This window comes from Sus scrofa, chromosome 15 (assembly GCF_000003025.6).
Source record: "Sus scrofa isolate TJ Tabasco breed Duroc chromosome 15, Sscrofa11.1, whole genome shotgun sequence".
Classification (NCBI taxonomy): Eukaryota; Metazoa; Chordata; class Mammalia; order Artiodactyla; family Suidae; genus Sus; species Sus scrofa.
In genome coordinates this window covers 137,170,915-137,624,215 of record NC_010457.5, presented here as the reverse complement: position 1 = coordinate 137,624,215, position 453,301 = coordinate 137,170,915, and the positions used below count along the sequence as shown (strand labels likewise).

General features: G+C 52.4%; 7 protein-coding genes across 74 annotated transcripts; 1 reads left to right on the top strand and 6 right to left on the bottom strand.

Moving 5' to 3' along the window:
* On the bottom strand, positions 3,630-56,966 carry UBE2F (ubiquitin conjugating enzyme E2 F (putative)). 12 transcript variants are annotated; one of them, XM_013984648.2, is made up of 11 exons: positions 56,817-56,962; positions 52,477-52,610; positions 42,526-42,555; positions 39,419-39,484; positions 21,780-21,847; positions 14,833-14,903; positions 11,059-11,116; positions 9,879-10,025; positions 8,767-8,799; positions 6,206-6,268; positions 3,630-4,374 (listed from the first exon to the last, which is right to left on the bottom strand). In XM_013984648.2, exons 2-11 carry the CDS (start codon positions 52,592-52,594, stop codon positions 4,324-4,326), a joined length of 705 nt encoding a protein of 234 aa, XP_013840102.1. In that variant the 5' UTR covers positions 52,595-52,610; positions 56,817-56,962; the 3' UTR covers positions 3,630-4,323. The 12 variants fall into 12 exon arrangements, 6 of the variants coding, with proteins under 6 accessions (XP_013840102.1, XP_003133816.2, XP_005672393.1 ...); XR_002339037.1 differs by having other exon boundaries at positions 6,206-8,799; positions 56,817-56,963; XR_002339038.1 differs by lacking the exon at positions 56,817-56,962 and adding an exon at positions 56,227-56,605 and having other exon boundaries at positions 6,206-8,799.
* Positions 88,661-133,776, bottom strand: RAMP1 (receptor activity modifying protein 1). Its single transcript, NM_214199.1, is given in 3 exon segments — positions 88,661-89,199; positions 119,152-119,290; positions 133,709-133,776. Coding segments are annotated over 3 exon segments (447 nt in total). The 5' UTR covers positions 133,761-133,776; the 3' UTR covers positions 88,661-88,943.
* RBM44 (RNA binding motif protein 44) lies at positions 142,143-179,311 on the bottom strand. Of its 2 annotated transcripts, none has more exons than XM_021075455.1 (16): positions 179,239-179,311; positions 171,046-171,136; positions 167,619-169,216; positions 167,025-167,083; positions 164,605-164,766; positions 163,774-163,957; positions 163,656-163,678; positions 163,439-163,523; positions 160,873-160,987; positions 160,201-160,329; positions 157,964-158,043; positions 157,783-157,856; positions 154,977-155,265; positions 149,124-149,269; positions 148,873-149,004; positions 142,143-143,462 (listed from the first exon to the last, which is right to left on the bottom strand). In XM_021075455.1, exons 2-16 carry the CDS (start codon positions 171,116-171,118, stop codon positions 143,438-143,440), a joined length of 3,174 nt encoding a protein of 1,057 aa, XP_020931114.1. In that variant the 5' UTR covers positions 171,119-171,136; positions 179,239-179,311; the 3' UTR covers positions 142,143-143,437. The 2 variants fall into 2 exon arrangements, with proteins under 2 accessions (XP_020931114.1, XP_020931115.1); XM_021075456.1 differs by having other exon boundaries at positions 142,143-143,024.
* On the bottom strand, positions 184,833-340,954 carry LRRFIP1 (LRR binding FLII interacting protein 1). 46 transcript variants are annotated; one of them, XM_021075501.1, is made up of 25 exons: positions 340,771-340,934; positions 258,381-258,467; positions 249,605-249,622; positions 245,746-245,793; positions 244,209-244,253; positions 243,577-243,627; positions 241,049-241,087; positions 237,189-237,248; positions 234,637-234,702; positions 230,650-230,694; positions 229,395-229,460; positions 224,539-224,616; positions 214,839-214,871; positions 214,067-214,192; positions 211,880-211,951; positions 209,723-209,893; positions 206,399-206,491; positions 205,371-205,463; positions 204,142-204,234; positions 202,683-202,824; positions 191,736-191,785; positions 189,769-189,886; positions 189,031-189,110; positions 187,550-187,654; positions 184,833-185,670 (listed from the first exon to the last, which is right to left on the bottom strand). In XM_021075501.1, exons 1-25 carry the CDS (start codon positions 340,864-340,866, stop codon positions 185,560-185,562), a joined length of 1,986 nt encoding a protein of 661 aa, XP_020931160.1. In that variant the 5' UTR covers positions 340,867-340,934; the 3' UTR covers positions 184,833-185,559. The 46 variants fall into 46 exon arrangements, with proteins under 46 accessions (XP_020931160.1, XP_020931165.1, XP_020931163.1 ...); XM_021075502.1 differs by lacking the exon at positions 230,650-230,694 and having other exon boundaries at positions 184,837-185,670; positions 340,771-340,937; XM_021075503.1 differs by lacking the exons at positions 230,650-230,694; positions 340,771-340,934 and adding an exon at positions 278,125-278,432 and having other exon boundaries at positions 184,839-185,670.
* On the top strand, positions 368,332-391,435 carry RAB17 (RAB17, member RAS oncogene family). 7 transcript variants are annotated; one of them, XM_021074613.1, is made up of 7 exons: positions 368,332-368,592; positions 373,983-374,031; positions 375,296-375,411; positions 383,199-383,350; positions 383,767-383,892; positions 387,185-387,278; positions 387,506-391,435. In XM_021074613.1, exons 3-7 carry the CDS (start codon positions 375,312-375,314, stop codon positions 387,619-387,621), a joined length of 588 nt encoding a protein of 195 aa, XP_020930272.1. In that variant the 5' UTR covers positions 368,332-368,592; positions 373,983-374,031; positions 375,296-375,311; the 3' UTR covers positions 387,622-391,435.
* PRLH (prolactin releasing hormone) lies at positions 392,038-394,007 on the bottom strand. Its single transcript, XM_021075904.1, has 2 exons — positions 393,870-394,007; positions 392,038-393,425 (listed from the first exon to the last, which is right to left on the bottom strand). The coding sequence occupies exons 1-2, from the start codon at positions 393,967-393,969 to the stop codon at positions 393,262-393,264; spliced, it is 264 nt and encodes an 87-aa protein (XP_020931563.1). The 5' UTR covers positions 393,970-394,007; the 3' UTR covers positions 392,038-393,261.
* On the bottom strand, positions 404,492-450,254 carry MLPH (melanophilin). 5 transcript variants are annotated; one of them, NM_001098594.1, is given in 16 exon segments: positions 404,660-404,789; positions 406,366-406,466; positions 407,363-407,420; positions 408,996-409,073; positions 410,147-410,239; positions 411,428-411,583; positions 411,820-412,005; positions 419,889-420,028; positions 422,951-423,137; positions 424,076-424,195; positions 425,575-425,678; positions 426,322-426,338; positions 426,341-426,359; positions 428,615-428,727; positions 429,295-429,516; positions 443,098-443,224. In NM_001098594.1, coding segments are annotated over 16 exon segments (1,731 nt in total). In that variant the 5' UTR covers positions 443,208-443,224; the 3' UTR covers positions 404,660-404,762.

Genomic DNA, 453,301 nt, shown 5'->3' with positions numbered 1-453,301 from the left:
CCAAGATTAAACACTTTTAAGAGGACGAAAGTGAAAACGACTCTGGACCAGGCTGCACCTGCTGGGGAAGGGTCTCCTTAAGGACCGCAGTTGGAAGCTAACGTCTTGTTGGACTTTTTATACGAAAAAATTCTGCCTGACTTGATAATCACCTCAGCAGAACATCTGATGTTAACAGGAATTTAGTCTTTCCACAGCAATTCATTCGTTCTCTTTCTTTCTTTGGCTTTTTTTTCTAGGGCTGCACCCGTGGCCTACGGAGGTTCCCAAGCCAGGGCTCAAATCGGAGCTGTAGCCGCCGGCCTACGCCAGAGCCACAGCAACGCGGGATCAGAGCCACAGCAACGCGGGATCCGAGCCGCGTCTGCAACCTACACCACAGCTCATGGCAACGCGGGATCATTAACACACTGAGCAAGGGCAGGGATCAAACCCGCAACCTCATGGCTCCTAGTCGGATTCGTTAACCACTGAGCCATGACGGGAACTCCCCACAGCAGTTCTTTAAAGGAGGGGTGACTCGCAGACATGGAGAAGAGACTTGCAACTGCCAGGCGGGGGCGGGGAGTTTGGGGTGAGTAGATGCACGTTCTTCCATTTAGAATGGACAAGCAATGAGCTCCTACTGTACAGCACAGGGAACCAGACCCAGTCTCTTGGGGGTAGAACCTGATAGAAGATAACGTAAGAAAGGGAATATATTTTTACTTTTTTTTTTTTTTGCTTTTTAGGACTGCACCGGTGGCACATGTAGGCTAGGGGTCAGAGCTACAGTTACCGGCCTACACCTCAGCTCACCGCAACGCTGGATCCTTAACCCACTGAACGAGGCCAGGGATTAAACCCGCAACCTCATGGTTCCTAGGGGGATTCGTTTCCGCTGAGCCAAGATGGAAACTCCAGGGAATATATTTAAACAAAAACAAAAACAAAAAAAAAAAAGGAAGAGGAAGAAGGAAGGGCAGGAGTTAACAGCAACCCAGCAGCATGGGGTTTGTCCTCTGAAGACACAGAACTCGAGGTAATCACCACTGCTCAGGAGTCTGCCGAGACTTTCTTTGCTTAAGCTCTGGAGCCCAGCAGGACTGTCCACTGTTTTTGCTGCCCCAAGAAAAAGATCTGCTGGCTCTGCCACCAGATGTCCTGAGACTGGGCCTGGGACTCTGTTGAGACAGGCCTGGCGGCAGCCAAGTCACAAAGAAGAATGCTGTGGCCTCGCACCCGTGAGGCTTTTCTAGACACTTAGTGGCGTGAGTCCTCAGCAATGTGACCGAGGCAGAGGAAGAGATGCAGACACTTTGGAACCTTTCAACGGGCAAATGCGAAGGCACGTGCTCCCTTTAAAGGCCACATTCAAAAGGACTACTGCCAACAGTGTGAAGAGTACAGGGTTGTTTCAGGAACTTGTGTTCTGCGTGACTTCTCCTGCAGGTGCACAACCACAGCCCCATGTGGCCCAAGGCTGGTGGCAGTGGTGCAGGCAGGCGCTCGGGTGCTTGGGGCCAGGATGAGCGCACGTTACGGCAGCGCATCCTCAGAAGTGAACTGTGACCCAAGACGCTGCTCCCTGGGGCCGGAGTCCTGCAACCACCCAGACGCAGTGGCTGAACAGCACACTCAGGAGCTGAGAGGACCAGGGCTGCAGGGACGAGGCGAGCACGGCGGGAGGTCAGTCCTCAAGACCTGAGGGACACCGGCCCTGGCCCCGCAGACAGACTGCGAAGCAGGCGGCTTGAGGAGGCTGTTCGAGGGAAGCTCGGAGGGGAGATGCGGGCTTTCCCTTCCATGGGGGCTTGAACGCCTCACGGCTGACCCACCAAGTTCTAAGCAGCGGAGTCACAGGGACCCAGCTGAACTTCAGGGCTCTCTGGGAGCTTCGAGTCCCCAGGGCCTGCCCCACCCCACCTGGCTCCAGGGCTGGCTCCCCCACAGATGAGAAGTCATCAACCATCACTGGGTTGGTGGGGCACACGGACCGCAGCCAGAAATGTCACTTCGGCCTAAGAGTGGCTGAGAGACCCCGGGAAACCCCATGTCCTGGGAGTCAGGGTCCCACAGCCACCAAAAGCTGTCACGGGCCCCACTGCCCAAGCACCCAGCATTGGCTCGTGGAGGTGGGCGAGCAGGCTGTGCTCCTAACAAGACGAGGGGGTGGGGGCAGGCAGCAAATACCTCTGAGGGGCTGCCGCTGGACAGTAAGGGATGATCCGGTCATGGGGAAATGTCACTTTTGAGGAATCCCCTGACCCCTGATCAGCAAAGTATTTTTCTATTGTGCGAGGTCAGAATTGGGGCAGTCTTTTTGCTGTTTTTTTTTCTTCTTTTTTCCCCTTTTGGGACACACCTGTGGCATATGCAAGTTCCTAGGCCAGCGACTGAATCTGAGCCACAGCTGTGACAATGATGGATCTTTTACCCACTGCACCGGGCCAGGGACTGAGCCTGTGCTGCCTGGGAGACAACACCAGATCCTTAACTGGCTGCACCACAGCGGGAACTCCCAGAAGGCAGTCTCTGACGGACACTGCATGTGTCTCTCTCCACCGCCATCTGCACCGCCACGGGGGCTGCCGGGACAGCCGTGAGATGTGAGATGACTCGGGCTGGTGCCGGCAGAGAGCAGCGTGCCCCGGTCACAGAGGTACAAGTCAGGTGTGTGGATGGCCAGCTGCTGCTCTCCAGAGCCACCTCTGGGCGGCTGGGGAGTGCCTGTGACCACTGGCAGAGCATCAGTTACACGTATGTACACGGGAGCACCTCTCCCTGGGCCCGGGGGATTTCTGTGCTGACAGGCCCTGAGCCACAGAGATGCCACCACGCCCTTAATCCAGCCCCACCCCTGCGCTGTGCACGAGACCGGGTGCCCATGAGGCAGGGTCACCCTCCAGCCTAATGGGCACAATTCCCAATGGCAGATGGGAAGCGTGGACTAAATTCCCCCTGCTGATCTCACAGAGATTAGGTTAAAAATTAACACCAACAGACAGACCGCGAAGCTGGCAGACGGGGAGTCCAGCAGCGGCTGTGGGTCACACTGCTATGTCGGGACGTGCGCAGATGCTTCCCGGCCGCGGCCTGACGCTGGACGACCCCCTCGCCTCCCGGTGGTGCTCTTGCTCTGAAGCGCCGACCTGGCCAGGGTGCCTACTGCTGATTCCTGGGGACAGAGCCCAGAACCAGAGCACACTCCCAAGGTCACGGTATGGCCTCAAGGCATCAGACACCATCTGGGCTGGTTCCTTAGGTGTCCTTCCTGAGCCCAGGAATGGCACACAACCACCCAGGACCCCCCCCCCCGCCGGGCGGGGGCTCCAGCCACTCTCCTCTGGGCGGCCCACGAGAAAGGGCTCCTTGCCTTTTGTTTTCCCCGAATCATCCAGACCCACCTTCGAAGGGTCCCAACACTCCTTTGCCCCATCTGACCTGAAAACAAGACCTGATTTTGCTTTTTGGCCACGCCCACAGCATGTGCAAGCTCCCTGGCCAAGGATCAAACCTGAAGCACAGCAGCAACCCGAGCTGCTGCAGTGACAACACCAGGTCCTTAACCTGCTGTGCCACAAGGGAACTCCAAGAGCTGATGTTTAAAAGCTAAATTCTGGTTGCATTTGGATAGAATGAATACTGTGTCTTTCATGGTTTCTTTGTATTTCTCTTCAATAGTTGCTTGACTCAACATCTTTCTGTCTGCTCTATACAATGAAAATACAAACTAAATGAGAATAGAAAAAAATAATTAAAGCATTAAATTGTACAAATTACAAATCTGTTCCAAAATATACTTACATTAAATAAAATACGCCTTTGGGTAAGAGATCTACAGTGAATGACTATGCCTTCGGGGGAGCCTCCCGCCATCCAGGCGGGGCCCCCACGCGTGGAAGGCGCCAGGAGAATCTGCATCCAATCACAGTTTGTAGCGGGCTTCTGGTCGCCGGCCGGCGAGTTACGCTGAGCACGTCATGAGCGTCACCTGTGCAGGGAACGACTTTGGGGACAGGGGGAGAAGCGAGCTCTAGCCTCAATTCTGAGTTCATCACAACTTGGAGAATCTCATCCACAGCCTATACAGTACAGTTTCAAAAAAGCAAACATGGTAAGGTAAGCAGACACCTCTTTAGAACCCCAAACACGTTTCCTTGCTGTATGCACGGGAGCTCCCATCTACCACGGGCGCTCGTGGAGAGGTGCTGCCTCAGGACACGTGGTCCAGGCCTCGGCGAGCCGGGGGGAGGGCGGGGAGCGCGGAGGGGAGGAGGCTCGCCGTGCGCGTGGGCGGGAGGCGCCCTTCCGACGTGTCCCGCCCGCCGGGGGCCCCGCCTATCATCTGGCGAAGCGCTTGATGTAGTCCTCCACCTTGCTGCGGAAGTCCTCCTGCGGGAGAAGGGAGAGGACTGAGTGAGGGAGTGGGAGTGGGAGGGTGAGTGTGTGTGTGTGTGTATGCGGGGCGCAGGGTGGGTCAGGTGGGCGAGCTCTCGCGAGTGAGGGGAGGGCCCGGCCCCCACCCCCGGGGGCCCAGGCGCCAGGATCGTCAGACTCCTGGAGCCCAGCGCCATCCCCGACGCCCTGGGCGTCCGGGACACACACACACACACACACACACACGTGCCCGAGCAAGGCCTAACAGGTGGGCTCTCAGCCCTCTTCCTCTTACCCCGCAGCTGCCTGTGGGCTCCCCCAGAGCTCGTGGCGGGCGCGGACGCCCCCCCCGGGGGGGGGCCCTCAGGGCTGCTGCCACTGCTGCGGCTCGGGCCACTCCTCCCTGACACCCCCTGGGCTCACAGCGGGTGTCTCCGCACACTTTCCCAAGAGGCCCTCCCTGAGAACCGCCACAGACAGAAGGCCGGGGACTGGTGGGCGGAGGCGCGGGCTGCCCGCAATGGCAAGACTCCTGGCGCATTCAAAGAGCAGGAAGCCACGTCCAGGAGAAATACACTGAGGAGCAACGTGTGCCACGGGTCTGCACCCGGGGCCTCTGGGAGGTGATCCTTCCCTGTGACAAAGTTTCATGCGCAAGGGCTGCCGACAGCCACGGTGCTGAGTGGGGACGTCCTTGTCAGCGACAATGACAGGTGGAGTCGCAACACCAACAGTCTCGGGGGAAAGCCCGGGGGCCCAGGAGCACGCCTGCAAGGGCTTGTCAGCGCCGCGCAGCGGACAAACCCACAGCTCTGCAGGGCCACCCAGCCCGGCCGCCCTGGCGGAGCCGTCGGCTGGCAGCTCAAGGCGGCCGGGCAGCCAAGGCCGAAGCCCTCTGCTGCCTGCCAGCCACCTCTGCCCAGAGGCCTCCACGGACCCTGGTGCCAGCGCCTGACCCACTGCCCAGGACACGTGCTGGGGGCTCTGCTAAGGCGGTGCCCTGCTCCTCTGTCCAGGGTTGTGGGGAACATCGCACACCGCACACTCTGACACGCAGCAGAAGCAGCTTCGTGCTCTCAGCAACAAGCACACTATTCGGAGCAACATCAGCCGGTCCCACAGTGTCGGGGCGACTCCGGGGCAGCAAGGACTGGACGTGAGACTCTCTGACCGAAGGAAGTGGCCCCGCAGTCAGGGGCTGGGGCCTGACCGGCTTCTCAGCACCCTGAACAGCCTCACCCCAGCCCCACGTGGCCGCCTCCAGACTCCTGCTGCAGGCCCTGTCTATACCCTGTCCACGTTCTGGGTAAGATGTGTGCGCAAAGCACACTGATGGCGTTTTTGTTTGCGGATGGAAAATCCCTGGGAAAGGGCTGCGGGCCCACCACCAGAACGGTGGGCAAGGCACGGCAGAGCCACGTCGCGACAGCCACTCGGCAGCTCCTGAAGTCAGTGAGTGGTGGTTATGCACTGACGTGGAGGAACAGGGTCAGAACGAATCAGCCGCCACCCGGGGCTGAAGCTGAGCCATAAACACGACCCTGAACCTCGAGGGCTGGCGCGCGTGCTGGGCTCTCAGAGGCGGGAGGGCACGGTGGCCGTCCCACACCGTCACGAGGACAGCCAAGTGGCCTGCTTTAAATCACTCAGGCTGAACTCGACCAGGAAATCACCCCAGTAAGAGCACTTTCACCTGACCTCGGGTCAGACACTTTCCTGAGACCACTCACACTTACTATTACATCCTCTATGAGCCGCTTTCAATCCCGGCCCTCGATTCGGCCTTCCTCCACTTCAGGAGGAAGGCGCTTCCCACCAAACACACCGGCCCAGCCCACCCGCTTACCTTGTCCCGCAAGTGATGCTCTGCAGCCTCGATGTTCAGTGGGTCATCAAAATTCAGAAGATCCTTAAAGAGAGAAACTCAACATAAACAGAGGAAAGACTCTTCTGCTGTCACAATCAGCAAGCGGCAGAACCACCTAGAGAGAAAATTCCTAAGAACTAAAGCTCTTTGACGGAGAAGGACTGAACTATGTGGTATCTCATCTTTTCTCCCCTTTTCTGGCCGGACCCGAGGCACACGGAAGTTCCCCGCAGGGACTGAATGTGAGCAGAGCTTCGACCTGCGCCACCGCAGCGGCAATGCTGGCGCTGTAAGCCACTGTGCCGGGCCCGGGATCAAACCATCAAACTGGTGTCTCCACAGAGACAAGCCGGGTCGTGAACCCCCTGTGCCACAGCGGGAACTTCTGGGGGTACCTTCTTCAAATGGGGACAGTCCACTGAAAGAGGCAGGGAGGTGTCTGCACGTGAGTCTCCAACGTCTGGTGAGGAAAGAGCAACCACACTAATTTCTGACGCTGGCTTTAAGAGCCAGGGAACGGCCAGCCACTCACATGAGCATCTCTAAAGCAAATCCTAGTGCTTCCTTAAAACTTCATTTTCTGGAATACTACTCAGCCATAAAAAAGAACGACATAATGCCATCTGCAGCAACATGGATGGAACTAGAGACTCTCACACTGAGCGAAGTAAGTCAGAAAGACAAAGACAAATACCAGAGGATGTCACTTATAACTGGAATCTAATATAAGGCACAAATGAACCTTTCCACAGAAAAGAAAATCATGCACTTAGAGAACAGACTTGTGGCTGCCCCCGGGGAGAGGGAGGGAGTGGGAGGGATGGGGAGTTTGGGGTTAATGGATGCAAATTATTGCTCTTGGACTGGATGTACAATGAGATCCTGCTGTGTAGCATGGAGAACTATGTCTAGATACTTACATCACAACAGAACAATGGGAGGAAAAAGAATGTATACATGTATGTGTAACTTGGTCCCCATGCTGGACAGCGGGAAAAATAAAACAAAACCCAAAAAACCCCGTCATTTCCCCCTTCACTTCTGATTCACAGCTCTGCCTTCCTAAGCCGGTGGCTCTACTCTGAGCCGGCTGTCCCTCCATCTTTACCTCCCCTCCACCAGCAGCGTACTCACAGCCGTGAGGACGCGCCCTGGGCCCTGACCCAAGGCCAGTGTCCCAGCCTCAGGGGACACCAGCCCCTGCCTGCCTTAGAGAAGCCCTGGAACTCGCCCAGCCCCGAAGCCCCAAGAACAGGGATGATCTCAGACCCGAGGCCAGGTCTCACCCTTATGCTACTAGTCCTAGTCTTCTCCGAGGCCAGGGGAGAAAGACACCTGCGACGACGAGTCCTGCTCTCTGACGCCATCAAGGACTCTGTGTGTCTCCTCAGGAGAAACGCTTACTATGGGGACTGTTATCCTGACTGGGAAATAAATACGTGTGTAGCAGGTACGTCACAGACACAGCAAGGAAAAACTGTAGTCTCCATGATCATTTACAATCGAAAAAACAGACTCCAAGTCCTAAAATACAAAACACATCAGAAGCGAATCCTGCTGTGTACGGAGGCTACACCAGACACGCAGGAGTCTTCGTCGTCTTTATTAAATATTGGAGCTAAAACGAATACATTAGCTGGAGTAACCACTCCGGACTTAACTGGCAATTCTGCTTGGCTCTTTAGAATCGGGAAGGTGGACGGGCCTGGAGAGGGGACGGTGCCAGATGTCCTTAAAGAAAGAAGCACAACTGCCAGACAGGTTTTAATCGCACTCCAGCAGCAAACTTCCATTCACTTCGATGAAAAAGCTAAAAATAATCTCAACTAAATGACTGCTACGGCCGACAACTGTCCTTGTGCTGCCGTGTCCTGAAGACCGAGGCAGGTCCTGCAGTCAGGAGCGTTACGGGCATCGCCTGGCGATGTCGGATGTGGCGGCGAGGGAGGAAGGCACTGAGTCTATTCTGGGGCTCGCTGGAGACAGCAGACAATGTGGGGACAGTGCAGGGCGGGCCAGGCCACCCAGAGGAGCCTGCAGCAAAGGCCCATCCCCGCCCCGCTCGGCTCCCTAGAGGAGAGGCAGCTGGGGGGCAGAGTAGAAGTGGGGACGCCCTGCTCCCTCCCCTCCTGACCCCACGACCTCCCCCTCCAAAGCCCCCTCAGTTCCACTCTCACTGTCCTTCTGACTCAAAGTGCCAAAGAAAAGGGGGGTTTGGGGAGTTCCCGCTGTGGCTCAACAGGTTAAGAACCTGACATAGTATCCATGAGGATGTGGGTTCGATCTCTGGCCTTGCTCAGTAGGTTAAGGATCCCAGGTGGCTGTGGCTGTGGTGTAGGCCGGCAGCTGTCGTTCTGATTCAGCCCCTAGCCTGGGATCGTCCATGTGCCGAGGACGCAGCCCTAGAGAGCCAAAAAGAAGAGGAGGAGCTGGGCATGTATGTGGTCTGCTCTTAGTTCCCTCGCGCCATCCTTAATGCGACACTGAAACGTGGCCTCAGAGGAACCAGGAAAACCTGAGATTGTGATCAGCGTACTTACAGTGAACAATGAGTTTAATCCCCAAACAACATCCTGAAATGAGAAAAAAAGAAAACAAGCTTCAGGCTCAGGTGCACTGCAAGAGTTTTGAATCCCCGACCAGATATGTGCTGCACCACATCAAAGCTGTATCTTTGGCGTGCCCCCCTTTCCCCCAAGACAGGGAATCCACGCACCCTCCCTTCAGCTTAACCACAAACGGTGGGAAATGCAGAGCTCAGCAGTCCCAGGCAGTGGATATCAACATCAGAGAAAACACTAACTGGCCCTCGATCCTGACCCAGGACCGAGCCCGCCGGCAGTGTCTACCCCTCTTTTCGCCACCTCCTGCCTGTCATCACCAAACACAGTTCAGACTTCTGAAGAGTTATCTTTAAAACAAAACCTGCTACTTTCGCATCAGCTGCCTCCTGGGGATCGCAGATGAGCTCATCATCCACTGTCCCACTAAGTCTTAAGCTTGTTTCAGTTACTCTAAAAACCGAGGAGAGGAACATTCTGGAACATTTGAAGAGCAGAGATTTTCCTTAAAACTGGAACCAGTCCTGTTCTCTCGAGTGACGCAGGACCTGTCCTCCCAGCCTTGCTCTCGGTCAGCTCCAGGGTCTGTCTGTCCCAGGCCGGTTCCCACTCAGTCCTCTCTGCACCGTCACCCATCCAGCCACCACGCCCCATCCTTTGGGTGTGAGCTGGGCTGGGGCCAGAGCTGGGGGCGAACCCAAGCCCTCGGTCTGCAGGAGGCGGTCAGACAGACAGGTGCGTTGGCATGACTCCCAAAGAAGTGACCCCGCCAGAGAGGGGATGGCAGGGGAGCACCTCCAGGTAGTGGGACGGCCTACACAGAGGCTAAGTCCCACGACGGCAGGGCACGTTCAGGGCAGGGCCAGAGCAGGCCAGGCCAGCGCCGTTCTGAGTAGCCATGGTCAGGAGCGCATGAGGTCTACAGAGGCCCCAGGCTCCTTCCCTGTCCTCCCCAGAGTGCTACTGGGGGACCCCCAAACACCTGACAGTCCCTTCTGGCCACAGGAGCGGTCGACACAGTACATCTGCACTGTCTCCCATAAGCTGTGGCCACACACTCAACTAGACCTGGCCTGGGCCCGGGCCATCACCTGCTGGGCCACCGTGACCCAGGCATGGCTCTCTGGACACGTGTCCTCTAGGAGTGGCTGCGACGTGCCTGGGGGACAGGTGAGGAAGGGCTCAGAGACGAAGCGGTCAGTCAGCGTACTGTGGAGGTCAGATTTCTGCGGAAGGAACTGTACAAGGCAGGGCCTGGGGGGTTACCCTCAGGAACCGCAGGGCAGAGAGCCTGGCGCAGAGAAAGGCTCACCCTCGTGCCAGGGACAGTGGCCAGCAGCAGCTGGCTTTCCGTGCACTGGGCACAGGCTCAGATGTGCATGTGGCTTTGGTTGGGACCCCCTTCCCTTCTCGTCCGTGCCCGGCTGGGCCCAAACGCACACGTGTGGAGAAAGGGCACGAGAGCGCGGCTGGGAGGTGGGCTCATCCGAGCCCTCGGTCTTTCCGTTGAAACGTGGGACCACGAGCGTCCAAGGAGGAGGACAGTCGCCAGGGCGGGTGGGCCTGGGCTGGAAGACCACGCCTGTGCGTGGAGCCAAGCGCAGGCTGGGAGCCCAGCTGCCCCCGAACCTGGGCCGGGCAGGCGTGCATCTCAGCAGCACTGATCCCACAGGCGGGGCGGAGGCGAGGCCTGTGCGACCCGTCCACCCTCAGTCAAGGGATGGCGACCCAGGTGGCTGCCAAGTGGGCACCAGCCTGGAGTCCCCGCTACGTCTGAAGAAACCACGTGCGTCCTGTGGGCACCACCACGGAGAAGCCTTGAGGGGCAGCACGGCCCGTGGCCTCAGCCGGGCGCCCCCCACACCAATGGAGCCATGCTGGAGAAGCAACTGGGGCACCTGTCTAGTCCCCACCCCGACCGCCAGCGAGGGGTCCACCCTCCAGCCCACCCGGCCACGTCCTGCCACCCTCCTCTCTCGGACACAGCTCAGAGCAGACTGAGAACAGGCGGCCTCCCCCTCCTCCGTCTCTCGCCACTCCCGGCGACTCCCGCGGCTTTAAGGGTGAGACAACCGTGAACGACGTGGGAACAGACGGAGAAGCAGCGGCAAAGCACGGAAGCACACACGCTCAAGGGCACAGGGAGTGCCCGGGGCGGGCGCCTGCCCAGCAGCCCCTGACGGGCAGGCAGGTGGCAGGGAGCAGGGAGCGGAGGGGCCCCCAGACACCGCTGTCCTTGCGGGAGGCCGTGGCAAAGGCCCCGCACTCTACCTTCAGCGTCCGCGTGGGAGCCCAGCCGGTGCCGTCGATCGAATGTTCTCGCAGCAGACTGCAACAGACAGAAGGCAGAGCGGTCAGCAAGGAGCGGCCGCTGTGCCGCGGGTCTCCCGTCTCGCTGCAGAAGGCCTCCTCTGCCTGAGCCCGCCCAGGTCCCACGTCCCTCTGCCGGGTTGTTTCTGAGGCTGTGCCCTCAGTGGGGAAAAGCAGGCTTCCCCCCATCAGAGTGCGCGTCAGTTTAACACTCAGAAAATGACGGCGACAGCGACGACCACAGAACAGCTGACACTGAGAGCTGCCTGTCTGCGTGTCAGCATGACCCTCAACTCACTTGGTGCCCCAAGACCTGAGCGGGGGGCAGGGGGGCGGGGGGAGGAGACGGAGGCCCAGGGTGGCACTGTGCCGCCCCCCACCCCGCCCCCCGCAGGAGCCGCCGGCTCACACCCACGTGAGCACCTAGCACGGGTTCTACTAGCTGTGGTGGTTTGTTTTTGAAAGACTCAAAGGGAAACCGTAGGATACGGGCAGAGTAACACGTGCCAGAGGCGTGGGCGGAGGGCCGCGTCAGGGACGGTGTCCAGGCCTCCGGACGTGCTGCGACGGGAACTGGGCCCAGGCCATTTTCAGGACTGTTCTAGCGACTGTAAGTGCACAGCCATATGAACACCACTCCAAGCTTCCCTCTGGTGAGAAGAGGGGCTTGGCACTGGTGAGCTCTGCACCTCACAGGTCCTCCGCTAACACGTCAGGGCGAGGCCTTCCAGGTCCGGTGTCCCGCGAGGGACACTGGGGACTCACAGCATGTGCTCGAATTCACGTAAATCAATGAAGATGAGGAGAAAATATAAACATGCAGAATTCCAATCAACGCCAGAAACTTAACTGTCCATGAAGATGACTCAGAATGAGGAAAGCCAACCTTAAATGAACCACTGCAGCTGCCTTTGAGCCTCGCAGAGAAAGAAGGAGAGAGGAAACTCCCCCGTGCACCCCGCTCCCAACCCCCCGGGGGCGTCTTTCCACCCCACAGATGTATCCGTGGCTTTCAGGTAAAACCGCTCCAACTTTTGAGTAACTTTTTGGGAAGCAGCTGTCAAATCCCAGCGGTTTATGCGATCCACTGAAAGACTTCTTTACGAAGACAGGGAAAAGAAAGAATTTCTGACCCAGCTAAGCCTTTTCAGTTAGAGACCCTACTGCCAATTGTAGCTTATCCTTGTTGACTTGTTTCATGCCTGTCTCCCCACCAGCCGGCAAAACCCATGAAGCAGGGCATAGGCACAACCGCGGTGTCCGGGCTCAACCACCATTAGCTGATGGCAGGCAGGCCGGCTGACCAGTCAGCACCCTCTGGCTTCTGGCACCAGCACCGCCAGGGCAGGGGGCCTTTGCCGCTGGAGCCCAGGGGTGCCCAGGTCTGGGGACCACGGATCTGGGCAGGGTGACACCATGGAGGGCAGCACAGTTGCTGTGGAGGGTCTGGCTCAGTTGGAGCAGAAGGCAGGCCTGAGGGAGCTCAGGTGACAGCCACGCACTGTTAGCGTTCAGGCCAGGGAACAGAAGATGCCAGAGGACACACTGGAGACTTGGATTCTGGGAGCAAAAGTCTCAAGTGCAACCCCCAGGGTCATGGCCCTGAGCCCTCCAATCCCACAGACACGGCGCTTCTGGTCCTGAGCCAAGAGCAGGGCGAGTCCCACTACCCCACATATGAGGCAAGGTCCCGTGGAGCGTCAAGCGCCGGTCAGGGCAGGTGGACCCACCTCAGTGGTCCCCACGCACTGGGAGTGGCTGGGTGAGTCTTGTCATTCCCTTTATTCAAGAGATGCCACGAGTCAGCTGTGCCCAAAGCCATCGCTGGGCACTGTCTGGCTTTTCACTAAGAGGTGGTCTCTGTACAGAAACCGGCACAGTATTTCCCTCTGCGAGACCCCTCGAGATGCAGCTGCTAAGTCTGAGGGTACAAGTGAAAGGGAGGCCTCAGGGCTGAAGGACCGAGGGGAGCTGTGGAGACACGCAGCCTCCAGCAGGGGGAGGGCCGGTTCTCTCCTGCCCCCTCTCACGCACACCCACATCACCGGGTATCTGCTTCTGCATCTGCCCATCTAAGAAGCGGTGGACGGCGTGTCCTTGTCTCCAGGGGCCCGGCTCCGATCACCAAGGAGACCAGCATCCCCGAGAGGCTCGCCGCCCATGGGGCTCCCACAGGAATCAGCTCTTTGCAGCCGACGCTCATTTTTCCAGCGAATACATCCCATCTTTTTCATTTTGATTGAAAGGACTGTTTACATACAAAGGATGTACTCCTGCAAATTTTCTTTCGATTTTGTGATTTTGTATTTTTAATTTTAATGTGGCTAAATCTGTTAATGATTTTCCTTTAAGGTTTCTGGCTTTTTAAAAAAATTAATTTTTAAAAATCAGGTTTCTGGCTTTTGTGGTAGGCTGCCACCTGTTAAATTCCTATTATACTTTACTGATAATCTGATTTCTCTGTAGGCAGCAAAAAGGGCCAAGAGAAATTCCCTGTGGACCTCATTTGGACCAGAGAAGGGGACACGACAGGAGGCGGAGCCACGAGCCCGCAGGAGAAGAGGTGCGTGCAGGTGAGAGCCTGGGGAGACAAGGCTGGACCAGCAACCGCTTAAAATCTGGAACTGAAGTCTGCAGTTTTTTAAAGTTTCTATACTTAAGGGGCAGACATTTACAAGATGTTTTTTAAAAGTATACTCTTATAAAATGTATTTTAAGCCATTAAAAAATGAAGCAGATATGAAAGAAAAGGGGGCTCCATATAAAAATAAAATGGGAAAACAGGTGTGACGCGCCCTCGCGGGGAGCAGTGGTCCCAGTCTGCACGTGTCCTTTCAAAAGCAGCCGACATTTACGACGGGGCGAAGAGGGTGTGAGGACAAGACACAGAGGCCGCGCCCTAGGAGGGACGTGGGCACAGTAAGAAGGCAGACAGTGTACCCCAGACGGAGGGCCCTGAGTTCCTGCAGCCAGAGCAGGGGCCATGGCACCAGAGCCCCGCCAGTTAAACATCACTCCTTCCAGAGAAAGCACAGGACGCAGAAAGACAAAGCCCACAAGCTAATTTACTTAAAAACCACCATCACCACCCCGTGCAACCTCTCTGCTTCTCTACGTCCGTGACCGGTGACCCCAAGAAGCAGGCAATCGCTGACCCCTGACCCCCTGCCACAGGAAGGGCGGGACCTATGGGCACAGGTCACATGGAGCGCTAGGGGACCTCATCCTGCTCTCAACGTGCCCCTACGCACATCGAGGCCGTTTTGGTAAAGGTGGGACCTCTAAATACGAGGGCCCGGTCCGCTGAAGCCTGCCACCCACATCCCCCCCAAATTCCATTAACCATATTTCCCCTCTCAGCCCAATTCACCACGTGGAGGAATTAAAACAGGGGGAGAAGAGTTCCGTGGTGGCTCAAAGGGTTAAAGATTTGGCACTGTCACTGCTGTGGCTCGGGTTCAATCCCTGGCCTGGGAACTTCTGCAGATGCGGCCAGAAAATAAGTTAATTAGAAAAATAAAACAAAACAGGAGGGGAGAAGGGGCCTCTGAGAGGGCATTCTGGGTGGACTGCAGAGGCCAGGCTGGGATGGGGAAGCCAGGGGACAGCTCCGGTCACCTGAGCGTAGCCCCAAGCCTCCCCAAGCCGGGCTCGGCCTCGAAATCTCCTCCCAGTGGAGAAAACATGTGGAAAGCCCATGGCTCAGGCACAGGGTGGACAGGGAGAGAAACTCACCTGAGACATATTTCACCTGTCTCTGTGATGTTGGGGTGCCAGATCCTGGTCAGGCATTTCACTTTGGGGGGCTGCAACACAGAAGGAAGAGGTCACAGGCTCTGCCGAGCACGTCCTTGGTCCAAAGTCTTCCACGCAGCCCCCTGGCGCCTCGCCACTTGCTCATCAGGCGGCATGCAGCCCCCAGACACTGGCTGGCGTCACCCGGCAGCAGCGTCTCCACTGCATGCACAGTGCTGGTCTCACTGGCAGAGCCTGCCCACACCCTAGCAGAACGGGCCCCTATAGGCCTGGGGCTGACGGCAGACAGCACTGGTGGCTGGGCTTCTGCGGGCTCTGATCCTCCCTGGGCGGGGGCTGTGGAGGAGCCACAGTGCACTCCACGAGGTGGTGGGGGTGGGGAGTCTTGCACCCCCCCAGGCCCCAACTCCATCAGGAGCCCACAGATTCCTCCGTGCCATGTTGCTGAGCTGCAGTGGAGGTGCTGCTCCCCACAGCAGTGCTGGCTCCCTCTGTGCGTGTTTCTGAAGATGCTATTGTCATTGACACTTTTCTGGATGCAAGTTCTAGTCCACTCTGTACTTGGAGAGCGAATGAAAACGGGGACACGGGCCTGAGGCCTATCAGCGTCACTTAGGACGTGGCACGTCTGGACAAAGCTGCTCTTTCAAGAGCACTCTTTGGAGTTCCCATCATAGCTCAGCAGAAACGAATGACTAGTATCCATGAAGACGCAGGTTTGATCCTTGGCCTCGCTCAGTGGGTTAAGGATCTGGCGTTGCTGTGAGCTGCGGTGTAGGTCTCAGATGAGGCTCAGATCCTACGTTGCTGTGGCTGCGGTGTAGGCTGGCAGCTGCAGCTCCGATTTGACCCCTAGCCTGGGGATCTCCATATGCTGCAGGGGCGGCCTTTAAAAAAAAAAAAAAAAGAAGAGAAATGTGCCATCTATCTTTACACGTGTATTTCTGTCATGGTTGCAGATGACTCTGGGCTTTTGTGCACCGCATGGTACAAACACTAGCATTTAACAAGGAGTCTATTAGTGGACATTTAGGTCACGTCGCACTTCTGCTGCAACCTGCTACATCAACGCTGTCCTCATTCACAGCCGCATGAGACACTTCCCCGATATGAAGGCCAGAGAGCTGGCTGCCAACGCAGCACCAATGCCCTCCCTCCAGAAAGGCCGAGTCCCCCACCTGCGGCAGGGTGGCCCCTTTCGCAGGGCCAGTCCCGCTCTGAGGTCTCTGTGGTTTGTGCAGCATGACAGTCCTTGCACAGGGTATCACCGGACAGGTCAGCTCGCGGTACAAAATCTCTGAAATCACATCTTCCCCTAGATGCTAACCTAGAAAACACTGCACCGCAGCACCTTCTCCTGCACTTTCTCTAGTCCTCCCATCAATGCATCTTTGTCCGTGTACAAAACAAGCATCCGTTTCAGGACCCTCTGAGCTTCCTTCCTGACTTCAAAACACCACGTCCAGCGATTTCCTAAGTGATTAACCCAACCATGCAGATGGAGGGGTCTGAGGACTACAGAATTTAGGTTCAGAGTGAGTTTAAATCAAATGAAAGTGCTCTAATTCGCTTTTCTGCAAGTAAATCGGAATGCATTTGACAGAAAGGAAGCTACTCCAGCCTGCATCTCTCGGAAGGCCTTGGAGCTGAGGGGGAGGTGCGTGCACACCTCTCTAGGTAACTGACCGCAGTGCACATACCGAGTAGACTGGCTCACCCACCAGCGTCCGAGGCACTGAGGCTCGCTCCCCTCCCTGCTACGAGGCCCTAACCCACAGTCACCCCGTGTTCACTGTGCTGTCCCTTCACCCCTTCCCCAGTCAGAGGCTGACACAGACACCTCCCTTGTCAATGGCCCTCTCCATTGTGGTCCCCAAAACAGAGAGAAAACCTCGGCATCACAACTGTGGCCCTGGATTCTGACACACTTTCCAAACTGAACCACTTTTGGAGACCTAACCCCACCCCCAAAGCAAGACAAACAGGAAATGCCCAGCTCCGCCTCCTACCTTAGTGGCTGGCATTTCTAGCCACCCCATTTCATGACTAAGGGTTTGATATATGACAAGGGCTGTATTGCAAATCACTGGGCAAGAAGAGATTCTTCAGTGGACAACTGGCTAACCATTTGGAAAACACAGTTCCATCCCCACGGAGAGCTCTAACCACCAAGGACACAGAACTCTGAGAGGGCTAGAAGGAAACAAAGAGGAATTCTCCTGGGACCTAAAAGCCTGTTTCAAGCATTTTACAACATGAAAAATTCAAGAAGGAAAAGCAGGCTTGACTACAGGGGTGCAGCAAACAAACAAACCCCCACAAAAAACAAAAAACAAGCAAACTTTTACAGAACAACAGCAAAAAAAAAAAAAAAAAAAAAAAAAACCCAAGAAAATGTTTACAGCACAGCTAAGAAAACTCAGAAAAACGTTTCACATAATTTCTATATAAGAACTTCTGTAATAAGAAAAACAAATACTTTAACAGAAAAAACAGCTAAGCACATAATAAGAGCTCATAAAAGACATTAAGAGCCAGTAAGTAGGAAAAATAATTTAACATCCTACTTACTTATGAAAATTCAAATGACACTTAGATACCATTTATTTCCTCCCAAAACAGAAGAAGAAAAAAACAATGAAAATACCCCATGTTGGTACAGGTTTAGGAAGGGGGCATTTTCAAACACGGATGGTAGGGGTGCGGAGTGGCACGACCTCTCTTGGAGGGTGACTGAAGAGTAGTGAGAAAGAGCCTCCAAGTCGGCACCAACTGCCCACTTCTGAGAACTGCCCAGGACGTGCTGCTGCCCAGGACGTGCGCCACAGCACTGTCTATTCCAGGGCTCAGGTCAGCAGACCACAGCCCGGGGACCCAGTAAGGCTGGGCCTGTTTTGCATGGCCTCTGACATAGTATGGCTTAGACATTTTTAAAAGGTTGTTTAAAGAAAAAGAATATAGGAGTTCCCCCGCGGCTCAGCAGTAACAAACCTGACTAGTATGAGGATGCGGGTTCGCTCCCCGGCCTCACTCAGTGGGTTAAGGATCCAGTGTTGCCGTGAGCTGTGCTTGCTGTAGGTTGCAGATGTGGCTCGGATTCAGTGGCTGTGGTGTAGGCCAGCAGCGGTAGCTCCGATTTGACCCCTAGCCTGGGAACTTCCATATGCTGCAGGTGTGGTTATAAAATTAAAACAAAAAACAACAAAAAACTGAAAAGAATATATGACAGCAACCATATATGGCCAACAAGCCCTAAAATATTTATTATTTGGCTCTTTAAAGGAAGTCTGGTTCATATTATAAAAAAATTTGGTCACCCAGCGTATAATGTATTGTGGTTTAAAGTCATGATGCGTCCTACACTCTGCGTTCGAATGATGAGGTCATCATACGCCGACATGAAAACACACGTTCTCATGGGGTAAATACACACATACCGCATCTTAGCATAATGTTAAAGCCCAGGTTACCCTGCTCCGCGTGTGAGCTCACTTGTTTGCATGACTATACCCTGTGCACAAGGCGCATCAGAAAGTGACCGCTGATCTCCGGGTGCAGAGATGACAGGTTATTAATACTCCGTTTTTACGTAGCGGAATGGTCTCCATTTTCCACAAAGTACAGTAAATTACAAAAAAGAAGAGGGGCCAGTGGGCGTGCAGGCGTTGCTTGCGGTTCTCGTGGAAGTGCGGCAGGATGGCCCTTCCTGACCCCTCTCTCCCAGGAGGAGCAAAACGCGGCGGCCTCCTGCAGCCACTCACGAGACCCGCGGTGGGAGCAGCGTGAGGCCCGGGGCCGTGTGACACCACAGCCGAGCTGCCATCTGCACGGGCCTCCGCCTCCTCCAGGCGTCCCGTCACCCAGGGGGAGCACCACCACGGAGCCACCCCTCGGTCACCACCGTCTCTGTGTCTGTGCCCAGGGCCTGAGCTGCTTCAGAGGCCACCCGACCGCTCACCTCCAGCCTGTGGGGTCTGACAGAGACATTTCGGCCAATTTCTAAGACTGGGAGCAGTCACGAGGCAGCTTGAGACTATGAGAGAAGGTTCCGGAGCAGAAGGACAAAGGATAAAATGCAACCCCTGCACTTAGCTGCTGAGGCGTGGGGGGTGAGGGGGAAATCGAGGAGGTGTTTTCTTTCTTTTCTAAAAAGTTTATTCTGGGAGTTCCCAGCGTGGCGCAGAGGAAACGAATCCGACTAAGAACCAGGAGGATGCAGGTTCGATTCCTGGCCTCGCTCAGTGGGTTAAGGATCCAGTGTTACCACGCACTGTGGTGTAGGTCAGACGCGGCTTGGATCTGGCGTTGCTGTGGCGTCAGCTGGCGGCGACAGCTCCGATTCGACCCCTAGCCTGGGAACCTCCATAGGCCGCGAGTGGGGCCCCAAAAAACAAAAGACAAACAAATAAAAAAAAATAACATAAAAAGAAATCTTCCAAAGGAGACAGAAGAGAACATGAAAACGTAAGATCATTATAAGCCACCAACGAACACGGGAAAGGCGTCTTTGAAGCTCAGCGCTGTTCTAGCCTCTGGGCCCTTCACTGCCCAGGGACGTGACAGGATGGCCAACTGTCCTCCCTAGAAAGGGGCCACCAGGTGCTGTGGTGGGAAAGGCTTGCGTCGGGAAGCTGGGCGGCTCTGCATGAGCATCAGCTCTGGCGACTGAGCCACCGGGACTGGCCAGGCCGACCAGGTCCGTTCCTGACTCTCCTTCTGAGCCCCAGCTTCCCTGGGCAGAGGGATGGGCGCGAAGGGCACCCGCAGAGCTCGGGAGGGCAGACGCGCCCGACGTGCAGAAGCCCGAGCAGAGCCGGCTCCTCCCTTGTCTCGGCGGCTCGTTTCCGCCTCATGCAGAAGACACTCTGCCACCAGATGACGCCCAGGGCGCCTGGACCACGGGTCTGATTCCGCCAGGCTTGTTCAGAAGGGCCGCCCGCTTACGCTAAACCACCCTCCTCCTCAAAGCTCCGCGGCTTTTCCCAAGCGCACCGCCCTTTGATGGAACATTCTTTAGGCGAGGGAATCAATGCACACGGACGGCCTCTGTCCAGAAAGTCAGTCTGGAGTTTTAAGAACCACATGGCTGGCTGTTTCCAGAAACCATCAAAGTAGCCCCCAATTCCAAGTCTAAGCCCCTAAACCAAGGTCACAAACTGCTCCCACCTGCGGGAGTGCAGTGCCCTGTCGCTGGTTCCCTGGTCTGTGATCAGGGACAAAGCGGAAGGCTCAATGGGCGCTGGGTGGAAACAGGTCAACAAAGACCCGAAATGCACAGGTCCCTGTCTCTGCTTAAAAATTAAGTTTCTTCCCCACCCTCATAAATTACATTTCCAAAAGAACTTCGCTAAAGTTATAGCCCAGTAAAGAACAACTTCCATAGATAAAAACTTGGCTTTAAAGAAAAATTGTTACAGCCACTGAACTAGCCCGGTGTGAGGCGGATAACTGCACTCGTCAGGAGGGAGCAGTTACTACGGGGAAAGCGATGGGGCACAGGCTGGGCCCGACTCCCACAGCCTCGGATTAAGAAGAGAATTGTAGGCCTTCCCATCGTGGTTCAGTGGAGACGAATCCGACTAGGAACCATGAGGACTCGGGTTCGATCCCTGGCCTCACTCAGTGGGTTGGGGATCTGGCGCTGCCATGATCTATGGTGTAGGTGGAAGATGTGGCTCAGATCTGGCATTGCTGTGGCTGTGGTGTAGGCCAGCGGCTACAGCTCTGATTTGACCCGTAGCCTGGGAACCTCCATATGCCTTGGGTTCGGCCCTAAAAAAGCAAAAAAAGCAAAAAAAAAAAAAAGAGAGAGAGAATTGTACCATTAGAGTCTTCTTTCCTATTTGACAGGCCTAGAGAAGGGTAAGAAAATCGGGGGAAAGACATGTACATAAAATCTGTAGGGCTGGCCAGGTGCCAGCCCTGGCAGCTCAGGGACTGAGGGCCCACCGGCCTCAGGGGTGCACCAGCCCTTCCAGCGCCCCCACTCAGGGCTGCGTGTTATTCGGAACCTTCAGTGGTTTCTCACCCCCCCCAAGCCCCCAAATCTGCGTCTCCTCATTCCTCCACTCTTCTCTGACCTTGAGTCTTTGCTCAGGCCGACCTGGGCATCTACTGAACACAGGTTGCCAGCTCTCATTGCCGCACCTGTTAACACAGTTCCAGAGGTGCCCTTGTCACCTACAACACCTCCCCCGGACGTGGGTGAGCCAACCCTGACCAGGGCGGCTCTGATTCCAGCTCTCCCTAAAAGCTGAACTGGCCCCAACCACTTTCCAAAGGTGCCCCCCCCCTCCTCTGACTTCCTCTCAAGCGGTTTCCTGTCACTGATGGATATCCCTGTCTGCTCCTCGCCACTCTTAGCATTTTATGACACCGCTCTCTACCTTCTCTCACCTTCCTAACGGGTCAGTTACCTTCCCTAAAAGCAAAGACAGAAGAGGACTTGGTCCAGCTATTACCAGGAGGGTCCCTGAGGAGTCACCCTGGGGCCAGGGATGTAAATTATTCATACATTAAAACGACAGGCCATTATTCTTTTCCAAAATTCTAAAATACACGTTTTATACACCTCTGGAATTTTAGCCTGATACCATAAACAAAAATACAGCTGAAATACACAGGCAGCTCCCCGGAAAGGGGCCAGCTTGGGACTGTAATTGGGACCCGGGCACAGACTGGCTGGCACACAGTACTCGCAAATGTTTGTTGGGAAAATGAATCTCTCTACTAAAGCTCTGAATCCTGCTGATGAGGACAGCAACCACAGCAACACCAGCCATGGCGTGCTCAGCCCCACGTCTGGGTGGGCAGCATGTGGACACACGTGGGGTGTGGGGGGTACTGCTGGGCCCTGAGACGGCCGCCCCCCACCCCACCCCCCGCCACGCGAAGGGGAAGCAACAGCTCAAACGCAGGCTACTCACCACCATGTTGTACGCATCAGGAACTTCAGTTTCAAACTGAAACTTTCCACCCTGGTAGTAACCCTCATCTATCAAAAAACACAAAACAAAACAATCCTTTAAATTAAAAAAAAAAAAAAAAAAAAGGAAACAAAAGGCAAACACTATGTTAGGATGTGGCAAACAGGACCGAGAATTTAAAAAGAGGGCTGCAGCACTCCTTCCTTGATGATTCCAATCAGCCCCAGGCTGGCCTGCCTGCTCTTCCTCCCTGGCCCTGCGCCCTCGGGAGGCGAGGCACCTTCTGGAGGGTTCCCTCTCCTCCTCATCTCCAGAGCAGCCCAGCTCTCACCCCAGCCCACCCTACCCCCCACGGCAGCAAGCCAGCGCCTCCCATCAAGCACATCTCACGCGGGGCTTGCGCGCTTGGTCCCCTGTCTGCTGCTGGTCTTGCCATGAGACCCTCAGTTCCAAGGGGCACGCAGGCTTGTGTTCAGTGATTTTTTTCCCAGCGCCTGGCACATGGCTCCTAGTCATTCAACCAACGCTGACTGAGCATGGACCCTCTGCCAGGCACTGTTCCAGATCCTGGCAACAGGGCAGCACACCAGACAGACAAAATCCCTGTCTCAGCGACTGGGCCCGGTCAACAGCCGCAGGCAGGCTGGCTGAGGGCCTGAACAGCCTTCAGAGCAGAAAGGGGCTGCCTGGGGAGTGAAAGGTCCAGGTCGGAGCAGCACCGCCAGGCCCCACAGCTCCGTCTCGCCTCCCCTGACTGTGCCACCCACCCTCTGCCCTCCTAGACTCGGCCTGCGGGGGAGCTTGGCTCTGAGCTGTAGGAGCGGCTGGGAGCCACTGCCAACTGAGGGCATGCCAGCACTAGGGGCCTGGAAATGCCTCCCACGAGTTAAAGTACTCTAAATTTCACAATTTGACAAAAGTAACACCATCTTTAAAATGAAGGTTCAACTTCCTCTAAAATATTTACCATCGTAAACAAATCAGCAATACTACATTTTATCACTTCCCTCAGTTTTTTATACAGAATGTACATTTAATAGGAAACAGTCTCAAACAAACCATCACTAAAAAAATTTTTTTCTTAAAGAGTTCTGAAACAACGTCAGCGCTTACGTTTGCCCAGCAGTTGAAACAGGCATTACCTGGGCCCGAACGGTTTTATTCTTGGCCAGCGTGAAAGAAGCAAACTACTACTGCTTGGTTTTATTTTCCATTCCTCTGATGTGAATCCAAGTGAGGCTGAAGTTTACTTCCTATTACTGGCCATTTGTATTTTTTTCTTACAAGAACTGAAGGATTAAGGTTCTTGAGTTCTTTTATTACTGAGGTGTTTATCTTTGAATGACCAATAGAAAAACCTTCTAGATTAACCCCTGCTTTTTACATTTGTTACAGTGCTTCTTAGTCTGCTGTTTGCCCTTTGATATTGTTCAATTAGCTTTCATTTTTAAGAAGCCAGTCTTTCTGCGATATTATATTTAAAAAGGTCTGTCCCAGAGTTCCCATCGTGGCATAGTGGAAACAAATCCGACTAGGAACCATGAGGTTGTGGGTTCGATCCCTGGCCTCGCTCAGTGGGTTAAGGATCCAGCGTTGCGGTGAGCTGTGGTGTAGGCCGGCAGCACTAGCTTCAATTCAGTCCCTAGCCTGGGAACCTCCATATGCTGTGGCTGTGGCCCTAAAAAGAAAAAAAATTAAAAAATAAAAAAGTCTTTCCCTACCAAGATTATAGCAATATTTCATTTTTACATTTTCTCCTATTAACCTTATGGTTTCATGTATTTCATCAGTTCACATGACTGAGTTTCTTTTTTCTTCTCTCTGCTACAGCTGCACCTGAGGCATGTGGAAGTTCCCAGGCTAGAGGTCAAATCCCAGTTGGAGCTCCAGCTGCCAGCCACAGCCACGGCCACAGCACAGCAACACCAGACCTGTGCTGCAGCTGCAGCCCACACTCCAGCTCATGGAAACCTTAGCCCACTGAGCAAGGCCAGGGATGGCTACACCTTCATGGATACTAATCAGGTTCTTACCCCACTGAGCCACAATGGGAACTCCACACCTACAGTTAATTGCAAATAAGGTGGTGTATTTTTTCTAAATGCTTGCCTAATCATCCGCCCTTCTCTCACCTACTTGATAATGTCTGTTTTCTAGTGTTTATAAATATACTTGGATTAGTGACTGACTTAGTATTACGTCTTTGGAAAAGATCATTTGGGGTGGAAAATTTTCTTCTTTTGTCTTTTTAGGGCCGCACCCACGGCATATGGAGGGTCCCAAGCTAGGGATGGAATCGGAGCTGTAGCCACTTGCCCTACACCACAGCCACAGCGATGCAGGATCCGGTTGAGTCTGCAGCCTACACCGCAGCTCAAAGCGGCGCCAGATCCTTAACCCACTGAGCGAGGCCAGAGAGAACCTGCGTCCTCATGGATCCTGATCGGATTTGCTTCCGTGGATCCACAACAGGAACTCCCGAGGGGGAGATTTTTCCCCTCCAGATACAAGAACTTTGCACGTAAGTGACATCTTGGGTATAAAATACTCGGGGTGCTCCCTTGTCAACCGGGGGCTCTGTGGACATGAGCCCCTCCCATCCTGACACTGATCACGGCAATGGAACGTCCGGCTCCCTGACCCACACGGTGGGCGCCCTGTGCGTGGACATCACTGCTGCTGGGTGACCGCCGGGATCTGCTCAGTCCCCGTCCTCAGCCACAGCTCTTCGCACTGACTTCAGCTATTCTCCCTTGGCCTTCCATCTCCCTCATTACAGAGTTTAAACTCTACTGCCTGCCAGTTTCAAAGAAATTCTTACTAGGTCTAAATATGGCTTTGACTTTACCAGATTCTTGTCAGAGTCAAGTGGTCATTTAATAATTATTAGGCTTATATCGTCTCTAAACTCACAGAACAGAGAAAGCAGATTGTTCTAATTTTTTTTTCTAGTTCATAGAATAAACCCCCTTCTGGAAAATGATCTGCTTCTTTGTCCCTCTTCTAGCCACACAGCTTTTGGACCTGATCTAGTCTGTTTTTTATTACTGGACTTGCCCAGAAACTCCACAGTCTAATTTAAAGCAGCAGAGCAGACTGGACTGAGAGGCACCCGAGAATCTCTCGTTTACTGTGATTTTCCTGATGGAGCCCCCAGCTGATTCACCTCCTGGGTCTGGCTCTCAGCTCTGCACTGTGCGGGGTGGAAAGTGGAGAAAGGCCCGCCGAGCTCTGGAGCCAGGGGCAGAGGGCTGGCTCAGAGTGTCTGTAACCCAGGGCGCACCACGTCTGAGTCTGGGACAAGCCAACCATGGCACTACCCATGGCTACTGTGGCTGGAAAGATGCTGCTTCGTAGGGAAGGGGGTGGCGCTCGAGTACAACAATGAAACGCAGTAACGGAAGCTCCTGGCACCCAGCTCTCAGTCAGCCACCTGCTCCCATCCCCAGGGTTACAACGAGAGGAGTCGCCCTGCTCTCCTCTTGTGCCCCCTGCCTCCGAGGGACCACATGCCAGTGCCGTCCAGCCAGGGCATGGGTACCCCTGGGAGCAGAGACTGTCCAAGGAGTGTGTGGGCACGGAGAGCTTTAAGAGGATCCATTTCTAGACGGCTGGTGTCCAGAGTGCTCTAGTGTTAAACACACCTGCCGGCAGTGCTGTGATTTTCCTGATGGAGACCCCAGACCCGTCAGCTGCCCTCTCCTCAACCCCCGGCGCCCAGAGGCGGGCGGCGCCTCCTCTCCTGCTGCTGGGAGGCCCCCCGCGGCGTGGGCTGCACAGCTCCCAGGAAAGGCCCGGGGGCTGCGGCGTTATGCAGCCTGGTGCTTTTCCCCATCTCACGCCCAGTGCAGCGAAAGGCAAAGCGTGGCATTAAAAGCAAGACACAGTTCATGTTGGAACGTCTGGAATTCAGACGTACTGTGGCATCTGGGATGATTCGCGTTTCACTATAACTTCAATCCCGAGGCTACTGTAAGAAAAACGAGCCCTGGGGAGAAGCAAGCAAAGACGTCACCAAGAAGCAGCGGCGCTCGCCTCCTCCACGCAGGCGACCAGCTCCGCACAGCGCCTGGGCACTAGGAATTAAACTTGGGAGTGAGACGGCTATTGCAGACCCATCTTCAAACCTTTTTAAAAGTTAAGACTGCAGGAGAGAGGTCTGCCAGAGCTGGCTCTGCATGCTGGCGTGCTGAGGATTTCCCTGATGGGCCAGAGGAGCGAACTCCGCAGCCACACGCTTCCGCAAGGCCTATGTGTGCACTGTTACACGGGCAAGCGTGGGACGACAGGTGCATCCCCGTCTGCACAGCCCTTTCTGCGAACTCAGGGCAAGTGAGATGCTGTCCGGTCGAGAAGACAGGCGTGGTTAGTGGGCAGCCACAGGCGGGGGAAAGCGGTTCGGTGCACCTCTGGGAAAATGTGACACAAAGGGACGCCCATGACGGCGTGCCCCAAACCATGTCCACCAGGGAGTTCCCAGCTCTCTGCTTCCAAGGAAATGCAAGAAGGAAGCTCATCCAGCAGTCAGCGATACGATCACGAAAACATCCTACACGGCCTTGGCCTCTAACTTTGAACTCGAGGGAAGCAATGACACAGAGATAACGGAACGCCTTCCACGCCTGCCTCCTGCCTTACACGGAAAGCCGTTCTCAGCGTCTACATCTGCAAAGACAAAGGAAGGGGAAAACTGATACCGAACCCTTCTTTCCAGCATTAAACAGTACTGTTCACAAATACATCACTTAAATGAGAGAAAAATGCTAAAAGTAACCTTATCACTCTCAGGTACATTTCAGATGATATGCTATTTTGTTTAATAACCACCAAGGCTTGCAACATATTGTTTGTTTGCTAATTTATTTACTTATTCATCGTCATTTTAGGGCTGCACCTGCTGCACATGGAAGTTCCCAGGCTAGGGGTCGAATCGGAGCTGTAGCTGCTGGCCTACACCACGGCCACAGCAATACCACATCCGAGCCACATCCATGACCTACACCACAGCTCACAGCAACGCCGGCTCCCCAACCCACTGAGCAAGGCCAGGGATCGACCCTTCGTCCTCATGGATATTGGTCGGGTTTGTTACCACTGAGCCACAGCGGGAACTCCCTGTCGTTTAAAGTCATTATTTATTCAACAAACATTTGATGAGCCCCCACGATGTGTCAGGAACTGTTCCAGGCAGAGGTGACACACCAGCAAGAGACCTCCCTGCCCTTTGGAAGCTTACATTCTTGTGGAAGGGAGACAAGATAAGTAAATCACGTCCGAGAAAGTGAAAAAGAGCCAGAGTCGGAGCTGGGGGAGGGCAATCTTAAACAGCAGGCTGAGAGTGAAGGCTGGCAAAGGAACACAGACCGGGAAGCGGGGTGGGATCCGCACAAAGGCCTGAGGCCGCTGGCAACGCGGAGGCCAGAAGGCGAAGCAGGGGAAGGAAGAGCTGGCTGAAGACTAGCGGGCTGGCCCCCCAGGCCACTGGGAGCGCACTGGCTTTCATTCAGAGTGAGACAGGGAGCCACCAGAGGGGCCTGGCAGGGGGGGACGGGGCCACGGAAACGAGTCACAGGGCTGGAGCCCCCCCAGCCATCTGATACACAGTCCAGGTGAGAGATTATGCTGCCAGGACCAGGGTGGATGCTGCTGAGGTGCAGCTCCTGTGAGGGGGCAAGAGCAGGACGTGCAAGCGGATTAGGGGTGGGGTGGCCAAGGAAGGAGCCAGCGAGGTGCTGGATCTCTGGCCCTGCAAGGGAAGGGCGGAACTGCCACCTCCAAGATAAAAGACTGCAGAGGGCCCAGCTGGCCAAAGGGCAATCTCTCAGATGTGAGATTAATTTGACATTTCAACACCCAAGGAGACACTGTTTGGTGGCCAAAAGATCTTTCCGGAGTGGAGGGGAGAGATCGGGGCTGCATCAAAATGGTTTGGGAGCTGTGTAGTGGCGCACCCGGATTTCAGAGGCTGGCGTGGCCTCCAGGGACCTGACTACAGAGGTCTAAGGACAGGACAAAGCCCTGAGGTACCCCCAACTTAGAGGGGTCAGGAAATGGGTCAGTGGAGGCAACAGAGGGAAAACCAGGAGTCAGGAGCAGGTACAAGCAGTGCCTGTAACAAAAATTCAGAAGGAAATGCTCAACGCCCAATGGAACTTCTTGAACAACTGAATAGAGAGAGGAGTTCCCGTCGTGGCTCAGCAGTTAACGAACCTGACTAGCATCCATGAGGACGCAGGTTCAATCCCTGGCCTCGCCCAGTGGGTTAAGGATCCAGCATTGCTGTGAGCTGTGGTGACCTCTGCTCAAAGATGCAGCTGGAATCTGGCCACACTGCTGTGGCTGTGGTGTCGGCCAGAGGCTGTAGCTGCAATTCGACCCCTAGCCTGGAAACCTCCATATGCTGCAGTTGTGGCCCTCCAAAGACCAAAAAAAAAAATATATATATATATATATATATATATACACACACACACACACACACACATATATATATATATATATATATATATATATATATATAGAGAGAGAGAGAGAGAGAGAGAGAGCGCGTTACCGAAGAGTATGATAAGGTGAAAACATTCTTATAAGCAGATTAGGACAAAACTCTGAGAGAAGTGCAATAAAAAACGTGAGTTCAAGGAGCAAAAAGCAGCAATGACCATTTTCCAACCATTAAACTTGTTTCTTCTTTTTTTTTAATATATGATGGTGGGTATATCCACAGTATTTAAAGTCTACCGGCAATATTTAAAGAGTAGTATATATAATGCTTTCTTTAAATGTCAATATTTACAGCATGCTGGACATTACACTCTATGCAAATTTTAAACTTAAAGGTAGGAAAAACACAACCCCTGCCAAGCTTGCAGACCAGCAGGTGGTAGACTCTCTCTGGAAAGGGCCAGGCTGTACCTGCTTCGGGCTCAGGGCTCCTACGTGTACCACCTGTCACATATTATGCATATGCCTTTAACTTTGTGAAAACCATCCCCAAGAGCTGCGTGAAAACTGGCCCGGGGTTGGCGAGGGTGGGGCTTCGGCTCACAGGTCTAGTTTGTTCATTAGAAATACAGGAAAACAAAGCGGTGGTGCTGGGCTGCGGACCAGGGCACGTCCGCGGCAGCGTCCCTGCAGAGAGAAAGCTGTGTGGGCTCAGTCACGCAGGGAGGGCTGGGCTGCGATGGGGGTGGGTTCAGTTTAAGACCTGGAGGCCAGCAGCACCTCCTCCACAGTCACAAGCACAGGGACGAGTGGGGCACAGACCACGCGTGGTCCCTGAGGCCCCCCCCACGGCTGCCACCCCAGCCCCCTGGGCCGTGGGAGGCTGTGACGCCGCTGCTGTACAGAGCCACTGAGGCTCGTAGGCTGCGTACCCACTGCGGCCCTCTGGCTGGCCCATGAGAGGTTGTCTCACTAGGATCTGGGGACAAGCAGGGCAGGGCAGGGGAGGAAGACCAAGGAGCGGGGTGCAGCGACAAAGGCAGCTGGGAGCAGCGGGGGCAGGATGGAAGGGGCGGATGTGCCCACCGGAGCTTCGGGCAGACACTGAGCCAGCTGTGAGAGTGCTACTGAGGAAACCAGGACCACAAGGAAAGGAACGGAAAAGCTGGAGAAAGTGTAGCAAACAGAACATCCATAGCAAAAAGACACAGTATCTGAAACACCCACTGGATGCACCCCACTGTCAAGCAAACACGGCAGAAACAAACGCTTTGCAGCGAAGCACGGAGAAGCGTGAAGCAAACCCAGTGCCGCGATGGAGGCCACGTCACACGCAGAGGAGTGTAAAGTACTAACACTCACACATACAAGCGGAGTTCCAGACAAGGGTCGCAGAGGGAACATTTGAAGAACTGTGGTCGCGTCTACCTCAACTGGATGAAAACTGTAACTCCAGAAAGATCAATACACTCCGAGTGAAATAAACAGAAAGAAAACCACATCAAAGCCCATCATAACCCAACTCTTAAAACTGTAACAGAGACAATCTTTAAAAGCAGCCAGAGAAGAAAATGCGCATCGCATAACATGCAACAAAGAATTACCACTAACTTCTTATGAGAGAAAACAACACCCCAAAACAAGTCAGAAGGCAGGAGAATGACAGCCTTAAAATGCTGAAATTGTCAACTTAAGAATTCAATATTCAGCAAAGCTGGCAGAATTCACCGTCCGCAAATCTGCACTACAAAAAAATCCAAGGATGTTCTTCAGGCAGAAGGAAAATAACAGATGGGAACTCAGAGCTGCAGAAAGAAATGAGGTTGTACATGGTAAATATGTTGATAAATATAAAAAGAAAATGCAATCGTCTAAAACAAAGGTCGCAGTGTATTATGGGTATCAGAGATGTGAAGTACACGAGGCTACAAAATAAGGGTCCGGACGCGAAATGGAGATACACTACTACCTGTCTAAGCTTCACCTTGAGAACGAGACCGAGGACAGCAATTAAACTGAGAATGAGAAAATGTGAGCAAAACCCAAAACATCTCAGAGGAAAATCAATGAAACCGAAAGCTGGTTCCTTGCAGAGATCAGTAAGACTGACCTTCAGCTATAACGTGATCAGGAAAACAAGAGAGACGTTTTCAACGGCAGGAAGGAAAGAGGGGATAGCACCAGAGACTCTGCAGAATGTAAAAGGGTGAGAGAATATTAAGAGCAGCCTTATACCAATAAAGTTGAAAATGCAGTTAATATGAACAAATTCTTTGAATGATAAGAGATCACCAAAGCGCATTCAAAAATAAGAAAGGCAGCCCATAGCTATTAAAGAAATCATACTCAAACTCTTACCACAAAAACAAGATGACTGAATGCTAGACCTTGGTGGTTTTACTGGGGAATTCTACCATTTAATAAAGAATTAACAGTAATTCTATAAACTCTTCCAGGAAACAGAAGGGAACACTTCCCCATTCATTCTGGGAAGAGTTGGGGGGGAGGGGAAGAAGCTAGAACCTTATCTTGCACCATATGCAAAAACTAACTCAAACTGGTCACAGGCCTCAGTTTAAAATCTAAAGCAGGAGTTCCCGTCCTGGCTCAGTGGTTAACGAATCCGACTAGGAACCATGAGGTTTCAGGTTCAATACCTGGCCTTGCTCAGTGGGTTAAGGATCCGGCATTGCCATGAGCTGTGGTGTAGGTCCAGATGCAGCTTGGATTCTGCGTTGCTGTGGCTCTGGGGTAGGCTGGCGGCTACAGCTCCAATTTGACCCCTAGCCTGGGAATCTCCATATACTGCAGGTGTGGCCCTAGAAAAGGCAAAAAGACAAAAACAAAAACAAAAACAAACCCCCCCCAAACCACAAAAACCTAAAGCAATAAAATGACTTTAAAAAACAAAATCCTGGAGTTCCCGTCGTGGCGCAGTGGTTAACGAATCCGACCAGGAACCATGAGGTTGTGGGTTCGGTCCCTGCCCTTGCTCAGTGGGTTGACGATGGGGCGTTGCCGTGAGCTGTGGTGTAGGTTGCAGATGCGGCTCGGATCCCGAGTTGCTGTGGCTCTGGCGTAGGCCTGTGGCTACAGCTCCGATTCGACCCCTAGCCTGGGAATCTCCATATGCTGCGGGAGTGGCCAAAAGAAATAGCAAAAAGACAAAAAAATAAAAAATAAAAAACAAAATCTTTGTCTAAGAAAGGCAAAGATTTCTTACGACATAAACGCAGCTATCTGTATTAGTTTTATATTGCTGCTGTAATAAGTAACCACAAAGCAGCTTAAACAGCACACATGTATAATCTCTTATAGATCAGAAGTCCAAAATGAATCTTGGCTAAAATGAGAGTTGGCAGGGCTGCCTTTCTTTCTGTGGCTCTAGGAAAAATCCATTTCCTTCATTTTCCAGCTTCAAGAGGCCACTCATACTCCTTGGTTCATGGCCCCTTTCTCCGTCTTCAAAGTCAGTCATGGCCAACAGAAGTAATAAATGCAATGACACGGATAAACTCAGAAGCACTGTGCTAAGTGAAAGAAGCCATATACACAATACACACAATATGCTACATATAGGTTGGGACTGTTTGTATAACAATCTGAAAAAGGCAAAATGACGGCAGAAATCAGATTAATGACACCAGGGGCTGGGACGGCCAGAGGGACCGACTTTGGAGCCGATGGACACATTCTAAGCATCTGGATTGTGCTGGTGGTTACACAGCTGTATGTTTGCCAAAACACAGAGAATGGTAACCCCAAGAATGGTGAGTTTACTGTCTGCAAATTGTACCTCCCTAAACATGATTTCTGAAGAAGATAAAAACAAAGCCTGCTACACGAAGTGTACTGTCAGGTGGCACAGGAAAATGAAAACGTGCCAGCGAACTTTACATTGTCAAAAAGCGTAACGATTACACAGCGTGGGATGGCTCAGTGGTTAACGAACCCAACTAGTATCCATGAGAACCCAGGTTCGACTCCTGGCCTCGCTCAGTGGGTTAAGGATCCAGCATTGCCATGAGCTGTGGTGCAGGCTGCAGACACGTCTTGGATCCACTGTTGCTGCGGCGTAGGCGAGCAGCTGCAGCTCTGATTCGACCCCTAGCCCGGGAACCTCCATTGTGGCCCTAAACAGCAAACAAACAAAAAAAACCAGATCTAAAAACCGTGCATCAGACATATAACTTCATGCCCCTTCTAGAAGCCTGAGCACCCCAAGAGAGCGTCTGCCTCTGTTTATGCGTGAGGCAGAGGGCACAACTGGGTGTAAGGACGGTGTATCAGACAACAGGTCCCGACTCCGCGAGATGGTACGCGAAGACACCGCATCGACAGAGTTCTGGGAAGGAGCGAGCGGAAGAGCAGTGACGTTTTCCCCACAAAACTCGATGCGAAGGCAGAAACTGACTGCCTGAAGAGCTGGCGTCCCATTTCCATTATACATAAAAGGAGAATTGCCCCCTCTAGTTCCGGGTTATTGGAAGGAAAACACTCTTCTTGATGGTCATGTCCCCGTAAGTTTAACGTCGACCTCGAAAGAGCCAGGGATGGGAGAACACGTTCTGCGCCTGCGGCCTCGACAGACTAACAGCAAACCACACATCAACTCCCGCGAGACGCGGCGGCGGTCCAGCCGAAGGCCGGGCAGTGCTCTGACCACCTCCAGAGCTTTTCACCGCATTCGTGATTATGCACACATTGTTCCGAAAGGTTCAGGCTTACCAGCCCTACCCCTCTGCCCAGAGACGGAGGCCTTCCTGACCTCACGTTTAGAAGCTTTTCCTTCTGTACTAACTCGAAAGCTTTGAAACAAAGCTGAGAATAACTAAGGGCCAAACACGAGGGGGATGACGGGAAAACAACTTAAACGTCACGACTCAGTATAAGCTGCACTTTTATTACCACACTCACCAGTCAGGGAGTTTTCATCAATAAAATATGCAAATTAAGCAAACAAGAACAGGAGTCCCTCGTAGTGCAGTGCATTAAGGATCTGCTGCTTTTCGCTGCACTGGCCCAGGTCACTGCTGTGGTACAGGTTTGATCCCTGGCCCCAGAACTTCTCTATGCTTCAGAAAACAGCCCACATATCTAATCAAGATAATATAATAGATATGCTATCAGATAAAGATAACACATACCTAATAAAGATAATTTCGAAAACACCCCACATATGTAATTAAGAACTTATACCCAGGTACAGAGACTTACACCTCATTAAGAAGAAGCCAAGCAATCCAATTTTTAAGTGGGTAAAATATTTGGATACTTGAACAAAGGCGACATACAGACAGCAAATGAGCTCAGGAAAAGATGCTCGACATCTTTAGGCATTAGGGGGAAGTGCAAGTTAAAGTCACAATGAGATACATACCTATGAGAATGGCTGACCTGAGAAGGCGGGCAACACTAGCTGTTGGCAAGAAGGGGGGTAACCGGGATTCTCACGCACTGGTAGCAGGATGCAGAAGAGCACTTTCCCTTGGAAAACAGTGTGGCGGTGTTTTATAAAGCTAAACTTACTCTTGTACCATGATCTAGTAATTCCACGGCCAGGGGAAATAAAAACACACTGGCAAATGGAGACCTGCCTGCAGAGGTTTACAGCAGCTTTGTGCCCAATGGCCGCCAAGCGGAAACGACATAAAGGATCACTGGGCACCTGGTACGAATGCACCAGTTACACCCACACCATAAGTACCACTCACCAGTAAAAAGACACAAGAGAGCACATGTGAAACTCGAAAGCATTATGCCGAGAAAAATAACCTAACACACCTCAATCAGCATCGCTTTAAATGAGAAAAAAAAAAAAAAATCAATCTAAATTTCCACCTTAAAGTCAGAAAAAGAAAAGCAAGTTCAACCCAAAGTATAAGGAAGGAGAAAATAAGGAAAGAACAGAAATCAGTGAAATGGATAAACTGAGGAAAGCAAAAGCTTACTCTTTGCCAAGATCAACTGAATAAACCTCAAACTAACATGATCAGGAAAAAGGGACGATCTAAATAACTACTATCAGGAATAAAAGGGGATATCAGTACAGGTCCCACAGACAGTAACAGACTGGCAAGAAAATATTCTGAATGAAAGAAATTTTTGTATCAATACATTCTACAACATGTAAAATGGACAAATTCCTTCAAAAAAATAAAATTACAACAGCCGATTTAGAAAATATAAATGATGAATAATCCTGTATCTATTAAATAAATGAATTCATAAATAAAACTCCAGGGCCAGACTGTTTAACTGGGGAATTCCATCAAATATTTAAGGAAGAAATTTAAGGAAGAGTTTACATAAACTCTTTTAAAAAACAGGATACAGGAGTTCCCGTCAAGGCTCAGTGGAAACAAATCTGACTAGCATCCATGAGGATGCAAGTTCAATCCCTGGCCTCGCTCAGTGGGTTAAGGATCCAGCGTTGCCGTGAGCTGTGGTGTAGGCCGCAGGCACGGCTTGGATCTGTGGCTGTGGCGTAGGCCAACAGCTACAGCTCCGATTTGACACCTACACTGGGAACCTCCAAATGCCGCAGGTGCGGCCTTAAAACAACAACAACAACAACAAAAAAAAAAACAGGAAAAAATATTTCTGCATTTATTCTATTACGTTAGCATTGCCTTTATGTCAGAGCCAGACAAAGAAATCATAAGAAAAGAAAAACATGAATACTGACACAAAATTCTCTAACAAAGCAGTAGTAAACTGCTTACAGGAATACAAACAAGTATTTACATCATGACCAAGTGGAATTTATTGCAGGAATACAAAGCTGGTTTAACATTCAAAAAGCAACAACATTTATTTTCAAAAAAACCCTTCAGCAAAGGACATGTTAATAAAAAACAAACAAACAAACAAAAAACCCCCGGGAACTTCCGTCATGGTGCAGTGGAAATGAATCCGACTGGGAAGCATGAGGTTGAGAGTTCCATCCCTGGCCTCGCTCAGTGGTTAAGGAGCCGGCATTGCCGTGAGCTGTGGTGTGGGCCAGCGGCTGTAGCTCTGATACGACTCCTAGCCTGGGAACCTCCATATGCCTCGGGCACGGCCCTAAAAAAGACAAAGACAAACAAACACAAAACCCCACAGCTAGCATCGTACTCAGTGAGTGATGATCACTTCCCCTAAAGATCAGGGCCAAGGCAAAGACCAGGCTCTCCCTACTTCCATTTGCCACTGTACTGGCGGGCAGAGCCAGTGCAGTAAGAAAAAGAAATTAAAGGCATACGTACCGGTGAGAGAGAAGTTCAAAATGTCTTTAACTACAGATTCGATGATCATGGACATAGAGATCCAAAAGACATATGAAAAAGCCACCAGAATTTAATAATGGAATTTAGCAAGGTCACAGGACATATGATCAATACATTAAAAAGTCACATGTGTGTGTGGGGGTGTGTGTGTGTATATATATATATATATATATATATTTATTATTATTATTATTTTTTTTGGCTTTTTAGGGCTGCAGCAGCAGCATATGTAAGTTCCCAGGCTAGGAGTCGAATCAGAGCTGTAGCCACTGGCCTACGCCACAGCCACAGCAGCAACGGGGCATCCAAGCCACGTCTGTGACCTACACCACAGCTCACAGCAACACTGGATCCTTAACCCACTGAGCGAGGGCAGGGATCGAACCCAAATCCTCACGGATACTACTCCAATTCAATACCGCTAAGCCACGATGGGAACTCTGTCAATGGTATTTTTAGACACTAGTAACAAGTAAAATGAAATTTTAAAAATACCATTCACAACAGCTTCGAAACACATGAAATACTTAGTGATATATTTAACAGAATATTTGTAAGACCTATACACTAAAAACTACAAAACTTTCTGAGAGAAACTAAAGAAGATCTAAATAAATGGAGACCTTTACTCTGCTTGTGGACTGCAAGTCTCGATGTTGTTGAGACACCATTTCATCCCGAACTGATCCACAGACTCAATGCCGTCTCCATCCAGACCCCAGCACCGGGGAAATGCTAATTAAACCACAATGAGCTACCACCTCACACCCCCATACTGGGAACTATGTAGAATAGGAACTTACACACTGCTGGCCTGCGTATAATAAACCATTCTAGAAAGTTTCTTAGAAAGTTAAAATGACCTCTTTCCCATAACTCAGAATTTCACTCTTAAGTGGAGCTGAAGAGAAACTGAAAATGTGAGTAAAAAGGATGACGTGAGACTGTCAAGAGAAGACTTCCTCATCATAGCCAAATGGAAAGAATTCAAATGCTATCAACAGGAAAATAAATAATTACGTCATAGGCAGACAACGAATACTGCTACACGGAACGACACACACCACTCAAAAACGTTACGTGCAAGAAGCCAGAGACTAAGGGTACAGAATATGATTCCAATTATACAAAAGTCAAGAACTGACAAAAATAGTTTATGGTAAGAGAAGTCAGAAAGCCATTCCGGGCAGGGAGCAGAGGGCGAGGAACTGACTGCGAAGAGGAGAAGGAAGGGCGGGAGTGCTGGCACATCTTTCCTGCGGCTGCGGCTGCGGCTGCAGCTGCACAGGGATGTGTATCCATTTTGCAAAACTCAGTAAGCTCAGCTCTGCAGTTCAAATTAGTACATCGTATTATTTGTAGTTCTACACCTCAGTAACACTTACTTAAAAAGTGACAACTAAAATTTTTAAAAAGTCGTCCACGTCCCCTCTGTCTACGAGCCACCACGTCACAGTGGGGACAGGCTGAGGGAACCCCCACAGGGCAGCTGGGCCACTATGGCCTGGCCCAGCTCTTCGAACCATCTCTCTAACTTCACAGAAGGCCCGGGGGTATCTCAGCCAGGCTTTGGCTTTGTTTCATCTCGCTTACTAGTATTGTTTTGTGAGCTGATGTGGAGACTTTCCCCCTAAATTCAGTCATTTTCTTTTCCCCTATAACCAACTTACGTTTCCATCTTTTCTCTGAAAAGTACATTTATTCCCAAGCATGAGGGACATTCCCCAAACAAAACCATAAAAACGTTACCAAGTCTGGGGAGTTCCCGTCGTGGCGCAGTGGTTAACGAATCCGACTAGGAACCATGAGGTTGCGGGTTTGATCCCTGCCCTTGCTCAGTGGGTTAAAGGATCCGGTGATGCCGTGATCTGTGGTGTAGGTTGCAGACTCGGCTCGGATCCTGCATTGCTGTGGCTCTGGCATAGGCCAGTGGCTACAGCTCCGATTTGACCCCTAGCCTGGGAACCTCCATATGCCGCAGGTGAGGCCCTAGCAAAGGCAAAAAGACAAAAAACAAACAAAACAAAACAAAAAAAAACCCCTCAGTTAAAGAAGAAGAAGAAGAAGAAAAGAGGGAGGTCCTGCTGTTGTGCAGTGGGCTAAGGACCTGGTTTGTCTCTATGGAGGTGCTGGTTCGATCCCGCGCCCGGGGCTGAGGGTTAGGGATGCCGTGTTGCTGCAGCTGTGGCACAGGCTGCAGCTCCGGCACAGGCTGCAGCTCCGGAGCAGATTCAGTCCCTGACCAGGGAACTTCCATACGCTGTGGGTGCAGTCAAAGAAAAAAAAAAAAAGCCACTTATCCAGACGATAGCAACAGAGGCCTGGCAAAACCAGAGAATGGCTGAGAACGACAAAGCGCAAGCGTGGGCCGGGGCAGAGCACTGACTGACTCCCTGAAAATGCCCTAAAAAGGCAGAGGGAAGAAAACATTCTTACTACAAACACGAAGTGTGAGACTACTTAGGAAACAGAAAACAAATCCTTTTCCCCCTTTTTGGGCCACCCTGTGGCATACGGAGTTCCTGGGCCAGGGATCGGATCTGAGCTGCAGCGGCGAGCCAGGCTGCAGCTGTGGCAATGCTGGATTAACCCACTGTGCCGGGCCGGGGATGGACCCTGTGCCTCGGGCTGCAGACACTGCCGAGCCCACTGCGCCACGGCGGGAACACCCAGAGAACCCGTCTTCATCACCATGGTAATTGCTGAAAATACCCTGCAGAGCTTACCAGTAACAGTAAACAGCCCCATAACGGCGACCGACCGGCCGGCAGTCACCAGGAAGCAGCGAAGTGTGCTCAGACCCCTCTCGAGAAACAGCAGCACCTGCGACGTGTTTATGAAAGTGGCCGGAGGGTGGTCAGAACCCTCACTGGCTCACAGCCAGAAGCCGCGCGCTGGGGTCTCTGGGTGTCAGGGTGCGGACGGCCCTTTGTGACCACACTGCCCTGGGGTTGGTGTCTCTCCCCCGTGGTCACTCATCTCAGACCCGGAAATGGTACCAGACTGAATTTACGTCCGTGACCCTGAGCTGTCGTGTAACATTTTCAAGCACATGTTGAAAATGAGATTTCTCCTGTTATTATACAACACAGGGCTTCTCTGTGGGTTCATCACCACCTCCCGACATTCCGCGTTCTCGCTCACGGTTTAGTTAGCGAGTGACTCATTATTCTGTTTCTCGCTCCCGCTCCGTCCCCCAAACAGAAGAACAGCCTCCCCTTCCTCCACACGACTCCCTCCCCTCTGGTTAAGTCCCTGTGCTGCTTTCTGCCTCCCCAGCCCGCCCCCAGCAGTGCTGCTGGCCCTGGCACCCAGGGCTCATCATCAAGGCCATGGCTGCAGCGCTGGCACCCGCACGCGACCTGGGGAAACACGAGCCGGCCCGTGTGCGGCACCGCAGCACAAGGAGAAGCGCTGGCCCGGCTGGAGCCCTGGCGCTTAGACACCGAGCACGCTCACGAGGACAGCTGGTAATCTGCTAGCTTCCCTGTGCCAGAGCCGGGCTGGAGGGCTTCCCACACCTTATCTATTTAATCCTCGCAACTGGCCCTCGAGATAGGGTCCCTTGGATCCCCACACTGCGGCTGGGTGGGCCGGAGCTGAGAGAGGCGACTGAGCAATGTAACACGGTCACGCTGCTGCTCAACGGCAGGACGGGATCTGAACCCAGTTCCAGTTCCAACCCAGAGCTCCTGCTCTTCACACATCAGCAGCCTCCTTCCTCATTCGCCTGGGCTGTAAAGCCTGCGTCTGATTCCTGGAGCATGTGCCAAATGCCTCGGATCACTGCGCTACGCTTCATTAGACTACAAAGCACGAGCCCGTCTTCCTCCGGAATGGCTGCTCCTGGCAAAGGCTGGAGGACAGATCAAGCCTTTAGAACGCGCTCTTTGGAAGTCACTTCAGTACTTACACATAGGAGAGTATTACCTGGGGTTACAGTCAGCTGAAAGCAATGAAGCTTGTTTGGATCAGGAAAATGCACTTTACACGTACCTACGAAAGAAACAGCAGTCAGGAAGGTTTGAGAGTTAGCACCAGTCCTTCTGTTGAGGCTAACCTCGAGATGCACAGAAAGTTTAACAAAGAAGTTCCTGTCCTGGCTCCATGGAAACGAATCTGACTAGTATCAGGAGGATGCAGGTTCGATCCCTGGCCTCACTCTGGGGGTTAAGGATCCGGTGCTGCCGTGAGCTGTGGTGTAGGTCGCAGATGTGGCTTGGATCCCGTGTTGCTGTGGCTGTGGTGGAGGCTGGCAGCTGCAGCTCCGATTCAACCCCTAGCCTGGGAACCTCCATATGCGGCGGCTGCGGCCCTAAAAAGACAAAAAAAGAAAAAAAGGAAAGAAAAAAGAAAAGTTTAACAAAAACATATGACAAGAGCTTGGGAAATGTTTTCATTGATTAAAAGTGGCACCACTCATTTGCTTTTACACCTAGTATTCTTGCTTTTTAAATAAAGGTACAGATGTAGAAATCAATCCTTGTAACATAGACTGGACCACCAAGAATAAAGAAATTGTCCAGGCAGACTTAAAAAAAACAGTGAAACTCCTAAAAAGAACCGGACTTTTTTTTTTTTGGCCATGCCCATGACACGTGGAAGTTTCCTTCCCAGGCCAGGGAGTGAACCCACACCACAGCAGCTGTAACCAAAGTCACAGCAATGACAAAGCTGGGTCCTTCACCCACTGAGCCAAGGGGCATCCACGAAAAACAAACATTTTAAAGTTAAAAAGAAGTTCTAACAATGACAACAAAAAGTTAAAAGTCAGGTTTTAGTTCAATGCAGGGGCTTTATTACAACTCCAGAGCCAAGCTTTCCTCGACCTGCAGGCGGAGGCTAAGAAGACTCTCCCCCTACATCTGCCTATCTGAAAGAGATGTTTTCTTATTTTTTGCAAACGGCGAAACCTCTATAAACTTGCACATACAGAGCTCCAAACTAGTTCTGAATAATTACTAAGCAACTCTGCTATATGACAAGCTATTGTTTGCCTTCACAAATACTTCAGAAAGATTATTAATCAGATAGTAAAGATCTACTCTTTGGTGGCTCTGTTTCCTCTTTAAAATAATGAGTTGCATACTTCTGGAAAGCCTGGCGTACTTGTATAAACTGATTTGTATTTGACAGAGAGAGGAGATAGGGAGAAGAAGAGAAAAGAAGAATGTACTATGTTTTTTTAAAATCTGACACCTTAGCTATATATGAGGGCTAGGAAGTTGGACTGTGCCTTTTTCAAACCTAAGATACTTAGTTAAATTTTGGTTTGAAAGCCAATTATTGTTTTTCCACCAAATTTTTAGCTAACGCTAAACTATACTCTATGGGTTACAAACCAACAATCTAAGATTCTTATACACGGACAAAATGAACTGTGTATATGACTTAAGTTTTAAGTTTTCTATGGCCTTTGATTAAATGCACGTGGATGTACGTTCAAGCTGGGGGCCAGTGCGAAGAGATGATGGGAATGGAAAATAGAAGGACTGTTTCATTTTACTTTTTAAAATCGGATTTCATTTAGACTATTACATAATATGAAAGGAACAGAGAAAGAGTATAATGAATCCATCACGCAGCTTCAGTACTTTGAAGTCTGTCCTAGACACACACACACAAACACACACACATTGTTTTTTGTTTGTTTCCCTAGAACTTTGTTTTGTTTTTTGGCCACACCTGCAGCACGCAGAAGTTCCAGTCCAGAGATTGAACCCGAGCCATAGCAGTGACACTGCCAAGTCCATTCCCCACTTAGCCACCAGGGAACTCAGAACATTTTAAAGCAAATCATTTGTAAATACTTTAGTCAGTGGAATCCCAAGATATTTCCTTGTAGTTCTGACTAGAAGAAACAAGTCAAACAACCCAGTGACTTGTAAGACATTTGGACTGTGACCCACACTAAGAAGCATTTTACACTCACACACTCAGACATCAACAGTCTATGTTCAAAGTTGTTTTTCAAGGAACGAGACCTACGTGGTCTTACATGCTGATTTCACAACCCGTAAGGGCTGCACCCCCCTGCTGTCTCTCCAACTTTAGGTGGAGGTTGGGGTGGGTGTCTTCTTACCCCGTGTCATACCAAACTCTGTGGAGCACCGGCCCAGACTAGGAAACCCACGTATCAAATATCTCACTCACATTTGATAAAAATTCTCAGCCTCAGAACAACTTTTAACTGCATATAATGACAAAAAGTCCTAAGTCAAAAAAATATTGAAACGGCTGAAGCTTTCAGACTTTGACAGTCTTGTAAAACATGAAGGTGGAGGGAGGCACCAAGGACAGGGAGGAAAGGGACGCTGACACTCAGCACACGAGCTCGCTGCCTGCTAAGTGAGTGAGCTCACGAGTGAGGCCGGCCGTCGGTCCCCGAGTGTCGGAGCAGGAAGGAGCGGGCGAGGCGAGGAGACCCGGATGGAGCACAGAGACAAATGACAGGTAAGCACTTTCTGGACCAAAAAGGTGGGACTGTCACTAAGAAAAACAGGGCAGTCAGGAGTCCCCACCGTGGCGCAGTGGCGCAGTGGGTTAAGACGCCGACGGCCGTGGCCCGGGTTGCTGCGGAGGCACAGGTTCAAGCCCAGATGCGGCACAGTGGGTTAAAGATCCAGCATTGCCTCAGCTGCGGTGGAGGTCGCAGCTGTGGCTTGGATTCAAGTCCTGGCCCAGGAACTTCTATATGCCACGGGTGCAGCCATAAAATGGAAAAAAAAATAGGACTGTCCATCACAAATTAATCTGCCTTTTCACTCCAAGAGGACACGGGTCAGAATGCTAACCAGACGTTCCTGGGCGACAGTCAGGAGAGGGAGCAGGGCTGTGCTACGCTCAGAAAGACGTTAACCTCCCCCTCCTATCAGAGCCCCGGAAAAAGCCGCTACCTGCTAACACAAATCACATGTTTATCCCTAATGTACCCATAAAACAGGCTTTTTGCTACGCAAGGTTGTTAAAACATAAACAAGGTTCTTCATGCAATTATTTTACAGCGTTTAATGTCTGACCAGGGACGCTATACTTACAAGGCAAATTAGCTTCAAGTTCCGCAACCTCTGTAGGAACAAAGAGATGATGGTTAATGTTAGTCAATTACTCCCCATAAAATCACCAGCGCTAAACTGGCAATTCCCTCCAAAATACTGACAAAAACAAACAAACAAAAAACCGGAACTAACTGAAATCTACACTTGGTCTAAAGTATAGATTTTACGCCATGAAATGAAATTGCTTTCAAATACACAGAGCGACTTGCAGGATGCCAGCCAAAGGCCCTTGCCATTTCACTTCAGTACTAGGGAAAAGAATTCAAAATTAACACAGAAATTACCCAAAGGTAAACAATCACTAAAGCATTCTTGAAAACTTGTCTCCCCAAGCAGTGGAACAACCGCCCACAAAATCTGATTTATATTCACACCGCCTCTCCCAGTTTTTCCAGATTTGTCTCCCCGTAAGCCCTCTTCTACAGTGAGGGGAACTCTCCCTCCCGCTGGGCCCCCCGCACCCTTGGCATCCAGGGTAAGGCGAAGCCCGAGGGAGCCTCCTCGTTGGAGCGTCACCCCTGGGCCTAGCGTCCTCCTCTGGGGCCTCCTCCCAGCCCCTCTGCCAGGACAAAGCTGCCGAGCACCCACCGACCCTGCTATTAAAGCGCTGAGGTCTGGAGGGCACCCGGACATAACTGGGACCGAACAGCACATGCTCTGGGTCCTCGGAGCACGGAGGTTCCCTCCAGCTGCGGAGACTGAAGCAAGAAGGAGGTTTTGGAGCCGGGCTTTAAAGAAGAGGGAGAATTCAGTTTTGCAGGGGTAGGAAAAGGGCACTTCAAGCAAGTCAGTCAGCAGTGCGCAGAAGCAGAGAGCACAGGCAAGCACAGGAACCAGCAGGCACAGGGGAGCCCGAGCAACGGGAAAGCAGGCTGAAAGGCAGGGCCCGGGTGGTGGTGGGCCCTGAGTTCACAACTGAGAATTCTCAACTTTACTCGGCAGCATAAAGGAGCCAAAGGAGGTTTCTGAACAGAAGTTCCTCAGCTTTGCCTCAGCAGGACAACTTCTGAAAGGGAAAAGTGGAGGCCAGGGAGGGGACCCTTGAGGCAGGCGCTCTGACAGGCAGCAAGGACTCAGCAAAGGCAGGGAGTCAGGGTGCCTGACAGCCAAGCTGATGAAAGGCCCTGCCAACGGGGGAGGGGAGGGTCAGAGATGGCACTCAGAGCTGACCTGCGGGGGAAGTCGGGACCGGGGTCGGGGGGTGAGGTCTGGGTGCGTGACCAGGCCTGGGGCACCCCTGCAGCGCGACACCACTCACGTCACGAGACCGCAAAAGGGAGAGACCGGTGAGAAAGAACATGGGCAGAGAGCAGAGGACAGGAGCAGGGGGCTACCCCCACCCCGAGGAACAGGCGAAGTAGGAGTGATTCAGGAGAGCAGGCAGGCGGCTGGGGGGGGTAAGGGGCAGCTTGGGGCGGGGGGAGGGACGAGGCCTGAGGCAAGGCCATGCGATGGGACTCTGACCCTGCAGAGGGCCTTCAAAACAGCAGGGAGGGAAGGGGAAAGATGGAAACCAGACCATAAAACACTAAGAAGCAAAGGGTTCCTTCGGGGGTGGGGCACAGCGTTTGCAAAGCTGGGTGCTGAAGGCACAGGTGGGAAGGCTGGCCCAGGGCTATCCTGAAGCTAGGGGGTTAGGTTTTGGCAGCAGCCAGCTGAGAACCTGGGCAGAAACAGGTGACCTACTATCTTAGCTCTGGGACCCAGGCATTTGCAATGGGCATCCAGAAAAGTGACGGGGGGCGGGGGGCAGGCAGAGGGAGGAGGGAAGGAATGGAAAAGGGACAAGTTTTGGGATGAAATGTGAGCCTGGGAGTCTCTGCTCGCAGCAGTCGGGTGCTCCGTAGGTCAGGGCTGACACACCTAAAATGTCCCTGACCCTACGAAGCCTGCTGCACTTTCGACGAGCATGGTCACCTTTAGTTTTGTCTCTGCTGGGCCCGCTCCAGCCCCTCCTGAGGCAGGGGCCTGAGTAAAGTCACACCGAAGCCAGCCACACCAGGCCCTCTGACCAGGAGGGGTCAAGGGCCAGCTCTGCACCAACAGCATGCCCAGGGCATTCATTTGATCAAAAAAGGACATATTTTATCAAATGAATCATGCATACTAAGCACTTTTAAATAAATGTTACCCACAGAACTTAATACATATACATATATATACAAAAATACACACACACACACGCACACATATATTTTTTTAGCTGCGCCCGCAGCACACCAAAGCTCCTGGGCCAGAGTTCGACCATATGCCACAGCAGCGACAACACCAAATCCTTAAACACTAGGCTGCCAGGGAACTCCTAAACCTATATGGTTTTAAGGCAAATACTATTTGCGTACTTCCTATACCATTATTTAACTTTCTGTTGATAAGATTTTATAAGCAACTCTTCTGGAGGGCCTTCTCTTGAGAGACTGAAGCGGGCCGCCGGAACATGGCTTTCTTGGTTGGGCCTATCTGATCGCCATCGTGAGAACTCCGACTGTCCAGGTGTACAAAACCCCGGGGAAACAGAACACGTGCCCAGAGGATTTTAAAGGGAGCCACAGGAACAGGGAAGAGGCGAGGTCTGGACCCAGGCGGGCAGGGAGGCAGTGACCAGGGCACCTCGGCGGCAGAGCAGCAGACCCAGACCCCGTGCTACAAGCCAGCGTGGGGATGAGGAGCTCTGGGCCAGAGGACACCCCCCTGGAGGACTGGGACGCTCCGCCCTGGCCGCCCGCCCCGCACCTGGGGAGGGGTTCTTTCACCTTTTATTCATTTATTTATTTTTAAACAGCTCTGGTGAGGTTTGATTTACATAGTATAAAACAGACCAACTTTTTTTTGGAGGGAGGATGCTGTGCCCATGGCATGTGGGAGTTCCTGGGCCAGGGATCCAATCCCAGCCACAGCAGTGACCCAAGCCATAGCAGCGACAATGCTGAGCCCTTAACTGCTAGGCCACAGGGAACTCCCTAAAACAAATTAAGTGTACAATTCAAGGATTTTTAGTAAAATATGAAGTTGGGCATCCATCACCATAATTAGTACCTGCTGAGCAAATTCTGCCACCCTGCCCCCTCCAGACCAATTACACCAGAAGTTTCAGGTGGGGCCTCGGCTTCTGAATTTTAATTCTCTCCAGGTACAGGAAATGGCTGTAGGCTATGTTCCCAAGCTAAAATATTTACACAGAACTATGTACACAGATGGAGTTAGTAACTTGACACTGCAGTCGAGAAGTAAACTCCAAAGATGGGCGTTCTGCTTGCACTGCCATGTTCAGTGTAACTCGCTCAGGAAGGTGGGCAAAGGTTGGAGAGCCCAGACCCCGTCCAGTGATGACCCCTCACCAGTCAGGGCCTCTGCAGGCTTCTGGTCCAAGAGCCAGTGCAGGCAAGGAACACAATCCCGGAGACACAAGGATTTCAATAAAGATGCTTGGTATTTCAGTCCAGCCGGTACAGAAGATAAACAAACTACAGGGCAGTGCTCCTCTCAGGGAGCTGTCCAAAAGACTGGTTTCTGTACACGTCACAAGATGCCAAATAATTACACTTGGCGTCAAGAGTCGTAACTTCAGAATCCATCTACAAGAAGACTACGACCCAAGAAACAAGCCATTTGCTTTCTGGGCTCAAAAGGCCTCTTGGCAAAGCAGCAGTCCTTCCCTGCATAACCTCGCCACCTGAAGGACTCTACCCCACCTGGAAGGTAACAGGAAACCCAGATATTTTTAAAGTGATAAAGCCTCGCCTGTTCCAAAGACGCTAGCCCCTCCCAGGCTCTGGGGAGGCAGCCAGCACCCGGCACAATGAAGTGGCTGCACAACTTCCTTCTGAGAAATTAGACTCTTCTCCTTTCTCACTAAAGACCAAACCACAGAGCCCACTTGAAGCATGACTGCACTGAAATATCAGACTACAAACGCCACCTCATTAGCACAATGCCCCCCCAGCACGTCCTCACACCTTCTGCTGTGGGCTGCTTACACACAGCGCTCTAGTTGTTTCTGCCCTGCCTGCCACTCAACCCACGGGTACGCCAGGGCGGGGGCTGTACATGCTGACCCAGCCCTGGGACCTAGTACCTGGGCCTGAGCTTGGCACGCTGGGGTGCTCAGGAAATGCGTGACCAACAAGCACACTTGCTAGCAGGGTGGCAGTACTTGCAGGGTGAATACCCTGAGACATGAGGAGCCCTTCCTCGTTGGGGACAGAGACATGCCCAAAGTGCTGTGGACTGAACCATGGGTTTCCCCACCCTACCTCCCTCCAGGTCCCCATGGAGAAGTCTTAAACCCCCACCTCCATGTGATGGTATTGTGAGGGGGCAGTAATTGGGGTCAGATGAGGTCACGAGGGTGGGGCCCTCAGGATGAGATTGGTGCCCTTATGAGAAGAGGCACCCGCTGCTTACAAGGCAGGAACAGAATCTGCTGACGCCCGATCCTGGACTTCCCAGCCTCCAGAACCTCGAGGAATAAATGCGGCTGACAAGCCTCCCAGGCTCTGGTATTTTAGGAGGGCAGCCTGAGCTGCCTAAGACTAGGTCATTATGCAGATGGTACCCAGCAAGAGCCAGCCCCGAGCCCCACTAGGCAGTACAGGCAGGGCAGCTGTGCCCTCTGATCCAGGCAGAGCCTGCAGCTACTTCCCAGGAGGCTTGACTACCTCCTTCTACCCGAACCACTAGCTCTTAGATTTCCCGGACTAGAACTTCACATCTTAGCTTCCTGCCTGACTTTACCCGCAGAGCCCCTCTTCAGCACTGCTAGGATCCACACGATGCCCTTACAGGGAGACAGGGGCTGGGAGGGCATCAGCCCATGGCCAGAGGTGGCACTGCTACAGTTGAGGCCGGAGGTCCCACCGTGCCCCACATCAGCCTTTCCACTCAGCCTTCTGGAAGCGCACTGCAGAGCAAGCAAGGCGGGGACCCTGAAAACCAGCACAGCCCTGGTAGCAGAGGCTGGCATCAAGGGGAATGGAGCCCCAAGGCCTCATAGCCCCCGCTTTCAACAGGAGCAGACAAGGCAGACTTGAGCTGCTGTCCGTCCTCCACAGACACTCCCTGCCCACCCTGCCCACCCGAGGGGCCGCCAGATTCCCTGGGCCCCTTCACTCTATTGAACCCTGCAAAGAAGCCCTTCAAGGTTAGCCTGGGGCTGGCCACCCCACTCCACGTTAGCAGGACTCCTCCTCTGGGCCACTGCCCTACTTTGATTTTTGTTTTATTTTTTTATGATTTTTTTTCCATTATAGTTGATTTACAGTGTTCGGCCAATTTCTATTGGACAAAGCAACCCAGTCATTCAAACATATATGTGTATGTATACATACATACATAGACATAGTGTTTTTCTCACATTATTCTCCATTGCGTTCCATCACAAGTGACTAGATTCAGTTCCCAGTGCTCTACAGCAGGATCTCATTGCTCATCCATTCCAAAGGCAATAATTTGCATCTATTATAACCCCGAACTCCCAGTCCATCCCACTCCCCCCCCTCCCCCTTGGCAACCACAAGTCTGTTCTCCAAGTCCATGAGTTTCTTTTCTGTGGAAAGGTTCATTTGTGCCATATATTAGATTCCAGAAATAAGCGACATCATATGGTGTTTGTCCTTCTCTTTCTGACTTACTTCACTTAGTATGAGAGTCTCTAGTTCCATCCATGTTGCTGCCAATGACATTATTTTGTTCTTTTTTATGGCTGAGTAGTATTCCATTGTGTATATATACCACATCTTCCTAATCCAGTCATCTGTCAGTGGACATTTAGGTGGTTTCCATGTCTTGGCTACTGTGAATAGTGCTGCAATGAATGCAGGCGTGTTCACTGAAAGTTCTGTCTGGAGATATGCCCAAGAGTGGGACTGCTGAGTCATACGGTGGTTCTAGATTTAGTTTTCTGAGGTACCTCCATACCGTTTTCCACAGTGCTTGTCCTACTGCCCTACTTTTAAAAATATGTATTGTATGGTAGCAGCTTCACCCACTGCTAAATGCTCTGAATCCCCTGCCAACAAGGAAAGCCAACGCTGAGCCTACCTCCCGAGTCCTGGGCAGGGCCTGGCATGGAGAGCAGCTCTGGAGAACAATGCATGGTTCTCTTCCTCCCACTCTTCCAGGAACCGCACAGGACCAGGCCCTTCCTATACCACCCAGCACGTGACCACTCCTCATGGGGACACAGAAGCACTCACCCAAGGGAGGCCCCAAGTGGCTCCTCATGGAGACGCCTGCACCCGGACGCTGGGAAGCCCACGCGGGTAGGCAGCCAGGCCTCTCCGCTCTGCAGAGCAGGCTCGGGGCACGGAGAGCCGCTGCAACAAGAGCACACCAGGAAGCGCGTGGAGCCTGGGACCCATTTACACGGATCTGTTCCCTCTGTTCCTGACTCCAGCCCTGGGTCTGAACTCGGCCAACTCAGTTCCAGGTCTCCACATTGAACAGAGACTACTTTAGGCAAAGGCTCCCTGCCGGCCTGCTTAGAGCCCCCGAGGTCTTCAGGGGTCACTAACAGGAGGCGGACACACAGCAGACTCTAAGACGTTTGTCAAGGGACCACGTCAAAGGCAAGGAGACACACGGCCATGTGCCCGTGATGTGAAAACGCCACGCTTCTGACAGACACGCAAGTAGGTCCTTCTGCCCGGAGGCGGGGGCATCACCAGACCCAGAGCCTGACGGACTCAGCCCCACAAAGGTCCGCCGGGAAGGCAGCGCCGTCGCCCTGTGGATGAAGCACTGGAGCGGGCTCCCGCACGGGCCCAGGCCAGAGGCAGGGCCAAAAGGAAACGCACAGACCTGACCTGGCTCCCCGCAGGGTCCCCGGCTCCCGGATTCGGGGCAGACAGCAGCCCCCAGTCCAAGCCCGGCCAGACCTCCCTCTTCTGTCCCTCCAGGGACTGCTGCAAGCAGCTCTGCGCCTCCACCTGGAGGACGTCCCCAAGAACGACCCGGGGTGCCAGTCGACAGGGGCCTCGCACTGGCCGGCCGCTCCAAGGCAGCCTTGGTCCTTCCAGGAACAGCTGCCTCCACCTGTCACCTTCAGAACTGGGCCCAATATCCCGAGCCCAAGAACAAGAGCTGCAGTCGTGCAGCCACCACTGGCCCTCACCACCAGGCACAGCTGCCCTGTCAACCTGCACCCTCCCACTTTCGCCCCACAGCGGTCTGCACCGAGCTGACCCCCCACGTCAGGTCAGCCAGGCAGGGCAACGGTACAAAAGTACAGTGGCCTGGAAGCCTCTGGGCGTGGGACACGTGGCCGGGGGGGCCTCCCGGGGCGGGCTGCGGCCGAGGGCCTTCAGCTCTCAGTCCTCCTGGGGCCTGGGTGGGCGGCACAGAGCCCCCAGGCCCCAGCCCTCTCAGGCCAGACCATCTCATCTGAAGGGACAGCTGTCAAGGGCCACGCCTGCTCGGAACAAGGCTGCGTGGGGCCTTCCTCAGAACGAGCTGGCCCTGCCCGCTCCCGGGGGCACTCTTTAGTATCTGCCCTGCTCCCCAGAACCCAGCCGTGGCACCGGGTCCCGGAGACACGAAGGCACTTTGTGCAACGTCTTGAGCCCCAGGAGCAGCAGCATTCTCACGGAGCCGGAGCCCGAGCCAGGCCCAGGACGAACGTGGACAACTTACTCTCCGCAGACCCCAAGAGGGGAGTTCCGCCTGGAGGGACTCGCACCGTAACCCCCTCCCAGCACCCCTCTGTGCCCACCAGACTCCACGTGGACCACCAGTCGCCCCCAGGACGAAGGCGGATGCCACATCCAGCCGCGCAGAGGAGCACTCCGGTGTCCAGCAGCCGCCCGGCAGCCGGAGCATTCCGCACAGGTGCCTCCTGCCCAGGCGTCCTCTCCGGTCAGGCTCGCCCCCCAGGCAGCCCGGCTCCCCCGAGGCAGACGGAGAGAGCAGGTCACGTGAGGGGCCTGGGAGCATGAGCCCTGCTGCACGACCACCCGTCATCTGCAAGGGCTTTGGGGCCCATAAACCCCATAACCCCCAGCGCTCCCAGGAGAATGGACACAGGTGGCCCTGCGAGGAGGTTCTGCACCTTCCCTTGAAGAGTCTCAAAAGATCAGAGGACCTTAGCTGGGCCCGGTAAACCCAGCCAAGATATCTCCTGTCCTGGGAGCTGGGCAGAGTCCAGCTTTCCTGGCCTCAATGGGCTCCCCTGGGCTGCGTCAGGCCCTGGAGTCTTCTGAGAGCTCCCAGGTGCATGCCCAAGCAGGGCCGGAGGGGTGCTGGAGCCCCTGTGCCTCCCTAAATTCTCTTTTCCGTGGACTTGCACTTCTGTTCTGCTCCTTTGGTGTCTGCTTGCTGGGTCTGTTCTGCAAGTTCCTGCCCTGACTCAACATGGGGGTCTGGTTGTCTTACTGCAACAAAGCTGCAACCTGGGCACATTTTTAAACCTCTCTGAGTCTCAGTTCTTCAGCTATAAAATGAACTACCCTCCGGGCAAGGCTTAGCCAAAGTCAAACAAGAACAGCCCTATCAAGTACCCGACGGAGGGCCTGGCCCCACATGCTCAGTGGACAACAGCTGCCGTCGACCAGGGCACGGAGACGGTACAGAGACGGCGCTGTCTACTGGCCAGCTTCCCACCCGTTCTTCCTTCCTCACTGCAACTTCCTGGGCATCAGAACACCCTCCCTGGAAGGACTATAGCCCCAGGCATCAACCCCCTTCCCTGGCCTGCTTCCCTTCCCTGGTCCTCTGCAGATGGGAGCCTGGAGCCAGCATCTAGGAGGCTCAAGTCCTCCCAGGGCTCCCTGGTGAGGTGCTGCAGCCCAGGCCCCACCTCTGACCCCAGAGGGTAACCCTTCCGGCAAGGTCACAAACTGAGCACAATCTGACGCTCTCCCAGACTTGGAAGGTGTTGCCAAAATGTCAAAGGCGACTGAAGAATCACTCCATCTTTAACTCATCTGCCACCAGGTGGGAAAGCCAGAGCTAAGTCAAGATTCAGGGGCAGCGGGAGAGCACGGAAGAGTGTCCCTTATTCCACTGGAGTCTCCCGGAACCCGAGGCCACCTGTTTCCAGCCCACCCCTTCACAACCTTGGCAGAGCTGTTTCTGAGAAGGTCCAACACAGCGCCCGCACACTCACCCGGTCCTCCCATTAGCCCTGTTCCTAGACCTGCAAACGCCATGGCACCCACCTCACTCAACCGGAAAACAGGCAGTTCTAACCAACTACTTAACCCTCTGTGCCTCCTGGCTCCTTATACTAAAAAAAGTACACATGTCACAAAGTAAGAAGTGCTGCAAACTCTCAGTGCCTTAAAGGCAGAAACTGTTTCTTCATCGTCGTAGCCTCAAGTCCCCAGGAAACTGCACTCAGTAGCTCTAAGTCTGGTCAATGAATAAACGCAAAAGTTCCAGACAAAGGCTCGCATATTGACACACACACACGGTATAAACCCTTCCCCAAAGCCTCCGGCCCTAGGACACTGTGTTATCACTTCTGAGAAGAGAACGGATTTTGCACAAGCCTCCCCTCAGGCTGGGAGGGTCTTAGGAGACGGCCACGCTCCACTCCTCCCTCTACAGATCAGACGCTCTGGAGCGAGGCGTCCGGAAGAGAGAAGAAAGCCCCCCCGCCAAGCACCAGCCAGGGAATGACAGCGCCGAGACCAGAGATGTGAGCCCGCTGGTTCCTGGCACCTATTCCTCCCACTGGCATCCTGGCAGCTCCTGCAGAGAACAGTCCACGTGCAGAAGACACACCATGGTTTTAATACCATTTTCTTGCCACGAGCACTCCCATGGTGTGTGTGCAGTACGAACTCCTCTGTCGTAAACGATAATCAATTAATATTTTGAAATATTTTCAAACAGGTGTTTCTATTCAGCAACAGGCTGCTTCGTTTCCCCGAGCGCCTCCGGCCAGGCCTCCTTCTGTTTGGGGTATAAAGCTGCCCACAGGGTGGTCACTACCTTTAACAAGCAGCCTGTCTCGCACAGAAACCCGCCGAGTGGAGTCGGAGGCTGCGGGGGACGCCCGGGACCCCTTGAGACCGTCGTCCCGCTTCAGTTTGCTCGCCAGCGTCAGCATTCCTGCTGCCTTTACCCTGAAAGACCAAACACAGGGTGAGGACGCATCTCCGGACCGTGGCTGGACAGCGAAGACAGTGATGTCAGGGGGGTTTAATTGTTTCCCCATAATTTAGCACGTAAGGTACATAAAGAAGACTAGAGTCCTTCGTAATGAATCTGGGGGTTCTCTATGCCTCTCTAAATATGATTTTCTAAAGTATGAATGAAAGTTTCGCTTGAAGAGCCAAGCACATAGCACTCGGTGGGCACCAGGCCCCGGCATGTAGCAGTGACCATGCTCCCCGAGCTCATGGTCTAGGGGAGCCTCTGCTGACGGTTCTACGGGGGCCCAGCACAGCCCACCGGTATGTCCGCCCTTCCTGCCGTGGGGACCAGGCACCCCCGGTGTGGCCCCAGTGCCTGGCCCATCGCAGACGGGGGGGAACGGGCTCCGGTGAGGAGGGAGCCTCGCTTTCTCTCCTCCTTCCTTTAATAAAGGTGTGGCTGGACCCTTAATAAGCACCTTCACATTCACGTATGTTGTGCTGTATTTACAGTGTTAGGCAATCTCAGCATAATTCAGTTATAATTAGTGCCCCACACTGGATTCTTTTCACTGGCTGCTTCCCACCCACCGAGTTTCAGGTGCCCTCTCGAAAGCTCACTGGGAAGGACCACAAAGACCAAACACAGGGGATGCACTGACCACTTGGGAGGAAGGACTGAAGGTGTCCGCAGCGTTTACAGAGGGAACCATCCTACCGAATCTGCCTTCTCTACGTGAGCCACCCTTCACCTGGCAGGCCTCCTAGCCCTTCTCGCTTGTTTTACCAGCTGGAGAGAAGTTCTGGAACTTCTTTTGATTGAGGATGAAAATTGGTCACCAGCTCAACATTCCCATACTTTCCTTTGTGGCTTTAACATAATTTCCTTCTGATACCACTCTGATCATTTTCAAAAGAAAATGATCTAAAACTTCCGGATGAAAAACGGACGTGAGCACACAACGCTTGGTTTGAGTTCAAGATCTTTAAAGGCGAACCGTGAGAGTAACCTACTCCCACTGGTATTTTTAACCACTCTAACCCAGGTCCTCACAGAGCTTTTACACCATCTTCTGTGTACCCTCCAGCCCTTAAAGACGGTCGGACTTCATTTTCTGTTATGTGTACCATGAAAACAACGTATTAAATATGGCCTTTTGAACTAACTGCACAGGACCCACGCACAGACACACACACGCCTGGTCCCCTCATGCACCCCTGGTCTAAGTGCTTCAAGAGACAGTTCCACCTGACAGGAGCGCTCACAAGCTCCTAGAATTTCCAATCTGGGGAGGACTTCTCCCCCAGATCCCACTCTTTGTCATGGGTGTGGACCCTGGGACACCTGGGGCCCAGGAACTGGGCTGTCGGAGGCCACTCAGAGGCTACAAGAGGTCACCGCAGACCCGCTCGTTTCCCTCTGAGGATGACGGGAATGTTTCCGCCCCGAACAAGGGGGTGATTTCAGGCTATACACACACCAAAGTCCGATCAAACTGCATGTTTAAATATGTACAGGTCAGCGTGCTTCAGCTGTCCCTCAGTCAAGGTGACGAGACGTGACAGTTTCTTCACTCCCACTCTGCCACGCTCTCTCCTCAGCTGGACCTACACGGAGGACCAAACCACCAACGCTCAGCTCAGCTTCACCTGCGGCAGGAACCAGGGGCTCACAAAGGAAGCTCACCAGGGAGGGCGCCGGGGAGCCAGGAACGCCTGTGGGGGCTCAGCCCACAAGCCACCAGAGGCCGCAGCACCGTCTGGAGCCGGGCGCTCCTGGTCGGCCTCCACCCGCACCATCTGGCCCGCGATCCCTCGCGCAGGTCTGGATCCCAAGCAGTGTGTCCCCCCCCCCAGCAAGCCCCTGCCTCGCACCCACGCCTGAGCACATGGATGCGTCGCCTGATGATAGGCCGAGAGATGCAGCTGTCACAGGTCCACTTGGTCTTCAGCCGCTAGCGGACCCTGGCACTACGCACACGGCCAGCAACAAAGCCCAGCACCGGTAGAGAGAGCTCGGCAGGCGGCAGCCCGGGAAAGTCCTCCTACGGGGCCCGGCGGGAAAGCGGGTCCCAGGGCACGCGACTGGTCCACGCTCAGCTCCTTGAGCACCTGCACAGGAGGAGATGCTCAGAGGGTCCCGGCAAGACTCACACACACACACACAAAGGCTCACACCCGGACACTCTTCCGTGTCGCTGCAGTTGGAGGTCCCTGCTTAATTCGCGTCTCCTCACTACCCCATCCTGAACTCTTCGCTGCAGGCAGAGTGTGCCCCATACTCAATCCCATTTTGAGTCAGACTGCTGGTTTGCAACTCTCAACAAGTTTATGGCCCTTAATAAAATACACTGGGCACTGGCTGTGCAAGACAGAAGAAAATAACACCGGTGCTTTGTTTTCCTCAGGAAGACAAGACTTATTTTCCTAACATTCTAAGCCATCTACACACGGGGACCATCTATCCTCCAGCGCCTGTCCCTCTCCCACACACGCCACTTCGGGACAAACCAAAGGTCTAATCTGGGACTACTTCAGCTGTTAAATTAAGTCTATACAAAGAGATCTGAACAAAAATAATTATTCAAGCTGTCAATTAACGGAACACCTGCAGTTTGCTTCAGAAGTCTCTCCTTAACTATGCTTCCCGCCTTGCAGGACTGGTTCAAAACTAAGCTTCCCCTTCACTGCAAATGACACTTTGACGAGGGCAGCATTTTCAGTAACAACAGATCAACTACACAGAAGAGCACCCACAGTCTCTAACTCCACTAGTTGAAATCGGGCCATTTAAGTTCTTCCTCTGGGCGGGACGTGCTCTCAGACTGTTCAGAGATTCTGCTGTGCTATTTCCTAGTCTCATCCTCAAGTGTTTACTCAGTGCTCCTGCCCGTTGTGGCCAAATCAGGTCCGGGTGACCGTCAGCTCAGTGGGTGGGGAACTCCTCGTTTACAATTCTTCCTGCCCTGGACAAGTCCCAATCGAAGCTTAAAAGATGGAACTGCAGGTCACTAGGGGACAACCCACATCTCCAGCCAAAGCGGCCCAGATCGGGACACACAAAAGTCCACACCCCACCCTCCCTCTTTAAAACGCCAGGGCAAGGTGGCTGGCTGCCCAGTGACCTTTGGAGCCCAGCCCTTTAATTTTAGCGGTAAACCTGCCGCCTCCTGAGTGGCAGCTGTGTCGGGGGTGGAGGTCCTCAAGTCCAGACCACCTAGGTGGCCGTGGTCTCTCTCTCTGAACACGGCTCCCACCATTCCGGTCCCCTGCCTTCACCCCCTTGCCCAGCCAGGGGCCTCTGCACGAGGGAGGTGGGCCTCCTCCGTGTTCCTCGCCAACCCCGGCTCATTTCTGGAAGCTTCTGCTCAATCTGATATCCAGGTCTGGAAGGCCCTCCCTCCCTTCGCCGCCCCTAATGCTGCTTCTTTAGGATAACAGGCTCCTCCATCTCCTCCACGAAGCCTTCTCTGGCCACTCCAGTCCCTCCCGACCCCACTCCGGCGCTGGACGGAGGCAGAGAGGGGCGGGCCCGATCCGCTCCGGGGACAGAAGGAAGAGGCAACCGCGACCCAGGGAGCCGAGGGCCACACCCAAGATTACACACCAGCGGAACCAGGTCTAGAATCCGGGACTGGGCCGTAGGGATTGGTCCAGGATGTCCTCCCCCATTCTGGGCCCCGGCAAGATCCTCCACCCTAGCCGTGCTGCCCCGGGTTGTCCGGAGGCCGCCCGCAAGTTGGCGGGGCGGGAGCCCGGCTCCTCCGCACCCGCACCGCCCCCTGGCCTAGCCCGATTCCCCGGGAGGCCGGGAGGCCGCCCGCCCGCGCCCGACTCCCGCTGCCTCCGGCCACGTCGGGCCGGTGACCTTGGGCCCGCTGGGCGCTGCGCTTCCTCCCCGACAATGCGGCCGCAGCTCCCCCGCGACGGCGGCCACAAGCGAGGCCGTGTGTGCCCGGCACAGGTCGGGGCTCCGGGAGGGCCGGCCCTCCAGCCCCGCCGCGGCCCGCGCCCCGGCCCGCGCCCCGCAGCGCCCGCCCACCGGCCCTCGGGCCCCGGCGCCCGGTCGTGAGGAGCGGCGCGGCCTGAGGCGGCCCCGGCGCCGCCCGCCCGCCGGGTGCACCGGCGCCGCGGGAACCGAGCCGTCCTCTGGCCGGCGGCCGCCCCTCGCTCGCCGCAGGGCCGCGCGCTCCTCACCTGGGCACCCGGAGACAGGCGAGGCGGGACCGGCGCCCAACACCATGCCCGGCCGGCCGGCGGCGGCGAAGCGCAGCCCCTCACAGCAGCACCGGCTCCGGGCGGCGGGACCGGAAGTAGCGGGGCGGGGACTCTGCCGCTCTCGCCCGCGGCGGCCGCAACAGCAGCTGGCGCTTTAAAAAAAAAATTCAAAGCCGCGAAGAACTTTATTTAGAGACTGACACGCGAACAGCAGAGCCAGCGGGCCGGGGCCGGGGTAGGCAGCCGGCAGATCCGGCCCCTCTCATTGGCAAGGAGCGCGGCTGGGGGGCGGGCACGAGCCTGAAGGCCTCCGATGATTGGCCAATGGCGTCCGGGGGCGGGATCTCCAAGTCCTTTCCGCAGCGGCGCGGGTTCCTTTGCGCTGCGTTCCTGCTTTCATTCATTTGGTCGTTTGGTAGGCCTGGGCCTGCGGCTCAGAGGTTCCCCGCGCAGCGTGGCCTGCTGGGGCTGCCAGGTCCGAACTGACTGCCCCGGTGGATGGGGTGCCCGCTATGTGCCCATCCCAGGGCTCAGGGTGCAGAGGACCAGGCCGCCCCACAGTCCGCGGTGTCAGGAGTGAGGGGGGCGGGGCGATTAGACCTGCAGCCACCAACCCCCAACCCCGGGAAGCCTCGGGGAGCCTGCAGTGGAGTGGGTGGGCTCTTTCCTGTTGTCTTAGGGTTTATTCCTTCTATTATCTCTTACACTTCCGTGACGTACTTACTTTAAAAAAATCCATTTCAAGTTGTTCTAATTTCTGGTTTGCTGAGTACTAATTATTCTCAAGTTCAGGTGTGTCTGGTTAATAGGTGCTCTGGCGGGGGTCGCCAGCCTCCTGGAGGAGTGAGCCATCTGAGAGAAGAGGTTCACCTCGTGGACGGGGAAGAAAGAGGCAAGGAGTTAGAATTTTATTTCCAGAAGTCCCACTGAGAGGTTTTAAACAGTGGAGTGGCAATTTCAAGTTTCTTTTCCAAAAGAGCCTTCTGGCTCTGAGGGAGCTGGTGGGAGGGGAGCCAGACAAGAGTCAGGAAGACCAGTTAAGAACAAAATTCATGGGATTCCTTCTGTCTGGGAACAGCTTCGTCCATCTTCACTGGGCTACCTCCTAAATTTTCCCATGCTTGGATCCACCTGCTCCGAGTGGTAAGGTGCAGGTGCCCCTCTGTGACTTTGCTGGACCTCCGTGCTCTCCTCTCCCTGGTGCTCAAGACTGTTGATGCCCGTTTCCCTATGCTCAGCTCCTCAGGCCTCCTCATCTGTGTTTCCCACCCTTCTAACCTCCTCCCCAAACCTGGTACATAACCGGGTCAAAACACATTGCTGGATAAGGGCTGCGTGTTTGTAGCCAGAGTCCTGGCGAGAGAAGATAAGACCTTGAAGCAGGGCAGCGAGTGAAGGCACACGTGGGTTGGCTTGAGCGCTTGTCTTACTAAGGAGAATTGTCTACACACCGTTCTGAGCCCACAGTGGCCCACCTCTCACTGCTGTGGGCAAATGAAGCCGCTTCTAGCTCCATTTCATGAGGCTGCCTCGTGCCTTCACCCGAGCCTTATTTAGGGTTTACTAGGCTCGGAAGTCCTGTAATCCTCACAGCAACCTCATGAAACGGGTATTTTATTATCTCCACCTTACAGATGAGGAAGCTCAGAAGTTACGTGTCTGCCCGACATGGCAGAGCTGGGATTTGCCCTCAACCAGTGCACCACGTCCCTTGGGCAGCAGGTGCGGCCATCAGCCAGGACTGCGGCAGAGTTGGCGTCCTGCTTCCTGGAGAAGCAATTTGTTTTCAACCAGGGCTCTTTCAGAAACAGAACTTTCACTGGCTTAAGCACAAAAGATTCAGAAGACTAGACATGCTCAGAGACTCTAAGGAGAGAACGGGGAGCCTGGCCTCCAGCTCTCAGTGCCTCCATCTGGGTCTTGGCCTGGGACAGGGGCAGTGGCGGGGCTGGCCTTCTCCTCCCAGATGCCTCCAGAACTGGGGTCTGGCTTCAAACACACCTTTATAAACCAGGCCATAGAGGGGCCGTCTCTTCCCTTCCAGTTTCACATTCTCTGGGAGAGAATGGCTGGGTTCAGATCATGTGCTCACCGTGTGTGTGTGTGTGTGTGTGTGTGTGTGTGTGTGTGTGTGTGTGTGTGTGTGTGTGTGTGTGTGTGTGTGTGTGTGTGTGTGTGTGTGTGTGTGTGTGTGTGTGTGTGTGTGTGTGTGTGTGTGTGTGTGTGTGTGTGTGTGTGTGTGTGTGTGTGTGTGTGTGTGTGTGTGTGTGTGTGTGTGTAAGCCCATACATACAGGAGGAGGGGGAAGAGGACCAATTGTGGGCCTACGATAGGGAAGAACCTTTGTATTCTGTTACAAGTTAATCAGTAAAGGCATGGTGCCTATAAGCTTAAATTATACACAATGGCCCATCTCTGGGGACCTCGCCTCCCAGCAATGAGCATCGCACTCAAATGCCTTTGTTTCCTTCCGAGGAAACCTCTGACCAGGCCCACCTGTGAATGGCTGCAGGCAGGAAGAAATTAAGAGACCCCTCCAGAGTCTGACAGAACCAGGACTTTTTACTATAAGAGAACCCCTCCCCTTTTAGTATAAAAGAAGCCTGAATTCTAACTCCGGGAAGGTGGTTCTTGCGACACTTGTCCACCGTCGTCTCAGTCCGCTGCCCTTCTGAGTCAAGTTGCTCTTCTTTGCCCCAGCAACTCAAGTCTTGATTTATTAGCCTGCTGTGCAGCAAGCAGCACGAGCTTGGACCCAGTAACGAGCCTCCAAGGGGGGTACTGGTGCCAGTGGAAGCCCAGGGGGACACAGTGGGCCTTCACGCCTCCCCTGAGAAGCTCGACCCAGGGCCTCCGGCGGGAGCGTGGAAGGGGAGATGCCCCTATCTTTTCAGCCATTCCTGCCTCTGGACACCACTGCACGAGCTGTCCCAGGAGCTGTCCAGGCCTGTTCTGGGCCTCCCTCACCAGGTGACAGGGCACCCTTCAGCCTGGGGCAGCCTGCCAGCTGCTTAACATCGCCTGGGTGTCTGTGAGGTCAGGGCAGGGCCTCGGGGAAGCCCCGGGGGACGCCTTCGTTAGCCATCCACTCACTCTTCCCTCTTGCTCATGCGGGATGGGGCAGAGCTCCCCCCATCAGTAGCCCCCCATCAGTGTAGACATTCCTGGCACCATGCTTCGGTGGGGGATTGCCCTGAGATTAAACCCGGCAGCAGAGCCAAGCCCCCCTGGTCCAGGGCTCGTGTCCCTTCCGCTGCCCCACACTGTCCTGGGGACTCCAAGCCTCCACCAGGGCAAGACCTTAGCGATGCTCCAGTTGCAGCCCCCTGCCTGGGTGGGAAGCAGCCTGGCAACACTAGGTGTAGAGGAGACATGGGGGAAGGGGCCAACTCGGCCCTCAGCTGGCACCAGCTCCACCTGTTCGGGTATTGCTCCAGGTTATCCTGGGGCACACATCCTACCTCCAACCCAGGGCGGCTCTCCTGGGGAGCAAGGCCCAGGGCACTGAAGAGTGGGCCTGGACACACACAGGCCCGCGCCCCTCCAGGGTCTTCTGAAATCGGTTTCAGTAAGTCAGGAACCATATGGTGAACTTGAAGGGGACAGAACGTACCAGGCGCAGACCCTGCCCTCTGAGAGCATGAGCTCCTTGGAGAACTGGCACTAGGTAAAGCCCCATGGAATGGGGGGATACAAGTGGGACTCCCAAGGTTTGCACTGCACAGGGGAGCTCAGTCTCCATCGTCCCACCTGAGTTTAGAGACTTGAAGCAGGGAGAGAGGGAGGGTGGCTTAGAGGCCAATGGGGAGGCTGAAAACTATCAGTGAAAAATGCCGCTGCCACAGCAAGAAACAAAGGAGCTTGCAGCCATCAAGTCACCACATTACAGCCGCCCTGACGAGACTCAGGATGAGAAAGTGCAGGATGCTGGCCCGAGGGCTGAGGGCCCTTATACAAGCCTCAGCCCCTCGGCCCTTCTGCCATGTGAGGACACAGAGAGAAAGTGGCCCTCTACGAATCAGAAAATGAACCTCAATGGATACCAAATCTGCAGACACCTTGACCTTGGACTTGCAGCCTTCAGAGCAGTGAGAAATACATTTCTGTTGTTTATAAACCTCTGGACTGTGGTATTTCGATAAAGCAGCCTACGTGGACTAGGATGGGGAGACTGTCCTGAATTATCCAGGAGGGCCATCAGAGTCACAACGTCCTCATGAGAGCGGGACCTCCGAGTCAGTAGCAGGGATGTGACCAGGGAAGCAGAGGGTGGGATGACTTGAGCAAGGGGACCGAGCGAAGGAGCCCCAGGGGCCTCTAGCTGAAAACAAGCAGGAACACATCTCCCCTGAATCCTCTGGAGGGAACAGGGCCCTGCTGACCCCTTGATTTTGGATTTCTGATCTTCAGAACCACAAGAGAATAAATACAGGTTTTGAGCCACTGTTGGTCATGGCACCCATAGGAAGCCAATGCACCACATCACCAGGAACAGGGCTGGGAGTGGCTGCTGGTGGCTTCACGGGCAGCCTGGGATCTAGGCATCCAGGAAGCCCCCCTGGAGGACTGGGCAGGTGCCATCAGCCCGGGGCTCATCATGACACATTCACAGGGATTCAGGATGCTCAAACCACTGTTGCAGTGAAGTACTGTAGCCTGTGTTTTACATTTTGTATAATTTCTAGAGTTTTCCTGGCTCTAAGTATCTGACATTGTCCTCTTCAGAGAGTGCTATGGGGAAAATGCCACAAAAGACTGTTCTCTCTTTAAAACACCCATGATTGAAAATGGACATCCGGAGTTCCCGTCGTGGCGCAGTGGTTAACGAATCCGACTAGGAACCATGAGGTTGCGGGTTCGGTCCCTGCCCTTGCTCAGTGGGTTAACGATCCGGCGTTGCCGTGAGCTGTGGTGTAGGTTGCAGACGCGGCTCGGATCCCGCGTTGCTGTGGCTCTGGCGTAGGCCGGAGGCTACAGCTCCGATTGGACCCCTAGCCTGGGAACCTCCATATGCCGCGGGAGCGGCCCAAGAAATAGCAACAGCAACAACAAAAGACAAAAGACAAAAAAAAAAAAAAAAAAGAAAAAAAGAAAATGGACATCCATTGGAGTTGACGAAAACGCTGGGGGAACCAGGCAGGAACATAATCAGGAGCAACCATCCTGTGTTGTTTTTTTTTTGTTTTGTCTTTTTGCCTTTTCTAGGGCCGCACCCACGGCATGTGGAGGTTCCCAGGCTAGGGGTCGAATTGGAGCTACAGCTGCCAGCCTACACCACAGCCACAGCAACGCTGAATCCTTCACCCACTGAGCAAAGCCAGGGATCGAACCCCAAACCTCACGGTTCCCAGGTGGATTCATTTCCACTGCGCCATGACAGGAACTCCAGGGTTAGAAAACCTTTAGATGCATATTGCCTGAGTTTGCTAAAGCTGATGAAACCAAGTGCTCTAGACAGGGAGTGGCTTAAACCCCCAGAGCAGAGCGCTGGGCTCTGGGGCCCAGAAGCCCGAGATCAAGGTGGGCGGGGTTGTTCCTTCCGAGGCTGTGAGGGAACACCTGTTCCTGCCTCTCTCCTCAGCTTGTAGATGGTGCTTCTCCCTGGGCCCTCGCCTCGTCCTCCGCTGCGTGTCCCTCTGCCCAAATGTCCCCTTCTTACAAGGATGGGCCCCCCTGCAATGGCCTCGTTTACTTGCCTCTGTAAAGGCCCCATCTCTCCATGAGGTCACACTTGCACTGTGAGTTCTGGGGGGGTAAGACTCCAACATGAACTTGGAGGGGACATGATTCCAGGCCTAACACATATACACCAGCTGCTAAGCATGGCTGAGGGCGGTGGGATGGGGTGGGGGGTGGGGTGGGAAGGCCCCGTCCCTTAGAAACCTCTGCCTTGTATTTGTGGGGGGAGGTGGGGGGGAGCATTTAGGATCCTGTTCAAAACCCTGCCCACCAAGTGCCGAGAGAGGGGATGGGAGCTGCTCTCCTTCCAGGTACAGGAGCCACACGGGGACCCTGGCTGGGGATGGTGGAGGCCCTGGGCCCCCATGAGGTGGGGAGCTGGCTGCAGAACAGCCCTGGGTCTCCTGTGGGCATCTCGGGTGGCCTGGGAAGCTAAGGGTCTGAGACCGGGGCATCCTGGGAGGGGCAGCTACCCTCCATCTCCTGCCACCACTCACAGGGGTCCACCCTGACCACTGCCACCAAGACAGAGGACAGTTACGGGCCTGCCCAGTCGGCCTCCTGTCCACTGCAGGGGTGGCCTCCTCCCACCTTGGCCTCAGCATGAGGGGAGGGGGCAGAAGGGGAGGGGGAAGCAGGGGGAGAGGAGGAGAAGGGAAAGGAGGAGGAGGGGTGGGCAGGGTGCTGGGCAGGGTGCTGGGCAGGGCTTGGTCCACAGCTTCCCGAGGAGCTGCCCTCCCCCAGCTCCCCTGGACCTGGACCAGGGCTGCCTCTCCAAGGCCACATGGAGGCACCACCAGGGCCGGGCTGGAGGGGTGTCCTTCCACTGGGGTGGCACTGATGCCTGCTCATCAGGGCAGCCCATAGGGGACACGGAGGTGTCCTAAGCACTAGACCACCAGGGAACTCCCAGCAGGATTTACTCTGGGCTGCAGTGGTCATTGGGAACCAATTACACCTTACTGAGCTGTCCGCTCTTTCCCCACTGAAACGTAAGGTTGTGTCACTCATGTGTCAGGGCCCTGAATGTGTCTGGGCCTGTTTCTGGACTCACTATTCTGTTCTAGTTCTCTGCCCTCCCACTAATAACTATTCCCTTCTCATTATTATAGTTTTATAATAGTAGATCTTTTTTTTCAGCCACACCTATGGCATGCGTAATTTCCTGGGCCAGGGATTGAACCCACACATCAGTGACCCGAGACACAGCAGTGACAACTCTGGATCTTTTCCCTGCTGAACCACCAGGGAACTCCTACCATAACAGTTTTTTTGTTTTTGTTTTGTCTTTTTAGGGCCACACCTGTGGCATATGGAAGTTCCCAGGCTAGGGATCCAATCGGAGCTGCAGCTGCCAGCCTACAGCACAGCCACAGCAGCGCCAGATCCAAGCTGGGTCTGCAGCCTACACCTACAGGTCACGGCAACGCTGGATCCTTAATGAGGCCAGGGATGGAACCCACAACCTCATGGTGCCTACTCAGATTCGTCTCCGCTGCACCACGAGGGGACTCCAGTAGGCCCCCGCTCTTGGTTAGAAGCTGAAGGCAGGCAGTGTACTTGCCTAACAGGATCTGAGCGGCCCTATGCAGGAATCGCAGAGGGGGCCTCATTCCCCATTTTGACAAGATTAGGTCGGAAAGCAAGTCAGCTGATGTGAAAAAAACCTCCCCAAACAGCCCACTTACAAAATGAGCTATTTTTGTGCCTTTTAAAAATGAATTTGGCAAGTGACATGAGTCAAGATGGAGAAAGGAACTCTGAAAGTCTGCCCCTTCTAAAGAGCAACAAAAAATTGGCCAAAACAGTCAGAATTCTTTTTGGAACTCTGGAAATGAACCAAAGACTAGCAACAAGCCAGGAAGCATTTATCAAAAGGAGCAGGTGACTCTCAGTCCAAAAGAACTTGTGGGTGTCAACTTCATGCTAGTCCCATCCCCTGCTGCCCAGCCCAGCAGTAGCCCGAAAATGTGAGAGACTGAAATACAGACAGTGGGCAGCCCAGGTATAGACCAGAGCTCCGGTCCACACCCTGCAGCAGCCAGCACAGGACATGAACGCATTATCGACAATACGCAGCCCAGGAAGCGGGCTTGCTGGAAGTCAGACCTGCAGGGAGAAAGGCTGCTTTCTCTTGGAACAATCCAGGAAGCGAAACAATTCCTTCTGCTACCATCTGTCCCCCAAAGACCAGGACTGGGTTCATACGTGACAGCTTCCCTAATGTCTGTCCCCATATCCAGTTTCAGGCCAACCAGAAAAAACCAACCACACGAATCACTGGGGCTACCCCAGCTCCATGGCCCCCAGGCACCCTCAAACCTTCCCTTCCTCCCGCTGCACGGCTCTCTCACTGGTTTGCCTGCCTTCGAGTCTCTGCCAAGCACAAGGGACAGTGGCTGAGCCCCTTGCCACAGCCAGCTCTGAGAACGCAGGGCTTTGCTCATCTCATTTGGTTGATCTGTGATGATTTCCACAAAAATGACAGCTCATGTTCCCCACGGGGAGAGGAGCAGCCTTCACAAAGAACCGTCATTATTTGACCTGTCTGGCAACTGCTTCCGAAAGACCAGCTCCAACGACTTATCTTCATTTCTCCTGATCTGGAACTTGGCTGGGGCAAAAGCCACCATGCAGGGGACATTTTTCAAAAATATTCACAGGCAAGTTGTGAATACATCCTGGAGCCGTTGGAGGTCCCGCCATGGCTCAGTGGTTAACGAATCTGACCAGGAACCATGAGGTTGCAGGTTCGATCCCTGGCCTCGCTCGGCAGGTTAAGGATCTGGCGTTGCCTTGAGCTGTGGTGTAGGTCACAGACGCGGCTTGGATCCCGTGTTGCTGTGGCTGGTGGCATAGGCCGGCGGCTATAGCTCTGATTCGACCCTTAGCCTGGGAACCTCCGTATGCCGCAGGTGCGGCCCTAGAAAAGGCAAAATAAATAAGTAAATAAATACATCCTGGGGCCGTGGATAACGGTTGTGGCAAAGACAGAGTACCCACAACCCGCGTCCTTGTGTTGGAGAATGGTGTGAGGTCCAATATCCGGGCGCTGGGCACGCCCGTGGCTGCTGGGGTCTGGACCTGGTTGGAGACGTTGAAGGCACAGCCCACTGCACAGCAGACATGTGCTGGTTTATACTGGCCAGAGCTGGCATGTGGTCACCCCGCTCTAGGGACGCCGTCTTCCAGGGTTCCTGCTGAGAAGTGGCCATCACCTGCCAATGCCCGGCACACAGGCACACGGAGGGAGTGGGGGACAAGTGGCAGTCCTCCAGGGGCAGGTGGATGCAGGTGAGGTGTAGTCGGGGGCCAGGCGTGCGGGTGAGTGGACAGGATCAGGGTGCTGGTGTGGCAGGAGGCCGGCAGCGCGTGGCGTATCCAAGGGACCACAGGAAATGTGGCACCAAGTTCCGCTGCAAGGCTGCTGAGGGTGAACGTGTTCTCAGTACATGCTGGGGACAGCGTCCCACCCCACTGCCCACCTTACAGCAGCTGCCATAGGACAGCCCTTCTTCTTGATTTGTCCCTACAGCGCCCTCCACTGGGGAAAACTTAATATTGCGTTCGCTGTGAGGGCAAAGGCTTAAAGGAATTTCTCCATCACTGCAGAGCAGGTACTGAAGGGTGAATTCGGAGCTGACACGGTAAATTGATTACTGGCATCAGTTAGGACAAGCATCCAAATATTCTTTTCTTTTTTTTTTTTTTTTGTCTTTTCTAGGGCTGCACCCACGGCATATAGAGGTTCCCAGGCTAGGGGTTGAACTGGAGCTGTAGCCGCCAGCCTACATCACAGCCATAGCAATGCAGGATCTGAGCTGCATCTGCAACCTACATCACAGCTCACGGCAACGCCGGATCCTCAACCCACTGAGCAAGGCCAGGGATCGAACCTGCAACCTCATGATTCCTAGTCGGATTCGTTTCTGCTGCGCCACAACGGGAACTCCCTCAGATATTCTTTTCTGCTGTTTCTAACACCTGTGTCAATTCGTCAGGTTTAACTGATAGGTTTTGTCCATGTGGTGGGTTACTTTTTCCCGTTTCTTTGCATACCCGTTATTGTGAATTTCATCCTGAGAAATGGTAGATATTCTGAACTCCTACAATATCCTTGAGCTTTGTTTTGGGATACAGTTAAGTCACTTAGAAACAGTTTGATTTTCCTGGGTCTTTTTTTTTTTTTTTTTTTTGGTCCATACCTGCGGCATGTGAAATTTCCTGGGCCAGAGATTGAACCCATGCTGCCGGTGGGACCTAAGCCACAGCTGCAGCAACAATGGATCCTTAACCCACTGCGTCACATGGGAACTTCCTCCTGGGTCTTGCTTTTAAGGCTCGTTAGATTGGACTGGAGCAGGGCCCGGATTGGGCTAATTATTTCCACTACTGAGCTCACTGCTCTGTGCACTGTCTGTGTCCAGGAGTCACGACGTCTTCCAGTTTGGCTGGTGGGAACGGGCCCTGTTCCCAGGTCGGCGTGAGCTCCAGGCACTGTTCCCTCTGATCCCTTGGCTGTTTTGATTTCCAGTGGTTTCCTCACATGCGTGGCTGCCTAGTGCTCTGCTGAGCACCGAGTAGGTCTCCAGGGCTCTGTGTCTGCTCGCCCCTCTCCAGGGCTCTCTCCTGAGAACTCTGGCCGCTTGGCTGCCCTGGAGCCTCAGCTCCCTCTCCTCAGCTCCAGGCCCACCAGGCTCCACCTCAGCACCCCTGCCGCGTCCTGGGCTGCAAGCTGCAGGCGGAGAGCTGGGGCGATCGTGGGGTTCCCTCACTTGTTACCCATCACGTCCGTGTTGTCTGGCACGCAGTGTCCTGAGACCTATTGTTTCATTTATTTCATCTGGTTTTATTTGTTGGGGTTCCAGGTGGCTGTGTAGATCTGGTCCTTGTTACCACATCTTGGCCAGAGTCACAGTCTCCTGGGATGCCCAGCAAACGTCCAAATGGAAATACTGAGGCGAGAGTTAGACATGCATATTTGGAGCTGAAGGAAGAAGTCCAGGATGGAAGGTTAAACTGGAATCTTCTAGAAATAGAGGGCATTTAGATGCAAAAGAGCAGCTGAGGTCACCATGGAGCGAGCACGGATCCAGAAGAGGGCCAAGGACCAAGCCCTGGGTTTCTTCAAAGTCTAGAAGCTGGTGAGGTGAGGAGCGTCCAGTACAGGAGACACCGGAGAAGAAACAAGAGGCCAGGAAGCCACAGAAGCCAAAGGAAGAACACGCGCCAAGGAGGCAAGAAACTGCCTTGAAAGTCTCTCATTGGCTGGAGTTCCCATTGTGGCCCAGCGGGTTACAAACCCAACTAGGATCCAGGAGGATATGGGTTCGATCCCTGGTCTTGCTTGGTGGGTTAAGGATCTGGCCTTGCCATGAGCTGTGGTGTAGGTCACAGGTGCAACTCAGATGCCACGTTGCTGTGACTCTTGTGTAGGCCGGCAGCTGTAGGTCTGATTCGACCCCTAGCCTGCAAACTTCCATGTGCCACAGGTGCAGCTCCAAAAAAGAACAACAACAACAACAACAAAGTCTCTGATGGGTCAAGTTAGGTGATGCGAGACGTGGCCACTGCCTTTAGCCACAGCGATGCTGTTGGTGTCCCTGCAGGAACCATCTCAGAGGAGTTGGGGAGGGGGCAGCTTGCCTCGTGCAGCAGAAAAAACAGGAGGGACGAGAACACAGGAGGGAAGGAGCTGGAGACAGGTCAGACCGCGCTTCCAAGGAGCCTTCTTCTATAAAGGCCAGTGGAGAAGCAGCAACCGGAAGGTGATGCGGGGTGTCCAAGGAGGGCTCGCTGAGGGTGGGCGGTTTCGCGGCTTATTGGGAGGTTATCATAGGAGACACCCCGAGATGGCGGGGACATGGATGACGCCAGAGGGAGGCACACGGTCACTGCTCATGAGACGTCCACGACAGGAGAGCTCGGGCTTTAAGTGGAGGCGTGGCCAGCCCACCCACAGTGACAGGGCGGCAGGGTGTGCGGCACGTGTGTGGCATGCAAGGACCTTCCCTGCTGCGTGTCTCTGATTAGGAAGCCAGGCCATCAGCTGAGAGATGAGGAGGGGATGTGGGGGGTGCAGGGCTGACCTCGGCCCGGGCGGCACAAAGGGCCCTGCTTGGGGTCACGTGTTCGTGGGCCTGGACTGTGGTGGACAGAGCTTCCTTAGACTTCACTTCCCTACGGCCAGGGCTCAAGGGATTGAGCCTCCTAGCTCCTCAGCCTCCTGCAATGAACCCCAGCTGAGGGGCCGGGCTTCCCAAAGGCAGTGCCCAGAAGCAGGGGGCCCCTGATCTTCGCAGCCTCTGACTTGTCCGCTGGGGCTCCTCCCCCTTCTTCCTCAGAAGCAGGAGAGGCAACAATGGATGGAGGCCAAGGCTTCGGACCCAGGAGAGGGCGTAGTGCCCAAGCCAGAGGAGGAAGGAACCTGTGGGGGGAGGGGACACGGTGGGGGCACGGCCCTCAGCCCGCAGCAGCCCTGTCCTGGGTCAAAGGGGACTGCACCAAAGCTACGTAAGAACAGGACACCATGTGAGCAAAGTTAAAATGGACAATGTGGAGTTCCCTGGCGGCTCAGCAGGTTAAGGATCTGGCAGTGTCATAGCTGTGGCTCAAGTTGTTGCTGTGGCTCTGGTCTGATCCCTGGTGGGCACAGAAGCTTTGCTTGGGAAATTGAGGGCCAAATCTGGGTCAATTTTTTTTTTCTTTACGGAGCCTGTTTTTGTTTGGCATCACTTATGTCCAAGAAGAAGTGAAAGCTGCCTGGAATCATTCACCAGAGAGCGTAAAGCAGGCGCTATTAGCCCCGAAAACTGCGCAGTTTTCTTGTCATTAGTGATCGGCCGTGTGTTAAGAGTAAGTTCTAGTGACTGATGTTTATGCGGGTTGGAGAGACAGGTTAACCAGGCACCTTAGGGTGGAGGGAAACCCCTGGATGCTGCCCACGCTGGTCCAGGTGAGGCGTCTGCACTCATAACGCACAGGTATGGGTGTCTCACAGGGGAGCCAGGCGGACCTCACTGTCCCATCTCGGCCATCCATTGGCAAGGGTCTAAAAGCCTCTTCAAGCCACAGGTTTTCATCTTCTCGTCTGTGACTGGGAATTATAATAGTACCCGCCTTAGAGGACGTTTGGGAGAAAGACGTAAAACACGGCTGGTACTCAGTGATGATGGCGCCGTCCTGAATCACGAGGCGCAACAATAACGCAAAAGATAAAAGACTGCCGTCCTGAAACTCTGCACCTTGCAGGTTCATTGTTTGTTGAAAAGCACTCTTGGGCTGTGCCAAAGACGTCTGAGTGGTCTGAGGTTTTATACCATGCGATCAATGTCACAGTATGTAATGGTAACCCTGCAACTGAGATGCGCTGGGGGGCGGCTGTCGCCATCCATACGACAACTGTGAAAATCACTGCGCTGGAAGGATCTGGGTTTTCACTTGTGATTGCAACTCACTCTGATGCTCCATTTCTAGAGAAATGCCCAGCAGTGTGAGAAAAATAAACAAACTCCCAGGAGCTGTGACGTTGGACTGCCTTGGGTAAAAACAGCCAAAAGTTCCAGAGAGAATATTTCCAGCTTTCTGGATATGTTTGAGGAATAGAAAAGTCAAGGACTAGCTGGGGAAGAAGGTGCGTGTACAGTAAACTCAGCTGCACAGACACACAGTCCGTGGGTGGAACTGGAGTCAGACCAGGGATGAATCCTCAGGGAGGTAAGGCTCTGAAAAAGCTTCTCATCCACAGGAGGCATTCGGGGCTGCCATGGACAGTTGTGCAGGCGTGCACTGCACAACTCAGGGACACCATTAATATCACACATCGTCAGGAGTTCCTGCTGTGGCACAATGGGTAAAGAATCTGACTGCTTGGGAGTTCCACTGAGATGTGGCTCAGTGGTAACGACTCTGACTAGAATCCATGAGGATGTGGGTTTGATCCCTGGCCCCACTCAGTGGGTTGCCATGAGCTGCGGTGTAGCTCACAGATGCGGCTCGGATCTGGTGTTGCTGTGGCTGTGGTGAAGGCCAGCAGCTACCGCTCCGATTTGACCCCTAGCCTGGGAACTTCCATAGACTGTGGGTGCAGCCCGAAAAAGAAAAAAGAAAAAGAAAAAAGAATGTGATGGCAGTGGCTCAGGTCTCTGTGGAGGCGCAGATTCAATCCCTGGCCTGGGAACTTCCAAATGCCAAGGGTGTGGCCATTAAAAACATATACCGCATAATCATATGTGGCAAACGCTTTGGCCAGGGTGCCACCTTTTGATCTTACCATGTCAGTGCCTTCGCCTTTCTGGGCAAGCCACTGTGGATCTGAGGTCCTGCCCGGGCACAACCTTGCAGGGCTCCCCGGTCCCTGCAGGGCACTGCCGTTTTCACGGCTGGGTTTGTGGTGCTTTGTTACACAGCAATAGATGACTAATGCGGAGCATCTTGGGAACACCGTTCAGTCGGAAGTGGAAAGCAGGGGAAAGAAATTAGGAAGAAATCTGTCCTCAGGCGGTGAACACGCTGTTTGGCATATTCCGCTCCGTGTTTGGGGTGACGGGGGTGAGGATGAACTCTGGTAGGGCCTGTCCCTACAGGCCTCCCTGGGACACAGAACTGGGCCCAGCAACCTGGAGGAGGGGGCGGGGCAGGGCTGAAACCTGGCTTGTGGAAGAGGGTATTTGCTCGGAACATTCTAGAACCATCGACTGGTGTGAAAAGGGTTGTTGGCCTCATTTGTACTTCTGGGCCCAATTTGGTTAGGTTAAGTTGTTTTTTTTGTTGTTGTTTTGTTTTGTTTTTGTCTATTTTTTTTTTTTTTTTTTGCTATTTCTTGGGCCGCTCCCACGGCATATGGAGATTCCCAGGCTGGGGGTCTAATCGGAGCTGTAGCCACCTGCCTACGCCAGAGGCACAGCAACGCGGGATCCGAGCCGCGTCTGCAGTCTACACCACAGCTCACGGCAACGCCGGATCGTTAACCCACTGAGCAAGGGCAGGGATCAAACCTGCAACCTCATGGTTCCTAGTCGGATTCGTTAACCACTGCGCCATGACGGGAACTCCTGTTTTTGTCTTTTTTTGCCTTTTCTAGGGCTGCTCCTGCAGCATATGGAGGTTCCCGGGCTAGGGGTCCAGTTGGAGCTGTAGCTGCCAGCCTACGCCAGAACCACGGCAACGCAGGATCCAAGCCGTGTCTGCAACCTACACCACAGCTCACGGCAACGCCGGATCCTTAACCCACTGAGCGAGACCAGGGATCGAACCCACAACCTCACGGTTCTCATCGGATTTGTTAACCACTGAGCCACAACGGGAACTCCTGGTTAGATCAGGTTTTAAAAATGATGATGTTACACATGAAACATGATAGAATCCATGAAAATATAATATTCCAATAGCTCAAGAGGGGTTGCAAGCTCCCTTCCTACCCCAGTCCCCAGGAACTCCCCCCAAGGCCATCACTGCTCAGTTTCCAGTCTGACCTTCTAGGAATATTCAGGGATCATACTGCTATGTTCTTTTTCACTTAACAGGATAACCACTGCATATTAGTATTTATGTATCTGCCATTATTATTGTTATTTATGGCCATACTGTTCCTGAGCTAGGGGTTGAATTGGAGCTGTGGCTCCAGCCTACACCGCAGCCTCAGCCATGCTGGATCTGAGCCACATCTGTGACCTACACTGCAGCTTGCAGCAACGTCTTAACTGAGGGATCCTTAACCGAGGGAGGGCAGGGATAGAACCTGCATCCTCCTGGAGACTATGTCGGGGTCTTAGCTGAGCCACCACGGGAACTCCCTGCCCTGCTCTTTTTAGTGGCTACATGGTTATCTGCTGCTATCTGTGGATTGTGTTTCTTGCCTGGCTCTGTCCTGGCAAAACATACAAGATCCTCCAGAAAAAGCCACAGTTCAAGGTCAAGATGATGGCCATTCACACCCAGACAAAGCCATCCACCCTCAGCCGAGGGAGGAGGGACAGAAACCCCAGACCAGCTCCAGCTCAGCCAACACACAGCCCGCCCCACACCAGAGGGGCTCCTGTGGCCAGGCTGACGTCCAGCTTTGCCCCCAAGAAGAATTCTGGGAGCGGCTTTAAGGGTTGGTAGCCAGAGGCTGATGCTAGTGGATTTCTCAAAGCACAGAAACAGGCTGCCCCAGAGCTAACCCTCTCCATCCTAGACAGAGGTCTGCTTGCTCCCTGCAAACAAAGGACTGCCCTATCCTTCCTGCCCCCAAACACACACACACACACACACACACACACACACACACACACACGTGTCCAGCCCCATCCCTGCTCCAGCACAGGGTGCACCTGTAAGCACAGAGGCCCCCTGCTGCCCACCCAGGAAAGCCAGAGAGGCCTCGACAGCTTCACAGCCACGTTTGAGTTCAAGCCGTGGCGGTGTATTTCCAGCCTGGAGCTATCCTTTAGCTGCGGGGGTTTGGGGCCCTGGTGTCCTTCCATGTTCCTCCTGAGGACGCCCAGGTTGACCTCAAGTGGTCCAGGCTGCCGGGCCAGCCTAGACCGAGCTCCACATGCAGCTCCCCAGACCCAGCCTTTTCCTGGGGCAGATGCCACCTGCCCTTAGAACAGACTCCCTCCAGCACTGACTGGGGTGTTGCAGCAATGAGGTCTGCTAGCTCATCCTACGTTTGACTTTCCCAAGAAAGAGAGGCATTTCTGCAAAACCGCTGGATCAGATTTCTCAGTGCTTCTCTAAGGCCTCTGCTATGTAAGTCATTCTCTTGAGCCGCCTCCACAGTCATTATTGCATCATATTTTAAATGGCAATGTCAGATATATTCGTTTGACAATCTACAGGGACTCTGACTCACAAAAGACTGGTGGGAGAGAGACCGCCACGGTTTTTGTCTTTTTTAAAATAACTGTTTTTATTTCAGAAAAGATTCAGATTGATTGCACAGCTGCAAAGAGAGTGCAGATTCCCACACAGCCCACACCATCAGCCCTATTATTAACATTTTAATTAGGAAGGGACTTTTGCAGCAATTAATGAGCCAATATGGATACACATCATTATTAACTAAAGTTTATACTTTATTCAGATTTCCTTGGTTTTCCCCAATGTCCTTTTTATAGTCAAGATAGCACCTAAGACATCACGTGACATCTTGTTGGCACGTCTCCTCAGGTTCTTCTTGGCTATGACAGTTTTTCAGACTTTCTTTTTAGACAGTTTTGGTCACACAGTCCCTTGATTTGAATTTGTGTGATGTTTTTCGCAAGATCAGAGGTTATCACTTTTGGGGAGGAAGGCCATGGAAGTAAAGCTCCATTCGCAACACGCTGTCCTAAGAATACAAGTGATCAGAGGTCCCTGGTGGCTCAGCAGGTTAAGGATCTAGCGTTGTCACTGCTGTGGCACAGGTTCAATCCCTGGTGCAGGGTTCCCACGTGCCAAGGGCATGGAAGAGAAAAAAAAAAGAGTGTTTGAACAACACGAGTATCCACTGAAGACACGAGCCGTCACCATCTCGCTGATCAGGTGTTTGCCAGGTTTCTCTTCCAGAAAGTTACTTTCATGTTACCACTAGTTGTCTCTTCCTTTTGCAGTTCAAAAATTGAGATATAACTCACTTAACATAAAACATTTTAAAGTATCCAATTCATTGCTTTCAGTATGTTACCAATTATGTAGAGCCATCGCCACTGTCTGATTCTAGAACCTTTTCATTTTTCCTCCTGAAAGAAATCTGTACCCATCAGCAGGAACGCCCCATTCCCCTTCCAGCCAGCCCCCGGCAGCCACAAATCCACCCTCTGTCTCTATGGATTTGCCTCTTCTGGACATTTCGTGTATTGTCTTGGACTGATCCTTTGATCATTATGTAATGTCCTTCCTTGTATCTTACAACATTCTTCATTTTAAGGTCTCTTGTGTCTGATAGGAGTATTGCTACTCCAGCTTTCTTTTGATTCCTGTTTGCGGGGAATATTTTCTTCCATCCTCTCACTTTCCATTTGTATGTGTCCCTCGAAGTGAAGTGGGTCTCCTGAAGACGGCATATACGTGGATCGTGTGTTCGTATCCATTCAGCCAGTCTGTGTCTTTTGGTTGGGGCACTTAGTTCATTTACATTTAAGGTAATTATTTATTTGTTTGTTTTTTGGCCTTTTTTAGGGCTGCACCCAAGGCATGTGGAGGTTCCCAGGCTAGGGGTCGAATCGGAGCTGTAGCTGCTGGCCTACACCACAGCCACAGCAACGCCAGATCTGAGCCGTGTCTGTGACCCACACCACAGCTCACGGCAATGTGGGATCCTTAACCCACTGAGTGAGGCCAGGGATCGAACCTGCAACCTCATGGTTCCTAGTTGGATTCGTTTCCGGCTGCACCACAATGGGCACTCCCATTTACATGTAAGGTAATTATTGACATGCATGTTCATACTGCGGTTTTATTAACTGTTTTGGATTTGTTTTTGTTGCTGTTTTTTTTCTTCCCTTCTTCTCTTGTTCTCTCCTCTTGTGGTTTGATGACTAGCTTTAGTGTTGTAGTTAGTTGATTTTTCTTGTTTGTGTGTGTATATCAATTGTAGATTTTTGGTTTGTAGTTACCTTGAAGTTTTGATATAGGAGTCTATATATATACAAGATTGTTTTAAGTTCTTGGTCTCTTAATTGCAAGTGCATCTCCAGTGTCCTGCATTTGTACCCTCCTCTTCTCACGATTTCTGATTTTGGTGGCATAACTGTGTGTGGATGATTTTGTATCTTTACTGTATACATGCGTTTACCAGTGAGCTTTGTCATTTGTGCTATTTCCATTTCTAGTTGTGGCCTTTTCTTTTCTGCCTAGAGAAGTTCCTTTAGTATTAGTTGTAAAGCTGGTTTAGTGTTGCTGAATTCTCTTAGCTTTTGCTTATCTGAGAAGGTTTTGATTTCTCCTTCGAATCTGAATGAGAGCCTTGCTGGGTAAAGTAACCTTGGGTGGAGGTTTTTTCCTTTCATCTCGTTAAGTATATCATGCCACTTCCTTCTGGCCTGCAGAGTTTCTGCTGAAAAACCTGCTGATAACCTTATCAAGATTCCCTTGTATGTTACTTGTTTCTTTCCCCTAGCTGCTTTCAGTATTTTCTCTTTGTCTTTAATTTTGGTCAGTTTGATTAATATGTGTCTTGGGATGTTCCTCGTTGGGTTTATTTTATATGGTACTCATTGTGCTTCCTGGATTTGAGTGAGTGGTTCCTTTCCCATGTTAGGGAAGTTTTCAGCTATTATCTCTTTGAATATTTTTTTCTGTCCCTTTTTCTCTCTCTTCTCCTTCTGGCACCCCTGTAATACGGATGTTGGTGCGTTTAACATTGTCCCAGAGTTCTCTGAGACTGTCTTCATTCCTTCTCAATCTTTTTTCTCTTTTCTGTTCTGCAACAGTTATTTCCACTAGTCTGTCTTCCACCTCATTTATTTGTTCTTCTGTCTCCTGTATTCTGATGTTGGTTGCTTCTAATGAATTTTTTATTTCAGTTATTGTATTTTGCATCTCTGCTTGTTTAAGTTTTAAATCTTGTATTTCTTTGCTCAGTGTTTGCTATAAAATAGCAATCTTTGCCTCCAGTTTATTTCCAATGTCTTGCATTATCTTTAGCATCTCAATCTAAAGTTTTTTCCTGGAGGCTGATAATCTCCAGATAGCTTAGCTGTTTTCCTGGGTTTTTTTCTTGTTCTCTTATCTGAGTTATAGTTTTCTGCCTTTTCATTTTTATAGGGTTACAGTATGGTCTCCTCTTTGCAGACTATAGAGTGGTAGCCTCTCTTACTTCTGAGGTCTGCCCCCCTTGTGGCTGAAGTTGGTTGGGGGGGTGCTTGCTGTAGGCTTCCTGATGGGAGGGACTGGTGCCTGCCCACTGGTAGGTGGGGCTGACTCCTATCCCTTTGGTGGGTGGTGCTTTGCCTCTGGGTGAAATTAGAGGCAGCTGTGTGCCTGGGGATGGGGGGGTCTTTAGGCAGTCTGTTTACTGATGGGTGGGGCTGTGATCCCACCTGGATTATTGTTTGGCCTGGGGCCTCTCAGCACTGATGGGTGGGGCCAGGCCAGATTTTCCCCAAATGGCCACCTTTAGAGGAACACTCGCTGATGAATATTCCAGAGATCTTTACTTCCAATTTCCTCCCCTGAGAGCAAGCCACAGTTACCCCGTTTTCTCAGGAGATCCTCCAAGAACTGCAGTCAGGTCTGACTCAGATTCCTATGGAGCCTCTGCTTTGCTCTGGGACGCAGTGCACACGAAAGTCTGTGTGTGCCTTTCAAGAATGGGGTCTCCGTTTCCCCTAGTCCCCTGGAGTTCCTATGCACAAGCCCCACTGGCCTTCAATGCCAGATGCCCTGGGGGCTCTTTCTCCCAATCCCAGATCCCCAGGCATGGAGATTTGATGGGTGGTCCAGAACTCTCATGCCTGTAGGTGAGTCTCTGTGATACAGTTACTTTCCAGGCTGTGGGCTTCCCACCTGGGAGGTATGAGGTGGCTTATATCATGTAATCGCCCCTCCCACCATCCTGATGTGGCCTCCTCTTTGTCTTCTGGAGTAGGATATTTTTTTGAAAGCTTCCAGTCCATTTGGTTGAAGGCTGTTCAGCATTTGGTTGTAATTCTGTTGTTTTTATGAGAGAAGGTGAGCTCCAGTCCTTCTATTCCACCATCTTAATCCCGCCTCAACATTTCATATACATTGAATCCTACAACAGGTGGCCTTTCATGTCTGGCTTCTTTCACTTAGTGTGTTTTCAAGATTCATCTACATGGCAGCATGTATCAATCCTTTGCTCCTTTTTATGGATGAATAAGATTCCACTGTACAAATAATCCACCTTTGCTTATCCATTTATCGCTTGATGACTCTTTCAGTTGATTATTATTATTATTATTATTTTTTGGTCCCATGAGGAAGTTCCCACGCCAGGGATGGAACCTGTGCCACAGCGGTAGTCAGAGCCACAGCAGTGATAACACTGGATCCTTAACCCACTGAGCCACCAGGGAACTCCTTTGCCTGTTATGAATAACGTTGCCATGAACATTCACTCATAAAGTTTTATGTGGATATATGTTTTCAGTTCTCCTGATTGAGTACCTCAAAATGGAATCGCTGGGTCAAATGATGTCATACTGGATACTGTGACTCTTAAAATCTTGCCAACATGATGTACAAAAATGGTATCTCATTATTGTTTTAATTTGCATTTCCCTGATCACCTTGAGGAAGGGCATCTTTTCATAAACTTATATATTTGTCGCATGCCTTTTCATACTTTCCATTTCCCTTCTCTGCATCCCTCATGCTCTATAAACCACTCCAGGGCATGGAATAAGATGGTAACACAAACCAATAGCTCACAAAATCATGATAAAAGGATTCCCCAAGGCAAAAAAAAAAAAAAAACCTGCAGACTCAATTATGAATGTATATGTGAGAATACTAAAGAAAATAGAGGCATTCGTGGTGCTTAAAACAGTGCCCAGCACATAGTCAGTACTCAAAAAGGTTTTACTGAATTAACTCACTTTAATTAATGACAGTGAATTACAATCTTATCAGCCAATCCTGTATCATTAGGCATTTACCATATTAGCAGTTTCCCTCTATTTTTTATTGTCATGCTAATAATTAATTATTATGCTATTAATTATTGTCATGCTATTTTAAATTAATTATTTTATTATGGAAGTAACCTTAACCTTTTTGAGTACTGACTATGTGCTGGGCACTGTTTTAAGCACCACAAATGCCTCTATTTTCTTTAGTATTTTCACATATATAGTCATTTTTTTCTTTTCTTTTCTTTTCTTTCTTTTTTTTTTTTTTTTTTGGTCTTTTTGCCTTTCTAGGGCTGTTCCCATGGCATATGGAGGTTCCCAGGCTAGGGGTCTAATTGGAGCTGTAGCCACTGGCCTACGCCAGAGCCACAGCAACTCGGGATCTGAGCCACATCTGCAACCTACACCACAGCTCATGGCAATGCCAGATCCTTAACCCACTGAGCAAGGCCAGGGATTGAACCTGCAACCTCATGGTTCCTAGTCGGATTTGTTAACCAGTGAGCCACGATGGGAACTCCACATATACAGTCATGATTGAGTCTGCAGTTACTGTGTTCCTGAAAATGTGTATATGGTCAAGTTGCACAAGCAGAGCGCTGTTGGGAAGTTTAATCATTTATAAAAGAGTAAAGGACCTGGATGATAACCGGTTCCAGAAACTCTGTGGGCAGTGTCCCCAGGGGAGGCTGCCTCAAGGCTGTCCCGTACAACACACACAGCAGTGTATGTTAGAGATGAAAACAGATGCTGCTCAGTGGGGGATGCAAACGTTTGTAATGGATCTAGCAATATTTATAGAGAGCCTGAGGACCCCTTTGCCCCCCAAATTCAATTTCTAAACATTTGCTTTAAGGACTAGAATAAAGACATGCACGTCAGAGCATTATTTGTAAACAGTAATAAACAGACAAATCTCCTGCCTACAGAAACTTATAACCATGTAGTCATTTTGTTAAATGACATTTTTAAAAAATGCAAATGCCATCTACAAATCAGTAAGAGCCCATTTTTAAAAAAAATTTATCATCAATGTACCCAAGTATAAAGTTTGGAAGACTAAATGCCAAAATGTATGCTAAAATTACCTGGATGGTAAGAATTAAGGCTTTTTCTTTTATTTTGTTTTGTTTACCTCCATTTTCTATAATGTAAGGTTACTTCATTACAAAATCATTAGTTTAAAATAGCATGACAATAATTAATAGCATCATTAATTATTAGCATGACAATAAAAGGAGGGAAACTGCTAATATGTTAAATACAGGATTGGCTGCTAAGATTGCAATTCACTGTCATTAATTATAGAGAGTTAATTCGGTAAAACCTTTTTGAGTATTGACTATGCGCTGGGCACTGTTTTAAGCACCACGAAGTTCTTGAGCTGTTCTACGCTGTACGCGTGAGTAGCCTTTAGTGAAAAAGAAAAAGGGATTGTTTGAGTGAAGTAAGGACAGGCCCTGGGCTGGGCAGTTGGCAGGTGCTGTGACTGGAGCTGAGGGACCACCTGCTTTGGGTCCCTGGGAGGCCTCCGACTCTCCAGCGCCCCTGGTGGAGGGCTTAGCACCATGCAGGGTTTCCTCCCTTGTCCACGAAGCCCGGCAACTCCAGCCAGGAACTGCCTGAGCAGCACCCTGTTTTCTTCCCAGAGTCCCCTTGCCCTCCAGTGAGCCAATCAAGACCCAGCCAGTGGCATCCAGGTGTCCCCGGGCGGATGAATGGGCAGGAAAGGTGCCCAGGCACAAGCAGCAGCTGGGTGGGTGCCTGTCCAGCTTGTTTCCTGACCCGCAAAATCATTTCCAGCTGTGTGCGACCTTCTACAGGCCGAGGACTTGAAGACTAGAAAGCAGTTATCGTCTCACAATCACAAGGAAGGAAACTAGGAACTAAGAAAGTCCTCTAGCCAAACCTCCCAACGGAAACTCACTGTTCTATTGGTACCAGTTTGGGAAGAAAATTTTTTTCACTGAAAACGGGATTGAGAAGAAAGAAGAGTGATGGAAAGGACGGTTCTCGCTGGCAACTTGGTTAGGATAAGGGGCTGGGGACCTATTAGCATGTGGGGGCATGGGGGGCTCTGTGGTGCGCTGTCTGTGCCCCTTACTCCTGGGGACAGGGGACTGAGCCCCACTCCGGGGATACAGGAGCACGCCTCCGTCAGGCACGTCGCCTCACGTTCCCCAAGTCTAAGCACAGCTTATGCTTTCAACTTCCTGATGTGCAGCCCTGCTGGGGACCCAGGAGGCTGAGAGGCAGGAGGAAGACCTATAAACACCTGTCACCTCCCCATCAGCTCTGGGCCGGGGTGGGGGGCGCCGGGAGAACCGAGGGGCCTCTCCAGTTTCTCCCTCCCAGAGAAACGTGGAGCCTGCCTTGAACCTGCTAGACCGAGGTGAACCAGAGCACCTGGTGGGGCTGCAGAGGCCTGGATGGGGGCCCCCACGTTGGTTTCCATCCCATGTTTCCCGAAAGCCCCCGTCGTGAGGCTGCTGTGTGATGGCACCACCTGGAGGCACAGGTGTCCCAGGAGGGCTCAGGGAGGCAGGGCCGTGGGTCCTGCAGAGGGAAGCCCACGTGGACTCGGGCTGCCTGGAGTGACAAACACCCCGTTGTGCCCGCCTCTCCCTGCCCTCACCCTCCTGGCTCTTCTTCACTCTCTTGAACCAAGGGAGGCGGCACAGGTGAGAGAGGTAGTTGGGGGTCTGGGAGCCAGAAGGTCCCTGCCTTCAACCCGGGGGACAACCTGGGCATGTGGGAGTCTCCTCTTTGTGCCTCAGTCTCTGTATCTGCAAAATGGACCTCCCCCCTCCCCCCTCCCTGGCTGATGAAGACCAGGAGCGCAGGGGTGAGTCAGATGTGCATCTTTCACATGGCTGGACACGCATGTGCTGCCCTGCCCAGGCTGGTCCCTGCGGGGGGCTGGCCGGCATCTCTCCTCCCTCCTCCTCCTGCCGGAAGCAGGCTGATGCCGCAGGCGCCTCTCTGGTCCCTGCTCTCCTGACAGCTGCCCCGGTTACCTCAAGAAAAATCTCTGTACTTCTTCTCCGTCTTTCCTTAGCCCTTCATTGCTGTTTCTGGGCCCAAAAAAGACAAAAAGAAGAAAAATGACCATGCAGGGACACCAGCATCAGGCAGGAGGAGAACTTCCCGTTTTCCAAAAAATGAGACGAGATGAAAGGTCTATGTTGCTAAACTGGCAGTGACTTTGAATGCAGAGTTCCGAGGACCTCTGAGGACTCGCCCCTGAGATCCTCCTGCTCCCACGAGCAGCTTTGTTTGCCCACGAGGATGAGCGCTGCATCTCAGAGCAGGTCTTTATTCCACCTTGTCCTGTCTCTGCAGCAATGGTCTTGCTACAATGCTGTTTTCTGTGCATCTTCATATGGTGAATCACAGCCCTTGAGCTTCAGCCGGCTGCTGCAGGCCGGGTGACCGAGACGCAGTCTGATGGAGGGCACCGGGGTGGGCCCTGATGCCACAGGACCGGTGTCCTCGTAAGAGGAGCTCAGGACACAGACGCGCACAGGGGCGGCCGTGAGCAGAGACACAGGGAGGAGACGGCGGTCAGCAAGCCAAGGGGAGGCCTCATGAGAAACCAACCCCGACGACACCTTGAACCTGGATTTCCAGTTTCCAGAACTGTGAGAAGGTAAGTTTCGGGTGTCTGAGCAGCCCAGCGGATGGTACGTGGCGGTGGAAGCCCGAGCAGACTAAGCCAGCTGTGCAGGGAGTGGGCTGGACACCAGGAGCCGGAGGGTACCCCCAAGGGCGCCACCTGCAGGTTGCCTGCTGTCATCGCCGTCACGGTTCTTGTCCCTTCTGTGCCACCCACTGCGCAGAGGAGCCTCTGACCATGCTGACAGGCAGAGGCGGAGGACAGGCAGAGGTGGGGACCCAGGCGCGAGCGCTCCTGCAGACGCGCAGCCGTCGGGTCCTAAGGTCCCTTGTGAAGATGCATCACCCATGGCCAAGTTAAAGAGTTTCTGGGGGGTTGGGCACAGTGCCCAGGGCTTTCTACGACAACTCTGGAAGTACCCACAGACACCCTTTACAGGTGAGGAAACTGAGGCCCAGAGGAGCTGAGTCCCTTGTGTCACCATTTTTTTTTTTTTTTCCCCTGGGGACGTTCCTGGGCCAGGGACTGAATCTGAGTTGGAGCTGCAACCTATGCTACAGCTGCGACAACACCGGATCCTTAACCCACTGCACTGGACCGAGGATCGAACGGGCGCCTCCACAGAAACAAGCTGGATCATCAACCCACTGCGCCGAGGCGGGAACTCCCTGTGTCACCATTTTTCAGGGACAGAGCTGGGAACTGCTTTGATCGCAGGCAGTTTGGTGCCACCACCTCTATGTCGCCGTTTGGTTTTCTATATACACATTTAAAAAAATATATAGTTGATTTACAAATGGGGCCCATTTCTTCTGTACAGTTTTCTTTCTTAATGTGGGACTTTCTGGCAAGGAGAGGGTGCCAGGGTGAGCCTGGGCAGCCTCCTCTGTGACCCTGCGCGGTCTGGGCAGATAGGGCTGTAGGTACCGTCATGAGAATGGGCTGCACTGAGGATGAAGAGTGGTCAGCAGGTGATTCTGACCGGAAGCCCACCCACCCACCTCCCACCCGCCTCCCCGCCTCACTCAGAAAACAGGGAGCAATCTGCCCCGTCTCCTGTGAGTGTGGCTGTTGGGAAAGGGGCTCATTTGACGGCAGGAGGGCCTGGATGACCGTCCGCAGCCAGGGGACTGCGGCTGCGCTGGGGGAACCTGGAGGGATGCTTTCGAGGGTCGTACGGTGAGCTGCTCCTCAAGCTGCCCTCAATCTCGTGTCCTTTCTCCTGGTAGCACATTTATGAACTTGAGTAAAGACAGGCAACCTCATGACCCACCTCCGCAGGGTCCCATGAAGAAGAGACCAAAGTCAGATGCAAGTTCACCTCCAAAAATTACTTTGAAAAGTCCTGTACAACTTTCCTAAATCCCTTCGACAAGGAACCAAAGGGCAGTTATGTGCCTAAAACAGAGAAGAATCTTTCTTTTTTTTTTTTTTTTGCTTTCACTATGTATTTGTATTTTATATTTTATTTTATTTTATTATTTTATTTGTCTGTTGTCTTTTTAGGGCCGCACCCGCGGTATATGGAGGTTCCCAGGCTAGGGGTCGAATCAGAGCTGCAGCTGCCGGCCTACACCACAGCCACAGCAACACACTCCTGTTTTGTTTTGTTTTTTCCACTGTAGTTGACTTACAGTGTTCTGTCAATTTCTGCTGTACAGCAAAGTGATCCAGTCATACACACACACACACACACACACACACACACATATTCTTTTTCTCATATTATCTTCCATCATGTTCCATCACAAGTGCCTGGATATAGTTCTCTGTGCTGTACGGCAGAAGAGAAAAGTGTCTTAAAATCTCTTTCCAGAGTTCCCGTCATGGCACAGAGGAAACGAGTCTGACTAGGAACCATGAGGTTGCAGGTTCCATCCCTGGCCTCGCTCAGTGGGTTAAGGATCTGGCGTTGCCATGAGCTGTGGTGTAAGCTGCAGACGAGGCTTGGATCTGGCATTGCTGTGGCTCTGGTGTAGGCTGGCGTCGACAGCTCTGATTAGACCCCTAGCCTGGGAACCTCCATATGCCGAGAATGCGGCCCTACAAACAACAACGTGGCCCAAGCAAACAACAACAACAACAACAAACAAAACACCCCACTCCTCTCCCTCTCTCTAAGACCCCTTCTGCGTGGTCTCCCCACCCCATCACCACGCCCACCCCGCAAACATGCGGATGCTCTGGCTGGCAGCCTGCCCTTTGGTGCTTAAACACTGGCTTCAGGGTGGGGCTGATGGATGATGAGAAACCGTCTTTCCCAAGCACATACACTTCTCAGAGGTGAAGAAGCCACAGGGGTCCGGCTAGACCCCAGCAAGCCTGAGGGTGGCACCGGGACCCCTAACCACGGCACCCAGCAACCGCGATGGGGCAGCAGGATCCAACCTGCAGGGTGCTGCTACTGTTTCTCTGAGTCACACTATGTGCTCTTCCGCCAGTCAGACGTGGGCTGGGGGATGTGTTACACACACACACACACACACACACACACACACACTGAGATCATCACACTTTGCTCTTCTGTCATCTGCCCTTTCCAATCACCCATACGGAGAGGAACGTTTCCCATGACTGAACTTCCCCGTCATCTGGATTCCATCTGCTTGATCCGCCCTCGGTGTGGGCACTCGGGACGCTGCCCCGCGCTCTCTCATGCAAGCAGCCCTGGGCCAGCTCGGCCCACACGAGGCCTCCAGCACATCTCTAACGACGTCCTTGGGGTCCAGTCCTCGGAGGGAAACTCCTGCGCACGAACGCTGCATACACCTAATTTGTCCTCCAAGGAGACCCTGCTGATTCTCCCCTTTTAGCCGCACCCACGGCACGTGGACGTCCCCGGGCCAGGGACTGAACCTAGAGCAGGGCAGTGACCCATGCCGCCGCAGTGACAGCACTGGATCCTTAACCCTCTGAGCCACGAGGGAACTCCCGGTTTCGTCTTCGGTGAACAAGTGGGAATTTCATCTCCAGGAGACTCAGGGTTTTCTTCGGGCAGGAATGCCACGTTCCCAGCCTCAGGCTCATGCGACATCCTGCTGGCTTCTGGTTCCCTGGGTCCCGGCTGCGGCACCCTGCCCAGCTGCCACCCCCACTGGGGAGGTCCTTCTGTGAAGATAACCTCAGTTCTGAGCTGCTTCTTGGCTTGTAGGAAGCCCTGTCGCCTGAGCAATCTTACCCCAGGGAGCTTATCACTATGAGTGATTTGGGAATGATACGCACTTGGCCAGGTCCGCTTCCCAAATCCTTTCCCTTGGTTTCTGGTTCTTTGACTTCCAACTACTTATTTCTGGGGGTTTCTATGACAAGGCTCTGGAAAAGGGGCCACTGCTCCACTGGGACACCAATAAAGCTGGTCCCTCTTATTTTCAAGGTAAAACCGTCAGCAGCTACCCTCTGGCCAGCTTAGCGGAAATCCCTGTGGGCCTCTGTTCCCGGACCTCAGGGAAGCCCTGGGAAGCTCGTGCCTTCCAACCAGCCTTCCAGAGTCCTGCTCGCTGGGCACTTTGGGTGGGAAACAGGGCGGGTGACTGTGACAGTGTGTGATCCAGCGCTGCCCCCTCTGACTTTCTAGGTAGCCCTCGAGAAAGACTGGTGAGAAAAGGGCAGAACCCATGGAGGCAGAGGGGGTGCCCAGCCTGGCGCTGCCGCGTGTGGACACTGGCCCGATGCCCCTCCGTGGGGAGGCCCCGCAGCCCTCGCCCTCTTCCCCCACCCCAACCCACAGTGGACCCCTGAGACTGGGGGGGTCAGGGGGCTCCACAGCTCCTGGCTGACCACGACTGCAGGCCCAGGTGACCTCTGCAGGTGCCCATTCTGCACCAGCACCTGCCAAGGCCAGACACCTCGTGCAGCTCTGGCTCCCTGCCCCCACCTCTTCAGAGGATGGGCAACACAGAATGCCAGGGACTGTTCTCAAGGCACCTTAGAGACTCAGGTCCCTCTATTTATTTTCTTATAGACACGTGGACCTTCCCAGGCCACGGACTGATGCTCCTTTAAAAGTCAACTGTCTATTCAATAATCCTCCCCGAGACAACCCGGCAGGGGCCCCCACAGCCCAGGGAGGTGGGACGGAAGTGGCTGAGAGTGGTGGCTGCCCGGAGACCAGGGCTGGGGGCCAGGGCAAAGCCACTGTGAAACCACTGAATAAGCTCCAGAGACCTGAGGCACTGCCCTGAGCCCGCAGTCAGCCAGGCTGCACCGTGTGCCTTGAAGCGTCTTCGGGGGTAGACCTCGTGTCAGATGTTCACACAGCCACAAGAACACCTCATCCAGCAAAAGAGGGTTTTGCTTTTAAAGTCAAGACCCAGTTTTTGCACACTTTCACACACAGGTCATAAACCCACACAAAATACTTAAAAATGATGCATTGCTTTTCTCGCCCATTAGCTTGGATAATTTTAAAGTAATAACACTGTTTGGTGCTTATTCTGTCTCTAAAGCCTTTTAATAACAACCACCACTAAGGAGCCTGTGGCAGTGCTGGGGTCTTTGCTTTGTGGGGGTGGTTCCTGAGGCTGCACCTGGAAGACCTGCCCTCAACCACAGTGAGGGGGCTGCCCCAGGGCCCCACTGCCAGCTCCGAAACCCATCGTGGCTTTCCCTTGAGGCCACACTTCACAGGGGCTGCTCCCTGAGAGTGGAGGTCAGTGGGGTGGAGCCAGGCCTGCTCCCCTGGGGACTCCTGGCCCGTCGGCAACAGCAGTTTAGGGCCTTTCCAGCCAGGCTTCCCTCAGCTCACAGGTGCGCCCCCAACAACCACTAACCCCAAGGCCTTTCTTGGCAGGAAACCAGGGCTAAGACAATTTTCTTAATTGCCTACCAGGGCCTTGCAGTCGGTCCCGTTACCATCCCTACTTGATGGATGAGGAAGTGGGGGCTCGTGGGGACAGTGAGGACGGCTGCACTGGGGCCGGGCTGGGCCTTTTCTGGCAGGCTGTGCCATGATTATTTCTTCATAGGCTATGATGACAGGAGATACACCCTCAAAGTTTGAAAAAGGCACATGACTGTTTTCCCAGAATGCACGACACTCTGAACTTTCTGCAGTAGGTGACAGCTCTCACTTTAGACCTTTCAGATCGGAGAGCTCTGCAAACACACTCCTCCACCCAAAACCACCCTCTGACTTTTGGTGACCAATTCCCCCCAGTCCTTTTTCTTTTAAGGTGATAGGTCGTAAGGCGCCACCTATTGAAATGTGGGGGGAAGGCGGTCTACTGTCCCATAAATTACTTTCCTTGGTCAAAACTGGAAAATCTTATTTATTTTTTGTCTTTTTAGGGCTGCACCCACGGCATATGGAGGTTCCCAGGTTAGGGGTCAAATCAGAGCTGCAGCCGCCGGCCTACACCTCAGCCACAGCAAGGCCAGGTCCTAGCCTCTGCTGCCACCTACACCATGGCTCACGGCAACGCAGGATCCTAAGCAAGGCCAGGGATCGAACCTGCATTCTCATGGATACGAGTCAGATTCGGCTCTGCTGAGCCATGATGGGAACTGCTGAAAAATCTTATTAATCTGTGGCCAGTGGTGCAGAAGTGAGCCGCCATTCAGATGCCAGGCAGCAGATGCATCTTCTTTTAGGGCCACACCTGCCACATATGGAAGTTCCCTGGGGCAGGGGTTGAATCAGAGCTGCAATTGTTGACCTAGGTCACAGCCACAGCAACGTCAGATCCAAGCCGCTCTGTGACCTACCCCACAGCTTGCAGGCAACGCAGGATCCGTAACCTAAGAAGTGAGTGAAGCCAGGGATCGAACCCACATCCTCACTGGCGCTAACCCACGGAGCTACAACCGCAAGTCCAGCAGATGCATTTTCACCAAGTGCGACCCCATCCCGACTCAGTTCCACCCGCCCACCCCCCAACCCTACCCACATCTCACACCCATCCCCACACACCTCCAGTCAGCAAAGCACGTGGGGAGAGGACGGGTCAGATCCTTGAAGACGCCGCTCTGACTCTGGAAGGATCCTTGGTTCAGCGCTGTGCCGGGGAACCCGTAGGGCCTGGGGGCAAGGGGCTGCAGGGGTGGGGGTGGGGGTGGGGGTGCGGGTGGGGGGCGGGCCCTGCGGCCAGAAAATCACCCGAGGGAGGCGGGAGGGAGCAGGAGCCGCGAGTTCCGAAGCTCCGCCTTCAGCCCACGCACGTGACCGGCCAGGGGCGTGGCCTCCGGCGGGCGCGGCCCCGCTCGCCCGCGCTCGCTCGTTACCTCCAGGTCAGCTCCCTGCCTCTCTCCTCCTCCCCGCGCCTGGCTCCTTTCCCGGGGGCGGATCGTCACCGTCCCACCCCCAGGCGTGCGCGTCCTCGGGGACAGCAGCTCCGGCGCCGAGGGACTGGGCCCGGCCCGCCCCGGGGTCCAGAGTGTGGATGCGGGACGCCCCGAGGGGTAGCCAGCTCTCAGCGCCCTCGGTGCCGCCCGCGAGTTCCCTCTCCGCACACCGCCCTGCCCACGATTCCTCGGAAGCCTGAGAAGCAGGTGACATCGGGAAGGACTGGGGGGGAATTCCCTTTGGAGACTCAGAACCTTCTGGAAGCCCAGCTATAAGCGGGGTCTTGGGAAGCAGCAGCCGCCTGGAGGGGTGCAGAGGAGATGCCCCTGAAACCCTGGGGGGCGGAATGGAGGTGGGTGCCTGCACCTGGGGGCTGGCGAGGCATCTTCGAGGAGGAGCCTCCGTAAAAAAAAAAGTGAGCAAACCTGGCCTCCTCCTGTGGGTCGCAGGCCCTTGAGCCCGTGGGTCTAGAGGGCGGGGTGGGGTGGGGCGTCCGAGTCCCGGCGGAGCTCCCTCAGAGCGCACCCCGGCCCTCCCGCGGCCGCGTGGGGCCTCAGCGTCCTCCCCCCTCCAAAGGCCCCCTGCGCGGGCACCTCTTGTCCGAGAAAGGTGGAACCCGAAGCGGTTAGAGCTCTTCCCACCCTTCCACGCCCGACGGTCCACGTCTAGGAAGAAAGAAGCTCCCAGATTCAGGGACATCTTTTAATTGCAGACTCCTTATGCACAGCCTGGCAAGAGGTTGGACGGAACTGGGGGTGGTTTCTAAACAATTGGGATCCGGCTTAGCCCGCCCCGCAGGAAGACTGTCGCTGTGCCCGCTCCCGGCGCCTGGGCAGCCCTTCCAAGGGTGGCTTCCGGGTCAATGCCTGTGCCAGGACCACTCGCAAATCCTGCGGTTATAGCTTCTCTTGGGTGGAAGAGGGGCCTGGGGCGCCGCTCTGCCGTTAGCGCCCCACAGCTTTCGGGAGCGGCTACACGATGCCCTCGGGGCGCTTGCTCCTCCAGACCACCAGGGCGGTCATGAGCAGGGTCGCCAGGATGGGGACGACGATGAAGGGGCAGAGGACGCTGCTGGGCGGGTCCTGCAAGGCCCTGCCGGAGACGGGGCAGTTTCTGAAGTACTGCTGGTGGACTCCCAGGAAGAACTTGTCCACCGCCGCGTTGGGCCAGAAGCAGTCCAGCCTTTGCGCCACGAGCCTGGTGCAGTCTGAGAGGTCTTTATAGCTCCTGCGGAGGGAAAGCAGGTTGTCAGTCCCCGGTGGGCAGAAGACCAAGATGGGACGCGAGCCGGGGACCCTCCGCCCCACTCCCCACTGTGGTGAGCTCCCCCGAAGCCCAGCCCCTGAGGTGGTGGAGCTGGTTCTAGAGACAGAGATCCTGGATGCGCCCGTGGGGGCGCCCATGTGTCCCCTACCTGCCAAGACCCCAGAAGGGGGTTCCAGGAGCTCTGATGCCACACCAAGGGCAGACGAGAAGGTGGACCAGCCACTTGGCTTCAGAAGGCAGCCTGGGACGAGCCCTCGGGGTGGGCACATCTGCAGATAGCCTCCTGGCCCCTTGCTGTCCCCATCACCCCATGCAGAGCTCCCAGCCTGGAAGCTCCCCAGGTGTCCTCTAGACTCACCTGGGGGGCCTCCCATGCCCCCCCCCATCTTCCCACCCTCGCTGGAGTTTCCCCATCACCCTTCACTGCAGCGGGCCACAGGTTTATTTTGCTTATTTGAGTGTAAACACCACAAGGACAGGGATTCTTGCCCTTTCTTTTCTTTTTAGGGCTGCACCCGCCGCATGTGGAGGTTCCCAGGCTAGGGGTCGAATTGGAGCTGCAGCTCTGCAGCTGTGCTACAGCCGTGGTGACACCAGAGTCAAGCCGCATCTGTGACCTACACCACAGCTCACAGCAATGCCAGATCCTTGCCCCCCTGCTCAAGGCCAGGGATTGAACTCGCATCCTCACGGACACTGTGTCGGGTTCTTAACCCACTGAGCCACAATGGGAACTCCAGATTTTGTCTGTCTTGTTCCCCTCTGTTAATCCCAGTGTCTAGAAGCCTACCTGGCACATGGTAAGAACCAGTACATTTTTTAAAAGTTGTGATAAAATATAAATTGCCTAAAATTTACCATTTCAACCATTTTTAACTGTGCAGTCCAGTGGCATCAAGTACATCTGCACTGCTGTGCAACCATCACCACCATCCATGTCCAGAACTGTTTCATTCCCAGAGAGAAACTGTCCCCAGCAAGTACCGCCCCCGACTCTCCCTCTAGTCCTTGGCAACTCCCACTTGCCTTCTGTCTCTAACATCCGACTACTCCAGGTACTCCGTGTGAGTGGGCTCACATGCTCTTTGTCCTTCTGCGGTTGGCTTACGTCTCTGAGCATCATGTCCTCAACGTGACATCCATGTTGCAGCCTGTATCAGAATGTCCTTCCTTTTTAAGGCTGAATGCTATTCCCTTGCCAGTACATACTTCATTTTCTTTATTCATCAGTGGGTATTTGCGTTACTTCCATATTGTAGCTATTGGGACAAATGCTGCTGCTGTGAACATGGGTGCAAATACCTATTCAAGTCTCAGCTTTTTTTTTAGGGCTGCCCCCACGGTATATGGAGATTCTCGGGCTAGAGGTTGAATCAGAGCTGTAGCCGCTGGCCTACACCATAGCCCCAGCAATGTGGGATCTGAGCTGCATCTGCGATCTACACCACAGCTCATGGCAGTGCCAGATACTCAACCCACTGAGCGAGGGCAGGGATCGAACTTGCATCCTCACGGATGCTAGTCAGATTCGTTTCCACTGAGCCATGACAGGAACTCCAAGTCTCAGCTTTCAGTTCTTTTGGCTCTAAAGCCAGAAGTGGAATTGCTGAATCGTGTCGTAAGTCTCTGCTTCATTTTTTGAGTAAATTACCTTTTAATAAAAGAAGACTCACTGTTGGGGGAAATTACAATGTAGTTTCCAGGAGTTCCTGCTGGGGCATGATGGGTTAAGAATCCAACTGCAACAGCTTGGATCGCTGGAGAGGTGAGGGTTTGATCCCCAGCCAGGTGCAGGGGGTTGAAGGATCCAGTATGGCCACACAAGTCACGGCTGGGGCTCAGAGTCAGTCCCCTGGCCTGGGACTTCTATACACCCTGAGTATAGCCATTAAAAAAAAAATGTAGTTTCCAGAAGGCGAGTCACTTCTGCTTCTGCTTAGAATGGAGGAAGCTGTGGAGTGCTGCTCCCACACGCACAACAACAAACGCTGAGGAAACGACAAAATCATACGTTTTCTTGAGTCCGTTAGAGAGCTGAGCCTGCAAGGCAGCAAAGGGACTTGAATTTCAAGGAGGAGCAAGGCCGGGACTGGCTCCCCTGGGGCAGTGCCTGGAGCAAGGTGCAGCTGCCAGGCCAGCTACGTAATGATGAACTGCCCAGGGCCAGGTGTGGGCTGCAGGTCAGTCTGGAATTTCTGGGGCCCCAGATGCACTGGCAGTTCTGTGATTCTCCGCTCTTTCCCATGAGGCTCTGGTGCTGAGAAAGGTTAGGGGCCGTCGGGGCATTGGTGGCTGCACACATTTCCCTAATCTTTCTCACAAAAGCAGCGACAGCCTCGGGACCCTGGAGGAAGAGCAGTGGATCATGATGAACAGGCCCAAAGCCCTTCCCACTTTCCCAGACCCTTTTCTCCAGGAAGCGAAGCCTTGACCGAGGAAGGGATGGCACAGCCCGTCAGCTCCAGGGCACAAGAAGACACACCATGGCTGGAAAAAGACTGTTCCCCTGAGAGGGTAGCAGGAAACTTTCATGGACCTAGGATCCTGCAAGATACCAAACCTCTTCGGTCACTGGGGAGGGACAGGAATCTCGCACCCAAGACCCCATAGAAATAGGGCAGAGACTGGCTGCCACAGGGAGGGGGAGCAGGAATGCTGAGGCTGAGGGCAAGGGGTCTTTCTAAGCTGAGGCTGGACCAGGACACAGGGAACCGCTTCCTCTACTTTCAGTACAAACCTGGCAAAGAAAACCAAGGAACAGCAGCCTGCTGCAGGAAGATGGAGAGAGACCCACCCTGTGGCACAGGTGTGCAGGTGGGACACACGACACTGAGGAAAGTTCTCTAGCCCCACCCTGAGTACAGGGCAAAGGCAGCCCAGTGCTTGAGGTATCTGAGGAGCCTGCAGTGCTCAGAGGAAACCACAGCAATGACAAATCCCAATCCCAGTCCAACTCCTCCCAAGACTGACTTACACCCCACACTAACAGCCTGGAGAAGAGGCTTACCCAGCTCCAGATGTACATACTGTTTACCTCAATCTCCTCTATTCTACACGTGCACATTCAGCATTCAATAAAACACGAAGACCCACGGTCAAGAGAGAAAGCAATCAACAGAATCAGACTCAGAGATGCCCCAGATATGGTCACTGCCATATAGGGAATTTGAAAAAGGTTAATATGATAAAGGGTCTCGTTGAGAAGGCAGACAATATGCATAAGCAGAGGCTTTCAGCAGAGAGATAGAAACTGTAAGAAAGGCAAAGAGATACTTGGGGGGGGAGGAACCTCCGTGAGTATCGGAGTCCGTCTTTGATGGGCTCATCATCAGACTCGACGTCTGAGGAAAGAATTAGTGAACCTGAAGATGGGTCAGTAGATACTAACCATTAAAAAAAAAAAAGGGAAAAGAAGAAACAAGAGCTGAGGTCAATTAACAGCATTATTAATGATGCCAACTCCAATTTGTAATTTGAGTCCAAAAGAAGGAGAAGGAGTGGGGCAGAAGAAATATTTAAGGAATAATGGCTGAGAATTTTCCAACAATAATGAGATGTCAAATCCCAAAACTCAGAAGGCTAGACACCCCCAAACAAGACCAAAAAAAGAAAAAATGAGGAGTTCTCATTGTGGCACAGTGGAAATGAATCTGACTAGGAACCATGAGGTTGCGGGTTTGATCCCTGGCCTTGCTCAGTGGGTTAAGGATCTGGCGTTGCCATGAACTGTGGTGTAGGTCAAAGATGTGGCTCAGATCCTGCGTTGCTGTGGCTGTGGTGTAGGCTGGCAGTTGTAGCTGCGATTTGACCCCTAGCCTGGGAACCTCCATGTGCCGTGGGTGCAGCCCTAAAAAGACAAAGACAAATATATATATAGATATATATAGAACAGAAGCAATTTTGGACCCACACAAAGAGAGGAAGAGCTCCATACACAGTACCAGTGAAGGTATAGAGAATATACTTTCCCTTAATTTTGTCCAGGAAGTGAGCAAATGGAGCAGAGGCCATAAGTCAACATTGATGAGAGAATCAGGGCGGCCTGGAAGGGCTGTAAGGAAAAGGCTGGGGCTCTCCGGCACCCAAGCATCCCTCGACCCCAGCCCCCATCATATGGTCTCTAAGTTGCTGGGTCACTGCTTTTTTGTTTGTTTGTTTGTTTTTTCCTGCCCTGGCTGCCCACTGGGTCATTGCAGACTCCCTTGGTCTGTGTGAGTGGCTAGACTGGCACGCCATGCGGGAGAGCGTGGGCAGAGGCAGCGGGGGGGTAGGTAAGATCCATGCCCCAGGGGTGTGTGGTTTTCCAAGTGAACAAGGACTCATGTTGCAAGTGGAAAGCAGAAGTGGAAAAGCCAGAGGAAGTCAGAACAGACGGGGTCTCATTGTGGAAAAAAAAAAAAAAAAGAATAAGTGTTTATCAAAGGCCTATCACAAGGTTAGTACATATGTGTCAGGGACTGTTAAAATCCCAAGTCCAGCCTTTTGAGCTGGTTGGTTTTCTTTAGCAATTTTTTTTGGCCAAAGGAAAAAAAAATTTTTTTTTTTTTTTCCCCCTCACACAGCTTGATGTGAGATCTCAGTTCCCAGACCAGGGCCTTTTTTTTTTCTTTTTTTTTTAGGGCCACACCCATGGCATATGAAGGTTCTCAGGCTAGGGGGTCTCATCGGAGCCACAGCCACGCCAGGTCTGAGCCACGTCTGCGACTTACACCACAGCTCACGGCAACGCCGGATCCTTAACCCACTGAGTGAGGCCAGGGATCCAACCCGCATCCTCATGGCTGCTAGTCGAGTTCGTTAATGCTGAGCCACAACGGGAACTCCCCAGACCAGGGGCTGAATCCAGGCCACAGCAGAAGGTGCCAGGTCCTAACCTTTAGACCACCAGGGAACTCTCTTGAGCTGACTGTGGATCAGCTCTAGGGCGGCATGGTTGTCTTCTTCCCCACCTCAGACCCCCCAAACCAACGAGTGGTTTTCAGTGTTCTGCAGACCCAGTGACAGACCGGCAACCCTCCAGTTTGCTCGCTGGAGAAGGTTCTGGAACAGAGACGGTCCCACAAGGAGGTGGCGCCATCTCCGGGCTGGCCAGCCTGGGTGGGAAGGAGCCCCTGCCCCAGGAACCTGTGACACCAGGGACCCCACGGGAGGCCACGCCCATCCCGAGCCGGTGGTGGGCTATTCTGGGACCAGCCAGGGTCTCCTTGAAATGCCCTGCCAGTCTGCAAAGCCATCCCCGCCTAAAAATATCTCCCAAGTGCAGTCAGCTGCCCACTTCATTCTGTTTATTTATACAGAAGTGACAGCTGAAACTTTCAATAAATATTGTGAGCTCTGTCAGCAAGGCCACGATAAACGCATTCCCCTCAGAGTACAGACATTCTTTGTCGAAAGAACACTGTCCTGACTGAAGGGGCAGGATAATCAGGACGAAATAGTTTCGCTCTAACCCTCTATTTCACTTCGCTTGTAAGGGAGTAATTATCCTTTTTGGCCGGGACTTTCTCCTCTGGCCCCCGAGTGAACTCTGCTTGGAATGTTCCGGAACACTATGCCGGGAGTTTCCACCAGGCCTGGGTCCCACGTCAAGGCTCTGGCACCGTTCACAGATGTTTATTTACTGCCAGGGAGGTGCCCACCGACGCCCAAGGGGCGTCGTCTGCTCTGGGGACACCTAGGGTTGCTGTTGTTCCCCCACAGCCCTGACTGGCGGTGATGTGGAGGATGGGAGTCTGCACCCTGGCGCCCCCAGGACTGGGTTCACATCCAGCTCCGCCTCTTATCCTGAGCGATCCCAGGGGTCTCATCTCACCCACCCAAGCCTTGGTCTCCTTATAGTCAAATGAAGAGACGGGTACCCACTTAGCAGACCAAGGGCCTGACCCACAGCAGGTGCCCAGTTCGTGGTGGTTTTCTCATCGCCTCTTCCCAACAACTGGTGGGTGGCCCCCTCAGCGTACATCTCTTTCATTTTTAAGGGTCGCACCCGTGGCATATGGAGGTTCCGGGGCTAGGGGTCTAATCAGAGCTGCAGCTGTTGGCCTACACCACAGCTCATGGCCACGCCGGATCCTTAACCCATTGAGCAAGGCCAGGGATCGAACCCTCATCCTCACGGACACATGATGGGTTCTTAACCTACTGAGCCATGACGAGAACTCCAAGTGTACATTTCCTGTTCTATAAACTCAAACGTTGACCAGGTGATGTGTGTCAAAGCCCTCGGAAGAGCTGAGCAAGAACCACTATTCTGGCTTCCTTTCTCTGGGCCAGTATTTGCCTCCATTCACTGGGAAAATTCACAACCTGGTGGCTTCCAGCAGCTTTAAATACCTGCTGGGAGGAAGGGACGTGGCATCACCTGGCATCCTGGCAGCCAGAGCAGGGGAAGGGGAAGATGGCCATTTGAGGCTGGCCCGAGGAGCCTGCCAAAACGCTAGACTGACATGCGGTGGGGTTAGATAGATTGGGGGGGGGCGGTCCAAGACGTCAAGACGGATCCTCATGATGTTTTTGGCTGAACAGTTCTGAAAGACAAATGACTAATAAGTATCTGGAAAAACCTCACTTTTAAGGAAAAAAGAAGCAAACATCCAAATAATCCATTTTACAAATAACACTCAGTGCTAGTCAAGGCATTGTGAAATGCGACAGGTGCTCGTATCATTACTAACAGAAGATAAATTGGTAAAAATTTCCTGAAAGGCAATCTGGCAATTATGTGCCAGTAACTTCAAAATCATGGATACCCTTCGATCCAGTCATTCTATTTCTGGGAATTACCCTAAGTTAATAACACGAAACGTAGACACAATAATGAAGATGTCCATTGTAGATGTATAATTATGGAAAAAAGAGCAGACAACAGGGTGGTGACGAAAAAAATTGCTTATGAGAGACTCTGCTATGTAGCTACTAAAACAATATTTAGGAAGAAATTTTAAAATGTGGGAAAATATTTATGTTAAAATGCTGAACCAAAGAAGAAGCAGATGAGACCAAGTTATACAATGTGGCTCCCCCATAAAATGGTCCACGTGGGAGGAGGGAGAGATCCCAGAGTGTAAGGAGGCGTTATCACCACTAGGGGGCAGTGATATGAAGGACTTTTCTTATCTCTGCTTTTTTGTGGGGCTTTCCAAGTTTTCTACAAAGATGCATTGTTTGTCTAATTACTTTTTTTTTTTTAATTTACTTATTTGGCTGTGGGCCTGGCAGGCGGAAGATCCCTGGGCCAGGGATGGAACCTGAGCCACAGCAATGACAATGCTGGATCCTTAACTTGCTGAGCCACCAAGGAACTCCTCTAATTATGTACATTTTTCTTCTCTCTCTCTCTCTCTCTTTTTTTTTTTTTTTGTCTTTTTAGGTCCGCCCCTGTAGCATATGGAAGTTCCCAGGCTAGGGGTCTAAGAGGAACTGCGGATGCCAGCCACAGCCACAGCCACTTGGGATCCCCAGTTGCGTCAGCAACCTACCCCACATTTTGCAGCAACGCCAGATCCTTAACCCACCGAGAGAGGCCAGGGATCGAACTGGACACTATGTCGGGTTGAGCCACAAGGGGATAATTATATTTTTAAACAGCTGGTTTAGGAAAAACGCCTGCAGAAAACCAGACACTGAGTCACTGCATTTGCAGCCACGGGGCGCTCCTTCTTGCATGTCGGGGCGGCAGGAGGCTTTTCACGCAGGGGACTTGTGTGCGCGGCTCTGAATCCCAAGCCGCAGGGAGAACTGGGCGCGGAGGCAGGCTGAGAGGGGCTTGTCGGGGGCCCGCTGTCCCCGCTGCCCGGCAGGCCGCACCTTGCTGGGGGCGTGGCCAGCGGGCTGCGGGCCCCTCCCCCCGGGAGGCCGGACCCCGCAGGGCCCGCCCCGCCGAGCCCGACCCCCGCCCGCCGCCCTTCCTCCTGCCACCCGCTGCCCTCTGCCCGAGTGGGGCGGGGTAAAGCCTGTCCCAGGGCCACCAGGGGGACACCCCCCTCCCACCCTCCGCTTCCAGCACAGGCGGTTCTGCCCCGGCCTTTGCAGGAGTGGAAGGAGCTCTGGGACCCCGCTCCCAGGACCTGGGGGCACTTGGCGGGCAGCCCTGTCCCAGGCGGCCGTGCCGGAGGCTGGGCCACCCTCCGAGGGAGGTAACGCAGGAGATGGGAGGCTCACCGGCCGGCCGGCCCGCCCGCGCACACCTGGAGGGCGGCGGGCCGCGGGATGTCCGGTCACGCCCCACCCCGCACCCCGATTCCTGCTTCGCGAAGGTTCCCAGGGCCTGGAACTCTCCGGGGTGGCTCTCCTCCGCCCCTTGCCTCCCCTCGGGTGTGGGCTGCCTCCCGGGAGGAATGGACGTCCCAGGCCTCCTTGCAGGAAGGGCGAGGCCACCAGATGGCCTCCCTGGTTCCTCCTCCCAGCACCCCTTCCCTTGGGACGGCCTCTTCCTGCGCCCCGCCAGGCCCCTCGAAGTCAGCCTCCCACCCCAGTCCAGCGGGGCTCCCTCTGGACTCCTGCACCTTCTCCCTCCGTCGCAGCCGGGCGCGAAGGCCCACGCAGCTCCCCCTACCCTTACAACTTACATTTCTTTTTAAATTAAAAAAAAAAAAAGTTACAGCTGATTTACAGGGTTTTGTCAATGTCCGCTGTCCAGCATAGCGAGCCCGTTCTTTTTCTCATAGTCTCTCCTGTCACCTTCTACCACAGTGACTGGATACCGCTCCCTGTGCTCGACAGCAGGACCTCATTGCTCGTCCCTTCTAAATGGAATGGTTTGCATCTACTAACCCCAAACTCCCCGTCCAGACCCCTCCCCCCTTCCTCCCCCCCTTGGCAACCACAAGTCTCTTCTCCATGTCTGTGATAACTCACCTCTCTAATGCCAACTTCCACTTCTTTACCGGGCCTGGGTATCTCTGCACCCCTTTTTCTACCCCCACCTAGCTTAGGGCAGCCATCACCCCCATCCCCTGCTTTCTCCTCTTCTGCAGCCCTGGCTGAGTCCACCATTGGCTCTCCCGGCCACAACCTGGCCTCTGGCCTCTGCCTCCGCCCCAGCTCTGCCTTCCCCCTCCCCCAGCCCTGCTTCATACCCTCAGTGCTCCCTGCTGCACCTGCACTGGATTCAAAAGCCCTCATGTGGCTCCCACTGCTCCACAATCAGCTGTACCCCCTCCTTCTCAGTGGCCGCACCTGGCTGAAGTTCCTGCCTCCGGACCTTTGCACGTGCTGCACTTTCCACTTGGAAGGCTCTTAACCCATCTTCACAAGGCCAACATCTGCTTATCCCTAGAATGTCACTTCCTCATACGGATCTTTTTTGATGCTTCAGCCTCAGTTGCATCCCCAGTAAAGTGGGGTTTGCCTTCATGGTTGGGTTGTACTTTGTACTGCAACTCATGGGATGATTCACTCACTGTTGGTCTCAACAGCTAGACTGCAGACGTCATGAGGGCAGGGAGAGTTGAACGAAGAAAACAAAATCCCACTCATCCTGTTCACAGCAGTCAGCGCCCAGGCAAGTGCAACAAAAGCTGAAGGAAGAGAGGGAGCCAGATCTGCCTGGAGATGTGAGGGCACAGCAGGAATGGTGGTTCCAGAAAACAGCAGAAGCCGACACCAAAGGCAGCAGATAGGAAGGGATTTTGAACGTACCTCTCCAGGTTGAATAGAAGCTCGTATAAAAATGAAAAATAAGGTTAAGAATTCTGATCAGTGACCATACGATGAAGTTTCTATCCTACAGAGAATCAACAAGCTTTTCAAAAGTCCCTGGATCCTACTTCGAGGCAGCCAAGAAAAACTTGGCAGATTCTCAAAGGGAAGAGTGAAGCCACTGTTCTTTTGACTACAATATTAGAAACTAGAAATTAGTAAGAAAAAGGATAAACTCAAAAAAACTGAATCCTTAGAAATGAAAGAGCACTCATATAATTTGATGGCCAAACAGGATTTAAAAATTCAATTATAGGCTGTGAGAAAAAGGCAGCATTGCACAGAAAAATCAATGAAATAGAGGCAAAACTGAATTCTGAGAAAAACCCACAGCTATTATTACTGAAGAAAAATAAGTGAAAATAAATGAGGTCAGAATCCAAATCAGGACTTTTTTTAAAAAAAAAAGAACCACAAACCAAATCTTTCCAAAGGGTAAATAATTTAAATGCATTAATATTTATTAAAAACCAATATTTATCTATATTAAAAAATGAATAGGTAGACTCAACAGCCGATTCTTTAGAACAATAGCTACAATGAAACAGTCACATTTCTGGAGAGTCTAATCGAGAAGAAAAGGAGAGAAACTGCCACTGTACAAAACCACAGATAAAAGATTAGAAAGAGGATGAGATGAGCCTGCGAAACATGTATGTATGTTAAAATCGGAAAATCTCTGAATTGGGATGCTTTTTGAGAAGCTATAAACTATCAAATCTTGACTTAAAAACTAGAAAATCTGAGGAGAAGACACAGAAAATGTTATTAAAGAATTACTTTCACAAAAAGTGCTAGACCCATGCAATTCTTGAAATTCCTTCTTTTTTTTTTTTTTTTTTTTTTTTTGGCTGCATCCATAGCATGCAGAAGTTCTGGGTCAGGAATTGAACTCCTGCCATAGCAGCTACGTGAGCCACAGCAGTGACAATGCCACATCTTTAACCCGCTGAGTCACGGAGGGACTCTTTCACATTCTTAAGATGATAGAAAAAGACGCCAAGCTTCCCAGTTCTTTGAAAAAGTTAGCGGAACCCTGATCCCAAACCTCTTAAGATGGCCCGCCCATGTGCCTCAGAACTCGCTTGCACAAGCAACAGATGGCCTTGGCTTTCACTTATAAATAGACACAGAAGTCCTATTTAAAACGCTAGCAATTTGAAGCTAGCCATATAGAATACTCTGAAGTAGGTTTATTTCAGGAACGCTTTAATGCCGCTGCTATAAAATGACACTTTGATTTGTCAAAGGAAAATAACATATAATCATTTAGATACGTGTCAACCGGGCATTTGATAAAACTGGCCTTCATCATTCATTTCTTTCTTCCTCCCTCTCTTCTTTCCTCCCTCCATGCCTCCCTCCTTCCCTCCTCCCTTCCTTTCTGGCTGTACCTATGGCAAATGGAAGTTCCCGGGCTAGGGGCTGAATCCGAGCTGCAGCTTCGGTCTATGCTGCAGGTGCCGTCTACACCACAGCCACAGCAGCACTGAATCCGAGCCACATCTCTGATCCATGCCCAGCTTTGCAGGATTGTGGGATCCTCGACCCACTGAGCAAGGCAAGGGATCGAACCCACATCCTCACAGAGACAACGTCGGGTCCTTAACCAGCTGAGCCACAATGGGAACTCCTGAACATTCATTTCTGATTAAAAAAACCCCAACCTTGTAGAGCATAAGGAAGTACTTAACGTGATAAAAATCTCTCCCAAACCAATAGCAAATATTAGGTTATTACTGGAACACTGCAGGGCTTTTCAATACAATCAGGATTCCGTTTATTTAATTTTTAGGTGGCCAGGTCTGCCTTCTTCCTCGTGGTTTCTGCCTTTGGTGTCAAGGCTTCCACCCAAACCTTGAGAAATGGTCACTGCAGGGCCTTTCCAAAGTGGGGAGGGGCTGGCTGCTCACAGGCTCCTTCCTCCGGTGACAGAAAGCCATGAGGTGGCCTGGCCTATGTCAGGCTCAGAGTGAGCCTGCCAGCCAGCTCATCTGTGCAAAGGGCTTCTCACCATCAGGAGGGGCCAGTGGCCCTCAGGGTGGACGGCCACGCCCACGTGGGGGCACTTTTCCCGCCACCCATGGGACAGGGAGTCTTTGGAGTTCCTTGCTGCTGCAGGGAGCCATAAGGGAGTTTTTCAAATTGTCTGATTAAAATCACTTCACTTCAGGAGTTCCTGCTGTGGCTCAGAGAGTTAAGAACCTGACATAGTCTCCATGAGGATGTGGGTTTGATCCCTGGTCTCACTCAGAGGGTTAAGGATCCGGCGTTGCCACAAGTTGCAGTGTACGTTGCAGATGTGGCTCGGATCCAGCGTTGCTGTGGTGTAGGCCGGCAGCTGCAGCTTCAATTCCACCCGTAGCCCGGGGAACTTCCATATGCTGCAAGTGTGGCCCTAAAAAATGAAAATAAAAAATAAAAAACAACAACCAAAAAAAAAAAAAAGAGAAAATTCAGTACCCTGGCGTTGCCTGGGACCATGTGCTGGGCTGGCAGAACTCCAGCACCCCCACCCCCACCCCCTAGGACTTGCAGTGGGATGTTGGGGGGGCCGGCAGGTGGATACGGTACAGTCAGGCCCTCCAAGTGCCCCTACAGGTCAGAGAGAGCCCAGCAGGAGTCCAAGGAGGCCAAGCGGCAGGAGGCATGGTGCAATCCTCCTGGCGCAGGGCCAGGCTACCGACGCCTCCACGGAAATGAGTGTGACGCTGCGTGCAAATGCACACCTGCAGGGGATGTTTCTGAGCACAGTGTATGTTGCAGAACTTCTGACTGTGGGCAAAAAACCCGGTTTCCCCAGGGAACGGTGGGAACTGCCAGCTCCACCCCTGTGCAAGAATGACAGCACTCGTGAGCACACGCTCCGCGGTTCCCACCAAGAGCCTTGCGTCAATAAATAAATAAGAGAACGCAGCAGGCTTCATACCAGGCCTGCGGAACGTCAGAGGTCAACCTGTCTCCCGTTGCCGCCACCAGCTCCCCGACTAAGCGGCGCCTCTCCAGCCACGGGCCCTGGCTGAGCGAGGTGGGTGTTCGCCGTCCTCTCAGAAGATGAACGGCGTGAATACAGCGGAGAAAAGGATGGAGTTCCTGTTATGGCTCAGTGGTGAAGAACCTGACATAGTGTCCATGAGGATGTGGGTTCGAACCCTGGCCTCACTCAGTGGGTTAGGGATCCAGCATTGTTGTGGCTCTGGTGTAGGCTGGCAGCTGCAGCTCTGATTGGACCCCTAGCCTGGGAACCTCCATATGCCGTGGGTGTGGCCCTAAAAAGCCAAAAAAAAAAAAAAAAAAAAAAAAAAAAGGAGAAAAAAAAGCACCTTGGTGGGTTCAAGGCAAGGAAGACAAATAGAAATGGGCTGGTTTTTTCCTGCTCAGGAAACATTCCAGCCCATCTGGAGGCACCGGCAGCTGAACAGGAGTAAAAGCAGGTGCTCAGGGGTGACGGAGGGACCCTCGCCCTCTTTGTCCCCATTCTCGCCTTCCCCCTCCCACCCCTGGGTCTTGGGCTTCGCCCTCTGTCTTGTTTTTGAAGCCTCCCTCCTGGCCCAGAGCCGGCCTGGCTGACCCTCCCTGGAGACGTCCCCCAAGGGAACATGTCAGCTCGAGTCCCGGGTCAGTTTGGAAGATGCTGCCCGGAAGGCGTCCCCACTCACATCACAGACGGGCCCTGAGGGGCCTCAGGAAGCCAGGGCTCCCGATGGCACTGCCCCCGGGGCCTCCCTTCCCCAGAACTCTTGATCATCCTCCACCCGCTTCCCCAGAACCCCAGCTTGAGACACGCCAGGGAGCTCCCGACCTCTGGGGTTTGAACCTGGCTCCCCTCCACGCTCCTGTTTCTGCCTCTCAGGACCCTCTTAGGAACGACCGGCTCCAGGACCCTCAGGCTGGGAACAGATTCCAGGCTCCTTTCTCCGTGCCCTGCCTCTACAGCCAGGAGGCCAGAGAGCTCGGCTGTCCGCTGCCCCCAGCCACCCCCCTGCAGATGTCTTTCTCCAGCTCAGTACTGGGGACCCAAACTTTGGGCCCCTGTGGCCCCCAGCCGGCACCTGCCCCCTCCCTCTTCACGTGTGCAGCTGCCTGTCTGCTGTCCCTCTTCCTCCGCAGACTGTGACCCTAGGGAGGGAGGGCACGCCCGCTGGGCTCCCTGCTCTACCACCAGCACAGGTGCACAGTAGGCGCAAGTGCACAGTAGGGCTCGGGTGCACAGTAGGCGCAGGTGCACAGTAAGGCTCAGCGCATGATGGCCAATGCATGATGAGGCTGATGCGTCTGCAACTCTGGGAGCCACTTAGGTCCCTGTTCCCTGAGCCTGGGCTGGGAGGAAGGGGGAGTCGGAGGTCACCGTTCCTTCCTGCCTGGGCTGCCCTGGGCCAGTGTGGGCAGAGGAGCCCTGGGGACACCTGGGGTCCCTGCCTGGATATGGGGTCTGCATCGGGCAGTCCCAGGGCACCCAGCACACATGCCTCTCAGAAGCACAGTCCCGTCCCTGCGTTCAGAGCCCTAAGTGTTCCTGAGCAGCACCAGAGCCCGGCCCTCGGACCCTGCAAGCGGGAGCTGCACTTTGGAGAAGGAGCAGAGGACGCCCAGATTCTTCAGCTCCCCATCCAGACCCGTCCCTCAGGGCCAGCAATGTGTTGTGGTCACATGGGGACCAGACTTGGCGGAGGAGGGGCTGTGCGGGGCCCTGAGAGGAAAGGGGAAGGGCGCCTCCTCCTCCAGGCAGGCCGTGTGGCTTGGGCAGAGGAACACCCGCTGGATTTCAGCCTCTATCTCAGCCAGCTGCCCTGTGCAGCTGCTGTGTGTCCTTGGGCTAGAGACTCAGTGTCTCTGAGCTTTGGTCTCCATCTGGCCCAGGGCTGAGATGGAGGCGAGGGAGCCAGTGCACATGGGGGTGGGCCCGCTCCCCCACCCCCAGAGGGAAGAGCCCCCATCCAAGGAGACTGTTCTCAGCTGAGGACACCAGGGTTTTTCTGGGTTTCTGGAACATTTCAGTGTTTGGTGGACAACCAGAGCTCTGCCACCACACCAGGCGGCTCTTGACCCATTCCTGGGGGGGGGGGGTCCCAAACTTGGCACCGGCCAGGCCGCTGCATCTGCTCCCTTTCCAGGGTCTGCAGACAGAGCACCAGCTCCTTGCCAGGCCCCTGGGCCTCCTGAGGCAAGCCCGGCCTGGGCACACACCCACGGCAAGGGATTGGGAGGGGGCAGAGGGGCTGCCGGGCACTCTGCTGGGAGGTCACATTCCAGGGATCCATGGCTGCAGAGACCAGGGAGACGGGCACCTGACCGGGTGGGCAGCACTCACCCCACTGCCTCTCTAGATGCCCTGATGTGGCTGGGGCTGGTCCCACATCCACTGGGGGTTCTGGGCTCCTGCTGGGAGCTCACGCGTGCTGGGCCCCCCCAGGGCCCCGACCCCTGGTGATGGAGCCCTGGCAGCTGAGAGGAAGCTGTGGGTCCACAGAACAGGGACCTGCTCGGGCTGGGCAGGCGGCCACACGCTCCGCAGCCCGCTGTGAGCGCTAAGGGCAGCGTGCCACCCCCCGCACGCCACCCCGCCACGACAGTGAAAGGCGGGCCCCTGCTGCTCAGAGGGCAGGAAACGCTAGGCTTGTTTACTGCTCAAGGGGGCTGGGGAGGTGACAGTGTGTGTGGCCTGAGGTGGCAGTGGGGTGGCTGGCCCAGGGTCTGACTCGGGGTCTGCTTGGCTCCCCGCCGCAGGCTGCTTTCCCCTGCCCCCCAGGAGCCCCTCTTGGGGAGCAGATACCCTGGCCACCCCGACCCCCTACCCTGGGGGGCCCGGCCTCCTCGGCCTCCTCCCCGCTTCTGCTTTCTGGGCTCCACTCCTGGCACCTTAGCCCAGGCTGGGAGCAGGCGAGAGGTTTCCAAATCCTCTCTGGCCCTGCGGGCAGCCGGCTCTGGCACCAGACAGGGCCCAGGAGCTGCTGCGCCAGGCTTCCCCTGGAGAGGGCCCAGCGGGCGGTGGGCACAACCGCTCCTCGGAATGGGTGGGGGCAGGGACCAGGCTCCAGGAGGCCCACGGAGATGAAGCCACACTTTCCAAATTCAGGGGTGTCCTCTGAGGGCCCAGAGATGGGGCATGACTGTGCCCAGGGGTCCTCCCAGGGGTCTGATGACAGTGGGAGCTGTGTCCACGGTGGGCCGGGTACGCGTGTGACCCTTTGACCTGCTGGAACCTGGGGGTCTCCAGGGACCTCTTTGTAAACACACAGGGCTAATGAGCAAAGTCACTGGCTGGCTTCACCCGGGTCTGCCAGGGCCCCAGGGCTCCCACTCTTGCCAGGACAGGGGTGTCCACGTTGCGTCTGAATCCCAGGATTAAGCAGGACAGCCGTCACACTATATTTGGGCACTAACCCCTGGGGACATTTTCCTTGTGAAGCAACTCTGGTGGCTGGAAGGAAGGGCTTTTCCGTCTGTGCACCCTGGGCCCTGCCATCAGACCTGTGCCAAGCACTGCCCTCGCCGGCCCTGCCCAAGAAAGCCTTCGTCACCCCGATGCCACTGGATTCTGCAGGGACCCCTGGGAGCTTCCCAAAGCCTTAAAGGTCCCACCCTCCCCATCTCAACAGCCTCCCCCTGCCCCGCGCACCAGCTTCACCCCCCCAGTGTCCCCCCAGCTTGCTTCCTCTGTCCAGGTGACCCCCTTCTGTCTGTGCCCCTCCTGCCACTGTCCTACCTCATTCAGAGCTCAGGGCCGCACCAAGTGTGAGGGGCAGGGCAGGGCCGTGGGACGGTCTACACCATGGAACATCGACCAGTGGGGGACTCTGAGTACTGAGCCTTGGTGCTTCCACCTTTAAAATGGGTACAGTGATCCCATGCTCACCAAGAGCCCCCACCCCACCCCAGGTGACCCCTACACTCCCACACTGGCCCTTGGTGGCCTTAGAGCTGCGGGGGAGCCTCTGCCTCTGGACCGGAGCCCCCCTGAGGGCAGGCACAGAGTGGGCACAGGGGAGGGCAGGAAGGAAGCTTGGCCTCTGTCTCCCTCCTAACTCGATGGGGCCGCTGAGACCAGCCAGCAGGTGGGACATTCACATGGGACTCAGCCTGGGCCTGGCCTGGGAGGAGCGCTCAGGAAGTGTGGACACCAGGCTTGCAGGAGGGGGGCACAAAGAAATGACCCATCCTGGAAAGCATGACAGCAGCAGGGTGGCTGTGCTGGCACAGCTGGCAGACGCATCCCCCAGGATCCCAGGAAAGTGACCTCTGGGCAGGGTGGCGCTATCCTGGGTCAGCTCACTGTACCACCAGGACAGGGGACAGTGGTGCTGGCTTCTCTGTACCCTGACAGTTTCTTGTGCTGTCCTTGCCCAGGGCAGAAGGTCATGCCAGCTGGCAGGGTGGTCTCTCCCCAGGCTTCTGCAGGGCGCCCTTGGCACTCGGGTGGTGAGTGGAGCTGGGGCCCACTGTTGGGCTCAGCCTGGGGGAGAGAGGGGGGCTCCCCAGCAGCCGGGGTGCCAGGAGGAGATGTGGCCGAGTCCCAAAGCCTGAACCCACAGGGCTGTGGCTCCAGGAAGGGGAGGGGACCTACCCCAGCACCCCCCGCTCCCGTTAAGTCCTCAGCAAACAGCTGCCGGGTCAATTAAATATCATAACACCAAGGTTACGTGACTTTTTGAAAGAGAAGAAGCATAAGCAAAGAGGGGTAGGAGCAGGCCGCCTTGGGCTCCAGCCTGGCGACACTATGTCCCACCTCTCTGGGGACATGTGCCAATGCAGGAGGGGAAGCCACTGTCACCCCAGTAAGGAAGAAGCTCCTAGCCATCCACAGGGGCTTCTTTGTGGGCCCAAATCACCCTGGGACACAAGCCTGGACCAGGAGCAGCCCCAGCACGCCAGGAGGAGGGAGACACAGGAAAGCAAGTGTCATGGGGACCCTGCAGACCCACCTGGCTTCTGGGAGGGGGGTCTCAAAACTCCCCACCTGCTCCGGGACCAGCTGGAGCGGGGGCATCAGCCACTGGAGCTGCCCGTTAGCTCATGTCCCCAATGCTCCCAGCTGCCCAGGGCCTGAGGACGTGTGTCCTGAGAGCTGCCCCAGGCAGTCCCAGGGCAGTGACCAGGGCTCTGGCCACACGTCCCGCCTGCCCTCTGCCTTTACTGTCTCTTCCTAGTTCCAGCAACCTGCAAGCAACGATGCCGGAAAGGGTTCATATTTCAAAGCTAAACCAAGATCCCCGCTGCCTTCTCTATAGCAGTGGAACGACAGCGACACGAACTTCAGAAAACAGGGTGTTCGTCGCAGACCTATTATCCTGTCAAGCTGTCTGTCACCCACGTACAGGCAGCAAAAAGCAGCTTGGAAATTTTTGAATTCGGAGCAGGTACTAACCCCATGGCTGAATTCTAGGTGTTGCTTCAAATGGTTGCCTACATTCAAAAGATGTGTGTGACGAAAATATAAAAGGTGCAGGGACGGGGGAGGGATGAGGTAAACACAATGACAGGTCTGAGGTAGCAGCCTGCGCGCACAGATGCGTAGCCGCAGGTAGATAAGCCGCCCTCGGACCAACAGTTATTACTGATCAAAGTCAGAACAACGGAGAGCGCCCCCCCCCAAAAAAATCCCGAAATAGAGGGCGGAAAGAAAGAAGTGTGTTTTAGAACATTAGCTGAAATCAGTGAGGAGAGGCAGAGCTAGAGAGACAGGTGGACAGAGAGGTGGACGGATACACAGATAGACAGGTAGGAAGACAGAAAGATATAGACAGATGACAGACAGATGGACAGATGATAGACAGACAGATGGATAGACGGATAGATAGATGGACAGAGAGATAGACAGACAGACAGATGGACAGACACAGATAGGTAGGTAGATAGGTAGACAGATACACAGATGTATAGACAGAAAAGCAGACAGACGGACAGATAGGTAGATAGACAGACAGATGGACAGACAGACAGATAGGTAGGTATGGACAAAGCCCAAACCTCAGAGATTCCTGTCCTTTTATCAAGTGGAAGCCAAAGTATGTGGTTTGATTATGTAAGAAAATCAACACAGGACTAAGAACACAGGCGCTTCGCATTTCATGGCTGGTTGAGTGAAAAAGAGCTGGTCTGTACTTCCTCATTTAAAAGGTAAACGAAAAGCATCATGTTTCAACAATAGGAAGGAGAGAAAAAAATCAGCAATGACAAATGGAGTGTCTGAAAATAGAACGAAAATGACAAATTTGATGTAATTTTCTTCACTACGAGGCTTGTTACTCCCCAGATGGAAAAATAAAATCCAGCAATAAGCTCTTTGCAAGAGAGGTGATAAAAGCAGACTGACACTGGCCGACAAAAGAGGCCTGGCTATAGGCGCACTTCAAGTAGCTGCAATGCTGGGCTTCCCATGTTAACATGAGGCTAAAGATCATTGAAAGCGGAACGTATAAAATGTGATGAGGAGAGATATAATGATATTTCATGGTTGTTTTTTTTTTTCCCCACTTTTTAGGACTGCACCTGTGGCATCTGGAGGTTCCCAGGCTAGGGGTCAAACCAGAGCTCCAGCTGCCGGCCTGCACCACAGCCACAGCAACACCGGATCCGTAACCCCCAGAGTGAGGCCAGGGACTGAACCCGCGTCCTCATGGATACTAGTCCGGTTCGTTACCGCTGAGCCACAAAGGGAACTCCGATATTTCATATTTGATAAGGGCAGCATAATGACAAGGAATCCCAATGCCACAAAACAGAGCAAAATATGGACATAAGACCTACCAGAAACCTAACGCAGAAACCATAACAACATGCTCAGAACGGGAGACGCTAACACCCCCCCATCAAGCACACTGAAGTCCAGAAACACACGGAGGGCTGCATAACACAACACAGAGCCGATGACGGTTGATGGGAATCCGACAGCATGAACAGAACACGCTTCATTTTCGAGTCGTCCTGGCCTCCGCAGAGGGTCACCGTACACCAGATCAAAGAAAATCTCACTACAAATCCCAGAGCAGAGAGAGTCCACACTCATTCTCTCACTGCTTCAAGAAGAGATCACGAACCAAACAGAGGAGTTCCTGCTGCGGGGCAGTGGGTTGAGAATCTGACTGCAGGGTCTGGCTCACGGCATCAGTGCAGGTTCTCTCCCCAGCCTGGTGCAGTGGGTTAAAGGATCCGATGTTGCCACAGCTGAGACTCGGATTCAAACCCTGGCCTGGGAACTGCCATATGCCACAGATGCGGTCATAACACTAAGAAAAAGAGGAAGAACCAAACAGAAACAAAGCATATGAGAATTAAAATGCATTGGCCTCAGGAGAAAACTGTCTGAAGAAGGCTATTAAGGAAACGCTTGTCTATAAAGAAAAAAGGTTGGAAAAACAGACATACCAAAATCTACAGAAAGTGACGAAGGGGTCCTTAGGGCGAAACATCACGGGTTTAAATGCCTTTATTATGTTAAAAAGGTGAGGAGAAGTGAACTAACTAGGCAACTAAATGATATCTTAGGAAAGAAGCTTTTTTTTTTTTTTTTTTTTTTTTTTTTTTAAAGAGGAAAGAGTGAATGATAAGAGTTAATGCCAAAAATTAAAAAAAAAGACATTCTGGGAGTTCCTGCGGTGGCATAGAGGGTTAGGAACCTGACTGCCGTGGCTTGGGGCGCCACGGAGGCAAGGGTTCTCTCCCCAGTCTGATGCAGTGGGTTAAGGATCCGGGGTTGCTGCAGCTGCTGCTCTGATTCAGTCTCTGGCCCAGGAACTTCCATGTGCCTTGAGTGCAGCCAAAAAAAAAAAAGACATTTTTTGTAAAAGCCTCACCTATGCTCTAGCGACTATAAAAATGGGCACATTAATGAAAAAGTGGGGCTCCTGATTTCCCTTTGATGAATGAGGTGAATCTAAACAATGGAAAAGAGGGAGAGAAACACAAAGTTAAAACAAAACCCAGGAGGAGAGGGTAGGAAACTTTGAAGGGTGGACGACGCAGCATCACTGCATGGCGGCGAGACGTCTGAAGGGCAGGCGGGGACCGAATCAATGCAGCTGAAATGCAAACAGGGAAGAAGAAAGAGCGAGACGAAACTAACCAGCAGTGGAGGAAGAAGCCCCTCAAACCACCCAGAGCTGGTGGCTTCAGGGGTGAATTCAGTCAAGCGTCCGAAACCAATAATTCTCCGGGACATCAATTATTCCCCGCCCTCCACCTGCCTCCTGCCTAAATGCCAATGGTCAGCTAAACGCATAAGTCCCTTAGGCCAATATGAGCCTCATTTTAAAACCCAATTAAGGAGGAGTTCCCGTCGTGGCGCAGTGGTTAATGAATCCGACTAGGAACCATGAGGTTGCGGGTGCGGTCCCTGCCCTTGCTCAGTGGGTTAACGATCCGGCGTTGCCGTGAGCTGTGGTGTAGGTTGCAGACACGGCTCGGATCCCGCGTTGCTGTGGCTCTGGCGTAGGCCGGTGGCTACAGCTCCGATTCCACCCCTAGCCTGGGAACCTCCATATGCCGCGGGAGTGGCCCAAGAAATAGCAACAACAACAACAACAACAACAAAAAAGACAAAAAGACAAAACAAAACAAAACAAAACAAAAAAAAACCCAATTAAGGGAACAAAAATGAACACTCCAGGAGAGAATGACATCATCCAAGTGGTAGAAAACTCCTGAAGCCACAGTAATTTAAGTGGTGAGATATGGCCAGAAAACACAAGTAAAAATTAGCTGAAATAGACTGCATTAAGTGTGTTAAACTAAGCCTACCCATGCAGGAAGGAACTATTATTTAAGAAATGATGTTAATTACAAATACGGTTAAACACACTGATTTAATAAAATAACTGAGGTAGGAAGGACGTACGTTTTAATTCATGTCCTAATGTCATTACCCACCGGGTGAAGAAGATAAACTTTAGAGTGAGATGGGGCACGTGTGATCACTGAATAACCACCTAATTAACCAAAACCTGGAAAAGAAGCATCCCACGACAAACATGAATGAAATGTGAAGAGAAAATATTCCGAACAAAATGACAAATCAATAATCTCTACCATATTCAAGAGTTTGTTAAAAAAAAAAAAGATTAAAAATACCTCCAATGATTCAAGTGATACATAGCAAAGGTTAAGGTCAGAATAAATGCACATTTGAGGAAGAAAAAAAAACCACTGGCAAACAGCTGTGGGAGAATAGCTCCATCTTCCTAACAGCCAAAGACACGCAAATTGAAAAGAGGAAAAATCTCATTTAAACCTGCGAAAATGCAGTGTGTACCGACACAGCACTTGGGGAGTCCAGACGAGAGGGGTGGAGTAGGACTCTCACGTCCTCTCTCGAAAACACCAGAGTTGCACCTGCTGAACAACCGTCAACAACATGCACTGGAAGTGACCCCAAAGTTGCCCTACACCAAAGACAAAGAAGAAGCCGCACTGAGACGAGGGAGGTTCCCAGGCATGGGGTCAAATCAGAGCTACACCACAGCCACAGCAACGCCAGATCCGGGCTGTGTCTGCGACCTACACCTCGGCTCTCGGCCACACTGGATCCTCCACCCACTGAGCGAGGCCAGGGATCGAACCTGCCACCTCATGGTTACTAGTCAGATTCGTTTCCGCTGCGCTACAACAGGAACTCTGGAAACAGCTATTTTTGCACGTTGCTGGTAATGTGCGTGAGTGACATTTTTTAAAAGGGTGAGGGGGCAAAACCGATCAAGAACCACAGAATGTTCACGGCAGGTGCGGTACGGGGCCCATTTGCTAGACTTCTTAAGGAACTTAGTGAAAAAGGAAGTGAGTCTCAACATGAAGTTCTTATAGCGGCGTCACTGATAACATCAAAAACCTGGAAATGGCTCCACCGGGACATGGTAGCTCCGTCTTCGTGCCCTCGGCCCAGGCTGCCTCCCCACCCTGGGCAGGGAGGGTAGAGTCGCCTCCCTGCTACCCAAAAGGCGCGTGTGGTTAAGAAGGTGGCGTCTCCATTTCTACGACCAGAAGCTGGAGAAGAAGGACCTCAGACCTGAGTGTGTCCCACGGGCACGCTGTGCACAGGTGTCCGGGGCTGAAGTCCTGTACAGGACACCTGGGGAGAGAGCTGACCTCGAACCACGCTGGGGGCGGGGGGACGCTGCTGGGCTCGGCTCCTGGAGCCCCTCCATCAGTGGACCCCAAGTGTGTTCAAGACAAGGCCACCCACCAAACGCCTGATGAGTGGAGGGGTCCTGGGAGACCCCATAACAGGCTTCGGGGGCTGTGCGGGGCTGGACGAGTGCTGGGGCGAAGGCCGGCATGAGGGAGGGACGTCTGCTGTGACACCCCCAACCAGGAGCCCCCCACACGAGTTGCTGCCCCCCAGAGCCCGCCGCCACCATCCTCCTCTCGGGCGCTCTCATCCCTCTCCCACCAGGGGCCCGCCCTGCCCCTCCCGAGTGCGCACAGCCCCAGGCCGCCCAGGGCAGCAAGCCTGGCCCATCTGCCTGGACGGCCGGGACCTGGGCCGTCCTGGGTTCCCCAGGGTGGAGGGGAAGGGGGTCACAGCAGTGTGTTGGAGGGGGAGGCCGGGGTGCAGGGAGCCCCTGTCACTGGATGAGTTCCATCTGCCTGCCCTCCTGCTCTCCGGATCTGCTTAGTGTCATCCGGCATCCGACCTTCTAGGTTCTGACACAGGCCTGGTTCCATCCGCCAGCCCAGGAGATTGCGCAACAGGGCAGCTAACGGCTTGATGGAAAAAGACGTCACGCCAGGCGGGGTGCCAGGCGCAGCACTCCGTTACCCCTGGGTCTGGGGACGTGTGTCTGTCCTCTGCGGGGGGAGGGGGAGTGCGGGCGACAGTGGAGACGAAGGTAAAGATGGTCCAGTCCCTGCCCCTCCTGCCTCCCCGACAAGGGGTCCTTGTTTGTTGCTTCTGCAGGTGCATTTTTCTGGGAGCTTTCTGAGCCCCCCTGCCCCTCCAGCTCACCTCGAGGAGCACAGCTGACGGGGGCAGGGGGCACAGAGCCCAGGACCAGCCTGCCGTCCCCCTCCAGCACACCCTGCCCTGCCCCCATCCGGCCCCACTCTCCCCCCCATCTGCCCCCAGCACAGCTGCGGCTGAGCTCCTGAGATGGGGGCGCAGGGGCCTCCCAGGCCTCCAGAGACCCCACCTCACATCAGACCTGGTGCTGCCAGGTGGTGGGGGCGCACAGCACACTCCTCCACTGGGAGCTGGCCTTCCAGAAGGTTCTGTGGGGAGGCCGTGAGGGTGGGGGCTTTGGGAAGCTGGCTTTGGGAGGGAGGGGGAAAGGGTGGCCCCTGCTTGTGCCCGCCCAGCTTGAGTGCCCTGCTGCCTCCGTGTCGCAGCCTCGGCCTGACACTCCAAGGGCTGCCCACTCACAACCAGCAGCAGAAGTGTCCTGCCCGCCAGGTCCACACCCCTGAAGATGCAGGGTTGGCGGGGGTGGGGAGCGGGAGTGAAGCGCTGGGAGAGAGGGAAGAAGAGCTGGAAGGCCCAGGGCAGGATTCTCCCCTCACCCCCACCCCGCACACTGGCTACTGGAAAGCCGTGTCTACACTTCTTCTGGCCAGGGGGCAGGAGTGAGGCCTGGGCATAGCCAGCTTGGCTCCTCAGGGCCAGCTGGTGGTTTTCCTGGCACAGCTCCTCCCGAAGGCCCCTAGAGGTCAAAGGCTGGCTGCAAGATTCCTGGCCTTGAGGTGCCTGTGTGCTCTGGGACACTTGAAGGGTCCCCCCTGTCCAGCCGGGCAGAGGGTTGGGAGTGGGCCTCTGCACCAGCACCCCCCCACACAAGAATGTGCCCAAGCACGGGAGGGCGTTGGCAGGGGTGGGGGGTTGTCCAGGGCCAGCTCTGAAAGTCCCCAGCTGATGGGGACATCAGAGGGCCAGCCCTCTGCGGGGCTCTGGTGAAAGGCTGGCCCAACACCCTGGGCGTGGGCCCTCCTGAGACCCAGGCGGGACAGGTCAAGCACAGCGGGAACCCTGGGAGCGGAACAGCCGCCGTGTCTAAGTTCTCTCGGTTCCTGTTGCAGCTCCGTCGCTGCTGCTGCTGGTTTGGAAGCACTTCCCGTCTTGACTCTTTAAATGGGACAAAGACGCCCCTTTGTTCTGACTGCAGGGGGATCATAGCACCCGCGGGGGTCGCTGCCCCCCCACCCCCGCCTGAACCAACAGCGCCTGGACCTGGGGCAGCAGGCTTGGCGCCCAGAGCTGCGGGGGCAGCACCGTGGAGCACTGGTCCCGCATCCTTCACTTAATTCGCTGGGCTGCTCCCTCCTTCCCAGGCCAGAGACCCCTCCTCAGAGTGGGGCTGTGGCTCAGGGCAGCTGGAGGGCTCTCACGGCCCAGCACGGGGTCAGCACGGCAGGGAGGGCACCCGGGGAGCAGGCCCTGGAGCCCTGGTCCCCTAGGGCCCCGAGGCTGCTGTGCACAGAGGCAGACGCGGTCAGGATGTGCAGGATGGGGGCAGGGGGACAGGGTTCGCTGGTGACCCATCGCCGAGTGGGGTGCCATGTCCCCCTGGGTCACCTCTGACCCCCTTCGACACCCTCCCCGGCCCAGGCAACGCCTCTGTGCCTGAAGCTGTGCGGGAAGGAGAGGAGGGGCGGCCTCCCACTCCCCTAAGGTCACCCCCGTTTCTTGTCTTGGGGAGAAAGCCAACATGCGGTCACTTTATCACCAACCCTCTCCTACTTGACGTCTGAATGTTCCAGATTCCTCTCCCTCCCCCACCGAGACCCACAGGGAGGTCTCTGGAAATGAGTTTCTGATGACACAATTTTTCCATGGCCTCTATAGCTTCCTAAATGAGATTACATTCCCAGTTAATATGTGAAATCCTGTTAAACTGCCATTAGTGACCCAGGGCTATAGTGAACGGGCTGACCTCTGGGACACGGTGAACTTGGCCTGGCACAGAGGGGGGCCTGCCCTGCTGAGCTCATCGGCCCTGTGGGGACCTGGTATGGTGACAGGTGAGAGCGCTGTGGAGTCTGAGCCCCCACTCCCACCCCAACATCCTCAAACACGGAGGGACTCAGGAGTGACCCCGAGCCATTCTCACGATGGAGGACGCAGGGTCACAGTCTGGGGTCACCGGCGAGAGACACCTGCACAGCTTAAACACAACCTGATGGGCAGCTGCCACAGTCCCACCTAAGGACGCTCGTGAGTGCCTGCTGTCCTCTGGGTGGAACGTGTCACCAGCCCTTTTCTTTCGCTCGAGAAATTTCTATCTCTGATCATGCACAGCATGGCCGAGAGGTCCTCTAAAAAGAACCCAACACTTCATCCCGTGTCTCAGGGGATGTGGGGCTGCTGCTGGCCCTGCCCTCCGTCTGAGCTGATGCAGGAGGTGGAACCAAGCCTGGACTGACAGCCAGCCGGCTGGAGCAGGCCTGGCGCCGCGGTGGGGTCCCTGCCTATTTGTCCTGGAGCGTGAGTCCTACAGAAGGCCGGCTGGCTGTCGTGCATCCCTGTCACTTGGTGCCTTTGACTTGCAGCTATTTTAAACTGAGTCTCCTCTGATTTTAAGGAGCCCAGAAGCTTCCTTCTGTCATATCAGGGCTGCCTGAAGGACTAGCCCATACCCTGGGACAGCTGTGACTTTCAGCAGCAGGCACTGGGCACTCCGGCTTTTGAGGTTTCCTGCCCTCAGCTTCATGTCAGCCCTGAAGCCTAGACCTCAACACCTACCAAGATGCTCCATGGGCTATGCCTTTGACTCACACACAGCATTAGCTGTGCTTGGCTTGGGGAGGGGTCCTTCCCAGCACCTGGGCCCTTTGCCAGATGCCTGCCTGGCTCACAGTCCGCCAGCCCCAGGAGACTTCCCTGAACCAGCCCACTGTCTGGCCCTCTGCCTCCTGGTCTCCCGCTTGGGGTCCTGCTCTCCTGCAGCACACTGTGCCCACCCCTCACTGTGCTTAGCCTTCTTCCTGGGTCCCTCTTTTTGCCTCCTTCCACCCAGTCATTTGGACAAGCTTGTGTACCCAAGACCCCCCAGACTCCCACTGTTGCAGGAGACCCTGGAAAGCCTTCCTTGACTCGGGCACCAGGCATGGTATCCAATGCACATGGACCTCACCACACCCGCTGGATGTTGGCAGGGGCAGAGACGGCCACTGCAGGCCAGCAGCCACCTCCCAAAGCATCCCCACACCCCCGATTCCGGAAGGAGCCCCCTCGTGCCCTCAAGGAGTGTCAAGAGCTGGACTTTGGACTCTAAGAGCCCTTTACTAGCAGTAAGCCTGGGCACACGTGAGATGGGGGTGGGGAGGGGGCATTATAATAGTTCTTCCTCCTCCTGAGTCGCCGCCTACTCAAGCGAGGACACGAATGTCCATTGCTGGCCCAGCACGCAGGTAGCGGTCAGTAATGCTAGCTTAATAGCAAAGCCTGCTGTGTAGCCCAGGGAACCCCACCCAATATTCCGTGATAACCCAGATGGGAAAAGAATCTGAAAAAGAGTGGATGCGTGTACATGCATAACCGAAGCGCCTCGTCGCACAGCAGTGGGCACGTGGCGAAGGGACACTCCTCTGAACCCAGCCCCGAGGACTGTGCCCACCCGGCCCCAGCATGATGGTCAGCTCTCCGTGTCAGCCTGCCCAGGCTTGCGTCCCCCGTCACTCAACCAAACACTAACCGAGGCGTTGCTGGGGTGTTTGGGAGGTGTGGTCACGGCTACCACCAGCTGGCAAAAGTAAAGGGGATTATTCTTGTGATGCCGTGGGTGGGGCCTCGTCTTCCGCTGAAGGGCCCTGAGCAAGTTAGGAAATTCTGCCTCAAGCCCCAGCACTGGCTCTGCCCCAGACTCCAGCCGCAGCTGCCCTGAAGATTCCAGACTCGCCAGACCCCACTGTCATGTAAGCCACGTCCTTGAAATAAATATTGCTACACACGGCCTTTCTCTATAGAGCAGTTAAAGAGGATGCACCGGGTTTTTTCTTCTCGTGTTTGCGTGGTTTCATTGGTTACATCAAAATCCACGGCAGGAATATATGTGCGTGTTTATCTTGGCCTCTGAGCACCACTTTTTTTGGTGGGGGGGGCATGTTGTGCAGGCTTGATGCAGGATCTCAGTTCCCAGATCAGGGGTTGAACCCTATGGATGTTCACGGCAGCGGTGAAAGCACTGCATCCTAACCACTGGACCACCAGGGAACTCCCTGGGCCCCATTCTTTAATAGAAAGAACCAAGGCTACTGGGAGAAATGGCTGATTCCAGGGCTGGGGCCGAAAATGCACACGATGAGCCTGGAATGTCTCCTGGTGCCGGAAGGGAAGGAAGTGCCCCCCACCCCTGAAGGATGGGGGAGGGGCATGTCAAAAGGACACAGATGTGGATCTGAAGGCGCTGTAACTGCCAAAGCTGGGACAATATACGGACCCTTGGAACGGGGCTGGACCCACCCAGAGAAGCCGGGTCAGCTCCCCATCCCAGGTCACCGGGCCAGCGGTCTTCTTCCCCATCACCAAGTAATGTAACATGTCCCCAGGTCCCAGGGACCAGGACGGGGCAGCCTGGGGACCGCTGTCCTGCCAACCACAGCCCCCGAGGCTGGCTGCCCCGGTGCCCTGCTGGGATGCTCTTGGGATGAGGCCTTTCGCTTCTTCCTCCCTCACTGACCTTGATGTTCTTTCTCTCCTTTTTTCTTGTTTTTCTTTTTCTTTTTCCAGCCCCACCTGCGGCATAGGGAAGTTCCTGGGCTAGCGGTTGAGTTGGAGCTGGCACTGCTGGCCTACACCACAGCCACAGCAACATCTAGCTGCCGCTGCAACCTACGCTGCCGCTTGTGGCAACGCTGGATCCTTAACCCACTGAAGGATCCTGAACTCAGGGAGCGGACTCGTGTCCTCACGGATACGAGTCGGGTTCTTAACCCGCTGAGCCACAACGGGAACACCTTGATTTTCCTTCTGAATAAAAACATTTCCTAGCAATCCTCCCTCCCCCCCAGCCTCCCCCACGTCTATTTCCAGCTATAGCCCCACGTGGCTCAGCTGGATGCTGGCAAACCCTGTGGCCCAAAGTGGTAATTACTCCCGTTTGCACCCTCAGCGCTGTCAGAAACCACCCGCGGTGGCCTCGTCTCCAGTGACGGAACATCACCTCCTCTGCTAGGCCACCGGCTTGGAATCCATCCGCATGAACCACTTGCCCAGGGCAGGAAACGGGATGGGGGGCTGGGGCGGTAAGTGGGAGGTGGGGGAGGTGGGGGGGTGGTGAGCAGGAGGTGCCACTTCTCCAGGGAACCCCTGCAGTGTCTTTCCTGCATCTTAATAGCACGAGATCTTTAAGCACAAGTCACGAGGCCCAGGCAGAAGGCCAATTAGCCCAAAGACGGGCTCTCCTGGTTTTTAGCAGTCTGCTTCCCCTGATTGATTTCTCAGCTCAGCAAAGGAGACCCTGATGCCTGGGAAGAGGCGGCAGGGAAGGGGAAGGGGAGGGGTGAGCCCCCCCAAAGGCCCTGGAGGAGGGGGAAGCAGGCACCCCCAGCTCCTGGTGTCCCCGCCCCATACTGTAAACCCAGGTGCAGGTCTGGACCAGGATGTTGGAGCTGAGCCAGGGCTGGAAACACCCACCCTCTGTGGACCTGCGTGCCTGGCAGGGTCGGCCACCAGCCTGGTAGTTCAGGCCCGGGGTATTTCTCTTTGCCTTAACTTGCCTACTGGAGCCCCAGGTGCCCCCAGGCCCTCAACACTGAAGCAGAAACCCAGCCTAGAATATCGACTGCAGACACGCCAAGTTCCGGTGGGGTTGCTGTTCCAGAAGATGCAGGAGCCAGGCCTGGGGTGGGCGGCCGGCTGAGGGGGGACAGTGATGAGCCCTGTGGGGCTGGAAGAAAGGGCGCAGCCGAGCTGTGCTCAGTGGGGAGTGCAGGCCAGCCTTGGCCTGACCACGAGGCTCGGGGGGAGCGGCAGGGACATCCTGGAGCTCCCGTCACAGGGACTCGGGCCCTGGGCACTAGACCTGTGTCCCCCTGACACCTGCTCTCAGACAGGCCACAGGCATCCCAGGGGGACGCCTCCTCGGCCCCTCTGCACAAGGCCCCATCAGCCACCTCGATCCAGGTCACCACGGACACGGCCTCCCCCTGCTCACTGGCCACACTGCCCTGGCACTGGCACCCTCCTTCGCCTCCCCCTGTCCCCCGCCCATGGCCACAGCCACCACCCTGGACGTCAGGGAAGAACTGCTCACCCTGCCGGCCTCCCTGCCCCTGGGGACGCCGGGGACTCACCCGATGGTCTTGTCCCAGTCGCACCACAGCGCCTTCCCGATGGCCTCCATGTCCACCTGGAACTGGGGGAGGCAGTACTTCCGGAGGAGGGCGGCGTGGTCAGTGTCCTGGCAGGCGGTGGCCAAGAAGAGGTGATTCACTGCAATGAGAGCCCCGACGACGGTCAGGTCCCCCTCTGGTCTTGCCGGGGTCCCGCCCTCCCCCCATCCTCCCCACGAGTTAGGGGCTCTTCCAGCCACAGCCCGCATCCACGGGGGCTCGCACCCCTGCCAGGGAGCCCCCGTCTGCCCCTGAGGCCCCCAGGATGCCCTGGGGGCTCTGTCTGGTCCCTGGAGGGGGCCTCTAGGGCTCCAACTGGATCATCCAGCAGTGTTTCTGGTCCCAGCAAAGGCCCTGCCTGCTAAGGGTGGGGCTGACACCTCCCTGGGCTCTGTGGGAGCCAGGCCAGAGCAACAGGTGGGATTACCCGTCCTCTTGTCCCAGGCACAGGTGTGACACTGTCTCATCCTCATGGCACCCCTGCTGGGGTCCCCAGGCCTCCTCTGCACAGACACAGAAACCAAGGCAGCTTGCTGGGAGGGACCCAGGCTCCTCACCCTTGGGGCCGCCCCTGGGAGGGCGGCAGGGGGGCCTGAGCGCCCCTGCTGACCGCCCCCCGGCACGTGGGGGATGGGCTGCACCCCGCGGGGCTCACATCCCTGTATCAGGGTGTCCGCCAGTTATAAACCAGGCTGACAAGCGGTTATGGGGTTATGGGGAATGGGCTGCACCGGGAATTCCTGGACTCCTTGGGGGCCTCGGGGACACGTGGACAGCAAGCTGCCACTTGAGGCCCTGGGGCCTGGTAGGGGGAGTGCACTCAAGGGGGCAGGGCCCTCAGCCCCCTCGAGCTCCTCCCCCTCGGGCCCCATCTTCCAAGAGGAAAATGCGGAGGAACTGGCACGCCAGCACCTGCCAGGCTCACGCTCCGCTCATGCTCCGTCCGTCCTCCCTCCACGCGCTGCCCGCGCTCTGCGCAGGCACGGCCGCCCGGAAAGTGGGTCCTTTTGTGATCATCAATTTACAGGCGAGGAAACTGAGGCTTCAGGGCTTGGAAACAGGCGCAAGGTCCCAGCCCCAGGAGTGGCGTAGACCGAACGGAACTAGCTTTGCCTCCCTGGGGCCCTGCCCTCAGCCGGCTCCCAGCCCAGAGGCTCGAGACCAGGGAGCGGGGAAGAGCGGCAGAAGGCCTGCCCTGCCCTGGGCTGCAGACCTGGGGGGAGGGGGCAGCAGGGGAGGGAGGGTGGGGAGTGGGCGGAGAGGCGGCCAAGGGCCATCTGGAGTCCAGCTCCAGGGGCTCAGTAGTGACTGGATGGGGGATGGGTGGGTAGACGGGTGGCTGGCTGGCTGGGTGAATAAGCAGGTAGCTGGATGGATGGACGGATGGACAGATGAACGGGTAGATGGGTGGGTGGGCGGCTGGGTGGGCAGGTGGATGGGTGGGTAGATGAATGAGTCACACACCAGACCAGGGCTCTGACCCGGCCCGCAGTTGGGTAGAACGCTGTGCCAAATGAGCAGATGAGGCCCCGGCAGAGGCAGAGCTGACGACTGGCCCTCAGAGGAAGGTGTGTCCATTTGGGACAGAGTTCCAGGTAACAGAACCCACAGCTGCCTTGAACGACAGTGAAGAGCGGAGTGCCCCTGGGGGCGGGAGGAGGGCATGGGGTGGGGGGGCACTTGCAGGCAGGGGGAGCACCCTGTCCCTGCCCCTTCTGGAGTCCTAGGTGAGGGTGCTGGTGTGTGACCCCTGAGCCGACAGGGCGCTCACCACCCCTCGTCCCCCAGAACCTGTGCTTCTGGAAGCCAGGCCAGGATGTCCCACGGGCAAGAGCTGTTCCCTCCCGGCACTGGTGATTCTCAGAAAGGGGACGGGTGGCCGGTGACAAACATGCGACCACACAGGCCCGTGTGGGGTCAGAGCCTCGGGGTCGGGGAGGACTCTGCTCAGAGGGAGGGGCGAGTCCCGAGAGGCAGGTGATGAGGCCTCTGCCCAGGGTGGGGGGGTGGGGGATCGGGGGATCGGGGCGGTGGGAGATCCGCACTCATTCCAGGGTCCCCAAGGCCTGGGGATCCCAGTGGGCAGGCGACAGGGCCGGGGGCTAGCCTGTCCATTGACCTAATTTAAGCGACAGGCTCCAGGCTGGACACACCCTGATGGGGCGCCAAGCTAGCATGATGACACTTCATAGCAGTGGAAGGACAACTCTGTGATTAATTAAAAATAAAACCCAAAGGCGAGGAACGCCAGGGCACGTGGGCAGCGAGGAGGGGCCGCAGCAGAGCTGGACAAAGCCTGGCGCTTTACCTGGCGGAGCGGAGGTGCCCGGTCCTGTGCCCACTGCCTTGGAAGCTGGCCAGCCAGGGGGGACCCCGGGGTTTCTAGCCCGAGAATCTGGGGGTAAGGTGGGTGGGGGCAGGGGAGATGAAAGGCTGGTGAGGCGGGAAGCTCCCGGGAGGAGCCCCCAGAAGATGCCCACGGGCAGCGGGGAGCAGGGCCCACCACCCTGACACCCTGGGAAGGGTGCCCCCCGGGTGGAAGCAGCAAGGCTCCCAGGCTGCTCAGGGGGCAGGAGAGGGACCTCTGTACCCATCGGAGGCCACCCACCTCCCAAAAGCCCCAGTGCATCCCCCACAGTGTCCACACGGAGGCCCAGCTGGGGGGAAGGGCTGCTCCTAACACCCACCCCATCAAGACGCACCCAAGCAGGCCCACGCGTGTAGGCCTAAAGCACCAGGGGTCACGGGTGGCTCCGAAGGGTGCAGACACCCACTCAGGGCAGGGCCTCAGCCTCATTCTCTGCCTGCCCCCACGCCTCCCTGCTCCCCTGGACGCCTTTCCCGGCCGAGCCCAGGCCCAGATTCGGCCTGTTCCCCCCGCCAAGGCCCCCCGTTCTGCCTTTAGTGGCTCGTGAAGGGCCCTAGAAGCTTCTTTTCTCAGAACGTTTTTGCCGCCCTCTCGTCGCCCACTCTTCTGGCTCCCGGGGCATCCGCCCTGCTGGCACCCAGCAGCTCTGCACGTTAACATCTGCCACGGGACGAGGCGGCGACACCCAGCTTTCTCAGCAACGTGCTGCGTGGGACTGGAGCCGGGTCCGAGGAGGGTCGGGAAGCTGGCGGGCTCCCCTCCTGCCCTGGAAAGGCTGCTCGGGGCGGACGAGGGTACACGCGCACCCGTGCCAGGGCTCCGGGCACTCAGAAAGCGGCCGGGCGGGTGTGGACACAGGAGGGATCTTACACGAGGGCGCTGGGGGCTCCCGAGTCCTGAGGGTCGGGGAAGCAGAGGCCACAATCGTCCCCAGAGCCAGCACGGGAGTCAGTGTCAGGGCCCAAGGCCAAGGGTCGGGTTGGGATGGGCTGGGGGGTGGGGGGGATGTCCCCAGGCCACACTTCCTCCTGGGAAGGGCCCCCTACTGTGTCCGGTCGGGCTCCTCCTGCTGTCCTCCAGGCAGGTGACAGCAGCCACCTGTCCCACCCCAGCTGGCCGGGGCCTCAGCCGTCACGCTCGGCCTCCCTCATCTGAGCGACCCCTGCCCTGGGCCTTGACCTGGCCTGGTCCCCGGGGGGGCAGCTCCCCCTTCTCCATGGGCCACTGCCTGTCTTCCAAGGGCGGGAGGACCCCTGCGCCTTGGGGACAGCGCCCACCGCCAGCCCACGGCCCTTCCTTCCTGCCCTGGGGGAGCCCAGAGCCCAGCTGTTTGTTGCTTTGTCTGCAACTGCGATGAGGCTGGGCCGGCCGCTCGGTGAATTGGGACACAGCACCTGCATTTCGAAGGACGGGAGAAGGACACTGAGAAAAGGAGCCTGACGTGGTTTCTTTCATCAGAAAGAGCGGCAACGTTATGGTTTTAAAATGGAATGAAAGCGCCAAAGGTCTTCAAACCAGCTGCCAAAAGTGCCAAGGTTTGAAAAGCAGCTGCTTGGGGCTGGCTGGGCGCCATCCCCGCGTGACTGCAGGTGATTCATTCATAACTGGCATCCCTCAGAGGCGGAGGGCACGGCTGGGCGAGTCGGGGCAGGACCTTCCTGCATCTGTGACGTCATTGTGCTGGGGGCCCCGCGGGCCTCGGGAGCTCAGAGAAACGGCAGGAAAAGGCCCCTAATGGGGGAGGCGTGGCAGGGAGTCCCTCAGGCAGGGCTGGGGTCAGAACAACAGGGACCTCGGGGCTCTGGGGCACTTGGGTTTCTGAGGCCAGGAGGGACGGGGAGGGGGACAGACAGGCCCTGGGCCCGAGGCTGCCCATCTGCCAGGAAGGGCCCATTACCCCGGCTGCAGAGATGCACCTGCATGGTCCTCCCCGAGCTGGGGCACGGTGCGGGTGGGCCGCGGGAAGCGCACCTGCTGGGGGCTGAGTTCAGAGCCTCCCCGCGGAGTCGGCAAGCCTCCAGGGGCCCCGGCACGTGGTGTGACCTCCCAGGCGGAGCCCAGAGGAGGCCTCTTCTCTCCTCAGCCACAGTTTCTTTACCCGTGAACCGCGGGCTTCTCGCACCAGGCGGGCTGGTTTCCAGAAGACGTGGTCATAGAACCAACCCCACCTCTGGAAGGGGGAGGCCTGTCTGCACACCTTCAACCTGAGCGGCCCTTAGCCACTCACAGGACGCTCAGGCCCCACCCCAGGACCCAGCAGGGGTGATGGAGGCTCGGGGGGGCTGCAGGGAGATGTGACAAGAGGCTCAGGGCATCTGCGGAGGTGGTGGATACGCACGCTCAGGGCCACGTGGGTGTACACATCTGCCAGAATCATACACGTCAAACATCCAGTTTAGGTCTATTACACCGAGTAAACGCCATAAATCTGAAGGCCGCGTCAAGAGCGGCTACCTCCGAGTGGTGTGGTTACACGTGGTCATTATTTTCTGCCTGATGCCCGTCTATATTGTCCACAAGTTAAAAAATGTGATTTCTAAAATCTCATCTCTGTCGTCTGTCCAGCCCTTCTTCCTGACAGCCGTCGGAAGAAGCCTTGCTCTGCACGTTCTTGTCCCGTCACTTTCCGCTCGTCCCGCTGGGCCAGCAGGGTGAAAACCACCCGCCTCCAGGAACCCCCTGGTTACAGCCACCCGGGGGCCACCTCCCCAGGAAGCTACATGCCTGGCCTGTCACTAAATTCCCCAGGGCATGACGTAAGCAGAATTTGGTTGGAACATGTTACCTTCAGCTTTTCTATTCTGGAAAAAGAAAATAAAAACGCCATGACAACGTGAAAACACAAAAACTGTGTCCGGTAAAGACGCCGACTCAACCCTCAAGGCCCAGTGAACCATCCCTCCCTCCGCCTGCCCAGGTCAGAGCGCTGCGCCGCTAGGAACCCTCTGCCGGGACCTCGGCACCTCGGAGCCCGGCCTCCTCCACACAGCGCCCGCCCTCCAGGCTTCTGGGGCAACCACTGGAGAAGCAGACCTGCCAGGGGATGCCGCGTCCTGACCAGGTCTGTTCTGGCTTCCAGAAAGCTCCGAGTGGTTTGCGCCTCCACCTTGCCTCAGCCAGCGCCCTGTGAGATGGTTTTTTTCTTCGTCGTTAGGTACCCTGTTAATTCTTCCTCTCTTGGAGGGTTTCGGTCGGTACCGTGTGAGGTGACACCAGACCATGTTTGGGTGCTTTATAGTATATGTGCCTCTATCAGGAGCCACCCTTTTTGGAAGCAAGTTGGGTATAAAGGGACAGATGAGGAGCAGGTTCTAGATGGGTTCTACACGGATTCCAGAAGGCCAGCTGTTTCCCTTCGCACTGCCACATGCTGGGAAAGCCCCGTCGAGGGTGGGGACAGCCACAGCCCACGTGGCCAGGTCCTGCGCTAAGCGCGCTAGGGGCATCAGGGTATTTAGGCCTTGCAAATAACCAATAGGGCAGGTATTACCACTCTCTCATTTTACAAATAGGGCCAGAGAGGCCCAGAGAGGTTAAGCAACCTTCCCAGAGTCACACAGCCAAGACACACAGGCGTGGCGGAGCTGGGACGTAACCCCTGGTATGCTCGCCTCGGCACACAAGGGAGAAATGGTGACACTACCTCCTCACCCCAGAGACCCTGAAAGCAGCCTCGATGGTCCATGCCTGCAGGTGATTGACGTCTGCTGAGGCTTTGAGGCCCTCGAGCCACCTGGGCCATCTCCCCGTGATGGCCTGGAGGGGCCTCTCTGGAGAGGGGGGTCCCGTGAGATCACTGATGCCTGGCGGGGTGGAGGCATCTGGGGAGTTGGGTGCGTGGACGACTCTGGCAGAGGAGCACGGGCTGAAGGAGGCCTGAGGTCAAGGGCAAAGGCCGAGCTGCCTCTGCCGTTAGCAGCAGGTCCCCCGAGTCTCAGGGGCCAGCACCTCCCACCAGGCAGGTAGAGCCGACTTAGGCCCACTGCTCCCACTCGGATCACTGGCGTCCTTAAGGAGCACCCGGCGCCCTCAGAGGAAAGCAAAGGGTTTTCATGATTTTAGAAACGAACTTTCCAATATCCATTCATGATAAAAGCACTTACCAAACTGGGTATAGAGGAAATATACCTTATCACAATAAAACCCATTTAAGACCAACCCACAACCAATATACTACTCAACGGAGAAAAGCTGAAAGCCTTCCTGCTAAAATCTGGAACAAGATAAGGATGCCCGCTCTCACCACTTTTATTCAACATAGAATTGGAAGTCCTAGCCACAGCAATCAAACAAAAGAAGTAAAAGGTACCCAAATTGGAAGAGAAGAGGTAGAACTGTCACTCTATCCAGATGACATGATACTATGTGTAGAAAACCCCAAAGAGCAGGATATGAGATTAACATTCAGAAATCGGGTGCATTTCTGTGTACTAACAGTGAAATATCAGAAAAGGAATATAAAAACACAGTATCTTTTAAAATTGCACCCCCCAAAATTAAATACTTAGGAATAAAGCTGACCAAGGAGGTGAAAGACTTATATGCTGAGAACTATAAAACATTCATCAAGGAAATTAAGAGGATTCAAAGAAATGGAAAGATATTCCATGTTCCCGGATTGAAAGAATTATTGTTAAAATGGCCAAACTACCCAAAGCGATCTACAGATTTAGCAATCCCTTCCAAATCACCCATTACATTTTTCACAGAACTAGAACAAACAATGCAAAAATTTATATGGAACCATGAAAGACCCAGAATTGCCCAAGCAATCCTGAGGAACAAAAGCCAAGCAGGATGCATCACTCTCCCAGACCTCAGACAATATTACAAAGCTACAGTCATCAAGACAGTGTGGTACTGGTGCCAAAACAGACCTACAGACCAAGGGAACAGAGAAGAGACCCCAGAAATAAACCCAGACGCCCATGGTCAATTAATCTTCGACAAAGGAGGCAAGAATATAAAATGGGAAAAAGTGTCTTCAACAAGTGGTGATGGGAAAACTGGAGAGCTGCATGTAAATCAGTGAAACTAGAACACACCCTCACGCCATGCATGAAAATAAATTCAAATTGGCTTAAAGACTTACACAAAGACAAGACACCATAAAACTCCTAGAAGAGAACACAGGCAAAATATTCTCTGACATCAACCACACAAATGTTTTCTTAGGTCATTCTCCCAAGGCAATGGAAATAAAACCAAAATTAAATCGATGGGACCTAATCAAACTTACAAGAAGGAAATCATTAAAAAAAAAAAAACACCAACAACCCAAAAAGGCAGTCTTTGGGGAGTTCCCATTGGGGTGCAGCAGAAACGAATCAGACTAGTAACCATGAGGCTTCGAGTTTGATCCCTGGCCTTGCTCAGTGGGTTAAGGATCCGGCATGGCCGTGAGCTGTGGTGTAGGTCGCAGATGTGGCTCGGATCTGGTGTTGCTGTGGCTGTAGTGTACGCTGGCAGCTGTAGCTCTGATTAGACCCCTAGCCTGGGAACCTCCATATGCCACGGATGCAGCCATGAGCCAAAAAAAAAAAAAAAAAAAAAAAAAAGACAACCCATGGAATGGGAGAAAATAGTCGCAAATGATGTAACCAACAAGAGCTTAGTCTCCAAAACATAAACAACGCATTCAATTCAACAGCACAAAAACAAACAACCCAATGGAAAAATGAGCAGAAGACCTGAATAGACATTTCTCCAAAGAAGACATTCAGATGACCAACAGGCACATGAAAAAAAATGCTCAGCATCACTAATTAGTACAGAAATGCAAATCAAAACTACCATGAGGTACCACCTCACACCAGTCAGAATGGCCATCATTAACATGTCCACAAATAACAAATGCTGAAGAGGGTGTGGAGAAAAGGGAACCCTCCTGCACAGTTGGTGGGAATGTAAATTGGTACAACTACTATGGAAAACAGTATGGAGGTACCTTAGAAAACTATACATAGAACGACCATATGACCCAGCAATCCCACTCTTCGGCATCTATCCGGACAAAATTTTCTTTGAAAAAGATTTATGCACCCCTATGTTCACAGGGGCACTATTCACAATAGCCCAGGCACGGAAACAACCTAAATGCCCATTGACAGATGACTGGATTAAGAAGATGTGGTATGTATACACAATGGAATACTACTCAGCCATAAAAAAGAATAAAATAATGCCATTTGCAGGAACATGGATGGAACTAGAGACTCAAGAGAAAAACAAATACCCTATAATATCACTTACATCTGGAATCTAATACATGGCCCACATGAACCTTTCCACAGAAAAGAAACTCATGGACTTGGAGAACAGACTTGTGGTTGCCAAGGGAGGGGAGGAGGGAGTGGGGAGGACTGGGAGTTTGGGGTTAGTAGATGCCAACTATTGCCTTTGGAGTGGATGAGCAATGAGGCCCTGCTCTACCGCACATGGCACTATAGCCAATCCCTTGTGATGGAGCACGATGGAGGATAAAGTGAGAAAAAGAATGTATATGTATGTATGACTGGGTCACTTTGTCGTACAGCAGAAACTGACAGAACACTGTAAATCAACTATAATAAAAAACTTAAAAAAATTTTATATATATAAAAAGAAACCTCAACATCGCACCTGTTACGGGAGCCTATTTTTGCCTATCTTTCTGATACACGGCCTGGGGGCGCAAGTGTGTAACTGCACGGGGACCAGAGAAGCACATCCTAGGGCCTCACCAAAGGCGCGGGACCAGGGGCGCCTGGAAATGATGCTCCAGAGACCGGGAAGCCCCAGGGAGGGGTCAGGGAGGGGTGCCCCTACCCACTGCCCTCATGCCTAGTTCTCCTGAACTGGCTTCTTGGGTCACCACGCTGCATCTTCAGTGGACTGGAGGGCCCCCGTGCCAGCCCTGTGTGGGTGCCGTGGTCCCTCTGGCATTGCCCACATGACCCCTGGGCATCGCCCCGATGTCCGGAGTTCCTCCGTCACACAGAACTGCCTCTAGCAGGACAGGCCCTCAGCTTCCCTGAGCTCCTTCTCCAGGTTGCACTAGCCGTCACCTCTTCCACGCGCGCGACCCCGCCACCTGCCTTCCCTCCCCACCAGCCTGGTCTCTGTCCCAGCCTCCCGCCCCCCAGCCCCTCTGGGGAGCCCACGGCCCCCCTCCATCAACACTCCCGGGACCCCCCCTTCCATCCGAGGCGCTCACACCGTCTCCACGCCGATGCCGCCCAAATGTCTCTCCCGGCCACACCTCTCTTCTGTGCCCTGGACGTGTGTGGACACCTGCCGTCACCCCTGAGGATCCAAGGGGACGTGTCACCCGACGTGGCTGCTGTGGAGGGGCCACAGCTTTCGCAGTAAACACACAGGGTGCCCAGTTCAATGTGAATGTCAGACTAACAGAAAAATTTGTTGATATAAGTCTGTCCCAGACCCTGCTTGAGACGAAGACAGTGTGTCGTTTATCCGACCCTGAATTTGACCAGGGGTCCTGTGATTTCCTGGAAGCCCCAGCTCCCCGGTCCCTGCCTGCCGGGTGCCTGGCTGGCCCCGATTCTTCCGAGCTCTCACACCCAAGCCCGCCGTCCGCACCTGGAACTCTCTGGAGCCCTCCACCCCCTCCAGCTCAGTCCTCCGCCCTGGCCCGCACGCCCGGCTCCCGCGCCTGGCCTCCTGCGCAGCGGCCCGGGGCTCCTCACAGCACGTGTTCCGTCTCACCAGCACGTTTAATGCCCTTCAGGTCCCGAGCTGCCCCTGCGGTGAAACTGGAGCTGGTTCCCTTGGCCCAGAGGGTCAGGCCCTCCTCCAGCACCAGCTGTGGCTCAAAGCCCTCCTCCCCCTCAGGCTTCTGTCCCAAAAGCTTCCAGAAAGTTCCAAGGACCAAGACCTGTGTGCCTAAGTGTTGCTGTGCTCTGGAGCGCTCTTCCCAACTCCTTGGGGCTCGAAATCAGGGCCCTCGCTGCCCTGATTAAGGCCCTCTTAGTTCCTTCTGCCTAAAGAGCACACTTCATGCGTGTGGCTCCCCCGGGGCGGGCTCCTCAGCCTTGGCTCCATGGGCGGTTTGTGCTGGACCCTTATCGCGTGGGGGCTGCACGGGGCAGCCTCCAGCAGCAGGTGTGGGCAGCACCCCTGGACTCTACCTTCTAGAACCCCGATTCCAGGGCCACAAGACCCACTCGTGCTATGTATCAGGGAGAAAGAGTGAGCGCTTCCCCAGTGCTCCCGTATCTGCTCATCCAGCCAGCCTGCCGCCAGCCCTCCTCTCACAAACGCATCCATGGAATCTTCTAGATGCATTGAAGGCACCAGCAGAGAGCACCAACCTGGGGCGTCACCAGGTTTCTGCTCACTGACTATGCCTTTCACGCCTCTTCCCATAACGTGGGGTTTGCTATGTGACACATGAACTGCTTTCGTTCCAGTCGCTAACTGGCCAGAGTACGTGCCACCGTGGCAGGCGTTACATCCATCGTTTGCTGGGTAAATTGCTGTCCCTTGCCCCCAGGTGAGGCCTGGCTCAGAGCCCTCCCCCGTGCGCCCCTTGGGTGTGGGGGCGCAGAGCCCTGGGGAGCACAGCGGGGCGCTGGCCTGGGTCCCTCTGCTCCTGGGCCCCTTGGTTTCCAGCAAAGCCTCAGCGAAGGCAGGAGATGCCCACGGGAGGGGCCTCGAGGTGTGCTGGCCTGGGTGCAACCGAGGCACACAGGGTGGCACTGCCCGTGTGGAGGGATGAGGGGCACAGAGGAGGGTGACCTGCCCCGGGGGAGGTGGCTGGGGGGGGGGTCCCAAACGGCTTCCTGGAGGCCATGTAGTTATCCGGAGGGCTTGTAGGGGGTGCTGCCTGCACGGGGCCTGGGCACCAGGACCGCAGGCAGAGGGCAGAGTGGCCGTGGGCTGGTGGAGGGGGGTTCGGCTGGGCTCTCTGGTCTCCAGTCCCACAGAAGCGTGGGCAGGAGTGCCACCTGGGAGGGCGGGTGTGGCCACTGGGGACACAAAGGAGATGCCGCGAGGCCTGATGAGGGGCAAGCAGGGAAGGCCTGGCTGCGGTGTGATGCTCAGACCCAGGGCCCCTCGCTCCCCCGCTGCCCGGCCGTGGACTCGGCACCAACGAAGCTGCTTAGAGTCTGTGTTCCAACGGGGGACTGAAGCGGTGTCTTTGGATGTCAGAGAAAACACTAAACTCAAGCAATCTGAGGAGGAAAAAGTTTCCCCGTGGACAAGAACGTCCTTATATTACAAAGGATAAGTTCTTGTTGAGGTTGGGAGCCTCCTGGCTAAGAACAAACGAGTTCTCTAGAAACGTCCCCAGCCCAAGGCCAGCATCCTGGGGGGGAGAGGCACGGCGGGGCAGGCGGGGGGGGGGGGGGGACATCCCTCCGGGGGCTCCGTGCTTGTGTGTCCGTGTGTGTCCATGTGTGGGGAGGGCAGGACCCATTCGCTTCGCGTCCGTCTCCATCAGCCAGGAGCACGCTGGACAGCAAGGTGGGCCCAGGGCCAGCACAGGTGCAGGAGGCCACAGCCGCCGCCCCGGCCCGTCTCCGCTCCTCTCCCTTCCCAGCGGCCGCAGCACCTCCCGCCCCAGGTCTTCCCTGAGTCCCCAGGAGCAAAAGAGGCTCTTGGGCAGGTTCCCACTGGCACCAGATCTGCCCCCCACCAGGCACTGTCCTGCAAAGAGACACACCTGGTTCAGACACCACAGGGTCACAGGGTTGAAAGGTCCACCTCTTGGGGTCAACCCAAGCGCTGGGAAGCGTCAGGAGAACTCAGCCCGGGGGCACAGGATGGGATCTGGCAGCCCAACACTCAGATCCAGCCGGCTGAGAGGAAAGAGTTGGCTTCCCCCCAAGGCTCCAGCAGAAAGCAGCCGGCCCAGCCTGGGTTCCCGCCCTGCCCTGAGCAGGCAGGCCTGGGCCAGGGCGCACAGAGGCGGGAGCCCACCTGCCAGGTGGACCAGGAAAGGAAGGCTCTGTGCCCCAAGGAGAGGGATGCTGGCTGCCAATCTCTCAGGGCTCCACCACTGGGGGCTCAGCATCTCTGCTGGGATTTATGCCACACGGGGCGCCCACACCCCTCTGCTGACACCACTTCTAAATGAGTAGAAGCTGGGGCGCCGCTTCATTCTGGGGGAAGAAAATCAGGAGGAACAGACTTTCCCAGCTGGCTATTTGCCTTAGAAAGGAAGGAGTCCAGCTTGACATGTTGCTGCCACCACTTCCGATGCGGACGTAAACAACCCTGGCCTGGGGCTGACGGGCAGGCACCTGTGCAAGGAAGATAATCCGGAAATGTCTCCCTGCAGCTAAATACACAGAAAGAGGGTAGAGGAACACACCGAGCTGATTAGCAAAGGAGAATCCTTCAGATGTGGACTCCAGGATTCGAACTGCCTCTAGACTTAAAACGGCATGACAATCCAAAAGAGAGTTGCATCTGTTGCATTTCTTGCCATGTCCCAGTCGGTTCCAAAAAGTTAACCCTGTATTTATATAAAGCCATGTATTTCAATAAATGCAGTAGCCTTGCAAAGAAACGTCCCTCTCCCCTTCATGCCAGGAAAGATGCCAGCTGAGTTCCTATAAGACGGGCTCAGCCAGGACTCCTGAGTGCAGGCGGGCTCATAAAAACAGAAGCTTACAATGAGGTTCTCAGAGACTAGCCCTGGATCCTCTGGAAATGCCGCTTTTTTTCTGGTTGCTGAAAAACAAGAAATTCCACCTTGCTCCTCTGGGCAGCAAAATCTTCATCACCAAGGAGATTTGGTTAATGCCAACCCTCGGAAAGAAAACTGTGTGCTCTTGAAATCCTAATTACTGCTGGGCTCGAACGACACTACTTCACTGATAACCTCATAAAGTTTATGTTTCCAAGACAGAACTTAGCCAGACCTCTCAGAATACTGGTAAGATCACAGGACTCTGAACTTCCACCGAACATGTTGCCATTTTCTTGGTCAACAAGGAAGGTTTTTATATGCGCTTATGATACAGGGTTTTATTTAGACAAGCTACGGAGGGTGCAGCTCCTGGACATCAGGGAAGGGCATTTATTTATTTATGTTTAAAAATGACCCAACCCAGCCCTCCAACTTGCAAATAGAAATGTTCACGTCTTAGGAAACTAAAACAATAAGTTTCACGTCAAGCCCATAGATTCCCAATGCAAAAGAACAGAATAATATTATTCTAAGATTGTGCTTTTCACACAGCGTTAGCCAAAACAGCGTTCCGATTATAGGCTATTGAGGCAGATGCTACGGGTTTCTGCAGAGCCAACAACACTCCCGGTCGAGACGGGAATTGCAGGGCTCCCAGGCATCCCATCCGCAGCCCCTCTCTTCCCAGACAGGCCACAGGCCCCTTGAGCCACTTCTCCTGCAGCTCCAAGTGTGGTGGCCCCCCTGCACCCAGGGGACCCGTGCAGCAGGTGCTTCTGGCCACCATCACCTGCTCTGAAGCAAGGACCCAAGTGCCACCAATGCCTGGGGTGGGGGGGGCTTCCCAGGGCCCCTGGATTCTTCCACTTTAAATAACCTCTTTCACTTTTATTAAAAGGTAAGTAAATACATGAAATTCAACCGATAGTTAAAGCAGTTTAGGAAGGCTGATTAGCTCTTTATGAAAACACCGAGGACAGGGAAGTGAAGATGACAATTTCTCTAATTTTTCTAAGGCGGGACCCGTTCCTGTCACTACTGGGTTTCCGTCTATGATCTGCCTCAAAGCAGAAAGCCCAGCACGTCCTGCTACCCCACCGAGAGTCCCTCCTTGAATTTCGAGTAGCCAGAAGCGCCAGTTGACAAGCAAGCAAACAAGCAAAAGCTGTCCAAATGTCCCCGAAGAGGACAGCTGGCCTCCTTTTGCAAAGGACACCTGCAAAGGGGGCTTATTTGCACATCAGCAACGTCTGCATGTGACAGTCAGAGGTTCAGTTTTAGCTATAACCTTCTAGATAAACGGCCCGTGGTGCCGAAGGCGACATCCTGAATCTGCAAGGTGCCTGCCCCCAGGCTCAGAGCCTGCGCCCCCGGCGTGCGGGGCGGGGAAGCGGCCGGCGCCCCGCAGAACCCCGATCCCGCGGTGCCTCCTCGGCTGCCCCTTGGCCCCGGGGAGGCGCCCGCCCGGCCCCCGCCCGCGGCCCCGGGGCGGCGGGGACCCCGCTACTCACCCAGCAGCAGCCAGAGGCCGCGCCGCGGGAGGCCGCGCAGGCCCCGGGCCATGGCGCGCGCAGCCGAGCCCAGTCCGCCCAGTCCGCCCGCCGCGCGCCCCGCCGAGGACTGAGCCCGCCGGGCGGCGGCAGGAGGCGGCGGCCCCGCGGGGGCGGGGGCGGGGCGGGGCGGGGCGGGAGCGGCAGGGAGCGCGGACCGCGGGGAAGCCAGGCGCGCCCGCACCTGCCGGCGGGGCGCGGGGGCGGGGGCCGAGGCCTGGAGGCGGCCCGACCCTCGGCGAGGAGCCCTGACAGCGCGGCGACGAGGGGGCTGCGCGTGGCGTCTCCGGGACCCTTCCCCCCCCCCGGGAAGCGACGAGTGGATGCTCCGGAAGCGGCGGGTCTCCCAGACCCGGCCTCTCGCTGTCAGCCCGGGCAGCATCCCCCTCTCCTTAGGTCCAAGAGCCCACTCCGGCCGCGGGGGCCTGCTTGGCAAAAGGCCGAGGCCACCCTTGCCCCTCTGCTTCTCCCGACGTGCAGGTCCTGGGGTCCTGAGAGGACAAAACCAGCCCCGGCGCTCGCAGGGGCTCACGGTGTTCAAAGGCCGCAGGGCCAGTGAGGAGCCCGAGGATGAGGGTGGGTGTGGGCGCAGCGGCGGAGGTGCCTGGAAGGTGCACAGCGAAGCTCCTGGGGCTGGAGGGCGGAGGGCTCTTTGGGGGACCTCCTGCGTAGGGTGATGGGTGGTGAGAGGCAGGAGGCTGGGAGAGCCTTGGATGTCGTTCTGACTCGGGGCTCCCTGGGGGGACGCACGCACCAGGGCCCTGGGAAGCCTAAGCAGGCCTCCCCAGCCTGGGTCGGACCTGAGGCATAAACTCGGGAGGCGTCAGCCCGGGAGCCAAGCTGACCTGGGCTCTCTAAGCTCTACTAGTGGCTGGGTTTGGCCTTGCAGTACTGCCTTCTGTTTTTGTTTTTTGATTTTTATTTTAGGGCCACACCTGCCACATATGGAAGTTCCCAGGCTAAGGACTAAATCAGAGCTGTAGCCGCCGGCCTGCACCACAGCCACAGCAACAGGCCAGACCTGGGCCGAGTCTGAGACCTACAACCAGCCTATTCCAGGGAGAATGCTGAACCACTGGTACATCTATGCTCATGCTAAGCAATCAGGCGCTGCCTTTGGAGGAGGAGGTCGCTACCCCGACAGCCATGGTCACATCACTTGGACTCAGCAGGGTGCCTAGTGCCGGATTCTGGATTCCGTGGTCAGCCGTTCCCTGCTAAACGAGGGGGAAGAGGGCCACCTGCTGTCAGCTCAGAGAACAGGAGGGAGGGCGCTCAAGGCTGGCAGGCCTACAACCTGAGTGGCATCTGACTCAGACTCCCAGGTGGCCAGAGGGGTCTGTGTCAGATGGGAGGGGGCACAGGCTCTCTTGAGTGGCCCCTCTTGCTGAACCTTAGGAAGATACACCCCCATGGGTGGCCCGGCCTCCCTCACTTAAATATTAAGAGACATTTGAGTCCCGGCCATGTGCAAAGCTGTGCCAGGTAAAGGACGCAGGTCTCGCCCTGCGGCTGGTGCATCTAGTGAAGAACCTGCGAAGGTCTCAGTCACACGCAGGGGCCTGGTACGCAGCTGAGCTGCAGCGCAGGACGTCTTGAGGGCTGGGTGGGAAGAGAGCATGGGAGCGCAGCAGGCCAGAGTAAAGGGCCAGTGACCGGGGACCATGCCAGGTGGGAAAGGCACGGCTGGGGGAGATGAGTGGGGCCCCAGCCCAACCCCAGGACAGGTCCACTGCCACCTGGGCACCAGTGAGGGGGAGGGCAGGCATCTCTGCTCCTCTCAGACCCAGCCTCCACTGGCCCCTTGGAGCCACCCTTTCCAGCCTTGGCGTGTGGGCCTCTCCGCGTCTTCTTATAGCTGAGCCCCCTCTTACTGCTCAGGGCACGGGACTCCTACACCTGCACCACTGTTTGCAACATTCTCTCTTCGAGGCTCAAGGGCAGCAGGAGGCAGGGCTTGGGCAGCAGAAGTCCTCTGCCTTCTAGCTCCGCACACACACCTAACAGATATGCAGACGGAGCAAAAAGCCTATTTCTCAAGTTCACAGACTTCGGAAGTTCACACTTCTCTTGGGGACGCCAGAGTTGGTGTCCACAGCATGCACCCTCTCCCCCAGTGGTTTTCCTATCTGCGCCTTGGGTCTGGATGAGAGAGGCCCCAGTAATTACTATGGGTTTTCCCTTCTGCAAAGGGAGAAAGAGAGACAGACCCATTATCACATGTCCTTACAGCCACGACACATAACCTGAGTTGACCGTTTTGCCCTGGCTAGATTCTGTCCAATGAATTTGTATTTCCAGCTGGTAGCATGCAAACGCATCCCTCTCCCTGGGCGCCTCCATCCAGTTGGATGCTAGGCTAAACTCTGGAAAAGGGGAGAAAAGGGCCACGTGCTTTACTGCATGCAGAGTCGGGTTAAAGACACAGTCCAGACAGGTCAACAAGACCTGACCAACACTGAATTGTGACCTGGTCAAAATTCAAACTTAACCTAAGACTTCCGCTTCCAGCCACGACAAAGTCAGAGGGAGTGGATGTACCCTCTCCCCAGACACCAAACTACTGGACAAAACAGAGGAAACAGCAGTGGTCACACTGGGCCAGAGGCCGTGAGGGCAGGACCCCTAAGATCGGGGAGGGAAGTGAGGTGACCCTGACAGCTGCTCGCCGCCTGCAGCTTCCAGACCCAGGGAGGGAGGAGAACCCAAACAGAGCCCAAGGGCTCCCAGAGCTGGGGAGACAGAGACGGGGAAGCCAGGCAGCGAGAACGGCAGGGCTGCGGGGTACCTGAGAGGAAGAGCTGTGCAGAGAAAAGCCGCAGAAGGGTCCCCTTTGAGTCTTAGCTCAACACTGGTCACCACGGGCACAGGAGGACACGGCCCGAGGCAGGAAGAACACCCCCTGGCAAGGAGCAGGTTGGAAGACTCCCTAGATGCTCACCGGGGGCTGGAAAAGCTCCAGCTCCACCAGCCGTAGTGGCAAAACCTTGAGATACGCAGAACAGCAGAGAGAGTCACTGCCTTTGCAGTTGTGAAAAGTGGTACAGGCTGTCCTGGGGCCACCTAACAAAGCTTAAAAGCAAGAACTGACAAGATCAAAATGATTTCCAAGTAACTACCACATCTCAGAACAAAGGCTTAAGCAAACAAAAGAACAAAGCCCCAGAGGACTATGAGAGGACTTCAAGTGGCTTTACTGGGTCCTATCAAACAAAACTATGTGAACCGTTGTGTAAAAATTGTTTGGTAAATCTATAAATTCAAGAATATCGACAAACCACATCAAGGCACACCACACATTGCTTAAAACCAGTAATAAAAAGAAAACCTGAAAAATAGCCAGAGAAGAAAATACGTTCAGAGGAACAGAGGTAAGGCGGCCGGAGGGCTCTCCGTGGAAGCAACGCAAACCGGGAAACGGCAGAACACAGTTCCGCATCCAGAGTTCTCAGATGGCTTCTCCATCATTTGCTGATACAAAGGGGAAGGTTTGGCTGGTGTCCTCAAAAATTCAGAAGTTACACGTTAGTCAATAGCAATGAGGAATTTAGTGGTTCCAAAGATGTGCTTATAAGCAGTTACAACTTAGCTCTGTGCTTTGCACAGTACAACTGCCAGGTGCCCATTAAACAACCAGCAGCATCTCAGGAGCACTCAGCTTCATCAAGTTCAAAGCTCCAAGAAAGTCCCCCTGTCAAGACCAAAACACTTGGGACTTGCAAGTGGCTGAGGAGAATGGTTTGCCTATTTCCCTCTTTCCCCAAGTCAAACAAAAACAAGAAGTACATTCTAGGAGTTCCCGTCGTGGTGCAGTGGTTAATGAATCTGACTAGGAACCATGAGGTTGCGGGTTCCATCCCTGGCCTCGCTCAGTGGGCTAAGGACCCAGCATTGCCATAAACTGTGGTGTAGGTCATAGACGCAGCTCGGATCTCACGTTGCTGGGGCTGTGGTGGAGGCTGGCAGCTACAGCTCCAGTTAGACCCCTAGCCTGGAAACGCACATGTGCCATGGGAGTGGCTCTAGAAAAGGCAAAACAAACAAACAAAAAAGCACATTCTACACAAAACTATGCTGTCCAGCATCACTTGGGAGAATGCTGGAACTGCAAAATAACTGAGCAAAAGAGAGAACTAAGAGTTCCCGTCGTGGCACAGTGGTTAACGAATCTGACTAGGAACCATGAGGTTGCGGGTTCCATCCCTGGCTTCACTCAGTGGGTTAAGGATCCGGCGTTGCCGTGAGCAGTGGTGTCGGTTATAGATGTGGCTCGGATTCCCCGTTGCTGTGGCTCTGGTGTAGGCTGGTGGCTACAGTTCCAACTGGACCCCTAGCCTGGGAACTTCCATATGCCGAGGGAGTAGCCCTAGAAATGGCAAAAAGACAAAAAAAAAAAAAAAAAAAAAAAAAAAAAAAAAAGACAACCAGGAAATGCCAAAGTGTGGACTTTCACATCCCATCCCACCCAGTGGAGGCGAAGGCCGACCGAGAACTGGGGGCAGAGGCAGGCGGGGCTGTCAGAGGCGCCTGAGGGTGAATGGGAAGCCACCAGAAAGATCATGTCTTACAGCAGACATGTAAGAATGTTTAAAATACCGCAACGTCGACTCAACAGAGCCACTGCGGAAAACCGGGGAGATTCCACACGCAGGAGCAGAACCCCGCCTCTCCCCCAGACGTTATTACAAACACGTAACACAGCCGCACTGACGGTGATCATGGACAAAGGCTAAAAGACAAAAAGAACGGAAAGCCGATGCTGTGCTCCAGTCAGTAAAGGTTTCTCCCAGGGGCATGACTTAGCAATGCTGGAATGACTTGCTGTGTCAGCTAGGATTGAATGTGTCTGGATGCAACGACTAACAGAAACACACATGTATTTCCTAGTTCTGTCTGCTGAGAGGGCCTACAACCAACTCCAACAGCAGCGAGCGCAGCTACTCACCAGGTCAGTCTCTAAATATTGTGCTCAAAGAAAAGAGGGCGTTCCCATTGTGGCTCAGTGGTCATGAACCCGACTAGCATCCATGAGGACGTGGGCCTCGCTCCGTGGGTTAAGGACTGGGCTTGCTGTGAGCTGTGGTGGAGGCCACAGATGTGGCTCCGATCTGGCATTGCTGTGGCTGTGGTGTAAGCTGGCAGGTGCAGCTCCAATTTGACTTCCATATGCCACTGTTGTGGCCTTTAAAAAAAAAAGAAAGAAAAAAGAAAAAGAAAAAAAGAAAAAAAGAAATAGCAGGTTCTTGATTCAATTACTAACATCCTAACTTACGGCTTGCCTCGCTCTAAGAAATTCTGAGGGAGGTTGGAGGCATTCATAGAAGAGAAAGAAAAAAGACAGTCGGTAAAGCAGAATGAAAGCAAACAAGAGGGTCCTACAGCAAAGCCAGGGGAGGGGTACAGCAGCGAAGGCTCGGACCTCACCCTGCCTCATGACGCGCTCCCAACAGCAGGACCCCCGAAAATGCTCTCCTATCCATACAAGTCCTTAGGGCAGACACCCCATCTCCGGTCCCCAGGCCAGGCGACTGAGGCACAGGGAAACTAGGTAACCTGCCCAAGGCTGAACACGGCTGACAGACTTGGGCAGGAACCTGGACCAAGAGAACCCGGCTTCGGAGCCTGCCCTCACGGACCGCAGGTCCGCTGTTAGGAATGACGCACGAGTCTGGCTCTCGGCTTCCTGGCAGGAAAGGCCACGCTGTTTATATAACAATCGATGTTGTCGATATGAATAATAATGACACTTCTCAGATGTGTCAGGGGACTACGACTATCCCTAAGCATCACGTCGTTACTAAGGTACATGTTCTACATAAATACTAATGGCTGGGGTTTAGTTCATACTCAGAGCTCATCCTCATTTTATCCTCGAGGACGGAAATTCAGGCAAATACTGTAAATCGACTATAGTTGAATAAAAAAATACTTAAAAAAAGAAAATTCAGGCAGATACCCAGAACCCATAAACAATTTATATTGTTCCTAGCGGTAACTAATTGCTTCAACAATGCAAATCTAGTGTCTCACACTTCCGAGGGCACAAGTCAGAGAGGGGTGTCGCCAGGCTAAAACCAAGAATGTCGGCAGGGCGGCGTCCCGCTGGCAGCTCCGGGGTCGATGTGCTTCCTCGCCTTCTCCGGCTTCTAGAGGCCCCTCGCATTCCCTGGTTCCTAGGTACCTTCCTCGGCTTCCAGGCGAGCAGCAGTGGGCGGAGCCCTTCTTGAGATGCTGTTTCTCTGGTTCTGTCTCCTGCCCGCCCAGATAAGGCAGGACCGTCTTCCCATCGCAAGCTTAGCTGACGAGCAACCAGACTTGCTTCCCAGAACCATAATTCCCTTTTGCCACGTCACACATTCATAGCTTTGGGCATGAGGACTGGTCAGTTTAGAGAACTATTATTTTGTTATTATTATTTCTTGCTTTTTTAGGGCTGCACCACAGCATATGGAAGTTCCCAGGCTAGGGGATCGAATCAGAGCTGCAGCTGCCCGTCTACACCAGTCACAGTAATTCAGGATCTGAGCCACATCCTCATGGATCCTAGTCAGATTCATTTCTGCTGCGCCACGATGAAACTCCGAGGGCCGTCATTTCGGAGGCCACAAGACCCAACATTTATTAAACATTTTCTATACGCCAGAGAGATACTTTGCAGTAAGTGACAATGATCAATAATGAAAAATAAGTTACTATAGGGAGAACTCTGGCTGAAGAACTGGTTAAAAAGAAACTGCCTGTAACATCGAGCTGCTCAGTACACACATCATCTATCTCCCTTAACCAGAGTACTGGCATCAGATAGAGCCAAGTGGGAGTTTTAGTCCCACTTTTTTTTTGGGGGGGTGTCTTTTTAGGGCTGCACCTGAGGCATATGGAAGTTCCCAGGCTAGGGGTCGAATTGGAGCTGTAGCTGCCAGCCTACGCCATAGCCACGCCAAAAAAAAAAAAAACTCCCGTTTTTTGTGTGATAGTCTCAGGGTATTTTTTTATTTTATGAGTTTTACAGTGTTATTTTACTTTGAAGTCTATAATTCACCTAGAGTAAATTTTGTATACGGTATAAACCGGGGGTCCAATTTCAGTTTGATCTAGCACCATTCATTATTCGGTCTAAAGTACTTCCCCACTGCTTTCTAGTCACCTCTCTCTGATCAGATCGGGCACCGGTAAGTGTGTGGGTCTGTGTCTCCGCTCTGAGTCGTTTTTTTTTTTTTACGCCTGTGACATGTGGAAGTTCCTGGGCCAGAGATCGAACCCATGCCACAGCAATGACAATAGCCGAGCTTTAACCCCCTGAGCCACCAGGGAAGTCCACTCTCAGGGTATTTTATAGCATTTCAGGTCTCCAGTTTTCTCCAAACAAAATTATTTGCATATTCTAGTTGATCTAGCTAAAGTGCTCTTTGGTGTGTCAATAATACAGCATTAAATAAAAATGATTCTGAGCCATAATTAAGAATGCTAAAACTATCTAAAACTCTGCTGGTTGAAGATATTTGGAAACTTGGATAATTTGGCCGGTCTTCTAAATTTTACAATTTTAACTAAACAATGTCAAATTAGAGAATTTGGAGAATAAGACACATACTGATTTTTCACTTGCAGTTCCAAAAGATTACTCCAATTTCTACACTGTACTTGGGAAGCAATTTATTAGCAGTGATCAGTCACTGGTCGGGGCTGACTGAAAGTCTTTCGATCTAAATGCTGCCTGATTTTTACACTTTTAGGTTTTGAAGAGGACATCCTTATTTCAAAGAATCTCAAAGTCGTAATTTCAAATGATCAATCCTTTTGGTATTTTCCCCCACACTGAATTCAGAAATTTGGTCTATGTATCCTAAAAGGACATTCCACTTCAATAAATCCTTTTGAAACAAACGATCAGAGGCATATTTCTCATTGCTGCTAGTATGTTAAAAATAACGTCAAATCCATGTATCAACCTTATTCAAAAAGGCTAGTCTGAAGGTAGCCTTTTAGTATAAATAACCATGAGATTCAACATACAGGAAGAAATCTCCATAATTTTAGGATTCTACTAACTTGACGTGTGGCCAAAAGTGGAGAAACCATCTATTAATTTGATGCTTCTCAAGTTTCTTTATTAATAGTCCCTTTATCTTTCACGTCCTGGAACTCAATTCCTGGTAGACATGTGGAGTGGGTCTGGTAACAACTGGAGACAAATCAGTATATGAAACAAGCCCAAAAATTCCATGAAAGAGGATAAATTTGAAATCCAATAGTTTGATCTATAGCCTCACTGTCCAGGTATACTCCTTCTAAACACTGATAGGTTCATTTATACTTGGAAAATGCCATCAAATCTGCAGAGTATTAAATCTTACTACAGAGCCTATCTTTATTAAAAATAAGTACACCAAGCGTGTGAAGTGGGTAACTTTTAATAAAACAATACCAACTAAACATCGAGTGCTCTAAACATCTGAAGAAGAAAATGCACAATTAAATGTTCATCTTATTAGCAGTAAAACTCCAGCTTTAAACAGTACGCTAAAGGAAAGCAATTGTAGAAATTTATGTTATCAGATAAAGCACAGAGGTAGGTTTTGAAAAGAGTTCCAACTTACACTCTAACCTAACCTAACGGAACTTATCACAACAGGCACACACTCAGTCGGGTGACCACTTACATGTAAGTACTTTACCAAAGCACTGGAAGGGGTTCCTTCTTCCTAGTGAAAACTGGGAAAATACGTCTAAATGTATCACAACACTAATTTCATTACCTTGAAAGCTTAAAAAACACGTATTCCAAAATGTGTAACGAGGATTCAGTTTATCTATTAATCCTACCGTGCAATGTAAGAGCCTTAAGACAGCTGAAAACCAGAACTAAGGACTTCAGGTACATTATAGTTTTCATGGATGGAAATCACTTTAAAAACTGAAATAATAATAAACCTTTTCTTGGTCAATATTTTAAAAACTGATTTAGCACAGATTTTAAAAATGGACCTCATCTTTGTTTCTGGTCCAAAATATGCAGCTTCAAGTCTCTAAGTGACAAGTTTGAAATATAAGGATGATAAGTATTAAATTTTATCCTTTTACTTTATACAGAGAAAATCATTATATTGTAGAAACAACAGTTGCTAGGTATAAAGAGAGGGCTATACCAAGCAGATTATTATAAACAGCTAAATCCATTTATCAAACTTATTTAATCCCGCCATCTTCCTATTACAACTTTTTCCTAAGTGCCGTAGAACATTCTTTGTAGGACGGAACTCAGCTTTCCAAGGAAATTCTACGGGTCAAGAAAAGAAGGAATCAACAATAAAATGTGCTGATGAGGCTAAATCCAAAATTCCAGAAAAATGTAGTTATCAGTGCACTGACCACTAAACCAAGCATTGTCCTTAAATTCACTTATCACGTGAGTGTGGTACGATAGGAGAAGTATATATATTTACCATTAAATCCTACCCCTTGGCCAAGCATATCACTCAACTCGGTAAGCACTCAGAAGGGGACTTGTCGGCCACATGATACTTCTAGTTTAAAGATCCGAGGAACTGCCACACCGTCTCCACAGCGGCTGCACTATTTCATGTCCCCGGCAGCGCAGCGCAGCGCAGCTTCCAGTTGTTCCACACCCTCCTCAACACTCTTCTGTTGCCAGTGGGGTGACTGCCGTCCTCATGGCTGTGAGGTCTTACCTCACTGAGGTTTCGACCGCATTTCCCTAATGAGCAATGACAGTGACCTATTTTCATGTGCTTAGTGGCCACGTGCGTATCTTCTTGGCATAAATATATTTTCAAATCCATCCTCTGTCCATTTTTTAAACGGGGATTTTGGTTTTGTTGTTAGGCTGCAGGTATTCTCTATATGTTTTTATATATACTAGGGATATTAACCCTTATCAGATACATGATATACAAATATTTTCCTAGTCTGTGGGTTGCCTTTTCATTGTTGATAGTGTCTTTATGTATCCAAGTTTTAAATTTTGTTCAAGTTTACCTTTTCTTTTGTTGTCTATGTTTTCGGTATCATATGCAGGAAATCAATGCCAAATCCAACGTTGTGAAGCTCTTACTCTGAGTTTTCGTCTAAGACTTTCAGTTTTAGCTCTTATGTTTAGGTCTCTGATCCATTTTGATTTTTTGTTTTATTTTTAAATTTAAAATTTTTTTTGCTTTTTAGGGCCACACCTGCGGCATATGTAAGTTCGCAGCTGCTGGCCTTTGCCACAGCCACATGGGATCTGAGCTGCATCTGCAACCTACACCACAGCTCACGGCAACACTGGATCCTTAACCCACTGAGCGAGGCCAGGGATCGAACCCACATCCTCACGATACTAGTGAGATTTGTTTCCGCTGCATCACAATGGGAACTTCCAGTTCGTTTTGCATATGGGGTAAAGTGAGGTCCACCTTTATTTTTTGTATGCTTTAAAAAAATTTCTTTTAGTGATTACAACCAAACTCGATTTATCAGAGTCTGACATCAACGGGTACATATGTAGAAAAGGGTTGAGATGACTGCTACCCATACAAAGACCTGTTTGTAAGACTGGCCCAGGGGTCTAGGAGCTTAAGATCTTAGGTAAGAGCAGCTCACTGGGCCAAGAGGGCCTAAACAACGTGGTTTACGCTGAACAGCCGAGTTCCTTCTTTGGTACGAATGCGACTCAGCCCCCAGTCACAAAGCAGGCACCGAGTCTCCGAGGAGCTTTCCTGGTGGACAGCATCTCGAATGTGCTGTCCTAACGTATCGCTGGAGGAACCAGGCGTGTCCCAGGCGAGGACTCTGGCAGGCTTACATCTGATTTTCCCCAAACCCACCCTGTGTGCCTTCTCCCTCTGCTCGTTTTGCTTTCTATCCTTTCACCATAAATCACAGTCATGAGTCCAACTGCATCCTGTATCATGTGAGTCCCCCAAATGAATCACTAAGCCTCGGGGAGGCACGGAGGACCCCCAACTATAAGGTACTTAAACAGTTATAGTACTTAATCTCATTTCAGCTTACATGCTTCTATTGTCGTATGTTCATTATACCCTAAAAACACTACTATTCTTGTGTAAATGGTATTAGCTGATATAGACATTTTGATCATCAATTCTTCTCTCTCTGACCTTTCATCTCAAATCACTTTCCTTCCTCCTAGAAAATACTCTCTAGTATTTTCTTTACTACAATGGATCTTCTAAGTAACAAATTACCTTAATTTTTAGTTGAGTAAAAATAAATTTACTTCCCAATGTTCACTGCAGCACTATTTGCAATAGCCAAGACATGGAAACCACCTAAATGTCCATCGACAGAGGAGTGGATCCAGAAGATGTGGCACACATATACACAATGGAATATTACTCGGCCATTAAAAAGAACGAAATACCAGCATTTTTTGCAACATGGATGGACCGAGAAACTATCATGCTAAGTGAAGTTAGCCGTACAATAAGACACCAACATCCAGTGCCTTCACTGACATGTGGAATCTGAAAAAAGGACAGACGGAACTTCTTTGCAGAACAGACGCTGACTCACAGACATTGAAAAACTTATGGTCTCCGGAGGAGACAGTTTAGGGGGTGGGGGGATGTGCTTGGGCTGTGGGATGGAAATCCTGTGAAATCAGATTGTTACGGTCATTATACAACTACAGATGTGACAAATTCATTTGAGTAATACAAAAAACTGGAAAAAAAATAAATTTACTTCATACTTATTCTTGAAGTTTCTTTTTGTGAGTATAAAATCCTGGGTTGGTAGAATTATTTGATGGCTTCTGTTGAGAATCAGATGTCAGTTTAATTATTGCGCATTTAAGGGAAATTTCTTTCCTTCTAGCTGCTTTACAGATTTTCTTTGCAGCTTGGATTTTTGAGTTTTTTCTGAGGTGCGCACACGCACATGCACACAGGCTTCTATTTCTCTTGCACACCCCTTATTCACGAGGCTTTGAGGCTCAGTGAATGGTTCTGACTGACTTTCAAACCGAGGTCACAAGGATCATATTCAAGCAGTTTTTCTCATGAACTGAGTCTAGTTTTGTCTGCTTAGGATCTGAAAGGGCTTTACTACATTTTTGGCTGGATGTTTTAATTTAATTTTTTCCAATACTCTGCTCTATTTTCTTCCTCTTCTCTTTTTTTGGTTAAAACCCCAGTTGCACAAATAGTTAGGCCTTCTCAACGTATCTTTGCCTCTTACCTTTTCTTTTGCATTTTCCATTCTTTTATCTCTGTGCTTCATTTTATATTTTTTCTGACCTTTCTTAGTCTTACTTCAAATAATTTGTTTAAAATGCTGTAGAAGCTATTAACTGAGTTATTTACATTATTCTAGTGCTTTATTAATGGAATTTCCATCTAACAAATATTTCCAGTTCTACACTAAAATTCTCAATCCTGTCTTTTGCTCCTTGAACATAACACATCGAATTAGTTTTGCTGTGTAACAAATCGCCTTCAAAACTTGGCTTAAAACAATGACCATTTATTTCGCTTCTAATTCTGCCAGTTAGCAATGAACCAGACTCATTTGGGTGACACGTCTCATCTTGGTTGGGCTCACTCCTGCATCTATGCACCACTCATCTACACCGATTCTGTCACAAGTTGAGGGGCAGCTGGCTGTCGGCTGGAATGCCTTGGCGATCTTCCATGTCCTCCATACCCACAAGTTCTGCATCCGTAGATTCAACTAATCTTGGATTGATAATATTTGGGGAAAAAAAGATTCCAGAAAGTTCCAAAAAGCAAAACCTGAATTTGCTATACTCTGGTAACTATTTATAGGAGCATTTATACTGTATTTACAACTATTCATATTGGTATTTACAGTTGTATTAGATGTTACAAATAATCTAGAGGTGATCTAAAGTATACAGGAGGATGTGTGCAGGTTACATGCAAATCCTACGCCTCAGCTCATGGCGGTGCTGGATACTTAATCCACTGAGCAAGGCCAGGGAGCAAACCTGCATCCTCATGGATCCTAGTCAGGTTCTTAATCCACTGAACTACAAACGGAACTTCTGGGCATCTCCACATTTTGGTACCTGCAGGGAGGTCCTAGAACCAACCCCGTGCAGACGCTGAAGGATGGTGGGAGTTTCTTGTCCTCCAGCAGAGGCCGCTGGGCTGCTTCACGGGGCTGTGGCAAACTTCCGAGACAGCAGAGTGAGCAAAGTCTCCTGAAAGAGTAGGCTTGAAAATGGTACAACTGGGAGTTCCCGTTGTGGAGCAGTGGAAACGAATCCGACTGGTATCCATGAGGAGGCAGGTCTGATTCCTGGCCCTGCTCAGCAGGGTGAGGATCCGGCGTTGCTGTGAGCTGTGCAGTATAGGTCACAGACATGGCTTGGATCCCGTGTTGCTGTGGCTGTGGTGCAGGCCAGCAGCTGTAGTTCAATTCGACCCCCAGCCTGGGAATATGCCACAGGTGCAGCCCTAAAAAGAAAAAAAAAAAAGGCGCAACTTGTCAAAGAAGATGGAAAGGTCAGCCCAGATTCAGGGGGAGGGAGTGAAAGCCCACGTTTTCATTAGGGAGCTTAAAAGAGCACGTGGTACCTTCAACAGCTGGAGTCCCTGTGGATAATTTCTATTACTCTTTTTTTTTTTTTTTTTTGCCTTTTCTAGGGCCACTCCCTTGGCATATGGAGGTTCCCAGGCTAGGCGTCTAGTTGGAGCTGCAACTGCCAGCCTACACCACAGCCATAGCAATGCAGGATCCGAGCCGCATCTGCGACCTACACCACAGCTTGTGGCAATGCCGGATCCTCAACCCATTGAGCAAGGCCAGGGATCGAACCCGCAACCTCATGGTTCCTAGTCGGATTCGTTAACCACTGAGCCATGATGGGAACGCCTCTGTTACTTAAGGTTCATGCTCATTTTCATGCATGTGGTCTTGTTTCATTTGTGATGAGTCATCTTTGACGGCGTTTCCTTATTTACAAAATAATCAGTATGTGCAACATTTTTGACAGAAACAATCTGGGGCCTAAAATGCTACTACTTTCTTCCATTTCTTTCACTTCCTCTAGGTGCCCGGCAGAGCCAGCAACCCTACATCACCACAGTCTCATTCAGGCAATAAAATGTGAAGCGGAGCTACAGTCCCTCAGAGGAATGATCTGGTTCAAAGTTACTCCTAGAGAAAAGGCTGTTGGCACCCCAGCTCCACTGCTAAGAGTTCACCAAGGCTCCACCCGTGTGGCTTCAACGCTATCAGCAGGGTCCCTATAACTCCCAGGGCGCCACCTGCCAACATACAAGGGGAAAGTGCTCCCACACAATGGGTGTGTTTCCCTGAGACTAATGTCTTACCAGCCGTCTGCAGTATCCTGATGGCGCTCTAGGGCCCTCTAGCAGATGTCTTGCTATTTACTCAGCTTTCTAGCTGTTCTCCCTGGAAAGTCAGCTTTAATCACCTAGATAGCCACAACTGGAAACAAGCCCCCATCCATTACTTTATAAAAAAGGATTCTAGGTGTGTGTGTGGGAATTTAAAAGTAGCTACACACACTCTTTGATGCAGCTTTCTTTAAGAGGTGGGGTGTGGACTGCACAGGGAGTCGCATCTGACAGGATGTGGCAGAATGACGGAGTGTCTCGCGGGTGGGTCACAAAAGGTACTGCAGCTTCCATCTTGCGCCCTGCCCCCATCCCCACCTGCTGATAGCTCCTGCGCTGAAGAAGCCAGATGCCCTGATAAAAAGGACACTCAAGCAGCCCTATGGCAAAGTCCACGTGATGAGTAGCGGGGGGCCTCCTGCCAACAGTCGTGGGAATGAGCCGCCTTGCAAGCAGGTCTTCTAGTCTCAGGCAAGCGTCCCAGTGACTAGAGCCCAGGCCAACATCTTGACTGCAACATCATGAGTGTCCCCAAGCTAAAGCCACCTAGCCAAGCCAATCCTGAATCCTGACCTGCAAACTAGGAGGTGATAAAAGCTGTTTAAGGCAATTAATTTTGGTGTAATTGGTTTTGCATTACAGTTAACTAATAGAGTATGTTTGTTTTTAGCTCTTATAGTATTATTTCAAATTTAATATTATTTTTATTTGAAAAGAAATGGAATTCATGGTTTAAAATGTTCAAGTACTATTTAAATACGAAAGGTAGGACTGACTTACCTCTTACTGCTTTTGGAAGCAGAGTTTTCCAAAACAGAAGAAGTCATTTCCACAATAGTACTAATAGATAAGCCGTGCAGGAAACCGCGATGATTTAGTCTTACTTCCTGCAGAGCGTCTATAATACGGTCTCTGTGCAAAAGGAGAATATGCATGAGCTTTTGGTCCTTTCCAACGTAACGTACCCTAACTGTGGCTAAGTTATTTTCTACATATACACATCTTAAGAGTTTCGATGTAATTGTTGTTACCTGCTAACTTCTGGATATAGTTCAGTCAGTCTCTTCATGATCTTGGTAAGGCTACGCAGGTTCAATGTATTTGGAGGTAGGAATTGAATAGGTGTATCAGGTAATAATTTAGCAGATTCAATCTGTTTACAATTCTTCTTGACACCCTAAATAAACATTTTAAAAGTTTTCTTTAAATCAGTAACAATTATATAGAGACAATCTAGCTTATTCTTTTTTTCCCTTGTTTTACTTTAGGGCCACACCCACGGCATATGGAGGTTCCCAGGCTAGGGGTTGAATCGGAGCTGTAGCTGCCAGCCTACATCACAGCCACAGCAACACCAGATCTGAGCCACATCTGAGACCTACACCACAGCTCATGGCAACATCAGATCCTTAACCCACTAAAAGCAAGGTCAGGGATCAAACCTGAGTCCTCATGGATACTAGTCAGATTCGTTTCTGCTGAGCCACGATGGGAACTGTGTGTGTGTGTGTGTGTGTGTGTGTGTGGTTTATTCTAAATTTAAAAATGACACATAGTAAAATCAAAATTCCTAAGACATTTACTTCGATTTGGAATTTTTTTTTTCTACCAAGTAGATTTACTTGAGATGCGTTCAGGACCTATAGTTAAAAAATGCCAAACACACAATAAAGTAGAAGGGCTACGTTTAAGCCTCTCTTAAGACGGATTCCTGACCTAATCCACAGAACACAGAAAATGATGTTAACTATCTTCTCGATTCTCCCTGATGGAATTACCAGTTCTATTCCAGATGCACAGGAATGAGAGGTTAATTCATTACACACAATGGATATTTTAGGCTTAGGGCGTGAAGGGTTGATTTCCTCACCCAACCTGAGAGAAAGGCTGGTCTACAAGGCAATTATAAATACCATATTTATATCACATTTTCTATATCTTATTTACCAAATATGTAATGAACACGAACTATATGCCCAGAATAGGATGTGGGGAGGGCGGGGTGGGGTGGGGACAGTGCTATAAAACGGGGCCTCCATCTCGTATGTATCGCCTCTGATCCAGCCGAAGAGACGAACTTAGAATAACCAATGAGTTACAATTAACCAGGCAATAGGCTATAAATTATATAAAGTCACTGCACAACCCACAAAATTTCAACAAAGGAAGAGCTGACACTTTAAAGCCTAGACGAAAAGTCAGGGCGTTCTCTAGTGGCTCAGTGGGTTAAGGATCTGGCGTTGTCACTGCTGTGGCCCTGCTTATCCCTGGCCCTGGCCCTTCCACATGCCATGGGTGCAGCCAAAAAAATAAATAAATAAATAAATAGTCAGGCAAGATATTCAAAATATTAGACCTGTCACATCAGAATATTACGATTTTATTCACTTACTGCCTTATCCCCTCGTTAGCTTTACGCTCTGGAGGAGCAGAGATTTCTGTCTGCTGCTTTCCCAGTGCCTGCAATGGTGCACACAGCCGGTGTGCTGTTTGTTGAATAAATAAATAATTTTGGGATACAATAGCTTAAGCAATAGTTGAAACCATAGAGAGGATAAGTTTTCCAAGAAAGAGTCAAATTACTAATACATAACGATAGCTACTATTTACTGAGTACATTCTCCAGGTCAGGCACTGTTTTAAGAAATTTTCTGTATGAAACTATTTAAGGCTCATAACACTGGTGAGTTAGGAACTCCTCCCATTTAATTAACTAATGTGTCGGCTGCCCCGCAGCACATGGAGTTCCTGGGCCAGGGTCAGAGCTGAGCTGCAGCTGTGGTAATGCCTGATCGCTAACCCACTGTGCCGGGCTGGGGCCTGAACCTCCGCCCCAGCACTGCAGAGACACTGCCAACCCTGCGGCGCCCCAGGGGAAGGCCCCCGTTTTAAACCAAGGCAGCTGAGACACAGAGGGAAGGTGACTGGCCAGTCACACGGTGAGTAGGAGCAAAGCCAGGTTATGCATCTGTGGCTATTAATCATCACCACCCTGCTCACTGCAGACAATGTTTTCTTTTTTCTTGTTCTTGTTTCATCTTTTCTGGGGCCGCACCCTCGGCATATGGAGGTTCCCAGGCTGGGGGTCTAATTGGAGCTGTAGCTGCCGGCCTACGCCAGAGCCACAGCCACGCAGGATCCGAGCCGCATCTGCCATGAGCTGTGGCGTAGTTCGCAGACACAGCTCGGATCCTGTGTGGCTGTGGCTGTGGCTGTGGTGGAGGCCGGCAGCTGTAGCTCCAGTTGGACCCCTAGCCTGGGAACCTCCATATGCTGTGGGTGCGGCTCTGAAAAAAAGAAAGCCAGTGTGCAGAGAGCAGCAGAATGGAGCGTACAGGGACGCAGAGGCAAGAAACCATGTGTGCTGCCCGAGGGAGGCCCCACGTAGCCCAAACCATACTTTGCTTCCTTCCTTCCTATTGCGGACTGAGGTTATGCACCAAAACCAAAACCAAAACCAACACACACAAACCTATCCTAAACATGAAATGTCACTGAGACGAAAGGAAAGAGTTGAAAGAAGGGAACAATCAGCATCAAGCAGACTCCGCGGTCAAAAGGCAGGCAGGTGGGGAGAAAGAACAAGATAAAGGTCCCTGGTGACTACAGAAAGCGCAGCTTAAGTAAAAGGCGAGATACTGAGGTTAGACTATTAGGGGAAGAAGAGAAACAATCAAAGAAACCCAGATGCTGCGTATAAACTATCTGTTTGGGAAGTCTGGCAGTAAAACAACTATGGTAACTTTAAAAGAAGGCAAAGTGCAACATGTTGTCGGAGGAAGAACTGGACCTGCCTGCAAGTAAAGACAGATCTGAACAGACAAGAAGCCACGAACGGTACGAAAAGAAGTGGGACCACTCCAGGAATTAGGAAAGGACGGGGAAAAGGACATAGGGAGGAGAGAGCCCTTTGTCTTATTAAGTAAAAAACTAGATTCACTTATTCAACAAATATGTATTCTTTCCTCCATTTATTAAAAAGGAATTTTCTGGAGTTGCTGCTGTGGCTCAGCAGAAATGAATCTGACTAGGAACCACGAGGACACAGGTTCAATCCCTGGGCTTGCTCAGTGGGTTATAAGGATCTGGCGTTGCTGTGAGCTGCCGCCGTGTAGGCTGCAGATGTGGCTCAGATCCTCTGTTGCTGTGGCTGCGGTGTAGGCTGGCAGCTGCAGTTCTGATTCGACCCCTCGCCTAGGAACCTCCATATGCCAAGGCTGTGGCCCTAAAAAGGCAAAAAAAAAAAAAAAAAAAAAAAAGATTTTTCTCTGATCAGTAGAGTCAAAATAATTCCCGTAAAAATCGAAGTACAGGTTTCTATTTTTTTGGATTCCAATAAGATTCCAGCAGAAAAACACACAAAAGTATATAAATAGGATATGAATAATACCAACTGTGTAAAAATATACAAATATAAAGTTTGTCAATGCTACAGTGATTGAAAATAGAAACAGAAAGTTGCAAATACCCTGCAATAGCAGAAACAATGAGATAACAGTTTTCACTATCGGTTTGGCAAAAAAAAATATTTTAACATAGAGTAGCAGATATTCTTACTCACTTTCAGTAGGATGACCACCTTGTGTGGGTTAATTAAAATGTTCTATGAGGGCAACCTCACAGACTCTACTCCAACTGAGAAGGTGCTGATCCAGAATTGCTAATCTTTTTTTTTTTTTTTCCCAGCAGTGTTCATAGCAGCTTTATCCTTAAAAGGCCAACAGTGGAAGCAACCCTAACTTCCAAAAATAAGTGAACAGGAGTTCCCGTCGTGGCGCAGTGGTTAAGGAATCCGACTAGGAACCATGAGGTTGCGGGTTCGATCCTTGCCCTTGCTCAGTGGGTTAACGATCCAGCGTTGCCGTGAGCTGTGGTGTAGGTTGCAGACGCGGCTCGGATCCCGAGTTGCTGTGGCTCTGGCGTGGGCTGGAGCCTCCATATGCTGCGGGAGCCGCCCAAAGAAATAGGAAAAAAAAAAAAAAAAGTCAACAGATAAATATCATACAGCCACACAATGGAATACTACTCAGCAATAAAAACAATCATTACTGATATACACAGACATAAATGAATCTCAAACATATTATAGAAGAATATAAACTGGGATTCCATACTTCTAAAACTCTAGGAAAGACAAAATTAACATGCAATGACAGAAAGCAGGTCAGGGCTGGCCTGGAGTTGGACAGGCGGGAGATGGATTTGAGAAAGGGTCTGGGGAACTTTTTGGAATGATGGAGTTGACATGGGATATATAAATTTGTCAAAACTCAATGATCTGTGTACTTTAAATATGTACAGTTTGGAGTTCTCATTCCAAGCTAGGTTTTAAAATAGATATTGACAGGCAGAATTATGAAATCTATACAGAAAGACAAAGAGAATAGAATAGCCAAAACAACTGTAAAAAAGAATAAAGTTGGAGAACTAATTCTACCTGATTTTAAGACTTCTGTAAATCTATACTCATCAAGATCGTGTAGCACTGGCCGAAACTCTGACAAAGAGACTGACAGAAAAGACAGTCTAGAAACAGAGCCACACAAACATGATCAAGTGATTTCTGACAACGGTGAATTCAGTAGAGATAGGAGAGTCTTTTCTTTTCTTCTTCTTTTTCTTCTTTTTTTTTTTTTTTTTTTTGGTCTTTTTAGGGCCACACCTGCAGCATATGGAAGTTCCCAGGTTAGGGGTCAAACCGAAGCCACAGCTGATGCCACAGATACGCCAGATCTGAGCCGCATTCGCAGCCTATGCTGCAGCCTTGTAGCAATGCTGGATCCTTAAGCCACTGAGGCCAGAGATCAACCTTGCATCCTCATGGATATTAGTCAGGTTCTTAACCCAATGAGCCACAACAGGAGCTCCAGGATAGTCTTTTCAACAATGATGCTGAACAATTCCACAAACAAAACAAAAACACAAACCCAAACCACCTCAATTCATCTCACACATTATATAAAAAATAATTCAAAATCTTTGTGACCATTTATTATGCAAAGATTTCTTAGATACGACATTAAAATCACAACTGCAACTCATCAAAATTCCTAACTCCTGTTCTGAGAATGACACTATTAAAAGAACGAAAAGACAGAGTACAGGCTGGGAAAAAGTATTTGCAAATCACACATCTATCTGATAAATGATTTATATTCAGAATATAACAAACTCTCAGAACTCAGTAAGAAAATACACTAAATTGAAAGAAGCCAGCCTGATGAGGCTAGATGATATTCTTATTCACAGGATATTCTGGAAAAGGTAAACTTATAAAAACAAAACAGCAGAGCACATGAGAGTTCTGGCATGACGACACTGCTCTATACCTTGGTGGTGGCGGTGGCCGCACGCCTACGTGCCTGTGTCTGAACTCTAAGGCAACAAGAAGAATGAACTTCCCTGTGCATAAATGTTAAGAAAATCAGCGGAATGCCTAGAGATGCCGGGCGTTCTGCTGAGCAGTGGAGAGAGAAGAGTGAGCAAGTCGACTCGATCACCTTCCTCAGTAAAGACTATATTTAATGGTTTCAATAATTATGAGACAAAGTTAGCTGTGGAAAAAAGAATGATGACAGTGTAATTAATTACTTACAGAGTAATACTGTCCAAGAATAAAGACACAGAAAGACAGCAAAGCACTGGCAGAGCGCCTGTGAGAAATGAGTGTCTGAAGCTAGGTCTGCAAAGATCTGTACTTCCTCCGGGAGGAACTGGAGCTGTATGAAAGCAGGTTAGGGTGGAGCCAGTGTCAGAAACCATTCAAATTAACCTTCTTACCTGACTTTAGGACTGCTACCTTAGAGTTACTCATCCTACAAAGCTACTTATTGCAATGTGGTACATACAAAAGACCATTTAAGGGTTCTGTCAAGAAAACTCACCTTTTGGTCAAAAGGGAAAAACTCACTGTCTTGCTCAGATCCCAGATGCCTTGGCCTAGTTCTGGGCAGTCTGGAAAGAGAGGAGGCTGAGTTGATTTCTTTGCTGATGCTTTTCTCCAGATTATTGAAACTAACTTTATTTCCATTTTTGGAGGAAAGTGGTGCTGTGCATTCCGCAGGAGTTTTGACAAGCCAAACATTCACTGATTTTCCATTTATTTCTATATCATTCATTTCTTTCACAGCCATCTTTGCATCATCATTTTTTTTTAAAGCAAGAGATGCATATCTAAAATATAAAAGCAGAAAATCATAAGATTTTTTGTTAATGACTTTAAATTGCTTCAAATTTTATTGTGTAACTACTGGCTAGCATACATCTTTCACAAGAATAACTGCTTTTAAAAATAAGTTACTATACTTACCTTGGGATTAGAGGAGTATTTATGATTAAATAAAAAAATTAAAGATGGGAAATAAAAGACAGCATTTCTTCTGAATTATCACCTATTAATTTTTACATTAAAATTTAATGTAGGGGAGTTCCCGTCGTGGCGCAGTGGTTAACGAATCCGACTAGGAACCATGAGGTTGTGGGTTCGGTCCCTGCCCTTGCTCAGTGGGTTAACGATCCGGCGTTGCCGTGAGCTGTGGTATAGGTTGCAGACTCGGCTCGGATCCTGCGTTGCTGTGGCTCTGGCGTAGGCTGGCAGCTACAGTTCCAATTCGACCCCTAGCCTGGGAACCTCCATATGCCGCGGGAGCAGCCCAAAGAAATAGCAGAAAGACAAAAAAAAAAAAAAAAAAAAAAAAAAAAAAAAAAAAAAAAAATTTAACGTAGGGAGTTTCTGTTGTGGCTCAGTGAGTTATGAACCCAACTAATACCTATGAGGACATGGGTTTGATTCCTGGCCTTGCTCAGTGGGCTGGGGTTCCAGCGTTGCTGCGAGCTGTGGTGTGGGTCGCAGATGTGGCTCAGATGCCTTTGTGCTGCAGCTGTGGTGTAGGCTGGCAACTGCAACTCTAATTCGATCCCTAGCCTGGGAGTTTTCATATGCCACAGGTTCGGCCCTATAAAGAAAAAAAAAAAAAGGAAAATATTTGCAAAGCTGATATATGACAGAGTTGCACAGATCAGTGTTCTTGGGACAACCGGTTATCCACACCAAAAAAATTAAAATTAACCCCTACCCACTCACATAACCTCCAGATACACTGGAAGTTTAAATGTAAAAAGAAACATTTAAAAACATTTAGCAGAATATATAAGAGAATGTCCTTATACTTCAAAGTAATATTCAAAGTAACAAAGTTTATTTTTTTCAGAGGATTCTACAGACACTAAAAGAATTTTTCACATGGAGTAATTCTAGGGTTACAACACTACTTTAATATAATGGAATATATTAACACATCAATAGGTCAAAAAAGGCAAAGGATCTTAAGTGAATCTATTTAACACAAAATTCAACACTCATTTTAAATAAATTTCAACCCTAACTACAAATAAGATCCCTTTTTTTATTTTTTTGCTTTCTATGGCCACATCTGTGGCATATGGACGTTCCCAGGCTAGGGGTGGAGCTGGAGCTGCAGCTGCTGGCCTTCACCACAGCCACAGCAATGCCAGATCCGAGCCACATCTGTGATCTATACCATGGCTCATGGCAATGCTGAATTCTTAACCCACTGAGCAAGGCCAGGGATCGAACCCACATCCTCATGGATTCTTAACCCGCTGAGCCACACCAGGAACTCTGGATACTTAATTAATAAATATTTTCACATCTGGTATAACAAGCTACCATATTTTGTGATGAAACAGTAAAGGCATTTCCATTTAGCTATCACATTATTTGACATTTGTGAATTTCTGATAATGTCACAAAACAGAAGGCAGCAACATACATATTATAAATGACTACATGTAGACGATATGGCAATCTACCCAGAAAAGAAGCATCACCTAAAAAGTAATTAAAATAACAAATAACAAAATTATATGTACTTTTCTGAGTACCTGCTACATGCCAGTTTTCATTCCTATGGGTTTACTTGTTTAACTCGTAATAGTTTCACAGCAATACTATGTAGGTACTATTACTTTCCTCACTCCATAGAGGAAGAGCCTGAGATACAGAAAGGTTAAGTAACTTGTCAAATTCATTCATCGAGTTACTGACAGAGCTGAGAGGTGAACCCAAGCCATCTAGCTGTAGAGCTCATTCCCTTAATGAATGACTCTACTGTCTCCCGTGAACTAGTACGAAACAAGATAACTGCAGAAAAACCAGTAACTCACTTACATCTCATCAATAGCAAGTTAAAAAGCATAATGAAAGAAAGATCTGATTAAGAACAGCACCAATAGGCATTCCCGTCGTGGCTCAGTGGAAATGAATCTGACTAGTATCCATGAGGACCCAGGTTCGATTCGTGGCCTCGATCAGTGGGTTAAGGATCTGGCTGTGGTGTAGGTCGCAGACGTGGTTCGGATCTGGTGTTGCTTCGGCTGTGGTGTAGGCCAGCAGCTACAGCTGTGATTCCACCCCTAGCCTGGGAACCTCCATATGCCATGGGTGCAGCCCTAAAAAAAAAAAAAAAAAAGAACAGCACCAATTAATTATTGCATCTATCTGCCTATCTGTCAATGTGCATCTCTCTACTAGGCTGGGAAACCCTTCTGGGAATGGCTCCTGGCTTAATCACCACCGTGATTGATATTAATACACAGCAGACCTGCTTAGAAGCTATGGCACACTGCAGACACTGGTGAATGTACAATTATTGAATCTGGGAAACATACCTGTAATTAGGAGAAGAATCGTAAATTGAAATGTCAGAAATTTCGTATTTCTGGAAATGAGACCTTAGGTCAGCCTAAAAGAAAATAAAGGTTTGTGAAAGGTAGAAAACCAACAAATAATCAAAATATGAACAATGAAGAGAGTTGAAGATAAAGCTCAAAAACATAAATCCTGGCATACCTCAGACAAGGAGGGGCAGAGACCACCAACATGTACCAAGTAGCCTTCGTCTCTTGGTAAGGCTGCAACACTCTTCCTCTCTGCTTGGAGATAAACAGAACACACAACAGAGGATGATCACTAGTGCGTCAACGGTTTACAGAGAAAAAGTGAAAACTGTCACAGGTTTCAGTGTTTATATGATGCGGATTACTATAACGTCATTAGCAAACACCTGCACAAGAGCCTGGATGTGGTTTCAAGATTTCTGGGCTTTTCATCTCACCAAAGACTTAACAAAGAGGTTGGGCCGGTTGATATTTAATCTCTGGCTCAAAAACTGATCAGTAACAGCACACAGAGTAATCAGTTACATCATCACTCAACAAAAGTGTCTTCCATTTGCCCCTGGTGCTGGGAAGGTGCTGGAAGCACACGGGATCCCCGCTCTGCTATGCTGATGCTGGTGAGGGTTCTCTTTACATCAATTTCTTTGCTGGGAAACATCACACCAAAAGACCTTTGAATTAGACAAAAACAACAGCAGGCACAGCGCTTGTGGTAATAATGGTGATGGCATATAAGAAAACAGTGGGCGGTAAGTATCTTGATTTAGTTGGCACTATTTTAGAAACCACAAATGTTAGGTTTGTATTTTCTCTCATTTGATTAAAATTTCGGAATTCTCAGACTACATCTTCAGAGTCTCTTTTTCTGAGGCAAACCTGGTACGAAATCAAAAAGGATTTAGTGAATTGAGATTCTTTCAAGTTACCAAAACCTACACCTGGCACAGAGGCGGCGCACATTTGATGAGTAAGTTCTTAGGAGTAGCTTTTATCTATGCTTTATAATTTTTACAGAGCAGGGTATTTGTAAGTTTTCCTTTTCATTTAATAATAACAATAACGGCAGCCTAACACGAGCTGAGTGCGCCCCCCACTCGGGCAACACGCTGACTCTTCACCTGGGTCGCCTCCTGTGCCGCCCAGCGCCTGTGAAGCAGCCGCTGCAGCCACTCCTACTTCCCAGAGGTGGGCACTGAGGTCCTGCCGAGTCGGCTCACAAACCCAGCGAGCGGTGCGGCTGAACTTAGGCAGCACCCTTCGCCTCTAGGGCCTTCATTAAGCTACTGTATTTAACTTGCTAATCTCCTTGGTTTGCGACACACTGTACAGAGGAAACGATGAAACTAGTTATCTTGAAAATGTGTATGTCTACATTGAGGTGAGGAAGGCGCAGGAACCACAACAGAGAAGAAAAAGACCCCGACTAAGCGGCAGGAGATAAACATCCTCCCATCACCTCAGCACCTTCCACCAGCTCAACACAGCTACCAAATACCTCGTGGCTGAGAGCTGTACCTGGCGCCGGGGACGGGCCGTGAACAAGGCATAAAAAAAATCTCTAAATTCACTGAGCTGATATTCTGAGTGGGAGAAAACAGTCAATAAAGCGAGTAAGCAAAATACACAGTATCTGATAAGTGATATGGAGAAAAATAATGCAAGGAAAGGTGATATAATGCCATTTATTTTAAACTGTACCATGCGTATTAAATACATGCATAAAGAAACACGTGAAAGAATGATAGTATAACTACTGGTTACCACAGTAGGAGATGCTTCAGGTAATTTTAATTTTCTTCTACTTTTATATTTTGTTTAAACATCTTAAACAGGAAAAAAAAACAATAAAACTATTGCTATTATGTCAAATAAAAGAAAATTCCATAGAAATATATAGAAAACCTAGGGGAAGACAGCATATCACTAGCCATGTCAGAAAGGCAAAACCCACAGATACTAGAGGAAATTCCAACTATTGCAGGCAATTAAGTACTCGCTAAAGATGCAAACATTTCTGAAACAGACTAATGAAAGGGAGAGAGAGCAGTTTTCAGCCCTCATGCAAATTAGACAGGTAATCCTGGGTGCCTGATGGAAACCGAGCAGCTCTCTCTGTGCACCATGCACCCCACCCCTAGACAGAGAGGAACACCCGAGGGAGTCCTGACGCTGGATCAGGGCCGGGAGAGAGAGTGGCAGAATGGATTTAAGCTACAAGCAGCTAATTTTCTGAAAGAGAAATGGACATTTAAACTGATTTACTCTTTTAAAGAAACTGACATCTAAACGGCTAATTTCCTCATTTTTCACATTTATAAAGCCAAGACACAGACAGAAATAAATCTTAAAGCAGTGCAATCCCCCCAAATACCAGAGAAGAAGGCGAGTTACTGGGTGTTAAGAACCAACCTTGTGTAGACGCCGGGTCCCCGCTGTCTTGTTCTATCTGACGTTCCTGCTCTCCTGTGAAGTCAGCTCCGGTCAGGTTCTCTTTCGCATCAAACCAGTCTTCACTTATTTCTCTGTAATTTCTGCTGTCTGAGAAATTGCTCACATTTAGCAATAAATTATGTATGTAATGTTTAGCCCTGAGAAGTTATCTGAGTGATCTGCTTCCCAGTTTTACATTCATAAACACTGATTCCTATCTTATTAAAAGCCTTCATCTCTTTAAGTGATTCGTTATTGAAGAATACATTCTCTTTGTAGACAGAATAACAGTAAACATTTTTTAAAAGTTTAAGCAGTGCTGTGGCTCTTTATTTCATTAAAACTGAATTAATGATCTTTTTGGAGTGATCAAAATCTCTTTTCATTGAGGACAAAACAAAACAAACACCCCCCCTCCCCAATTGACAGAGATACAAACAGGACAGAAGAAAGAATTTTCAAACCGGAAACATGAACCCGAAGGACAAAGTTGGTGTTACCGCCTGGCATCACTGGGTATGTGAAGTAAGCTGCACGGTACCAAGTCGCTGTCACACCAACATTCGCCATCGGGATGATGCCATCCAGCGAATTAAAAGCCACGGCACGAGAGCTACGTTAAACCTTATCTGTTTTCTGGTGAGGCCTCACCTTCACCATCAAGTCTCAGCCGACTGAGGCCTGCATCGGAATCAGCACGGTGCAGCACGGCCTCCGTGGGTGCCGCGTCTTGTTCAGGACAACCGCCCTCAGACGACACGGACGCCTGAGGATTCAGACAACAAAGGCAACGCTAATAACCAGGGACTACGGGGGCTGCACTCTCCCTACCCTCCAAACCCCGGAGGCAAAATCGTTATCAGCCCAAGCCTGCAGATGAGCAAAGTGAATCCGAGCGAGCCGCTGCTGGTGTCCGCCCACAGTGAGGATGAGGGCCTGCAGCTGGCCGCGGGGACGATCTGCTAACACGGCCGTTCTCTGGCCCAGGGGGTCATACCCACATTGCAAGTACTCGGGGTGATTTTGGGGGTACACATAGAAGTGTTTTTCACATTAACATGTAATAACTATAAATTTAATGGAATGTGTTTTTATGTAGGTCTTTTATTTTTGGGGAATATTTCTTTCTCACATGCAACAATAAGTTACTCCTTACACAAGATTTTTTTAAAAGGAGAATCATTTAAAAAATACAAAGAAAATAACACTACATGTAATTATGGCTATGAAAAATTGTGACTATGAAATGGCTACAAAAAATTCAGGTACATAAGTAGTTGAAATTTAGAAACACTACCCTATACTACATTGGTTTTCAGGCATAACTTGTTAACTCAATGAGACAGGATTAAAATCTAACCTTAATTTAAAGTAGATACTGTTTTAGAACCAAAATGAAGGTTATAAAAATGTTAGACTACATCCTGCACTTCAAAAAATATTTATTGTTCTGCCCAAATAATCAGGTTACACACTGCTACCTTTACAATAATGAAAACAATAACCCCCCAGAACATTATATCATTAAATGGATAAGTTGTTTAAGCAAACTAAGAAATCTGAAAACATAAAGATCTGATTTTAAACCTGCTAATTCTTTGTGGATAACTGAGATGTCCATTTTTTTTAAAGGGCAGGACAACAGAATAAGTTGCTAAAGCACTTTTTTTTCTTCCCCCTTTTTTTTTTTTAAAGTGCTACACCCACAGCATATGGAAGTTCCCAGGCTAGGGGCTGAATGACAGCTGCAGCCTATGCCACAGCTACAGCAACACCAGATCTGAGCCACATCTGTGACCTACATCACAGCTCATGGCAACACTGGAGCCTTAACCCATTCAGTGGGGGCAGGGATTGAACCTGCGTCCTCATGGATACTAGTTGGGTTCTTTACTGCTGTGCCACAACAGGAGCTCTAAAGTAATTTACTTTTAATCATTTATCTTAATAGAAAGGAATATAAACCAATCAAGTATTTATTTCACTTTTGTCTTTGGGATGCATCTTATTATTATTATTTTTTTTTGTCTTTTTCTTTTTTTTTTTTTTTGCTATTTCTTGGGCCGCTCCCTCGGCATATGGAGGTTCCCAGGCTAGGGGTCCAATCGGAGCTGTAGCCACCAGCCTGCACCACAGCCACAGCAACGCGGATCCGAGCCGCATCTGCAACCTACACCACAGCTCATGGCAACGCCGGATCGTTAACCCACTGAGCAAGGGCAGGGATCGAACCCACAACCTCATGGTTCCTAGTCGGATTCGTTAACCACTGCGCCACAATGGGAACTCCGGGATGCATCTTATTAAGACTACCAAATAATAATATAACCTCAAAGACCAAAGTCAGAAAGTAGAAACAAACGCTGGTTTTCCTACTCCAGCGTCTCACTGGTGAGAGAACATAACCCATGTTTCTCTATCACTTCACAGTCTGCAGAGTGCTGTTACACAGATGCCATATGACAAACATAGCTTTAGGGAAATAAGAGAGATTACGAAAACCTATGAAAGGCATTTAAAACTATTTTCATCATTTCAATAAAGGAGGAATGAAAACTTTGCCCTGACTGAAATGAATGGGGCATTATTTTACACTACCTCATGAGATAAAGGCATAACATTAATTTTAACCACACTGGGTTAACACGATGGAGGCCATAATCATGATTTGCCAAGTCAGTCAAGGTTTTTTTGTTTTTGACTTTTTGCCTTTTCTAGGGCAGCTCTCGTGGCATATGGAGATTCTCAGGCTAGGGGTCGAATCGGAGCTATAGCTGCTGGCCTAGCCAGAGCCACAGCAACGCGGGATCCAAGCTGCACTGGATCCTTAACCCACTGAGCAAGGCCAAGGATCGAACCCGCAACCTCATGGTTCCTAGTCGGATTCGTTCACCACTGCGCCACAACGGGAACTCCAGAGTCAGTCAAGGTTTATACCAGTTGTCATGGTGAATTATGAACGTCACTGCCTTTCATCCCCACAGGTCTCCTGATTTGATGATAAATTATACGGTCACCTTATCCAACACACACTATTGACATCTGTTTGACCAGAACAGCACGCCCCTTCTAATCAGTTACATCCCTCAAATGGCAGTGCACAAAACGAGCCAACTGAGTGAAAAGGATGTGAGAACGCCTAAAAGTTATAGTTTACTTTGTGTAAGCCATAAAATTAAAGATTTACACATGATGAAGCAAGTAAAAAAATCCTCACTTGAGAGTGTGCTGTTTTTAGACTCAAAGAAACATCAACATCATGTGTACTTTGATGATCTCGTTCAGAATCTTCTCCTGAAAAGCTAAACAGATAAACATTTCATTAAATAATCTGTCAATGTTCTGAGTAAGGACCAAGACAGAACACAAAGGTAACTGAATTTGGCGATTTTTAAGAATTAGTGAATTCTAAATTAGGTGAAAACATAACTTACACATGTGATTCTTTTTTCATTAACTAGAAAAAGAGAGAAGGGAAGAAAAAGCTTTTAGCTGAAAACGTTTTCCATCTAAATGAAGTAAAAATTTTATTCCTAAGCCATACATACGCACCCTGGAAGCAAAGGTGGAGAAGGCCGACAGTAATTTTGACTCCAGTGACAGTGGCGGCAGCTCTTCCAGAGGTACACCCTTGTTGATCTTTTCTTTCAAATTCACATACCTAACTTTCAAGTCTCCCAAAACTGACAGCAGTGCTGATCCTAATTCCTTCTTAGTAGAATTACTCGATAAACTCCTGTTTGAAAGTTAAGGTTACAAAACGAAATTACTTAAGCCTAAGCCATCCATTTAAAACGAGTATCGAATTACACACTTTATTCTAACTCGACGAGATCCCTAAAACTTCTTCTTGTAAATGTTTAGTAAAAGAAGATGAATGACAGCAGACGAGTTTCTCTCGGGGCAGAACCAGCAACCCTCAGCACACACACGGGACAGAGAGAATGTGGTCGAATGGCGTGAAAAACCCTCCAGCGGACTTCACCCACACTCGGACTTCTGAAGAAAACACCATCTGTAGGTCACCGGATCCATCGTCTCAACACGTGCTGCTGTCTCTCCATGAAACTAGAGTGTTCCACTTTTTAAAGCCCATTACCCCCAGGCCAGTTAACCCAGATGTAATCTAGCCTTCATTTCTCCCTTCAAAAGGGAAAACTAAAGAAATTTTCTAGAATAAATGTAAAATTAGTGATAAATTTTTAGGAAGATACAGATTTAAAATGAACCATTACCTATAACTATAAATGGAGTCTAACCTTCAAAAACTGTGAATTACTATGACATACACCTGAAACATATAATATTGTAAATCAACTCTATCTCAATAAAAAAGCAGATAACAAGCAAACAAACCCGAACAATCACCTATCTAATACTTCCCTATTATCCATGAGGAGTTTGTAAATGTCACTGCAATGCTGATGACACATCTGATAGTGAACATTTAAAAGGTGCGACTCCGCTTGGACGGCTCTCTGCATTATCTGCTCACAGCACTTTGACGGCAAAGTCTTCTCCGCCTCTGTAGTAAGTTGAGGTTCCCTTTGAAATAAAAAAATGGGATTAGGTAAGATTCCAAATATTTTTGGATGTTAATGACATGCCTTCAGAAACAGATTTTAAATGTCTTACATTTCTCTTTCAAGTTTAAAACAATTTTTCACTAAAGATGGACAGGCTGTAGGAACACATTATAGCTGCAGAAAACAAGGATGTCAAGAGACAAAGCTAAATATATTCTTTTCAGAAGAGAGTAAACAATTCTCAAATTCATACTTTATTTTACTAAGAAAAGGATTCTAAAGTAAAGTACTAACTTATTTGTCCAGAATCAATATATTTTCAACCTAAATCAAGCACTGGCCAACGTTTTTACAAGTTATAAACATTCTGGAGGATAGTATTTCTAAATGCTATCTATTTAAAATAGACACAATTTACTTTTTTCTACATGTTTCTTCTTTCTTTTTGTCTTTTCACAGCCACACCTGCGGCTTATGGAAGTTCCCAGGTTAGGGGTCAAATCAGAGCTGCAGCTGCTGGCCTACACGACAGCCACAGCCATGTAGGATCTGAGCCACGTCTTTGACCTACACAACAGCTCACGGCAACACCAGATCCTTAACCTACTGAGCAAGCTAGGGATTGAACCCGGATCTTCATGGATCCTAGTCAGGTTCGTTACCGCTGAGCCACGATGGGAACTCCTACATTTTTTTTTTTTTTTTTGTCTTTTTTGCTATTTCTTTGGGCAGCTCCTGCGGCATATGGAGGTTCTCAGGCTAGGGGTCAAATCGGAGCTGCAGGCACCAGCCTACACCAGAGCCACAGCAATGCGGGATCCGAGCCGCGTCTGCAACCTACACCACAGCTCACGACAACGCTGGATCGTTAACCCATTGCGCAAGGGCAGGGACCGAACCCGCAACCTCATGGTTCCTAGTCGGATTCGTTACCACTGCGCCATGACGGGAACTCCCTACATTTTTCTTAATAATAATAATGCTCACATATTACAAGCAAATATTTTGCTGTTATTATATCAAAAATCTCCAAACTCATTACGTTTTTGAATGTTAATAGTTCTTGGTTAAAAATTTTTCCCTTGCTACTAGCTGCCACTTCTAACTGTTCTCAATACTTCTGCCTCTGGAAACCAACTTTTAAATTTAATTTTATAGAACTGGATACCAGATTAAATTCCTTAGAAGAATAAATGATGAATGGAGGAAAAAGCAAATGACCTCAGAGCATGAATTTTTTTTTTTTTTCTTTTTAGGGCTGCAAAAGGTTCCCAGGCTAGGGGTCTAATCGGAGCTACAGCTGCTGGCCTACACCACCGTCAAGCAACACAGGATCTGAGCCACATCTGCGACCTACACCACAGCTCGCGGCAATGCCAGATCCTTAACCCAATGATCGAGGCCAGGGATCGAACCTGAAACCCCATGGTTCCTAGTCGATTTGTTTCAGCTGCACCACGACGGGAACTCCCTCAGAACATGAAAATGAATTTGGCTTCTTGGAGACTTCTCCCTTTCTCTTCTCCTAGCTCTCCGCGGATGCAAAGTAAATCATACAACAAATTAAAATCAAGATTAAACTATCCCAGTGAAAGTAGCTGTTTAGTTCTTCATGTGTATGATGTTTTCCGAAGCTGCTATTTTTTTTTATCAGTTTCAGCATCTTTATTTATTTATTTATTTTGTCTTTTGTTGTTGTTGTTGTTGTTGTTGTTGCTATTTCTTTGGGCCGCTCCCACGGCATATGGAGATTCCCAGGCTAGGGGTTGAATCGGAGCTGTAGCCACCGGCCTACGCCAGAGCCACAGCAACGCGGGATCCGAGCCGCGTCTGCAACCTACACCACAGCTCACGGCAACACCGGAACGTTAACCCACTGAGCAAGGGCAGGGACCGAACCCGCAACCTCATGGTCCCTAGTCGGATTGTTAACCACTGCGCCACGACGGGAACTCCCGAAGCTGCTATTTTGTTTTGTTCTACAGAGGACCAAATGACAGAAAATGAAGTAATCAAATCAGTATGGGTTTGGCTTGAATCAATAAAGATGCCTTGAGTTTTTCTGAAGGAATTATTCAGAGCGAAACCAGAGTAAGTGAAAAGCTTTAACCCTCTATATTGTCCTAATACATATTTGTCTGAAGGCAAATTGCTAAAGCAGATGATCTCTTAAATTCCCTCTTAGCTATTATTCTCTATGGTTAAATACCCTACACAAAAGGCAAAAAACTATCTTATTTCCTCATACGTATTTGCAAGCCTATACATCTGACTTACCTTTCAGAAGGTTTGCTTAAGTCTGTGATATCAAATGCTTTCCTTACTTCCAAGGAATCCTGAAAACATGATTTAAAATCAGATTAGACATATACGACAAACAATACATACTGCATCTAGAGTTTCAAACTGGCAGGATGTAAAATCCAACTTTCGGTTGACTTTGTGGCAACAGCTGCCCCAGAGAACAGAAGTGGTAGCAATCTGTTCACCTCTTCCCTTCATCCAGCATCCTCCACAAAAGCCGCAGCAAGCCTTGATATAATAAACCAAAACACTTACAGAGAAGGAGTTCCTGCCATGGCGCAGCGGAACCGCATCCGACTAGGAACCAGGAGGTTGCGGGTTTAATCCCTGGCCTCGCTCAGTGGGTTGCTGTGAGCTGTGGTGTGGGTTGAAGATGCGGCTCTGATCTGGCGTTGCTGTGGCTGTGGTGTCGGCCGGCGGCTACCAGCTCCGATTCGACCCCTAGCCTGGGAACTTCCATATGCTGCAAGTGCGGTCCTAGAAAAAAAGAAAAAAAAATTTTACACAGCATGCAGTACCTCTTTATAAAGCCAAATATATTTTTACCATTAATCATCCTAGTTTTACCTTATTTAGGAAATTTCCATTAGGTTTTAAACTCCCCACTGAGAGAGATTTTCCCAAAGGTCCTTTCGCCACTGCTGTCTGGGGATCTGCATCACCGTGGCTGTACGACTCCTCTGCATCACAAGCCACGCTTCTCTGTCTCTCCCTCTGCCATTCACCAGGTCGTTTTTTACTCATCATTGTCACCTCTGTGTTGCTTGAGGTCGATACTACAGAAGATCTTGCACTGGTTGCCCTGCTGGTTGTGAAACAAGCCCTGAAGTCCGTGCTGACATCCACTGTCTGATTAACTGTGACCGAACCACGTGCCCCCTCTGTCACTGATTCAGGACGTGGTGCGTCTGCGTGGTGAAAGCGCGCCTGGTGTGCAGCACTGCCACTGGCCATCTTTGGACAGCCACCTTCCTCTACTGCCTGGTTACCCCTGCTTGCAGACCTTGGCAGACTAACAGAAGAATCTAGAGCTGGGTTAGGGGTGTTTTGTAGGCTTTTATAATGCGAATGCCCACAGGCAGAATCTGCTGAATCATCAAAAATAGAGGTCCAGGAAGTCTGACAATCTTTACGGGGCTGCGTCTTCACGAGTCGTGTCTCTAAGTCTCTGTCCTGTGGTAACGTGCTTGGATTTTCAAGGTGCTGTAACATTCTGTTCTCAACAACTGAATTTCCACCAAAATCTTTACTTTCAGCTATTTGAGATTTCATCTTGCCAGGATAAATTCTAGTTTTTAATGCTTTCTGAGGGTTAAAGAAACCACTCTCAGACGGAGATGCCTGGGGGTCAGGAGGACTACTCCTTAGGACAATCCCGTCAAAAGCCGTGTGGTACATGACACTTGTCTCCTGCTCCTCACACTTTCCACACTCTGGCGCTTGATACTCTCTTAACATAACGGAATTCCCAAATGTGGAGACATGAGGTGACTCTTCTTGTCCATAAGTATCAACCGAATCAAAAGAGATGCCAGAATTACTTTTCAATTTAACATGATTTTCTTCTCGATTGCTTGGGTTTCTTAATGCCAAAACTTCCAGATTAGATATGTTTAATGTCTCTGTTTGGTCGAAATATAAATGGTTACTTATATACTCTTGCTCTTCTGCGCTGTGATATTCCTGTTGTGAGTCTCCATCTGCATCGTGCTTTAGCATCTCTTCAGTAGTTTCGTTATAATCATCATCTGAATTCTTGCAGATTCTTTCCAAACCAAAAGCCTTATTTCCTTGATGTTCCAGAATATCAAAAAACATCTCCTCCTTTTTTTGCAATTCAGAATCTAATTCTGAATTTAAAGGCATGAGACTTTTCTGCAGTTTTGACTCTGAATAATGTACTGAGTATGTTTCGTTCAAGACAGCATAGTCAGTACTGTCTTCAAACTCACTTGACTTCGAGTGAGCCCTCTCGACGTTAGTATCCGGACTCACACTTAAAGACGGCGCCAATAAATCTGTTTTGCCAATACTGCTGATTTCGTTGTCACTGGCGCTTTTGCCTAATGCTAAGGGGTCCCAGTCGTCGAGAAGTGTCAGCTGGGCTTCTTTACTACCACTGGGAGACAGCAACAAATACCCTCTCTGAGGACGAGCAGGCTCATCTGTTTAAAAAAGAAGGAACGAAATGTTGGCAGCAACAGTACAGAATTTAAACACAGAAGAAGCCTTAGCTGTGATCTGGCCAGAGCTCTTCCCAACCCAAGAACACTTTCTATACCTCAGCCATGACACGTACCCCTAAATGGCTGATGCTGAAGACGGAACCGTGTCCTCCTCAAGATTCGTATGTGTTGAAGCCCTAACTTCCCACGCGGAGATGGGGCCTTTGGGGGGTAATTCAGGCTAGATGAGGTCAGGAGGGTGGGACCCTCAAAATGGGATAAGTGCACTTATGAGAAAAGAGACCCCAGCGAGCTGGCTTTCTCCCTGTATGTGTGGACACTGCAAGAAGGCGGCTGTCCACAAGCCAGGAAGAGAGCCTTTACCAGACCTGACCATGCTGGCACCCCGATTTGGATCTTCTGCTTCTTAAACTGTGAAAAAATAATTATTTGTTGTTTAAGCCACTTCCATGGTAGTCAGCTATGACAGCCCTGGCTGACTAAGACGGTTGCTAAGATTCTTTCTGAACTCTTTCAGCAGCAGAGCATCTACTATTTAGAAGGCAGTCAGTCTCTCTGCAGCCTCTTAGTGTCCTAGTGCCAGCCTTAGGCCCTGCAGAAACAAAGGGAAGAAGACCCAGGTGTCATACCCAGGTAACTTGCGGCTTTCATGTAAGGATCATAGGTCAGAAAAACACATATAAATGCAACATAGTTGAAGAGGGCCGTCGGGGTTGTACTGATGAGCAGCTAAGTGCTAAGAAAGTAGAAGCAGACTTCAGAGGAAACTTCACATTTAAAAAGTGTTTTTGAAACAAAACAGTTATTTCAGATAAATTAAACAGCATGTACAAAGTTAGCTGTGTGAAAAAACATGGCATTTTTAGGAAATTGTAAGCCAGCTTGTCTGCAGTGAAATAGCTCTGAGGGAACGAGAGGAACTATGAACAGAAAGCGGCCTTTGATGATGTGTTGAGGAGTTTGGTTCTTCTTCTCGCGCCATGAAGAACCACTGAAAGCGTCTTAAAAAGGGTGCTCATGGGAACGGAATTGTGTTTAGACGCCTCCGGCAACAGCAAGAAAGAAGGTTTGAAGCGGGAGACTGAAGGCAGGCAGACTGAGAGTATGTGGGTAGGACTGGAAGAGAAGAGGCTGGCATAAACGTTCCACAACTGGCAAGACTTGGTGGTCAACTGAAAATGGTAGGTGAGGGAGAGAGAGAATAGTGGCTTTCAAACATTTATTTTACTAAGGACACAATCAGAAACATATTTTATATCAAGATGTAGCACACACTCTACACATCTGTCTGGTTAAGTGAAGCAAAAAATGTTAAAAACAGTAATTACTCCAACTATATCCAATATATTTGGCTATTTCCTAGTTTATTTTATTTAAAAAGCTGATCACAGAGTTTCCTTGTGGTACAGCAGGTGAAGGATCTGGTGTTCTGGTGGTGTCACTGCAGCAGCTTGGGTTCGATCCCTGGCCCAGGAACTTTCATGTGCTGCAGGTACAGCCAAAAAATAAAAACAAGAAAGTTAAAAAGTTGGTCCCAGTCAGTGAAACTGATTCGGTCAGCTCTCACCTGTTTAAAGAGCTTTCTACGGCGATGCTGAGGGGCACCGCGTGGTGCTACAGATGAAAGGGGCTGTTTAGTGCTAAGAGGGGCTTGAGGAAGCAGAGTAAAGGCAGAGGATGAGGAGGAAAAGCGGGGGTGGGGAGCCAGAGGAGAAGCTGATGAGCTCAGCTGCAGACGAGGGGCGTTAATACCCACGACGTGTAACAGGCTTCTCCACCCAGAACAAAGCCGCCGGGGTGGCCCTCACCTTTCTGGGCGTTTCCTCCATCAGCGCGGTAGCCTTTACTAGCAGCCGTCTTCACCACGGCAGTGGCCTGCATCTCTCAGCAATGTATGTCCTAAAGGAGGTATAAGTGGGGAACTATCATTCTACCTAGCATTATATTTTGAAAAACAAGAACTTGACAAAGCAGTAGTTATAGCCAAGAACTCTAATATCAGAGGTCTAATAAACAAAACTGGTAAGGCACTGGAATGACTTTTTTAAAAGGCATAATAGGACAGCTACATAAAGGACTACTGTTTAGGAGTTCCTGCTGTGGCGCGGCAGGTTAAGGACCTGGGGTTGCTGCAGCCATGGTGTAGGTTGCAGTTGTGGCTCAGATTCAGCCCCTGGCCCAGGAAATTCCATATGCTGTGAGTGTGGCCACTCAAAAAAAAAAAGGCAATTATTTAAACAGACCAGACATGCTTTTAAAATTTCCAAGGAATATGTACAACATTTGTTAGGCTATCAAACATCTTAATCTAAAAAACAGAGTATTAACGGCTAAAATGTGACCCTAATTTATGTCCATCCTGGATCGAAAATGTTTCCAAAACGAACTGCAGATTTACTAAAAACCAATGACATACTAAGTTCATACAATGAAGGATCTTTCAGCAACAGAAAGAAACTACTGACATATGTAACCTTGCGGATTAATTGCAAAAATACTACGCTGAATGAAAGAAGCCAGACAAGAGATCATACATCCTGTGATTCCATTCAAACGACATGTAGGAAACAGCGTATTTATAGACGGAGAGTGGAATAGTGGCTGCCTGGGGGCGGGGATGGGGGAAGGTTAACTGCATCACTCCAATTCTAGGCTATGTGCTGCCGAGTGAGCACAACAGGGGTAACTATGAGTGGACACAGGGATTTTACTGGAGGGAGTAAAATGTTCTAACGCTGACATATGGTGTGATGGTTCACCACTTGATAAAGTGACTAAAATCACTGAAATGTGTATCTGAAATGAGTAAAATACATCTCAACAAGCTGTTTTTAACGACAATGATTCTTTGAACCCAGTCGCGACATGAGGAAGCCCAAGCTTTCGGAAGAAAACCAAGCAAGCTAACCGATATGTGAATGACCCCAGAGGAGAGCAGCAGAAGAAACGCCCAGCTAACACGCACAATCTGGCCTCTGGTTTTCTTTATTGTCTACACCCCTAAAAAGCTGAAGCACTGTCAAGGGAATTCTGGTGACCAAGTATTAAAAGGTTCCTGGGAGTTCCCGTCGTGGCGCAGTGGTTAACGAATCCGACTAGGAACCATGAGGTTGCGGGTTCGGTCCCTGCCCCTGCTCAGTGGGTTAACGATCTGGCGTTGCCGTGAGCTGTGGTGTAGGTTGCAGACGTGGCTCGGATCCATCCTGCGTTGCTGTGCCTCTGGCGTAGGCCGGTGGCTACAGCTCCGATTCAACCCCTAGCCTGGGAACCTCCATATGCCGCGGGAGCAGCCCAAGAAATAGCAACAACAACAACAACAAAAGACAAAAAGACAAAAGACAAATAAATAAATAAATAAATAAAATAAAAGGTTCCTGATGAGTTAAAAAAAAAAAAAAAGAACTGATTTTGTTCTAATTCTCAATGAACTATTTCCATCAATGATTCTGAACAAATCCCCCAGGCTGACTCTTCTGCTCTACAATGAGAAGACGCAAAGCATAAGCACTCACTCTTTGGAAACAGTCTGTCTAGCTCTGAAACCTAATTTAGGCACATAACAAACAGCATGAAAAAAATTATAACAACGACAACATGGGACTTGTCAAAAGTTGTCACCGAAAGAAGTCTCAGCTTTAGATTCTTCTTATTAAATAAAACTAAAATGAATTAAGCAGTCAAGAATCTAGAAAATAACTAAAGTCTTCATATCAAAAAGCTGAGGATAGAATTAGTTAAGACAAAAGCAAAAATGACCAATTTAAAAACAGTAAAAATGACAAGTAAAACCAAGAGCTATTCTTTGAAAAAAGTGAATTATTAAAGTAGATAAATATCAGACGCATTCACTAAGAGAAGACTGAAACAAAAGTTAACAAGGAGAAGTGGAGCATTTTAACAAGAGATAAAAATGTACTTCTAGCAATGAGATAGCCCTGGGAACTATGTCTCATCACTTGTGATGGAGCAGGATAAGGTGTGAAAACAGAATGTGTACATGTATGTGTAACTGGGTCACCATGTTGTACAGCAGAAAAAAACTGTATTGGGGAAATAACTCTTTAAAATAATAATAATCAAGAAGTATTAAAAAATGTACTTCTAGGAGTTCCCTTCGTGGCGCAGTGGTTAACGAATCCGACTAGGAACCATGAGGTTGCAGGTTTGATCCCTGCCCTTGCTCAGTGGGTTAACGATCCGGTGTTGCCATGAGCTGTGGTGTAGGTCGCAGACACGGCTCGGATCCTGCGTTGCTGTGGCTCTGGCATAGGCTGGCAGCTATAGCTCCGATTCGACCCCTAGCCTGGGAACCTCCATATGCCGTGACAGCAGCCCACAAAATAGCAAAAAGACAAAAAAAAAAAAAAAAAAAAAGTACTTCTATATACACTTTTGATGAATAATTTGCAGATTTAACCAAAATAGCAAATAGTCTCTGAGAAAAACTTATAGAAAAAGCTGAACAGAGAACAAACAATAGAAAAAGACTGAAAAGGCCATCAAAGATTTATCTCTATTAATTCCTCTCAAGCCGACTGAATTCTCACCTGAGCTGCATAAGCAGAAAAGTTCTAGGACGAGTGCACAAAGCTAACCTGGATCAGAAAAAGAAAGTCATGCCCTCAATCAATTCTCAGCCTTGGGTCTGTGCACAGACCTCGAGCCTCTTGAATAAAGGGGAGTCTGGGTCCTCTTGGGAAAGAACCCTAAATACACTAAAATTACCCTGCCCGAAATGGTCTCTATGGCCTTTTCCTGGAGTAACTCTGTCCACTGGGGAAAAGAAAATGAGACCTTTCAGGGCCTGCTCTACACTGGATCTGAACTGGCACTGATTTTAAGAGACCCACCATCACTGTGGCCTTCCAGTCGGAGTAGGGGCTTGTGGTGGTCAGGGAAGCAACGGAATTTTAGCTCAAGATCTTCTCACAGGGCATCCAGTGGGTCCTGAACCAACACTGTGGTTATTTTTTCAGGTCCAGAATGGAAGGACAATTGGAAAAGACATACTGAGCAGCTGGCAGAATCCCCCCAGTGGTTCCCTGACCTGTTGAGTGAGGGCTATTGCAGTGGGAAAGGCCAGGTAGAAGCCGGGAGAATGGCCTCTACCAGGAAAATAGCAGAATCAAAAGCAGTGCCACACCCCTGGAGGGACCACAGAGACAGGCGAAGTCAACTACTCTCCTTTCGAGAAAGAGCTCCTGACCTGCTACTGGGCCTGGGTAGAGACTGAATGTGGCCATGGGCCACCAGGTCACCAGGCAACCTGAGCTCCCCGTTATGGACTGGGCGTTATCTGACTCGCCAAGGGTGCACAGCCAATAGTCCCTCATCAAATGGACCTAAGCAGCCCTAAAGGCACAAATAAGTGACACGAAGAAGTGACCCAAATGTCCAGTCTCCAGTCCTGCTGCACTGCCTTTCCTTCCCCAGGCTGCACCCATGGACTCGCGGGGAGCTCCCTATGAATGGCTGACAGAGGAGATGACGACCCGGGCTTGGTTTACAGGTGGCTGTGTGATGTGCAGGCAGCACCCAAAAGAGCACAGCTGCGGCACTAGCAGCCCCTCCAAGGACATCCCAAGGACACCGGCGAAGGAAAACCTCCAGTGGGTAGAACTCTGACCAGTGCACATGACCACCGATTTTGCTTGAAGAAGAAACGGCCAGACATGGAATTACACATTAACCAACGGGTTGTGGCCAGTGGTTTGGCTGGACGGTCAGGAACCTGGAAAGAACATGCCGGGAAAGTCGGGAACAAAGGAATCTAGGTATGCAGATAGAGCTCTCTGGACAGGCAAGATGTGAAAACATTTGTGTCCCGTGAATATTTACCAAGGAGTGTCCTCAGCAGGGAGAATTTTGATATCAAGTGGAGAGGATAACCCATTTTGTCAGTGCTAGTCAGTCTTTCTCCAGCTACCGTGTCAACACCCGGCGGACTCACGTACAAAGTGCCTTGATGGCAAGGATGGAGCTGAAGCATGCGCTCAGCGGCATGGACCTCCACTCACCGCGGCCAGTCTGGCAAACTGCCAGCAGCAGAGCGCCACACTGAGTCCTCGGTATGGCACCGCTGCCCAGGGCCATCAGCCAGCTACCTGTTGGCAGGTTAATTACTTTGGACTATTTTCATCATGGAAGGGCAGGGTCTTGTCCTACTGGAATAGATGCTTACTCTGGTTATAGACTTGCCTTCTCTGCACACAGCGCTTCTACCGAAACCACTATCCATGAACTTACAGAACGGATAAAGTGGACAAAGACCCACTGCCACAGTATTCACACACTATTGCTTCTGATAGAGGAACTCTTTCTGCAGCAAAAAGAAGTGTTGTGATAAATCTGTACTCAAGGAATTCATTGGTCTCGCCATGTTCCCCACTATCCTGAAGCAACTGGCTTGAGAGAACAGTGGACAATCCTTTGCAGGCCCCATTTCAGGGCCAGCCGGGGCCCCCTGCGGCAAGGTTCTCTAGAAGGCTGTGTATATGCCCTAAATCAGCATCCAGTAGATGGCGCTATTCCTCTCAGGCAGGATTCACAGATCTGGGAATCGAGGAGGTGGACTTGGGAGCAGCACCACTCAGCATCACCCCCAATAATCTACTAGCAAATTTCTTGTTTCCTGCTTCTACAACATTGTGCTCTGCTGGCCTTGAGAGGAACGCATCCACTAGGAGACACCACTGAACGAGAGGTTTGCACTGCCACCCGGACGGACACTCTGGGCTTCCCGTGCCTCTGAGTCCACAGGCCAAGAAGGCAGTGACGATGCCGGCCAGAGTGACTGATCCTGCCCGCAAGGGGCAAAGGGCCTCCTGCTGCGCAGTGGAGGTAAGGAGAAGCGTCTCCAGAACACGGGCGATTCCTTGGGAGTCTCCTGGTATTACCATGCCATGATCACGGTCAGCAGAAAACTAAACAACCCGTTCTAAGAGTTCTTGTTGCGGCTCAGTGGGTTAAGAACCCAACACAGTGCCTGTGGGGATGCGGGTTTGATTCCTGGCCTTGGTCAGTGGGTTAAGGACACGGCGTTGCTGCAAGCTGCAGCGCAGGTGGCAGATGTGGCCCAGATCTGGTGCTGCCATGGCTATGGCACAGGCCTGCAGCTGTAGCTCTGATTCAACTCCTGGCCCAGGAACTTGCATATGCTGCAAGTGCAGCCCTAGCAAGAGAAGAAAAGAAAACAAACAAAAAAAAAACCACCCATTCTACTCTGGACCACTAACAGCCCAGACCCTTCTGGAATGAAGGCCTGGATCATCTTCCAGGTGAAGAGCGCACACAAGAGGTGGTAGAGAGAGTAGTTACAAACACCTGCTACAGCTGCGGGACCAGTTACGGAGACGACGGCTCTAGCTGCAACGAGCATTTCCTCCTCGTTTTGTTATAAACATATTTGTGTATATACACGCCCGTTAAGCACATACCTTTGTTTCTTTTCCTCTTTATTCCCTCATTACATTAGATATATTCCCTATATCAGTATTTTAAGCATTGTCAATTTTACCTAACGGCATTTAAGGAGAAAAGTAAACATCACTCAAGATTTTACCTCCTCTTCTGGTGCGGGGGAGGGAGCGACACATTTTCAGTTGTTTGCATGTCAGTTGCAGCATGTTCGGTAAAATTGTGATCTTGTAATGTCTTTTTTTGGAGATGTAAACATGGTTTAAGGCATGGGCGCCAAGTGGACCGTCACCTTAATGTGTCAACTTGACTGGGCCACGGAACGCTCAGATGGCCAGGGAAGCGCTACTTCTGGGCACGCCTTTGACAGCGTCCCTGGAAGAGATGGGCATTGGGATTGGTAACCTGAGCGGAGGACCGCCCTCTCCAGTGCAAACTGGCATCACGCAATGGCCCGAGGACCTGAATGGAACAAAACGGTGGAATGAGGGCGAAGCTGCTTGGACTGGGACATCCATCTTCTTCGGCTCTTGGAGAGATGATTGCGGCTTTGCTTGGAATCCCAAGCTCCTCGTTCCATGGTCTGTAAAGTGCTTCCGGGAAGGAAGTCAGGCTACCACAGGGCTCATGCTGCAGGTTTCCTTTTAGTTACCACGGTCCTGTACTGCCCACTATCTAGTGTCTGAAAACAGTTGTTTCACACACATGGCTTAGTTTTTAAGTTGTTTTACGAAGCCTCCATATGCTTGAGAGTGTATTTTCTGACTATAGCACAATGAAGAACAACAAAAAGGATAACTTCCCAAGTATTTGAAATTAAGCAACACACTTGTAAATAATCCAGAAGAAAAGAATATATTATCAATGGAAGTTAGAAAATAATTTGAACTAAATGATTATGAAAATACAACATATCAAAATTTCTGGGAGTTCCCGTCGTGGCGCAGCAGAAACGAATCCAACTAGGAACCATGAGGTTGCAGGTTCAATCTCTGGTTTTGCTCATTGGGTTAAGGATCCGGCGTTGCTGTGAGCTGTGGTGTAGGTTGCAGATGCAGCTCAGATCTGGAGTTGCTGTGGCTGTAGTTGCTGTGGCTGCAACTACAACTCCGTTAGACCCCTAATCTGGGACCCTCCATATGCAGTGTGTGCCGCCTTAAAAGGCCAAAAAAAAAAAAAAAAAATCTGAGATGCAGTTATAACAGTGCTTACAGAGGATAAGAAAATAATAATAAAGAAAAGAGGGGTAAATAAAACAAAAGCAGATGAATAGACAAAAATAAACATATTAAGAAGTTTTTAAAAGAGATTAAGAAAATCAATAAACCCTTCACGAACCTTAAGAAACGGAGAAAACACAAATTACTGATACCGTGCATGATAAAGAGGACATCATTACAGAACTTCAAATATTAAAATGTTAATAGCGGATATATTAAACAACATGATCTGATAAACTCTAACTTCAACACACTTCCAGGAAAAGACAGCCTGGATACAGGAAATAAACAATCTGAATAGTCCTATCTCTCTTAAAGAAATTAAACCTGTAATTGAAATTTTTTTCTCAAGAGAAAATTTCAGTTGTAAATGGTTCCACCGCTGCAGTCTACCAACCAATGAAGGTAGAAATAAAGTCAGAACTCAGTCTTAACCGAAGTCCTTCACTTTTCCCTCTCCGTCTTGCCAGGTTTAACCCCCGTCTCACCTTCGTCCAGAGACTCTTCCACGGATCATGGCAGTAACCTCCCACCCGGTCTGAATGATCTTTCCAAAATGCAAACCGGACCAGTTCACCCGATTGCTTACGACTAGGCAACAGACTCTGGCCACTGCTCTCCGGCTAGTAATTAAGGTCTGGGCAGGGTCTACAAGGTCCTCCCAGGGACTGGGCATGAACCCTGGGCCTCCGTGGGTTCCGGACACTGCGGCCGCTGCACCTGCTCGAACAGGCTGGGCCTCCAGTGGCCTCTGGCCGCGGCACTGGGCTCAGCCACCGGCTTCCTGCTCAGCCTTCAGCTGTCACCCTCAGCAGCCGCCTTTTAGGGAAACCTTCCTGGCCCTCCGCGCGACATCAGGAACCCTGGTCTGCTCGGCAAACCGCGCGCACTTCGGCCGTCCGGCCCACACGTCTGGGGATTAACGAACGTCCACTCCCCGCTCCGGACGGCGTCTCGCCCGCTGCCGGCCCCCGCGCCCGCCCGCCCGCCGCAGAGGCTCCGTTCGTACTGGTCACTCGAGGGGACGTTCACCGTCCCCGCAGAAACAACGTCAGGTCCCGACTCGGCCCGGAAAGCGCTTTCGAGGAGCAAGGCCGGCTCGACCCGCGACGCGAGGCTGGGGGGACTCGCTGGGAACCGAACGTACAGGTGCAAACTGGGGGCTTCTGGAACGCCAAGGCCCCCCGGCGAACGCGCAACCCCTGCCCGCCGCGTCCCTCCAGGACCCGCCCAGGAGCCCGCCCAGGCCCCCTTCGCCGCGGCCGTCGGCGGGGCCGCCTCCACCGGGCCTGGCCGCCCGTCCCTCTCGCCCCCGCCTCCGCCCCCGCCCGCCTGCCACGGCCGGCCCGCCCACACTCGTCGCACCTCGGAACCTCCCTGCTGCTGCCGCCGTCGCCGCCACACGCGGAGCGTCCCGCCGCAGCCACCACCTCCGAGGACTCGGCGCCTCGCGTGCTGCCGCGGGGCCCGTCGGGTAACGGCCGTCGGCGGCCCGCCCCCTGCCTGGTGGAGCTCTCTCATTGGTCGGCTCGGACAGCCGCGCCGTGACTGGCCCGGCGTGCGGGCGCGAAAGCGGGAACGGGGAGGAGCGCGCCCCCTGGCGGGCTCCGCTCGCAGCGACGCCCAAGGAGGCCTGGACTCCGCGCGGTGACCCTGGGCTGGAGAGTGGGGCTGTGCAAAGCCGTCGAGGGGAGAGCTGGAGGGAGCTGGGGGGCGCTTCCCCGCCGGCAGAGGCCGGGCTGCCCCCTGGTTTAGGCGCAGCGCCCACAGTGGCCGGACCACCAGGCCTGGCCGCGGTCTCTGGGCGGCCCTTGTGCGTGGCGGCCACAGCGCGTCCTCCTTCAGGCGAGGGCTCTGATGCGAGTTGCAGCTGCAGGCCTACAGCACGGCTCAGGGCGACGCCGGATCCTTAACCCGCTGGTCGAGGCCAGGGGTCCAACCCGCGTCCTCGGCGATGCTAGTGGGGCTGGTTAACCGCCGAGCCGACTCCTGGGGCGGTCTTTTAAAACGCGGCGAGCAGGGACCCTGCCGGGCGGAGAATGCAGCCATGACTTGCCCCGGGGGCACAATTTAAGGGGCCAGTGAAGATAACAGGTGTTTTAATGCAGTCGTTGAAGGAAATCAAAAGTAATGACAAAAATCCAAGATGAACAAAATATCCACCTCAGTACTCGTAATTTTTCCTTTTGCCTCAGGCTCTAAGACGGCTCCTCAAGGCACTGTTATCCCGTCTTTAAAATGGGCATTTTTTATCATGAATTTTGTGGCATTAATTTTGATTTTTGCTTAAATCATTTTGCCTAAAATCGTTTAAGTCGCGTTAAAAATCTTAGGTTTTTTTGGACACCATCTCCAGATATTCCACACCAGCCCTGGGGCAGTGGGATCCTTGCTTCTTGGAGTGTGTGTGTGTGTGTGTGTGTGTGTGTGTGTGTGTGTGTGTGTGGCTTGTAGCGCTGCCTTTTCTGCCAGGCAGCTCTTACATGATTGATTTGGGGCTGACATGGTTTTGATGGGCAGTTTTATGTTTTTATGAAATCTGCCGATCTCTTTGTGATTTAATGCAGTGGTTTGACCCCATTCCAAATGACCATATTTACACAGTAATTTTTAATTGCCTTTTATGATTTGATTAACATTTTATTGCTTCGAACATAAATATGTTAACGTTATTAAAGTCACATGTGTTTAATGTAGAAAAAGCAGAAAAGCGTAAAGTAGCAAATAGAAATTCCCTATAATCCTACTTCTCACGGAGCCTCAATTTGACCCTTTTTGGAGAGCTCTATAGAGAGACACGTGATTGGGTGCTTCTCCCATGTGGACTTGGATGTCCTTATGCATATTTATTTACCTCTCTATTCAGGAGCTGTTAAGATTTCTTTAATTTCACAAGCACCTGCTGAGGTTTGCTGTGTGTCAGGCAGTTCGTGGAGTACAAAGCTTAAGGCAGTTCCTCTGAAGCGATGGGTCGTCAAGCTAATAGCAGAAGAAAACTTTGGGGGCCAAAATGTGTGGAACAGGCTGAGATGCAGAGGAGTGGGGCACATTCGCAGAGCAGCCATAGTGGCATGGAAGCGACACCTGGGAATTCTCAGGAAATGAAGTGGGAAAATTAGGCAGAGCAAAGCAGTGGGCACAGTCGTAAGCGAGGCTGGCCGTCCCCTCCCAGGGACCTGCCTGTCCTTCACCTTTGTATCCATAACACCTGACAGAGGCTACTCACTGCCCCACACTGTCGTTCATCAGAATTATCCAGGCTGATCTTCATTTTTTTAACTTCCAGATGACTCTCAGAATAATTTCGGAAGAGTATCTCCATAAACCTCAAAATGATTTTCATAAGAAATGTATTAAATCTATTAATTTGGGAAAAGGGCACATCTTTATGATATTTATTCTTACTCTATAGCTCTTAGTTTTTCTTTTTTTTTTTTTTTTGTCTTTTTTGTTGTTGTTGTTGCTATTTCTTGGGCCGCTCCCGCGGCATATGGAGGTTCCCAGGCTAGGGGTTGAATCGGAGCTGTAGCCACCGGCCTATGCCAGAGCCACAGCAACGCAGGATCCGAGCCACGTCTGCAACCTACACCACAGCTCACGGCAACGCCGGAACGTTAACCCACTGAGCAAGGGCAGGGACCGAACCCGCAACCTCATGGTTCCTAGTCGGATTCGTTAACCACTGCGCCACGACGGGAACTCCAGCTCTTAGTTTTTCATGTCTCATATCTCTTAGCAGAATATATAGATTTATTTAATGTAGGTGCTTATATTTTTAAGGTTATTACTATTGCTTTTTTTTTTCACTGTTATGAATTCTGTACATGGGTAACATATCCTAATTTTTTTGCTTTTTAGGGCCATACCCACGGTGTATGGAGGTTCTCAGGCTAGGGGTCCAATCGGAGCTACAGCTGCCGGCCTGCACCACAGCCACAGCAACTCGGTATCCTTAACCCACTGAGCGAGGCCAGGGATGGAACCCACAACCTCATGGTTCCTAGTCAGATTCGTTTCTGCTGCACCATGACGGGAACTTCCATAATCTAATATTTTAAGGAACACTCCTACTTCCGTTAAACTCTATAATTTTGCAACTGAGTACAACTAATACTTATTTTACTTCTTTTCTAGCATATACATTATTACCATTTCTTCCTTTCTTTTTGGTCTTTTTAGGGCTATACCTGTGCATATGGAGGTTCCCCGGCTAGGAGTCCAGTTGGATCTGTAGCCACCAGCCTACACCACAGCCAAAGCAACACGGGACTGGAGCCACATCTGTGACCTACACCACAGCTCATGGCAACACCAGATCCTTAACCCACTGAGCGAGGCCACGGATCGAATGTGTGTCCTCATGGATACTAGTCAGATTTGTTTCCGCTGAGCCATGGCACGAACTCCCTTGTTTTTCTTAAATGATCTATTATTAGCTTTTCTAATATTAAGCTATCTACAAACTGTACATGAATGTGTTGAATTAGTCTTTTACTATATCGTAGCATCTGACTTTGAAATTTTATCTGTGGTTTTCCACCTCTACTGGTAAGTAAGGTGGAGCTATTGCAGGCCATAGACCATGCGCACTGTATCCTGTCCTGCCCCGGCTCTCAGGAGTTTGCTTAAAACCACTATGAAGGCTGTGATCAAAGTCGGCAACGTAACAGGTGTATTACTTTCATCTGTGAAAGACTGGGCCTCGGTCTTGTCACTCTCCTTTTGAAAGCGGGGGAAGTGATCGATCTTAATAAGTTTGGATGACTGGCCTCCAGGGCTCTGAAACAAGAAGACGATGGAACAAGGAAATTTTGATGAAGACAGGGAGGCGTGAGTGGGTCAATGGAGGAAGCTGCGGTTCTGCTGAGGGGCTGGTAACATGGTGACCCCAGCCGAAGCACACCCCAAAACCTAGGTTGGTCCTCTCCAGCAGAGATGAGCCTTAAACACCCAAATTTGCGATGTCCAGGGCCTTCGGGAGTGAGAGCAGGGATCTTGCTCTCTGGACTGTGAAGAGGCGGGTATGGAAGAGCGTCAGGGAAAGGGATGCCTGGGGGCAGCTGGGGAGGGGCTGGGGCAGCGGGCTCAGGCAGGAACCCCACGCTTGTGCCTGGCCTTGTGGCTACAGCAGTCATCCCTAGGTTGTGCTCCGCAGAGTCCTGGTCCCAGAAGGCTTGGAAAAAACAGGTTCCACGTTCAAACTGGGCAAATGTACCCAATCCAGTTCCCTCTTAAGGAATCCCGACAACATTCACACGCCATTGCTCCTCAACAAGCAAATGCATTGCCTGCAGTAGCTGAGGTTACCCAAGAGTATTTATTTACAGAACTTTATTACTTAGAGCCCTTACTAACCTTCCCAGGAATTCGTGGTTACGGCGGGGCTATGAGACCCGCTGGGGAAGCTCTGGACTCACAGCAACAGTTAACGTCAGAATAAAGGAGAAGCAACATGCACCGCTGTTTCCCGAGTGCTGTGCCGCAGACACGGTTCTAAGCGTTGGACCCCTGGTGCCAGACAAGACCTTGACCTCAGGTGGAGCAGCACCTTGGTTATGGGGAACCAAGGAAGCAAACATCTCTTTGGCTGGGAAGACACCTCAGGAACCTCTGTCTCCTTCTGCTGTGTTTCCTTCCGCCCCCTTCACAGGGCACCTGTGGGAGCAATTCAGGTCCCCTGGCGGTGCGACCTACCCTCTCCCACAGCTTCTCCCGGTCCTGCTGTCCTCCGCCACCCCAGAACTTGTCTGTCCCTAGTGGGTGGTAGCCCCAACCCCTCCAATGAGGTCTCCGTTCCAGTCCGTCCCCGTCTCAGCTTCTCTAGATTCTCTTTCATCCACTGTAGTTCATCCCCTGTCACGGGCTAATCCTTCTTTACATTTTCCCTGGTCAAATTACTGGGTGGGTTTCTGTTTCTGGACCCCGACTGACATAGCGCGTTCTTTCAACAACGTGGAGCCCTTAACGCTCATGAAGTAGAACTTCAAACTTAGAAAAGGCTTTTGAAACCGATCAACCTAAAATCTGTTCTAGCAAATCTTAGGTTAATATAATAGCCAACTTGCTTGGGAGTTAAGAGTTTTCCTGGGATCCGCACAGAGTAGGTATCTGTATAAAAACATTGGTTTCGAACACGGAGCGGCTATAGCAGGTCTGCGGGATGTGGATTAGTGATTGGATCATTTTATCTGTGGAATACTCAAAAGAAGCTCTGACCTGTGCAAATCCTCGCGCAAAGAGACCGAATTTCCCTCACCCAGTGAAATGTAGCCTTGTGCATCCTGGATCCAGACAGTGCAGGGGGATGGAGCTCGTGACCTCTGGCACTCGGTTAGGAATGTTTTGTTTGTTTTTGTCTTGGCTGCCGTGTGCCTCAGCTTGATGTGGGAGCTTAGTTTCTAGACCAGGGGTCGAACTTGGGACAGTTCACTGAGGGCTTTCTAGCGGTGAAAGCACTGAGCCCTAATTACTAGACCACCAAGGAACTCCCGGGGATGTTTTCTTAATTATAAACACCCAACTAATGTTCCCCACACCAGCGTTCTCCAACTGTCAACGCTAAGCATAGCTATGGATGATGCTATCTTGGCTTGCCTTGCTAATATCTTGAAAAGCCAGCCTGCTATAGCAGCCTTCTCTGAAACACAACATATATAAAGAGCAACTAAAAATCAGCAAGTAGCCAAACTTCCTCTATTTTTGTCCTTGACGATATCTGAGTTGTCTCTAGTGTGTAGCTTTGTCAGGTTACTTTTTATTCTAAGAGTGCGGATCCTTATAAGTGTTCTGTTTTTATTCACTGTGAATATATCGTCTCTTTTTAAACGAGGAAAGAAAAGCATGGATTGGTCTGACATGCTACTAAAATAAAAAGATGCCCTAAATGTATAAAACAATTAACAAGAAATAGTTAAAGATCTTCTTTCTCGGTGGGAAAAAAATAAAAACCACATTGCTCAGGTCTCTTAACATTTTTCGTTTTTTAATTTTTCTAACAGTACATTCTTTAAAAGAAGTTAACAACTTCAATTCCAAATAGAAGGATTCAATAATGCGAAGAAAAGCTGTCGTTTTCAGTGAAGCTGTTGCCTAATTACCCTGGAAAAAAGTATTCTTTTGACTGAACGGATGCAAAAATCCCTTAGAAAAGCTTCACTGTCGCCTGGAAAGTCTTCTTAAGGTCACTTTTGCTTCTAGATCATATCCCCGTGTTTCTAGTGAAAGAGTTTTGCTTGGTAACGGCTTGTGGTTCCACAGTGTTGTGTGTGTGAAAAGCGTCGACTAAGAGATGCTACTGAAGTCGCCCAAGTTGTAGATTCGGCCGCAAAAGGAAGTCCCAACACGGTCACAGTTGCCCTTAATTTTCAGAAGACACAGGGCAAGAAAACTCAGGTCCCACCTGCATCGTTACTTTGATTGCCGTTTTCCGCGGCACCAAGAGGCTGCTGCGCTGCCGGATGCAGAGCTCTGGGCCCGTGTGCTTCTTCAGTGACCTGCAGGGTCGGTTCGGGGCGGTCTGCAGACGGAGGCATCTGGTGGCTGCGGGGGCTCCTGGCAGGGGGCCCGGTGTCCGCCGGGGTGTTCTCGCAGAAGCAGGGGAAGAAGCAGCGCTCCCAGACCGCGACAGAAAAGCCTACGAAACCACGCTGGCCATGCACCCACCCGTGTCCTGTTCAGAGCTGGCGTCTACTGCTGGGACAAGTGGACACTCCTGTTTGCTTTCATTTTTTCCAGACGCTTCACTAAGTGGCCGTTGCTCACCTCGAGCTCTTCCGTCTTGTCCAATGCAGAGCGAAGCTGGAAACAAAGACAGAAGGAGGGGAGCTTTGCTTCCAGACCTACTGAAAATTACAGTCAGGACCTGGACCCCCTGAGATCCTGCAGATACACACATGCCTATGGGATTGCATACATATATTTATTTTTTTGGCCTTGCCCATGGCATGCAGGAGTTCCTAGGCCAGGGGTCAAACCTGTGCCACAGTAACACCACCACCAGAGCCTTAACTGCTAGGTCACCAGGGAACTCCCGTACATGTCTTAATTTCTTAATTAATTAATTGAGTTTTGCTTTCAGGGCTGAACCCAAGGCATGTGGAGGTTCCCAGGCTAGGGGTTGAATCGGAGCTATAGCTGCTGGCCTAGCCAGAGCCACAGCAACGCGGGATCCGAGCTGCGACTGCAACCTACACCACAGCTCACGGCAACCCCAGATCCTTAACCCACTGAGCAAGGCCAGGGATCGAACCCGCAACCTCATGGTTCCCAGTCGGATTCGTTAACCACTGAGCCACGACAGGAACTCCATGTTTCTTAATTTAAAAAGTAACACATGGCACAAGACTCTGGCCTCATGAGTAACCAGGGAAACTTCCTCCTCTGAAACAACTAGACCCCAGACACGACGCAGTCTTGGGGATGCTGACAGTCTCATGGAAGGTGAGTCAAACAGACAAGAGATGAGCTGGGCCAGCTGGAGGAGGTGACCCCACAGCCCTGGGCAGCTGGGGGCTAGGTTTCTGCAGCTAGAAACCAAAGCAGGAATGTCTGAAGCCAAGATGGTCACGCCTGGGAACCCAGGTCACAGAGCCTGGGATCACAGCAGAAGGCACATCGGCAGAGAGCCGCCTGGCCCAGAGTGGGTAGGGTGTTCAATAGCCATGTGGTTCTGGGCATCGTTAGAGCAGGCTCTGCACCTCTGCTTCTGATCCAAAGCCCTTCAGGAGGCTGGGTGGGGTCCTGAGACAGGTTAAACCCGCCACCCTGCCTTTCTCCAGCAGAGGCAGAAGCAGAGACAAGCCCTCTTTGTGGAAACTTCCCCAAATCAGGCGTGCATGTTCTTATACATAAAAACTGAGCATAACCTTACAAAACGCCAAACACATGACGCGACAAACCATTTGAGTCCAGAGAAGCAAATCCCAACAGAAATAGACCCCAACGACTGAACATGCTTCAGGCATCAGTGTGCAAAACAGAAGAGCTGCATGTGAAATCTTGAAAGAAATAAGGAGCGGGCATGATCACACAAGAAACTCTCAGGAATAAGGACACTTTGAAAAAACAAGAGGAGGTGAACTGGCATCTTCGCAAAACTATACGTAGTGCAGCAGGGGGAGGTGAAGAGACGGGACGTGGAAGAGAGATGGGGGAGGGTGGGGAGGGCCGAGGAGACGGCCTCACAGCCTCTGATCTGAGTCTCAGGGGAAGGTGGAATCTGGGGGAGCCCACGGCTGAAAAAGTTCCCACATGTATTTAGGAAAAAGACCTCACAGATCAAAGAAACGCAACACATCCCAAGCCGAATAAACAGCAACAAGCCCACCCGTGACACAGGAGAAAATCACAGGCAAAAAGAACTGCAGAGAAGCCAGAGAGAGAGAAGAAAAAGATCACCCACAAACAGTGACAGGTTCTCAGCAGAAGCCAGAAGCCAGTGGCACAGCGAGACAGTCGCCACTGAAGACAACGGACGGCGACTCCGGCCCTCAGCTCCTCCCGGGCTGAAGTGCCCTTCCTCTTTCTGACGTGAGCGTGGCCCCGCAGGGTGACTTGGGATGGTGTGACAACCAACGATCCAGCTGCAGATTTCCCGGTGGCAGGTGGTTCCCACACTCTCCCAACTGGAATATCATTCGCTCCCCGTTCTTTCCCTAGAAGAGCCCAGGAAGTTTACCTCTCTTTGCAGTTTCCGTTTTTCAGCTTTAAGTTCGTCTTCTATTTTTTCAGCATTTTCAGCAGCCAGTTTATAACGTGATACTTGACTTTCTAACCTTATTACCTAAAAGGAAAGGAAGCACCACATGTATAAATGGATAGGCCTGTTTTCTTTCCCCGAGTGCTCTGCTCTCTCTGAGGTCAAAGGGCGCAATTTAATAACAGGGGAGAAAACTCATGAACAGAATGTGATCGAGCGTTTTGGGTGATGACGTGGGTTCTAGCCACGCAAGCTCTTTGTTCACCGAGGAGCAACCCACACGGACACCCATCGGGATCACCTCCTCTCTGACCCAGTCCCACGCGTGGTTCCCACTGTGCTGACCCCGTGACCCCAGCCCTCCCCGCTGGGGGACGATCCTGCTGGCGAGGCAACGGTTCCACCAGGACCTCTGCTCCGGTCTGATCCCTCCCGGGGAAGGCGGGGTGGGGAAGCCGGAAAGGGAGGAGGGAGGCAAGGGGCTCAGAGAGAGGGGTGGCAGAAGGTGGTTTTGGGGTGGCATCTGCGGCCAGGCCCACAGGTGAGGAAGGAGGAGCCAGCCCAGGAGACTCGGGTCCTGCTGTCCTCGAAGACGCACTTCAGAACATCTCACTTTCTCCGTGCCCTTCTTGTTGCTTCTGTAAAAATCCCCCAAAGTTCCAGCCACGTATACCCACGATGGAGGGAGCAGGAGTACCTGCTTTTTGCTTTTCTTTTCTTTTTACTGCTGCACCTGCGGCATATGGAGGGTCTGGGACCCAGGCTAGGGGCTGAATGGGAGCTGCAGCTGCCAGCCTACACCACAGCCACAGCCACGCAGGATCTGAGCCTTGTTTTTGACCTACATCACAGCTTGTGGCAATGCCAGATCCTTAACCCACTGAACGAGGACACGGATCAAAGCCACATCCTCAAGGATACGGGTCAGGTTCTTAACTCACTGAGCCACAGTGGGAACCCCCAAGAGAACCTGCTTTTATCTCTCCCTTCAGTTAGGACACAATTTGTGCCAGGGCTCCGCACAGGTGTGAGAGCGCGAAATCTAGGGACCAGAGAGAGTGGCCTGGCTGGGAGGGAAAGAGAGAAAGGCCAGCAGGAAGGACACGCTGGGTGAGGTGTTTCTGTAATTAACCAAATCGTTTTTTTCAAAGAATAAGCTTTCCAAATTCTCCCTAACCCTGACTGGTACTTTCTCCAACTAACCTCGTCTAGAAGGGACTGCTATGGACTCTAACGGCCCAGATCCTAATAATGGAATGACCTTCCTCTTCCCTGGGCCCCTCCTTATAAAATACACCCGAGACTTGCTGCCTTCTCCATCCCCCGCGGGACCTTTTTTGGCTCTAAAATTCTCGGCTTCTTTTCGTCCTCTGCCTTTCTGGGTGAGTTTGCTCTAGCAAATAACACTTCAGTTAGTCATCGGTTTGGCTGCCGGCTCCTGCTTAAAAGCGCACACGTACATTTTGTTCTAATGCAGTTATCTCTTGCTCAGATTTTGCAAGTTTAAATTTGAGGTCGCTGATCTGTCTGTTGGCATCCCCTAAAGGTTGAAAGAGAAGGGAAAGTTGTTAAGCTCTTGGGCTTTTCAAATGTTAAAACAATAGCTACTGGGAACCAAGCCCTGACTTTATCACCGCCTGGCACTGTCTAAGTGCTGGCCTGTGGCCCCACAACTCGGGAGCTGAGACAGGAGGCAGCGCGCTCTCTCGGGGCCCCTGGCAGGGACAGTGCCCGGCAGAAGGCGCCCGGCAGAGGGCGCCCGTGAGCAAAGAAGACAAAGAAACGGGGGCGGGGCGGGGGAAGGAGACCGGGAGAGAGACCGGCGCACTTGTATCTACCCTTAAGCCTCCTTCTAGTTTACTGGCCCAGAAGAACACACCCCCGCCCCGATGTTCCCGAACCATCAGCAGATCCAACGACAGCAGTATCCAGTAAACACGGCTTCTGGCAGCGCATCACTTGCTGGCATCTCGGTGGCCGTTTAGGGGCACCTGTTCTGTTTCTTAGGCTCAGACAGAAACATCCTTGCCCCGCCCACCTGCCCATCCTTGTGCTAGCCCCAAAGAATCATCTTTGTGCTTCGGTACCCAAGGGCTTTTGGGGGGGGGACGTGGGGGAACCCGGGCATTCTCTGCCATGAGGGTTGTTCTCCTCCGGCACAAGCAGGGGTTTCCCTGCGCACGAGGACTGGTACTAACTGTGCAGATCCATCACATGCACGTCTGTCCCGTTTTCCAAGACACCGTCTTCAGGGCGCAGACTGTCTAGTCTGACATTCTTCTGTCTCTCTTCCAGCTGCCCTCGAAGTTTCTTAATCTGAAAACATCCGCCAAAAAGAACGTGAATTTCTCCATTCTAAATGAGTCACGAGCCTGTCAGGAAGGAAGCAGCCTGTAAAAGTCTACACCCCATAAGTACAACCCGATGTTGCCCTGCAGTTATTCTGTGTGTCTCTAGGTGCCAGAGAGACGGGGGAGAAATGAAGTAAAACATTAGAGTCCACCGGAAAAGGTGGGGAGTCTCTCACCTTCCTAAAGGGACACCCTCCAATCAATCAGTACATGAAACCCCTCTGCCCGTTATACTCTTCTTAGAAAGTCATAGTGTAGGAGGTTCCGTTGTGGCTCAGTGGTAATGAGCCCAACTAGCATCCACGAGGATGCAGGCTCCATCCCTGGCCTCGATCAGTGGGTTAAGGATCCCACGCTGCCATGATCTGCAGTGTAGGTCGCAGACGCAGCTTGGATCCTGAGTTGCTGTGAATGTGGTGTGGGCTGGCAGCTGCAGCTCCAGTTCAGCCCCTAGGCTGGGAAATTCCATATGCCTCGGGTGTGGCTCTAAAAAAAAAAAAGTTATAGTAGTTTAATGGATGCAAATGGAAATTATATTTACATCAGGCATGAATTATTTTGTAACTCTGGGTAGAAAGTTATTTCTCAGGTTGAAATTCTTTTTGATTTCAGACGGAAATTTTCTTTCTTTTTTTTTTTTTTTTTCGCTTTTTGCAGATTTGTTTCTGCTGTGCCACGATGGGAACTCCTCAGATGGAGATTTTCCGTAGACTAGTTTGAGTGTTCATCTGAGAGTTCAGGCATCAGTACACAAGTCACCTTTGCTTTAGTCATGAAGAACCAGGAAGGGCCACTTGGAGCCTTCTAGGCACAGAGGGACTGCCCCCAACAAAACCCAGCCAGGGTTGGTGCTGCCCCCAACAAAACCCAGCCAGGGTTGGTACTGTCCCCAACAAAACCCTTCCAGGCTTCACAGAGTTGGCCTCCCCACAGCTTTCCTCCCTCAGAGACACCCACACGGAGGTGCAATTGCCCTTAAAAGCTGTGACCGTAGAATTTTCTGCTGTGTGATGGGGGGGGTCTCCCAGTCCTTGTCCTGTTAACCCCCAACCTTGTGGACTTGTTGGAAGTCCCCCTCCCCGCCACCGACAGGAGCAGAGCACACCCCCCAGTGGCAGACAGGCTGCTCTAAGAAAACACTACAGAACTGCCATGGACACACGGGCATCAGAGACCACGGGCGGCTCAAGAGAGGCCACTCGTCACATCTGTGTTTCACCCGATTCTGCGAGAACTCTTCACATCTTGTAACAAGTGAGGAGGCCAACGCTCTGGTTATAGGGAAAATCCGAGAAATCGAGCTTCCTTGGACAGTGAGTGTGGAATAATTTCCTACCACACCGTGTGTGACAAAGACCCAAGAGGACGCTGTTTGGTGTTTCTTGGGGAAGACGAAGTCAGTGAGGGTAAACTCTGGTTAAGCAACTCTGATCAGCTCTGGCAAAGACACGTCTGCTGGACAGGGGTGCTGGACAGAGGTGACGAAGGGGACTTTCAGGGCCAGCGGAAGGGGGGGGGTTGGAATGACTCAGGAACGCCTTGCCTGTCAAAACTTCATCAAGCCCGTCCACATTAAATCTTTACTTGAAGCAGCAATTCACGCAGCATGTACCAAATTCAGATCATGGCCCTGAGTCTTGGCGACGTCTCTAAATCTGATACGACTTCTGATCTTTTCCTTGGATGAACGTATGAAGAGTGCTGGTTGGCTCGGTAATTATTCTCAGGCATGATGCATTAGCACGAAGCAAGAATGGGAAGGTTCAGGGTTGGGGGTGCCCCGGAACGCGTCAAGTAATAAAAAGATGGCTTACCTGTTCCAATAAGCCTTCCCGTTCGTCAACAAGCTTTTTCAACCTGATATCTGAAGAAATCAGAGAGAGAGGTTTAGGCGAATCGGCGGACTGCCCCTTGCAGCAGGCGGCCGAACGGAAGGCTGAGCACCGGGGTTAGTGGGTGTGATGATGGAGCGCATTATACACGTACCACAGCGCATGAGGCCACAGACAGGACGGGGACTCAGCCAAGGGAGTCTGAGCTGGGTTCACCTCCCGAACACATGCTGTTCTCGTCAGGGCGGCACCTGGCTGCATGCACACAGGCTAATCTTCTACTTGGGGTTAGCATGCAAGAGCTCTAGGGCCACACCACACTGCAACACAAGATCTCACAGGCTTCATGGTTTAACATCGTTAGCAAGATACAAACATACTGAGAACGGTGAGCAACTATCACCCGCGCCTTCCTTAGCCTTGACTTCCCAAGTTTCCATCCCAGAAGTGTTTATCTTTTTCAGGTCTCTCAAAGATGCCCCAGTGTCAGAACTTTGACTCTGTTTATGAATCCTAAGTGTGCTGAAAACACCCCTGCTAACCTCGCAAGAGCTGCTATTCTTTTGAGGAAGATTGGAGGTTGTACCTTAGGTTTCTGGCATTCCTCCCACCCCAGATATAGGCGTTTGCACCTAGAAATCCCCCCAGCATCTCTCGGAAGCGGTGTTGAATAATCCCACCTCCAGAGCACTCAGAGGGAAACTGAGACCCGGGCAGGATCGAGGGGCAAACGCCTACACGAGCTTCAGCGCAGATCAGGATGACGTGATGGTGACAGATCCTAACATGTGCCGTGTCCTCACTGCAGGCCAGGCACCGTCCCAGCAGCTCACACTGCCCCCCCCCCCAGGAACTCAGACTGGGGAGCCCTGCTTCCACACCCCTCTTGGACAGAGGAGGCCCCAGGCCCACCTGTTTCCTAAGCCTCCAGGGCTGTACCCCTAACCGCCGCCCTCACTGTCTTTCTCATCTCAACACAGACCTCTGAGCCAGATGGAAGCCTGGCCTGGGGCTCTTCCTCCAGAGGCGGTCGTGCTCGCCTACTGCCCAGATTTTGATTCGCCTTGTGCCATGGAAATAATTCAGACAAAACACACCTTTTTCATAAAAAAGAATCAATCCATATTCTAACCCAAATCACATGCTTCCCTAATTGTTTTGCCAAACATCCTAAACTGCTGTTTTGAAAGGCACAACATCAAAATAAATAAACCCAGAACATGCTATGCATAAGATACATTTATAATCCTCTTAAGTTTGAATTCACATACAATTCTTCTGATAGATGTTTTATTCTGTCCCTCCCCAACCAACACTGAACCAAAAATTAAAAAAAAAAGAAGTTTAAAATCTCGCTCTTATTCAACATTACTTTTCATTGTTTCTTATGTATTTTACACTCCTATATACAAAAACGACAAGCATCACAAAAACGCTAAATATTTCAAGAAGTAATCTTGAAGCTCCTATGTCTATTTACAATGTATTGTTATTATTTTCTGTCAGAAGACTTCAAACATCTGAGACAGCTGGTAAAAAAATAAATGTTAAAATGTTGTCATAGGGCTAGCAAAAAACCAAACAAACAAGTGTTATCTGAGCTTCTGGTGAAGATGAGAAAAGTGGAGAGAGAAAAACAGAACTTTTAAGGAAGAGAACTTTCAAAGCAGAAATGGAGAAGATTAAAACTAAATAGGTTTAGGAAACTGGAAAAAAGCAAAAAGCAACATTATTTGCTATAAAGAAGATGAGTACCGAAATAAGTCAGACGAAGACAAATACTGTATGTTCACTCAGGTGTGGACTCGCAAAGAGAAAACGAATGAATGAATGACTGCAGTAAAACAGGAACAGGCTCACAGACGGTAACTAGTTGTTACCCGTCGGGAGAGGGGAGAAGGGAGTGCCAAGGGAGGGGCAGAGGGTTAAGAGGTACACACACTAATATGCACAAAATAAACAAGCTACCAGCACATACTGTACAGCACAGGGAACATAGTCAATATTTTATAACAACTTTGAATAGAGTATATTCTATAAAAGCATTGAACCACTATGTTATACACCTGAAGCTAATAATTGCAAATCAGCTAACCTTCAAGAAAACTTTTTTTTTTTTTTTAAAGAAAATGAGGACTACTTTTCCATGGCTTTCAAAATCAACAGGTCCAACCTGTGACGTAAACAGTGCTTATCAATGGAAGTTGCTGTGATACTTCACGAGAGTGTTGCAAACGTACCCTCACTACGCAGCCTTGCTCATCCCTGGTCTCTGACACCCAAAGGATAAGCCTTAAGAGGGTGGAGCCGCAACGTCTCCAATTTAGAGTTTTCGTTCACACTGAAAAATTAAACCAATTGGTAATCATTTTGGTAGTAGTATTAAAGGGGTACAATTGGAAAAAAAATCTGCTTTTTATATGTTAAATCCCAGCGAATGTTTTGGCGTGAACTCTAGAGACCTGTGAAACGAGAAACAGAGTGGTGAGGCCAGGCAGACGGTCACGGGGGCAGCAAGCAGGCACCAGGCCCCCCCAGCCCCGCTCCCACAGGCCCTTCCTGGGTTTGCGGGTTGTGACCGCGTCTGTCCGGATTGCCGCGAGGTCAGCTGCCAGCGACAACCACAGTCACAAAGCGCTTAACTCTCTTTAGTGCTTTACCTGGAGCTGATCCTCGGCACGGCTCTGAAAGGCAGGTTCTCACCCTGATTTCAGAGCGTGAAACGAGGCACCGGGAGGCTGAGCCGCGTGCTCACAGTAAGGTACTACCGGGAGCATCATTTTCATCCCGTGGCTTGTGCCAACCACCCTGAGCCTCAGGCGCCCCCTCCGCATCGCAGCAGAGAATCGCCTTCCCTGCGTGATGGCAAAGAGAGTGAGAGGGAGACGGACGTCTCAGGCACCGAGGGGCTCCTTCTCTGCTCTCTCCTCGCACTGACTGAGTTTGCGTGTAATCCGTGTGGTCCATTTTCACTGTCCCCGGGGTTAGCCTCCCACGCCAGGCCAGCGCCGCCTTCCTGGAAAAGGCAGGACAGGGACAGGCTGCTGAAGATGTCCTTTTTCCTCCCGTGGGCGGGGGACACGGAGGCCTGTACAGACGGGAAGGCTCACCCTCGCCCCCGCTGGCTTCGGGTCCGCGGAAGAGCAGAAGCCTTCCACATCCTGAAAGACTAAGTCTTTGGTGGGAGAAAACACAGAAAAAGGGTGAACGGGAGGGAGTAAAAGGGTTTTTCTCCGAACGGCAGCTTTCCCTACATCCGGTCATCACACCTCATCTCACTGCTGTGTCCCCCGTTTCGATGGCCACGGTGGCACGTCCAGGTCAGGGTGGTCTCCTACAGAGGGGGCTATCGATAGAAAACAGTGACAGCAGCTCGTGTCATCCCCCAGAGGCAGCATTCCACGTCCCCGGAGGAAAATGTCAGCGTTCAGGTCATCAGATGCTCCATCAAGTGAAAATCCTCCGCGATGTAGAAAGCAGGCCGTGCCGCCCATCTTATTCTTTTTTTGTTTTGTTTTGTCTTTTTTTGCCATTTCTTGGGCCGCTCCCACGGCATATGGAGGTTCCCAGGCTAGGGGTCGAATCGGAGCTGCAGCTGCCGGCCTACACCACAGCCACAGCAACGCAGGATCCGAGCCGCATCTGCGACCTACACCCCAGCTCACGGCAACGCCGGATCCTCAACCCATCTTATTCTTAAATGCGCTTGTAAAAAATTCTTACTGCTTCCCAACTGCGTATGTTCTAAAATAGCCTATAATTCCAAAGTCTCAGTTACCTTTCCCCATTTTCTACATGAACCCATTATTATACTGACTTACACTTCTGAGGGTAGATTCGTATTTTACATAGAGTAGCTTTGCTCTGCTTTGCGGCTAAACAGTACCCCGGCTTTTTGGTGTAAAGGATCAGTGGTTGACATTTTTCTCTGTTCGGCATCGTGGTAAAAACTAAGTGGTCGGGGTTTCTCCGGGGATGTGGTGGACAGGTAAGCTTTTTTTTGGACAGAAAACTTTTGCTTCTTTCCTGAGTCTGAATCTTTTCTTTCCTAATTGCCTTGTGTACGCCCATGCCTCCTTCCTCTGAATACACCTAAGGCGACCATTTCTTGATCATTCAGGGGCCTCCACGTATGCATCAGTTACCACACGGGGCTACCATGTCGCTGGGCTCTCAGCAGAGTAACTGATGTTCATAAATGCAGGCTCTTAGATGAGCGAGAAATGCTCGTCTGGCTCTCAGCATCGCAAGCGTCTCTTTGCGCATCCTGCTTCTCAGCTGCTGTGCCCCCTAGAGACTGAGTCCCAGGTGCTTGTTCACGGGCATCGCACCGTTGCCCTTCGGTGAAGGGGTCAACGTGCTTTCTGATTAAATGAAAGAGTGAACAGTTGAGACGGCTGGCTGCTTGGCTTGAGGGATGGGAAGGATATCAAAATGCCCCTAAATGTGCTGTTGGATAATGTGGCAAAGAAAGGGAAGAACTTCAAACGGTCTGATGACCTCACCCTTCAGTGAGTCTGGTGTTGAGTCACTTCCCCAGAGGCCTTTCAAAGCAGGAATGAGACCGTTCCCCATGGGCCTTCCCGCACGGATGCAACTTGGCTAAAGTGAGAGACCTCAGCTATAAAGTCCTCCACAGCCCCCAGACCGGAGGGTCTAGCCAGCCCCGGAGTTCTCTATTCACATGGCACAAGTGAAGAGAAGGTATCAGTTAGGACACTTAGGTAGTAAGAGCCAATGTTCATCTGAAATTCTCATCATCTTCTTCCAAACATTCTAAGTACTGGCGCCTGTAAGCAGAGCAAGAGAACGGAGACCTCTCTCGACTGGGCTCTTCAGCAGAGCCTCGGATCACGGGAGATGCTAGGAGGAAAGAGCTGAACTTGCCCAGAGATGATCCAACACCAGTCCCAGTCAGGTGCGGGGTGAGAACGTGTTTGTCACTGACAAGTGTATCAGCCATGAGTCCCCCGAACCCCGCCTGGGAATGAGCAGCCTGGAAGGAGAAGCTACTTTGAAGATGCTATCAGGTCACCACAGTCAGAATTCACGCAGCACAAAGAGGAAATCACAGGCTTGTAAAATAATAAAATGTCTTTATTTCAATTACACAATAACAGTTTGTCTCAAGTTTTGTTGAGGTTTTGGTCTTTTTTTTGCACTCAATCATGTCTTGTAACAATAACATGAATTCACATGATCTCTTAAAGTGTCAATAGCATTCGCCCTCCACATTCCCTTGTAATTCCAATATGTGACAATGACTTCTAATTTAAGCTCACAATTATTTTTTAAACGTTTCTTTATATAGAAAAATATATTTTGTTCAGGAAGGGCAAAACAAGAAATTTCCAATACGAATATACTGTAAAACAACCAATGAAAATATTTATACCAAAAGACCAAAGGTAATTCAATATTTCCAATATCCCGTTACAGTCTAATCAACGCTTGCACAAGAAGAGTAGCCTTTCGTCCTGCTCGACTGAGCAATGATTAGACAACAGAAAGAGGAGTAATTTGCAGGTTAAAAAATAACTCTTAGAAGTGATTCTCTCTGCCCAAACACTGCAGAAGGCAATGCAATTTCAACATATATCTCTTCCAGAAAAAAAAATCTGTAAAAAGTCTTTGTACGAAATGCCTTTGGTACGTGATCAGCGTGAAGTCGAAATCTCCTACCAAGTAAATTCAGGTGTACCCAACAATACGAGCCGAAAGTATCGGTTTGAGAGAAAATACTTCTGTGAGGTAAAGACAAGCTATTCCTAGTGCTGTGTGGTGTTTCTCTGCAGCTCTTAACATGACGAATTACTGTCCTAAGGTGCAAATCTCACCGCTCAGTGACCTATGTGCTGCTTGGCCATTTATGTCCTTTTTAAATAAGAATACCATACAGGTTATATTATACATATCACAATCAACTAGGAAAGCACGAATATTTAGATGAGACTAATTAAAAACGACACTCATCGTGTGGACATCTCAGGAGACTATTTGGTCATTTCAACTAGACGCTGATACATTTGGTCAGGAGTGGGCACTAGGCGTATCAGCTTAAGGCAAATGCTAAATAGTTTGATTTTTGGTTTGAAGCAGAAATATAAACAGGACACTGCCTTGTCCGACGCTCCTGGAATGCTCCCCGGGGGGACTTACACTGGTAACAGAAACGTCCTTCTCATCCGGGGGGTGCCCTTAATAGGAACTAGAGAACTAGCGGGAACAGTTATAACTTAGAGCGGGGGGTGACTTGGTGGCTAATGGTCACGCGGTGCGTCTGTGCCAACCTGGAACACTCTCTGAGCCTCACGCCCGCTGCCGGCCTCACTCAGAGCCCCCGCCCTAGGACAGGGCGCATTCGTCCTTGCTTCTACCCTTTCCGTTCCCGCCTCTCCTCTCGTCCTTGCATTCGGCATCCAAGCCCTCCAGCTCCCCGGCTGGTGCCAGGCCCTCGCCTTCGAGACTAAGGCTCTCTGAACCCCCCCGGACCGGCGGACTTGAATCTTCTGCGTCTTCCATTTGAGAGGCGTCCTTCCCGTCCCCCGAGGGGCTCTGGTCTTGGAGCGGAGCGCGGCCCGCCACGTCGTCCTTCTCTGAACCCGGGAGGCGGCCAGGAGCGGCGGCGTCTTGCTCAGCAGCCGCCTCTTCGGGGACCCCTTGGTCCGAGCCTTTACGACGGGCGCTGGTGCCCGATGACGGAACTGCATCAGCTTCACGGTTCCCCGGGTCCCCCGCGGCGCCAGGCTCCTCTGCCTCCGTGTCCGCATCCGCATCAGCGCAGGGGGGGTTTCTCTCCGGCTCCGCGTGGGGATCCTCGGGCGAGCGGCCGTCTGCCCTGCTTCCGGCCACCTCGTTCTGCTGTGGGTTTTCAGGGACCCCATTCTGTGCCTCTGCACCTGGCTTTTCGTCGGCGCATTTGACCTGCTCGTCTTCCCTCCCGTCACTTAAATCTGGGCTCTGGAGTGTTAACTCTTCCTGGACGTCTTTGGCTTCCACGGGCGCTGGTGACTTTTTCTTCTTGTTTTTCTTTTTCTTGTTCTTGGTCTTCTTCTGGGACGCGTCTGGCCTCTCTCCCTGGCAGGCACCCTTTTCTTCGTCAGGCTCTTTCACGTCTAGGGGTTCGCTCTCCGAGTCTGGGGTACTCGGACCTACGGCCTCTTGGGGACTGTGTTTGGCTGCTGGGGAACAGGGAACGGTGGGGGCCTCTGTCCCCGCTGGGTTCTCACCCCGAAACTCCCTTCCTCCCCCCTCCTCTTCGCTGTTCCCCCCGCCCGCCTCTGGGCTCTGAACCGGGCCCTCGGCAGGCTCAGCCACCTCGTGGGGGGCAGGCTCTTTCTCTAAATCACACCCTGTGCCTGGGTCCGAGCCTCCTGGAGCATCCGCCACCCCCGTTTCCTGGTGGCTCACGGGGTCATCGCTGCACCTGGGAGGACTCGAGGCTCCCGAGCCCACCTGCTCCCCGGCCCCAGGGAGCTCTGCCTCTGGCACCGCCTCGGCGGGTCTCTGACTTTGTACCCCTGCGTCTGCACCGCTCTGCCTTTCGACTTCCACGTCAGCTATTTGCACAGGAGCAGATTCCTGAGGCGGTTCTGGGCTCCTCTCTTCCACGGTGGTTTGAAGACCTTCCTGCTTCTCTGCAGACTCTTTTCTTTGGGGTTTGCTCTCCACGGCGTTACCACCGTCCTGCTCAAGCGCAGGACCTGGGATTTCGCCGTCTGGTTGGCGGGAACATTCCGACGGCCCCGGGGAAGCCTCAGGCCCATCACCTGCCGTGTGTAGGGCCTCCCTGGACTGCACCTGCTGTGTGTTTTCGAGGCAGGGAGGGTGCTCTGGAATCGGGCTTTGAACCTGGTCCTCATTCGTGGGATTTACGAATATTCCGGAGGAGAGGCCACTGTCTGCAGAGGTGGTCGGGGCCTCGGCAGTTTCACCGGGAGGTAACCCCTCTGGGTCCGCACAGTCCTTTACTGGCTCCTCTTTGTGCTGTTCTTGCTCAGAATCCGGCAAGATCTCGCTTTTCCCCACACGCTCCACCATCTCATTTGCCACCTCCACTTCACTGGCTCTTCCTAAAAGACCATTGAGAAAATTGAAGGGACCCCATGATATGGTGACCTCTTAACACATACTACAGTGTAAACACTTGTTCTCTTCCCCACCCAAGCCTGGTCCTAAAGGGAGAGAGACAGAGAGAGAGAGAGAGAGACAGAGAGAGAGAGGGCGCCACCAGAGAAGCACACAAAACGGAAGCCTTCGCCAGGTCTGTGTGGCCAAGCAGCCATCGCGTTAGCAAACGTTCGCTCTGTGGGGGCCACTGCCACCATCTCAGAGGCCAGAGTGGCCGCTGGTGCCATCTGGGGTGACCTGATTTTCAAAGGTGCAGTTAAGTTTTCACAGGCAAGAAAGCGCTCTGGATCAGGCGGCCGGACCATCCCAGTGAGAGCTTTCAGAACAACGGGAGCCCCGCGCTCCCCGCCCTCATTTCCAGGAGCACCCCGGGACCACCTGGACTCTTCCAGCTGTCAAACTGCACTGTGCGCCACGCAGCTTTCAAGTAAGTTTTTTTTTGGTCTTTTTAGGGCCACACCTGTGCACATGGAGGTTCCCAGGCTAGGGGTCGAACTGGACCTACAGCTGCTGGCCTACACCACAGCCACAGCAACGCAGGATCTGAGCTGTGTCTGCAACCTACACCACAGCTCACGGCAAGATCCTTAATCCACTGAGCAGGGCCAGGGATCGAACCCGCATCTCCATGGATGCTAGTCAGGTTCATTAACCACTGAGCCACAATGGGAACTCCTCGAATAAGTTTTAAAAGAACCAGTCAGTTCACCTTTAAACTCAGCCTCAAGGTCAACCTCAAGGAAGCCACTCTGGAAAGAGCCCATGGAGGTGAAAAGCAATCCGCCCTCCACCCCTAACCACTGTCTTCCCAGGAAAGCAGCCTGTCCCCTCCCCTTTCCCAAGGGGAGGGGGCAGCTCCAGCCAGAGGCACAGCCTCACGTCATTACACATAAATCACTCGTCCATTAAAGAATCATGACTTAAAGAACCTGTCACTGCTTTGGAGCAAACAGTTACATTCTGGAGTCGCCAAACGAACAACACCTCTGCATATGAGCTGCCTAGTTACTAGAAGTCCAAGCCTGGTGATCTGTGACCAGCTGTCCCTAGCTAGGGCTCTCACCCTGGGGAAAGTGGAGAAGCAGGCAGGATTCATTGTTTTGTTTTGTTGTTTTTGCTTTTTAGGGCCTCACCCCCAGCATACAGAAGTTCCCAAACGAAGGGTCCAATTGGAGCTGTAGCCGCCGCCTATGCCACAGCCACAGCAATACCAGATCTAAGCCGTGGCTGCAACCTGCACCACAGCTCACGGCAACACTGGACCCTTAACCCACAGAGCAAAGCCAGGGATCGAACCCAAGTCCTTGTGGATACTAGTGGGTTTGTTACCACTGAGCCCTTGGTAACTCCCAGGATTCTATCTAGAGTCACCTTTGCGTCACCTCTTAAAAATGTCTAGTATCGCATATGTTTTATAATGTAGATTTTATATTAATTAAATGTTACACATGTATAAATAAATAATAAACATGTAAGCATTCCCACCCTGGCACAGCGGGTTAAGAATCCAACTGCAGTGGCTGTGGTCGCTGCGGAAGCATAGGTTTGATCCCTAGCCCGGAACTTTCATATCCCATGGGTGTGGCCATAAAAATAAAATAAAATAAAATAAACACAGATATTGGGAAGTTCCCATAATCGCTTACTGAGAGGGACAGGTGATGGAATACAGGTGGCAACCACTTGCAAAACAGATGTTTCTAGTTGCCTAAGTGTTCATGACACAACGGCTATCAAGGATTTAAAATGTGTATTTGAACAAGAGCCGCCAGTCAAATTCCAGCTGCTCAGGCAGCTGACACAAAGGGAGGATGGACCTTCCTTAATTTACTTTCGGTGACTTTTACACAGTGAGAAGAGCTGTGTTTCTTTAAGAGTCATCAAGACAATGAGGCAGCTTCCTGGGGAGCTGGGGCTTATAGGTTTCTTCATTTTCATGAAGAACTTTCCAAATGGAAACCAAAGCCATGGTCCCTGACCTTATTCCAGCCTCACCGTGAAAAGCCGGCACACAGCTGGTCACCACTGACCGGCAAGGCCTTATGTGCGGCTACAACTTCAGGCTGCCCACCAGATTCTGAAGGTTTATCCCAAAGCCAAGCACCATGACAAACATTCACTGGTGAATCTTTTCAGATATTTGAAGGTTGTATGAAATATTCCTACAATCTATCAGGTCCTGCAATTTATAGTCTTGCAGAAGCCCAAACATGACATGCAAAGGAACATCGCCCCCTGATGAAGGGGCAGACATAGTCAGGTTCTTGCTGGTGAGGAGAGCCCTTCTCGCTGGGCGCCACCCAGGGCTCTGTCCACCTGCTGTCCGTGGGCACCTCACGTGCTCAAAATGCTTCACGGTGCACAGGATGGGCAGTGCAGGCTCGCCCACGTGGTCAACCAACTCACTTTACAGCCTCTGCTGCTCTGATCGTTTGGCAATTCTGTAAGGCGAAAAGCCCTACCTGCCACCTACCTATCTGAGGAAAACCCAGAGAATGCTCTCGCTCGCTTAATTCCGAGATTATCTTCCTCGCACGCGCAGCCTCCCTGGGAGCTTTGAGGAGCAAAAGACACGAACTCTCAAGCCGCTGGTGGTGAGCATGAACAAAGGGACACGCCAGACAACACACGTGGGTGACTGCATCGTTGGGCAAGGAAGCGCCCACGGAGTGACAGGACGAAGGGCATGCTGGGTGGCGGTTAATCGGTCAGTGATGATTCTGTCCATTCTAACAGAGCATGGAGGGTGCATCAGGGCTGACCGGAAGACGAATGGCTCACAGCAAGGCCAGCACTTACCTAGCGTCCCGTCCCCGGGGGCCTGGGGAGCGCCGACCTCCTCCTTCGTCATCTTCGTAGACCCTGGGTGTTCCACACGGCTGAGAGGGTCTGAGGTCTCGCCATTGGTGGCTGTTTCTGAATTGAGTATTATCCCGTGTTTCTGGGAATAAAAACAGGCTCGTCGTAATACTCACCGAGTGATTCTAGGTTAAGCTGCGTTTTATAAGTAAGAACGAATAAAACCCCTGTGTTTCCCTAAGCAGGGAGAGACGCAGACGGAGCGGCTGGGCACACCCCTGTCAACAGGCCATCCACGCTCAGGGATGTGGGCTGGCTTCCTCCAGGGGCACTCCTGCCTCACGCCTTCCCATCCACGTCCGAACGTGCTGGTGACGAGACCCGTTCAATGCGCATCCTTTTGACCTAGACGTGGTGGCCTGCAGGCCGCCACGAAGCGGAGGGTCAGGCAAAGCCCTGTCAAGTGACCTTACTTCTAGAACCCTGCTTGTGTTCTTGGTCAGGACAGACAAAGACAGGAGCACGTACGTGTTCGGAAGAGAATGAACGAACCCTGGCGGCTAGAAGGTTGGCGGCATTCGAAAGACGTCTAACTCCTGCTCACTATGCGACAATGCACTTTTTTATTTATTTATTTTTTGGTCTTTCTTGGGCCACACCTGCGGCATGTGGAGGTTCCCAGGCTAGGGGTCCAATCGGAGCTGCAGCTGCCGGCCTACACCACAGTCACAGCCACGCCCGATCCTTAACCCACTGAGCGAGGCCAGGGATCGAACCCGTGTCCTCATGGACACCAGTCGGGTTCGTTGACCACTGAGCCACAACAGGACCTCCGCAAAGCACTTGAAACACGGCTACACTTCGCAAGGCCAGGAGGCCCCCCTCCCCACGGATCCCTCCCTCCCCCTCGTCCCCCCTGCTCTTTCTCCTGGGCTTGGAGGAACTCCCTGGCCCTGAAAGCCTGTTCCCTGCTGGCCGGAGGCTCTGGCCTTGACCCTTCCCTATGAGCAGCTGACAGTGAGGTTTCTGCTGGCAGCCACACCATCCAGGCTCAGCGCGGGGAGTTCGCCCAGAGCTCTGACCCCCAGTGCTGCCCGCTAGTTTATCTTACTCGTCTGGCCAGCAGCTGGAGACCCCATAACAAGGCCCCGCAGGATGTGGAACTTCCTTACAGTCCTGGAGAACTACACCGAGGACAAATTTAGACGGCCTATCGGAAAAACTCTTAGAAATCAGAGTTGCTGCCAAGATCCTATGTGCTTGTAAGCATCTAAAAGCAATATGGGCGAACCCACAGAATCCACACGGACGCCGCAGTTCTCGTGGGGTCAGTGAAGCTGCGGTCAGATTTTACTAACAGGCAAACATCCACAGCCTGAGATTAAGGGACATCACGACACACAGTCGTCCTTGAGAGTCCTGGGGTGGCTGTCGTCTCTCCTGGACTTCGGCTCCATACCTTTAATTCCTCTTTTAGCACGACTACTTCTTCTCTAAGATCGTCTCGTTCGCTCCTTATGGAATCAAAGAACTCTTTCTGCCTCTCTAACGCCTGAGTGTGTACAGAGCAGAGAGAGAGAAGATTCACACAGGTGAGCGGATGACATCCGAAGCAGGACCGAGAAGGAGGCTCCTACCATGCAACACACTAAGCGTCAAGGCACATTCCAGGCAAAGGGCTTGAAGACACACACACCGTGCAAGCACCAAGCGCGCTCTCAACTCAGGCCGCCGAGCAACAGCGCTGCGCGTGCCCTCCAGGACATCAGCATCCCGGAGGCACGGACGCCCCGTCCCACATCTCCTCCTGGCCTCGTTGGCAGGGGCACAGCAGAGAGAACCAACAGAAGCAGTGCACCCATTTAAATGAGGGGGAAAGAAGAAGAAGAAATGCTCGATAGCCCCCAGGGACAATTCTTTTAGTAACTTGGACTATTTCTGTAACTGATCCTCCGTCTCTGCTGTCACGGATAAAGAGTGGTCCTGAAGCAAACACACACGCACAGACAGGCACACAGAGCCCCGAACAAGTGTCAGCGAGCACATCAGAGCGAAGGCGGGGTGCAGCTTCGCGAGGCAAAGGCGTGGAAGGTTGCGCCAGCGTCTAGAGATCTCTACCGGGGCCGTGTGGTGTGAGGTCGCTGTATTCGGGGAGCCGTTGGGCATCACGGCCATCACCTCATTCAGTGGGTTCCCTTCTCCCTGCTCATCACTCCCAAGCACAGGTGGGCTGCCTCCTCTTTCCTTACGGAGGAGGGGGTCTGACATCTCCCTGGGGACCCTCAGGTGGGGATGCAGGGGTGCAGGACCTGCCACCCTACAGCTCCCTCGAACCCCTTTGAGAAAAAGCCCAGGCCACACCGGCCAGGGGATCCCAAGAGGTCAGAGCCTCCACGCCTGGGGGACCCTCCCAGAGCCTCACTCTGACCTGGGTGCCACTGGCCGCTCCCAGGCAGGCAGAGCATCAGCAGGTAATGCTGACAAAGCGAGTGCTTCCGTGCTGGGAGTCAGCTTCCAACACACAGGTAATGTCACTTTGTGCGTAAGGATAGTCTCTTATTGAGTCTGTGTCACACGGGGGCCGCATGCAAACTCATACACGCCTTTTCGCAAACCGCAGTCTGAAGGCACTCAATTTGCTAAGCAGACTGCCCAGGGGAACAGGTTTCAAAGGCTTGTGAGTCCTACCCCTATCTTTTTGTCTTTCCACTCTATTGTTTCCTGAAGATCAGAAATCTCCCTGATATAACTCTCCTGTTTCTGCTGTAGCTGTCGGATTTCCTGAAGAATAGGAACAGATGGAAAGAAAGCAGACACAGGGTTAGACAGGAAGAGACTGCAGTGCAGACGACCCCTGAGCCCGCCAGCGCCCTGGAGATTCCAGCGCCACGTCCTCAGCCTGCGCCCGAGTTCGAGTTGGTTCTCAGCGTGCTGCGACCTCACCCTTGACCTCCTCCAGGCTCCAAGTGCAAGAGGAAAACCTGGACGGCCGAGAGTCTCGCTTATAGGCAGTGACGGTCTCATCAAGTTTTTTTTTTTAAAGCTGAAAATCAACCCTATATTCGTTTCCTATTGTCCCTGTAACAAACTGGCCCAAATTCAGTGGCTTAAAACAACCCAAGTTAATTTTCTCACAGTTCTGGAGCTCGAAGTTTAAAATGAGTCTTACGGTGTCTCCAGGGTGTGGGCAGACAAGGGTCCTGGTCTAGAAGCTCAGGGAGAGCACCTGTTTCCCCTTCTTTACCTCCTAGAGGTGCCCACGGTCCTTGGCCTGTGGCTGGCCTCTGCCTCTGTGGTCACATCTCCTGGAACTTTCCTGCCTCCCTCTTCCAGGGAGCCCTTTGCTCACCCTGGGCTCCCCGGGATAATCCAGGCCCATCGCTTATCACAAGGTCCTATAACATAATCACACCCGCAAACTCCCTTTTGCTTTGTAAGGTGACAGGTTCAGCTCTGGGGATTCGGACGTGGACGTCTTAGGGGGCCACTATTCTATCTGCCACGCCCCCCTCCCCAGACAAACACAAACCCACCAACGAAGGAGCATCTTCTCTGACAAAAGGAACTCTTTTCTGAAGCGAGGTGTAGAGAATTAGCCTCAGCTCAACTTTCGAGAAAACTGGTCACTTTAGTAATGAACCAACAGACTGCTCCCAGGTCCCCAAGAGATGAGCAAATAAATAAAAAGCAAAAGAAAACTTGGAAAAGTGACTCACCTCAAGCAGCTCTTCCCTTTGCTTCAGGGCCTCTTTGACTTCAGCAAACTGAAACTGTAGGATGCTGTGGGCGTGCTTCTCCCTTTCAAACTCCTGTAAAGGAGGAAAGCAGCACTCGAGTGGCAGTGGAATGACATTTTCTGTCCATGTCCTCACAACTCACACTGACCTGGACCAAACCACCCAGTACCACGTCGCCACAGCTTGCAAGGCCTTTTTAATTACGCGACCTCATTTCTCTGGACTTTCTAGAAGACGCCCTGTGACTCCCTGTAAAAGGAACCTGCAGAGTCGGGGTAACAGGCAGTCTCACCTGGCTGCTTTCTAGGTAGGCGACACCCCGGGAAGGGTCCCTGTCAGGGGTCTGCCGAGGCCACAGGGGCACCTGTGCTGAGGGCCTGGAGGAGGCAGGATTGGTAAGAAGAGGACGCCGTATTTTGAAACATGCCAGTGAACACTCTTGGGGCTAAAGGCGGGAATAGGTGTGGTCGACTTTGGCGAGTTCATCTCATTAACAGGAGTGGCCGGCTTTGTACCCCAGCGACAGCACAGGACCAGGTAGGGGAGCAAAGCGCAGTTTGTATTTTTTAGGGCTGCACCTGCGGCATATGGACGTTCACAGCCGCAGCAACATCAGCTCTGAGCCGAGTCTGCGATCTACACCATGCTCACGGCATCGCCGGATCCTTAACCCACCGATGAGGCCAGGGATTGAACCCGAGACCTCATGGTTCCTAGTCGGATTCGTTTCTGCTGTGCCACAAATGGGAACCCTGCAAAGCACTTTTTGACACAAAACCGCTGCCCTGATCTGACCCTGCCCTGTGTGAGGCTCACCCTGCGACTAAGCCACTCAGCTCTTTCCGGCCTCCCATTCGGCTCAGCCACAACGGCACCGTCCCTGAGGACGGATGGGTACCCAACCAGCTGCCCACAGTTTAGGGGCAGAGGACCCCTTCCCTAGGTTGGCTAGCTGGTTATTTTAGAAGGGGCCTGACCTCACTCATGCTGGCCTCATGAGCTCACCTACTTCCTGAAGTCTGCAGGTGCCTGGGCCCCCCTGGCTATGACAAGGACCTGTCTGTTGGGCTTCCCTTGGCTCCTGGTCCTCGCCTTGGGACAACATTCCAGGATCACCCCATTTTTCTGGAATTGAACGTGGGGTTTCTTGGTCTACTTACTGATGCCTAAATGAGAACATTCTAGGAGTATTTATTTACTAAAAAAGGTTTTTTTGGAGTTTCTGTTGCGGCTCAGTGGGTTAAGGACCCGACATTGTGTCTGAGAGGATGGGGGTTTGCTCCCTGGCCTTGCTCAGTGGGTTAGGGATCCGGTGTTGCTACGAAGCTGCAGCACAGGTGGCAGATGTGGCTCAGATCTGGCACTGCTGTGGCTGTGGTGTAGGTCTGCAGCTGTAGCTCTGATTTGACTCCTGGCTCAAGAACGTCCATATGTCACAAGTGCAGCAGTAAAAAGAGAAAATAAAATGAAATAATAATTTTTTATTTTTTTGGACAAGGTGTGCGGTGGCTTGATGAGAGATCTCAGTTCCTGGACCAGGGACTGAACTTGGGCTGTAGCAGTGAAAATCCTGACCACTGGACCACCAGGGAACTCCTATTCTAGGCATATTTAGACATGCATGACAGTACCCTTCCACCCGAGTAGGAATCTCAGGATGCTCTCTGCTCCTACATTGTGAATTAGTTTCAAAGAGAGCTTTCACGACATCAGGGCTCATGAAAGGTTTCTCCTTTGTTCCAGAGTTCAGCTGCCAGGAACTTCCTGGACAAAATTCTTTTTTAGCTTCTACAGCAACTACAGCAGTGGGAGAAGGCCCTTGAGTTGTTAACAGCACCTTGGTTTTAACCCTTGGGATTTAGAGGGCGTAGCCAGTTTAAAAAAAAAATAAATAATGACACTCACAAATTAAAATTCCCAGTTATCTCTGCAACTCTGAAAAACTGGACAGTATTCTAGGATTCGATCAAAGGATCCCTTAAAATAGGAAAAGTCAGTATTCTTTGCTCTGCATCTCACAAAGAACAGCTAGGCCAGCCTGCGCCAGATCAGCCTACTGTCACTAAGGTCAACTATGCTCACGCTTTTTGTTGATGTCGCAAATCAATACATTCATTCCAGTGGTTCTTAATGAGAGCCCAAACAAGTTCCCACCCTTCTCGGAGCTTGATGAAGGTATTTAATTCTTTTTTTTTTTTTTTTTTCAGGGCCACACCTGTGGCATATGGAAGTTCCCAGGCTAGGGGTCGAATCGGAGCTGTATCTGCCGGCCTACACCACAGCCACAGCAATGCCAGGTCGGAGTCATGTCTGCGACCTACACCACAGCTCACAGCAATGCCGGGTCTTTAACCCACTGAGAGAGGCCGGGGATCGAACCCAAAACCTCATGGCTCTGAGTCGGATTCGTTTCTACTGCACCACGATGGGAACTCCGGTATTTGATTCTTAGATAGAGGAATTGTGTCTTTTCCCAAGCAGCAGAAAACAAATGAAAACAATTTTCTTAAAATCCTTGATACTGGAAACATGTTCTTTAGGATGCTGAGAAAACAAAATAAAAATCAAGAAATGTACATTAAGAGGAAAATCTTGAGGCATCCAATGGTGCCTTGGCCAAGCACGTTGGTCCTTTCGCAGGTAGGTTTTCCTCACGGTCATGACTTTACCTTACATGCAAAACGCACCAGTGTCCTCCCAGGAGAATGGCCTCTAGCTTATGCACTGGAATTGTGCACATCCATAGCTCAAGTCCCTTGGCAAAGAATATAGTTTTCCTTCTTAGAGGTTAAGGCGTCCAGGGCAAATAAGGAACTATTGTTTTAAAAAACCAGGAGTTCCCGCTGTGGTCCAGTGGGTTAAGAGTCCAGCTGCAGTGGCTCGGGTTGCTGTGGAAGCACGGGTTCAATCCCCAGCCTGGTACAGCCAATTGAAGGAAGCAGCGTTGCCGCAGCTACAGCTGGGATTCAATCCCTGGCTTGGGAACGTCCATGTGCCACAGGTGCGACCACTTAAAAAAACCCAAAACCCCACCCCCCCCAACAAATACCTGTGTCCATATGAAGAACGCGTATGTACACACACCATCCATCAAATACGTCTACGGACAGATATGCACACGGACACATCCCGCCATCCTCACGTATACCCTTGACGTGTGTACATGCACACGAGCGTTCTCGCCAACAGCACTCGTGTGTATTTTCTCGCACGTCTGCATATACCACTTACACACATCTGCATCTACCACTTACACACATCTGCACCCCCCCGTGGTCCCGCCCTCCCCGCGCCCCGACGCACCTTGCTCTTCTCCTCGAGCTGCCGCCGGGACTCGGCCAGCTGCTCCTCCAGCTCCAGCAGCACGTCCTTCAGCGTGTCCACCTGGTACATGAAGTTGGTCTTCTCGTTGTCCAGCTGCGCGTTGGAGACCATGGCCTTCTTGTACTTCTCCTCCGCTTCCGCCAGGGAGTCCTGCAGAGGCCAGGCCACGGTTTTGGAATTGCGGAAAGAAACAAAACCGCGGAGGCGTTAGCGTGTTTAACTCGATGCCCCAAACTCAGTCCTACGTGTCGACTTTACGGGAGAGCAAATGACCCCGAGTGAGAACCACGTGGCGTCCGACGGGCTCACAAATCCCCCTTTTCCGTTGGATCTAATTCTCGTGACTCAGAAAATCGGTTCCTAACTGGGTCTCTGGGTGAAAATAACTGAGTCATCAGGCCGAGGGCGCATGCGGGGGAAGGGCCCTGGTCGCAGAGGCAGAGGCGCCCTGGCTGCGTGATTCTACGGGTGGGGCTGGTGGACGTGTCCCTCGAGGAATCACTCCAGACACGAGAGCAGGCGGAGCCCGGGCCAGAGCCAGTGCTGGGAAAACACAACACCTGTCGCCAGCTGCCCACCGTCCCCGTCGGGGCTCATGAACCCAGAGAGACTTCGGTGGCATTTCACACTTTCAACCCACGGGAAAAAGAAACAAGGAACGCCGCTCACCGGGCAGGTCCTGGGAAGGAAAAGGTCATTCCTCTGAAAGGCGTGTCGCCGGCACAGAGGCCTGCAAAGTAACCGCGGCCCCCGCCCCGGGGGGACCGCCCTGGCAGGCAGGCAACACAGAACAGCCCCGTCTGGATCCCCACACGCGGACGGGGAGGCGGCCGGGGGCAAACAGAGAGAGGCGGGGCCTGGCGCACAAACCACCCTGAGCCAGAGAAAGGCGGGCACAGCTGGACAGCATGTCAGGTGCCACCAGGAGGCTCTTGGGGGACCCGCGCTGCTCTCCGCCTGCATGTGCAAACAGGGCCAAGGATTTTAGGTGGAAGCAGGATTCCTGGGCTGCTTCAGTGGCTCCCTTTTCAACGCCAAGCCTGAGTTGAAAGCCAGAATCTTCATCCTCCCTCCTCCACTTTAAAAAAATTTATTTAATTTAAATTTTCTTTTTAGGGCGGCACCCATGGCATATGGAAGTTCCCAGGCTAGGGAGTGAATCAGAGCCACAGCAGAGGCCTATGCCACAGCCATAGCAATGCCAGATCCGAGCTGCATCCAAGGACTACGCTGCAGCTCGCGGCAATGCTGGCCAGATCCTTAACCCCCTGAGCGAGGCCAGGGATCAAACCCGCATCCTCATGGATACTAGCTGGGTTCTTAACCCCCTGAGCTACAGCGGGAACTCCATGTTCTCCCCTTTTTAAAGGGAGGTGATGCAGGAAAGTGATTAATTAGCCATGTGATTTGGTGCCCCCCGTGATACTGAACTCGAACTGTTGGGGGTACTTTCTCGGGAGTTAAAAAGGAAGTAACACATTTGCCATCTCCTGCTAGACCAGGAGCTGCCTGGGGAAGCCGGAGGACATGCTTCTTGACTCCCCACCTCACCCTCGGGGAGCCCGGCAACTAACTTTCCCGGTTGGCACAACGCAGGAATTCCACTTTCTAAAAGCATCCTGTATTTACTCAAATAAACCCAAGATGACAGACATCCAGGCATGGTTTCCATGAGTCACACTGTGCACTCTGCACATAATTCGGGTGTTTCAAAGGCACAGTGATAGCACTTCCTTCTGGTAGACACCAGGTGTTTCGAGAAGCAAATTAAGGTGAAGCACTTTTGTGCAGAAAGTGAGGAAAACCAGAAAAGCCCTCTTCGGGTGCATGGTACCCTTCTGTGCGAAACAGGAAAGAGGTTTGAGGCCAGGTGGAGGGTGGGGGGAGCACAAGACATGCATCAGGAAACGCGTTAGTCACTTCTTCTACGGAGGAGTTAGAATTTACAAACTCGGCTCCAAAGCCGCCTTTGGAGAAGGATGCGCACAGACCCCAGGCTACAGGCGTTCTTGCCGCTCCAGCTGCTAAGAGTCTGGAGCCTCTTGGGAGCCGGCATGCAGCCTGAATGGCTCCTGGAGGAGTTTTTAAAGTTCAGTTGGGTTAATCACACAAGCCCACACTTCCGCCAGCTGGTACCTTCATCTCTTTCAACCCCTGCATGTATCTGCCTTCTACATCCTGAATCTGGTCCTTTAGCTCATTGAGCTCCTGGGGAAACGGCAAGAAAGGACGTCAAGGGAGGAAAATGGACGGGGACAGTAAAGAAACAGGCGATTCTTTGATTCTTCTCTCCTTCTGGGGGGTCCCTCATGGGTCCCCTGCACAGCGATCTTCTTTTAATTTTTTTACGAGTTAAAAGGAAAATAAGATAAATTTCAGGACTACAAAGACGAAGATTTAGGGGTATCTCAGATGATATTTTCAACACAATGTTATCAAATGTGGGTGTCTCTCATGTATTTTTCTTTTCTTTCCTTTATTTTCTTTTTGGACAGCCTCGTGGCATCTGGAGTTCCCGGGCCAGGGGTCAGATCTGAGCCGCAGCTGCGACCTACGCCGCGGCTGCAGCAATGCTGGATCCTTACCCCACTGTGCCGGGCCAGGGATCGAACCGCGACCTGGTGCTGCAGAGATGCCCATGATCCTGCTGAGCCACAGCGGGAACTCCTTGCTCATGAACTTTTACACAATTTTATAAAACAGGCAAAAGACTCTCTGAAAACAGAACAAGTGAACTTATTCATATTTAACGAGTTTGTTCAAACTCTCTGAGTTTCACTCTGTGCTACGCACAGCAAGATGCTGAAACCCAAACTCGGCACAGCACTGCCGTCCCCTTAGGGAGCCCCCGGCCCCCTCCTCGCCTGCCTGGTTCACCCCACATCCCCGGGGGGACCCTCCATAAATCCTTGTTGGACAAGTGGGTGGGGCTCGTGACCCCGGAGCAGGGTCACGTTACGACCGCAGCAAACGCTCCATCGAGGGGCTCTGGATGAACAAAGGGCCCCGGGAGGCCAGGCCAGCACAGAGGAGGGACATTCCAGGAAGAGCAGTCAAAACTGTCCCCACAAAGCACAGGACGGGGAAGGCATCTGCAGGCGGGCCTGGTTCCATCCCCTCCGCTGCTTGAGTTCCTTCTCTGACATCCCTGGCAAACAGCACCCAGCTGTTCAGACAGCGCCATTGGCGGCTGATCCCTTTTGACCAGTTATTTTTGTTGCTGTTGTTTTGGGGTCTTTTTTTTCTTTTGGTCTTTTTAGGGCTGCAGCAGGCTAGGGGCTGAATCAGCGCTGCAACTGCTGGCCTACGCCACAGCCACAGCCTTGCGGGATCCGAGCCGCATCCTCAATCTACACCACAGCGCACGGCAACGCCGGATCCCAGAACCACGGAGCGAGGCCAGGGATGGAACCGATGTCCTCATGGGTGCGAGTCGGGTTAGTTACTGCTGAGCCATGAGGGGATCTCCTTAAGCACTTTTTTTTTTTAAAAAAACTGTGTTTCGGTACCATTGATTTACAGTGTTGTGAGTTTCTGTTACACAGCAAAGTGGCTCAGTCATACATACATACGTATATATATATATATATTCTTTTTCGTATTCTTTTCCACGACAGTTTATCACAGGATAGTGAATACACTTCCCTGTGCCCTATGGTAGGATCTTGCTGTTCTTAGGTTGTTTTCATTACTAGAAAGCTCTTCCAGAAATGAGCCACGTCTGACGGGGAAGCACCTCCGTGGCCTTGGCTCTCTGTCCGGAGGCCACGAGTGCTGGTGACGGAGCCTCTCATGCGCACTGAATCCCTTCCAGATGCAACGTCCCCCTTCTCTCCCACACGCCACTGCTGAGGATGGAACCGGGGACCGTGTCCACGCACCAGTGGCAGGAGAATTCACTAAAATAGCGTGGCGAGGGCCACAGGAGGCACAGGACACGTAGCACGGACGGAGAGCAAGGGCCACTGCGGCAGAGGGTGGGGCTCGGAGGGCAGGTGGTGCCGTCGGGAGCGGGGGGGCCGTCTGCACCCAGCACCTTCCATCACTGTGCTCGGCATGTCTACGTCTGCTCTGTGTTCAGAGGCGGCCGGCACCCCAGGGTCTCCCAGGTGTGCAGAGAGCTGGGACCCCAGGCGGGTCTGCCCTGCTGGGGCTGGGGGACCATGACCCAGCTGGGCCTTCTGTTACTGGAACGCCGAGCTCAGGGGAGGTGAGGGAGACCGGACCCAGAAGGGCTGGAATCTTACAAATGAAATCTTTTTTGACATGAAGACCGTTTTCCTAAAAGGTTTCTCAAGGTCACGAGTAAGGAGAGAGGCTCACCTTGATTTCCCTGATGGACGCCTCGGTGTCAAGGGAGATGGAGGTGTCCCCGCTGCCTCTGCGAGAGGAGGTGCCCCCGAGGGAGGCCAGGGTGGCTGCCGACAGGCTGGGCAGGCTACGGGAGCCCTGCACACGGAAGAGCAAACGGGTATCAGCCGAAGCCAGAAGGGCTTCACGGCCTCCGATGAAGGCACCGCTACTGGAATTCATTTCCAAACCAGAAAACCTTCAGTGGGTGTACGGTAAACAACCAACAGAGCTTCACCTGCAGGGGCCTCGCGGATGCTCGGGATTTGCCTGGACTCACTGTAAGCGCCACGCTGGGCCCACCGCGAATAATCTCACTGTTCTGCTTTTCCCCCTTTTTTTCCTTTTTTGGTTGCCCAACAGCATATGGGGTTCCCAGGCCAGAGGTCAGATCCGAACGGCAGGTGACTGACCTATGCTGCAGCCGCAGCCACACTGGATCCTTTAACCTACTGCGCCGGGCCAGGGATCGAACCTGCGTCCTGATGCTGCAGAGATGCCACTGCTGATCCTGTTGCACCACAGTGCCAACACCTCACTGTCCTGGTTTCACACCCACCCTGGAAGGGACTCCCCGGGACCCCGAAGGTGGTGACGCGAGGCTGCAGAGTCCCACGCCAGCCCTGTCCTCTCAGCAGTGAAAATCTTGATTAGATCAAACAATAGTTTCTTGTTGGTTTCATCTGTAAATTTCAGGACCCTCGTGGCTCATGACACCATACAAAGTGCTACAGAAATTTCTTACCTTCTCAAAGTCCTTTTCTGATCTCTCTTCAACCTGGAGGGGAAAATGGAAAAATATTAAATACTTAAAAGCATTAGATGGCAATGCTGGATTTAGGGGTTATGAGAGTAATAAAATAAAGCATTAGCGTCCTTTGTGCTTTGCACACTCCTCTGCCGTGAGACTCTCGGATACGCTGGCGGCACAGGGACGGCCCACGGCAGCCCAGCAGGCCCGGCTGAACTGCACCATGTGGTTTTTCAACTCTCACAATTTCCACAGGAAGGTGATTTGTGAATGAACAGAAGCCGAAGGGGTGGACTTGTCAGGCGTCCACCCTTGTGTGCAGGACTCGGCGTCAGAGAGGACCAGCGCCAGCCTCGCTCGTGCCCAGCGATGATGGGGACAGAACACAGAACGCGACCCGGGTTCTGCGGCTGGAAGATGAACCCACAGAGTCTCAGTTTCTGTTATCACTGAACTGAGTCTCCCAAGCCAGGGAAAGAGCTGGCCCCGCTGCTCGAGAGTAACTGGCTTGGTGGGACAATTCCAGTTTAGACATCTTGAGAGTGACGCCTGGATGCGGGGAGGTGCTGGGGGTGGTGAAGGCACAGGAGTTCTGCCAGGTGGGAAGGGGGGCCCGGGAATTTGATTTTCACATCTTTCCTGCTTGGACGTGATTCTGAGGCCCCTCCTCTCCCTTCTGTGGCAGGAGGTTCTGTGGGACCCACTGCAGCCTACAGAGCCCCAAGCTGTGCATCGGCGGCGGCCACCCTGAGGGAGACCCCTGCCATGTGGGGAGGTCGCACTGTTGCTGCTTCTTTCTCTGCTCGGCATCCAAGGCCAACTCTTCCTTTGTGCCCCCCCCCCGCCCCGGGCACATTGAGGGTCCCTTCCCAAAAGCCCACGGGAAAAGTCCCAGAGGGTGACAGAACCCTGTACGCAGTTGTCTCCAGACTCTGGTTTTTCCCATCATGTCCCCAACCCCACTTCCTGTGGCTCAGAAGTTCTCGAATTTGATCGCCAGGGAGATGGGCACATCTCTGGTGGGCTGAACCCAACGCGTGAGCAGGGAGCCTGCGGTCACCCTTGACTGCCTCCACTGCAGACCAGACTGCAGGCCGAGAAGTCCTGATGGCTGGGGTCCAAGGCCACCACAGAGCCGCTCGCGAGCACGGCAGCTGCCTGCAGTGCCGCTGGGCGCAGGAGAGGGTGGGGTGCAGGCGTAAGTGCTGGTCAGGACGCTGCTGAGGCAGGGACTTACTGTCAAGTGACCACTCCCTGTCCTCTCCCCACCCTGTGCCCAGGCTAGGCTGGACGCGCCTGGCCTCACCATCCTGTCCCTACCAGGAGGGCTCACTGGCCACCACCCCCACGCTCCCTGAAACTTCAACCTCTTCTGAAGGGCAGGAGACCTGAATAAGCATGAAAATAGCCCAGCAAGTGTGAGAGCTAATCAGCCAACCATGGGAGGCAAATGGAAGCATCCAAAATATCCGATCCAGGAGTTTCTGTTGTGGCTCAGTGGTAACGAACCTCATTAGTATCCATGAGGATGCGGGTTCGATCCCTGGACTTGCTCAGTGGGTTAAGGATCCGGCGTTGCTGTGAGCTGTGGTGTAGGTTGCAGACACGGGTCGGATCTGGTGTTGCTGTGGCTGTGGTGTAGGCCGGCAGCTGCAGCTCTGATTCGACCCCTAGCCTGGGAACCTCCATATGCTGCAGGTGTGGCCCTAAAAAGACAAAAAACCAAAAACAAAATAGCCGATTCATTCAAAAGAAGGCAGTTCCTGAAACCAGCTCTGAGCTCAAGTGTCTTCTCAACAGCTCCAAGTTTAGCCCCCGGGTCTGGCTCCCAAAGCCACTGCATCTGGTCTCCCCCCGCCAGCTCACGTCTGGGTCCTTAGCTGGAACGCTCTCCTCTCAGCTAACTAGTCCCCTCCGTGTCCTGAGAGGAGGAGAGGACATGAAGGGCCACGTCCCTTAAGCCAGCGGGCTGGACCTCCTGTCTGCTTGCTAAGAAAGCCCCTGGTGGCGGGGGGGGGGGGGCTTCCAATCTCGGTGTGCCCCTCCTCCCCAGCAGTCTCCTCTCCATCTGGTCCCAGCCAGCTGTCCCCCCGCAAGGACCAAGCAAGCCTGTGCGTCTCACAGATTCCAGACTCGTTTGGCCCAGACGTGTCCCCTTCCACTCTCCGTGGGACAGTCAGGGCCCGCTAAAGGCAGCTCACGCACACCCATGACCCACACCTCCTGCCACCAGTTGGCACATGCGTTTGGTACCTGTAAACTTATACATCTGGATGTTTTTTTTCAGATGTGCATGTCACACGGGCCTAACGAGAAGTTCCAGGGCTTGTGGAGACGGCCTCCGACGGAGACGGTCCACTCTCACCGTCCCTGTCGGAGCCCCGGGAGCCCTGCACCGAGGTGGGGGGTGGTGGGGATGATGACTTTGGCATTTCGGCTGGGGGCCTTCTCTCCACTTGGGAATCGAAATATTCCTGAACATTTCAGATAACTAAGGCAGAGCTACCTGTCCAGGACTCCTCTGCTGGGCAGTCATTAGATCTCCTGGGCTCAAGGCCTTCATTCCCTAGAATAGGTCGGCTTGCAGGATGAATATTAATGAGATGTAAATAAGGAAGGCAAAGCAATTCTTGGTAGAATAGGAAGATTCAGCTGTAGAGACTGTCGAGCCTGCTGCTTTTTGCTCTGCACTTTAAGTATATCTTCCTGACTTTTCATCAACAATAGAGACATATTGCACAGAAAAATGAAGCTCCAGAAGTCCTATGTTCACCCAAAAATATCTTTTATGGAAAAGCACTCCACTTTTTAAAGGCTGTCTTATGAGAAAAGTTAGAAGGCATGTATACCAGATCAAAAAGCGTTGGTTTTGTGGGGGCCTTGAGCACAGCTTTGTGCTGCAATGTTTCAACATAAACATCGCCTTTATAATTTGCAAAACTCCAAATAAGAAATAAAGAAAAAACCCTAAAAACCACAGCTTTCTCTTTAATTAAAAAAAATTTAAAAATAGTTTAGGAGTTTCTGCTATAGCACAGTGGGTTAAGGATCTGATTGCAGCGGCCTGGGTGGCTGCAGAGGTGCAGGTTTGATCCCAGCCCAGGGCAGTGGGTTAAAGGATCTGGTGTGGCTGCAGCTGCTGTGTAGGTAGCAGCTGCAGCTCAGATTCCATCCCCGGCTCGGGAACTTCCATATGCTGCAGGTGCAGCCCTAAAAAGAAGACAAAGTTTGAAAAATGACCCAGCTCTGAAACACAACGAACGCAGAATGTGAAAATTTAGAATATGTCTTAAGCAGAAACCACAGAGGGAAAAATTAAGCTCAGTGAGAGTTATACCAATCTGCGCTTAACTACTGTTCCCAATCTCTGTTCCACAAAGCAGACTAAGTGCTGTTTGTGTGTTTTCTGAATGACATGGGACAGGTGTTTTTGTTAACCTTGCAACCTGAGAAGTACGGGGAGCCCCATGGAAAGTGGTGCAGCCCCGCAGAGTCCTGGCAGCCCCACTGACGGCCACTAGATGGCAGTCTTGTGGAGCCTTGGTCAGTCGGGTGACTGGGGGGGGGGTTACAGCCCCAACAAAGGAACAGGTAGGTAACCCTAAAATGAGTTTAGTGTGACACAAAACACAGTACTTTATCTCTGAAAGTAAGAGACAAAGAAACAGGATAGATGAAAGGGTTTTTAACACTGTCGTGGCTACTGTGGATGTGGGTTTGATCCCTGGCCCTGTTCGGTGGATTAAAGTACAGTGAGCCACCCAGGCCCCAACAGGCCGTCCCCCGCGTGGGACAAGCCAGGGACCTCGTGGACAGTGAGGACATGGCGGACATCGCCTCCGCATCTGAGAAAGGGCGGCAGCGCCACAGACCCTGCAGCCCATCTGCCTCCCGGCTCTCACTTACCGAGCAGCGCTGACCATCTTCGGTCAGTGTGAAAACTTTACGGGAAAGGGCTTATAAAATGCGTAAGCCGGCGGAGTATGATCTAAGCTGAGCGTGTGCAAAGGCATCTTTTAAAGTCTATGGGATACAACCCAACAGCAAAAAAAACCAATCAATCAATGGAAAAATGGGCAAAAGACCTGAATAGACATTTCTCCAAAGAAGATATACAGATGGCCAACAAACACATGAAAAAATGCTCAACATCACTGATTATAAGAGAAATGCAAATCAAAACTACCATGAGATACCACCTCACCCCAGTCAGAATGGCCATCATTCATAAATCCACAGATAACAAGTGCTGGAGGGGCTGTGGAGAAAAGGGAACCCTCCTGCACTGCTGGTGGGAATGTAAACTGGTACAGCCACTATGGAGAACAGTTTGGAGATACCTTAGAAATCTATACATAGAACTTCCATATGACCCCACAATCCCACTCTTGGGCATCTATCCGGACAAAACTCTCCTTAAAAGAGGCACATGCACCCGCATGTTCATTGCAGCACTATTCACAATAGCCAGGACATGGAAACAACCCAAATGTCCATCGACAGAGGATTGGATTCGGAAGATGTGGTATATATACACAATGGAATACTACTCAGCCATAAAAAAGAATGACATAATGCCATTTGCAGCAACATGGATGGAACTAGAGAATCTCATACTGAGTGAAATGAGCCAGAAAGACAAAGAAAAATACCATATGATATCACTTATAACTGGAATCTAATACCCAGCACAAATGAACATCTCCTCAGAAAAGAAAATCACGGACTTGGAGAAAAGACTTGCGGCTGCCTGATGGGAGGGGGAGGGAGTGGGAGGGATCGGGAGCTTGGGCTTATCAGACACAACTTAGAATAGATTTACAAGGAGATCCTGCTGAATAGCATTGAGAACTTTGTCTAGATACTCATGTTGCAACAGAAGAAAGGGTAGGGGGAAAAATGTAATTGTAATGTATACATGTAAGGATAACCTGACCCCCTTGCTGTACAGTGGGAAAAAAAAAAATTAAAAAAAAAAACCAAAAAAAACAAAACAAAAAAAACAAGTCAGCAGTGGACTGGTTACACATAAAAAAAAATAAAAAAATAAAGTCTATGGGAGAGGTGACTTCCCAGAAATTTCTGTGAGCCTGTAAATTATGGCCACTCTTCCAAAAACAAATGCTTCACGTAGAGCACATGAAATATTTGATTAATTCCAACCTTCTAGGATCGTCGCGTCTGCAGGAGTTTACTACTATTTAGGCTCATTGAAGCCTGAGGCCCGGTGCGTTCCGCACGCCAGGCTTTCCGTGTTGCCCTCTGGCTTGCCCACCCTCCTGGAGACCCAGTCCAGGTTGCGGGCACAGACGACCCTAGCAAAGGGGCCGGGGACGAAAGGACTTCTCCTCAGGGTGCCCCAGCCCCACACAGGAAATGGGGTCACAGGAGCGATGCCATCGCAGGCTCCCTCTCAGGACACCAAGGGACAGGAGTGGCCACGGCTCAGAAGACACCCACTGCAGGGACTTTCCTTCCAACAGGAACAGTGGTGGCGTCTACCATGAGAATGGAAAGTTTTGGTTTAAGTTCAGTAACACTGACCTCATCCTGAGTGACTTGTCCTTGAACTTGTCTATTCATAATTCAAGACCTGTTTTTCCACTCCGTCCCTGCCCCCACCCCTTCACGCGACACCAAACATGAGTCACGTCGGGCTTTTGTTTCTCCAGCTCGAACGGGGCTGCGACTCCAGGTCACCACTCACGCTGGAAACACAGGGGCACGTGAACCTGGGCTCCCCCCAGGACACCCGGCGGGATGTTTCGAACACCCACAGCCTCTCTGGCCCGGGCGGGGCTCTGAGCCTGGAGGCCCAGGCGCTCTGCAAACACGCGCTCCAGGCCCGGAGCCTCCACCCCGGGCAGCATCCTGCCTTCCCGCCGGGGCCCAGCTGCTGAGGTCTACATGGTACCCCTTTGCTGAGGTCTGCCCCCCAGCCTGTGCTCCACGAGGGCAGTGGGTACGTTTGCTCGGCACTGCAGCCCGATGCCGAGAACATTCCATAACCCCCCGCGGAATGAAAGGACCACGACTTCCTCCAAAGGAAGAGCCTGGTCGGGGAAGAAAACCCGGCTCCCGGGCAGAATGAGAACCCTGAGCGCGGGATCAGGCCACGCACGTCCTGAGGCAGGGCGGGCGTCCCCTCTGCTTCCCAGGAGGCTGGGGGACCACGGTGGTGGGGGCAGGGGAGGCGGGAACACTTGACTCTGGATGCTGAGGCACCTTTATTTTCTAAAAGCGGGACAAGCCATCATTGCCTGCATCCCAGTTACTTCTGCTCTTGGGCTGAGCTCCCCTCCCCCGCACCCGGGGCACCAGCCTTCCTCCCACACCCCAGCCTCCCGGGACTGGCCCTGCTGGGCTCCACTTCCTTCCCCACAGCCCCCACCCCCACCCCGGAGCTGTACTCCTGACGGGCCACCGGGCCAGATGCTTCCCCAGGAGCCACAGGGGACAACACTCACGGCCCCAGAGAGGCAGGTGATGGAGGCCTGAGCGACTTGGGCTGTTTTGTTGCTTGAGCGTGTCATGACTCATCTTTTCCAGGTGAAGCTCAGAAAGTCTACGTGTCTGGCCAGGTGTCCCCAGCCAGGAATGAGAGTTGTGACATTCGAATCTGGGTCCTGGCACTCCTTGCTCCCTTCCTGTTCCGTGCCCGTCTGAGAGGCCTGGCCAGGAGGGTCACTTGCCCCGACGGGCCTCTCCCTGGGCACTGCCTGTCCGGGCAGCTCCCCCCACACCCAGAGGGAGGACCAGGGGAGCTGAGCACAAGTTTCCTGGCCTCTTTCCAGCCCACAAGGCCAAACACATCCATGCACACTCCGCTGGCCTCACAAGCCCAAGATACAGACACCCACCCCTTTGCAGTGGTGTCGCCACCTAGGACTCGGAACACAGAAACGGGGCCGGGACGGAGGTTTGGAACCACACAGCAGAGGGCTAACTCAGCTCTGTCCTGCAGAGCCTGCGAGGCCAGGGATGCCGGCCACCACGTGCCCTGGGAAATGGCCCTGCGTGGTGGGTACAGGGGTGTCTGCGTCCTCAGGTCTGAGGTCCCCTCTCGATCTGTGGGGTGCTCACCTTGTCCTTCAACGTGCCAAGAGCACAACTAGAGTCAGGAGGCCTTTGCAGATGAGCAGTGGGCTCCGGGAGAGAGAGGGGGCTGAAGACCTGGCTGCGCCTCCAGAGTCCCTGAGGTCCTGTGAGCCCAGGGCCCTTAAGGGACCAAGTGAAGGGAGACCCAGCTAGACTCCTGGTTACAAAGAGACCCCGCCTCTTGTTCTCAGGCCCTAGAGACACCAGAACAGGTAACCCTCACCTCCCCGGGGTCCCCTAAACCCATTTATGTGGGTCAGTTGTTCAGAGGTCTAGAAGCAGGTGGCAGAGAAAGTCACACCTGACTCAGCCTTCGGTCTGAGCGATGAGACGGGGCTGTTCTGACTTCATCCCGATGCTCCAACTGACCCAAAGGCATCGAACCATCAGGGGCACAGTCTCTTGCTTTTCTCGGCACCCCCCCCCACCCCATTGTCTTCTGTCAACTGGGAGGACTCAAGTTTGTTCCAAAGAGTCGTGTGAGAGCGCTACGCATGGGCAGAGGTACTCCACGCTGCATTTTCCGTGGAAAGCCATAGTTCTGGGAGCGCTAAGGTTTCCCGTGGACACCGGCTGGGCTACCAGCACATGAAACACGAGCCCCAGAGCCTGGAGGCAAAGGCAGGTGCCGCCGACCGCTCTGCTGAGCCGGGCAGGAACTTCTTAGCTGACCGGGCCTGCCCTTTAGTCATCTGCTAGCTCACTAGCCCTGCTCCTCAGTCATCTGCGTGCCGCCTGTACGAGGTGACTCGTCAGGTTCTAAACGCGGAAGTGACACGACACTGAACAGCCGGACGTCTTACTGTCCCTGCTTGATGGTCCTGGGGGGAGCAGTAAGCGCTGGACTTCGAGGGGTGTCCGTCACCCCACATTTCCTGCCACCCCTGAGCGCCGTCGGGAGCGGCCGCTCCTAGTTCCCTCACTGCTGGGGCGGGGGCTCCCCGGCCGTGGGGGTGGGATTCGCACACAGAGGGGGGCAGGGAAATAGCCCCTTACCTGTCTTTTGTTCTCTCGCCCCGGATGCGTAAATGCTGGAGACAGAAGCAGCGCTCAAGGCCAGCGGGAAAGGCTCGGGCTTTGGCCTTGGCCTTGGTGTCGGGGAAAGCAGGGCACGTGTGGGGGACAGAGGCCCTCGGTCCCAGGGGTCCCTCTGCTCGCTCCCCCAGAAGCAGCAGAGGTCTGCTGCGGTGCGAAACCTCCCGGCTTTTACAGGCTGTACAGAACTTAAAAAGCAAACCAGAGGGCGCACCCGGCAGGCGTGATCACAGCCCCGCGGCCTCCTCCTTGACGGCCGACCGGGAACTCTTCCACCTTTCAGAACCGGCACGTCTGACTGCGGGGCCGTGTGAGTGAGTTGAGAACCACAGCAAGCGCGTCTGTGACGGAGCAGCGAGGAAAGAGTTCGCTTTCTTCTGCGGGTCGCTCAGCGGCCCCGCTGTGCAGGGCTGGCACCCACACCGCTCGGCCCGTGGCCCCGGCCCACCAACGCCCTGTCCCTGACCACTGTGTCAGCCCCTCGCCCCAGTGTCCCCGGGGAAATCCACCCTGCCACCCCCTTCCTGTCACAGGAGCAACACGGCTCCTCATTCAAAGCATCAGACGAGGGGAACCCACATTCCAAAGACCAGCGGAGAAACACAATCATGAGGCTTAAATGACGGGGGATAGAGAGCAGGACCCCTATTTTCTTCTTTTCTTTTCTTTTTTTTTTTTTGCCTTTTTGTCTTTTTGCCTTTTCTAGGGCTGCTCCTGCGGCATATGGAGGTTCACAGGCTAGGGGTCAAATCGGAGCTGCAGCTGCCGGCCTACACCCCAGACACAGCAATGCAGGATCCGAGCCTCATCTGCGACCTACACCGCAGCTCACGGCAACACCAGATCCTTAACCCACTGAGCAAGGCCAGGAATCGAACCTGCAACCTCATGGTTCCTAGTCAGATTCGTTAACCACTGCGCCACCACGGGAACTCCAGGACCCCTATTTTCTGAAGCAGAACTTGTCACATTTCATGCTGAGTGACACACAGGAGGGTAGCTCTGTGGTTTCATATGCAGTGGACGGAGGGCCCACGGCACAGTGTGTGTGTCGTGGTGCTGACAGGCCAGCGCTTTATCCCAAAAGCTGCCCGGGTCCCGTAACAGGTAACGTTGCAAACAAAATGTGAAAAGCTAATCCTTCACATGTTTAAATCATCAAAATGCAACCCATCAACACACATGGCTACACTTCTGCTCCCCTGTGCAAAGCTCCCTCCTCTCAGCAGGAGCCCCAACTCTCTTGCGCTTCTTAGACCAGACTTTAGAAACTGAGCGATGCCATTCTTTTTTTTTTTTTGTCTTGGGTGTTCCTGGGTCAGGGATGGAACCCTTGCCACAGCAGTGACCTGAGCTGCTGCAGTGACGATGCTGGGCCCTTAACCTGCTGAGCCACCAGGGGCCTCCAGAGCGATGCGATACTGTGTCACCGCACAGTCATTTTCTAAGTTTGGAAGCACCTTCCCCAATTCTGTTTTCACTTCGACCTGAACTAAGTCCTGGGTTCAGGCATTTGGAGGTGGAGGGGGCTTCTCACGGGACAGGGGAGAAGAGCACTCACCACTGGGCTGGCCCGCGCCGAGCTGGCTCTGGAGGAGGCGCGGGAGCTGGACTTGAGCTGGCCGCTGTGCTCCGAGGGCTGCCCACACAGCCGGCCGGGACAGTCGGACAGAAACAAAGAACAGGTCAGCAAAGGCAGGAGGAGGACCGAGGCCCCGCGCAGCCCAGAGGAAGGCAGGCGAGGGCGCGGGGAGTGTGGCCAGCACCGGCCCCCCAGGAACGGGAACGAAGCTGCTTCCCGCTCAGGCCACTCAAAACACAGGGCTTAATCATGCTATCAGAGGAACACACAATTCCGGGTTAGGAGGGGAGAGCACACACAGCATCTGATCGGCTGGGGTGCGGAGGACACCTCGTTTCTGTGCAGAGAAGCATCCCTCTGCGAGGAAGGGGCTGGCCTGGAGACCGTGAGCCGTGACGCCGGCCCCCACCTGGCACAGACCCGGAACGGGGCCAGGGCGCCTGGTGTTGGGGAAGCGGAAAAGCTGGCTTGCCTATTCTCTTTCTACGTGAAAACCTGATACGATTGAGGCTTCATACAGAATCGGGCCTGGCTTATTGGAGAGTCACATGACCGTCTATCTGGTTGCTTGTGTGCCTACGTGTCTATCCACCCACCGAAACTTTCTCTCTTTTTCTCTCCTTCCTGCATTTTTGGCCGCCCCGAGGCATACGGAATTTCCTGGCCAGGGATCAGATCTGAGCCGCAGTCGTGACCTAAACCACAGCTGCGGCACCCTCTCTTTTGCTGGAGTCAAAAACACCAGCCACTCACGTACCTGGAAACTTCCTCTTAGTTTTGATGTGTATTCACATTTGTTCTAGCCCTAAATATACCTGCCCCTGAAAAAAAACTTCTCACCTTCCTCTTGAGCTAGGCAGGGTCGGGGGAAGGTGGCAGGGGAGGCAGGATTTCAGCACCCGGGGGGGTCTGAGCAGCCAGTCAGGCCCACCGACTGGGCTCCACCCGGGCCTCCCCACCTGCGGCAGAGCCCCCGCTGCACATTACAAGGAGCTGCCGCACTTCAGGGGTGCGTGTGCAACACTAGCGCAGATACCCTCACCAAGTTTGCCTGGTTTTCCACCCGCGTGGAATTGCCGAGGGCTGCGTCTGTGTCTGTTTTGTTCCCTGCTGAATCCCCAGCGCCCAGACAAGGCCTGGCGCGCAGCGGGCACTGGAGGAGTACTTGCTGGAGGACCCACTACAACGTGAAGCGCCTTGGTCCAGACGAGCAAGCTCTCGAGACCGTCCTGCCTAACCTCCTGGCCCTGCTGGATAAACAGTTACTGTGTATTTACACACACACTGTGTAAGATGCTGTCTCGGCCGCACAGACCACGCGCTCTACACGGACCACGTGTGAGAGTCACTGCCGCGTGTGGCGTGTGTACGAGAAATTTACCAGCATTCCCAGCCTCGCCTTTCAGCTTTATTGTTCAAAATAAAGGAAGACGCCTAACGTCAGCCTTGAAAGCAGAAGTATTTCGCCTCTGGGTTTGCTGCTCCGAGGGAGGAACACCTGCCCCCTGCAGACAAGTTCTAGTATGTTCCGTGTCACTGGTTTACGGTGCAGAGATAGGACAGACTGCTGTTAACAGGGCTTGTTTCCAGCCCAAGTCTCCCCAGCTCCTGAGTCAAAAACTGCTCTGAAGTTGCCTGATCTGACCTGATCACTCGGCAAAGGATTAGCATAAAGTCTGCCTTGCTGCGGTCTGTGTGGCACCTCGGGAGTCACCGGTATGATGGAGGCGGCGTGGCCAAGGTGGGCTGACGGGAGGTAGAAAGGTCTGAGTCCAGGGTCCGCCTCTTATCGGCCACGAGACCTGGTTCGGGTTACGTAGCCTGTCATCAGCACCACGAAATAAGGACACTGACCGCCCAGGCTGAGGATTTCGCAAGAGAAGGCAAGCCGGCTTCCCCCTGCTGTCACTTTCTGCTGGAGACAACGCTCATGGCTCCTGGTCACGACAGCGTCCCAAAGGGTCAGAACAACTAAAAAGGCCACTTGGCACACAGCCCAGGTCCTTCCTCCAACGCACCCACCTTAGCACTGGGAGGAGGATGAAAACAGGGAGGTTTTCAAGCAAAACTGTTTTGCGTCCAAGACCTGGTCACTTAATCGTTAACTAATTTAACTAGTGAGTCATTTAATTGTAAACACCTACTGCGTCTGAGGCTAACTTCTTGGGAGAACGGGGACGGGGACAAGACTTTCATGGTGGGCTCAGCACTGTCCTGTGCAGACTTGGGGTCAGCCTGGACTCTGAGGTCACCACCAGAGGGACCCCCAGCCCCCTCACAAGGGCAGGTGCGTTTGTCAGCAGCCACAGCTCCGAGCTGATGGAGAGCCTGGCAGGCTGCGCTCCCGGGCGTGGGGAGCTCCGCATCCGCTGGGCTGGACGCCTCGGGGAGGGGAGGTGGGGGGGGACCAGAGCTTAGCGGCCCTGCCCTCCCACTCAGCCTGCTGATCTGCGGGCACCGGATGATGGCCCAAAGATCCCCAAGGGGACTTTACCCCGGGGTTCAATGTGTCCCATTTAATCCAACAGATGTGTACTGTGTGTGCCTTCTTTGTGGGAGGGCAGCGTTAGTGCAGAAACAAAAAAAATGTGTTTTCATTCTTTTATTTCTTCTGCACAACGTGATCCCAGGGGCATGCAGCCCCACGTTAGGCCTGCTTTACCTTCAAAGCCATCCCTCCTGCCGGAGGCTGAAAGCCCAACATAACAACACAAGAGCCATCGGCAGTGCCAGGAAGCACCCTGACGGCCGGGAATCAGCTGCTCAGCAAAGCTCCTCTACAGAGGTGACGTTTAAAGAGAATCCACGGTGTACATCCTGCCAGACACTCGAAAGAAGTTCTGCCTGGGTCACCAGAGATCCACATCGCGCTTGGGAAGCGCATTCTCTGCAAGAATTAGGGCGCTGTCTCTTACGGAGAAAAGAAAACCATTTAGCTGCCTTCTTGCCGTCATGTGGGCCAGAGCTATTTCATCCACTCCAAAGGGTTTAAGAGCTTTCTCAAGGCCTCAAAAATATTTAAGAACTGGGAAAAAGACTTAAAATAGTGGGCTCCACCCCACTAAAATGTACTCAATATGAAATTAGCTGGTGTTTAATTAGATGTCAAAAAACCCTCATGGTATGCCAATCACTAGGTTTAATATTTATAAAAATTCACTCTGAAGAAAACTGTAGGTGACCTTGGCTTACTTCATGAGAATTCCCCAGTCTTCACGGTGACTGGAGAAACTGACTAGATCATAAAACTGGATTATTTAGCCAATTGATTAAGTAACCAATAATTTTCTTTTCTTTTCCCTTTTTTTTTTTTTTTTTTTTAGGGCCACACCCACGGCCAGGGATCAAACCCGCAACCTCATGGTTCCTAGTCGGACTCGTTTCTGCTGCGCCAGGACGGGAACTCCAGTAGCCAATAATTTTCAAAAGCACTTTCAAGTATTTCTTAGTGAGCCCTCACAGTTTGTATGGGACGAGGAGAATCTCTTTTTCTTTGTTTTTTTTTAGCTTGAGGCATGCTGTGGCTTGATGTGAGATCTCGGTTCCCAGGCCAGGGACTGAACTCGAGGCCGCAGTGGTGAAAGCACCACATCCTAAACACCAGGCTGTCAGGGAGCTCCGAGGATGCATATTTACAGGATTCGTGGAGCATCCTTGGTGCCCAGGAGCATTTGCCTCTGGGGACTGCCCCCCGGGGCTGATGCCATTTCAGCCGGTCCTCAGGCCAGGCCGGGAGCTCCCTCACGTCCAAGGGCGGATCCCATGTTCCGTTTTGTTTACCTTTATCCTTCATTCATTTGCCTATTTTTTTCCTTTTTTCTTTTCTTTTTTTTTGCTTTTTAGGGCTGTACTCTCAGCACAAGGAGGTTTCCAGGCCAGGGGTTGAACCGAAGCTACAGCTGCTGGCCTAAACCACAGCCACGGCAATGCCAGACCCTTAACCCAGTGAGGGGGGCGAGGGATCGAAGCTGCCACCCCATGGTTATGAGTCGGATTTGCTTTCGCTGCGCCACAATGGGAGCGCCGTCATTTGCCCTTTTTTGTTCATTCGACAACTACTACGTTTCCTGTGCAATTACTACACCCTTATTGTGAAAGCCTATCCCTTCGGATCCCCTGAAGGGGTGAAAAGACAGCAAAATTAAAAAAAGGTAATTCCAGGAGTTCCCGTTGTGGCACAGCGGAAGGGAATCTGACTGTGAACCATGAGGCTGCGGGTCTGATCCCTGGCCTTGCTCACTGGATTAAGGATCCCGTGTTGCTGTGAGCTGTGGTGTAGGTCGCAGACGCGGCTTGGATCTGGTGTGGCTGTGGCTGTGGGGTAGGCCAGCAGTTGTAGCTTCAATTTGTCCCCTAGCCGGGCAACCTCCCTATGCCGAGGGTATGGCCCTAAAAAGTCAAAAGACAAAAAAAAAAAAAAAGAAGAAGAAGAGCAAGAAAAAAAAGGAAATCCCATGCAAGTCTGAGACTTTAGATTTATCTTCCTCAATCATCCAGAGGTGAAAACAACTGGTGGCCTGTTGAATTCCCTTTCTGCCCTTTTATTAACTGGAGCTGACCTCACGGGGGCTGCAGGGAAAGAGCGGATGAAGCTCAGCTGAGGTTAGTCCTTCCCCTTTGACCGCAACGTACTCGGATGAGTGAGGACGTTAAACTCCCCACCAAAGGTTACACGACTCACATTATCCGTGACCTTTAGTACCACGGGAGACTGAGATGAGAAGTGCTTTCTCCCTGTAACTCGGGTTAGTTATCTCCCAGGGCCGGAGCTGTGCTGAGCAAGTCACCCCAGGGTCATGCAGCAGAAATTTCAGGAAACAAAGAAAGTGCCTTACAGCGTAGGAGCCGCAGGCACTGCCCCGCCGAGCCCCAGCGAGACTGCTCTCACCCAGCACGGATGCCTGTGACGAAAACAGACGGTCAGAACAGGGCATCCTTCCTCTCGCCATCGGCGCCCAGGAGACACTGAAACGTAAGCTAAGGAAGAGTGACGCGCGCCAAAAACAAGTCCCGAAAAACATCACGATGGAAGGCATGCAGGGAAGGCTCAAAACCACTCCACAGGCAAACCCTGGGCAGCAGAACCGCCTCGTGCAAACAAATCTAAGGGAGAGAAGTTTTAGCTGCTCTCAACCGGCATGCAGTGGAATGTCCAACAAGCCTTTAAACCTATGACTCTGAAAAATATTCCTTGCTGAGTAAAAACTCGTGAATCCAGATTTAATCCAGATAGTTCAAAGGCCCTGAATGTTGTCATGGTATCCTCATACTTGATGCTTAGAAAATGCCTCCAGTAGGAAGTGACTTTGGAATCAGATGGCATGTTGATTAGAGTCCAATACTTTACAATTCCTTAAGGACTGCCAGCTAAAGAACAGAACACATCGTTAACTTGGAAACCCGAAGTAGTTAACCACGGAGGGTAGAAAAGAGTTTACGGAACCGTCAGTGGAGACGTCGAACTTGGCCCAGCTTTGAGGAACCGTAATGTTCCCTAGTTCCCCTTAAGGACACAGCTGGTTTGCTGGGCCAGTTACACATCTAATCATAAGCATGCAATCTGGTGGAAATTCAGAAAGTTATTAACAATTAGGTGCAGCTGCTTTGATTATTTAAGTTTCCCACAGGGCATAACTACCTTGTATTTAAAACTGGAAATTTCCAAAGTAGGGTATAATGGATTACCATTCCTTAAGCTTACCAAAGCAATGAAAAGCCATCTTTCTTTTCGCTGAGATTAAGTAAATGCTACAGACACTTCATTCCAGTCTAACAGTCCTATACAAACACGTGTCTTGCTCAGCTATTGTCAGTTATCAGGAGAAACAAAACTCAGGTGCGCCAAAGGGTGGTGCATGTGTAAGATCCACGTAGAGGAGTCATTCACCCCCAGAAAAGCTGCAAACAGGTTAAGTCTACCACACTCAGAGCAGGTGCGCGTGGTGTGAGGGGTGCGCATGCGCGGTGGGGGACGGGGGGCGGGGCGGGGGGAGTGCGGTGGGAGGGGGCAGGAGTGGGAATGGGGGTGGGGTCGGGAGAGGGGGTCGGGGGCACCGGTGGGGAGGGGTGGGGTGTGGGCAGCACACGCACCCGGTAACTCCCAGCCGGCCGGGCAGCGCTGCACAGATAGAAGGGCTGGAGGATGAAAGCAAAGGGCAGGTTTTTAAACCCTTGAAAAAACCGCAACGAATAAGAGTGACAAGGAAATCGCGATGCTTCGGGTTATCAGGTCGGCGGAGTTACTGTACAACTGTCAGGAGAAAACAAAAGGGCCACGGAGGTACTGTGCTTGCGACAAAGCTGGTCCGTGGAAATTCGCATTTACGGGAAAAGTAAACAGGATGATTTTTAACGTTGGTAAAAACTTCCCCAGAATGTCTGAAATGTGACTCTTTTCTGGTCATTTCTTCTCAGGCATTCCTGGAAGGAAGGCTCGGGGAAGGAGCCAGAACGGTGAGGAGGTAAACAACCCCAGCACCCTGGAACCCCACAGCCCCAAATCCCCGGCAAGGACAGCCCTGGGGGTCCTAGGGGGCAGATGCCCCCCAGGAACCTCGCGGCACAGAGAGCCTGTCTCCTTCTCTCAGAGGATCCCAGGGAGCGTCTTCATCAAGATGCCGAAGACGCCGGGAGCCGCGCCCGGAACACGGCCAGGCTGAGACACGGGCCGTGCGGCCGCAGGGACGCCGGGGCGGCTCACTGGTGGCGAAGGCTGGGCTCCCCGCGGCATCAGGACCCATTTCCAGGCAGAGGCCGCGGGGAGCCCAGGAGCCCAGGGAGGGAGGGGTGTCTCGAGGGACCTGACCGCGCCCTCCTCAACGTGATGGACTGCGGCTGCCTCCTGCGGGAACAGGGCTGGGACACCTGGAGCTGAAAAGGCCCCGCACCTCGGGGCATCTCGGGGCCGGCCTTGGGAAAACAGGAAGCAGAGGGCGGGCCGGCCGGAGAAATAAGGCCCTTCTCCCGCTTTCCAAGACGGAGGAGTCAGATCATGCCCAAAGCCTCCAAATTGCTTCCTGCACACATTTACAAGAGAAAACTGTTTTTTAAAAAAACAAAGGAAACCCCAAATGGGGAACAATTGCTGGAAAAGGAGGAGAGACCCGAGAGACCAATTTTTTGGACCTGAGCTTTTAAAAATTTACATTTAGCATATCCTCCTTTTTCCTAAACTTTTTTTTTTTTTTTTTTTAAAAAAAGGTCTTAAATTATTTTTGATGATGTTGTAAAAGGCTGAGAAAAGTCTCGGCAAGTTAGTCCAGCCGACCGAAGCACCTACGGGGCCGTGCCCTTTGGACCTCACACAGAAGAGGGTGACACACCCCCGTCCTTGCGAGGAGCCAGTGCGGCGATACGATACGCAGGAGGAAAGCGGAGGGAGAGCCGCGGGAAAACAGGAGGGCAGACCTGGTTTCCATGCTAGGCACACAGGGGTTTGGGAGCAAGGCCACGACTGGAAAGCCTGCGATCGGAGCAGGAAAGTGCCTGTAATCCGAGAAAATGGGCCGGAGGGGAAGACAGGCTTATGGCTCAATTTCAGCTCAAAGGCATCGTTGAGTCACACAAAATCTACTTCCACAACAAAACCGGTGACATGCACTCACAGGGAAGAGAGAGGGAGCGAGGGAAGCACGTCCGGTTAGCGTCCGAAACTGTTAGGTGGGGCCTAGTTAGTCCTTTTGGGGCTGCACACAGGCAAACGTCGGTTTTATTCATTTTAACCGTTAGCAAGGACACAGGAGTGTGGAAGGCCTCTCTAATTCAAGTTCTTGTTTTTAAAGTTTGGTGGGAAAAACTCACAATGAGGAATTAACAGAGATATTATTAAACTCTCTGTAATAAAGTATCTCACTGGAGATGACCTCTGGCTTGGCCTCCTTGGTGATACCATCTGACGCATGTGTGTCCGGAATTCAGAGAAGACATGATGGGTTCAGTGGTGTGATGCTGAGACCAGCAGTCTAACAGACCCCAACATTTCTGGGGAATATTCCCATACAAGTTCATAGTGTCCCCAGATAAAACGGTCTGTCCAAATCAGAGGACCCTTGAAGAGGAAGCTGGCCGTTTCAGATTTCTGTGTCAGCCGTGTTCCACTAATGGGACAAGCCCAGGACGGCCCTTAAAGGTGATGAAGTGGTTCTGCTCAGGTAACCTGACGGTGCCTTAAGACTGTCCACCAGCCCTGGAAGATCTCTCATTAACTCTGGCTTCTTGGTCCTATGCCTCCAATAAGCTACAGCCCCATGCCCTGAGGGGCAGGCGCGTGAACTCTGGGGCGGGCAGGGAGAAAGATTCTAACATTTAGCACACGCCCTGAACTCGTCCCAGTGGTTGGGAGAAGGCCCTGCGTAGAAGCCATTCTGCCAGCGCGCAGTGTGTCACAGGGTGGGAGCCAGGCAGCCACGCGGGCACGCCAGTGCCCTCGGCCTCCCCCCAGCTGTGTCCTCCTGTCTGTCAAGGGTTTGCTTTGACACATCTCAAAGACGGGAGGGGTTCTCGGGAAGAGTCCCTGACGCGGGTCCACGTTTTTCAGACGTTTCAGCGCCACGCGCCTGCACGAGACCTTCCCATCCCTGGCGTTAAAGAGAATCCAAGCAGCCAGTGCGCTGCAGGAGCAGCTACGGCAGCTGCGCAGCCTGGGAACTGCCCGCACGGCGCTGAGGGTGGCGAATGAGGGGGACATTTACCAGGCAGGGACGTGGGGGGGACACAGCCCGGAGCAGTTCCGATGTCTCCTGTTGGGAATGGGTCAGCTCCACCTTTGACCTTAACACTGCGGACGTGGGTCATTCCTCCCACATGAACTTGAATGAGACGCACGTATGCTGAACACTGGGCAATCCTTCACCTCCGCGTCTTAAATACCTGTCACCATCTTCTACGTTTAAGATGGCATCTAAGCCCGGAAAGTGGGGAGGAAGGAGTTTTCTGATGACAAGTGCTCTTTAAGAGCAAAATCTCCCACTGGATTAGGAAAATGCACCACCACTTCAAGGTGGGGGACCCGCCCATCCTTCGGGGTTGACAGCTGACTCTGTGCTCAGTCAGAACTCGCTTACTGGCGAAGGAAGGGACCGTGTGTTCATTAGCATCGGGGGTTGGGAGGTAGCGGTGGGAGTTTGCAAAGTGGGCACAGTTGCTGGCCGCCCAGCTGCCAGCCATGTCTGAAGCCTCCTCCCCAACCCCTGCAGCAGGAGCAGAAGAGGGACGGGGCTGCGGCGTGGCAGGGGAGAGGACGGAGGAAGGACTGGGGTGAGACGACACGGGCTCTACCTGGCTAGTTTGGATGTTGTCTTTTTTCTCCCTGTGTATTCCTGAAGCTTCCGCTGGTATTCTTTGTTGTGACACTTCTGGCAAAATGAATCTCTCCCTCTCATCGTATTGACTATTGTGCGAGCGGATCCCACAGGTGGGTCTGCCTTCTATTCTCGAAGTGAACGCTCCCAGAGGGCCTAACTCATCTGCTTCCCTCTGTAGGTTTTCCTACCTACACTTGCTCCCTAATGTCCTCTGAGTGAACACGAACCTCACTGAGGACAAACAAGCCTCACCCACTAGGGCTCTTAAAGGGTTTAGAAACATTTGCCTATCCAGACTGACGTATATGCTTAAGGTACGGGAAGGAGGGCTTTTGTGCAGACACTTGGGTTGGACTGGATTTTCGTTCCAAGTCTAGTCCACCCCTGAGAAACTGCCACAAGTATGCATGTCGCCTGCAAAGTAGTTCTGCTTTCAAGAACTCTCAAGGAAAGAAATTCAGGGCTTTCTTCTTCTTCTTCTTTTTTTTTCCTTCTGATTAATTCCAACTACTAAACATCCACGTACTTTCACCGTACCTAGCTTACCACCACAATTCGTACTCAAACACTTCCATCTGAACTGGGGGTAAATCTGAATTAAATGTATCATGTTAATTACCATGTGAATTCCCCGAAACTGACTTTAACACGTATCCAAGTGAACGTGTGTAAACAGACAGTAAAAGAGCAGAGAGCGCGTACACACACAAGAGGGCATGCTACGAAACCTGTCGTTTCTGAAGGGCGGATGCGAAAGATTTAAATGGAAACCAACCAACGTCTCGTCCCGGGCAGCTGATGACAACGTAGAGAACCTGCCGTCACCGCCGTAGCTGGAATTCTGGGCAGCAGAGAAGACAGCGTCAATGATGAGCCTGTCCGTACCCCCCCAAAGCACCACCTGTCCCGGTTAAAGGCAAACCTGAAATCAGGCAACCAAGCCAGTGTTGGGAATGCCGACGCGGCTGGGGATCGGACCTGCTCACTTCTGCAGAAACGCTTAACAACTGGAGGTTCGAAGCTCCGTTGTACGCTTCAGTGTTTCTGTCTCAGTGATGACATGTCCTTTGGCTATTGTTATGATTGAATTATTATATTTAAAGTGAACTATGTATTACTTGTAACTACTTACTGAAAATCTCAGGATGCAACACCTGTACCCTCTTAGTCTAGACTTTCCATGGTACAGATCTTCTTAGGTAACTGAAATTCCATATACTGCACACTTTTCACTCTTTCCTCAGCCCAGCATACCTGGGGGCTACAGCTCAGCCCCAAAGCTCCAGGGAGGTGAGTGGAACCTGAGAGAGGGCACCCCCTTGCAGCTGGAAACCACCCACAGAAAGCTATGTCCCACAGGGTCTTAACACACACTTCATAATGATCAGATCAATCAAGATCTGGGGTGGGGAGGGTTGTGTGTGACTAGTTACAAACGAAGGGCTAGAGAGCAGTTCTCCATGGAGACTGTGAGTTCCCTGATGGAGGAAAGAGACATTTCCAAACCCCCATCATCAGCCTGGGCCTCTTATTCCTTTCCACAGACAGGTGATTTCCACACCTAAGACACTGCTCATTCCCATCCAGTTTTTCTCCAAGCCCATCCCTCCCTGGTTCCTGGACTTTTCTGCTCCTGAAGAAGATGCTGCATCAGATGTGGGCTCTGACTCTTCAGTTATTCTAGTCCCTGATCATCAAATCAGTTTCACCTCCAATTTCACTCTGGGATGAGCAGCTTTATAATCAAATTCTTTGTACTGGATTTCTAGAGGCTTTATCTTAACTCAACCATAAGGCACACTTCATGTCCACATAAAAACCCAGGATTTAAAACATCTGGACATTTGTGCCACGTGGAGCCCGATCCCATCTTCACTGCCACAAATGTGTTGGCAACCATCCGGCTGGAATGTTTTACAGAAGAACGTCCTGCAGGGCAGAGGCTGGACCAAAGAGCTGCTCAAGTAGCTCCTACCTCCGTGATTCTTTGTGATTGACATGGTGAAACTGTGCATTTAGGGTGAAAAGTTACTGCCTCGTCAATACAGCCCCAACAAGTGGGGGAGTGGGAGCATCAGGGAACACTGCAGCTCTTGTCCTAAGCTGCCAGCACCAAACGGCCTGCAGGGACCCTGAGCACAGGCAGCGAAATGGCCAACATCTCACGAGAACAGAATGGCACCTGCTTGCCTCTGTTCCCGGAGTGCTGTATTACCTTCAAGAAGAACCTAACAGAATTCGACCAAGTCCAAAGGTTCGAAAAGTCCTTGCAAAAAGCAACGTAAATAGGAAAGCGGAGCCATTACACGGGGAGTTTTTAGTTTGGACTGAGAAGAGCTTCGCTGAAACAGAAGAGCAGGCAATTCTTGATAAGGAGGAGAGGGTAAAACCCGACCAGCAGGTTTCAGAGGACAAAGATGGGGTCGTGTTACTCCTTTGAAACCTGATGATACAATTTCAATATATATATATGATATTTCTTAAGAAAATATAATTAAGTGAAAATAAATATTATTTTATACAACTAGTCAAATTTAGTACCACAAGAAAATAAATGAAACCAATGTAAGAACAGGAAGATTTTAAACAATTTTTTCTTTCTGCACTCGTGGCATGCGGAAGTTCCTGTGCCAGGGATTGAACCTGAGCCATAATGGTGACAATGTCGAATCCTTAACTGCTAGGCCACTGGGGAACTCACGACTTTCGATAATTGAATATATGAGAGATGGGCAGCAGGTCCCCAAACTGAATGAAGATGTGTCTAGTGTGACCAGCTGCCATCCTCAGTGACCTCCTTGATAAAGCCCAAGCCTGCCTCTCGTCTCGCTGCCCTACTATTGGTTCCTTCCTTTCTCTCTCCCGCCAGTAGAGCATCTCCCGGCTCTTCTTCTGCCTCCGGTCCCCAAAGTGGGAGCAGTCCAAGCGCAGTGTTCAGGAAAACACAGGCTGTAGTGCATGCGTCTTTGAAACGCCAAGTGAGAGTGTGGAGAGCTGCATCTAAAGCAGGACCTACTGAGTATGTGCACTGTACACATACACCTGGGGCAAGAAGAGAATGAAGGAGCTGGTGCTGAACGCCAGGCCTTTTAACTTTCAAGAGAGTCGAGTCCTCTCAAGAGGGATCTCACAGGAACACTGGGAATGTCAGACGATGCCCAGTTGAGGAACGTCAACCGGTTGCAAAACATTAGCTTTCATTCGTCACGCGCTCAAAAGGGGGGGGGAGGGAGGAAAAAAACCCAAAGAAGCTAAATTTGGCAATCCTTTAAAAAGCTTTGCAGCAAATTGTTTGACGTTTGTGTCATGCAAATTTACTCTACTAACCCTGCCAGATCTTCGACTCAGGGACTGTGATCCATATAATTCGCCATCATAACCATTTGTCTGTTACAATGAAGAAAAGGAGAAAAACCGCCGTCAGGATACAAATGGAGGCACAGGTGCAGAGCCATGAGGGAGAATGAGGCAGGTACAGACTGAGCTTTGGGAGTGAAGCGGCTGCACAGGCCCCGGATAGCACCCACCCCAGCCTGCCCCCAGGCCTCGGGGCTTCTGATCTGCTGCACTAGGTCTCGGGAGAAACCAGCCTCAACGGCGAATCAGAGTCCTCTCAGTGTCACTGGTGACTCAGGGCCCAGGCTCGGGGACAGGCGGCAATGCCAAGCCCCCAGGGAGTGGAGCTTGCGGGGCCTGGCCTGGGCACACTTGCTTTCCTGGGCAGTGTTCGGTTCCAGCTTTGCGGTGATGCTGTGAGAACCCCAGCCTGCGAGGGGCCTGAATGCCAGCAACTGGACTCAGTTCGTTTTCAGGTCCTCACTCGGCATGAAGTCCCTCAAAACTACGGCTCATTATGAAGAGGTATTGAGAAGACTCAGAGGTAGCGTCCACTCAATTGATAACTAGACCCAAACATTCATCATGGAAAAAACGTTGAGCGTGGCATTCTATCCCCTATATTAGGTTTTTTGTCTTTTGTCTTTTTAGGGCTGTACCCGTGGCATATGGAGGTTCCCAGGCTATAGGGGTCGAATCGGAACTGCAGCTGCCGGCCTGCACCACAGCCACAGCAACACCAGATGCGAGCGGAGTCTGCAACCTACACCACAGCTCCCGGCAACACCGGATCCTTAACCCGCTGATCGAGGCCAGGGATCGAATCCGCAACCTCATGGTTCCTAGTCGGATTCGTTTCTGCTGTGGGAACTCCTATATTAGTTTTTCATTCATCTAGTCCTACTACGTTATTTTTCAAAATGGAATCTAAGGACCTATTTCATGATTTCATAATTTGTTCTCCAGAAAACAAGAGAACGATTAAGTTAGGTGTATGCCTGACTCTCTTCCCAATTGCCAGCCAAATCTTGGGCTTTCTAGAACTGCTCTCATTCACCTATAAGGAAATTTCTGATTCAAGATAAGAGCTGTCAGGTTGTCCGGGACAGAACCAGCTCCCTCGAGATGGAAAAAAGAGGAGCAGCCCACACCACTGCTGAAACTGGAAGGAGATGCCAGGGGGTGGTGGGTGTGAGTCCTGATTCCAAGCGGAAGCTTTGTCGTGTGACCTTGAGCAAGTCATTTAACCCACTGGAAGCTCTGTCTCCCCGGCCATGAAAATGCGCCTTGTGACAAATACTGCACGAGGCCCTTGTGCGGGTATCGCGTGATTAAAACGAGTACCTGAGGTGCCTAGAACAGCGCCCTTTCACTTGGCTAATACAGATACTTTTTTTTTTCATGCCCACGACATGCAGAAGTTCCCAGGCCAGGGACTGAATCCACACCACGGCAGTGACCTGAGCTACAGCAGTGACAGTGCTGGATCTTTAACTGCCAGGCGACCAAACGCCTACTTTGCTATGAGATGAGGAAGATGCCTGTGTCACCCGTATAAACCCTCTGGCCTCCCTCGGCCTACGAACTACCTACTGCTTGAGACGAGTTTTTCCTTTTGGTCCTCTCATCCTGTGACTTCACCCGCAGCACAGAGCAGGGGTGGGGGACGGCTGGAAAAGCCAGGGCACTCCTTCAACTGTCCCCTTCGCCTCTGATTTTCCCGAAAATGCGGGAAAAACGCTTCTTTGGAAGCTTTGCTGTGATGCAAATCCCACGCTTTCTGTTTGTGATGAAATACGCCACAGAGAAAATATCCCTACAACACGGCCCCAAATCCCGGACCTCACTGACAGCATCTCCGTGGGGAGAAGCACCCTGACCTCCTTACAGGGCCCCCCAACATTCTCCTCCTGGGTAGTCTTCCTGTGTTGGATTTAGAAGTGTGGCGCTCTTTTCTAGGGTGGGGAGAATGGAAAGTTAACTGTGACGGCATGAGAATAAAAATTCCCCAGAGGGCATATGTCAGCTTCATCTTAAGTCAGGTCTCTGGCGGGCCCCCCAGCTTTGCTCGACAGAATTTTTTTTCAACACTCCTGACTACACCGACCACCTGCATCGTGGTCACGTGCTGTGGCCCCCTGTCCTGGAAATCAGAACACCCAGAGGCCCGGGAATATGCGTTTTAACAAGCTGCCGGGCAGCTCTTCCACACAGTGACATGGAGAAGCACCGCTAAAAGAGAGAACAAAATAAGGAAATTCACAAATCAGCATTTTCTAAAAGAGGGTAAAAGATAGAAGAATGAACGCCCTACCAAAACCAGTTAGTCTGATGGTAACTTTCCATTAGTCGGCTAACAGCTACCACGCATGCCATCAAAGCGTCAACCAAATTCACACGTGATCATGCAAAAGGCAACTGTTATTTTTTTAAATTAATAGTTGTGGATAGTTTTCTACTGAGTCAGAAGACAGAGCACCTTCAAGGCCATTAGACACGAGACACAAAATAAGAAAGGCGACGTCAAAGCTTTTAAGTGCAGTACTTGATATGCTCAGCTTAGTGGGTCTTTTTTGGCCGCACCCACTGCATGCGGAAGTTCCTGGGCCAGGGATTGAACTCGCACCACAGCAGTGACCTGAGCTGCTGCAGCGACAACACCAGGTCCTTAACCCACTACACCACCAGGGAACTCCTCAATTTAGTTTTAAAGTGGAGAACAGCAGCCCCATAAGGAGGCTGAGAGGACAAGTGTCAATGCCCTGTTAATTATCATCTCAAGGGTAAAAATATATCTTAAAAATAGGAATTTGCTAAATAATGTTTCAATGAATGAAGTACAAAAATCTTTTTTTTTTTTTTTTTTTTGGTTTTTAGGACTGCACTTGCGGCATATGGAGGTTCTCAGGCTAGGGGTCAAATCGGAGCTACAGCTGTCAGCCTACACCACAGCCATGCAGGATCCAAGATGTGTCTTCGACCTACAACACAGCTCATGGAAATGCTGGATCCTTAACCCACTGAGTGAGGCCAGGGATCGAACCCTCAACCTCATGGTTCCTAGTCAGATTTATTTCCACTGCGCCATGGCGGGAACTCCCAAAACCCTTAAAAAAAAAGGTCCTTCAAGTGAACAAGTGTAAAATCTGCTAAAATAATTTCAGTTGAGTCACTTTGATGCTGAGGGTGATGAATGCTGGTGAGATGAAATGTTTCTTTTTTTTAGTGTAATTTAAGTCTACAGGTCTTTGGAAAGCGTGAAGTGCAGAAACTCTTCTAGACCGATGTCAGGAGGGAAATTCTGAATTAAAATCTAAAGGCTTTGTTTTTTTGTTACCGGAACGAGAGTCTTTCTCAAAGCTTCTTTCTGGCCAAAGAGCCAGATGGGGCATTTAATTTGTATGGATACAGATTAGAAAATAATAAAATTTTCATTAGATAAAAAGACCTTAAATTTAATCTTTTAGAGGAAATGCAGAGGCTTTGGGAATTCTCGATCCGATCCGAGTTCCTGGAAAGAAGACACCCTCTTTTGCATCTGGTGTCCGCAGCTGCTGGCCCAGCGCCTGGCACATGGTGGGGCTCACAGACCACGAGCTGAATGCGGTGTTCAAGCACGGATGCCTGGGTTCCAGAGCCTCCCTGAGGAAGAAGAGAGCTCATGCGGGCGGATGCACCTGCCCTCTGGCCCTCAGTCCTCAGGTAAGGACTGGCAGATGGCCTGTGTGTCTTCAAAACAAGATGTGCTTGGCTTTTTAGACAAAGACCCATGAGATTAGTGGAAACGCCAGAGGTTATCTGCCACACGACACTATCAGAATCACGCCACGAAGTCTACCCAACCGTCTCACCCAGGCGTAGGGGCCCCCGAACTCCACGTCGGGCTGCGACTGTCAGAGTGAGCATGGGAGAGAAAAACAACAGAAGAGAGTTGCCAAAAAGCAATTAAAACACACCAGCAACATAAAACATAAAACAGGCAATCTAGAACATCTTAACAAAACTACTTTTTTTTTTTTTCCTGATTTTTGGGCTGCACCCACAGCATATGGAAGTTCCCAGGCTAGGGGTCAAATCAGAGTTGCAGGTGCCATCGTGCCCCACAGCCACAGCAACCTGGGATCCGAGCTGCATCTTCGACCTATACCACAGATCATGGCAACGCCGGATCCTTAACCCCTTGAGTGGGGCCAGGGACTGAACCCGAATCCTCATGGATATCAGTCAGGTTCATTACCACTGAGCCACAAGGGGAACTCTGAGAGTTATTTCTTTAGACCAAGAGCACCACGGGCAAGGGCAGGGCATGGAAGCACCAGGCTAACTAGGAAAACCCATCCACTGCTGACTTTCCGCCCTCTCCGCCCTCTGACTTAGCATCCTGATTGTGGACCTTCTCTATGAGATGTTACATCCTAAAGCAAACAGGTTTGATAGCTTGGCAAAGAGTGGTATCCAGCCCAGAAATTTAGCTCATTTCAGATTAAAATCACTGAAAATGAAATAAATGCTATAAACACCCAAACGGCCACTAACAGTACAATAGTTTTAAGCTTTCTGGGGTCGGGAAACCCTCTGAGAATCTTAAGAAAGTGACAGATTATTTTTCTAGAAACATGCAAATAACTGCCAGATGCTGAATACAGTGTCGAGAAGCATCACAGACTGAAAATGCTATTGGATAGAAAGATTTGGACTCAGCCGCTCTCCTCTGCTTGCTTGAGCTTGAATTAACCAGGTTCCGCTCTCCCTGAATTTCCATCAGAGGCTCCCTGCTCACCGCCGGCCTCCCTAGGGTTGAGCCCAGCGGTCGCGTGAGTCCTGTGTTCTCGTGACCGGCTCCCTCCTCCTTGAGAAAGCATCTTCTCCCTTTGCTTTCAGGGACCCAGCCTTCCAGGCCTGCTCCATGGCGTGGTTTCTGTCCCCCATCTACAGATTCTGCAAACTGAGTCTGGTGTTTACCATGTTTTGGTCACGTGAGTCTTACTTCCTCTTGGTATATGAGGAAGTGACAGCTATTCGGCTAAGGAGAAAGTTTCAAAGAGCAAGGGAGCTCTTTAACTGACTTCACCTTCCAACTGTAACTTTCTGGCAAAATCACTGTGGGTCTGCCTTTGGCACTGCAAGGACAAGGACGATGGCTTATCAGCAAGGCCACAACGTAGAGCTGTCCTTGTGGTATCTGTGGGGTTTGGTTCCAGGACCCGCACAGACACTGGAATCTGCAGATGCTCAGGTCCCTTAGATAAACTGAGGAGGTATTTGCATATGACCTACGAACACACCTGTGTGCTCTGTCATCTCTGAATGACTTATAACACCTACTACAATGCAAATGCTATGTAAATAGTTCTAGATATGATGTAAATGCTATGTGAATAGTTGCAGGTGTAGCAGATTCAAGTTTTGTTTTTTTGGAACTTTCTGGAATCCCGCCCCCCTGAACACTTTCAATCTCTGGTTGGTTGAACCACGTGGAACCCAGGGATACAGAAGGCTGACTGCATCACCTTGAGAGTGTATTGGTATAAACAGGCAAATTAAAGGCACATTTAGTGTGCAGAGAGACATGCAGTGCTAGCGGTGACATGACATGATTTCATCATGAAGTCTTGTGATTGAAAACGAGCCTTTCCGTCTATACGGTCCTTCATTAAAACGGAGAGGCTGGAAAGGAATCACTACCAGCAGGGAGCTGCAGCTTTAACCCTGTGGTGAAAGAAACTGACGCGCTCAGGTTACTGACTTCAAGAACTAAGTAAAACACGGTTTCTCTGCTTCACTTCCCAAAGCATGCACTTTTTTTTTCTTCAAGTTTTCAAGTATAATTAGGAAGATTTTTGGAATGTTTAAGGAAAAAAGTGTATTTGTGTTTATCAACCATCAGGCTGTCGGTGATGCAGAAATTTCAGCATAGCTGATGAAAGGAACGGCTTCTGGTGGGGACCGGCCCCTTTCGGGATGGATCCAGGGCTTCGGCTTCCACCAGACAGCCTACGGCAGCTTTCAAGGAGCCACACAAAACGCCACTGAGTCATGGTAACTTTAACTTGTAGTGACTTTAGCTGGGATTCCAATTTGATGGGGAGCACGGGCTTCCAGGAGGACAGAAGCTGCCTTCATGTTTCATGGGGACATTCTGCGATGTGGCCCAAAGGGACACAACGAGGACTCCCGTTCTGGGCAGAAGGAACAGAACTGCTACGTGTATCAACAATCTCTGCACCCCACGAGGAAACATCCCACCACTGAGCAGATTTTAAATAAGCATCTCGTCAGTTAGATGCTGACTCTAAGGCTGCAGGCATAAGGAACTCGCACGCTCCACGCAGGGTGGACAGAGGGGACCACGCAAACTCAGCCGTGCCCGGTTACTGACCCTCAGGCTCCCGCGGCTACCCACGGACATGCGCTCGTCTTCATCCGAAGCCTGGTGAAAGAAAGGATGAAAACAGCCGTGAGGAGAGGAGGTGACAAACACGGAGACACCAGAGCCAGCTCTCAGGCCAAGCGGCTGACCCGACGCACAGCAGGTGCGCAGATCAGGCCCCTCGGGAAACCCTGGGGGACCGGAGCCTGCGTCTCCCCCAAATGCCTCTGTTTACAGAGGGCTGTTTCAAGTTAATTTCACTAACGTGGTGTTTACCTCGCTGGTATCCTACAAATACACAGCTTAATGCATATTACCCTGCAAATTATTCCTGGGTGTCCGGGAGCCAAAAAAAGGCATGAACACTCATGAATATATTAATACTCGGACCTTTTTCACACACTCTCCCCTCACCAAAGTTAGGTCAAAACACTAATAGCTGAGCCCCCAATCTTCGTTTAGGCAATAGTGTAAGTGCTGATGAATTTCTTGTAAGTAGCACTGAGATACGGATGTAGATACAGCTCCATGGACAGACACACAGACAGATGGATGGAGAGATCAGGCATGGGTCGGAGCCACGAAAACGGCAAGCCAGACTTCAGCCAAACGCCTCGGTGATGAGGGCACACGATACTGACCGATGTGTTTCTTCTGGATCTGCGGGAGTAGCGCTCACTGTCTTCCTACCAAAGCAACGGAGGAGACGTACAGAGAGGTTAGAGGCAGAGGAGAAGCAGCCCCGGCCCGACCGGGTCACAGAGCACTATTTCTGATAGAAACAGCAGACAAATACTCTTTTGGCTTTTGCTTAAAGACTTCAATTAAGCCACTGAGGGCAAACGTTTTCTTATAAAGGGGCGGGTACCTTCAGCACATGAAGAGCTGACATGTCTCATTCTGGCTTTAGAGCCAGGATGTGTTTGCTGGGGAGAAGCTGGGACTTCATGTTTTAAATCTAATCTGGTTCATTTGAACCCAGCGACTTTTCTTCTCACATTCAAAACCTTACTCATCTCTCTTCGGGAAGCAGAAGAGAACTCGTTTCCGTAAGAGATGCATAGGGTGCCACTGCCTCTATTTTCTAAGACTCCCCGTCTGGACCGCTCAGAAGCTGGCACGCAGCTTGTAATCAGCCTTGCTCACCGTTACAATCACCCCATGCTCTTGCTTTCTCGGTGGCATCGAAAACTCTGACACATTTTGTACCTGGGTCGTAAGATTTGATAAAAATGCATCATGGTTCACACGCCCAGAGGGTGAAGTTAAACAGTTCTTAAAGAGAGGAACCGTATCCTCTTGATATTTCAACAACTATCTTCTGTTATCCCCAGGTCTGTAACATGTTAGGAGGTAATTTTATATTTCTTCAGATCATTTAACGTATAAGGGACATTGAATGGGGCCTTTCCATACAGGCCAGGTTCTCAAATGCAGTAAGGATGTGATGACACTCATGAGGCCTTGTCAGCAAGGTGACAAGGACTGGGGGTGGGGGGCGCCCCTGGCAGATGAATTACTGGGAGGAGGAGTGAGGCCAGGGGGCCGCTCTCGAACCCCCTCTTCTAGAGCCTCCCGTCCCTCAGCAGCATCTGACTTGATTTAAGAAGACAGAGAGGCTGTGCCAGAGAACAGGGTGAGAAGGTGAAGGAATTTTCTCACCAAGAGCAGTGGTGTCTCAGGCACTGCAGACTGGGTGAGGGGTGGCTGAAGATCCCAGCGGCGGTGACCAGGCAGGGCAGCCGCCTGCAGTCCCGAGTGAGAGACTGGAGCATAATGGCTCCCTGGGGGTTCCACCTAGATATGGCTAGACCCGGGGGTGGCGGGTCCCCGGGAAAGTCCTCATGCCTGGGGGCCGTTGCCCACCCCCACCCAGAGTCCACCACAGAGGAGATGGGGGTGGAAGCACCCCCCCCTCCCCCGCCACCTCCACCCCAAACGCTGGCCTGGGGACTCCAGGTGTCAGGTGCTACCCAGTGGACTGAACAGAGGCCTGGCCAGGACTGGTTCTAACCCAGTTTCATGTGGGATGTAAACAACCAGGCCAGATGCAAAAGTCCCAGAAGCAGATCTGGCAGGATTAAATTAGGTGCAGCAGGACTCGGGCTACGTAATTAACGGGCGGAAGAATCAAATCATAAACCATTTAAGCTTCTTAAAATCATATTCGAGGCCTACCATCCATTGCTCGATGTCACCCCATTTCGAATCCAGCCCATAGTATTTCTACAGACAGAAGGGAGAGAACATTAGGCAAGAAGTGAACGGTAACTGCGTGAGACACGGCTCCGACATGCAGGTCCAAATTGCTGCCCGGGCTGCACGCTGCAGGCCACATGCCAAGGCAAAGCAGGGAAGCACGAGACCCCAGCAAGAGACCCCATGCCCCCCAGTACAAGAGAGCCCAGGGCAAAGCATTCCTGGGGTGAGGGGGCGTCCTCCCTAGAGACCAGGAATTCAAACAGCCCAGCAGCATTTCAAGTCCCTCTGCAAAGCTGGTCATGCCTTCAGAGCCAAGGAGAGCAGGAAAAAACACTATTTAAGAGAAGCGGAGGCCGAGAGCCACTCCTGTGTTGCTGCGACAGGAACGCCAAAACCTGGGGAAAGGAGGAGAGATGGCGTGACGGCCCCTAGACTCCGGTCCTTGCTCGGCTCCGGGTACCTTTGCTAAACGGGGGCCATGAGCATCTCTGTGCAGTGGAGGCTGTTCTGGTACGCCAGGGATGGCAGCACGGTCAGACAGCCTGCTGCTGCGGAAGAGGTCCTGCTTACAGGCAAGGAAAATGACGCCTGGAGTTTGCTTTCGCTCGCACCTCTGTTTTTGTCTTGCCCTCCAAACTGCGATGCGACAGCATCAAAAACGCAGACTCAGAATGGCTACTCCTGGTACTAAATATAGCCATTCCCAATTTAGGTGGGAACCCAGGAGGAGTCTCAAATGATGGGGCTTTGCTTTTCCCCGCACTTTTCTCTCCATTTCCAATAAGAAAGTCAAAAAACCAACCAAACCTCCGTCATGTAACAGAGGTGTGATTTTCCTCTTACACGTTAAAAGCTGATAATTAGAATTAAAAAACCCTGGATGCTGGACAAACAGGACACTTTTTGAAATGGTTTGACAATTACCAAAACATGCTGCTCCTATGTTTGGTTTAGTTTCCATGTACTTTGAAGGGCGGCCAGATTTAAAACATAGGGCTCTTCCTTGGCCCTGAGCCTCTGTCTCTCTCTCTTTTGGCTGTGCCCATAGCATGCAGCCGTTTCCGGGCCAGGGATCGAACCAGCACCACAACAGTAACAACACCAGATCCTTAACCCTGGAGCCACCAGGGAACTCCTCGCTCATTTTTAAAAGACGCTTGAGCAAAATGGCTGCTTTATTTAATAAGGACAGCTACAAACAGGTAATAGGTTTTAATTATGCTGTTGAGCTGGAGTGACACTTGTGCTAGCTTTTTTTTTTTTTTTTTTTATGAGTGGTTTGCCATTCTTTTGTTTAAATCTTAAAATTTTATGGAACTTACCCCTTTCTCTTAAAGGTGGGGTGAGCAGAAAATCGGAAGAAGAAAGCCAGGGGGAAGAAGTTAATAACGCTTTCAAATTCCAACCCACACAAAATTCGAAGAGCCCAAGTACCTAAGCCGCATCTTTTTCTGTAAGTTCCTTTCCTTAGACTATAAATTGAGAAAAGGGATCAACGCAAACACTTCCCAAAGTCATGTTTTAACATTAGTTTAAGTGAAATGTTAACAACAGCATAGGGCTACTTTGCGTTCAATTACTGCTATCCCCACTCTGTCAGATTCCAAATATATAAAACTGGATGCCACCAACCTTCCTTTATCTCGTGGCTTCATCAGCAAGATAGAAAGACAATTTGTTTTTTTATTTGATTTTATTTATTTGTTTTTGTCTTTTGTCTTTTTAGGGCCACACCCGCAGCATACAGAAGTTTGTAACCACTGAGCCATGACGGGAACTCCTGTTTTTTTGTTTTGTTTTGTTTTTGTTTTTGTTTTTTAAAGGAGGGGGGCCTATATAAATTGAAAAAAAAGTAAATTCTGAAAGAAGTCTGTATTCTGCACTTTTCTATGTCCCTATTTTCCTTCTTGGCCAATTCTATGCTGTATCAAATTCTATCTATTGCTCTTTTTTAGGATAAAAATAAGACCCAATGTTTCGAATCTTGCACAGAGTTCACAGGTGGCCTTACAAACAGAGGCTGTAACTCCAGCTACATTTCCAGGCCATTTCCTGGAGGGAGGATGCCCCTGGAAACAGTAAGTGCCAGTGGTCCTGGTGTCAGCTCAGCAGCAAGAGCACAGGCGATCCGGGAAGCGTACAGTGCCGCCTATGTAAACTGCTGTGATTAGCCGGTGAGTCATGCAGAGGGAAGCAAGAAGCAGACAGGCACCGACGATGCTTGACTTTCAGAAACAGCTTTGATTCAGCAGAAGAGAGACCACGATGAAGACAGCCGCCAAGGGGCTGGCAGAGAGCTTGCTGACCCCTTCTCCTTTTCCTGAGGCTTAGTGACAAGGAAAGCCTTCTCTACCCTGGACACATCTTTACTGTCGAGACGGGTACCTGCTTTTCCACGGGGCTTCCTGCGCTCCCTCTAGTTGTACTTTGTACACAAATGACTATTCTTAGTGAATTAGTCACATGAAAATAATCTCGATCCAGCACCAGATGGGAACGAAGCAAAATGGACATGACCAGGTAAGAGTCCCTGGTCTAGGTTTTAGGCAATCATATCCTCCTCTGCTGGTCAGAGTGACAGTTCCCAACCTTGTCTTCTACCTGTGACATTCTTTTTTTCTTTTTTAAACATCCTTTTTTTTTGTTTGCTTTTTTGTTTTGTTTTGTTTTGTTTTTGCCTGTGCCTACAGCATGCAGAAATTCCCAGGCCGGGGACTGAACCCACGCCACAGCAGTGACAATGCCAGGTCCTTAACCTGACAAGCCACCAGGGAACTCCTTGCCTGTGAAATTCTTACCCATACTTTCTAAGTGTGGTTTGGAACGCTGGCTTCAATGTACATACCTAAGTGGACTCCGCAAAAACTGAGATTCTGACACCTACTTAATGGGTTTCCTGACACTTTGGGGGGCAGTAGTTATGCAGAGTGAGGGGGGCAGGAAGGAAAGGCAGTTTGGAAGTGTAGCTGGTAAAAGGAACCTGATGACAGGATGTTAACGTACTGACTGATACAGGGTGTGTGAGGGGCCTGTGTCACCCCGTTCTGATTTTCTAAGAAGCCCCAAGAAGAGAAATACACTCCATCTTTATCTGTAGACTACATACATTTGCAAAAAAACTACTATCGGTGTCATGAGCGACAACAATTCATTTATGGAGAAACTCCCTGTCTATACTTTCTGTAAATTCTCAGGGAACCAGGTCTTCCCCCTGCGTTATTGCTGGATCAGGAGTCACTAACTTGGTTGGTTCTCTGTTTTCTGTATCCAGCCTGCTCAGGACATTTATTCTAAACCTCAGCTGCTTCTCCAAAATACTAGGAAACAGAGATGCATGTTAGCACTCTGAACACTGGGAATCAAAGGCAGGTTTGTTTTAAGCTATGGGGTTGTACTATTATATCATCATTTTCTTTTTTTACTCAGTTTTTAAATCAGTATATCATACTCAATGTTTGGTAATATGATTGATCTTTTAAACATTCTCGAGAAACATTATATGAAAGGATAATCTTTCCCTTTAAATATTTGACTTCAAAAGGTTTTTCTTTTGTCTTAGAGTTCATTTTTTTCTTAAAGAAATAAATTTCTAATTTATCGAAAAAAACAGAGATGAGAAAAGCATTCCGTACACAGAAAACAGTGCTGATGGCTGCTTTTCGTGGGGGCAGAAGTAAGGACATCAGTAATAAACGATATCAATAAAGCACTAAATGAAGCAGTAAGAACTTCGATACGTTTTCAATCAAAGATGTTATTTCTGAAAGGTGGCCAGACTCTCGACAAAGGGGAGAAGAGAGCATGCAGATTAGAAAACAAAGAAGCAAGAGCTTACCTTTTGAACCTGATAGATCTACAGAGAAAGGCAAAAGAAATTGGGAAAGAAATGCAGAGTCCGGTTACAGGAGTAGAAGCATCAGAAAAAAAAGCTTCCCTAAGTACCTAGAACTATGAGTAGAGGCCACACTGAAAACAAGAAGGTGCAGTGGTTAAACGCGGGTACCTCCACATGCGTCTACAAGAATCCCGCTACTAACGATTCGAATGCGGAAGTTTGCATAACCTGTTACCGTTCACGGGAAAAAGAACTTCATCTTCAACTTAAAATTTCTTTCCACAGTGATGATCGTTTAACAAAAAAAGCACAGAAATCTAATTGGAAAGTCAACAGGTCAAATTCACAAAGAGTGAAGGAATATGCTTTCATAGTCTGATTCATGCAGATATAAACCGAATACCAGGACAATTCTAGCCAGAGTGATCACTAGAATATAACTGAAAAAAATTTTTTAAAACCTTATTATCATGACTTGACATATCGGTTTGCTCTAGAGGTTTCTCCTAGTTTTGTTTTGATTTGTTTTATGGCTGCACACATGGCATATGGAAGTTCCTGGGCCGGGGATCGAACCGGTTCCTCTGTAGCGCCCCAAGCCGCTGCAGTCGGATTCTTACCTCACTGCACCAAGCGGAAGCTCCTCTCCTAGTGTTATAGTTCTCCCTAGGTACGACTGAGACGTCTACTCCATTCATTCACTCATTCATTCATTCAACAAAACTTGTGCCGAGTCGGGCATTGTCCAAGGCACCTTGCTGTCACCACTATGAGACTTGGTGAGCACAGACTAATATATCCAACACGGGACTATATTAAACACGGGGCCACCACCAGAAATGTTTGTCAGGTCCACAGCAATGACGGGGACGCGCCCTGGTCATCCTATCACCTGGTCATCGCACCACCGTCTTTTTCCACCTGTGTAGATTCTCGTACCAACTACCAGGTTCCCCAAGAGTATCTATGTATCCTCCCTAATAAAGCCACTCAGAGGGAGCTCATAACCCTGCCCTCTCCAGAATGGGTCTTTTCACCCGTGAGGGTGGCGAGAACCAACTGCGCTGGCTGGGCTTTGGGCCACGAGGGAGGGCTGGCTGCCCCGGCGGTCTGGAGGGACCTACAGCCAGCTCTCGGCTGTGTCCTCAGGGTCTGCGGGGCTTGAGGACAGGTCTACACTCCCAGCACTCGTGACCCTGGGCTCCCCTCAGTGTGCCCTGTCCACGCTGGCCCTGGAGGGTCTCCAGCACGAGTGTGGCTTCAACTACAACCCACCTCCCAAGCCCTCCACTGGTGTCACCAGCTACCCGCTCTCCTGAGCCGCCCGGGATGGTCACTGCTCTCCCGGCATCCACAGGCCCCAGCTGCCTGCCACCGAGCTGCCCTCCTGGTCGGGGAAACGTGTGGCCCTGCTCAGGAGCACCTGCGGAGAGGTGGGATGGCTTGCCATCACGTGGAGGGAGGGATGGCGTTTCTCCGTTTTTACACCGAAATACCAACCCTCCTAGTCAAACACTGGTCTTCCAAGGCACAGTCATTACCACTTAACAACTTAAAATGCCAGAGCCTCACGCTATCAGGTTGTATAACTCTAGATTGTGGCACTCGTTCTAATAAGACGCAGGCCCGGAGATGTGACACGCACAGGGGAACCCAAGGGCCGCTGTCTGCACACGGTCCGCAAACCTGCCACCTCATCTGCCTCCTCTCCCTACACTCGCACCCGGGGGCAGCGATGGGCATCCCCCGCCCCCACCCTGGCTTGGGTCACATCCAGAACCAGCTGGAGGAACCGCTGCTGCTTCCAGGCTTCTGTAACCCTCGCCTGGTCTGTTTACATTACGCGCCTGCAATCAGCACCGAGGGAAAAACTTGTTTTTCAAGGTGCGCTTCCCCCGGGAGACTGAAGGCTGTGCGCGTCCCGCCCCGCCCCGCCCCCTCTGGCCAACTTGAACCCCAGGGTTTACACACTGACTCTGCCCTTTGTGTTCATGGTTGATTATACGCTTGGATTCAAGGCAGAGGGTGTGCTAGGAAGATTACAAGCTCTGCAGCCTTTTCAAGTTCCAGATTTGAGTCTCGGCCCGGCCGCTTTCTCAGCTTCTGGGAAAACTGCGTCATCTAAGGTCTGTTCCCGTCACCTGTCACTAAAACCCTTCTCACCGACCGTGACAGTGCCCAGGCCCAGCGCTGCCACAGGCCAGGGGCCCCGGGAGGTTCCTGCCGACACCCGCCCCCCTTAGTCCTCTGACTATTAATAAAATATACATGAATTTTATATTAAACCGTTCTTCTTCTTCTTCCTCTTCTCTTTTTCCTGTTTTTTAGCGCACCCCTGGCACATGGAAGTTCCCAGGCTAGCAGGGGTTGAATTGGAGCTGCAGCTGCCGGCCTACACCACAGCCACAGCAACACAGGATCCAAGCCACATCTGCGACCTACGTCACAGCTCACGGCAACACCGGATCCTTAATCCACTGAGCGAGGCCAGGGATGGAACCTGCTTCCTCATGGATACTAGTTGGGTTCATTAGCTCTGAGCCATATCCGGAACTCCTATACTAAACCTTGCAAACCCTTTTTTTGAGGAAGCAGACCTAAACTTTACATGGCAATGCTCTCCTGTCCCCAAAATGCTAAATTAAAAAAAAATTGAAGTACAGTTGATTTACAATATTGTGTTAATTTCTGCTGTATGGAAAGTGATTTGGTTATACGTATATAATTTTTTTTTTTTTTTGGCCATGCCCCCAGCATGTGGAAGTTCCTGGATCAGGGGTCAAATGTGAGCCACAGCAGTGACAACCCCAAATCCTTAACCACTGGGCCACCAGGGGACTCCTTTTCTACATTCTCTTCCATGATGATTTATCACAGGACATGAGTACAGTTCCCTGTGCTGTAGGGTAGAATTTTGTTGTTTATCGATTCTTCATACAATAGTTTGCATCTGTTAACTCCAAACTCCCAATCCATGCCCCGAAGTCGCAACCACAAGTCTGTTCTCCATGCCAAAGAAGCTAAAGTGTTAAGAGCAAAACTGTCTTTGTACGAGTCAGTGCTTCAGGGCTAAGAGATGCATACAAACCACAGGGCAGATCCAGGGCCTCTCCTCCATCCTCCAGCCCTTCCACGACCTGGCTTTCATCTCCTGTGATGCCTTCCTGCCCATCCTGGCTTCCCCCACTCGCAGCTCCTTCATTCAGCAGCTGCGCTGGCCATGCTGACTGGAGTTAGTTTCTCTGCTTTTCCTCCCTGACACACAGGGGGTCCGCCACCCAGGATGTCCTTCGGTGCCCAAATAATTCACAGCGTGGTGCTGGCCCACCAGGCACATGGCCTGACTCCCAGAAAGCAGCACGTTCAGCCGAGAAGGCGCCTTCCCTGTCCCCTGCCTGTCCCTGAGCTCACAGCAGGGAGGGTGCACACACGCAGGTGGCTCACAAAGAGCACATGGAAAAGGTGATGTTGCCATAAGCAGAAGGAAAAGACAACTTACAGAGTGGAAGGAAATATCTGCAAGTGACGAGACAGATAAGAGCTTAATTTCCAAAATATACAACAGCTCATACAACACAACTACGACAAAAACCACCCTATTGAAAAATGGGCAGAACACCTAAATAGTTTCTCCAAAGAAGAAAGACAAATGGCCAACAGGCACAGGAAAAATGCTCAGAGCCACCAGTTATTAGAGAAATGCAAGTCAAAACTACAAGGAGGTACCACCTCCTCATAACAAGTCTGCCAATAACAAACGCTGGAGAGGGAGTGGAGAAAGGGAACCCTCCTGCACTGCTGATGGGGACACACGCTGGTGCAACCACTGTGGAAAACAGCGTGGAGGTTCCTCCGAAAACGAAGGGTAGAGCTACCATATGATGCAGCCGTGCCGCTCCTGGGCGTAGATTCATACAAAACTCTAATTCAAAAAGATGCATGCGCCCTTCTGTTCACAGCAGCACCCTTCACAACAGCCAAGACACGGGAACAACCTAAATGTCCATGGACAGATGACTGGATAAAGAAGATGAGGTACATACAAACAACGGGATACGCCTCGGGCGTAAAAATGAATGAAACCCTGCCATGTGCAGCATCGTGGGTGGACCTAGAGATGATTGTACTAAGTGAAGTCAGAAAGAGAAAGACAAATGCCAGATGATATCACCTATATGTGGAATCTAAACCATGACACAAATGAATCTATCTATGGAACAGAAACAGACTTACAGGCAAGGAGAACGGACTTGTGGCTGCCAAGAGGGTGAGGGAGGGGCTGAGTGGGAGGCTGGGGTTAGTGGATACAAACCATTCTGTACAGGACGGGTGACCCGAGGTCCCCCTGCACAGCACAGGGAACTGGGTTCAATGAGAAACGCTAAAACCGTAATGGAAAAGAATATAAACGAGAGTGTACGGACAGGACTGATTCTCGCTGCTGTACAGCTGAATGTAACACAGGCGTGTTAACCAACTGCAATTACAAAAAGAAAGAATAAAAAAAGGTGACGTTTACCTACGGTTCTTTCCCAGGAGCAAAGGCGCACTGAACTCCTGGGTCCCTCACAACTCAGCCCCACACGCCCTGGACACCTGCTCCTACGTCTCAAAGCCTCCCTGTGGTGCTAAGAGCATGCAGTTAGCACACTGCTTTCCTGTGAGACAGTCCACAGAACAAAACGCTTTCATCTCTGTGGCCCGCTTAAGTGTCTTTACAGTAAGACTGAAACATACCGTTAGAATAAAGAATTTCAAAATTCCAACGCCGTCTATTAACCAAACGACACTTGTGGGTCTGACCGAGGGAGGCAAACTATGGCATTTTTCCATCGGACTTGCAGGTTTGGATGAGATTTTCTCTGCAAAGCCCGACATCCTTAGAAGACAGCAGACATCCGAGGGCAGGCCAGGCTGCACAGGGGCTAGGCTTGAATTTCAGCTCCTGCGGGGCCAGGTTATTTAAATCCTGGGGCTCCCCTGTCCTCCGAACGTGGTGGGGCTCCCAGGGACTGGCCAAGGTGCTGGGAGGGGCAGCGCTGTGCCTGGTGGGGCTGGGGGGGTACCCCCACCGACAGCCAAGGCCCACGGAACCAGAAAATGGCCATGACTGTTTCCCATCTTTTGGTAGTGACCGCATTCTTGCTGTTTGAAATACTGCAACTGAAACGCAGGAGTTCAGCAACAGATCACTGCCGAGTTAAAATGAAACAGAAGGGGACTTCCTTTGACTCAAAGGGCGAAAGGGATGCTTTGCTTTTAAAGGGGGCCCTTCAAAGAGATGGCTTCTTACTAAGCTTAACAAAGCTAAGAAATTCCTCTTAACTTTTAATTTCTAAATTAAGAACTTCTGCCAAACAACTCTGTAATAGGCTGCTTATGTTATCAACTATATATTTAATTCAATTCTGCCCATAATTAAGGACAGAATATATTATAATGTGGAAGATAAATATGTATGAACAGACTATGTCATTCATTTTCACCTTGATTTTGTAGAAATCTTACCCTTGTGTTCTTGGTGAGAGTAACTTTCTCTTATCCATGAGGCAAATGATGAATGATTTACTAACACCTCCATGAAACCCAAAGCGAGGCTCCCTGACAGGTTCAAGGTCAGCTTTTCCCAAGTCCTACGGTCCCGCTCCAACGATGGAGCAGAGAAAGGCCACAGGCCCCCAGAAATGTTTGATACCAGGGGAGAAGGATGCTGTGTGGACCCTCGGTCAACTGGCAGAACCTGGTGGAAATTTCTTCTTAGAATCCTTTTAAGGCTTTAGTATAAAAATGACTGGGGCTGCAGGGGAAGCAGGGAGCACGATGAGCTGCTGTGACAGTGGGGGCTGCTGGTGCTGGAGCCCACCCTGCAAACTGTGATAAAGCTGCTGCCTTAACCCCTGAACTCCCCTGCCAGTGGGTTCCGAAGCAGAGGAGAGGGGCTGGCAGTGTCCTGCACAGAGAGGTTGGGGCGGTGGCAGGGGCGGGGGGAATTGCAAATAGCTACTGAACGGACAGGAGGATTCCAAACAGACATCAACACCAGGCGGTTTGCAAAAGCAATCTGTCATTTAAAATCTTTTACTACAAATTACAGATGCTGGAGAGGGTGAAGAGAAAAGGGAACCCTCCTTTTCCCACTGTGGGTGGGAATGTAAATTGGTACAACTGCTATGGAGAACAGTATGGAGGCACCTCAGAAAACTAAATATAGAACTACCGTGTGATCTAGCAATCCCGCTCCCGGGCATGTATCTGGACAAAACTGTAATTCAAAAAGACACATGCACCTGTATGTTCACCACAACACTATTCCCAACAGCCGAGGCATGGAGACAACCTAACTGTCCATCAACAGAGGAATGGATTAAGAAGATGTGGCATGTATACACAATGGAACACTACTCAGCCATAAAAAGAACAAAATAATGGCCTTTTAAGCAACATGGATGCAAATAGATTTTCACACTAAGTGAAATATGTCAGAAAGAGGACAAATACCATATGATGTTGCTTGTACGTGGAATCTAAAATATGGCAGAAATAAACCTATCTACAAAACAGAGACAGACTCACAGACAAGGAGAACATACTTGTGGTTGCCAAGGGGGAGAGGGAGGGAGTGGGAGGGACGGGGAGTTTGGGGTGAGCAGATGCAAACTCTTCCATTTAGAGTGGCTAAGCAATGAGGTCCTGCTGCACAGCACAGGGAACCATATCCAGCCACTGTGGTAGAACATGACAGGAGATACTATGAGAAAAAGGAAGTATATATATGTATGATGGGTCACTATGCTGTAGAGCAAAATCGAATACAATAATGTAAATCAACTATACTTTAATAAAGTAAAAAATAAAAAAACAAGATCTAACTTAAAAACCGGTCCGGGCTAAAAGAACTACTCCCTTCGATAGCCTCCTACGTCGGAGTCTCCTGCTCGGCTCTTGGCCTCAGGATGGTTCCTCAACCAGGGGTGCCACTGTCCAGACAGGCAGGTGACAGGGGTCCACCCAACAGCATCTATCCCTTTTCTCTCCCCCCACAGACTGTCCCGGAAACGCCTCTTTGAGGTCCTTCATGAACCACTCCTGGTCACGTTCGGACCCAGAGTGTGCTTACACGTGAGTATGTATGAATCAGGGTCCAGCACCCACCCCTGTCTGAGATAACGGGGAGGAGGCGCCCTGCTGACCCACCCGCCTTAGGGCGTTTCCGCTCAGCTGCAAAGCCCAAATAATCCACGTGAAATTCAGGAGTCTCTGTTTCCAATTTTAAAATGTGACAACTGTGATTCTGGGACCAAAGGCACTGCTTGGAGTAAATAAGAAGAAAAAACCAATGCAAATACTAAATTAATTCTAGAGACAAAAATATCATAAAGACTAGCACTGCCCACTCTGCTTGTACGTCCGGCACCGAGGGAGCACGAGGCGGTCTGTCTGCTTTCAGGTGTTTGTTTGGACTTGGGTTCGCATGGACACAGGGGACAAACCACATCTGAAATGCGGTTGAGATGAGGCTGCTGCCCTTCTGTTGGGGCCACTTCCCAACATCCCTGCTGGCGTGTGGTGTGGCCCTTCTCTCAGGGACACTCCCCTCTGTCCCCATCACTCTGTGGCCGCCTTGGTGGCCACTGGCACCCCCCCCATCATCAAGGTGGACCAAGGCACCACTTTCCTAACTAACATCCCGCTGCACTTCAGGTTCGAGGAGCCTACAGCCCGTTCTTGAAGCCGCGTGGAAGAGGCTTGGTCTTCAAGTTCAAACCTGGCCACGCCCCTCCCCTGCGTACACATCTCCACGCGCGGCCGCGTGAGGGCGACACCTCACCCCGTGGGGAACGTGACCTTGGGAGTGTGGCAGAAACTGCAACGGTCTTCCGAGACACTGGAAATCCAGACTCTTACCTGCAACCTCACAAAGTTTGAGACACTGGGTCGACTTTGAAAATTTGGCTCCGTGAACCAAACCAGATCCTGGGGATGAAAATGGACTCCGGGGAAGGCAGCTGGCTGCCTCTCTTACAACGTGCACCCAAATCTTGGGAACAAGAGGCGCCCTGGGTGGGCCTGGCATGGCTGCTCCCCAAACCCTGTGAGGCCGTGGCCCACGGCGGAAGGCTGAGCCCACGGGGAGGGACGCACTCCTTCCCCACGTGGGCCTCAAGGTCACGGGAAAGCCCCCCACTCCAGCTGGGAGTGAAGGAGCCCTCGCGCTGCCCACGTGGCTCAAGGGGGCAAAGGCAGTAGCGGGCAGCTCTAACAGGTGTGTCAACACGAAACCATCCACCCGCCCAGGAGGGCAGCTTCCTCCCCGGCGCTCTCATCCAGCGTTTACCCCGTGCTCCCATCCCATACGGGCTTCCGGCCTCATGACTCCTACTAAGAAGTGTGAAAAACGCGGGGGACGTATTTCTAAAGGAGACCGTTCGTTAGTCTAAAACAGTAAAACAACCTGCTCTTCTACATTGTCCTTCGGAAGATGGCGACGCGAGTGCCACAGTCAGAGCCGGCACCTCCTGCGTCCTTTCGGCCGGAAGGCGGGGCCGGGGCGTCACGCAGGCAGGTGTCTCTGTGCGGAGGTCCGTCCCCGATCGACAGGTGGAGGGTCTGGGACGGCAAGTCTGGCACCCGCGGATGTGCCCGCCCTGCCCTGCCCTTGAACCAAAGTCCCAGCTCAAGTGCCTTCGGATCCTGAGCAACATCAGAGAGACAGGTGCCTGTGCGGGCTCCTTCTAGAACCCCCCCGGGAGGAGGACCGCGAAGGGCCCGGGGTTACCTCCTTCTGCTGCCGCTCCAGCTCCTTCATCCTGATCTCCCGGGCCTCCGCTCGCGCCGCGCGCTTCGCCGCCAGCCTGGCCTCCGCCTGCAACAGACCGGAGATGGTTATTAGGAGACAGGCCAGGGCGGCCGGGGCTGCTCTGTTCCGAGCTCACCGAACTCATAGTCACACAGACTCATGAGACTGAAGAGGGTCCAGGAATCACAGTCACGGTCTGACAGCGAAAATGACGCCTGCCTTTTGTCCACCCCTTACTCAGTGCCAAGAGGGTGCTGTTCTGAAGGCTGCATAGATGGTATGCATGAGCTCCCTGTACCAGCCCCGTTGGGGAGATCCTGCTACCACTCAATGAATAGATAAGGGACCCGGGACACAGAGAGGGTGACTCGCTCAAGCTCACACAGCCCACGAGTGGCAGGGCTGGGCTGGCCCTCTCGGGAGCTGGGACAGACTAACGGACAGAGCAAAGCACTGGGGCCGCCGGGGCAGACCGCAGGTCACTGGCTCAACCCCACCCTTTACACAGCAGGCAGCAGAGGCCTGGAGGGGCTGCCAGACCTGTCCAAGGTCACAGGGCTGGGACTCTGACCCTGCTTCCCCGAACTCCTGTCCAGTCAGCCCTCACCACACCTGCTGCGGTCAGCTTCCCCTTTAGCACCTGCAGAGCCAGGAAGCCTCTCTTCTCAAGACAGCGAAGACCAGAGTGGAGGGGTTCTGGCTGTGAGAAAAGTTACATTAAAACAAAATCAGCCTCCATTTAACTGCCTATCAACTTGTAGCTGATTGGCCATATTTGACTTGAGAGCATTTAAAATGCTTGACCAGGACTGATCAGTGCCGTTGGACCTGACCCTTGAACCCTGTTTCGCGTCCTACCGTCTCGTGTTTATTCCTTATTGCAGGTGATGATCAGCCCAGACAGGCACGTGGTGGAAGTGCACCAGGTTTCAGGTTTCCCGGTGTCAAAGAAATCCCCTCTGCTTTCCACTTAGTTTTTTATGGGCATACACTTGTCATTTTTTTTTTTTTTTTTGTCTTGTCTTTTTGCCTTTTCTAGGGCTGCTCCCGCGGCATATGGAGATTCCCAGGTTAGGGGTCCAATGGGAGCTGTAGCCGCCGGCCTACACCAGAGCCACAGCAACGCGGGATCCAAGCCGCCTCTGCAACCTACACCACAGTTCACGGCAACGCTGGATCCTTAACCCACCGAGCAAGGCCAGGGATCGAACGCGCAACCTCATGGTTCCTAGTCGGATTCGTTAACCACTGAGCCATGACGGGAACTCCACACTTGTCATTCTTGCAACAGTTCTGCCACTGCTTTAGGACATCTCCTTGTTCCCTAGATAATCTTAAATCAGGGCCATCGCAGCCAGCCAGCATGCTTCTGGTGTGGTCACTGGGGTCAGCAAGAAGTGAGGCAGCCCGAGCGACCCATTGCCCAGCTTCTCTCCAAGGGCTGGGCATCTGGCACCACAGGCTCATGTCAGGATGGTGGGTCCTGATGTCAGGGACGTCCCTCTCCCCACCCCATCATTACACTGCACAATTATACCGCACACAATATGCACAATTATATTGCACATAACATGCATTATTATATTACATAGAACAAATTCATCTTCTTTCTAAATTCTAATCTAAGTTGAAAATTGACCACAGTGGACCTGTCAAAGGCTGGCTGGCCAATGTCCTTATAAGGATTTATTCTAGAACTTGCTTCGTGCACGTGGTTCCTTTATCAACCTGAGCCCAGGTCCTTCAAATCAAGGGTGTCACAGTCACAACCGGATCAGAACTTGGATACCTCGTTGCCATTTCCAGTTGTCTAAGCCATGTTACACAGTGTGATGAGCTGCTCGCCCTGGGTCTATAAAAAGATGCAGCCACACCGGAGGGGAAGAGGCTGGGATGGTTCTGTAGAATGCCATTGGGCCGCGCTGACTCCCACAGCCCCAACCACTGGCCAGCAAGAGGGCTGTGTCTACAGCAAGTGCAGCTGCCTCCCTAGTCCTTCCTGGGATGGAGGGGGCTCCGTGCCTGCAGGCTCAGGATCTAAGCAGGTACAGACCAGGCAGCCACAGTGTGGGGAGCTGTGGGGAGAGCAGGGGTGGGGGTTGGGAAAGAAAGGCAGGGCCTGGAGGAAGACAGCGTGGAGGAGTGAGAATGTAAGCAAGAGGCAAGGGGCTGGAAGAAGGAAGGGGCTGCTGGAGGGGATGGAAGAGGGAGGAGAGTGGTGGGCAGAATTTTAGGGTGGTCCCGGAGCCTCCCATCACTGGTGGGAGTGCTCACATCCTGCCGTCCTCTTGCGTGTGGGCAGAACTGTGTGACCATGTCACAAATGCGCCTGGGTTACGTTACACTGCAGACAGAAACGCACAATGACAAAGGCCCCTCGTCAGCCAACGCTGAGCTACTGCAAGGACTCATTCTGGGTGGGCCTGACCTAATCAGATGAGGCCTGTAAAAGTGGATCCGGAGGACAGAGTCTCCTACCTGCACTGCCAAAGCCAGTGGTGGCATGAGAGGGCCAGTAAGGGGGCCACACGACAAGGACCAAGGGGGCCTCTGAGAGCGGAGAGTGGGCCCCTAGCTGACTGTCGTCAGGAAAACGGGCCCTGGTCCCACCCCAGCAAGGATGAACATACCACCAACAGCCATGCGGGCTGGGAGCGGGGTCCTGAGCGCCCACACTCTGACTGCAGCCTTGGGAGATCCTGAGCCCAGGACCCTGGCCCATGGACACCATGAGATAAAAAGTGTGTTGTTTTAAGCTGCTAGGTTCGAGGGTATTTGTTAGGCAGCAAAGATAACTGACGCAAGGAGCCAGGTCTGAGACGGTTCCTGCTTGTGCAGCATGGGTGCCTCTGTGACCTGCACACCCACCTCCTCCCCAGCCATCCATCCAGCTCCCCGCCCCCACCTTAGCTCTCCTGGAGAGAGGACGAATATTCTTGAAGAGCCCACCTTTCTGAGCAGGTGGTCCCTACCACCTGGGTGGCCTCCCCACCCAGCAGGCAGGCTTCCTTCCCCACGTCCCATCAGACCCCAGCTCCTCTGGCGGGCCTCCCACCCCCTAGGAGAGGGCCCCCCTCACGGCCCGCCCCCTCTCTGGGCCTCACGTCCACCCACCATGTCCGTCCTGTCCCTGAGGACAACCCCTGATCTGAGGGACCTGGGCTTGGGTTGACAAAGGAACTACAAGAACGAACCAAGTTATGGCATAACCACGGGCTGGCCAGCCTTGAAGACAGACCTGACGCGGTCAAGCCTCACCTCGGGTTAGAATCTGGAAAGGAGAAAAGTAACGTAACGCAGCTTCACGTGCTTGGCCTCACTGCCACCTGCATCTCACAGGATTCTTACGTGACTCACGCGTGGAGAGCAGGCTCTCACGGCACAGGAAGTGGTGACAACCATGCTGGCTTCTGGGACTCTGGCTGAAAGCTAAAGGCTCCACAAGCCAGCATGAAAACCGGCACAAAACCTACGCACAGCCACCTGCCTTAGCAGAGCCGGTCTCCACAGAATAACCCCGATGCAGCCTGAGGTGCATAAATGAAAAACCAACGGAGCCTGAGCAACACGATTCATCCTAAAGCCTGACGCTGCCAAGCACATGACGCAGCCCAAGCATCACAGTCCACGGGCATTCAGAAGAGCAGCGTGGGGAATGCTTGATAAGGTCGAGTCATTCAATAACAAAAAGCACAAAATAACAACGATCCACCCTGGTGACCCGCAGGCATGAGTTCAGTCCCCCAACATTTTTCGAGAGGCCCAGCCCTGCCGTCCAGGTGCTGACCACCAGGCTCCGAGGCCCCGGCCAGGGCTTTGGTGGTGCAGGACAAACCCACTGCAGACCGACACTTGGGTGAAATATAAACTCACGCGCTGGCGGCCCTGGTCTCGGCGGACTGGGTTTCCAGGTGCCGTTCACCTCCTGCCCGCACCTGCAGGGCACTGCAGCCTCCCGGCCACCACCAGCCAGGCCGCCCACCCAGGCCACATGGACCTGTGACACTGCCCAGACAGGTGAGGCAGAGCTTTCAAAGGGCAGTTTGGGGCCCCCGTCTCAGGGGGCACAGAAAGCAACTGGGGGCCGTGTGCAGTGACAAGGGCTACAGCGGGGTGAGAAACACGCGGGGGCTACTCTGGACCCATCCCGGTGTCGGGGAGGTCCCCGGAGGACAGGAGCCCTCGGCCAAAGCCCGAAGAGTGAAGAGGAGAAGGCCAGGCGAGGGAGCGGGTGGCGGGGGCCTGGGCCAGGCGGAGAAGTCCCCAGGGCCTGGGCGCCACGCTCCAGCCTCAGCCCTGGTATCTGGAATCTTATCTGCAAGGAATGCAGAACCACCGAAGGCTTTTAGCAGGAGGAACACAGCGAGGCTAGACCTTTGTTTTAGAAACACGGCTGAGGCTGCCACGCGGGGAGCGGGGGCGGGGGTGGGGGTGCCAGAGCCAGGAAGTAAGGAGAGGCTGCCTCTGAGCCAGGGCACCTGGGAACACAAATGGGTGCCAGGATGCAGCGGGGGATGGAGGGGCGAGGAGGGGGCACTGGAGGCAGCGCCAGGAGCCCAAGGAGGTCTGTGCGGTCCCAGGAGCCAGACAACCTTGGAGAAGAGCCTGCCCCCTTCCCCCCAACAACCTGCAGGTGCCTGTGCCGAGCAGGTCGATCACCTAAACCCAAACCCACCCACCCCATGATCTGCTGGCCCCTCTGACCTCCGGGGGGTCTTTCTCGACCTCGACCCCCCCGCCTGCCAAGCTCCATCCTCACAGGAGGGGGCGATGACAGTGGCGAAGGGAAGGGCTGGGGAAAAGGACGGACCCGTGGAATCTATGGAGCCTAAGCTGCGCAGGGTTTGGGAAGCGGGGCCGACACCTCCCCGCGGCTGTCAGCTCCCACTGGAGCTCCAGGAGCCCCAGGCCTGCTCTCTGTGACCGCTTCTGGCCGGAGCTTGGCGGCTGGGCTCCACTGCTTCTGCTGCCGGTCCCTCAGCCTGCTGACCCCCGCCAGGGGCTCTGGAACAGGCAGAGGAGCGCCCGACTCCGAATCCTCCCTCCTGGGCCCAAGAGCGACTTTGCTGCGATGTCCGCAGGGACACTCAAGGATGACGGCCCGGACCTGGCTCGGGCAGGGAGCGGCTGGGGGCAGACGGTGGCGGTGGCGGCTGGCCTGGGGCTTGTCAGAGATGCAGGCGCGCAGCCCCACCCCAGACCCTCCAAGGCCGGGCCTGGGTGTGGCCTCTGGGCCTCAACACGGGCCGTGGCTGCTGTTCCCTCCAGCGGGACGACCTCTGCTTTCTGTTATCCTGTCTCCGCTTGGGTATGTTTGACGTTTTTCATAATAAATAGCAAGCATTTTTGGAGGAAGGGAGGAAGGGGGTGGGGGGAGGAGGTGGAGGTTGAAAAAAGAGAGAAAGAGAAGGAAGGAAATGAAGGAGCCTGAAACCAAAACCAAGTCCACTGCCACGAGAGGGTCTCCTGGCTCTGCTGCCAAGGACCCTGCAAGTTGCCCCCCTCCCACCATCCAGGCCCCCCTCCCTGCTCCCGCTGAGCCTCTAGGATTAGGGAGGAGGGGAGGGAGGAGCTGACCCAGCTGGGCCTCCTCTGATGAGATCCAGGCTCCCCAGCCTCCCGGGAACGCCGGAGTCCCATCCCCCCCAGGGAACACAGCCCGGCTCCCCCGCCCAGGACCCTGCCACCTGACCTGGACCCCATAAGCAGAGCTTTACAGACAATGGGCTTTACGCAAGGCACCCTTTGATGGTGGAGGCGACAGGGCAGAGAAGATTCCTCTTATCACCAAACTTGCCTCATCATAATTCTGAAAAAAGCTGCACCCTTGACTCCAAAGTCCCATTTTTACATTTTAGCAGAGATAAATAAGACATCCCTCTGATATGGAGATGATATGCTAAAAATACTTCAAGAAGCACAAGTCTGAGCCCCGGAGCCTCCCAAACAAATGGTTAAAAACAGCCAGCCCCACCCAGCCAGGGTCTCAGATGCCAGCCCAGCAGTGGCCGGCAGGGTCCAGGGGCAGAGGCCACTGGCCATGGGCTGGGCCACGGGATGTGCAGGTTGACTCCAGAGGCAGGTGGCCAAAGTGATGCAGTGAGGTCTGTCTCTGTGAAATGCCCTCTCTGGGCGGCACAGACCGGACCGGGGGCCAGGGAGCTACACGAAGATGTCACTGCTACGCGAAGAAGTCACCCTGCAAAAGCAGAAGATGTCACCCACAAAAGCAGGAGTTACGTTGGGGCTCTGCTCCTGTCAAGAGCTTGGTCAGCTCTTGCTCTAGACCAGACCGCAGAGCAGAAGTGGATCCTACCAGAGCGGGACACACAAGTCAGTGGATAAACAGTCAGAGGCGCGCCTCTCTTGCCAGTGGCCCCAAGGCCTCCTGCTCGGAGCACCAGAAATTCCAAGCTGAAATGAAACCATCATCCAAAGACAGCGGCTGCTCCTTTTTGGGGGGTCAGGGCACTCGGGGACAGCCTAGCTTGGCCTGGGGATTGAGCAGAGCTAGAAAGAGAAGTTACGCCCCAGGACAGGAGGAGAAAGCCTGGCCTCCACCGCGCCCGCCCCCAGCTTCCTTCCTCCCCTGACCGCCCGCCTGGCCTGCGCTGGAGCTTCTGCAAGCTCTGGGCAGTCCTGCTGAGGGTGGGGTCCCTGTATCCTGCAGCCCAGGTCCAGTGACGTTGGGGGCCCCGATGGCATTTGTGTTCTCTTGACTCCTACCCGTTTACCCCACATCATGACCCTTCAAGACCGAAATGTGGTCAACACTGGGGAGCAGATGTCCTGCGGCTTGGAGAGGACAGAGGGGCCCTGGGAGGGGGACTTCCCATGACTTTCGCAGCCCCGACTGCACCCCTGCCGAGCTTCCGAGCGCTCCTAGGACAGCGTGGAATTCTCATCTATCCCAGGACCTGTCACCTCGCGGCCCCAGAAAAAGTTCACTCTGTTCTTAAGCTCTGCTGGGTCCCAGCATTCTTCATGGAAGCTGCAAGGGGCTCATGAGCCAGAATTCTAGGGGACCCCCGAAAAAGGGGCCCGAGATGCCATCTCCTCCACCTACACTGAGAGCGCCCTGGGTTTGGAAAGGCCCGGAGATGACTCTGGGGAGCCGGGCCCCACCCTGCCCCGCATCAAGGGAGACCTGCCCTAGTGACCGACGTGCGGGTCAGTGATCCCAAAGCTCTGAGATGGTAGAATGTTCTCCACGTGACAGGTTATAAGTTCACAGCCTCTTGGGAAAAGTGAAAGGACGCATTCAATGTTCACGCCTGTGAATGGAACAGGACCATCACGCAGTGGGCGCCTGCGGGGTGACAACGAACCGGTACTGTTTCGAAACAAGCAGGGGCCCTCCGTCCCCCGTGGCTGCACCCCTGGAGGAGGAGGGGATGCAGCTCCTGCCCGGCTGGCTTGAAACCTCTGACTCGCTGGGGAACACACACATGTGCCAGGCGCTCACGTTTCCAGGCTGGAGGGCACAGGGCAGAGAGGAGCTGAGGGCTGGGACACAGAAGCTCTTTCCCGAGTTGCCTCTTTTGTTCTTCTTTGAAGCAAATTTTTTAACGGCACACCCTCGGCATATGGAAGTTCCCTGGCCAGGGATCGAACCGAAGCCAAAGCTGTGACCTTCAGCTGCTGCAGTGCTGGATCCTTTAACCCACTGCGCTGAGCCAGGAATCAAACCCTAGCCTCTGCAGCAACCAGAGCCAGTCAGATTCTTAACCCACCGCACCACAGTGGGAACTCCCTTCTGCTCCTCTTTTTCTTTAAGTATAATTGATTATGACGTTGGGTTAGTTTCAGGTGTACAGCAAAGCAATTCTGTTATTTTTTTCAGATTATATTCCATTATAAGTTATTACAGGATATTGAATAAAATTCCCTGTGCTATTTGGTAAATTCTTGTTTCTTATTTTATAAATGTCACTTTATATCTGTTCATCCCAAACTCCTAATTTGTCGCTCCCTCCCTTGCCCCCTTTGATAACCATCAGTTTGTTTTCCATTTGTGAGTCTTCTGTTTGGTGTATAGATTCATTTGTATTATTCTTAGGTTCCACATAGAAGTGATATCATATATTTGTCTTTCTTGTGTCTGACTTCCTTCACTGAGTATAATATTCTCTCGGTCCATCCTGGTAGCTCCAAATGGCAATACTTCATTTTTTTAATGACTGCATATTACTCCACTATAATTCCATTGCAATGGAATGCTATTCTCTCTGTATCTTTATATACCACATCTTCTTAAACCAGTTGTCTGTTAATGGGCTTCTCATCTTGGTTATTGTAAACAGTGCTGCTATGACCATTGGGGTGCATGTATCTTTTCAAATGAGAGTTTTTATTTTTTTTCTGGATATATCCCCTGGAGTGGGATTGCTGGATCATACAACAGTCCTCTATTTAGTTTTTTAAGGAACATCCATATTGTTTTCCATTGTCTATGCCAATTTACATTCCCACCAACAGGGTAAGGGGGTTCCCTTTTCTCCACACCCGCTTCAGCCTTTGTAATTTGCAGATTTCTTGATGATGGGCACTCTGACCAATGTGAGGAGACAGTTCATTGTGGTTTTGATTTACATTTCTCTAATAATTAGGGATGTTCAGCATCTTTTCATGTGCCTATTGGCATCTGTATGTCTTCTTTGGAAAAACATCTTCCACCCATTTTTTGAATGGGTTATCTGTTTTTCTCAATATTGAGCTATATGAACTGCTTGTATATTTAGGAAATTAAGCCCTCATCAGTTTGCATTGCTTGAAAATATTTTCTCCCAGTCTTTAGGTTTTGTTTTGTTTTGTTTTGTTAATGCTTTCCTTTCCTGTGCAAAAGCTTTTACGTTCAATTGGGTCCCTTTTGTTTATTTTGCTTTTATTTCTTTTGCCTCGGGGGACTGATCAAAGAAAATATTCCTATGATTTATGTCAGAGAATGCTCTGTCAATGTTCTCTTCTAGGAGTTTCATGGTGTTGTGCCTTATACTTAGGTCTCTTAACCATTTTGAGGTTTTTTTTTGGTATGTGGTATGAGGGAGTGTTCTAATTTCATTCTTTTACATGTATCTGTCCAGCTTTTCCAACACCACGTGTTGAAGAGACTATCTTTTCTCCATTATTAATTTTTGCCTCCTTTGTCATGGATTGATCGACTATAGGTGCATGATGTTATTTCTGGGCTCTCTATTCTGTTTCTTTGATCCATGTCTATTTTTGTGCCAATGCCATGCTGTTTTGGTTACTGTGGCTTTGTTGTATAGTTGAAAGTCTGGGAGGGTTATGCACCCAGCTTTCTTCTTGTTCTTCAGGATTGCTTTGGCAATTCTGGGCATTTTGTAACTCCACATAAATTTTAGGACCACTTCTTCTAGCTCTGTGGAAAATGTCACAGGTATTTCGATATAGATTGCATTAAACCTGTTTATTGCTTTGCACAGTACGGCCATTTTAACAATACTAATTCTTTCAACCCAAGAGCATGGGATGTCTTTCCATTTCTTTGAATCATCTTCAATTTCCTTACTCTATGTTTTATACTTTTCAGTATAGGTCTTTCACCTCCTTGGTTAAGTTCATTCTTAGGCATTTTATTTTTCTGACATGATTTTATTTTATTTTTCTCTTTTCTCTTCTTTTCTTGTCATTTTAGGGTCACACCCATGGCATATGCAAGTTCCCAGGCCAGGGGTCAATTTGGAGCTGTAGCTGCTGGCCCATGGCATAGACACAGCAAAGCAGGATCTGAGCTGCATCTGCGCCTCTACACCACAGTGCATGGAAACAGCAGATCCTTAACCCACTGAGCGAGGCCAGGAATCAAACCTGCATCCTCATGGATACTAGTCAGGTTCATTACCACTGAGTCATGATGGGAACTCCTTTTGATTTTTCAATTGAAGAATAGTTTACGAATAATATTATATAACTAACAAATGTACAATACAGTGATTCTCAATTTTTAAAGGTTATACTCCATTTACAGTTATCATAAATATTGGTTACATTCCCTGTGTTGTATAATATTTTGTAGCTTATTTTATGCATAATGGTTTGTGCCCCTTAATGCCCTACCACTATATTGTCCCTTTTTGATTAAATTTAAATGAGATTTTTAAAAAACTTTCCCTTCCCAATATTTCATTACTAGTGTAAACAAGTGCAACAGACTTCCGTATATTAATCTCGCATCTTGCTACCTTGTTGAATTCATCTATTAGTTCTAGTAGTTTTTGTGTGGCGACTGTAGGGTTCTCTATATAGAGTATTGTGTCATCTGAAAATAGTCACCATTCCATTCCTTCCTTTCCAATTTGGATATCTTTTCTTTCTTTTTCTTGTCTGATTGCTACAGCTAGGACTTCTAATACTATGTTGAATAGAAGAGGTGAAAGAAGGCATCCTTGTCTTATTTCTGATCTTAGTGGGAAGGCTTTCAACTTTTCACCACTGAGTATTAAGTTGGCTGTGGGTTTGTTGTAAAGGCTTTTATTATGCTGATATGTTCCCTCTGTGTCCACTTTGGGGAGAGTCTTTATCATGAATGGACTTTTTTTTTTTTTTTTTGCTTTTTTAGAGCTGTACCCATGGCATATGAAAGTTCCCAGGCTAGGGGTTGAATCAGAGCAGCAGCTGCCAGCCTACACCACAGCTACAGCAACATTAGATCTGAGCCATGTCGCCATGTCTGTGACCTACACCGCAGCTCACAGCAACACTGGATCCTTGACACACTGAGAAAGGCCAGGGATTGAACCCACGTCCTCATGGATACTAGTTGGGTTCATTTCTGCTGCGCCACAATGGGAACTCCCGAACATTGAATTTTGTCAAATGCTTTTTTTTTTGAATCTATTGAAATAATCTAGTGGTTTTTACACTTTCTTTTGTTGCTGTGGTGTATCACAACAATTGATTTATGTCCAACCATTCCTGTGACCCTGGAATAAATCCAAATTGATCATGTGTATGATCCTTTTTAAATATTGTTGGATTCAGTTTGCTAATATTTCAGTGAGGATTCTTTGCATCTATATTCATCAAAGATGTTGTCCTGTAATTTCCTTTTTTGTAGTCTCTTTGGTTTTGGTATTAGAGTGATGGTAGTCTCCTAGAATGACTTTGGGAGCATTCCTCCTCTTTTCTAAGAGTGTGAGGGGATAGGTATAAGTTCCTCTTTGTATGTTTGGTAGAATCCCTGGTGAAGCCATCTTGTCCTGAACTTTTGTTTTCAGGGAGTTTATTATCTTTGCTTGTGTTTTTAAATTACAGGTTCTATTTCACTTCTAGTAACTGTTCTGTTCAAATTATGTTTCTTTTTTATTCACTTTTGGCAAGTTGTATATTTCTAAAAGCTTGTCCATTTATTCTAGGTTGTTCAGTTTGTTGACATATAACTGTTCATAGTATGATTTAGTATGATTTATGATTTTTTTTTTTTGGTATTTCTGTGGTATCAGTTGCTATGTCTCCCTTCTCATTTCTTATTTTGTATATTTGGGTTCTTTCTCTTTTCTTCTTGGTGAGTCCATCTACAAATTTGTTGATTTTGTTTATCTTTTCAAAAAACCAGCCTTTGGCTTTATTGACCCTTCCTCTTGTTGTTTTGATCTCTGTTTTACTTCTTTCCTCTCTGATCTTTATGATTTTGCTGAGTTGCCTTTGCTGTAGGAAGGACCAACAGCCACCGACTTTTGTTTTCTATGTAAACCCCTGAGGCCTCATGTTCAGTAGATTCTAAAAATAGTTTGCTATTTAAAGCACCCAAGCAGACTGGCATGGGTTCTCCAGCACAGGCTGGAACAGGAGAGGGAGTGCACAAGCCGGCAGCTCAGAAACAGCGATGCTGGCCTTTGTGTCACGAGTCCACCACCCCCATGTCTCTCAGCTGCCACGTGCATTTCACTCCAGGCTCGAAATCTCATCCTTCCCAAACCCTCTCTCAGGCAATCTCAGTGAGTCCCTCCATGAGGGGCCTGCTCTTTGCAGCCACTACTGTAACTGTGATCAGAGGGGAAGGTGCTTTGGGATGACAGCTGTCAATGGGGAGAGTGCCAACTCTTGAGGGGGCATTTTGGAAATGCTGGGGGGAGGGTGTTGGGACGTCACAGAGATTGGAGCTGGGGACTAATGGCATTTGGGGGCAGGGCATGGCATGCCAACCATCCTGTACTCAGGCCTGCACAATGAAGCACTTTCCCATTGGCTACTCAGGCAGAGGAAAAAAACCACATTATAACTTTCAGATTTACAACTGACTCCAGCTCACGTCTGCATTCGAAATATGCTCTGAGTAGTTTTGACAGACACCGAAGATTCTAGGAATGTAATCAGCATGGAAACCAAGGGGAGATTATAGATGGTTTTTCTCAGAACCTTCCCAAGACTTGGTCACAATGTACACATTGTTACTGCAATTTACTTTTATTTCTTTTTACTGTTACAGCTAAAACATTATGCTGACTTGAAATTACGTGTGAAGGTAGATTTTACCAGGCATTTCATTTCCACTCAGCAATAAAGATGTTAAAAATGTGTTACAAAAAGGGGGACCCTGGGAGTTCCCGTTGTGGCTCAGCAGGTTAAGGACCCAGTGTGTCTCTGTGAGGATCCAGGTTCCATCCCTGGTCTCTCCAGTGCGTTAAGGATCCGGCGTTGTGGGGATCTGTGGTGTAGGTCACACGTGCGGCTTGGATCCGGTGTTGCTGTGGTCGTGGCATAGGCTGCAGCTGCAGCTCTGAATTCACCCCTAGCCTGGGAACTTCTACATGTTGCAGGTGCAGCCACAGATAAAGTGGGGGCACCGGGTCTGACAGGGGATTGAATCACAGCTTTAAAACTCGGGAGTGAGATGAGAGGGCTGAACCCCTCTGTTGCCACAGGTCGTGGTTGAAACGGCCCAGTCACAGGTTCAGGGCACAGGTCTGGGGGTCTGTGCTGAAGCCACACAACAAATAAGACACTTCAGCGTTTTTACTTGATGATTTGGAGGACACAGAGAAAGGACTAAAGTTTAACTGGTTATTGAAAACCCTGCATTTCCATCAATATCAAATCAGTCGAGCTAAGGAGCAGACTGGAAAGTTACCATGGAACTCAGCAGCTTTCAAAGAAGCCTTTGCCTGGCAAGGCCACTTGTGTCTGGGCCCAGAGGCTGAGAGGCCGATGTTCCATCCTTTGCCCTCAGGGCACTGGGCAGAGAAGCCCAAGAGACACTGGGTGCCACTCCTCCTGGCTGTGGCTGTGGTGTCCTCAGCAGGTTCTGATTTCTGAAGATGGATACTATACAGAGAGGGGTCTCAAGACTGAGCTGTTGACAGCGGGCCCATGACGTGACCTTGGACAAATTTCATCACGTGCGAACACCAGCCTTTATTACCGGAGCAAGGGAACCAGGTGACGTGATCCCTGGGCACTTCCTCTGTCTCTGAGACGCGGTGTCTCTACTCTGGGGTCAATCATTTGTACACTGAGCCCATCCTCAGAGTTCTCTTTCTCCACTTCGCTGCTGGAAATCTCCTGACTTTGCTTCTCAGAAAATTATACCAAAATACCAAACTGATATTAATCAGGAGCAAAGTTACTCTTGTTACTTTATCGGGAGCACATGAATAATATTTATGTAACCAAACTTCACAATACATGGAATCCCCTTATGGTGCAGTGGGTTATAGATCTGGCTTTGTCACTGCAGTGACTTGAGCTGCTATTGTGGCACGGGTTTGATCCCTGGCCCAGGAGCTTCCACGTGCCAAGGGTGCAGCAAAAAACCCCACAGAGGACCGAATTTCACAACACAATCTGCAGCTTCAGCAAATACCCACACTCGAGCTGATGAATAGAAATGGGCCACAGTGTCTTCCATGCAAATCAAGTTCTCCTCTTTTTTTGCTTTTTAGGGCTGCACTCGAGGCATATGGAAGTTCCCAGGCTAGGGAGCAAGTTGGAGCTACAGCTGCCTGCCTACACCATGGCCACAGCAACACACGGGGTCCGAGCTGTGTCTGCGACCTACACCACAGCTCATGGCAACGCTGGATCCCTAACCCGCTGACTGAGGCCAGGGATCGAACCTGCATCCTCATGGTTCCTAGTCAGATTCATTTCCGCTGAGCCATGATGGGAACTCCCAGAGTTATTATAAAATATTAGCTAGTCAGATTCATTTCCGTTGCGCCACACCGGGAACTCCTCAAGTTCTCTTCTTGTTAATACGTTTCACATTTTTTTCTGAGATGAGTGACGCTCACCCTTCCTACTACAGTGTCCACAGGCTGGTACTATAAACAAAGGGCATGGTGGCCCCAAATAACCTCATGTGTGAGGGACAGGTGACAGGTGAGAGCAGCCTGACCTCACCTGAGTTGCTCTCCAGGTGACAGGGTCCCTTCAGCCAGTGCATCTGGGCTCCACGCCCTTCACTTCACCTGCTCCACTCAGGGTCTTCCCTGCAAGCCCCACGCCTTCAAGGTGACATGAAACCCTGGCCCTGCTCCTTCTCAGCATAAGGCTGGGTGCTCCAGCAGCACACGCCTTCCCACCTCAGGCAGCACCCAGGTATTGAGTACACCCTGTGTACTCAAGGGCTACCTCTGGAACCAGCTAGGAAAGATCCAGAAGCCGTCGGTTCCATCCTCAACCGACGCACAGATGCCAAATCAAACTCACAGTTACCAAAGGGGAAACGGGGCAGGGAGGGATACATTAGGAATTGGGGATTAACGCAGATACACACCACTACACACAAAGAGAGAACCAACAAGGACCTGCTGTCCAGCACAGGGAGCTCCACGCCACATTCCGTGATCACCTACCTGGGGGGGGAAGCTGAGGAGAAAAACGGACATGGGTACATGTACAACGGAGTCACTTTGATGTTCACCTGAAAGCAACACGCTGTTGCTGAGTCAACTACGCATTACATTTTTTAAAACTAATAGTAAATAAAGATTTAAAAGTCCCCCTCCCCTGTTCAAGACCCTTGCCTGTCCGGATGGGTGGGGGAGGGAGTGGGTACAACACGAGCAGCAGCCACCAGGCGGGTGCCCCAGCAGCGCCGCTGTGGGTTGACAGCAGGCAACTCTTGAGCTCAACCCACAGCTAAAAGTTGGTACAGGATGGAAAATGGAAAAGCAAACATTTCTGCAGCGCTGTCATGTCTATATTCTTTTCTGTCTTTAGAAAAACACAGGCCATCGAGTGTTCTTTTATGGGAAAAACTACCGGAAGTCGAAAGGAAACATTCCATCAAGAGAAGACCTCTGGGCACGCACCTCGGAGCCGGCTCTTGTGTCCTAGAGGCTGCCGGAGTAAGAAGAAACCCTTCAGCCCTGATGCTGGGGTTGCGAGGCCCCGAGGCTGCAGAGAGAGGCTGACCACATGACGATGCCTGCTTACTGCCCGCCACACCCTGCGTGGGCATCGGATCCAGGGGTGGCACTTATCAGCACCGGCTCTGCACCAGCGGGCCTGGGTCTGAACTGGCCCCACCGCCTGCTGGCTGTGTGGACTTGGGAAGGTCCCCCGTCCTTCCCAAGCCCGTTTTCTCTGTATCTGGAAGCGGCGATAACAGAACACGTTGTGAGGTTACACCGGCCGAGGGGCAATGTCCCCAGAAAACATTTGACGTGGCCGGCACAGCAGGCCTTGGGGAACTGCTGCCTCCTGCTCCTACTTACACCGTGTCTCCGGTCACAGCGGTGTGAGTTCAGCTCAGGGGAAGCTTAAAGGCAGCTCAAGAAGACAAGCGCGCTGAGGTACCCACCGGGAGAAAGTGCGCTGGGAAGTTTCGGAGGAAGTGGGTGGAGATTTCCAACCCCCACCAAAAGCCCACTCCCATTTCTCTTCCCCAAGAAGATTCTACACCCACTGGCCACAGATGAGCAGACAGATGTGAGGGTCAGAAATCTTGTTGCTCTGATGAGCTCTGTTACACAAACACACACACGAAACATTTCAGTTAGAATGAAAAGTCTCCGTTATGGTAACTGAAGCTACAAAGTAGCTGCACTTGAGATTCTAAACACAACTACGGACACCGCTTTAAAGTTGTCACGTTACAGTAAGAAGGAGAAAACCCCTTGAAACTCTGGCCCTTCCCCAAATGAAAGAGTCTCAGAAAGGGGATTTTAGTATTCGTTTCCAGGCACATGCACTGCCATTTTAAATCACTAAATCGTGTATGTGGTCAAGACAGGGCTTTGTTTAACTCAGAAGAAAGAAGTTCATTTACCTAATTTTACCTAGATAGGCTGCACAATGAAAGTTCTGGTAAATCCATTCCATGACAATAAGCCGATTTAACACACACACACACACACACACACACACACACACACAGAAATCTGTGTGGCCCAGAGTAAAAGCAGTAAAAGGTAATAAAAATTCCTCTTCTCCCTACTAGGTCTACATATAGTGAGATGCAATGTGCTTATTGCAATAACAGGTTAGTAATTCAAACCTTATGGTCTCTGGGGCTCCATGATGAAAACTTTTTTTTTGGCCTTGCCCATGGCATGCGGAAATTCCCAGGCCAGGGATCGAACCTGCGCCACAGCAGCAACCCGAACCGCGGCAGTCACAACACTGGATCTTTAACCCACTGAGCTACAAGAGAACTCCTAGAACTTTTAAGTATGATCAGATATTTTGGAAACACTGGCATATGAGTAACTAGTCAAACAATTCCTTTGCTGAGTCACACAGCCTGATTTTTCAAGGATAAGAATTTCCTCTCGAACATTGCCTTTTGAGGAGCAAACACCTCACACCAACACGCAGACGCATAATTCTGTAGAAACCAGATAAGGGCTGCATCTAATCAGGTAATACTCCAATCAACTTCGCTTGAAAACACTTCAGCAGCTATAAATAACCCGATTTCCTGTGCTCAGGGTAAGCGGCAGTTGAGACGGCAGGTTTTTTTTTTTTTTTTTTTAAATTGCACAGGAGGCTTCCGCTATATTGACACCAGCTCGGGCTGAACAGAGACGAACTCTTAAAGAAAAGGGGAAACAGAGGCTCCCTCTCTGCCCCAGACCCTCGTACTCCTATGAGCAAAGACCTAACTTACTATTTTTCTATCTTAACTGCTCAGGGAAATGATACACCTAAAACAAGCCATGAATCCAAGGCTCAAAATCTCAGACGGAGCCCCGGCCAGGCCGGGCCCCCTTAGCGCTGAGCCCGCCCGCCACATCCATCAATGCCTCCGCTGGCCGGGCCCTGGGGGCCCTGGCACAGGTGTTTACAATGAGATGAGACATGGGGGGCCCACGTTCCACCCGGACAGCCTCTCTCAGAAGGGGGCTGGTCCTTGGCAGGGCTTAGTGCAAATCCGTATGTGGAAAGGGGACCAGAGGTGGCACAAGCTCTCGCAAGCATGGGGAAGTTACAAAAGTTAAAGAATGTACGGTTCCTACACTGTCCTCTCGAGCAAGGGGCCTGGACTTCCGGCTTGGATCCTGCTTTTTCCTTTGCTCGGTGCCGTGCAGCTGGACAAAGCCATGTCCTCCTGCCAACCCGGCTCTCACTCCACAGCCATGTGGCCCCAGATCTCTTCCTCCGTTGGGGACCCCTGTTCCCAGGACACAGGGTCACCTAACGCAGAACACAAACGGGCGCAAACCGGTCTGAAATGCCACACACTGGCCTCCAGCTGAAACCCTTCTGCCCGGGGGTGGCTGCTGGGCGACTCCCTTCTAACACACCCCACTCACCGCCCCCACCCCCAGCCTGCTGGTCATTCTGCGTGTTTCCCTTTCAACCACGAACCTCGTAACACAGGGGACTGGGTTTGACTTGGGTTCCCTATGGCCCACTCTAAAAAAGTTTTTGCTGCTCTTTAAAAAAACAAACAAACAAAAAGGCTCCTACAAGTTCACAACTGGAAACCGGTGGGTCAAACGGGTATCTACAATCACCATTTTTGGATTTTAGATGGGTAATGAGATGCATACACGTATTGTGTAACAACCGGCGTAACAGTTCTTCATCAAGTATGGGAACAGGGCTGCCGAGAAATGTATGAATGTGCGCTAAGGGGTGGGAGACTGAAACCAGCCTGCCGTCAGCCAGGGCAGAACGCACGTCCAAGTGAATTCCGCCATCAACTTGCGAAAAAGAGAGAAACGACTTTTGGTTTTCAGAGCTTACTGGATCCTGGAATTGAGGGGAAGAGAGGCTGGGATGTGCCCACCAGGCTCCTTCGCAATCAGAAGCTGTTCCAGGCTCTCCTGCCACCTCTCCCGGCAGCACCCCTACAAAGCACGCATCCCAACCAGATCCAACCCCGCACTTAAGTCAAGGGTTAACGAGAGCTTGTAGCCAGTGCCTTAGGAGACAGGTGTTACTTCTACTCATTCCTCTGATGGCCTGGCCTCTCTTTCTCACATCCTGTTGTATGTTCACTCTTTTGTTCTTCAAAACCTCCTGGCCCAGCAGCCCACTCCTCTGGGCATGAATCTTGCCCAGGGACGGACATCACCCAGCCCTCGCCATCTTCAGTGGCTCCTCGGTAACACCGGCATCTCAGCAGTGTTCCCATCCCTCCTTCTTCCAAGGACCCTTCCCTGATGGCGGTTCAAGGATCTCTCTTTAGGTGCCCAGTTAGGTTGAGGGGTAGCAACCAGCTCCAAAGGTCTGGTCCAAGGCAGGAACTTTAAGTGAGGTCAGAAGGCCAGCACTCGCACTTAAACATACCCACCTGACAGTCCTCAGCAAGGCATACAGTTTTTAGTGTATATTCCTTAGAATCTATTCCTACACCTCTCCCTGGCCTTGATCAGGGAGCTGCCCGTGGTCAGGGCGGTCTGATTCATCCTGACTCTTCCACACTCAGTAGGGGATTAATCCCTACCTGGTGAAGGAGTATTTGGGGCTCATCTTTTTATTGAGGTTCCACAAAGGCCCTGTAGGGCCTCTCTTGCTGCAATATGAGCTTAATAATCTGTTTCTTTTCCAAAGCACACCCTTTCACCTTTAAATACTGCCATTCACGATCAACCACAAGACACAGAAAACGGGTAATTTACAAACCTTCCCCACTTCACCCCTCTGCTCGATTTGAATGCCAACCTACTCCCACATCCACCGTCCCAACACTGGGTATTGAGCTGAATAAATGCAAAATGCCACAGATGGAGGATCCTGTCTGGACCAGAGACCCCCAGGGGACCAGCCTAAGTGGATCTGGGGACTGGAGTTCCTGGCGGGCTGGAGAGGTCGAGTTCAGCTCAGTGGCTCTAAGGTCCAGAGCAGGAAATGTGCTTCAAAGCACCCAGCCACTGGTGGTGCCAGCCCCAAGGAGAGGGCACCGCCTCTAGGCACCAGTTCTTAGGTATAAAACACCAAACTAGCAGCTCGGAGTGAAATTTTAGACCACGCGCAGGTCTCAGACCGCGGCGGGACCCGCGGCCGAGTCACCCAGCCGGCAGAGCCCGTCAAAAGGCCGTGCCTGTGGGCAGAAGGGACTAGGCTCCTTTCCCTCCTGGCGAGGGGCGTTCTCCACGGAAATGTGTTTCCAGGGCGCAAGCGGGGACAGCGCACAGCGAGCCGCCAACTGAACCGAGAGCGGGCCCCCCACCCGCATATTCCCGCGTGCGGACGTTCGTTTACGGGAGTCCCCGGCCAGGCAGAGCCCACCTTAGCCCCAGAGCACTGACAAGGTCCGAACTGCGCCGTCAGAACCGAAAGTTTCGAAAACGGGTTTTCCCCTTACCAGTTTCTGAGCTTCTGGGCTCAAACATTCTATTTCCTTGTTCTGCGTGGCCGCAGGGTTGGTCATCCTGCCGGTTACAAGGCCACCTTCTCACACAGCCGGGAAAGAGAGTGAGCGCGGGGCCCCTCGGATCCGCGGGCGGGCAGGCTCTCAGCGCAGCCGCATGCCCGGAACGGCGGGATTACTGTCCCGGAGACAAATCCGCGCGTCGGGACGGGAACCTCGCCCTTCCCAAGGCGGAGGCGCGCCTCGGCGGTTCCCCGGCTCGGGCGCGGCCGCAGGGGCGGGGCGCAGGTGGCCGGAGCCGGCCGGGCCGGGGGTGGGGTCACTCGGGAGAAGCGGAGCTGGAGCCGCCCGCTCTGCGCGCCCGCCCCGCCCCCTGTCCCCACTCCACCCACTCAGGCCCCGCCCCCGCCCCACCCTCCCAACCCCGCGGGTCCCGCCCCCGCCCCGCCCACAACCCACACTCAGGCCCCACCCACCCTCCGCGCTCCACCCTCCCAGCCTCAACACCCCCCACCCTCGACTGCGCTCCACCCCCCGCGGGTCCGGCCTCCTCCTACCCGCCCCCGCCCGCGCTGTGCCCACGCGTGTCCCGCGCAGCTCTCCGCCCTCACTCCCCCGCTCGCCCAGCTCTTAACGCCTCTCCCGCCTCCCCTGGTTCGCGGTTATCAATCACCGCCCATGCCTCTCTGGCCCCAACCCGAAAGGCGGTGGCGGGGGGAAATGACCCCATCCGGCCCCGCCGCAGAGCACGCATCCGCGCGGGGAGGGCGAGTTAGCCCCGGAAGGAGGGGGGAGGGAGAGGAGGAGCCCGCGCGTGGCTGAGGTCCTCTTGGGGAGGAGCCTATACGCGGGGGGGTTCTGCGCGGGGTCCTCGGGTGGAGGAACCAGGGCGGGGCGGGGCCCACGCGGGGGCGGGGCGGGCTGCCTCACAGGCTCCGCCTCATCAGGCCCCGCCCCCGCCTCCGCGCCTTAGCTGTCCTCCAAATTTCAGGTCGAAGTGAGCGTCTACGGATGCTACAGCCTCGAACGAGGCCCGCAGCACCTGCTGGTCGCGGTACTCCGTTAACGTGTCACCCTGAGAAAGGGCCGGCTTACAGGGCGACGAAACTGTGCGGCCCAGAGGGGGTGAGACCGTGCATCCGAGGCCGGGGCGCGCCCTCCGCCCGCCTCTTCCTCAGCAAACCTCGGGCAGAAGGACGCAGGTGCGGGAGGTTTGGCGCGGATCCGGTGTTTCAGAGTTAGGGGGCTGCACCGTCCAGGGTCGGGAGGGAGGTCGTGCGAGGCAGGGGCTGATTCCACGAGGTCCCTGCCCCTGCCGGGCGCCGCGCGGGGAGGGCGCGGAGAGTGTCTCTTGGCGGGCCAGGGTCCCGGCTGCCCAGCACACGCCTCCTCCAGCCGCAGAAGAGGCCGTCGTTCGTTCCTTAAAAGTTCCACACACAAAGCGACGAAACTGACCTCACCAGGCTGGGGCAGCAGCAACGGGAAGGACCTAGCCAAGCCTGGCGCCCCTCCTCCCCCCATGCCCTGGGGGCATGTATTCAGAGGCCCTTCTCAGAAAGAACACCTCCTCTCTTCAAAAAGGAGAACTTCCAACTGAACGGTTTGGGCTAATTCGGTTTCGCAGCTCCAGAAAAGTCTTGGGAGACCCCAAATTCACGTTTAAATGTTACAGCCCCCCAATTTCCCGCTTTCTGCCACCCTAACCTAATTCTCCCTGACACATTAGCGCAGGACCTGGTGTGAAGCTCGGCTTCCCGCTCTGGCTTGGGGAGGGGGCTCTGGAAGGAAGAGGGTGTGGGGGGCAGCAGAGGGGTTTCTGAGGGACAGGAGGGCCTGACCTAGGAGAGGGTAGAGGCAGCAAAAACGCGAGGCTGAGTAAAGACCCAGAGCGGCCTCCGTGGGAGACACTGGGCAGATTTCAACTTTGATGAAGATGAGCAAAGCCGGCCTTGGATGGATGGCAGCATCGGCTTGGCAGGAATAACTTTCAGAGAGACTGAAATGCGTCCTTTTAAGAGCTTGTTTTCTTGCTGTAATGCTCGTGTTATGGTTCTTGATTCTATAAAGTTAAGTGCATTGGAGAAAATAATTTTAAGCCGTTTTACATAAACAAGTATGGGCCTTAGGGAGTCTATCCTCGAAAGCAATGATAATTTTAGTAACGCTTTCACAGATAAGCATGACAGCCAGTTAATAAAACAGCCTTCTTGGAGCCTTCAGTTTGAATATTCCAGTCTTGATAAGCAAATTCTGGAGATTTTTGCCACCTCAAACCCTCTGGCCACATGTCCCAGAAGAGGGCACAGGGGACAGGCTTCGTTTGTCCTGTCACAGGGCAAATGTCTATAAACACCTGCACCCTCCCCACCTCCCAGGTGGCCGTCTGATGGTAGCTATCAGCTTTATGCAAACCACAGAGGGAAAGGGTTAAGCGGACTCTGCAACTAAACCATCGGACTCATTCCTGGCTCTGCTACTTACTACGGGATCCTGAGCAAGTACCTTCGCCCTGTGTCTGGAGTCCCATCTGAAACATGCCAGTGGCAATGACAGTGCCCAGGGCTTAGGGGAGGCCCCGGGCTGAGCACCGTCAGTGGTCAGCCCCCCTCTCCCCCTGCCTCCAGAGTCGTCCCCCTCCCCTCCAGGCACCCAGGCCTTTCCATCCTTCTCTGCAGCAGGAACGAAGCTGGGCAATAATGGGTGAAACTGGCTAAGAACTGGGGGAAACTGCGGACAACCCCAGAGAAGACAACAAACCCACAGTCCCCACAGAAGCTGCGGAAGGGCCCGGCTGAAGCCCGGGGTGGCAGGACACTGTCACCGAAGAAAAAGCTACTGGCTGATTTCAGTCTCAGGAACAAAGTACCAATACCAACAAGAAAATAACGGTGAGCAGCAAGGAGATTTCTGACTCCACTTAGCAGCAATTAGAGAACACTGCTATTCTGACGCCTTGTAGTTGGGAAGCTGCCACCATGTAAGGTGGCCCAGTCTCGGACTGTTCCCAGCGGCAGAGCACGTGTCCATCTGCATTGTAAGCGGGGTTCAATTCATACTTCTTGGTGTTATTTAAATCCCGGGGCTCCGGACGGAATAAGGTGTAAAGTGTGGTTTCCTTTCGTTCACTGCGATATAAGCCACTCTCTCAGGAGAAGGGCCCCTCATCCAGCCCCTTCCCTGACAGAAACCCCCAAGTTTCTTTTTAAGCTCAGCAAGGCGGCTTATGGGGTGATTACTGAGTGACTGGAGCCTACAGACACGGTGCTGGGGAAGTTCACGCAGAAGTCAAGGAAAGTGACATTTGGAGAACAGGAAGCTTGCAGGAACACAGAATTTTTATCCCAGCACTCACAGCTCTAGAGACGGCCTGGCAGAGTAGTCCAAGGCCTGTACGCTGAGGAAGACAAAACTCAAAGCCGACAAGAAGCCCCTGCTTTCCGTCCTCGAAAGCCAGGGCCCCTTCGGATGATCTGAGCAGTGGGGGCCTGGGGCGGGGCAGGAAGAGGGTGGCCAGCCTTGTGACAGTGCCACTGGGGGCCCTGGGGCTTTCTGTGAAGAGCTGTGAGGTCAAGGACAGAGGTTCAAGGACACAGGTTCACTTTTCTCCTCTTTTGGTCAGGATCCACTTGGACCAAGTCGACTCTGCAAATCCAGCCTCCTCCAGGCAGCTGGGTAGTCACTGCAAACACCCAGTCACTGCTTAAACTCAGGGATTCTGTCCCAAGAGGGACGTAGGGTTTTGTGCAAGCGCCACCTGTCTCGGGTGTGTCTAAAAGCCACCCTGCTTGTGCTGCTCTGTGCCCTCCCCTCAGAAGGGTAAGGTCTGAACTCTCCAAAGCAGTCCTCGGATGTGCACTCAATTATGGGCAGGAGCTTAAGTGAAGGGACGCCTAGAACAGAACAAAAGGTAAGTAGAATGATCTAATTTTGTTCTAGGAACAGCAGACTCATAGCTCACCAGCAAATGCCAGAACATTTAACCACTCTGGGGCCACACCCAAACTTGGTTTACTGGTTTCCAGGGTGTTGGTGTGTTGCTAGGTCCGCCAGCCCCGCCCCTGCTTTGGTTTGGCCCTAAGTGCCAGGGCAACGGAAACAAACCCTTCCAGGGATGTGGCACAACCAGAGGGCAGGCTGGGAGGGCAGAGTGGGCCTCGGCCACCCCACTCATCAGCTAACTCGCACAAAATCATTTTCCACATCACAGCCGCAACAGCTGTTTTTCATGAACATGAATCACTGGCCGTAAGGATTGCGGCCGAATAAACATCTCTGTATCACTTCGACAAACAATGAGCTTGCATCTATGCTATTACTTTCTCCTTTTGACTAATATTTAACAAAACCCACTTCATATTATAAAGCTGCTTCATGAAGTGACTGCCCAGATTTGCAAGCCCCGTTCCGTTTATCAAGCATTTTACAAAGGAACCACCTCAGAGAGATTGTGAGTTCGGGTCTAGACTAGAGCATCAAGCAAATGTCACGATACAGTCACATGAATTTTTAAACTTCCCAGTGTATATGTTAAAGTTATGCTTACGTGATACTGTAGCCTATTAGCTGTGAAGAGCACTATGCCTAAAAAACGATGTACAGACTTGAATTTAAAAATGTTACTGCTGGAGTTCCCGTCGTGGCTCTGCAGAAACAAATCTGACGAGTATCCATGAGGACATGGGTTCGATCCCTGGCCTCGCTCAGTGGGTTAAGGATCTGGCGTTGCCATGAGCTGTGGTGTAGGCTGCAGACGTGGCTCGGATCTGGCGTTGCTGTGGCTGTGGTGTAGGTCAGCAGCTACAGCTGTGATTCGACCCCTAGCCTGGGAACCTCCAGATGCCGCAGGTGTGGCCCTAAAAAAAAACCCCAAAACACCAACATGTTATTGCTAAAAAAAATGCCAGTCTTCACCCGTGCTTTCAATGAGTCAGACTCTTTTTTGCTGGTGGAAGCTCTGGCCTCGGTGGTGGTGGCTGCTGACTGATCAGGGTGGTGGCTGCTGAAGGCTGGGGCGGCTGTGGCAATTTCTTAAAACAAGACAACAATGAAGTCGGCCACACTGAGTCTTTCCCTTTTTTTTCCCCATGGCTGCACCTATGGCATACAGAAGCAGCTGCAGCCACGCTGGATCCTTTTAACCCACTGTGCTGGGCTGGGGATCCAACCCATGGCTCCACAGTGAACTGAGCTGCCATGGCTGGGTTCTTAACCCACTGCAGCACAGCAGGAACTCCCGATTCTTTCACGAATGAGTACTCTGCAGCCCGCAATGCTATTTGATAGCATTTCACCCACAGTAGGACTTCTTTCCAAACTGGAGCCAGTCCTCTCCTGCTGCTGCTCCATCAACCGAGTTTACAGAATAGTCTAAATCCTTTGTGCCATTTCAACAGTCTTCACAGCCTCTTCACCAAGAGTTGATTCCATCTCAAAAAACCACTTTCTTAGCTTGTCCGTAAGAAGCAACTCCTCATTGGCTCAAGTTGTATCATGAGATGCAGCGACTCAGTCACATCTTCAGGCCCCACTTCTGATTCTAGTTCTCTTGCTCTTTCCACCACATCTGCAGATACTTCCTCCACGGAGGTCTTGAGCCCCTCAAAGTCCATGAGGGCTGGAATCAGCTTCTTCCCCACTCCTATTAATGTGGGTACTGTGACCTCTCCCAGCCAATCACAAACGTTCTTAATGGCATGTAGAACAATGAATCCTTTCTGGAAAGTTTTAAGTGCATTTTGCTCAGATCCATCAGAGGGATCACTATTTCTGGCAGCTATAGTCTTATGAAACCTATTTCTTAAATACGAAGTTGCCACAAACCTTCAATTTGTAAAAAAAACAAAGCAAAACAAAAAACCCCAGTTTCTTCAATGCGCAATAAAGTGAAGCCCAAGTGAGGCCAGGGTTTTAACCCCAGTCCTTAGCATCCAGCGCACTCCCGGACACAGATGGGCTCCAGCCAAACAAGCAAACAAACAAACAAACAAAAATGAACAGAGTTCCCGTCGTGGCTCAGTGGAAATGAATCTGACTCGTATCCATGAGGATGAGGGTTCGATCCCTGGCCTTGCTCCGTGGGTTGAGGATCCGGCATTGCCATGAGTAGGTTGCAGATGTGGCTTGGATCCTGCGTGGCTGTGATTGTGGTGAAGGCTGGCAGCTGTAGCTCCGATTTGACGCCAAGCCTGGAAACCTCCACATGCCACGGGTGTGGCCCTAAAAAAAAAAAACAAAGGAAGGACTCCCTCCCCGCAGGCAGCCAGGGATCCTCGTGGGGAACAGTCAGCAGACAGGCTGTCCCCCTGGGCTTGGCTCCAGCTCCAGCTCCACAGTGTTGGCAAAGCAGGGCATGTACCCAGGTCAGGACTGGAGCCGGCTCTCTGGGGAAGACGGGGGCACTGGTAGGAGCATCACATGAGGGGCCCAGACCCCACCTGCCATCTGCAGAAAAAACTGTATCCCGTAGTCAGCCGGCCCAGCGTAGGCCCACAGTGAACGTGGTCCTCAGGCCGGGATCCTGCCTCCTCCGGTGGACAGAAATATTGGGGAAAGAATGGCTGGAAAGCACGAGAGAGCTCGCGTTTAGCCCATACAAAGCTCCTCATACCGAGCACACACCCTGTGCTGGGTGTCCTACAGCCACAGCCCTCACCTTCCAAGGCACCCGTGACTCGGTCCTCCCCCTCGAGACGGAGCAGGCTCCTCGGGAACGGGAGCACGTGCTCGTCCCTTCGGGAATGACGGATGGAGGGAGGGACAGGTGGAGGACTCTCCCAGTGAGGTGGAGGGCGTTGATCACGCATCATGAACTCTCATTGATTTTTTTTTTTTTCCCTTTTAGCTCCGCACCTGCAGCATATACAGAAATTCCCAGGCCAGGGGTTGAATTGGAGCTGCAGCTGCCAGCCTACACCACAGCCACAGCCACACCAGATCCAAGCCGAGTTTGCAACCTACACCACAGCTCATGGCAACAGCGGATCCTTAAGCCACTGCGTGAGGCTGGGGATGGAACCTGCATCCTTACAGACACTATGTTGGTGTCTTAACCAGCTGAGCCACAACGGGAACTCCTAACGCTCATTGATCTTAAGTATTTTATATTTTTGTAGCAACTGGGAATAGAAATTCTTTTAAAAGTGACATGACTCATATCCTGTAATAAACCATAACGGAAAAGAATATGAAAAAGAATACATATGAAGAACTGAATCACGTTGCCGTAGAGCAGAAATTAACACATTATGGAGCAACTATCCCTCAATAAAATAAAATTTTTAAAATGGCCCGACTTTAGGAATTTTTTTTTTTTGCATAATTACCTAGCACCCAGCAATTCACCACACTTCTTTTTTACCTAATAATTTAAAAAAAAAAATCCGTTTGGATTTTCTAAGGAAGGTGATGAGTTTGGGTCTTGGTTGGACTGAATTTGAAGGCAGAAAGCCTTGATGGAATATCCAACAGGTACTTAGGCACCAAAACTATGAACTGGTTTAAGGTGATGAAGCAGAAAAGGGGCTGAGGGAAGGAATCTTGAGAATCCTACAATTAGTGAATAAGAGGAGTGTCAGGAACAAGCCAAGACAGACAATGGGTAGTTAGAGAAACAGGAGATACAGGTGCCTCCTGGAAGCCACTCTTCAGAAGGCTGGCGTGGATATCAGTGGTAACCGGGGCAGATGGACCAAAGAGAACAGGGTGCAGAAAGCCTTTAATTTGCAACTAGTAAAACACTGGCTGTGGTGTTCCCTTGTTGCAATCCCACATTCAAGCAGTTTCAAGTGCACGTATAGTAAGTGGCAGATTACAGCCTGGGAGGGAGACAGAATCGAGGCGGCGGGGGCTGGCCGGAGATCTGTTCATCTGTCAACCTGTTTCTCGGGACGGAAGAGACTGGAGACTGGAGGCTGAAAATCGGGAGTGGAAGGAGAGGGAGGACAAGCAGTGCAGGCGTAGGCGGACCTCAGACTGAGGGATGGGGGGTGGGGGGGGTTATGGACCTTCAGGATTTGGCCTGATTCTGAGCTAAATGGAGATGAGAAAACCAAAGCGGCCAGGAGAGGACAGACAACAAGAAGCACAGGCCTGGTGCAGAGACTGTGGACCAAGGAGCTGAGGCAGGAGGAGGGGCAGGAGGAGCCGACACTGAAGGGCTTTGCCAGAGAGATGCCCCCCCCGCCCCTCTTTCCAGTACTGAGCGCAGGAGCACAGAGCCCGTCCACGGGGCTCCAGAAAGCCCAATAATTCTGACAGAGGGCAAAATCCACCCGCATTTAAAATAACTTCTAACTTATTTTATTCGGGAATTAAGTTCATCTCCGCAAGTGTCCAGGAACTTAAGTCCATAGCCATCTTGGGGGGAAAAAAAAAACCGTATCCACTATTCTACTCCATTCCTCAGAAGTGATCCGGAGCCCTAGGACCAGACTGGAGTCATCACAGAAACACCCCTCACATACGGTGACCGAGGAAACGGCCACACACACCTCCGATAAAGCATCTTTTAGGAAAACCCATTCCGTTTTCCATGAGCACGACACACTGCGGGTGACAACCAATTATTTCCCTGAGATTATTGCAAAACAATAAAAACAACTCAAATCCATTCCATATTTCTCAGTCATATAGGAGAAAGCTCTGAAAAGTCTCCCAAAGTCAACTCTAATGCAGAGAAAAAAGTATGTATATCCACTCTCAGAACAGGCCATTTAAAATACTTTTGATCGGAATGGATAGTGACGGGAAAACACGCTTTCCTTGCAACAACCGTATCCTCCAGGTAACAGAACACCCCACTGATGAGAAATACACGAAATGCTTCAGTGTATATTTCGGAACAGAAAATAAGGATTAGAAAGAATCAAAGCAGTACTTCATCCAGATACGCACCCACCTGCTTGGCTTTGGCCTCAGAACCCTTGCCTGTGAGTTTAACATTTGGGGACAGACAGAATGAGCCGTGAAAAAAAAAGACCCTTTACTCTGTGAGCTGAAAAACCCAGAAATCAGTCAGGCTACCAAGGTCAATACCAATACGGACACCAATCTGACTGACAAATGTCATTCAGAGAAAGGATGCGTGGGGAAACATGAGAGTGTCTCACCTGAATTTAAACAGTGCTCATCACAAATAGATTATTTGAGGGCACTTAAGATGCATTCAGAAGTTTGAAAAACCAGGCACTCGTGCTAAACAGCTTGACTTGAAGACAATCGGACTCAAAGACTGACCAAAATATCCAAAGTCAGCGATCTTCCAGCCGAAGGAACAGGAATTCTTGAAACATCATCCCTAAAATGATCTTTCACAGAAAATGAATTTTCTTAAAGGAAAACAGAGTCTGTAATACACATAAGCCCAGCCCTAAAAACATGCGCCACACCCTGAAATAAAGGTTTCCCCCGCTCTGCAGTTTAGCCCCTGAAATGCAGTGCAAAGAAAAGCCATCAACTCTTTAGCCTCCAGAAAAGTACCAGCTCATGGGTACCTTCTTTATCATTCATTCGTATGAACAGCTATCTTGACAGAAGCCTTTAGCATAGAACAAAAAAGCCTCACCTTTGAAAAATGAAGATTTCAGATGACCTTCAGGAGAAGTTTAAAGAAGAGCAAGGCACAGCATTCTGGAGAGACATGTTTGGCACAAGAGTGGAAATTCTGGAAGAACTGGAGATCAAATGGCACTCCCGACCACGTCATCTCGGAAGTACCAGCAGGGAGGTCATTAAAAGCACCTTTATACCGACAGCTCAGCGGGCAGCTCTGGCCCGCCTTTCACGACTGCCTTCATGGGAGAGCGTAGCTCCCTCAGCCCCTCGCAGGTTTTCCAAAGGCGTCTTCTGGCCAGTGGGTGTGGTTTTAGCTACTGAGATTATACGGAAGCCCCCTCCTCTTATCCCCACTTCTGCTGAGGCATTTGTATGAAATATGGGATTTGACTTGACGGGGAAATTCTAACATGAGTGGAGAGCAGGCTTTCTTGACCACGGAGCTAGGGACATTCGGGGTCAAATAATTCTGTGGGGGTGTCTGTCTCGGGCATCACAGGATAACCAGCAGCATCCCCCTACACACTAGGTACCAGCGGCCCTCTCCACCCCGCCTGTGTCAGCCGAAGGTGTCCCCGGACATCGCCACGTGTCCCCTGGGAGGCAAAAGGAACCCCACTGAGGACCCCGGTCTCAAGGCCTCGAGCCTTCATCCAAGGCCCCGCGTTGCAGAGGGACGATGGCCTATCAACTTCTACAGGCGAGGGGCCCCAGCAGACCCGCAGCTCAACCTGCGGAGAAGGAATGGCCAACACGGAAGCATCTCAGCACACTCCCTCGTGCCTTCGGCCCTCTTTTTTCCTGTTAAGAACTTAAAAGCAGGGCTGGGTGTGGTAGACAGAAAGATCCAGAAAGTCAGCACTGGACACTGAAGCGGAGTGGGGGTGGGGGGGTGGAGTTTGAGGCTGAGATTTCAGAGGTGGTGCAGTCACGCCAAGGCCAAGGGTGTGATGGCTGGAGGTGGGCGGGAAGGAAGCACTGGAAGTGAGAAGGTCACAGAACTGAGTCTGGCTTCCTGGACCCTGTGGGAGGGCCCCAGCCGAAAGGGGTGAGTGGTGGAGACCGAAACGGAGGGGCCGCCCGCAGCCCAGAAGCCCCCCACCTCCGAAGCAGAGGTCTGGGGGAGAAGCTGGCTGCAATCCCTGCTCTGCCTCTTGCTAGGCTGTAGCTTCAGGCAACGGCCTTGACCTCTTCGGCTTCCTGTGTCACAGGGCACACAGCCACCAGGCGGGCGGCAGATACACAGGGAGCCCAGGCGGGCACGAAGGGGTGTGGCCACGGGACCCCCGTGTGCTCCTCTAACGCACACAGGTTATTTTTCCTGCAGATGCGGAACCTGGAATCACAGCTTCCATGTTTAGAGAAGCTGTAAGTAGTGTCCTCAAGTCACTCAACTGGCTGGGATTAGGTTTAAAGCTTTAGTCAGCAGTTCTGAGCACAGAGCCTCCTGCCTGCAAGTTAGTTCAGAGTTTTGGCCTTCCCGCTCCCCCCAAAGCCAAGCTTTCGGCGCTCGGGGTCCTTAGGTAAGCGAATGATGCATGCGACCCGGTAAGAATGAAGGCAGGCAGACAAATGCTGGAAGGAAACCCAGTAAACAAAAGAGCTGCTCTATTGAAGTGATGGAACCGTGGGAACTGTGCTGCTTTTCCGAAAACCCTTAGGCAACAGTTTAAAGAACCCGAACGCTATTCAGGAGGCAGTAAAGGACCCACTGAAAGCAGCTGAACAGGGAGGCAGGATTTTGTTCGAACAAAGAAGGTGTAAGCTACACATAAGTTGAAAATCACTCTCATTATTCTTTTCCGAAAATTTCTTGGCTGGTCTTTTTTTTTTTTTTTTTTTTGGTCTTTTTGTCTTTTTAGGGCAACACCCATGGCATATGGAGGTTCCCAGGCTAGGGGTCTAATCGGAGCTACAGGTGCCGGCCTACACCACAGCCACAGCAACACCAGATCCGAGCTGCGTCTGTGACCTACACCACAGCTCATGGCAACACCGGATCCTTAACCCACTGAGCAAGGCCAGGAATTGAACCTGGGTCCTCATGGATGCTATTGGGGTTCGTTAACCACTGAGCCACGACAGGAACTCCCCTCTCTCCACTTTAAAATCTGATTATGTCCTTCAGAATATTGTTACAGCCTTCTTCATATAAATTCTTCCTATTTCTTTATTCCTAAAAGATATTTTGTTTTTGTTTTTAATTTTAATGATTTTTGTTTTTTCCATTATAGCTGGTTTACAGTGTTCTGTCAGATTTCTACTGTACAGCAAGGTGACCCAGTCACACATACATGTAAACATTCTTTTTTCTCACATTATCCTCCATCCTGCTCCATCACAAGTGACTAGATTCAGTTCCCAGTGCTGTACAGCGGGATCTCATTGCTCATCCATTCCAAAGGCAATAATTTGCATCTATTATAACCCCGAACTCCCAGTCCATCCCACTCCCCCCGCCCCTTGGCAACCACAAGTCTGTTCTCCAAGTCCATGAGTTTCTTTTCTGTGGAAAGGTTCATTTGTGCCATATATTAGATTCCAGAAATAAGTGACATCATATGGTATTTGTCTTTCTCTTTCTGACTTACTTCACTCAGGATGAGAGTCTCCAGTTTCATCCATGTTGCTGCAAATGGCATTATTATTATTTTTTATGGCTGAGTAGTATTCCATTGTGTATATACACTACATCTTCCTAATCCAGTCATCTGTCAATGGGTATTTGGGTTGTTTACATGTCTTGGCTATTATGAACAGGGCTGCAATGAACATACCAGTGCGTGCATATTTTTCAAGGAAAGTTTTGTCCAGATATATGCCCAGGAGCGGGATTGCTGGGTCATATGGTAGTTCTATATGTAGTTTTCTAAGGTACCTCCATACTGTTTTCCATAGTGGTTGTACCAGCTTATATTCCCACCAACAGTGCAGGAGGGTTCCCTTTTCTCCACACCCCCTCCAGCAATTGCTATTTATGGGCTTATTAATGATGGCCATTCTGACTGGTGTGAGGTGGTATCTCAAGGTAGTTTTGATTTGCATTTCTCTACTAATCAGGGATGTTGAGCATTTATTCATATGCTTGTTGGCCATCTGTACATCTTCCTTGGAGAAATGTCTATTTAGGTCTTTTGCCCATTTTTCAACTGGGTTGTTGGCCTTTTTGCTGTTGAGTTGTATAAGTTGTTTGTATATTTTAGAGATTAAGCCCTTGTCCGTTGCATCATTTGGAACTATTTTCTCCCATTCTGTACGTTGTCTTTTTGGTTTCCTCTGCTGTGCAAAAGCTTGTCAGTTTGATTAGGTCCCAATGTCTTATTTTTGCTTTTATTTCTGTTGCCTTGGGAGACTGACCTGAGAAAGCACTTGTAAGGCTGATGTCAGAGAATGTTTTGCCTCTGTTGTCTTCCAGGAGTTTGATGGTGTCTTGTCTTACATTTAAGTCTTTAGGCCACTAAATGCTATTTTGAATGGGATCTTATCTTCCTGCCATTATTTAAAAAATTATTGTGGGATAAGGGAACGGTACGGATTTTTGTTCACACCCTTGTAAACTATTTCACTGAACTCTCCGTTTTAGACTGATTTTTGAATTAGCTGCATATATAATCTTTAAGTAGTTACGCATTTTATCTCTTCCTTTTCAGTAGCGATACTGCTGATTTCTTCATCCCGTCTAAACACCAGATCATAACGGTACACGAGCCCTAGTCTGCCATCCCTTCTTCAACTGGATACTTTACAATTGCGAAAGTAATAAGGACAAGGCAGCTTGCGAGTCTGTGCTTGTGCTGTAATAATGCAGGACAGGACTCCAGCCTTATTAGAATTTAAATAACATCAAAGTTGCCTATAAAGTAAACTGGGACTCTGTTGTCAGCCGCCTGATCAAGCCTCTGAAAGGGAACAAAGCACACGTCTCAGAACCAGATACTCTTGCCTCAAGGCCGGAATGCAGTTTTGAGCAATGAAAGGCAAACAGGCAAAGCGACTTGAGGAAGGATTCGTACTGAAGCCAGTGAAAAGTTCATTATTACTGTGTCACCAAACGACTGTTCTCTGTGGGACGAGGCCCCTGGGAGGGATGACAGTGAGCTTCTGGGGCCAACACTGCCCAGGCGGAAGCTTGCTCTTGGCCCTGGGCCATTACGTCACCGCTTTCAAGGCCTCCTTTCCACATCTGTAACCCTGGAGGGACAGCGGCGTCTCGTTTACACAGCTCAAGAGGATTAATCGAGCTATTATTCGAGCTATTATTCGTAGCCAGCACTTAAATAAATAAAATGCAGTGCAGGCCCTTGGTCGGTAGGATGCACAGTGCTACAAAGTACTTCAAGGCCCACTTAACCCAAGTCTGCTGCAACCAGGCACCAGTTACCAAGGGATGTGGGAACTAACCTTTGCCCCGGACCCATCCCCCTTCCTCTTGCCTTCCGGCCCCTCCCACTGAGGCGTCTATCTCAGGCGGCATCTCTGTGGCTGGGAACCCACAGCCTGCAGGGTACGTCCTGGGGCAGGGGCAGAGGTGAGGGGCTGGCTATGAACCTGTTGAGCCCGCGGAACCAGGAGACTAACTGGGAGTCTAAGTCATGAGGCTGTACTGGGAGCAAACACATCACTTTTCTAGACCAAGCGGCCTGAACTTTGGGAGAGTTATTTTCTTTCAGAGACCCCAGCACTTCCTAGTTGAAAGTTCTGCTTGAGATGGCTGGACTTGAACTTCACAGGCCAGATGAGGAGGTATGGCAGTGTCTCCAAAGAAGAATATTAGGCAATCGCAGCTCGTGAACTTCTCTTTTTGGGTGGAGAGACTCTCCTTGAGTATAGATTTTTGAAAAAGAAGAAACTGTCCCCCAGCGAAGAAACTGGGAATCTTAAATGGAAAACATATTCCAAGTTTGCAGCTCAAATATTCTAGGACTATTTAAAATATGTCATACATTTAGAATAAAATGAAAGTGAACTATCGCTATCTTTTAGCATCTTTACCTGGGGAAGGTGGCAAAGGGGTGTAAGCAGTGAGTAGCAGAAATCAGGGAGAAACAGATACCCTTGGGAGGGATGGCCCAACCCCAGTGGCTGCCTCCTGGTGGCCACAGGTAAGTATTTTCAAGGGCTTGTGCTAGAGGTTTCATGTTGGCTAAATAGTAATATCAGATAACATAGTGATAAAAAAAGGACTTTAGCATCTTATCATTATGTTAATCCATATTAAATTTCTAATAATTCATCCTATATACAAAAGCCAATTCTCTCTTTTGTGGGTGGAAGCAACCCGAGTTAGATGACAGATGCGTGGATAAGTACAGTATAGAATGTTCCAGTCTCACACAAGGGACTACTGTCGGATCTTAAGAAGGAAGGAACCTCTGATACGTGTTGCGGTGTGGATGAAACCTTGAAAACACGCAAAGTGAAATAAGCCAGATCCAGGATGACGAATATCATGTGATTCCTCTTACTTGAGATACCTGGAGTTGTCAAATTTACAGAGACAGAAGAAGGTAGGTGCCAGGGGCTGGAGCGAAGAGAGGAACCGGGGAGTATGTGTTTGACGGATGCAGAGTTTCAGTGTGGGAGGAGGAGAGGAGGCTGGAGATGGAGGGTGGTGACGGTTAGACTTCATCTGACTGAACCGTACACTTAAAATGGTTAAGATGGTGAATTTTATGTTATATGTATTTTACCACAATTAAAACATAACGATTCAGAAAATCCAATTGACTCCATTTGTGCAGATTCCCAAGAAGAGGAAGTGGACAGTCAGTGTGGAATTTTCCCCAGAAACAGAAGTTAGACGGTGTGCGTTCCAGCGTCTCTGCGGGAGGCCAGCCCCCCCACCAAACAGATTCAGAAATCTGGGTGGAGGGACGTCTTGGTGTGTAAATCTCAGTTTTAAAACCATCTTCCTGCCCTGAGCTCTAACACTTAGAATTCTTGGAAATGGAGAGATTCAGGTCACCACAACCTTACGTGAAGTTTCGGGTGTCATCAGGAAAATAACAATCGGACTGGCAGGGTGGCCTTCTATGAGGCCAGTTGCTAATTCGATTTTTTTTCTTTGGGGGGCCACACCCACAGCGTATGGAAGTGCCCAGGCTAGGGTTCGAGTCGGGAGCTGCAGCCGCCCGCCTACACCACAGCCATGGCCACGCGGGATCTGAGCCACATCTGCGACCTACACCACAGCTTGAGGCGGTGCCGGATCCTTAACCTGCTGAGCGAGGTCAGGGGTTGGAATCCACATCCTCAGAGACAACATCCATGGGGTCCTTAACCCGCTGAGCCACTACGGGCACGTCAGCAAATTTAATTTTTTTTAAAGGAGAAAAGGAAGGCAGGCAGGCAAATGCTGCTTGCATGAAGTACATACACTTAGGCCATTTCACCATAAACTTTCAACAGAAAAGCAACACACAGTAGGAAGAATTTACGTTAATAAAATTCGTGGAGACACAAAGCGGAATGGTGGCGGGGGCTTGGGGGAAGGACACAGAGTGGGTGCGGGATGGGGGACAGAGATTCAGTTTGGAAAAGGGAAAAGGTGCAGAGAGGGGTGGTGGGATGGTTTCCCGACAATGTGACTGCTGCTCACCTGTACGCCCCGAAATGCTTAAATGGTAAATTTTACAGTATGTACATCTTACCACCAAAACGATATTTACGTTAAAAGTTTTTCATGGTAAGAAAATGGCCAAGTCCGCCTCAGGCTGTCTATTTTATGGCATCCTGTCCGGCTACAAAAATGGTGTTTCTGATGCATATGTAATAGAATGTGACACACTTATGACAATGTTGAATGCACACTCAATACACACACACACTCAGAGCACACACCAATAACATCAATGAAAAGATAAACAAGTAAAAAGACCCCAAGAAAATGAAAAAAAAAAAAAAAAAAAAGCCCCAGAGCCATGGCGGTCTTTATGTTACAATGAGAATACAGACAACTTTTTTAGTTCCTTCTACCTTCTGTGTTTTTTGATATTTCTTTTAAAGGAGGAAAATAATGCAGAGCTTCATTCTCCTCTGTAGTTTATTTGAAAAGAAAGGAAGAATGGAAAGAAAAACCTTTATGCTGTGTGTTCCTCGAGGCTTTTAAGCTAAAAGGAAAGGGCCATTAATTAGGCTGCGAACCACTTTCTGGTCTTTCCTATTTTTGCATCACAGATGCCCCTGGCAGGCTGGTGACGCCTGTGGCCGTTCTCAGAATGGTATGTTTCCTTTTCTCTTTTTACAGCTGCACCTGCAGCATATGGAAGTTCCCCGACTAGTGGTCAAATTGGAGCTGCAGCTGCCTGCTTACGCCACGGCCACAGCAACACTGGGTCCAAGCCAATCCTGCAACCCATGCCACAGCTTGGGGTAATGCTGGATCCTTAACCCACTGAGCGGGTCCAGGGATCCAACCCCACACCCTCACAGAGACAACGTTGGCACAATGGGAACTCCTCAGAATGGTATTTTTAAATGCTTATAACAAAGCATAAATTATTAAAATATGATAGAAATGTAATTCACTTGGGTCATCTGGTATTTATTTTGTTCTAGCATACCTGATTTGAATGCTTTTATTTGTTTGCAGGTGCTGGAAAGATTGTTTTAGAGATTGGATCCGGAGAAACTGAAGAAGGATCAAATTAAATATAAAAAAATATATATTATATTTATATATTTAAATATAAAAAATATATATTATATATATATTTAAATATAAAATTTATATATTTAAGTATATATAAAAAATTCAACTTAACCCCCCCAATTTCCTTTGAAATCTCTTTACAATGGAGATTATTCTGAAACCTACTATCAAAATATATTTTTAATTGTGATATAATGTATCAATCACAGCGTTAGCGAGAAAAAGAGGAAATGACCCCAGCTTTGTAAAGAGAAGTAATTTAATATGGGGGCCCACTAAACAGGTGTTGGGTGACTGAGTGGGCAAAGGCGGTTTGGGTCACACAGAGGTAGTAATCGGGGGAACAGCGAGGGCTGGGTTAGTGTACCCCAAAGGCTCAGAAGGCATGGAGCTCCAAGTCTCCAACGGGCATCCACGACCGTGGGCCGGAAAAACCCCAGGAAAGGAACCCGCCCCGGTGCCCGGGTGATGGGCGGTTGCCGGGTGATGCTCAGCGAAACAGGAAGCCGACGGGGAGGAGCAGGTCCCGGCTCCTTCCGCCGCCCCCCGGCCGCCCTCTAGGGGCGACGAGCTGCGCGGAGCCGCGGCCCCGGCGCGGGGAGAAGCGGCGTTTGCAGCGCGGAGGCAGAGGCAGGGGCTTGACGCCCGGCCCGCAGGCGGGCTTCCCCACTGAATGACGGGCGCCCGCATGGCCGTGGGCGTGTCTCCGGCGGTCCGGTGCCACCGAAAAGGGCCACGGGGGTAGGTGGCACTGGGCGGTGAGTGCTTGTCACACTGCTAAAGTTTTCGGCCTCCGTTCCTAACGCTGCTCTTTTTTCCGCCCCGGTTTCAGGGCTCCGTTGACATCGAACCAAAGGCCCTGGGAGGGTTACTGGACCCGAAGTGGAAAATCCTTCTGGGTCTTTCAGGGCGTCGAGTACAGTTCTTTTTTCCTCCTTAATTTTGGCTTTAAAAAGTCACATGATTGATCACATGATTGACCACTGGTCCCCGGTTTCTCGTCAAGGTTTGAAAGAGAAAATAATACTGATCAGGCAAATTCATGCCCCGGGTCACCTCGCACTTAACGGACACTGCCGACCATCCTGCAAACAGTAAACAGGAATTTTCGCATTTTATGGGTCATATTACACCTTTGTCTGAATGCCACAGAAAGTGAAGTCCACACACAGCTGTGCTCACGGCCCGGCCCCACCCCCGGGGGGCACGGAGGGGAGGGTCTCGCCATTCGACAGCCACCGCGTGGGTGGAGGGCGCACAGAGACCCCGCAGCTGCCGCTGTGACAGTGAGCACGGGCCCTCAGACCTCCGGGGCAAGACTGATGCCACATAACTGCACAATAAGTAATTAACTAAGTAATGAGGCGTGTGACACGTGCGGCCACATTAACTGGAAACACCCCCACACCCTGCCCGGGGAAGGGAATGCAGACAGACAACTCAGCCTTGTTTCTGAGGAAACAAGATGATTCCAGGGACGTGGGGAGGAGGAGGGCCCTCCTGTGAAGCCCATGGGCTCCCTGCCCTTGCCCCGTGGGCAAAGTGCAAGCTCCCAGAGGTCACCTGGACATCACCCTCCTAGGTGCCGCCTGGCGTCCTGCCACCAGACGGTGGCCTTTTCATCCCACGGGCCAGTGACAGAAGAGTCTGTTCTGCCTCCTGGTGGTGATTTCAAACCCGACACCAAATCTCCAGCTTTCTTCTGTTCCCTGAGATCATTTATAAAAACTGGAGCGTTTGTAATACAAGAGGGCCCGGCCCTCAGCTGAGGAACTTGGGCAACAAGCTCACCTATGTCAGCGTTTTATTTAACGTAGAAACGTCACCACTCTTCTGACTCACAGAGGCAATGTACACGCATTGATAAGTCTCATCATTTCTTTTTTTGGGTCACACCCAGGGCACTGGAAAGTTCCCAGGCCAAGGATCGAACCTGCACCACAGCAGTGACAACGCTGGATCCTTAACCTTCTGGCTCACCTGCTGGTTAGCTACTAGGGATCTCCAGTCTACTCCGCCCATAAACTCTAACAATTCCACCAACAGGGAAGGAATTTCATTAATGCCCTATGAAGTGAAAAACTGTAACTATTAAAAAGACACTGAAAGTCAGTATTTCGTGGTTTATCCACAGCAATCCTTGAAGACACAAGATGAATCACATTACAAGATTTGTTTAGAGCTTCAGACTAAGGGAAATATTTTAAAATATATATCATCTGTTCTTAGGTATTGGTAAGGTCTTATTTCAACATATGATAAAGTAGTTATTCTCTTAGAACAACCAGAATAATAAACTACATATAAAACGAACTTAAATTTAGGTCAATACTTTTGTTTAAAGGCAAGATAAAATTTGTGTTATGCGGGTGCGGAAAATGTTCTGCTTCCAGTCTGAACAATATGATCCTGACGGATACCTAAGAATTTTTAAATCTTTGATTTCTGTTCAATTTTTATTTTTGAGACATTAAATTTTCATTGAACACAAAATTCTCTCTTTGCTGAAGAACTAGATTTTCCATCTATACTGTAAGAGTCTCTATGTTCTCTATTGAATTTATTTATTTATTTATGTTTTGTCTTTTGTCTTTTTACGGCCACACCCACAGCATATGGAGGCTCCCGGGCTAGGGGTCCAGTCGGAGCCACAGCCACAGCAACGTGGGATCCAAGCCGCATCTGCAACCTACACCACAGCTCATGGCAATGCCAGATCCTTAACCCATTGAGTGAGGCCAGGGCTCGAACCTGCAACCTCATGGTTCCTAGTCAGATTTGTTCCCACTGCACCATGATGGGAACTCCTTTATTGAATTTAAAAAGTCACTGACAGGGAGTTCCCTTGCAGCACAATGGTTAAGTATCCAGTGTTGTCACTGCAGCAGCTGGGGTCATTGCTGTGGCACGGGTTCGATCCCTGGCCTGGGAACTTTCACGTGCCTCGGGCATGGCCCAAAATAAAACAAAATAAAATAAACTCATTAAGAATGGAGTTTTCCTGTGGTGCCGTAGGTTAAGGATCTGTTGTCGTCATTGCTGTGGCATGGGTTCGAGCCCTGACCCAGGAACTTTTGTATGCTGCAGGTGCAACCAAAAAAAAAAAAAAAAAGTCACTAACAAAATAAGAAATGAAGGGCCCGCCCCTTCCTCTGTCCACCTGTGACCACGTGTCCTGACACTGAGATGCTTGCTATGTGCTCCCGTGGACGTCCACAAACTGTGAGGACCTGATATAGTACCATCCGCATCATTTAGGGAAAGATGCAGAGAGCAGAAGGAGGAGGAGAAACTCTCAGCCTGGTGACTGTGAAAAAGCCTCGAGAAATTTGTTGCCAGCTTCCCATCACCTAACCAGCTTTCCCAGAGAGCTGTTCACAAGGGGAACACGCACATGCTTTGCACAGATACACAGAGAACAGGCGCTGACCGGGGCCCAGTCCCTGGCCCGCTTCTCCACGGGGACCACGGAAGTCGGGAGAAGGAGCCAGAAGCCGGTGGGTGCCTGCTGCGGCTGCTAAGCCCCAGCAGGGCCCTGGCCCCCCTGCCCTGGCTCCCTCCCCTGCCCCCAGCTCTTCCTGCTGCATGTCTCTGGGGTTGCCCTGAGAATGCAAAAGACTCCATAAGAATGTGGTCACTGGACGGTCCCCTTCTGACTGGAAAGTGTCTGCTGTCAGTGTCCAACAGCAAGAAAGACTCTATTCTGCGGGGCAACAAATTGGCTTTCGTGGGACCATTTGTTTTCCTCGAGACTAAGTGTCTCAGAGCCTGACTTGACGTGAGACGCCTCTGGCTCTCAGACCTGCACCTTCACGGCAGCTCAGGGTACGTGTGCGGCGCACATGGCCACGCAGTCCACGGCCAGCACCCTGCCGTGATGCAAGTTCCCTGCTCATCACCTGCATGGCGGGAGGCTGGTGCCAGCATAACGGCCACACGAACTGCAAGGGGTTCCCTTAGTTCAGAATCCCAGGACCCTTTATATTTTTATTTTTATTTGGCCACGGCTTACAGCAGCTCGATACGGGATCTCAGTCTCAGACCAGGGACTGAACCCAGCCCACAGCAGTGAGAGTGCTGAATCCTAACCACTAGACCACCAGGGAACTCCTCCCGGGGCCCCCTTTTAGATGCCATAGGCTGGTTCTCCCGTGTAAGACCTGAAGATACTGTACATCTCTTCAGAGAAAACAAGAGGGGTGGACGGGAACCTTCGACGGACAGGACTGGGGGCTGCCTCCCTCCACAGCCACAGGCCCGCCCCCCTCCCCCGTCCCCGTGCTCTGCTCACACCTCTGCTGGACACTCAAGGGGACACCACGTGCCCAATGTTATCAAAATGCCAGACATGCCTTACTTTGCTATGTCTCACGACAGCCCTACCAGGAGAAAGCTCTCGCTCTCGACTGAGGACGAGGAAACCAAGGCGGGGACTGGCTGAGCCACTTGCCAGGGTCCTGCAGCCGGCGGAGCAGGTGTGAGCACCGGCACACAGAGCCGCATGAACAAGGTCCCAGGACCCTCATCACAGGGTCCTCTGACCACCGCAGCCTGGGTCAGATGCTGCAGTGGCCCTTTTCGTGTGTGTCTCGTTGATGCCTCGACAGCCTGAAAGGTGGGTATTGTTATTCCTGCGCACGACTGTGGAGACCTCGGCCCGGGGTTGAGTGATGTGCTCCAGTTGACACAGGTTCAGGACTGGCCAAGCCCCAGGAGCTCAGCTGGGCTGCCCTCCCCCAGGGTCCTGGCTCCTTCCTGCCCCATCCCAGCCTCCATCGGACGGCCTCCATCTCCTTAGAAGCACAGCTGGAAGGGGCCTCCAGACATGATCTGGCCTGGTCCCTGCTCCGAGAAGATGTCCTTAGTCCAGCCCCCCCACCCCACAGTGCCCGAGGTGGTGAGATCCTGGGCCAGGGATCAAACCCCCACCAAAGCAGTGACCTGAGCCGCTGTAGTGACAACGCTGGATCCTTAACCCGCTGCGCCACAAGAGAACCCCGCATTATTTCAGTCTTGGCGAGTGACCTGTCCAAGGTCACGTGGGCAAAGCGGCCACACCTAGAACAGAGCGACCTCCGTCTCAGCAGGACCACTTTCCGCTCCACCAGCCGTGTTAGGACAGCCGCAAATAGCTTTATTGGGGACATTTCAGACTTTTTCCTCTCCATGAAAAAAAACGCAACTGACAAATCATCCTTAGATAATGTGTTATTTTTTCCCTTTTGTAATTATAACCATCTACCACCATTTGTCAAATGTCCAAGAACACAGGAAAACCTACTCCTCCCAGCTGGTTTTTGTTAAATGATTTGGTGTCTAATATTCAGATGTTTCCAGACTCTCTTGATCTCCCTCCAGAAGCTGACTCAAGCTGCTCCAGGCGGTGGTGCTCGAGGCTTTGTCCAGTGGACACCCTCACACGTGGGTGGAAATTCAAGAGACCCGCTAGGCTTCTGTTCATCAGCAGCTGTTTCCTAGGGGACAACGTGATGGAACAGCCAGCTGGTGTTTAAGGAGATGGTGATATCTTTTTCCTTTTCTTTTTGGGGCCACACCTGTGGCATATGGAGGTTCCCAGGCTAGGGGTCGAATCAGAGCTATAGCCCCCAGCCTACACCACAGCCACAGCCACACGGGATCTAAGCCGCATCTGAGACCTACACCACAGCTCACAGCAACACCGGATCCTTAACCCACTGAGGGATGACCGCGTTCGAACCTGTGTCCTCATAGAGACTGTGTCAGGTTCTTACCCCACTGAGCCACAAAGGGAACTCCAAGATCATGGTATTTTTAAAGAGAGGAGTATGCATGCGTTTATCTGAGGTGGGGACATCTTTTTGGTCCCACTTAATATAAGTCCAGCTCTCTGCTCTCATTCGTCCGCTCAGCACACCATGACGGCGTCAACGTCTTATAGGTCCGACCAGTGGAGAAGCTATTGTAGGACCATCCAGTACCTGGCTAACCATGCTTCTTTCAGGCGATGAGAAGACGTTCAACTCCTAATCCCAGCTGAGATCCTGCAGTAGCTCTGAAACGGGTTCATAAGTAAACTACAAATCACCGAGGAAACAAAACTTGCACCCCAGGATGTGTTTTGACAGTTTGAAAAAGAACTTCAAAAAATGAGGAATCGAGAGGCACCCGTTTTTCGCTCTCACCTTGACAAAGGCTAAGGATAACCACAGCGCTGGGTTTTGTGGCGAGGAGGACACTTCGTTTCCAGCAACACAGATGTAAATGTAACTGACACCAGGTTTCAGTAAAGCAGTGGGGAACCTAGTAGGATCCTCAAATATGTTTATATACTTTGCTTTTTCTTCTTTCTTTCTTTCCTTCCTTCCTTCCTTCTTTCTTTCTTTCTCTTTCCTTCTTTCTTTCTTTTTGCTTTTTCAGGCCACAGTGGTGGCCCATGGAGTTTCCCAGGCTAGGGGTCCAATCAGAGCTATGGCTGCCGGCCTACACCACAGCCACACCAACATGGGATCCTTAATCCACTGAGTGAGGCTAGGGATCGAACCTGCAACCTCATGGTTCCTAGTCGGATTTGTTTCCACTGCGCCATGATGGGAACGCCTGTTTATACTTTTAAAGTCTAATATTCTAATTTAAGGAGAGCATTTGAAGTACAAAAAATTATTTACTCTTTTTTATTCTTTGTATGGCCACACCTACAGCATATGGAAGTTTCTGGGCTAGGGTTTGAATCAGAGCTGCAGCTGCTGGCCTACACCACAGCCACAGCAATGCCAGATCCTTAACCTACTGAGTGAGGCCAGGGATCAAACCAGGGAGTCTGCATGGATACTAGTCAAGGCTTAACCTGCTGAGCCACAACAGGAATTCCCCTTCTTTCTTTCTTTAAAAAAGAGAATAAAAATGCAATATTTCCAAATATACAATTGGGACTATGTTCAAAAACACCCATAGATAAAAGAACAGGGCCTAATTTTTATTTTCTCTTATTGCCTGAATTTTCCTTATTATTTTCTACAATAATCATGTATGATACTTAATATAATAAATCAAACGTTTCCTTTTGCCAGCAATTTTTACCTTTGTTGGTAATTTCTTCATTGATTCAGAAAGAAAAAAAAAAAAACTATTGTAAACCAAATCGCACAGGAAGTGCCCTGAGATTAATATACGGGGAGTGTGAATGCTCCTACCCCAGCCTAGGGAAGTCAGGGAGGGCTTCCTGGAGGAAGGGCAGACTGAGTGTAGAAGGATGGGATGTGATGGGAGACCCTGCACCGTGCCTTTGGCAGTGGGAGATGCCCTGGGAGAGAGGCAGGCGATGAGCGAGGAGAGAGAGACTAGCTGTTAACATTTATGCTGGAAGGCACGGGGGCGGGGGGTCGTTAGGGATGGTAAGACGGGAAGCGTGGCACAAGGTTTGCATTTGCTGGGGTCCCTGGGACACCAAGATGAAGACAGGCTTGAGGTGGGGTCAGTCTTACAAGCACACAGACCAGGAGGCTATCCAGGCAACCACGTGGCATGAGGGAGCCTAGTTCACCACTGCGGGGGGGAGGGACCGACCCTGTGGGCGCTCTGGCTCAGGGGGTCTGAGGGTCAAACAACAGGAAGGGGAGGCTGAGGGGCTGGTCTTGGGTCCGGAACACGGCTCCCTGGCACCTGGTTCAGTGATTTCACGTGTGTGTCCATCCAGCTGGAAGCCAGGGGTACCGCACGGCGGACAGTGATGGGTGAAGAATGCAGTGAGCTCCCGTTTAGGACATCAGGAAGCCAGCGTCTCTGTCCTCCCTGCGGCCTCCTGCCCCCTTTCCAGAAGCGAGAAGATCCCCAGTGCCCGGGAGAGGGGCAGGAAGAATAAAATACCAACACACCGGGCTGCTAATGACCTTCACGCAGTAGAAACCACGGCGCAGTGTGCGCACCCCGCGGGCCGTGCCCATCTCCTGGCACGGAAGACCCACCCGGGTGCTCAGTGTGCGGGCAGGCATCTGACTCTGGAGGTTGTCACCTTCCCGGATTCTCTGATTTAATTCTTCCCACAGCCTGTGAATTGCAGCCATTTCTCAAGTAAGGACACAAGGCAAAAAGGCAGAATAATTTGCCCCAAGTCGAAGGGCTGATCGGTGGTATGGCCGCGACTGGGGGCTCCTCCACAGGGAAGGCCTGGGGGTCTCGGGTGTTTTGAACCGAAGATGCCTAGGGAGCAGCAGGGGAGTTGCCATGGCAACCCTCGGGTCGGAGGCAGCCCCCTAAATCCAGCCCGAAAGGAAGAAATGGCCCCAAGCCCTGTCCTCTGCGTCCCTCTGGACAGTGAGGAATGCCTGTCCCCTTGCTGCAGGGGGGTGGCCCGCCCACCCAGGCTGCGGGGGCTCCTCTCTGCTATGCCAGCCAAGACAGCCCCTCCACGCAAACACAAAGTTGCGTCTACAGAGCATTTAACGTTAACAATGTTTATAAAGAGCATATATTTGTTTTATTATTTATTATTATTTTATTTTTGTCCTTTTAGGGCCACACCCATGGCATACGGAAGTTCCCAGGCTAGGGGTCCAATCGGAGCTGTAGCTGTCAGCCTACACCACAGTCACAGCAATACCAGATCCAAGCAGGGTGTGTGACCTATACCACAGCTTGTGGCAACACTGGATCCTTTAACCCACTGAGCAGGGCCAGGGATCAAATCCGCATCTTCATGGATACTAGTCCGATTCAATACCACTGAGCCACAATGGGAACTCTGTATTTTTTGCAATACCTTCTGGCAGTTTCACAGCAGGAAATGGGCTACTCAGAAAAAAAACAAAAACAAAAAAACCCACTTTTAAATACTGTGCTGATCATCATTAAGGCATCACATTAAGCTCTTAGAATTTTTTATTATAGTTGATTTACAATGAAATTAAGCTATTTTGAGTTGTGGCTGTGTTGGGGAACCAGTTCATTCTTATGTGAAGAGTGGATTCCAATACTGACTCTAAACTCAGGGAAAACCTTCAGCATCCCTGCTTTGTAGACGGCAGACTATTTATATACATTTTATTCAGAGTCACAGGCTCTTAATGATTTCAAAATATAAAAACATCAGAGAACAATTCACTCTAGTCAATAAGAAAAGGAGTATTTCTTTCTTTTAAAACTAAATTACTACTGCATTCAAACTTAACATTTATTCGAAACCCTTAGACTTTCGTTTCGTTACTTCAAAAAGCATGGGTAAATGGGTTATTTCACAGTAAGAAATGCTGCATTATTTAACAGTAACAGTAAGCAGCTCATTGAAATGTTTCATGAATAATTAAAATTGTACACCTTCATTAAGGTATGTGAGAAACTTAAAAATCTCTCAGAGTCAGCACAGTGCAGTGGGCTGATAATAAGCCTAAAGTCGCTTGTTGGCATCCAGAAAAAAAATCCTGCATGAAATTTTATGAATGGAAATTCTTGGCTGTCACGTAAGAGAAAACTAGATCAAAGGGACATGAAAGTCATTCGGGTCCCAGCGCACACCCTTGAGCCTCAGGAGCCACTTCCAGCCACAACCAGAGAGGCAGACAAAGATGACTAAATGTGACCGTTTGTCTCCAGGCTGTTTACAGCAAAGGGAAACAGGGGCTTAAGGACACAGGCTCTGGGCAACAGTGATAGAATACTATGCCGTCAACAGCTGCACTTAGAACCATTATTTTATAAAATGGTATTTGCTCAAAATTTTATAATTCAAAGGAAAAAGTTCGAAGAAGGCAGCAAAACACACGTTCAGAGACCAGACCGTCTCATTTTCCAGGAAGTCCTTTCAGTTTTCAAGCAGCATTACTTCCTGGCAAGTTGCTTCTTCTCCCTTCCTTCCTTTTCCTTTCTTTTTTCCTTTCTAGGCGGCACCTGAGGCATCTGGAAGGGCCCAGGCTAGGGGTCGAATTGCAGCTGCAGCTGCTGGCCTACACCACAGCCATGCCAGATTCAAGCGGTGTCTGTGACCTACCTACACTGCAGCTGGTGTCAACACTGGATCCTGAACCCCCTGAGCGAGGCCAGGAATCGAACCTGCCTCTGCACGGATACTACTAGGGTTCTTAACCCGCTGAGCCACAGTGGGAATGCCTGCCAGTTCCTTTTTATATAGAACGAAGCCCTGCTTCCTTGGAGATTTTGCCCTTGTACAGAATAGAGCTGGTTCCTCCATGTAACTGGACCAGGGAATCAGCAGTGGAGCCAAGGACTGAAGAGCAGCCACGAGCAAAGCCCTGGGCGGGTGAGCGGCGGGCACACATGGGGACAGACCCCACAGGGGAGGAAGCCAGAGTCTCCGCCATGAACCCAACTCCATCTCAGCCAGCCCGTCTCCACTCCCGGCCCACGGAGGCTCAGTCAGTGTGGTCCTCCCACTGCCTCGATCTAACTGCACCTGTTCAGGCTGAGGCCACCAGGGACTCCCCTACAACAAGGTCAAAGTGATGCTCCTCTGACTGCGTCCCCGTGGGTCTTTCCACAGCACGAGCCACTGCCAGTTTCCCTCCTGAGTCTCTGGGACTTTCCTCGGGGCCCTGGCTCCTGCCGTGTGTCCCAGGCGAATCTTCTGCTCACCTCTGTCCGTCCGAGGCCCCGGCGCTCCATCCTCCACGCCCTGCTCTCCTGACCTCATGCACCCACGTGGCTCCTACCATCCCCTGGACGGGATGGCGCCCTTCTCTCCTCACCGTCCGGGCCAACGTGTCTGACCGTCTGCTGGACAGCCTTCAGCGACCTCAGACACCACAGTCTCCGAAGGCAACCTAACCCTTCCCAGTTCCCCCCCGCTGCCCCCACCATACCAGCACCCCATCTGCGCACCGCCCTCCAGCCTGAGCCTGGAACTCAGGCTGTTCGCCTCTGTTCCCCCTTGTCCTGCAGAACGGCCGCGATCTTTATCAATCATTTTTGAAAACCAAAAAGAGGCTAGTCATTTTAGTTAAGCCAGTTCCAGCTGTTACCGTTAACCAGCGCATTTGAACTCAGAGGAACTAGGTTTCACTATAAATAGCCGGGTGGAGGACAGGCGCATAAACCTGCCCTACTTACAAGGTCTTATTAATGGATTTCGCTGCAGAACAAACAAGTAGTTCAGGTCAGTTGATGACATATTGTCACACATCTTCAGGTCCCAAGGGAAAGGACAAAAAGGCATTCGGTGGTCGAGCCTGAAAAAATGGCTTTGCTTAGCTTGTTACGGGGCCTGCGTGCACAGGACACAGCACACACTCCAACCCAGGAGAAGAAAGCCGTGCGTGTGATTCTCGAGAACACTGTACCAGCCTGAATATCGTCCTCAAAACCTCACATCCCCCCAGAACCTGTGAATGTGGCTTTATTGGGCAAGGGGCTTTTTGCAGATGCGGGGTCAAAGATGAGGTCACACTGGGTTAGGAGGAGCCCCCATCCAGTGGCTGGTGTCTTTAAAATAAAGAGAAGTTTGGGCGCAGAGGCACAGACAGGCAGGCAGGACGCTCCGTGAGACGAAGGCAGAGACCGGAGGGAACCGTGAGCAAGCCAAGGACAGCAAAGGTTTCCTGTGACCCCCGGAAGCCAGGAGAGCGGCAAGGACCAGGCTCTCCCTCAGAATTCCAGAAGGAACTAACCCTGTGGACACTCCGATTGCAGACTTGCAGCCTCCAGAGCCAGAGAGGGTTTTTTTTAAAGCCGCCCAGCTTGCAGCCACTTGTTACAGCAGTCTCAGGAAACTAGTATAAACACGTTGTCATCTGTGGCCCCAGGCACGCCAGTCCTCAGCCAGATTTACGTTTTGTCCAAAGGAATCTTGGCGACTCCTATTCTGGGGACTAGAGGTACCCGGGTCCAGAGTGCCTCTGCCACGCAGCCCGGCCGCACAGCTGCAGGTGGTGGCCTCGGAAAGCAGGAACCCACCACTATCCGTCTTCCCGGAGCTGTCGCTGTGCTGGGCACACTGCATGCACTCGCCGTGACCCCATAACAGACATGAACTTCATCTAAAATCCCATCAGGGTGACAAGGACCTCAGTATCCTTATCACCTTTCTCCTTCTGCCTGGGAGGATCAACAGTGAGGACAAAGGTGGCCCCACGGGTGAGGCCAGAGGCCCTTGGACAGCAATGCACCCGGGCAGGGACCAGGGGCCCCTGGGGGCCCAGAGCAAGGTGGAGGGGTGAGGACGAGTGAGCGACAGCAGAGTCCCAGATCTGAGCGGATCGACGGATTGGGAAGGACAGAGGGAACGCTGGGGAGGGCACGAATCAACTGGGCACAGTGCTGGCTGCCCGGGCACACTCAGAGTCAGTGCTCGGACCTCAGAACTGGCCACTTAAAAAATTTTTTTTTTAATTTATTGTAGTTGATTTACAACATTTTGTCAATTTCTGCTGTACAGCAAAGTGACCCTTTGTGGCCCTGCTGTACAGCAAAGTAAACAGTCACACATATATATACATTATTTTTCTCATACTACTTCCATCATGTTCCATCACAAGAGACTGGATAGAGTTCCCTGTGCTGTACAGCAGGACCTCATTGCTTAGCCACTCTAAATGGAATAGTTTGCATCTACTAACTCCAAACTCCCCGTTCCTCCCACTCTCTCCCCCAGTCCCTTGGCAACCACGAGTCTGTTCTCTGTGTCCCGGAGTCTGTTCCTGCTTTGTAGGTAGGTTCATCTGTGCCCTATTTCAGATTCCACATGTAAATGCTATCCTACAGTATTTGTCTTTCTCTTTCTGACTTGACTTCACTTAGTAGAAGAAGCTCTAGTTTGGCCATGCTTTGAAGGTTTCTGGAACCTGAGTCTAAACCCTTTCCCTGGCTCCCCACCCTGTTTCATCAGCAGGTGAAGCCCTCGGGCCACCCTTTCTTCCGGATTTCATGTGTCCCTGGACCACACGGGTGCTACCCCAGGGCTGTGCAATCTGAAGCCGGGCAGTTGTGGCCGAACCAGCCCTCCAGGTGCCCTGCCCTCCTCCAGGTCCTGCCAGCAGGCGGCTCCCTCACCCTCCCCTCTGGGAACCACGTTTTGAACCTGACCTGCATGTTCTTAGATATGCTAGTACATACAGTTTTATTTATTACAGACTTACAATGCATTTACTATCTTAAGGCTAATCCCCCTATGAATTTTATTTTTGGTAATTTCCTGGTTATTATGGCTTATAATTTTTCCATGCATATCTTAGCATCAGGTTACCTAGCACCAAAAGAAATTCTATTATTATTTTGATTGGAACTGGCATTATGTAGATTAAGGTGGGAAGGCTTGATATTTTTATGACGTCGAGTCATCCTATTCATGAACATGGTATGCCTACCCTGCTACTGAAATCTTTGGCATCTCTAAGTAACATCTGGAAGATTACGTTACATAAACTGTGCTGGTGTTAGCTTTATTCCTTGGGATGTTATGTATTTTGCAGCTAATAAGTGGGGCCTTTTCTGTCTTCCATTATAGCTTCTAATTGGTCATTGCGTGAGTATATAGAGGCTAGTGATTTTGGTGCAATACTTTTTTTTTTTTTCTTTTTGGTCTTTTTGCTTTTCTAGGGCCGATTCCCGAGGCATATGGAGGTTCCCAGGCTAGGGGTCGAATCAGAGCTGTAGCCACTGGCCTATGCCAGAGCCACAGCAATGTGGGATCCGAGCTGCGTCTGCAACCTACACCACAGCTCACGGCCATGCCAGATCGTTAACCCATGGAGCAAGGGCAGGGATTGAACCCAAAACCTCATGGTTCCTAGTCGGATTCATTAACCCCTGCGCCACGACGGGAACTCCCTGGCACAGTACTTTATAGCCAGCTGCCTCACTGGGTTCTTGCACTGTTTGTAATCATTTTTCAAGTGATCTTCTTGGTCACAGTACTTCCACACTTTTTTTTTTGTTTTTAATGGAAGTTCCTGGGCCATGGGCTCAAATTGGAGCTGCAGCTGCAGGCCTAGGCCACAGCAACACCGGATCTCAGCCGCATCCGTGACCTATGCCATAGCTCACTGCAATGCTGGATCCTTAACCCACTGAGTGATGCCAGGGATCAAATCCTCAGCCTCACAGACAATGTCCAGTTGAGCCACAATGGGAACTCCTACAGCTGGTTTAATCTTAGTCCTTAGCTCCGTAAGTCCTAGGCTCACTGCCAATCCTTTCGTATAGTGTTTTACTTATTTCTTGGTGGCACTGATTCTCAAACTTGGGGTTTTAAAAAATGTAGGTAACCCAGTGCCAACACCAAAGCACCTGACTTAGTTAGTATGGGGTGTGGCCTGGACATAGGGATTTGTAAAAGAGCTCCAGGTGATTCCACGGAGTAATATTAAATGGGAAAGACTGTCTTCAAGAGTTTATTCAAGAAGGGCTCATGGGAGCGATAGTCCTGAATCCTTGTACACAGCCTTTCAGAGAAATTCTATGCATCTATAAACGAATACACCTTTTGTCCTCCTTTAATTTGAATGACGGCTTGGGGTATACAATTCTTGGTCATGCTTCCTTTCCTTGGCTTTGTGGCCATTTCTCCAGCTGCGTTTTACGTTGTATGTTACCGTGGAGAAGTCTGAGGCCAGTGTAACGATTTTCCCCTCATATGTAATGATCTCTTTGCCTCGCTTCCCTGGGCAATCTTTATTATGGCTGTGAGAAACTTCGTTAGACTATGTCTGGGGAGTGACTATACTATGCCTCTCTTCTCTGGGACTCGGTGTAAATTCCAGGCTTTTCTTTCCAAGATGTTATACTAATTGATATACTGAAATATTTACTCTGTTCCATTTATTTTGACTTCTTCAGAGATTCCAGTTTACATATGTTGAATCTCCTTTGCCTGTATTATTAATCATAATAGCATCTATGACTGCTTAAAAGTAAAAGATTGTATGGACATAAGGCATATTTATTTTTGTTCCATAGGCCTACTTCTTCAAAGTGAAATGTATATTCGTCTAATCTTTTTTTTACTCATCCTTTTATAGTTTCTATTTTTACTTGTACTGTACAGAGAATTAACTTGTGCTGTGGTAGTACATGTATTATTTATGAATAAGGAACCTTATATGTGTCCGATGGATAGTCCATCAGAAATCTGCTACTGTCCCAAACAATGCTTGGTGTGTAAACAGGAGAGCTGAGCACTGTGGCCTTGAGAGGTCTGGGGCCAACAGGCAGAAACCACTACTTGCAACATGCAGCCAACGTCTTGTGTATCCATAGTTGCTTGATAAAGAGTAGCTGATTTAATGACCTTGAAAGGTATTTCAATAGTATAATAAACCATGTGTCTCAACTTCACCCTAAAAAGGAGCATAAATGTAACTTAAATAAATCTATTCAAAGATTTAAAAATACATGCCTCATTCCTGCCCAGGATAATAGCTAGTACCCCTTCTTTAATTATTCTTACTTTAAACCTTAACTTTATAAAAAAAAAAAAAGACTGCAATCTCAAGTAACCAAAAGGGAATTATGTAGGTAGCACTGATTTGCTTAGGCAAGTTTTGCTTTATTTAGATTTTTAGTATGTAATGCAATTGCAAACAAAAATTATTTATTTATTTATTTATTTTTTGGTCTCCTTGTCTTTTCTAGGGCTATACCCACAGCACAGGGAGGTTCCCAGGCTAGGGGTCCAATGGGAGCTGTAGCCACCAGCCTACACTACAGCCACAGCAACGCAGGATCTGAGCCACATCTGCGACCTACACCACAGCACAGGGCAACGCTGGGTCCTTCCTCAGCCCACTGAGTGAGGCCAGGGATTGAACCTGCAACCTCGTGGTTCCTAGTCGGATTCGTTAACCACTGAGCCATGATGGGAACTCCTTTTTTTGTTTGTTTGTTTTTTAAGGCTACATAAATAATTCCTGCTGGGTAGCTCTCTCCCCCCACCTCACCCCAATCCCACACACAAAATTACATGTTCAGCGAGTCAAGGTAAAAAACCAAATGAAATAAAAGAGAAACAACTCAATTACAAAACTGACAGTTTACTGCCTGAACGACTCTAAGACTGGGAAGAAATGGTTTACATTTCAGAAAATAAGAAGCGACCAGAAAGAGACCTTTGCCCTGTTGATGGAGTTATGAGTCGTATTCAGGAGCCATCTGATGAGCAAAAAGTAGTCTTTCTCTTGTTTTGTCTTTTTTTACTTCAACTGAGGATATGGACATTTTTTGGATATAAAATATCTTTGAGTACTTGTCCTTCTGGTCATATGATTGGGTTTCAATCAACGCTGAGCTGGTATGGTGTTTTCTACAGGCAATACACAGAACTGCTTTTGGTTAAATCATATAACGGGTCAAGAGATGGCCTACGTATATTCAGTCACCATGCAAGCAAGCAGAGCAGCTGCCACTTTCGTTGACTTGGAGGAGATGCAGACAAAGGGCCGCAGGTGCTTTCCTACTGTGTGGATGACAAGGCAGGTTTGTACCTGACTTTCGAATCACCAGGAGTCCCACCGACCCTCAGCAGGCTGAGGTTTTGGAGTCATCTGTGTTGCTACCATGAATCCAGTTTTTTAGAAAAACTGTAAACGCCCATCTTCCTTTTAAATGTCAAAATTCCCTCCATTAAAATGTCATTTATATGTGGAATCTAAAATATGGCACAGACGAACCTATCGACGAAACAGAAACAGACTCACAGACGTAGAGGACAGACTTGTTTTAGCGGAGGGGGAGGGGAGGGAGGGGGAGGGACGGGGCGTTCGGGGTGAGTAGATGCGAACTATGACACTGACAATGGCTAAGCAATGAGGTCCTGCCGTCCAGCCCAGGGAGCTAGATCCAGTCTCTGGGGATAGACCACGATGGAAGAGAATAAGAGAAAGGGAACGTGTGTGTGTGTGTGTGTGTGTGTGTGTGTGTGTGTGACTGGTCACTTTGCTGTACAGCAGAAACCGATACAACAGTGTAAATCAACTATAATTTAATACAGTAAAAAATTAAAAAAAAACCTAACCTAAAAAACAGGCCAGGCTAAAAGAACTACTCCCTTAAGGGGCCTCCTCTGAGAGCTCTACGCCAGAGGCTCCTGCTCGGCTCTTGGCCTCAGGATGGTTCCTAAGCCACGGGGAGCCACTGTCTCAGACAGGCAGGTGACAGGGGTCTCCCAAACAACCTATACAGGTGCGTGTGACTGGGTCACTCTGCTACAGAGCAGAAATCGCCACAACACTATAAATCGCCGCAACACTGTAAATCTAAAGTCACTATTCCCTTGCTCTGCAATTGTCATTTCAGACCATTATTTTTGATTGCGGTGCCCTAGAATAGTAGTTCCTAAGTTGATCTGGGCACAAGAATACTTTTTTCAGTCCTTGAGACGCCCCAGCCCCACAGCTGGGGCTGTGTCCCTCAGCCAGAGGTCTGCGCGGCCCGGCTGAGTGACCCCCGCGGGGGACCGTTTCTCAAAGGCTCATGCTCTACCTTCCAAACTGGCGACTCACGTCGTAAAAGAATAACTGCTTAAAACACCTCTTACATGCCAGACACCCTTAAAGACACTGAAAAAGTCACTCGTAAGCTGAAACCAACTAAATAGACACCTAAAACCTAAAAACAGGTAAACCATTCAAATTGTGTGGATGGCAGCGCAACCCGCTACTTGGACAGATGGTAGTTGGTCTGAAGGGACTTCATTCTTAATGGAGGTTTTACTCCACAGCGAGTCAGTCATTCGTGCGTTTCTCAGTTTGTCCGGTTGCTCCTATTACAGAAGGAAAATGATCCCTCCCTGAACAGACAGGCCTTGTGGGAGCTAAAGAACCACAGAGCTGTTGGCACCTCCTCCCTGAAGCACTGACTATAGTAAGAAGCGGACGGCGGGCCTGATGGAGCAGCCGGGCCTGCCCGGGGCCGGGTGGGGGCGCTGTTGAGAGATGCAGCAGCAACACGCGGTCTTCGTGTATCCTAGGGCGAGTCCTAGGCGCCCTGACTCTCATTTTCCAAATAAAGGAGAAAGGGTCGCAATAAATAATCTCTAAACTCCCTTCCAGCTTTTAGTTATCGCTTGATGCAATGCCAGGAATCCAGGCGAGCACTCAGCAACTGAGCCTGTTTGGTCTGAGCACAGGGCTCAGGGATGCTTTTTAATGGGGACCTTTTATAGCGTCGGAACCCTGGGGGGAACAGCTGCTCCCTGTCGAGTCACTGAGCCTGAATGCCTCCCCGCTAACAAACACCACCAGGTCCGCCAGCTCCTGTGGCATCCACAGGCCAAGTGACAGAATGGAAAGGAATGAGGTCACGAATGGCTCTCAAACTCAAAGCTGGGCTCAGAGCTATTTGCAGAGTTTGAGGAAAGCCTGAGGCCTCCGTCAGCTTTCCCATCAGCCGACCCAGCTGCTGCTTCCTGGGCAGACACGTGGTGGGGTGGAGGTGACAGCAGTGACGGTCTGAGTGACAGGCGGGAGCGCGGCCTCGCGTCTCCGCAAGGGCTGCCTATCCCATGGCCGAGGACCGTGGCTGGCACCAGAGAGCTGCCATCTGCCAGCATCCTTCCGATGGCCCCCACAGTGTCGTTCTGACGGTCACCCAGGGAAGTCGTGCCCAGGGGTGCCCAGAAGTGGAGCACAGACTCGCAGGGCCACCAAGGCGCCTGTGAGGGGGCCAGTGCCATCTAGATCAGAACACTTTCCTGTGGTAACACTGATGGGGCCAGGGGGCAGCACAATGCCCAGACCACCTTCCTTTCCTGGTGAAATGGGGCGGTGGGTGGGGCAGCGGGCAGGGCGCCTCTGGAGAAGGGACACGCGTGGGAACAGGCGTGATGGCTTCTGTGCGTCGTGTTTAACAGTTTGACTGGGGTGTAATCTACACGCCATTCGTCTCCTTTAAGTGTACGATCCAAGGATTTTCAGCACATTGACAGAGCAGAGCAACCATCGCCACAATCTAATTTTAGAGTATTTTCATCATCCCAAAGAGATCTCTTTTATATAACCTGTTTTATATAACCTGTTTTATGATCCGGGGTTTTGTTTTTTGCTTTTGTTTTGTTTTGGTCTGTTTGTTTCAGTTGGGTTTGATTTGTTTTTTCGTACCATTTACCCAACCTGGTTGGAGCCACCCATTTACACGGTTGTACAACGATCAGGATTTAGAGGTGTTCGCTTTAGGTACCTTTAGGGGGCTGACAGGTGACTGAGTCAGAAAGATGGGCTTAAGGAAATGAGAGTATCAGGTGTCTGCCATCCTGAAGTGCACATGCTCCATTCAAACGTATTTTATGACACCATGAAGACCCAATAAAACATTACAGATTGGGCTTTTAACATTCATTTTTAAATCGTAATGGGTCCCTGCGGTGTTTTTAACAGCGTTTGGTTGGTGTGATCTGTTTGGCAGATACACTGCCTGGAAGCATATTTAATCCAGCCTGAAAGTTACACCATCTCAGGAGGTGACTGGACTTTTTGGTATCTTCAAGGTCCCCGTGGAGGCGAATCTCCAAAAGTGATCACTGCTCGCTACGATTTCAATCTCCTCTTAACTTTGCAGCATTTTTTTTTTTAAATGTATGGCCTTGATCTTCGATACAGCTCAAGTCCTTCGCAGAATGGCCCCCATTTTCTCCTTTTTTATGACGTCCTCATCCCCCCCTCCCATCCGGCACTCCCACTCCCACTGCCCCCTCGCCCCTGCGGTCCAACCCCACCTCCCCTGCCTTTCTTTTATGGTAAAATGCACATAACATAAAGTGGACTGTTTTCACCTTTTTTCCGCGTATACGTCAGGGGCATTTAGACCTTCACATTGCTGCACAACCAGCGCCAACATCCCTCTCCAGAACCTTCTTCAACTTCCCAAACTGAAACCCTGTTCCCTGAAAGACCAGCTCCTCATCCACTTTCTGTCTTTAGAGTCCACCTCATATAAGTGGAATCATGCAGTCTTTTTGTTCTTCTGTGACTGACTTACGTCACTTAGCATAAGGTCTTCAAGGTTCATCCGTGATGTAGCAGGTGACAGGATTTACTTCCTTTCTTTCTTTTTTTTTTTTAGGCTTAAGACTATATTCTCCACGTTATACATTTCCTCCCCATGACTCATTTACTTTGTAACTGGAAGTTTGTGCCTCTCAAGCTCCTTTACCTATTCCATTTGTTCCCACCCCCTCTGGTGACCACCTGTTTACTCTCTGCATCAATGACTCTTTCTATTTTGTTATGTTTGTTCACTTGTTTTGTAGATTGCACACTGAAGTGAAATCACACAGTATTTGTCTTTCTCTGACTTACTTCGCATAGTATCTTCTAGGTCCATCCATGTTGTCCCAAATGGCGAGATTTCATTCTCTTTTACGGCCGAGGAATATTCCACTGTGCATATACACCACGTCTCCTTTTCCCTTCATCTATCCGTGGACACTCAGGATGGTTCCGTATCTTGCCTATTGTAAATAGTGCTACAAAGACCTTTTGTGTGCGTATGTCTTTTTGAATTAGTGTTTTTGTTTTCTTTGGAGAAATATGCAGAAGTGGAATTGCTGGATTGTATCGTAGTTCTATTTTTAATTTTTTTGAGGAAACCCCATACTGTTTTCCACCAAAAACTGCACCAATTTACATTCTCATCAACAGTACACAAAGATTCCTTCTATCCCACATCCTCATCAATGCTTGCTTTTTGTGGTCTTCTTGATAATAGCCATTCTGACAGATGGGAGGTGGTATCTCACTGTGGTGCTGAGTTGCACTTTCCCGATGATTAGTGATGGTGAACATCTTCTCATGCTTCTGGGGCCATCTGTGTGTATTTGGAAAAATGCCTATTCGAGTCCCCTGCCCACTGTTTACTTGCGTTTCATGATTTTTGGATCCTGAGTTGTATGAGCTCCTTATATATTTTGGATATTAACCCATTGGACATACCATTTGCAAATATCTTCTCCCATTTGGTAGGTGACTTTTCGTTTTGTTGAGTTTCCTTAGCAGTGCAAAACCTTTTTACTTTGATGTAGTCCCATTGGTTTATTTTTGCTTTGGCTTTTGCTCCCCTTGCCTGAGGAGGCAGATTCAGAATATTGCTAAGACTTATGTCAAGAGAGAATTGCCTATGTTTTCCTTCTTTTATGGTTTCAGGTCTTACTTTTAAGCCTTTAATCCATTTTGAATTTATTTTTACATATGGTGTGAGAAAATAGTCCAGTTTGACTTTTTACATGTAGCTGTCCAGTGTTCCTGACACAATTTATTGAAGAGGCTGTTTTTTCCCCATTGAATATTACTGTTTGTTTTGTTCTAATAATTGACCATGCAAATATGGGTTAATTTCTGGACTCTGTATTCTGTTCCATTGATCTATGTGTTTGTTTTTGTGCCAACACCATACTGTTTTGTTTACTGTGCTTTGTAGTATAGTTGGAAATCAGGGAGAAAGATTAGATTGTTTATTTGAAAATTTTCTTGTTTCCTGGGGTAGGCTTGTATTGCTATAAACTTTCCTCTTAGAACTGCTTTTGCTGTGTCTCGTAGATTTTGGATTGTAGTGTTTCCATTTTCATTTGTCTTGGGCATTTTTTTATTTCTTCTTTGATTTCTGCAGTGACCAAGTGACTGCTCAGGAGCATGTTGTTTCCATGTGTCTGTGTTTTCTGCAGTTTTTTGTCTTTGTAATTTATTTCTAGTCTCACGGCATTGTGGTTGGAAAAGATGCTTGTTATGATTTCAATCTCCTTAAATTTACTAGGACTTGTTTTGTGGCCCAGCATATAATCTATCCTGGAGAAAGTTCTGTGAGCACTTAAAAGGAATGTGTAGGGAGTTCCCATTGTGCCACAGTGGAAACAAATCTGACTAGAAGCCATGAGATTGCAGGTTCAATCCCTGGCCTTGCTCAGTGGGTTAAAGATCTGGCATTGTCATGAGCTATGGTGTAGTTCATGGACACGGCTCGGATCTGGCATTGCTGTGGCTCTGGCGTAGGGCAGCAGCTGTAGCTCTGATTAGACTCCTAGCCTGGGAACCTCCATATGCTGCAGGTATGGCCCTAAAAAGACCAACATAAATAAATTAAAAAAAAAAAGAATGTGTATTCTGCTGCTTTGGGATGGAATATTCTCTATACATCTGTTAAATCCATCTGGTCTAATGTATTGCTCAAGACCAGTGTTTCCTTATTGATTTTCCATCTAGATGATCTGAGAAGAATTTCCTTCTTTTTAAAGGTTGGATAATATTCTGTTGTACATATACATCACACTTTCTTTATCCATTGGTATTCTGATGAACACTTGGGTTGCTTCCACATTTTGGTTATTGTGAATAATGCTCCTATGAACAAGGGTGTGCAGAAATCTGTTCCAGATCCTGAATTCAATTCTTTGGGATATGTATGCAGAAGTGGAATTTCTGGATCACATAGTTAATTCTCAGTTAAATTCTTTAAGATCCCCTTCTTTCTTAAACCTACTCCAGTTGGGTGTCCACCCCTACACTCCACTGAACCAGCTCTCCTCAAGGTCACTTCCAAATCAAATGGGCACTTCTCAGTCCTAACCTTTTCCAACCTACGGGTACTACTGGATGGGGTGATCCCTTCTTTCTTTAGATACTTTCTTCACTTGGCATCTGGAAGAGCATTAAGCCCACCTTGCTGACTTCTTACCTTAGCGACCTTAGCGATCTCAACACTGGCCCTGGTTCCACTGGTGATGTCACCTAGTCTCACATCACTAATACATTGATGCCTCCCAAATTTGTACCTGCAGCCGAGATCTTGCTCTTAAATTCTGGATTCACATCCAACTATCATGTTTACTTCTCCCTTTGGATGTCAAATAGGATTTTCAGAGGTTACTCATGCAAAACCCAACTCCTGATGCCCTAGTTTCCTCACTGTCTTCCCCATCTCAGAAAGTGAGAGCTTCACTCCTTTTTGGATAGATATGTTTACAGTGGGAGAATCTGTTGGCACCACCAGCACCCACAGATCACTAAGAGTGGGGCCACCACAGAGGACCTCCTGATGTGACATGGCAGGAAGCGCTTAGCACCACCTGTGTGGGAAAGGTATGCCAGAATCTGCAGGTGCCAGCTGAGTTACGCTGCCCAATGCACATCATCACAGGTGGCTACTGAGCAGGCGATCAGGTGTGTTGCCAGTGCAAAATACACTGGATTTTAAGGTTTGGTGCCTTAGAAAGGATGTAAATCTAGACTGTAGGACAGGCTAGTGGTCGAGTGACTTGGTTTCTGGACAACATGGTGGGGAGAAGAGAGCGTCCACAGATTAAGATACATAGGGTAGTTCCTGATGTTGGACTTTGTGTAGATGGTGATTTAAAATATCATAAAAGGATATTTTTGAGATAATTAATTTTCATTATATTTGGGTATTAGATGATACAATGAATTAATGTCAGTTTTGCTATGTGTGAAAGCATCATGGTTATATAAGAAAATGTTCCTGCTTTTAAGTTATAAAAAGCAACGTGTGTAAGAATGAGGCAACAAAGTATCTGGAATTTCCTTACTTATGGGTAAAGGAAAAAAGAAAAAGAAAGCCGAATGAGACAAAGACAGCAAAATCTTACTGAATCTAGATGATGGATGGATGAGCGTTCATCGTGCTGGTCTTCCGGATTTGGGATATGTTTGAAAGTTTTTACATTATAATTCACTTTTAAAAAAGCTTCAATGTAAAGAGTGTGCTACATCTTGAGAGAATTAACCATTAATTACACCTCAGGGACCGCGAATCAGCCTCTGAGTTCCCCTAATCAAAAATCTGCACCCCGGAGTAAGCCGGGGAGCATTTCACAGGTAGGGGACGGAGAGCACAGGTGCCCAGAGAGACCCCTAGGTTTCACCCTAAACCTGACATGTACTCAGCGCCAGGCCTGGCTTCTGTCCAACCTCAACGTCCACTCTTCCAGTCACTTGGGGCAAAGCCCATGGGGTCATCTTTGGTGCCCTCTCCTATCCCACAGCCGATTGGTCAGCACACTCTGTGGGCTCCACGTGCAGAAGGCAGATGGGATCTGACCACTTCCCCCGCTCCCTCCCCCTGCTCCTCTCTGGTCCAGCGACCATCACGCCCCCTCCTGGGTCACCACATCCAGTCAGGTTCCTGCCTCTGCCCTCACCCCTCTGGTCTGCTCCTCGCGCAGGGCCGGCCATGCTCAGGCAGGTGATGGCACAGCACCAGGAGGCATCCTCCTTGGACATGGGCCAATCTTCCACTGGAGCCGTCCAAAGCCCCATCTCACTAGGAGAAAATACTCAAGACCTACAGCAGCCTGGAAGGCCCCCTGGGATGCAGTCCCCAGCTGTCTCTCTCCCTGGGTTTAGCCCCACAGTCCCCTGCTCAGACCTATGGGCTTCACACCTGCTGTTCCCTCTGCTGGAATGTCACCATATCAGGGAGCCGCCCCCACAACACCCCAACACAACAGCAACCCCCTTTCCTTCCTTACACCTCTGCGCCTGCTTTTCCACAAAGCACTTCAACACCTGACATGTCACAGAGCTGCCCGTCCAGAAGTTTATCTTTAGGGTTACTGAGGGTGGGGACTTGGCTTGGGCACGGCTGTGTCCCTGGCACAGAGGATGTGATCAGTAAAATCTGCCCAGTGGGCAGAGGGATATCTGAAAGTAAGGCTGCTGAGACGAGGGCCGGCCACACCTTACCTTTCTCCGGCCCCATCACACTGTGCTTGTGGGGGTCAGTCAAAGCCTTTGTCACATCAGAGAAGGCGTGCCCACTGGAACCAAGAGGTAAATAAACAAAACACAAGGCTGTTCTGAGCCGCAGAGGGAGAGAGAGGAGGCAACGAACAGAGGAGCGTAACAGAAAGTGAAAGGTGTCCAGCTCGGCGGCCTGCTCTCAACGGTGGCCCGAGAAACACCATCTTCCTTTCGAGAATGAAATCTAAAACGACACCGAGGACGCCCGCGGGCTGACCTATAACCGCATCCACTGTCGCCACGCTCTCAGCTGGGAACAGCTCATTAGACTGTGCTCATTCTGTGGCAGGGGACAGAAGGACCTGCTCTGGGGCCAGGTGGTCCCCTGCCAGCTCTGAGCTAAGCTGGGGTCCACAGAGGGTCTGCAGATGCTCCCAGACTCTGGCCGTGCCTCTCGGTCCAGCTCCTGCAGGAGCCACAGGCCCAGCAGCCACGGTGCTGACCATGGACGTGAGGCGACAGATGAAGGCCTCCGCTCCATGCTCAGTCCCCGCCGCTCTGAGCATCCCTCTGGGCAGCCAGGACAGCCAGGCGGATGCACCACACCATGGCAATACGGTACCCAGAAGGGAGAGAGGAAACGATCCTGGGGAGATGGGAGTCTTTCAGGAGTTCGAGACAATGGGGTAAGAGGTCAAAAACCGCACGATTGATGTCAGGGCCTCTCCCCTCCTTCCCTCGGCGCCCTGCCATCACTTCCGGCTTTGAGTGCCCCCGCCCCCCCGCCCCCGCCAGATCCTTCCTCCCAGATCTATACTCAGGGGGTGGGGGAGGGGGCACATTTTCTAGGAAAAAAATGGGTTCAGCTGCTCATCCCCAGAAGGCGAGAGAGGCCAAGAAAAGTTGAAGTTGCATGACTCCCGGTCCACAAAGCAAGCATCCCGAGAGGTGAGATCAGATGTCAGGCCTTCTGAACGGAAGGCGTCCCTGATGCCAGCCCGCAGAAAGTGCTCGGGACACCTCTGCTGTGCTGCCACATGCCTTCAGAAAAGAATGGTCCCTAAAATGGGAAAGAGGAGCATCGCGGCGTCAGGAAAAAGCCGGCAGGTGCCAGGCAGACATGCTGGGCAGGCATGGCCATTTCAAGGCAGAGGGGTTAAGAGCCAGAGAACAAGCTGCCTTGGCCTCTGCCCACTGCGGTGACGGCAGCAGAAGCCCTTGGAAGGGAGTCACTGTTGGGCAGCATTCCTGTGGGGCCACAGCGAGCCGTCCACCTGCGACGGGCGACTGCTTGGGCAAGAGAGCACCTCCGGGCAGTTTGAACCTCTCAGACTCGGGGTGTGTGTTACCACGGCAAAACCTGGCCTCCCCTGACACAAGGGTTTCAAATATTAACACTGGAGCGAAGAGAATTCAATGTGAAGAGTCGCACAGGCAAATCTACCCGTTGTCATATACATGTGAAGTGAGAACTGGGTAGATTTGCAGTAAATTGATAACTGCGGGACCCTTTATAAACTTAATGTTTCATTAAATGCCTGAGGCAAGATGATGAGACGCCAAGAAAAACCAGCAGATGGCCGAGCGAGTCACCTTTCCTTTCTATGACTGGTCCTCTGCTTGCGACTGGGGTTGACACTGTGTACCTGTCTTCATCTGCTCGGGCTGCAGCAACAAAAAGCACCACAAACAACCTAAGCTAAGTTGAAACAACAGTTCTGGAGGCTGGAAGCCCAAGATCAAGGTGCCAGCAAGTGCGGTTTCCTGCGAGGGCTCTGCCCCCGGCTGGTGCACAGCCACGCTGTCCTGTGTGCTACCGGGGCCTCGGTGTGCAGAGAGCCCGCTGCTGGCTCTTCCTACAAGGATGCCAGTGCCACCAGTTCTGGGGCTCACCTTTATGACCTCAAGTATTTCCTTAGAGGCCCCATTTCCAAATAGCAGCTACACGAGGCTTAGAGCTTCAACATGAGAATTGGGGAGTTCCTGTCGTGGCACAGTGGTTAACGAATCCGACTAGGAACCATGAGGTTGCGGGTTCGGTCCCTGCCCTTGCTCAGTGGGTTAAGGATCCGGCGTTGCCGTGAGCTGTGGTGTAGGTTGCAGACACGGCTCGGATCCCGTGTTGCTGTGGCTCTGGCGTAGGCTGGTGGCTACAGCTCCGATTCGACCCCTAGCCTGGGAACCTCCATATGCCGCAGGAGCGGCCCAAGAAATAGCAACAATAACAACAACAACAAAAAGACAAAAGACAAAAAAAAAAACAAAACATGAGAATTGGGGGGAGGGCGGGGGAGGGACATTCAGCCCCCCCACTGCCCCACAGTGTCCCCGTAAAGACTTAATGGGTTCATCAGGGGGCATGAGCCACTCAGAAAAGGTGGCCTGTTGATTCTGCTCTCTCTGTAGTTGTTCTTCCGATCTTGTCGCCAAGGGCAAGACTGTCCACACTGAACAGTCAATCCCAGGAAAAGAACAAAAAGAACCTCATCAGAGGAAGAAGGGTGAGGCCCGAGCTCAGGGAGACAGCAATTCTGAGTGCTCCCTAGAATCTGATGACCGCTGCTTTGAGTGGCTTTCGGGTTGACACTTTCTAGAAAGAGAAAGGCTTATAACTCTGCAATTTAGACACTGTGTCTTAATAGTCTGGTCTGTATTTTTTTGGCCATGTCCGTGGCAGGCGGAAGTTCCCAGACCAGGGATGGAACCTGAGCCACAGCAGTGACAATGCCAGATCGTGCGCCACTGGGCCACCAGGAATCTTGATCTGCACCCCCCACCTCTCTTCTCACGTTCTGTGGCTCTCTGTACTTCAAGGTCATTTCAAAGACAGGTACTGTATTTCCCCTTCTTTCCACGAGACTTTACCCCTCACGCCTTTGCTCATTTTAGCAGCAGAAGCGGGGAACAGAACTCGCAAAGAATATGCCCACTGAAGAGCAGTTACTGCAGTTTAACTGGCCAAACAGGCTTTCGTGACTAAGGGGACTCTTTTCTGCCGACAGACTGCTTCACCAATGTCACGTATGCAGAGCACTTCTGCGCCAGACCTGTGCATTTAAAAGCCATGACCCCATCCCAAACGGAGGCAGTGAATGACTAGATCGTGAAAAGAGACCGTGAGTTCAGATGAAAAAAAATCATTCTTCTTTCTACTCATCACGTAAGACCTTCATTCCATAACAATGCACTCTTTAGCCTCCCCCGAACCCCTTCCAACCGTTAAGAGAATTATCTTCCCAAGCGTGTCCTGTTCCCCCTGGAGACAGCACAGCCTCTTCTGGCCGCGTCGGGACAGAGCCGGGGGCGGAGGCCCGTCCCTTCTGCTGCGGCTCTGGTGGGAGGTGGGGGAAGGGGGACCCCAGGCCTGGGGGAGGGGGTGTCGGAGCGTCTGGTCCACAGCAGTGAGCAGGACACTCAAAGGTGCCGGTGGGACCCAGAGGCCCACCCGGCTGGTGTCCTCATGCTGAGCAGAGGCAGAAGGAGCCACAGAGCTGGGCCAAAAAGAGGCGGGGTCAGGTGCCTCAACACACACGACGGTCCCAACCCCTGCTCTCAAGTTCACGGGCTACACCCGACAGCCCACTTTCGCTAGTCCTACTTAAAAAAGGATGCCTTACTGGGAGCTCCTGCTGTGCTGTAACAGGACGGGGGGTGTCTCTGCGGCATTAGGACGCAGGTTCGATCCCCACCTGGTGCGGTAGGTGAAAGGAGCTGTAGCATAGGTCACAACCAAGGCTCAGATCTGATCCCCAGCCCGGGAACACCCTATGCCACAGGTCAGCCAAAACAATTTAAAAAAAAGGGTGATTTATTTATCCACTGATGAACTTGAGGAGGGCCCAGGATGTTTGCACGGCCTCAAAGAATTCCTCCCAGATTTGGCTAAGTTATGCGTGGTTTCAACCTAGGTGCCCTCCCTCCAGGACGCGGGCCAGGAGCCCCTCCCCTGAGAGCGGCTGGGTTGAGGGACTCACTCCGTGACGGCAGGCAAAGGAGAAGTGGTCACTTTGCTGTGGGGGGGACCTGACGGGCTCCCCCTTCGCCCAGGGGTCAGGGTCGACGTGGTCAGTGGAAAGTTGAGCTGGCGCCACGTGGCTGGGACGTGAGGCGAGCAAAGGACCCCCAGCCCTTCCGAATTCTCCCCCAAAGCCATAACCTCAGGCCAGCAGGCGGCGCCAAACCCAGGCGCCGTCTACAGCCTACAGAGCTGACAGTCTGCAAGAGCGCCTGGAAACCATCACAGATCGGAGGGGACGAAGGCGGCACAATGACAAAAGCCTGGAACGGAGCCCGCGATGGAAAGACGACTTCAGTCGGAAGCTGGGAAAGCCACATCAAGTCTGTGCTTTAGGAAACAACCAAGTACTCAGAGTAGGTGATGTCTTCTGAGGATGAGTCCGGCCAAGCTAAGCTTTCTGGTTTACAAGGCACAACACCTCCAACATGGAATCATTTCTCTGTCCATCCATGTCCCCACCCGCCCCCACAGGACACGCCAGCATCGCCTTCCTCCTGATGGTTTCAGTTCTTCCTGGCTGGGCTTCCCCAACCACGGCCCTCGTGTGAGGTCAAGGTCAGGCGAAAGAGCTATTTATTGCACCTGGCAGGGAACAGAAATACACCTAAATTCCTCCCACACCGGAGAATGTTCTAAACCCTGGTCCAGCTTACCTCAGCCCCTGGGAGAGTGCCATCAGCCTCGGCCGCGCTTTCCTGGACACAATGGCTGCCTCTTTAGGGAGCGTGAGCTCATGGCACTGGCAGAAGGCAGGGGAACTTGGTCACCCACGTGCTGCCCAATGAAGTCAAAGCCCCCCCACCCCCACCCCAGGATCATTCAAAGACTGTTTCCAAGTGCCTACATCACAAACTAAGTCAGTGGAGAAGCACAAGGGGCAAGAGGCTAAAAGCAGGAGTTGGGAAGAGGGGAAAAAGGGACGAATAGGGAAGGATGGAGAGTTTCCTGCTTTATTTTCCCTTCCATGTCCCATTACACGGAAGGCAGACAAGGTCACTGACCAAGGTCAGGGGGGATCAGAATGGACATTTCGGGAGTCAACATCTTGCCAAATTAGATGCTACTAGCCACAGCTTTCTGGGAAAATCTTCATTTACACCTAAGCAACCATCAAAAACCTTTTAAAGTCTTGTTCTAGTTTCAAATGAATCTAAACGTTCAAATGTTACTGTGAAGTAGGGCTAATTCCATCCATCCATCCATCTATCCCCCAATCATTCATCCATCCATCCATCCATCCATCCAACCACCTACCTATCCACCCATCCATCCATCTAATCATCCATCCATCCAACCACCTACCTATCCACCCATCCATCCATCCATCCATCCACTCATCCATCCATCCACCTGTTCACCCACCCATCCATCCAATCATTCATTCATCCATCCATCTAATCCCTCATCCATCCACCCATCTATCCATCCATCCAACCACCTGTCTGCCCATCCATCCACTCATCCATCCATCCATCCATCCAACCACCTGTCTGTCCATCCATCCATCCATCCATCCATCCACTCATCCATCCATCCACCTGTTCACCCACCCATCCATCCAATCATTCATTCATCCATCCATCTAATCCCTCATCCATCCACCCATCTATCCATCCATCCAACCACCTGTCTGCCCATCCATCCACTCATCCATCCATCCATCCATCCAACCACCTGTCTGTCCATCCAACCATCCATCCATCCACTCATCCATCCATCCGTCCATTTGCCCATTCATTCACTCATTTGTTCACTTACTCACCATTAACCCCAGTAACTGAGCATCTGCTGTGTGCCAGGGGGCTGACCCTAAGAGCTGGAGGCCACGGCCAAGCTCTATGGGGAGGGTCCTGTGAGAAGGGGCAGGTCCACGCAGCCTGCAGGTTATGATAACATCCACATTTGCTGCTGAGACCAGCCATTGACTCCTCAGGCATCTGAGCGGGAAAAAGCCCTGTTATTTGGATCGTGAATGTCAGAGTGAGGTGGTTCTGCACTTCTACGATCAGGTTTCACCAAGAGCATCATTTTCCAAACTTAGGGTATATCAGAACCACCCGAGCGCCTTCAGGACAGATGGCTGGGCCCCCCCCTGGGGGCAGTGATTCAGGCAGGTGGGGTGAGCCAGGACGCAGCACCGCTAACGAGTTCCAGTGGCAGGTGGCTACAGCATCTGGAGGCCGCATTTTGAGAACCCTGATCTAAGGTGCAGTCCGCCACCCTCAATTCCAACCCTGCGTGCTGGGTTTACTCAAAGTTGGTTGGAGTAACTTAAGAGCTACTGTTTCAGAGAAGCTCTAATGAATGACTCTTTCTGAAGGACCGGGGCCCAGCTGGGTGACAGGCTGACCTGATTCTACCCCGTGTGGACCAGTGGTCCCTTCTTGTTTTCCTGTACAGGTAACTCTGCAAAACACAAGACAGGGCACAGAGCCGAACGAGGCCATTTGCTGCAACGTCCACATAAAGGCTGACGAGTCCAGGGTCCTCCTTCGCCCTTGAGCAAAGGCCTGACTCGGTAACACTCTGTAAGCGACAGGGCCCTGTCAGCGCACGGAGCAAGAGCTGCTCTGGCACGTGGGGCGGGGTCTCCTGACGCTGATTTTCCTCCTATACTGTGCAGGCTGCACGCAGGGCCGGGCCGTGGGGAACGAGGCATGACGCGATTTCAGTGAAGGCGGGGAAGCAGGGGGAGGCCCTCCTGCCGGCCCCTCCCTGACAAGCCTGGGCTGGTGGGCGTCTGTGGTTGTCATGGTGACGGCGGCCCTCCTTCCTCCTCACCTCCGCGCAGACCCCAAAGGCCCGGAGGCCAGGGGCCGGGGAAGGGCTGCGTGTGGACGACTGCTGGGCCACGGCCCCGCACCTCCCTCCACACCTTGGCCTCCGTCTGTCCTGATGGATGCAGCAGGCTTGCACAGCTTCCTCCTCCTACTGAGAAGAACCCCAAATCCCCATCAAAAGCGACAGGGCGTGCCCCGCGTGAAGAAAACCACACGACTCTCCCTCCGGGCCAGGGAGCACACCGCCTCCAGCCCAGGAGCAGCCAGAAGCCAGCCTGAAACATCCAGGTGTTAAGAACTTATTTTCAACTTTTCCGACCATGATACCCCCGTCCTGCACTTGCAAAGCCCCTCAGGGCTTGTGTGCATTCACTCGCAGGTTTCCTCGTTAGGGCCTCATGGGAACTCTGGCGGGGAGGGAGCTGGGTGGGTGTTCTCTCTCCTTAGAGCTCAGGGGGCCAAAGCTGAGTGGGACTTGTCCCCAGGCGCCTGCCCACCCCAGGTTTCCCCAGCCAGGCGGCCGGGAGCCGGGAGCCAGGAGCGGAGCCTGGAACTAGCCCTTGTCTCTCAGTCTGGGTCTCATTTAAGGTGGGTGGCAGGCAGGTGGCCACTGTACACCCGGTCTGTGGCCAGCATGACCCTACCTGGTCTCAGGGGGTTTGTGCGAGGAGACCTGCACGGTGGCAGCTCTCTGTCCTGGCACCACGTCCAGATCCCCCACCTGGTCCTCACAACCACGAATCATCACCTCACCTTACAGGTGGGAGCAAGAGAGGCCACGTGGCTTGTCCAAGGTGGCGAAGCGGGGAAAGGGCACCGTGGGGCCTCAGATGCAGGTCTTCGGGCTCAGGGTCTGTCTCAGACCCTCTGGGCTGCAGGTCCTCTGTCGGTCTCCTAATGAGTTTCTTATGGGTCTAATCATGAGAACGAGGAGGAAACCATACCTCACTGGGTTCGGTTTCCCGTGCTAACCACATGCCAAGAGAAAACCCAGAGCAGCTAACGCAGACCCAGGCTTGGTGGCAGAGGTCAGCGTGGCATCCGGGGACAGCTGTGGTTTCTGGGGGACGCTGGCCTCTTGCGGATGAATCCTGACGACGTCACCCATACAAGCACAGAACGACTCCATCTCTTGACCTGTTCTGGTAGCGGATGCAGGCGTCAGGACTTAACAGTGAAACCCACTCCACATGCTTCATGTGTGAGTTCTGTCGAAGGTAGCTGACACTACTCGGAAAAAACCACCTTCAAAGGTTTTCCTATTAATAAGAAGCCATTAGTCACCACCCCACTGCAGAGGAATTCCCATTCAGGCTTCCACCCGCATTCACTCAGCAGGTGGTCGTTCAGGGCCTCCCGTGAGCCAGGTAAGGTCTGCCCGAGCTGGGACCAAGCGCAGCCCCAGAGAGCACGCAGTCTGACGGGGAGGAGAGTCTATACAAGGAAAGAGCAGCCCAGCGGACAGGGGTCACAGGAGGAGCCGAGGGCACTTGGGAAGGACACACAACTCAGGCCTGGGGTGGGAAATGGGCAAGCCCGAGAAGCGACCTCCAGAAGGAGGGCCAGCCAGCCGGGGGAGGTCGGACGGAGGGCCAGACTTTGGCCCCTGCCAGCATCCTCCGTGAGTCCTCCCAAGCCCGCCGTCCTCTCTACGGCTGAGGCGCATCAAGTCAGCGAAGGCCCACATCCCAGATGCAGTGAGCAGCAGAGCGGGCCTGCTTCAACGTCTCCTGAAGAAATGAATCTGCTCCCAGTGAACCTGGCCAGGGCCCGAGACTGAAAGCAGGATGACTGTTTAAATGATGCCTGGGAGTTCCCTGGTGGTCTAAGGGTTAGGATTTGGAGGATTTGGTGTTTTCACTATTGCAGCCTGGGTTCAACCCCTGGTCTGGGAACTGAGATTCCTCATCAAGCTGCTGCATGCTGTGGCCAAAAAAAAAAAAAAAAAAAAAAAAAAAAAAAAAAAAAAAAAAAAATGATGCCTATGAAGTCCTGAAATGGGCCACATGTACCCTTCTCAACAGATTTCAGAATTTCAAAAGCCGAATATAAAACAAGATATACAGGATGAATTATAACTCTCCGATAGATGGTGTATGTTATATGTTGTGCTTCTTACCCGCTACATTTTTCTAGACTAGATCATGTTTTAAAAGCAGGCAACTGGCTTGTGTGGAGCCCAGCGCTAAACCGCAAGGCAACCCCCGCCACATCCTGTATTCAGGACACTGATCCGCTGCCCCAGTCTGTCCAGGGAAAGCTGGACAAGATGTTCAGGGAAGGAAAAAAAAAGACGTTCGAGGAAGAAAAAATAGATTAAAGTTCTGACACTCCGCACAGAGCAAAAATCTAAGTAAGAATGATGGATTACTCCAAAAGGACTCCTGATGCTGCATTTTCAGCGAATGACAGGGATAGTGTCTGTGTGTGTTTTCCTGAAAACGGAAGCCAGAGGACGAAGCCCCGGAGGGGAGCAGATGGAACAGACAGCATCAGCTGGTTAGCATCACTTCCGGCCTCATCCCCGCAGCCCGAGGGCTGACTCACAGGCCTTCGGGCCAAGGGGATCCAGAGGGAACAGAGGCGGAACAGGGCGGAGGAGGGGGTGGGCCGACTTTCCGGGGTCTCTCCAGGCGCAGGGAGAAGGAGGGAGGGAGGCTGCATGTGTCACCAAAGAACAAGCCCAGCCGGGAGCAAAGGCTGGCGTCCTGCTGCGGGCGAGCCGCAAAGGCCCGGCCCGGGGCGGGGTCCCCGCGGCGCCCTGGTCGGGTCATCCGTTGGAGCAAGTTCTGAATAACAGAAGCAATGTGGCTTCCAGGAGGCCCAGGGACAATGTTAACCCCAGGGAAGTGTCTGGGCCTGGTATTTGTACTGCCCAACAGCCAGCCCCCTCCTGATGGGGGGCCCCCCGGGGGTCTGGAGGGTGAAGACAGCCCAAGCCACCCCCGCCGGTGAGGATCAAGTGCGGGGTCTTCCCTGCTCCTCCTCCGCGGGCCCACTTGGGATTTTGAGTGAGTGGGTGACGCAGGCAGGGGCGTCAGGGTCGTGGCCGGTCCTAAAAGCACAAGGTGGCAGCTTGGGCTCCCTCCCTTGGCCGGGCCAGGCTGCTCGTCCTGCCCCCGTGGCGGACTTCAAGTTGACCAGAAGCATCACCTCGGGCCTGGCCACTTACCGGCCTGATGCTTCTCCCAGGGGCTCCCCTTCTCCCAGGAGGAGGATGTCTGCAAGGAAAAGTCACGCTCAGGGTCACGGGGTGGCGGGGGGCGGGCGGGGAGGCAGGCAGGGGGACATGCTCAGCTGTGCCCAGGTGGTGCCCGGCCACGTGTCTCCCTACTCAGGCTCTTGCTGAGTCCCCAGCGTGACGTCAGAGGCACGAGCAGGCACCGAGGGCGGTGGGGACTGGAGCCCAGCCGGCTTGGAAGGCCAACCCTGCACCCTCCACCCCAACCCCAACTCCAACCTCATGGCAGAGCCAGCTCTCGGCAGCGCTCACAGGGGCGGCCACATGAGGGCTGCTGGCAGCCTCGCCATTCCTGGAGCACCCCTGAGCTGTGGGCCTGGGGTCTTTCCAGGAGAGAAAGACCACACAGCACCCACACAGTCTGATGGCCGCATCGCTCTGCGGTCCCAACGCCATTGGTCCTGACGCTGGCCCAGCTGGCCTGGAGCACCCCAAGGTCAGCGGGGAAAGGGCATCTCTGAAGGGCAGAGAGGAGCCACTCGGCCCGTAGGATGTCACGCAAAAGACCACCTCTCGCCGGCCCCCACCTCCATGCCAACCCGTCTTCCGCAGAGGTACGGTCCCTTCCACCCACCCCCCCTTAGCCTCTCCCCTTGCTCCCCCCACCCTACCGTCAGCTCAGGCACCCAGCTCAGAAACACGGCAACGTGTCATCACATTTGCGGCTGACGTCCCAGCTTCCTGAGCCTGCACAGCGACTCTCACAAAGGCTCCACCACGCCCCCTGCTTGTTTCCAGGAGGTTTAAGTGGGGGGACCCCAGGGAGAGGTGGTTAAGGCAGCTGATGTTTTCTGCCCTCCTGGAGAGCAGCCATGGACAGAGTTGGGGAGAAAAGATCCAGGTTTCCACAGACGAGGCACCCAGTTCAGAGCTAAGGTACAACCCAGCGGAGACAGGATACGACAGCGGTTCTCCATGGGGCCATTTGGTCCCTGGGCATCTGTGGTTGTCGCTCCCAGGTGGACGCCAAGGATGCTGTTAAATATCCCACCATGTGCAAGACAGCCCCCCAGACCCCCTTCATCTGCAAGAAAAGGAGAAACCCAGGAAACTGGACCGCAGGTTTGGGAGCCTGTGACCACCTAGTGCCCAGCTGTGCGGCCGCTTCATCCTGGAGCTGGCTCCAGGCATGGGTTAAAAATAGGCAGGTAACTTAGTAGCTTCTGAGAGGTCAGATAAGCCCCAAGATAAATAGCGGGGGACACGGCCCGGGTGAAGTGGCCCATCATTTCCAGGAAGTTAACCAGAGGCGCGACACCAAGGCCTGGCTGCCTGACAACGAAGGAGCTCGAAAAATCAGACGGCCTCTTACTGGTTCTTCAATTCAAGGCCAAGAAGCAAAAACTCTATGGACGGGGAGTTTGGGGTTAGCAGATGCGAACTATTCCATTTAAAAGGGATAAGCATTGAGGTTCTGCTGTTCAGCACAGGCAGTCAATCTCTTGGGATAGAACGTGATGGAAAATCACATAAGAAAAAGAATGTAGGGAGTCCCTGTGCCTCAGTGGGTTACAGACCCAACTAGGATCCATGAGGATGCCAGTTCAGTCCCTGGCCTTGCTCTGTGGGCCAAGGATCTAGCGTTGCCAGGAACTGCGGTGTAGGCTGCAGACGCAGCTTGGATCCCACGTTGCTGCAGCTGTGGCTGTGGCTGTGGTGTAGGCCTGCAGCTGCAGCTCTGATTCAACCCCTAGCCTGGGAACTTCCCTATCACAGATGCGGCCCAAAAAAGAAAAATGCAATATACACATTGCATATTTATATACATAAATAAAAGAATGTATATGTGTGTGTGTGTGTATGACTGGGGCACTTTGCTGTCCAGCAGAAATTGGCACAACACTGTAAATCAGCTATGCCTTAATAACAACAGAGAGTCAGGAGTTCCCATCGTGGCTTAGCAGCAATGAACCTGACTAGTATCCATGAGGACTTGAGTTCGATCCCTGGCCTCGCTCAGTGGGTTAAGGATCCAGCGTTGGCGGGCTGTGGAATGGGTCGCAGACACAGCTCGGATCTGGCGGTGCTGTGGCTGTGGTGTGGGCCGGCGGCTGCAGCTCCGATTCGACCCCTAGCCTGGGAACTTCCATATGCCAAGGGTGAGGCCCTAAAAAGCAGCAAAACAAAACAAAACAAAGCAGAGGGTCCTTTTCCATCTCATGTCAAAGAATTGCAGACAAGCTCTCAACTGGGAGCAAGTCCACACGGTCTGACACTAGAGCAGGCGTATGGTTCGTGTATTCAAAGCGGCAGGCGTTACTGCTTTTGCTCTGGGTGGTTGAACCAGTCCCGAGGGCTGTCCGTACACCCCTGACACTCAGGGGAGGGTCTTTCCTGCATTCTTCTCACACCTTTGCGGGGGTCATCGGCTTTCCTCTGCCCTCGCCCCCGCCTCACTCCAGCCCCCATCTGCCGAGGGAGCGTCCGCCCCTGCCTCTGGATCACTGATGCCTGGGGCACATCCTGGCCAGCTGGGCAGTACTGCTGTCCCCTGCGGGAAACAAACGCAGCCCCCAGGAGGCGGAAATGCCTCACCAGGCACCTGACTCACTGTCCAGCAGCGTGGACAATACTACGCCCCAGTCACACACAAAGGAGAAGAGACCGGGGACGCACTAGCCTGCCGGGGGACACGCGCCTTTGAAAGGCTGGCTGCGCGCCCCCGGCCGCCCCCGCCCCGCACCTTCTTCCCGCGCTAGGCTCCCTTCCCGCCCGCAGGCCGCCCCTCCTGCCACCGGCTTCCCCATCGCACGCCTCTGCTCTCACGAGACCCAGTCACTTCTGTGCCAGAGAACACACCTCGGTCACAGCATATTTCAACGAAGAATAAACCATCGCTCAGAGCTCTGCTGTCCACCACGGCAGCCACCAACCACAGGCGGCTATTGACAGCTACCCGAATTAGAATGAAGTAAATTTAAAATGCACTTCCTCCGCTGCACTGGCTGCATCACAGGGGCTCGACAGCTATGCAGGGCTAGCAGTGGCTGCCACGACACACAGCCGGGAGTGAAGGATCCAGCGTTGCCGGGAACTGTGGTGTAGGCTGCAGACGCGGCTTAGGTCCCATGGCCACCAGCTCTGCTCTGGATGATTTTGAAATACATCGGGGGTGATTTAAAGCAATAGCTTAGGGCATCCAGGGAGAAGCCATGTTAGCTGTTAACATGGAAATTCCATCTGTCTGGGGGTCAACGTGAAAGACTCCGTGAACATAACGGATGTCACAGAAGAGGGTGGAAAAGAACAAGAAATTAAGGATAAGGGGGGAAAATGCATAAACATGTGGGAGGGCGGTTGAAAGCATAACGGACCACTTTCCATCTCCCGGTTTCCTTACGTTTAAATATTATCATGACCACTGGGTGATTTTTCATTCACTCCCCCAAGCCAAGAAGCGGGTGGAAAGACTGCAATATAATACACCAGTGGAGGCCCTGGACCAGTTCAGGCCCCACATACTTGCTGATCCACGAGTTTGCCCCTTGCCAAGACCGTATCACATTCTGCCTACCTAAACTCTCCAGGTATTCTGCACCTGCTTTACGGAAAGTCCATCTCGGACCTTGGAGAATTTTCCAAACAAATAAATGAGTTATCCTTGACGCCTGAAGCTACGAAACTCTTATTTTATTTTATTTTTTATGTAAGTCTGCTCACCACCTTTGACATTTATTCCGCTCTCAGTAAAAGAACATCAAATTCGGGAGTTCTCTTGTGGGGCAGTGGGTTAAGGATCCGGTGCTGTCACTGCAGTGGCTTGGGTCACTGCTGTGGCACAGGTTCCACTCCTGGCCGGGGAGCGTCCACATGCTGCAGGTGCAGCCAGACAAAACAAACCAGACAAACCAAACACTGTAATGACTAATTCTCTTCTTGGGGCTGCATAGACATTACACCTTTCTTGGTATAAGTCTCAGATTATTTTTCAACTTTCTTCTCAATCCCTACTGCCCCCTAAATCAAACATAAAACTCTATTTACAAGTACCAAATTAGAGAGGTTTGGCTTGTTAGCACCAAGAAGCATTTCCTCCCAACACGGACCCTGTGGTCAAAGGCGCTGGCTTTGAAGACAGGGGGACAGGGTGCCTGTGCCCTGAGGAACTCCTTAATGTATGGTCCCAACATTTCAGCCACCCCCACTGCACCTCAGGTGCTGTCCTGGTCATATCTTGTGGCATCCGTCCTCCTGGCCTTTGCTTAAATTGTTCCCACAGTTGTTTAGTGCCCCATTCTCATATTTGAACGGATCCAAGGATCACCACACATCTGGGAAAGGCTCCAAGAGGAAAGACATAGGCCAAAGCACACAATGGATAAAAATAAACCTACCATCATGCAGGGAACAAAAGAAATCTTCAGGAAAACCCAAAATACCAAAAGGAATATTCCCCAGGAGGATGAGAAAAGCTACTGCATTACTGAATCAAAAAGGATGTGATAAAATGGGACAAAGAACCCAAACCCCCCAAAAACTCTTAGAAATTAAATCTAGAACAGATAAGTTTAGTAGAAGTGAAAGGTTAAACTGAGTAATCGCCCATAAAAATATCACCCAAAGACAAAAGGCTAGAAAACGAGAGGGAAAGGGAAGTGATTTCCAACAACGAAAGTTCCTTTAAAAGAGAACAGACAAAAGGGTGGAGAGGCAAAAATTTCCCAGAATTTTAGGATACTAATTTTCAGGCTGAATGAACCTAGCTAATGCTTAATAAATGGAAAAATAAAATCCAAAATGCCAGATTCTCTTTTAGGAGCAAGAGGAGATGGTAAAAGCTTCCAGACAGTAAAAACAGACATAATACAAGATACTGAAATTATAAAAGGCTTCACAAGTCTCACAAGTCAGAAGAACATGCCTTTGAAGTTGTGGTAGAAAATAGTTTACACTATTTTGCTATTTATTATTTTATTTTATTAAATAGGTAATGTAGCCACATGGTTCAAATACCAAGGGTATGAAAAATTACACTTAACGAATCTGCTTCCACTTGCATCTCTAATTTCTTCTACCGTGCTTTTGGCCAGTGCTTCTTTATGCAAATGCAGGCAAATTACAGCCTTTCTCACAGAAGGGATGGCATGCTATCTTCACTTTCTGCACATTGCCTTTTTTAGCTAACAATACATGCTGGAAATCATTTCAAAGAATACAGAGATATCTTTGTCAATTTTTGGAAAATTATTTTAACCTAGAACTCTATCCTCAGCCAAACTATCTAATATTATGGTAGAACAAAGGCATTTTTCAGACATGCAAACACTTAGCAAAGGTGGCCTCTCTCAGAAAGCTACTGCAGGATGTGTTCCAGCAAAATGAGATCATAATCCAAGCAAGAAGACAACACAGAACCCAGCATATATGGCTCCACTAATGACAATGACAAGTAAGTGGCAGATGGGATTCTCAGATTGGTGGCAAAGGGAAGGACATCTGAAGCAAATCCCAAGAGCACTCAGAGCGGACTGGATCTAGAGGACAGAGGTCTCCAAGGGGTACATCTCCAGGAGGGAACAAGATGGACAGGGTAGATTATCTGATTTGTTTCATCTCATAGAAAATCACAGTGTGAACAGGTCTGCTGAAAAGGTGGCGAGGCATTAGGGGTGACAGCTATGTAGAGAGATGAGCAATGGGGTGGGGGATAGTCAACTCCAAAAAGAGCGGAAAGCTGCACAAGGACAAATGTCACAGCACACTACCCGGCTCTGCAGTTCACGCTATCAAGTTACATCGTCATCACCGCCGGCGTTTTCAGAGCATCAGTCATCGTGCTGACATCTTGTCATAAAATAGCTCATCGCCCTCCTGGCCGCCCTGTGAGAAGCACACTCTTCAAATGCTCCCACCTACATGTGAGGGGACAGAGGCACAACGTGGTTAAGTGGCTTTTGCCCCGGGGTCATGGAATACATGGCAGAATTGGGCACCGAAGCCAAGAAACCTGACTCGAGCACCCACCTTCGAACGGGTCTGCCAGTGACCATTTATGGAGCCTAAAACTGCAACGTAACCGTGGTGCGAAGACAAGAGAAAGCAGGGTGGGGAGAGGACCTTAGCTACAGAACCCCTGATCCCAAGTCTGCATCCTCCAACCAGGAAGCCGCGGACAGCATCTAAAGTTGAAAAAAGCAACAAACAGTGCACGTGCATACTATGTACAAATAAGGAGCTAGTGACCAGATCACGCACGGTCCTGTGAGGCCATTAAGAGCCTGGCTCTTGCCGAGGGACACCAGAAGCCACGGGGACACGATCTGACACATTTTATCGTTGTTTTGGTTTTTTAAAGTATTTTGGCAGCGTCCAAAGCCTGTGAAAGTTTCAGGGCCGGGGATCGAAGCCCCATCACAGCAGTGACAGCACGAGATCCTCACCCCGCTGTGCCACCAGGGACCTCCGAGGATCCGACATACTTTAAAAGGCTTCTGTGTGGAGAACAGCCTGAAAATATGGAAGCAGGGCAAAAGCACGTGTTACTTTAATTAAATAAAAATTCATTTTTAAAGATGAAAGGATGAAAAGAGGAGAGGAGAGACGACAGATAGAAGAGAACGTGGGACTCCCCCCACGAAATGTCAGGCCGCATGGCTAGGAGGTCAGTTGGGGACAACGGTCTTGAGACGGGAAGCAAGTCACCTCGACTCGGGGCCACCACCTGTGAGAGGGCCTTGGGCCAAGACACCGACCCAGGAAACAGCCTGGCTGCTGAACTGGCACCTCAGTTACTAGATGACCTTAGGCAAGTCACCTAGCATCTCGGAGCCTGTGTCTCCATGTCAAAAAGAGAGACTCTAAGCTCTTCTGACGGTATCCCACAGTTACAGGGGTGACGCTTCTGGACAAGCTGGCGCCCCTTAGGCCTTACAAGCAACCCCTTCTCCCTCGCTGGACCTTGACAGGCTCCCAGGCGACAGGCTCCCAGGTGACAGGTCCCTGACTGAGGGACTTGAAAGGCCATCCACACGCATGCACAGCCCTCGCTACCGGACCAATGAGTCACTAAAGCGTCACCCGAAGAGGGAGAGGGGACAGCTGGCTCTCTGACAGAAATAGCCTGGGTGGGGCCCACCAGCCATCTGAGACAGAGGACTGTCAAGCCCCCAGCCTCTGGCTCCAGCTCCAGCTCGAACTAGCTCTGCGGGAATCACGGCAACAGCCCAAGGTCATGGGCGCAGTGCTTGCCCTTCCCCCGACAGCTCAGACTGTGACAAAAATCTGCTGTGAGTGCTTGTCTTGTCACATTCTTGATGCTTGTTATTCATACCCCAAGGTGTGTGTGTGTGTGTGTGTGTGTGTGTGTGTGTCTCAGGAAGATGGGCGATGGGAGGGCCGGAGTTCCTCCACGTGGCTGTGCTACAAGTCGGGACAGGGCTGCTCTGGCTGCGGGACAGTCTGGGCAGCGCCAGGTGCTGAAGGACCCTCAGCTCTCCTCACCCTGGAAGGAGGGGCCCTGACACAGTCCCCCATCACAAACTGCGGGCCACCCTGGATGACACCATCCAATCCCCTGGCTAGCCTCAGAACAGCAAATTCACTGGGGGAAAAAGGCATGAGGGTGACGGGGCAATGAGTGAAACAGGCGGTCCAGGCAGGCCCGGGTGTCACAGCCGGCCTGCACCGTCTCACCGGAGAGCAGGGACCGCGCCAGGTAGCAGGAGTGTGTCACACGAGCTGGGCTCACCCCGAGACTGCACGGCCCAGAGGAGCCTGAGCTGCTAGAAGCAGAGGAAGGGGAAGCGGAGGGCCAAACCGAACCAGATTTCCAGGCTCTTCCGCAAAAGGGTCCCAGACTGGCCCCTGATGGCCCTGCGGCTTAAGGAGAAGTCATGGTCCTTCAAGACAGGTGATCTGTGGGGGTGAACGGGGAAGGACGCGGGATGGGGGCAGCAAAGGAAATGGCCGTTTCGGATTAGTAGGTCCTTTACTATTTTATTTTTTGGCTGTGCCTGAGGCACGCGGAGCTCCTGGGCCAGGGATTGAACCCGTGAGCCATGCCAGGGGGTGGGGGCGGTGTGGGCTCAGGAGGGGCAGCCTGGGAACACAGCAGCCAGTCGCCAAAAGCAAGGTGGCCTGAGGATGAGGCCACCCGCAGAGGACAGCCCAGCAGGGCCAGCTGCAGGGACACGGTGGAGAAAAGGGGCCAGCATGCTGGTGAGGCTGCCTGGGAACCCGTCCTCCAGCCAATACACTTCCCCTGGCGGAGGCCAGGCCGGGTCAGGTTTCCGTCACTTCAAAAATAACTCAAAATGCCACCTCCTCCAGGGGGCCACCCTGATTGCTCCCTCTTAGTCCCAGCAATCAATTGTAACTCTCTCATTTCCAAACCTTCAGGGCACACTATCCATGCCCTTTTAATCTCAGGTTTCTTCCTGTCTCTGTTGCTGTTATTGACCTGAGTCAGAACCCGGCTCCTCCAGGGGGATCCTCTTCGGGTCCATCCCTGAATCCTAGCGTCCCCCAGACAAGGCTTCGGGCAGCGTTGCACAAATATGCTGAATAAAGGAGCAAATACAAACGCCCTGGACTTCAGACAATTCTGTTGATTTTTATAAGAACTCTTGAAAACTCCACGGTCAACATATATTTGCCATTTGAATAGTATCTTTTTTTTTGGCTACACCTGTGGCATACAGAAGTTCCAGACCAAGGATCAAACCCAAGCCACAGCAGTGACAATGCCGGATCCTTAACTGCTAAGTCACCAGGGAACTCAACAGTGATTCCAATTTCGCAGGTAGGAAACAGAATTCAATTTGGAGTAAAACAAGAAATGTTGCAGCAGTTCCTTCCAATTCTACGGAAGTGCCAGTTAGCACATGGAACACCTAAATCTTTGGCTGATTTTACTGGAAGGATGGGTGCGAAAAGCCCTTGCATTTAGCTAGTTACTTACTAGCTAAACTAGTCTACTAGGAATTACTAAACACTAGTGTTGCTCACTTTGTGTAGACTACTCCCTTTCTTTAATCCTGACAGCCGGGGGGGGGGGGGATTTTTTCCTCCCCATTTTAGAGCTGAGGAAATGGAGGCTGGGAGGCGCTGAGCAGGAGCGCACAGCCCCGGAGGAGCTGTGTGTACTTTCAAGGTCTGACCCCCACGTCTGAATCTGTCACGGCCAGCGCTCCCCCGGGACCGTGGGTTCCCACTTACTGTCTGCCAGGAGCCCCCGCCGCCCCCGCCAGCCTTTGCTCTCAAGTCTCTTTAGAGAAACACCAGCAGATACAAGGTGGACTCTGGGAACGCTCAGTCTCCACAACCACTCCTGGAAAGACAAGCCCACGGATCCTGGCCCCTCAAGCTTCCCAGAGAACACTTGTTTCGTTGTGTGGTTAAATACACACATAAGGGACCGTCTTCTTGGGCGTGGGATTTATATTCTAGCCACTACATTTAGCAAATGTCCATATTTAGCCCAATGTACTTCCAGTGGCTGTACCTCTTTTTGTTTTTTCGGTCATGCAACAGACGTAGGAGCCCCTGCTCTGTGCTCTGTGTGGAGCTGGGCATACAAAAACGGGTAAGACATTGCCTGCCTGGTTGTCACCTTCTCCAGGAGGACAGGCAGGTGAACGAATACTGCTGAGGCCACTCAGCAGGTGTAGGGAGCCCGCGCTAGAGGAGCCAAGGGAAGGCAGGGAGACTTCTGCCTGGCATGACACGGGAGGTCTCACAGAGGACACAAATCTACAGTGGGTTTTAAGGGATGAATAGGAGTTTTCCTGGAAAGCCCTTTTTCTTCAAATGCAGAGAAAACCAAGGCTTTATTCATTCAGGCAACAAATACCGATTGACAGCCATGTGCTCATCCAGCAAAATCGCCTAAGAACGGGCTATAGAGTAGACCTCCAGAAATAGCTGACAGATGAAACCAGACGCCACAGCCTAAACGGCCTGGCAGTTTTTCCACGTGATAATAATGATATGCAGAGGAACTCTCCAGGGCACGCCCGCTCTCAGAGCAGAGTGGAAGGGGGGGTGCACAGTATCTGCATATGTATTCTCTTTAGCACCAGGATGGGCACACAGTTCAAAAGCTGGAAAAGGGCACACTGTGAAAAATCCAGCTGAGTGCACGATGGGCGCAAGGACTCGCTCCCCTGTCCAGGGGAGCCTCAAGCTGCAGGGATTTAACCTGAAGGCTGAATCCTTGTGGGAGAAAAAGACACTTGGACAGCCCCGCGCGCCTGGGGCTGCTCTCATTTGCCACACTGCAAGTTCATCAGCCACCGTTATAATAAACTCTGCCCAGGAAACTTTGATGAGAACCTCTCAGCGTGTCTGGACCCGTTTTCAGGCTTGGTTCCGAAACGACACGCACAGGGACCCCCCCTTTCGTCCCCAAGCTGCGCCCTGTGTGACAATCGAGACGACAAATGGTCCCCGACAGGGGCCGGGTCATTTCGCCAGGGCCATGTGGCCTCCGGGCACTGTCCTCAGGCCTCCAGGGTCGGGCCTACAGCACCCCCACGATGCGATGCGGTCCAACAAAGCGGGGGCTCGCCCCCCACCCGGCCGGCCGGGGTCCCTTCGCGCGGGGGGCGGCGCCCCAGCCAGGCTCGCCCAGGGGGCAGCGGCCCAAGAGACCCGGCGTGGGGGGAGGGGGCCGTGTCGCCGGCCTGTCCCCGGGGCGGAGGACGGGCGCCCGGCCCGCCGGCCGGCCGAGGTCCTGGTCGGCCCGCGCCCCGCCGGCGGCGCTGCGGTCGGACGGACGGACGGACCGACGCCTGACAGCGGCTGCAGCGGCGCCCCGCGCGCCCGCGCCCCGCACCCGGCCCGGCCCCGCCGCTCACCTCGCGCGCGATCTGGTTCAGCGCGTCGTCCTCCGCCGTCAGCCGCTCCCGGTTGGGGAGCCGCTTGCGCCCCGAGCCCTGGGTGCCCATGTCCATCGGGCGCGTCCCGCTGCTGCGCGGGCCCGTGGCTCCCGCCGCGCGCGCCCCGCTCGGCCGGGCCGGTCCCGCGCGCTCGCCCCTCCCTCCAACGCGGCGTCATGGCGTCAGCGGGCCGGGGACGCGGGGACGCGGGGACAGGGGCTGGGGGGTGCCCGGGGGGGGGGGCGGGGAGCAGAGGGGCCCGGGGACACGTGGAGGCGGGGAGCCGGGGGCGCTGGGACGCCAGGGGCTGGGGGCGCGGGGGCGCCTGGGGACCACCAGCACGGAGATGGCGGGAGGGAGGTTTGGGATGGCTGGGGGTCGGGACCGCGTGGGCCCAGAGGACTGGAGCGCCCGTGGGAACAGGACAGGAGCTGGGGGGCATGCGGGAGGGACCGGAACACGGTGACCAGGACGATAGGGGCCCGCGGGGACCCCAGGGTGGGGAGCGGGGACGGGTGTGTGGGGACAGAGAGGGGGGCAATGAGCATAGGACCGACGGGCAGATAGATGTTTGGGCTGGCTGGGGGTCTGGGGGCAAGGACGCAGGGGAGGGGCTGATGGAGGCTTGGGGCGCCTGTGAGAATACCTCGAGATGCTGGGGGCGTAGGTTGGGGGAGTCTTGGGTCTGTGGGGCCTGAGACGCTGGAGGGTGGACCCGGCTGGTAACCCTGGGCTTACCCGCCCCTAGGCAGTGGTTACCGGTCCAGCCAGGACCTCCAGGGTTGCCGCGGAGCCTGGTGGGGTTGGGTTGTGGAGAGGGGTTTGCACCCAAGAGTGGTTCAAACCTGTGCCCCAGGGATCTGGCGGCCACAGATGGTGGGAGCTAGGTTCTGAGGTCAGGCCCAGGGGCTTTCAGACCTGGCTGAAGTGGTCTGTGGTCTGGCTGGGACCCCCACTCCCCTGAGCCTTACAGCTCATTCAGAATCCTCCTGTGATGGGGGCGCTTCTCTTCTCTACTGGCCTGTCCTCTGGTCCCCGCCTTTTCGTTCCTGAGTCCCTAGCTTCCAGGAAAAGGCCTGACCCAGGGCTGCTCTCTCTAAGTAGATGCTGAAAATGGAGGCTTACCTCCCACACTCTAAATAAAGGTGGGTTTAAAAATGAATCGAGGCGCTCCAGTCTGGGCTCAGGGAGAGAATCTACCTGGCGTCCATGGGGACGCAGGTTCGATCCCTGGCCTTGCTCAGTGGGTTAAGGATCTGGCGCTGCCACAGCCGTGGTGTAGGTGGCAGACACGACTCAGATCCAGCATTGCTATGGCTGTGGTGTAGGCCGGCAGCTGCAGCTCCCTCTCGCCCCCTAACCTGGGAACCTCCACATGCTGTGGGTGCTGTCCTAAAAAGACGAAAGACAATCCATCAATCAATAGGGAGTTCCCCTTGTGGCTCAGCCAGTTAAGAACACAGCATAGTGTCTGCGAAGGCGCAGGTTTGATGTCTGGCCTCAGTCAGTGGGTTATGGATCCAAAGTTGCTGCAAGCTGCAGCGTAGGCATAGGCCCCTCAGCCTGGGAACGTCCATGTGCTGCAGGTGCGGCCCTAAAAATAAAAATGAATCAATCAGGGGATCAGATTAGGTCTACAGAGTCATCGCCTTCTTGTCCAGGGTAATGACCTTAGTAACTGCTAGGCGTGAGGATTGAATTAGAGAAGAAGAATGTTGCTGGCGGAAGCATGGGGTCCAAAATTAAGAGAGACATTTGGGGGGCTGCAGCGGTCTTTAGTGTGGCCGGGGAAGAATGGGAGGGCAGGGCCATCCTGAAGTCACCTGTGATCCCCCCGCCCCCCCGGCCAGGCATAAGTACAGTTAACATTGTAGTGTATTTCTAACCAAGTGACGGGAGCAGGTTGGTGTGGGTTCTTAGGAAGTTATCTGGGAGCTGATGGAGGAGGGAAGAGAAAGGGGAGCAGTGGCATAGAAAGATGCTGGAGGTTTATTCCAGGGAACAGACTGTGGGGGGTGACACAGGAGGGGGATCCAAGTGCCATCGCTCAGGACACCTGAGAAGACTTCCATGGGATGGGTCGACAGGGCAGATGGCATTAGGGCTGTGACCTTGTTCACGGCTGTACCCCTGGAGTTTGCGTATACCTGACACATCGGAGGGCTGAGAAACTCTGTCAATTGAGTCTCCTGTGTTGCATCACGCGGCTTAGGACCCAGAATCCTTTGGTGATGCAGCCCTGGTTGGAGGACCAGCTCTTGCTCCCCCCTCCGCCTTGCTGGAGGCTCACGGCTCCCCTTGGGGTTTTGTTCAGAGATGGGACTCACTTCCTCGGGGCTGGCTGGAGGCATCTCTGAATAGTTGCAGTCCCTAGACGGTGTTCTCAGATGCGGGGCTGAATTCTCTCTCCCACAGCATCCACCCACATCCGGGAAAGGGCCCCCTTTCAGGAATCATCAGAACCAGCGCCGCCGGTCCTCAGATGGTCCTTCCGCGTCGTGGTCCGTGCGCCTCCTCTTCCTCTGGGTGACTCCTCTCATCTTGACATCCGTTCTTGCCTTTAAATGGAAATCCGATCCCTGCGTTGTCGGGGGTGGGGGGGGGGGCAGTCCACCCAAAGAGGAACTCAGGGCTCAACACACAGGCCATCAACACGTGGCCCCTCTGGCTCCTGCCCCCGAAGGCCTGGTTCTGGAATGAATGGGGCAGCAGCTCCTGCTGGGGCGTGGGGGAAGGTGGGCAGGGACGTTAGGCAGCTCTGTGGGCATTCCCATTCTTGGGGTGCTCCTTGAGGGAGAGAGAAACCTGCCAGATTCTGTCCATCGTGTGGAGCTGTGTTGAGCTGTCACCAGGACGCAGTGGCTTTTTCTCTTTGCCCGGGACCCTCAGCCTCTGCTCACGGTGGTCTGAGAACCTGCTTCTACCCAGAAGACTCTTGTTTCTAACAGTTGTGCCACCAGCACTACGTACCCACCTCCCGTGTAGCCCTTTTCCTGTTCCAGGTAATTCTAACCCCACAGGGGTTATTTCGGAGCAGACGATAGAAAAGAGACATCACCAGTTTGAGGTCCTGAGCAAGAAAATCAATACATTCATCTCCAAGCCTGGTACTGAGCCCCCTCCCAGTGCTACAGGTGCCACCTTCAGGAAGGGTCCATGAGAACGTGAGGGCAGCCTCAGGGAAGGGCACCTACGGGGGACCCCACGTGGAACTTCCACCCCCTGTCCCCAGTGTTCCCTTTGTTCGAAGCCTGTGAAGGAGGGGGAAGCTGATGAGCATCCTGGAGGAGTCATCCAGGCGGGAGGACAACTCAGCGCTGCCCCGATGGGGCCTCTGAAGGGCGGCCACGTGGGCCACAAGGTGACTCACTCAGTCTATTGAGAAAGACTTCCATGCGGTTCCAACATCACTCACTCATGTTCCAGCTTTGCTCTTGCAGTTAACAGAAGATGGAAAAACCTCCCTCGGATTACAGCTGGGGAAGGGCTGCGGAGAATCCCAGCCCTTACGGGGGTGGTCTGAAGGGCAGTGGAGGGGACATGGAACCGAAATCATGCCGCAGGGAGGCTGGCTGAGCTCGGGGCTCCCTGACGCCCTCTGCCCGGGAGGTTAACGGTTTGTCTCCCGTGGCCCGCTGGCTTCGTCACTTTCCGCTTTCAGCATCTTGCACAAGGCATGTCCAAAGTACAAAATGGGAGGTATTCCCAGGGGCCAGGAGTGGCGTTCTCTCTCATTAGATCATTTTCAGACTATTTTGAAGTATTTGCGCAAACAACGTTAAACGGATTCATGGATTACGCAATCCAGTTTTAACTAAAACTCAAAGGGTGGGCAAATGGCTTCGGGGATTTAAAAGACTCTCGAAAAGATAATTCCCCGAATCACAGCCAGACGCGAAATTGAGAGACGTTTCTAACTCATGAGGATTTCTTCACTGGCCTTCACATCAGGTTACCAGACGTGGTGAGAACAGTCAGTAATCTCCCCGAGAATCTGCGACATGAGTTTACATTTCCTACGAGGAACGATTATCTCATTTTAAGCGACGATAGTGCCCTGATAAGTTGCTAGATGATAATAGATTATGAATATAATTTATATACAAATAAATATCTAATATTTGGTGAGTATTTGAATGATATTTGGTGCTTGAATCCATGCTTAAAAGAATATAGATTTTAGACCAGTAGTTCTTTTATTTTTGGCTGTGCCTGTGGCACGTGGAAGTGCTGGGGCCAGGGACTGAACCCGTGCCACATCAGGAACCAGAGTCACAGCAGTAGTAACCTGCTGAGCTACCAGGTAACTCCTAGATCAGTAATTCTTAAATGTGGGGGATTGAGAACTCCTTTGGAAAATCTGATGAAGGCTGGATTCCTCTTCCCGCCACCAAAATCATCATAATAAATAATAATATTCAAGAAAAGTGCATGTGAATGGGGAATTTGAGCGCAGGTTTAAAGGGTGATGCTTTGAAGTCCATCCCCGGGCCGTCTGAACTCCTGCTCTGTGCTGTCCCCAGTGGAGCCTTTCTATCTACCAAAGCCAGAATCATCTTCCAAAATACACGCTCATCACGTGGCACACTCCAGACTTCAGGATGGCTTTGACCTCATTCTGGAGGCTCCCAATAGGTGTCAGATGTCTTACTGGTAATTCATGACTAGTGATAGTTAAAATGCCGAAGTTTGTGAAATTGTTAGCAGTGTCATCATCATAATAATTTCACCTTCAGCAGGCTACCGAGGGGCAGGAATTTTGCACAAATGAGGTACCTTGGCGGGAGGATGTCACATTTAGAAAATCGCATGCCGTGTTTGTCTCTGGGGAGAAACGTGGACACAGAGCCAGCTCCAGCCCCTTCAGTCAGCTCTCAGCTCTAAAGCATTCTCGAGACCTCAAACCAAGGTAGCCTTTTCATCCTCCAGAGCCTTGTTAAGGGTCATGGGCCCACGGGTGTTTAGAGAAATGGTTGTGGCTTTACTGAATAAAGAGCGCTGTCACATGGTGTTATGGGAACTAGGACACGAAGGCCACTTTTCTTTTACTTGCGCAAGAAAGGTGCTACAAATTCCTCCTGACTAGCAATGGAATCCGTTTTCTCCTACCATGGGATTTATTAACTATTTATTCAATCAGTTTTAAAAACAGGTGACAGAGGACTTTTAGCTTCTCATGACGGAAATGAAGCTTTCATCCAACTAATCCTCCTGCCAAAAGCAATGATAAACCTTAAACAAAATATAGAACGTGCCTGCTGAAGGGTAATCAAAGCCAATGGAGACTGAAGCGGATACAGCCTTTGAGTCAAGGGAAGGAAACCAGGTGATGTCTGCTTCCCCAGAGGACACTCTCCAGTCTTCAAGGTGCACTAAGAACAGAACTCAAGAGTTACTGGGGGTGAATAGATGAGGGGTCTGGGGCTTTAGGCACAGTGGACATTTAGCGAGGAAACCCCAGAAAAGGGAGGTGTAGAGGCCCTTGAGCCTCAGGACCGGAACGCTAACTTATGCATCCATGGCTGAGTCCTGGACTGGGCATGTGGGGGTGAGACTCCAAGAAACCTACAAGGAAGCTGGAAGCCTGGAAGAGTTGGGCAGAGATTTCAGCCGCTGGCCAGTGTTTGGAAGGTCAAGTTGGAATTCAAGTCCTATCAAGTTAGAGGGCTTGACAAACACCTGGAGTCTTTCACTGAAACCCCAAGAAAGACTGCACCTTAATAGGAAGGCAACATCAGAGGACTAAGGGCTTTGACAGGAAAATCAAAATATGCACACTGTTAACAAAGCCTTGAACCAGGTCTCTACAAGATCAAGGGGCAGTACAGGGTTGAGGTAACTTTACGCCCTGATAGAGTCAAATTCAGCGCTCTTCAAAAGAAGAGAACAGAATCCTGAGCCTCTGAAATGTATTGTCCTCTACGTCCAGCACACAATAACGAATTACTAGACATCATAAGAATCAGGAAAATGAGGCTCTTAGTCAAGATAAAAATAATCAATTGGAAAGGAGTCACAAGTCCCTTAGACATGAAAATTAGCAGAGGGGCAGCATAAAATAACTGTGAGAAGGGTGGATATAATGGATGAAGAGCTGGGGAATTTAAGGAAAGATTTGGGCACTCTTAAAATGAACCAGATGGAAATTGTACAACGGAAAAAAACAATGTTTACCAATTAAAAAAACATTGAACAATCAACTCTACTTCAATTTAAAAAATCATTGAATGGTGTTAGCAATAGATTAGATAATGTAGAAGAAAGAATCTGTAAACCTGAGACATGGTCAACAAAATTACCCAAACTTAAGGACCAAGAGAAAAAGACATAAAACCCCCAGACTCCAGGGATTTATGCTACCATAGTCGTCACTTGACTTGAACAAAGACATCAAGAAAATTCAATGGAGAAAGGAAAAATCTTTTTTATTTTTTTCTTTTTAGGGCCTCACCCATGGCATATGGAATTTCCCAGGCTAGGGGTCGAATCAGAGCCAAAGCCACAGCCACAGCCACAGCCACAGCCACAGCCACAGCCACAGTAACATGGCATCCAAGCCACATCTGCAGCCTACACCACAGCTCACAGCAACGCTGGATCCCAACCCGCTGAGTGACGCCAGGGATCGAACCTGCATCCTCATGGATCCTATTCTGGTTCATTAACCCCTGAGCCACGAAGGGAACTCCTGGAAAAATCTTTTTTAGTAAGTGGAGCTAGAACAGAAAAAAAAAAAATAAAATTTGACTCTTAACTAACACTTTACAGAAAAATTAGATCATGAAAGATTTTAGACCGAACCTTAAAGCTAAAACTGTAAAATTCTAGAAGAAATGTAGGAAAATGTTTTTGAAACCTTGGGGTTAGGAAAGGTTTCTTGGACGGTATACGAAAAGCACGAATCATCAAATAGAAAATTGATAAACTGGATTTTATCAAAGTTCAAAATTTCTGCAAAACTTCATGTCGAAAATGAAAACACAAGCCACAGACTGGACATGACAAAGCCCTTCTCTCCAGAATATTGGAAGACTTCCTATGAATCAATAAGGAAAATATAAAACAGGTGTTTAAATAACGGACAAGAGGTTCGAAGACTTGAACAGATGCTTCATCTAGGAAGATACACAGAGTGTGCGGAGAAAAGGGAACCCTCCTACACTGCGGGTGGAATGTCAACTGGTGTCGCCCCTGTGGAAGGCAGTGTGGAGTTTCCTTAAAAATCTGCAAATGAGGAGTTCCCGTCGTGGCTCAATGGTTAACAAATCGGACTAGGAACCATGGGGTTGCGGGTTCGATCCCTGGCCTCGCTCAGTGGGTTACAGATCCAGTGTCGTTGTGAACTGTGGTGTAGGTCACAGATGTGGCTCAGATCCTGAGTGGCTGTGGCTCTGGTGTAGGCTGGCAGTACAGCTCCTATTGGACTCCTAGCCTGGGAACCTCCATATGCCGCAGGAGCGGCCCTAGAAAAAGGCAAAAAGACAAAAAACAAACAAACAAACAAAAAACCTAAAAAAACAAAACCTGCAAATGAGTTACCCTATGATCCAGCAATCCTACTCTTGGGCATATATCCAGAGAAGACAAAACTATGATTTGAAAAGATACATGCACCCAAGTGTTCATAGCAGCTCTATACACAACAGCCAAGACAGAGAAGCTACCCAAGTGTTTACTGCCAGATTGATGGATAAAGGAGAGGTGGTACATAGCTACAATGGACTATGACTCAGGCCTAAGAGAGAATGAAACATGGCCACTTGCAGCAGCATGGATGGACCTGGAGATGATCAGACCAAGCGAAGCACGTCCGACAAAGACAGATACCGCCTGATGTCACTTGTATGTGGAATCTAAACATGATACAAATAAACTTATTCATAAAACAGAAATAGACTCACAGGCATAGAAAACAAATGTATGGTTACTAAAGGGGAAAGGAGCGGAGATAAATGAGGAGTTTGGGATTGACAGATGTGGCGTTCCCGTTGTGGCTCAGTGGTAATGAACCTGACTAGTATCCTTGAGGACTCAGGTTTGATCTCTGACCTTGCTCAGCAGTTTAAGGATCTGGTGTTGCTGTTAGCTGTGGTGTAGGTTGCAGACGTGGCTCAGATTCTGTGTTGCTGTGGCTGTGATGTAGACTGGCAGCTGCAGTTCCAAATCGACCCCTAGACTGGGAACTTCCATATGCCTCGGGTGTGGCCCTAAAAAAAAAAAAAAAAAAAAAAGACAGATACACACCACTGTATATAAAATACATAAACAAGGAGCTACTGTACAGCACAGAGAACTATCTTCAATATCTCATAGTAACCTCTAATGGAAAAGAAATACAAAAAAAATATGTAAAACTGAATCACGTTTTTGTGCACCTGAAACTAACACAGCATCGTAAATCAACTCTACTTCAATAAAAAGTTGTTGTTTTTTAAAAAAACTTATACAAATGACCTGGCGTTCCTGTCATGGCTCAGCAGTTAAGGAATCCGACTAGCATCCATGAGGATGAGGGTTCGATCCCTGGCCTCGCTCAGTGGGTTAAGGATCCAGCGTTGCTGTGAGTTGTGGTATAGGTCGCAGACGCAGCTGGGATCCTGAGATGCTGTGGCTGTGGCATGGGCCATTGGCTACAGCTCCGATGGGACCCCTAGCCCGGGAACCTCCATCTTCTGTGGGTGCAGCCCCCAAAAAGACAAAAAAATAAAAACATATGCAAACGACTAAAAGGCACAGGGACATCCTTGTCACTAGGGCTACACAAACCGCACCCACAGTGAGATGCCGCACGCTCTACATTTGCTGGAATGTCTCTCATGGGAAAGACTGACAAGGCCAGCTGTGGGTGACGCTGCTGAGCAGCTGGCGCTCTGGCAGTGCTGCTGGGAGTACAGACTATAGAGCCACGGTGCAAGGCCGTTCGGGAGTTTCTTAGAAACACAACCTGCCCTGTGATCTGGTCCCTCAACGCATAGGTATTGACCCCAAAGAAATGAAAACACGTTCCCAAGGATGTGCCCAAGAAAGCTTGTCGTTGCCCAAAGCGGAGGACAGCCCCATGTCCATCAAGCAGCAGACGGACAAGCCAACTGTGGCTCTAGATGTAATTCTACTCGACGGTATAAACGAATACACCCCGAGATAGGCCAAACGTGATGCGGAGTGAAAGAGGCCAGACACAGACACGTACATGTTGATGGTTCCATCGAGTGAAATTCTCGATGAGGCAGCACCACGCTCTGGTGTTCGAGGTCGGGAAAGGAGTTGCCTCTTCGGGTGGCTGGAGTGACGACCAAGAGGCACGAGGACACGGTAGGGCGCGGGGGCTGTTCCATAGCCTCAGGGGAGAGTGGCTGCTCCGTGGGGAGGCCAACCGTCCAGAGGGACTGGGGGATAAGGGGCTTCCTGAGAGGTGGGCCTTTCAGATTTCAAACGGGCAGAGTCCCAGGAAAACCAGAGCCAGTTGGTCACCCGACATAATGTCCGCAAACACATTTGCCACAACGCATGGAATTTTTGCACGCGTATCTACAGGCGTGAACAGGCACGTGGACACTTATAGCTTGTGCATCCTATCATGTGTAAGTTATACTTCAGTTGTTATTTTATTTTAATTAATTTATTGCCTTTTTAGGGCTGCACCTGCGGCATATGGAGGTTCCCAGGCTAGGGGTCAAATCAGAGCTGTACCTGCTGGCCTATACCACAGCCACGCCAGATCTGAGCCGCGTCTATGGCCTACGCCACAGCTCATGGTAACGCCAGCTCCTTGGCCCACTGAGCGAGGCTGGGGATTGGACCTCTGTCCTCAAGGACACTAGTTGGGTTCCTTAACCACTGAGCCATGACGGGAGCTCCATACGTCAATTTTTAAAAAGAATGCTTTAAAAAAATGATGCTGGGAAAACCACCAAACCAATGAAAACCTAAGTAGGCAACAGAACAGAGCATTTGCCTTTTAGACATTGTATTAAACTCATGGTTTCAATGTGGTGACTTTTGGAAAGGCCATGACCTAAAGGGCTGCCTAACTGGTCACTTGCTACCCATCACTTCCTCCAGCCTGTGGAGATGCTGGATCAATAGATGCCCCGGAGGGACGTTTGGTGTCCGCGTATTTCACACATGTTTCCTGGGAGAGTTTGGGAGGTTGGGGTAGTTTCACCTATTTCTCCCCTGTTATTTGTTGTGGGTCTCAGATACCCAGCAGTGCACTGTTTTTCTACAGAAGGACCACGGGTAACGTCAGGACACGGAAATAAGGAGGTGATTCGCCCACAATCCAGTTCGGCTCATTGTCGCAGTTGTGAAGGGAATCACGAAACTCATTTCTTTCCTTCTCCTCCTGTTGTCCTTTCTCCCTGGAAGCTTTTCTGTACGTGTGGCCATTGAGCGTCTATTACCTAGAGGGCAGTGCCAGGGGGAGTCTGGGCTGTGTCTGATCTGCCCTGTTTTCTGCTCAGTACCAGGCAGGTGATCTTTGTGGTGACTGGTCCCTGTGCAGCATTTCACAATTTGTAAACCTTCATACATCTGGGGCAGCTTTTCTCCCCCTGGTTTTCAGCTAAGCCTAATTATTATTGTTTTTTTTTTTTTGAACTGAAGTGTAGTTGAATTGCAATATCATATTCATTTAAGGAGTACAACGTAGCGATTTAATATTTTTATAGGTTATGCTTACTTGAGGTTATTGTAACACGCTGGCTGTACACTCCATGCTGTGCAGTCGATTCTGCAGCTGACTTATTGGTGAGGCATTTTACGTAGAAAGTCACCATGTCCTCCACGACTCACAAGTACCGGTCAGCAAAGGCAGCTTTTCCCCTTGAAGAACTGCTGTGTTTACGAGCAAGACTCCATCTTTATCCACCACGCGAGCCCAGTCCTCCCAAGTGGCAATGTCGTGCAGATGTTTCCGTCTTTTTCATTATTATGGGAAGATGCTTCCCATATTTTTAGCAGGGGCTTTTAAGAGTGCTCTGCATGCTGGCTTTGCCACTTTTTAAATAGCGCAAACGTATCAGCACGTTTTGGTTATACTGAATAGGGCTCTGAAGACGCTCTTGCAAAAAGTTGCTGGAAACGTCTCTTCATTAAGATAGGGTCGAACTGCTGAACGCCTCCTGGAGGGCTCCAGGCTTTGCCTTGTTTCACTCTCAGCTGCGACAGCCCGCAAGGGTTCTGGGCCATGAGGAGGCCCTCTGTGCCAGCATCCAGGCTATTTTAGGAACATAATAGAAAAATAGTTTGCCACTTACTCATTTGCAGCCTGCGCTCAAGTGAAATTCTTTATATCCTCATCCCCAGACAAAGAAGAGTTTATAAAAGTTGCGACAAGCAGTTTATAAAATTCAGCTTTGCCTTCATCAGGACAAAGGTGATATGGTTTTCTTATGAAACTTTTTTTTTTTTTGACTCATAGTAAAATCTAATCACAATGCAGGTTAAGATCACTGATGTTTAAACGAAATCACAACCCTGCAAAGTGCCCAGCAGGCAGAGTCCAGCATGGTGGAAATGTACCATAAAGCACCTACTGTGTGCAGGGTGGCAGGGGAGAGGGTTCCTGTCTCCAGTGGGTCTCAAGGCAGCCAAAGGAGTAATAACGTCCTTCCGCCCCAGCAGAGCGTCTTGCTGGGAAAATCAGCAAGAGGCACTTGCTCTGTGGGTGGGTTTATTCCTGCAGGAAGAAGCTGTACCCAAGGAAAGCCCCACAGGGAGGCTCCCCGCTGCGGCTTTGCTTTTTGCGGCCTCACAGACATGGGTTTCTCTGCCTGAACGGCAGAAGGGTAGCAGGCTGCATTATCCCTAAATACAAGGTGTTCTCTGAGCTGCTTATTTTGACAAACAGCAGAGGCAGGAAAAGCTCAGCCAGCAGGGGAGAAGCTGCCCTTTTGTACGTGAAATTGACACATGTTAAGAGCATCTCTCTGTCCAAAGGTGTCTCCCTCTTTGTAACAGGAAGAGAGAAGGACCCCGAGGGGCATTCCTGCCCCTCTGATCAGTGGCCAAGGCACCACCAGGCCAACCTCATCCTCCGTTACCTGCTAATCTCCCGTAGCTGAGCCCCGCCCCCACGGCTCTGTGTGTCCTCAGCTGAGGGTGGCGTCTAAGCCACAGTCTGGGCCCCTGAGCCGTGACTCAGCTTTCCCTGGTGTCGCCCTCGTCCACGTGAGAGGAACGTGGTAACAAACTCCTGCCTGTTTTTCTCTGGTTACTCTTTTATTTCAGGGATCCCAGCCAAGAACTCAGAAGCATGGAGGGAAAAGTGTTTTTTCTGTCCCCTAAGCCATCTCGGTGTCCTCTCCAGGGACGTCCATGCTGTCCCTCGGCTCAGGGGACTCGGGATCCTTGCTCAGCCCCAGGCCCAGCTGTTGACCAAAGCTGCTGGCAGCCCTGACCCAACAGCGCTGAGATGCCCGCTCCCCACGACGAAGGTCTTTGGCCTTGAGGGGAGGGCGGGACGCGGGTGGGAGGACAGCGACAGGGACAGCGCTGACGTTGGGCTGGGGCCAGAATCCCAGAGGGAGGCATGGTCTCCGGAACAAGCCCAGATAAGGGGACAAAGACGTGTCCCCAAGACGCTGAGAGAGAGCAAGGAGAGACCAGCCGGGCCACACGTCCCGTCGCCAGGTCTACCAGTGTGAGTATGTGTGTGCACGTCTGTGCGTGTGTGTGTGTTCGTGGAAGGTACACTGTTAAGTTTTCGCTTCCCAGTCTTGAGCGAGAACTTGCTTTTGTCTTTCTGGGCGGTCGCTGAACGGATGGTGGGGAAAACCATCCGTTCAGATGATTTCAAACAAGTGAGTTATTTTCCATATTCAGCTTAGTTCAGCTCGCAAAGGGACGGTGACATTGGTTCCTTCCCTCACGCGGCCGGTCGCGTCTGAGCAAGGCCTTGCCTCAGCTGGGAGGCTGGAGTTTTCTGGTTGTGTTTTGTCATTTCCCCACTATTCACTCGCTCGCTCGTGCACCAGTTCAGCGAGTGTCCTCTGGAGACAGGCAAGGGGGGTCCCCCATTGGTGGAGCCTTTTCTGGGGTCCCCAAGAGACCCCCTTTCCCACTCTCCATCACAGCGTGTCCTGTGGTTTTCAGGGCTTTCAGTTGCCATTCCCGGTGAATAGAGTGGCTGCTGTCACCGCAGCCTCTGTCCCTTCCCCACCCCGTTCTGGTTCTGCCTCCTGGGCGTCTTCCACGCGCTTCTAGGGTCTGGGGAGGAAACTGCCTCCTCAGGCCACCGTGTTTAGGGAGAGAATCCTTCGCAGTAAATCTGCAGAGGAAGCAAGAGAAACAGAGTCAGAGCAGGTGTCTGCCTTCACCTTCCTGACTTTCCCAGTTCTGCTGGATGGTTCTGGGTGGGGGGAGGCGGGCACGGCGTGCTTTGATGTTTCTCATTATCCTTTAGGAGTTCCCTGGTGGCTCAGTGGGTTAAGGTGTTATCACTGCTGCAGTGCAGGTTTGATCCCTTGTCTGGGAACTTATACATGCCACAGGCATGGACACCAAAATATTATCTTTTATTCTCTTTAGGGCTTACCCATATATTCTTTTTTTTTTTCTTTTTTTTTTGGTAGGGGAGGGGGCCGCATGTGCCGCATGTGCCGCATGTGGAGGGTCCCAGGCCAGGCGTCAAATCAGAGCTGCAGCTGCTGGCCTGCACCAGAGCCACAGCAACGCAGGATCCAAATGGTATCTGTGACCTACACCACAGCTCATGGCAATGCCGGATCCTTAACCCACTGACTGAGGCCAAGGATCGAACCCATATCCTCACAGATCCTAGTCAGGTTCGTTAACCACTAAGCCGTGAAGGGATCTCCTCCCATATGTTCTTGCTTTTTGTTTTTGTTTTTTGGCTGCACCCATGGCATGCAGAAGTTCCCTGGTCAGGGATCAAACTCGTGCCACAGCAGTGACCTGAGCCAGCAGTGACAACACCAGATTCTTAACCTGCTGAGCCACCCATATACTCTTGTTGCAACACGTATTGTCCTGCAGATGTGAATTATTTAATTTTTACATTATTATTAACTTTGGGATGTTTTCTTCAGCCTCCTCAGGATGCAGCATGCTCCCTGTGGGCATTTCTATGGGCCCCAAAGTCTCTGGCACAGTTCTGGGGGCCCGGAAAAGTTTTCAGTACACACTTGACGAAGGAGAAGTTTTGAGACGTGCTATGTAAGAGCAGGGATGTCCCGTTCCCTCTCACGTTGGTCCATCAGCTCCTGGGAGTGCGCTCAAGTTTGGGGAGTAAATCTGGGTCGGACATGGACCAAGTGTCCAGAAGGGCAACTGGGAGGATTGGATGGCTCCCAGCGAAGCCACGCTTGGGTGAAGGAGCTGAGGTTGTGAGGGTTGGGGCGCAGAGCCTGGGGGAGGGTCGCAATGCAACAGAAAGGACTTTCTCAGCCTCAGACCCTGGGGAGAAGCGGACGCCTTGGCAGGTGCGGAGAGCCTGGGACCTAAGAGGAGGGGCTGGGGTCAGGCCGGCTGGTTCGCCCACGTGTGTCTCCTGGCCCACTAATTCTGGGGTTAGGGTGATAGGCCGTCCATGGAAAATGTGTTGAGGCTGCAGTGAATGTGGGAGATGCCACTTTAAGCCAAGTTGAACGGGTGGCATGACCAGGGCGGCTCGAGGGCTTCTGCGTACAGACGTGCGTTGACTCTCTGAGAAGGGACTGCAGGGAGTGGTCATTGCAAACCCATCTGACCTTGGACCTTGTCCTGAAAACACATCTCAGGTCTGGAATTCCCAGAGCCCAGTCTGGAGATAATGGAGTATGGTCCGTTTGACAAGACAGACGCCAAGGGCTCTGCCAGCTGTGGGACTGCCGCAGAGAGGCTCACCCCCAAACTTGGCACCTTACTAGAACTTTCTGTGGCCGCCTCCGTCCACTTGGGCTGTAACAGAGCCTCCACCGCAGCCATGGCAACACAGTATCCGAGCTGCATCTGTGACCTACCTACACCCCAGCTTGTGGCAACGCCAGATCCTTAACCCACCGAGGGAGGCCAGGGACTGAACCCACCTCCACATTGAGACTGCGTTGTGTTCTTAACCCACTAAGCCACACTGGGAACTCCTCAGAATGCATTTTATCTTTTTTTTTTTTTTTTTTTTTGCCATTTCTTGGGCCACTCCCGCGGCATATGGAGGTTCCCAGGCTAGGGGTTGAATCAGAGCTGTAGCTGCCGGCCTACACCAGAGCCACAGCAACGCAGGATCCGAGCCGCATCTGCAACCTACACCACAGCTCACGGCAATGCCAGATCCTTAACCCACTGAGTGAGTCCAGGGATCGAACCCGCAACCTCATAGTTCCTAGTCGGATTCGTTAACCACTGAGCCACGACGGGAACTCCCTCAGAATGCATTTTAGATCCGTGGGCCCTGAGGATGCGAAACAATACCAGCCCAGACTGAGGAGTTTCCTTATGGCTCAGCAGGCTAAGGATTTGGCATTGTCACTGCTGTGGCTCAGGTCGCTCCTGTGACTCGGGTTCGATCCCTGGCCCAGGAACTTCCACATGCCATGGGTGTGGCCCTGAAATCAAAACAACGAAACACAGCATCCATTCTGGTTTTTTTGTTTTTTGTTTTTTTGGCTGTACCTGCAGCACGTGGACGTTTCCCAGCCAGGGATAGAAATTGTGCCACAGCAGTGACCTGGGAAGCTGCAGTGACAACACTGGATCTTTAACCTTCTGAACCACAAGGGAACTCCATGGCTGTTGTGTTTTGAGTTTGCAGGCCATATATGGCAGTTTAATGATAATTATTGAAGTTCGCAGCCATGACTCTGCAGAGTCTCCGTGCCGCTCTTGGCCTCCCTTCGGCTAAGAGTTTCCTCCCTCCGTGGTCCCCCCCGCCCAGCCTCCTCGATGGTTGACGAGCCGCGGGTGACCGTGTGGGAATTTGGGATTGGGGTGGGGGGGACTGATGGAGAGGCAGGCTGCTCCCTTGTTGGTACCAGAAACGTGGGGGCTGTGGGTGCAGAGCAGCAGAGCAGCAGGCAGGAGATGGAGAGATGCAGAGAGGTCCCCTGGGAGGCCATGGGTGACACTTCTTCATTTACTGGTTCCAGGCCTGGCTGCCCTCAGCTTCCCCGAACAACCTCAGTATCTAATAAAATCCTTTTTTCTCCACTTTGCTTGAGTTGGTTGGTAACTTGCAACCAAAAGAATGTTTTCAAGATCCCTTTGGAGTGCTCCCATTGCAGCTCTGCCTCAGGTCTTGTCTGTTCCCACGATTTTCGTGCTCACCACGTCCTGTGGCTCAGCCCAACTTCATTCCTCTTTGACCGATGGAGAAACCGAGGTTCAGAGAGGTCAGGTGAGAGGCCAAGGTCACACAGCCACAGAGGGCAGAGCAGTCTCCAAATCTTCCTCTGTGCTTGCTGGGTGGGCGGGCAGTACTGTCCTCTCCTGCGGAGGGCACGGCCGTGGCCAGGTTGGCCCTAGACTGGTCTCTTTGGGGAGCAGATGATGGGGGGTTCCAGCTTCCGGGGCGAGAGGTAACAACCCCATGCCCTGTGGGTTCCCCTGTCCGCAGAGAGTGGGGGGAGCTGGGCAGCCCTGAGGAGCCCCAGTCCGTCAGGTGGGAAGGGGGTGACCTTCAGGTAGGGGCTCCTGCCCGGGGGGCTGGTGTTCCCTGTGGCACCGGCTCAGCCCTCCTTCTCCAGCCGCAGCTTTTCCTGTTCCAGGCCAGCTGGCGGGGTGCGGGCACAAGGTGGCCAGTGCTTCAGCTCTAAAGAGCGACAAGGATTCCAGTGTCGAGGGATTCTGGCCACACGGCAGATCTCCTGGGAGCTGGAGGGAAGTGACTCAGGGCTCCCTGCCATTCTAGGGACCCAATTATAAGCGGCCACCTCTCTAGAGGGCCACCGCTGTCACAACTCCGCTGTCCTGTTCCTTGTCTTGGTGGCCCAACACTTAACAGAGAACAAATGGCCTTTGTCACTTGGAAGTAACAGGGGACATGGCGAGTGTGCATTCGGGTCACAGCCCTTATCTCCACCGGGCGAACTTGGTGCACGGCACCTCTCACCTGGGTCCAGGAGGGGGGTCTAAGATGCGGCCAGCATCCCAGCACGTGGCCTGTACTGACACACGGGGCAGGGCTTGGACCCCAGGCATGGCCTGATGGCCTGTACTGGGCTACCAACCTCCCAAAGGACATGGGTTGGGCTAAGTTCCATCCCAGTGTTCCAGGGCTGATGGAACCCCACAGATCAAATGGCCTAAATTAATAGAAGTGAGTTGTCTCTGTCCTGGAGGCCTGGAAGTCAGAGTGTGCGGAGGGCCGGCTCCTTCTGGAAGCTCTGAGGGCTGCTCTGGTCCAGGCCCCTCTCCTGGTTCTGATGGTTACGGGTAATGTTTTGAATCTGAGGGACCCTCTTCCACTCAGCAGGATCGGCCGGAGTCCAAAGGCCTCCTCTGGGTTCAGGAACCCCCCAAGGACCCGACCTGGGACGGGTTCCAAGTGACTGCTCGTGGAGATGGAGCCCCACAAAAGCACGTGGGTATTTATGTATTTATGACGCCCCAGGTATGAAGGATGCATTTCGTCCCTCCGGACTTCCTCTGCTGAGGTCCTGACCTCTGGTTCACTGCCGGTGGTCTTTACGGAGGAGATCAAAGTGGGGGAGGTCGTGAGGATGGGCCCTGGTCCCCGAGGACAGGTGTCCCGTCACAGGGGATGTTTGGACACAGCCACGCCCCACAGGGAGAAGGCAGAGAGGCGGGGGTGAAGCTTCTGCAGGACCAAGATTGGCAGAGACGGCGGCCAACGCCGGAGGAGGGGCGGGGCTGAAAGCATCCTGGTCCCTCAGTCTCAGCAAGAGCCCACCTGCCGCCACAACGGTGGGGCTTACAAAGCGCCCTTTCTCTCTTTTCATGGAAGATGGGTTTTCCCTGCTCTGTTCCTTCTGTTAGTCCTGTCTGGCTCCCTCTGAACACACGGAGAGGATCTTGGATGCGTCCCTGCACGCTTGACCTGGCAGTGCCCCCCGAGGCGCCACAGGAGCTGAGTGGACCCCCCAAAGAGCCTGCAGGCTGGGAGAGCCGGGGCGGTAGGTGCTGGGGCATCTATTCCAGGGGCTTCCCTTAGAGAGGGCAGCCAGGGATCGTCTGCCAAAGCTGAGGAACCAGCGCCCAAGGAGAGGGAGCCGCAAGCCAAGGGCCTGGGGTGTAGACAACCTAGATCCGAGTAGCTCGGCTCAGATGTTTATTTAAACCCGCAGAGCTCTCCCCTCCCCCAGCTTCCCAAGCTTCCCAGCTTTGCCTTTGTCCCCAGGGGCGGCCTGGTGGGCCCCCAGCCAACTGGGCAGGAGGGTGAGACATTTTACTGTCAGACATTTTACTGTAGCTGAAAGCAACTGATGAGCCAAAGGCCTGCATCCTCTGCCCCATCCGGCCCGTGGGTCCTGGGGGCTTTCTGCGTGTGGGACCGCAGCTGCGTCAAAGGCTGGATTGCAGTCGAGCCCAGTGGTACACATCCCGAGTGAGCCCTCCAGAAAAATGTTCCCGAAGCCTCTCTAACTTTCTGGCCAAACCGTGGGAATCATGATTCTTTCCTGGTCTGGTCTCCGTGTGGCTGGAATCAGCGTATGGCCGTGCGAGTGAGGTTGCTCAGCACATCTGTGACTCATTTTTAGTGACTTCCTCTGGTCGTGTCCTTTGCCCATTTTTCTACTGATGTCAGCCTTATTTATTTATTTATTTATTTGGCTGTACCCATGACATGTGGAAGTTCCCAGGCCAAGGGTCGAACCCTCACCACAGCAGCAACCCAGGCTGCTGCAGTGACAGCGACTGCAGATCCTTAACCTGCTGAGTCACAGGGGAACTCAGTCATTTTTATAAATTAAGGATTTTAAAGCAGCATATATATTGCAGTTGTTTCCCTCTGTTTTTTATTTTTATTTTTTGTGCCACACCTGTGGCATATGGAGGTTCCCAGGCTAGGGGTTGCATCAGAGCTACAGTTGCCAGCCTACACCACAGCCACAGCAACATGGGATCCGAGCCACATCTGTGACCTACACCACAGCTCGCAGCAGCACCAGATCCTTAACCCACTGAGCAAGGCCAGGGATTGACCCTGCGTCCTCATGGATACTAGTCAGATCCATTTGCTCTGTGCCATGATGGGAACTCCTGTTTCCCTCTGTTTTGGCGTGTGTCTTGGTTTTATTCATGAGATTTGCAGGTAAGCCTTATTTCCCTGTATATTTGGTTTCTACATTTGACTGATGGGGTGTAGTGAGCAAAACAGGTGTGAATTTGAATCCTGGTTTGACAGCTCCCTGACTTTGAGGAATACATTTAACCTTTCTGAGCCTCAATTTTCTCATCCATAAAATGGGTCATCAGTATCCACCTCCTGACATGCTGTGAGGATCCTTGCGACTGGTCTGGTAACTCCGTGTTGCTGGAATCGGCATATGGCCGTGTGGGTGACCGATGCAAACGCTGAGCACCGGGGTGGAGGGAGCACTGCTTCTCTTTAACGACGGGGAACTGAGATAACCTGGCCGAGGTCATGGCCAGGTTTGAACCCAGGTCTGCCTGCCCTCTGGCCCAGGCTCTTCGCCCCAGACACTGACCCTGTGGAGATGGGAGGAGATAGACTTCGAGCGGTGAAGGACAAGCAGGTGCCTGGCTGGGCTGCGGGGTAGGTATGGAGAGCAGCTCCTGAAAAACATGCTCTACTGTCTTCCTGGGACCGGGCAGGAGCTGCAGCCGGAGGAACGGGAGGCCTTTGGCCGTGTGACTCCCTTCTCATCACTGCAGTGGAGGACGGGAGAAGGAGGCGGCCCCGGGAAACCTCCCAGACGTAAAGCGGGGAGCACGTGGTGGTAGGTGGGACGCGGGGATCAGAGAAGAGGCTGCCTCCCTGTTTCCTGACCAGAATCCCGGGGGATCCTTTTCCTGGAGGAGGAAGCCTGGGGGGTCGGGGAGCGCAGATGGGCAGGAAGAACCGGCGGGGGTCGGGTCTGAGGGTCCTTTGGAGCACCTGCCACCCGTCCTGGCCGACCCCGCGGGGCTCGGGCCGCTGCTCCCCCTGCTTGGAGTCCCTGGGCTGTCCGGGCCCCTGAGGACTTCTTCCCACCCCGGCTCACGCTGGGCCGTGACCACAGCCGCCGTGCTGTTGTCTTGGTTGCAGGATGAGCTTCAGCCCGCGCTCCTGGCCCTCCCACAGAGGGAGGGCACAAGCTCAGGGTCCAGAACAGCCAGTGGGGGCAGGATGGGAAGGCCCTCGCAGGGACAGGCGGCCCATCTCCGTGGGGACTCCAGGGCCCCAGCTGCCTGTCCACAGGGCAAGGGAGCCTTCCAGGAGGTGAGGTGTCTGCTGGAGGCATGGATCCGTTTGCAGCCGCAGGGTAGGGTCATTGATTTCCAAAACAGGAGTGAATATAAGCCCATTGCTTATTTCAGGGCATTTACTGGTCAGAGTGTAAGAAATTCTGTGAAGGGCTGTTGCCCCAACTGATGCCCCAAGTGATAAATAGATGCATAACGTATATAAATCGCAGCGCCCTGCATGGCCCAGTCCCAGCGAGCGTCCACCCTTAAACACATACTCCAGCAACGGAAGGTAATTGAAAGCGTGAGTCCAGGGGATTGCAGGGGTGGAAATAGTGCGGGAGTTTGTACGGGACCCCCCACCAAGAACAGGGATAAACTCTGGGTAACATGTAAAACACTGTGTGAAGACTCTGGAGAGCAGGAACTGCGGGGGACTTGGCCTTGAAAGAGGGGAACCACTCTGGAGGAGAGCCGCGGGGACGCGTGGCTGTGACATTCCTCGGAGGACACCGCCCAGGCGGCTCAGGGCCAGGTGGCCGGAACGCACAGGTCTGAGAAGTCAGGGTGGAGCTGGCGGCTGCAGTGGCTGGAAAATGAGGGTGGCATCTTCGTGTACTGAGAATTTATGTCACGTGTGCCACGTGTCACTGAATGAATGGGGGGGCTGCTCGCTGCTGACAAAATCAACGCTCCCATTCTGATTAAAGGATGTGCTTTTAATCAGAATACTGGCCATTGGGGGAGATGCTGCACGCAGCGTCCCCAGGCCCCCTCTGCAGACTCTGCTGGGCCATGAAGGTTTGCAGCGGAGGCTGAGTCTCAGTCAGTCACTGAGATGGGGGGACCCGAGTCCCTGCCACCCTTACACGCACACCCCCCCACACTCACACCCGTGCGCACACCCCCACACACACTCACACCCGGCAGGCTCATCACGCCTCGAGATCCTGGATCCTGTCCACGCCATTTGGTCACAGAGCTGGTCTGAGAGGTGGCTGAAGGGGAGGCTGGGGAACAGACCTGGGCATCAGTTAATGAGGTACTCTTCATTCCCACTTGTTCTTCTTTTTGCGTTTTCAGGGCCGCACCCGCAGCATGTGGAGGTTCCCAGGCTAGGGGCTGAATCAGAGCCGCAGCTGCCGGCCTACACCACAGCCACAGCAACGCAGGATCCAAGCCTCGTCTGTGACCTACACCACAGCTCACAGCAGCACCGGCTCCTTAGCCCACTGAGCGAGGCCAGGAATCGAACTCTCCATTTTGACTTCTTTGATCTACCAAAAGAACCGACAAGTTAGGTGAGGTAACCTGTAATTAAAAGATTTGAAAGTCGTGCTTGGGCCAGAGATGGGTAGAGCCTGGGGGAGCCTGGTTTAACAGTTAGTTATGGGAGTTCCTGTCATAGCTCCGTAGAAACGAATCTGACTAGTATCCACTAGGATGCAGGTTTGATCCCTGGCCTCGCTCAGTGGGTTAAGGATCCGGCATTGTCGTGAGCTGTGGTGTAGGTCGCAGACTCTGTGCCTGTGGTGTAGGCTGGTGGCTACAGCTCCGATTCGACCCCTAGCGTGGGACCCTCCATATGTGGCAGGTGCAGCCCTAAAAAGGCAAAAAAAAAAAAAAGCTAGTTACAGTATCGCTTTGCTAAAGTAACTAGAAAAGGGGCTTCCTGCTGAGGGTGGCTTCCTGCAAAGGGCTGCGTACCCCTCCCCGCCCGTCAGAGCACCCTTCCTTTTCTGTGGGATTTGGTGAAGGTCTAGCTTCAGCTTTTTCATGCTGACCAGGGGCGCCGTTTTCTGAGTGGAGGATGCCAACATGCGTTTGCAGCACCGCTTTGCCGGCAGTTGCAGTCACCTGCTTACCTGTGCTAGCAGAGCAAGCGACGGTTTTTCCGATGTTCACAGAGCCGTAGACCGACAGGAGCAGCGATGTTGATCCAGTTCTCCCGAGGCCAGTTCTTGGACCTGCTCTGGCCACAGATTCCGTTAGTGCTCAGGGTGGAGCCGCTTGTGTCGTGGTCACAGTCTGGTCATCAGGCAGGTCGCCCTTTCCCCGTTAGAGTGTCTGTAAACCAGTTCAGGAAGCTGCAGCCGACACTGCGTCTGCCTGCACTGCCTTCATCCTGAACTGCCTGTTTTTCTACTGGAGACGGGGCCCTGCAGGTGTCTGCACAGTTGCGCTTGGAAAAACAGGAGAAGGGAAGAAGCAGAGCTCCGAACCTTTATCCGTGAGGGGTGGGCTTGAAAGCCGAAGCACAGGACCCCACTGAGACAGGACCTGAGGCGGAGACTGTTACGCGAGGCTCCAGCAGCCTGGGCTGTGTAGCTAGAGCATTGCAGTCGCATCAAGGATATTGATGAAATGGTAAGTCATTGCATTAGGTGGGGTTAGGGGCTGTGTCAGCTTGAGGATGTTACTCTCTGATCCCAGGGCACTGAGTTTCTTCCTGTATCGAGTGTTGTTGAGTCTCCAACCACACTGCGCCCCCGGCCCTACAGCTGCCTGGTGGCCTGGGTGCACACGCAGGTGGGGTCGTTGGCTTTGGGCAGGGGGCAGACCCAGCCGGGAGGGCTGTGGGGAGGTGGGCTTGTGGCTGCTTAGGCAGGGAATTCTGCCATCTCAGGATCTGGAAGTCGGGGTACAGGTTTTCGGTAGTCACGTTCCTTGGTCCTAGGAACTCCCCACCCTGGAGGGTCACGCGGCAGAGGGTCTTCCGGGGAGGGGCCCTCAGGCTGGGGTTGCTGTGAGGATGGAATCAGATCCTCCAAGTTAAGGACTTAGCACAGTGCCTGGTGCATAGTAGGTGTTCAGTAAAAAGGAGCCACTTTGGTTTGTTGTGTTTCTAGTTTTTGTTTGTTTGTTTTCTTTTTATGGCATCACCTACAGCATATGGAGGGTCCCAGGCTAGGTACTGAATTGGAGCTACAGCTGCAGGTCTACACCACAGCCACAGCACTGCACCCGATCTGAGCCGTGTCTGTGACCTACACCACAGCTACGGCAATGCCGGATCCTTAACCCACCGAGCGAGGCCAGGGATCAAACCCACATCCTCATGGATACTAGTTGGGTTTGTTATCACTGAGCCACAATGAGAACTCCAATGTCTTTCTAGTCTTGGTAGAATTGAGCAGGGAGTTTATGTTATGGCTCAGCAGGTTATAAACCTGACTAGTATCCAAAAGAATGCGGGTTCGATCCCTGGCCTTGTTCAGTGGGTTAAGGATCTGGCATTGCCACGAGCTGTGGTGTAGGTCGCAGAGGAGGCTCAAACTTGGCGTGGCTGTGGCTGTGGCTGTGGTCTAGGCCAGCAGCTGCAGCTCCAAAAAAAGCAAAAAAGAAAGAAAGAATTGGGCAGGGCCTCTGCCCCCTCACCCCTGTCCCTCCACCCAGACCCTGCACTGGCTGGCCGTGGCCCCTAGCGCCCCCTAGTGAGCAGTTCCGGGCCCTCACATGGTTGACACACTGGGGCTCAGAAGGTCCACCCTTCTCTCGGCCACACGTTTCTCCCGGTCTGTCCATCTGTGTGTCACTATTTCCTCCTGACCCTTCCTGCTTCCCTCCAGCCAAGAGGTGTCTCTCCTGCCTGCACCCTCCGCCCTTTTTGGACTTTGTCTGAACAGAGAGGCCACCTCTCTGGGCATAGTCCCCTCTCCTGTCCTGCGGCCCTGGGCAGCCGGGGGCAGGGTTTTGCTTCAATTGCTTTGCTCCCTCTGCGCGGCCCGGCCTGGCGGGCAGCCACCCACTCAACTGATTTGTTGAGCTCAGGAATTTAACTCAGGGTTCAGAAATCCCTGCTGGAATTTTCCACTGAGATAAGCGAGGGTGAAAGATTCGAGGTGAGGCTGGAGGTCATTCCTGCTTATCTCAAAGTCCTTTGGAGATAAGAACATTCTGGAAGATCTGCACCCCAGCTCTCCATCCCTCTGTGAGACGGATCCTTAACCACAGCTCTGCAAGGAGCAGGGTCACCGGGTGCGGCTACCAGAAAGATGTGTTGACAGTCTGAACCACGGGGGGCTCTTCGCCAGGAGCAAGGGTCTGGGCGGGCAGTTGGCAGTGTTTGCCACAAGCCCTGAAAACTGCCTCAGAATTCTCGGAAGTGCGGGCACAGCCGAGGGGCAGCTGTGCACCAGGTGGCCCCAGGAAGAAAAATGGGTGGGAAATGACGAAAGGTGGATATTTGAGCCATCGAAGGACTTTGAATCCTAGAATCTAGAATCCCCCGTGGGTATTTGAGCAGGGACTGGAGAATCAGTTGGCAGGACTGTTGCCAAGTTCTTCAGCCACCAGGTGGTCAGGCCAGGGGCCCATCGGCTCAAAAATTCTGAATTTTGCATTTCTTTTGGAAAAGGGCTATGTGCCTGTGGGTGTGTGTGCCTGTATCCATGGCCTGGCCAGTTGGCACGGTGGAAATTCCCCCTGTTTGTACCAACACAGGAAAAGTGGATAAAATGCTAAGCGAGAAAGTTAAAAGTTGGTACAGCCATATAGAAATCATATTAATTATGGTCTCAAAATGTAAGGTCGCATATGCGCTCTCTTTGACTAATTTCCACCACTAGCAGCAATGGTCCCCCTGCCCCTCGGTGGGGTGAGAGGTCAGAAGGCTTCCCCCTCCCCCCGGGGAGTTTATTCGAGGCTGAGCCTGACACCACACATCCCCCTGTGACGGCATCCTCTGATTTAAGCCTCCGCGCCCCAGCCTTCGTGCTGTGTGCGCTAAGGTTGAATCACAGAGGCTGGTGGGGAAAGGAAGTCTAGGGCCATCTGGTCCAACCCCCTCCCCTTAGAGGAGGGGAAACAGGTGTCGGGAGAGGGCGTACCTGCAAGAGTCCCCCTGGGGAGGCACCCACAGGTGTCAGGGAAAAGACCCACCCAAATGCTGGGCTGTGCCGGGTGACCCTAAGGCCACAGAAGCCATCAGCCCCCAGGCCTCCAGAGTACCTGTCCTGGCCTCTCACGGTGGCGCAGGCCCTTGGAGGTGAGAAGAGGCCAGGCCACTGGGGGCTGGTCCCGGTCCAGGCCCTGGGGGTGTTTCCCTGCCACCTCCCATCCCTGCCTCACTCTGTGTCTCTCTGGCTCCGTGCTGAGGCAGGGGCGTTTCCAGATGGCTCAGGGTCCCGTGCCAGGTGGCCTCACCCTGTATGAGCCCCTCCTCTTGAGTGTTCCACAGCCATGGACACAGTGACTGTGCCCGTTTGAGATGAGGTTCTATTATAAAGGCAAAGGTAAGGGGATTTTTGCAGGTGTAACGAAGGTCCCTCATCAGCTGACTTTCTGTGAATGAAGAGGGAGATTGGGCCTGGTGGGCCTGACCTAATCGGGTGAACCCTGGGACAGTGGGTCTGCAAGTCGGACAGGGTCTCCTGGGGGCCTCAAGGAAGCCAGCTATCCCTTGTGAGAAGCCTGGGGGAGCCTCTAAGAGCTGAGAGAGGCCCCAGTGGACAGTCAGCAGCAAAACGGGTCCTCCGTCTTATAACAGCAAAGTACTGGATTCGGCCAAGAATAATGTGAGTTTGGAGTGGACCTCAAAAAAAAAACAAACAAACAAACAAACAAAAAAATCTTCGGACAAGACCTGGCTTTCAAACCTGTGGTCTGGCTGCAGGTGCAAAACTCCCATTTGAGTATCAGACGCTAGTTATTAACAATTCTGTCTCTTGCATTCCTGCCATAAAATTGTATTAACAACTCCCCCACACTCTGTGCCCCTTGCAGCCTGCAGGGAGGTGGATGCCTTACGGAAAGGGGGCAGCAGCTCAGCACCGTCGCAGAAAATCACCCGCATATATTTTATTTATTTATTTATTTATTTAGTCTTTTTAGGGCCACACTTGCAGCATATGGAGGTTCCCGGGCTAGGGATCTAATTGGAGCTGCAGCCACCAGCCTATGCCACAGCCACAGCAATGCCAGATCCGAGCCATGTCTGAGACACCACAGCTCACGGCAACCCTGGATCCTTAACCCACTGAGCGAGGCCAGGGATTGAACCCGACACCTCACGGTTCCTAGTCGGATTCATTTCCGATGTGCCACAATGGAAACTCCCTCTCCTGTTTTAGAACTGGACCCTCTGGCACCTGGGTTCTGAGCCGGGCATCGCATCGGCCCCCGACCTTTGGGGTCTGGTCTGCACGTGGGGGATGGGGTTGCCATTCGAAAGGGGAGGGAGGGACTGAGTCTTTAAAGTGACAAGGTCCTGGCAAGGCGGCAAGCTGCAGGTGGCCTCCAGGGAGGGAAGAAGAACCCCTGCTCCGGAGGGGGTGTGGGTGCAGCAGAGAGTAGCTGGTCCAGGCAGGGGCTGGTGGGAGAGGTCCCAGCAGGGACCTAGCACAGACGTCCCCCTCCAGCAGAAGACCCCAGGACCCCAGGAGCGGGGAACCCTGGTGATGACGGGGTGTGACTCCCAGGAACCTCAAATGAAGATGAGCCGGGAGAACATAAAGAAAGTGGGCTTTCTGTACCTTCTCTGCAGACAGATTCAGCCGACAAATTTCTACTTTGCTCAGCACACAGCCTCCCCCCACCTCAATGCTCAGACCTTATCTAGGTTTTTTGTCTTTTTACAGCTGCACCTGTGGCATATATGGAGGTTCCCAGGCTAAGGGTGGAATCAGAGCTGTAGCCTCTGGATACACCACAGCAACATTGGATCCTTAACCCACTGAGTGAGGCCAAGGATTGAACCTGCGTCCTCATGGTTCCTAGCTGGGTTCATTACCGCTGAGCCTAAGAGCCATGTGAAGAATCTGGAAGGCCCAAGGTGTCCTTCCTCTGTCTGTGCCCAGCCCCCACCCCCGCGGAGGGCTGGTCAGGTGTCGGGGTGACGGAGCAGGAGATGGCCTTAGACAGGTACAGCCCCCAGTGGCATCCAGCCAGGAGGCGTCTGTGACCCGCCCAGCCTGGCTGGCCTCTGGTTCCAGGCGCACCGCCCCAACCCCCCAGCTTTTTGTGGGAGGAATGAATTCATTGGATCAAAGCCTTCTTTCTCTTCTGGGCTCAACTAGCGTCAAGTGCCATAAAGACCCCCACAGCTGGAGGAAGGAGGGAACTCTTTAGCATGGAAATGAGACCCTAACAAAACGGAGCAGCTCAGCCAGAGCTGGGGACCCGGCGGAGTGTGACTTCCTGCAGGTGTGCAGGTGCTCCAGCTTTCAGGTCCAGCCTCCCGCCTGCCCCAGGTGACCACGTGACCGTGGGGGACTTTGCCCTGGAAGCCTCTCGGAAGGGAGGAGGCCTGACCTTGGGGGAGGGGGCTGGGCCTGGCCTTGGCCCGAGGCTGCCCTGCCGGCTCATACCTATTCCTGCGGGAGGCAAGCCTCCGCCTGGCCCACTGCCACAGGCACGCCCCGGCCCCACCTGTGGAGGGAACAAACCTTTCCTCTGGTCAGAAGTGGGGAGAAAGGGGACACAGGCAGGGGCCCGGCAGGACCCGGTGATGACAGGCTGTCAGGCTCGCTGCAAGTGACCAGGCCCGCGGAACGAGTGAGTCATTGTTTAAACTTCTGCGTGTGTGTCTGTGTGTAAATGCCTGTGTGTCTGCATCTGCGTGTGTTTGTGTGCATGTGTGTCGGTGTATCCGTGTGGGTGATGTGTGTATGTGTCTTGTGTCTCTGTGTGTCTGTATCTCTGTGTGTGTGTCTCTGTGCGTGTGTGCGGGTGATGCGTGTCTGTGCGTTGTGTGTCTGTGTGTCTGTGCATGAGCCCCTGTGCCCATGCTCAAAAGGGCAAAGTGAGAGGTAAGGAGTGCGTTCTCCTGAGCCCCCGAGGGGCCCTGGCTTGTCCCCCATGGCTTGCTAGGTCTGGGTCCAGGAAGGACAGGGCTGTTTAAACGGTGGCCTCTGGGAAAATTCCAGGTAAACCGCAGGTAATGAATAGGAGCCCTTACAGGAATCCATTTCAAATGGGTCACGATGCTCAAGGGATACGGCCTGACGGGGAGCAAACAACTCCTGGAAAGTCCTGGTGTTCCTTACCTGCCCGGGCGGGCAGGGCGCTCGCAGTCTCTGCAGCCCTGACCCTCCCCTGGAGTGGCCCCTCCCCCAAGAAGATGGCTCTGGATTTGTCATCTTTCCCTTTTGTCCTTGGTAGAAGGGGCTGAGCTCAGAAGATGTGAAAAGCCCCAACCAAAATGCTCGAGGGCGTCCCTCTTGGCCTCGCGAGGCATGTGGCGATTCTGGGAACTCTCTCCTCTCGGCTCTTGGACGGGCTTCAGTCACCCCGTCTTGGGGAAATGCAGAGGCCAAGACAGGGGTCACATTTTAGATTTTCTCCATGAATCGAGCCCTCCGACCTCTGATGACCAAACACAACATGTCATCACACAAAAAAGGACACACGAAAATGCTTACTGCAGTCTTACTTATTACAGAGGGAAAAATAAAGCCAAGTGAAAAGTCCAGGACCAGAGAGCTAGGTAGTAAGTGGAGCAACCTGGAATGTTACGTGGTCATGAAATTCCTAGAGGCTGAAGGCATCTATAACATATATAGCAATGTGGGAAACTGCCCTTGATATGTCTTAAGGTTTGGGGGGTTTTGTTTGTTTGTTTTTGTTTTTTCTTTTGACCGTGACATGTGCCCACTTGATATGGGATCTCAGGTCCCAGACCAGGGATCAAACCCAGGCCAGGGTGGCAAAACCATGGAGTCCTAACCACCAGACCACCAGGAAACTCCTTCTTAAGTTTTTTTAAAAATGTGGGATACAGGAAGTTCCCTTCATGGCTCAGTGGTTAACAAACATGACTAGGATCCATGAGGATGCGAGTTCGATCCCCGGCCTCCCTCAATATGTTGTGGATCTGGCGTTGCCAGGAGCTGTGGTGTAGGTGGCAGATGTGGCTCTGATCTGGCCATGGCTGTGGCTGTGGCGTAGGCCAGCAGATGTAGCTCAGATTCAACCCCTAGTCTGGGAACTCTGTATGCTGTGGGTGTGGCCCTAAAAAACCAAAAGCAAAAAAAAAAAAGTAGGATACAAAATTTTATGTTAAAATTATAGTTTGTTTGTTTGGTTTTTTTAGAGGAGGGAGTTCCCATTGTGGCACAGTGGTTAATGAATCCGACTAAGAACCATGAGGTTTCAGTTCGATCCCTGGCCTTGCTCAGTGGGTTAAGGATCCGGCGTTGCTGTGAGTTGTGGTGTAGGTCACAGATGCGGCTCGAATCCTGCGTTGCTGTGGCTCTGGCGTAGGCCGGTGGCTCCAGCTCCAATTGGACCCCTAGCCTGGGAACCTCCATATACCGCGGGAGCGGCCCTAGAAAAGGCAAAAAGACCCCCACCCCCCCAAAAAAAAGATTTTTAGAGGAAAAACTAGAAGAAAGTAGGCAAAATACCATCTCTTGTTGTATTAAGGGTGTGGGGTTATGCGTAAGTTCATTTTTTTCATATTGACAATTAAGTCGTTATATGTAGGATAAAGAGGTGTGTCACCACAGTAACGGTTCCTTCATTCATAGTCTACCTGTTTTGGCTAATTCCGAAATGTTTCAGGGTAAAGGTCTTCTTTGTGCCCATAAATACCCAGGAAAACTTGAAGGATGACCTCTAAATATTGACAATGCATTGCTGTCGCTGCGTTAGAACTTTGTATGTGAAATAACAGCACAAATCAGTGGAATATCTGGTTGAAAGCAGACACTGTAAGCCCTTTAGCCAGAGACAAGGTATTAGCTGCTGTGGCAGAGAAAACTCAGGAATTCCATCCCTTTTTTTTTCTTTTAATGATTTTTATTTTTCCCATTATAGCTGGTTTACAGGGTTCTGTCAATTTTCTACTGTACAGCAAGGTGACCCAGTCACACATACATGAAAACATTCTTTTTCTCACATGATCCTGCTCCACCACAAGGGACTACATATAGTTCCCAGGGCTGCACAGCAGGATCTCATTGCTTATCCACTCCAAAGGCAATCGTTTGCATCTGGTAACCCCAGATTCCCAGTCTATCCCACTCCCCCTTGCCAACCATAAGTCTGTTCTCCAAGTCCATGAGTTTCTTTTCTGTGGAAAGGTTTATTTGTACCATATATTAGATTCCAGATATAAGTGATAGCACCCGGTATTTGTCTTTCTCTTTCTGACTTAACTCAATATGAGAGTCTCTAGTTCCATCCATGTTGCTACAAATGGCATTATTTTGTTCTTTTTTATGGCTGAGTAGTATTCCGTTGTGTATATATACTACATCTTCTTAATCCAATCATCTGTCAATGGACATTTAGGTTGTTTCCATGTCTTGGCTATTGTGAATAGTGCTGCAGTGAACATAACGGGTGCATGTGTCTTTTTCAAAGAAAGTTTTGTCCGGATATATGTTGAAGAGTGGGATTTCTGGAGCATGTGGTAACTTTATCCTTAGTTTTCTGAGGAACCTCCATACTGTTTTCCACAGTGCTTGTACCAATTTACATTCCAACCAACAATGCAGGAGGGCTCCCTTTTCTTCACACCCTCTCCAGAATTTGTTACTTGTTGACTTAATAATGGCTATTCTGTCAGGTGTGACGTGGCAGGTACCTCATTGTAGTTTCGATTTGCATTCTTGAAAGTGTTCCTTGTTTCCAGCTTTGTTGAGATGCAATTGACTGTAACATGGCGTAAGCTAAATGTCTGTTCCATGGTCATTGGGTGGGTACATTTATATCTTGGAAAACGACAGCCACCTTAGCTGAGCCAACACCTCCACCTGTCACATTTCTTTTTGTGGGGAGAGCATTTAAGATCTACTCTCTCAGCAGGAGTTTCTGTTGTGGCTCAGCGGAAATGAATCAGACTAGGAACCATGAGGCTGCGAGTTCAATCCCTGGCCTCGCTCAGTGAGTAAAGGATCTGGCATTGTGGTGTAGGCTGGCAGCTGTAGCTCTGATTTGACCCCTAGCCTGGGAACCTCCATGTGCTGTGGGTGTGGCCCTAAAAAGCAAAAAAACAAAAACAAACAAAAAAATAACTACTCCCTTAGCAATTTTTGGGTGTATACGACAGTATTATTGGCTCTAATTGTGATGCTATACATGAGATCTCCACAGCCCGTGAATCTTGTAACTGAAGTTGGTGCCCTTGCTTCGACCAGCCATCTCATTTCCCACCCGCCTTGGCTCCTGGTCACTGCCGCTGAGTCGACCGTCTTTGGGACAATGAACTCAGGCAGCCGGCTCCCCTGCAGGGACCCACACAGCCTCTGTTGGTGGCTGAAATGATGCTGGTGCCTGGTGAGTCCCGTGAGGACCTGAAGGCAAACTGCTCTGCTTTTTAAATTTCAATTTAATTGAAGTACAGTTGATTTACAATACGGTGTGAATTTCTGCAGTTCTGCAAATCAATTCAGTTATATATACCTTCTTTTCCATACTCTTTTCTTTTCTTTTCAGCTGCACCTGCTGCAAGCCGGAGTTCCTCGGCCAGTGGCACCATAGTAGTGACAGTATCAGATCCTTAAGCTGCTGAGCCACCAGGGAACTCCCAAAAATTATTCAAATTAAATCTCTTTAAAGGTTTCAGCCCAGGGAGAGAGATAAACTACTGAATAAAATAACTCTATGGGAGTTCCAGTTGTGGCGCAGTGAAACTGAATCTGACGAGCATCCACGAGGTCGTGGATTTGATCCATGGCCTTGATCAGTGGGTTTAGGATCCGGCGTTGCCACGAGCTCTGGTGGAGGTCACAGACGCAGCTCGGATCATGCATTGCTGTGGCTGTGGTGTAGGCCGGCAGCTGCAGCTCCGATTCGACCCCTAGCCTCGGAAACTCCATATGCCGCAGGTGTGGCCCTAAAAAGCAAAACAAACTTTGAATTAAGGCGGAGTCAGCAACTGAGACTGATCAACCAGCGGAACAGGGAGCTGCAGGCTCCGCGAAGGCAGAGACTTTTGTCTCCTCCTGTGACAGCTATGTCTGGGGACTGGACACACGATCAGGGGGAGGGTGGCAGCTGTGACACCAGACTGGAGGCTGCGTCAGGAGAGGGATTTGTGTCAACTTGAACGGCGAGAGCAGATGTAGCAGCTTCGCCGTGGGGCAAATTCCCTGGGTTATTGGACGGTGGGGTTGACAGATGACCAGCTCCAGCCCTGCCTGAACTTGGCGCCGCCCTCTTTCATCTCCCCCAGAGCCGCCTGTCGCGTTCTGGGCCCTGATTTGCTGTTTGCCCCGCAGAGCTGATCACAGGCTGTGATCTTATTCCTGGAGGGCCAGCGGCTTCAGGGGCGCTCCCCTTGGTTCCTGGTGTTTATTTGATGTTGTCTTAGAGTTTTATTTCTACCAGTGGGTCAGAAATTTGCGGAGGGATGACTTTGAGTTCTTAAATGAGTGGGGGTTCTGGAGAGGGGACCGTCCCCCGCAGCCCCGGTTCCCCACAGGTCTGTGGGAGGCTGAAGTGGCAGTAGACCCTGGCAGGACCTCATACATGGACAACATGAAGCATCATTCTTCTTTTTAAAAATTTTATGGCCGTACCCTTGGCATATGAAGTTCCTGGGCCAGGGGGATCAGATCCGAGCCGCAGCTGCAACCCGATGCATAGCCGTGGCAATGCTGGGTCCTTTAAGCCACTGCACCAGCCCAGGCATTGAACCCACGCCTCTACAGAGACCCAAGCCGCTGCAGTCAGATTCTTAACCCAATGCACCATGGCGGGAACTCTCCGTTAAACATCGTTCTTGATGGTGAAGCATGAGAGTACCCCGTTGAAGATGGGGTTCCAGACATGTTTGTCCCATTTCCCCAGGGCTTGGAGGGGCCGGCCAGTCCTTCTTTGCCAGACCCCAGAACTCTAGTCACTGTCCATCTAGAACAATCTTGTTGGTATTTAGGACTCGGTCCTATTTGTTTTGAGACTTTGATCCCAAACTCGATGCTTTTCCTTGTGTCCCACAGGGGAGAGCAGACCAGTCTGTGGCCATGGCTGCTTCCTGGGGACAGTGAGGTGGGTCTGGATATTTTTCAGGGGAATTTTTTCTCTCTAGAAGCAATCCAGAAATAGATGGGACAAGGGGTTCGCTTGTGGCACATCGGGTTAAGGATCCGTCATCGTCAGTTCTGGGGTCGGGATGCCACTGAGGTGCACGTTCCTTCCCTGGGCCAGGAAATTCTGCATCTCATGCGTGTGGAAAAAAAAAAAAAAAGATGAAGACAAAGTGATACGGGTCTTCAGGGGCTGCTAACATCACTAAGAGACCCCTGGACAGTATTCGCCTCTGGAGGAAACACATACCACACTCACAAAGCATCCTCGCCAAAATATAGCTTGTCTCTGATCAGATTTCTGTTCTGAGCCACCAAGCTACAGAAAACACAGGGTTTGCAGGAAGCCATTCAGTGCCCACAGACGGAGGCACAAACAACGTGATCCAGACTGGAAACTGCAAGGACAGCCTGACGTCATCAACAGATACATTGCACGGAAAAAAACACGTGTGCATATGCTGAAATTTGCAGGAGGAGAAAAAAAAAAGGATGTCTGAGATTTCCTTCAAACTCATCTTTTCCGAGTGAGCGGGAGCCTTGGGGATATGGGTGAAACACGACTGGTCACAACCGATCGTCGAGGAGGCGGGTGACGGAGGCCGGGGTTCCCCAGAATGGCCTCCATCCTCTCGGGGTGAAATTTTCTGTAATGAAAACATACGCAGGGGTTGTGCTCTGATCACGGGGCTGTTTCTCTGTGGGGCCCCTCCCTGCGGGTTCTGAGGCTTTCCATACAGTAGGAAGGACGAAAATGGTTTGAGATCTCTGGGGCTCCAACCTTTTTGGTAGATAGATTTTCCTGAAACACCACGTTTAATCCATGAACCACAACTGAGAGGCTGCTGTCCCTTTCAGGTGTTTCAGGTTCTTTTTGAAAACAGTCACGGGTTTTTCAAAAGTGAGAAGTGATGGGGACAGTGAGTCGGTATGAGGCGAGCCCCTGATTGTTTCCTGTGCATTGCCTCTGCCAGGCGCTACGGACACGCCGTCCAAGCTATAGCCCCGCACTGCAGCACCTCGTGACAGACCTCGATCACAGCTGTGGTCCACCCGCTTTCCAGATGGGGAGGTGGGGTGGGAGTGGCCGGGGGTGGCCAGTCTGGGGAGCACCGTCCCGCTCAAGGCTGTCTGTATTCGACCAGGGTGGCAGCGTGCTGGGGTGAACTTGCTCAGATGAACTGGCATCAGACACTCAGCCTTGTCCCCACGCTGTCTCTCTGCAGGGCATGGCGCAGGCAGATGGGGCCCCCTGCCCCGGCACCGCCCCGAGCCAGCCCTGCGTCTTCAAGCTGGTTCTCCTGGGCAGTGGCTCTGTGGGCAAGTCCAGCTTGGCTTTCCGGTATGTGAAGAATGACTTCAAGAGCATCCTGCCGACGGTGGGATGTAAGTGATTGACAGCATCCCTCGTTAGTCCCCTGGCGGAGAAGCCCGGGCCGCCGACCCTGGGAGTTTCCCACATGGCCTGGCAGGGAGGGCAGGAGGTCCGCACAGGGCATGCAGAACTCGGCCAGGTTTCAGCTCAGCTGGAGTCTGCGGGGGTGGAGATGCAGGGACAGAGGGTTGGCTGTGGGAGGGATTGTGCCCATGAAGGGGGAGCCCAGAAGAAGCCCCCCACCCCCAGGCTCTGCCACTCAGCCCCGTAACAAGCCGGGCTTCACCCTGGCTGGCTACCCTCCTGTTAAAGCTGCCCTCTCTCTGCCTGGACTGGGTTTACCTGCCTGGTCTGGATTTGGGAGAGGGGGGTTGCTGTAGGAAGGGGTGGCAGGGAGGGGGACCCCCCCCCCCACTCCCTGCACTTCTTAAAGAGGCTAACAAGCCATGGTTTTCAAAGGGGAAGGTCTTTGGAGCATCTGTGGACGTGCGGCCTCCTTCACATGCTAGGGGGGTGGTGGTGGTGAAAACCCCTGTTTCCCGCTGAAAATAGGAAAATGGGGAACCAACTCGGGCTTTGTACCAATTCTCCCGGGAGGGGGCGGCGTGGTGGAGACACCGGACTCAGACTGAAAGCTTTGGTTTCACGTTTGGACTCTGCCGGGGATAAGCCATTTTGCATTCCCTCATTCGTTCCCTCTTCATTCCCTCTTTCATCCCTCAGTCTTCCTCTCATTCCCTCCCTCCCTCCCTCATTCACCCACTCATTCATTCGTTCACTCACTCATTCGCTCGCTCACTCACTCATGCACTCATTCCCTCCATCAGCCACTCACCCCTTCAGTCCATCACCCAATCATTCATTCCTCACTCATTCACTCCCTCATTCAGTCCTTCATTCACTCACTCATTCATTCACTCATTCATTCTCTCACTCACTCATTCATTCACTCATTCATTCCCTCACTCACTCATTCATGCACTCATTCCCTCCATCATCCTCTCACCCCTTCAGTCCATCATCCAATCATTCATTCCCTCACTCATTCACTCCCTCATTCATTCACGACTGTGGGACATGGAGGGTCGAGTGCCTGGGTGTGAGTGTATGGGATCCAAGATATGGGGGTCAGGTAAGTTTTCATGGGAACACGGCCTCACTCACGTGTGTCCTCTGTGGCTGCTTTTACTCCGGAAGGGCAGTGATGAGCAGTGACCTCTTATTCTCTCAATGCTGCACTGTCCCCTTCCCTGCCCCACAGAGGAAAGGTTGGCAGTACAGCCCTTGAAGCCTACAGACCCTTCCCCCGAAAGCTGAGGCTCCCTGCCCTGCTCTGAGTCTGTGAGAGCCAGCCCAGAGCCCAAGTGTCCCGGGTGGCCAGGGCATGGCCTCCAGCAGGTGTGCAGAGGACGAGGAGGGCGGCCTGGGGTCTCACTGAAAGCCGTGATCTTAGTTCATTGGGCCCAGCGAGGCCTGCAACACTGACCTACCTTGGGGCACAGTAGGGCCCCACTGGCACAGAGCCACACTGGGCCTGCTGGCCCTCTGTATTTGCACGGAAGGAAAGGGAGGACTGGACAAGTTCCATCACTTTCCCAAGCGAGAAGCCAGAAGGCCTGACCCCTGCCCCTGTACTGGACAACTGGTTCCTTCAGTTGCAACAAGCCGTCACCCTCTCCCAGCTGTCCAAGTCACCCCGCCCTCTTTCAGGGGTTCTGTGAGGGTTGGGAAGTTGCATGGACTTGGGATGAGGTGGGGGTGTCTGCTTGGGGGCCAGGCCTGGGTGCGCCTTGTCCGCTCCTGGTCCTCCGCCTGCTCCGGCCATCCTCCCCCTGGCACTGCCCCTCCCCCAGGCCCAGCTCGTCCCCCCAGGACTCCACCTCGGCCCCCGGGCTGGTGCCTTCGCCCTGACTTGGGCTTCCCTGGGCTGCGGGTGGGAAGGCATGGGGGCAGAGGGCAGCCAGTGTAGACCAGTGTTGTGGCCACAGCCCCCTCTGGCTGAGTTTAGCCGTCCTTCTTTCAATTAGCCCCCAGCCTCCTTACTGAGCACCTACTATGTGCCACTGAGCTGGGTGGAGGGGACGTAGACCAGCCCTGCTTTGTTTTAGGAGCTGAATCCCTCCCCCACCTACATTGCCGTGTGCACTTCACACGCCTCGCAGACCTTGTGATGTTATTACACCCTTTGGAGGGGGATATTATTAGATTTATTACATTATTATGAGAATAAATAAATGATACTACTTATTATGTTATAGTATTCACCCACATATATTCTAAACTTTGATAATTATGTTGTTATATTTATTATATTATTATAAATATATCCTAACTTCTATTTATTTATTATTTATTTGTTTATTTTTTCTAGCTGAATATTTTAATCAACTTTGTTTCAGATAACAATGAAGAGATTTCAGAATTCCCGTTGTGGCTCAGTGGGTTAAGCATCCAACTTGTATCCATGAGGATACAGGTTTGATCCCTGGCCTCGCTCAGGGGGTTGAGGATCTGGCACCGCCATGAGCTGTGGTGTAGGTCACGGACACGGCTCAGATTCCCCGTGGCTGTGGCTGTGGTGTAGGCCGGCAACTGTAGCTCTGATGCAATCCCTAGCCTGGGAACTTCCATATGTCTCGGGTGTGGCCCTCAAAAATTTAATAAAGGAAAAAAATGGTTTCTAATGGTGGCATTCTTAGGTTATCAGATAATTCCCCCCAAACAAATTCATTTCCAGGGAATTTTAATCTTCTAAACTCTCTGAACATGGCCGGATGTCAGTTTTGAAAATAGAGAAATTTAATTTCACCCAGACGTAACATCTTAGAGTCACCATAAGCGTAACCCTTTTCCCGCAGGAGTGTTTGTCTTGGATGGGTGGCGATCACAGGTCACTGAGGCGTTGAGTTAACGGCTACCAGAGGCAGGAGGGCTCTGCTAGTAAAGCTCGTTAAGGCAGAGTCAAATCTTGAGCCGCAGTGAAATTACGCTGATGCAAACCAAGGGCTGGTATAGAAACTCCCTGCAGGGCTTCAGAGTGGGTGGCAGAGAAGAAAACTCCAAAGAGTGAGAGAACAAATACTCTGTTGTCCACATGGTCAGATTATATTATCAGACATTTAAGTAGACACTGCAACATGATACATCACCTGATTTTTTCAATGCTCCTTTTTTTTGTTTGTTTGTTTTTTCTTTTTAGGGCCACACCTGCAGCATATGGAAGTCCCCAGGCTAGGGGTCGAATCGGAGCTGTAGCTGCCAGCCTGCACCACAGCCACAGCCACGCCAGATCCAAGCCGCATCTGTGACTTAGTTGTGGTCACAAGCTTGTGGCAATGCCAGACCCTTAACCCACTTAGTGAGGCTGGGGCTCGAACCTGCATCCTCAAAGACACTGTGTTAGATAGTTAACCTGCTGAGCCACAATGGGAACTCCAGATGCTCCTTTTTTTCACTTTATTCACAATGTAAATATGGTTCATAAAGGAAACAGACCTTTTTACAAACTTTAGTGTCCTCATTAATTCTTTTATTTGTATTGGATTAAATTTATTTTCAGAATGAACAGACGGAGCGTGCATGTCCCTTTAATCTAAGGGAGGCAATCTGCGCGTCCCTTCGAAGGCACATCCATTTCTTTGTCCCGGAGGCTCTGGCCTTATGGGGGGTGAGCAGCGGGGCAGAGCCTGGGGGAGGATGAGGGCGGGGGTTGGGGGGGCGCACGTAGCTGGCAGAATGTGGTGGGTGGTGGTGCCTGGCAGGGCTCGGCCTCCAGGAAGCTGAATGATCAAAGGAGGGGTCGGCCGAGGGCAGGGGCTCCCATCTCCCTCTTTCCACCTGTGAAACAGGGATGCACAGGCTTTTCCCAGGGTGAGGTCGGGCGGGGGGCGGGGGGCTCCGTGAAAGGCGGACCAGGACGTCAAATCGTGGATCAGCAGCGCTGGGCAGGGCTCTGCCGAGCAGGGCAGGAGGTAGCACAGGGTTCCAGCCGGCTGCGGCAAGACCCCGCTCAGCCAGAGGAAGCCAGGCCCTACCAGTGACAGGCGGGGACAGACTCGCACACCCAGAGCAGAGCCAGAGCAGCAGTGAGGGCAGCCTCCTGGAGTTCAGGTGCTGGCAGGGAGGCCAGACCCCTCCCACCCCCCAGGAACTCCTGGCCACCCCGAGAGAGATGCAGGGGAAGCCTGGCAGGGGAGGTGGGCAGCTCTAAAAAGAGTCGCTGTGGCTGGGGACTGGGACCACCAAGAGCTTCTGAAGATCGCACTGAGCCCCCCCCCCCCCCTCCAGACCTCCCATCCTGGGACTGGACACAACCCAGCGGGGCAAACTCTGGCCCATTTCCCTACCTGGCACCTTCTTGGTGACATCTTTGGAGGGATCTAGTGCTCAAGTGCAGAGCTGCCGGCAGAAGCTAAAATGATTTCGGACGGCAGGGGTCGGGGATGCTGCCTGGGCAGGAAAGGCACCAAGTGTGTGGACTTCCAGCCTCCCTTTCCTGCCAGACGGAGCTTTACCTGAGCCCAGGTGTCCCTGAGGAGTCTCGCCACCTGCCTGTCGTGTTCCTCTAGACAGAAGGCAGCTCAGAACTTTACCAAAAAGATGAATGCTGCAGAGAAGGCTCCAGTGAGCAGGATCAGCTGTTTATTTTAATTAAAAGGGAGAAAAAGCAAAACTTTTCCTTGTGTTAACATTCAGTTGAGACACCTTTCAATTTGGAGCCACAAAATGCAACTGCAGAACAGCCCCCAGTGAATTCTCTTGTCCTTCCTTGCTCACCGGGGGTCGTTTCAGCTCACCAAGTGGGAGGCACTTCCCGAGGATGGAGGGGGGCGTCCCAGTGTCCCTGCTGCTGGGGCTCCTGTGTTGAGGCCAGAGCTGGGGCACCACATAAAACCGAGGGCCAGGTGGCCCTGGGGTCTTTTTCTTTTTTCTTTTCTTTTCTTTCTTTCCTTTTTTTTGCTTTTTATAGCTGCACCTGCAGCATATGGAGGTTCCCAGGCTAGGGGTTGAATCATAGCTGCATCTGCAACCTACACCACAGCTCACGGCAACGCCGGATCCTTAACCCACTGAGCAAGGCCAGGGATCGAACCCGCAACCTCATGGTTCCTGGTCAGATTCGTTTCCGCTGCATCACGATGGGAAACCCAGATTTTACACTGATTTAAACTCAACCTCCACCGTCATTTTCTGAGTAGAAAAGGAAACGACCAGAAGCTAAGCTTGTGAACGGAGGGGTAAACCTGAGCTTATGCCCGTCCGTTACCCGGCAGTGATGACTTTTAGGAGGAAAACAAAATTCAACTCGGAAGTGTGATTCGACCTGCAGACAAGGAGGTGGATAAAAGGCCTGTCCCCGGGGGAGGCGGAGGGAGGGGACATCATGGGCCAGACCCCGCCCCTTCTCTCCTTCCTCACGAGTTCGACACCCACCTGGGGAGAGGGGCCCTGTGGACTCGTGGTAAAGGAGAGGAGGCTGGGATTGCAAAGGTTTAAGCCAGCGCACAAAGTTCGTGCCGCTGATAAACCTCCATCCAAGGCCCATGCCTGACCTTCACCCTCACGGCGTCACCGGTCCTAATGGGACGTCTGTCCTGCTCTGACCGGACGGGAGCCCCGTGTGGGCTGGGAGCCGTCAGTCCCACGGCTGAGCTAAAGACGGCACTTGTGCTGGACTTGGTGTCGTGATCTGCTCGGGCTGTCATGTCATGACAAGACTGCAGACCGAGTCCCAGTTCTGAAGGCTGGATGGCCACGCTTGAGGGGCTGGAGACATAGGTTTCGTTCCGAGGCCTCTTTTCTTGGGTTACGAGTCGCTGCCATCTTGGTAACTGGCTCTGTGCCTACGTGGCCTCTTCTTTATGCTTCCACGGGATTGGGAGAAAGAGAGAGTGAGAGAGGGGCAGAGGGAGAGAGAGAGAGAGGGAAGGAGACAGAGACAGACAGCGAGAGACAGAGGGAGAGAGGGAGAGAGACAGAGACAGAAAGACACACAGAGAAAGAGACACAGAAAGAACCAGAGAAAGAGGCAGTACGTTCTTACGAGGGCACGAACCCCATCCTCAGGGCCCCACCCTCACGACCTCATTTAACCCTGACCACTGCCCAAGGGTGCCAGCTGCTTTATCATCGTGTGGACAGTTAGGGCTTCAACACAGGAATTTGGGGAGGACGCGGTCGTTCAGCCCAATGCACCTGGGCGGTGAATTGACTCTGTTTGTGGCCAAGCAGGAAGATGTGGGTGTGCCGGCAGAGGACCTGGCGGGCGCCTTCCACTGGAGAGTCTAGATTCTCGTGAGAGGCAATCGTGGTCTTACCAGCTCTGGGCTGGAACCCTCAGCCCAGACGCGCCTCTCCGCCTCTGTCCGTAGTGGGTGGATGTGTGTCCCCTGGAAGATACGTGCACATCCTAATCCCCCGTGAATGCGGCTGTGTTGGGGAAAGGGTTGCAGATCTGACTAGTTAAGGACCCTGAGATGAGATGATCTGGAATTTCTCCCCACCCCCTCCCCCTTGGCAACCACAAGTCTGTCCTATCTGTGAGTCTGTTTCTGTTTTGTAGATAGGTTCATTTGCGTCATTTGAGATTCCACATATACGGTGATCTCATATGCTGTTTGTCTTTCTTTGTCTGGTCTGACTTACCTCACTTAGTATGATAATCCATGTTGCTGCAAGAGGCATCGTTTCACGCTTTGTTATGGCTGAGTAATATTCCAGTGTGTATATAGACCACACCTTCCTCATCCATTCATCTGTTGATGGGCATTTAGGTTGTTTCCATGTGTTGGCCGTTGTGAGTAGTGCTGCAATGAACACTGGGGTGCAGGGTTTGTCTGGACAGATGCCCAGGAATGGGGTTGCTGGATCGCAGGGCAACCCCACTTTTAGTTGTTTCAGAAACCTCCGTACTGGTTTCCATGGTAGTTATGCCAGTTTACATCCTGGGGGCGGAACATCTCATCGTTACTAAATGAGTATCTCAGAGTCACGTCGCTTCAGAACCCTGCGCTCAGGTGAAAACCATCTTCAAATGAACGGCGCATTGTCCAATACGTCAAATGAAAGGTTTGGGGTGGGTCTTTCCCTGTGTGTAGGTATCAAGCAGGGGCATGAATGAATGAAAGTCCCTGCTGTCCAGGTGCTCACTGTCCCCTGGGGTAACAGGTGAGAACACAGGAGTCCACCTGTGCACCGGGTGTGGGAGCAGGGGGACGTGATAGATCGTCCCGGGGAAGGGAGGGGGGCCCAGCAGCGCCCCCAGGGCTGATTCACAAAGACCGGGGGAGCGTGTCGGGGCAGGGGGAGGAAGGGTGCTCAGTGGAGAGGTGGGTGGAGGAGGGAGGTGGGCAGGGAGCCATGTGGGTGAGGCCGGGAGGTAAGCAGGAGGCCAGAAGGCATCGGAGAAGCCAGTGTGACCATCCATGTGCCCACTGCCTCCCTGGACACCCGCAAGGCCGTGTGGGACCCCTGGTGGTGTGAGACCCCTTCCACACTGCACACAGAGGATTCTGAGTTAGGACCCTGCGAGTTTATCTCGCTGCCCAAAGCCTCTGTGGAATCTGCAAAGCTCAACAGCCAGTTCCTCGTGACACTTGGCTTTTTCTGGAAAGTGCCATCTTCCACAAGAGGAGTTTGCTCAGTGCCCCCGCCCCGGCTTGCTGCCCTGGGGCTCGCGCAGGCCCAGGCTGAGCAGCGGGTGAAGACCGGTTCTGGGCATGAGCTTCCGTTCCAGGTGCCTTCTTCCGTTCCAGGTGCCTTCTTCACCAAGGTGGTGGATTTGGGGGCTGCGTCTCTGAAGCTGGAGATCTGGGACACGGCCGGCCAGGAGAAGTACCACAGCGTCTGCCACCTCTACTTCAGGGGCGCCAATGCTGCGCTTGTGGTGTATGACGTCACCAGGAAGGTGAGGCTCACCTGGGCGATTCCCCGCCCTCCTTCGCAACCTGTGCCTTTCTGTTCTCCCAGGCGGGGAGGCAGCCTTCTGAAGGCTTTCTGTGACCGGCCTGGGCTGGGGTCTCTTAAAATCCTTGACGACCGGTAGAGAATCCTTCAGTGAAAGCCGGTCACCTCCTCCAGGAAGCCCTCCCTGACCAGCCCTTCTGCTGTCTGGCTGGGTTTGTGTCCCTCTGTGGTCCTCCCAGAACACTGGGAGCAGAGCGCCCCCATCCATCGGTCATGAGTCCCTGGGCGGATCGGCTGGGTCGTGTGTTTCGCACGGGGTGGCCTCTTCTGACACCTGCCTTTTCTTTCCCGGGGCGGGGGGCGCGGGGGGAGAGGAGGACCACCGGGCCTGCCCGATGGTCCCCGTTCCTTTCTCAGGATTCCTTCCTCAAGGCGCAGCAGTGGCTCAAGGACCTGGAAGAGGAGTTCCGCCTGGGTGACGTGGTGGTGATGCTGGTTGGCAACAAGCTGGACCTTGGCAAGGAGCGGGAGGTGGCCTTTGAGGTGGGACTGGAGCCCTTCTGGGGTCCCCGATGGGGGAGGGCAAACACACACGCCCACTCCCCCCTCCCCCCGCTGCCATGTGTCCCGCTTTAATTTCCCTTCTGGGCAAAGGCTGTGGTCTCTGCTGGGAAGATCAGACCCAGAGGGGTCACCCCCTGCCGTGGGGGGAGCTGTGAGCACCAGCACAGCCCCCGAGGGCCAGAAGCGGGGACAGGGCAGAGAACAGTTTCCAGAAGGAAACCCGACCTTTCCCAACCTCCCACCCCCGCCCGCCCCGTCCCGGGGATTTCACGTGTTTAACCTCACGTTCGACAAACTGTTCGAGGGGGCGGAAGGGTGCAGCCAGGTTCCTCTGCTAGGAACTGACCAAGGGACCAACAGTCCCAAATTCCAGTTCTGGGGGGTTCCCTAACGAACCCAACTCGGATCCAGGTTTGATCCCTGGGTTTGCTCAGCGGGTCGGGGATCTGGCGTTGCCGTGAGCTCTGGTGCAGGTCCCAGATGTGGCTCAGATCCTGCCTTGCTGTGGCTGTGGTGTAACCCCTAGCCTGGGAATGTCCATGTGCCCCACATGTGCCCCACCAAAGCGACAAAAAACAAAACAAAACAAAACAAAAAGCCCTGATCTGGGGAGATTCGAGCAGGGAGGGGGGTTCTGGTGTGTGCATGTGTGTGTTTATGGGTTGTGGGTGTAAGGTGTGTATGCTGTATGCCTGTGTAGAGGTGGTGTCAGGTGGTATCTGTGTATGCGGGTGTGTGGGGGGGTGTATGTGCACAGGTGGTGTCTGTGCGTGTATATGTGTGTGTGGGGGGGTGCGTGTTGGGGGCGGGTCTCAGGGGAGGCTGTGGCGGGGGTGGAGAGCAGGAGTTGGGGGGAGGGCAGGGCGCTGGGTTGCAAGGCGGGCTCCCTGGGGAAGTGGGGGGAGGCAGGCGGCTGGGGGAAGCAGAGACCCCAGTGGCGGGGGTGTTGGGGTTGGGGCCCTATTCTGGGCAGCCTTGAGTCTCTGGGGTGGGGACCTGCGCTGCGTGGTCAGGCTGAGCAGGGGGACAGGGCCTGGGGGTGGAGACCAGGAGAGGGGGGCGCCAGCTCAGGGCAAGAGGCGCCTCCTCTCCCAGGACCCCACTAGCCTGTGGGTGGGAGACCCTGTGGCTGAGACTGCGCGGACACGGCCATCCTGGGGTCTGAGCTGTAGACCTCGGGGCCCCCAGACCTAGCCTGGCCTTGTCTTTGCTCAGCTCCATGAGCATGGCTGGGCCTTGGGGGGCGGTGGGCAAAGGGCCGCAGACCCAACAGGCCCTGGGCCGAGGCCCCACTGACGTGGGAAAGTGCAGCTTTTATGTAAATGTGGGGGCTTTTCACCTTGTTTCCTTTTCTTTTCTTTTCTTTTCTTTTCTTTTCTTTTCTTTTCTTTTCTTTTCTTTTCTTTTCTTTTCTTTTCTTTTCTTTTCTCTCTCCTCTTCTTAGCTGTGCCTGAGGCATGCGAAGGTTCCGGGGCCAGGGATTGAACCCGTGCCCCAGCAGTGACCTAAGCCACAGCAGGGACAATGCTAAATCCTTAACCAGCTAGGCCGCCAGGGAACTCCTGGGGCTTTCCATCATAAAATAACTTCAGAATTATAAACATTGTTGCAAAGATAGTACCAAAAATTCCTGTCTGCCCTTCCCCTTGCTTTTCCCCACTTGTTCATATCTTACAAAACTCAGAATGATGATCAAACCAGGAAACGACCAGCCATTCACACAGCACTCTTAACTACCGGCCAGGTCAAGCTCAGATCTGATGGGTTCTCCCCCTCGTGCCCTCTGGCCCGGGCAAAGCTGACTTGGTGGCTGAGCGCCCCGCCCCCGCTGGCCCCTGCCCTTTGAGTCCTGTCGCCTCGCCCCGTTATCCTTTGTGCTCTTCCTTACGTCCTGGCTCACCATGCCATGCTGCCCTCACCCTGTCTGTCCTCTGCCGCGACCCTGGAATCAGCCGTTTCCCGAGGGGCCCTGCCTCCTTGTGCTGGGGAATGAATTTAGGGGCCGAGTCCTCTGCCCTGGACGTGTGCATTCTCCTGGGGGGAGCTAACCGTGCACCTGTCTTGGGGGATCTCAAGGACCAACGGACAGTCGGAGGATGGGGGACCTGCCATTTAGGGACCCAGTGGACCTGAGGACAAACTCTTAAAGTCACCCCAGCTGGAGCCCGCAGGCTAGTGGGGCCAAGGGGGATATTTGGGTTTCATTCATGTGAAGTCACCAAGTCTCCCCACTGTAGCTGGTCACCTTGGCCTTTTTTTTTTTAATTTATTTACTTTTGTCTTTTGTCTTTTTAGGGCCGCACCCGCATGTGGAGGTTCCCAGGCTAGGGGTTGAATTGGAACTGTTGCTGCCAGCCTACGCCAGAGCCACAGCAACTTGGGATCCGAGCCGCGTCTGCGACCTACACCACAGCTCATGGCAACACTGGATCCTTAACCCACTGAGCAAGGCCAGGGATCGAACCCGCAACCTCATGGTTCCTAGTGGGATTCGTTTCTGCTGCGCCACAACGGGGACCCCACTTCGGCCTTTAAAACAGAGATAATGCCGCCCCCATCTCTCTGTGTTCGGGAACTGGCAGAGAGGCTCGGGGGACATAAAGCTCTGAGGGCCCATGGCGGGGGTGGGGTGGGGAGTGGGCACCACTGGGTGTAAGGCTGTGGGCACAGCCCGCTCAGTCTGCTCAGCGTCAGGCAGGACTGTCTGGGGCCTGAGCCTTGCTCCTCCTAGGAGAGCCCAGAGGCGAGGGGCCTGCGTAGGAGGCCCTAGGTCCTCCCTCACCCCGACTTTGGGGCTCGGCCATGGCCACATCTCCCCTTCTCGGCCACACGAGCAGCCCTGGTATTTTCCAGCCTGCCCTTGCCCCCTCCAGCCTTCCTTCCAAGGCCTGACCCCTGGGCAGGGGTCCCCAGGAAAGGGCCCAAGGGGGCTCCCGCCAGGCCTCCCCATTCATCTCTCACTTAGCATCAGAGCCCACAGGTGCCCGAGGGTGTGGAGACAGGGAGCTCGCCCAGGACAGCGGCCTCCCACTCTGCCGGGCGCATCTGGCTCAGGAAGCCCTTCCAGCCAGCTCCCGCCCTCCCTGCCCTGCCCCGGCCTGGGCCTCCTGATCCACGACCCCCCGCCCCCCCGGAACAGGACTCCAGGAATGAGGTTCCCCACGGGTGCCACTGCTTCTGGGTCTTTCTTGGGTCTTCTGATAGAAGGCCTCTAAGTGCTCTTAGGAAACTTGGGTGGTCGACGTGGGCTTTTCCTGGCCGTTTCCCTCAGGAGGGGAAGGAGTTTGCCGAGAGCAAGGGGCTGCTATTCATGGAAACCTCGGCCAAGCTGAACCACCAGGTGACTGAGGCCTTCGGCGCCATTGGTGAGTGAACCCTGCCCTGGAGCAGGGGTGGCCCATCGCTGCATCTTCTCTGGCGTCCTGGGACCCAGCAGAATGTCCCCAGGGGCTGCAAAGTGAGCAGGGCCCCAGGGCCCATGTTTTGTGACTTTGGGAAAATGTCGCGGTGGGGGGTGGGGGGGCTGCGGAGGGCACATGCTGGGCTGGGGGACTTTCCTGCCCACCAAGCCCCCTCCGTCTGTCCTGCACAGCCCAGGAGCTTTGGTGCAGAGAAGAGAGGAAGGAGGACCAGCAGCAGCAGCAGAGAGACGCACAGCTGGATCTGAACCAGAGGCCCTCGGCGCAGGCCAGATGCTGCGCCCGCTAGAAGCAGCCTCTCCAGGAGGGGCCGTGGGGAGGAGGCCCCCAGCCCGGGCCCTGCCCGCTCCGTGTTGACCAGATACTTATCCCGATTCGCCGTCGATGCTGGCTTGTTCCTGAGTCCCGGTGGCTCTGGAAGCTGGCATCCCCCTGAATTACCTCCTCCCAGAGCTGGCGGGAATCCTTCAAGCCAAGGGCCCATATCCAGTGGCTCCAAAGGGTGTCGGCCCCCCGTCCCCCAGACGCCAGATACAGACTGAACCTCGGAGGCCCAGGATGTGGCCCCTCGGCTGCCTGGCCATCAGACACCGAGGGTTGAAACGGTCGGAGGCAAAGCGAGAGTGGGAAAACTACCCTCACCCAGCACGTATTTGGTGTCGGGCAGGAACTTGCCCCCGGAGGTGAAGAGGACAGAGCAGGCCCAGGTGGAGCTGGCAGTGCCAGGGAGAGGTGGAGGGATGGTCGCGGGGCTGGGCTTATCGTCACTGGATCTCTGTGAGGTCCCCCAGCAGCACAGAGGGCAACTGGGGTGGGGGTGGGGTGCCAGGCCCCTCCCCTCTGATGAAATGATGCTTACGGGCATGAGGACTCAGGCTGTCCGCCCGAGGGGCACGTTGTACCGTGTAGGCGTTTTTCTCCAAAAAGTAAACCTTTCTCTATCCCGTGGTCTTTGGTAGTTGGTACCATGGGGGATTGTTCCCGCATGTCCTCTGGGGGGGTTTGTGATGAGTAGATAACAGGGACCCAGGTGGCCGGCACAGGACACCTTCGTGATGCTGACATGTCATTATGTGCTCGCCTCCTTCTGCCTTAGACAGAGGCCCCCATGGCCCTTCTGGGAGGTGGGCCAGCGGCCATGTGAAGGTGGCTGCTGTGCGAGGTGATGCTGGTTTCGGCCCCTGAGACTGATGCAGAGGGATGGAGTTTTAAACGAGACGATGTTATCCCTCTGAAAAAGGGGCTTTCGCTGTGGCAGCTGTGAGCATCAACAGGACACCTGCGAGGCATCCTTCCCCTGGGCGCCCAGCTCCTTGACGTCCACACAGCGCTCCCATGGCATCTGTCTTAGACACTTTCCAGGTGACGCCTGACAACTGACTGCTGCAGTTTCTGGCTGCAGTCAGGTTTTTCATACGGCGGTTCCCTCGTGGATGAAGTTCGCGAGGTGTGAGCCTGCGTTACCGTGCTGGGTCCTCGTGCTCTCTGCCCTCAATTCCACGTAGCAGGTCTGTGACCGCCCCCCCCCCCCCCCCCCCCACCGCAAAGGGCAGGACCCATTTACGAGGCTGAGGTTGCCCTTGGCCGCGAGGTGGCGCTGCAGTATCGCTGAAGGCGAAGCCCACGGCTCCTGGTCTTGGGTCAGTTTTACACCCCGGATGACGCAAGGCTTTGAGGGGAGTTTCTCCTGTGTTGAAGAGGAAATAGGAAATGGGGAAATAATGGTATCTAGAGGATGCCCATATATCTGATTGCTTTCCTCCCGTCTTGTCAGGCCAGGATCACTGTGCTACAATTTATTATTAAAGCATCCTTCCATCCTCGCCACGGGCGCCCTTTCAGTCCCATCCCCCCAAGGTGGGATGGGGTGCCTTGTGGTGCCAGAGCTTGGGTTCCCCATCGCCTGGGAGTGACTGCCCCTTTCCTTCCCCTCCTCCCCCACGAGGCAGGTGGGGCTCAATCCTGCCCTGGAATCACCTGGGAGCCTCCACAGGCAGCATCTCCGCACCCACCAGAGGCTCTGGCTGATCCGTCTGCAGCGCGGCTTGGGCCCTGGGAGTTGTAGCCCTCCCGTGACCTAATCCTCAGAGATGGGGGGCTTTGCCATGAGGCAGGGGTTCCGTCTGTCCTGCCTCCTGTGGGCTTCCCGGTGCCTGAACAATGTCTGGACTGGCCAGGCACTTGACAAACACGTCCCACGAGAGGACAAAAGCCAATTTTCCCAGCGATGTAAAGAAAAGGCAGGTTTTTCTAGAAAGTCTCCAGCCCCCAACCCCCAACAGACGTTCGTGGGAGCCTCTCTCTGTGTCAGCGCTTCACCACCGGATCTCGGATCTCGGCCCATCCTGGGCCCGAGGGGCGGGGGTGGGGCTGGGGCTGGGGGTGGGGCCTGGCGGGAGGGGTTGGCAGGTGTTCAGGGTAGATTCTTCAGGATAAATGGTCCTGGGGGAGGCTGGCCTGGGAACTCCCGGTCCTTCCCGCAGCCGGGGAAGCTGCGTCAACTTTTCTCACCAGCTGGTGTATGTATGTGAGCGCGCATGCGTGCACGTGTATGCACATGCGTGTGCGCGCACACGTGTAGGTGTGCGTGCACATGTGTAGGTGCGCGCGCGCGTGTGCTTGTGGTGGAGGCACAGAGAGGTTGAGAAGCGGCGTCTGGGACAACCAGCTGTCTTGGCTGTGACCGTCTCCTTTCTCACCCCTCTATTTCTAGTGCTTTCTCCAGCCGACCCCCCCCCCCCCCCGACCCCATCCCGGAAGAGCCCCCTTTGCCCAGAGGGGCAAACGGGGGAATCCATTCTTTTTCTTTTAAAACTTATTCCCTTTTGGGGGGTCTCATGGCCAAATTTAGGACAATTTGAGCATCAACAATGATTTGTAAGGTTTTGAACAAAAAGGAGAAAACAGACGTGAAAGGCAGGGAGAGAACTATTCCTTTAGAGGAATCCCACTCATAAACGTGGGAGGAATGAGAGAAGCCCTGCTGCGCGACCCCACGGGACCCCCAGCGGGGTGTACGTCACTGGTGGTGAGCTCTTTGGGGAACAGGCTACTGTCACGGGCCCCTGAACCTCTGCCGAGGGTGTCATGAGCAGATGAGGAAACCGAGAGACTTTTACAGTCCAGGGATCCTCTCAGCTGAAGGCCCCGACTTGTCACCTGGTGGATGCGATGTGACAGGAAAGACACAGAGCATTGGTGCCCTCGGTGATACCGAATCTAGCCCTGCCCCTAGAGCCACCACTCAGCCGATGGGAAACACGGGCACAGAAGAACAATGGAGCAGCACCGTGGGGGGCAGTCGACAAGCCCCACACACGCCAACCATCCTACAAGGTACCGTCTGGTCTCTGGTGAAAGTCAATGTTGGGACAAAATAAGATGATGAGGGACCGATGAGAACCAACTAACTGCAACCCTGAGTTTGGACTGGAGCCTGAAAAACAAGAAAGACAACTAAGATTTTCTTGCCATATTTGGGATTTTTTTTGGAGTATGAACTAAAAACTAGATCGTATTATGGATTTATTACGAAATGTTTTAGGCATGATAATAATTGTGTGGTCAGGCAGGAGATTGTTCTCAATTTGAGGAGAAAGATGCTGAAGTCTCTTGGGGACATTGGATATCCCCAACTTACATCCCATGATGCCGTGATTATCTTGGATCTAAGTGGGAGGTATGCGGATGTCACTGCAATATTTTTTGAACTTCCTGGTATGTTTGAAAACGTTCATAAGAAGTTGTAGGAGACATAAAATCTTCCACCTCTGTGCTTCTGGGCTCAGAAGATGTGTTAGTTTCCCGGGGCTGCCCTGACAGGGTACCACGGTCCCAGTGGCTGGAACCTGGGGCCTCTGCCACACTGATGACTCCACGCCTGCATCACGCAGGGCTGCAAACTCTTGTTTAAAGCGTTCAGCTGAGTGGCGTTCAGCACCTCCACCACCTCGGTCCATTCCCCAGACACGTTCATCCCCCAGAAGGAAACCCAGTACCCCTGGAGCGGCCCCCCCCGCGCCGGCAAGCCCCCACCTGCTCTCTGTCTCCATGGATTTGCCTTGTCTGGACCTTGCGGAGAAATGGAATCTTACACTGTGGAACCTTACGTGTCTGGCTTCTTCTACTTTGCATCGCGTTTTCAAGATTCACCCACGTGGGAGCATGTGGGCAAACTTTGTTCCTTTTCATGGCCCAACAAGAGCCCATTGTAAGGACAGACCACGTGTAGTCTATCCATTCGTCTACCCATGGGTATTTTCTCCCTTTTTGGATGTTGAGAATTGTGCTGCTGTGAACGTTGCTGTGCACGTATTTGTTTGGGCACCTGTTCTCAGTTCTTTGGGGTGTGTGCCAGGAGTGGGGGTAACTCACTCTTCCTTCCTTCCTTCCTTCCTTCCTTCCTTCCTTCCTTCCTTCCTTCCTTCCTTCCTTCTTCCCTCTCTCTCTCTTCCTTTCTTCTTCCTGTCTGTCTTTCTGTCTTTCTTTCTTTCTCTCTTTTTAGGGCTGCACCTGCAGCATATGGAAGGCCAGAGGTCCAATCAGAACTGCAGATGCAGGCCTACGCCACAGCCACATCAACGAGGGATCCAAGCTGCATCTTTGACCTACAGTGCAGCTCATGGCACTGCCAGATCCTTAACCCACTGAGGCCAGGGATCGAACCTGAGTCCTCAGGGAGAATAGTGGGTTCTTAACCCACTGAACCACAAGGGCACCTCCTCGATGTTTTGTTTTCAAAGAGCCACCAAACTGCTCTCCTGGGCTCTCCACTCCTCTAGGCCTGGCTCAGCACTTGCCCCCTTGGGAACAGGCCCTGCCCCTCTCCTGTCCCCAATTGCACTATCCCCCCCTGGCGGGGAGGGGGGTGTCAGTGCAGCAGGACCTCTCCTGGGAGCAGACTGGACTTCTGCCCCTGACCCACTTCCAGCCTCCCTGTGGCTGGGAAGCCCCGCCTGGGTGGTCTGGGCTAGTTCAGCCTCCTCCAGCTGGCCACCCGCCTTCTGGATTTGGAGAGGGGACACTGGGGTCTGGGGTCCTTCGGGACTTGTGTCCTGAGCCCTCCTGAGTGTGGACGGACAGAGGGAGTCCTGGAGTCAGGGCAGGAGACCCTGCAGAAAGAGGCCTGACAGGCACTGAGCTCTGGGCTCAGAAGCAACTGGTTAAACCTGGCCACCCCCCACCCCAGCACTGGACGCGGGGGGCGGGGGTGCCCTGGGGAAGGGGGTTTTCATTCATGAAGCATCCACACGTGTCGGCTGGCGTGCAGGTGCTGGGCCAACCTGAGCTCAGGAATGACTCGGATATCACAACCCTCAATTCCGGGGCTCAGAGAAGTTAGGGGCTGGGCACAGTTGCCCAGTTAGTGGCGAGTGTTCCCAGCACCAAAGCGAGTTACATCTGAGGCTGGACCCAGAGACAGGCCCGAGGGATTTGAAACAGGCAGCAAAGGGATGCAACGTGGGCGGGAAATACTTGAACCTAGAGTATTGGAAACAAGCAACCCATGCTTTTTTTTCTCCTCTGAGGACCAACGGGGGGGCAAAAGGACTAGGACAGAGAGAGGGACAGGTCAGGCTGAGGGGCTGTGCTGCCCTCCTCTGGGGCCTCATGCACAGCGGCCTTGTGCAGTGCCCAGCCTCGGTAGCCATTCAGGGCAGCTTGGGGGAGGGTTGGTACAGGCTGCAGATGACCCAGCACGTCCCGGTCCCCCTAACTCTGTGCTGGGTGCCCCTGGTCAAGTCCCGGCACCTCTGGGTGCTGGGCTCTGAGAGTCCTGCTGGGCTAAGGTCCCAGGAAGGAAAGCACCTCCCACTTTGTCACCACACAGACGCACGTGGAGAAGGCCAGCTGCTTTTATTAGGACTGAAGGGACAGTAGCCTGTGGAGGAGGGGCGGCTCCGGGAGCTCCCCCTGGATGAGCAGGCTGTCAGCCCCTGTGAGCGGGCTCAGCGCCTCCTCCCAGAGGCAAGCAGGCTGGCAGGTGTCCGAGGCCAGGCTTCCGTCCATCCCCCAGCACGGCTCTCCTCCGGCCGAAGCGGCCCACAGGCCGGATCCCGCGGCCCGTGTACCAGGCAGGATTGATGTCTGGCGCTGGGAGGGGTGAGCACAGAGCATGAATGCACTTGCCCTGGGCTGTGCTGCTGTGGGCACTGCCCAGAGGCCCAGGCCATGCTGGGACCCCCCTGCACTGTGGGGGCAGCCGGGGGGGGGCCCTGGCCAGGCCATTTCTGGGTGGTAGGGTGTCTCCAGGAGACGGGAATTCAAACTCACCCGGGATGAATTCCCCTCCCCTTCCTGTCCCCCCAGCCCCTTCTCACAGGCAAAGCGCCTTAGCCCCTGACTGTCCTGGTGAGAAACAAACCCTCCGCCGCTTGCAGGGCAGGGCACGTTGGGGAGAGGTTGAGGAACAGAAGGCCAAACCTCCGGCTCTGGGGCACCTAGCGAGGACATTGCCCCAGCTCGGGAAGGGGCCAGGCCCCACCTGGGACCCGGCCGGGGGTGGAGAGGTGGGGGGGGCGGGGGTCTGGCACTCACTGCGGATCTCCATGGAGTGCTGGTGGGCTCGGTTCGCAGCGCCCCGCAGGGCCAGGCCCAGCAGCAGCAGGCCCAGGAGCCAGGTCCCCGACGCCTTCATCCCCTGGTTCCTCGCTCGAGGTGGGATCCCAGACAGGCAGGTGCACCTGGGGCAGAAGGGACGTCGCCCGCATGAGGGTGCGTGTGCGCAGAGCTGGGAGCTGCAGACGATGCAGGCGCAGTGCGTGTGTCAGGGGGATGTGCACGTATGCATGTGCACTTGAGAGTGTGTATGCACACACGTGTGCAACAGGGCGTGTGTCTGTGTAGGTGAGAGGGTGTGCATGTGTTTACACACAAGTGCAGGCAGTGTGCTGGCCGGGCTGGGCTGGGAGTGAGGATCTGCTCCCCGGGCCCCATCCCCTCTCTCCATTGCAGTGAGCATTAAATGAGGTGACCGCACATGCCAGCCTCTGCCGGGTTCGTCCTGTGGTCATGAACCCAATATCATCAGAAGTCACCCGGGAGGTCTGTGAGCGTGGGTGTGGAGCGCTGGCTGTCTTGGGACTGCCCCCGTCTGTCTGTCTGTGTCTGTGTGAGTGCGGGAGGCCCCTGCACCGCTGTGTGTGTGCATCCAGTCCTCAGCGGGGGGTGGGGGGGCAGAGGCAAGCAGGCTGGGCAGGACCCCCTGGAGGAGCCCAGGGTTGCTGCAGAGATGGAGACAGGCAGGGGGTGGGGGTGCTGGGGATGCTGAGCCTGGAGCCCGGTGCGGGGCTCTTTTCCTCACTCGGCCGGGCTCCATCCTGCCCTGTGCCCACTGGAGAAGGTCAGCCAACAGCAGGGCACTGTGTTCTTACCTAGAGCACTCACCCTCCCCATGACCCAGATCCAAGCCACTGAGTCTCCAAGATCAACCTGCAGCAGGTGGACCTGCCCCCACCCAGTCCCGCTGGCGGGGAGAGGAGGCTGCGGTCCGTGGAGGCACCCAGAGAACCCACTCCTCACCCTGCTGGGGCCGAGCATCCGTTCTTCAGACTTGGCAACTCCTCCTGTAGGGGCCCCACCCTTGGCACTTCAGGAACCATTGGAAGATGCCAGAGAGTCTGCCTCCTTCGGGGAGGGCCTCTCTGCCGACCTTGGCTCTCCAGCCTCCCTGAGCCCCGCACGGAAAGTGCTCTCCATCTGAGAGATTTAAAAGACCCACCCCTCTCCTTTTTAGGGGCATGCTGGGGTGTCACACGCAGTGGCAGGGGTCTCCACCTTGGAGGAAATGGAGGTGCCATCTTTGAAACAGAGTGATGAAGAGATGCACGCCGTTGGGGGCCCAGCTGATTGCTCCTCCCCCTGGGCTGGAACCCCTGCTGGGTGGAGGGCATCTCAGGAGACCCCGGAGGTGTAGGCATCTGGTTCCTTATCCAGGACCTTCCTCCAGCTCCAGACAGCGGGAGGTTTGCTGTCCTGGGGGGGTTCCCAGTCTGCATTCCTAGTGGGGTGGCCTGGACAGCTTGACCCTCTGTCTCCTCCGTAGACAGTCCTGTGCCCCGGGGCCAGCAGGCAGGGGTGGCCCTCAGACGCACAGTGGGTGAGCTGGCTGCCCCTTCTGTCCACCCCCCACCCCCTGCTGTGCTGGTCCTGGCTGCCAGGACAGGGGGGAATGTTTGTGGGGTGGGGGTTGGGGTGGGGGTTGGGGGTGGGTGGAGGGTGGATGTCAGGGACCCTGAGCCCTCCAGCACCTGTGAGCTACTCACCGAGGTTCCCACGGGGCTGGCGAGCGCTGTGGCCGGAATGGTGACCCAGTGGGAGCCAGCTCACCCTTTTATAGCCCCAGAGGAAGGAGCCCACCCTGGCACCCACCCGTCCCTCCCCGCCCGCCTTCCTCACTGGGCAGCGTCACAAGAGAGACTTTTCCTTTTTTCTTCTATTTTTTTTTTTTCAAAATCTCTCATCAGTGATGTGATTTGGCTCTTCCTGGGTTATGTAATTTCATTGGGGCTGAGTGGTTTTAAAACACATTAGTGTCCCTCCTTCACGCTTTGGGCAGACTGCGGAGTCAGGCGCCACTGGTCCAGGCATCACCGAGCCCTCCAGACGGCTGACACAGAGGTGACCCTGCGGCCGCTCCCCCCTCCTCCTTTAAGTCAGGGTTTCCAGTGGAAGGAGAAGGGACAGGTCGCCCAAGCCTCTCCAGCTCTTTGAGGCCCTCGTAACCCTTCCCAGGCCTGGTCCATTGCCTACGTGGCTCTCCACAGCTGTGTTCATTACAGGCAAACCCTTTCGTCCTGTTTCCATCACTTAAAATATCTTTTTTCTAAGCTTTTCCAGAGTGGATACAATTAATGCTTGAACAAGTTTATTACAATGATAAATAAATATATTTCTGTTAAAAATAAATAAGGAACTAGTTTATTTTGATTATAGAAGCAGTTTCTTTATATTTGAAAGTAATTCAGCACATACAGAAAAATGCAAAAAACATATCCATAATATCAGAGAAGCCAATCTTAGTCACCTGCCATGTATTTCCTTCTTGTGTTCTTCTCCCAAATGTTCTGGGTAGATTCACTGGACTCATGCATTTTGCTCTTCATTTTTCCAATTTTTTGTGGTCACACCTGCAGCACTTGGAAGTTCTCCAGGCCAGGGACTGAATCTGAGCCACCTTGCAACCTACACCACAGCTGCAGCAATGCTGGATCCTTAACCCAGTGTACCTGGCTGGGGATCGAACTTGAGCCTTTGCAGTGACCCAAGCCGCTGCAGTAGGATTCTTTTTTCCTTTCTTTTTAGGGCTGCACCCACGGCATACAGAAGTTCTCAGGCTAGGGGACAAACTGGAGCCACAGCTGCTGGCCACAGCCACAGCCAGAGCAACTCGGGCCAGGGATCAAACCCACATCCTCCTGGATACACCACAATGGGAACTCCCTTCGGTAGGATTCTTAAAGCTCCGTGCCATTGCACGAACTCCCAGACCCAGGCATTTTGAATCTTCTCTTTTCAATGAACACCCATGTCCTTAAGTTCTTAAAAAATCTGTGTACTTACAGTAGCTGCCTCTTGTTGTACCACTCATCTTGCATCTGAGACCGGAACCCGTTTGTATGGTGAATAGTTACAGGTGACATCCAGGGTGAGCCGAGTGCCGTTGAGCGTGGTCTGAGGGAGCTCACTCCCAGGAGGAGCGCAGGGCCGGTCCCCTCGCAGGTGTGAGCCCTCCTTCTGCCCCTGTCAGGCTTCCAGGAAAGCTCCAGAGCAGCTCCTGGCCTCCGAAGGTCAGTCCTCCCACTGCTGCCTGTTCCTGGCGATGAAGCTTTCGTGGGTGGTGGGCTTCCCGGGAGCTGTGGGGACAGGAGGAAAGCTGATTTTAGGGCTGGCAGGGGCAGAGGAGCCTGCGGGGCGGCCAGGTGCCGCTCTGTGCTTCTGGAACTCCCCAGAGAGGCCTCGGCCGTGGACCTGAACACAGGTGCGAACAGAACACAGGTGGCCGTGAACATCCCGGAGAAGATGCGCGCACCTGGGTGAGGGGGGAAGAGGCCAGGTGGGCAGAGGAAGGATGGGAGGCGCCCAGGGAGTAGGGCCACGGAGGCCGGAGGAGGCAGGGCCCAGCAGAGGCCCAAGCCCCTGAGTCAGGGCTGGGGCGAGGGCGCCCGCCAGCAGGGCCCTTTGCCTGGTGGTCTGCGGTTACCACTCCCACCCCCACCCACTCGGCATGGGGGCCAGAGGGTCTCTGAAGCACACAATCAGCCACCTCATTTGAGATGGCTAGCCAAGGCGGGGTGCCTGCCCGGTGTTCTTTACGAGAATGCCAGGGGCCGGGTTTGGCCCGTGGGCCGCAGTCTGCTGCTCCCTCGTCTGTGTCTCTAGCTGGAACATCGTAACAGGTGTGGGCTAGGCATTCACCACACAGGGTGACCCTCAGCCCCTTGGGGAAAGACCACAGGCTGGCTTCTGGAACCGCACATACGTGGGATCTACGGACCCTGCTTGTCCCAGAGGAGGGCTTCCCAGGGCTCGGTGCAGCTCTGATTGGCCAGCACGTGGGGCACGCGTGGCCCTGCTCACTCGGTCTCATGTGTCCAGAGCCATAAGCTGTGGGCGCTGCAGGCTCTAGTCGGAATCAGGGCTGGAGAGGCCGTGGGCACCTCCTGAACAGTGCGATGTGCAGCTCCCGGTCCAGACAGAAGCTCAGAGAGGTCACTGGTGCGTGGCCCCCCTCCATCCTGGGGAGAAGGCTCCCTGGGAGCCGGGCTGCTGTGGGCCGATGCTGTTCCTGCCCTTGGGGAGCCAGGCGGGGGGGCCCCTGACCTCGGTGCAGTGAGGACCCGCTCTCCGGGATGAAGCTAGAAGATTCTTTTTTTTCTTTTTAGGGCCGTACCTACCCCACAGCTCACAGCAACCCTGGATCCTTAACACACTGAGAGGGGCCAGGGATTGAACCTACGTCCTCATGGAAACGAGTCAGATTCCTAACCCACTGAGCCACAGGGGGCACTCCGAACCTCGCCGTTTTGAGATCTCTGCATGTTTATAGTTTGCCAGGCACGCAGCGGGCACTAGGAAGTAGCGTGATGATGGATGGTCTTGGTTTGGGTATTTGGACCACAATCGTGCTCCAGAGCGGGTTCAACAGTGTCCCTCCCAGATTCACGTCCACCTGGAAGCTCAGATGTGACTTTTTTTGGAAATAAGATCTCGGCAGATGGAATTTGTGAAGATGAGCTCACTCTGGAATAAAGGAGCCCTGAATGCAGTCACTGGTGTCCTTACAAGAGGGTAGACGGGCAGAGACACGAGGAGAAAGGTGACGTGGAGATGGAGGCAGGACCGCAGGGACGCAGCCACAAGCCCAGTCATGAGGTCAAGGGCTCCAGCAGCCACCGAAGCTGGGGGAGAAGCATCAGGAAGTTTCCCCCTTGGAGCCTCCGGAAGGAACCAAGCCTGCTGACACCTTGATTTGGGGCTTCTGTCCTCCTGAAAGGTGAGAGAATGCATTTGGGTCTTTCTAAGCCACCTTGCCTGTCGTCCTTTGTCAGGACAGCCCAGGGAAAATAAGCGACACTCCATAAGTGTGTCTGAGTGACTGGTGACCCATTTCTTTCTGGCTCTTGTTCCTAGAAAAAAACTAGAGTCTGTGGTTTTGGTCCTTGTGTTTCTTAAACATGGGATTCTCCTGGACTCCTGGAAACACACAATCGGACAGAAAGGGAGCCTGGGGAATTGCCCGAGTTGTAGCTGCTGATCGATCGGCCGTAGTGAGTGGAATCTTCAGTTCCCTGCAAAGCTCTTGCTGATGTAGAGGGTGTCTGCGGATGTAGATGGCATCTGAAAATCCAGATTCTCGGGAAAATGTTGCAGCCCTCGTCTGCAGGTTAGAAAGCTGGGGTTGAAGCCAGAGACCTGAGTGAGATGGAGTTGCAGTGAGAGGCAGATGGGCAGTGGCGGGGTCTCTTCCTGCCTTAAGAGGCAGCGGCTCCGGGAACCTAGCCCTGCCCTCGGGACCCAAAGCAGGGGTGTCTCCAGGCCAAGATCGTGGCTCCCGTCCAGCTGGTTTTGAAGCTTCAGATGCAATGATTTGAGAGACTTTGGATGAGGCTTTTACTATGTGGGAGCTGTGTGCTAATCAGAGTTCTGCTGAGAAACAGGACCAAGAGGGTGTGTGTGTGTTCAGGAGAAGAGAGGGGGAGAGAGAGGCATTTTATGGAATTGGCTCATGCGACTTTGGGCCTAGTAAGTCTGAAATCTTCGGGCAGCCAGTAGGCTGGAGACCAGGGAAGAGCCGATCTTGCAGCTCGAGTCTGCAGGCCCTCTGGAGGCAGAATTCCCTTTCCTGGGGAACTTCAGTCTTTTTCCTCATTAAGGGCTTCCACTGATTAGACCAGGCCCACCTTTAATCTCACCCAAAAATCACCTTCACAGCAACCTCTAGACTGGTGTTGGACCAAACCCTGGGCACCATAGGCAAGCCACATTGACACATAAAATTAACCAGGGATGTAGCAAAGCATCACTTTCTCCAGTGTGACAATTTCCTTGGGATTCTGAGCCCAAGTGCCATCAAGCTGCAGGTATAGAAGGACTTTGAGGCTGGCTTGTTTATTTATCTCTGGGCAGACTTTGCTGTAGACGTTTTCAGGGGAATCAGGGCAATGGAAGAGCATAAAACACTCTTTCCTTGGCTGGCTTTTTCCTGAGACGCTAGAGCTGTGACAGAATTTCCGGAATGGGCTTCACCTACTTACCAGTAAATCAACTCACAGAAGTTTTACCTAAAAGCTCAAATATGAATGGATGTCTGGGGGAAGAAACTTGAGAGAGGATTCTTTTTCTTTTGCTTATCATATTCTCTTTCTCTCTCTTGCTCTTTTTTTTTTTGGTTGTGCCTGTAGCATGTTCCAGGGCTGGGGATCGCATCTGTGCCATGGCAGCTTCCTGAGCTGCTGCAGTGACAACCCCGGATCCTTAACCCACTGCACCGCAAAGGAACTCTGCTTTTGCTTATCTTCTTTTCTTAGCTTATCTATCTTTTCTGTTTTCTTCCCAATAAAGTGTAAATGTACCTCATATGTCATAGCAATTCTTTATAAAAAATAGCTTTGGAGATGCAGGCACGGTGCTTAAAGATTCCTTGGCTCCAGGACTTCCCATCATGGTGCAGTGGCAACAAATCTGACTAGGAACCATGACGTTGTGGGTTTGATCCCTGGCCTCGCTCAGTGGGTTAAGGATCTGGTGTTGCTATGGCTGTGGTGCAGGCTGGCAGCCGTAGCTCCAATTGGACCCCTATTCTGGGAACCTCCATGTGGCACAGGTGTGGTGCTAAAAAAAAGATTCCTTGGCTCCAGCCATCGTGCTGAATGCTGGTTCTTGGCCCTCAGAGGGGCCCTCCCATGTGCCTTTGCGGCTGGGTCCTTAGGCCCCCAAGGAAAGCAGCTGATGAGACCTGGGAGGTCACCTGTGAAACCATACCTGGTTTCTTCTCACCTGAAACCCCTGCAGTTCTGCCCAGGAGCCATAAAGGCACAACCCCTAAGCCCAAGGGAAAGCCTGGATTGGGGGTGAAAGACTGGGATGGCAAATGACTGTCCTCCCAAGTGGCTGCATTGAAGAGGGTCCCCCAGGACCAAGGACCCATGGAGAGCTTGCCCAGCCACGTGATGATGCTGGGAGGAGGGCGAGGGCAGGAGGCATTTGCCATTTACTGGAGATGCTGACACGGCAGAAAAACAGCACCTCTAGCCTCTCTGCAGTCCTGAGGTGGAATCTGGCCTCTGGTGGACCAGCTTGGGTGAGTCTCGTGACCTCTGTGGCATTTCCACTTTTTTACTCAGCAGAGGAGCCCACTTCCGGCTGGGCTGCTGGGTGGACCAGTGACAATGACTCTTTACTGGCCTGGGACCCAAATATGGTCACGTCTCCCATTCTCCTGATTCATCTTCTGTGTGCCCCCCAGGGGTCACCATCAGGACCTCATCCCAGGAAGAACAGGTGCCCCGGGGCTCCGTCAGCCGAAGAGGTCAGCACTGCTTCTGAGGGCCAGGTGGGAGGGTGCCCATCTGTGGCTGCCGCCACCCATGTCCCCGCTGAGAACCCTCAGTCCGGTGGCTGCGTGGCAGGTGGTGCCAGGCTGCTGTGGTCCCCCGCGTGCAGGGCTGCCTGGTGGTCGGGCTCCTGTAACCACTCCGCGAGGTCACACACACAGCTCCTGTTCCTGCAGCATTGCCCTGGGTCCGGGAGCAGGGCCGCTCGCTGCCCCGGCACAGGTGTGCCTCCTCCCAGCCTGCTTCCCTAAACTGGTGCTGTGGGTGGTTCACTTGCACAGACTGGGGCCTCTGGCCTCTAGTGGGTGCACCTGCTACTGGGAAAAGGAAGAAAAGGACTCAGGGAGCTTTCCAGGAAGGTGGGGCTGGGGGATGAGGTGCAGCACATGGTGGCCCCGGGATGGAATGGGGGGAGAGCCGGTGACCCTCCTGATGCCCCAGGCAGAGAGAGCAGCCAGCCCTCCCAGGGGACACGAGTCCACAGGTCACAACGGTCTCAAGAAAACAATAGCACACTGACCCCACGTTACCCTGGAAACAGAAGGCCAGCCGCCATGTGACACATGACAGGACTCAAACACGCTGAGGTGGGGAGAAGGCATGAGCATGTAAAGCAGACCTGGAGTCCCAGAAATAACCAAGGGGCAGCTTTGGCATAAAAATACACTCCAAAGGAGTTCCCATCGTGGCTCAGTGGTTAATGAACCCGACTAGTATCCATGAGGTTGCGGGTTCGATCCCTGGCCTTGCTCAGTGGGTTAAGGATCCTGCCTTGCTGTGGCTGTGGTGTAGGCCAGCGGCTGCAGCTCTGATTGGACCCCTACCTGGGACCCTCCATATGTCATGGGTACAGCCCTGGAAAAAAAACCAAAGACCAAAAACAACAACAACAACAACAACAACAAAACCAACAAAAAACTCTCCCCACACTCCAAGGAAGGAACCCAGCTGCTGAGGGGGGGGATGGTGGGAGGTGTGGAGTGGTGCCAACGAGGGAGGCAGGGCGGCCTGGTTTCCCCAACAGGACGTGGCGTGAAGGAAGGGTAAAAGAAGACCCTGAGCCTTGGCCGGAGCCCTGGGAGGACAGAGTTGGTCTCAGTGGGCACAGCAGGGTTTGGGGGTAAGACTGCATGGGCTGGGCTGACTTGGAGATGCAGGAGGAGGGGGTCTGTGGTGGGGACTCGGGGTGTCTGGGCTGCAATCCAGCGACAGGAGCCTAAAGCCGTGGGGCCTGATGAGGACGAAAAGGAGGCCAGACATCAAGGGGCTGGAGGGGCCAGGAGCCGGCACAGGAGACTGGACGGAGGACTCACACCCCGCCACCCTGGCCACTGCCCACGAGATGAGCACAGATGCCCAGGCCCTGCACGTGGTCAGGTGACTCTGCTGAGTGAATGAATGAGTGTGTATGACGCTGACCCTATCGGAGCCCCTGCGAGGCCGTTCTCAAAGAGGGGACCAGGTGCTTCTGGGGTGGAGGGTCTCTGAACTCGGGTCAGCAAGGAAGCTCAATGCCCACTAAGGCTCTGGGGCAGAGGACCCGCTGTTCCTGTTACACCCACATCCAAGGGCGTGCACAGGCCAGCAGACTCCTCCTCGATGCCGGGAACTCACGTGGACTTCACGTTCTGAACAAGGAGAGGTTACGCCAAAAAGACGGACACTTAACAGGAAGCTTGTCATCGTTTTAGGCGTAGAATTAGGAGCTGCGTGTGTCAACCGGCTTTCATTCTAAGCAGCATCAGATCCACCTTTTCCGCCAATCCCAGCACAACCTGAAGCCCGGGCATTCGGATCAACTCTGATGCTGCTTTTTTTGCTTTTTAGGGCTGCGCCCGCGGCATATGAGGTTCCCAGGTGATGGGTCCAATCGGAGCTGCAGCTGCCAACCTACATCACAGCCACAGCAACACGGGATCTGAGCCGCATCTGCGAACTTCACCACAGCTCATGGCAACACCGGATCCTTAACCCACTGAGCAAGGCAGGGATTGAACCCTCGTCCTCATGGATACTAGTCGGGTTCGTTAGCACTGAGCCACGATGGAAACTCCAGGATGCTGTGTTCTGAGCAGTGCCCTGGAGCCACCAGGGGCCAGCCGGCCAACGACGACGTGATCTCTGCAGTGACCGTGACCTCACGGGCTTAGTGTGAAAGGAGCTCAGGTGGGTGGGTTGTGTCCCCAGTCGGCTCGGAAGAAGGTCTGGCATAAAAGGCTCTCGGGCATCCTTTATTCACCCCCGTCTGTCGGTTACCGTTTCATTTGGACACAGACACCGAGCCATTTGAGAGAAAGGTTAAAACTGACCCAAAGGCACTCTGGAACGTGTTAGAGCATCATCAGGTGGCTTCTAGCTCCAGGGGAGGCTCACGCTCAGGGCTCAGTTCCCTGCTCTGCACAGCGGGCTGTTCTGAGGATGAAGCTGGCCCCTGAGAGGCACAGAGCCACGCTCGGGACAGGGGTGGGGAGACAGGGTCACTGAGCTCAAGGCGGCTCTGAGGGTCCCAGGGCCTCCCCTCAAGCTGGACGAGCTGCACAGACACGCAGACGTGGCCCTGAATCCCAGACTGTCCGCAGTAGAGACCCCGGAGCTGGTCCGCAGACCGGAAGCAAGTGGCAGGAAGGCAGCACTGATGGGTGTGGCCCTCATCCCCCGGATCCCACTGTGGCGGGTGGTGGTGCCAGGCCGGACCCCGGGCTTCTGTCTGCCCACCTACAGCTCCGCCGACTGCACCTGCCTCTGGGCTCTGAATGGGTGCTCACTCGCTCCCACTCGGGGGCTCTGTCCTTGACCTCAGCGTCATGCCTCCCGCCTGTGAACCCCAGGGGAACCCGCAGACCAGGTGTGTGTGTAAGGGGCCAGGGGTCTACCCCACCCTCTTACCCCACCCTCTTATTCGGACAGACATGAGTGCAGCCACTTGTCCTGATGTCCAGCAGCAACCCCCCAGAAGCCCCCGCCCTCCCGCCCACGCTCCAAGAGTCAGAGTCAAGAACACACAGATGGCAGGTGCAGTAACGGGTCACCCCTCTTCCCTCCACTCCTGAAAGCAAGACGAGCGAGCCCGCAGAGAAAGGCGTAAAAGATCACACTAGCAAGGTCTTTGTGTCCTTCAAAAAGTTTAAACCATGTTGCCCTAAAAGAAAGACACATCAGCTTGGGGATTCTCATGGGTCAGAGCAGGCTGGCGGGGGTGGCCTTGGGGGCTGTCTGTGAACGTGGGTGAGGCGGTGGCGGTCTGAGAACTGCTATCAGCTGGCAGATGGGACTCCAACCTGGATGGGACCCTGTGCAGCAGCACACGCAGGGCAGGTGGCGCGGGAGATGGGACAGGCCGCTCTGTCACTCTGTCCTGTGCAGACGAACCTCTTTTTTAGGGCTGGTGGGTCATCACAGGCTTCTGCGAACACACGTGGACACATCAGCATGCACCATTACAGGGGTGCACACGCGTGCACACACATGCAGGCACACGCCCAGAAACACCCAGGCAGGCACAGAGGCAATGCACTGGTGTGTTCACAGGTAGACACAAACTTAGATTATAAGTGTGTACACAAACACACATGGGCACGTACACAGACAGACACACAAATACACGTATGTACACACACACCCCTGTTAGTCAGAGGTATCAATCAATCTCTTCTGGGTCTTTATTCAGTCTTTCTCTGCCTCCGTGTCCCCAGCTATGAACGTGGGTCAACGACTCTCATCAACTGGGTTGTAAGGACGGAAAGTATTTGACATTTTCAGCTCCGACGCACAGGAAGGTGTGTTCTAATTTGAAAGCATTTAGACTTTCAAGTTTCCATTGGCAATTTCCTCCTGTTCCTTTGCGTGGCCGCACCCACAGCGTATAGAAGTTGCTGGGCTGGGGACTGAACTCTCCCCTTCACAGGGACCTAAGCTGCTGCCATTGACTTCTTAACCCTCTGTGCCACAACGGGAACTCCAGCACCTTCTAATTAATTTCCATTGGCCTCCTGCCTGCTGGACCCGTTCTGGTCAAGGTCCAGGTGGCCTCTTTTGGGCTCAGGCAGGCCTGGCAGGGCACCTCTGCCGTCTGTCATTCCCCTTCAAATGTGTCCCCTCGTCCGGGGTGGCCTAAAGCTGGCTGAATCAGCCACGTGTGCCACCCCCCTGCCTGCCAACATAAGGCTCGTACACAATCATAGAGGCTGAAATCCCATTTGAAAGTGGAGCTCCTGGAAGAACAGAGCTGTCTCCCCATCTCCCTGAACAGCCAAGCCGATGGCTCAGACTCCTATAACTGGTGTGAAGTCAGATTCCCTGCTGGGTGGTGGCAGCTGGCAGGTGGATGTGGCTGTGGACAGCTGTGGGCCTCGAGGGTGTCTGGACCTCTGGACCCCGACTGTGGTCACTGAGTCCTCATGCCCACCCATGTGAAGTGGGCATGACTGCGTGGTCCTAGGGCTCAGCTGTCTCGAGCTGTCACAGCGCCCTGTTTGTGAAGCGCTGCTATGGCTCCAGGCAGGGGGCACCTGCATCAGAAAAGCCAGCGCTCCCCCAGGCTTTCCTGTGGCTGGAACCACCAGGTCTGTAAGATCAAGGCCACGGCCCCTCCTGGCCAGCCTGATACTCCTCGGGCTTTGGTAGGAAGTGCAAGCTCCTTCTGCAGGGAGCCCCACCCACGGAAGTCGGGGGACAGCCTTGACCCTGGCAGCTGCACAGGTGGCTCACTGGAACGATGTTACAGACTTGGGGGGGGAGGCAGTGGGGCTCCCTGCCTCATGGGCTGTCCCCGTCCCCAAGCCGAGACCCACCCAGGGCAAGCAGCCCATCCCCAGGAAACTCTGGTACCTTTAAGGAATGCTTTCGATTTTCCTTTACAGCTTTTGCTGATGTGACTTCTCATCAGTTTATCCCAATCCTTTATCTGAAGATGTGTTATCAACAGGTCGATCTGACAGCGCACAGAACTGTAAAGCCGCCTCGGTAAATAGAAAACTTACCGCAAAGCTGTGGCTGGCGGCTGCCTTCCTGCCGTTGGGGTTCCTCTGAGTCAGCGACCCCCGGTACACAGATTCCCGGGGGAAGGGGTCACCCTCCTTGTCTTTGGGGGAAAGGCAGGGAGGTTGCTTGTTAATCACAAACCTACAAACAATTGTCTTTGCCTCCTAAGAAATTTTAAAAGGCGCGTAGAGATCAACACGTCTTTTCTCTTTTGGGAAAGCCCGTCTGTCCCTGGGAGAAGACATAAATCCAGTGCAGGGGAAAGGCCCCCAGGCGGGCGAGCGGAGGTGGGTGGGGGTCCCGCAGGTGGCAAACGAGAACGTCTGGAAGCCGGACACAGCAACCCCACTTCCTTCTGTAGGCACTTGGGAGCCAAGGGCTGTTTGTGAGCAGGGGAGGACATCAGAGACCCCCTTGTGGGACCAGGGAGGTGGGGGAGCTGGGAGGACGGGGTGGCAAGGGTTCCGCTCAGACACAGGCTAACAGGAGGCATGACAAGGGCCCGCCCGCAAGGGCTCAGCAGTGGGGGACCGGGTCGGGAACTGGGGCAGGAGCTGTGGTCGGGCTGCGAGGTGAGTGATGGACCAGCATCCAAGATTCCCCAGAGCCCCGCCTGGCGCTGCGCAGACGACCAGGCCTTACAGCCCTTTGGCCAAGCTGATGTCCTTGCCACCAGCAGGACATCAGGGAGGCTAATCACGCTCTGGGCCCCGTGTAAGGCCAGGAGCTGTGCGCTGCATCAGACGGTTTACAACGCAGGACACAGAAACCACCACCTCCACCTGTACAGGCGTAAAGCCGCAAATCCAGGTACCCCGACACCAACGCGCAGGGACGGTCCCTGAAGGTGGTTGGAAGCATCGGAGTGCCCTTCGGGCATCAAGGGTGTGAGATGCTGGGTCCCACGGTTACACAGAAATACAGGGCCCTGATCATTTTCACGCCCCTGAGTTTATCTCCCAGGCCCGGGGGACGAGGGAAGCAGGTGACTCTTACCTTGGCCTTTGGAGTAATGATTGAGCTTCCCCCTCACAAGAGAGGGCACAGCCGCCGCCTGGAAGAAAGATGCCGTCCCTGGGTATCCCTGTGCTGCAGCAGTGATTAGTGGGAGCTAGGTTTGAATTGGCCATTGTTCTTCCAGACTCTGATTAATCAGGGCAGGCGTCTTCTGCTCTTTGGCAGTATTTGAACTTAAAATGCATGTTTGATAAAGTCAGCACTAAATGCCAGGATACAAAAGAGACGCTTAATTTTCGGAGAATGGCCAACTTTGGGTGGGTACGGGGGAAAGCTTAACTTTCAGCCCCATAGATCTGGGTTCTAACCCCTTCCCACTGTGATAGGGGCCCTTTGCATTCTCTCTGAACTCAGTCTCCTCCTCTGGAAAGTGGGCCAGTAGCCCCCTTTTAGGATTGAAAGGCTAATGGTACCTCATGTGTCCCAGCTCCCCATGGCTCTTGGCCCATACCTTTCCCTCCCTCTCCCTTTTCCTGCTACTTGCTTCTCTAACATGGGCTAATTCGTTCTCGGATTTGCCTCTTCAGGGGTGAAGCGGGAATGAAACAGCCTAACTGCCCTGGAAGTCTTGCCAACAGGGCCCCCTGGGACTCAGCCTGGCTCATGTCATGGGCTGTACCAGGAGGCCGGGTGCAGAAGCCTCTGGGCCTAGGCTTCCCGTGACACCTTGGGGAGCAGCACAGCCCTGAGGAGAGAGGTGGGGAGTCAGGGGGCCTGAGGCGGTCACTGTGGTTGGTGTGATCTCGGTCCAGTATGTCTACCTCCCTGAGGCTCCCTTTCCTCCTCGGGACAGCGGGGGTGCCGTCCACGCCCGCCCCCCAGGTTTCGTAAACATCAACAGGAAAGATGGAGAAAAACCCCATTTTTAACTGGGAAGAGCCACCCACTGTTGTCATGAGAAGCAGGCATGACCAGAGGTTCATTATCGGTGACAGGGGACCGCAGGCAAGACCTGGAGCACAGGCCACCCTTGGTAGGTCCCTGGGTCTGGCACCTCCGGCCACACCCTGAAACCCAGGAGATTCTGCTCCCTCCCAGACCGCCCCTCCCCCACGCTCTGCAGCTGTTAAGAGTGTCACCCTCTTCCCCGCTGCATGCTGTGGGGCTGCCGCCCACACCCCAGGTCTGTCCCTGTGCCATCTCGTGCACACTGGCTCCTGGGGTCACTCCCGGAGCCCGGACCCACAGCTCCCAGAGGAGGCCTGTCCCCAGGCCCTGGAGCTGGCTGCCCCTGTGAAGAGTCACCGGTGACGGGTGGGCATGGGGGGTACACAGCCAGCACGTGGCCCCTGTACAGGACGACCCCGTGACATGCATGTCTCCAGGGCTCTGTGTTACCCTGAGCCTGCCCCCACCCCCCGCCGGGTCCGCCCGCCTCCTCCCCTCTGCCCACCGTCCCAGGGCCCTGCTGGGCTTTCCTGAACATTCCTGACAAACCCCCTGCAACGCTCCTTCGTCCGTGTGCACCCGGGGAGGCCAGCCTGTGAGACTTGGGTTCTTAGAGCCGGAACATTTCAGCTCCCCCACCCACAGACTCGTCATGCTTCTGGAAAAGCCGGGCCAGCCGCTCACCCTCTTCCAGCCTCTGGAGCTTGGAAGGACTCACACATACCTTGACCTCATCTGAAGGGAGTGCACTTGAGTCCTCAGCAGTTCTGCCGTACTTCCCCACAAGCCGCGGAAGAAAGATCTGGAGAACAAGGAAGAAGCCTGTGCATTATCGCTGCTCATTTGACCTCTGGACACAGACACAAGGGTGGAGGGTCTCTTTCAGCCTCAGGCTGGAGCGTGGAGAGGGCGGTCAGCCCCCTGGAACCCACCACTCGGTGCTCTGTGACAAGCGCTGCCGGGCTTAGCAAATTAAAACACAGGGAGTTCCCGTGGTGGCTCATTGGTAAGGAACCTGACTAGAAACCATGAGGATGCGGGTTTGATCCCTGGCCTCGATCCGTGGGTTACGGATCTGGCATTGCTGTGGCTGTGGTGTAGGTCGCAGATGTGGCTTGGATCTCGCATTGCTGTGGCTGTGGTGTAGGCTGGCGGCTGCAGCTCCGATGTGACCCCTGGCCTGGGAACCTCCACATGCCACAGGTGTGACCCTAAAAAGCAAAAAATTAAAAAATTAAAATACAGAACTCCAGTTAGCTTTAAATTTCAGATCAACAACGAAGAAACACTTTGGTATATGTACCAAATAGCACACGGGATATACTTAAGCTAGAAAACGAGTGATCTGAAATTCAGGTCTGACTGGGCGTCCGGTGTCTGACCAGCAGCCCCATCCAGGATGCAGCTGGGAGCCCCAGTCATTCTTCTGCTGTATTTCCTCTCGTTGAGACCTGTCTGGAGACTCCTGACTTGAACCCGGGAGAAGGATGCTGGTCCCGGGGCTGCTCTGTGGCCGGGAAGGCCCCTCCCACACCCGTCCACCCGCTTCCCCTCGTCACATCTGCCGGGAGGTGCCGCTGTGTTAAGCCCTCAGCACCAGGTGTTGTTCAGCTCCTTCTGGTCTTTAAACTGTGTGTGCGTGTGTGTGCGTGTGTGTGTGTGTGTGTACACGCAGGTGGGCGTGTTTCCAGTTCTCACGTAGGAGCTGAGGGTCTCCCCAAAAAGGACCTGCTTCAGTTAGAAACGACAGGAAGGGATGAAAAGGAGCCCTCGGTGACAGGGAAGGAGGCTGCAGCGAGGAGGAGGAGGAGGCGGCGGCGGCGGCGGCCGGTCTCTCCAGCACGACCCCCGGGGGCCCGCGGCCCCTCCACTCACCGGGAGGTTGGACTTCCTGCGGGCCTTTCCCGAGGGCCTCACTGTGAGCCCCGCCGCCTGCAAGGCTGCGATCCTGGACTCGATATCAGAAACCTGGGGAAGGACAGACAGACAGACAAACGTTACTCTGATGTCCCTTCTCCAGGTCTCAGAACAGGAAGAGTGGCGGCCCCCCTTCGCGGATGTCATCACGCGACCCCTAACTCAGGTGTCCCAACCAGGGGCACCTCCTGGGGCTCCGCATGCAGTCACCTCCAAGGTTGTCCAGAGGGTCGCCCCCAGGTGGGAGGAGAGGGGCCCGTTGGTGACAGATGGAGGGAGGGGAGTGATGGGGGGAGAGGTGGAGGAGGAAGCTCTGGAAATAGGAACAGGCCCCATTCAGATCCATTCAGATCCCCAGGGGCCCCCAAATCCTCCCCTGTGGTCCCCGGGGCTCTCTGGAACCTCTCACCCATTCCCTCTCCCTCCGTCTGATCCAGCATCAGGGTTTCACTGCTGCTCTCTGAACAGACCACACCTGATAACACCCCAGGGCCTTTGCACCTGCTGCCCTCTCTTCATGAACCCTGCTCACTGATTTGTTGTCTCTCTCCTCCCGCTACAAACATAAGCGCAGTGGAGGCATGGGCTCTCAGTCTAAGACGCTCCCACAGCTGCAACTTCTGCGCCCGAATCAGTGCCTGCCACCTTCGGGCATTGAGAATTGTTGGCTCTGCAAGAGGGAATAACTGAACGCCACGCTCCCCTGCTGGTTCGCTCCTCCAGTGTGTGTGCGGCCTGGGGATGGGCAGTGGGAGCTGGATCCTCCACACTCTGGGGGGCGGACCCCTCTTCTCTGGGGCCCCCAGGGGAGGGCAGAGCAGAGTCCAGTCACCTTGACTGTCTCTGAGAGGCCCTGGCTTTGACTTCTGCACACCACCGAACCCCCGTCACCCTAAATCAAGCCCTGGACCCGAGCTCCAGCTCACAAGCTGACCCTCCGTCAGAGTCGGTCCTGAGCCCGGGTCATCCTAAAATCTAAGCCTGCTTCTGGAGAAGCTCTCCTCGTGGGACAGGGAGGGGTCCGTGTCAGCATCTTCCTTCGGTGGCTGAAAATGCTACCTGTCCCAACTTAAATGGGAAAAGGACGGGGGCGGGGGGGGTGGGAGGAGGGAGGGAGGGGGAGTCCTGCAGAGGCCCCCAAGCTCAAGCTGACAGGGGGCTCCTCTGCGTGAGCCCCTGGGGGGGGGTTGTCCTCATCTATCTGGGGGGGCACCTGCCCCCTGGGGCTGCTCAGACTACCTCGCTCTCTGTCTGCTGCACCTCTGAAACTGTGGTGGCCACTCTGTCTTCCAGCTCCGACAGCTCCTCGTCGGTGGTCCTTTTGGGCTGCATGGGGTCCTGAGGGCCCCGGGGGTCCTTTTCCCATCTGGGTGCTTGGCCAGCAGCTGTGCTCACCTAGGAAAGGGAAGCAGTGAAAGTGACCCCCAGCAGGAGCGACCGCAGGGTCCTTACCAGCACAGGTCCCATCCTGAGGTTGCTGCTCTCTCTTAACTCCGGGGCTGCTGGACCACGGGCACCCTCTGTGGCCATTGTCCAGGGGCTTCCTGCTCCTCCGTGGTTGTGACTGGGCCCTGTTGATCCCTGGCCCTACCTCCGCCTGGGTCCTGTGGAGGCCCCCCGGGTGGCCTCACCTGTGCGGCGGGCCTGGGGAGCTCCCTGATGGGGGTGCTGCTGTCCAGATCCAGCCCTTCGTCCTGGCTCTCCTCCTCCGCGGATGAAGCCCCGCGGTCACTGACGTGGCGGGTCAACTCCTCCAGCTTCCTCTTGAGGGCCGCCTCCTCCACGTCAGCAGCCGTGGGCTCACTGCCAGCGGGACCCTGAAATGGACAAGCAGGTGGATCTCATTCAGTCGGTCACTGGGCAGAGGCAGGGCTCGGGGGCCCGGCTGGCGCTGTGATCTCCTCTGTGCCCCAGCTGAGTGTGGCCGAGGTGCCTGCTGACCGTCCCTCCTCCAGAGTCACGCTGTGCAGGCCGGGACCTTCCTGGCGATGCTGATGGCACCCGGGCTACCCGAGACACGCCATTTTGGAGCAAGACATTGGACGTTTTCGGCAGAGGAGGGCAATTCCTCCCTCCGCCCCCACATTGGGTCCCCAAGCTGTTTCCTAGGGTTCGGCACCCCAGCAGTGCCAAACCTGAGTCCAGACTTGACATTTGGCTGGGGGGCTGGTGGGCCTCAGGGCTGACAAGTCTGTTTTCTGGGTTTTTCTCTGCTCCCCTGTGTTAAGACTGAAGTACATGACGGCTGTGTGGCCTCAGCACCTGCCGAGGGCTCTGGGGTGGGTCTGAACTCGCACAAGGACGGGGACATTCAGGTCCACCATCCACGGCATGTCTTTCTGCGCCAGGCCGTGTGCCCACGGCCTCTCCCACGAGCCTCACGTCAGCTTTGCTGTGGGAAACAGACTCTCAGACTCCAGCTCGGAGCTGAATGACAAGGGTCCCTAGTGTACTTGTGACTCTTGGAAAACCACGAAGTTGTGTGAACGGCATGCTGACGTTTCCTCTGACATAGGGAGTGGTGTCCCTTCTTCTTCTTTTGTCTTTTTAGGGCTTATTGAGGTCCCCAGGCTAGGGGTCCAATCGGAGTTGTAGCTGCTGGCCTACACCACAGCCACAGCAATGTGGGATCCGAGCTGCATCTGTGACCTACACCACAGCTCACGGCAACACTGGATCCTTAACCCACTGAGCGAGGCCAGGGATCGAACCTGCATCCCCATAGAGACTAGTCAGGTTCATTACTGCTGAACCACGATGGGAAGTCCCATGCATTCCTTCTTGAATTTAGAGCCGGGGAGTCTGTCTCCCAGGATGAATTTGGACGAGGTGTATACCACGCAGAAGGTCTATTCACCTGCCTTGGCAGGTGAGGAACTCAGAGCTAAACAGAGCTTGTCTCTGGCAATCTCTTCTCCAGACTCCAGGTCTGACTCTGCTTCTTGCAACTGTTTTTCAGGGCTGTATTGTTTTGGTTCTGATTTTTAAGTCTCTCTGTCTTTTTTTTTGTTTGTTTTTGTTTTGTTTGTCTTTTTTGCTATTTCTTTGGGCCGCTCCTGCGGCATATGGAGGTTCCCAGGCTAGGGGTCGAATTGGAGCTGTAGCCACCAGCCTACGCCAGAACCACAGCAATTCGGGATCCAAGCCGCGTCTGCAACCTACACCACAGCTCACGGCAACGCCGGATCTTTAACCCACTGAGCAAGGGCAGGGACCGAACCTGCAACCTCATGGTTCCTAGTCGGATTCGTTAACCACTGAGCCACCACGGGAACTCCTCTCTGTCTTTTTTAATCTGGTTGCAGCCTGTAGGGATTTGATGTGAGCTCTCAGTTCTCAGACCAGGGAACCTGGGCCACAGCAGTGAAAGCACCAAATCCTAACCACTAGACCACCAGGGAACCCCCTTAAATATCTATTACAAATTCAGTTGGAGCTGGAGCATAACAGGAGCTGGATAAAAAGGGAACCAACAGAGAAAAACCCTCACTAGGGGCTGGGGTCCCTCACTGATTCCAGCTTTTAGTCTTCCTCTATGGGTGGGGAAAGAATATACTCCGAGCCTGCCCCCTCCATGGCCGGCCTCCCTCCGTAAGCTGCAGACCAGGGCCTGGGCAGCGGTCAGGGATGCAACCTGGGCCGCAGCAGTGAAAGCGCCAAAGCCTAACCCACTAGGTTGGGGGTCACCCATTGATGCTGCTGATGGGGGGGGGGCTTCACCAGGATGCTTCACCCACAGTGCGGGGCCAGGCAGGCCAGCTCCCACCCTGCCTACCCCCCCAGCAGAGGACAGTGCTCCTCCTCGTCTGTGAACGGGACCCCCCCCCAAACCCCGGGCCTCACAGCTGGGGGCCGAGGGCCAGCGGAGTGAGCCGACAGGGAAGCAGCACGTTTCCTGGGGTCTTTCCTTTTTCCATTTTCCCACTAAGCTCCCAATCAAATCTCGGTGGAGGCCGCAAGAGGTGAAGAGAACCCCTAGGCTGTTTGGAGGGTGGATTCTGCTCCATCGAGGCGGAGACATCTTTCTCCGCGAGTAAATGACATCGAGAAACTTCGGAATCCTCGTTCCCTGGGAAGGTACTGTGAGGCCCATTTTCTGACACCAAGGGTTCTGGAACCCCGAGCAAAAGCTGGGAGCGGCACCCAAGCGGGGGTGGCGTTGGGGGGATGAACAAAGGTGACACATTCAGCAAGACAAGGAAGGAAGGGGCGTCTGAAGGGCCTGTGACGTGTCACTGCCGCAGGGCAGCCTTTGTCTCTGCCGATCCGATCAGCACAGGAAGGCGCGAATTGATTATGTCAGGCTGATCAAACTAACAGGCAGGAGCCCTGGGTCACCGCGGACCAGGAGGCGCGCCAGGTAATGCCCTCGAGTGACTGAAAGCACGACTCCGTCATCCCTTGAGTCACCGGGCCCTTGAGTCACCAGGGTCTATTAACTCCCAGGCCGGGATGCGAGAAAATCAATTCTTCAGTTTTCTCCCAAGCAGATGCATCTTTCCTGCCGTCATCTCGTGTGCGGCCACCTTGCTTTAAGAAGAAAATGGCCCTGGCGGTGGCGGCGAGATGCTTCTGCATTGTTCGCTGGGTAATTGGCTTGATCTTCACAGCACCGAGGGCTCGAGTGGGCGCATCTGCCCGAAGGAGGAACATAAGCCGAGAAACTGCACCTCGAGGGTTTCAGGAAGGCGCGGCCCCGGCTCTCACCTCGAGTGGCCGCTGGTAATTGAAAGCAGCCCTGGTCACGCTTCGTGGCATCTGAGAGGCAGCCATCAATACCTGGGGGAGGGCTCCACGGCCAGCCGCTGTGTCCCCGGTGAGCGTGGAACCCGGAGGGCAACCTGGGCCCAAGAGCATCACAGAGACAAGCATCCCATGAGGAGCCCTTGGAAAGTTCTCATCCTGATGGAGGAGGGGCAGGAGCTGGGGGGCAGCCTGGAGCCCCCAGAGGCCTTGGCCCAGGAGGAGAGCTGTGGGCTCAGTGCTGCTCTCCGGGCAAGGCCCTGCCGCAGGTCCCCGTGGCGTGGCCACGATAGGTTCCTGGTTTTCCATCTGGTCCTGAGGGCCGCCCAGCCCCCAGAACACCTGCCTCTCAGGTCCCACAGCCGGGTGTGCCCCTTCCTCCTGCCAAAAGCAGGTGCCGCCCTGCCCGTGCGAGCTCCGGGTGGAGGTCTGTTACACGCTACCTGGACACGCACGGATGGCCACTGACGGTGAACTCCTGGGGTTTTCAGTGTGTTTGCAGCAAAACAAAAATGTGTGATTTCTGAATGGGGTTCAGCCTTAGGCCGTGGAGAGGAATGAACTACCACAACTTGGCACTGACGAGGCTTTCGTGGGTGACCCCCAACCATGTCTGCAGCCGGAGCTCTCGGCCCCGGGGGGCTCACCGCCCACCACTCGGGGTGGGCGCGTGCCAGGGTTCCGTTTCCTGCGCCTCCTGCAACTCAGCTCCCTGGACGCCTCCGTCCCTCCTACCATGTGCTGGGCCATCTTTGGCCCCCTCTGGGCAGGCGTGACTATTTATTTATAGAAAGTCTTTGCTGAATATCCGTCACTCAGAAAGTCCTAAGCACACAAGCACAAATGCAGACACGAGCAATAGATCACGGAGGTGCATTCAGATTAACCCGACAAAGCACGGCTCTCGAGAACAAGGAGGCACACAGGGTGACTGGGTGGGTAGGCTGAACACTGGGATGTGTCTTTTTCTGAAAGTCACCAGAGTTGCTAAATTAAAAACGTGCTGAAAAGAGACAATTTAATTCTAGTCTTCACCCCACTGTCTCCTGGCCTGGGGGCCGGGGGCTCCCTGGCCTGTTGTGGTTCTGCCACCTGGGATATCTCCATCCTGGGAGGTCTCTGCTCTGGGGAGGTCTCTGTCCTGGCCACACCGGCCCCTCCACCATGGTCCCCCAGCCTCCCCAGGGGCCAAGCCAGTCACTCCTGGTCCCATCACAGGACACTTTCTTGCATGAGCACCTCCCGGCTTCCATGAAAGCAGCCTGGGTCACCTTCGCGTCACCGGCTCAGGTCCTCTCAGGGCCTCCATGCCCCGCTGTGCCCGGGGCAAAGGGTCAGTGACCTCCCTTGGAGACGGAGGTTGGAGCAGGAGGATCACAGCCCTGGGGCATGGGGTGCTTCCCGAGAAGAGAGCCAACTGGGCCTGAGGGTGCTCCCCGGAGACGGAGAGGAGGCGCAGGGTTTAAAACGCCCGGTTTCTGCCCCCTGCCCCCTGGGATTTTAGCCTAATCAACGACTGAACAGAAAAGCCGACCCTGATGCATCGAAAAGCCACCCAAACAAAGGCTCCTTCCAGAGCTCCTGCTCCTTCCTGCTCATCATTTCTGGAGCCCGGCCCTGAAGGGACTGAGCTGAAGGGCCCCCAACCGGTTCTGGGTCAGCCCAGGCTGAGGAGCGCAGCAGATCTGCTGCTGCTGGTGGTGGGGGGATGGGGTGCGGATGGAGGGGGTGGGGGGAGCTCAGCAGAGGCCCCGCTGGGCAGCCCTGGAAAGCAGTTTGGTGGCAAAGCGGGACCACGCCCCTCCCCCAGGTGGTCCGAGAGGTCCGAAGCGGGGAGGGACCTGGGGAAGAGCAGCCGCCCAGGGCCCCCCAGAGTCACATCTTGAATTGCAGCAACCATAAGCACGCTCCCAGCTTCTGCCTCCCTGGTCTGTTTCCAGACCTTCCCACTGGGAACACACTCAACGGGGGGGTCAGTCTTTGCACCTGACACTTTGCATCTGGGCCTGGGAAGCCCCTGGCAGACCCCGCGTCATCAGTGTGCAGACGGGGCTGGGCGGCACTCCTGCAGGCTCCTGCAATGTGCGTGTGGGACCCACCTGAACGAAGCTTCGGTTCAGGACCCTCCGTCCCAAGCGGGCCCAGGCCCTGCCCTCTGCTTCATGCCTCTAGATCCCCGGTGACAGAACAGCCCCAGTCCCACCATGAGTCAGGCCTTGTCCGGGACGCCGCTGCGTCTGCGTCAACCTCGTGGTCACGATGCTCTCGTATAAAACGTCACTGCCTTCCCCCAGCGAAGCCTACGCGCTGCATCTAAATCTCAGTCACCTGTCTGTGAACGTGGCGAAGAGAACTCACGGTCCTCCAAGAAATCCAGCCGTGAGATATTTTATAAATCAGTGTCCACAACGAGAATGGCTCTAATTTTACAGGGGTTAAGTGCTCTGAGTTGAAATTTCTCAAAACACACAGGAACCTGCTAAAGGCTTTAGACTAAGAGATCACTGCCTCTTGTATGAGACATGATACTCGATAGAATGTAAAATATATTCTTCATCCAAAGGGAGGCAGGGTCACACCTGCTACAGCGTGGAGGAACCTTAAAACATCCTACCAAGTGCGAGAAGCCAGGAACAGACGGTCACACCTGCTACAGCGTGGAGGAACCTTAAAACATCCTACCAAGTGCGAGAAGCCAGAAAGAACAGACAGGAAAAAAAATAAACAAACAAACAGACGTCACACTGCTACAGCGTGGAGAACTTAAAACATCTACAAGTGCGAGAAGCCAGGAACAGACGGTCACACCTGCTACAGCGTGGAGGAACCTTAAAAACATCCTACCAAGTGCGAGAAGCCAGGAACAGACGGTCACACCTGCTACAGCGTGGAGGAACCTTAAAACATCCTACCAAGTGCGAGAAGCCAGGAACAGACGGTCACACCTGCTACAGCGTGGAGGAACCTTAAAACATCCTACCAAGTGCGAGAAGCCAGGAACGACGGTCACACTGCTACAGCGTGGAGGAACCTTAAAAATCCTACAAGTGCGAGAAGCCAGAACGGACGGTCACACCTGCTACAGCGTGGAGGAACCTTAAAAACATCCTACCAAGTGCGAGAAGCCAGGAACGACGGTCACACCTGCTACAGCGTGGAGGAACCTTAAAAACATCCTACCAAGTGCGAGAAGCCAGGAACAGACGGTCACACCTGCTACAGCGTGGAGGAACCTTAAAACATCCTACCAAGTGCGAGAAGCCAGGAACAGACGGTCACACCTGCTACAGCGTGGAGGAACCTTAAAACATCCTACCAAGTGCGAGAAGCCAGGAACAGACGGTCACACCTGCTACAGCGTGGAGGAACCTTAAAACATCCTACCAAGTGCGAGAAGCCAGGAACAGACGGTCACACCTGCTACAGCGTGGAGGAACCTTAAAAACATCCTACCAAGTGCGAGAAGCCAGGAACAGACGGTCACACCTGCTACAGCGTGGAGGAACCTTAAAAACATCCTACCAAGTGCGAGAAGCCAGGAACAGACGGTCACACCTGCTACAGCGTGGAGGAACCTTAAAAACATCCTACCAAGTGCGAGAAGCCAGGAACAGACGGTCACACCTGCTACAGCGTGGAGGAACCTTAAAACATCCTACCAAGTGCGAGAAGCCAGGAACAGACGGTCACACCTGCTACAGCGTGGAGGAACCTTAAAACATCCTACCAAGTGCGAGAAGCCAGGAACAACGGTAAAAAAAAAAAAAACAGACGTCACACCTGCTACAGCGTGGAGGAACCTTAAAACATCCTACCAAGTGCGAGAAGCCAGGAACAGACGGTCACACCTGCTACAGCGTGGAGGAACCTTAAAAACATCCTACCAAGTGCGAGAAGCCAGGAACAGACGGTCACACCTGCTACAGCGTGGAGGAACCTTAAAACATCCTACCAAGTGCGAGAAGCCAGGAACAGACGGTCACACCTGCTACAGCGTGGAGGAACCTTAAAAACATCCTACCAAGTGCGAGAACCAGGAACAGACGGTCACACTGCTACAGCGGAGAACCTTAAACATCCTACCAAGTGCGAGAAGCCAGGAACAGACGGTCACACCTGCTACAGCGTGGAGGAACCTTAAAACATCCTACCAAGTGCGAGAAGCCAGGAACGGACGGTCACACCTGCTACAGCGTGGAGGAACCTTAAAACATCCTACCAAGTGCGAGAAGCCAGGAACGGACGGTCACACCTGCTACAGCGTGGAGGAACCTTAAAAACATCCTACCAAGTGCGAGAAGCCAGGAACAGACGGTCACACCTGCTACAGCGTGGAGGAACCTTAAAAACATCCTACCAAGTGCGAGAAGCCAGGAACAGATGGTCACACCCTGTATGATCCAGTTTATGTGAAATGCCCGGAACAGGCAAATCAACAGAGCCGGACGGCGGGCTGGTGTTGCCGGGAGCCGGACGGAGGTGGGATGCTGAGTAACTGTGGCTGGGGACCAGCATCCCTTGGCGGATGATGCTTTAGAGATGACAGAGGTGCTGTTGCACCACACTGGGAATGTACTAAACGCAACTGAACTCTTCACTTTATTTATTTACTTTTTTTCTTTTTTGGCTGCGCCCACGGCACATGGAAGTTCCCAGGCAGGGGCGGACTCCAAGCCACAGCTGCAACCTATGCCAGAGCTGCGGCAATGCTGGATCCTTACTCATTGTGCCACAGTGGGAACTCCTGAACTCTTCACTTTAAAAGATTTATGGTATCTGAATTTCAGGTCAATAAAAAAATATACTTTGATGACATTGCCTATCTCTTTAAAGTAGGCTTATGCGATCTTATGGTTTTAAAACACTGAAAGGTTTAATTTCTCAGAGAGGAATGGATGTTAAGGTAAGAAGTCTCTCCCAAAGAAGCAGCTAGAAGCCTTCTTTCCCGCTACCTTACCTGGCTCTCAGAAGAGGGCCAGCTTCTCTGTCTGGAGCGGTGGGAGATCACCCTCTGAGCCCCAACAGCTTCTTCATCTGAGGTGTCCACGTCAGCCAGATACTGTTGGGGGGGCTGCTCATTCCTGAGGCTGTTTGTCCCTTTGGAGGAAGAATGGGTCAGGATTATTTGGAGTGAGAAGCTGAAAGCGGAGTCCTGTCTGGCCCATTGGAAACGAATCTGACTAGGAACCTGAGGTTGTGGGTTCGATCCTGGCCTGGCTCAGTGGGTTAAGGATCCAGCGTTGCTGTGTGCTGTGGTGTAGGTCGCAGACACGGCTCGGATCCTGCATGGCTATGACTGTGGTGGAGGCCAGCAGCTGTAGGTCCGATTCGACCCCTAGCCTGGGAACCTCCATATGCCACGGGTACAGCCCTAAAAAGACAAAAAAAAAAAAAAAAAAAAAGCTGAAAGCATGGACGTTTTTTCCGATGAAGAAAAGAGATCAAAGAAAACGAGGACATGATGAGATTCCACAGATGTCACGGGGCTGAGGTCCCGGGACCAGGCTAAGAGCAGAGCAGAAGTGGAGTTCCCGCTGTGGCTCAGCAGTTTACAAAACTGACCAGCATCCACAAGGACACGGGTTCGATCCCTGGCCTTGCTCAGTGGGTTAAGGATCCGGCACTGCAGTGAGCTGTGGTGTAGGTCACAGATGCAGCTCGGATCCCACGTTGCTGTGGCTGTGGTGCAGACTGGCAGCTGCAGCTCTGATTTGACCCCAGTCTGGGAATTTCCATATGCCGTGGGTGTGGCCCTAAAAAGGAAAAAAAAAAAAAAAAAAAAAAAGGAGCAAATGTCACATATCAGGTCCCCACACAAGGAAGCACAGAGTCCCCTGCCTGCATGTGGCAGACGTGGGTCCTGGGAAGTTCCATGAGTCGAAGTGACTTTAGGAAGCTGGTAGCTGTTCCGTGGTGGTCACGGAAGGCTGGGTTTCCTGCCGGACTAGTGCTTCAGAGACCCTGACGTGGCTTGAGATGCTTATTTTTGGGGATGTTCACCAAATGAACAGCTCTGGCTGGCCTGGAGGGCACCACACGCAGCTAGCTGGCACGGGAGCGGGTAGGAGCGTTTGGGGTCAACCCTCACGTGGGGAACCACCTGGACAGCAGTTATGCTCACCACTACACCCCCACATTACTGGGGGACTGCATGGGAGCAGCTACGCTCACCCCGACACCACCAACGCTACTGGGGGACTGCACAGGAGCCGGAGCCCAGGAATCAGGGTGCACGACTGTTTCTGTGCTTGATGTGTTGCCAGCTGCATGGCTCCAGCGACTCTGCTGACACCTTGAATGACTCTAGGGCTGGCCCCTGAGCTCCAGATGAGACTCTAGCCCTGCTGACACTTGATTTCAGCTTGAGAGGCTGGTGCTGAGGACACAGTGAAGCCATGCGCGTCTCCTGGCTGCCGTGAGTTCATAAATGTGGGCTGTGTTAAGCCGTTAAGTCTGTGATAGTTGTTATGCGGCAACAGCTAACAGATACAAGCATCCCACTTGGAGCCCCCACAGTGCAACAAGCCAGGCACTAACCCCGTATGACAACAAGGCACCCGAGGCGAGGCAGTTAAGCAGGCTGATCAAGTTCACAGCACAGTCCTTTAAATCGCAGACCTTGCAGCTTGTCTGACGCATCATTAAAAGACCAACACTGCCCATCAAACTCCAACACACTCCTTTCTGGCATCCTTGTAAGATGCTCCCAATTTGAGGAGTGAGGTGACAAAACGCATCTTAGAATCCATGAAATAGGATGTTGAGTTGGTCAAAAGAGCTGGGCTTGAACCTCAGAGCTGCCCGGGCTCCTTCTCAGCTGGTACAATCTGTGTCCGCCTCTCCCCCCCACCGCCCCCGCCACCCCATCTCCGTGCTGCGCTGGGGGCGTTACGCATCACATGTGTCCAAGCCTTGATCCTGTGACTTGGTCAATGCAGATTCATTTATTCATTGTTTACAGGGAGGCAACCCCCACCCAATGCCTCCAGGACCCTCACAGCGTGTGGGTCATGAGATTACATTCCCTGTAATATAATGAAAAGGGCAAATGGGAAGTGAACCCACTTCCTGGCAGGCGGCCTTAACCACATTTCCCCGCAGCCGCCCCACCCGGTGGTCACGTGGGAACACCTGCGTGGGAGGCCTGCGCTGCTCCTGGGCTCTCATTTGCTCCTGCATAGGGAGGTCACCGGGACCCTGGGACCGGACACGGGCTCCCAGAGGGCACAGGACCAGACAGCAATTCGGATCTCATTATAAGGCCAGTGTCTGACAACAAAATTAAACTGAGTGAATCTCGGTCTCGGCACTTACAGGCCTCCTGATTCACGCCGGGGTGAGGACTGGTCAGCAGGAACCTGCGCCATCGGTCCCCAGGTGCCCTTGGGGAGCCAGGTTCAGAGCGGCCCTGTCCCGTAGTCAGGACGCTCAATTCCGGCGACCAGTGAGCCCATCATTTCAGGGAGACCTGCACGTGCCCGCCAGCTCATTGCCCCCCGTCAAAGGCAGCTGTGAGCTGAGCAGCCAGTTCAGTCATCAGGGCTGGTGCTTCTCCTTTTTTTTTTTTTTTTTTTTGTCTTTTTAGGGCCACACCTGTGGCATACGCAAGTTCCCAGGCTAGGGGTCGAATCAAAGCTGCAGCTGCTGGTCTACACCACAGCCACAGCAATGCCAGATTGGAGCCAAGTCTGTGACCTACACCACAACTCACGGCAACGCTAGAGATCCTTAACCCACTGAGCGAGGCCAGGGATCGAACCCTCATCCTCATGGATACTAGTCGGGTTTGTAAACTGCTGAACCACGACAGGAACTCCAGTGCTGGTGCTTTGAAGGTCACAGGGAGCGCCCGGCCCAGGGGGAGCAGGTGGCCGTGGCGTCTGCCTGACAAGCACAGCGAAGGAAGGGGCTCCTGGAAACCGGCCACGTGCTGGCACCGCCCAGGGTGGCAGGGCGTTTTCCAGCGTCCTTCTCCTCCACGCAGAGCGCACGTGGAAGACGGTAGCCAAGGGCACCTACCAGGAGTGGCAGCCACCCCCAGGGCCACTGAGCAGGAGTCTCCAGGCAGGCAGAGCTCGGCGAGGGCGTCCGGTCCGACAGGCGAAAGGCCGACTGCCTGCTCCTCTGGATGCAGGTGGCGCCCTGAGGCCCTGGCATCCGCTTGGTAGGAGCTGGTTCCCTCTGCACAGGGCTCGCCTGTGAGGGCCTGAGCACAGGGGACCAGGTTGCAGGTTTTACCAGGAAGGGGCTGCTCCCTGGAAGGGGGGGGTCTCCCAGTCCACGTTTCCAGGATCCTCTGACAGACTGAACACTGGATACCTGTCCCTGCAGCCCTTGCACCTCAATTCCTCTAATTTCAAAGGGCTCCAGACTTGCAGCTGGAGCAGGACCTGAGCCCCAAGGACCTTTTGGGTGCTGGCTCCCAGCTCCCAGCTCCTCCCCTCCCAGGGGTCTGCGGCTCAGCCTGGGCAGGCCCAGCCCTGTCCCAGCTCTGGGCCAGCACCAGCTGAGCCCGGGGCACCCAGACGTCAGGGCCGTGGCCAAGGGGCCTGTTGCTCTGGGTTTTGAGTCCAGGCTGCACCTTGGGTGAGGGTCCTGGGACACCTACTAATATGACAGAGGTGCAGGCACACATCGGGCTCTGTCTGAGCCCTGGTGGTGATGCTGTCCTCTGCTCTGCTCTCTTTTTCTCCCCATTTTTGGGCGCCTCTCAGCATATAGAGTTCCCGGGCCAAGGATCAGATCCAAGCCGTAGTTGCAGCCTGAGCCACAGCTAAGACAAAGCTGAATCCTTAACCCACTGTGCTGGACCTGGGATCGAACCTGCCTCCCAGAGCTCCCAAGATGTGGCTGATTCCGTTGCACCACAGTGGGAACTCCTGCCCTGCACGCTTGAGTCACGGGGGTTCTGCCTTCATCTGAGACAAGTACCCTCCCGGACCACCCCAGACCCCTGACTCATTTGCTCTGCATCCCGCTTCTCCCAGCAGCCTACCGGCTCTCTCCAGGGACTGGAGGGTGTGAGGTTTCTGGATCCTGTGCCCCCCGCCCCCGCCTGTCATCCCGCAGGGCCATCAGACTGTTTCCCGAAATGCTGTCCCCTACCGGGGGGCTGGGGGGGGGCAGAAACGACAGCCCACTGACCTGCAGGCTGGCCGTGGCTGCTGGGACCGAGGACAGGCTCGGGGGGTGACCACAGGATGGCACGGAATCGTCAGAGTCGGCCTCGAAGTCCAAGCCGTGAACGGGGAGGAGGCGCTTCTTCTGAGCAGAACCAGACGCAGCAAAGACGAGGAGGTGGGGTCAGGCTGACAGCGAGGACCAGTGGCCCTCGCCCCGGGCAGCGGGCTGGGGCCACGGGCACGGCCACCTTCTGAGGTGGCACCAAGGGGCCACCCAGGGCCCACCCCCCATCACAGGAGCTGCATCCCCAGCTCCGCTCAGAAGAGAAGGAAAGGCCTGCACAGCCCCTGACGGGCATAAGGCTGCTCAGAGGCACAGAGCACCCGGGCCCCGGGGGCCGCAGCCTGGGGGTGGGGGCAGGCAGGTTGCTCTGGGTGGACAGGGGCGTCTCACCTCTCACACCTTGGAAATGGGGGGGGAGCACCTGGCTGAGGGGAGAGGGAGCTCCTGAGAGCCCCAACATTTTTATTTTACTTTATTTCTGTATTAGAGTAGATTAACAATGTTGTGCCAACTTCTGCGGCACAGCGACCCAGTCATACATGTCTGTATGTTCTTTTTCTCATTTACTCTCGCATCATGGTCTATCCCCAGAGACTGGATACGGTTCCCTGTGCTGCACAGCAGGGCCTCAGGGTTACCCGTCCTCGAGGGAACAGTTCACACCTATGGACCTCAAACTCCACCTTTAGCTGCACGCGCAGAATTTAGTTCCAAACTCCTTCCTCATATTGGTTTTGAGTCTTTAAAAGTATCATGTAGGGAATATTCCAGATGCTGGAGAGTATTCTGCATACTTAGTAAATGGCACGGATACAATTTTCTCCTAGAAGGATGGCTATGTTCCCCAGAGGCAGCCGTGCAGACCTGCCAGTGGGATCCCAGAGACCCCGACGTGTCCAAGGGCCTCCGGCTATAACATCTCCGCCCGCCCGGCCCCAGCCCTGCTCCCCTTCCGTCCTCCCGCCCAGAAACCTGGGGGGTTCCCTGGCTTGTCTTTATCGCCAAAAATACATTAAAGAACAAGCGAAAGCAGTCACAAATACCAATAAAAACAAGGCTCAGGGTTGGCTGTACACAAAACATAAAGACTCACAGAGGAAAGCTGGAGGGGTTTGCTTTCCTGAAAGATGCGAAGCCGTCTCTGGAGGACCCCAGTGCCCTCGCGACCCTGTGACCCCAGGACTCTGGCTGGATGGGCCAGCCCGGCTGGAGGTCCAGGCAGGGTTCTCGGTGGGCTCTGCCCATCCGCAGAGTTCCCTGTGGTGAGACCGGTGCTGAAAGCTCGCTGCTGTGTGGTGCTTGGTGACCCCAGAGGCCTTGGGGCGTGGAAAAGGGAGGTGGGCCTTTGTGCTCCTGCCCTGTTAGCTAGTGGCATCGTGGGGAGCTGGAGTTTTCAAGACCTCAGGACCTGAGTCTCCAGTGTCTGGGGAGGGGGGGGCGGCTGCGAGGAGACTTACTTTGCTGCCCACAGGCTGGGCCTGGGCTGCTGTGTCCGGCCCCCCATCCTCAACCATCTGCTCACTGTCTCCGCTTCTCTCTTCAGGGCTCGGCTCAGGTGCACCTGCAATGGACACCCGTGTGACTCCACCGGGGAGAGAGAGGCTGGGGGCAAACCATTTCCCCGCTCCTCCGCCTGTTCTCCCACCGGCCAGTAGCCCGCCCACCCACCCACCCATCCTCCCTTTCTTCCACCACCCACCTATTCAACCATTCACCCATCCCCTCCTCCCATTCTCCCAACCATGCACCTAATAACCCACCCATCCACCCATCCTCCCACCCACCCATCATCCACCTGCTGTGAGACAACCAGGCGAAGCCTCTGCTGGCCTCTCAGAGACCTACTCCAGTACCAGTCAAAATTGGTCATTCTGTACCAGTTTCACCCACTGCTTCCCAGGCCATCTAAGACACCACAGCGGTGGCGGGTTAAGGAGGCCTGGCACTAAGTCACATCTCCCCTGACACACTTCTTCACCCTCAGCCCCATTTCACCTGCCGCTCGGCAGGCCTGGCCTCAGGAGGCAGGGAGGCTCAGCCTCACTCTCCCCCTTTCTCCCGATCACACAGGCCTGGCCCGCGTGGGCCCCTGAGGACACTTCAAAGAGTGACCAGGGAACCTGCGGGTTAGAGCTGGAGCCTGGGGGTCATTCACCTTCCTCAGGGCTGAGGGCAGTGGCACCGGGGGAGCAAGAAGGACTTACCATTGACGTCGGGCGAGCCTGCACCCCGTCGGCTAAGCCTAGAGTGGGAGAAATGGCGCTGGGAGGAACGGGTCCTTGGGAGCCACCTGCCTGAGGCAGGGCTCCCTGCTTCCCCAAGTGCCTGCCGTCTTTTATGGCGCCTTTTCGGGAAAAAGCACCCAAGGGCACCTCCACCCGCTGCACCCCTGCCTGAGGCCCTGCCTGGCCCAGCTCTCTTGTTGTTCTTGTTCTTTTTTTTTTTTAATTTTATTGAAGTATCGTTGATTGACAATGGTGTGCTAATTTCCGCTGTAGAGCAAAGAGGTTCAGTAATACATATATGTGCATCCATCCTTTTTCAGATTCTTCTCCCACTATGTAGTCACAGAATGTTGGGTGGAGTTCCCTGTGCTGCCCAGCAGGCCCCTGCTGACCCTCCATTCTCAGTACCTCAGTGCACAGACGCCAACCCTGGACCCCCGGTTTATCCCTTCCCCACCTGCCCCCTTTGGTAACCGTAAGTTTGTTTTCAATATTCCTGTGGGCAGCTTTCAAAACATAACTGTAATCTCTTCTTTTTGCTTTAGTTTGGATTTTTTTTTTTCCCTTTTTTAGGGCGAACCCGTGGCATGTGAAAGTTCCCAGGCTAGGAGTTGAATTGGAGCTGTGGCCACCAGCCTACACCACAGCCTCAGCGACACAGGATCCAGCTGCATCTGTGACCTACACCACAGCTCACAGCAATGCTGGATCCTTAACCCACAGAGCGAGGCCTGGGATCAAACCTGCATCCTCATGGGTACTAGTCAGATTCATTTCCACTGAGCCAGGATGGGAACTCCCTGGATCTTTTTTTTGGTGGCCCAACTTCCCCAGGCTTTGTGCTCTTTCCCTGTGTCCTCTCCCCCTGTGCCCTCCCCATGTGCTATATTCACAGGTGCCAGCAGGGAGACCTCAGCCCTGGGCCATCGCCCCACCTGAGACCTGAGCAGCCGGTAGGATTTTTGTTGCTCCACAGCACCACCTGCTGGCCACCAGTGGTAACCGTTTTGAAGGGCACTGGTTTCCCAGCTCTGGACCCTGGCTGGGCATCAGAAGCCCCGTGACCTTTTACCTAACGCAGTTTCCTGAGCCCATTCTGGTCCTTAGGAATCGGCAGCTCTGGTGGCGAGGCTCAGGTCTTCAGGGTTCTGATGTGGTTTTCTGCTGTTAGCGGGGCCTTTGGGCCTGAGATTCGCACATGCTTCCCCGTCCTGCCTGTGGTTCCCAAGCCTGAGCTCTGCAGAGGATGCTGGACCATTCCTGCTGCTGCGGGAAGACCCCTCGGCTGGCTCCCAATCGGGTGTGTGGTCCCGGGGTTTACTGATGAGCTCCAGCTGAGACAGAGGTATCAGCCACAAGGGAGCAGCCTGGGGAGGAGGTGGGGATCCCTCCCCCCAGGAATAGGGTGATGGTGCCACCCCATGTCACCAGGGCACTCCTAGTGATGCCTGTTGTCTCAGCCTGGTTTTCAGGGGGCAACACTTACTCTTAAAAGTGTCCTGGTTTCAATGATTTGCCACATGCCTCCTGCCCCCTCATCCCCAAGAAGCCCCCTCACCCCCCAGTCTGTTACTCCTGGTGCTAAACACCATCACAGGTGAGGGTGGCCTGTCCTAAATTCAACAACCTGCTACGAGCCTCCACACGCCTGTGCCAGGCCCAGTGAGTGTGCCAACGCCCCGGGAGCGGCCGTGCCCAGCCTCTGCAGCTGCCTAGCAACTGGGGGCTTTAGGGACATAAGACACAAATAAGGCACCCCCCGGAAGGCCTGGGGGAGATGCGGGGGGGGCAATTCCAGACCCACAGAGGCCCCAGACCCAAGCGCACTCTCCACGGTCCCCACACGGGGGCAGGCAGGTCGCCGTGTTCCTAGACACGCGAATGCCCAGCCAGGCTTGAGGGCAGAGGCTCTTGCTCCAGTGACAGGGACAAGGCCTGCGCGTCCCACAAACACTGCCCAGCTATCTCCACTCGGGTTCAGGAGGAGCTTCCAGACCCAGGCTCTCACGTCCTTCCCGAAACAGCCCTCTGCCCAGACGCCAGAAGGTGGACCCGATCAGAGAATTTCTGTGAGAGCAATTTAGTGTGAGAACACAGCTGGATTTCAGGATCTTGGGGGAATAAGCACTTGGATTCAAAATATTAAAACAAACCACTGAGTCTTAACCCATCTCCTCAAGTCCTGGTGATCGCCAGGCCCACGGGGAGTGGTGGCTGAAAGGAGGCGGCTGGGCCCCGCATCGGACGCCCCGGGAGCCAGGGCCCCTCTTACCTCCTCCCCGCAGCCGCCCGCGCAGGGACCGCACCACCTGCGCGCTCCCGAAGCGCTTGAAGCGGGCGCGCACGTGCCCGTAGTACCACTCGAGCGAGCCCATCTTCACCACCCTGTGGGGAAACGCGGCTCAGGCCTGCGCCACGGCCTGGGCGGGCGGCACACGCACGCGTGCACACACACACACATGCAAATACACACCCACACATGCCCCCCCCCATATACACACACACACTCACACCCACACATATACACACATATATGCATACATACACACACACACACATAAATACACACACACATAACATGCGTTTACACATAAATACACACCCCACAAATATACACACACTCACACCCACACATATGCACAGAAATCCATACACACACATATACACATGCATACACACCTTCACACACTCCCACACACCCACACCCACATCTGCACCCACACATATACACATATATACACCTTCCACACACACTCCCACACACACATACACACCCACACATTCCCACCCCCCACACACATACCCTCCACACACATAAATACATGCATACACACCCCACACACACACTCGCACACCCCAGAGATACATACACCCCCTGTCCCCCCACACTCCCCAGAAGGGACAGGCTGCAACCCCAGCCAGCAGACCCGCTTGACCTCCTGGCCCGCTCACCTGGCCAGGTGGCAGGGGTCGCAGAGCCAGCCCTGCCCCTCCGGGTGGGCGTGGCCGCAGTCTTGGCAGGTGCAGAGCCCGCAGTCCAGGCACTGCCTCTTGGGGGCCGAGAGGAGCCGGTAGGGCTGCAGGCAGCGGGCGCAGTGGGTGTCGTCCGGGTAGGCCGTGTCCGAAAGCAGCTCCCTCCTGGAGCTTTCCTTCTTGATCTTGCCCTTCAGTCCCCTGCATTGGAAATGAGCATAGCAAACGGCTTGTTTTTGCAACAGGCTTTAAATGTACACAATTGTGTGCACATACACACACACACACACACACACGACTCTCTCGTATGCAGAGAACGGTGACCCAAAGCCAGGCAAAGGCACACAGGCAGCCCTCACGGTCGGCAGCACCAGCCCTGCCCCAGCCTTTCCATAGGGGGGAGACCAGGAGGCTGGGTTCAAACAGGTGCCATTTGGGTGGGTTGGAGCTGCAAGACGTTATTGTCACAGAAGTCAAACTGCATTTAAATATCTCTGTAACTGTTCGCAGCTATGCATTTTTCCCAGGCATCATGCCCATATATTTCTTTCATTGCTGAAGGTCTACAAACCATAAAGTTTCAGAATCACAGGCTGGGGGCGGGTCCCCCCACTGCCTGTACAACCTCATGGAGCTCAATGTCACAGGAAGAGGATGTACAGGGCTCCTGAAGCCCAGGGTCGTTCCCCAGCTCTGACCCTGAACCTGGGCTCTTCTGAGGCACAGCCCACAGCTGGGAGACTCTGCTCAGTGCCCCTGTGTAGCTGGATGAGCGTGGACCTGTGGCCACTAGCACCCAGCGGTCCTGCTGCTGCCCGAACAACCTCCCTCAACAGGCCACACGGGGTCCTGAGGGCAAAGTCAGGTGGCATTTCCTTCTCAAGCAGCTTTGGGGCTCTTCCCCAGTGAGACAGGCTGAGCCGAGTCTCCGAGTCTGTCCCCACAGAGCCAGGCTCAAACAGTGTGGCTTGGAGACCGCCCAGAGCAGGGACGGGCCAGCACCCAAGTCCCAGGAAAACCAGTTCTTCTCCTGGTCAGGCTCTCAAACAGCTCCCGGGTGACCTTGCCAAAGGGAACTGACCAGCAAACACGCCCCCAGCAAAGGAACATGGCTTTTGTTCTGATGGCAGAGGATGTCGGCCAAGCATAATATTTTTAGTTTCAAATGGGATCAGATGAATTCATTCTTAGTGACGAAACCCAGCCAGACACTAGGCACCACTGTCTCCTGAGACCCCTGCGACACTGGGGCTGCGGACGGAGGACGCCTGAGCACGATGCGGTGGTGCCTGCTGGGCGTCTCCTCGTGAAAGTGGCCTCGACTCCACGTCCCAACTACACACCCAAATACCCACAAAGACGGACACAAACACGAGGCTCTTGTCTTGGCTCTGAGACCAAGAAAAAATGGCCAAATGCTGGCAGGAACCTAGCAGGAAACTGTCGCTTAGAGCCTCCAGCCTAGATAAAGCTGCATCGCAAGATAAAGAGCATGTCTGCCGGAAGCAGGGGGCCGGAGGCCAGGTGGGAAGGGCCCGGTACCCACCTCGCCTACTCTTGCTGTATCTGCTCCAGCCCCCAAACACAGAGGCCACCCCTTGGCTGGGCAGGGCCTCGGCCAGCCTCTCTCCCAGTAAGTGTCCCTTGTTCTCTACAGAGGCTGAGCCCAGCTCAGCAGGAAGAAAGATGAGGGTGTGTGGAGAGCCCTGCATCCCAGGATGGGGAATCCTCTGCAGCGAGAGCCTGGAAAGGCCCAGGGTGGAGGCCGGACATGCTGAATTTGAGGGGGATGGACAATGAGGTGCGACTTCTCTTCTCTCACAGCTGGAGAACGGAAGCGCGGGTTGAGGTGGCCCCACGCTGGTCCAGCAGAGTAACAGCAGGTGCCTGCCAACTGCAGGGCACGTCAACCGACCTGGGGGGTGGGGAGGGGCCGGAGCAGCCCGCACATCCTGCTTATCGCAAATACGGGGTTGACCAGATGTCAGGCCATACAGGTGCCTGAGCCGGTCAGAGCCTAACACACAGCCACAGGGTAAGGTCACCTTCAGAACAAAAGATGCCCTGGATGTGATTTACCACCAGAAACAGAGGAAGACGTGAAACCAGTCTGCTCGGTGTGCTGAGTGGGTACCGGGTGGAGGAGAGGAGTAAGAAGAAGCCAGGCTGAGTGAAGGGACCCTGGGCTTCGTGCTCTGAGGTAGGGAGACTGGGCTGACATAAAGATGGCAGGGGACTGGCAGGGGACTGAGGGTGGCAGTGGGCAGAATGCCGAGTCCTTGCCTGCAGCACGTGGATGCTCCCGGGCCAGGGATGGAACCCGAGCACAGCTGTAACCAGAGCCACAGCAGTGACAACCCCGGATCCTCAACCCGCCGAGCCACCAGGGAACTCCAAGGCCAATGATTCAGGGCAGCGATTCTCCAGGTGTGGTCCAGGGACCTCTGGGGACGCCCAAGACTTCTGACAGGGTTCACAAGGTCAGACTCTGTTCACAGCAGCACTAAGGTGTTATTTGCCTTCTTTGCCCTTTGACCCCAGCACCGGTGATGCAAAAGCAAGGATGGTTGAACGTTCTGGGGCCTCAGCACGGGTCGAGGTGGAGGGACAGCCCGGACCAGCCAAGACTGCTCTGCTCTCTGCCGGAAAGGAAAGGAAAGGAAAGGAAAGGAAAGGGTGCCTCGACGAAGCGTGTCTTTGATGAGACGTGTGTCCAGTAACAGGATCTGTTGCAAATGCCGAAACTCAAGCTTTCAAGCGCAGAGAAGACTTTCGGAAAACGTATGTCTCTGCTTCCCGGAGCCTGACAGTTTCCGTCACTGAGAGATTTCCGATGAGGTCGGGGCGACAGTGATGAATGTGATTTTTCTGGGTTACATACAATGAAATGTGTCGATATTTGGCAAGTCTGCATAGGTGTCACAAAATTACACACTGACAGCAGAGCCACCCCAAGTGCAGGAGAGACCAGACTTTAAGGAACGAGGAAGGGAAAGTGCAGTGATGCGACTTCAGATTCCACGGTGAAACCGCCTTTAAGAAGCTACAGTTGTAGGTTTCATGTGTTATCAAAACACAATGGCCATCGTTACCTGAAAAGGCGGCAAAAGCACTCCTGCTTTTTCCTACCACACATCTGCACGAGGCTAGGCTTTCTTCCAACCCCTCAGCCAAAACGGCATATTACAACACGTGGAAGGCAAAGGAACCTCGAGCATCTGCCTCTCTCCGATCACGTCAGACGTTACCAGGATTTTCAAAAATAGAGAATTAATGCCATTTTCCTCACTCACATTTTTGTTTTGGAAAAAAGCTATTTTTTGCATAAGCATTGCACCTATGTCGACATGGAAGGGGTTGATTGCGGTCTTAAATAAACGCATGACGGTTTTTAAAGTGCCCAGTTTTAATTTTTGATGAGCTAAATATCGATGGAGATATAACCCAGAGAAACAAAAGCCTTTGGGGTTCTCAATACTTGAAGAATCTAATGGGTCCCTTGGGCCAAAGCACGGGAGAACGGGATTCAGAAGCCCTAGAAAGCAGATAAAAGGCCGGGAAGACAGAAGTGAGGAGAAGGTGACAGGAAACCAGCCAGAGGAGGGCAAACAGTGGGCAGGATATTCGATGCTGCGGTCTTAGTTCCAGACCCACTGCGATAAAGGGAATATTGCAATAAAGTGAGTCACACAAGTTTTTTGGTTTCCTAGTGCAAATAAAAGTTTTGTTTACACTAAGCTAAAGTCTCTAAGGTGTGAGTGGCCCTATGCTTGAAAATACAATGTACAGACCTTAATTTAAAATATTTTATTGGGAGTTCCCGTCGTGGTGCAGTGGTTAACGAATCCGACTAGGAACCATGAGGTTGTGGGTTCAGTCCCTGCCCTTGCTCAGTGGGTTAACGATCCGGCGTTGCCGTGAGCTGTGGTGTAGGTTGCAGACGCGGCTCGGATCCTGCGTTGCTGTGGCTCTGGCGTAGGCCGGTGGCTACAGCTCCGATTAGACCCCTAGCCTGGGAACCTCCATATGCCGCCGGAGCGGCCCAAGAAATAGCAACAACAACAAAAGACAAAAGACAAAAGACAAAAAAAAAAAAAAATTATTGTTGGAGTTCCTGTCGTGGCTCAGTGGTTAACGAATCCAACTGGGAACCATGACGTTGCAGTTCGATCCCTGGCCTCACTCAGTGGGTTAAGGATCTGGTGTTGCCATGAGCTATGGTGCAGGTTGCAGACGCAGCTCGGATCCCGTGTTGCTGTTGCTGTGGAGTAGGCCAGCAGCTGCAGCTCCCATTAGACTCCTAGCCTGGGAACTTCCATATGCCATGGTGCAGCCCTAAAAAGACAAAAAGACAAGAAAAAAATTTATTGTTAAAAATTGCTAATCCTCATCTGAGCCTTCAGCAAGTCATATTTTTTATTTTTATTTTTATTGCTTTTTAGGGCTGTACCAGTGGCATATGGAGGTTCCCAGGCTAGGGGTCTAATAGGAGCTCCAGCTGCGTGCCTATACCGCAGCCTCAGCAACGCGGGATCTGAGCTGTCTTCCATCTACACCACAGCTCATGGCAATGCTGGATCCTTAACCCACTGAGCAAGGCCAGGGATCAAACCGCAACCCCATGGTTCCTAGTAGGATTCGTTTCTGCTGTGCCACAAAACGGGAACTCCTAGCAAGTCATGGTCTTTTTGCTGGTGGAAGGTCTGGCCTTAATGCTGGTGACTGCTGACTAGTCAGGGTGGTGCTTGCTGAAAGCTGGGGTCACTGAGGCAATTTCTTAAACTAAGACAGCCATGAAGTTGCATTGGTCGAGTCTTCCTTCCATGACCAATTACTCTGCAGCCTGCAAGGCTGTTTGACAGCATTTTACACACAGTAGAACTGTCAAAGTTGGAGCCAATTCTCTCAAACGCTGCTGCTGCTCCATCAACCAGGTTTATGGAATAGTCTAAATCCTTCGTTGTCATTCCAACCGTCCTCACAGCCTCTTCACCAAGAGTAGATTCCATCTCAAGAAACCACTTTCTTTGCTCGTCTGTAAGAAGCAACTCCTCATCCATTCAAGTTGTATCACAGGATAAATTCAGCCACATCTTCAGGCCCCACTTATTTTTTTTTTCTTTTTAGGGCTGCACCTGTGGCATATGGAAGTTCCTGGGTTAGGGCCTGAATCAGAGCTGAAGCTGCAGGCCTACACCACAATTGTGGCAGCCCTGGATGAGAGCTGCATCTGCGACCTATACTGCAGCTTGTGGCAACGCCAGGTCCTTAACCCACTGAGCAAGGCCAGGGATCAAACCTGCAACCCCATGGTTCCTAGTAGAATTCTAGCTCTGTTTCTGCTTCCACCGCATCTGCAGTTATTCCCTCTCCTGAAGTCCCGAACCTCTCAAAGGCATCCAAGGGGGCTGGAATCAACTTCTTCTAAACTCCTCAACTCCTTATAAACATTTCAAAGTGTTGATACTTTGACTTCTTCCCATGAATCACAGATGTTCTTTTTTTTTTGTTTACATTTTGGAATGGCTGTTAATATATTTTATTTTTTTAATTTCTAAAAATTTTGTTGGAATATAGTCGACCCACAAAGTTGTATTAATTGGTGCACAGCCAAGCAAGTCAGTTACACACAGACCCATTCCCCTCCAGAGTCTCTTCCCAAACAAGCTACCACACAGAACTGAGTAAATTCCCCTGTGCTACACAGTAGGTCCCCGTCACCCATCTGTTCCGTATACAACGGGCATCACGGATGCTCTTCATGGCGTCTCGCATGATGCATCCTTTCTGAAACGTTTTCAATGCACTTTCCCCAGATCCATCAGGGGAGTCACTATCTGTGGCACTACAGCCTCGTGAAAAGTATTTCCTGAAGAATCAGACCTGAAAGTTGAAATCAGTCCTTAATCCATGGGCTGCAGAATGGATGCTGTGTTAGCAGGCATGAAAACAACACTAATCTCCCCCACCTCTCTTTTTTTTGTCTTTCGTCTTTTTGGGGCCGCACCTGTAGCATAGGGAGGTTCCCAGGCTAGGGGTTGAATCGGAGCTGCAGCTGCTGGCCTACACCTCAGCCACAGCAATGTGGGATTTGAGCCACATCTGCGACTTATACCATAGCTCATGGCAACGCCGGATCCTTAACCCACTGAGCGAGGCCAGGGATCAAACCTCACGGATACTAGTCAGATTCATTTCCACGGAGCCACAATGAGAACTCCCCAAACAACACTACCCTTGTCATCCAGGTCCATCGGAGCTCTTGGGTGACCAGGTGCCTTGTCTATGGGCTTTCATACTTTGCAAGGAATCTTTTTCTGAGCAGTAGGTCTCATCAGTGAGCTTCACATATTCAGTGACATATGCTGCCATCCAGGCTTTGTTTCATTTTCAGAGCACAGGCAGCGGAGATGGAGCATAATTCTTCAGAGCCCTGGGGGTTTCAGATGGTTAACGAGCACTGGCTTCAACCGAAAAGTCACCAGCGTCATCAGCCCCTACAAGAGAGTCAGCTGGTCCCTCGATGCTCTGACGCCAAGCACCGACTCCTCCCCTCTCACGAGGAAGGTCCTAGGTGCCACCTAAAATCAAGGTGTTGGCAGGACTGGGTCCTTCCAGGAGGCTCTGGGGAAAGTCTGTCCCTTGCCCTTCGCAGCTGCTAGGGGGCACCTGCAGTCCCTGGTTCCTGGCTGCTTCTTCCATTTTCAGAGCCAGCACGGTGGGCGGAGTCCTTCTCACAATGACCCGTACGCATCCTGTCTCCCTTTCCATCCACTTCTCAGGCCCCTGTGACCACACTGGCCCAGCCTGAAACCCAGCACCTTTTCCCCGTGTCCAGACCCCTGATGAGCAGCCTTAATCGCATCTGCCATCTTAATCCCCCTCTGCCGTGTAACCTACGACAGGCTCGGGGGATCAGGGTACGGGCGTCTCTGGGGGCTTCACTATCTGCCAGGGTTCTGAGCGGAACGTGTGAGAGCAGAAAGCCGACTCCCAGCTGCGAGGCTCCAACATATAAAATCCCCACCCTGAGCCATCGCTGGGAAGAGAGCTGAAGACGCGCTCCCGGGGACCGAAACACGCATTTCAAGGATGGTGCTTAAGAGTCACGTTGCTGTACAGCGGCAGGTGGCGCAACATCCTGAATCAACTACACTTTAATAAAAAAAAGGTTTTGAAAAAGACAAGTGAGCAAGAGAGATCTGAGTCACAGAACTGAGAGACAACATGATGAAAAGGATGCCAACCAAGCGAGACACGAGTGTCAGGGAGCCGAAAGGGGACAAACACAACGTCACAGGGATTGAAGAGCAATGACGCGGGTCTGAGGTCCTGATTCTATGGCTAAACATCAGGCATTACCACGAGGGAAACAGAAACCCGTGAAAGTTCTCTGAGGTCTTCTGAAGAGACCGACCCAACAATGGCCAGACGGATAAAGAGCAAATACGTGTGGTGACCTGTGAGCGACAGGCCGCTGAGAGGGGGCCCACAGGAATCCCCCACGGATCCCAGACCAAAGGCTGGGCGGGCAGCTGACCTCCTGTCTCAGCCCCTGTGATTTTAGCGCTGGAGGTGCCCGTCCGAGGGGCCATGCCGCCCAGCCCAGGGTGACTTCAAATTCCTTGTTATAATTTATTTATTTTTCAAGCAAGTCCTGGTTTGCCGGCCGTGTCTCACACCAGGGCATCTTTCGCGGGTAATCGCAGGCATTCGGGTCTGTTTGCAGAGATTACAAACCCACATCACCACCTGTTTGCCTTTCTGGGGAAGGATCACAGGCCTAATATTTGACTTGCAGGCTGTGCCCTTGAAAACGGGGCGTTCTGTTGAGGCCACCTTCGGTCCTCACCCAGGGACATGAGTCAGCCATGCAGTCTCATTCAACCTTTTTCTACTTAAACACTGGGATTTTGGTGTTTTTCTAATTTGGAAAACTTCTTTATCTTTCTGATTCTAAGACTCTCTTTCCATACCAAGGATAAGAATTATTGCCATTTGTTAAAACTGTTTCTTCTGATTTTTTAAAAACTTTTCTTTTTAAAATCAGATGTACCTATGTAGTCCACAGTATCAGTATTTTGCGCTGTGATTTCTGCCCATGTTGCCATAGGTAAGGTTTTCCAGCCGAGATTATGAATCTATTTACCTATACACCCTTTTCTTCCAGGAATTTCCACGGTTTCATGTCATACATTTTTAATAAAATAATAAAAAGTCTGAGCTCAGCTTCCCTCCCTTAGCCCCACACTCATAGTCCACTGTGACTTAACTTTTATTAATCCTTCCTTTTCTTACTGATATGAAATGTTGCCCTTATTGGACTAGAAATTGTTATGTATACTTGGTCGCATTTTAGGGCTTTCATGTTATTTCACTGATTATTGACACCTGTGAAAAGGCCACCTTATTTTCTGATGTGGCATTAACATTTTTTTCTGTCTTTTTAGGGCCGCACCTGTGGCACATGGAGGTTTCCAGGCTAGGGGTCCAATTGGAGCTGCAGCTGCCGGCCTCCACCACATCTCATGGCAACGCTGGATCCTTAACCCACTGAGTGAGGCCAGGGATCGAACCCACAACCTCATGGTACCTATTGGATTCGTTAACCACTGTGCCACAATGGGAACTCCAGCCTCAAATATTTTTTATTATCCCAGGGAATAAGGCCCCTCTGCTACTCTTAATTCAACTGCTCCCTCTCACGTCTTTGTTTTTCTGTACTATTCTTTTCACATTCCCTGAATGCCTTGGGAATTTGACATGAATTCCTCAGGAGCCAGCATTTTTGCGGCAGAATGTTCATCTAAAGAACATGGTATCACTTGTTATAATTTACAATTGGGGGATGTTGTCTAATAATATTCTGTACTGCTCTTCATATCTTCTTACACATTTCTTAAATGTGTATCTTTAGGTTTCTCATACTTTTATTATAAATAGGATTTTTTTCTATATATGTTCTAATTTGGTATCTTTGAGGTCTAAAAAGGGGACACTGATTTTCTTTTATATTCTTTTATCTTATATAATAAGACTATTAAATTGTCTTCTTGGTTTTGCAGGTAACTATCTTGGGTTTTTATGATCCGCAGGTAACCTCCCTGTCCATCCATATACTACTCATTTTGCTACCTTCTCTAATTGCGTGGGCTAGCACTTCTAGAACATGCTAAACTGGTGGTGAGAAGTGATGACAGAAATGCTTTTCTTGTTTCTAATATTACTTTATCAAAATGGCTGTTGTTTGAATAAATTTTTTTCATCATGTTAAAAAGTATCCTTTTATCCCAATTTATTAATTAAAAAATCATTAGAAATAGCATACTACTAGAGTTCCCGTTGTGGTGCAGCAGAAATGAATCCGACTAGGAACCACGAGGTTGGGGGTTCGATCCCTGGCCTTGCCCAGAGGATTAAGGATCTGGTGTTGCCATGAGCTGTGGTGTACGTCGAAGACTCGGCTTGGATCTGATGTTGCTGTGGTTGTGGTGTAGGCTGGCAGCTGTAGCTCCAATTGGACCCCTAGCCTGGGAACCTCCATATGCCATGGGTGCAACCCTAAAAAGAAAAAATAAACAGACAAAAAGCCCCCAAAAAACACAGGTTTTGTCTCCTTAGCCAGTGTTGTCCAAAACGACTTTGTGTGATGATGAGAACGTGCAATTTCTGCCTGTGCAGTATGGCAGCCACTACTCATGTGTGTGGCTATTGAAAACTTGACATGTGAAGAATGACACAGAAGAACTGATTTTTAAATGGTATAGAATTAATTTAAATAGGCAGAGGGGGCTGGTGGTTTCCATAACAGACAGGGTAGCCTGAGGCATAGTAACATGATGATTTAACTGGGCTGGAGTTTTCTTCCTTTATTTTTGTTAATATATAGGGCATCAAGGTGAGCCTAATGAATTTTTTTTTTTCCTGGTTTGAAGCAGATAAATAACAAAGGAGTCCTTTATTCTTTGGGCATTTGAAAGATGAAAGATCTGTCCAAGAAAGCATCTGGATCCTGCTCCTTTGAGAAGACATGTCTTTGGCAATTTCTTCCTTTACTGGGCAGGGGGAAAAAGAGGAGCTTGCAAAGCAACCACAGAGAAAAGCCAGGGGGCGTGGGAAAAGGAACCCCAGGGACAGACACGGGGCCGCGAGGAGGGCAGAGCCCCAGGTCGGGGGGGACCGGGGCGGAGAAGGGGCTCCTGACTGGGCCTCTGGGGGTTGCTGCCAGGATGGTCCAGTGCAACATGAGGTAGAGCAAGGATGGGCAGCTCCTTCAAATAAAAGGAGCAAGATGTGCCGGCGTTTAGCCAGATGCACGTTAGGGACGAAGGAGAGCAAAAGAAAGTCTTTCTGTGTTTGTTTGTTTGCTTTGGCTTCTATTCTTATTTTAAGTTTTTTGGGGCCATGCCCGTAGCATGTGGAAGTTCCTAGGGCAGGGATCGAACAAACTCTTGCCACAGCAGCAATAATGCCAGGTCCTTAACCCTGCGCCACCAGGGAACTCCTTGCTTCTGTGTTTTTGTTTCAATACGGTGACTAATTACACTGATATTCCCAGTAGGACAGAGGACAGAGGGAGTGACGGAGGCACTGGGGACAGAGAGGGAAAGGCCGGGGCAGGGCAGACGGGGGGTGTGAGCTCACGGAGGCCGAGGTGGGGGCAGTGATGCCTGTAGCCCAGAGCTTTCTGTGAGCGGGTGAGGGGCTGCCAAGGCCTGTGGTCTGGAGGGGAGTGAAGGCTTGAGGAGCCACTGTGGGAGCTCAGGACCTTGCTAAGAACCGGAGAGGAACTTTTGGGCAAGGCTGTGGGCTGGGTTAGACTGGGGACCCCAGCCTGCAAGGGTGTAGGACGCGTCCCCTCCAGAGAGGTCCTTAGCGCAAAGCTATTGGTCACAGCAGTCAGCACAGGGCCAGCAGGGGCGACAGCAGAGAGCAGCCAGGGGGGTGGGCCACAGAGCAGGAAGGAGCTGATGGGGGGACCCCGGTTGGGGGGGTCCGCGGGGTCTAGAGGTCTCAGTGAGGACAGACTGGATTCAGAAGGGAGCGTGAGAGCAGAGGCCAAGGGCCGAGCACGGGAGGTGGGGCAAACGTCGGCAGAAGAGGAGCAGTTCTGAGGGACGTCGGGCAGTGGGCACCTCCGCCCCCAAGGGCAGGGCTGAGGGTCCGCAGGGGGCCAAGGACCGGGGGCCTCACACACGATGGGCACGGTGGGGGCTGGGGATGTGGAAGGGACTGTGGGGGGTGCAGCCTGCAGTGTGCGGCTGAGTCGCTGCGTCCAGATGTGTGTGTCTGTACAGTTGTGACCCTTGGGGGTTATGTCACATTCTTGTGTCTAAAAGCCTCAAGAAGAGGGAAGCCTCCCTGCCCGCAGCCCCTGGTCAGCGGGGCCTGGGCTCTGCATTTTCCTTCCTCTCAACAAAGCCTAGTCTTGGGGAATCACCTCCTGAGAAGCCCCGTCTCCCTGGGGGGTAGGTGACAGGCTGCTCTCCGGGGACTCTGCTCACAGCGAAGGAGACCTGCCCCACCCCGAAGCTCTGAGCCTCGTGCAGGCAGGTGCGGGCAGGGACAGCAAGCCCCTCCCCAGCCCCCAGCCCCCCAGGGAGCTGGTTCTCCGACCATGTGCCCAGGCGCCCAGGCCACCTCTGCGCTGGACTGCCCAGTTAGCCCAGAGCATCCGCCAGAAGAGCTCGTTCCTGCCCCCCACCTTCCCTGCCTTTCTAACTATGCGGGGAACCCGAGAGTCTAAGCTAAAAGTGACAGCAGCCGTGTGCCTGGAGAGGCTGTGATCTTCCCGTAGGAAAAGCCAGGGGACTCTGTGGCTGAGAGCGTGTGGCCCTCAGCCCTGGGGGTGGGTGGGGGGCTCCAGGCCCAGGCTGAAGCAGAGGGAACTGCTCTGGGGAAAAAAGTGAGCTGGGAATGAGAGGGGGGAGCTCAGAGCGTGGAGAAGCGGGGGTCGGAGGGACAGGGAGGGGTGGGGGCAGGGTGGGGGGGCGTCGGCCAAGACACCAGGGCGGTGAAAGTGGTTTCAAAACGGAAACCCGGGAGAGGGGGTGATGTGCAGCCCAGGGCAGGTGGTGGGGGCCTTGGGGGGGGCAGCCGGAAGCCTCATGGGGCTGATGTAGGCCCCCCACCAGCACCACAGGCTCTGGGCTCCGAGAGCTTGTTTCACCTGATGGGCTGTGGATGTGTGTGAACCCCTCCAGGCGGGACCAGAGGCTCCTTCTCTGTCTCCTCTGGGGCCCCGTCTTCCTCTGTCTTCCCCCCAAACCCGCCCCGGGTCTCCTCCAGTCCCAGGCCTCTAAATCCAGGGCTCCGCCCAATAATGCTCCCTCCACCCCAAACATCTACGACCTTGTCCCTAGAACCCGAGACTGTGTCACCTTACACAGCACAAGGGACTTGGCAGACGTGATTCAGTTAAGGCTGTGGGATGGGGCGTGGTCTGGACTCTCTTGGTGGGACAGTGTCATCGCAAGGAGGGCAGGGGACTCAGAGAGACAGCGGGAGATGGGACAGAAGCAGGGGTCGGGAGAGCCTGGAGGTCAGAAGGCCGATGGCCTGGAGGTGGGGGAAGGGCAGGAACCTCGGGGTGTGGGCACCTCTAGACGGAAAGCCAGCGCTCAGCCTCTCCCCTGGAGCCACCAGAAGGAGGGCCACCTGCCACACCTTGATGGTAGGACTTCTGAACCCCAGAGCCAGGAGAGAGGTTGGTGTGCAGTAAGCCACTAAGTCTGATGTGGCTAGAGCAGCCAGGCGTCTGGCGGGCAGCACCCCACTTCGTCTCTCCAGAGCTCCCGCCCAGCGCCGAGCCTGCCCACCCTTGATACCTGGCAGTCCACCCGAGGTCAACACTCTGCCCGTGTCCTGCTTCCTCCCCACCTGCTCCACCCTCGCCTTCCCCAGGTGAGGTGACCCCCCCCGCCCCCATGACTCAGGCCGAGACTCTGGAGTCACCCTTGACCTGGATGCCTCCGTACCCAGACCCCACATCCAACCTGTGGGCAACCTTGCAGGCTCCACCTTCAAAGCCCACTTGACAGTGTCTCAGTAGCCCCACTGCCTGCGGGTCTTGTTACTCGCCTGTGCTGGGGGGCATGCCCTGCCCGGCCTCAGCCCTGTGCCCGCACCCTCCATGCCTCTGACCTCGTCTTCGTTGTCGGCCAGCAGCCTTTCAGGCACGGGCGTGCCTACTTCCCTGCCTCGCTTGCGTCTTTGCTCAATGTCTCCTTCGCAACAGGCTGCCCGACCACAAAAGATGCCAACACGAGACTGCAAGGGAGCTAAGCCAAGGTTTGGTGGAGGGATATGCAAGGTGACGGGGTGGGTGCAGCTCAGCCCGGCGGGAAGAGGTGTGCAAAACGGCACCGGGGCATCCACGGTGAGGACGGGCCACCACCCACCCTGGAAAGAAAGGCGTCAGTCTGCCTTTGTCCCAAATGCCCTCGATCCTGGCATCGGGTGTTTCCCCTGTCCATCACCTTCAGCTCTTTTATTCGTGCAGTGCCGTGGCCTCGGCATCACCTGGCCTAGGGGACAATGTCACCCGGGGCTGGATCGAGCTGAAACCAAACTATTCAGTGAGCATCTGACTGTCAGGAGGAAATGCACGTCCCCTCGTTTTAATTAAGAAGAGACTGAGGCCAGAGAGCAGGTGTCTCCCAGCCCCGGGCTTCCAGCCAGTGTCCTGCACCCAAGCTTCTGCCATCTGCCCACCCAGAGGCCCCAAGGGGACGGCCCCTCCAGACCGCAGGGCAGCCCCAGGGCTCAGCTGCGCAGACTTACGCTAGCCTTTCCTCCTCTTTCCTTCGAAGCTCGAAGTCCCGCTGAACCACCTCCCAGATGTGCTTGGCCTCCTCGTCCGTGAGCGTGGAAAGATCCAGTTTTTTCCCCATCTTTGCTTCTGGTCAGGGTCACACCTGGAACCACAGGATCATAGCGGTCAGCCCAGGAAGCCCGCGATGCGGCCCATGCACAGAAGAAGAGGCAACACGGAAAGTGCTGTTTCCAACCTGGGTTGGATGGTTTTCTGGAAACGTGGACAGTGGAAATCAATGAACCTATGTGTGGAATTCCCACGCCCTGGGGCAGAATTCAGAAGATGTTATCAGGCCCCTTTTGAAGACACTGAAGATCCCAATCAATGTCAAAAGGACAAAAGAAGGAACATCCAAATTTCAAAAACTGGAGTTCCCTGGTGGCTCCGTGGGTTAAGGACCTGACATGGTTGCTGCGGTGGTTTGGTTGTTGCTATGATGCAGTTTCAGTCCCTGGCCTGGGAACCTCTGCTTGTGCAGGTATGGCCAAAAAACCCAAACCAATCCTCCCCCAAAAAACCCCCCAAACCCCAAACCAAATGTCAAATACCAAGATAAGCAGAGCTTCGCCACTTGCTCGCTGCTCAAAGTGCGTTCTCTTTGGACCAGAGCATCTCCTGGAACCTGTTAGAAATGCAGATTCCCAGGCCCTGCCCCAGCCTCCTGATGCAGAATCTGCATTTCATCAAGATCCTCCGATAGCGCTCTGCCTGTCTCCCCACCCCCCGCCCCCACTGCGCACACTCCTCGGACATCGCTTCACAGCCCAGCAGCCGGTGACGTCACATATCACCATGACGACGGTGACTTCTCCCGGGGTCGCGGGGGTGCTCCTCTGTGCTCCCGCCTCCCTGGTCTCAGCTGGCCATCCAGGGGCCCCTGGGACAGAGGCTGTGCCTGCTACACGCAGGCCAGCCCCGCGCTGGGCACCAAGGCTGTGGGAAGATTCTGCTGGGGAGACGGTTTCCCTTCGGGAAGCTGAAAGTTCAAGGAGAACCTGTGTGTCTTCAGCGAGTCTTTTATTCTTTTTCTTTTTAGGGCTGCACCTGCAGCATATGGAACTTCCCAGGCTAGGGGTCAAATTGGAGCTACAGCTACTGGCCTCCACCACAGCCACAGCAGCGAGGGATCTGGGCCACATCTGTGACCTACTCCACAGGTTGCAGCAATGCCAGATCCTTAACCCACTGAGCAAGGCCAGGGATCAAATCCGCATCCTTGTGGACACTATGTTGGGTTCTTTACCCATTAAGTCATAATGGGAACTCCTTTAGCACGTTTTCATTTGGCGGCCTACAACACAGCTCACCCAAATGCCAGATCCTTAACTCACTGAACCAGGCCGGGGATGGAACACGAGTCCTCATGGATACTAGTTGGGTTCGTTACCCCTGAGGCACCATGGGAAATCCCTGCCTTTTTTCTTTTTTAAAATTATTGTTTTTTTTTTTTTTTTTTTTTGCCTGCTCCTGCTGAAGTTCCTGCCTGGGCCAGGAATCAAACCCAGGCTGCAGCAATGACAAAGGCAGAATCCTTAACTGCTAAGCCACCAGGGAACTCCCGGTTACTTAGGAAAAGTGACATTGTCTGAGCAACACGCAAGACACCCGTTAAAATGAAAATTTCCACAGAGATCCTATGGCTGTCAATTAACTGTTTCCTGGCTTGTGTCTTAAAATCAGTGAAAAATAATTTCTTAAATTTTTTTGCACTAACCCCGCCCCATTTCCACCCTCAAGCCCCAGCTGACAGTGTACGATGGGTTACGGGGCTGCCCTGGGGTGCAGGACACGAAAACATCAAAACACAACTGATGCCTCATGTTCCCCAGGGCACAGAGTTTCTGGTTTTAAAAACTGGGACAGCAAGTTATTTGATGGAGGACTGGGGTTTATTCATTTTTAAAAACCATTTTTGAAAACTATTCTATCATGAGAAGCACATTCACTGAAATTCTGTTTCCAAAGCCGATAAAAGCCGTGACCATTGGCTGAGTAATTCCCTTTCCCTCTCCTAAAGGAAACGTCACTTCAAGTAAGGGAAATACTGTAAAGATGAGGGAGAAAAGCACAACAGAAGGAAACGAGTATATTTTTCTTGTCACGCAAACGTTACCACTGCAGAGCGAGCCAGTGACCGAGAAGCGGATGGATGCACAGGTCACACTGGTGCGTCAGAACCGCTGCCCAGGGCTTCACATTCAGAGGACGCCATCTCCCCTGGGCGCCCCCTCCAGCCTGTTCCTTCTGTCTGATGCTCTTTTTCTAGGAAGGATGGTACTTGGGCTCCCAGCTCAGATAACCAAGGTGACTGAGACCAGGGAACGGACATAAGCTGGACCAGGGAGGGTCTGGGTACCACTGCCAGGGGAAGAGGCCCAGGTTGGCTACCCGTTGCCTGGAGTGAGACTGGGCAGAAACCCGCTGAGATGTGAACAGGGGAAGCGGACGGCCCCCGAGCTTAGAGGGGACCATGGCAACGTGGCTTAGCACCATTTTGGAGGTTCCGGTGATGACCCTGAGTTGTTACGGGAGGGAGACATATCCACTCTGCCCTGTTTAATAAAGCCATAGTGGCAGAATATACATTTTCAAAACAAGCATCCCCCAGAGCTAAACCAAGAACAGACTGTAGGTACTTTATGGATGAGACATCATCTGAAAAATTTTACTCTGGTGCCCGTTTTTTATTTTTATTTTTTTGCTTTTTAGGGCCGTACCCACAGCAGATGGACGTTCCCAAGCTAGGGGTCGAATCGGAGCCATAGCTACTGGCCTACACCACAGCCACAGCAACTCGGGATCCAAGCCACGTCTGCGACCTACACCACAGCTCACAGCAATGCCAGATCTTTAACCCAGTGAGCGAGGCCAGGGATCGAACCTGCGTCCTCATGGATGCAGGTCAGATTTGTTAACCGCTGAGCCACGACAGGAACTCCTCTGGTGCCTATTTTCAGCCCCTGCCCAGCAACTGGGTGGGCAGGAGGTGCAGGGTCAAGAAGGGAGGAAGATTCCAAAGTTTAGCTGCGCCCTCTAGGACACTGTGCCCCTACACAGCAAGGGGATGCTCCTGGGATGTATGTTCCTAGGATAGCCGGGCTCGAGAGCCCGAAGCCTGTGACTTGGGTCATTATACACTGTGATCAAATCTTCCCACTCAGTGAATTAATGAAAGGCAGAAGTTTAAAGCCTTTTAAAAACTACCTTTAGAAAAGAGAATCTTAAATCGAATGATGAGTGTGTTTTCAGCATTCGAAATGTACAAATCGGAGTTCCCTGGTGGCTCAGTGGGTTAAGGATCCGGCATTGACATTGCTGTGGTGCAGGTTCTATCCCTGGCCCGGGAACTTCCTCATGCCATGGGTGTGGCCAAAAAATACATAAAGCAAAAGTCACAGGCAGCTGGGGAGTGTGCTGCCAGCACCCCTTCCGGCTGGCGTCAGGCTGGTACCTTCATGGGGGCAGCTGGGGTGTGGTGGAAAGGTGCCCTCCCGCCAGGGGCTGCCATGCCTAGGGTTCAACTGCGCAGGTTCACGGAGGGGATGGCCTTCCAGCACAGTCATCTCACCCATCAACCCCGACTCTGCTCCATCACTGAGACCCTGATGTGACCTGGTACCCCTCCACCGTCAAGGGGGACCATGAGCACAGAGGATATGCTGGACCCGTGGAAGGTGCGAGGCTCTGGGCCTGCCCGGGGCCTGCAGGAACCTCCCAGGGCGTGCGTGCTGGCAGGCAGCTCCACCAGACTCTCGCCAGTCCTGGCTCCATTTCAGGGTAGATAACGCCTGTCATGAGGTTCCTGAACAAAACACTTTCAATTTGCGCCTGTTCCACGCTCAGATTTAATCACCTTTTTGATCGCTGAGACTGTGAGCCTTCCCCAGCCGTTTAAAAGCTATAATGGAGAAAAGAGAGGGTCACACGGAAGTTAATGAGTTGGAAAGAGATCGTGGAACTGGTTTTATAAAATGCATGTCCTGGAGTTCCCGTTACGGTGCAGTGGTAAAGGAATCCGACTAGGCACCATGAGGTTGCAGGTTCAGTCCCTGGCCTTGCTCAGTGGGTTAAGGATCCAGCGTTGCCGTGAGCTGGGGTGTAGGTTGCAGATGCGGCTCGGATCCTGCGTTGCTGTGGCTGTGGCATAGGCCGGTGGCTACAGCTCCGATTCAACCCCTAGCCTGGGAATCTCCATATGCCATGGGAGCAGCCCTGGAAAAGGCAACAAGACAAAAATAAAATAAAATAATAAAGTAAAATAAAATAAAATAAAATAAAATAAAATGCATGTCCTGAACCCAGACCACTGAATTTCAATGCTATATCATCTTTTATCAGGCAAAGAGTTGAGGTCATATTTTGGCTGCATTAAAGGGAGATCTGGTGTGGGGGGGAAATGCCTCCTACACAAAGCTTCCAGTGGCCCCCTGAGCCTGGGAACAATGGCAGTGACGAGGAGTCACCGTCTGAGCAGATTGCCATCAGAGCTCTTCAAAGTTCCTGGTTAAATGCCTCAAAACAGTGCCAGGAATCTCCCCGACTCAGAATCAGGTGGGCGACGCTTGCTGATAGAGGTGTGGGCACATTCCTGAGGCAAAGCCCAGGTGCCAACTACGGGGCCACTGCGTTGACCCTTTGTGGCTGTTCCCATGTGCTGCTGGCAGAGCTGGCCTGTGTGGTTAGTTCTGAGGGCAGTGCCTGCTGCCTGCTGGTAGAAACCATGCCCTCCAGCCTCGTCAGCTGCAAAATGAGCACATCCCGCCCAGAAGGTCCGCCACTCCCTGCAGGTGCACCAGGCACCCTTGCGGTGCAGCTGGAGGTTCTGGAATCATTCCAGCAGCAACAGCACAGGGCGGGCGCCCTGCAGCGTGCCACCCACCTGCCCATTCTCTGCTCTGCCAGCTTCCTGGGAAGTGGCTGGAAACCCTGTTTACATGGCCATCGGTCTGTACCTGCAGCTAAAGCCCAGCTGTCGACTCCACAGCAAGGGCGGGCGGGTCCCAGGCCCCAGGGTGGGGCCGAAAGTCGGGAGCTGGGTGGTGCAGGCACCAGCTGGCCCTGCTCCCTGGGACAAGTGCCCTTCTCCTCTCTGTCCAAGGACGGCAGTTGGGCTCCATGACCTTTCTGGCCCTCCCCAGGCCTGGTGATGCCAGGATGTCGGGATCACAGAGAGGCTGGGTGGAGGGGAGAGGGCTTTTCCTCCAGTGGTTGCTTCTGGAAAGATCAAGACATAGAGCCCTAGGAGGTGGGGAGCAATCCCCCTACTGTCACCCCAGGGCACCAAAGTCACCCTTCTGAGTAGACCCCCAGGTTCTGGAACCTCTTTGCCCCCCCCCCCCCCCCCAGCCTCCCACCAGACCCACTCAGCCGCCTTTGATGCTTCAGCCACTGGCGCCTTCATCTGCATACCACCGTCGTCTCCTCCTCGCTTGCTCCTTCTTCGACCTGTAACCTGCTGTTGGCTCCTTCTAGTGCATTTTTTATCTCAGTCATTGAATTTTGGATCTCTGCTTGTTTAATCTTTAGATCTTCTACTTAATGTATCGATCCTTGCCTCCAGTTTTTTGTTTTTTCCCCCAAGATCTCGGATCATCTTTACTATCATTATTCTAAAGCCTTTTTCACGGAGGCTGCTAATCTCCAGTTGACTGGGCTTTTTTTCTGGGGTTTTGAGTAATTCCTTCATCTGGCTTATATTCCTCTGTCTTTTCCTTTTGCAGTTTTCCGTCCGGGCTCCTTTTTGCAGGCTAGAGGCTTGTGGCCCTCTTGCTACTGGTGTCTGCCCCCTTGTCACTGATGCCTTAATCCATCAGTCCCTCTGACTTCTCGTCTGTGAGCCTGGGTTTGTCTCCAGTCAATACTGTGAGGTACCTACATCCAGATTCCGGGCATGGGGAGCACAGGGACCGAGGCTTGGGGCTTGGATCTAAGGCGGGAGGCCCTGGAGACTCAGAGACGGGGGTCTTGCCCAGGAAAGCTGTGGCTTGCGGAGGTCGGCGGGGGTGGGGGGGTGGGGAGACAACTCAGGGGAGGGGTGGATGTCAGGACAGAGGTGAGTGGGCTGAACCCAGGTGCCAAAGTCACTGCTCTGCTGCCACGATCAGCAAGCCCTGGCCCTCTCCCTGGGGCTTCGTGACCATGGGCAGTGCCACCTCTGCACCTAAGGGCTAGTGGGGGCCTCAACTCTCCCTTAACCTTCCAACCTTTCAGAAATACGTGACGAAGATTTTCAAAAAACACACATAAAATGCAAAGGCCCCAACCCAACTGGAAACAAAAAGTGTGGTTTTCAATACTCAGCTAAGGTGAGAGAGTCCAAGCCTATTGAGATCTTAGAAGACAAGGGAGCCAGTGCCCACTAAGTGATCCCATAGGCCCAGCCCCTTCTCACAGCTCTGTAACAAGGTGGGTGGGCCGGTCTGGGGACCTGACACAAACAAAAGACAATTCCACAAAAACTGGGGCTTTCAGAGGACTGGAAATCCAGGATGCCTTCTCCCCTGCAGACACCCCCGAGCCTGCACCTCCTTGCAGGAGGACTCCTTCTGCAAACAGCCTGGGACCCCAGAGCTCCAATCTGAGTGAGTCTCCGCCAAGCCCACAGCCTCAGGCTGCTCTGCAGACAGATCCGACACAGGGCCTCTGGTTAAACCACTGCTTTGCCCCAAATGGGCGCCCAGAGGATCCAGACCAGTCTCATCTGGTTCTCCGGGTTGGGCGGGGTGTGGGTTTGGGGTTCCGTGGGCCGGGCACGTTCTCCTCAACAGCTGGGACGGTGGGCTGGGGGCTGCTGGGGGCGTTTTCACTCAGCGGAGCTGCGCTTATCACCGTGGCCCCTCTCTGATCCTGGGGACGCAGTCCTGGTGCCACCCAGGCCCCTCTTTGATTCTCCCTCTCTCCCAACTCACCGACTCCTTTCCGGGGCGTGCAGGCCCTGGCCGGGCCCCTCGGGGGTGGTCTCTCCGGTCCCTCTGGGCTGGGGAGAGGGAGGCGACCAGGCCGGGCGTCAGGTGCACTGAGGCCAGGCGGGCTGATCCGGGCCAGGCAGGGCGCAGGGCGCACGGCGCGGCAGGGGCGAGGTCCCCGGCCGCCCTCCGGAGTCACGAGGCCCGCGGCCCGCCCCGCCCAGCTCCGGGAGCGCCGGGCACCTCCGGGTGCCAGCCAAGGGCGGGGCGGGCACCTCGGGCGCCGCGCCGGAGTGGGAGGCACAGGGCAGGGCGGGGCCAGGGGCTCCTCGCCCCACGCCGACTCCCGAGAGGAAGGCGGCAGCGGGGAGAGAGGGCTGAGCCCACGTCTGGCGGGTCCGCGACTTTCCCCGGGTGATGCGGTCCCGCAAAGGGACCCGCCAGGCTTTGGCGCCCTCGGAGCGCGCGGTACCGCGTTTACCTCCTTTCCCACCTCTGCAGGGAGAACGCTCCTTACTCTGGCTTGACAGATGGGAAAACCGAGGCTCAGGAAAGCGCCTTCCCCAAAGCCACCGGCTAACACGTGGGGACGCCACCTGGTAAGTGGGACTTTGGATCCAGGATTTCCTGCGGCAGATCCGCGCCCCTCCACGCCTTCCCTCCTGCCTGGACGCGGCTGGAACGCGAAGCCCGAGCGCCAGTAGCCCGGCGGCTGGCCAGGCACCTGAGACCTTGCCCGCCAGGAAAAGCCGCTCAAGTCACAGCAGCGGCTCCCGGCGGAGTCAACTTCTGCGCGCAGGCCCGGCGCGTGCGCGTGAGGATGCGCTGCTGGGCGGCCGGAGGACGCGGTGCTGGTCCTGCTTTGAGCTCCCGCGCCATCCCCTCGCTCTCCTCGTCCGGACTCGCGCTCACGGAACTGCAAACCCAGAGCGTCCCAAACACCGCCACGAGCTTCAGCCCACTGTGCCTGCTTTGCCTTCCCCAATCTCTTGGATCATAAGGGCATCGCCTTCTCCCTCTCCCTTCCAGAGTTGGGCGCATCAGAGCCCTCTCCCCTCCTCCCTCTCACGTTTACGAAAAAAAGATCAAAGGAAAAGTACAGTCTTTCCCCCCAGGAAATTCCCCCCCCTTTTGAAACTTTCCATGTTTGCAACGTGGGAATAGGAGTAAGTAAGCCCGGATGCGGTCAGTGCTGCGAGGTGAACAGACGCTGCCATCTCCATTTCGCAGAAGAGACAACTCTACCTGTAGGATCTTTGCCGTGTCACGTTGGATAATTTATAGGGCGCTTTCAACAGGAGGGAAAAGCACTGTCCAGCCCTTGGGTGTTTCAGGCCCGTGGGCTGCACTGGAGCTCCAGCCAAACACCACCAACGGGTGGGGTCCAAACCTGGAAGTGGGTGCCAGTGACGCTTAACCCAGAGCTCAGACACCCTATGCGCTGGTTCTTATGTCTTTCGTTTCCTTATCATATACTTCATTCTCAAATGAAAAAACCCCTTAAGAACTCGTATCAGGACTATAAGTCCTTAAGGGCAGAATTAAAAAAGACTTTTTGTCTTTCATTTTAAAAAATTGTAGTTGATTTTGAAGTTCCTGTCGTGGAGCAGTGGTTAATGAATCCGACCAGGCTTCGGGTTTGATCCCTGGCCTTGCTCAGTGGGTTAAGGATTCGGCGTTGCTTCGGGTTTGATCCCTGGCCTTGCTCAGTGGGTTAAGGATTCGGCGTTGCTCCAAGCTGCGGTGTAGGTCGCAGATGTGGCTCAGATCCCGCATTGCTGTGGCTCTGTCATAGGCCAGCAGCTACAGCTCTGATTAGACCCCTAGCCTGGGAACCTCCTCATGCCATGGAAGCGGTCCTAGAAAAGTCAAAAAGGCAAAAAAAAAAAAAAATTTTTTAGTTGATTTACAGTGTTGTGTTAGATTCAGGTGTACAGCAAAGTGATTATATATACAGTTTTATGTCTATATAAAGTGATACATATTTATAAAGTGAATATATATATGTGTATATATATATACTTTTACAGATTCTTTTCCATTGTAGGTTAAATACAAGATATTAAGAGAGAGTTCCCTTTTTGCTCAGTAGGTTAAGGATCCAGCATTTTCACTGCTGTGGCTTTAGTTATAGCTGTGGCGTGGGTTCAGTTCCTGGCCTGGGAACTTCCATATGCTGTGGGCGAAACCCCCCCCAAAACCCCCAAGATATTGGGTATAGTTCCCTGTGCCATACAGTAGGTCCTCGGTGTTTATGTGTTTTATATATAGCAGTGTGTGTCTGGTAATCCCAAACTCCTAATTTATCCCATATCCCTTTTACCTTTGGTAACCATAAATTTGTTTTCTATGTCTGTGAGTCTGTTACTGTTTTGAAAATAAGGTCATTTGTTCTTTTTTTTTTTTTGATTCCACAAATGATATTGTATGATATTTGTTTTTCTCTGTCTGACTTACTTAGTATGATAATCTCTAGTTCCATCCATGTTGCTGCAAATGGCATTTCGTTCTTTTTTTTTATGGCTGAGTAGTGGTCCATTTTGTGTGTGTATCTCACATCCTTTTTATTCATTCCTCTGTCAGTGGATACTTTTAGGTTGCTTCCAAGTCTTGGTTATTGTAAATCATGCTGCTGTGAATATTGGGGTGCATGTATCCTTTGAATCAGAGTTTTTGTATTTTCCAGATATGTGCCCAGCAGTGGGATTGCTGGGCCAAAATGTGTACAATTGATACATGGTGATACGTGGTAAAGAATATAGGAGTTCCCGTCATGGCGCAGTGGTTAACAAATCCGACTAGGAACCATGAGGTTGCGGGTTCAGTCCCTGCCCTTGCTCAGTGGGTTAACGATCTGGCGTTGCCGTGAGCTGTGGTGTAGGTTGCAGACGTGGCTTGGATCCCGCGTTGCTGTGGCTCTGGCGTAGGCCGGTGGCTATAGCTCTGATTCGACCCCTAGCCTGGGAACCTCCATAAGCTGCGGGAGTGGCCCAAGAAATAGCAAAAAGACAAAAAAAAAAAAAGAAGAGGAAAAAAGAATATAAACAATACAACATGAAAAGTCAAACAATCTTATTTCTCTTCCAACACCACCTCCCAAAGACAGAGACTGGCACTGGTGTCTTGCGTAATCTTCCCGAATTACCGTGTGTAGTCAGGCATGCGGACGCTGGAACCAACTACAGGGGTTGGGCTCCCAGCTGAGCGCATCACCCGCCAACTGTGTCTCTGTGGCTGTGAACTAATCCCCCCGCCCCAGGCTCAG

Excerpts from the sequence above, each read along its gene's own strand:
- MLPH (XM_021074498.1), bottom strand. The coding sequence starts at position 443,207 with ATGGGGAAAAAACTGGATCTTTCCACGCTCACGGACGAGGAGGCCAAG. Across the intron at positions 428,728-429,294 it reads GACCCCTGCCACCTGGCCAG|GGTGGTGAAGATGGGCTCGC; the intron begins GTGAGCGGGCCA and ends GTTTCCCCACAG. Across the intron at positions 404,790-406,365 it reads CCGCCAGCCACAGCTTTGCG|AAGCCTGTGATGACCCACCA; the intron begins GTAAGTTTTCTA and ends GTGTGTTCGCAG.
- RBM44 (XM_021075455.1), bottom strand. The coding sequence starts at position 171,118 with ATGCAGGCCACTGCCGTGGTGAAGACGGCTGCTAGTAAAGGCTACCGC. Across the intron at positions 155,266-157,782 it reads GATTCTTCTCCTAATTACAG|ATATGCATCTCTTGCTTTAA; the intron begins GTATGTTTCCCA and ends TTTATATTTTAG. Across the intron at positions 149,005-149,123 it reads CTATATCCAGAAGTTAGCAG|AGACCGTATTATAGACGCTC; the intron begins GTAACAACAATT and ends CCTTTTGCACAG.
- UBE2F (XM_013984648.2), bottom strand. The coding sequence starts at position 52,594 with ATGCTGACGCTGGCGAGCAAACTGAAGCGGGACGACGGTCTCAAGGGG. Across the intron at positions 11,117-14,832 it reads ACAGGTGAAATATGTCTCAG|TCTGCTGCGAGAACATTCGA; the intron begins GTGAGTTTCTCT and ends TGTCTGTTGCAG. Across the intron at positions 10,026-11,058 it reads CTCCCACGCGGACGCTGAAG|TTCCTTCCGCAGAAATCTGA; the intron begins GTAGAGTGCGGG and ends TGCCTTGTACAG.
- PRLH (XM_021075904.1), bottom strand. The coding sequence starts at position 393,969 with ATGAAGGCGTCGGGGACCTGGCTCCTGGGCCTGCTGCTGCTGGGCCTG. Across the intron at positions 393,426-393,869 it reads GCACTCCATGGAGATCCGCA|CGCCAGACATCAATCCTGCC; the intron begins GTGAGTGCCAGA and ends CACCCCTCCCAG.
- LRRFIP1 (XM_021075473.1), bottom strand. The coding sequence starts at position 340,866 with ATGGACATGGGCACCCAGGGCTCGGGGCGCAAGCGGCTCCCCAACCGG. Across the intron at positions 214,193-214,838 it reads CAGAAAAGGACTTTGAGAAG|GGCTCCCGTAGCCTGCCCAG; the intron begins GTAAGAAATTTC and ends TTCCGTGTGCAG. Across the intron at positions 202,825-204,141 it reads TGCTAAAAGAGGAATTAAAG|AAACACGGGATAATACTCAA; the intron begins GTATGGAGCCGA and ends TTTTATTCCCAG.
- RAB17 (XM_021074614.1), top strand. The coding sequence starts at position 375,246 with ATGAACTGGCATCAGACACTCAGCCTTGTCCCCACGCTGTCTCTCTGC. Across the intron at positions 383,351-383,766 it reads TGTATGACGTCACCAGGAAG|GATTCCTTCCTCAAGGCGCA; the intron begins GTGAGGCTCACC and ends TTCCTTTCTCAG. Across the intron at positions 383,893-387,184 it reads AGCGGGAGGTGGCCTTTGAG|GAGGGGAAGGAGTTTGCCGA; the intron begins GTGGGACTGGAG and ends CGTTTCCCTCAG.